General features: G+C 46.0%; 7 protein-coding genes, 2 long non-coding RNA genes and 42 other non-coding genes across 56 annotated transcripts; 6 read left to right on the plus strand and 45 right to left on the minus strand.

Annotated features, from left to right (window-relative positions):
* Nucleotides 1-31,509: 31,509 nt before the first annotated feature.
* LOC135920427 (uncharacterized) lies at nt 31,510-84,629 on the minus strand. The gene is made up of 8 exons (XM_065454697.2): nt 84,505-84,629; nt 82,383-82,409; nt 79,138-79,311; nt 62,326-62,464; nt 57,998-58,192; nt 43,648-43,872; nt 40,420-40,807; nt 31,510-31,954 (listed from the first exon to the last, which is right to left on the minus strand). Exons 4-8 carry the CDS (start codon nt 62,454-62,456, stop codon nt 31,922-31,924), a joined length of 972 nt encoding a protein of 323 aa, XP_065310769.2. The 5' UTR covers nt 62,457-62,464; nt 79,138-79,311; nt 82,383-82,409; nt 84,505-84,629; the 3' UTR covers nt 31,510-31,921.
* LOC135920421 (PH and SEC7 domain-containing protein-like) lies at nt 77,254-159,881 on the minus strand. Its single transcript, XM_070533210.1, has 13 exons — nt 159,339-159,881; nt 147,480-147,734; nt 144,439-144,483; nt 141,129-141,236; nt 131,594-131,617; nt 126,815-126,883; nt 116,350-116,373; nt 114,568-114,579; nt 95,526-95,532; nt 84,505-84,623; nt 82,383-82,409; nt 79,138-79,311; nt 77,254-77,333 (listed from the first exon to the last, which is right to left on the minus strand). The coding sequence occupies exons 1-13, from the start codon at nt 159,814-159,816 to the stop codon at nt 77,254-77,256; spliced, it is 1,422 nt and encodes a 473-aa protein (XP_070389311.1). The 5' UTR covers nt 159,817-159,881.
* Nucleotides 120,460-124,697, plus strand: LOC135920429 (uncharacterized). The gene is made up of 3 exons (XR_010570259.2): nt 120,460-120,820; nt 121,590-121,676; nt 124,509-124,697. It is a non-coding gene; the product is annotated as an uncharacterized lncRNA (long non-coding RNA).
* On the plus strand, nt 150,129-150,315 carry LOC135920435 (U2 spliceosomal RNA). Its single transcript, XR_010570260.2, has one exon. It is a non-coding gene; the product is annotated as a U2 spliceosomal RNA (small nuclear RNA).
* Nucleotides 159,882-167,530: 7,649 nt separating the features above from the next.
* On the minus strand, nt 167,531-167,603 carry TRNAM-CAU (transfer RNA methionine (anticodon CAU)). Its single transcript has one exon. It is a non-coding gene; the product is annotated as a tRNA-Met (tRNA).
* A 15,716-nt stretch (nt 167,604-183,319) lies between these two features.
* Nucleotides 183,320-183,392, minus strand: TRNAT-CGU (transfer RNA threonine (anticodon CGU)). The gene has a single exon. It is a non-coding gene; the product is annotated as a tRNA-Thr (tRNA).
* A 4,405-nt stretch (nt 183,393-187,797) lies between these two features.
* Nucleotides 187,798-187,870, minus strand: TRNAM-CAU (transfer RNA methionine (anticodon CAU)). The gene has a single exon. It is a non-coding gene; the product is annotated as a tRNA-Met (tRNA).
* A 172-nt stretch (nt 187,871-188,042) lies between these two features.
* Nucleotides 188,043-188,115, minus strand: TRNAM-CAU (transfer RNA methionine (anticodon CAU)). The gene has a single exon. It is a non-coding gene; the product is annotated as a tRNA-Met (tRNA).
* Nucleotides 188,116-193,357: 5,242 nt separating this feature from the next.
* Nucleotides 193,358-193,430, minus strand: TRNAM-CAU (transfer RNA methionine (anticodon CAU)). The gene has a single exon. It is a non-coding gene; the product is annotated as a tRNA-Met (tRNA).
* Nucleotides 193,431-198,481: 5,051 nt separating this feature from the next.
* Nucleotides 198,482-198,554, minus strand: TRNAM-CAU (transfer RNA methionine (anticodon CAU)). The gene has a single exon. It is a non-coding gene; the product is annotated as a tRNA-Met (tRNA).
* Nucleotides 198,555-198,727: 173 nt separating this feature from the next.
* On the minus strand, nt 198,728-198,800 carry TRNAM-CAU (transfer RNA methionine (anticodon CAU)). The gene has a single exon. It is a non-coding gene; the product is annotated as a tRNA-Met (tRNA).
* Nucleotides 198,801-203,893: 5,093 nt separating this feature from the next.
* On the minus strand, nt 203,894-203,966 carry TRNAM-CAU (transfer RNA methionine (anticodon CAU)). The gene has a single exon. It is a non-coding gene; the product is annotated as a tRNA-Met (tRNA).
* Nucleotides 203,967-204,139: 173 nt separating this feature from the next.
* On the minus strand, nt 204,140-204,212 carry TRNAM-CAU (transfer RNA methionine (anticodon CAU)). The gene has a single exon. It is a non-coding gene; the product is annotated as a tRNA-Met (tRNA).
* A 173-nt stretch (nt 204,213-204,385) lies between these two features.
* On the minus strand, nt 204,386-204,458 carry TRNAM-CAU (transfer RNA methionine (anticodon CAU)). The gene has a single exon. It is a non-coding gene; the product is annotated as a tRNA-Met (tRNA).
* Nucleotides 204,459-204,631: 173 nt separating this feature from the next.
* Nucleotides 204,632-204,704, minus strand: TRNAM-CAU (transfer RNA methionine (anticodon CAU)). Its single transcript has one exon. It is a non-coding gene; the product is annotated as a tRNA-Met (tRNA).
* A 3,168-nt stretch (nt 204,705-207,872) lies between these two features.
* Nucleotides 207,873-209,309, minus strand: LOC139055678 (uncharacterized). The gene is made up of 2 exons (XM_070533211.1): nt 209,021-209,309; nt 207,873-208,861 (listed from the first exon to the last, which is right to left on the minus strand). Exons 1-2 carry the CDS (start codon nt 209,307-209,309, stop codon nt 208,398-208,400), a joined length of 753 nt encoding a protein of 250 aa, XP_070389312.1. The 3' UTR covers nt 207,873-208,397.
* Nucleotides 209,310-209,816: 507 nt separating this feature from the next.
* TRNAM-CAU (transfer RNA methionine (anticodon CAU)) lies at nt 209,817-209,889 on the minus strand. Its single transcript has one exon. It is a non-coding gene; the product is annotated as a tRNA-Met (tRNA).
* Nucleotides 209,890-210,062: 173 nt separating this feature from the next.
* Nucleotides 210,063-210,135, minus strand: TRNAM-CAU (transfer RNA methionine (anticodon CAU)). Its single transcript has one exon. It is a non-coding gene; the product is annotated as a tRNA-Met (tRNA).
* Nucleotides 210,136-215,318: 5,183 nt separating this feature from the next.
* Nucleotides 215,319-215,391, minus strand: TRNAM-CAU (transfer RNA methionine (anticodon CAU)). Its single transcript has one exon. It is a non-coding gene; the product is annotated as a tRNA-Met (tRNA).
* A 173-nt stretch (nt 215,392-215,564) lies between these two features.
* TRNAM-CAU (transfer RNA methionine (anticodon CAU)) lies at nt 215,565-215,637 on the minus strand. Its single transcript has one exon. It is a non-coding gene; the product is annotated as a tRNA-Met (tRNA).
* A 173-nt stretch (nt 215,638-215,810) lies between these two features.
* On the minus strand, nt 215,811-215,883 carry TRNAM-CAU (transfer RNA methionine (anticodon CAU)). The gene has a single exon. It is a non-coding gene; the product is annotated as a tRNA-Met (tRNA).
* A 173-nt stretch (nt 215,884-216,056) lies between these two features.
* Nucleotides 216,057-216,129, minus strand: TRNAM-CAU (transfer RNA methionine (anticodon CAU)). The gene has a single exon. It is a non-coding gene; the product is annotated as a tRNA-Met (tRNA).
* A 173-nt stretch (nt 216,130-216,302) lies between these two features.
* On the minus strand, nt 216,303-216,375 carry TRNAM-CAU (transfer RNA methionine (anticodon CAU)). The gene has a single exon. It is a non-coding gene; the product is annotated as a tRNA-Met (tRNA).
* Nucleotides 216,376-216,548: 173 nt separating this feature from the next.
* Nucleotides 216,549-216,621, minus strand: TRNAM-CAU (transfer RNA methionine (anticodon CAU)). The gene has a single exon. It is a non-coding gene; the product is annotated as a tRNA-Met (tRNA).
* A 173-nt stretch (nt 216,622-216,794) lies between these two features.
* On the minus strand, nt 216,795-216,867 carry TRNAM-CAU (transfer RNA methionine (anticodon CAU)). The gene has a single exon. It is a non-coding gene; the product is annotated as a tRNA-Met (tRNA).
* A 173-nt stretch (nt 216,868-217,040) lies between these two features.
* Nucleotides 217,041-217,113, minus strand: TRNAM-CAU (transfer RNA methionine (anticodon CAU)). Its single transcript has one exon. It is a non-coding gene; the product is annotated as a tRNA-Met (tRNA).
* Nucleotides 217,114-217,286: 173 nt separating this feature from the next.
* Nucleotides 217,287-217,359, minus strand: TRNAM-CAU (transfer RNA methionine (anticodon CAU)). Its single transcript has one exon. It is a non-coding gene; the product is annotated as a tRNA-Met (tRNA).
* A 5,287-nt stretch (nt 217,360-222,646) lies between these two features.
* Nucleotides 222,647-222,719, minus strand: TRNAM-CAU (transfer RNA methionine (anticodon CAU)). The gene has a single exon. It is a non-coding gene; the product is annotated as a tRNA-Met (tRNA).
* Nucleotides 222,720-222,892: 173 nt separating this feature from the next.
* TRNAM-CAU (transfer RNA methionine (anticodon CAU)) lies at nt 222,893-222,965 on the minus strand. Its single transcript has one exon. It is a non-coding gene; the product is annotated as a tRNA-Met (tRNA).
* Nucleotides 222,966-223,138: 173 nt separating this feature from the next.
* On the minus strand, nt 223,139-223,211 carry TRNAM-CAU (transfer RNA methionine (anticodon CAU)). The gene has a single exon. It is a non-coding gene; the product is annotated as a tRNA-Met (tRNA).
* A 173-nt stretch (nt 223,212-223,384) lies between these two features.
* On the minus strand, nt 223,385-223,457 carry TRNAT-CGU (transfer RNA threonine (anticodon CGU)). Its single transcript has one exon. It is a non-coding gene; the product is annotated as a tRNA-Thr (tRNA).
* A 173-nt stretch (nt 223,458-223,630) lies between these two features.
* Nucleotides 223,631-223,703, minus strand: TRNAM-CAU (transfer RNA methionine (anticodon CAU)). The gene has a single exon. It is a non-coding gene; the product is annotated as a tRNA-Met (tRNA).
* A 173-nt stretch (nt 223,704-223,876) lies between these two features.
* On the minus strand, nt 223,877-223,949 carry TRNAM-CAU (transfer RNA methionine (anticodon CAU)). The gene has a single exon. It is a non-coding gene; the product is annotated as a tRNA-Met (tRNA).
* Nucleotides 223,950-224,311: 362 nt separating this feature from the next.
* LOC139055365 (uncharacterized) lies at nt 224,312-228,692 on the plus strand. The gene is made up of 2 exons (XM_070532797.1): nt 224,312-225,405; nt 228,677-228,692. Exon 1 carries the CDS (start codon nt 224,355-224,357, stop codon nt 225,306-225,308), a length of 954 nt encoding a protein of 317 aa, XP_070388898.1. The 5' UTR covers nt 224,312-224,354; the 3' UTR covers nt 225,309-225,405; nt 228,677-228,692.
* A 302-nt stretch (nt 228,693-228,994) lies between these two features.
* TRNAM-CAU (transfer RNA methionine (anticodon CAU)) lies at nt 228,995-229,067 on the minus strand. Its single transcript has one exon. It is a non-coding gene; the product is annotated as a tRNA-Met (tRNA).
* A 173-nt stretch (nt 229,068-229,240) lies between these two features.
* Nucleotides 229,241-229,313, minus strand: TRNAM-CAU (transfer RNA methionine (anticodon CAU)). The gene has a single exon. It is a non-coding gene; the product is annotated as a tRNA-Met (tRNA).
* A 1,195-nt stretch (nt 229,314-230,508) lies between these two features.
* On the minus strand, nt 230,509-230,581 carry TRNAM-CAU (transfer RNA methionine (anticodon CAU)). Its single transcript has one exon. It is a non-coding gene; the product is annotated as a tRNA-Met (tRNA).
* A 173-nt stretch (nt 230,582-230,754) lies between these two features.
* TRNAM-CAU (transfer RNA methionine (anticodon CAU)) lies at nt 230,755-230,827 on the minus strand. The gene has a single exon. It is a non-coding gene; the product is annotated as a tRNA-Met (tRNA).
* Nucleotides 230,828-231,000: 173 nt separating this feature from the next.
* TRNAM-CAU (transfer RNA methionine (anticodon CAU)) lies at nt 231,001-231,073 on the minus strand. Its single transcript has one exon. It is a non-coding gene; the product is annotated as a tRNA-Met (tRNA).
* A 173-nt stretch (nt 231,074-231,246) lies between these two features.
* On the minus strand, nt 231,247-231,319 carry TRNAM-CAU (transfer RNA methionine (anticodon CAU)). Its single transcript has one exon. It is a non-coding gene; the product is annotated as a tRNA-Met (tRNA).
* Nucleotides 231,320-236,488: 5,169 nt separating this feature from the next.
* Nucleotides 236,489-236,561, minus strand: TRNAM-CAU (transfer RNA methionine (anticodon CAU)). The gene has a single exon. It is a non-coding gene; the product is annotated as a tRNA-Met (tRNA).
* Nucleotides 236,562-236,734: 173 nt separating this feature from the next.
* TRNAM-CAU (transfer RNA methionine (anticodon CAU)) lies at nt 236,735-236,807 on the minus strand. The gene has a single exon. It is a non-coding gene; the product is annotated as a tRNA-Met (tRNA).
* Nucleotides 236,808-242,196: 5,389 nt separating this feature from the next.
* Nucleotides 242,197-242,269, minus strand: TRNAT-CGU (transfer RNA methionine (anticodon CAU)). The gene has a single exon. It is a non-coding gene; the product is annotated as a tRNA-Thr (tRNA).
* Nucleotides 242,270-242,442: 173 nt separating this feature from the next.
* On the minus strand, nt 242,443-242,515 carry TRNAM-CAU (transfer RNA methionine (anticodon CAU)). The gene has a single exon. It is a non-coding gene; the product is annotated as a tRNA-Met (tRNA).
* A 173-nt stretch (nt 242,516-242,688) lies between these two features.
* TRNAM-CAU (transfer RNA methionine (anticodon CAU)) lies at nt 242,689-242,761 on the minus strand. Its single transcript has one exon. It is a non-coding gene; the product is annotated as a tRNA-Met (tRNA).
* A 5,048-nt stretch (nt 242,762-247,809) lies between these two features.
* Nucleotides 247,810-247,882, minus strand: TRNAM-CAU (transfer RNA methionine (anticodon CAU)). Its single transcript has one exon. It is a non-coding gene; the product is annotated as a tRNA-Met (tRNA).
* A 173-nt stretch (nt 247,883-248,055) lies between these two features.
* TRNAM-CAU (transfer RNA methionine (anticodon CAU)) lies at nt 248,056-248,128 on the minus strand. Its single transcript has one exon. It is a non-coding gene; the product is annotated as a tRNA-Met (tRNA).
* A 14,004-nt stretch (nt 248,129-262,132) lies between these two features.
* Nucleotides 262,133-421,167, plus strand: LOC135920434 (sodium-dependent proline transporter-like). Of its 3 annotated transcripts, none has more exons than XM_070532798.1 (15): nt 262,133-262,201; nt 265,552-265,707; nt 267,543-267,724; nt 272,898-273,029; nt 273,643-273,821; nt 275,607-275,788; nt 279,965-280,097; nt 286,241-286,375; nt 302,634-302,740; nt 351,447-351,571; nt 361,485-361,597; nt 385,137-385,368; nt 387,843-387,943; nt 396,956-397,111; nt 420,803-421,167. In XM_070532798.1, the coding sequence occupies exons 3-15, from the start codon at nt 267,553-267,555 to the stop codon at nt 421,010-421,012; spliced, it is 1,977 nt and encodes a 658-aa protein (XP_070388899.1). In that variant the 5' UTR covers nt 262,133-262,201; nt 265,552-265,707; nt 267,543-267,552; the 3' UTR covers nt 421,013-421,167. The 3 variants fall into 3 exon arrangements, with proteins under 3 accessions (XP_070388899.1, XP_070388901.1, XP_070388900.1); XM_070532800.1 differs by having other exon boundaries at nt 397,013-397,111; XM_070532799.1 differs by lacking the exon at nt 262,133-262,201 and adding an exon at nt 262,538-262,554.
* A 39,129-nt stretch (nt 421,168-460,296) lies between these two features.
* Nucleotides 460,297-475,329, minus strand: LOC139055366 (uncharacterized). The gene is made up of 6 exons (XM_070532801.1): nt 475,080-475,329; nt 474,886-474,971; nt 473,299-473,374; nt 469,221-469,312; nt 464,454-464,670; nt 460,297-460,413 (listed from the first exon to the last, which is right to left on the minus strand). The coding sequence occupies exons 1-6, from the start codon at nt 475,270-475,272 to the stop codon at nt 460,334-460,336; spliced, it is 744 nt and encodes a 247-aa protein (XP_070388902.1). The 5' UTR covers nt 475,273-475,329; the 3' UTR covers nt 460,297-460,333.
* Nucleotides 475,330-477,790: 2,461 nt separating this feature from the next.
* On the plus strand, nt 477,791-488,843 carry LOC135908972 (uncharacterized). Its single transcript, XM_070533546.1, has 3 exons — nt 477,791-478,366; nt 478,458-478,844; nt 481,482-488,843. Exons 1-3 carry the CDS (start codon nt 477,950-477,952, stop codon nt 482,460-482,462), a joined length of 1,785 nt encoding a protein of 594 aa, XP_070389647.1. The 5' UTR covers nt 477,791-477,949; the 3' UTR covers nt 482,463-488,843.
* Nucleotides 488,844-493,239: 4,396 nt separating this feature from the next.
* On the plus strand, nt 493,240-527,296 carry LOC139055367 (uncharacterized). 4 transcript variants are annotated; one of them, XR_011511710.1, is made up of 6 exons: nt 493,240-493,477; nt 494,185-494,251; nt 514,276-514,356; nt 515,172-515,316; nt 519,675-519,794; nt 527,210-527,296. It is a non-coding gene; the product is annotated as an uncharacterized lncRNA (long non-coding RNA). The 4 variants fall into 4 exon arrangements; XR_011511709.1 differs by lacking the exon at nt 515,172-515,316; XR_011511708.1 differs by lacking the exon at nt 494,185-494,251 and having other exon boundaries at nt 514,240-514,356.
* The last annotated feature ends 44,153 nt before the right edge of the window (nt 527,297-571,449 follow it).

A 571,449-nucleotide genomic window follows, 5' to 3' on the forward strand; every position in this document is an offset into this window, starting at 1 on the left:
ATGAGCGTGCGTAGTCAACGCGGCGCTGTCGTGCTGCCTGATTTTTGTCATTTTAACAGTGCTGCGGATGTGTTCTTCAAGTTGACTTTTCAAGCTCGCGACGCCAGATGAAAGGTGCTTGACAGTTTTGTCGAAAAAAAAATATACGTCATGCCTGTTTGTAGCACAGATTTGTGCACCACCTCAACGGCAAAAGGGCACCTATGTGTTAGACTTTCCCACGACCCAGATCGCCGGAAAAGAAACTTATTCATCTAAGCCACGATGCTAAAATTCGCACGGGCGTGTAAAATGGTCCTAAGGAAATTTTCTGATGCACTAGGCGTTTGCCGTCTGAGTCATTTAATCAAAGCGAGGAGAAGTCTGCTCCCACACAGGGTGACAGAACAATGCACTGAGTATGCAATTGTTAGGAAAATGTTCTTGGGGAGTTTTGTCTTGTTGCGGCTCAGGAATTAACTCGCGCTGATTGTAGAAGCCAGCGCTATGAAGCTTATGCGCGTGGCCTCCTATGGCTTCAAGCAGGCGAACATATTGGTGAGCTTCTTCTAACTACGGGCGATATAACGTAAAGCTATTCCAAACTTTTCTATTCCAATTGCGCTATAACGTAAAACTATTCCAAACTTTTTCTTTCTATTTCTGCAATCACACCTCCCTGATTGGTCAAATGTTATTTTGGACCACTCCCTCCTCACCTGCCTGTCACGCGACGTCACAAAAACCGTGATAGCTTCCCATGTGATATGACGTGTACGCACTGATTATGCATGATTTGACCAAACAAAATAAAAATAATCCTTTCTGATTTGTCGCCTTTTCGCCATTAGCCCATGGCTATTGGTCAAAAGTATTCGGGCTGCTCCCGCTTCACCTGCCTGTGACGCGATGTTACAAAACCACAAAAGCGCACTGCGTCAAAGTGACGTGTACGCGTTAAAGATGTATTAACATGCCAAACAAAACTGAATTTTCTTCTCAATAGGCGCATGCTGCGCCATTCCAAAAGGAATAAAAGAGGGCTGCCGCCGATCGCTCAGGGACTGGCTACTCGCACCTGCCGGAGAGCATGGGTTTATTTGCTTATAATAAAACTCTTCGCTTGACCATGTACCGTTTTCGAGCACTTTCAGCACTTTTACGACCTCGTTATGCCAACTCTTCTTTGCTGAGGATCCGTTCTAACGTTATTCCTAGGATTCCGTTGCATGCCGCCACGACTGTCGACCAGCCACTGCAAGCTATGTAAGGGAAAGCGGACCAATCGCAGGCGCTGGCACCACCCTCTTCATCCGGTTATCGATTTTCAGTGCACTGGCTCGGCCTCATCGAATCGCTCTCACCTTGAGCGTGTTTCTCGCCTCTTGTCAGCCAATTAGATAAAAAACCACTCAGTGTAGCAATGTTATTCGTTCTTCAAGCAAAGAAAAGTGACCTCCTATGAACGAGGAGAGCGTTCGATTGGTCTGTTCAGACAACCCTGCGGGTGACCGCCCGATGCTTGCGTCGGCGGTTTTGCAAATTTGACGTCAGCAGCTTCGAATAAAAACATATTCGAATAGTCTTACGTTATGGGGCCCCGATTCTGAAATCAGACCTCCGCGATTGGTCGAAAACATGTTTGGATCACCCCCACTTTGCCTGTCTGTCACGTGACGTCACGAAAACCACGATAGATCCCCATCTGATACGACGTGTACCCATTGATTATGCATGATTGGAGCGAACAAAAGAAAAATAGTTATTTCTGATTCGTCCCCTTTTCTGCATTAGCCCTCTGCTATTGGTCCAGTTTACGGACTGCCCCCCCTTCAATTGCCCGCCTCGCACGTCACAAAACCGTAAAAGCTCACCGCGTGAAAGATGCATTAATAGCCGTAGGCTGCCCCGTTCCGAAAGGAATGAAGGATGGCTGTCGCCGATCGCTCAGGCACTGGCTACAACACCTGCCGCAGAGCAGGCTTTTATTCACGTACAGTAAAACCTTTTGCGTGGCCCTTTAGCGTTTTCGAGCATTTTCGGACCGTTTGCCCTTGCTCTGCCAACTCATCTTTGCTGAGGAACCGTTTTAGCGGCATTCTTAACATTCCGTTGCGTGCCGCCGGGATTTTCGGTACGCCACCGCAAGCTAAGTAAGGGAAAGCGGACCAATCGCAGACGCCGGCACTACCCTCTTCATCCGATTATCTGTATTCAGGGTGCTGGTTCGGCCACATCGAATGCCTCTTCACTTGAGCGTGCTCCTCGCCTCTTGTCAGCCAATTAGATAAGGCAAGCCGCTCAGTGTAGGCAATGTTATTCATTTTTAAAGCCAACAGTGACCTCCTATAAATGAGGAAAGCGTTTGATTGGTCTCTTCAGACAAACATGCGCGTCACCAACCGGTGCTTGCATCGGCGCTTACTCAAATTTGAGGTCAGGAGATTGGAATAAAAACACATTGGAGTAGTTTTACTTTGTATGGCCCACATCACGGGTTCCAGGCCGCCTTCATCTGGTTTTGCTGAAGTCACAGCTATATATTTTGGAAATAAACACTCCCTTTCCTTTGGTGAGATGGGCCACTATGCTTCTGTTTATCACATTGCTATGTTCATCTATGGGTCGTAGCACAAACAAAACATTTAGGCGCTACACTTATACAGGCATCAAGTACTACACAATACTGCAGGCAGGATATTTTCGCAAGACGAACGCACGGTTTTTTAATGCAAGTATGGCGTTAAATTATCAGTGTTTAAAGATCCTACGTACACTGTGCCTTGCTTTTACTTGCCACTTATTAAAAAAAAGCAATAAATGTTCTGGTTTTGCGTGTCAAACCACGATCTGATTATTACACGTAGTGAGAACATCGAAATAATTTTGACCACCTGGGGGTTTTAACGTGCACCTAAATGTAAGTACAGAGCAGTCTTTACATTTTTTCTTCTTTGAAATCCGGCAGCCACGCCGTGATGGAAACAACGAATTGAGCAAGCGTTTTCGCACTCCCACAGTGTGTCTTCATTATTGTAAAACTGTGTTCGGCCACCTAGTCTTTATCCTTCTCAGCTTTCAGACGCACCATTTCCATATAGATAACTCGAGTGCCTTCAGGCATTGTAGCGCTCCCATATTTGTTCACCTCGTTTTGTTCTATAACTTATCACGGCATTTCAGCCAAACAAATTTGTCAGCGTAAACGGCAAGCGAAAATGACTACTTATCTGCTGGGCTCGAAAATTATTCTAGTATACTGTTTTACTGTAAGCGTTCCACTTACATGAATAAGGTGAGATGCAGGTAATGTAACGCACGTAATTGTGCGAAGTGGGAAATTTAAAAATGCTTACAATGGCAGCGACCGCAGAACCTACATTCACGCTGTCCGTCATAGCACGCCTTTACGTGTTCCCACACAATATGGCCGTGGAAGTGGACGTGTCACCAGCCTGTATGGAGAAGTGTGGTATAGAGGCACCCTCATTGTGGGGTACATTATTTGCTGAACGCGAAGCGCTGCTTTTTTGAGGCACACTTGCTGACGAACTCATAGTTTTGCTGATTAACAGCACTGTTCTCTACGGAATCACGCGATGAAACAGCAAAGGCCACCAAATAATCTCCGCGCAACAAATATACGTCGTCAAGAGCACCATTCCCCTAAAGATGTGACTAGTTTTCTCGAAGCCTCAGGCTATTCGCTCATAATGGCAATATTCAATTACAGTTCCAGATTTCAAAAATGATTTCAAGAACATTGCCAATTATTTCAATGGTCCTTTCGAAAAAAATGCTCAGTGCAAAAATGGTAACACATGGTAAACGGTTCCCTGTGCTCGTGCGTGTTCGCTACCAAATAGAAATATTTCTGTAGCATACGAGGAAGAGAGGCTCAGCTCAGAGGAAAAAGAATTATCGAGAGCCCCACGACGAAACCCCTATAATATGCGCACAAACCAAGGGAGCACTGGACAGCCTTCTTGTCTGTGGGTGGTGAGAACTCGGACACGGCAGCTATCTTGTCGGAGTCTGATAGAGCGCCTTTAGCGCCAAAGGTTAAGCATTCAATTATGCGTTTTTACGTGCCAAAACCACGATCTGATTATGACGCACGCCCTAGTGGACTGCGGACGTGTGTACCAGCTGGAGTTCCTTAACGTGCACCTAAATGTAAGTACACGAGTGTTTTCGCATTTCGCGCCAATCTAACTGTGGCCACCGGGGTCCGGATTCAATCTCGCGACTTCGTGCTTAGCAGCTCAACAACATTTTTAGGGCAAACTACATGGCAAACAAATTTGAGCTTTTGGAACCAGAAGTAGCACTCTTGCGGCCGAATGGTGATGTTGGCATTACAGACCACAGCGAGGACGCTCGTGAGTCGTGCGTTATGTTCGTGAAACGGGCTCGAGAATACGACGATGTCATTCAAATATACGAGGCAGTTTGCCACTTGAATTTAGCAAGGGAGGTATTCATCATACACTTACAGGTGGCACGTGTGGAACCGAGACCAAAGGGGCCAAAAGGGACCAAACTCATAACGCTTGTCAGGTACCACAAACGCTGTTTTTGCACCAACCTCTTCATCAATTTCTATTTGCCGATAGCCGGAATTAACATTCAACAAAGAAATAAAACCTGGTATGTTGTAGACGATCCTATGCGACGTTGATGCGTGGCAACAGGTAAGAGATGCTGAACCGGCCCAACCAGTTGAAGTAGACTTTCTCCAAGATAGAGCTTATTAGATAGGCGACGTAAAGGGCTGGTTATATCTGCTTACATGCAGAGGCTTAAGAGCGCGACTGCAATATGCGCGTTGTATGGTAGTAATGGAACATTTCTTTGCATTGTGGATATGTGTTACACGTGGATTCTGATTATATACTTTTGTTTGCAAAACCTAAACCCCGCTGGAAGCAACTGAGTAAGTATTTTACTGGTAATGCCCTATAATCAAAATTTACTTTGTGAAGTTTTATACTATGTCAGGCGTCGCTATAAAGTAAAAAAAATATGTTCGCTAATCACAACAAACATCTCCTTATGATCCTATCTTTGTAGTTGGTTAGTGAGTGGGTGAAGAAACTTTGTTATGAATGACTGCAGAACGGGTAGCCTTCCGCTGTTAGGGAGGCGTTACCGTGACGCGGCCATGACGTCATCGCGACGTGTGGCGCCTCTACTTCGGCCGCAGCCGCACTACTCCCTTTGGTTGACCGCGCCTGCCCCTCTTTTGGGGTGGCAGCCTCCCTCCGGTTTCGCTCGGTCGTGCGGTACAAGTTTTTTTTCCAGTTTTTATTCCCTATATGAAACGAATGCCTAATAAACTTACTGAAGCCTGTGAAATTTTCGCGAGAGAAATTTCAGTAATTTTCAGGTTCTCACTCATAGTGTATAAAGCAGAGAATGCAATTACACCCTTATTAGTTACTCGGGTTGATATATAAAGGAAATATACTGTCGCTCTTCCAACGCAAGTGAAATCAAATTTTTATGTGAACATCAGACGATCATACACAACAACGGGTGTACAGCCAAAAGGCCGTTAAACCTCTTAACGATGGTACCAGCCTCGTTAAGATGCAACGGTTAGCGCCATGTGAATACCGAAATGCAATAAAGAAATTTATACGTGCCACATTTTCCAATTGCAGCTTGTACGAACACCTCTTTTAGAAACATTATTACGAGCTCTTTGAATAGAGTCAAGAACAAACTAGACAAGCGTGTATGTACCTTCTTGCTTTTGGAAGTTGTTGACAAGCAATTTGTCGACAGAAGGCCACACCTGCTAGGCTCAATGGTTCTAGCTTTGCTTTTACAAAAAACGGGTGGTCTTTAGACAAACAAAAACAAGCGTGCCTTCAAGCTTGCCCACATTCATGTTTGCACACTAAAGTTTACCAAACGAAAATAAAGCTCCACTCACGTTTCTATCGCCTGCGAATTCCACGTAGTGACGTTTTCGCCGAAGACGATTCAGCCGTCCCAAAGGAACTGCGTCAAAATCAGGCGTTTTCAGAACGCGGTAGACTATTTTGCTCTACACCACACCACGTATTTACGTGCGAGGTCACGTTTGTACGCGACGAAAGAATAGATCGTCAATACTCTGCAGTGAGAAGAATCGGTCGCCGTGCGATATGTGCCGTTGGCAAACGTTGTCACACAAAAGGTCGAGATAGAAGGACGTCGCTCTCACCTTAGCTCTTCCCATTCACGTTCTGTTTTCCCCAAGGGCTTGCAACAGGTTCTGTCGGGCTCCTTGCTCGCGCTTTGCTTTCCGCCTCTGTTGTTTACGAAGGTAAAAGGCAATGACTGATCACAAGCCACAGAAACAAGCGCCAAGCCGTGAGAAAATTGAACGCGTCATTGGCGCATAGACCCTCGTTATCGATTGATACCAGCTGCACTCTAAAAAAATACATTGCGGCGTTTCATTTTTCACTTTTTCTACGCTGGCTGCTCAGTAACGTATCTCAAATCTTGGATGCCCTACCGAAAAGTATTCGTGCTCGGATCTGGCTCTCGTTCAGACTCGAGCATATTTCGCCATTCAGTTTAGGTTCAGCTGCGAAGTTAAAATATAAGGTTTCTAACCAGTTTAAAATCCTAATAAGTATTCATAACGGTTAGAAATTGAGGAGCATGAAAATTTTCATAACACAACCTTTCTCACCCCCGCCGCGAATTTCAACCTCCACGTGACGCGGACCGATGAATTTCTGCCGCCTTTAATATCACTCACATAACTGAATACACTGCAACTTCACGCGCGCAGGTGTACTGTGATTTGTTTTCCAATTGCACCACAGTAACCAATGCGTTCAAATCACATTTGATTCCATTTAGTTGCATCTGACGGCTGCCTTACACCTGCGTGAATCTCGCTAGCGGAGGTTGAGGAACGGTGAGTGACTAATGTATTAGCACTCGTATATCTTTCATATTTCCGGGGGACCACATTTCACCGTATAACAACGGTTACAAATTTATCCCTCGGTGCAAGACGCGCCTGCATGTATCCGAAGTTTCAAAAAAGTTATCGTCGACTCCACTGACCGCGAGATCTTGCGGATGCGCAGCGTCACGCCCGCTGCCTGAACCGCGCATAGAACGGATGGCTGCCTGCGTCGTTTTGTAGCCATTACACAATTACATGTGCGCACGCGCCATGCACATCCGCTAAAGACTGTTTGTTGCGTAGTCTAAGAGCTAGCGTAAATGGTGGTATGCATTCTTGTGGCGATGTGCAGAAGCGTGTGGTTTTAAGGCGCCCTCATTGCACTGTAACAAGATGAGTGACCGCACGTATCGAGAGCGCACTGTGTGACCGCCACACTCACTGTTCGCCGCAATTCTTTCAATTTAGTCGCCGCTTTGTGTTTCAAGCACATTTCAAAATGCATTTGGCGTTGTTCTAAGCAAATGAAGCGGTTGCATCGAGACGCCAGCGCATGCTTTAGCAACTTCTCGTCGGGATGTGCTGGTCATTCCCGAAATCTTTGGATTACACCGAAACATGGATTAGATGGCGTGAACAGTAATTAGCAGTAAAAAAAAATAATAATAATAAAAAAGTTAGTAAGAAGAAAAGTGAGACAGGAATCTGAACTAGGCATAGCATATCGCGCTATTGGCACACTTGTTCTTAAGCACATAATTGTGCGAGTCTCGCTCAGAAATTACGCAGGAAGCCTCAGCTTGAACTGTACACTTGTGGCGCCATTCTCATCCCAGCAAGGGGAAATTGTTCTCCCTCGCAAGCGAATCGTGGCACTTCGCTATTGCAATTCTCTGTTACAATAGAAAAGAGAAAGTTCCGCGTGCTACATGAGGATCATGTGTGACCGTGCTGCCGGCGGTCATCACTATTCGTGCGTTTGTGTGGCCTTATTAGTTTGACAAATCATCCTTCCTATAATATAGGCGGACCATTTTCACAACTCTATCCTGCACCGTGCCATGCAATGACAGCTCTACTTGCTACATCTTTATCCTTACTGCGATATAAAGATGACCTCGTGTGAAACAACATGGCGATTGCGCTAAAGTGTTGCCAGACACAGTCGTGTAGCTTGCGTAACTAAACTTAGTCTTGGGTCACTTCACTTAGAAATGAGGAAAATATCGCGGTTATATAGGCGTGCAAGCCCTTAAGTAGAGTGCAACGAAACGATCTTGTCTGATCAGATTGTGCACGCGATGCGTATGGTGGTATGCTGCACATTATCGAACGTACGCGAGCGTAATGTACGACGAGTCATCACAGGGATAAATAGCCGGCGCTACTTCTCCGCGCAACAGACAAGGTCGGTTCATGTATGTAGTGAAACTTGAAATGAGAAGTGTGCGAAAAACCTACTGCTGGAGGCGTCATGTAGTGAATGAATTCTGTGGTTTTACGTGCCAAACCAACGATTCGATTACGAGGGACGCCGCTGCGGAGCACTCATGATAAATTTTCACCACCAGGGCATCGTGCTCCCAATACGTGGGACGCTGGCGTTATTGCACGCGGTCGCCGCGGTCGGGATTCGGCGCCGCGACCTCGTGCTTAGCAGTGCAACACCATAGCTGCTATGCCCGTAAGTTTCATCGTGTGGTGCAGAGCGACTGAAGTGTGATTCAGTGAATGGGGAAAAACACTGAAATAAAATACAAGTGTGTGAAAAAAAAGATCAATACATTTTGAGCCCAGTACTACCAAATAAGGTAACAACTAACTTCGAGATAATTTTGGAGCTGTAAAATAGGAACTGTGCGTTTCATACATCTTACAATATGAATATTTGTTCTTGGTGACCCCTACCGACCAGTGGTTCTGGCACCAAGTTAAGCCGATCTGTGCACGCCGCTGTACAGCTTTTATGTCCTACGGAATGGCGCCGGTCAATTGAGCGCGTTTCCTTTTTTCGCTTCTTTTCGTGTTTGTGCAAAGCGCGGCATGTTCTTCTCTTCAAGTTTTGAAGGAGCTAGCACACGGCATTTTTTAGAATGGGAAGACGTTACTGCACACTGTGCGTTATTTTGCATTTTGACGCTGCTCCATCCGACGAGTGCTGAGTCCCGACAAAAGCGGCGCGGTATGCGAGGAAACGCCGCGCAGTGTTCGTTCCTTTCTCGTAGCACAAGCCCCGTGCGCACTGCGGGCACCAGTTGGTTGAAATTCTTTTTAAATCGAGATATGGCGCAATGCAGTTTTCTTTGATAGTTCTCTCACACAAATACATGGCGTTGCAAGAAAGTTTGAGGTATCCGAGGATTCTGTGCATAGGTTTTACACGCATTGCAATATTGTGACTGTGTGTCGCGCATACTTCTTTTTCATCCATTGAAACATGTTCTCTTATTCGCTTATGTACATTGGCTTTATAGTTGTGTATTAATAAAAGCGCTGTCCTTTGAAACCTTTTTCGCACTGCCATTATTTCCCTACCTAGTCCCTCACGGTCCTAAGAAACATAGAAAACAAATGGCCGTCATTAGAAGCCTAGTTACGTTCACCTTGAGACATAGGCCACTCTTATACAGACATACTAGTGCACAACTTGAAATGTGCTGCAAGGTGAGGAAAAAAAATGTTCGAGTAGTTGTATAAATGCGGGACCTTAAATAAATTGAACATTCACGCCAAGAAACTTGAATCTCGACGTCACTTCTAGGTATTTCCTCGTGTGACATCATTATTCTTAATTATTTTCTTGACAGAAGTTGTTCCCCCGAAACACAGATGACACCGGTTGCAACATGCCGACATTTTGTTGACATGTGGACTTCTATGGAAGCTTCGCTGATGGTTCATCACATTCTTAAGACCATCAACTGTGATCGTCCATAACGTTGTGCGTTGAGTGTTACTTGCTTTTCTGGACCCAAGTTCGCCCTATAGAAAGTTTTATTCGGGACTCACTGTGTTGGCACTGACTGCTTTGTCATCGTGGTTAGATGGCAACATTGAGATGTGGCCACTACACAGGCCTGTGCTAACAACATTTCCTACAATTGGTACTGTGCTCTGTACAACCTGCAACCGGATAACGAGGCACCCGTCAAAGTTACGTTAGTTCAAAGTGCGTCAGTGTCACTAAAGTGACACAGAAATGTCGCAGAAATTTAACTAAATATTTTTGGAAAGTCACTAGCACTATTCATTTTTTAAGGAATGCTACACTGTAGGCTAACGTACGTGGCATAACGCTTCTACCCAAACATTCGCGGTTTGCCTAGGGTCCGTGTGGGCAGGGAATAAATAATACATTTACTAGCATGGTGCAGTGAGCTTTTACCTTAATAATATGACCATTTACATATGGAAGATAGCTGAAATTTTTCAGTTTACCTTAGACGTTAGAAGCTACAAATGCGGCTTGATTTCCAAGGACACGAGTAATACGATTTTTCCAGCGTGAAAAGGCACTTCGTACACACGTTGCCTGGAAATTTTCTAGTTCCCGATGCTCCTGAAAGGAGGGAAAGATCTTGTGACATACCGATGATATTCACGTTAGCTTTTACAGGTAAGGTTCTACTCTCCCGCTCCTTCATCTGCCTAGAAGGCCTGCGTAGTACTGATTCGTCGAAAAGTCACGAGAACAGGAAGTTGTTTGTGTTTAGACTCGTGTGAATGAGCCCAGCCACTACGATGTATTGTCTTTCTACTGTCGACCTTACTCACTGTCCACCTGCTTCGCTCTAAATCTCATCACAAAATTCGTTGCACAGTGTTTCGCTAAACCAAATTACTAGTACGTTTGCAAGTGTCCACCAGTTGATGTACTTACGGTAGGTAATAAAATAAATAATGAATGTGTAGAACCCGCAATGTTAAATAAATTCAAATGTTTTTTTTCGTGAATGAATCAAATATAAAGACAGTCACTTGGGTAACACGATTTGAACCCTTTGAATTCCATCGTTCTACGAACCACAGTGTGAAGACTCCCAATATCAAGGCAGCTATTACTTCACCATTTTCATAGGGATCAAGCGTCGTTCGACCGATTGCAGCCACTTACATGTATCTTCTGAAGCGCCATTCTAGGAGTAAAATTCTTAAGGAAGTTTCCTAACCTCGAGCACTAAAATGTCGTCAAATGTATATTTGCACTAAAGTAAGGTCGCCGGAAGGTAAATGCAAAAAAAAGTTTGTTGATAAACTGACATGAAAGTCGCTAAACAAAGCGAGAAAATTGCTAAAATGGAACGCTAGCCTGAAGAGCCTTCTCAACCATTTGTAGAACCAATTTCGAACAGTTACTGAACTTAGTTCCGGTTAGGGGTCGGTTACAAGATGGACAGGGCGAATATAACGGCTTGGTTTGCTCCTGATTCAGCCGAAAACAACGGTACAGTTCCTTTTGTATGATCAGTTCTGGTTCTGTTCGACACCCATTTCAAATGAGGCTGACTGAAAAACGACATGTTTTTCCAGCCATTGCGTTTAATGTGTGCGTGCATTCTTATAATGTCGCAGGTCCATTAGCTACACAATTCCCGCTAACTGGGCGAGCCTGCCAAACAGCAATAATAATGATGAGCAGCGCTATATCAGAGATAGCTGCATCTTCTACATGCGTTGTAAAATAAATTATGGAGTGCGTGTGTGTATCTGTGGAAAACCTTATGGAAGAAGAGAGAAAATAACCGAAAGGAAAAGGCTGCCTATGGGTCCAGAGGTCCAGTGGCACACGGCTGCTCGCTCTGCCGGATCCAGAAGAGCTGTGCGCCCTTCCAGATCGGGTTTTGCCTGTCGAAACCACAATATCATTACGAGGCGGGCCGTAGTGCGGGACTCACGAATAAATATAACCACATGGGGTTAAAATTTAAGTACATTCGCGTTTATTATTCGCCCTGATTGAAATCAGGCCACCATGTCCGGGATCAAATCCGCCACCTCTAGTTCAGCAACACAACGCCATAGCCACTAAGCTACCATGGTGAGTATCTGCACGTGGCGCTGTGCAGTTTTTTTTCTTCAACAGAAATTTTGTTGCTCAGGAACAATTTGCGCCACCAGATCCTCATTGGGCTCTTCTGAATTCCCGTATCTCAATTACGGTTATATCGGTATTTTGTTTACCAGTCGGCGTTGTCATGTCCTTCAACTCAAATTTTTTCATAACAGGTCCACTCGGGCTCCGTTCCCTTCGTGCCATTTCTGCAACAAGACTGAATGACCAGGACAATTTTAGGTTTCTTAACATGTATTTTATTATTTCGACGAGGAAGTTCTTTTGTTGGAAATCGTTGGAACGTTCGCATAGAACTTGTCCGGTGCGCTTTTTGTTTGTGACGCTTCTAATTTGTATTATAACTGCGAGAACGTTCGTGACGCAATTCAAATTGCTTTTGGGCGAGGAACGAACAATTTCGTGGAGCATTTTACCGTTTCATAACATTCGCATTTTAATATTTTTGATATCTTTTATTTGCTAGTTATTAATTATTCGGCGCATATTATCATGGCGTAACTCTTACCATCAAAATTTCAAGTCACCTATTTTGTCATGTTTATTTCTCAATATTCTTTGGACAGTTGGGACACTGCTACCCGCCGTAGAGGGATTTCAGTCAGTGGTCCTGAAGCATGAGAAACCGACAAACCATTCCTGGGCAATGGCTGGTTGCGTATGAATGCACAAAGTGTAAACGTTGGCGAGCATGAGAATGGTTGGAGTGTCAGCCAGTCCAGAAACATTTAGCAACGAAGGAAATGAAATAAACGCTTGTGTATATGGCCCTGCGCCAATCATTGCGTTTGGAAACGACGAACGGATCATAAGAATTCAAACCGAGGCATCGATATTTTTTTGTTTTATTTGTCACTGCTATTAGTTTTTTCTTTGCTGTGTCACCTTCAGCAATTAAGGAGTGGAGTTTTAACACTTTGAAAAGCACAGAATAAAAAAAATTATGGTACAAATTCGCTTGCGAGTTTTCTTTTTAAAGTTAGAATCACTAAACGATTATTTTGGATGTTCTTTAATTTTATATATAGTTTTACTACGCTGCTTTGGTGCTGCTGTGTTCTTATGCTGTGCTTATGCGCTGTGCTGCTTCCATTACGCTTTCATATATTTACTCTTAGCGTTGCGATGCTGCCCACCCTGTGGACCAAACAACGAGAAAGGGCTCCCAGTTTCGAAAATAAAATAAATAAAAATAAAGCATCACTGCTGCCCCTTCAGCATACCGGTCAACAAAAATTAATTCTCACCAGAAAAAGAAAATTTACGTAAAAGCACATATGATGACGTAAGCAAACTGATTGACGATGGGCCTTAAATGCAGGTGTACATATCCGAAAGGTCTCGTTGTCAGCGTCTGCACCCCTTTCCAGCGATCTACAAAACAACGACGAGGAAGGAACTAAACACTTTACAGCAAAGCGCTTTTCTAAACCCACTGAGAAGATTGGTGATGGTAATTTCTTTTATTTATTTTGTTTTTAAGAGCTCCTCTTGGGGTATTACATTAGGTAGTAACATGATTAACAAATAATAGTACATGGTTGTTAGTATAAAAATAAGAATTATGAACAGCAAAAAAATTAGTGTCAGTTCATAAGTAGCACGGTAACAAAATTTACATAATGTATCGATGCACTATTTTAGCATTCTAAGCGAAGGAACGGGATAATAACGACACCTGTTAACGCGCATGCTTAGGCGTGTTAAGTGATGTACACATAGGCTTTCCCGGTTGCTGCAGGGTTAATAACGTGCCGAACATCAATTTAGAAGGGAATGTATGGCCGAGTTTTAAGCTTCAAACAATTAGGCTCACAACAGTAGTACATCGATACGCTGAATGAATTGCTCGATACTTAGAAGTTATCTTTAATGCATCCTTGCAAAAAGACGGGTCCCATACGACTGGCTTGTTGCAAAAGTTACCCCGATACACAAGACCGTTTAGAAGCAGAAAATTGAAAATTATCGACCAGTTTCTTTAACCTGCGTCTGCTGCAAACTCCTCGAGCATATAACATCAAAAGCAATATATAAGTACCTAGAAAATAAGAAAGCACTACATTCGAACCAACATGGCTTCCGCTAAAAACTGTCACCTGTAACGCAGCTTGTTGAAACCGTCCACAACTTTTCAAAAGCAATAGATAAAGAAAAATAGGTTGATGGAATATGCCTTGCTTTCTCAAAAGCTTTTGATAGGGTTCCTCATAATGAATTAATTATCAAATTGAAACAGCGTGGAATAAATAACAATAAAGTGGAATGGGTAAGGTCATATCTATCAGGTAGGACGCAGTACGTGGACATAAACGGCTACCAGTCCGATCGTTCATTTGTCATTTCAGGCGTTCCTAAAGGGTATGTCCTTGGACCAACATTATTTCACGTTTCTGTTAACGATACTTGTACAGATTGTATTCAAAACGTAACTGTGCGACTGTTCGCCGACGACTGTTTTATTTATCGAGAAATTTGTAACCACAATGATAAAAAAATGCTAAGCGATGCACTGGCCTCTGTTGAAGAATAGTGTGAAACTTGGAAAATGTGTGTAAATAAAGAAAAAAAGCTGTTGCTTTACGTGTTACAAACAAGGTTAAGCACATCCTAAATTTTGCTTATCAACTATGTTCCACTGTGATAACCACCCTTAACAAATGTATATATTTAGGAGTAACGATATGTCAAGGCCTCAACTGGACTCAACATATCACCAATTTTTCCTCTACCGGTTAAAAAAAGTTGTGGTTTTTACGTCGCAAAAACTCGCTCCAGCCCCCGTAAAGTTAACACAGAGAGGGAGTGAGAATAAACATTTTTATTGGGTGAATGCAGCTTTGAGAAGCGTCCTCATTCCAGAATGCCTTGAGCTCGGGCCGCGTCTTGGGCCCTCACAATCAGCCGTTGCTGATCCTCCAGGTCGGAGCTGGCCAAGGCTCTCTCCCAAAGCTCGTTAGTGGGGTGAGGGTTCGGAGGGTTTAATGGTGCCGCTCTGCAACCCCTTACTATGTATCTGAGGGTCCCGGGCTCTGCGCAGAAGCGGCATTGCGGAGAGAATTGTGTAGGGGCTATGAGGGGATTTCTGGTTGGTTGGGGAATGTATTAACCTGTAGAGCTCGGAGGAATCGCTCCTGCTCTCTAAGTAGTGACTTGTGTGGAGGTGCATATGTCCTGCGGTTAACTTGTAGTGTTGTGTGATGTCTTGGTACGAGATTAAAGGGTGCACGCGCTCGGGTCCAGATTCCTCGGCGTCGGCTTGGTGGGTGAGATCTCGAGCCACGTGGTTGGCGACCTCGTTGCCAGGAATGCCTGGATTCATTCATTCACCAAACTTTATTAGTGTCCTGAAGCCCGGTCATTTAGGACCGAGGTGGGCCGCGTCCACGTCGGCACCACCAGGCCGAGCCTTATGGCGTCATCGTGGACCCTCTGGACAGCCCGTAGTTGATCTTGATATGAAGAGCTTGATATCATCTTGTGCCAATAAAGCCATTTTTCTTCGGGGTCGGCGAGAGTCGCGGGACAGCCCGCCAGCATGTGCCTGATGTCAATGATGCCATTGCACACTTTACATTCTTTCCTAATTTCTATTTCGGGGTGAATTTTATTTAAGAAATACGCAGTGGGGTACGTCCCGGTTTGCAGTAAACGTAGCGTGACTGTCTGCGCCCTATTCAATTTTACGTGAGCTGGCGCCCAGATGATCATGACTGATCTCGTTGCAGCTTTTGATTGATGATCCGGAGCGTAGTGGTATGAATTCTGCCGCTAGCAAAGTTGGCGCACGCCTGTTGGGAGTCGGTCACTATGACGTCAACCTCTGTTTGGGAGAGCACGATGTTATGGCCGCTTCCTCGGCTTGGAGGGGATTGTTTCGTGCGAGCGAAATGCTGCTCTGGTGTTCTTTGTTGATGACTACGGTGGCTGCTGTGGCTGCGCGTCTGGGGTAAGAAGCCGCGTCCGTGTAGGCTGTAGTGGATAAAGTCCCGTATCGCTTGTGTATGGCCAGGGCGCGGGCCTCCCTTCGCTCTGTGTGGTGCACTGGGTGCACATTGCGAGGTAGAGGACGTACGGTGATGTTGCTCCGGATGGCATGGGGTAAGCTCACAGTCTGAGGCGGCGGATGGCTCAGAGGGGCAGAGAGCCCCAGGCGTAAGAGAATGGTGATCCCCGCTTCCGCAGCCGCAAGCCTTGTTCGCTGACTGGATAAATGTGCCTCGATCAGCTCCTCGGCCATGTTGTGCACACCTAGCCGTAAGGCGTTCTGTGGAAGTACTGATCGGTAGGCCCATTACCTGCTTATATGCCTTTCTGATCATTGTTTCGATTTTCTTCAGTTCCATCGCGTTGAGTAGCGCGTATGGAATAGCGTAAGTTATTCGAGACACGACGAAGGCTTGGACAAGTCGAAGGGTGTCCGTCTTCCCCATGCCTCTTGTCTTGGTTGTTATTCGCCGGATCATGTGGGTAACTTGGGCTGTTGTATTCTTGAGCTTTTGAATTAATATTGTATTGGTGCGATCCGACTGGAAAATCATTCCCAATATATTTACGCTCTGAGACGAAATGATGGTGTGTCCCTCCAGTTGTATGTTGATAGTGGGTGAAATGGATGTGTGCTTCTATCGCGGAAGGAGTAGCTCCGACTTTTGGGAGCGCACCTTAGCCCGCATGACTTAGCATAGTCACTCACCACGTCTGCAGCTTCCTGCAAGTGGTTCTCCATTTAATCGATGGACCCTGTGGATGACCAGATAGTAATGTCGTCGGTATATAGGCCATGCCGGATCCCTGGGATGTTATTGAGGAGCGGCGGTAGGCCTATTAGGGCGATATTGAAAATGAGAGGGGATAACGCTGCGCCCTGTGGTGTGCCGCGCCCGCCCAGTAGGAAGGGGTTTGTGGCTGTCCCCGACCTTTAGGGTGGCTTTTCTATCTGAGAGCAAATCTGTGATGTAGGATTTAGTCCTGACCCCACAGCCCAGTGCGTTTAGCCTCTGTAAGATTGCTGTATGCTTGACGTTATCGAACGCCCCTTTTAGATCTAAGGCAAGGATAGCCGTGGGGGAGTTGCGTCTAGCTGGTACAATCACCTCCTCTTTCAGCTGAAGTAGGATGTCTTGAGTTGAGAGGTGTGGACGAAATTCTATCATCGTTGTTGGAAGTTTCCCCGAGTTCCCAGGAATGGTTGTAGGCGGTTGAGAACGATGTGCTCTAGGAGCTTTCCTACACACGAGGTGAAGCAGATTGGTCGTAGGTTCTCAATGGCTGGTGGCTTGCCTGGCTTCGGTGTCAGCCGAACCACGACCATTTTACAGCCCTCGGGAAGGTTTGCTTCCCTCCATACTTCGTTAAGATGAGCGGTAAGCTCTAGTAGCGAGGGGCTGTCAAGATTTACAAGTTCCTTATTGGTAATTTGGTCCATTCCTGAGGCTGTGTGGCGTCTCAAGCCCATTATCGCCGCCGTTACTTCATGTAGATGAATGTCCTCATCTAGGAGCTCATTAGGGGTGCCGGTGTAGAGTGGCAGAGGCTCCGATGGCGGTGTGGGGAAGTACTGGGCTTTGAAAGTGAAAAGGAGGTCCACCTCGTTTCCAGGAAATTGGTGAATTATCTTGGGCCACATTGTGGTGGCGATCCGTTTTGCTGCTGGTCGGGGTAGATTAAATACCTCAATAACTTCCACGACTTGGAAGTACTCAGCCTTCCTCTCAAGCTGTCGCAGAGGGATAGCCAATTCTCTCGGCATAGCGTGGTAGCGTATCCCGCAGTCCCTTGTGTGAATCGTGCTTTTCGCCTCTTGAGCTTGCGATTTAATCGTTGCCTTTTCCAACACTCCAGCAGGCTACGCCGGACTTCCCACATGTGGAGCGAGCGTCGATACTCGGAGTGGTGGCGGATGTTTCAAGCATTTTGGTGTGCGCCTTCACATCCTGGTGAGGCTGAGTAATCCAGTCCTTAATTGACTGGAGCTGTTGGCTCTTTTCGTTCGCAGCTCTTTTTTCTCTTATCTCCCGCAGCTTGGTCTAATCCGTGAGGCGAGCAGTGCTTATCCTGGCTTTGTATTCGAGCCCACGGAGAGTGGTGGCTAGCAGCGCGTGGTCGCTGCCTAGATACTCCTCGAGATTGGTCCAGCAAGCTTGGGGGATACTTCTGGTGAGGGTTAAGTCGGTGTTCCTGTCTCTTTGAACACTTGTGCCGAGCCTCGTGCTATTCCTTGAATCGTTGACGAGTGTGAGATCCATGTCCCCAATAACTGTGTGAAGCATGTTTCCCCAGGGGTTGGTGTACGTGTAACCCTAGAGGGGGTGGGCTGCATTAAAGTCGCCCACTATTAGAAGCGGATGGTTGCCTGCTGCGTGCGTGGCTCGCCCCAAAACCAGTTTGAGGACCGATGGCGTGCATTTCGACCGACAGTAGACGTTTAGAACAAACATGAGACCCTTCTTTTTTGTTGCCTGTGGGATAATTCCGAGCAGAATGGCAAGAGGTTCGGATTGCTGGAGATGGTGTTGGACGGCCACTAGCTTCTTAATGACAATAGTGTGAAGGCTGCCACCTGTATCGGTGCTATACGTGACGTATCCGGGAAGGCGGACGTGTGTGTTCGTTTCTTGCAGTGCGATGATTTCAGGTGGTCTTGTTGATGTAGCGATGTATTGTATCAGTGATCCATACTTGTTCTTGTAGCCCCGGCAATTCCACTGCCACACCGTGGTTTTGCCTGGGGAGCCCCCGCGCTTGCTGCATATAAGTTGAGGAGGAGCCACCTTGGTTATCAAGGGGTGGCAATTCTGGTAGGGTCTGATGAGCTGTTTTCTCGAGGCGCCGGCTTTGACGAGCTTCCAGTGCTAGTAGGCGTTCCTCTAGTCTCATGATGCGTTCCCCCAACTGAGTGTTAGAGTGTTGTTGTTGAGTTGCGAATTGTTGTTGTTGTGCCGCTGACTGTTGTACAGCTGTGAGTTGTTGCTGCATAGTAGCTTGCAGGGATGTCTGAAGGCTCTGAATTACCTTTCCTACTACCTCTTCTACCTTCTGGAGAGTGGCATACTGGACGGGTATGACTCCCTGCGGTGCAGTGGGCTGCGCGCTTGCACGTTGCGGTGTCGGATTTGAAGTGACTGTGTGAGTTGGCTGCTCTTACCGTTTCCGCTTCTCCGGGGATGGGGTTGAAGCGTTTTGTGTAGGGGTAGTGCTATTTCTTCCAGGCAATTCACCTTTAAGTGCTACAAATTCTGCGTGTATGCTAGTGATTTTCGCTTTCAGTGTTGCGTTTTCTTCATTGAGACGCCTAATCTGGGCGTGTGCCTGTGTCAGCTCTGTGTCAACAGGGTGGGGACGAGCTTTGGGAGAAACAACCTGTGCCCAGCTCACCTACCTGCGTGGCCTGCGCTGCTCCCTTGCTTCCCCTCCTGCCACTTGCAGAACGACCACGGCTCAAGGTCCTGGCATGGGATGGCGTCCGTCGTCGTGATGACGTCCTGCGCCTGGAACCGGAACCGGAAGGCGGCCTGGAACTGCTCCTCCCCTGGACTGCTCCGCGTCGTTTCGAGGACCGCGACTTGCGGGATGCTGAGCACTCACCACGTGGCCTCGGAGACGAGGAGCCTGCTCTCAGGGACTGCTGCGGTCGGGCGGCAGGAACCTGTTGGGGCAGGTTTTCGCTGCCGTCGGGCGATTCCCGCCGCACAGAGAGCACCGAGGGTGGCACTCGTGCTGCTCCGTTGCTAGCGAAGTGCCGCACTCTCTGCACTTGGGTGTGGATTTAACAGCTTATTTAGCAATAATAAGGCATACACTGGAATATGCAAACATCTCATGGGACCTTTGCCAAAAAGAATTAATTCATAAAATTCAGCGGGTGCAAAGAAGGGTGGCTAGATTTATTCTTTCAAGGCACTCCCGCACTGATTCTGTAACAGAGATGCTGCAAGAACTAAATTTACCCCCCCTCTTGGAACCTGGTCCATAGCCAGACTAAAATTCTTATTTTTGCTTTCTCAAAATTTATTTAACTTTTATGCAGCGCAGTACCTAATTCCTCGACAAGTCCGAGCCTATGAAGTAACCGCCGCAGAAACTTTCTATTACCTCGATCTCGCGTGAACACATATGCCTACTCTTTTTTCCCTAGAACCATACGGGACTGGAATGATTTACTGAATGCTATGTGTTATTCTTCAACTGTAGAACATTTTGAAACCAAGGTTACAAAATATTTTCTAAGTGAAATCTCATGATCTTACAACTCGCGTGTAAGTTGTAGAATGTAGTATAATTAAGTATAATATTGTGATGTATGTGATCTAACATGTATCATGTAAGTTGTAGAATGTAGTATCGTGATGCATTCTTCCGCTGTACATTGCTGCTTTATGTTTGACATAACGATTGTTATGTCAAATGTTGTACTATAGTTATGTATAATGGCATGATGTGACTTGTAAATTTATGTATTAGCTATACAGTGCTGCTTTATCTAAGCAATGATGGGTCTTGTGCCCTATTGGTACCCCACCCCTGTAACGGTCCAATGCGCCAAGAGTACCTGCATATAAATAAATAAATAAATAAATAAATAAATAAATAAATAAATAAATAAATAAATAAATAAATAAATAAATAAATAAGCATCAGCCATTCTATAGCAGCAGTCGATACCTTAACGCAGAGTCGTCTTCTATTTCCTTTTAGAAATTAGAGGTTGGTAGGTTGCAGAATTATAGTGTAACAGGGAACGTGAATTCATAGAATATATTTCCCGGAAAGAACAATGAGAAAGCTTCACCGGCTCAAGCACCACTGGAGCTTTCCTGGAGCTCACGAAGGCGTGCCTCATAAAAACAGCTGCGAGAACTAAATTTCTTCATTCAGAAAGCAAGACTAATCCTTGTCAGGAAAATGAAGAGTGAACGTGTACGTAAGCTTTAATTCTTAATTTATTAGCCATTTCTTCAGTTCTATATCTCCTTGATAATGGGCAAAATAGACAAAGTAAGGTACTTCTTTCTGGAGACATAGCAGTACACGCATACCTAATATTTATAAAGACTTGGTGCCCAAGAGCCGTACGTTGCGTGAAGAATGCTTTCAGACGGATTTATTGCGCATTATGACCGCTACAGTAGTGAAACACGCAAAAAACTCAGAGCTCTGCCCCTTCGTGAAGAAGGATGACCAGCTAACTCGCCAAAATGTCAAATGTCGAACTGCACGTCCACCCCGAGTCGGCCCGGCATTTCACTATCTTCGTGATCGCCCCAGGTATGGGGAGCGCTTAACGCCTGCTTCACCTCCACCGTGAGTCGGGCCAGTATTGCATTATCTTTGGGATTTTTTTTTCTACACGCAGACACGATAGTGGGGAAAGTAGCCCTTGACAGCCTCGCTGTAAAAATGCATTTTCGGCATATCTTCAGCAAATGTGTCCTCCTAGTAAATGAGGTGGTCTGCGCCTAAGGTGACAGAGAAGACGATGAACAGGGATCACAGAGGGTGACAAGAAGTGAAGATAAGGAACGAGTAACTAGAAATTATTTTCCGGCCGGCATTAATTTGGAGAGTTCATTGACTGGCATTTCATACACCACAGATACTATTTGTAAAGAACCAGGTTTAACCTTTGAAAGTACTCATCAATTGTCTCATGAATTGGCGGTGGGGGAGAATCTCTGTAGATAATTTTGATGATACATATGCTCGCAATAATACATATGTTTCCTACAGCAATTTAATGGGTTTGTTACTGGATCATTTACCACGTCTAGCGATAGATCCTGTCATTTCCACGGATGCACCAAATTTGAAGAAAATTAGGCCAGAACCCATGTCACGATGTCTGTCGAAGGTAATGCAATTAGCATTCACGTGTTGTAGCGAAACCCTGCATTGCTGAAGTCTCAATTATTTAAAATTGTCTGAGACTTCCGTTGCTTCGGTTACATGTGAGGTACACTATCTATGGTGCCGGCCTACTTTTCTATGGCTCTCACTTGTGAAGGATGCCTATGAGCATGATAGCAGGATGAGTGTATGACGATGACGCCGTCAATGTAATGAGGTTGATGGAGCGCCAAAGGCAGTTTTATGTCGGCAACATGAAAAGAATGAGATGCCCATCCTGAAGTGACGATGATGGTACAATGACGGCAGCGTGATGGCTATGGAACGAGGGCCATGGCACGACTACGACGGCACGACGACAACCGGATGAGAAAGCTGACGGAAGAAACGGATTACAATGGTATCACGATAACGGTATGATAATATGATAACGGATGCAGGGCAATTACCATCTGAAAATTACACGATGACCACGATGAAGTGACATTCGCGAGTGAATCAGGACAGCAAGCTTACGGTAAAATCACGAAAATGGAATTACGTCGATAAAATAGCGAAGGTGATATGACAATGACGGTGACGACAATGAGATGATGCTTCTGAAGTGATGCATGACGATGGTAAACAACAGCATGGCAATGGCCGTATGACGACAATTATATAACGACCACTGCGGGAAGACAATGGCATAACGGAGACAGCATGACGTGGTGAGAATGACTACGACGGAAGACTGAAGGGATTGTCACTACTATGATATGATAACGAATGCGTGATTATTGTATATGGATGGTGGCATGAAAATGGTGTAAAACAATGTGATGGTGACGATGGCCTGACGACGCAGAATGACGAAGCTGGAAAGCCGACCATGGGATGAACACGACGGCCTCACGATAACGGTATGATAACAAACGCATCACGACTGCATGACGATGATGTCGTGAAGACAATGACATCACGAGAGTCCGATGAAAAAGCACGAATGTCGAGAATGCATCGACCACAAGCGTATACCTAGCGCCTCAAGCTATTAGACAACTTGGGTCACTGGGTCAGTGTAGAAGGCTTGACGAGGACGGCATGACGAGAGTCAGATGGCGAAGCTAGAAGTGCGATGAAGGAATGACCACGACGAGCACATACCTAGTGGGATGCTGGTATTCATCTTGGGCGACTGGCTCTGCGTAAGAGCATAGATAGATAGATAGATAGATAGATAGATAGATAGATAGATAGATAGATAGATAGATAGATAGATAGATAGATAGACAGACAGACAGACAGACAGACAGACAGACAGACAGACAGACAGACAGATAGATAGATAGATAGATAGATAGATAGATAGATAGATAGATAGATAGATAGATAGATAGATAGATAGATAGATAGATAGATAGATAGATAGATAGATAGATAGATAGATAGACAGACAGACAGATAGATAGATAGATAGATAGATAGATAGATAGATAGATAGATAGATAGATAGATAGATAGATAGATAGATAGATAGATAGATAGATAGATAGATAGATAGATAGATAGATAGATAGAAACTTCCGAAGTTGGCAAACAATGCTAAAGGCAATAAAAATCGAGTTTTTGTATTTTCTCCCCTGCTCTTGATTGATTGGCCTATAGAATTCATGCTTTCATAATAGTACGTTTGGCGGAGCTTTGGCGGTAATATTAGCCCTGACAAAACTAACTTCAAGAGCCTCATCAGTAGTCATAACAACAGATTGAAATATGGGGTTTCACGTGCTAAAATCGCTTTCTGATTATGAGGCACCTGTGATTTTTTAGCGGGAACCTAAGCTTAAGTACACGGGTGTTTTCGCATTTTGCGCCCATTGAAATGCGGCCACCGTGGCCGGGATTTGACCACGCGTCCTCGTGCCCAGCAGCCCAACTGCATAGCGACTGAACCACCATGGCGGTTATAATACCAGATTCATTATACCTATGTTTAAGACTAAAGACCAATAGTGCGTCACACCTTGCATACATTATCCATTCCATTATCTTGCGTCTGGCCAATTTAGAGTAATAAGATTTGCATGAGTACCTGGCAATCCGGCAATATTCATGAATGAAATTGCAGATATCCTGGCGAGAGTGGGCTTCAGTGGCCCAGTTTTCTCTGCAGTCGCAGTGCAAACATATATATTATTACCGCTTGATTCAGGCGACATGCCGCCATGCATGACCCTTAAGCCGAAAGCTTTAAGTTGATCTGACCCCCAATGGCTTTAAAGAAAACGCGTTGTCCGGTCTAATGGTTCAAAAGCTATAATCATCAACAATGACTAATACCACCTAAAAAAGAAAAAAATGCAATGTCTCATCCTTCTCGGAATGCAGAGACTACAAGCAATCAGCAAAGTCAAGCGTACAGTACATACATTCACTGGTATCACGCATACAACGCACGGAAACGCGGCATCCAGTCGAGTTGTAAAAAAAAAATCGCGTGTCATTCTCAATGGCTCATTGACCCTAAGGAATGGCTACGATACCCCCGTAAGGCTTCAGCTACAAGCACTCATCAAAGTGACGCGAAGAGGGCACACATTCATTGACAATCACCTTTACAACAAACAGAACAGCATAGGTTTGAATCTCCTGCTGAGAGGAAGGAACGCAAAGTCGAAGAAAAACGTCGTTGGCGCTAGTATGACCCTGCTACACGAGCGCGTGTTGCCGCAGCTAATCACGAAAAGCGAGATGAAGAAGCCGAACTGCGAAAGCAGCAACGCTACCATGCGAGATGGCGTATTTCCAAGTGTGCAACTGGCTTTCGCCTTCACGTGTTGCAGGAGTGTAACATACTGCCGAACATTAGTGAAGACCGCAATAACTAAATGTGCCGTGTGTCAACACCTACTTTTCTCTTGGCGCAATAAAAAATGTCCTTCAGACTAGTAAAAGAGAAGAGACTTTCATTGACTACGGTGTCGAATACCTTACCTAAATATTATGAACACAGGGCTGGTCTGGGCTCCCTCCACCCTGTGTTCCCTCTTTTTGTTTATGCTGTTGACTTTAGTGGTTCTGGCGCATAGGCACAGTGTGTGATCAGCCCTCATTCAGGAACTTAGGGAATGAACGATTTCGACGCTGAAACCTAGGGAAATTTTTATGAGGCAAAAAAAAATAATCAGAAGAAAACCATGGAATAAGTCTAAAAATTTATCATAAATTACTAAATAAATAAATAAATAAAACAAAACCAAGTGGGGTAGGGAAGGATCAGTGTAGCATGCTAACCGCTTACAGTCAATCAGTTAAGTTTCGATTCGAAAGCATACATTTCTGTGGTTGAACGGAATAATATAGGCTCCAAACGATGGGATGATAGGCACAGATAACTCTATGCACATATTGCGAGGCGGAATTTCGAGACATATTTTTCTTATTACAGAAGAACTTATACTAGACAGCGAGAAATCGTACCTTGTTTTCGCTGTACGACAGAGTGAGCCTGATGACGAGCGTAACAGACTAGACTAGACCTGTGTTGATACAAGTTCAACATAGGTGTACGACAGCGCTGCCATGATGGATGCTTCAGTTTTTTCGTGTTTGGCAAAAAAATCTGTGCCAAGGGTATAGAAGATGTCGGCAAACCATAGCGTTAAATATTGCGGAGCCTGACAGGGCCTGCATAATGACACTCCTGTGAAACTTAACAGTAGTGACATGAGCAGTCATAGGACAATACGGGATAATCAGGCAGCTTATCAATGCATTGGCGGGAGAATCTGTGCTTTCATTTATAATTAGTTCGTTGTCGCCAGGCACCCAATTTAACCGCATGCTTCTCAACTGCACAGGTACGAATGAATGAAAAATCCCTCATTACGCGACTCACGAGAAGCAGTAAGGGATGAGCACAATGATAATGAACCAGTGACTATCATGGCTAATGTAATTGATGGGCCTAATTTGCGTAGAGCCAGCACCAGTGCCACGAATTCCGCTAAACTAGATGGGTAGAAAATCTAGCAGGCGATGAGAAAAAGTCAAATCGAGAATTGCAAAAGTGTAGCTACATCTGATTTTTTCTTCATATTGCCAAGGATTTGTCGCAATTGCAATGTTTGTTTAAACCCTCTGTACACGATCTTGTACAGGCCGTGTAGAATACGATGCGGAAGTAATTTTGCATTAGTAAAGATCTAATTGAATTGACTATCAATGATAACACTTGAATGTCGGTAATGGGAAGCACGTTGCAGATGCGCACGTCATAAGCGTTACTTCAGGAGTATGACCTGTTCCTACATTGCTTGATTGCTATTCAAATTACAGTCGACATTCATCGTTAGATGAGTTCCGACATATTCTTCATTAATATGTGAGGCTTTTGCAAGTGAACGCATGTCCATAATATCTAGAAATAAATCAGCGCTAAAAGATGAACACGTACACAACAGACGCCTGTGGTGCGTACAACTGGAGAAATGTGCCTCGAGGCATCGTTTATTTTTACATCATTATCGAAAAATCTTGACTAAGATCAATTGTTGTGCGCAGTTCGTACGTTTCTGTAGTTCAATAAGCGTATTCATTGCTTTCACACACGAAGTACAACGAACCTAAGAAAGCGTGCGCTGTCTGAAGTCACGCAAATCGAAGCCAGTGACATGGCCAGCTGCCCGCTTGCCACCCCAAGCTATACGAGTTCATGCCCCGAAGTGGATAGTCGGTCTTAACAATATCGCCGAGATAAATAACGATTTTTTGCTGTCGAAGAATGATGAAGGGTAGCGAATTTATTGAACATCATGCTTTGACATCTTGTGGAGGAGGCGAACGTGTCTGGAATGGCTGTCCGTTCGGCTTGAAATGGGCAGGCTTGACGCCACCGTGTCGCAGTTTGACCATTAGGTAGTTTCCCTTCTGTTCTGTTACTTAAAGCCTGCAGGTGACCTATTCCATTAGCGCATCTCCGCCAAATGCAAGAAACCTCGCGTCATCGTTCCGGTGCCACCGGACAGACGGACTGGTTGCGAAGTGAACTCAACCCATTCAGCTCCGGAACTCACTTTTATTCTGATGTCTCACACGTGCATATATAATTAGTATAGCCGCATAATTTCTTTGTGGCTGTTTGGTTAGTCGTAATGCAAGTAACACAGCGTGACAAGTCGAGACAGGACAAGTGCTTTTGCTGTCTCTAGTTCTCCTTCGTCCTTACTGCACTACTTGCATAACGATGAATAACCAACATGCCCAAACCAGTTCCCTTCTGATGTTTAGGTTAGGTTAGGTTAATGACATTTAATGCTAGTCTATGTGCACTATACGAGCGTATATCTTGGTTCTGGTGGCCACTACTTTAACAACAGAAAGACGCATGCGCCTTCTACCTCGTCGCCGTGCACCATAATGACCTGAACGCACCCTGTCCCATAACTTAACGCGGCTTTGGCTCTAGCGTTTATTTTAGGTCGGCCAATGGGACTACAGGAAGACTCACACCTGAGGTTTGTATTCTGTTGAATGACACGAATAGTGAAAAGATAAAAGTCGTTTAGGCATGCATTTGCTACTAGCGAATCTGGTCAGTGCCCTGCTTACTCCGCTACACATTATAAATGCACGGAGAACCTCCTGTTGAGGTTAGCAGAAAGCCAGCATGGCAGGCAACACAGGACTTAGTTGCTTTTGTAAAAAGTCAGGATGTAAGCGCAATTAGGTTTCCAAGCATGCACAATTGGATTCCGGAGCTCTTCTACTTTCCTGTGAAAAAAAGTCACAGCGATGGGATTATCCTTTGTGGAAGTTTTAGCTAGTCGTCGTAATTGCAGGAGGGTATCGAAGCGAAAAACATACTACATCGGTTTCAGCGCTTTCCTATTCCAATCCGGTTAAGTTTCAGTTTGAATAAATAAGAGTATTACAACAGCCCACGAACCATTTTTCTGCGCCGTATCGGTTCCCGAACCAGTTAAGCACAGTTCAATTTATCCTCCTTCTTGGCAACACGTTCCAATGTGGGACTGATTTATGCATATGCGCAGGGTGGAGGAAGGTGAAGAGAGAAATGCACTCCCTGCTACCTGGAACACAGTGACTAATCTTTTTGCAGAAAAATCAGTTGCCACAGTTAATCGTTAAACGGTTACGTGAGGCATGGACACAAAGAGAGCCATATAGGCAGTTGCGCTGCCACACTGTGCAACACCCGCTAGGACACCTCCCCACGTGGATGCCTACGTTCTGCCTTTCCCGCAGTGCGTTTATCTTGAAGCAAGATGGAGACTGGGCTAGTTGGTATTCCAATGCGATGTTCACAGCGCGGCCCATAGACACAGACGAAAACAGGAATGACGAGGACACGCGCTACTTCCCACTGAATGTCATCACAAAAAAAAAAACATATATACCTGGGTACACGCGACCACAGCCAAACAAGACGGCCGATGCATAATGGCTAAGCGAAAAGATAATTAAAATCATTGTTTTTTTTACAATAAGTTAAGATGGATGTAGCGTTTATCTTCGTCGTTCCTCCTTTCGTCTTTGTGGTATAAACTTTTTTAAACAGGGTTGAAGTACCTCAGACAGGCTGGCCAACGTTTCGATAGGTGGACCTATCTTCGTCAAAGGCGGCCTCGTCATCCTCGGCGTGTTAGTTTTAAAGGGTTAGTGCAGTGACGTCACGTGCGGGTGTTGTCGCTGGCGGCTGGTTTTAAAGAGAGAGATTACAAGAGGGAACAGGCGCTGTCGTCCGACGTCTGTGAGCCTCATTCTCAAGACGAAGCGTGAGAGTGGGCACGCGGGGAGGAAAGAAAAGAAATAGAAGCAGAAAAAAGGGGAAAACAAGGAAAAAAAAAGCAGGGGGGTGCCAGGGCCGTACCAAGACACAACAAAGGGGGGGGTGAAAGAAAAAGAAAGAGAAAAATGAAATCTTTAAGAAATACGGGGGCTTGGGAGCGTGTTGGGGATGCGAAAGGTTAGGAGGTAATCTGGGGGAGTCGTTGGCGGCATGTTTTTGAGGCATTAGAACGGCCGGTCAAGGAATAGGTCGAGTAATTTTGAAATAGTTAAGGTGGCGACGGGGAATCTGCGGTGCAATGTGTGGGGTGACTAAAAGGCAGCGGCATGGTCTTTCAAGGGGCACTGCCCCACGCGCTTAACGTAGGTGTCGTTACGGCGGCATCCAGAAGGCGATGGTTGAGGCGCCGAAAAAGGCATATTGACTTCGGAATGTGTTGTCGAGGGGGTTTCAAAAAAAAAAGACTAAAAAAGGGGTAAGGGGGAAGGGGGGGGGCGAAATCGGTATAGCAAACAGGAGGGCGACGCGTGCAGAAGCGGGCGCGGGCAAGTGTACATGGAAGAAAGGGATCGTACACTTGGTATAGACGTAAAATCCTGAAAGAGTACATTAAATTAAGTAGTAGGCAGGAATTTTTTTTTCTTTTTCTTTTCTTCCCCTCTCCCCCTCTCCCCTTTTTTTTTCCTCCGAAATGAAAGAGTAGGTGAGGTTAAGAATTAAAGTTGGCTGGTGGCCTAATGTGTTTTGTGTATTGGTTGATGATATGAGAGTTTCAGATTTAAGTTACAGCTTTTAAAGATTCTAAGTTGCCGCGTGCCAAATTAATTCCTGTCGGGTGTAGGCTATTAAACTTGTGTATGAGGTATGATTCCGTGTACTTCCTTTCGCGAGGGGAACGGAAATTTGTTTGTAGTATATAGAGCCTTGCTTTTTCAACCATATGTCCATGTTCATTAAAGTGGCTGGCTACTGCTTTGGGTAAATTGTGTTTTGTGTCCGCGCGGTGACCATTGAGTCTTGTATTGATTTGTTGTCCGGTCTCACCTATGTATTGTTTGCTACAAGCGGCGCATTCTAGACAGTAGACTACATTGCTTGATGTGCAGGTGAAAGCCGAAGTTACTTTGTGTGTGTAATTCGACGCTGTACTTTTTACTGTAGTAGTGGATTGAATGTGTTTGCATGTAGAGCACCTGGGGCGACCACAGGGATTGGTTCCCAACTTCTTCTTTTTCTGTAGTTTGGCGTGCACAAGAACATCTTTAAAATTAGTGTTGCGTCTGTAGGCTACTCTGGGAGGGTCGGGAAAAATCTTCTTAAGTTTCTGGTTCCTGGTGAGAATCGGGTAGTATTTACATAGGATGTTATTCACGTTTGGGAGTGCGTTTGAGAATTTAGTAGTAAGAAGAGGCGTTGTTGTTCTTGTGATCTTCGGGCGGGGCTTGAGGACCTCGGCTCGATCAAGTTTGGTTGCAGCGATGTAAGCTGTTTGAAGGTCACTGTTTGGGTGGTTCCTGTTTGATAGCGTTTCTTTAAGGTGATCGAGTCTATCTATGTAGTCTTGGTTTTCAACGCAAATGCGACGTAGTCGTGTGGCTTGGCCTTAAAAGATGCCTTGTTTGCAATGTCTGGGATGGTGGCTGGTATATTCTAGGTACTGTTGTTTGTCGAAAGGTTTGTCGAAAGGTCTTTCGGCCACGCTGTGCACATCGTATTGCATTTATCGCCATACACAGTGGGTACATGGAGACCATAGATAATAAATAATTTAAGATGCTTATATCATAAGACGACAACAAACGCTGACACCAAGCACAACAGAGGGGAAATTACTTGTGCTTAATAAATGAAATAAAGGAAACTTGTGCTTATTAAAAGAAATTCCAAGGTTTCGGGTTTGTTCCCCACCTGCGGCAAGTTTTTTCGTCCCATTCATTTCCATTAATTTATCGGTTATTTCATTTATTAAGCACATGTAATATCTCCTATGTTGTCTTTGGTGTCAGTGTTTGTTGTCTTCCTATGATGTGACTAATAAAATATCGGACCCCTAGGTTAATCTCCTTTCTTCTCGTTTATAACATAACCATGGCGACTCTCTACCTTTCTGCCTCCTTCAATCTCCTTTGCAACCATATCCGTCCCCCTGCTGGCGCTGAGCCATGCTCCCGCAAGGGTTGCAGAAGATAGTGCCAGCCTTTCCTCCTTTCCCTAAAAGGACCAATTCTCTCTCTCGAATCCCGCAACATTGATGCCTTCAGGTAGCATGTGTGGGTTTTTCATCGGTTGCCTTCACCCAGAAAGATCGCGTTCTCGTGACGCCTGCGGCAGGAAGGATGTTCCAGATCCGGCGCCAAGGTCTGTGAGTGGTGGCGCTGACTGACACTCCCAGGGTACTACTATGAAACATAAATACCCAAGAACGTGGACGGCGAAACGGCGCCGCGGTCGCTCAATTGGTAGAGCATCGCACCTGATGTGCGAAGGTAGTGGGATCGTTCCCCACCTGCGGCAAGTTGTTTTTCATTCACTTTCATTTCCATTATTTTTCATTTCTCTATTTCATTTATTAGGCAGAAGTAACTTTCCCTATCTTGTCCTCGGTGTCAGTGCATGTTGTCTTCTTATAATATGAATAATAAAAAATCGGGCCCCTCGGTTAACCCCCTTCCTTCTCGTTTGAGATGCTTATAGGCACGTGGAATTATCTGTTTGTAAAGGTAGAACTTTATGGTGATGACTTAATCATCAGAATGCTTCTCATCGTAAATGGCACATTGCAATTTATCGATATAAGACTGGAAGAAATAAAAAAGCTTTGTTGGCAACACATCTAACCCTTAGAATACAATGTTTCAAGCATATGTCACGTGCAAAAATTTAACAAGCGACATGTCTTGACGAAAAATGACATAGACGACTCTCGAACGTGCTACCAAGCGCATTATTTCGAAGATAGAACTGATGCGCTGGAATTTTGAAAGCACTATCGCTCAACCTGGCAGTCAACAAAGCATTGCCTGGGTAGTGCAACTCGTGTCTCGGAACGCAGAATAATGCTGTCACCGAGTACTACAACACTAGTGTTCAAATTCCTAATGATAAACTCGCTTGGTTTGATTTATTCAGCGGCCAGTGTCCTCGCGCTTGTCATACGTCGCAATGTTCGGCAAGGTTTCAACAACGAAGGCAACGGTTTTGCACAAAATAACACGTAAATCAAGAAAAGTATGAAACAGTTAAAACCACGACACAGCAATATAAACATCTGTGTCTTGGTGTGATCAATGTAAACGCAGCATCTGCATGCTGCTGCCTACGACGACTCCGCGGCTGTCTTTATCAGCACCTGCAGAGGGAAAAACACAATAAAGCGAATTAGCTTTTACCGCGCACAACCAAGTCCCTAGCAGAAATTTACTGCAACTAGTTAGTTCCTTTTACACATATTGCTGCAGCAAGGACCGATTGTACCAAGAAAATATCCCGCATCGGAGCTACGTCCTGCATTTAATAAATGTGTGCGAATGTCATACAGAAAATGCGTCTGCTTTATAGCGAGTTTAAGTGATCGGTTTGAAGCCATAGCCGACACTAATACGGCGATCTTCGTCCACTCTGAATTAGTCGTCAGCTAGTTTCAGACGAGTCACTAAGATACTGTTCCGTTCGTAAGATAGTGTTTCTGTAATCTTTAATTGTTCTTTTTAAAGTCTTCGTTACATATGATGTGTGACAACTGTTTGCCAAGTACCAAAAATAACTTTCTTTCTTGATGCTATTCCCAACGCTGAGGTAAGCACTGTAGCTTGTCGGTGCCTTCCTTGGCCGCTGGCTTCTTTTAGCTTGATTCGTGTACTCATCAGGTGATCTAAATTGTACAGGGTTAGATACGGCCAACTAACCAGCTTCGGTCAAGTTCCCAGAGCCATTGAATTTCAATTGCGGTTCGCAGGTGCGGGTCGACAATGCCACCGGACACGTCAGACAAGTTGCCTATCACGCCCTCGCGTGCCGCAACCGGAGCTTTTGTCTCCGCCCGGCATGACACTTCCCGAAAGTGCAACTGGAGGGCGGCACGCTTCGAAGCACGCTTCGACCCTAGTCCCGAGAAAAGCTGCTTTGCAGCACTCGAAGGTCGTTCAATGATGACCAGTCTCCTCCTGCTGAGCGCCTACCTGGCAAGGTGGCAATGCCGGGCGGAAGCAGCCAGCGTAAAATAGAGCCCATGGAGTGTCCTCATTGGCGGGATGATGCCACTAGCATGGGCCCAACGATAGGATGAAAATGACGGCACCTGTTCGGGCTCGCCGATTGGATGAAAATGACGACACCTGCATGGGCTCGACGATTGGCTGAAAACGACGTGACTCCGAGGGACTGAAGGGGTTATAAGCCCGACAACCATCGGAAAGCGAGGGACGTTCTTCCTGCCGCGGACCGCAGCGTACGATTTGTGCCGGTCGTCGATGACCTTTTACTTTTATTTTGCTTTGGATCTACTGATGTACATAATGTATATAAACCTTATTTTCACTCACTGAGCTCCCGCACTCGGCGGCAAGATCACATAACTGGTGGCAGCGATAGGGATGAACCTTCGATTAGAGTCCGCAAATACAGGGGACAGTACAGAATAATGAGCTTTCGACCCAGCGAGCCCTGTGCAACTGGGAACAGCCGACAGATGCACCAGATGGCCTGGTGCTGCATCTGTGGGTGAGCGCGTGTTCTTTTTTTGATTTGCAGGATTTCAATTGTTGTGTTTATTTTGGTTCGTCTGGGTATCCGGAATTTGTAGTATATTTCGGGTTTGCACAAACTATTTAAAGCAGTTCTAGCCACCAGTCGGAGCAGCTGCAATGGATCTTAGAAGGTTTACGAAGTCAGACTTGCTGTTGTGCGACGAAATGGGAGTTGAGGCGGACGAAAAGATGAAAAAGCCAGTCATCCAAAAGGCAATTAAAGACAGTGGCAATGACGATGCAGGCATTGAGACTGTTTGGGTGGTGGTGGAGCGAACGCATAAGTGCGAACGGGAAAGTCAAGAGCGCGAGAGTGGGCGTTAGCGAGAACGGGAAAAGCAGGATGAAGAGATAGCTGCGATACAGGTAGAAATGCAGAAATAGCGTTCAGCGGCGGGAACCTTGATATATTTTAGCTTGATCTCCTGAGCTCACCTTAGGAGATCAAGCGAGGTCGAGTCATGTCGGTTGGACCAGAGGATGAAACCATACAAGGCGGGATTCCTGCCTGATTCTTGGTTCATTTCGAGAGAACTTGCGAGAGGTATAATTTTCCTCCTGGCAGCGGTCACAGCGGTTGGTGACTTTGTTACCTTGTGAGGTGCTACCTTGTGAGGAGATTAACGGCAAGTTACGCGGAAGACTACAGGAAAGTAAAGGCAGGCTCTTAAGGAGGTACCGAATTTCCCCGGAAGCATTTAGGCAGCAATTCAGAGAAGCGAGCGAAAAGTGCGACCAGGGCTTCTCAGAGTTAGCGTGCGGTTCATAAAAAAAACTTTGTGGTGTGGCTTATAGAGCCCCTCACCAGGTCTGGCCATTTTGAGCTGCCAAACGCAGAGCATACATTGCGTGATGATGATCGTGTCTGCAAAGTACTACATCGCTACACACCGCGGAAACATCTGAAATTGCAAACCGAGCGCCCTTTTTCCTTCTTCTCGCGGCCGCCCCGCTCCAAGCCGGAAAATGATTTACTCGTGTCCCTGTGTCTACGTGCTCGAGTCCGCAGTGTGACGTCACTCGTGGTGACAGCTGACTTCGATAATTATTCAATTCGCCACCTGGTATTTGCGTGATATCTTGCTTAAATTGACGAATTGAAGTTTAGAGAAATAATAAAACACACAAACGGAATGTCTGCGTGTTTTTTTTTTTGCTTTACTTCGCACCAAAGCAAGCGAGATGTACTTGCGCGTCGTCTAGTTGTTCCCACGGTCGTGCGGTCACATGCGCAGGCACCGAAACTGTCACTTTCTACCGTGTTTCAGTGCGTGATCATGCTCTGTGATCCGCTTGTTCTGCTTCCGTATTCTTGGAGCACTGAATTACACCGCCAGACATGTGTTCTTGAGCACAGGGAGAAAAATCGTGCTCTGCACGAAACGATAACAGCTCGTGCGCAACGCCGCCGGCGGATGTGAGCATTGCAGAAAGGAAAAAGCAAGGAGAAAAAGAAAGTGAAGGCGGCGCTTGCGAAGTGTGTCCCGCGATCCTCGAGGATCGCGTGGCCCTTGTCCACTTTTGCACTAGCCAATTCAGCAATGGAATACCGACTAGCCTATCTCACACCCTGATCGTTGATATTCGGCATGGGAGAACGCAGGGAAGGAATTTCGCTTGCGGGTGGAGAGGCCCTCGCTTTGCAGTGGAGCCCGCCTGCTGAAATCATGGGTTCGCGGCACTGAAATATTTCTATCTTGGCTATTATTGAGCCGATTTGAAAAACTTCTGCAGCAGAACGCTCCCTAGAGGACACGTAAGAACTCCCAGCGTATAACCAAAATTTGCTATGGGGACTGGTGAGGGGCCGTTTAAGGGTGTTGAAGTCTACGAAAGTAGAGAAAAAATTGTAGAGTGGTATCTGTTTCGAACAATTCTATCGCAGCATTCCATAATCAGTGAGGTTTTGGTTGCATGATACAGATGTCATAGACACGATAGATAAGGCGGCTCAGCTAGCTGGTCAGTTCGTGATGCGACCAAAGCTCACTACCGAGGACGAGGGTTCAATGTCAAAGAATAATCCTAGAAGATGTATCCACCACAAAACGCACACACAGGTAGGAGCTACCGAGAGGGTCAACTAGATGAAAAATACCCAGGAAGAGATAAAGGATAAGGGAGCTCGCCACCCTCCGGAGTATGGGACAAAAACGATGATACGAGAGAGTTGGTGAGGAGGTGACCAATTTGATGATATCAGTGCCAGGACCTAGGTCACTTTGCCGCAGATTGCGAAAAAAAGACGCGGTAGTGCTTTCCTACGTGGGCGGAAGCGACGAAAGCTTGGAGCTTCTGCGTCCATACCTGATGGACGTACGGATCAGTGGAAAAACCTGCAAGGTGCAGTGGGTCAACCATCGATCTAGTTCACCCTTCTTTTGTAAATGCCGAGCACTATACAGGAGAAGTAACTTGGATCAAGTCAGTGCTCGAGGAACACATAGTGTGTCTGCCAATAGCACTAGTGACTATTTCCGGTCCTTTCGGAGAACTAGAGACAGAGGCAGGTGTTTCGAAGGCGCTACCAATAGACTATCCGCATCTTTTCAAACCATTCGGAGCGTTTGTTACGGGAGCGCGGTCAGGATTTTGAAGAAGGAAGGGTGAAGGCATTAACCCGCTTGCGAGCACGCCAAATCACCACTCAGCTGACCGAGGACCCGATCACAGTGGTGGCGGAACGCGAGGAAGCGCATTCCCTAGTAGAACCTCGGACAAATGAGGAAAAAGGAAACTGTGACAGCAGAGGTGCCAACTAAAATGATCCCTGTAGGAAACTTGAGTAGCGAAGGAAGGTCGTCAGTTGAAGTAACAGAAAGGGAGAGCAGCTCTGTACTTTCACTAGCCTCTGGAGGCTTTGACAGGCTTCTCCAGGTGGACAGGGAGTCGCGCAGCGTGGAGCAACAGAGGGAGGAGAATCTGACACGTTTACACTACAACACGAAAGAGGGCATACTTAGGCGCAATGTTACCATCCACAAAAAGGGAGGGGTGCTGCATAGACACTGCCGAGATCGTGGGGGCCGGATCCTAAATAAGTTAATCGTTCCGGAGAAGTATCGGGCTGATCTCCTGACTTTTTGTCACGGAAATGGATGTTCGGGTCATCTAGAAATCAACAACACGAGGTAGAGGATTTTCTTAGAATAATAATGGCCAGCGTGCTTTAAGGATGTGGAAAATTATGTTCTGTGACGCGTGTCAGCGAGTTGGGAAGCCGGGAGATAAACGCAAGGCCCTTGTAATGTTGCTTCCCTCAATCACGGAGCCATTCCGTCGGCTTGTAATCGACACAGTTGGGCCTTTGCCACCGAGTCGATCAGCGTGCAAGTACCTTTTGACCATGCTTTGTCTGACGACAAAGTTTCCTGAGGCTATTTCTCTGAAGCAACTGGGCTCCACCGAGATAGTCGATGCTCTAAGGTCCGCTTTCTGCGCGTACCTATTTCCCTGCAGAGGCTTACAAGGGGACGGTATTTGCAATTACTTTAACCACGAAGTTCCTGGAAAGGTGAGGGGTACGGTGATACACAGCTCCGTGTATAATCCACAGTCAAACACCGCCGAGAATCCGCACGCGGTGATTAAGAAATCGTTGCTTGCCTTGGGTCATGAACACAAAGCAGACTAGGAGGACTCTTTACCCGCAACACTGTTCCCGTTGACAACGGTCCCGCACAAGGCAATGGCGTTCACTCCCTCCGGGCTGGTGTATGGTCGGACGATGCGTTCCCCCTCAGAATGTTAAGAGAAATGCGGGAAGGAGCTGGGGAAAACCAGACGGTGGTGAGTTATGCTTTAAAATTACTAGACCGTCTAAATGTCTCGGAAGCATTGGTGGAAGAATACCTAAGGGAGGCACAGAAAAACGGGAAGGCGTACTATGACATAAATGCCCGTAGGCGAACATTTAGGGTATGCGACAAGATAATGATCCTAAAGCCTTCGCGAAAAAATAAGCTTAAGGTACAGTGGGATGACCCCGACAAGCTACAGAAGATATCGAAGAATAACGACCTCCTAGTAGTTCCCAGAAAAAGGAACAACCGAATCATTTACCACTGCAATTTATTCAAACCTTATTTTGGAAGGGAAGATGTTCTTAACGTGGCTGTATACGCCTCGGAAGAAGTAGCGTAGAAATTCCATTTTCAGGGACAGTGACACGTGCAGAAAGCTCCACAGAGGACAACCTGAATCTGTCTGTAAACCGACTGGTTCTCGATGCCAATTCCGTAAACGACCTCCGGAAACTCTTTGAGGAATTTCGCCAACGCTTCAGTGGCCGGATGGGGAGAATGACGCTTATTACACGTGACTTTGCGCTCACATCAGAGGAACACGTCCAATTCAAATCGCATCGTGTCTCACCTCGTCATTGAGAAATGGACGTAGAGATAAAACAAGTGCTCGAATTGAAAATCACTGAGCCCGCATACAGCCATTGTACTTCCCCGATGATTATCGTCGAAGTGAAGACCCTATAACTAACTTCCCTCAACCGCGAACTGAGATGAATGTCAAGGCCTTTATTAGACTCGTGGGATATTAGGAGTGCAATATTTCAAATTTTTCGCGGCTAGCAAGCCTTCTGATAGACATCCTCTGAAAGGAAGAGCCCGAAAAGTTTCGATGGAATGAGACAGATGAAAGCGCATTTCACAATTTGAAAAGGCTTTTCTGAGCTCAGGGCCAGTGCTTCGGACCCACGAATATCCTCAGGAACTCATGGTGCAGTGCGACGCTAGTGACCGAGGGTTGAGAATCGTCGTCAGGCAGGTGGGCGAAGACGCGGAGGAGCATTCGATAATGTATGTCAGCCGAAAATTAGCACGCAGAGAGGAAACGTACAGCGCCTCTGAAAAAAAAAACCTGCCTGCTTGGTTAGGGCAGCCCCGTAATTATCTTCTTGTCTGTACGGGGCAAAGTATATTTTTGAGACCGACCACTGTTTTCTGACCCGGCTCAAACACATGGCCCCAAAGCACGGGCGCTTGCTGAGAAGGGGTCCAATTCTCCAGGAATATAACTTTACCGTCCGGTTACAGAAAGGGAAAGGTAAATGGGAACGCGGATGGCTTGAGCTGGTTGTTTTAGTAAACCGAGCTATTACCTTCCGTCCTTTGAACAACGAGGTATGTAGCTTTATTGTGGGCTGGAAGCCATCCTCAGAACTTTAAAATATTGCTTCTGTATATTTATAATGGCAGATTTCTATTATTGTTTAGTTTTCTCATGGTGCTTTAGCAACGGTAATATCACCTTGGCTTTGTCGGCCTTCGAGCAGATATGGAGAGCTCTTTAGAAAGTTGGTTGTACCTGCATTATGGAAATTAGGAACAAGAAAACACAGGGTTGAGTTTGATACATAAAGATCCTGACGAATCAAGGGCAATGAGCCTGCGCTTGCACTTTGGACAGCGCTATGTTGTTTCGTTTGTTTGACGCACGTTCTTCAGAGCACGGGATCCAGGAATTCGTAACACGAAGCTCGTCGCTAGTGCACTGCAGGCTTCATCAGCGTTCGACATGCTGACCGAACTGAATTACCGGCCATTCGCAACTGCAGGAGCGTGAAGTTCTTAGACACGGGCCATCAACTAGCATCGGTCAAGTCCTCCGAACACATCCACTCGCGAGCCCATTCCAATCGTAGCGCGCAGGTGGGCGTCGACCACGCTACCGGACCCGTCGGACAAGTTGGCTATTACACCCTCGTGTGCCGAGCCTGACACTTTTGTCTTCCCCCTGTGTGACGCTTCCCGACAGTGTAAGTGTCGGCCGGCATGGTTCGAGATAGTTGACCCTAGTCCCGAGAAAACCTGCTTTGAAGCACTGGAAGGTCGTTCAAGGACTATCAGTCCCCTCCTGCTGAGCGCGTATACCTGGCGTGGAGGCAACGCCGGACGGAGGCAGCCATCCGAGAATAGAGCTCATGGAGTGTCCCCATTGGCCGAACATGACGTGACTTGCACGGGCCACACGGTAGGATGAAAATGACAGCACCTGGACTGTCTCGACGATTGGATGAAAATGAACGTGACCCAGGCAGACTGAAGGGGCGAGAACCATTGGGAAGAGAGACGTTGTTCTTGCCGCGGGCCGCAGCGTAGGATTTGCTGCCGGCTGTCGATGGCTTTGTACTGTTAGTTTGCTTCAGAACAATCTTTTTTTAATTATGGGGTTTTACGTGCCTGGGGACCACCTGGGACCACCTGGGGTTCTTTAACTTGCACCTAAATCTAAGTACACGGGTGTTTTCGTATTTCCCATCGAAATAGGGCCACCGTGGCCGGGATATTGGAACGATTCTGGTTCATAATGTAAATAAGCGTTCACTTGTCTATTTCCTTCTGAACGTCGGCCAAATCACGTGCTCAACGACAAGCAAATAATAGCTCGAAATGCCTGCAAAATCAAGCGTCCAGTTTTCAGCTAGCATACGAGCAGCAGAAGGCACCGAATGCGAACCCAGAGACTTGCAAGGGGTGATTAAATATTTCGCTTCCATTGTACAGCTATGATACCAAGTATCCGAGTTCACGGCTCATTTGTGCACCTTCTCGTCATAAGAAACAGAGCGCGTGGCGTATTATGGAAAATTGCTGGTCGCTTCATGTTAAAATCTGACAAATAAAGAAAGGGCGCACCAAAATGAGCGGCCTGATGATTCTGTCAATGTCTGTTATCGTGTATTGGCTTCAAAGCCACTGAATATATGTCAGCTCGTATAAGGCGGACCATACCATCAGTTCATTGGGTCATTGTCTGCAAGTTCGTTTTGTTTTTATCCCCTATCGCACCTAAAGGCCTATTCCGGGGATTACTCCAGTGGGGCGAAGATTTCGACGTAGGCAGAGTGACGCAAGTGTAAAGCAGAATATACAGGTTTTTTTTTCTTTGACAAAATTGCAGGCCCAATTTTATAGCAACGCCGAATCGGCTGATCATCACGGCAGACACATTGAATTTGAGGAAAGAAATACTACAGTTTCACAAGGGGTGGCACTGAGCAATCGACATGACTGAAGCGGCTGCTTGAGCTAGCAATGCGCTGCGTACGCACCCTGACATCGTGGCGAGCAGCGACCAGAGGCGCGTCGTGCGCTCCCCTCGGGTCACAGCCTATCACTTGGCCGCCTCCGACAACGGAACCCAGTCTGTCAACGGCCAGATAGCCCAGCACGAGCAAGCCATAGTGACTAGCCCTGGCCGCCAGAAGCCTTCGATCAGAGGCCCCGTGCCCGACGATGACCGCCGGGGCCACTTCACTGAAGATCCCATAAAACAATTTTGCTCGCGTGACTTGAGACTCGGAGAGTGGGTGCCAGCGGTAGCGAGTTCCTCGGCTTTGCGCGAGGTATTCGAAGGCGGCTGCCAGCCGGCAGCGGCCTGTTGCGGGTTCTGCCACCAGGCAGCCATGCTTGTCAGCGAAGCAAGGAAGTGTTTCGCCCCTGGAAGCATCGGTAAATTATATTTTTGTTGCATATTATAACGTTCGCTGAGTTACAGCATTGGCTATGAAGGATAACGCCGTGAAAGTACCCGTAATTCTTTTTATATATCAGGTTTTTTTACCTATAAATTTCTTGTAATTCTAACTGATTATTTAAAGGATAAACTGATTCTGGCAGTGACACAGCCATTCTTTTGTATTTTGCTTAACTCTGAATGACAACCATAATCTCGTACTACACCTTAACTCTGTGTCGTTCATTATCAGTGTCGTTGTATCTGTGTCGTTAATTTTCAGTAGGAGATCTTTGTTTTATTTTCATAAAACTTTATCGTGATCTATTAAATGAAGAGTAGGTTTCAGAAAGTGTATTAGGCTATATATCACATGCATGTGAGCAGTTCAGTGATTTAGAAGTGCGCAGAATATTACAGAAATCTAACACTATGGTTTTGTGAGCGCACGAATACGCATTATCTTCAGGAGACACACCAGTGTGAAGTAAATAGCGCCTACTTCTGAAGTATAGGAAGTGAAACAGAATACCTCATGAAATATATACACATTTCCTACAACTTCCATATGCCTTCAAAATGCCGCAGTTTCGGCCGAAAGGCAAGGAACTATAGCGGCAAGAATCTACTACATGAAACAAGGATCGTGGTATTATTCATTTACATTCCCTTACTCCTTAGATTAACAAGAATGGTGTCGTACGCAGACGGGGCAAACATGAGCAGCATACTCTAAACAGCAGGACATCAAGAAATCACACTCCACGACAGCGAGCACTCGCAGTCACAACGGTGGCATTATGAAGAGCGGCAGCAGCGGCTAGCGAATAAACCATCGAGCGGCCCCCTCCCCTCCCCCCATTCAAACGCGAATTAGGCATGCGATTACACACAGCGCATGAAGATATAAGCCACATCCGCAGATTATCTGCAAGATAAGGCGCTCGGGGCCACGCTCTACCGCGCCATGCGCAGCCTGACTAGAAGAGAGACGCTCGCTAACTTGCCCCCATCCGCACTGTTTACGGATATCCTTTACACAAGGCGGCGGAACTTGAATCGCAGCAAGAGAGCTTGGAAAAAAAGCTAAGGACCGTGCAACAAGTGGTGGGACGAACGACGATAGGTGTGACGCGAGGGACGCCTGTGGCGATATGGATTAGAGAGGAAACGGGTGTAGCCGCGATGTTGTAATTGAGAATAAAGGCAATAAGATGGCTTGGGCAGTTACGTATTGCGCAGAAAAGGTGACTGGTATTCTTTTAGACGACCAAGAAAGGTGTCAAAACATCTGTGGGAACTCTTTAGCCATGCAGAGTACAAGCTCTGCATGACAAATTACAGGGAATCTCAGAAAAATGTATTTATTTGATTAAAAGAAACTAATGGCTCTTCGTATGTCAACGCAGTGCCCTCACCTACTTACGCAAGCTGTCTCTATTTCTGGAGGTCAGGAAATCAACAAGCGAAAGCTTTATCTGTGATGTTATTCAACATATTACTCAAAGCAGTGTGGAATGCTGCTCATGACCCTTTCCTTTCACCTACGACTTTGCACGTGGGCACAGCAGGAAATCAGACGGCAAAAAGGTCGCGTGAATAGGGGGTTGTGGCAGAGCCGGAAAATGATGGTTTGTCAGATATTCCAAGAAGTATATCAAAACAACAGTGTGGTATCTCACTTTGGGATGCAACAGAAACCAATGTCCAGTCGGAAAGAAACTTGGTCGGTGCTGCTGGATTAATTGGCTCAAACGTTCTAGCAAGTCGGTGTAGAAGTATTGTACGTATATTGTTTGTCATTCAGGAAGAGAATCGTGGTGCACCAAGCCTCTAAGGTAAAAAAAAAAATGTTGCGGTCATAATTGTCACTGTTTTTCATGGTTGCCAGCTCAATTTCTTGAGCAGATGGCCTCTCGTCTCTTCATTTGTCATTTTGAATTTTCGTTTGCGGGTCATAACCACCGATGTTCACAGTCAGTAATGATGCCTAACAAAAAGGTGGGATCACTGCTGGCCCTTTCGAAGAACTATACATACGTTTAGCCGCAATTCTTTGTCTGGTTTCATTCTGTTCACTCGTCACAGTGCGAGGAGGGACTTTTTCATTCCCTTTCCTTTTCCATAAATCAATGCATAAAATCTGTTCTAGGTCCTCTGATGTTATGGGAATGACGCGCGCGTTCTAGGCTTCCAGCGGGGACGTTGCCGGTGGCCGACTCTATGATCGTCATGGACGGACGAACGTCTCCCCTGATGAAACTGTGGTGTCTTTCAAAAAGACAGCTTCTCATTAATGCATCCTCATCATGTACTTGCTGAATCCCATTTTGACGTCATACTAAGGGTTGCTAAACACATATCTGTCGTTAACAATTTCATAGGGATACCGTTCCTAGGCTATGCCTCCTGTTAAGACATATAGAGCTATTGAATCAGATTAATTTTTTTTAGTTTCAATATCATAGAAACTTAAGGTAAAATCAATGATTCAAGTTTTCTTACAATAAGTATATGCCGATGATGGTAGTGATTCTGATGTCGATGGCTTTATACGCATATAGTTTGACGAGACCTGAAAAGTGCAGATGCACGCGACGCACATATGTGTTTTCTTCCATCTTTTTCTTCGGTGTTATGCGTTTAGGGCCAATTTTCTTATTTAGGCAGAAAAATAATAAGCAAATTAAACGTTGATCCCATAAGGTGTAAAATAGCTGAAGCGCAAGAACGTTTTGTGCGTGAAAGTATTTCTATTGATGCCTTCGCGTATCTTCTGTCCAAATCTGTCGCACGATACATCGTTCTCGGCGATAAGTCTAACCTTAGTACTGTGCGGCCGACGCGCCATGCCATCAGCTCGCTGCCCTGGATTCTTGCCGGATACAGAGGCGCGCTGGCAGGCAGAACGGCGGGCAGCCACCGCTCGCTGGGGAAGGCGTCCAGCTGCTTGGTCAGCACCTGCAGCGAAGGCGACGGTGTCCGCGCCACGCCATCCGGACCGGAGAGCACCCTCCGCGCCGAAGACAGCAGACCACCTGAGGGCAGCCTGCGAGAGACGCCACGGCTGCTGTCAACAAATACCAACATTATCAACCTCCTGCTCGGCTGCTCTAGTTCGTTCACTAAAAACTGGCTATTAGGGGCTACCTGCGGTTTATAGCGAGCACTCGCACACAAAGCTCGGAAATACGGATTTCCCGAAAGTGAACAACTCCCAGGTAGCAGGGACACCTGTTTGAAATTTGTTGTAAAATGTGCGAGCGTAAACGATGTTTTAAATGATTGGGTTTGCTGCAGGTTTTCCTATAGATATGTCCCATTTGGCATCGCGAGGCGCACATGACTGGCGAGAGTTCAATTTGGTACATGACATTGTCTACTTATTTTGAGGTTTTACAAAAACTCACCTTTTGCCATTTTACAGATAGGCACCCAGTGGCAATGCAGTTTGGCATCCCACATCCTGTTCCTCTGGTTAACACCCATAACGTCCCACTCCACCCACTTCTAGCCATCGGAAAAACTACGAGGCAGTGTAGCGCCGGAAAGGCTAGTCATGTAATACGTTCAGGTATTTCGACTCAAACGGGCATCTACTCCAGTTCAAATTCGTAGAACCTTGGCATCGTGAAAAGCATTCTGGTCTTCCATGTCCAGCGATTCAGAGGCGCTAGCATTAAAGTGCACAGTTTGAATTGAATTCTGAGGTCTTACGCGGCAAAACCAATATTTGATTATGAGGCATGCCATAGTGGGGGACTGCGGATTAATCGTGACCACCAGGGGATCTTTACCGTGCCCACAATGAACGGGAGAAGGGTGTTTTTGCATTTCGACCAAACCGAAACGCGCCCGCAACGGCGGTTGTTGTAAACAGCTATATCCTATTGAAGCTTCTCCTTCCAGCCATGTGTGACCACTTGGCAGTGTGACCGTGGACGAAGATGTCGAAGTGGGAGGTATTTCTCACTCAGCTCTGGATGTCCAGTCATTCCGAATATTGACAATCAGCTCATTTCGACAACTGTTATCATTGTACTAGCAAATAAAACAATATCACCCAATAAAACGCCTTGGGGTTGTGCAGCAGGAATATTTTAAATGCTTTCTCTCTATGGTAGCGCAATGATATATACGCCGTGTAGGTTGCATGGCGTTTGTTTAGGAAAGCAAGTAAGGGTAAATTTTCTCGCACGCTCGCTCGGTTCGATCGTCCCTGCGTCTTTGCCCACCACAAGTTGGTCAGTAGTACACTGTTAAAAAAGGGAGCGAGAAAGAAGGAACTAGCTGTTTTCCTCCTTCAGGCCGGTGAGTTCCTCCTTCACAGGCACTTCACATGTCGCACCTTTTGTGGCAATCAAAAGGGGAGGAACATTTGTCCCTTGTGTGCGTATCTTGCGTCGCCGCCTCTGGTGACCCGAACATCAGCTACAATAACTTCTTTTCGACAGAGAATAATGCGAAGTAGAATACCTGTGGTCTTAGCCTTTCATTACAAGAGACCACCAGTGTCAAACCTCTAGCTCGAACGGGAGCTGCGATACGAGAATACGAGAACTCAATGCAGCGCCCGGCTGCTGACGCACACCGAGACAATCCCATGCTCAGGCATCTTGGCCTAGGCACTGCAGACACCAGCCTGCCTTTCTCGTTTGGATGCGTGAAATTAGGATGAGAAGACGGTTAAGCTATCTCAAATGTATACATTTGTGGTCATTTTGAAGCGCCATCCGCGACGGTTTCGAAGCGAAAGCAAAATACTTTCAAATACAGCTTCTTTCGCTGCACAATAGAAGCATGGAATTCCTAACCTGGCTGCCTTCGTTCGCTCCCGATAAGCGAATTCGAAAGTGCTCTCTATGAAAACAAGTATGTGTAACTACGTAAATTAGGTTTAGTTTATACCTTATGTGTATGCATATCGCTGTGTCGTTGCTTTCAAGAATGGATGAAAACGATTTTCCCGTTCTTTAACTGTCTCACATATGTTGTAAGAGTAATTGTTGATTTAAGGTTTTTTTTTTTTTGTTCACCACTGTTTTTACGCACTCCTGCAATATCCCTCCTTTGGTGCTGCAGTATGTACACATAAAATAAAATGAAAATACTTTTGCTAGTGCCGTCGGCGCGTAGTTGGGCGGTGTGACCGCATAAGCGCCGCAAGCAACGCGGTAAAATCTACAGCTGGAACAGAAACCTTGCCCTAGAGCAAGGAGGCGCTCGAGCGCACAGTTCAACCAGATATACATCTGTATATCCAGAGTCACTTCCGTGCCGGTTCGTCGGCGCCAGCGACGTCTTCTCCGTGATGCATCGTGTAGCGCGCACGGCATTACAGAGGCAGGAAGCACCGACCAACAAAAGAAGATATATTTCCTAAAAGGCGGGGTAGAAGCAAACGTGCAATCAAAAATTACCCAGAAATTAAATTTGAAAAAAGCTTTTACAAGTTGCCGACTTCCGCGTTGCACTTTAACCCCTACGGCTGTCAGCATCGGTGAAGAAAAGGAGACACTCTCGATGATAACACGTAGAGGGACAATTGAAACTACAAAGTAACAAAGGCCTAATGATAGGCACTATAGGGTAAGGGGCAAATGTATATTCAAACACGTGAACGAGAGACCAAGCTAATGAGACACACACGGGTACGGCAGTGTTGTGCACTGTGTCGAGCGCCGGGATTCTAGAAAGCTGCAGGTCACTGTCGAACTCGAAAGTCGGTACAAAGTGAAGCAACCCTCTCTCTAGCAGAAAGCACGGCTAGCACGGCGCATACACAGTTTTGCAGTAGAGGCGCTCGGAGAGAGACAGCATACCCCAAAGTCGGAGCTATCCTTCCCGGTCACTTGTCGCGACGGTTACACTTCAGCCACTGAATTTACGCTGTGGTTGCAATAGTTGTAGCCTAGTAGACTATATCGCAACAATCTTCGTTACCACGACTTTCCTGGAGGTGGATATAACAGAACAGACACCAGCAGTTAGCCTTCTGGCATTGTCATTGGTGAGCGGGGCCTGTCACGCCAACCGTGTTGAGTAATCTTGGGTTCTTGTATGTAGCAGTATCCTGATATCACGGCAGTAACTTGTATCATAGCCTCCTTGGATGCTATGCTAGTATTTACGTCCGCTCTCCTCCGATATCCTTACATATTGCACGCAGCTGCTGAGCGTGTAGCAGCTAACGACGTCCTCGACGTAGAATACATTTAGTCTGTGGACAGGAAGGCAAAACATGATTTAGAAGGCTTTCTCGAAAGCAATGGCTTCAGTGCCTTGGTCACACTCATCCCTACACTATGCGCCCGGCCGGAAGTCCGGCCGCCGCCGGCACACCGCGCGCCAGCTCGCACGTACCTGCTTTGGACGGGCGGACGGAGGCCGCGGATAGCAAATTGGTGGCCATTTCTGTATGAAATTAGGCGAGGAAACGCTAAAGCGATTTCAACAGTATGTATCTTGTAAATGTCACTGGTTCTTGAAGCGCCATCCACTACGGCTTTGAAGTGAAACACTTACATCGCTGTCGCCACCATGTCGATAATTGAAAGTCGCTAGTCAAAAGCATCCATTATAGTGCGATTTTATATTAACACCTCTGTGTGGATTTGCCGTCCCCTATCAGGTGGCTATACCCAAACAAGTATACTATCCAAATTTATTGCGGAATTGCGTATAATAGAGACTCATTCACTGGCACTGGAATATAGGTCGAAACATCATGGCTATAACAAGGTTCCAAGGCATATGGAAGGAGGCAGCTCGAGCAGTGTTTGTGCATGTGCCTTGTGTCCCGGTTGCACTGTTCTACGCAGCAGGTGTACAAGTGCTCCGTGTTGCTCTGTTGTGCATATTATGTCAGTGAAAGCGTTCTGTGTGTGTTGTGTTGTGTTGGGTTTAATGGCGCATAAGCAGCTTAGGCTATCATGCGCCAAACGCAAGGTCAGAGAAAGCGTTCTGTGTTTGCTCTGTCGTAGCTTTGCCGAACGGGAAGTGCAAAAGAAAACGGAGGCATTTTTGTTAGCTTTTAGCGCCAACTATCGGGCACCCAGTAACTATATGGTTTAGTAATTTGAAGGCTCTGTAGGCGGTGTTAAGCGCGTTGTTTACATAACTAAGAGGCGATTGGAAGATTGGTGGAAGAAGAGTAAGGAAACGACAAAAAACGGGGACGTACAAAAGCAAAATTCGCAATAGGGGGTCAGAAAATTTGGTTTTGGGAGTTCAGAGTTTTTTTTCTTCTTTTTTCCTTTTTAACTTAGGTATGCCATTATGTAGTATAATAGCAAAAGCTTGGTGTCGTACACATTGGTTGTGCACATTGCCAGTGGGGTACCGTGCTTATAACATTTCCGGCCACTCAGAATACGAAGCGGCCATTCAATATCTGCACAATTAAAAAGAGGCTGCTCACACGAACCACCAATACAGCGTATAGACGTAACAGACAACACAACCAGAATCCCTGCTAGTACGCGCAAAGGCACTGCTATATCGGCGGCATTTATTCTGGGCAGCGGTAGTTACAAAAGCGAATGCCGGAAGACCGGTTACTGAGAAAGAAAGCCGAAACTTTTACGTTCATCGGCCACGTTTTAGCACTCGTATCTGGATCGGAAGTAAACCCAGCGGCCCTGCGCTGGGAAACTTTCAAATTTCGCTCGAAGGACGAAATATCGGCTGTGATCTGAAGATTTAGCTCGCCGCTCGAACTCCCCAGACGGTGCTCTAACTACACGCAGGCACGGTGTGGTGGCACAATGCAGCACTCAAACGACGGCTGCTCAACAGATGAAACGGCGCCTTTGCAGGCATCCAGGCGTCTCACAACGCTCGTGTGAAGAAGGGCGCCACCAGCGGCGCTGAGGGCGTCGCACTTCGGTGCTGCACAAAGACGACACCAACGGGAAACCGCTGCTGCTGGTCATGTCGCACCGAGCGTAATATTCGGTAGGGTTACCTTGATGTCTACTGTCTGTTCCACTCAGGCAACAGTGCGTACACAAAGGAGCTCTGCAGAAACACTTGCGCGCTTACAGTATACGTGCGCGCAAGGCTATTTACAGCAGTGGAAGACCAAATGCCACTCCGGCTACACCGTCGAGCTCATTGAGAAGGAGCGTTGACGATGCATCGACATCGCTTAATCGTTTTTGCAGCCAAGCACTCTTTTTATGAAAACTCTCTCTGAAGACCCTCTAACCCTTTTCGGGAGTGCTGCGCATGCGCTGGCTACCGCACGACGATGGTGGCGCCAGTGGACGGCGCGAACACGCCTCCAGGGTTCGCGTAATTGTTATTGCAATAAAATACGTTCACTTCTGTTTCAGCTGCTCCGCTCCTAATTCTCCATAAACCTGAACAGAATAGTTGGGCGCTTTCAGCCTGCGTGGCTTAAGAAATGTGTGCGCATTGCTTGCGTAGTTTGAACATAACCTAGCAAGAACACGTTAAGAACTAACAATACGGGTAACGACATCTTTTTTTTATTCCGTGAGCTAAGGCGGTGGAACTTAGTTATAAGAGCCTTTTAGAGATGAAAGTATGGGTGTGGATTGCGCTGAATTTTCTTTTCGGCTATGACTTACGGAAGCTTCACGTTCTGATATGCCACGGCTATATTGAAAGGCTTTGTGTGATTCTGACCATTGGAGATTCAACACATGCACCTAAATTGAATTACACCAGCGTTCTCGCATTCCCCCTGAGCTGGGTGTGGATGGATGGATGGATGGATGGATGGATGGATGGATGGATGGATGGATGGATGGATGGATGGATGGACGGACGGACGGACGTCCCACTGACCTTTGGTTCCCATGGAGTCCTGATTTTACCCCTAATTTCAAGCAAACAACCGCATTTTCAAGAGTATGTCCTGTAACCATTATACCCTTCCACATACGCCGGAGCACCTCGTACCTATTTTAGCCCCATAACGCTTCGTCGATCGTTGTGGCTGCATTTCCTTTCTCATTCACTGTTATTGTTTGTCCTTTGTTTCCATATATTTATTGCCTTCGTTGATCCATATACGAAGGCTTTTATATTCTTTTGCACTAGCTATTTATTGGCCCCGTATTGCCACTGTTTGTTGACTGTTGTCATTTAGTACCAAAACACCTGATTTTCCAGCACTATATTTCAAACCTAAATTCTTGCCTTCCTGTCCACAGATATTAACCAGACGTTGCAAATCAATTCGCTTGTTAGCTAGCAACACAATGTCATCCGCATAAAATAGACCTGGAAGCTGCTGCTCTCCTACTGTACCAATCAGTTTGTACAGTGTCGATCACACTTGTCTAGAGTGGCCCGAAGGCTTATCCGCACTGCGCCTGCGACTCCTAGCGACAAGCCCTGGGTTCGAGATGTGTTGGCCGATAGCGCCACGCGCGTGGACGCTGCGGTATTCGCGGGCAGCCAAGATACAGGCCGCAGCATTCTAGCCGTGTCACGCTCGCAGCTCAGCTGGCAGTGCTCGTCTAGTGGTAAAAAGCTGGTGCTCGCGACCCGCAAATCACGCAGGCCTGTATCTTGGCCGCCCTCGAATGCTGCAGCGTCCACCACGCGCGTGGCGCTATCGGCCAACACATCTCGAACCCGGTGCTTGTCGCAAGGCGTCACAGGCGCAGTGCGGAGCAGCCTTCGGGCCACTCTAGACAAGTGTGATCGACACTGTACGAGAAATTAAATGCAATATTACTTTCGTCTAGCGCCCTCTCTATCCTCACCATGTACATCAAAAACAGCAGTGGGGATAAATGCCACCCTGCCTGAGTCCTGTGTTGATATCAACTTTCTCCTCGCTCCTCATCTCTTCCCATTCAGCGCAAACGGCATTTTCTAGGTAAATCTCTCTCAAAAGCTGTAGACAATCGTCACCTGAGCCTTCCCCTTCCAGAATATCCCACAAAAGGTTGCTGTCTACGTGGTGATATACTCCTGTAATGTCTAAAAACGGCACATATAACGGTTTGCTTTCTACTCTTAATATTTTAATACACTGAATAAGAACAAATAAGTTATCATCCAAACGCCTACCTTTTATGAAGCCAATCTGCAGTTCTGCCAAGTTGCCATTATTCTCTGCCCATGCTGGCATCTTTAATTTGATTGCCTGCATTGATAGCCTGTATATTACCGATGTAATGGTGAACTGTCTATACGACGGAATTCTATCTTTCTCCCCCTTACCTTTATAAATTAAATTCATTCTACTCTGTCGGCAACTGTCTCGTGTTCGTCTATCTTTTGAAGTTTTTTCCACTGTTTTCCCCAGACATTCCTTATTTCTTGGTCCTAGTTCATTAATCAACCAAACGGGGACCTCGTCTATCCCAGTGGCTGTGCGCTTAGGAATTTTGTCTTCGGCTTTCTTTTAGTTGAAATTTGTCAGTACCAGCTCCTTTTCTGCCTTGTTCGGTTTCATTCTCCCTATTTTTTCTACATATACAACCTAGTCGTTGCCTTAGAGAAATTCGGCCGTTGTTTTTCGGATCTAATTTAATGCCGCTTCCCCTTCCAGTTTGTTTCCATCTTTGTCTAGGATATGTTGTCGTATTATTTTCTTCCTGCCTAATGATTTGGTGTAATTACCAAATACTTTTGGTGCAGCCTTCTTTGTCTCACGTATTTCTGAGAACCAATGTTCACTTTCACCTTTTAATTTTGCTTACACCAGCATTTGAACCATAGACTTTTTTCTCCCGGTATATTTGCCATTTACTCGCTACTTCATTCTGCGGCAGCTACGCCTTCTTTGCCTACCTGTGCTCTCGGAATGCTTTCTGTCGTTCGGCGATCGCTTCTCGTATCTCCCTGTTCCACCAGCTTTTCAGTTGCTTTTTTCCTTTCCAACGAGCATGTTGTTTCTCTTTCCGTATTTCTGTCGTTATTACACTTAGAAGCTCACTATATTCCCACTCTTCGCCACTTGCCAAGTTCTTCCTAGACTCTAGTGACTATATTTGCTATTTGTTCAGCGTTGAAATTTGGACTGGCCATATTGTGCTCCTTGCTCTTTCCCAACTACATATCCCGTTTTCAAAGTGATGCGTTTATGGTCACTCCCTATCCTGTTATACCCTTCCCCATACATCTTTTTTCAACTCATCATGAATTCCTACTGTAATCAGACATTAATCAATGGTTCATTGCCGGTGTCCCACTTCCCACGTGATCTGCCCTTCACACTTAGGCCCTTTATTGACGATAACGAGGTTATGCAGCTCACAAAAGTCTAGCACTGACCTCTCGTTGTTGTCGGTATAGCCTTCTAAATACTGTTGTCGGCATTGATGTCACCTAATCAGATAATTTCAACATCATTCCCGATACCCTTATTATAAGTACTTATGCATACCACTAACTCTTTATTCTTCTCTGCGCAGTTATTTTCGGTCCACAAATACGTAACACCCAGCCAAGTTTTTGCTCGCTCATTGTACCTGATAACCAAAGATGCTCTTGACATTTTGAATTTACTCTTTTCCATTTGGCTCCCTGATGGAAGAGCATTCCGACTCCCCCTCCCTTTCTTTCCAACTTAGTTCTGCTACACTCTTCCCAAACATAATTTTCAATCACTGGCGGCTATTCCGAGTCTCTAAGGTGCGTTTCTGTAACCGCATACACCCTTACTTGTTCTCTATTTAACTGCTCCTCTACCTCTGCCCACTTTTCTTTTTTTCTGCTGCCTTGCATGTTTATGCAGCCTATAGCATGGTGAGTTCTCTTTCTTGCTTTCCTCCTTTTTCTGTTATTGACGGCGATGCTATTCAGAGGTTCCCTTAGGGGACATTTTTTCATGACTACCTACTCTGGCCTCCTGAGCGCCCGGTGGCCCACTAATAAAGCAACATCGCGACCAGCTAATCGCCAGCCCACTTCTCATGGAAGCCTGAAACTGAAGTGGATCCCGTCTCGTTGAAAACCACCAAACTATCTCACTTCCCTGTTTACTTTGACAACCTCGAAGCGTTTTTCTCGGCTCATTTTTCATATCATCCCATTACCAGGCACGATGGCCCTTTGTACGTGACTGTCACGTACGAGCATTTCCGGCATCGTGCAAACCACGATCTGCAGCTGAGGAGACAGCTTCAGTAAGTCATCTACCCCCTTCGCCAAGCGCTGGGCTAGTCTTGTCCCTTTCCTATTCAGGACGTCATTTAGCCCACCTGCTACTATGACAACGTTGCGCACGTGGCCATTTTCCGCGCACTTTGCTTTTGCTCACTCCATGACAGAACCCAGCGTCCACCCTGGAAATGTCCCTACCGCCACTCTTTTATCGCCTTTCACCCTGTCCACAATTGCTTCTGAGCATCTAGCAAGGTTTGAGTTGCCGGCGATAATCACCACTTCACTCTCGCCTACTTCTCCTTGCTTCCCTTTGTCCTCTTCTGCGTGATTCCGACTAGACAAAGGGCATTGACGCCTGCTCTCCTCGTTTTTCCGCGTGGTGGCCTCAATGTAAGTACCGCTCTTTCCAGCTAACCCCTGCCACGTTGCGCCCATTCCACGTACTTTACTGGTACTCCCTCTTTTGTCACCTCGGGGGAATACGTTCCATTGTCACGAGCATTCTCGTTCACAATGGCGGCCCTGTTCTGCTTTTCCTAGGCTGCTTGAAGTCTTTTTTCCACTACGTTCGGTGTATCACGCTATCTAAGTGGGTCATTTTAGAGCTCTTCAACCTGTTTGACAAGCTTTTCTAGAAGAGCCTCCATTTTCTTCAGCCTAGCGCCGTCACCACAGTGTGTGCCGATTGACTCGACTCCCTCTCCATTCTCATCCGTCCACTCACTTGCCTTGATCTAAATCCTTAAAATGTCTAAATCCTTAAAATGTCGTAAAGTAATTCTCATCAATGTTATAAAAGCGATCAATGCCGCAGAGACTTACAGTATGACATGTTTTCGTACATGTTCAACCACGCGGCCACGCTCTCACTTTCCTGCCAATACACCCAGTAAAACCACTAATAGCTACTAGTCTTGCTGCTTCCAAGCTACCATTTAAAGGCTATAAAGACTCAGTGTTCCACCCGGTTGCACGTTTTAAAGCACGTGGTGCGAAAGCACGCTCTGATTATCCTGCAATACCAAATGTAGACGAAACGCACTCATGCACACGAAAAGAGAGCCAAAAAACTACCGAATTAAAATTTAGAGGCTAAAAAAGCCAGCAAATCAAAAACAGAAGCAACCTCAGAGCATTCAGAAAAAGTTATGATTTCGTCGTCGTAACGGAGCCCTAAAAAGCACGTCCATTCGCCACAAAATCTCAAGCCACCGACTTGTGGCCCTTGTTCGATAGCTCCACCTCGTCTGCAGCAGCAAGAGCCAATAGGCGTTGAGCACAGCGTCGGGATCCAAATTAAACGCAAACATGCTTCCGTCGGCTTTTATAAAGAGAGAATTCATTTAAGAGCGACCATATTGTTTTCTTTGCAATAATAAAGAACCCAGCCTCAGGTAGATATGTGTTAAACGTTATGACAAACATCACGGTTACCAAATGCATATTTGTCTTGCGTTTACTCCTCAACGTCACTCTTCGTGGCACACAAAGAGCATAATTGAAGTTTGGTAAAAACGTTTGCTCGTGTTCTACAAACGCTTCGTTTTGTGCAGTCAATAGGACCACTCTCGAAGATAGCCTAGACCAAACTGCGCTGATCTCCGACCTTGCAGAAAGTGAGATATTAATAACCCTGATAACGCTCTCGAATTACAGTCACTGTCGTTTAGCACGCACAGCAAGTTTCCTCGCTTCCACTAGTGGGTTTCGCGGGGGTGTCTCGCCGAGTAGACGTAAGCTGGGGTCTATCACATACATCTGGCTAGACAAGCGAAAGCACGAATAGCATAGTCAGGACAAATGACATTTATGAAGGACAGATAACACCACCACGGATAGATTGGTGGGAGGTCTCAGTGGCAGGCACGTACCCAGGGGGGGGGGGGGGGCCGGGGGGGCCCGGGCCCCCCCCGAAATCAAGTGGCATACCCCCCCCCCCCCCCACCCACGCCACCAACTCCTCACACATTCCTAAAGCGCCACCAGATTAATGTTGAGATGTGACAGCTGTTCATCGGTCAGCATTATGCTGCCTTTTTCACTCCTTTTAGACGGCGGTAGTTATCGGCACCTCTTGCAATGTGAAAGACAGGTTTCTCATAGATTCCGCACTAGCGCGATTAACTCGAGATGCGTTCAGTTGTCACCATCTATTCAACCGTCACGCCCATAGCTGTTGCTTTTGTTAGTTCAACCTTCTTTGTTTAGGCTGATCCTGGGACCAGGAGAGGGATGCGGCTGTTACTCAGCTGGTCTGTACTCTCATGGAACGAGTTGCAGCCGGAGAAAACGCCAATTGCGTTTAACTTTTCCTTTTGCTTCATTATTTTCTTGAGTTACGGCTCGCGGCGACCCTGGCAGATGCCCGGAACCATATACAGGTGATATGGGTTAGATAAGGTGGGAAATAAAATAATGTGAAAGAGCGTCCATCATGAAACCCTGCAATAACCCTTAAACCCATAAGCAAGATGACTGTCGCCCGTTACCTCGTCTGTGTTTCCCTAACTGTATAGCACTTTTCGTGCAAAATTGGCAACTGGAAACAAAAATCGCAAGGAGTTGAGAAATTAAGCGATATACTAAGGGAGAGAGCCAAGGCAACAACCAAACTGCAAGCAAAAACGAATAATAAAAAAGTTAAGCGTTGTTTATGAGACTATTTATGGATCAACATCTTTTTATTGAAAAAGGAAGTAGAGAAAACGCCGCCGTAAGTGGAGAACAATTGTTTGTTTTGAATAACGCTTCTACAGTTGTCGGTCGAACCGCCTCATGTAGCCACTTCTCTGCTGTGCTTATGTGGGTGTTTTGCTAACCTTTCGCGGTGAGCGCAGTACGTCTAGAATCGCACAGTCCTGCGCTCTACGCGGTTGTATGGGACTGGCGGCCGCACAGCGTTACGCTATTCGCGGAACTGTCAAAACTGATCAACAAGGCGAAAATAACTGATATTCGAAACTATAACATGAGAAACACTGAAAAAGCCGTGAAAAATGAACGCAGCCTGTAATCAGTAAAAAAGAAACCTGGCATAGGACAAATCATGATGTATGCACTAAAAGATAAAAAGGGGAATATCGTCAGCAATCTCGAAGATATAGTAAAAGCAGCGGAAAAATTCTAAGCTGACCTGTATACAGTACCAAGAGGAGTCACGATACCTCACTTAGAAACAGTAATGAACAGGATACAGAAACTTCTATTTGACAGAAACCACATTTGAAGCCCACAGAAACCCAGAAACCCACATTTGACAGCTTCTCCAGAGTATAAACACCTGGCATAGCGAATCTTGTTACACAAAGATGCTTGAGGTCTGCCTCACCAAATTACGCTGCCGCATTCCCTCCATAAATTTCTATTTATACAGGTCGGGTTTGGTTCCCTCTCCCCTTTGTTTATTTTGTGAGGAGGAGGATACGATAGAGCACTTTCTTCTATCTTGCCGCCACTTTGCTGCGTAAAGAAACAGATTGTTGGAGATCCCTTTTCGAAGAATTGGCCTGGACTTGACAGAACCTGCAATTCTTTCGTTCGGGGCGTCCACTTTGGGATTCAGCCACAGGGATGCATGCTTCGCTGTCCAAACATTCCTTACAGAATCTAAACGAATGCTCTGCTAAATTCTACTTTTTTATTACTTTTAAATTAATTATTCCTCATTCAGCAGCACCTTCCTGATTTTATTTTAGCCCGTAATTCAACCCTATTCAATGCTATTCGCATAGATATTAGGAAATTTATGCTCTATATTATTTTGGAATAATCCACCAATTTCTTGGCCAATCAGGAGCCACACGTGCCACAGGCTACAACAACAACAACAACAAAGGAACAAGAGATCAGGATCGCCAGTCGGCCACTAGAGACTGTGAAGGAGCACGTTTACCTAGGTCAATTAATCACAGGCAACCCTGATCGTGAGAAGGAAATTCACAGAAGAATAAAAATAGGTTGGATCGCATACGGCAGACATTGCCAGCTTCTGACTGGAAGCTTACCATTATTGAAAAGTAAGGTGTGCAATCAGTGCATTTTGTCAGCGCTGACACATGGGGCATAGACTTGAGAGCAAGTTAAGGATCGCGCAAAGAGCGATCGAACGAAGATTGCTAGGCATAACGTTGAGAGAGAGAAAGAGCGGTTTGGATAAGAGAGCGAACGGGTACAGACGATATTCTAATTCACATAAAGAGGAAAAAATGTAGCTGGGCAGGTCATGTAATGCGCCGGTTAGATAACCGTTGGACCATTAGGATTACAGAATGGTTACCAAGAGAAGGAGAAGGCAATCGAGGACGACAAAAGACTAGACGGAGCGATGAAATTAGGAAATTTGCGGGCGCTAGTTGGAATCGGTTGGCGCAGGACAGGGGTAATTGGAGATCGCATTGCAGGGAGAGGCCTTCATCCTGCACTGGACATAAAACAGGATGATGATGATGATGATGATACTGATGATGATGGAGGTGGTGGGCCCCCCCCCCCCCCCGAAAAAAAATCCTGGGTACGTGCCTGCTCAGTGGTCTCGAGGGGCGCATGTTGGGGGTGACTGATCACGTATTCTTCAGGTATTCTCAAGTTTCGTACTCCTATTAAGTACGCATCAGCTCCTAATGCGACGCTAACCACTCCCAAAACATTTAATTAGCCTGAAAATTATTACTGCATTCATTGCTGCCTTCGCCTTTTTTTCTTCTCCTCCGCGTAGCATACCACGCGGCCTATGAAGGTGTGTTTGCATTAAGCAAATGGTTATATATTTGTGAAAATTGGAAATAACTGTCACTATGATTTGGTTGAAATGATGCAAGAAAACTTCACCTTACGTAGAGTTCGAAAAGACTGTTGAGCCAGCCGCCATTTTTCTTTGTAATTTTGTTTCCTTCCCTCCTAAATTTTTTTTCAGGCTCAATAACTCCTTCTTTTATTTTCAATTATTTTGAAGTCCGCCACAGCAAATATGGAACAGTCGCTGTCTTAGTGATATCTTTCACCTTCGCATTTTCGAATATTGCAGAAAGAATAAACGTAAATTTGGGTAGTGTGCAGAGAAGAGACGCTGTGAGAATACGCACCCTTGGTCCTCGTATTTGAGCTGCCTGGCGAAGACGATGACGTCTCCCGAAGCATCCGGGTCTGCCCTGACCGCATTGTCGGGGATGGCGCCGTGATGTCCAGCGGGCAGCCAGGACAGCAACAAGCCTTCGGTTTCCAGCAAGTACTGGAAGTACCCGCTCCTCACTTTTCCTGAACTCGAGACGCAAGTGGGCCTGCGCATAATCTGGGACTTGTGGCTTCCAGAAGCGCCCCCGTTGTCGCATCAGCGTCTTGTTAATACCGACTGAGTCTGTAATAACAGGCAGCTGATACAAAGTTTGAAAATATCTCGGTTCACTCGAACAAAAGGAAACTAAAGGAATGTTTTCGGCCATTCTATGGAGCAAACTGCATGGTGTATGGATTCTCCTTGTTTGCATAATTACTGGAGGTAAAAATATTCAGTTCCACAAGTCCTGTAGTAGCATGCCACGTGTAGTCATGAAACAGGTTGATTCGCAACTGCTGGTGTTCCGCTGTAAGCCACGTACGCTTTGCATGCAAAGGTAAGGACAATGATGGAAACGCTAAATGGTAAAAATATCTCACTCAAAATTCGTCATCTAAAGGGTTTAGACTGACTTGGCAGATATACAGTTGCCCGATAAGTTTCAGTGAAACGAAGCTATCATGTAGGCCGAGGGCGAAGACACCGTATTTAAAGGAGCACCAAACAGAAAATCAAATTAACATATTTTATTAAATACAGCTCTGTACAACAACAAAATAGCGACTCTTACAGTGAGATGAAGTTTGGCAAGCCAGAAAAGTAAAAAAGAACTAGGCCAGAACAAATCGCTGCTAACCATCTAAATGTGCAGTAGATTGTGACATCTCGACAGCTGTGCACCACCAGCGAGCTTGCGCACACTGATTTATCGAGGCGACATTTCTACACCTGGTACTGCTTACAAACTTGCGATCTGGTGCACACGGCGATGTCGCTCGCGCACGTTCAACACAGCTCTGGCTTTCCGTCAGATACGGGTGGAGTTCAGCCACAATGCAACGGGGGGACGAAACTTCTGTCTTGCAGCAGAGCAGCTCAATGCTCTAACCTTTAGGCCATGATAGCAAGCACGCTTTTCTCTTGCAGAATTAGCTCTTTGAAACTGCTGGTGCGAGCGTCGGGTGTCGGTTTTTCGCGTTGTTGTCGCAGCCAGCACTGCGAGACGCTGTGTTAACTGTACTGCCTTCGGCATCGGCACACACATTCCTGGCTGTATTTCCTTCAGAGGTCAGTCCAGTTGTTTCGTCGGACGGACAACTGCAAAGTGTGTGTGCGCTCCGGCTAAATGCTATCGCATTAAAAGACGCAAAACCGGTGGCCACGCCCCCTTGAAATTGCTGCGCCAGTTCGCTGTGATGTCATAGATAATGATGGGGCCTCCGTGGGCCTATGTAATTTCTTATTATTATAAAGGCACTACGTTCTGATTTTAATGGGCCAAAGATCGATTTCTGTTGTCCCCATGTTTTCTAAAGTTTTGAAAAAAACTGACAAAAATTATCAAGATGATAATTTTTTTCACCGCACGCAATATCGTACCTGAATGCCAGCATTGGATTCCGCAAAGGTAGTTCTATGGAGTCTGCATTACTAGTACCAAAAGAAATGAACATATCAAACATAGAAACACATCAGCTTACTCTTGGAAAATTTCTAGACTACAGCACCTACGCAACTTTTGGCTCTCTGAGACACATGGTCTTTCTCAAGAAATTATATTTGTATCCTGTACGTGCCATACCGTATTCACTTTTAGCACCTTATATGACAGAACGCGAACAATGTGTTAGAAATAAATACTTCGCCTTTGTAGAAAATTAATCGTGGTCTACAACACAGCAGGGTTCTTGACCCCTTTTTATTCCATGTACATGTAAATGACATCACTCTTATTGATGCGCGCACCCAGCTTGTTTTTAACGCAGATGACACAAGCATATTGGTAACATCAGAAACTTGGATAACTTGTTTTATTTTGCAAATAACGTTTTAACAAATTTACTTGATTGCTCGATGAAAACTGCCCTTCGTATTAACGCTAAGAAATCTAAAGCAATATTTTTTTTGCACCTAAAAGCAAACCTGTACCTTCCCAAGACAATTTAATGCTGGGCTCCTCAAAATATTGAAATGGTTACTGAACTCAAAAGTCTAGGCGTTATACCTTCAAGTCGGATAACGTAGAAACAACTTTGACCAGCTATAAAAAATTCGTAAAAAAGCGTTGACACATTTTATCGGTGTAGGCAGTAATTGCAGCTAAACTTAAGCTTGCAATATCTCATTCAATTTTAAGATCTTATTAAAACGGCTAGAGTTTGGTGTCGTCAACATTCACGAAATAAAATATTAACAGGTTACTTGTGCTTGAAGAAAATGCCTTTCGTTGCACTAACGATGCACCGTACCTAGAGCCTAGAAGGAATTATATCGACAGCACAAGGTTATAACAGCACAACACTTTCACGTATACCGTCTATCACGCGCACTCCTCCTTTCTTTATTAAAACTTTCCATCAGTTTTAAAACGCGTTTCTCAAGTAACAGAACGTCCTCTCAACGTACATACTAGGAGACCAGAAAGATGATGCATTACTCCTCCTCGTGCTAATTACTTTGACCAGTTACTGCCTGCTTGAGTACCCACTTAATTGAAGAAATTTACATATACTGCAATATTAACATCAAACTTTTGAAGTATGTTTCGTGACAAGGTATTTTAAAAGTGTGTGCTTCTTCATACAATATATCTAAAATCTTCCTTTTATTCCTCATTATTTGTTTGTCTGACTTGTGATATTTACGTGATTTTTTCATTATCAAATCTTTCAATTTTTTGTTCACTCAGTATATAGAATTATTTACCATGATCGTAACATGGTTGTACGAGAACGCTGTTTTGAGGACAATTTCATAGCGATGACTCCATCATGTTTTATATGATGCTATACTAACGTGACAACTTCATTTTGTTATTCCTTGTGTCATGTAGCCTGCCCGTAGCTCTTTGGCTCCGTCAAGCTGTATGACACAGTTTTCTTTCCAACCACTAACACATGTTACACGCTGGAAAATAAAACCTAATTGAATTGAGTTGAACATAGCGAGCTTTGAGAACCTTAGCTAAGCACCAACAACCCAAATATCCAAAAATACTTAAATCTAATGTTGGACGAGGCAGCGCTGAGCTATCAGTGCCAAATTTCAAATTTCAAGTATGAGAAAACCTACCATTAAATTTAAATGAAATATATTTGTGAAATATGGCTTTATCAGTTTGAACTGGTGGCTAAACTCTTTATCGTCCCTTTAGGATGACCAAGCAGAGTGCTCACCGCTGCTTGTGTTGAAGACTGCAGGCAGTACTATTCGAGATATTTTTAAAAGTTTGCGTAAATCTAGGTAAACATCGGTAGCTACACTTTCCAAGCACCCTTTATGCAACAGGCTCCACTGTTCACGCACGGATGTTTACAGTGATGTCGAGAAGTTATAGACAACAACATCGCAAACCTCGCCTTTCAGGAGTTGCTTGTAGAATGGTTCCTCACGCCAACGCTTTAAGTCAAATTGACTATGGCAATTGTGGCTGCACTATACTTCTCGGACAACAGCATGCCTATCGTGTCGCCTCATTGTTGTCATGAAACTGTCTCGAACACGGCCCATAACGGATGCCCATAAGTCGTTCCTCCTGATCGGGCTAACGCATTGTCGAGTTTGACGTGGTGCCGTCGCTAAGAGCATCAACTGCTGCGGCCGACGATCCCAGGATCGGTGGTGGTCACTTATTCAAATGTTTTTATTTAATTTTGTCCTCATCAAGGTGACATCATTCTCTTCTTGCGGACAGCGCACAATTAAAATTATTTACCATGAAGTGGGGCATAAATATCCGTATAAACGCCTCTACTCTGGTCCATAATTAAAGACACTGATTAGGAGTGCAGCGTGCTTAGCAGATGTCGGTTGTTCTCGGCGTGTGTCACCATGTACCCGAGATTGGCTAACAGTGTGCGAAAAAAGCAACCTGCAGGCCGGAACACATGTTTCGCCAAAATGACTTCTTTTCGTAAAGGCAGCCTGCTCTTGGCCCAAAGTTCCTCATGTCGAAACTCTGGCTCTGAGCTGTGGATTTCTTTGCCCGCTCACTGTTGATCTATTCAAATCACTACGTTCGTGCAAGTCCCTCTTGTTTCGACATCGACTGACAGCATGAGTTTCATTCACACCACTCCCAGAAATCTACGGAGTGCGTTCTCATTTGGCATTGTAAGCAGCGACCATAGTGCTGACCTATCTTTCTGGTGCACGAGGCATGGCGTCCAAGCATCCCCTCGGTCGGCGCGCCCAGCGTAGTAGAGCTCACGGCCATCGAAGTTCACGGCCACCGATGACCGCGGATGGTGACCCTCAGCGACCGTCATCCAGTGTACTGCAAACGTGGCATCGTCAAGGGAGGATTTCATTTCAGCGGCTTAGCACGATCTTGCAACTCGTGCGGCATTTTCGGCTATTTATTTCAATACGCTCCACCAAGCACCAATATATTACACTATACTTACTACGTGTTAGTCCACACACACTTTGGTGTGTAGCATGATCAGCGCCATCACAGCCTATCTATTCTTTTAATGAAGTTTGAAATCTGTCGGCCTGTCCTTACAGCGATGTGCCGGGGTTCTCAAACGACAGATGTATAGCGCCAAGATTGAACGATGGTGAAGCTCCTGCGCAGTAGGTAGTCACTCAAATATTCGCAACTTACATATCTTGAAACAGAAAAGGATGACCCTTTCAAGTTAAATTCCATGCAATTGCAGCGGTAGCTAGCACAAAAATATAAACAGTAACCAAGCAGTTGACGAACTTTTTAGCTATGTCAAAACAAAGTATTCCTACTATGGGGTACAGCTGAATGATGATTGACAGAATTTGCGAAGGCCCGCGGTACTTGTTAAGCTTCCTGTTTATTTTTCTCCGTGGCTTTCCATCCCGCTCTTCCCAACAAGATCGCCTCACTAAACTTCTCTATACAGAAAGGAAGAAACAGGGCCGTGCCGAAGTCTTAGACTACCTCACCAACAAGTATCTCCCAGTGGGCCCAGTGCAATCTCACGGCTCCTACACCGGGGCCCCCAACCCCCCACTGGACGAAGACTTTAGTGTCGCTGAGATCCAAGCCGCCCTGCATAAATTAAACAGCCGTTCTGCCCCTGGGCCTGATGGGGTCACTAACAAAGCCCTCCGTAATCTGGATGATGCCTCCATCACCCACCTGACAGATTATATCAATGACTGCTGGCGTAATGGTGCCATTCCGCCGGCCTGGAAAACAGCAATGGTCATCCTTATTCCCAAACCTGGCAAACCTTCTAGCCGCGATCATCTTCGCCCCATCTCACTAACCTCATGTGTGGGAAAGGTTATGGAGCATGCCTTCCTCACGCGAATTAATACCCATCTGGAAGACACTGCAGCGTATCCTCCCTCTGTCATTGGCTTCCGGGCCCACCTGTCGACCCAAGACGTCATGCTACAACTTAAGCACCATATACTAGAAGATAGAACACGTACTACTAAAGCTATACTCGGCCTCGACCTCGAAAAAGCATTTGACAGCATAGCGCATTCCACCATTCTTGACCGCATCTCACGCCTTAATATCGGTGCGTGAGCTTACAATTACGTCAGAGACTTTCTCTCTAATCGCACGGCCTTCCTTTCGGTGGGGGATCTCCGCTCCGACGCCCAAACTTTGGGCAGCGCGGGAACCCCCCAGGGCTCCGTTATCTCTTCAATGCTTTTTAATCTTGTCATGATCGGTCTTGCCAAGGAGTTGCAGCAAGTGGACGGTGTCACCCACACCATATACGCTGATGATATAACCATCTGGGCCCACAAAGGCAGTGATGGCGAAATAGAAACGGCACTACAATCCGCCATTGAAACAGTCGAGACCTATATCCAAGGCACGGGGCTTCGCTGCTCCCCTGCGAAGTCCGAACTCCTCCTCTACAGGCCTACTCTCCGTGGCCGCCGTCCAAAATACTGCACCGCTAAACGCCATTACGAAGACATTGCGCTTCATCTCTCGGATGGCAGCCCCATACCCCTCGTGACCAATATCCGTGTGCTCGGCTTGCTCATAGAGGCGAACGGAGCGAATGGCATGGCCCTCGCCAAAATCAAGATACCATACCATCGTCTCTGACTCCCGCTCCGCCGTTATCAACTATATCAACGGCCGTATTTCACACCAAGACTTGCGCATCTTGCAACAAGCGCCCCACTCAACCGACCATCAGGTTACACTCGTCTGGTTCCCGGCTCATGTAGGCACCGTCCACCCGCACCTCCCCAACCTCAACGAGGTTATCCACTCCCTAGCGCGAGGCCTAGTTAACCGCGCGGGAGAAGGGGAGGCTGCCCCCACCGGTAGGGATCGCCTGACACGCTACAATGATCTTGTGAAGTCCTTCTACTTAGGGCGTAGAACCTTCCCCGGCCCACACAACAAACTATCCCGAGCGCAGGCTACAACTTTCCGCCTGCTACAAACCAATACTTACCCCTCGTTACAACTTTATAACAAGATCTACCCAGACATTTACCCCAATCCCACGTGCCATATCTGCAAGACACAGCCAGCCACACTTCCACACATGCTTTGGGACTGTACACACCAATACCCCGACACTAACCCCACGACCCTCTCGTCGAGATGGCACGCTGCCCTGCGTAGCCCCAACCTTGACGAGCAACTCTGGGCGACCCAGCAGGCCTGCGAGGCGGCGAAGAGGCAACACCTCGACGTCCCCACGTGGGAGGCCTAGGCCCAGCCACCATCTCTTGCTGGTTTCAATAAAGTTTATTCAGTCAGTCAGTGGCTTTCCATGCGCTTCGATGGACCCGTCACCGCATAGGACATTCTCATGTTGGTAGCAAATACTGTGTCACTCCTTCTTAAGCTATCGCACTCTGTTCGCGCTTTTTTTCCCCTTTAGTCTCTTTTCCTTTTCCTTTCCTTTTAGTCTTTACGACCTCAACTAAATATTGGCGCTGGTTACTCGCGAAATTGCTATACTGAGGCGCTGTGGGGATTTTTAATGGCAATAGGCAGGTCAACTTTGAAAAGTCTATGTCAAATATGGATTACATTAAAATTGTTAAACCTTCCTTTTTGGCCCATATACAACAGTCTTAGGGCGCGCTTCAAAAGTTTTCTCCTTACTGTGAATTGCCGCGATTTCATATTTTGAGAAAATAGGGGTCACTTCTTAGACGGCATGTACGAAAAGTGTGAACTATTTGGGGAAATTATGCGTTTTGAAAAGAATTACCGAACGTTGATCACCTCCCAAAATTCATAATTTATACAATGCTGGTAGTTGTTCCCATGGTCTCCTTGGTCAACTGCGCGCAGGACAATAGTTATATTTCATTGAAGTAGGGAGAATGTCGTCTGCGATGAATAATACATATTTGATCTTTATACACTCATGATAGCTTTTGTAAAAGCTAACTTATTCAAGCGTTCCCGAATGTCATACGGCCGCTATTGTCGGTATTTTCCAAATTACTAAGACAGGTTCACAAAATATCAATTTCTAGTTTGATCATGTTAAGTGCAGTGTGCGGGGAATCTTTCGTGTTCCAGTTTTAAATAGGAGTAATAAAAATAGTTGTCAGACCCTAGTTTTTCCATACTTTCATGGACCATACCAGGTGTGCAGTTTGTTTCTCTGGCGTCCTCTGTAATCTAGACGAAGCGACTTGCTTCTACTTCGTGAGAGGAAAGAGCAGGTTACGCCTTATTGTTAGGCAAAAATAAAAATATATGGCTTAGTTGCGGCGTTTGCAATAAATTACGCATGGACGGGTACCAGATCCCTTTGAAGTCTGTCGGCAAATCAAGTTTGTTTTGCAGAGAGCTCAGAATTTGCCACAACTAGATAGACTGCATCATCCAAAAGGCATATTGACACGTCTACTTGTTTATCTTTATCGGGTGACCATGTTTCCCCGCCGAACAAATGTTATCGCACAGCGCAGGACGCGCCTGCATGTATTGGAATATTCTGGAAGGTTATCGATGGCTCAATCCGCTGTCTGTGATCGAACCTTGTTTAATCTGATCGCAGGTATGCCCGACGCGAATATTGTAGAATTTGGCGGAAGTCACGCGGATCTAAGCGATTACTCTAGAACATTCGACGAGTGATGTATAAAAGCTAACGCGCTTGACGCTCTTGACCCGCTGATCAGATTTTGACGATCACCGACTGTGTTCGCCGTTGTCGCCGTTCTTTAAGTGCAGCCTGTTTTTGTGGGCACAGGTTCGCCCAATAAAAGTTGCTTTCGTCTTTCGCAGTATTACAACTGTGTTCTTTATACGTCACTACCACGTGACAATATAAACAAGCCCTCGGCCTACCGATCGCCACGTCTCACGAGAAGTTGAAATTGTTAGGAATGTACAACACGCTTGACGAACTCGTTGACGCCCATACAGTAACACAATACGACAGACTCGCGCAAATCAACAAGGGAAGAAACGTCCTGCAAAAGCTCGGTATCTCTTTCTCTGGGCAAAGCAGGGATAAATACGGCTTCCCATAAGAAACCAGAGAGCGCATCATCGTGCCCTCGTTACCCAGAAACATGCATCCTGAGCATCACCGAGAGCGGAAGAATGCATGAGCGAAAGCCCTACACAAGACGTTTTAGAACAACGTGGACGTGGTCTATGTAGACGCGGTGGAATATGCAGACGGATGACACAAGGCAGTCGTCGCCTCAAATCAAGCGGGCCGTCAGCTTACCAGCGGCAACACTAAAACAGGAAATTCGGAAATCGCTGAGGAACCGGCCATAGCGGTCGACTCGACAACGGTCAGCGTCGTAATCAGTGACTGTAAAACCGCGATGCAAACTTAGTCTCGAAAGAAACACTAAGGATCAGGACTAACATTCGCGGGGAGCGTGACGTTCACGTCATATGGACGCCCGCCTACTCGTCCCTTCCGGGCAACGAAAATGCACACACTCTATCTCGAGAGTTCCCGAGCCAAGCAGAGGTAGGAACAACGCGAGGCTCGAGTGCGGAGGGAAACCGCATGGTCAAATATAAGTAAATCACTAAACACTGCAGATCAGGGAGGCAGTATTAACCCCACCACACTCCTCCTTAACTAAACAGCAGGCGATAGCATGGCGCTTACTTCAAAGGCCTTCCCAAAGCCAATCGCTTAGAATCATTGTTACCCGGAACTGTATTCTGATAGATGTAAACATTAATCAGCGGGCGGACCTCCGACACATATTCTTGGATTGCCCCAACATAATGCAGGGGCGAAACAACACATTTACGAAGGCGGAGCAGTGGGAGACTGCTCTCCTCAGCTCTCGCAGCGAAGCCCAACTCATCAAGCAAGCCGAAGATGCCGCTATAGGATACAGGGGCTCCTAGCCGCCATGTAAGGGAGGGGAGATAAACTCATCTGACACCGTTTTCAATAAAGGTTGTTTCATCATCATCAGCGCAGAATTTATTCCGCCGTCATTTCATAACTACATGTGCCATCAGGTTGAAACTTATTAAAAAAAAATGCATGCTACAACAAAAAGTCTTTGTTAGAATGCAAATGCTTGTGGTTATAATTGACTTTTTCAAAAAAATGTATCAGAAAAGTACTACCAAATATGATGCCGTTCTAAGCTATGTTTCCGAATGCGTGAAAAGAACTCTGCGTCACACAATTCTTATATTTATCAGGAAAAGGGCATCCTAAAGGCAACTTATCAAAATATTGTAACCTTAATCCTTTAATTATTAGCATTACAAATAATTCTCTAACACTCGTTCTTTCGTTACTTCTACACATCACACGACGTCGTCCTTAGTGGATCAAATAAGGCACCTTGTTTCGGTTTCGTGAACACAAATGGCATTCAATGAGCGATGTGCAAGCAAAGCTTGCATATCGCTTTTAGCCTTTAGCCATGTCCCCTAAGACAATCTGTTCATTGTCTTAAATGAATCAATAAAGAAAGAAAGAAAGAAAGAAAGCTCTAAGTGTGCGAGTTTATTGAGGCTCTTTGAAATAAACTACTTATGCAAGCACTCTGGAGCGTCTGGAATCCATTTTAGGAGTGGCGAGGAATTAACCCTGCAGCTCTGGGGCAAGCAAGATCAAGCAAACATGTAGAAAAATACTCTGCCAAATTAGTGTGCGATGTCAAATACTTGTGGGTTGCATAGAACGTTTAATAAAAATTTCCTATATATGGTCCCGGGAATGTTATGTGAATTTTTTAGGCTATGCTTGCCGCTGTCCCGAGGGAACATTACTTCAAAAAAAAGTTACATTTGGCGAAAATAAGAGATACGTTAGTGGCTATGTGAACGCAAAATGGATAGTGTTTCTGTCCATTACGTCCTGTGCAATGAACTGCGTAATCAAGAGCTTCAAAGCATATCTGGTTTACTTTACCGAGCGGCACAAAATTTTGCACAAAGCCGTTGCATACACTATAAAAAGGGCCCGTTCTTTTCACTCATTTCATCATGTAAAAATGGCCAGGCTTAGCTTGGTTAAGCCAAGAATGCGTTCCGCAATATGCGGCCGCGCGCGACCGCGCCAGTTGGGGCCCAGCTTTTCCTCCGTGACGTGGATGGATGGATGGATGTTATGAGCGTCTCCTTTGGAACGGGGCGGTGGGTTGCACCACCAAGCTCTTGCTACTATCCTGCCTAATATTCTACCTGGGTTAAACAATCAAAAAAGACAAAAAAACACTATGAACTACCACGCCCAAATTTTCTGATCCCCTATTGTGAACTGTGCTTTTGTAAGTCTCCGTCTTTTGTCGTTTCCCTACTTTTCTTCCACCAATCCTCCAGTCACCTCTTACTAATGTCTATTGCGGACGTGTTTGCTTTACCACTGCTCCCTCTGAACCCAAGGGCTTCAAGGAGGCCAGTGGTGCCTAAATCGACCACTCGGTAGACGTCTTCACATTCTAATAAAACATGCTCCGTAGTTTTCCTAGCTTTACCACAGCAAGCACATGCTTCTTCTTCCTCCTTATATCTCGCTTTATAGGTGCGTGTTCTAAGGCATCCTGATCTCGCTTCGAAAAGTAATGAGCTTCCCTTTGAGTTATCATAAATTGTTTCTTTCCTGATTTCGTTTTTTTCCTCTTAAGTAGTTACTCATGGCAGGTTTCTTTTCCATTGCCGCCACCCATGAGATTAATTCAGCTTCTCTGACTTTCCGCTTGACCTTTGTTGTTGTGTTGTCCACCCTACAGGCCGCATACTTGCTGGTAAGCTTCCTAGTTCTTTTCCTCCACTGTGAATCAATGTTTTTCCTGTACAGATACCTGAACACTCTCCCAGCCAATTTACTTTCTTCCATATTCCTCAGCCGTTCTTCCTACTCAATTTTACTGCGAGCTTCCCTCACTTCAAAACTAGTCCAGCCCATATCACCCTGCACAGCTTCATTTGTAGCCTTCCCGTGAGCGCCCAATGCGAGGCGACCCACTCTTGCCTTTGCTTCGTGTTGTCGACAAATTCGACTTCCCCCTGCCATCTGCTAGCCGCCTGGTTAGCTCAGATGGTAGAGCGGCTGCCCCGGAAAGGCGGTGGTCCCGGGATCGAGTCCCGGACCAGGACGAATTTTTCTTCAACTATGAGGCTTTTCTTTCGAGGAACCCGTATGGGTTTCCTTTGTAGCAATTGCTGCGAACAGGTGGATGTCTCATTTTCCCTTTATTCATTGTGGTTCTGTAAACGGCATCTATTATAATAGTCAAAGCGGACAAGTTTCTATGTCAATTTGTATCTTACGTGAATTGGTTACGTTGTGTACAAGGGTTCTGCACAAGCCGTATTTCCACAATACTATATTTTTTTGAGATTGATGTGTAACATATCTATTTTGTCCGCTGTAGATGTAATATCAGGTGCAATTCACAGAATTGTGATATTATTTTTCATTGTTGAGTCACGGATTCTTAAACTTGATAGTGTCGTTTTCTGAAAATTTTCGATTTGGCCAATTTTTAATAAATAATTGACCACCTCAATTGACCACCTCAAGCGGCCTCAAGGTAGGTGCTGCTCTTTCCAGCTAACCCATCATCACCCTGCCTGCGTTCCACGTATTTCTCTGACCCTCCCGCGCCTGTCGCGTTGGGGGTCTGCGTTCCATTGTCACGCACTTTCTCAGTCACAATGGCGGACCTGTTCAGCTTTTCCTCGGCTGCTTCCAGTCTCTTTTCAACTACCTTCCCTGCCTCACGCTCCGTGTTTAGCTCATTTTTGAGCTCTTTCACCTGTTTGAGAAGCTCTTCCTGGAAACTCTCCATTTTCTGCATCCTAGTATCGACATCCCTTTGTGTGCCGGTTGATTCGACGCCCTCTCCATTCTCACCCGTCTCCTCATCTGCCTTGAGGGTCGCCCCCCGTACTGCATGCTTTATCGGCTTTCGCGCCATGTATTGCACGGCTTTTTGCAAATACTATAATACTATATCAATGCAGAGCACGTGCCTTCTAAAAAAAAACGATACGCACAGGATCCAAATCCTCAAAATGCCGCAAAGCAACTGTCACCACTGTTTCAAAAAACAATCAATATCGCGGAGACCAAAGGTATGACGCGCTCAACCACGCGGTCACGCTCTCACTTTTCTACCAAACACGCACAGTAAAACCACTAATAGCTATTTCTCTTGCCACTTCCAAGCTACTACTTAAAGACTACAAACACTCAACGTCCCACTAGGCTGCACATGTTGGAACACGTGGCACGAAAGACGCTCTAATCATCCTGCAAAACAAACGTACATGAAGCACACCCGCGCACCCGAAATACGAGACAAATAAAAAAAGGAAAGAAACGGAAAAACCTTCAATTACTATTTAAATGCAAAAAACCAGCAAATAAAAACAGAAGCAAGCTCAAAGCATGCACAAAAACTTATGATTTTGTCGTCGCCACGGAGCCCCGAAAAGCACGTCCATCCGCCACAAAATCCAAACCGAGATCCAAACGTCACGCGCCGGCGCAGCGCCCCTAGCGGGAGGAGCGGGAGTCAGGTGGTGGCTGCGGCCGCGCGCGACCGCGCGAGTTGGGGCCCAGCTTTTCCTCCGTGACGTTACGCGCCGGCGCAGCGCCCCTAGCGGGAGGAGTGGGAGTCAGGTGGTGGCTGCGGCCGCGCGCGACCGCGCGAGTTGGGGCCCAGCTTTTCCTCCGGGTGTCGTGACGTCACGTCATGTGCTTAAGTGGTGGCTGCCCGGCCGCGCTTAAGGGCTGAACTGAGTGATTGCAATATGCAACGCATAAAATTGCGGCACTATGCCTGCAAAAAGGGAAAACGGTGTGATCCCGTTTATCAAGCTGCGCGCTTGGGCACCGTCTGAAGAGTATGAAAGAAGAAGCGAGCAAAAGAGCGAGATTGTAATGTCTGCAGCGAAAATTGTGGGGTCACACAACACGAATGCGCAGTTTTCCGCCGCCTGCCCTGCAATTCCGGGTGCCGCTGTAGCGTATGCTGCAAGAAGCGCTCTGTAGTGTCTGTAATTGCGTGAAAAATTCGCCGATTAATACGATTCATCTTAATGCAAAATTTGAACGAAGCTCTATGCGTGATTTCATTTCGCGGTATACAGAGTCTAGTAATATGAGAGTGACTTGTAGCAACGTCAGCAATCGTAGAAAGTCTGATCTGCAGATCAAGCGCGTCGGCTTTTATGCGTGACTAATCGAACATTCTAACGTAATCGTTGCTGCCCCGTGTGCTCCAAAAAGTACTGCACAATTTGCTTCCTCATACAATCAGATCACAAAACAATCGCAAACCATGACATTCGAAACAAGTGCGGACGAGACCGAACCAAGCAACCACACACGCGCGAGGGAGAGCTGACGCAAGCAGACGATAGTACGAAACGAATGGTACACCAAACACCAGTGCGCATTGAGCGGTTGAGGGGGTCCGCATGTCACCAGATTCACTGGCGCACGCAACTGAAGAGGCTGCTCTCATCGGTCGCCGCCGCTCGCAGCTGGCGTCTTTCATCTCCCGCTCCATGTTCCCTCTTTCATCTTTCACTGCGCTCATTCGCTCGGTTACGCCACCTACACCAACACTCGCCGTAGGAATGGGTGCCTAAGGGCCGATTTACGCTCGAGCCGCCCATCGCCGCAAGCCGCACCGCACGCTTGCGGTCGCGCGAAAAATTGCACGTATCCAGCACTTGTGCACAAATTACCATTTACACTGTGTGCACAGTGTATACCTTACACATTGTAAACCGAAATTTGTGCACAAGTGTTTGATACGTGCAATCTTTCACGCGACCGCACGCGTGCGGTGCGGCTTGCGGCGATGGGCGGCTCGAGCGTACATCGGCCCTAAGAGCTGCGCTCTAAAAGTGAGTTACCAGGCATGCCAACAGTGGCGACAAGAGTTGTCTATTGCTTCACCCATTGGTGGGGGGTAAATCAGGATTGCCTCTTATACGTCTGCTGAGCAGGTACAATTGGGTGATGAGCCAAACGAGAACAAAGTGAAAGCGAATCTTGTTCTTCCCTTGTCCTCCAAAGCCGGATCATGTGTTCTCGCCTATCCTCTCACCGGATGGATGGATGGATGAATGGATGTTATGAGCGTCCCCTTTCCCTTTCCTCCGCGCAGCGCCATTGCGGTGACTCTCGCCGCTACCGTCCACTCCGCCCTCGCCGCGCCTTCTCCCGCTCTTGCGGCACTGCCGCGGTGCCGGCGGCGGGCACCTCTTGACGCCTCGCGCGTGGTCCACGGCTCTCCGTTCTTCCGTCTGCGCGTCGCGTGGTTGTGCAACTTTCAGCCTTGTCTCTCGCTTCTCCGTTTGCGGCGCGCGTTTCTCAGTAGCATTTGTCGCTTCTGGCAGCACTTGCACCTGGCTGTCCTTCTCCCACCTCCACTCTTGCCCTATACCTACCCTTACCTGGCGCAGAGCCATTGCAGTTGCTCGAAAGAAAGTTATAGCGTTTCGTCTCCTTACTTCTACTTCCCAACCCAACCTTGTGCGGCCACATTCTGTGAGTGAATGAGTGTGTGACCTCTACTGAATACCCCTGCAGATCTCCACCCGTTTCCTCATAACACATGAGAAGAAACATCAAATATTCATTGCTGATCTCCCTCCCCCCTCTTTGTGACGGTGACCGATGGCGACGGTGAGGTGGCGCGATGGCGCATCGCCGGAGCGCCGGGTCGATAGCGGAGGATCGCGGTGTGTGCTGCCCAATCCGAAACGCAAAATCGCATCCATTCGGCACTGCGCGTTCTGTATGCCGTTGCCAGTTGCTGAAATAACGCGGCAGCTGCGCTCAAAGATCGCATTACGAAGAAATGTAATCGTAGGCTCTCTGGAGACAAACACACGGAAGCAAGTGTAATTGAAAAGATAGAAATGTGTTTAAAAAAAGCTGATTAGTTTTGTGAGAAGTGAGTGCTTTTTGCCTTGTCTCTCAACAGATATATTCATTTGATAAAAATATAGTGGTACAATGAAATTGCATATTTGCTTAGTGACATACATGATACATACTTGCAATGAGCACGGTGCCTGTGTTCACGATAAAAAGCAACAGCTCATGGTTGGTTAAGTGCTTACATACATTTAACAGCTTTAATAGCTTACATTTAACAGCACGTGAATGCAAGGGTGCAAATACAAACCACTGCGATTCTGTATTTTAAATGCTGACATGAAGTAGACAGATTTTCTTGTCTTCCCTTTTACTTATTTTTAACATCTAATTTTAGAACTATGCCTTCCTTTTATGTTCGAGAAAGGGGATGCACTAGGTAAGAGAATCGCATGTTTAAGAAGTCATTATCGTTTGCTTGCATGCACACGAAACCCGTTCATTAGATTCGCTCGTGCCTCCCAAAGCGAAAACAAGGAGCGATTAAGGCCTTTAACTGTGTACACCGTGGTGCACGCAGTCTTAGAAGCCGGAGAATGACTCGGAATTGAAAATTATTTTAAAAAGGTGAAATTGTGGTTTCTCCTCCTGTGAAATAGGCATGTGATAGCTTCTGGAAGGTACGGGTGACTCAATCTACTTGCCAACCAATATGCTAGTGGAGGTAGAGGTGCGTTGAATGCAAGGAACTGAGAGCATCTGAGTATAACACTTGTTCGTCAATTGGCGGATGCTTAACATATAGTGTTAAGCAAAAGCCCCTTAGTGTCATGGCTTCTGCAGACATAATTTTTATAAGGCAAATTAAAATAAAAGCATTTTTGCACATGGTAAATTCCTGCACTTAAGCTAGAGTGCACAGTGAGACGATGTATTATTCTTCCCAGATATATATGTACTTGTTTTGAGACAACGATTCTGTGAAGTGCAACAATTTTTCTTACTTTAACGCATCTTAACCACTTCAGAACGAAAAAAGCTTTGGTTTCAGGTACTTGGTTCATTGTGCAAGTATTTGCATAGTCGCATGCAAAATTCATGTGCATGGAAGGGATATGTGAAACAGGACGGTGCCGTCCTCAATTTATGATTTGCTTCTTTGTCTTTTTCGGGCACATCCCTGCCTGTACTTATGCTTATGTCGCCTTCGATGCATTATATTTATCACATCTGATTCTTGGTTCATATCTCAAGCCATGCTATACTTTAGTTAGATTGCATATTCAACGAGTCACAATAATTGATGATGTAAATATGGAAGCTGCTCCTCAGAAGTATAGTATTATTACCATGATGGGAATAAAAAGCTACCATATATCACAAGAAATTTGATGCCCAAGATTTTATTTCCAACGCTCCTTTCAGTTTTATACTCACTTGCTACACACTAGATGATATTGTAAATTTAATTTCATTTATTTTTGAGAAAGTGAAACAGCACCAGGAAACTACTTTCGTGAGGAGGCCAACCGAATAGTAAATATAATACACCTCTGTGCCGCTTTGAGACCGGGCAGGATATTGCTGCAGAACTACGAGAAGACGCACTTAGCAACAATGGGGTGCAGCCCATACATGAGTACCTTTATATGAAATACAAGCAAAGCTAGCTAGACCTGCGGCCTCACATGAGAATATGCAACACATGTATGAATGCACTGTACTCTCAGGCAGGAACATCTATACGATGTAGAGGACGTTATCAAATGAGCTGCTGTCTTAGAATATGGCACACAAAAGACGTTTCTTGCACAATTTATCTAAATTACCAGCCCCATGCTTAGCAGCTCATCTGGTAAGATCTGTCATATAAGTGCACACATTTTATGCGAGAAATGTGTTTGCTGGCCAGTAATGTGGCGCATATTTCTGTTCGACTGCAGTGTCAATACTTCGTGAGTTTGCACACACTTGTTCTACGCTTAATATTTCATTGTATATTCAATTTTTGAAAATAAGGAGCCAATTGAAATTAACGGATATTTCTACACTCTAATACTGATTAAACTTTAGAGAATATACTTATGCTTTATTACAAGATGTGTTCTAAATTTCATGGGAATCATTCTGATCTGATTTTATGTGTTTGTCAGTATGTTGCTCAAATTATTGTTCAATTTGTCTTGTGACTGATCAGTAAAGATTTTGACCTTTTAAGAGAGAAAATGTTTCATTTGAGTAAATGACGACTACAGATTACATCCCATTCACCAAGCATAAGTGCAGGAGCTGCTTATGAAGCAATCAAATATTTTCCACATGTAAGTATTGCGAATACTTTCTAACGTGACCATGGATATACATCGTGATTTCACACTGTTTGGAATGGTACAAGCACTCTGTTCTGAAGGGGTTCAAGCACTCTGGTTGGGGGAGTAGAAACACTCAGCTTTGAGGAGTAGAAATACTCGGTTTGGAGGAGTAGGAGCCCTTTGTCTGGGGGAGTACTATCACCCCTGTGGGGAGTGTATTAGCCCTCTGCGGAAGAGTACTAGCACTCCCTTGTGGTGGAGTAACAAAACTCTCTCAGTAGGAGTTGACCTACTGTCTCTCAAATAGTGTCCATCTACTCTCGAAAAGAAAGTGAAATATGGGACAAACAGATAAACCCTCAAAATGAGTGCCCGGAACTGTGTTCTTAGAGTGTAGGCTGCACCGTAATGAACTGACAGACGTCGACCAGCAAAAGACGTGCTTTTATTCGAAACACGCTAGCTAATAGGGAAACGGGTTGGGGGAGTAGAAGGGAACAAAGTAGCGAAGCATGCGTAGCGTTCCACTGCGCAACTGCTGCGTTGCAGAGTGCCACATTTCTATTCCCATGGAATCCATAACGCTCCACGGGTATTCTTTCACGGGTGGAGCTACGCAGTTGAGGTTGAATATCTGTTATGTGATCGGTCATGTGAACTGCTTAAGTTATCTTTTACTTGATTTATTAATGTTCAATGCATCTAACAAATTTTTAGTACTTTTAATGTGTGTGTGACCACTGAAGCAAGCATCCAGAAAATCTGGACTTGCTTCTTTGATGACTAAAACACCTTTGAGCTTTGTGGCAAATTTTCAATTTATGTACCTGCGACCGCTGAAGTGAGCCTGCCTGATTATACTTTACACTATATGTTCCGGCACAATGCATTTTTATCAAAGCCTATATTATGTGTTAGTTTAACGTAGCAGGGAATTAAGTGCACGGTGCTTGGCTCAACTGCAGCCTTCTGTACCAGGCTTTGAAATGCCGTGGGCTGTACTCCTGGCCTTTCACCTGGTACTTCAGCTTTCGTATGACCAAATTGTTTGATCACCTTAATGGAGCGCTGGTATAAATGGTCAAGAGCCATGTAGTTGCTTTTAATCCTGCCCCACAAGCCGACGCATAACCAGGCCAAAATGACTTTGTTAGTGGTATCTCGGTAATTACAGCAGGCCTTCTGCACTGCTGGGGCACATTCTGAAGAACCTCCGTGTTATGTTATTATATAATCATACGGACGTCCTGTAGATGTTCTAAATCCACACAAATATGTCCCACATGCATCCTTTGGACGATTGCTAACACAAAAAGTCCCAGATGTGTCCTACATCCTGACATAAGTGTCCTCAGGACATACTCGGGATTATACATTAAAAATAATCCACACTTAAATTCGTCCTGGATGTCCCATTATCCCGTTAGGACGTTCATGGGTTATTTCTAGAAACATCAATTCGCGTGCATGGGATGACGCCATGGTCATCCAAGTATGATCAACAGGCTTTTTAGATATGTCCTAAGGGCGCTCGAATGTCCCGTTGCGGACATCTGTTCGACATCTGTAGGAGGTTGGTTGTGCAATAGAGGGTACCTGCAAAATACTTCGCAGAACTTGGATTTGCACCCACTATGGATCCATATGATTTTTTTTCGCTTTAGCTCAAGATTGTCCTATCAAAATTGGAAAGTTGGGCGTTGACACGTGAAACTTCGCTGAACTATGTAATCGAAAGATGGTGGTGTATTTTGCAGCAAAGTTACCGAATGTGGTCACGTTCAACAACTTTCCAAGACTAACGGGTACCAAAGATTCCACCGCGCATATCGCTAAAATTTCCTATACCATGGTGTTGCGACACAACAATCCCCGCAGATCGCAGCTCGGCCGCACGAGGCTGAGAGAAATCCTACTAACATGCGGAATAGATACGGGTTACTCCAAGCCGCTCCGTGCAGTATCTTCTCGAGTAGGTGTGACCGCTGATGTTTGACGTGCACCCTCCACACTATGATAATTCGAGGAATGGGACCTTCCTATGAGGCAGCTACTTGTGCCTGTTGGCATGCCACAAGTATGTGTAGTGCTGCATATAAAGGACACGGACGCAATAAAGAACGACGGGACACGCAAGGCGCTTCAACTTTCTCGTCAAGCATGGCGATGCCACCCTAGGCGACGTGTGCACATTGCTTGCCAATTGGGTGGCAGCTCATGCTATGAAGTTGTATAAATTCGCGCATTTTGATAAGGAGTTTTGGAGTACGTCCTGTCAGATGACTTCCTGTGCCGTTTGTGTCTACAGTAACCGCGTCCCACGCCCAACACCACCATGAAGGCTGAAACTGATAGTAGCTTTATCGGTCGTATAAACTTGCAAGCATTCGCTTATTAACTCAATTACCAAGCATGGTGTCAGCGCGTACAGGCTAACATGAACAGATCAGACTCGATGACCGCGGACCCTCGCTGTGAAAACGCTGGCGTGAGCAAGCGCGGGATCAGCAGCGAGCAAAGTGACCTCCGTGCTGTCTATTGTTTCAACGGAAACAGCGGCGAGAATACATCACGCACAAATGTATGAGCCTGCATATCGCTGTGAACATACGACGCGCAAAGTACGCAGTTGCTGGCGAAGTAGAAGCAGCTCCGCTCCCCCCCCCCCCTTTCCTGCGCTACCTCCCCACTTTTCTCCTTTTCGCGCGAGAGATTGAGCCGTGATCGTCAGTTCCTCTTGCGCCCAGTCGCGAAACGCGCAGTTGCTGCCGGGGCCTAACGCCGTTCCCCCCACCTTCTCTCGCATCCCCCTACAACATTTCGCGCGAGGGAAGACGGCGCATTTGCTCTCCACTTTTCTCCCTTGCGTGCGCCAGATTGCGCTGTGATGGCCGGCTCCCCTCGCGTGCTTGCACGCGCCCGTGCAGCAGCGTACGGCTCGTGGCGAAATTGTTATTACCCTTGGACTTCCTACGGAAGACCACGCTGATGCGAACGGAAAAAATGCGCCTAGAATGTCCATATATTTTCTATAGCAATAAAAGCTCGTCCACTGCGCAATGCACAGTACCTACCACAAGGGGCACTAGTTGAGCGCCGGATGCCTTTCACCTTGCCTGACAAGAACCACCTCGAGCAATCCTTAATTGCACTACATCTGCTCTATGACTACATGTGTGTACATATACATATATACATACGCTTGCACCACCATGCGCTGGGCACTGCTATACGCTCTACGTACACCAGCACTTCATCTTGAGCACACTATACCTTCTAGTTATCTTTTCCTTAGTATACGTCCGTATTTCTACTAAGTTAGACAGTTAGCTAGCCTATTCGCACAGACAGTGTAGACATACACGCACATTTCACAGGAATTTCAGGCTCTTCTTCCGTGAAGTTGACATCGCCGACGTTCCATAAGTAGTCTCCCGCGTCGAGGATTTCACCACGCAATGTAGCAGTGTGGTTGGCGCTTGGTAATAAGTCGGATATGTTTCCCCAGTCAGCAAAGCCGTGATGGTCTGGTTCCTCGTAAGCTGGAACAAAAAAAGAACAGTCGTTTATAAATGTACTTGACATATGACAGTGGGAGTTCACGAGTACAATGCAATAAGAGGTATTTCGAGAATAGAAACAAATATTGCAAATTTCAACAATATGAATAAATATGGCTTTCCGCAATTTGCGCTATACCATTACATAAAGGAAATTGAGTTGATTTTGTAGTTAAAGCATACCCGTGATATAACTGATGCATATTGTGAAATATTGCTAGAAGTCTTTACAAAAGGTGCTCTTCTGCAGTTTTTAAAGCGAAGATCGGTGGGTGGATGGGGTTCTTGGCAAGCTGGCTCAACAAGCGCTTAACACGAGCAGTTACTGCTAAAATCATTACGTTTCCCAATGGTTGTAATTAAACAAAGATCTGTAGGCACAACAGCCTGGTGCAGTAACAATTGGGCAACATGCACAAACTCCTAACGCACACGTAATTTTTAGCATTATTCTTCGTCTCTCTTGGCATCTAGTGCTTTGAGATTATCGAAGCCCATACTGATGCAAAGAGAAAGCGCCAACGCGTCTGAAAGCGCTTTTATAAATGACCTCGGCTTGTGAGCGAACGCGAAAGAATGACAGAGTGAAAGTATTCGGTGCCGTCACCTGATGTAAACAATACAAAGAACCACAATGGGTGCGAGATTTCAAGCGCTGATCGTTACGTCTCACTTTTGGCCCTCTTTGCAGTTTGAGAAGACTGAAGCCTTCACTGTGACACTTGAAAACGCGCGAATACGTCTAAAAGCACATCATGATTAATGTTCATCCTTGCCATCTTTCGCTCCTTTAAGCTATTGTGTCGAGGCAATCAAAACGAAAATTCGCGCCAGTATATCCACAAATAATAAATTCTGGGATTTTATGTGCCAGTTTGATAATGAGGGACGGCGCAGCGGGGGGTTCAAAATTAGTCTTGGCGACCTGGGATTCCTTAATGTTCACCTAATGCACGATACATGAGCGTTTGTGCAATCCGGCCCCATCGGAAGATAGCTGCCGCGGCCAGGATTGAACCGAGGACCTTGGGCTCAGCAGAGCAAAGCCATAGCCACTGAGCTGCCGCGGCAGGTGCAGCCATAAAAAGCGGCACGTTTTACAGCGAGCGCGGGAAAAAACAGTGCTTCGCTTACATTGCTGCCCACAGTGGGTCGGACCTGCGTTATATTTTTTTTATTATCCTGACAAATGCCCATCGTACGCGAAGGAACAAACCCAAAGTAGAGTCGACAACCAGGTTAGGAAGGATAGGACAACTAGGAAGTCGGCAACTAGGATATGGAATATCAACAAATGACGAAGCACAAAGGAAATGATAGACACGGAACGATGACGGTAGCAGTCTTACTATTTATTTTTCGACCAACTTACATACAACCGCACTGACAAAAATCTAAATAAACACGTACTCAGCTCAGCTAGGTTTAAAATAACTGATCTAAGCTCCCACCATATTCGTCAGTCTTAAATACTGCCAGTTGGGGTCACCGTCACGTGATTTAATGGAGATTGAGCCACACTGATCATCCATTATGTAAGTGTTCGAATTGTGAACGATACATCAGTGTGCAAGAACAGTTGATACCGAATTTACTATGTCGACAGCTGCCTTATATATAACAAAGGAACACAACACTTTTCTTTATTTTTAGCCTTGTTTACTGTTGCTAAAGTTTCATCGTGTGCGAATGTAATGGCAAACGCTTGTCATTTACACTGTGTTCAAGAGGTAGTATCATCCAACGATATTGGTTTGTATCCGTGCTTCATATGGGTATATCCCCTACAATACCTGATTACGATAGACTGTTATAAATGCCTCAAACGGTATACACTTTTGTTCTATGATGTTCCAGGTGAAACAGAAAGAAATTGCAAGTGGTAGGATGATATGTTCTGTGTATTTTTTTTTCTTCAGTGCTAATAATTGCAGAGCATTAGGCAGTAAATAAATGATCGGTCATTCATGTCGTGTCTGCTCAAAGCATACGAACGAGTCACCAGTGGCTGAAAACGTCGTCACAAATGAAGAATGATTATTTCGTCGTTGAGAAGGGAACGAGCGCGCGTCGAAAGTCCCGTCACAAATGATACTGCGCCTTCTGAAAAGTGGTCGTGTGTATACTAATATAAAGCGCACTGAAGTAAAATTACACCGCATTGAGTAGCACGTGCAACAACCACGGAGGACTCAATGGGTACTGTGCCGAGTTTGCCTCATAAACGACACGGTGAGCCCAAACACTCGGAAAATTGACACTCTCGGCTCGTTCGCTTTAAACTGATATTGTATTGCTGCACATTATTAATGGGAGGGAATACTTTTGACGTCCAAGTTCTTCAACAGAAACACACATGAGCATCACTGCGTTCCGTTTCTACCAGGTAGTGGCTTCCAAAGAGGACACTTACTCGTAAATTTGCCCGTACAATCAGTCACAAATAAGGAGCCATTCTTGAAGTCACAGCTAATGACCGAAACATGTCATCTCGCCGCGGCAGGAGATTTTGGTGCGTGGTTGCTCCAAAGCTTGCAGTGTAAATTTTGTACGCTAGCATAATTTCAGTTTAACATTTTCATCAAGAAATGAGGTGGCGCTTTATGGCAGAAGCCGTAGGCGTATTTTTTTTAACCCGACAACCTTTCATTTTTCAATTGATACAGCTTTGCGCTGCAAGGCACGAGCTCACAGGTGGTTATTCCATTCACGTCAGCCGCACTTGAACAGATGCGGCAAGCGAATGTGCTGCTAGGCTCACAATAGTATACGTGCTAAATCCGAGGTGATACAAACCCGATGCCCTCTACAATATCGTCTCTGAGAGCTCGTGGGTCCCTTTGGGACGTCGTCCCCGTGGTTTCATAACCTTCCGTTCTTCTAGCTACGCTTATGTGACAGGAATAACTAGAACATATAGCTAACTATCTGCTGGCTTGTCATTGTTTGTTATGTTGAATGCAGAGCAGCAATGTACATCACTGGATGTTCTTATGAGGAAGAAGCCGTGCGTTGCATTTTTTGTGAGCGCATATTTCATCGCAGTGCCTCACCTCGCAGTCCGATGAACCGCGGGTCCCCTGTAGAGAGAAGAAAAAAGGAGTATGATAGTGAATAGTATTTAAGAAATGTATTATGACATAATGCAATATTATTTCTTTTCACTGCAACTGATTTCTTCTGACATTGATCTATGAAGTAGGATTACCGCTAGCGCACACCATTCGTTCCTTTTGGATGCTAACTCGTTTAGAGAAGCACTCAAAAACTATACTGAGTTATGTTCGGTCAGGAGAGCAATGATTTTGTAGCGCTACCTTTTCCGATGCTATTCCTTGTCTCGCTTCTGGCGCTTCGCCTGTGGTCAGAGCGACGCTGAACCCGCGTTATCAGTAGGGGTAGCCGGCCATGAACCGTGTATGATAAGAGTGGCATATAATCGAGCGGGTGGCATAACGTCAAATTTGCGGCCCAAATTACCTTTCTCGAATAAAGAGGTGGTCAGTCTTACCGTGATCGAGAATTATTCATAGTATGGACTCTTTATAGAATACAATTCCCGCACTAGCTTATCTTCACCTTATGAAATCAGATAAACAATTACGTTACATTAATAGTTGTTCGACTTCTTGTATATGGCAAATGTTGCGAAATTCTGCGCAAAAATCGCAGAACCAAAGGTGATTCCATGAAAACCAAAACCTTCAAAACGCACGCCGGGTGCGCCGTTCCAACATGCAGGCTTAGGTATAATTGATTTCTTCGAACAAGCCATTAGCACTCGTAAGAAAACGCAGTTTCGAAGCTGTAATTTATGAGCCTTGTCTACTATTCTCTGCTGCTTTCGTTACGGCAGACGAGCTCCATCCATCTTACTTAACGCCTGTGAAAAGATAGTGTTTGTCACATGCGCTATTCCGTAATATGTGTCATAATGGCTATTCAAACTAAAAAATTTGTTGCTCGGTAAATTTCAGAAATTGCTTTTCGCGATGATATCACTTGAATAGCATAAGATGAGGTTGGTACTTTAGGAACCCCAGCAAAGTATCATTTTAGGCGGCATTTGGCTCCAGGACCTTTCGTAAACGGTCATGCCGGAGAAACCTAATACCGGTTGTACAAATGAGAATGGAAGAGTAGAGCAAGGAAGAATGAAATCGTAGGTCATAGTTCGTGTGGCAGTTATTCCTGTTTCCTTTCTACTTTTTTTTGGCAGGTCACTCCTCAATGTCGAAAGTTCCATTTCATTTGTCATCTAATCATGAGAAGCTTTGCCACCGAAGCTTCGTTTCATCCCAAAAAATTTAGTCCTTCTGGAGACCCCAAGTACAGAAAGCATAAAAGCGCCCTGCATATGAGAGGCAGAGTAAGGTTGGATTATCACGAGCCTGATCGCAGTGTTTTGATTCTCGCTTAAGCCAATATTGCCCAACTTTGTAGTAAAAAAAAAAAGCTTTACCTCTTTCTTTTGAATTCATTAACTTACTTGAAATCTTTAAGAACCACCATAGCGTATTGAGTAAGACAGGCAAGAAGCCAAACCAGTGCATGCCAACCAAGGAAAAAAAATGCAATAGGACAACTGCCAAATCGATAAAACACAAGCGCATGCAAGTAGAACTGATACAGTGTAAACAAGGTCACGTAAATAAAGAATAAACAGCCTGCCGAAACGCTGTAAACAAAACACTGTGTAGTCTGTACAAAGTGCACGAGGGTAAATCAATAGTAGAATACGTTGAGCTAAATACGAAATTCTATATAGAAGAAATGTTTCTGGGAACTCACGCAGCAACGCTAAATCTTGCTTCCTTACACGTGACTCGCGCGCATGATGACTTGTCATGAGAAAGGCTAAAACAAATATAACCGAAATAACTATACGCTAATATGCGTTATACGCTCCGCAAAGCAAAAGCAGTCACGGGCGTTATTCATGTGGAAGGTCTCGTGGCCCAAGGCACCACGCAGCCCGAGGCGAGTGGTAGAAGCGGCCACTGTATAATACGCTCACAGTTCACCAGGTTCTTAATTTAATGACAAAGTGCCGTTTGCCGCTGTACTGCTACCTTCACTAATGATGTGCCCCGCATTACTATTGGCTAGCGTATGTTCTTACGAACAGTTCTAGCCTAAATACTTTTTTTATGAACGCGGGCCCAGCTAACTCACTCGTGCTTTCGAGCAGGAACACGGCAGCGGAGAGCACGATGGCCGGGCAGACCAGCAGGCCGCAAATGGTGTTGATGAGACTGTTGCAGTTGCGGGAGCGCACTGCATCGCCGGGATCCCTGAGTGAAGAGCAGTGATGATAGTTTCCAGAGATAATGTGAAGTGTTCACACGCAGATGCAAGCGACTTGCCGGTTTCGTCCTTTATAACCGCTTGCTCAGTATACCGGGTAAAGAAGAGAAGCGCAAGTTGGAGCAGCCTGGAAGTATATAGGACCCTCTAGGTGGCACCGATTTCGCGGCGTAGTTAGACGTCGATCTATAAATTATTTTAGTCCCAAGTGCACAATGCAGCTACATACAGGAGCTCGACGCACGAGGTGTGTTCCTCACACTTGAAAACATCGAGAATGGTTATAGCCATAGTCGACTAGGGGACAAACTACTTTTGCTTGGGAGCCGAAAACGTGCCACCAGATATTGTCTGCGGACACAAGCGCACTGCAGCCACAATGTGAATCTGCAGTAGGTTTCTTAAACAAGGGCAGTGACGCGTTTCATCATGTACAGCCGCGTAATCGTGGTATTTAGCTGACGTGTTTTGCGTCCTTGATACATGTGCGAAATATTTTTCTCTGTGCTTGAAAAATGGAAAGAGAAGTCGTCATATACTCACACCTGCTGTTTCCCGCGCACCACAAAAAACTGTTTGAAAGGCAGAGGTGCTTTTGTTTTGAATTTTAGAGAGGTACAGAAATACATTGTGTTTCTTACAAAGATACATTGAAAAGGGTATCAATGCGAGTTAGTTGGTACGAATCAGTGGTAAAAACCGTGCAAAACTAATATGGACAAGGGACAAACACAGGACGAGCTCTGTCTGCCATTCACTATAGGGTTTATTGGGTGCATACACAAATAATATTATGAAAAAAGGGAGGCGGGGTGGGGGGAAGTTTTCTATCTATCACTTCATCGGGCATGCATCAAGGTTGAGTTCCTGTGTTATTTCCCTGTGCGGGTTGATTTTGCAGCATTTTTTTACCCCTGAAAGATACATTATTAACGCTTTGTTGAGGCATGTACCACATTGCAAGCAAGAAATATACCTCCATTTAGAAGACTTAGATGGCCTAGTTCGTTGCTGGCTTGATTAAACATGGTTATAATGGCATGCTTTGAGGATACGATCATTGTAATTACTTACAATCATTACCATCAATGGTAAGCGCGATAAGTACCGAAGTCCACGGATATGAAGAGTGTAGAAAGTGTTATAGCGTGGCTGGAAATGGTTCCTTAATGTTGTGCAGATCAGAACTTTCAGTAGTGAAGCGAGACATGATAATCTGCTTTTGTGCTGACAAAGTGTGCTGTGGCAATATTGTTTCTAATCTTTCTGCGTAGCATCTGCTGCTCGTGTATTTTTTACGCTGTAATGCTCAGTTGAAGTTCGACGACTGTCCTGCGTGCATTCTTTCCATGCCCTGTCCTCAAAACGCGCCGTTATAACCATGTTCCACCACATATACCTTCCTTTTTGTGTGTCTCCGTCAGCGTCCATTAAGTCACAAATATTCAGTGTTTACTTTTGCTCCGGTTTCTCTTTTTTGCTTAAACTCAGCCTGTTATTGTACAATTCTCACTGGCGATTATTCTTGTTGGCGACTAGCAACACACCGCAAACTACCTGACGCCAGTTTGCGATCATCATTGGTCAACTAGGCGTATTCGAATACTCGCAACGTTTTAATAAGAAATCGTATATTGTCCTATTGTACTCGCTTTTTGTATCTAATTGCCAGTATTAGATTTCGACCTCAAATCAAGTAGCGATCATTCAAAACTGCAAGTATTCTTCAGAACGGAGACAATTACGTCAGGTTGTTGACTGTACTCAATGAAACATGAAATTTGGCTTTCTTCGAAAGAAACTTTCATCGCGTGTATAGATTAAATACGTACTAGCGCCCGCTACGTCACTTAGCCAGAACAAACATGATGCCTCCAATGAAATTCTGTTTACATACGGCACTCAATAATTGGCACTGCTTGGCATTATTTATAGACACAACTCCTGAGTCTTCGACTTTACTTAAATATGAATACGTTTCACTGCGAAATTCATGATACAATAATGGCGCCATCTCCAGCAATCATACGAACGAAAAAGAAAAAACAATATTTTTCTTTGTCGTTGTCATGGCCGCAGACGACAACCGTTTGTTTCGGTTGCGAAGGCATACATATATATTAATTGGTCAACAAGGCTGCCTTTTATGCTTTATATAGTGACGCATGGCCGCGCACGCTCTGGGTAGCACTCAGTTTGTGAACAAATGGCTTAGTGGTTTCTAATGCTCCTCAAGGCTTTTAATGTAGCTTGTTTTGTAATGTGCCCTTCAATCATATAAATTTTTTGTTGTTTCGAACACCGGGGTGCGAAAATTATTTGATGGTTGTATATTATTCCGAAGGGGTTTTGAAAAATTTTTCATGTCCAATTAGATTCGCTTCTGTTACTATTCGATTAGTATTCGGTTCAGTCCCAGAAACTTGCGCACCCCTAATCGTCGGCATCAATGCTTGTCCGCTGCGCGCTGTGAAATGGTAGCAAGTGTCGTGCGTTGTCTTAAACTGAGGCCTCTGCGATTCCCAGACACGAATGCCAGAGGCCACGTTTAGGCTCTTAGGGTTCTTGCGAGTCTGTTCTTAAAACCGGATTGATAGACACAGTCAGCCTAAACAAGTGGTGAAAAAACACTGTAGTCTTTTACGTATATAATAAAAAGACAAGATCTGCATTTTAGTAATGTGTATATGCGTTACTAAACTTGACAACACAAAGTACCTATATCATTGTGGATGATTAGTGCCACAGCTACCGGGCCCAGCCTCTTCTCTATTGTGCCAAATGATGGCAAACTTTTGGGTTTAGTGTTTCGGTGTGCCATAACGCTGGTGATGCCAAGTTGAGGCGTTCTCTGCCGCTTACTTAAGCACATGTATACGTACACGCGATCATTCCGACATATAGCACAGATAACCTTCTGCATTTTGGCTATGGATGTTCTCAGCGCTTATACTAGCTCCTCGTATACCGTGCCGCAACGTTATGTCCTTGTTGCCAAGGTGCTAGATATTGTGAATATTCACTCTGTGTACTCAGGCATGATTCGGTAGTTATCGTATGAAAATCACCGCAGTGCACAAGATAGTAGCCTTTTACAAGTGGAAGCTTGCTATACGCAATAAGCTAACCAGAACCTGGCTATTTAACTACCTTTACAACAGCTAGCAGCACGCCAGTAGCAACCTTGCAAACGAACTGAATTAATTACTAAGCCTGCGTCAATAACAGGTTGCGCAAAGTTTTAACTAGAACGTAGCGGTACACGCGCCTGTTTCTCCCTCTTTATCTCGTCCCACACGATTCTGGTTATTCTAGTGTGCAGCGCAAGGCACAAAATGGAATGTAAAGCGCAGTCAACGACAAACAAACTCAAACTAACAGCTTAAACAGCTTAAACATAACACATAATCATAAACATTAACGATGCTTGACAAAGTCTCCATTTGGAACCGTACTGCGTGCCCTCCAGAAAACGTAAGCATCATATGTTTGCGAAACGGCAAGGCTTTTACGAGAATGAACGAATGATTGTCTCAAACACGTAAGCCTCACTACATCAACTTTTGCTGTTGCCGAAATGGACCACCCGTGCTTAACATGCATCATCAGCAACAAAGGCACACATCAGGGCTCTAATAAAACTTGAATTTATTGTCATGGGTAAGTGTAACACTGGGCTGCGAAATGCATTGAAGGAGCGGCCGCGAACGTAGGGACCATCATGCATAACACGATTCATCTGCCTGAAAGAAGGGAACATTAAACAAGAAACCACAAATTCATTAAGTAAGAACTAAAGGAAGTGGAGGAAGAAAATATGGAAGAGACCACAATATAGAGTTTCCAACCATATAGGGCATGGTCGCCTTCCAAGGACGCCCTTTTACGTGCGACTCAACACTATTGTTAGCGGCCCGTCTGCCCACTTTTAGGATTTGCCCTTTGAGCGAAACTCTCGGCCTAGGCATCCTTCTCTCATTTGGCGCCTCAGTTTTGGGCGGCAACTCAGTATCAGTTCCACCTCGTTACGAATGAATCCTCCGATGCGTGAGGCAGGTAGCCGAGACCTTGAGCTGCTTGATGTACCGCCGTCAATACGCGACTAGTAATTTCCCTGTAAGCGCTGAAAATTTTTGTTTTTCTCGTTTTTACTTTTCTTTCTTTTCCAAACTGCATTTTAGTGTTGTTCAAGTTCGCGAAAATTCATCGTATATCTAGCCGCGTTCGTGGCCGCATGCGAAGCCACTATGTTAAAACCATTGAGGAATACTATGCCGTGTCACCTGCTGCGATTAGCGAAGACCCTATTGTGCGGAAAATATCAAGCATATTTTCAAAAATTTGAGATATACGAAACTGACTGACTCCAAGAGAGCGCATCGTGCACGATATTATTATTTTTAACGCGAGTGGGAGTCAGCTGTATAGTTTTGCCTAGGCAAATTCGCGGCCGCCTGCGCGTGTGTGGTCGCCGGTACGCCTGTAGGGTTTGTGTAGCAGAGTTCACGGCCGTCTTCACACGTGCAATTCCGCAACTATGAGGCCAGAACCGTTTAGAAACCGTTCTTTACTGAGTTCAATTCTAGCGTGGATAAATAAAACAAGTTTTTAGGCATGTGGGGCCCTTCGGGCTGTACTTGCCGGCCATAAGGTAGCCTTGCCGCCTGTGGGATTACCTGACTGAACCATGTCGAATGCTCGGTTGCCATAGTGGGAAGTTCGAATCCCACTATAAGGTTGGTTTCTTTTTTTCGCGATGGTGAGCTTGAAATTAAGCTCCTCCAGTGCACAACATCTGCAGGTTTGGAGTGACGCCTGTCACCGGCCAAGAACGCCGAGAGCGAGCAGGGCTGTACTAATCCAGGTACAACCAAATTAGGAAGGCCCACTAAACATCAAGAAGACACTACCTCACCGGAACAGGAATTGGCCTCGCTGGTGCAGTATTCGGCCATCCCCTCCCAAATTACTCACTCAATTACCCAATGGCCCTCAGTCTAAAGCAAATGCGGAGTACCTGGGCAAGGTGGCGGTTAGACCTGTAACGCAGCAAACGCTGCTAAGAATCTATGGGAGTGGACAGGCCGCAAAAGTAAAGTGACCCTTGCAACGTTTAACACCCGAACCCTCTCGAGTTAGGCTAGCTTAGCACGACTCTTTGAGGAATTATCAGACATTGTTTGGGATATCATCGGCCTTAGTGAGATTAGAATAACTGGTGAGGTGTGGTGAACTACTGAATAACGGGCATGTCCTCTGCAATAGAGGTCTCCTAGATCAAAAGCAATACAGAGTAGGATTCCTAATCTATAAGGACATAGCAGGGCAACATTGACGAATATTCTACAGCATTAATCAGAGGGTAGCTGTAGTCGTAATCAAACTTAATAAGAGGTATAGATTAAAGGTAGTAAAAGCCTACGCTCCAACATCTTGTCACGATGATGAGAAAGTAGATGATTTTTATGAAAACGTGGAATTAGCGATCAGAAAAGTGCAAACTCAGTATATTGTAGTAATGGGCGACGTCAATGCAATAGTGGGTAAAAGGAAGGTTGGAGAACAAGCAAATGGAAACTGCGGCGTTGATTTTAGGAACGCTAGAGGAGAGATGGTGGTAGAATCCGCAGAAAGGAATACGCATCGAATAATGAACGCCTTTTCAGGAAGCGCAGCAACGAAAAGGGGACATGGAAAAGCCCCAATAGTCAAACAAGAAATGAAATTGACCTCATACTTTGTGCTGATCCCAGCAGAGTGAATGATGTAGCAGTGATAAGTAGGGTGAAGCGAAGTGATCATAGGTTAGTCAGCGCTAGAATTCACCTCAATTTGAAGAAATAAAGAGCAACATTGGCTCAGAAAAAACAAGTCAACCTAGAGACAGTAAGGGTACAAGCAGACAAATTCAGCTGGTACTCGCAAACAAATATTCAGCCTTAGAACAGAAAGATGATGGCATAGACCTACTGAATGAAACCGTAACTAGGATGGCTTCAGAGGCAGCAATTGAAGTGGGAGGCGAGGCACCAAGGCCACCAGTAGGCAAGCTCTCCCAAGTAACAAACAACCTAATAAAGAAACGAAACAAAATGAAAGCGTCCAGCTCAAGAGATAAGATCTGTCAAAACTGATAAACAAGGCGCAAATAAGCGATATTCGAAAATACAACGTGACAAAGACTGAAGAAGCCGCAAAAAATGGACGCAACATGAAATCAGTGAAAATGAAACTTGGAATACGACGAACCAAGATGTATGGACTTAAAGATAAGCAGGGTAATATCATAAGTAATCTCGAAGATATAGTGAAAGCAGCGCACTAATTCTATACCGATTGTGCAGTACTCAGAGAAGTCAGAATACCTCAATTAGAAACAGTAATGAACAGGACACAGAAACTCCTCCTATAACTAGCGATGAGTTCAGAAGGGCCTCGCAAGACATGAATCGAGGAAAAGCGGCAGTAGAAAAGGGAATAATAGTCGATTTAATCAAAGATGGAAGAGACATAATGCTTGGAAAACTGGCGGCTCTTCATACGATGTGTCTATCGACTGCAAGGATTCCAGAAAACTGGAAGAATGCAAACATTATAATAATCGACAAAAAGGAAATGTTAAAGAATTGAAAAATAATAGGCCCATTAGCTTACTCCCAGTATTATATAAAATATTTAACGAAATCATCTCCTATAGAATAAGGGTAACACTGGACTTTAGTCAACCAAGGGAACAAGCTCACTTAAGGAAGGGATACTTTACAATGGATCACGTCCATGTCATTAATGAAGTTATTGAGAAATCGGCACAGTATAATAAGCGTCTCTATACAGCTTTCATAGATAACGAAAGGGCATTTGATCAAGTAGAGATACCAGCAGTCTAGCAGGCATTACGCGATCAAGGAGTACAGACAGCTTGCACAAGTATACCTTGGAATACATCTACAGAGACATCTACAGGCTGATGACATTGTTGCATTCTGCAACAATGCAGACGAGCTACAAAAAATGATTGAGGACTTTACAGAGAGAGTGTAAGAGTAGGGTGGAAGATTAAAACAGAAGACAAAGAAAATGATGAATAGCAGGGCAAAGAAACAAGAATTCAGGATCGCCAGTGTGCGTCTAGAGTCATTGAAGGAGTACGTTTACCTAGGTCATGTAATCACAGGGATTGCTGATCATGAGAAGGAAATTCACAGAAGAATAAAAATGGGTTGAATCTCATACGGCAGACATTTTCAGGTCCCGACTGGAAGTTTTCCATTATCTTTGAAAAGGGAGGTGTACGATCAGTGCATTTTACCAGTGCTGACATACGGGGCAGAGACTTGGAGGCTGACAACGAAGCTTGAGAACAAGTTAAGGACTGCGCAAAGAGCGATGGAACGAAGATTGCCAGGCAAAACGTCAAGAGACACAAAGAGAGTGGTTTAGATCAGAGAGCAAATGGGTATAGGTGATATTCTAATTGACATCAAGAGCAAAAGATGGAGCTGGCCAGGTCAGGTAATGCGCCGGTTAGATAACCGTTGGACCATTAAGGTTACAGAATGGGTACTAAAAGAAGGAAAACGCAATCGAGGACGACAGAAGACTAGGTGGAGCCATGAAATTAGGAAATTCGCTGGCGCTAGTTGGAATCGGTTGGCGCAGGCCAGCGATAATTGGAGATCGCATGGAGAAGCCTTCGTCCTGCAGTGGACATAAAACAGGCCGCTGCCGCCGCCGCCGCCGCCGCCGCCGCCGCCGCCGCTGCTGCTGCTGCGGCTGATGTTGATGATATATCCCCGCCTCGGCATCGGCCACGAGCCTTGAGATCTGCTGGCTTCCTCGGCCCGCATGATGGACCCAGACTCGGGCTTCGAGGGTGTAGCTCAGTAGCGTATGCTCCCAGCGCGTTCGGTACGAGGGTGCGTTCCCTGCTCGTACCCCTCCCCCCTTGTTCGCACTCCCATAACATGTGTTCCAGGGTTGCCCGGGCCACACAAAGCTTGGAATGGAATGGTTTGACAAAGAAAGTTCTGGGTAACAGATATTCAATATAACCGCGTTTATCAATGTTCTTGTGTATAGCTGTTGACTTGTCTATGCGACCGCTTGTCTAATATTTATTTTCTGGTGTGGCGGCGCAAATTTGCACCTCGCCCATCTGTAGTGTTGTGTGATTTATCTGTAGCTCTGACGGCTATCCTCCCACCCTTCGCCCGACGTTCCGGGCGTGGCGGCGGCGGTAGTGACGGTGGCGGCACGGTCCCTCGAGCCGCCCCATTACCAGCGAGCGAGGTGGTGTGAGCGGGCGCCCATGCGATGTAAACTCCCTTATTCTTGGTTTTCCCCGCGAGCAGTACTCGCAACGACACGAGGGACATGCTGCCAATAGCGTAGTTGCGAACTGCCGTCTGTTGGTCGCTAATCGCCGCTTCGGCCCCGGTGGCCACCCCCTCCGCCTTCACCCTGCGTACCGTGACGCTAGTCTGAGAAGCATTCCCGCTATCTACCACCGCGGCCGCGATGTTGCGCCTGCGCGCGTATCTGGCCGTGTCCACCAACACTTTGTCTTTGCAGATGCCGGGCTTCCTCTGCACGTCCTACGCTCTCTTTTTCCTTCTACCACTGTGGTATTCGGAGTCCATGTTCCTCGGTAGCGGAATGACGAATAACCTGTCCCTGACATTTCTCGGTGCGTGGACTTTGACGCCGTGTTGAGCGTGATACCCAATGCTTAACTTTTATAGCATGTATCTGCCCCTTCTGGTCTTGGAAAGTCATTAGTACTTCGCTGTGTTCTGTGCCTCCATCATTCCTTCAGCGTGTTGCGTAGAACCAGGTCAAGTAACCTGCTCATGCCGGTGTTGATCGGTAACCTTATGGCTTGTTTGTAGGCTTTTCTGATTTACATCTCTGTATTTTCTGCTACCTGCCACTTGAGGTGAGTGGCACGTACGGTATTCGGCTATTTACGGTGGCCTGAACTAGTCTGATCATGTTACCCCCTCTCATACCGATGTGCCTGTTGGCTATGCGTCTGAGTAACCTGACGCTCTGTGCGGCCACGCCTTTCAGTCTCCTGATGGTCTCGGCGCCGTGGCCGTTGGCCGCGATGCCTATGCCTATGCTAACTACCCTGAGTATGGGTCGCCCGTCGGACGTCTTTAGTCGTATGTCCCTACAGTAGGTGTGAAGAAAAATATTTGCCTGCAGGGGTCGGGATATTAGTTTAGTCTTGACGATGTGGTATGCAGACAGATGACAGGATAGATTGTAAGTAAATACAGTGAATGTAGAATACAATGGACTGAAAATTAAAGCGAAATTATTGGTGAAGCAAGAGTGTGCGCAAGGACAGAAATGGAGAGGCGAGGCTTCATAGGTAGTGGAGTTTAACCGTATCCCGATCTTAGTGGCTGATCATATGTAGAGCCAAGACCCCTGGATATAAGTGCAGATAATAAAACTATGGGTAAGATGGAAAGTTGGAAACTGTCGAAGATTATTGCAAATGAAGACTCAGTAAATAATTATTTGATATTGAAAGCTGCTTGGCAGAGAAATGCGACGATTGATGTTGCTGGAAGGAGTGTAGAGAAAGAATTCGAAATATATATAAAGCAAGTGAAACATAGACAATCAGGGAAACGTCAGTGTGTGCATGGAGTGAAGAGGAAGAGGTAAAGATTGCTGGGGAGCCTAGAGCTGTACGACACTAGCGAGTGAATATATATAAAATGGAATGGACTGAATAGAAGTAAACGATAAATTCATAGTCAGTTTTGGAATTAGGCGAGCGTCTTGAAATTTTTAACGGAAGGGTAATTGGTGTAGTCATGACTGCATGCCGATCGAAAAGAGCGATTTTTTTGCAATTGCAGTTTAAATTTGAGTGCCCCATGTATGTTTCCCGGTATTACAGAGGGGCGAAATGAATATAAAACGAAATGAGGTGCAGACTTGTTACAGAGAGTTAAGTAACGGCCAAACACAACTGAAGCACACGAACGCGATACAAGACAATAGATATAGTAAACACTTAATTCCCGATAAGTTCGCAAATCGCCTTTGCTTATGCCATCATTCTACAATCTCCCTGCAGGCACCATCTCCCTGTGAAGATGGATAAGGTAGGGCACGCAGTTGTAAACTTTTATGTGAGTACCTTCTTTATCTCCGAGTGAAATCACGTTCTGAAATTCGCGGCAAATATTAATTGCCGTAGGCGATATACTCTCAATTTAATAAAGTGGCGGCGAGGATGACCCTGGCATTCAAGTAATCGGGCTCGTCCTATAGCAAGCTTGCAGAGCAGACGCTCTTGTTTTCTGAGAAACACACGTAGTCGGAAGACGTGTCTGTGCCCAACTGACTGCGGTGTCACTGACTCGCTTGCAACATGGTCGGTCGACGATTTTTGTCATGTTTGTTTTAAATCATGCGGCGTTCACTGTTCCATCGGGTAACCGTCACGCCACATGCGCCTGTTTCCTGCTTTCTTGTCTACAAGATACAAGCCCGGACGCCATCACTCACCTTGTCTGCGTCATGCGCGTTACAGACAGAATGTGAGAAGGGGTTAAGTATACCCCACCTCCACCACTGAAGTATCCCGGGTTACAATGGAAATATTACGAAGCACGGAAGTTGCGTAGTTGGTGCGTCCGGAGGTGGCAAGAGTACCGTCCCCAGTGGGAGGACCCTTCCACGATGGCGTTGCTTTCTTGAAGTTGATACGCTGCCCCTGTCGATGAAGCCTGGCCTCCGAGATAGGAACGCCACACGGTGCAATCTCGGAGGCCACGCTTAAAATTTCTCAGCGCTTCTACTGAGCGCTGGTATTACCCGGTCTCAGTAAACTTTTAAATATAACCCTTAAAAATTTGTATACTTACCATTCACCTGGAAGAACACAGAAAGTAAATGGAGCACAATAAACATACATGTTAAAGTTATAACATAAGACAGTATGCATGATGTACTAAACTTGGCAGAATTCCACTACCGACCCCGCACATGAATCGTATACGCCCGTCGAGTACAGTGGCGATGCAAGCAGGGACAAAACATACCGTAGAGTTTCGTACAAAAATTAGCCAGAGGGAACTCCCTACATACATTACTACCAGAATTCTGGCACCAGAGTCTCTGTGAGCTACAAGCATGGCAGTTTAGTCGGCATTCGAACAATGGGTAGTACAGAGATTTGCCTTCACTTAGTTTTTCTGGATTCAAACTTTTTTTGGATCCCCGTAATTCTCAATCTTCAACAAGTGTATTTCTCGGATTCTACAAGCCATAACCAACAAATGATTACGAGGCAGGCGATAGTGGCGGACGCCTGATTAGCTGACCAACTGGGGATCTTTAAAGTGCAACCAATAATTGGTACAGGGGGATTTGTACGTTTTGGTCCCATCGATATGTGACCGCCATAGCTGGGATTCGATCCTGCGGCCTCGGACAGAGAAACCCAACACAAAATACTGCGCCACCGCGGCCGGATATATACGTTTCAAGAAAAAATTGCTTTATCAATGTAAGTATTTGCAATGCTTTCGTACGTGCACGATGACTTATTGCCCCAATGGGCTTAGAAACCTACGAGTTCTCGAATGCTTATAAAGATAAAGAGTAATAAACAACTTCACAATACCGCATGAAGCCACAAAGTACGTAGATTAGACAAATCCATTCACCATCAACCATACCCACGATAGCTCCACAATCGCAGTGCGATTTCTCTTCTCTAGCAATTTTCGTAGGAAACTCAGTTAAACACACAGCTCAGCAGCGTAGAAACACAGATCACTATCGCATCCAATCACCACGCGCACCGTTTAATTCGATCCAGTAGACAGGACGCATGGATGGTTCATACACATGGAATGGTATTTCAGGACAATCACTATCGCCTATACTTTTGCAAGATTTCGCTCTACAAGCAGCACGCACGTCGGCGTCTATGAGTGACAACGCTCCTGAAACTGGGCTAGGAGAGCGTACTTGGTACTTTGCTAGGCACTGTGTCACAGTGTTGTCGCCCGTAGACACCAACTTTACAACATGTGTGGCTGAACACACGAAATCTCGCGAAAATGAAAGTGGCCCAAAAATTATTGGCTGAAAGCACCAAAAACGTGCAAAAGGCTAGCAGCCACCATCACGTCATGAATTTCAAGCCCAGTGATCAAAAATAAATCAAGTTGACTGATGGGCAAAGTACCCAGACACGTGATGGCACGTAGAAACAGTGTTGCTTTTGGCGTGGTAACACTAGATAGACGTGCAGAGCGAGTAGGGAACAATGTTTTCAAATATCGAGACCAAAAAGTGAAGGCGTCAAACGCGACGAGCAGAAAGCGAGCGGCGAGGGGTCGAGAGAGCTGCGGTAACTCCTGCTTACACCTGCGCTCCAACCTATACAACTAACCAAACTATGCAAGGCGTGTCCTTTGCAGGATTCTGTGTGTGATGGTCCCCTTTATCGAGGTAGAGACCAGAGTACGAGGCGGTTGCCTTGCGAAGACTGACTGTCTTAAGTCATGCTCAGTATTTTTCATCTGCACAAGAAGAGAGCTGGCCCAAAGGTTTAATGAAAGACCACAAAAGAAGAAAGAAGCAGCGGCATATTATAGCATGCAGAGTGGTCTCTCACATTTCGCTTCCCACCATTGAGCATTTTTTTACCATTTTGCTTTTGCTTCCGTAATGTACGTTGCTAAGATGATTGTAAGACGCATTCCATCACCAGTGTGCGATGCAGAATACATTTTTCTTCAGAGCCACTCACCAGAATAGCGTTGCCCTCGCTCAGTACTTTACCATGAGGTCTCATTGTAACAAGTGCTTATTCCGCCCTGAAAGAGTACGGGGCTACACTGGGAACGAGAACGTTACCTTATTGCAGCACAAAAATGAAGAAATGGCCAAATGGATGCTCTCCGTCAGCGGAATTTGCCTTGAGCGGCACTAGCTGGCACTTCTAGGGTTAATGCTCTACGTGCACATACACAATTAGTCGAGAAAGTGGACAAATACAAATAATGCAAATAGAAACATACAAATGTCGCTAAATGTCAACAAAAATGCAGTCGTAGTTTTCCCCCAAAAGCGTATCCAGCTTTTCTGAACACGACGGTTTAGTTCACGTGAGTGCCACCACGTGGCGTACTGACCTTAAACATTTCAAACTGCCCACGGTGACGCGGCTATGAAATCAACAAGAGAAAAAAAAATAATTAAAAGCTATCCCGGTGACCTTCGCCGCAATGCACGTTCCGCCGCCGTTAACAGTGTTCTTGACGAAGCGTAGCTACTCGTCGCCTGGAAATGAGTCATCATGCTAAGAGCGTATAGTCGCGACGAGCGATGATTGCTTCTGGGCTTTTGGTACGGTTATATTTTTTTCCCTTGTCCTTTATTTTCTTTTTTATACTACGGAGTAAACAAGCTAGGGTAGCCGTCGGAAGCACTCTGTGGAAGCCTTTCTTCAGTCGGCACACATTCTTAACGTCCCAACATCGCACAGCGTCTATGAGAGACGCCGTCCTGGACCGCTTTTGCTTTTGACCAATCGATCTCGTTAAGGTGGCTCTGATTATTTCCCTGGCGACATTGCTATGCGCACTCATGGGCTACCGCAGCAGCTGCAAATCTAGATCTGCCTAAGCAATCACATATATACATGGATATCTTGGTTTAGCACTTTAAAGGAAATGTCACGACACAAAAAATGTGCTATCTGTCTGTGTCGTCGGAATTTCCATGCTATGGCCGAAGCTGCTCGCAATATTACGTCGCATTTTCTGGTCATCATGCCAGGTACACCCTTGGGTATGACATATACAGTACTTGGAGTTAGTTCCGAAAGTAGTCTCCTGTCACGGATATCCACGTGCGTGAAGGAAGACCGCTATGTAACACTGTTGTGCAGTAATATATGCGGGATTTATCTGTTCTCCGTATTCTCTACCAAGCTGCCGTTCCGCCTTTATAATATAGCCGCAATGTAGACTAGCAAGTATCGAACGCCATAAAGGATACCCACATACTCAAAGACTTCGCGCACAACTCCTTACAATTACTTATACTCAGGAGTTGTGTGACTGCCACGGATATCCTTAATGGATGTTACATAATACAATATTGGGTTTTACGTTCCAGAACCAAGATCTCATTATGAGGCACGGGATAGTGGGGGATTCTGGAAAAATTTGGACCATTTGGATTGTTTAACGTGCGCCTAACCTAAATGCATGGGTGCTTTCGCATTTCACACCCATCGAAATACGGCTGCCGTGGCTGGAATTCGATCCTGCGACCTCTTGATTAGCAGCCGAACCCAATAAAAACTAAGCAACTACGGAGAGGAAGAAATTTCGGTAGTTCGAGGAAGGTGACATTCGGCACGTGAGGCAATTTGTTGCCATCCTCATTACGTGAGAATCCGTACCAGCCGTCGAAGACTGACACCGTAGAGTGCACTGTATTTAATGGGATGGAGTCAGCGTCCAGTATTTCATACCTGAGTCACGCTGTAACGACTGATGACCTGGCATCTCGCTTGTACGTGCAGTCACATGACAACCGCCGGGTGCTTACGTCGGCCACGGAACCTACGTACTTGACCTCTCTTCAACACTTGCCGGTATTCTCGCCTTATTTCGCACCATCGAGTTTCAGCTGAACTGCTTTAACAGCCAATTAATTTGTGTCGAAATTTGGCCACCCAGTTAGCATTATGCTTTCTTACTTTTAGGTAATTTTTTTATATTTAGGCTAGCGCTGTCCTGAGATTTCCAAAGGTTTCACATTTGGCAAGATGCCCACATTTTCATCAGGCTCTGTTCATATTGCTGCAAGGAACGAAAGGCGACGTGGCTGCAGCAAACAGGAAGATGGGCGACGCGTTTGTGGTGAACGAGACTGGTGTCCGCGCGGCGATGGTGAGCGGCTGTACCACGTGTTTCTAGCAGAGTTGTCAGCGCTGTAAGACTCGGCGGTGGGCGAAACATTGCGGGCGTTTTCATCAAAACGGCTCAGGGTTATCGGCGTGCCACGAGTTTTGACAGTATCGGGCAACATGACCAATGCGGCGAAAGGTGAAACAAATCGGCTGGTCGTCCGCAGTTCTCCACTCAGTCGGGTTGCGAGAAGGCGGAGAGAAGCGTCAGGGTGGAGTGAAAATAGTAGAAGGGCGTTCGTTAGCTCTGGGATGGGCGACCGCACACACAAAATGTAAACCAACGTTTTCATGTTCCTGGCGAACGATCGCTCGTAGAGAGGAACTGAAAATGTGGTAGCATCAAGGCTACGCGAACAGAAAGCTGCGGGCGCATAGCATCCAGTTCACGTCTAACGATTCGCACCGCGTTCACTGATGGCGACGCATGCTGCTGTGCGGGTTGATCTTTACACGTCGACGTTGCGGCAGTATTGGGAAGTCTGGCGAATGGTTGAAAGACGCGTCGGCTTTTTTGCCTGCTTGAATTGTCGGCACTCTTTTATGATTGCATCAACTGTAGAGCAGCTTTTGCACATGAGGAGATTAAACGCGTCGTGAGCAATGCCCTTAAGCACGTGGCCGACCTTCTCAGCTTCTGTCATGTCGTGATCGGCCTTACGACAAAGTGCCAGCACGTCCTGGATGTACGAGACATAGGACTGCGTGGGAGATTGGGCAGGGGAGTCCAGTTCCTCCTTTGCGGCAATTTTACGACCGGCTGGTTTGCCAAACAACTCTGTCAATTTCTCTTTGCATTGGTCCCAGCTGGTTAGCTCTTCCTCGTGGTTTTCGTACCACAGCTTTGCCGTGCTTCTTAGGTAGAACAACAGGTTAGCTACCATGAGCGTAGGGTCCCATCTGTTGATTCCACTCACGCGTTCGTACATGACCACCCACTCTTCAACGTTGGCGCCATCGGTACCGAAGAAAGTTCCAGGATCCTTGGGTTGCACAACGACAACCGAAGGTGACAGCGACGTAGCATGCGACGGTGACGTAGGAGGCGGCAACGACGTTGATCCCAAGTGCTCACCGTCATTCATGGTGCGGACGGTGATGCAACTTCCACGGCGAAGCTCCGTTTCCAGCCGTGATACTTCGCACTTTCACCAATTTGTTACAGGGATGTTGGTAGTATAATAATAATAATAATAATAATAATAATAATAATAATAATATTTATTGTTGCCATCTTACAATAATCGTACATCAGAAGGCAGGCCCGTCAAAGCCAACGAAGTGGCTTGCGTGACTTGGCCCGGCATGTCGGCAAAGTCAAAATGGCAACATGTACAGAAATGACAAGCTCGTGAAGTTCATCACACAAAATGAAACAGAAAATCAGCTGAAATCAGTGACAAAAGAAATACAAGAAACAAGAAAAGAGAAATGTAGTATTATACATATCTTACAGTGCCTTCAACATTTTTTTCAAGTTTCGTTTCGAAGTTGCAGTAAATATATGATCAGGAAGGTCATTGAATATTCTTGGGACATAAGCATACCTACTAGCCTTACCAAATCTTGTGTTGCAGTGCGGTACTACAAAACGCAATGTTTTCCGCAGTGCACGGGGAGCAACATATTCTTGTTTGAAATCAGGGTTCCAAAAATGTCTTACCACAACCGTTTGAGTGAACAAAGTTTTAAATGACGGAAGACCCAGATGTATAAATAAGTTCACATTGTCGGCCGAGGAAGAGTTATAAACAATGGACTTCAACATATTTTTTAGAATACTGTCAATTCGACAAAGCCATCGAGATGAGCAAAACCCGAACAATGAAATGCCATAACGTAACACACTGTATGCTAAGGCGTGCATGATAGTGATTTTTACAGGCATCGGAACAATGGATTTAATATTAAAAATCAGCGAGGAAACACTTCTGAGCCTGCCGCAAAGATACGTCATGTGATCATTCCATGAGAGGTCACTGTCAAAGAAAACACCAAGGTATTTAATGGAGTTAACATATTCTACAGGGGCACACTGACACGATTGGCAAGTACGACAGTGTAGAAACAAGGGTAAATTTGTAACCGTTGCGTTAAGTGGATTTCTAAAACATAACAGTTTTGTTTTTTCTTTGTTTATTGACAAACAGTTGTTAGCAAACCAGGTCACTGCGTCGTACACACTCTCTTGAAGTAATGCAATTGCTTTTGAGTAACAGATATGTTTAGTTAGAAGGACAGTGTCATCTGCATACTGAAATATCATACACTTCGAAACAGCTGAAGAAAAGTCATTTATAAATATGTTAAAGAGAAGAGGAGACAATATAGAGCCCTGAGGCACTCCAGCTTTCAAGGGTAGTTTGTTATTTATGAAGATTATAGAAGGTTATAGAAGATTATATTTACAATATATATACAAAATGAGCTTGAGTAGTTAAGATGGCTGACCACCAACAACCCGCAGCAGCCAGCGTCTCGCGATCTTCTTCCTCTGTTGGTTCATCCTTCCGTAACAATATTTGCAGGATTTTTAATAGACGTTCAAACCAGAGCATGACCGCTTGAACACGCTTCTCAAAAAGTCATATTATTTTCCTGGGGTTTTGTGCAAGCTTCTGCATTCTTGTCGTTCATCAACCTCCTCATTTCCCTGTCACTTGTATCCCATTTCGACGATTACAATTCGACGAAAGTTGGCAATGAGATAACGGCCATGGGATTTAAGCCATTTAAATCAGTTCACTGCGAATGCAAATATTGTGTTAATGAGCGCCATTATTAAGCATATAAATGCATAGTCTAAAAAGTTATGTGCATCCCACGCACCATGCGAATCGACGTAAGCGAAGCTTTCTTTGTTGTTTGTTTTGATTGACTTTAATTGGTGGCAGTGCTGACTGCGAATGTAGGATTTCTTCAGCGCATAGTGCAAGATGAGAGGAGTGAGTTCATGGGAAATGTTGCTTTGCGTGCCCTACTGCACTTTTTCTACTCACTACACAAGATACAACGAGAAGTGTTTGCATGAAGTGTTGTGCGCCATTGTTTGTAACGCGTGAGAGGGTTCAGCATTGTCACTGCTTCACATGGTACATCGCATCCAGGCAGAGGTGTTGGCAGAATTATGGTGCTCTACATGCCGAAACACTATCAGATTAAGATGCACGCCGTAGAGGCATGCTAGACACAACACAACCACGCAACGACCTTAATGAAGTATCAACTACACGCTAGTTGACATGCTGTCGATGAACATTTCCGCTGATCACCAGTATAGGAGTGTGGTCCTGTCTTTGGCGACATTATTGGTCTACAGTCTCACTCAACAACACCGCTCGTTATTCATCACTTTTTTTGTCGACAGGAGCATGCTGTATTTCCTCTAAAGATTCTTTCGGCTTTACGTGTGACCTTACCAACGCGGATTTAGAAAACACTATTCCTGGGAAACACAGCTTCTTTCATTCACTAATTATTTATTCCAGGCGATGGATGCTAACGTTATCCTTGACTGCATTTTTTAGACTTCGCCAAAGCCTTCGATACTGTTTCACACGCAATATTTTTAACTAAATTAAGTAACCTCAACATTGATCCTGAAGTGCTTGCTTGGATCAAGTGTTTTTTGCCTAACCGTTGCCAATTTGTTTATGCTAACGACTGCTTCTCTTCCACTGCTCGAGTAACCTCCCGTATACAGCAAGGGTCGGTTCCAGGACCATTATTATGTTTACTTTATATTAATGACCTCCCAGACAAAATTAAATCATCAATTAAGTTATTCTCCGGTGACTCTGTTCTCTATCGTGTCATTTCTAACTCAGGCGACTGCGATACTCTTTATTCAGACATTGGCATAGTAACAACAAGGTGTTCTAGATCCCAAATGAAGCTCAATTTTAATAAATGTAAGGCGATGCGTGTGTCCCGTGCTGTTAGAAATACCATCCTTCCTACGTACAATATTAACAACATATCTGTAGAAAATGCTTATTCATACAAATATCTTGGCATCTACATTACACACAATCATACATGGAACATTCACATAAATTACATTTACGGTAGCGCTAATCGCATGCTTGTGTTTTTACGGCGTAATTTTTCGTCGGCAACTGCAGCTGTCAAGTTACTTCAGTATAAATCCTTAGTGAGGCCTAAACTTGAATATGCATGCTCCATTTTCGACCCTTCTACTCTAAAGCTAAAAAATACCATGGAATCCATTCGAAACCGAGCTGGTCGTTTTAGTCTTTCGAATTATTCTCGTCACGCAAATGTCTCGTCAATGAAACTAACCCTTGACTTGCCTAACCTAGAGTTACGTCGTGAATATTTTCGACTGTGCCTTTTTCATAAGATGTATTACACTAACGAAACACTTAAGGATGAACTAATCTCCCCGCCATAACACACAGCGTCACGCACGGATCATCATTTTAAGGTTGAAGTTTCAAGTTGTCGCACAAACGTTTACTTTGATTCCTTTTTACCAAGAACGACGAATTACTGGAACCTCCTCCCTGCCTCCATCACTGCCATTTCTGACTCCAAAAACTTCAACAATATTGTTAAAGAATTTGTTTGTAATAATCGCCACTCCTCTCTGTCATGCCCCCGGGCCTTGTGAGTATGACAATATATAAATAAATAAAAATAAATAAATAAAGAAGTAAATAAATTAATTAATAAATAAATGATCAATTGCCATGCAAGGGAACAAGAGTTGAGGATTGATAGTCAGCCTGTAGAGTCTGTGAAGGAGTACGTTCAGCTAGGTCAATTAATGACAGGAAAGCCGGATCATGAGAAGGAAACTCACGGAAGAGTAAAATGGGTTGGAGTGCTTACGGCAGACATTGTCAGCTCCTGACTGGAAGCTTACTATTATCATTGAAAAGGAAGGTGTAACACCAGTGCATTTTATTGGTGCTGAGATATGTGGCAGAGACTTGGAGACTGACAAAGAAGCTTGAGAACAAGTTAAGGACCGCGCAAAGAGCGATGGAAACGAAGAATGCTAGGCATAACATTAAGATACATAAAGATAGTGTTTTGGATCAGAGAGCAAACGGGTATAGCCCATATTCTAATTGACATTGAGGAGAAAAAATGGAGCTGGGCCGGTCATGTAATGTGCATGTCAGATAACTGGTGGACTATTACGGTTACATAATGGGTACTAAGAGAAGGGAAGCGTAGTCGAGGAAGGCAGAAGACTAGGATGGGCGATGAAATCAGGACGTTCGTGGGCGCTAATTGGAATCGGTTGGCCCAGAACAGGGGTAATTGGAGATCGCAGGGAGAGGCCTTCGTCCTGAAGTGGACATCAAATAGGCTTGTGATGATGATGATAGTTATGATTAATAAAATTCGGGTCCCAAGGTGCTCTTTCTTATCATATATATATATATATATATATATATATATATATATATATATATATATATATATATATATATATATATATATATATATATATATATATATGTATATATATATATATGTATATTGACGCGTGTACTTATCTTTATCGGGCGACCACGTTTCGCCGCCTAACAAATGTAATCGCACAGCGCGGGATGCGCCTGCATGTATCCGGCGTTTCTGGAAAGTTATCGATGCTTCTATCCGGCTGTCTCTTGTCGCCAAACCCTGTCTTATCTGATTTCATCGCGTGACGCGAATGGTGTAGAACTTTGTGGAAGGCACGCGGGTCCGAACGATTAGTCTGGAACATTCGACGACTGCAGTATAAAAGCCGACGCGCTTGACCCGCTGATCAGATTTTCGACGATCGCCGACTGTGTTCGCCGCTATCGTTGTGCTTTAAGTGTACCCTGTTTTGTGGGCACAGGTTCGCACAATAAAAGCTAATTTGTCTTTCACAGTACTGCTACTGTGTTCTTTAGCGTCACTACCACGTGACAATATATATATATATATATATATATATATATATATATATATATATATATATATATATATATATATATATATATATATATAGGTAAAGCAACGAAGGAGCACACTTACGAAAATTGCATCTTTTAAGGTTTTGGCCGTGGCACAGCCTTCGCCAGAATTATTGTGAGGAAGGCCGTGCCCTGGCCGAAACGTTCAAACATTAAAGGATGCAATTTTCGTAAGTGTGCTCCTTCGTTTCTTCAACTACCTATGCACCGGACCTGCAGAGCTTTTCCTGGAATCATATATGTAACTGCTTGATTTTTAACACTTTGCAACTGATGAATGTCCCTCTTAGTATAAGGAAACCAAATCACAGAGGCGTAGTCTAATGTAGGTTGTAAAACTGCATTAAATGCAAGACGAACTTCAGAAGTAGCAAGCCTCAAAGCCCGTCCGTGGAAGAATAGGTTTTTGAGTTTACAGACTTACACCCAGGATTATTGTGCTTGTTCCATCTTAGATCAGTGGAAAGCCAAATACGAAGATGTCTTATGCGCTCGATCTCAGACAGAAAGACCTTACGTGCCGATTACTGTAACTGCAATCGAATACGCTTGCATGATATTTTCCTGAAAACAGTTTTACAAAGCTGATGGCCATCTTGCATTCATTACAGCATTTAACAACCTTTCAAATGCTTTATGTAGACGTAGGCGGTAGGGAATGACGTAGACGTCAGTCCCTGCGTACAGGGCATTCCTTGCAAGTAACCCGTCCACGCAGCCGAACTACAACCTTCTCTGCATCTTTCTTTTGCCGATCATCAACCGACTGGAATGGCCTGCCCCGTCACATATCCGAAATCACCTGTTCAACGACGTTTGCTGATGAGCTTAATACTAATATTCATCATTGAACTCATGTGGCCACTAATTAAAATGAACATTGTAAACCCCACCCCTTATGTAATGCCCCCATTGAGGGGTCTTTAAGGAAATAAAAGTGAAGGGAAGTGAAGGCGGTCATTGACACTATCAATTTTTACATACATAGCGCAACAATCTGCGTGTAACTTAATTTGTGCAGGAATTTCACGAACAATATCACTAAGAAACACAAAAATTGGAGGACGCTTAAGCTTCGATTTCAAGAGTGGAACGCGACAGCATTCCCGTCGACCCGCCAAGGGGTGTAAGACAATGCGCTACGGTGCAGCTATCACTTACGAGGCGCCCCGCATCGGACTTTGCGCCCACCAATCACGCGGTGAGCGTCGAGCAACGCAGCGTTCGGCGCGGCAACGAAATGTGCGCCTGAGCAAGCGGAACGAACCAATGAACTCGGTGTCTCGGAGGGGGAAACGCTCTACGCGAACCAAACGTCGTTATCGGCGCGGGCAGAGCGATAGACAGGATAGATAGATGAAGGACGCTTGATTCTGCAACCCGTGAGGGAGCACGGCGAAGCGTCGTCAGGAGAGAGTCCGGGCCGCGACGCACGTCGCATGGGTCCCCGCACAGCCCCAATGCGCGCATCGCGCGCCACCTGTCGGGACAGCGCCGTACATTGAGAGAAGGGGGTCTTCTGTGTTTGCCGCACGATGGCTCTGCGTGTGCGGAAAGCGCAGAAGAAATGTAGAGGAAACGTACTTCGCCACGCGTTTAAATGCGACTTCTGTAATTTACATGCTCATAATTACCGATATACAGAGCAGTACAACTTTCTACGGCACGTTTGTAAGGCAACACCGCATTCACTAGAGGCGTTCTTGTCCCATTTTTCAGGGTCGAAGTTGAAGAGCGTGCCCGTTTCTTTTCGAACCTTTCGCAGTATGTTCGATGCAATAAGCACGTTATGCTGTTAAGAGACTTCAATTGTGTAATGAGCGCTAGAGACAGAGCCAATAATGCCGGTGTGCGTGACAGAAGTAGTGAAGTCTTGTCAAAACTAATTAGTGAAAATGAACTCGATGACGCTTTTTGAGTGTCTGGAAGGGGGGCGTGACGTGACTTTTACACGTTTTAGGGCAGTAGCCATGCGCGGTTGGACCAAATTTACATTTCGCTGGATACAATTCCAAGATGCCACGGTTATTCCGTAGTGCCCGTATCGTTCTCAGATCATTGTCTCGTAATATGTAATGTCGGTATAGGGAAACGCAAACATGAGTTTAATTGGGAGATGTGGAAAATGAATGCCTTGTTATTAAATGATGAATCTTTTGTAAAGGCAGTACGGGATGCCATTAATGACTTACTCGAAGATGTAGCTGAAACAATAGCTGAAGAATGGGAATGTTTTAACAAGAAGTTAAAATGAAAGCCTTAGAAAGGTCAAGCTGCCTCAAATTTGAGAGGGAATATAAAGAAAAGGGTTTGCGAACACTACTTCAGCAACTGATAATGCTTGAGTGCAGAGAGCCTGGTCTGTACAAAGACGATGTGCGGAGCGTCAAGGAAAAGCTTGAACAGTTCGATAAAGAACGTTGTCAAGGTGCCATCGTGCGAGCACGAGCAGATGTATTAGCGGCGGGGGAGACGCCCACAAAAAGGGCGCTTGGACTCGAGAAGGCGCATGGACGGCTAAACCATGTCGATAAGATTTTAATGAACGGGGTTGTTGTCGACGACAACGAAAGCATAGGACGCGTCTTCTTTCAGTACTACCAGTCGGTCTTTGCATTTCAGGCAGCGAATGTTGAGAGTTTCAAAGCCGATTTTCTTCAGCGGATGCCGAGACTGGGAGATGACGCTAAAGAACGATTGGAAGGCAACATTACCGAGCACGTAGTTGAAAAGGCAATCGACGAGTTGAACTCAGGCAAGTCGCCCGGGCCTGATGGGCTCTGTGCGGGGTTATATAAGGCTTTCAAAAGACAACTGGCCCCATTGTTAGCAGACGTATTTAATGACGCGTACGAGAAGAAATTATTGCCCGCATCTTTTGGAAAAGCGCACACAATACTAATTCCTAAGAGTGATCAAACAGACAAACTCAGATTCGTGTCATCCTATAGACTGTTAGATATGGAGCTGTTTCCTGCGCCTACTTCGAGTTCCCCAGACCACATCGAATCGCAGCACAGCTAATTGAGGAATGCAGAAGCAGGAAAGCACATTCCAGAGGAGCACCCGAGCAAATAGGTTGAAGGCCACAAGACACGTGCAAACAAGTTTGCGGCACCCAGGTCGTTTGCCGCCGAGGAACTATTCAATGCTTGACTTTTCCAGAAAGCGAGGGGATAGCACGGCACTGTTGGATGTAAAGTGGGTGCCAAACCAAGACGGCGGTAATGCGCCGTGACAGCCGGACGTGCCGGGAAGGCCCAAGCCTACCCCTCTTCGCCTTTGAAGAAGGCATTTGCCACCACTGCGGAGCCGTACCACCGGGAGCAGGTGGGCCCTCGGACAATGGAGCATGAGCAACCCCCCCATTCTCCTCCTTTGAAGAAGCGCATTGCAAGTCTGCGAGGCAAGACCGCAGAGAGCCGCCGGGTGTGACAACGCGATACGGGCGCCAACCATTGGCTGAAAATGGCGTCATCTGAGCGGACTCTCCCATTGGCCGAACATGACGCGACTTACAGTCCTCGAAGGGTTTAAAAGAAGCATTCCAGAGAGACCAGAGCATTCCCTGATTCCCTGATTCACCTCTCTCGAACTTCTTGCCGCGGGCCCCAGCGTCCGAGTTGCTGCCGGCCCGTAATGACTGCACGACTGTTACTCGACTCTCCCCTCTCTGTATATAATGTAAAATAAATCCTCCCAAGTTTGTTTTTTCATCCCGAAGTCCGTCCTTCAACCCCTACAAGACCTATATCACTAACAAACATTGATTACAAGATCTTTATGAAGATTTTAGCTGCGAGACTTCAAGGCGTCATCAAGGAAGTTGTCGGAGACCACCAAACTTGTGGCATCAAGGGGCGGTCCATTTTTTCGAACATCCATCAGATGCGGTGCGTGCTGGAGTGCTGTGACGTCACCAATGGTGGCGTTGCAGTTCTTCAGCTCGATTTGGAGAAAGCGTTCGATTGTGTCGCTCACGTCATTTTGTTTGCCATCTTGGATCACGTTAATGTCGGTTCCATCATCAGTGAGGGCGTGGCCTTGGCGTACCAGAATTGCACAACAAGATTAATTGTCAATAAGTCACTGGGGGCCCCCATTAACATCGGGCGTTCAGTACGCCAAGGCTGTCCCCTCAGTCCACTGTTATTTGCCATCTACATAGAAGCAATGTGTGTAGTAAATAACGGAAATAACAAAATACGTGGTTTGAGATTAGCAGTGAAAGAGGTGAAGTTGCTCGCATATGCAGATGACATTGCAGTGTGTTGCAGAGACAAAGCAAGTGTTACGGAAACAGTATCGGCAGTGAAACATTTCTCTGATGTTACGGGTAGTAGAATAAATTGGGCCAAATCCCTAGGCCTGTGGCACGGGAAATGGGTGTCTGCACTGGACAACTTCGCGAACCTCAACTGGGTCAGAACGCCGACGAGGTATTTGGGTGTTCCTCTCAATAGCTACAATAGTAGCGATGAATATTGGAGGAGCCAAGCCGATGAAATGAAAGAAAAGGCGGACAGATGGAAGGGTGCGAAGCTGTCTATTTTTGCAAGGGCGACAGTATGTAATATGTTTTTTGTCACAAAGTTACATTATGTCATGCAAGCGTTGTATTGTTCGAGAGCAAATGTGCAAAGATTGCACAGAGTGTTTGCTGTTTTCATCTGGGGGTCAACATGGGAAAGGTGCAGCCGAACAAATTTGTTTAGAAGAGTGAAGGACGGGTGCGTGGGTTTGGTTCACCTTTTTGTTAGAGAACTTGTAAACCGATTCTTGTTTTTTCGCGATGTGCGCCATCCTTTTCTGCGCACCGTATGCCAGCTGAGGTTGAGCGGCGCTTTGCCGGCACATGTTGTTAGTACGGCAAGCGATACCGGATCACTTCGTGGCTACATTAAGGAAGTGGTCGACAGCGTAAGATTTCTTTCTGTTCGATTTTCTATGGATTACCTTTGCGAAGTGAAAAGGAAAAGAGTGTATAAAGATGTGTGCGACATTGTTTTCCCAGTGCCGTTATACAGAGCAATTTACAGTGGAGGGCCAGGCCTTGATGTACTTAAATGGGTAAAACGCATGGAGTTGCCACTAGGGGTAAAAACCTTTTTTTTTAAGCTTCACACCGGAACGCTCTCCGTGAAGACTTTCATGGAAGAGCGAGGTTGTATCGTACCATGGGGTACGCATTGCTTGATTTGCAAAAAGCAGGAAACCATTGATCACGTTTTCTTGGAATGCTGGGAGGGCTTTTTTTTCTGGGACGCCTCTGGGACGTCTTAAAGCGAACCCTGAAAAAGAGTTACCGGTGGACCCCCAAGGGATAAGGTATCTGTCAATTAAGGATGATGACGGGGTTCCATATGATTTGATTATGTTGAACGCTCTCCACTGTATATGGCGGGCTCGTATGGCAGGGTACTATTACGATCCTGACGCTAGGCCCGCTCGCGTTTATTTCAGAGAAAGTATGTCGCGATTTATAGAAACACGGAAAATGCAACAATGTGTTCCGGAATGGCTGTGGAGGCTAGAACCTCTGACAGCCATGAAGGAATTTTAAGTTGACAACGCCTGTCCAATAGGGACAGACGGCTTTGTTGTATGGTGTGACTCTTTTCTTTCTTTTTCTGTATTGCAATTGTGATACTGTAGTGTGTGGAAACTGCACGTTCTGCGAAAAACCGGTAAAAATAAAAAAAAGAACTCGTGGCTGAGTGGTAGCGTCTCCACCTCGCACTCCGAAGACCCTGGTTCGATTCCCACGCAGCCCATCTTGCAAGGTGTTTTCATTTGTGAATCGGCATCCGGGATTTTTCGCTCACGGCCAACGCCGCCGCCGACACCGGCTTTTCTCCGACACGAGCTCCTTAACGCTTTCGCGTTAAAATGCGTTAGGATAATTCATTGTACTAGAGAAATTTCTTTACGAAGTGTCCGAATGTCTTGCATATATGCTGGAATACTTCAAACGGAATACTCATAGGGGGCAACGTTTTAAATTATGTGACCTAACTACAGACAACCGTAATTTTTATTGCAAGTGCTAGAAATAAACAGCTTCGCTAAAATTGGGCTGTAATTTATTTATTTATTTATTCGGTATACCTACATCGCCTGTACGGCATTATCGTAGGGGGGTTAAAATACAGGTGGTCACAATGGAAACATATTTAGCAACATCAAAAGAATACATCAGTAAATACAACATAGTTTAAGCACTGAAATTCGCAAAAGCGGAATAGAAACTACGAAAGTACAAAACAAAGTGAGTGACAAAGTAACTAACTAACAAAACAGAAAAAAAAGTTGCGTATGTGCAGAAATGAATAACAGAACAATCAAAGAATATGGCTCTCAATAGCATTTTCAAAACTAGAAGCTGCCATCACTTCATTAGGGAGCTCATTCCAATCGCTAATCGTGTTAGGAAAAAATGAATACTTAAACACATTGGTACGGCACTGGCAAGCTCTAATTTTGTTAGCGTGGTCTCTCCTAGACGAAACGTAATGCGGCTCCTTGATGAACAGTGTTTTGTTGATACCAGTTTTACTTTTATATATATTATAAAGGAATTTCAATCTTAGGATTTTCCTGCGTGAAGAAAGAGTTTTCCAACCCAACCCTTCCCGTATTCTGGATCATCTGCTAGTAAAATTATAATTCTCTGTTACGAAGCGTGCTGCGTGCTTTTTGACGCGTTCTATTTTTTCTGTGAGGTTTTTAGTGTATGGATCCCAGATAACGCATGCATATTCTATAATAGGCCTGATATTTGTTAAATACAAGGTTGCTTTCAGTGATGAAGGAGAATGCTTAAAATTTCGTCGGAAAAAGTGAAGAAGACGGTAAGCTTTCGCGCTAATTAGGTTAACATGATTAGTCCAGTCAAGCGTTTCAGAAAACGTAACTCCGAGGTACTGAACATCATTAGCGGTACTGAGTGCAACATTATATACGCAATAGGAACTGGGGAATTTTTTCTTTTTCTTTGTGAACTGCACATGGTAGCATTTACCAGTATTCAGAGTCATCTGCCACCGCTTGCACCAAATAGATACTTTTTCAAGGTCGTCCTGTAAGACAGACATGTCGGCATAACATTTCACTGCACGATACATGACGCAGTCGTCGGCATACAGTCTAACTGTTGATTTAAGGCCTACTACTAAATCATTAATATAAATTAGGAACAAAAGAGGCCCAAGCACAGAGCCTTGAGGCACTCCCGATAGCACGTGCATTGGAGCCGAGTTTACCCCATTAAGAACAACTTGCTGTTTGAGCAGCTGTAAATAATCGTTTATCCAGCCAAAAATACGTTCAGGAAGGCCTAGGAATGATAATTTTAAGCAAAGTAGATTGTGGGGGACGACGTCAAATGCTTTCCGCAGATCAAGAAAGAGTGCATCTATCTGTTCACCATGGTCCAGGCCGAGTGCAATGTCAAGGTGCAATGTCAAATCTGCAAGGTGAAACCAGTCAGAAGTCTTTTTTTACTTTACTTTTGAGCCTGTGGTTTCTTTATTGAGGTCTCGTTGTATATCTGTGTGGTGCCTGTTATTTATTATGGAGGAAATGCTATCACGGTGGGGGTCAGGTGCCGCCTTCAACGCACGTACACGCACTGTATAAGCGCAGCCATTGACAGCTACCACAACAGCTCAATTAGTACAACAGTATGAGATCCTATAACATGTTATCCACCTGGATCTTGTCAGTGTATAATATAGCCGCCGATCACATGGTCATTCGTCTACTTCTTCATGCCGCGTATGGCTAATGATCTACAGAACGTAATCTTCTGGAGCTAAGGAGAACATTTGACATCCCAGCCTTTGAAAGAAGGTTATCTGGTTTTATGTGCCAAAACCACTATCTGATTATCAGGCACGCCGTAGTGGGTGACTCAGAAAATTTGGACAACGTGGGGTTCTTTAACGTGCACCTAAATCTATCTACAAGGGCCTTTTCGCCATTCACCCCTATTGAATTGCGGCCGCCATGGCCGGGATTCGGTCCCGCGGCCTCGTGCTGAACAGCCCAACACCATAGCCACTAAGCAACCACGGCAGGTATCCCAGCCCGTCTTATTTTTTTTAAATAATAATGAACTATATCGGTACCGCAAGTAAATCGGTCTCTTAACTCACTATCTACTCAAACCTGTTCCAAGTGAAGTATGTAGTGCCGTCACATGCACATACATGTAGCATAGTCTCAATATCTCGCAAGAAATTAAATATTTGAGGCTTACTTCAACTCCCGTTTTCCATCCACCAATTTTCAGCCCTATATTGGAGAAACCGTGGACCGCCCTTTTTAATTGTAGTGTAGGAGTCACCTGCTAAAATTTCTTGGCGACTCGAAACAAATTTTACTACTTGCCCGCTTCCTTTTGTTACTACTTGTCTCGGAGACCAACGTTCGCGTAGTGAAACCGAAAAGGCCCCGAGTACTCAATCCAGCGCGTTAATCTGTCTGTGCCTGTTTCTCCTTGTTTTCAAAAGCGTGGGTGAATGGCAGAAAGGGGCGTAGGGAAGGGGACAGATAGGGAGGCATGTATTTAACGAGAGACGCTCAACGCATGAGCAAAGGCACCAGCTCGAAGGCGAGAACACTGCAAGCCTAAACACGAATCCCTGATGACGCATTCATAAGGCGGTTGTCCTTTCCCGCTCACGCGAGGAAATGTTTTGTCGAGAGGACATGAAAACCAGCAAGCCCGTCAGTTTAGTCTTTCCACTCGAGCATTGCTTTCAGCTGATAGCTGGCTACGTTTTATACGTGTAAGTAAACGTACTGTTTTTGTTCTACATGACGCCGTCTCCGCCCGGATCCTCTTCGATGGGCTGTCAAGCTCCTTTGTGGGAGCGCTGATGCTATTTCTCGGACTTACCAGCCGCTTACAGGACTCGCTATGCAGTATGACGTTTTCGAGAAGCAACTCACAGGGACAAAGAATTAGCGTTTTTTGCGTTAATGACTTACCTCCTTCCAGTGCTAAAAAAAGAAGAATGATAGCAGCACTAGGTTAATGTCATCCACGAATATAAATCATGGCACCTCTGCACTCGGCGCAATTTTAAAAAGGGTATGGCTTCCATCTAGGCTACACATACTTTGAGTACTGTGCCAGGTCCCGTAGTACGAACTCTGCGGCATCGAGATTTGAACAGTGGAGGACAAGTCCTCTTGTCACAACTGGGTCATAATGGCTGGACTCCAATATCGGGAGTTCCCCGCCTTCGTCGCTAAAGTAATATTTTCGCCCTGTGGCTAAATGTTTGTCGTAAAATGGCAGAGCACTTTCGTATACCCTATGTGAGTCTGCGGCGACAACCATCTGGAATCACGTCTAGGGTTGAAGGCAGTTTTAGAAGTGTTAACCTATACGGAGGCCCTGAAATGGGGTAACTTAAACCAACACCTAATTCATTAAGCCTTGCGTACAACAGCTAGTGGGGCTTCGTCGCACCACCCGAATGAAAATAAGAATAAAGCTTACCCTGGAATAAAGCTTACCTCAAGATTTACCCTGGCTTCCCATATTTTTTCAAGTGTCATCATTACTGACCATTATGAGCATAATCACAAGGAAACCGGCCAGCTGTGGACGGCCCGAACGCGATATATGTGCGCAGCTGGTGCTATCGACATTGCATTGTAGGCGTTTATTTGATGCCCTACTCTGCCTCCATATTCAAATGAACGCCTTATTCACGATCTGTTCATAGTGGGATATGAAGGAATATCCTGCCATGAAAAGTCGACCGTGTCAAGTGTCTTCCTACCAAGCATTGACCGAATCCAGCGCTACTTACCTTCAGTAATCGGGCAAAAAGAAAATGGTTTATTTCAAAATTTGGCCTCGATTTGGCAGTTGCGTCACGGAAACCACAATGGTATAGCTACACTGATTCCGTCACGATAGTGCGCAACTCTATTATTACCCCATCTTGCTGGAGGCTGTTGGATACGTACCCTTTTCCCGGCATCACTCAAGTTCCCCGACCATATCCAATCGCTGTCGCATTCCACTAAGAGTGCGCCGGGGCGCGTCTACCACGTTACCGGACCCGTCAGATAGGTTGGCGACTCCCACCTCTCGCGCAGCACGTCGAGCTATTGTCTCCTCCCCCCCCCCCCCCCTGCTTGACTCCTCCCGAAAGACAAACGGGAGGCTGGCACGGTACCAGGTAGATGATCCTCGTCCCGAGCAAAGCTGTTTTGCGGCTCCGGAAGGTCGTTTGAGAACAATCCGTCTCCTCCAGCTGAGCGCTTCCAGGCAAGGAGGCGACGCCGGAGGCAAGTGAACCATCGGCCAATGGAGCCCTTGGAGCGTCCCGATTGTCCGAATGTGACGGCACTTGGACGGGCGCCAACGATTGGAGGAAATGACACCTGAGCTGGCTCGACGATTGGCCGAAAATGACGCGACTCCGAGCGACCGAAGGGGTTACGAACGAGAGATAGGGAGAAGAGGTTTTTTTTTTCGCTCTTCTTGCCACGGGCTGCCGCGTCCGGTTTGTTGCCGGCCGCCGATGACTTTATGACTGTTCGTTGCTTTGTATTATTACTGTAAATAATGTAAATAAACGTTCAGTTCTCAAAATCTTCCTCAACATCGGCCAACTCCCTCACTCAACGGTATGATCGAATATGGCGTGTGCTTCAAGCCGAAGTTTATGAGAGTGTTCGTAATTGAAAGAGCAGACGCTAAGATCTGCCTGCGCTGTGAAAGTGTTTGTGCCTCAAGCACACGCTCCTTACCTTTGGTCAATTCTTCGTCACTTACTGCGTACCAGAAAAAAAGAAGCAGGCAGTTATGGTCCAGCCTTTCAAGTTCGCCATACCACTTTCATGCTTTATTTGTTATTTTGTAAAATTTATTAATAATGGTTTCAGTTCCCGAACGCATTAAATTCCAGTTGAGGCCGTTGAACTTAACCGTAATATGAGTGAGGCATACCGTTCCGCAGCATAATCCTAAACGTCCTGACAGAACTCAGTTATCCATTAGAGTAGTCTTTCAGGTGCAGGAGTCCACTGCTCAATAATTAGAGCAACGGCCCTACTTTAAGGCCCCGTGCCAGCTGTGCCGGTGGGGTTACACTGCTGTGAAAAACATGAACACGCTTTTTTTTTTATTCCGGTTCACCCGCGGCGACGAGGAATGAAAAAAAAATGACCCCGTGCGAATCAGTAGAATGCCATATCCACTGACCTACCACGGTCGGTGACCGCAAATGCATGAAAATCAGTCACGTCGCGATGAGCTCGGTAAAAAACGCAAATACCTGTATCTGCAAAAACGTCAAAACTATACATGCGAGTCGAAGCCGTCTTGAAGTTCTTCCTGTGCCACGTCCCCTTCACATCAACACTATTGAGATCGCTCTTCTGAGCTTTGTTGCTTCAACAAAATGATTACATTGCTGTTGACTATAAGCGAAAATCTAACCTCCCAAGATCCGTATATTTCTGCCCATGTAAGCGAAATGCAAAGACGGCGAGTTGTTGTCTACTCCATGGCGCCATCATGACGTCATGTGAATGAATGGATTCTGGGGTTTCACGTGCCAAAACCACAATATTATTATGAGATACGCCGTAGTGGGTAACTACGGAATAATTTCAGCCACCGGGGGGGATCTTTAACGTGCGCCCCCACGCACGGAACATGGGCGTTTTTGCATTTCGCCCCCATCGAAATGCGGCCGCGGCCAGAATTCGATCCCGTGACCTCATGCTAAGCGGCACAACACCATAGCTGCTATCCCACTGTCGCAGGTGTCGCAATGTGTTATGCTGTCTGGACTCGAAGTTCAGCCAGATAATGTAGACCTTCCTTGCTCATGTAATAGGCAGGATTTCTTCTTACAAAGTAAGCAGATACCATATTAAAGGCGTGACCAATCTGTCCAAGACATTGAGCTTCTATTTCTTGTTCTCGTATAGCGGCGACATGAAGTAAACGCTTTGCTATTTAAACCATGGAAAGTTTTTCGGATGTTGAACCTCCGAGCAGACTTGTGCGAAGCGTATTGCTCAAGGAATCTCGTCCTTGAGAACAGCGATGAAAGGACGTCGCTGCTCGTCGTCTACCGTCTGCTGTCGTCGTGGTTAAAATTGCGAAACTTCCTTGGGCCCTTTCCTCACCCTACACAGGGTACACTTCGTGCCTAAATACTGGAAAGAGACGGGTGGAGGATCAAAGCGTATTCTTAAAACCCGCTTCACCTTCCTGACTAATGCTGTGTTTTTATGAATATAAGGAAAGGAACGAATGCCACCCGCCTGAGATTAGCCCTTATGAAAATGAACCATGAGTTTCTGTGGAGGACGCGATGTGTTCCTAAGGTGACATCAGACATTCATAAGGAATGCATCTTCTAATGTTTTTTGGCATCACAAGTACATCAGAGACTCAAATGACAATGCACCTTAGGATTTCTGATGAGAGGAGTGTACAGCTTCTTTGTGTTATTGCTAATGTCAAAGTACATCATATATGAATGTGTACGATGCCAAGTCGCGAAAAATTCTTTGTAATGCGATAGCGTTAAATGGCTCATGAGCCGCAAAATCCGGCATTGTCGGCGTGAGCACTCGATGTACAAAGAGGTTACAAACTCTCAACCTTTCATGGGAGTCGAACTAACCTACCTTTGGCGGCAATTAAGGCTACGAACTCACGACCTTTGGTGTTGATTAAGGCACCGTTAATTAAGAATGTTATTGAAGATATGGTTAATTAATGCACTCGAACGCACGTACGACTCTTAGTGGAAGTCGCCTGTTAATTAATATGTTAATTAAGGCGCAGCTGATTATTATGTTGTTATTTGAGGCACTCGAACCCACGACCTTTGTTAATGATGACGATGCTAATTAGGGTACAGTTAATTACGATCTAGGAATTAAGTCACTCGAACACATTACCTTGTGTGGGAATCGCACCCACGACCATTGTTGTTAATGAAGGCAATATTAATTGAGGTAACGTTAAGATATAGGCAATTAACACCCTCGAGCCCACGATCTTATGTGTTAGTGAAGGTGGTGTTAATTAAGGCGCAGTTATGATACAGTTATTTGAGGCACTCGCACCCAGTACCTTGGGTGCGAATCCAACCCACGGCCTTTGTTGTTAATGAATGCGATGTTAATTAAGGTAGTGTTAATTAATATAGTCAGTTAAGGCACCGGATCCCACGGCGTTTGTTGTTAAAGGTTATGTTAATTAGGCATATTCAATTAATATATAGTTACTGAAAGCACTCGAACCCATGATCTCGTGTAGGAGTTGTGCCCACGAATTTTGTCGTTAATGAAGGCGATGCTAATTAATGTACAGTTAATTAAGATATAGTTGATGAAAGCACTCGGACACATGACTATTGGTGGGAGTCCAACCCGTGACCATTGGTGTTAATGATGACGATGTTAAGTAAGGAACCGTTAATTAGGATACAGTTAATTAAGTCACTCGGACCCTTGGCCTTTGGTGGAAGTGGTTCCGATTCATCGTTAGGGACAGTCTAAGAGACAAAAATGATGAAAACGATATAACACAGCGTGAGCGCCGAGTACTCAGGAAACGCTTCCGATATATCAGGGCTAGGCACAAAACAACGACGTCATTTTCTTTCCTTTTTAAAGAGCACTGTAAGATGGTGTTACCCCGTTATCACATTTGGTAAACAGTGCAATCCTATAGCGTATGCCTTGTTCTGAGCAGTTTGATTTCTCGGATGTGTTACTAGTCTTTAAGTGGCAAACCGACAATTGTGCAGATTGACATGATCATGACATGGAAAACTGCGCGTAAAAAATTATGGGGTTTTACGTGCGAAAACCACTTTCTCATTATGAGGCACGCCGTAGTGGAGGACTCTGGAAATTTCGACCACCTGGGGTTCTTTAACGTGCACCTAAATCTAAGTACACGGGTGTTTCCGCATGTCGCCCCCATGGAAATGCGGCCGCCGAGGCTGGGATTCGATGCCGCGACCTCGTGCTCAGCAGCGAAACACCATAGCCACTGACCAACCACGACGGGTAAAAAGAAAAAAAAAACTGCGCGTAAGCGTCTATTTGCTGGAACGCACTGTAGTACTTGGTTGAAAGCACATCGTACGCCAGCGCACATTTCTGGCATATACCACATAGGACAAATGCACGCTACCGAGACATGTGGGTTTTTCGAGGAATCTTCGTGAATAGCACGATCAACACAGAAGGCACGAGCGACAGTAGTGCAACCCGCGCAGATTAAACGCACTAACACGAAAGCAAGATACGGACGACAGGGGCGTAAGCTGCGCCACACGAGCAGATTTGACGCTTTCCGACTGACACTGTTGCAACTGGCACTAAAACATCGCACACTGCACACATGTGTCCCTCGGAGATCACGTCAACGATGTCTGAGGCCATATAGTTGATGTTAACGACAGCAGGAAGTTATTTAAATTGAAGTGACGGCGCAGGTAGCACGGGGAGCAGCGAAATGCGTAATTCACGGGTTTTATGAGAGGTAACCGAAGCGAAAATCGTTCGAATAACGTCACCGCAACGGCTTTCTATAGGGTCAACATTTTCAGATCTCGAAGGCCATGCTTTTGCTGTCTGCAGATAGCAGAAACGATTCAAATTGAAAATGCGTTATAGAATTTCTTTCTATGCCAAACTATAGCTTACAATATAGACTTATCTGTGGTTCTGCTTGTCTTGCAACAGCTATGCGCAATTAGGCAGCCGCACAAATCCTCAGATGACGCTAGCAGAGGCATTGGCCGGCCCCAGCCGACCTGTTGGTGGCGCCACCCACCATCCCGTTTCCTATCCAATCCAATCCAAGCCTGTCGCTTTGTTTACGAGTCGGTCGGGCGTGCGAGCTGCAACGATGTGCTTGTTTGATCGTGTGTTTTTGTGTTTGCTGTAACTAAATATGACTTAGTTCGCGTGCGCATAAGTGCCACAGACAGCTTGTGTCTCGCTGCAAACTCGCCGTGTGCGTGGCGCGCCAGCCAAATGTGGACCAACGATGTTCATGCCGTGGAGTGCGTTCCCTTTGTCTCTGGTTGTCGTGGAAAGTTGGGTGGACGTCGGGAAGAAATAATGCGTATTGTTAGCGTGCCACTGCTCCTCCACTATGCACCGGTATGTCTGCTGGGAGTAACATCGAAGCATCGGCAACTTGGAGGGCGCTTTTCGACCGCGTCGTGCCATTCAAAAGGTGAGTAACCGTGCTTGCTAACTACACACGTGTTGTGCGTGCTTCTCGGTGTGGGCATAGGTTGCCTTGCGAACGTAGGAAAGAGAACTCCCACGACAACAGTGAAACCTATGCCGATGCTTGCTGGGTGTCAGAGTTTAGCTGCGCGAATTTATTGCCATAATGCGGAATTGAAAATCTTGATAAGCGTTTTCTTCTGATGAGAAAGATTAAGTTCGGAAATAATCGTGTTCATCATGCGCGCTTGTGCGTAAGCTCCCGCATTTCTGCTGATGTCGCATAATAACGACTCATCTACCTCTTGACCGATTCTCACTGCAATGACGCTTCCTCGCTTATAAATGATTCGACGTTGTAGATAATCTCTGCTTACAAAGTTTTCGATTTAGGAGTAGTATTAGGAAAAAAGAAATGTAAGCCATCACAGCGTGCTACTGGTACAGGTTTGTTTTGAAGGGGTGTTGCCATAACTTTGACGTAACTAAACATTACAAGGGATAGTCACATAAAGTCATTAAAGACACTCTAGAATCGTTATGTAAACAAACATTCATGTAATGCGCTGCTGCTGTGTGTAAAATTTTGCCTTGTTCAAGGGGTCCCCGTTATCGTGACATTCATCAGTGACTTCGACTTTGTGCTCTGTTGCCACCCTGCACAAGTGCAGGCATTGTTTTCGTGACTGTTTTTACGTGCTCCTTGCATGTGTTCACGATGTCATGGTCTTATTCTGCCACAGCTATAAGTTAACACAGAATTCTCTTTGTAGTGGTGAAGCCGTGACCCACAACAGTGTCCACATAACCCGTGGCCATGGCTGCAGCAGCACGGCATGTAATCTGGATGGACATATCAGGTATGCTTTAAGTGTACGTGTTCACAAAAGTTGGCTTCGGTATCATTAGTGGATAAGTGTATCGACATATTACTTAATGAATCTTGCTAAATAGGCTAAATATTTATGCAACTTTATTCCACTTGCTGCTTATTTGTGTTTGTAGACATTATGCGCACGTAATCTTGTTCTGTTAAAACTACACCTCGCATGTCCTGACGTTTAGTATTTTTCTCGCATCAATTGCTTGGCTGCAAGTCCATTTTATTTTTGCCTATTACGCAGTATGTTTCATTTTTATTTTGGTTTTATTTGTTTGGAACTGTTTCTTATGCTGTAGCATATATTTCCCTGTTTTCCTTTCTGCTTATGATACACACATGTGCTGTTTTTGTCCATGTAAGAATTCGAAGTGTTGTGTGCCATATATGTCACAGGTCTAAGCACGCAGTGTGCATACCATTGTTTAACATTGATATTTACAATTATGTCTGTTTTGTTCTCAGAATAACTGTCACTGTCAAATACACATTTGATGAACTCGAATTTTTTGAAATGAAATAGCAAGGCCAGTATTCATTGTGCTGCAGTTACTTAAGTAGTGAGGTCTTTTCTGGTAAGCTTTCTATTTTTTCTCTCACTTTCTTCGTATTCTTTTCTTTGCAAGCTGCCCCTATTTATGCTGGTAGGCATTGTAGCAGTTGTGAGTGCGTCTAGTGCAGCAATGTCACAGCTAGGTTGCACACACTACAGGATACCAACAGATACCCATCACTGTTTTTGTGCATTTCTGAGAACCAGCTGTGTCCACTCGGCAAAACTTGTAGTGTCTATTTGAATTTGCCAATCAGTTCATGTAACTTTTCAGGACAACATTTACGCAGCGAGGGAAGGGAGACCACGCAACATGACCTTGGCTAACAACTGTTTAAGTTGTAGGAAGGACTAACAAAAATAGCACTCGTTGTGCACCAGTTAATTTGAGGGATGGCAGAAGTTGTAATACAAAGGCATAAAATCATGATAAATGGTGTTTGCATAAAAAGAAGTAAGTGAATCGGCACACACTAGTTTCTATCCCTTGTAATCTACAAAGGATGCCTTTCTTCATGCATTGACAATCCCGGCCACGGCGGCCGCATTTCGATGGGGGCGAAATGCGAAAACACCTGTGTACTTAGATTTAGGTGCACGTTAAAGAACCCCAGGTGGTCAAAATTTCCGGAGTCCTCCACTACGGCGTGCCTCATAATCAGAAAGTGGTTTTGGCACGTAAAACCCCAAATATTATTATTATTCATGCATTGATAATGGGGGCTGCCTGACACTTATTGTTATTTATGTGGTGTGCCTGACTGATTTCTCTTGCCAATTTTCATCCATGGGTGAAAACAGATAAACAATCCTAATCCGGCATGAAGCCCCATTGCGGATATGTGTGGCCAAGTCGGACGAGCATACTGGTCTTTTGAGTGAAATATGGTGGTCTCATAGGTACATATTTAGGCACCAGCCAGTCTGCACTATGTACATTTGACCACATGTGAAAGGAATACAGTACAGTGCCTCCGACACGTACTGGACAAATTTGGTGCCACCTTTAACCAAGCAACCCTCGCTTGCCTCCTTGCCTTTCTCGATTCAATTTTCAATTCAATCAGTTCATGTAACTTTTTAGGACAAAATTTGCGCAGCGAGGGATGGAAGACCACACAACATGACTGTTGTTCATATGCTGCCTAATTTATTTTTGCTGGAAATATATGTGCATTGCAATCCACAAGTGAATTGACAAAGGCACCCAGGCATTGGAGGCTTGCTTAGTTAAAGATACCCAAAATTTGTTTTGTATCTCTGAGGGGCAATGTAGGCTATTCTTTTGATCACGTGCATATTTGGTCCAATGTACATTGGGCACGCTGACTAGCCGGTGCCTCAGCATGCGCCTAGGAGAGCACCATAATTCACTCAAAGGACCAGTGTGCTCGTCCCATTTGACCATGCATTGACACGACAAGCTGTGCACTAGATTTAGATTGTTTATCTGTTTCGTTCGCCTATGGCAACCGATTGATACAACAAAATCAGTGAGGAATACCACATCCAAAAATGGTACATGTGTCAGTCAACGCTCATTATGATTGCATGACAAAGAGGAATACTCAATAATGACGTGGGATAGCAACCACCATGCTTATTTATTAAATTATTTTTATGCAAGCTTCTTCATCATGCTTCTATGCATTTGTTTTTCAACTTGTGCCCTCCCTCTGAAAGCAGCGCTCGGGTTTAAATGATAAAAACACCAGACATGGTGGGGTGTATTTCTTGAATTGGATGTATGCCGTCATTCAGGAGGCCAACACATGCATGACATAGTAGGCTTGGAATGTATGAGAACTGTGCCCGTAGCTGATGCAAATATTCTGTAACGACTGGCACTTGGATGTCTCTGGGGTGCATTGGGTTGCCCGTGCACAAACACTCCTACGCTCATTTCCAAGCCAAGTAATTAGTGAGATTTTCTCATTCACGCTAGCAATCCACAGACACTGCTGTCCTTTGTCAAGTGGAAACCGATATAGCTGAAGTAGTTCACAAAATGTACACACGCCACAGCTGATCCACGTTGCACGTTTTTACAGCCAAGAGCAATTTCTGCTTACTGTAGTTACTGCTCCACCCAAAGGCCACACAGTGGTTCCTCAACAACTTTGTGTGAACCGACCCCACATAAATTTTTCGCAGAACTATCTATAACATCTCCAGATCGTTCTGCAGCAAGTGATACAGCGTGTATTTCTGTAGTTGATTGCCAAGTTTTGTTAATTTTCTGTGCTTTCTACCATGCAGGGTACACGTGCACTTACTTCAAGATGACGACACTCCACCTCAAGAACAGCCTCTCCTCAGTGATAAGTAGCGAGATTAAATGAAAGGAAAATATCACATCCGTAACCAGACTGATACTGTGTTTTCCTTCCATTTAACCTCCTTCTGCATTTAAGGAAGCATTGATATGCCCAATAAATGTTTTTGTTAAATATCTTTGAGTAATGTCTAACATGCAGCATATGTAGGGCCCATGTAAATGTTGACAAAAGTGCTGCATCTTCGCTGGACATACATACATGCATACAGGCTGCATATATCAAGCACCAAAGACAGTCACGCACAGGTAACATATTTAAATAAGGTCTGACTGCCATTGGGACACATGAGAAAATGTTACCACACGTGGTGGCCAATTTTGTTATAGGAGTAATATGAGCACCAGCAGTCTAATGTACTAGCTCATTAGAGATTCATTAGGAAGACGTGAGAAAGTCACAAGAAAACTGCTTTGGAGCGCACATTAGGAACACATTTCATGCTCACAAGAAAAACACTCGTCAAGAATTCTACAGAAAGACGGTGGCCAATATGTTATAGAATGACATTAGGAATACATCAGCAAATTCCAAAGAAACTCATCAGAAAGTCTAATGGCTTTGATGTCAAAACTCGTCAGACTTTCTTCTGAAACTCATCTCATATTTTCATAAGGGAGGAGAAGTTAGTGACAAGCTTGTCTGCGGACGCCGTTCCAAAACAAAAAAATAAAAAATACTTCGCATACTGGAGTGACCGGTCATGCCACGGCCGTTAGATCAAAAGGAACAAGGCGTCAAGAGACGCGTTCACGCTATCTTCCCATTGTTTGTACAGCGCTTCGGAACTGTGAAATTCGCTCCCTGAGAACTTAGCGACAAATAAGACCATTACTCCCTTTAACACCGAACTGGAGCAGCAATTTTTCATTCTCATTGAACATAAATAAAAGGTAATTTACTTAATAATTTCATATTCCTACAGTTCTTGCATTGAAGTTGATTTAATGAGATGTGTTGTGTCGCTTGAAAATTATAAATTTTCAAAAAATTATAATATTTTTTACCAGTAGTTCGTCAACAGTTTGCTCTGCTGTAAGCGATGAGAACGCGATCGTCTCTAATTCAGCTTTGGCTATAGCTTGGTCACGCTTGAATACTGACTAGCGCAGTTGCGGTGCTTATCTTGACAAAGCGCACTGCCGTGCGCAAATTTAGCCCTGCACTGTCGGTCCTATGGTTATTCAAAATTTCAGCTAAAACGAAGACAGTACTCGACATAAATATTCGACATACCTAGAAGTGGTCGAAACACATCACGCTTGCAAAGTGGACGTGTTTCAGACGAACTTCAACCGGTTTGCGTAATATAGAAACACTATAAGGAGATATTTTCTCAACATTAACTGAATCATACAGCTGCGGCAACTAATGTCGAGTGTATATTTATGTTTTTAATTATGCGTGAACGCTTCAATAAACCCTTCTATTGCGAATTCAGAGGTCGTAGTGTGTGTACTTCTATCTACGGGTTCTGGTTCTTATGTGCGTTTATTTAAAATCAAAATTATTCAATATACCACCGTATGGTGCGAGCGTGGGATGCTTTCGATTTGCCTATGCCTTCGCTACCATGTGAACGTCTTCGTCGCGTCTCACAAAGACAGGCGCTCCACATAGGGTGTTTTCATCATGGCCCACCTCCTAAATTTTTAACATAACGCTTGGTTTCAGCAGAAGGATTGGATATGGCGGCTTTTTATGACGATGAAGGCCTAACACCGGCCTGTTCTAAAACGCTCAAGTCTTACCTGGTTACCTATAGTAATAGACCGTCTACAGAAAGATAAGTTCTTTCGTAATCAAGGAGCGTGCCTATCTTTCTCAAGACAATTCCATATGGGGAGAATGTTTTCCATGACATCCCGGTTGGTACTTCCAGGCTCAGCCTGATGAAATACAAATCGCATGTACCATGTGACGTTGAACGTCTCCAACTTCGAATAGCGTTATTTTTTACATTCCTCAAAATGCTAGTAGTATGGTATTGCCTTTTCGCAACTGGGGGAAACATATTGTTCTCGGTGTAGCTCTTTGTGGGCAGCTGCCAGAGACCAGTATTATGGCTGTTATACCTAAAGTGCCGCAGCAATATTTAATGTACATACTGTGAAATATCTGTGACTGAATAAGGCAGTTCCTTTTAATAAAGAACTTTATGTGACTCTGAAACCTTAAAATGAAAGAAATGTGGGAGACAAAGCAGGAAACAAAAAAAAAAGAACTGACTCGGAGCTTCCTGGGAACCACCAGCGGTGGATGCTCCACCGGAGCCAGGCCGCGCCGAATCTTTCGAGCCTGGAAACAAGTGAAAACAAATGAGCGAAAGGAGAAAGCACTTGAGACCAAACTAGTACAGAAGCCATTACTGGCACTTGAGTATCATACGGCCGTAGTACTTTTTACTTCTGACCCCATACTGAAGTACACAAAACTATGTTGCTTTATATCAATTTTTCTTGCAAGATTTTAATGTCCTGAGACACAAAGCCAGATCAGGGATATATATTTTTCCGCGCAGCTTACGAACGTGAGAAACACTTTTATAAGGTTAGACGTCGGAAGCAACATGTCAATGTTGAAGGACAGTGTAGCAATCTATTCATGTTTGGTGCGGTAAACAACACTTTTCTTTTGCTAAACTCAGAGATGAACATGAGACGTTTTGCGGCATGCTGGCACTTTCATTCTGCATGATAAATTTTTTAATCACTTCATGGTATCCGAGGAGCCCTACGCTCTGCTTCTCTTCGCGTCTGCGACGAGGCAAGGATATCAATCAAATTAGTGTAAATTTTCCAAAGAGGCCACTGTAATATAAACCACTGCAATGCAGTTCAGAACGCATTTTAGTCTGTAGCCCTCATGATAATTCTGGTAATCTCTTCGGAGTTAAACTTGTGATTGTAAATATGAATGTGTTATATAATGTACATTGGTTTCAAAAGGTTGATTGAAGAAAACACACGCAGAAGACTCCACGATAAAGAACGGGTGGCTGGTTCCCCACTGCAGCTGGTTCGAACCATGAACACAGCGCCTTCTTTAAGCATTGCGGGATCCGAACAACAGTCCACTGAAGCTCATCGCAAGACATCGATCCGTTCAAGTGTTGCAAAGCCGTCATCAAAAAATCCTACAAGAAAGGGGCGAACATGACGCTGCAAGTACGCTTATTCCTTCCAGTGCATGCCTTCGCAGAAAGTCCCAAGTATAGTCTGCTCCTAAACGGATACGCAGTTATTATGATGTCACCTCTTATCTCAGGAAATCGTCAAGAAGAGGTGCAGAGTAAATCTTAAAGCGAAGATACCCCTTCGATGAGAAGCATCAGCAACATTTCTTGGGGTAAACAGCAAGTGTCAAAAGTTCACTGGTTTATTTCCTGGTTAGCACAGCAGTGTGGCCTTCGTTTTTTTTCGGCAAATGTACCGCAACCGGCTGAAACTACAAGCACAGGTGCTTGTTCCAGCTGCGTTAACGTTAAGTACGGAATAATGTCGTTAAGTATCTTTCCCCAGTAACAAATGGCCAGCCCTCTCAACACAAGCATAAAAAACACAATGTGCTTTCATAAAAGCCGCCAAAGCCCAAACAAGCATTTATTCCAAGAAGCCTAGAATTGTGACTGGCTTGAATTCATTGAAAGACGACTAACCGCCTTGAAAATGTTGAATAAATATCGGTAAAGCTTGTCGTTTCGATTTTGATATGTCTGTTTGTGAAACTCCTATTTGAAATGAGCTGGTGGCTGAAAAAATAGAGAGAGAGAGAGAGAGATTATACAATAAAACAAGATACGGAGTCCCGTATTTCGGGCCCATAGTTCAGGGCTCCATTGGCGTGAGCGGCGCGCTGGGCTTCATCCAGGAGAGCCACTTGGCTATCCCGATGCTTGTCGTGAGCCGCGCCTCCCACTGCCTGTTAAAGTCTTTTTAGTTGTGTGGAATTATTATGTGTCGGTCTGCTTGGGCACATTCTCGTGATATGTGGTAACGATGGGGGTGTAACCGCACCACGCACATTCCTCATTGTATCGTGTGTGGTGAATACGGCTGAGTGTATGTAGGCTTGGCTACGCATGTCTTTGAAGTCAGCGTCAACTCCTCGCGTGTTGACTGTTTAACTTTGGCTGCGGGCGTCCATATTGCCTCCGCTCCTCTCTTTGGCGTTCGAGGATGTCGAGTGGTGTAGAAGGGGGCTCGTCACTAGGTTGGTCCGCAGCTCGGATGCTTAGTGCGCGATCCAGCCGGTCCGCCCCTGTGTTATCATTCATGCCATCGTGTGCAGGGCACTCGTGACGGGTAGGTCGCTCTTTTCAACTCTCTGCTCCGTTCATAACCTTGCCTCCGGGGTCCGTCTTTCTTTGCTAAAATTGGTCGAATGTTAAGATATTTTATGCCCTTAAACGTAATGTATCTTTATACTGTGTCACGGTGCGGCATTATTCGATTCTGCCAAGCACCACCCAACGGGCGCCAAAGGGTCGTAGTAGTAGGAACCGACGAGCAAAACGGTTATTGCCGGCCACTCGGGCAAGTGGCCGAAAAGGCTCGAAAGCAGGTTTAGGGATTGTTGTCTTTTTGTCATCGGCGCTACCGGGATGCTCCGAGGTTTTTTCTTTTTTTTTCTTTTTTTTCTAGTAACACTTGTGTATTGTGTGCGCCACGCGTGCATTGAGAAGCCTACTAAGAAGGCGGGGTGCAAATACTCCGAAGTTCTTGGTGTCTGTGCAATCCTGTGTTCGCGAAGTGCTGACAGTGTATGTGTGCCCACGACGCCGTATGGCCAGCTGCCGTAGTTTCTCTCATGTTTACGAACGGACAATGAAGGCCTGGCGCGGACTCAAGGGCGTGCGTGGGGGGTGCAATAGGAGTGCGCGAACTTATCAGCAAGGGGGAAGCACCCGTTCCCTCACCCCTAATTAAAAAGGGCGCGGCCAAGACCTTGGGAGGAGCCAGTATAGAATTCGGTGACCTTGATTGGATCGTCACCAATATCTTCGGCCCTCCAAACCCAGGGCAGTAAGGAAAGGAGAAGTTATTTAAGCACAGATTTTAGACCTAGGTAGGCAGTCTAGAGTCCAGAAGCTGAGCCTACAATCTGCTGAAAAGCGTCAAGGAGCTAGTGCCGTCCAGTATCGCCTGGGCCACCTAACCGCGTCTGAACTGCGAGTTACTAGTTGGCGTAAGAGACGACAAACCAACGTCTGCAACGAAGTTCACGGTAGTTCCCCTCAAGTTAGCTCATCCTGCTCGAGGGAATAGGTCAGACCTAGACTCCCGGGAAACCCAGTTCAGCAATCGCATCCACCGCAACGTGATCGGCCTGCCAGCGTTCCTCGGGAAAACTCTGCCGTCGACTCCACGCTTTATGGAATTGCTGCTGCTGCACGGCCATGCGTATGCCTTAAATTGTTTTCTTTTGAGCTCTATTTAGCGGAAGACGGTTAAGTGTATTCTTGTGCAGCGTTAATTTCTATATCCACTGTTAATTTCTCGTTGTATTTTTTGTAATCATCATTGATCTAGATTAAGCGCATATGTGTTAGTGTTCTTGTGTTTTTTGTGTTTCTTTTAATCGTTGTGTAATTTTCAGTCCAGAAACATTTTTTTCTATCTTTCTCCCGGCTCTGACTCTTCGCTGTGTTCGCTTGAGTACAAAATCACCAACCGGCTTGTACACCCCGTCCACTACTTCGCTCCGACGGCGAACGGGTAACAAGCCGTAACATACTGGGTTCTGCTTTCATTTATACCATGACTTTTCCACCGTCTTTTATTGTTCTCCACAGCAAGCTTATTTGCGTTTACCCTTTATATCCTAAGGTTTCAGATACAGCAACTTAAATGTCCTCGTTTACTTTTCTACCCAAACGGCCGCATGGCTATAAAAACACACCTAACCTGTTTTGCGCTGGTACCACTGAAAAGAAAGTCGCCTATTAGTCACCCGAAATTATGCCGATAATTTTAAACGGCTCTTATAAATTAGAAGCATAGTTAGGCACTCAAATAATGCGCTTCTGCTTACGTAGCTACCCAACTCCATGAAAACGCTCACCGACAAGAAAATGTTCGTGACATTACGTTCCTAGATAAATACCAGATGGAACCATAAATTTGCAACCACAGTCTATCCCCATCCCCATCTCTCACCAACATAGTGAACACTATGAGCGACCGGAGATTACCACAATTAAGCACCTCAGATCAAACTGGCAGCTCAAATTTATCTTACAATACCTGAACTCGCCAATCTGGAATTGTCCCAAGCGCACGACGCCGGGAGCTTGTGGTTCACATTTCCACTTTGGAAGAGAAAGAAGTTCTTGCCTAGACCACAGGAAGCTAACGCTGAGCGGCCTTCGGTGGTTTGAAAACAGAGAACTTCAAAAATAGCCCGCTATTGTATCGTGCTTCATTGTCTGTAGGCGAAATCGGCGAAAACTAAGAAATGTGCAAGAAGGAAAAAAAAAGATGTATACCAACGCCAGCTTTCATAAACGCAGTCAAATGTCTGATCGTGAAGTGGCGATAAGACATTTGACAGTGTGGGCGAATGGCGCCTCATTCAGTGCTCTAAAGCATAGGCACGTTGCCAAGATTGCCTCAATTTTAACTAGCACAAAAAATACGCTGGACGAAAACGCAAAGCCCAGAAGACACGACGCTCGTCGTGTCCTCCATGCTCTTGGTTTTCTTCTTGCGTATTTCGAACGCTTCTTCAAGAGTGTTTCAATCTTGGAATGCGCACAAACTCCGTCGTATAGTCCAACTTCTTTAATTGCTTGTTGCCATCTGATTTCGGTCTCGCTCCCTAGGTCTACGAGGAAATTGTGGAAAACTTTGCTGAAACGAATAGTGCAGCAGCGCGGATCACCGTGCTGTATAACAAGCAAGGTGTCCGTAAGAAACCCGGCATGGAAATTTCGCAATTTGTTTACAGTCAGTGAGAATATTCTATAAGGAAACTCAAAATTAAGTACTTGAGACTGATCGTACGCACCTGTCTCTTCTTCGCTTCCACTTTCTGAAAACAAAATAAAAGTGAAATGAGATGTCACTCAAGCAGGCACCACAACAATGATAATAGAAGCATGTATCTGTTCATTCTCGTTCACAGCTCCAACGACAGTCATATATTTAAGGGACGCGATATACGACGATACAATAGCGCATGTTCTTGTTCGTTTTTTGCATTTGTTTTTGCTGTGTGTGTTTCTCGTGCAGCTTATTATTGCTGTGATCGAAATTAATTGCTAACAGCTAGCTGAATTTAACGTACATTTATTACGTATATGTTTCCAACGAACGCTGTTGTGCCAAGCTTACAAGATATACCCTACGGTGAAATTGCACATTCTTGAAATATGAAATATATTACCGATGCTTTACTTGTGTCACCTGCTTCAATGACGTCACTGTTATGGTACAGCGTAATGGTGCGCATCAAACTTGTGTTGTCTAGATGACGTCTTGCGCGGGCCCTCTAATTCCCTCATGCCCAGAAGCAGGTGCATGAGAAACATGAGTAAATAGCTTGGCACAATTGCATGGGCAGCCTCGGCCTGCCCAGCGCAGCCGAGAAAAGAGAAAACGGACATTTTCTAGGTGGACGTGTAGTGGACGGTGCGGTGTCAGTGGTATAAATTCCGGGACATCTCCGAATGAGTTTCGACGTTAGTGCGATTTGCAATCACAAAACAGATCGGAGAACCACATCGCTCAAGCCATCTTTACCATATGTTTATGCGCGTATGACATGCAATGAATTTCCATGAATTTAACAGGAAAGGGGGGTTACGAATTATGTGCAGATTTCGGCATAAGGCTTCACGCCAAGGAGCAACGCGCTGTCGTGAAGCCACACCTCGAGGCAAGGTTCTCCACCATTTAGAGTTACGTTATTTTTTACCCACCTCTGCCCCAAGCCTACTGTTTGAAGCTCCCTCCTCCCCGCTTTCACGCTCGGCCATTCTCCTCCGCCTAACAGGTCGCCTTTTGCGTATAGTAATTGGCGAATCACGCATGCAGCACCGGTAAACTCGTTCGTCACCCGTTCCCGTGGCGCTCCCCAAGTCTGCTCGAAGTGCTTGGCAAATACAGCGGTGAGTGAAATCACCGCTGAAATTTTTGGCTCAGTCGCGTTTGATATCCGCCGTCGTTGCCCGTACGAGTATTTCTGCGCCCACGCTGTGATCCGGTGTCATGCGAGTAATGGCTGCGAAGTTATTCAATTCACGTCAGATGTCACGTGACTGATTTGTCCGCGACAACGTCCGCGTGTGAATCTCGCTTTGTCAGCATCGTCGAAGAATGGGGGAAGAGAGACGGTGGCTGTAGATACGAGTCGTGCATCCGCGAAATGAGACTGTTTTTTGCGAAGATTTGAGCAGTGTTGTATGCAGATACAACAGCGCATTATACCCGGGGGTATGTTTTGTTTCTTTCCGGACTGTTGTAATTGGGGGTGCGAATTATACGTGCTGGCTGGCTATACGCGCAAACATACGTGTTTCGAATCTGTAGTGACCGTTCTGAGATTTCTATTGCTTCAGCTATATGGCTCATACACCTTCTGCGGGATCGCCCCACTTTGCAATGACACTTACTCCTCCGGGTTGGCTGTTACCGTGACGGCATGACGACGACAAAGACTGCACGAGGACAATGGGACCCCGAAAAGTGCGTGACGACGATGGCGTGATGTACAACAAGAATTGGATGACGAAGCTGGAATTACGATGATGGAACGACCGTGATGACATCACAATGACGGTATAGCAACGAATGCATTTTGACGATTGTGTGACGACGACGCCGCCATGACGATGGCATGACAACGGCGTCATGGTCACGATCGAATAAGAACGCCATAGTTACGATGACATGACGAGAAGTAACAACGTCAATGTTATGGCGAAGGCAGTCTGGCGACAATAGGATAATATTTCTGAAATAATGTCAATGGCACGACGGCATAACGACCATGGGATCATCATCATCATCATCATCATCATCATCAGCCTGGTTACGCCCACTGCAGGGCAAAGGCCTCTCCCATATTTCTCCAACCCCGGTCATGTACTAATTGTGGCCACGCCGTCCCTGCAAACTTCTTAATCTCATCCGTCCACCTAACCTTCTGCCGCCCCCTGCTACGCTTCCCTTCCCTTGGGATCCAGTCCGTAACCCTCAATGACCATCGGTTATCTTCCCGCCTCATTACATGTCCTGCCCATGCCCATTTCTTTTTCTTGATTTCAACTAAGATGTCATTAACTCGCGTTTGTTCCCTGACCCAATCTGCTCTTTTCTTATCCCTTAACGTTACACCTATCATTCTTTCCATAGCTCGTTGCGTCGTCCTCAATTTGAGTAGAACTCTTTTCGTAAGCCTCCAGGTTTCTGCCCCGTAGGTGAGTACTGGTAAGACACAGCTATTATATACTTTTCTCTTGGGGGATAATGGCAACCTGCTGTTCATGATCTGAGAATGCCTGCAAAACGCACCCCAGCCCATTCTTATTCTCCTGATTATTTCCGTCTCATGATCCGGATCCGCCGTCACTACCTGCCCCAAGTACGTGTATTCCCTTACGACTTCCAGTGCTTCGCTGCCTATTGTAAATTGCTGTTCTCTTCCGAGACTGTTAAACATTAATTTAGTTTTCTGCAGATTCATTTTTAGACCCACTCTTCTGCTTTGCCTCTCCAGGTCAGTGAGCATGCATTGCAATTGGTCCCCTGAGTTACTAAGCAAGGCAATATCATCAGCGAATTGCAAGTTACTAAGGTATTCTCCATTAACCCTTATCCCCAATTCTTCCCAATCCAAGTCTCTGAATACCTCCTGTAAACACGCTGTCAATAGCATTGGAGAAATCGTATCTCCCTGCCTGACGCCTTTCTTTATTGGGATTTTGTTGCTTGCTTTATGGAGGACAACGGTGGCTGTGGAGCCGCTATAGATATCTTTCAGTATTTTTACGTACGGCTCGTCTACACCCTGATTCCGTAATGCCTCCATGACTGCTGAGGTTTCGACAGAATCAAACGCTTTCTCGTAATCAATGAAAGCTATATATAAGGGTTGGTTATATTCCGCACATTTTTCTATCAGCTGATTGATAGTGTGAATATGATCTATTGTTGAGTAGCCTTTACGGAATCCTGCCTGGTCCTTTGCTTGACAGAAGTCTAAGGTGTTCCTGATTCTATTTGTGATTACCTTAGTAAATAGTTTGTAGGCAACAGACAGTAAGCTGGTCAGTCTATAATTTTTCAAGTCTTTGGCGTCTCCTTTCTTATGAATTAGGATTATGTTAGCGTTCTTCCAAGATTTCGGTACGCTCGAGGTCATGAGGTATTGCGTATACAGGGTGGCCAGTTTCTCTAGAACAATCTGGCCACCATCCTTCAACAAATCTGCTGTTACCTGATCCTCCCCAGCTGCCTTCCCCCTTTGCATATCTCCCAAGGCTTTCTTTACTTCTTCCGGCGTTACCTTTGGGATTTCGAATTCCTCTGGACTATTTTCCCTTCCATTATCGTCGCGGGTGCCACTGGTACTAAATAAATCTCTATAGAACTCCTCAGCCACTTGAACTATCTCATCCATATTAGTAATGATATTGCCGGCTTTGTCTCTTAACGCATACATCTGGTTCTTGCCGATTCCTAGTTTCTTCTTCACTGTTTTTAGGCTTCCTCCGTTCCTGAGAGCATGTTCAATTCTATCCATATTATACTTCCTTATGTCAGCTATCTTACGCTTGTTGATTAACTTCGAAAGCTCTGCCAGTTCTATTCTAGCTGTAGGGTTAGAGGCTTTCATACATTGGCGTTTCTTGATCAGATCTTTCGTCTCCTGCGATAGTTTGCTGGTATCCTGCCTAATGGAGTTACCACCGACTTCCATTGCACACTCCTTAATGATGCCCACAATATTGTCGTTCATTGTTTCAACACTAAGGTCCTCTTCCTGAGTTAAAGCTGAATACCTGTTCTGTAGCTTGATCTGGAATTCTTCTATTTTCCCTCTTACCGCTAACTCATTAATCGGCTTCTTATGTAAAAGTTTCTTCCGTTCCCTCCTCAGGTCTAGGCTAATTCGAGTTCTTACCATCCTGTGGTCACTGCAGCGCACTTTGCCGAGGACGCCCACATCTTGTATGATGCCAGGGTTAGCGCAGAGTATGAGGTCTATTTCATTTCTAGTCTCACCGTTCGGGCTCCTCCACGTCCACTTTCGGCTATCCCGCTTGCGGAAGAAGGTATTCATTATCCTCATATTGTTCTGTTCCGCAAACTCTACTAATAACTCTCCCCTGCTATTCCTAGCGCCTATGCCAAATTCCCCCACTGCCTTGTCTCCAGCCTGCTTCTTGCCTACCTTGGCATTAAAGTCGCCCATTAGTATAGTGCATTTAGTTTTCACTCTACCCATCGCCGATTCCACGTCTTCATAGAAGCTTTCGACTTCCTGGTCATCATGACTGGATGTAGGGGCGTAGACTTGTACAATCTTCATTTTGTACCTCTTATTAAGTTTCACAATAAGACCTGCCACCCTCTCGTTAATGCTATAGAATTCCTGTATGTTACCAGCTATATTCTTATTAATCAGGAATCCGACTCCTGGTTCTCTTCTCTCCGCTAAGCCCCTGTAGCACAGGACGTGCCCGCTTTTTAGCACTGTATATGCTTCTTTTGGCCTCCTAACTTCACTGAGCCCTATTATATCCCATTTAGTGCCCTCTAATTCCTCCAATAGCACTGCTAGACTCGCCTCACTAGATAACGTTCTAGCGTTAAACGTTGCCAGGTTCACATTCCAATGGCGGCCTGTCCGGAGCCAGTGATTCTTAGCACCCTCTGCCGCGTTGCAGGTCTGACCGCCGCCGTGGTCAGTTGCTTCGCAGCTGCTGGGGACTAAGGGCCGGGGTTTAATTGTGTTGTTCATATAGGAGGTTGTGGCCAAGTACTGCATTAGGGTGGCCAATCCTTCTCTGGTGATGGAGTGCGTTACCGGTTCTGGTCGCCGGGATCAGGCCACACTCCAGGCCTGTTTGTGCAATTTTATCAACACGCGGATTGTTTTTTTTTAATCCGGTGGAAAATTGCAGGCACCGGGATTCGAACCACGGACCTCTTGCACGCGAGGCGGGTGTTCTACCTCTACGCCACCGCTGCACGCAGACCATGGGATGATGACGATTTATCACGAAGATGACGCGACGGCGATGACATTTACAGAGTCGGATGATGCATCTGGAATGACGATGATGTAACAACCACAAAGGCATCACGACTCCGAGCACATATCTAGTGGGCCAAGCTAGTATACTACTGGAATCGCTGACACTGGAATCGACACTGGAATTGGAATTCGAATTGACACAGTAACTGGAATCAGACAGACAGACACCGGGAAATGCGTGGAATATCCTAAGATATGCTTGTCGCAATAAACACTTTTTTCTACTGCCGGCTCAGTTTTTTTTAGGTTTTCCTCAGACTTCTGTTGTGTGGATACAACGAAAATGACGTCCTCGCCCGACACGCCAGCTTTATCCGATCCGGCACGTCCGTATCAGGCCGGATGGGTAGCCGTTCCTATTCCGGTTGCCCCTTCACGGGAAGTGAATTTGTTTGCAGACTTTCCCTGTGCTTTATCTCACATCGGCAGCGAAGTTCGAACGTTATCTCGAAGGTCTTTTTCAGATTAATTCTCGATAACCAAGTATTTAAGGCCTACCGTATGGACACACAGAGACTGCTCGTGGTCTTGATGCAACAAAGCTGTGGGCGCTGTAATCTGTCAGCGCTACGCCAAAACACACCGATGCAAGGCGCATGGTGGCAGATGGCCCCGCCATTTTGATGCAGAGAATTCGGCCTCCATTGAGCTGTTTCGACGAGAACGACATAGACTTGTCGTTGCCATGCATTGGCGTTGCTAAAGCTTCAAAAAAAAAGAACGTAAGGGGTCTTTTGCGCCAAAACGATGACCTGAGGGACACGGCAGTGATGGACTCCAGATTCCACAGGTGGAATCAAATCAAGTACACGAGAGCTTTTGAAGTTCACCCCCGCCGGAATTCAGCCACCACGGCCGGAAACGCCAGCGCCAATTCATGCTCAGCACGCCATTGCCCCGAGGCTACTGCGGCGGGGTTGATGCTAGTAGAATACTCAAAGCGTATGCGTTCAGCCGACTCGTGCATCAATGCTCGGACGTTCCAAGTTAGCATTTCAAGACAGCTTAACGCATCCAGCATGCGTCAGCTTCACGTGGCTAAACTTAATTTTATGCCCCTGTGAGGTGTGTGACAGCCCTGCATGCACCGTCCGAAGTGATGGCTACATTGGCGGCAAAGAATTCAATGGAGCTGGCAGCTTCTTCAGTAGCATAATTTTCGTCAGAAGTCGCACACCTAGTTTTAGTGTTTTTGGGCAGGAGAAGCAGTGAGGCTTCGTAACAGCTCACAAATGTAGCGCCAAACGTCGGGGCGAGTGCGTGCTACATGGAAATGCTGCTACGGAAGTCGGGAAATATTCCCAACTAGGAACAATATTAAAGCCACCTTCAGGGATCCTTAAGGCTGCTAAATCTCGAGCAGAAAGGCTATGTGTTTTTGAGAACATTGACCAGTTCTTCGAAACCAACTGGCATTCACCTAAGCACAAGAAAGACAGATGGGGCAGTTTATCCCATTTTGTGAGTAACGCAAGCACTAGAGGGCTCGTGGACGCTTTACGGGAGAAGAGTGTTGCTCTGCTTGAAAATAATATTCGTGTTCTTGGTCGCAGCAGTAATGTGAAAGCTCCCCCAAATTATCCAATATTTCTTGGTTATTATACAGTAAGCCTTCGTGAAATAATTGCGAAACGAAAATGCGATGAATATATCTATGAAGCACTATTCCAGTTGCCCTTCCTGGCGTCTTCGCCAGCGCTGCCCATTGTGGTGGTTGTGCGCAGCCCACGAATGAAGATGCTTACCTGAAAGGCGGAGGGTTCTAGTCCACCGGGACTAGAAGAGTTCTAGACCACCTGGAAATTTTCGCAGACGATTTATGATAATAGGCGAAGGCAAGCTCGAGAAGATGATGATGATCGCACAATAGGGGACGGAATGACGATTCACGCAGTTAACGCTAAAAGAGATGAATACAGCGCCACGGATCACAGATTGGACGGGTGTAGTCGGCATGGTAGTTAAACAAGTCGATGTCGCAGATAAAATGGACAAATTGAGCACTGATGACCATGTAACACGTTGTCCCGCCATGTGCTTAGGAGTTGTTTATTAGGCCCACATGTTTCATAAACGCACTTGAGAGTTCGTACTTAAGGAGATAGAGAATTCGGAGACCTGGAATGTTTGGTCATAGCATGGATATGGCAGTTGGAGAACGGTGGTAACTGCAGAGGCCGTCATCCTGCACTGGGCGGTGGAAGACGACAACGGTAATGATGATAACAGCGATGATGGTGGCCAAATATTTAAATTATCGTGACCAGGCACATCTGACAATCATTTCGCTAACGTTTGGCCTCTATCTTCTTATATAAGAAAAGATTGCTCGCTTGCTCGCTCAACGTGTAGCACGACAGCTTGCGTGCGCCTGCGAACGCGACCGAGAACTGAAAGAACGGCACGCAACGTTGCGACCACTACAGAATAATCATTTGCTTCAGTGGTTATCTTCCACGTTTCAGTGATTCATAAATTAGAATTAACAATCTACAGGGTTTTCTCGACTCGCAATAAAACTGTAGGGTTATTTTTCACTGTACCGATTTTGTTTTGCTTATCCTACTAAGTTCAACCAAATCTATACTACTTTCCAAATAGAATGTAACTAAAGCACCATACATTTTTCCTGCATATGAGCAGTGTATCTTTTTCACTTCGGCGCTTAAGCAAGTGATCCAAAAAAGAACAAACAAGTCATAGTTCTGGGACCAGATGTCAACTGGGGCTCTCCCAAAACCGGTATGAAGGTTCGAACAAGGCATCAAGGAGTTAGGCTGTTGGAGATTTGCTGTGCACCAGGTGGTATAGCAAAATACGTACTCTCTGGCGAATTTTCGGGGGTCATTGTATTGCGTTCCTGCTGCGCGGATTGCACATTGTAGTACTAAACAGAAGCTCAGTGCAGGCAAAATCTTTGTTTAAAATACCGTATTTGCATGAATATAACAGGTGTTTCTTTCTTACTTTTTGCTTGAAACATGCCGGCCTCAGAGCGTGCCTAGCGTTCCATTCGGTTTCATGACACGAATATCACGCGGTACTTTCATTCTTATTTTTTTGAGGCACCTCAAACTGCAGTGAGATAAACCACTAGCCGCCACCACGATTTCCACTGCGTACGGAGCGGTGTTCGAACACGCGCAATCAATGCTGCCGCGGTGGGTGCATTGGCAGTGCACTGCTTTGCTTTGATGGCATGGAGGACAGCGCCACTCTCGCCGACAGTGACGTCAGCAGCGAGGACAAATGCGCATGCTTTCGTCCTGTCACTGTATTTTGCATCGGCCGTTCGCAGTAAAGAGGAATGAAGTGCCCCGCGGGTTTCCGTTTCTATACATCGTTGCCCCTTTCTTGGCGGCATCACTTCATGTAATAATAATAATAATAATAATAATAATAATAATAATAATAATCAGCCTCGCTACATCCACTGCAGAGCAAAGGCATCTCCCATACTTCTCCAACTACCCCGGTCATACAATAATTTTAGCCATATTGTCCCTGCAAGCTTCTTAATCTCATCCGCCCACCAAACTTTCGGTCGCCCGCTGCTACGCTTCCCTTCCCTTGGGATCCAGTCCGTAACCCTTAATGACCATCGGTTACCTTCCCTCTCATTACATGTCCTGCCCATGCCCATTTCTTTTTCTTGATTTCACTAAGCTGTCATTACCTCGAATTTGTTCCCTCACCCAATCTGCTATTTTCTTATCCGTTAACGTTTCACTCATCATTCTTTCCACAGTTCGTTGCGTCGTCCTCAATTTAGGTAGAATCCTTTTCGTAAGCTTCCAGGTTTCTGCCCCGTAGGTGAGTACTGGTAAGACAAAGCTGTCATACACTTTTCTTTTGAGGGATAATGGCAACCTGCTGTTCATGGTCTGAGAATGCCTGCCAAACGCGTCCCAGTCCATTCATATTCTTCAGATTATTTCAGTCTCATGATCCGGATCCGCGGTCACTTACTGCCCTAAGTAGATGTATTCGCTTACCACTTCCAGTACCTCACTTCGTGTATTATTACTTACATTTGGTTTTGTGCCCCCCCTCTCCATCCCACCGGCATTATATTCGTGATCGCGCTATCTACGTGCACTTATGGTACCTCTTTTGTCAGCGTATTTAATCTACTAATTTCTACTGGTTGTTGCAAGTTTTTCAAGCAAACACCTAGTAATAATATTTGTTACGTGTGGCAACACTGCCATCGCGACAGTTGCGCAAAGGACGGCAGTGTGGCGTTCCGTCACAACTGCCCATCCAGCAGGGCACTTACCTTCCTCCTCGCTCTCTTCATCCTCGTCGCTCTCATCTTCGTCCGATTGGGCGGCGAATATCTTTGGCGCGTACTGGGGGTCTTGGATGATGCGACGCCAGTCAATGCCTGCGCAACACGCCTCAATACTGCATCCCACCGTTTCAAATGCACCCCGCGCATTTTACTTTGGCAGTGCAATCGCACTTGTTTAAATGCGCGTTCAAAAATTGGCGAAAGATATGTTGATCTTTTGTTGTTCTAAGTATGATTCAACTACAACAAAAAAGGCACGCTGATAGACTTGAACGTGGATCTTTCCCATGCCCCTCCCTTGCTTAGGGCGACGAACACGCAAAAGGTTACCTGCAAGTACCAGCAGTCACAAGATTAAATATTCAGCTGCAACTCAGCGCCGGTGTTACCTATGGATACTCAAGGAATACAGCCAAAACTGAAGGCTAAAGTGGCCAAAATATGCATACGTTCATTTTGGCCCATGATTTTTTGCAGCCGATCTCAAACTACGACAGCTAAATACTCTGGAATGTCAATTAACAACATAACAGTGCCTAATTTGTGGCACATCAGTAGTGCGTAAAGGCTTTCGTTTTTCTTGAGCTGGGTGGTTCCGTAAAAGCTTCACGTGTTACGGTTTACTAGATCAAGCGTTGTTCCTGCAACCGTACTCGCAATTTATTGATCAGAATCATGGTTAGCAGAACCAACTGCACATTGATTCTAAGCTACCTTTTATTGAGAAGTCGAGAAGAAAATGCACTCCCATTCGGCACATGAGGTGGAGAAACCGATTTTTCGGACACATTGTGCGACCTAGACAATAGGGCATTTGTGCCGGTGACATTTCTGTGATCTGTGGCGCCGAGCCAGAACGTTGCACTTTGTGTGATTTAATGGGCTAGCAAAGTACTGAATGACTTTGATACGGGTCGCCGTTTGTAAAATGACGCATTTAAGACTCGAGCAAGAGGAGCGAGCTGTCAAAGAAATGAGCGATTTGGCCGCCCCATGTTAAAGCTGCCCCAATCTTTGTGCTTCGTGTTCTTCCTGGATTGATGGCATTCGACACACGAAGTGCCGACAAGCGTTTCGGCAGCTTCGTGCAACTGCACTCCCATTCGCTTCAGGAACTGGAAGCTCCGTTATCGGACTCCCCTTTCATCTTCAGCACGAGGGCTGATAAGGTTCTCGCTAAACACATGTATCTCCCAGACCACTCCCAGCCTCAAGATGAGCAATATCCTGTAGGTTGTATTTTGCGACGTTTAGAGCCCTGTTTCCCGCGGTTACCATGGGCTGACTCAACCTTAGCAATATAATGATTTTTAGAAGGCAGCTTCTACATTTCATTTATTTGTCTGCCTTTCCACGTATACCTTTCAAACGCTGAATGTGGGACCATCTACGAAGGCTCCATTGCCAATGATACACGGCACTGCGTACGAGCCATGTAGCGTCAAAACGATAATAAATACGTGAAGTCTAACGCACGGCTGGTATTTGAAGTGAGAGTATGTCAAAGCAAAGGAAGACGATATCGGAAAATAATAAATTAAAGTAAGGTATATGCTAATAAATGAAGGTGTAAAGTGCCTAGAGCTGTAACTTCTATGCACTAGCTATAATCTCGGAGCCTGTTTACCTTTTCGTGCGCTCATGAAAAAGTGGCCATAAATATCGCTTAATATCAGTCAAGCGTCGCCCAAAAGTAGCCGGAGACCCAACCACACATTTTAAGAGGAAGCTTTAGCTCGCGCCCAACTCCGACACGGCCCACACATATAGATGTAAAACGCCCCATAACCCCTTGACCGACAATAATTAAATGTGTTACAGTTGAGAGAAAAAGGTAAATTATAGTGAATGTTGCAAGCGGAATTTTGATTTAGGGCCTGAATTTCGTTGAACGAATATCTAAAAATTCGGAAGTGTAAAAAAAAAATAGAAGTATGAAGTTGAAAAATTGATTCCTCTGCGTCAAGAACAGATACCGCGGTTCTGAAAACGGCATCCATTAGATAATTCAAAACGCACAAATTCAATGTGTCGATTTAAGTCTTACGTGAATTCGTTACGTTGTGTACAAGGGTTCTCCAAAAGCTGTATTTTTATGTGACAACATTTCTGAGATTTGAGTTTTGTCCGCTTTAGATGTACTATTAAGTGCAATTCACAGAATTGTGATAGCATTGTACATTGCTGAGATACAGACTGCTAAACTCATAGCTTCGTTTTCTGAAAATTTTCGATTTTTGACGACATTTAATAAAAAGTGACGACCTAAGTCAAATATTCTAAGTCAAGAGTCACTTCTTCTTATGTATTCCTTTTCAATGCAAGAAACTTCGTGAAATTTGGAGCAGTGGTTGCCGAGACAAACTAATTCTTCTTTTACATATGTAGGAGCACCCGAGATAAAGCTTCCTCTTAAACCTCAAACGCCCCCGAAAAGTCGCCAATTTGGCCGACAGTAGCCACTAACGGTACACGTTGTGCGGTGACAGGATAACACGCTGAAATATAGCTCCTTGCTGGCACATCGAGACGTCAGGGACATATTTATGAGCAAGACTCTCACATTGAAATAGTAACTTTATGATGTATGTCAACACTTTCTCGTCTACTCATTCACCATCGGTTAACTCTTGGTGCTCGGAATTTTGTTATTCAAGTGCTTAATATATATATTTCGCAAATTGAAAATAAAGGAAGAAAACGTCAATGAATATCGCAGTGTAATTTTCGGCTGCATCTTATCACAAAATTCCATCGATTTCAGTGCAATGCTGGCCGCTTTTGGTTGTTCAAGCTTTTCAGTCCTTAAAGAATATTGTACATATAGCGTTAGCAAACTACTCTCGCATGGCTTTTGTGATTTCCACCTCAAATGTTTTTATATCAACGTGGCCGAGTAAAGATATTACGAAATTACAGACGCTGTCACTCAAATTTCGATTTTAGTTTTGACTTTGTTTTTGCCCATGTTAGATATGACTTGCATTATGATTCCTACGGGAATCAATAAAGCGGGCAGGGCTGAAGGACGCTTGACATGTACAGTTGTCCGTGAGTAAGAAACGAGCACAACACAGAGCAGGCACTCCGCGGTAATATTTCGAGAACTTCTTCACTTGTACAATGCATGGTCCTGCCAAAGAAAAGACATTTTCCTTCCCTAAAAAGTGGCAACATGCAGGAAGTACTTTAAGGTAATGCAATGCGAAATTTGTTCTGCCCGTATAGAACGCCATGAGCTCGCGTCTTCAGCTGCGAGAGGTTGCGTAGAATGCAATGCTTGGTTGACGATTACCTCTTTCTGTGAGGACTTGCAAGATATTGTCCACCGTAAGACGTGCTGCGCGGAAGAGAGAAAAAGAGAAGCATAAATTCGACAAACGTTTCACGTAAGTGAACCGCTTCAGCAATGGATATGGTTGAAATAAAATAATTAATTATGGAATTTATGTGTTAAGTGTAGTCTAGAAGTGTGGCGATAAGGAATACCTCGTCGGTACATTTTGCGTAAAAGTGGTTGAGGAGAACAAACACGAGCAGAAGGCACATTAGACGCGCAGGCACTGTTAAAACGCCGATTTGACTCGGAGACAGGGTGCAGTGGAGGGCTCCAGATTAAGGCTAGAAAACTTAGCAGATATTGCAATAACAAGCCACTGGCACAAATAATCCACAACCACGTTCTTGGTAGCTCATCATAGCAGCGTTTGCATGAATGCAATGATGGCGTATCGCATTCATCGTTCTAGGGCATAACATTCGTGTAAAACAAATGCCATGCTCCTAACGGAACAACCGCATTCCCTCTTCACACACAAAAAAGGAAAGTTATGCTGATCCCACGCTTTCTCACAATCACCGAATATTATAATGCTCGACAGCTTACATCACACTCTCGAAATGGAGCTGCTGATGGTCTCGCGGAGTAGGCACATAATAGCAAATACGGGCGCATGCATGCACTGAGATGTCTACAAAACGCTACACTTGACGCACGTCCAACGCGCGTGCACCTCTTGCAATGATAGTATAAAATTGCACCTCCCAATCGAGACGTTCCTAATTGTTCTTTAGGTACCTACGCCATTTGTGACGTGAAAATCTACACTGCAACGCAAGGGAATCCTCTCCAAACACTTCCAGGCTAACGTCGCTGCTATGTTTACTGCTTTCCCTCTCAGAGCTTCAGCTGTGTGTAAGACTCCAGCTACGTCTTTTAGACAAGACACCAGCGCCAGTTCCGGAGAGCAGAGGCAAAGAAGCTACATCGGCATGCTACACCTCGGATATTTCATCCCAATACCAATGGCAGAATTGGCTTACTCAGTATTTTGATTACACTTGCTCGTGAACCGGCCCGTGTTGCAAAACACATTTCGTTGCGAGTAGTGCAATGACATTTCGTGAGCATAGCACTACCATGTCCACGTATTACAATAAAATAATTGTTCGCTCGAACGATGAAATTGTTGCAGCGATGATATTTCGGTTCAGCTCGTTGTTGAATTGCGGCATTCCGTATAGAAATCAGAACCCGTCATCGGTGTTTTTCAAGGTAAGTAAATACTGATCTCTCTCTGTCGTCTACTCACATTGTCTACTCGTCTGCTAACCCTAAACCGAGGCACAACAACGGAATCTCATGCATCCTCATGCACGTGTCCTTGTAAGCCCGTAATTACATTATAATGGCGCTGGTATACGTTCGAACATATCAGTTCTTAAGTACAGTTAAAAGCAGTTTTGAGGCCACCCCTCGCCATTAACGAACAAAGTGTCAGAACAAACTCTAGATAAGAGATTTTGGTTGGGAAAGCCGTTGCACTTGTCCTTCGAACGAATTTGTTTGCAATTTAGTTTCTCTGAGCAAAATTGAAGTTTAAAATATGGCCGATTTCTACAGAAACTGTTACCTCGAATTTAGAATGTTATTTCAAATAGATTTCGCCCCCTTGCACCTTCTTGGCGCTTAAATAAGAAAGAAGAAAAGGAAATGATATCGTTCATGCTTGATCAACATAATCGCGTGCAGTTTTCTACTCTGTGAGCCTTTCTTTGGCTCGATTTGTGGCTGTATAGGTAACCACCAAAAATGAAGCACTCTCAAAGGAAGCACGCTTCGTGCTGGCTCCCAATCGCTATAGAGGCAATGATACCTAATCTGTAGGCAAAAGGTCGATGTCACTAATGAGAGATTGGAAGGCTGGTGTAGGACCACGCTGCAATATTGAACTATGTACTTCTTTATCCTTATTGGGCGACCACGTTTCACCGACTAATAAATGTTATCGCGCAACGCAGGACGCGCCTGCATGTATCGTAAGTTTTTGGAATGTTATCGATGGTTCCATCCGCTGTCTTTCACCGAAGCTTGCGTAATCTGATTGCATGTATGCGCGACCCGAATGGTGTAGATCGTTGTGGAAGATGCGTGGGTGCCAGCGATTGTTCTGGAACATTCGACGTCTGATGTATAAAAGCCAACGTGCTTGGCCCGCGGATCAGATTTCCGATGGTCGCGGACTGTGTTCGCCGCTATCATTGTGCTTTAAGTCTAGCCTCTTTTTGAGGGCACAGGTTCGCCCAATAAAACTCTAGTTTCGCCATTCATAGTTTTGCTGCTTTTCTTCGCCGTCACTACCACGTGACAATATATTTGCGAAAGGTAGAAGGAAGTATTATTGGTATTATCTCATCCTAATGGTGCACTTTCCCACATGACAGGGAAACTCACCGTATCGATACATGGGCCTGTCTGCTTGCTCGCTTCCCTGCTAAAAGTAGTCACCGGCACTATTAATTGATTTTTTTTTTTATCGGCGTATTTGGGGGTGGGGGATACGAGGTTATATCCCTGCAGCTGGACATACAGACAAGGATAGATAGATAGATAGATAGATAGACAGACAGACAGACAGACAGACAGACAGACAGACAGACAGACAGACAGACAGACAGACAGACAGACAGACAGACAGACAGACAGACGGACGGACGGACGGACGGACGGACGGACGGACGGACGGACGGACGGACGGACGGACGGACGGACGGACAGACAGACAGACAGACAGACAGACAGACAGACAGACAGACAGACAGACAGACAGACAGACAGACAGACAGACAGACAGACAGACAGACAGATAGATAGATAGATAGATAGATAGATAGATAGATAGATAGATAGATAGATAGATAGATAGATAGATAGATAGATAGATAGATAGATAGATAGATAGATAGATAGATAGATAGATAGCAGGATATAGCAGGACCATGAATAGCAGGATTCGCAACCCTGCTATTCAAGAAATGGGCGACGACCGCACGCACCAGGATCCAGTCCGGCGACGGCGTTCGCAGGCAGGGCCCCCCCGGCTGGCGCGGGCAAAGCTTGAGGCGGTGGGGCAACGTAGCTGGGAGCCACAGGCTGGTACTGTAGACCCGGGGCGAAACTCTGCGGTGCCAGAGGCTGCACTCCCGGTGCAGTTTGGGGGGCGGGCACCGCATACGGCCCCTGTGGAACGCCCGCGTAAGGAGGCCGTGGTGCGAGACCCACCGGTTGACGTCCGGGAAACCCTTGCGGCGCTGCACGAATGAAGTAGTGCTTCGCTGTAGGTTTAAGGCATATTTATTTTTGTTATGCCACCGTCCAAATTAAATTAATCATCTCACTCGTCGATTTAAAAGGGTCCTAGTTATGTATAACATCGCACAAGATACCTTAAATCTGAAATGGTGTATCGTATAGTTTAGCAGACTGTCTCTGGTCGTTGCAAGAATCGCCGAAGCCCATACTGAGCGAAGAGTTCTGTGACTCAGCCCAGTATAATGCGGTGACTGCCTCTCTCGTCTATGTTGCGAGCACACCGCGTTCGAGAACGGCCGCCGTCATATGACTACGGCCGTGCCCTCCTGCTACCATTCTCGTTGGTATTTAGACGTTTTCCTTAGGGCCCTCCTCATAGTCATGACATCGCCGACGTCTTCATGTCGGCGCCTTCGTGCCTTCGTTATATGCAACATCTTCTAACACGGACACCTCGAGCCATCTTATGACACAACAAAAACCATGCCAAGGCAAGACAGGCAGCTAGACAGGCACATAGTCTCGTGCACGATTCCCACAGTGCGTTGAGCCTGCATATATTTAATAGGTCGATTCCCTTCTCGTATTGCCCCCTCAATTTCATCTATGTGGTACAAACTGGCATGTCAGTCAATTCTAACGTGATAATTGTTTTTACTATAACGCTAAGATGTGTATGCGTTACTTCATGCACTGCAATTTTATTTCCTGCTCAATTTTTAGTTTATGTGCCTGTGCGCCCGATTTGTTGTTCCTTATTTCATAGCAGTCGATGAACTTCTCTGCCGTGGCCGCATGATAAAAAATCAAGGTGCATAGAAAACGGTGTGATCCGCTGCGCCGCTACCAGTCGGGGACTGTTGTCTGGGATCGGCATAGAAAATGCATCAGGAACGCACTTGGAACGTCGTCTCCCCTTGAAGCCGATGCCTCGCATCCCCGACAGGTAGCGCCATTCGGCCAAGCCAAGCGGCCGAGAATGCAGCTGAGGCTGTCACGTTCGCTTCCATTGCAGCCCGCCTGACGCGGCAGGCTGGACTTTTCTTTTATCTCGTGGCCATGACTCTGGATATCTAGCCTTTTTTCAATCGAGCCCGTGTTGTTGTGATAGAAAATATCACTACATAAATTCATGGGAATATTAGGGCAAAAACCTCAAGTGGCTCCTTGCCCGATGGGTGTCTAGTCGAATGGTGCAAAAAGATACCACGTCACCTCTGAGCGAGCGGAGAGCACAGAGGCGAAGGAATGGCACGGCGCCGACAAAAAAACAAGTGTTGCGTCGCCTATTTTACGTGACGGCGGTTGTGGTGATGGAAGACTGCGAAGCGAGAGAGACTGCGATGGAGGATGCTCGCCCGGGACATAGCGCATTGCACAGTGGCCCTTGGATAATCGATCCTAGGTCCTATGATACTCGGTCCTCGGCCCTAGGATACTCGCTGCAGTCGAGGATACTCGCCAAGCGAGAAGCGAGGCTCGGCGTGTGAAGCGGCGGAAGCCACGCGTTCAACCGCAAGTGCGGCTTTACCCTGCTGAGAGGACGCAGCGTAATTGTGTTCGGCTTCTATTGCACATTTGTAATACTTACAGGCGTCAAGCATGCTGCACGCTTGGGTAGTGCATTAAGTTCTGCCATGTGTCGTTGAGGGGATAGACTTACAGCGCCATGCATTTGCTTCCCATTGCGGCTCGATATGTCTTGCAAGAAGTCTGACTACTCACATGACTTAATACATTAGCACGCGTGCCTTACCGTGTTACAGGCGTGTAACCTACTGCTTAACTTTCTTTTTACTACAGTCAGATTGGTGATTCGCGCGAGTTGCTTATACATTGCGAAATGCACATAAATGGAAGGCGAGGAGCGACTAGTCGCTGCTCAGTGATGTTGATCCTCGGAAGATGATGAGGTGCACATTCCCGCGTATTTTTGGCTATACGCGGCCTCCCACACCTTTTACTAAAGTATCCCGGCACGTAGAACGGACACGCGCCTCACAGCACTCCGAGGGCACACACTGCTCCACCGTGGCCAAGGCGATGGTGCGTTTGTCGACGTCCCATGGTGCAGCAATGGTTGTGAGGTCAATCGGAAACTACAAGTGTTTACACACAACACAGGCAACAAAAAACTGGTTCCCCACAAACTACCTCTGAAACCTGGCCATTGCTCAGGTGAAACTTTCTAAGCTTGCGGCATCGGGGCTACATCGACGATTCGCATTTATTTTCACCTCGTGGTCCTGGCTAGCAGCACGTTTATGGGACCGCCACCACGGGAGAGTGGAAGGAAAGGAGATACGCAAGCGCTTGGAAGGGCGACAATGAGAGGGTGGTACGAACGTTGACACGGCCGACGTGCGGCTATGTCAACCATGTACGTTGGCCATACTACGCCGACATGGCCGACGTGGCCGACGGCGTAGTATCTGTTCTTATCAGCCTAATATCTGATACGGGTTATATTTGGAGCAGATAATAAATTATTTTTTCATATTGGCAGAGTGCTTGATGCCTGCTTCACCACTGCCGAGGGTCGGCCGCTATTGTACTATCTTCGGAATCGGCTCATTTATCGGGAGAAATTCTCGATCTACACGGCACGATAGACGCAAGCATTCTTTCCCAGAACGTAGCCATATACAGGTTCGCTGTAAACATAATAAAAAACCATTATTTACTTGATTAGTGCATACTAAAAAGATTTTGCGCCACAAACAACACACACAAGAAAGATGACATGTTGTTTTGGACGCAAGAACTTTTTAGTATGCAAGATCACCAACTAGGCCAGCAGTTAGCTCTTCTAAAATATATTTCTTCAATAGTGCTTTACGGGAAGTTATTCAAACGGCAAATTTTAAGGCAGTCACATTTTATTACGCCCTCATTTTCTAAAACGCCTGAAAGATGCACCTAATTCGATATATGCATACTGGAATTTTCAGTAAATCCAGGCAAAATTCAAACCGATCGCCGTGGGAACTCGCGAAAGGCGGTGCCGCCATCACACGAAGACACCCCGTGACGGCCTGGGCGGGCAAGTTTGAAACCGCATGTCTCATACGTCACACTTTTTCCTGGCAAGCAAATACGGCTGTATGTCGGGTCAGGCTTCGCCGCGGCATGGCTATCGTCCAGACTCGGCCCCATCTCCGGGGCGTTGCCGTCTGACGCGCAATGGGACGTGCTCAGTCTCAATACGGCCTCGATTGAACGTTACAATTTGATGATGACCATCTGGAACTAGGTGCGACTTTCAACATCTTCAAAAGATAGGTGTGCATGAAAATATCACTAGCCACAAATTTGCAATTTAGATAACCGCCCCCGTGGAACTAATAGAAGAGTTTATTCGGCAATTTCTGCTAATTATTTTCTTGAAGCTCACGTTATTAGGGACAAGGTATGTGCGCCTCGCCTAGGAAGCCATCTGGAAAAACACCACGTTCGCTGCTCTCATTATTTTTTATAAAATGTCTCTAAGGTCTAGAAAACAACACCATCTATATATAGTAAACACTAGCTATAACAAAGTGATAGGAACAGGACACGGACTTCGTTATAAGCGGTTTGGAGTTAAAAGTCGGAACACTAAACCAGCCATAATAATGCTGAAGCTACGTTGAAATACTCGGGAGCTCGCAAACCGTATCAGAAGCAAAAACCGGGCTTCATACTGGCGTTGTGACAGCACGTACTATGGAGCAAAATAAGCATGTAGCGTCTGGCTAGCAATCCTTCTAGGGGTCATTAGTCGCTGTTGAGCTCTAATGCACCCCATGAGCTTATTTTCGCCGCGGCTGCAGTCGACTTTGTTGCTGTGCAGACGAAGTATTCTTGGCCTTTTCGACGTCGAGCTTCTCCGTCCAACGGAGTGTCGTAGTCGTGTTACACGCCCTACAGAGTGTGAAAAGGGGTAGAGCATTCCCCGCCTGCACCACTAAAGTATTGCAGTTTAGGAATAGGAAATAAGAGGGCTGGGTTGGAAGGTTTCGGGTGAGAGTACAGAAAGGAATAGGAAGTAGTACAGAGGAGGAGGGAAAAGGGGGTAGGTGAGCGGATAAATGTGAAAGTTTAGAGAAGGTGTGGGTGAGAAAGTGAAATAGAGAAAGAGAAAGCTACTATCAGCATCCACAGCCACGGGGACAGGCTCAGCAAGCAGCGGGCATTTATTGAACAAAAAGTAAACAAAAAGTACGTAAATTGCGTTTTTTCCTCCGTCTTGTAGGGATTCTTCTTTAATTATTCGATCTGTTCATTGCTATTCTAGTGCTTGAGCGGTCCTCGATTCTTGTCGGATCCAATCCTTGCGCTAGTTGTTAGGTCCTTTGCATGTCTTGCGAAGTTGATAAGCTTTAAGCTCCTTGCTTTCGATTGTTGTAGCCCATTGTGTGGTGTGTATATCTGTTGTTTTGTCGTTTTGTTGTGGTGGTATTGGTGGTTTGATAAAGAACAGTGGCTGAGGAGTCCTCACCAATAGTGGTTTTTTATGCACAATGTCTTTCTCATAACCATGTTAGAATACGCTTGAAGATGTTGTTCTCAATTTTTTTCACTATTTTAGTTATTTTGCATTGTTTTCACACTGTATAGTGTTTTCCTCAATTTTCTCTAGTGTTTCCTATAGAATCATCATTGCTTATTTTCTCTTAATAATTACTGTTTTACTATTTTCCAAGTTATCACGTATTTTTTGATGGTTCATTTAGTTGTATAGTTGCAAGTGAGCAATCTTCCAGGTAGCGGTCGAAACCAGCAATGGTTACCCCGCATTGACATTTTTATTCTTATATTATGTTAAATTGCAAAAAGTAAAACGGGAGCCTCCCATGTCCTGTCAGTGCCTGGGAAATATAGAAATTTTTTGGAAAGTGTTTGAGGTTGTTATTTACCTTCGTCATCCATTTCTAAATGTAACTAGTAATTCCTTCTTTATTCCACATTGTGTTACATCACATTTATAAGTTTGCTTGCAGCTCTGAAATAAATGTTCTTGAAGTTGGGAAAAATGTTTCTTTGCCATCATTTGTAGATTCTTTTGCTAATTCATCGGCTAGCGTATTTCCTAATATCCCACTGTGGCCTTTCACATATGTTCATTTTATGTTCAATTACTTTGAGTGATCTAATATATCGTTTACTTCGCATATCTTTGGGTTCGAATTGCTTGGGTGTCCTAAAGCTTACAGTGCTGATAAGCTGTCTGAATAGTTGATATCTAAACTATTTGTTTGACGATGTGATGTGTTCTATTGCTTTTAAAATAGCTACAACTTCTGTATCCTAATTGGAACTGTATCGTGGTAGCTTGTATTTTCTTAGGCTTTCAATTTTATGGTCATTGTCTAGTATTATAAAAGCTACACTAGTTTCTTGTTTTGTCTTTGAATCACCTGTATATATTCTATAATCTACGTGTTCCTCGGTTCGTACAAAAGGTATGATAATTTTATTAGATGAATGCTTCTTCCAGTGGTCACAGTGCCACATTATTTGATTTTCAGTATATGCTGTGTTGCTTTTTTTTTCTTCATTAAGTATTTTATATCGTTCGTTTTCTTTTTCGATGGCTGATGACTTATGCCGTACTGACGCTAGCGGGCACGGAATTGGTGCCGTACTGGCCCAACGCCTGCTTGGCAGTGACCGTGTTATCGCTTACGCAAGAAGGCTCTTCTCACCTTCGGAGCGCAACTATGCCATCACTGAGCGTGAGTGTCTGGCCCTAGTTTGGGTGGTTGCGAAGTTCCGCCCATACTTATATGGCCGACCCTTTTCCGTTGTCACAGACCATCACGCGCTTTGCTCGTTATGCTCACTGAAAGAGCCTGCAGGAAGACATGGTCGCTGGGCCTTACGCCTCCAAGAATATTCGTATACTGTGGCCTACAAATCTGGCCGACTACACAAGGACGCTGACTGCCTGTCTCGCTACCCGGCAGACGAGCCTGACGACGCCGATAGTAGTACCACCAACGGCGCTTTCTCTGTGTCTGCCTTAGCTAACATCACCGATGAGCAATACCGCGACCTATCACTGCGTGCACTTATCGAGCGTCTGCGCTTTACACCTACCGACGCATCCATTTGCCGATATGTCCTTCAGAGCGGCATTCTGTACCGAAGGAACTTCCTCCTTGACGGCTCTGATCTTCTTCTTGTCGTGCTAAAACAGCTACGACATACTGTGCTCTTTGAGATGCATGACGCACCCACTGCAGGACATCTTGGGGTAACCCGCACGTACGACCGCGTAGCCACCGCTTCTACTGGCCTGGTCTCGCTCGCTCCGTTCGACGCTATGTTGCTGCCTGTGATCCCTGCCAGAGTCGGAAAACACTTCAGGTGCTACCTGCCGGTCATCTCCAGCCGATCACCGTCCCTGTAGAACCGTTCTTTCGTGTTGGATTAGACCTGCTCGGTCCCATTTCCACGTTATCCTCTGGGAACAAATGGGTAGCCGTCGCGACTGATTACGCCACCCGATACGCTATCACTCGGGCTCTCTCTAACAGTTGCGCCACTGACGTCACGGACTTTCTCTTGCGTGACATTACTTCATGGCGCCCCGGGACAGATGCTTACTGACCGTGGTCGAAACTTCCTCTCGAAAGTTATCGCTAACATTGTGCGTTCCTGCTCCATTCAACACAAACTGACTACCTCATACCATCCTCAAAGCAATGGCCTGACAGAGCGGTTAAACCATACTCTTACCGATATGCTGTCCAAGTACGTTTCTAAAGACCACCACGACTGGGACATTGCCCTTCCTTACGTCACGTTTGCGTACAATTCTTCCCGGCACGACACCGCCGGATTTTCTCCATTTTACCTACTGTACGGTCGCGAACCGACGTTGCCCCTTGACACGGCACTTCCTCCTGCTGCGATCTCAACAAGCGAGTATGCGCGCGACGCCATCGCCCTCGCCGACCATGCACGCCAGCTTGCGCGTGCTCGACTGACGGCCTCGCAAACCACTCAGCAGCGTCAGTACAACGCCCGCCACCGTGACGTACAGTTTTCGCCTGGTGCGCTCGTGTTCCTGTGGTCGCCCTCTCATCCCGTCGGACTTTCAGAAAAGCTCATTTCGCGATACACAGGGCCCTACCACCTGCTGCACCAGGCGACCCCTGTGACGTACGAAATTTTCCTGTGTGTTCAACCTCATCCTCTACTCTGGCATCTAGTGATGTCCTGCACGTCAGAAGGCTCAAGGCCTACTACACTGCTTCCGAGTCCGGCCTTTAGTCGCTCCGGGACGGCGCTTTTGCCGCCGGGGGTAGTGCTACGGAACAGTGTTTACAAGGACGAAGAGGCGAGCAATGAGAAGACGACGGCGACGATTGGAGGCTAGCGCGTGCTGTTGCCTCTTGGCCAAGTGCCTGTATTCCCATGAAAATATGTTTGTATATAGCTTTTCGTCTGCGTCTTCCTACGTAACAATATAAAGGTTGGATTTTTGATAGAATATTGATAGATAGATTTTTGAACGGCGCGGTACTCTAGCCTTGGGCGATCGGAACGCACGTGATCTGCGCCAGGCCGGCGGAACAAGGGGCTTTGTGCTGGCCACAGGGGTCCAGGTCTCAGTAACGTGCCTGGTGTAGTCTCGTGCTGGCGCGATCCTCTCGGTAAGCGCGGCGAATATTTCATATTACTTCATCTTTTTTAAAATTTTCGATAATTAGAAGCAGTTCTCCTGGAAGCCATACTTAGTTCAAGGGAATTTTCCATGTCTAAATAATTCCTCTTGTCGTATTGGAGTGCTGTTCGCCATGTTATCTGTTGTCAACGTAACTTTTTCTCAAGTCTCTAAATTTACTACGGCAGTTTTTCGCGTGCGCACCATCGCCACGCACGTTTATATATCCTTCTGTGTCTCGCCCGCACGTGCGGTTTAGAACCACGGCGCTGCAATTATGTTCAAGTAAGTTTCTTTTTCCTTTTCTTTCTTTTTTCCTCCCTTGAACTCCTTCTCTGAACCACTAATCACAGAAAGAAGTGAACAGCGCTCCCATTTGATCCCATAATGAATATACACACACACACACACACACACACACACACACACACACACACACACACACACATATATATATATATATATATATATATATATATATATATATATATATATATATATATATATATATATTTATTTATATATATATAGGACATTATCAGTCATGGCACTCGTAGCACAGCCCTCTGGGCCGTTCTATTTTCGAAAATAGTCATGTTAGGATTATCATAATAAGACAAAGGTATTTCACTCTCGCGAGCAGCATTCGTTGGGTTAGTTAGCAGGGCGAGTTTCCCACGCTAAGGCGCTAAGCGTGCGGCGCTCGCCTCGCACCTGCTTAAGCTTTTCCTAGTCTCTAAAGCCGCTCCATTTTTTCAAGAAAATATGCCATCCAACCACTGATCGCGGACATCAGGTTCTTTCCACGTAAGTACGAGGCTCTGGACAGGAGCAATGCCGCTTCAAAGTAAACTGGGGCCTGGTGGACTAACCGACTAAGCCATCTTTCCGTCCAACATCCAGGGGTCGCACGTTCAAATGCCCAATTTTCTTCCTTTTCCCTACCTTTTTTATCTCTTTTCTTCTATTTTATCATTATAACAGGCAATTACATATCTTCGCCGCGACCGTCCGCACGAGGACCCTCTTAAGATGGCCACTTACGTGCAGGTTATAAACTACTCAGTTTCTCCAGTTGAGTGCCATGTGTGCGGTATAACAGAGCTCAGATTGGTCGGCCTTGACTGATCGAAGAAGGCATCACTGGAGGGTAAAAGAGGCATACAACTCCCGCCTCCCTACCGCAATGTCCCCTTTGACCAGACCGGTGGGAGACGGGCCGCGTTTGAGGAGATCCGAAATCAAAACTGGGAGCTGTTTTGAAGAGCGCTTTCGGCAAACCTTTGTGAGCCAAACGCGTGCGGCGGAACACTATCGCAACATGCACGAGCAGGTGGAACAGCACAGCGGAAGCTCAGTGGCCTATTTTCACGTCACGGTGCGGTTGTTCCTGGAGGCAAACTTGGATTTCTGGGACACTTGTGAGTTGATAATCAGAGGACGACGTTCGAAACAACTCAGCCAGATGTTGTTCGGAAAACGTCATAAAGACATCGACGACATTCAGCAATCGGAGAGGATCGAGCGTGAAAGGCAAGAGTTTTTCGGTGCAGCGCGTGATCGTAGACCGGTGAGCGCAGAAGCACGTGCTCAGAGCACAAGCGCGTTGCATGCAAAAAAACCAGTCGACGAGGGAAGTACCAAGGACAGGCCACGCCCTCTGGTTAACGAAAAAGGAGAGTGAAAGTTCTACTGTAGCCAGGACGGACATAGGGCGACAGAGTGTCAACAACCGAAACGACCGATGCAATGTCTTCTCTGCAACGGAACAGACCACACGCAGCGTCACTGGAAGGAGGCGCTGCAAAGCAACGAAATAAACACAATAACTGAGGCACTATGTGAAATCAAGGGTACAAGCATTTGGCTGAAGGGAGTCACTTTGAATGGAAGGTCCACTGTCGCTGGCCTCATTGACACAGGCTGTTCTGGCTGTCTCCTGTGTGCCTGCGGAGCAGCGCGATGTCGCATGAAAATCGTCCCTGAGGCAACAGCCCTGTACTGTTTCGGAAACAGCAGTGTACCTGCGGCAAAATGCATTGGAAAGTGCAGGACTGATTTATTCATTGATGGTGCGCTGACAAATGACGTACCCATCCTTGTAGTCCCAGATGAAGCACCCTCTCTCAATTTATTGGTCAGAATGACATGAATGACATTCACAATGTTGTCTTACATCGCGTCTGCAAGTATAGGAAGTTCTCTGTGGTTTTGGCATTGTAGTATATGTCTGTGTGCTCATCTGGAGCCTTATGAAAGTCACCAAGGACTACAGCGGAATTCAGGAGAGCACGTTGTTGGGCGAGTCAGTCGTACATACTTAAAGGGAATTGCGCTAAAAAAGACACGGACGAGTACGCCCGTCCATGTCCTTACTCGTGCGTGTCTTTTTTAGCGCAATTCCCTTCTTTAACTACAGCGGAGAGCCAAGGAGGAATGCTTACTACATAGGGCCATCGTAAACTGGACTCCCACTGTGTACAGAAAATGTGGTCAAGGTGTCCTGCTTGACATGAGGCTCGCAGCAGCAATGCCCGTTAGCACTAAGTCACGTCGATTACAAAAAATTAAGTCTGGAATGCTACTATTCGTAAAGTAATTCTAGGGGGTAGTTAACAAGCCTAAAAAATCATATATTTGCGTTAGACCCCACAAAAAAACTGAATAGCTGTACGTGCGCTATACGACGGGTGAAAATTTTGTCCGACCCCAGCTGGCATACTAACGTCATGTCCAAGTGGCGTTGATTTTGAGGATACATACGATAATTATCTTGACAAATTTATAACTGATATTGTAGTCTTGTTTTTCGGCGGCCAATAAAAATAACGTACAATAAGAATGCTCCCGGTGCGGAAAGCCAGCCGGCACCAAACACACTCTGACGAATCATTAATTTGTCCTACTGGTGTACTGAATACGTCATCGTGAAGGACAATCAATATCCCTCCGTTATGCTCATTACGATTCCTGCGACAAACACGGTATCTCTAAGGAAATATTTCAGTGTTAGAGATTTCGAGCACAAACCAAGACTCTCTTCCGATAACAAGGCAAGGTTGAGACATAGAAATTAAGCTTGCAAAATATGATACATTGTTTTTACAGCTTCGAAAGTTAACAGCAATCAACGAGAACCCAGGCACTGAACGATTTTGACGTTGAAAAATAAAGTGCCTTTTCCGCTACTCTGTGCGTTCTGTAGCGTAATTGTCACTTTCATTGTAGACGTATGTTTTACTGCCTGTAAGCAACTTATTATACATTAGGACATGCTTAACAATTTCTTCACGAGAATAAGCTAAGGGCGTGCTTCAAGCTTGTCGCACATTCCTGGAATAACCTGCTTTTATTGAAAATCAAGTGCCTCTTAGTTTTGAAGCAGCTGACCAAACACGCTGTTTTTGAATAGCGCAAGCCTAAGAATTATCAGACGCGCCTTACTTTCGCATTGTTTGTCAAACTGTGCGCTTTTTCAATGGCGCAGGAGTTTACCATTACACCCATTGTTTCGGTACATCCTGAAACCACCTTACATTCCCATTTATCCGATGTCGGCATCAGGTAAACCAAAGGACTAGAGATTGTTTCGGCCTGAACGATTTTTTATGTCACCTTCATTTACTATTCCACTTTTCGTATCACTAACGAGTTTATTGCACTGTGCTTCAAGGTCGTGTCTGGTTTGCTCTGCACGTGCCAAATGTATTTCTGTGAGCGTAGTAAAGTGCGTTGTCAAATTGCCAATTTTTACTTCAATGGCTTCTTGCCTTAATATGAGCTTTGTGGTTTGCATCAGAATGCGTTCTTGTTTTCATACCACATCGCGAAAAAATGCGCATTGCTTCTAGAATTTAATCAATTTGCTTTTCAATATTCAAATGATCTGGTCAATGCAAAATATATGCGTTCATATAAACTAATTCTGTAAGCCGTAGAGATTGCTTACCTCCTTGGGTTCCCGGAAAACTGACAGGCAGTGGTGCGCCCGGATAAGCACCCCCCGGAGGAACCTGATACGGTGGTGCCGCTGGCTGCTGTGGCCGAAACTGCTGCTGCTGTTGCTGCTGTAGCTGCTGCTGCTGTTGTAGCTGCTGCTGCTGAAGCTGCTGCTGCTGAAGCTGCTGTTGCTGAAGCTGCTGTTGTTGAAGCTGCTGCTGCTGAAACTGCTGCTGCTGTCGTAGCTGCTGCTGCTGCAACTGTTGTTGCTGGAACTGCTGCTGCTGCTGTTGCTGGGGTGTTAGAAAAGCCTGTTGCCGCGGAACGCCAGCACCAGTAAGCTGCTGTGCAGCCACTGGCGGGGCGCCGAACACGGGTGCGAACTGTCTCGTGGCCGCAGTGCCGGGTGCCGCTTGTTGCCCGGCAGCTGCAGCCGCCTGCTGAAAAGTGCCCGGCTGTCCCGTGGGTTGGAATCGGTTGCCAAACATGGCTGCTCGCTGCGACGGGGGAGGATGCCTGACGTCGAGCTGTTGGTTGGTTGCTCGCTGTTGTTTCGTGGACCTCAACGAAAATTATGATGATGATGATTAGGATGATGATGATGATGATTGCCTCATAATATGGCTCATGCCCACACTCGGGGATTGACCAGGAATTGTGTGCTGAAACATTTCTGAACCTTCTCGTGTTTCTCGGCGGGAAGTCCTGGGGCGCAACAGTACCACCAATGTTGCAACTATTTTTAGGCTTCGTGCGGGACAGCTTACATGTACTAGGAAATACTTGCACTGCAAATATCCGCAGACTCCCTAGTATGCAAGCCCAAGCACTCAGAACTTGTCTCGGTCTTCCCAAAACTACGCCATTTATCGCTGATCGCTACAGCGGCTATTGCCAGAGATGCTCCTGTGACAGTCTCTATATAGTCTGCATTACTACAGCTGTTCTGAGAGCACACATCCTACACCTGACTCACATTCCCTCACACCATCTTGATTGCTTACCAGCGAAGAGGTCACATTGAACATTTCCCGAAAGTATTGTAACACATAAGTCCTACTTGCCATCACAATTCACGCCTATTACACGATTATCAGACCCATTGTGGTGTCTGCAGTGGCCGCAGTGGCAATTTGCAATCCCGGGTATCGAAAAGAAAGCTAGAGCGCCATTTCAAGCTTTGTAGCAAGTAACTTTGGAACGCATTCATAACATGCACAGATTCCGGCAACATATATACGCAGAGGGTTCGTTCCAACAGCTCTGCTACTGCAGTCATCATCCCGGCAAATATGAAGAAATCAAATTAAAACTTCATGTGTGACCACATCGATGGGTGCAGAACTCACAGCACTCCAGGCTACACTTTATTTCGTTAATCAAGAACCACCTCTACAATGGACATTCTTTAATTACTCGCAACCAGCACTTCAGTGCACACAAAGCACAATGCGCCACGGCCCGAATAAACACCTGGCCTGAGATATTCGATAGATATATCATCGCAGCCATGACCAGGGACACAACATAATTTTTCAATGGGTTCGACAACAATGCAGTATCAGCGGAAATGACCACGTCAAGGAAGCCGCCCGATCTGCACATGAAAGTGATCAACGTGTCTCGATTTTACTTTCGCGGACCCGCCGTGGTTGCTTAGTGGCTATGGTGTTGGGCTGCTAAACCCGAGTTCGCTGGATCGAATCGCGGCCACGGCGACCGCGATTCGAGGTGGGCTAAATTTCCGGAGTCCCCCACTACGGCGTGCCTCATAATGAGAAAGTGGTTTTGGCATATAAAACCTCATAATTTTTTTTCTGCTTTCGCGAACAGACGCTGCGGCTGGGCTGTGATTGATGTCCCGTGAATGTACTTTGTCTCTGTAGGATTCAAAACTTTTCACCATGTGTCGTTTGCGTTCCTTACCTCCGGATATGCAGATGCAGCTACCGCCTAGGTTACTACGACGTGAACAGACCATGCTGTACCGTCTGCGGCTTGACGTTACTTTTACGAACTCATATTCCTTATGAGAATGGCCAACAGCCCCACGTGCGGCAGATGCAGCAGCGATGAGACGCTCGCTCACATTATGTGTGTGTGCCAGCGATATAGTGCCCAGAGACAAGTGATGTGCAGAATGGTGCACCAGTTGGACAATCGTCCACTGGTGCATCTAAAAGCTTTAGGTCAGTACTCCCAAAGTGCATCCGTACTGAAGGTTTTACTAGCGATACTAAGGGTGCTGCGGTGTACGGGCCTTCACGATATACTTTAACAAGGCCACGCCCTACCGCTCTATAGACCAGAATACGCTAGCCTCGCACCCAGGCTAATCGAACGCATACTCTCGCACGCTGATTGCCCGGTCGACCAGCGCCATTTTGTTCTGGGCTGCCAAAGTGTGTTCGCCAGCGACCAGCAGACATGGCTAGCGCTAGCTCTAGGACTCCAAAGTGCGGAAATGTGCCCGTTCACGGGGATCCAAAGTACAAGAAGTCATCTGGGCATCGTTGCGTCGTGTTTCGATGCTAAAATACCCAGCGGAAAAGGAGCAGGTTGCTTAGCGCTGTTTGCGAAGAGCACAATACACGTAGGGAATCGTGCCGGTGCGGTGTTTTCAGCCTGCACCGATTTCCATCCGCAACGAAGAATGACAAGCTGCGCCACCGGTGGATAGCTGCAGTGAATAGGAAGAACTACCAACCCAGTGAAAATGCACGAGTGAGTATTCGATCTGTGTATATTTTGGTGCCACGTTCAACCTTGCGCCCTACGAACGTAATATGTGTAACACGCAGGTTTGCTCCGAGCACTTTCTGGACAAGCCCATAGAGCAGTATCCGGCGCCGGTGCTTCGCCTTGGCTATAACAAGAAGGCAAGCCTTTTCGTGTTTTCATTCAGGCAGAGCTCCCGATGGTTAAGCGGAACAGTTGAGTTTGCGGTTAGCGATACTTGCAGCTGCTGCACGGCATGACCATTAAGCGTGAACGACCAGTTGTAGGCGATAGTATGTTGCCTTGCTGGTGAGCGTTATTGCTAATGAAAGTAAAACGAAGTCTGCTCGTCACGTAGCATGCGTCCACAAAAACGTAAACTACGACTGCTCGTCACCGAAGGCGTTCTTGCAGCGCGCCTGTCTTTACGAGCTGGTGTTGCAGGTGTCATTCGTAACGAATTCATTTGAGCGTCCTGAGCTCTAAACTGCGTGCGGGCTGTTATGCGGGGCACAGCGCAAAATTTTTCCGTTCATAAGGCGAGGAAAATAAGGTGCTTAATTATTGTTGTATCTTGTAAGAAAATTTTGCTCGTTCTCACCAGTTTCTTTTACTGTTTTCTAAGGGAGCGCTAACAATCCTATATGGCCTCGCACAAGCGAAACAGGTCTGATACCATGTAGCTGCAGTTGGTGGGGCTAATTTTTTGGAATGCAGGTGCGGTTGTTGTCTTGTACCAAAAGCTTCCCTGATGATGCAGCTTTAAGTAGGGATGGTAATTTTATGTGCCCTGTCATGGTTTGTGCAACTGTACAACACCTGCATCCGTCATGCTCGCCCTGTTACATGGGCTTTGACTGCACATGTAGTTGAACATTGTAACTATTGTAGATCCTCATTTTCCAATTAGTGCAGGTTTAGCATCATATGCTGCTTGTTCGAGTGCTGTAGGCTTGTGTTCTGAATGTTGTACTCTTAAGGGGTTGCACGATACAAATGGCCTGGTGCATTTTCTATTTCATTTTGAGAGGACTTTATATCTTCGCAACAGTGATGGCATGGGAAAGAACTACAGTCCTTCTTACTATAACATCTATTTTGTTTTCAATGTGCAGGTGGTGAAGGGCAGGTGTCTGCTAATCAGGCAGTCAAACGACCTCGCCAGTGGGTTGCCTAACGCGGCCAACCCAGTAGCGACCATGACAAACAAGACCAAACTGAAAGTGCAGAGGACAATGTTCTGCGTGCTTTAATAAAATGTGGCACCAACACAGTGCTGTAAAATCCTTCACAGGTTACATGCTTATGTGGTTACCCGATGTATTCGCTTCTGCAGTCTGCACATCACTCAGTGTGGCCATTGCGGACTTGCATGAGGTCTTGAAGTTTGATTAAATCGAGACAGCGAAAATGACAGGCTAGAAAAAATGCGAAACACGCCTTCCGCCCAGCTAAAAAGCCCAAGTTTCACTTTCGCGCCGGGTCGCATCTCCCAGCGTGGCAGCCCAGGCCTGTTACTTCGCGGCGCTTGGGATAGATGGCGCGACCGGCGCTCATCAATATGGCGGCGCGCTTTGAAATCACGGTTTTCTGGTGTATAGTGTACGCAGTTTGTTTGTGCTCGTCTGTCTTCCTCTCTCTAAATGTCTATCTGCCTCTCCCACTCTTTTTCTCTTTTATACCCCTACTCCTACCCCCGTGCAGGGTAGCCAACCGGGACTACCGCGGATTAACCTCCCTGCCTTTCTATGCATCCTTTTCTCTCTTCTTTCATTACTTCCATGTTTTTAGATATTGCACATTGGATTACAGCAAAACACACATACAAAAGCAAATAAAGAAATGAACCAAAAAATTTGTTTAGTTGAGTGTATGTAACCGCAAACGGCACCAAAAACGTTCCTCGGGCTAATAGCTCTAACTGACGCACCGAAAGGTAGTATAATTTCTGATGGTAAGGTTAACTATAAGTGAGCAAGCGGAATTTATAGAAGTGGTTTTCCTAATACTTCGTATCGGCGACAATACAAGAAATAGTGGTTTAGGGATTCTGTTTCTTGGCAGTGTGGATACAGACGCGATAACGTCAGAGCAGTCTTGTGTAAATGCAGGTTGAAAGGGGCAATACGGCAGCGTAATTTGGGGATCACTACTTCCGGTTGTGTTAATGAACACCATTGGATTTTCCACGGGAATTTTATGTGCCAAAATTCGGTCCATGTTGTTATTAATTCAATGGCAACTAAACAAACTCAATATTTTTGATATCTAATCTCTGTTAGGTGTGGCACTACCGGAAGAACCGACATTGTCAGTTCTTAGAGGTTCTTCCAGTAGTGCCATTTAAATGAATTTGCCATTTTATTTAAATGCAATCCAAAGTGACCTGGCACACATAATAGTTTTAGAAAAGTCAGCTGTGGGGGAAGTAATGTTAGAGAAGCTTTTCGTGTTGGCGAATTGGGTGAAGCTGTAACCGAAGTACAGAGAGAAAGGAAATAAGTTATAATAACCTTGCTTATGGCGTTCGAAGGGAGTTTTTGAAGCGCGAAAACTATTGTCAAAAGGTCGGCTTCAATACAGGAACAATATCTGGCAGTCTCAAAGAGAATGATGAGCCAAGTGAAAGCGAGAAAATGCCTAGGCCTGCCTCATCATTGTATACTAAAGCGTCTATGGCTATTATGGTATTTGTTTCTACGTGGTATTGTTTTCGTACAAGCACAATTTGCGGAGTCTAACAATGACGCCAATGAGCAAGCAAACAGGAACTGCTATCATTAATAAAGGCGTATTCAGACCGCCTGAGCGAAAACTTGTAAAATTGCAGAATTTTTTTGAATCGTCAAGATGCGAAACCTGCAGGGTAACTTTGATAAAAGCACTTCTTCAGGTAATTAGGCACACTTCTAGGTAACTGGTGAGGTAATTCTGATACCTAAAAAGCAGGGACGTGGATGTAATTTAGTCAATATTAGACCAAATTTCTTGCGTCTAATTTGGTTAAACTAAAAGAAAAAATGTTAATGACCAAATTACAACCTTCATGACAACCCCAGCCAACTTGGCTCTAAATCTGGGTGCTCGATATGGAGTGCGCACAGCCACTTAAAGTCGCATACAGCTTGCTCATCATCGATAAGAATATTCGGCGTTAGTGGGCGTAGACATACCTAAAGCTTATAATTCTGTGGAGTATGGTATACTGATAAACACCTGGAAAATTACACCTTTCCCAAGTATATCATGGCATGCGTTTCAGAATTTTTAAGGGAAAGAAAATTCTATTGTTTCCAAAGCGGATGTTCATCGTCTATGTATAAGTGGAAAGGAGGGGTACCATATGGGTCAGCGTTGTCTTCTGTTTAAGTTCCAGTCCGTTGCTTCAGGGCCTTCAGGTATACTTTTATGCCGATGACATCACTTTTTTTTTGCGTCGAGCAATGATATACATATTCGCTTTATCAATTTTTTTAAAATTACTTTTGTAATCTTGCAACTTGACCTGAGAACATACATATGCCTTTGAAGGTCAATAAGTCCACTTGTTTTGCTTCAGGTGTTCCCGTTCACATATCGCTCATGTGTCGTCAAGAGTACATTCCCCAGGTAGATTCTCTGAAATACCTTGGAATCACCTATGATGGAACACTAAACGGAAAAAGGCACAATGAAAAAGTCGCGTCTAAGGCAACTTGTGCCACTGGATAGTTGTGTAAGATCAGTAACCGATGATCTAGTTTGTGGAGACAAACAACAACTAAGATAAATAATAAGTATCTCCAACCCATCATGGAATTTTAGTGTGTGTCGTTTTCCGGAAGCCTAGCCTATAGAATGTAGCCTTCAGTTTTATTAGAGAGGGAAGCTCTGGGATTGTCCCTTGGACTCCCTAAGTTTGTTGCAAACCCAGTTCTGGATATGGAAGCGCGAAAACCAAGTTTAAAAAAGTAGATTCAGCATCCTTACATCCCGAACGTACTTAAAATTTACGATTATCCTCAAAGAAAATCAATGTATGTTTTAATTAATGAACCCAGTTCATTTCTGATAATCACTGGCCTTGACTACGCTCCAACTGTGCGCAGTTGCGACCAGTGCCTGCTTAACGGTACCTGTTTGCACAAGCACAGTTAAAACCATTGAATGTGCTAATTCTACGTATTCAACGAACAGGTCAATCGAAGATCAGCCTCCGAGTGGAATATGACATATTTTCCCCTCACATGCTAAACTAATGAGATAGCAATAAATAAATTACCAATTACTAGACTACCTTTCTCGCCGGGAAGCAAGCAATATAATATCTACCGATGCTTCACTATATAAAGGAAAGGCTGGCGTAGGCATTTTCACTCCTTATCTTTGTTGGTCCTATTCTATTTGCTTTGCAGATTATACGCCTATTTTTATAGCAGAATTATTAGATACTGTTCTAATGTTGCGAAAACTTCCCGTTAATCTATCGTCAGTTGTTATAGATTCTCTATCGGGAAGCGTTTCGCTTTGCTCGGTAACAAATACAGCTAGGTTCACTATGCTTCAAAATTTAGTTCCTACAGCTTTACAAAAAATATATTTCCTGTGGTTTCCTGGCAACCACGGTGTATAGTTAAACGAAATGGCAGATTTATTAACCGGAAACTATTTAAGCAGACCTTTCATTCCTGTTTTACTAGATACAACTTAGAGCACTGCATCAAGCACTGCGGATTGTCGTCGACTGTAGTACCTGCCTTAAGCTGCAATGTCACTGACCGCATCGTTGAGCCCTTGTCCAAAATCCCTTGAACACGCCACCGTTCTTTCACTGCGTCCGTAACCGTTCCGTATTGGACAAGAGCTTGTTTGATGTCTTCATCTGACACGTTTGGCAGCATCCAGTGTAACTTCATGCGCAAGCCTTGGTTGGTGGGGTCAACGACAATACAGCGCCGTTCATTGACAACCAGGCTTCGGATAGTAAGCAGTTTTCTAGTGGCTTCAGTCGTCTTCATCATGACCGCCGACACGTCATTCATGTGATACCCCCCAAAGCAACTACTTCAGGGAGCACTTGCAGACGAACCAGAGCGTCACGGAAATCCTCAACCTCGTACGGTCTTCCACGGACGTCCGCGAGTAAAAAAAACAGTATTAAGGACGATTCGTCCGGTAGGCAAGTGCGGCAAAATCACCTGATAATCCTCGTCTTTAAAAACAGCATTCCTGTTACCACGGCCATTCACGGCCGCCAACGCCGCTCCGTCGTAGCACATGATAACACGTCCGTTCACTGCGGTGCCCGGTAGTGGAATCACGCTACCGAGGCAGACAGGGCACACGACGAGACACGTCCAGTCGCCTTAGTGCTATTTTGGACGGAGTTGGAAAAGTAAAATAGCGCGCAGCAGTTACCCCTTAAAATATTGGAATCTGCTTTCATTATAATGCCCGAATATCAGTGCCCTATCATGTGAGGCAGCAAAAAGAAAGCGCCGCCTTTGCCCCGAGTGAGGATCGAGCTCACGACCTTCAGATTATGAGACTGACGCGCTGCCTACTGCGATACCGAGGCTTCTTTTTCTTTATTGCCGGTAATCAGCAGTACATCGGAAGGACAACATAATGAACATATATACACAGACAGATGGACTTCTCATCCGTTAAGAAAAATTAATAAATAAAAGCCGCCTGTTATATGTGAGCTGGCATTGTTTAAAATTCTTTAGGATTAGCCAGGGGTTCTATCCTGGCCATCCAAGGCGGAGGGCACTAATGTGTAGCAATCACATCAAGAAAACGTGTTATTTGTTGTCGAAAGAAAACACGGGCTGGTCTTGCATCGGGATCGCAATAGTAGTCAGCCATGCGGGCTCGCCATATACAGTAGAGGCCAGTAACATTATCTGATCGAAAGGTGTTCCGTCCTCGTCATCTATCGGTAGATACCTTATGCCATGTGGATCAAGAGGAAATTCTTTCTTTATTGTTCTCTGTAGAACATCCCAAAAGAAAACTCCCAAACGCAATGTGAGCCCCATGACATGTAAAAGCCCCTTTCTTCTAAAAACGTTGCAACTGATAGTGTTCCTGTGTGTAGTTTGAAAAAGAAAGTTTTCATAGCAGGCGGTACCTGCATTTTTTTAACACGTTTCAAAACATTCTGGCCTGGGCCTCGACTCTATATAGTTCGGTACCGAGGTGGGGGAAAAAGGCTGTCCAATAGATCATTGCGCAGCCTTTTTCTTGTGACCTTAAACAAATATTCTTTGGAAAACCGTACAGCAAGAAAACGAACACTCAGTACAATTTCCTCATAGAAACCGAACACTGCCCCCGGTACACTTTCAGAGCTTATAATAAACTCTGGTAACAAATGCGCAAGTCTAAACTTGCTAACCGATTGAAGAAGTGGATTATCATTGTGCCGGAAGAAAAAGAACCGTCCGACTAATTGCACAAACAGGTGGGCCAGCCCTAGCCCTTCATCTTTCTCCCGTCTGAACAGATTGTTGCGGCTGCATCTCTCCCATCCAGAACCCCACACAAACGCGGCAAAAACTCTGTGCAATTTCTGTACATTGGCTCTCTCACAAAAATGAATTGCATAACGCACCATAGCTTAGCTACGACAAACAAGTTGCACACAGCAACCCAATCAATCAATCAATCTTTATTCATTCATTTACAAAAAATGAACACTAGGACAAGAACTAAAAGCTGCTTTTTTTGCAGCTTGACAAGGTTCTTGCCCCTATCCATGACAACGGGGTCAGAATAATGTTTGTTCACATTAGTGTGTGCAATGTATAAGTGAAAAACGTGTGAGGCGAAATGTACAATCAGTGATACAAGATTATACAGTACAAATGACATATATGAATATACAGTATACAACAGAAATACATAATTATTTTCAACTGCTGTAAAATTCATCATAGAAATATTTCTTGACATGCAGAAACATAGATAGCAAATGAAGATGTGCGTAAATTTCTTGAAGGTTACATCCTATATGCGAAAATGCCATCAAAATGAAAACTACTTAATTTAAAGGCGGCAAGTAGTGACTTCCCCTAGCCAAAGTAACGTTAAAAAAATAATTACTCAGTTTGAATTAGGAAGTCTCGTAATGTGTTCCTAGTAGTGTCAGTTATCTCTATACCGTTTTCATGAAGTTTACTTAATAAGGATGGGATGCGACTGGATAGCCGATTTGATCCATAATTAGTACGGGAGAGTGGTAGCTGCCATCTCTTTCTTTCCCTAATGTTATACGATATATCTATTGGTTCTATTAGGTTGCACAACCGCAAGAACGCTTCGTTATTATACTTAAAGTAGCTCTGGTATTTTAGGGCAAGGTTAACGTTATATAATCTTACTAGACAAATGATATTATACTTTGAAAATAATTCAGATGTATGTGCGTCGAATGGCGCGTTTGCGATATGACGAACAGCCTTTTTTTGGAGTAGTAATAATTTATTGATATTTTCTTTTGACGTGGTACCCCACACAAGGTGGCAATACATTAAATGAGATGAGAATAGTGCGTTATAAAGGATCAGCTTAACTTTAGATGGTATCGTCTCACGGAGTCTACAAAGCACGCCGCAAGCTTTGGCTAAACGGGATGCAATAAGTTCCACATGTTCATTCCACGTTAGTTTTTGATTAAATATAACACCCAAAGTTTTAACGTTAGGAACAACTTCAATTATTTCAGAGCCAACCTGCAACAGTATGTCTTCACTCAGATGTTTTTGTGGAGGTGCAAAAATAACAGCTTTTGTTTTTGTTGTATTAAATTTGAGAGCGTTAACCTTGCTCCATTCGGCCAATTGTTCTAGTGTGGTATTTGCCAACAACGAGAGATCGCTGAGATTGCGAGACTGAAAGAATAGGCTGGTGTCGTCTGCATAAATGATGAAGTTAGCGTCATTAGAAATGTTGACAATGTCGTTAACATATATATTAAACAATACTGGCCCTAGTATACTTCCTTGGGGAACGCCCTGTGTAATTTCACGGAGACGTGAATCTTCTGATGAAATCGAAACTAGTTGTTTTCTGTGATTAAGATACGATTGTAAGAGTTTGAGAGAAATGCCCCGAAACCCATAATGTTCTAGTTTAGTAAGCAAAGTCTTATGATTTAGCCTATCAAATGCTTTAGAATAGTCTACGAAAATTCCTAGCGTTAGTTCTTTATGTCCAAAACCATTTAAAATGAACTCTTTTTGGGTTAGCAGAGCCAATTCAGTTGACATTCCCACATGGAACCCAAATTGTTTATTTGATATGATGGAATGTTTATCACAAAATGACTTTAGTCTTTTACAAATAACTTTTTCTAGTCCCTTGGATAGGACAGGCAGTACTGATACTGGCCTGTAATTTGACAGCTTATTTTTGTCACCGGATTTAAATAGGACTGTAACTTTCGCGTCTTGCATTTTTCTAGGAAAAATTCCAGTTGACAGCGATAGCTTAAAAATATGAGTAAGTACTGGGAGCAAGAGATCAAGCACAAACTTAATAGGTCTTATTTGAAATCCGTTCACATCGCGGGATTTACTATTTTTTAGTGACATGAAAATTGCATAAACTTCATATGGATCTGTAGGTTTAAGGAAAGCTGTATGTGCGTTCCGTGTGCCCAAATACTTGGTTACTGCTATGTCGTGAGTACTTTTTTCCAGACTTGTGAAGTAATCATTAAACATATTTGCTAATTCTTTGCCTCTTAGCGTTCTACCTTCAACTACAAGTTCAAAGTCAACACTATTGTGGACATCGGAATGCAAAAGCTTTTTAATTTCGCGCCATAATAGACTGCTCTGATTACTCACCTCTTGAAATAGGTTCTCGTAATACAGTTTTTTGCATTTCGTGTAAATTTCGTAACATAGTTCCGATATTTCTTAAAGCTTGCAAGATCATCAGGGTTTCTTGTTCTGACAAACTTATGATACAGTGAATCCTTCTCAAGGATCATCCTAAGGCATTCGTCATTAAGCCACGGTTTCCGTTTTCTAGTTGACTTCTTTACTCATATATTTAAAGGAGTTGTCATAGGCTTCCTTAAGGGAGCGCATGAGTTTATCATATGCATCATCAGCGTCCTGACATACAAGCACCGAAGTCCAATCAATATTATTAATTTTTTGCCGGAAAGTGTTTAGTGTTTTGTAAGTAATTTCCTGGAAAACAAATGACTGGGACTGACGCACTGGTTTTGAAACCTGATGAAGCCTGCAGAACATGTATATCGGCAAATGATCGCTCATATCAGCTACAATTACTCCTGATTTGGTGGTATCTTCAGAACAGTTAGTGATGAATAGATCGAGTAGTGTTTGAGATGTATGACTTACACGCGTAGGCTCTGTAATAACATTCCTGCAATAAAAAGAGTGGAGGAGTAGTTGTAGTTCTTGGGATTGCGAAGTACTTTGCAAAAGATTAACATTGAAATCCCCGCCCACGAAAAGGTTCATGTCGTTTAGACACACGAAGCTGAGAATCCTTTCAAAGAAGGTAATAAAATTATCGATCTTTCCATCAGGTGGGCGATATACAACCACAAAAACGTATTTTTTGTACTGTAAGCTGAAAACTTCATAATCAGGCGTTATAGTAGAAAACTCAGGCATCAAGGTGAAAGAAAACTCATTCGATACTAACTGCAGCACGCCGCCTCCGCGACGGGAAGGCCTGTTTAAGAAAAAAGATTGATATCCAGGTAGGTGAAGAACGTCACTCTGTTGCTGGTACCAAGTCTCAGTAACCATTATCACATTAAATTGAAAAGAAAATTTGCTTAAAAACATGGAAAACTCATTGCACTTGTTCTTAGCAGATTGCGCATTCAAGTGCAAAAATTTCAAGTAGTTGCAGTCGTGCGGCACTACAATGTCAGCAGGTGTATCCATTTATAAACAGATAAGATTAGCGCGAACAAATAACAAAATCGCGTTTAGCTAACAATGGTGGCACGTTGCATTTTGTCCAAGTCTGATTCAGACGAAATACGCAAAACAGGAGATGTGTCTGTTTGACGTGCGAAAATCTTTCCGTTCCTAGCCCATGCGAAACGCCAGTTTACTTCTTTTTTCTTAGCAATGGTCATGCCTAGCAGCTTCTTGAGCTGAGGGCAGAGGTGCTCATTTATGTAAACAGACTGATTATCAGGAAACCCGATATCATTCGTAGTGACCCTGTGCTTCATGGCTTTATTAAGGACTACATCGCGTTTAGCCCCGCTCTGGAAAACCACCACTATGTTGGGATCAGAGTCGGAATTGCGCGCCGGAATTCGGTGGCAGACTTCAATGTCCTCTTGTTTTATGGTCTCCCCGAGGACATCGCCAACTTTTCCAAGTATGCTTACGAGGCTCTCGGACCTGTCCTGTGGAATTCCTTTCACTTCAATATTTTTATTTCTAGAATACTGATCTTGTGCAATGATTTTCACGGCGCTTTCCTGCACTTTCTTTTTCAGCGCCTCAATTTCTTGCGCTAGCACCTGCTGTGTTTCTTTCAGTGCCACATTCTCGTTTTTTACTTTACTGCATTCTTTCTTTAGAGCCTCGAATTCTTTGTTTATAAAGTCCATGCTGTTCTTCAGCTCTCTTAATTCTTTGCGAAATTCGCGCTTCATGTCAGCAATTTCAGTGGTCATAATGCAAATGTCAAAATCAGGACAAAAAACAGTCAACACAACGAGGCAGCAGAGGCAGCAAGGTACGTAATAATGCACTTTGAAAAGAATCAGAAAATTTCAAACCTGTGGAAATAAGCAGTACGGTTCAGAGTGTGCACTGTTTGCTGCCTCCGCTGCCAAGTGACTGCGGTGGTCGTCTGGGGGTCCTTTTAACGGGATCCAGGTGGTGACGACAAGGTCACGGGTTGTACGTTGATTCGGGATCCAAGCAGCGACGACAGCGTCACGTGGTTGTACGTTGATCCGCTTCTGCACTGTCAGTGCTGCTGCGCTCAGGACGCAGGCGCCAAAGATGCCCGAGACGAAAATCCCGAGGTGATGCCCAGCGATAGCTCCGAGAAGGCCTGTGGAAATAAGCAGCACGGTTCAGTGTGTGCACTGTTTGCTGCCTCCGCTGCCAAGTGACTACGGTGGTCGTCTGGGGGTCCTTTTAACGGGATCCAGGTGGTGATGACAAGGTCACGGGTTGTACGTGGATTCGGGATCCAAGCAGCGACGACAGGGTCACGTGGTTGTACGTTGATCCGCTTCTGCACTGTCAGTGCTGCTGCGCTCAGGACGCAGGCGCCAAAGATGCCCGAGACGAAAATCCCGAGGTGATGCCCAGCGATAGCTCCGAGAAGGCCTGTGGAAATAAGCAGTACGGTTCAGAGTGTGCACTGTTTGCTGCCTCCGCTGCCAAGTGACTGCGGTGGTCGTCTGGGGGTCCTTTTAACGGGATCCAGGCGGTGACGACAAGGTCACGGGTTGTACGTTGATTCGGGATCCAAGCAGCGACGACAGGGTCACGTGGTTGTACGTTGATCCGCTTCTGCACTGTCAGTGCTGCTGCGCTCAGGACGCAGGCGCCAAAGATGCCCGAGACGAAAATCCCGAGGTGATGCCCAGCGATAGCTCCGAGAAGGCCTGTGGAAATAAGCAGTACGGTTCAGAGTGTGCACTGTTTGCTGCCTCCGCTGCCAAGTGACTGCGGTGGTCGTCTGGGGGTCCTTTTAACGGGATCCAGGCGGTGACGACAAGGTCACGGGTTGTACGTTGATTCGGGATCCAAGCAGCGACGACAGGGTCACGTGGTTGTACGTTGATCCGCTTCTGCACTGTCAGTGCTGCTGCGCTAAGGACGCAGGCGCCAAAGATGCCCGAGACGAAAATCCCGAGGTGATGCCCAGCGATAGCTCCGAGAAGGCCTGTGGAAATAAGCAGTACGGTTCAGAGTGTGCACTGTTTGCTGCCTCCGCTGCCAAGTGACTGCGGTGGTCGTCTGGGGGTCCTTTTAACGGGATCCAGGTGGTGACGACAAGGTCACGGGTTGTACGTTGATTCGGGATCCAAGCAGCGACGACAGGGTCACGTGGTTGTACGTTGATCCGCTTCTGCACTGTCAGTGCTGCTGCGCTCAGGACGCAGGCGCCAAAGATGCCCGAGACGAAAATCCCGAGGTGATGCCCAGCGATAGCTCCGAGAAGGCCTGTGGAAATAAGCAGTACGGTTCAGAGTGTGCACTGTTTGCTGCCTCCGCTGCCAAGTGACAAATACTGGCAAATACTGAAAGGTGTTTAGCTTTCCACGCCTCAGCCTTCTCTTTAACCCTTTTAAGCTCGCACTGCCAGTATTCGTCGCTCTGTTTACAAGCTTCAAGTGGTACAGCCAGGTAATTTGCTATCGTTGTCGACCACGTCACATTCGCAAAGATAGTGGGGGTTTTAGGCCACTCCCCATGCCAAATACCGTGGCACTTGCTCCAGTTTACTGTACTTCCAGTGATTTCGCCAAGTCATTTAACAACATTTATCGCTTGCAAAACGCTCTCCTTGTCATTGCAACACACGGCTACGTCATGAGCGTAGGCCAGAAGTTTAACTTGTGATGGTTGCATTGTAAACCCATGAATGCATTTGTTCTCAATCACTGCCAAACACAGAGTCTCTAGATAAATACAGAACAGGAGTGGGCTGGCTGGGCAGCCCTGACGCACGGAACGTTGAATGCTGATGGGGGCCCCCAATGACTTGTTAATTATAAGCTTAGTACTTCCGTTCCGGTACGCCATGGCCACCACGTCAGTAATTATAGACCCGACATTTATATGCTTTAGAATGGCAATTAAGATAACATGAGCAATACAGTCAAAAGCTTTCTCCAAATCAAGTTGGAGAATAGCAACTCGCGACCTTAAGACGTCACAACATTCTAGAATTGATCTCATTTGTGTATGTTTGTGCTAATAGTACGTCCCTTGATGCCGCATGTTTGGTGACTACCTACTATGGTTTCCATTACTGATTGTAACCTGCCAGCGATGATCTTCATGAACACTTCGTAATCATTGTTGGTAAGTGATATTGGTCTGTACGACGTTACATGTTTTAGTTTCGTAGGCTCGTCGGTCTTAGGGATGAGCATGGTGTGTGCGTCCCCGAAAGAATATGGCAATGCGTTTGCTTCATACGCTTCGTTAAAGACGTCAGCGAGAAGAGGTGACGAGTCTCATTTAAACCGTTTATAAAAAGCGGCGCAAAGGCCATCCGGACCCGGTGATTTTCAAGTTTTTAAATCAATTGCCTTTTCCACTTCACGTGTTGATATCGGCGCCTCTAGTCTGTTCTTCGTGTCGTCGCTGTGTTGCGGCATGCGTCTTAAAAACGTGGCTCTAAAGGTATCTACGTCAAGAGGACTCGATGCAAAAAGCTGTTGAAAGTGCTGGAAAAACACTTGTGCTGTGTCCTCACAGTCGGTTATTTCGTGATTATCTACTTCAAGTACATCTTCATGGTTACGCCGTGCGTGCCTCTTTTCAAGACCGAGCGCACGTTTAGTTGGAGTCTCCTCTGCTGTCAATGACCCTGCCCTTACGCGTATAATCGCTCCCCGATATCGCTCTTCATCGCATAGCTCCAATTTCGATTTGATGCTACACAAATTATCTTTGTATGCGCCCGGTTGGCTGCACTCTAACGCCGTTCACTTTTCCAACACCACCCTTAGTTCTTTCCCTTTAACTCTTTCTTCGTACTTTATTTTGCAGGAGCGATTGATGGCGGCTAGTTTAATTCGTTGTTTAAAACTTTCCCACCTTTCGGTGACTCGCCACACGTTCTTATTTCCCACTTCTTTCAAATATTCCTGCACTTTGCTTAGAAAGAGATCGTCAGTTAACAATTTGGAATTCATTTTCCACATCTCCCACATGAAAGTGTGGTGTTTTGCTTTGCGTCCAACATACATCTTGACCAAACAGTGATCAGTCAATGAAAGAGGCGGGACACCGTAGCTGTTACACAGGGGTATTACGTCTAGTGACACGTACATTCTGCCTAGACGAGCGTGGAAGTGGAAGTGTGTGGAAGTGGAAGTGGAAGTGAAGTGGAAGCCCTGGAAGTGTGTGTAATGAACGTCGCGTGTTCCAACCAGACAGTCAGCCACGTCATCTAGGTGGAACTCGGCTAATAATTCAGTAAGGACATGGCAGCTTTTGTCATTTGTTCTTCGGCCTGTTCTGTCCGGATCTCGGAGTACACAATTAAAATCCCCCACAATTATCACTTTTCTGTTCGTGCAAATGTGCGTCCTTAAGGATGAAAAAAACAGAGTGCGCTCTTCACAAACATTGGGTGCATATACACACAAAACACGCCGCGCATCATTACCATCATTAAAGTCAACGTACACTAACCTGCTTGAAGGGCATGAAAAATAATTTTCGATAGATAACCCGGGAAGTTTCCTAATAAATAAAATAACACCCGCCAACGCACCTCTAGCATGGCTCACCACCGCGTAGTACAAAGACGTAAACCTTAGCACCATGCCCCGGTTCTCCTCCTCCTCCCCTTCAACCTTTGCCTCCTGCACGGCCAGAACGTCGAGGTCTTGGTCCACCATCATCCGGTACACTTGGCTTTGTTTACGCTTGGCGGCCAGACCTCTCACGTTTAGCGTGTCTAAGCTAATCGTTGGGTTGGTTGCCGTTGCTAATACGCGAAAGGGAGAGAGGCCCGAAGTCTAGCCAGCGGCTAGACGCCTTTGGGACCGTCCTGTGGGCTGGTGTGGTCCGCCGACGGTTGCGGCTTGTCGCCGGCCTTCCTATCCCGATGAATGTTTGGAGAGGGCTTGAAGCTGCTCCTTCTCGTCAAAGTTATCTTTGCAGGTGGCCCGTCGGCATGGTTTTTTGCAGCTGTTTTCCCGTCGGTAGCATCTAGCGGCCTGTTAAAGGTAGCGTTGCCGCTCGTATCTATAGGTTCGCTGGTTGGGGTCGGATTCCCACCTTCTGTCTCGCATGCGGCTTCATCAACTACAAGTCAGTTTTCCTTGTTTTTCGCCCACTCTTCTGCAGGACCCGTTGTCGTCCCATCTTTCCTTTCGAGGGTAACAAATACATCTTTTGTATCTTTAGCAGCCTTCGATGTCGCCTCTGCATTGCTGGCGCTCTCCTTGTTACCAGCCCCCTTGGCAGCGTCCTCGGCTTCAGCAGCGTCCATCCTCATCTGCGCGACGACCTCGTTCGCTGGTTGCCCAACAGCTGCAGCGTACGTGCGCACACACTGGTCTTCGGAGTGTCCAAAGCTGCGACATCGAGCGCAACGCGGTACCTTGCACTCGCGACGGACGTGTCCGACACCCTTGCATCGTAGGCACTGCATCGGCCGTCCAGGCGCTACGACAAGGGCTAGTTCACCGGCAACTCGGATTTGGTGCGGGAGGTCATCGAGTTTCATCCCGCTCTTCAACATCAACAGAACGGTCCGCGACGTTGAGTCCTTGTCGCCTACGCCTCTGACACGCGATCGTTCTCTCGTCACTTCCACGACCTTGCCAAAGGCTGCTAGCGCTGCCTTTATATCTTCTTCTGTCACCCAATACAGCAGCCAATGAAGGCGGAGGCGTACCTGTTGGTCTCGAGGGTCGACGATAACGCAGCGATGCCCCTTCACGTTGAGCTCTTTCAACGCCAGCATCCTTTTCGTTGCCTCGTCACTCGAGGAGGTGACTGCCCATACGTGATTGATCTGGTAGGCTCCAAGGGCCATGACCTCATGCAGCAATCCAGTCGGGACGAGGGCATCTCGTAAGTCTTCGACCCTATACGGCCTTGCTCGTATGTCGTCATGCAAAAACACGGTGTTTTTCACGACAGGTCCCTTGGGCAGTGGTGACAAAAGAAACTGGTAGCTCGCTTCTTCGTTATCGTCGATAAGCCTGTTACCGCGGCCAGTGGCCGCAAAAGCCGCTCCTTCGGAGCCCATGATTCACACGTCCGCACAGCTCGGCTGCCGGAAGCAGAATCGCTGCGCTACCGAGGCAGACAGGGCACACGACGAGACACGTCCAGTCTCGTTATTTTGGAGGGAGTTGAAAAAGTAACATAGCTTGCAGCCGTTACCCCTTGAAAGATTGGAATCTAGTTTCATTATAATGTCCGAATATGAGTGCAGTATCGCGTAACGCAGCAAAAAGAAAGCGCCGCCTTGGCCCCGAGTGAGGATCGAACTCACGACCTTCAGATTATGAGACTGACGTGCTGCCTAATGCGCTACCTTTTTTAAAATTTATTGCTGGTCTTCGACATTGTACAGAGCACACAATACAGAACAAAATTACAAAACTACAGACATTTTGAACAAAAGATGAATGCCATCAGTCCAATAAGGACTGGCGCTGCCTTATTAAAATTCTCTCAATGCTGTCAGAGGTTCTATCCTCGACAGCCACGCGGGTACAAAATCTTGTATTTTCTTTATTTCAATGAATCTAGACACGCTTTCTTTGAAATACGTACACGCAGGCCTAGCGCCCGGGTCACAGTAGTACCCAGACATCCTTGCATGCCATAAACTGTGAAGGCCATTCAGCATTATTAAGTCGAAGGGAACCCCATCCTCATTCCTTACTGCCAGATACCCGATTCCATGTGGGTTTAACGGTTCGTTCGTTGTAGGACATCCCAGAAGAACACCCCGGCCCAGCAATGCAAGAAGACATGGTCTACTGTTTCAGCTTGCTTGCAAATAAAGCAGTGAGATCCCCAGGGTACAAGGAAGCCACGTTCTTCCATGAATGTCTTCACCGAGAGTGTCCCTGTGTGTAGTTTAAAAAAGAATGCCGTTACCGCCGTAGGCACCTCCATTTTTTTCACTCGTTTAAGGACATCCTGTCCTGGTCTTCCAGTGTATAGAACTTTGTACAATGGCACTGGAAATACAATATCGCAAATATCTTTATACAATGTTTTCCTTGTAGTGTTACATATATACTCAAAAGAAAAACGCACAGAAAGAAAGCGCACACTATCTGCAACTTCTTTAAGATAGCCACGAAGCGTTCCGGGCATACTATCTGTACTAACAATAAGTGCCGGCAAAGCACCTCTCAACCTGAGTTCGCATACAGTGCGCAGAAACGGATCATGCACATCCCGAAAAAACAAAAACCTGTTCACAAGCTGGCGTTCAAAAAGATGCGCCAAGCCCAGCCCCCCTTTCTTCACGTGCCGGAACAGATTGGTTCGGCTACTCCTTTCCCAGGTAGAGCCCCAGATAAAAACCGCGAACACTCTGTGCAGCTTTTGCACGTTTACTCTTGAACAGTACATCGTTTGCATGACGTACCACGACTTTGTAAAAAAACATGTTACACACTGTTGCCTTTGCAAAACTTGACAGGTTGATGCCGTTCCACCTTTCTGCTTTTTCTCGAGTTTCTTTTGCTTGGTTCGTCCAGTATTCATCGCTATTTTTGTAACTGTCCATGGGAACACCTAGATATCTGGTCGGGGTTCTTATCCAGCTCACATTTGCAAAATTGTCCGGGGCCGGAGACCACTCTCCGTGCCACAAACCAAGCGACTTGCCCCGGTTCACTCTACTGCCCGTCACATCTCAAAAATTTTTCACTACCCTTATCGTTTCTGTCACACTTTGTTTGCTTGTACAACACACTGCGATGTCATCTGCATATGCCAAGAGCTTGACATCTGTGTCTGCCAAGCTGTAAGCGCGTATTTGATCAATTTCAATTATGGCCAAACACATAGTTTCTATGAACATCCCGAACAAAAGAGGACTGAGGGGGCAGCCCTGACGCACAGAACGCATGACGTTAATGGGGGCCCCAAATGATTTATTCACAATTAAGCGTGTTGTGCAGTTCTTGTACGCCAACGCCACTCCCTCAGTGATTATGGAACCAACATTAACTTGATCGAAAATGGCAAAGAAAATATCATGAGAGACACAATCAAAGGCTTTCTCAAGGTCGAGCTGGAGCACTGCGACTCCGCCCGAGGTGACGTCACAGCACTCGAGCACGCACCGCATCGTGTGAATATTTGACAAAATCGACCTTCCTGTGATACCGCACGTTTGATGACCAGCAACTATTTCCTTTATGGCACTTTGAAGTCTGGCTGCCAAACCTTCATAAAAATCTTATACTCAATATTGGTTAACGATATCGGCCTGTAAGATGTCACCAGCCTAAATTTGTCCACTTGATCACTCTTAGGGATGAGTATGGCATGCGCTTTGCCAAAGGAAGGCGGCAAAGCTTTGTTAACATACGCACCATTAAACAGGTTTGTTAGCAACGGCGACAGTTCTTTCTTGAAAGCTTTATATAAACAAGCGCCCAGGCCATCAGGTCCAGGTGATTTGCCTTGGTTCAAGCCATCAATCGCCTTTTGAACTTCGCTTTCTGTTATTTTCTCTTCTATGCGTTCTTTCGCGCCTTCACTCAATCGCGACATGCGACCGAGAAAAACCTTTTTAAACTCGTCTACATTCGCTTCTTGAAACGCATAGAGCGACTGATCATACTCTAGAAACGCTTGGCCTATGATCTTACTGTCTTCAGCAATAGTGCCGTTCCGTAGAATCTTATCGACGGGAATCCTCCGACCATGCGCTTTTTCAAGTCTTAGCGCCCTTTTCGTGGGCGTCTCCCCAGCACTATTGCATTTATTCTTGCGCGCACAATCGCTCCTTCATACCGTTCCTTGTCAAGCTGCTCGATTTTTTCTTTAATGGTTCGTACGTCTTCTTCATACGCCCCAGGCTCTTCGCACTCAAGCGCTATCAGCTGCTTAAGTGTCTTTCGTAAGCCCCTTTCTTTCATTTCCTTCTCATACTTTAAGAAGCTCGATCTTTCCAAAGCTTTCATTTTTACGTTTTGTTTGAAGCATTCCCATTTCTCTGCTATTGTTTCACTATTTTCCTCACTTACTTTCCTGACGGCCTCATGCACTGCCTCTACAAATGGCTCGTCGTTTAGTAATAAGGCATTCATTTTCCATAGGTCCCAATAAAGTCTTCTTTCTTCCTCTCCGTGCCTGTATGACATTTCACCAAGCAGTGATCTGTAAACGATACTGGTGTCACAGAATAACTATGGAACTTTGGAATCATGCTTTGCGATACGTATATGCGGTCTAACCGCGCATGACTACTACCTTGAAGTCGCGTGTACATGACTTCCCGCTCCCCCTCCAGGTACTCACAGACATCATCCAGTTCATTATCCCTAATCAGCTTTGTCAACACACTACTGCTTTTATCGCGAATACCAGCATTATTGACTCTATCCCGAGCCCTCAAAACACAATTGAAATCCTCCAACATAACCATGCACTTATCAGTGCTAACATACTGAAAAAGGCTCGCGAAAAATGAGGCGCGCTCTTCCACAGCATTCGGCACATATATGCACATGACTCTGCATTCAAGGTCACGAAAACCAAAATCACAAAAAACAATCCTTCCGGATTGGCATGAAAATACATTTTTAACAACAAGGCCAGGCAACTTCTTAACAAACAGAACACAACCGGCGGACGTCCCTACTGCGTGGCTCACGACCGCATAATATCTAGTCGTGAAACGCCGCACCATGCTCCCGGTCTCGTCCTCTCCGTCAACCATTGTCTCCTGGGCAGCTGGAACGTCTAGGTCGTGGTCAGTGGCCAGCCGTAGGACTTGACTTTGTCTACGCCTAGCCGCCCACCCTCTTACGTTTAGTGTGGCAATAGTGAGTGACGGATCAGAAGCCATGCTGAACTAAAGTATAAGGTAGGCCCGGAGCATGGTGCTTACCCTTCACGACCAGCCCTCGGCTAGCCGCCTCCGGGACCGCCGGTCTTCCCGGTGGTGTTCGTCTGCTGCACTTTGTCACCAGGCCTTCTCTCGAGTGGAATATTTGGCTTAGGCTCGAAGACCGACCTCTTCCCTTGAGGCGCCTTCGCCGGCGGCCCGTCACTAGTGCTGGATGCCGCGTTGTTCTTGTCTTCGGCCTCGTCATTTGGGCGCTTGGATGTGGCACCGAGACCAGCGGCCCGCTCCCCTTCGTCAGCGTACTCGCCCTGTTGCATCGCTGACTCGTCGTCATCCCGTTCAGGTCACTAGCGCCTACCTTCGCAGGATCTTTGTCCTTGTCGACCCTTGCAGGCCCAGTAACCTGCTCAGCGACTTGGACGACCTTGGCGTCAGCGACCTCTGGCACCGTCATGGTACTTGTCTTCGCTGGGGGCACTTGTTCTCCGGCTCCCTTAGCAGCGTCTTCGGTCTCAACTGCATACATGACGTGTACTGCCGCCTCCTCACTCGCGACTGGGCTAGTCGCAGTAGCGTAAGTCTTGACGCAGTTGGCGTCGACGTGCCCGAAGCGTCTGCGACGCGAGCAGCGCGGCACCTTACAGTCCCGCCTGACGTGTCCCATGCCTTGGCAGCGTAGGCATTGCATCGGACAACCGGGTACCACCACAAAGGCCAACTCCCCTGCAACGCGTATCTGGTGAGGAATATCTTCCACTTTCAGTCCGCCCTTCAGCTTGAGAAGAGCGGTCCTCGTTGTCGAACATTTCTCCGCAACGCCTTGAACACGCCACTTCTCCTGGCTCACCTCAACCACCTTGCCGAAAGCCGCCAACGCAGTCCGCACATCTTCGTCTTCCACGCCGTGTAGCAGCCAGTGAACAGGAGCTTCACGTGCTGGTCCTATAGGTCGACAATAACACATCGCCGCCCCTAAAACTGGGTCTCTTTCAAGGCCAACAGTCGCTTTGTTACAGCACCATCACCGAGGGTCACGGCCCAGACATGATTCACTTGGTACGCCCCAAGGCAAACAACTTCCGGTAGCAGGCCCGTGGGCGTTAGAGCATCCCTACAGTCCTCGACCTTATACGGCCTCGCTCGTACGTCAACATGTAGAAACACGGTGTTATTAACAATTCGTCCTTTTGGCAGCTGAGGCAAAATAAACTGGTAGTCGGTTTCTTCGTCGTTGCTAAACCCGTTTCCACGGCCAAAAGTGGCCGCTGTCGCAGCTCCACTGGAGCCCATGATTCCGCTGACCGCTCAGCTCGGCTGCCGGAAGCAGAATGACTGCGCTACCGAAGCAGATAGGGCACACGGCGAGACTCGTCCAGTCTCGTTACTGCTATTTTGGACGGAGTTCAAAAAGTAAAATAGCGTGCAGCAGTTACCCCTTGAAAGATTGGAATGCAGTTTCATTATAATGCCCGAATATGAGTGCACTATCGCGTAAGGCAGCAAAAAAAAAAGCGCCGCCTTTGCCCCGAGTGAGGATCGAACTCACGACCTTCAGATTACGAGACTGACGCGCTGCCTACTGAGCTACCGAGGCAGATTTTTTTTTCTTTATTGCATGGGATTATCGTTACTGTCAAACCACTACAGTTACATCACATATGATCATACAAGAGAAACAAATTCACAGAAAGTATACAGTCCAATGACAGTTCAAAATTCTGGCAAACAAACACAAGCGTCCAGGTGTGAAATCCATTCAGGGACGGGATCATATGTAAGCACCACACTCCGGACTTGAGCAGTCTCTTCACGGAAGATAGACCTTGTCGAGCGAGGTGGCTCGGCATGTCTGTCGATCATTCGACTTCTCCATAATGAATAAAGTCCTAATAACATAAACAAATCATATGGTGTATTACTGGCTGTCTTTTTGAAAGGAAGGAACCGGATACCATAACATGTGAGAGGAAAGTCTTTTTTGATAGTTCTTTGTAAAATGTCCCAAAAAAGAAATGCGTCACGACAAAGTATAAAGCAATGTTCTATTGTCTCGGGTTGATTGCAAAGCCTACAATTTGTATTCCAGGGTACATAGAGTCCTTTTTCCTGAAGCCACGTTTTAACTGGCAGTGTGGAGGTGTGTAGCTTAAAGAAAAACGTTTTTGCTGCTGGCGCAATGCACATTCTACGGACACGGCAAAGAACATCTTGACCAAATAGAGACAGATACGGCTTTCGGTACAGCGGTTCAGGGAAAAGGTTATCTATAAGTGCTGCATTTAGCGACGTGCGATTAACGGTAAACAAATATTCAAGGTTGAATCTGGCTTTTAAGAAAGAAATAGTGTCGACAAGTTCCTTTAAGAAGCCCCATAACGGTAGTTCTTGAGCAACGTTTGTCGTGACAAAAAGAAAAGGGAGGTGTGACGCAAGACGTGCTCGATTAACTGCGAGAAGGAATGGATGACGGACATTTTTAAGGTAAAATAAGCGCATGACCAATTGTCGCACAAACAAATGCACAAGACCTAGGCCTCCCTTTTCAAGCGGGAGAAAAAGGTTGTCCCTTCTCATGGCTTCCCACGATGAATGCCAAATAAAACATGCAAATATTCTATGAAATGCCTGGACATGGACACGTGAGCAGTGCAAGACCTGCAGAACATAAAGAAGCTTAGAAGCGAGAAATGTATTGCATGCCTTAGCTCTCGCAAAAATGGAGAGACCACGTCCTTGCCAGGTTGTCACCTTTCTACGGATAGTGGTTATCGTGGACGCCCAATGAGGTCCACTATTACGGAAGTTATCGAGAGGTACTCCAAGATATCGCAACGGAGACTGATTCCAATGAATATTCGCGAATACAGAGGGAGTGAGCGCCCACATGCCTAGCCAAAAGCCTCTACTTTTGTCAAAATTTACAGTAGCTCCTGCAGTCTCACAGAAACGCAGGGTAGCGTTTATTGCCTTGGTAATGCTTGGCTTATCGACGCAAAAGAAGGCAATGTCATCTGCATAAGCTAGCACTTTAATTTCCTCATCGGCATACATATATCCTTTAATGCTCGAGTCACAAAGCACGCTTAAGCAAAGCGGTTCTAAGTATATGGCGAAGAGTAACGGCGAGAGCGGACAACCTTGACGAACGGATGACTGTAGTTGTATTATATCTGAGAGGGTACGATTCACAATTAACTTTGTAGTGCAGTGTTTATAACAAAGTGTTATACCATTGTATATTACATCCCCTAACTGAAGATGTCGCAGTAGTTGGAATAAAAATTCGTGTTGAACCTTATCAAAGGCTTTGGCGAGGTCAATCTGGAGAAGAGCTACTTGATCCGTACTACCCCCAAGGCACTCAAGAACTGAATGTGCGATATGAACATTTGTCTGTATAGAGCGGCCTCGAATTCCGCATGTTTGATGATCACCTACTAATTTAGTAATGACTGTCTGCAATCTATTTGTCAGTATTTTTGCAAATATTTTGTAATCCACGTTACATAATGATATCGGCCTATAACCGTTTACTCTCTTTATTGTTTCATCATCAGTGCTTTTTGGTATTAAGGTTGTGTGGCCCTGATAGAAAGATGGAGGAAGCTCACCATATTGATAGGCTTCCTCGAAAAGTTGCTGCAGAAAAGGACACAGGAATTCCTGAAATTTTATATAAAATTCAGTACTAAGGCCATCAGGACCAGGCGTCTTGTTCCTCTGCAGCGTTTCAACGGCAAAATTAATTTCTTCTCGAGTTATTGGCCCATCAACGCTGAGTCGGTCATCTTCTTCTAAGTGTGGCATAAGCGAAATAAACTGATCAGCGTTTTCTTCGTATCCATTCTGAGGCTTAACTGCAGCGAAAAGATCTTTATAGTGACCTTCAAATAGGCTTATTATTTGGGGCGTGTCTGCGTATATAGACCCACCAGACTCAATTTCTAATATTTGCTTAGAAAGCGCGTATCGCTTCTCATCACCGAGAGCCCTTTTTGTGGGCTGTTCCTCTGTGAAGCGAGTTGTGCGTGAACGAACCATTGCTCCATTGTACACTTCCGTCTCATATTTCTGTACTTGTGCGCGAACTATGTTTATTTCATCACTATACAACCCTGGTTCCTGGCTTTCGAAAGCGTGCAGCTTGTGAAGTAGATCATGAAGGTAATGCTTTTCAGCTTTTTTTCTTTGAGACAGCTCACATGAAATGGCAATCGCCTCATTTTTTACTCTATTTTTGAACATTTCCCATCGAGAAAACAAAGGAAGCTGTTGACATTGTGTTATTTCTAGCCATAATTCTTTCACTTTGTTTACAAAACTTTCCTCTCGCAAAAGTTGTGTATTAAGTTTCCACAGTTCCCAGTTTGGAGCAAACCTGCGGAATTTTCGGGGACCCCATGAAACAGCTACTAAACAGTGGTCTGTGAAAAATACAGGCTTCACGGCGTAGTTGTGAATGTTAGACCAGAGACTCGTCGAAACATACACACGATCAAGTCGAGCATGGGAGACGCCTTGAAAGTGCGTGAACCGCACCCAAGATGGGGTGTAGGCGCCCACGTCTATTAGATTGTGATCTTCCGTTAACTGATGCAGGGAAGCAGCACTTGCATCATAACGATTAGTTAGGTATGAGTGGTCTCTGGAATGACAAACACAGTTGAAGTCTCCCAACAGTACCAAATCTCTGTCAGTATCTAGGAGCGGAGCAAGTGAGAGGAAGAAAGCCTTCCTCTCACTCACTTTTGAGGGAGCATAAACGCAAATAAATCCCCAATTACGGGAATGAAAAGAGAGGTCACAACATATAAGGCGGCCTTCCCCATCAACACGCAGCGACAATGAAGAATGATTTAACTGCTTTCTGACTAACAAAAAGCATCCAGCGGAAGCACCACATGCTTGGCTAATACACACCTCATAATCAGGTTGAAAAGTTTGCAGCGCAAGGTTGACATCACCAGCAGACGATATCTTTGTCTCTTGCACTGCACCAACATCAACTTCATGCTGCCTAAGCACGTGTATTAACTGCCGCTGACGCCTTATATTCCTCAGCCCACGTACGTTGAGTGTCACTACACATAAAGGGAGGGTGAAGGCGGTAGCCATTTTGCTCACCTAAAGCTTTTGTATTTCATTGCCCTTGGCCACAGGTAAATCTGTGGTCTTGCTCCCTTTGGGCTTCTTTGTGCCACTCTCCTGACTACGCTGATATAACCGGCGGGGCACATTATCACCAGGAGAGGGAGTTTGCTGAGCACTAGGAGACACTTTCTCGGGCGCCGGTAGTGCACATTCTGTTGCTTCGTCATTGCATGGTGCCGGACGTTTCCTGGCCTTGCTGATGTCCATCGCCTCTTCCTCTTCTTCCTTGTCATCAGGGGGCTTTTCTTTAAGGCTTGCTAGGCCAGGTGGGCAAACTGAGTCATCCTCGCCGGAAGCTTCGCTAGTCTTACTTGAGCTGTTATGACTGGTTGGCATTGGCTTCAAGGTCTCCTGGTCCTCGTCCCTAATGCCACCTGTAGTCTCTCCGGTGGCATCTACTACCTCTGTAGAATCCATGAGGTGGTCCAGTTGTGGCTCGTCTGCGCTATATTGCCCAGAACGAAGCTTATTGGCGTAGGTGGACACGCAGGCGTCCGCTGAGTGACCAAATCGATGGCACTGTAAGCATCTCGGTGTTCTGCATTGTCGTCGAACGTGTCCCACGCGCTTGCAACGAAGGCACAGAGGAGGCCTACCGGGGATAAGTACGAGGCACTGGTGTCCATAAATGGACATAATGTGCGGTATTGAGGTTACGGTGATAGTGTACCGAGGCAGACAGGGCACACAACGAGACACGTCCAGTCTCGTTAGTGCTATTTTGGAGGCAGTTGAAAAATAAAATGACGTGCAGCAGTTACCCCTTGAAAGATTGGAATCCAGTTTCATTATAATGTTCGAATATGAGAGCACTATCGCGTAAGGCAGCAAAAAGAAAGCGCCGCCTTTGCCCCGAGTGAGGATCGAACTCACGACCTTCAGATTATGAGACTGACGCGCTGCCTGCTGCGCTACCGAGGCAGACAGGGCGCGCTACAAGACGTGTCCAATCTCCTTACTGCTATTTTGGAGGCAGTTGAAAAATAAAATGGCGTGCAGCAGTTACCCCTTGAAAGATTGGAATCCAGTTTCATTATAATGTTCGATTATGAGAGCACTATCGCGTAAGGCAGCAAAAAGAAAGCGCCGCCTTTGCCCCGAGTGAGCATCGAACTCACGACCTTCAGATTATGAGACTGACGCGCTGCCTGCTGCGCTACCAAGGCTTTTTTTCATTACAATGCACAATTAACAAATACAAAACATTTTGAAAGTACATAAATGCCATCAGTCCTATAAGGACTGGCGTTGTCTAGTTAAAATTATTTCAGTGTTGTCAGAGGTTCTATACTCGACAGCCATTCGGGTACACATTCTTGTATTTTCTTTATTTCAATGAAACGAGACATGCTTTCGCGGAAATACGTACGCGCAGGCCTATCGTCCGGGTCGCAGTAGTACCCAGACATCCTTGCACGCCATAAACTATGGAGGCCCTTGAGCATTATTAGGTCGAAGGGAACCCCGTCGTCATTCGTTACCGCTAAGTACCTGATGCCATGCGGATTTAACGGTAACTCCTTCTTCATTGTTCTTTGTAGGACAGCCCAGAAGAACACTCCGGCCCAGCAATGCAAAAAGACATGGTCTATTGTTTCTGGTTGCTTGCAAATCAAGCAGTTCGAGCCCCAGTGTACAAGAAAGCCACGTTCTTCCATGAATGTCTTCACTGAGAGTGTTCCTGTGTGTAATTTAAAAAAAGAATGTCTTTACCCCAGTAGGCACCTCCATATTTTTCACTCTCTTAAGGACATCCAGTCCTGATCTTCCACTGTATAGCGCTCTGTACAATGGCACTGGAAATACAATATCGCAAATATCTTTATACAATGTTTTCCTTGTAACGTTACATAAATACTCAAAAGAAAAACGCACAGAAAGAAAGCGCACACTATCTGCAACTTCTTTAAGATAGCCACGAAGCGTTCCGGGCATACTATCTGTACTAACAATAAGTGCCGGCAAAGCACCTCTCAACCTGAGTTCGCATACAGTGCGCAGAAACGGATCATGCACATCCCGAAAAAACAAAAACCTGTTCACAAGCTGGCGTTCAAAAAGATGCGCCAAGCCCAGCCCCCCTTTCTTCACGTGCCGGAACAGATTGGTTCGGCTACTCCTTTCCCAGGTAGAGGCCCAGATAAAAACCGCGAACACTCTGTGCAACCTTTGCACGTTTACCCTTGAACAGTACAATGTTTGCATGACGTACCAGAACTTCGTGATAAAAAACATGTTACACACTGTTGCTTTTGCGAAAATCGACAGGTTTATGCCTTTCCACCTGTCTGCTTTTTCTCTTGTTTCTTTTGTTTGGTTCGTCCAGTATTCGTCGCTGTTTTTGTAACTGCCCATGGGGACACCTAAGTACTTGGTCGGGGTTTTTACCCAGTTCACATTTGCAAAAAGGTCCGAGGCCGAAGCCCACTCTCCGTGCCACAAACCGAGGGACTTTCCCCAGATCACTCTACTGCCCGTCACATAACAAAAATTTGTCACTACCCTTATTGTTTCCGTCACACTTTCTTTGCTTGTACAACACACCGCGATGTCATCTGCATATGCCAAGAGCTTGATTTGTGTGGCTGCCACCCTATACCCGCGTATTTGCTCATTCACAGTTATTGCCAAACACATAGTTTGTATGTAAATTTCAAACAAAAAAGGACTGAAAGGGCAGCCCTGACGCACAGAACGCATGACGTTAATGGGGGCCCCCAATGATTTATTCACAATTAAGCGTGTTGTGCAGTTCTGGTACGCCAACGCCACTCCCTCAGTGATGATGGAACCAACATTAACGTAATCCAAAATGGCAAACAAAATATCATGAGACACACAATCAAACGCTTTCTCGAGGTCCAGCTGGAGCACCGCGACTCAACCCGAGGTGGCGTCACAGCACTCCAGCACGCACCGCATCGTGTGAATATTCGAAAAAATGGACCTTCCCCTAATACCACACGTTTGGTGATCCGCCACTATGTCATTTATGACGCTTTGAAGTCTGGCAGCTAAAACTTTCATAAAAACCTTATAATCAACATTGGTTAAAGATATTGGCCTGTAAGATGTTACTAGCCTAAGTTTCTCCGCTTCGTCACTCTTAGGGATGAGTATGGTATGAGCTTTTCCAAAAGAAGGCGGCAAAGTTTTGTTATCATACGCATCAGTAAACAGCTCTGTTAGTAACGGTGACAGTTCTTTCTTAAAAGCTTTATATAAACACGCGCCCAGACCATCCGGTCCAGGTGATTTTCCTTGGTTCAAATCATCAATCGCTTTTTCAACTTCACGTTCTGTTATTTTCCATTCCCATCGTTGTTTTGTATCGTCACTCACTCGCGGCATCCGAGATAGAAAGGCCCTTCTGAACTCGTCTATATTCACTTCTTGAAACGCAAAGAGTGACTGATAATACTCTCGAAACGCTCGGCCTATGCTCTTACTATCGTCGGCAACTGTGCCGTTCCATAAAATTCTGTCGACATGATTCCGTCGAGCTTGCCCTTTTTCGAGTCCCAGCGCCCGTTTAGTGGGCGTCTCTCCAGCTACTAATGCATTTGCTCTTGCTCGCACAATCGCATCTTGATACCGTTCCTTGTCAAGCTGCTGGATTTTTTCTTTAATGGCTCCTACATCTTGCTTATACGTCCAAGGCTCTTCGCACTCCAGCGCTATCAGCTGCTTAAGTGTCTTTCGTAAGCCCTTTTCTTTCATTTCCTTCTCAAATCGTAAGCAGCTCGATCTTTCTAAAGCTTTCATTTTTACGTTTTGTTTGAAGTATTCCCATTTCTCTGCTATTGTTTCACTATTTTCCTCACTTACTTTCCTGACGGCCTCATGCACAGCCGCTACAAATGGCTCGTCTTTTAGTAGTAAGGCATTCATTTTCCATAGTTCCCAATTAAAATATTGTTTCTTCCTCTCCATTCCTATATGAAATTTCACAATGCAGTGATCTGAAAACGATACTGGTGCCACCGAATAACTATGGCACTTTGGAATTATGTCTTGCGATACGTATATGCGGTCTAACCGCGCATGACTACTACCTTGGAATCGTGTGTACATGACTTCCCGCTCCCCCTCCAGGCACTCACAGACATCGTCCAGTTCATTATCACTAATTAGCTTAGTCAACACACTACTGCTTTTATCGCGAATACCAGCATTATTGACTCTATCCCGAGCCCTCAAAACAAAATTGAAATCCCCCAACAAAACCATGCACTTATCAGTGCTAATATACTGAAAAAGGTTCGCAAAAAATGAAGCGCGTTCTTCCACAGCATTCGGTGCATATATGCGCATGACTCTGAATTCCAATTCACGAAAAACAAAATCACAAAATATGATCCTTCCGGTTTGACATGAAAATACATTTTTAACAACAAGGCCAGGCAACGTCTTAACAAACAGGACACAACTGGCGGACGTCCCTACCGCATGGCTCACGACAGCATAATATCTAGTCATGAAACGCCGCACCATGCTCCCGGTCTCCTCCTCTCCGTCAACCTTTGTCTCCTGACGTTTGTCTCCTGGACAGCTAGAACGTCTAGGTCTTGGTCAGCGGCCAACCGTAGGACTTGGCTTTGCCTACGCTTGGCCGCCAACCCTCTCACGTTTAGTGTGGCAATAGTGAGCGACGGATTAGGAGCGATTATGAACTAAAGTATGAAATCGGCCCGGAGCATGGTGCTTACCTTTCACGAACAGCCCTCGGCTAGGCGCCTCCGGGACCACCCATCTTCCCGGCGTTATTCTTTTGCTGTGCTTTGTCACCAGGCTTTCTCTCGGGCGGAATATTTGGCTTCGGCGTGAAGACAAACCTCCTCCCATGAGGCGTCTTCGCTGGTGGCCCGTCACTTGTGCTGGATGCCGCGCTGTCCTTGTCTCCGCCCTCGTCACGGGGGCGCTTGGAGGTGCCACCGAGACTAGCCGCCCGGTCCCCGTCGTTTGCAGCCTCGCCCTGTTGCATCGCTGACTCAGTCTCTTCGCGTTTCGCCTTCATTAGCACTTGCCTTCACAGGGTCTTCGTCCCTCTCGACATGTGCAGGCCCAGTCACCTGCTCAGCACCCTCGACTACCTTGCCTTGAGCGACCTCCGGTACCGTCGTGGCATTTGTCGTCAATGAAGGCACTTGCACACCGGCTCCCTTAGCAGCTTCTTCTGTCTCGACTGCGTCCATGACGTGCTCTGCAGCAACATCACTCGCTGCTGGTCCTGTCACGGCCGCGTAAGATTTAACGCAGTCAGCGTCGACGTGGCTGAACCGTCTGCATCTCGAACAGCGGGGGACTTTGCAATCATGGCGTACGTGTCCTGTCCCTTGGCAGCGCAGGCACTGCTTGGGCCGCCCAGGTACGACCACCAATGCCAGCTCTCCGCCGACGCGGACCTGGTGAGGTAGGTCTTCCACTTTAATGCCGCTTCTCAGCTTCAGTAGCACGGTCCGGGTGGTCGAGGTCTTGTCTCCCATGCCTTGGACGCGCCAACGCTCCCCGCTCACCTCTTCTACCTTGCCGAAGGTTGTGAATGCCGCCCGGATGTCCTCGTCGGGAACACCGTACAGCAGCCAGTGAAGCCGGAATTTCACCTGCTGGTACTGCGGGTCGACGATGACACATCGACGCCCTTTCACCTGAAGCTCTTTCAGGGCCAGCAGGCGTTTTGTTGCAGCTGCGTCACTGAGGGTCACGGCCCAGACGTGATTGACCTGGTAGGCCCCGAGGCACACAACTTCCGGCAGCAGGCTTGTGGGCGTAAGCGCATCCAGAAAATCCTCGACCTTGTACGGCCTCGCTCTTACATCACCGTGTAAAAAGACGGTGTTCAGAACAATTCGTCCTTTTGGCAGTTGGGGCAAAATAAACTGGTAGTCCCTTTCATCGTCGTTGCTCAACCTGTTTCCGCGGCCCAAAGTGACCGCTGTCGCCGCCCCGCTTGAGGCCATGATTCAACGATCCGATCAACTCGGCTGCCGGAAGCAGAATGCTGCGCTACCGAGGCAGACAGGGCACACGACGAGACACGTCCAGTCTCGTCAGAACGACAGAAAGCTGAGCTAGTTGGTAAGGATTCATTATGCAAAATATAGGTGAGGCGTGCAGACAGGACACAAGAGCATGCGCAGATGAGTTTTGTGTCTTCTTTCATTTTTCGCCTCAGTGCTCCCTTCAGTTGATACGGCGTTCGTGTTGTCCACTTCTCTACTCTTGTGTCCTGTCTGCACGCCTCACTTATATTTTGCATAAACAGTCTCGTTAGTGCTATTTTGGAGGCAGTTGAAAAATAAAATGGCGTACACCAGTTACCCCTTGAAAGATTGGAATCCAGTTTCATTATAATGTTCGAATATGAGTTCACAATCGCGTAAGGCAGCAAAAAGAAAGCGCCGCCTTTGCCCCGAGTGAGGATCGAACTCACGACCTTCAGATTATGAGACTGACGCGCTGCCTGCTGCGCTACCGAGGCGGGCAGGGCACACGACGAGACACGTCCAGTCTTTTTTTTTTATTTATAACCGGTTTTCAATATACCATCGCACATATGAATTTCACACTAATGACACAGATGCAAGCCTCTTGCAAGAGAAAAAGGAAGACGAAACAAAAAAGCGCTAGACAGCCGTCCATCATCATAGGACTGACGTTGTTAAATTAAAAGTCCTTCATGACTGTCAGAGGTTCGAGCCTCGACAGCCAATCCGGTACACACTCTTGCATTTTGTGCATTTCAATAAATGAGGACATACACTCTCTGAAATACATACGCGCTGGCCGAGTGTCGGTGTCGCAATGGTACCCGGCCATGCGAGCTCGCCATATAGAGTGGAGGGCATTCAGCATAATGAGATCATACGGTATTCCGTCTTCATCTTTAATTGGCAGATACCTGATCCCTTGGGGGTCCACCGGTAACTCCTTTTTCAGCGTTCGCTTTAAAACGTCCCATAAGAAAACCGCCGCCCAGCAATGCAAGAAAACATGATCAATGGTCTCCGGCTTCTGACAGATCAAGCAGTGGGATCCCCACGACACAAGACAGCCTCGTTCTTCGACAAAAGTCTTCACAGAGAGCGTTCCTGTGTGGAGCTTAAAAAAGACGGTTTTAACCCCTGGTGGCACCTGCATTCGTTTCACCCGTTTAAGGACGTCTTGTCCTGGCCCTCCACTGTATATGGCTCTGTATAACGGCACAGGAAATACAATGTCGCACACATCTTTATACAGTGTTTTCCTTTTCACGTGACACAGATAATCGTTTGAAAAACGAACTGAAAGGAACCGCACACTGTCGGCCACTTCCTTAAAATAACCACGCAGTGTTCCGGTCATGCTTGCCGTACTGACAACATATGCAGGCAATGCGTCGCTCAACCTGAGCTGACATACGGTGCGCAAAAAAGGATCGCGCACATCGCGAAAAAACAAAAAGCGGTTGACAAGCTGTCCAACAAAAAGATGCGCCAAGCCCAGCCCCCCTTGCTTCACGTGTCTGAACAGATTTGTTCGGCTACACCTTTCCCAGGTAGAGCCCCAGATAAAAACCGCGAACACTCTGTGCAGCTTTTGCACGTTTACCCTTGAACAGTACAACGTCTGCATGACATACCACAACTTCGTAATAAAAACATGTTACACACCGTTGCCTTAGCGAAAATCGACAGGTTGATGCCTTTCCACCTTTCTGCTTTTTCTCTAGTTTCTTTTGTTTGGTTCATCCAGTATTCGTCGCTATTTTTGTAACTGTCCGTGGGAACACCTAGATACTTGGTCGGGGTTTTCATCCAGTTCACATTTGCAAAATGGTCCGGGGCGGAAGACCACTCTCCGTGCCACAAACCGAGGGACTTCCCCCAGTTCACTCTACTGCCCGTCACACCACAAAAAGTTTTCACTACGCTTATCGTTTCCGTTACACTTTGTTTGCTTGTACAACACACTGCGATATCATCTGCATATGCCAAGAGCTTGACTTCTGTGTCTGCCAAATTATAACCGCGTATTTGATCATTTTGAATTATGGCCACACACATAGTTTCTATGTAAATTCCAAACAAAAGAGGACTGAGGGGGCAGCCCTGACGCACAGAACGCATGACATTAATGGGGGCCCCCAATGATTTATTCACAATTAAGCGTGTTGTGCAGTTCTGATACGCCAACGCCACTCCCTCAGCGATGATGGAACCAATATTAACGTGATTCAAAATGGCAAACAAAATACCATGCGAGACACAATCAAAGGCTTTCTCGAGGTCGAGCTGCGACTCCGCCCAAGGTGACGTCGCAGCACTCGAGCACGCACCGCATCGTGTAAATATTCGAAAAAATCGACCTTCCTTTGATCCCACATGTTTGGTGATCTGCGACAATTTCCTTTATTACACTTTGAAGTCTGGCTGCCAAAACCTTCATGAAAATTTTACAAACTACATTGGTTAAAGATATCGGCCTGTAAGATGTCACCAGCCTAAGTTTCTCTACTTGATCACTCTTAGGGAGGAGTATGGTATGCGCTTTGCCAAAAGAAGGTGGCAAAGCTTTGTTCTCATACGCATCATTAAACAGCCGTGCTAGCAACGGTGACAGTTCCTTCTTGAAAGCTTTATATAAACAAGCGCCCAGGCCGTCAGGTCCAGGTGATTTGCTTTGATTCAAATCCTCAATTGCCTTTTCAACTTCGCTTTCTGTTATTTTCACTTCTAATCGTTCTTTTGTGTCGTCACTCAATCGCGGCATGCGACCGAGGAAGACCTTTTTGAACTCGTCTACATTCGCTTCTTGAAACGCAAACAGGGACTGGTAATACTCTAAAAAGGCTTGGCCTATACTCTTACTGTCGTCGGCAGTTTTGCCATTCCATAGAATCTTATCGCCGTGATTCCTTCGACCGTGGCCTTTTTCAAGTCCAAGCGCCCTTTTAGTGGGCGTCTCTCCAGCTACTAATGCATTTGTTCTTGCGCGCACCATCGCACCTTGATACCGTTCTTTGTCGAGCTGCTCGATTTTTTCTTTAATGGTTCGCACATCTTGTTTATACGCCCCTGGCTCTTCGCACTCAAGCGCTATCAGCTGCCTAAGTGTCTTTCGCAAGCTCTTTTCTTTCATTTCCTTCTCAAACTATAAGCAGCTCGATCTTTCACAGGCTTTCATTTTTACGTTTTGTTTGAACCCTTCCCATTTCTCTGCTGTTGTTTGACTATTATCCTCACAAACCTCCCTTACGGCCTCATGTACTGCCTCTACAAATGGTTGGTCTTTTAGTAGTAAAGCGTTCATTTTCCATAGGTCCCAATTAAAAGATTCTCTCTTCTTCTCCTTGCCTATGTTACATTTCACCAAGCAGTGATCTGAGAACGATACTGGTGCCACAGAATAACTATGGCACTTTGGAATCATGTCTTGCGATATGTACATGCGGTCTAACCTCGCGTGACTGTTACCTTGAAACCGCGTGTACATTACTTCCCGCTCCCCCTCCAGACACTCGCAAACATCGTCCAGTTCATTTTCACGTATTAGTTTAGTCAACACACTGCTGCTTCTACCACGAATACCGGCATTATTCGCTCTATCCCGAGCACTCAAAACACAATTAAAATCCCCCAACAAAATCATGCACTTATCGCTGCTAATATACTGAAAAAGGCTCTCAAAAAATAAGGTGCGCTCTTCTACAGAATTCGGCGCATATATGCACATGACGCGAAATTCAATTTCACGATAAACAAAATCACAAAAAACAATCCTTCCAGACTGGCATGAAAATACACTTTGGACAACAGGATCAGGCAACTTCTTTACAAACAGAACACAACCGGCGGACGTCCCTACCGCGTGACTCACGACCGCATAATATCTAGTCGTGAAACGCCGCACCATGCTCCCGGTCTCCTCCTCTCCGTCAACCTTGGTCTCCTGGACGGCTAGTACGTCTATGTCTTGGTCAGTGACCAACCGTAGGACCTGACTTTGCCTACGACTAGCCGCCAACCCCCTCACGTTCAATGTGGCGATAGTAAGTGACGGTAAGAGAGCCATCTTAACTAAGGAAAAAAAGTAGGCCCGGAGCATGGTGCTTACCCTTCACGACTAGCCCCCGGCTAGCCGCCTCCGGGACCTCCCGGCTTGTTCGTGTCGTTAGGCGAGACCGTTTTGCCCATAGGCTTCCTTTCAGGTGGTACGTTGGGCTTTGGCTTGTAGCCCATCCGTCTTCCTTGTGGCGTCTTCGTCGGCGGCCCTTCGCTGGTGCTGGTGGCACCACCGTCCTTGTCCTTGGTATCGTCGTGGGGTCGTTTGACTGGGGCACCAGGAGTCCCAGTCCGCTCATCGTGGTTGACTTCCTTGTCCTGCAGCATTGCCGTCTTGTCGTTGTCGGGTGCGTCTTCGTTAACGCCCCCCGTAGCAAGGCTCACTGCAGGCAGGACCTGCACCGGTTTGTCCGTCTTTTCGTCAGCCTCAGCCACCATGCCTTCAGCACCGGCGGTAGATGACCCTCTGAGTGTCCCTGTCGAAACCGAGTCTCCGGTTCCTTTGGCGGCGTCTTCCGTCTCGACCACGTCCATGACGTGTTCAGCCGCAACGTCCCTCGCTGCTGGTCCTGTCACGGCGGCGTAGGATTTGACGCAGTCAGCGTCAACGTGCCCGAAACGTTTGCACCTGGAACAGCGCGGGACTTTGCACTCTCGGCGGACGTGCCCCGTGCCTTGGCAGCGCATGCACTGCATGGGTCGACCGGGCACGACCACCAAGGCCAACTCTCCGCCGACGCGGACCTGATGAGGAAGGTCCTCAACTTTGACGCCGTTCTTTAGCTTGAGGAGCACCGTCCGGGTGGTCGACATCTTGTTTCCCATGCCTTCGACTCGCCACCGCTCTCGGCTCACCTCCTCCACCTTGCCGAAAGCCGCGAATGCTGTCCGGACGTCCTCGTCGGCAACGCCGTACAGGAGCCAGTGAAGCCTAAACTTCACCTGCTGGTCCTGCGGGTCCACGATGACGCACCGTCGTCCCTTCACTTGCAGTTCCTTGAGGGAAACTAATCTTTTCGTCACAGTCGCATCATTCAGGGTCACCGCCCAGACGTGGTTTATCTGGTACGCCCCTATGCATACCACGTCCGGTAAGAGGCCAGTCGGCAGTAGGGCGTCCCTGAATTCTTCGACCTTGTATGGTCTCGCACGCACATCACCGTGCAAAAACACGGTGTTAATCGCTACTCGTCCCTTAGGCAGTTGAGGCAAAATGAACGGGTATTCCTTATCATCTTCCGTAATCCTGTTTCCGCGACCAAAAGTGGCCGCTGTCGCTGCCCCGGAAGAGGCCATGACCCTACGATCCGAACAGCTCGGCTGCCGTATGCAGAATGACACGTCCAGTCTCGTTACTGCTATTTTGGAGGCAGTTGAAAATAAAATGGCATGCAGCAGTTACCCCTTAAAAGATTGGAATCTAGTTTCATTATAATGTCCGAATATGAGTTCACAATCGCGTAAGGCAGCCAAAAGAAAGCGCCGCCTTTGCCCCGAGTGAGGATCGAACTCACGACCTTCAGATTATGAGACTGACGCGCTGCCTACTGCGCTACCGAGGCGGACCGGGCACACGACGAGGCACGTCCAGTCTCGTTAGTGCTATTTTGGACGGAGTTGAAAAAGTAAAAAAGCGAGCAGCACTTACCCCTTAATAGATTGGAATCTAGTTTCATTATAATGCCCGAATATGAGTGCACTATCGCGTAAGGCAGCAAAAAGAAAGCGCCCCCTTTGCCCCGAGTGAGGATCGAACTCACGACCTTCAGATTATGAGACTGACGCGCTGCCTACTGCGCCACCGAGGCTTTTTTTTTCTTTATTGCCTGTTTACACAATACAGAAAACAACAGAAGGATCTCAAAACCTTTTGAAATTAATCAACTCATCAAACAGTGTAACCCAATCAGGTGTTTCTGGCTGGGCTCGGTAAAGCTCTCGCATATATGCTACATGTTCAATAAAATTTTCCCTTACAGGCCGAGCGTTAGTGTCGGCATGTCTTACCGACATTCGGGTTTTCCATATACTATGGAGGCTGAGTACCATTATCATGTCGTAGGGAATGTCGCCGTGATTCTCAACTGGTAAATATCGGATTCCATGTGGTGTAATAGGTAAGTCCTTTTTGATAGTTCGCTGAAGGATGTCCCAGTGAAAAATGGGATCCCAGCATTCAATAAATACATGTTCTATTGTCTCTGGTTTTTGGCATAGTATGCAGTTGACTGTCCACGGTACAATTATTCCTTTATCTTGTAGCCATGTTTTTACAGGTAGAGTGTTTGTATGGAGCTTGAAGAAAAAGGATTTTACATGTGGTCGTATCGGCATTGCTTTAACCCGTTTTAAGACGTCTTGTCCACAGCCTCCAGTGTATATGCTTCTGTACACTGGCAGAGGTAACATCACATCCAGTAAATCCTTGTAGAGCTTTTTCTTTTTTACCGTACTCAAGTATTCCATGGAGAACCTTACTTTAAGCATGCGAAAGGCTACTACAACCTCGCGCCAATAACCTTTTATACGGTGCATCGCAGTCTTATTTGTAAAGACGATGAATTCAGGTAGTGCATTGTGTAAACAAACTTGCATAACTGTACGCAGAAATGGGTCACACTGATCTCTTAAAAATATAAAACGCGACACAATCTGTCTGATAAACAGGTGCGACAGGCCAAGGCCTCCTTTTCTGACGGACAAAAACAGATTAGTTCGACTCGTTCGTTCCCAACTTCCTCCCCAAATAAACACTGCAAATACTCTATTAATTTTTTGTAGGTTAGTACGCGACATGAACAATACTTGCATAACATACCACAACTTGGCAACTAAGAATAGATTGCAAGTAGTTGCACGGGCAAACATTGACAAATTTCGACCTTGCCATCCCTGCGTCTTCTCTTTCAAGCGATCTGTTTCCTCGTTCCAATGCGATTCGGTGTCTTCATAACATTGTAATGGGACACCTAAGTACGTTGTTGGCATTGCTGTCCATCGGATGCCAGCAAATAATTCAGGCCTCTCACTCCACTCTCCATGCCAGAAACCTACGGTCTTCTCCCAATTGATCTTGCAGCCAGATTCCTTGCAAAACTCGCCAGTCAACCTAACCACCTCTTTGATGCTTTCGGCATCTTTGCAAAAGACAACAATGTCATCAGCGTATGCGAGGACCTTGACTTCCGTCGTTTCAAGCATAAAACCGCGTACACTTTGACTATTTATTAAACTCAAGCAGAAAGGTTCTAAGTAAATATCAAAAAGTAATGATGAAATTGCACATCCCTGCCTCACACTGGAGAGAAGCTGGATTGGTTCACTTAACTTCTTGTTTATAATGATGCGTGTGCTGCACTCTGAGTAGGCCATTTTTACTCCTTCTAATATCAGTCCGCCGACATTAACATATTCTAATATTGAAAATAGTACTTCATGTGACACATTGTCAAACGCTTTCTCCAAATCTAGTTGCAACACTGCAACCTGACATGAGAGAGCATCACAGCACTCAAGGACACAGCGAGCTACATGAGTATTGGTGAAAATTGTTCTGCCCTTGATTCCACATGTTTGATGCGGTCCCACTAGTCGCGTTACAACACTTTGAAGTCTCTTTGCTAACACTTTCGTGAATATTTTGTAATCACAGTTCGTGAGGCTTATTGGTCGATAAGACTTTACTGACAACAGTTTAACCGGGTCCTCGCACTTAGGGATTAGCACTGTATGAGCGGTTCGGAACGATGGCGGCATACGCTGTGTTGCATACATTTCCTTGAAGACATTATGCAATAATTGGCTGAGTTGACATTTGAAAGCCTTATAAAAGGGCGCACCTAAACCATCAGGCCCGGGAGCCTTTCCTGCACCAAGTCCATCTATGGCGTCTTCAATTTCTCGCAATCTGATTGGAAATTCCAGGCTTGCTTTAATGTCATCTTCGAGACGTGGCATAAAATGAAGAAAATCTCGCTCAAATCCTTCTATTATTTTTTTCTTGTTCCCAAGCAGTTCACGATAATAATCTACGAATGCTTGCTCTATCATTGTGGGTTCGGACGTTTCCTCGTTTTGATATATTATTGCTTGTATTTCATTTTTTGTCGCGTATCTATTTTCGTCACTTAGCGCCCGTTTAGTAGGCGTTTCCCCATTCCACAGTCGTTCCGCTCGCGCTCGTACCATCGCTCCCTTGTATCGTTCTTGGTCGATAAGTTCGAGCTTACTTTTTATTTCCTTTATCTGCTTCATGCAAGATCCAGCGTTCTGACATTCTGTAGACATGAGAAATTCTAGTTCGCTGGTTAGTTCTTTTTCTTCTTGTTTTTCCTTGCGGCGTAGCGCAGTTGCTTTTCCTATCGTTTTTGTTTTAACATCAGTTTTGAGAGTTTCCCATGTTTCAATACAGTGATTAGGTTGCGCTGTCATAGAGGAATTAATCATTTCACTTATATCTCTGATAAAGCTTTCATCATCGAGCAGTTTGGCATTAAACTTCCAAAGATCCCAATTAAATTTCGTTTCTTTTCGTTTTTGCCCTAAATCAAACGTCACTAGACTATGATCAGAAAAGGATACATGTTTTATCTCGTAACTTTGACACAATGGCACGAGCTGCATTGCAATATAAGCTCGGTCTAATCGCGCATGACTTTCACCTTGATAGTGCGTATAAGCGGAAGCTTTGCCTGTCGATAACAGAATACCGACATCTTCAAATTCATAATCATTCACAAGTATGTTTAAAAACTGTGCGCTCGTATCCATTCGTTTCATTTGTTTAGCTCGGTCTTGTGCTCTGCACACACAGTTGAAATCCCCCATCAATATAAGGTATCGCTCGCACTTCAGGTATTCTTCTAGCTGTTCAAAAAAAATTCTACGTGCACATTCATCATTTGGAGCATACACGCACAAAATACGCCACTTAAAGCCAGAAAAAGAACAATCAAGTATGACAAATCGGCCATTTCCACATATAATAACTTGTTCCTCTACAATACCAGCACTGTTACGAATAAAGAGTGCGCAGCCTCCAGAAGTTCCCACCGCATGACATACGCAGACGTTATACATTGCTCTAAATGGCTGCACCATGCGGTCCGTCTGTTCCTGACCTTCCACCTTTGTCTCTTGCACGGCGACAATATCTAAATCATTTTCTTGAAAAAGCCGGCTTAATTGGTACTGGCGTCTCCTGCTCGCCAAACCGCGAACGTTTAAAGTGCCTAGACGAAGGGGCCTTTTAAGGTTAAGTGTCATGGTTAATCTGAAACAGGTGGACCGCATGGATTTTACCTCGATCTTTTATGTTGCCACACGGTCGATTCTTTCCGGCGACGGGCAACGTCGCGTCCAGCCAGCAGTCCTCGGGTGGATGCTGCTGTGGCTCTGTAGCTAGGTGACTTGACGCCATGGTAGGTGCTCGGTGTTCGGAAGTGGTGGACTCGCTGCTCTATGCGTTGACCCTCGTTGTTACGAGGGTTTATTTCCCTCAGTTTTCCGGTCAGGAGGGAGGCTGGGTTTCGGTTTGAAGCTGGGCCGTCTGCCCATTTGAAGGCCGGTCTTCACGACTGTCTTGGTGGGCGGTTCTTCTCCGCTACTTGCACTGGGCTTGCCCATTTCGTTGCCTGCATCGTCGCGCGGTCTCTTGGTAGAAGCACCAGGCTCAAGTTCCATGGGCTGTGCGTCAGCTTCTGCTTCCTCACTCAACGCTGCTTCAACGGGTTTGACTTTGTCCGCCTCTTCTGTTTCCGGCGTCACAGGGACTCCATTTGTCTGGGGTGTGGTGTTATCAGCGAAAACACCTTTCCACGCGTCGGTAGGGGCAACTTTTCCATTTGCGCTCTTTGTGTCGACCTGCTTTCGCCCACCAGCGGCTTCTTCGGCGTCTGCTTCATCCATTAAGAGCTCTGCATCCGCGTCCTTCGTTGCTTTTCCGGTGATGCTCGCATATGTGGTCACGCAGTCTAGGTCCGTGTGGCCGAAGCGCCTACACTGGGAACAGCGAGGTACACGGCAGTCACGTCGAATGTGGCCAGTGGTGTTGCAACGAAGGCATAATGGTGCTCGGTTCGGCACAACAACTAGGGCGAGTTCGCTTCCTACACGCAACTGGTGGGGTAGGTCGTCGATAGTGACTCCGGCTCCCAGTTTCATGGTCACTAGGCGCGTTGTCGATGCTCTTTCTGTGATACCTCTTACGCGCCATTTTTCCTTCGTTACTTCCGTAACCTTTCCATACGGAGCCAAGGCCGCACGCACTTCCTCATCGCTGACCCCGTAAAGAAGCCAGTGCAGCTTCATTCGTAAGCCTTGGTCGTTGGGGTTAACTACCAGGCACCGGCAACTCTTCACTCGGAATTTCCCTTTTGACAACATTTTCTTCGTTGCTTCAGCGCTCTTGAATGTCACGGCCCAAACGTGATTCATCCTGTACGCCCCCAGAGCGATAACGTCGGGAAGCGCTCCAAGATTTTCCAAGGCATCGCGAAAATCTTCCACTCGGTATGGGCGCGCTCGTAAATCCGCATGAAGGAAAATAGTATCCGTAACAACCTGACCTGTTGGCAGTTGAGGCAATACAACTTGGTAGTCCTGGTCGACCGAAGCAAAAGACCTGTTTCCGCGGCTTGAAAAGGCCGCTGAATCCGCTCCTTGGGAGCCCATGTTACCCACGTCCGAACACAACGGTGGCCGGAAGTGGACTCCTGCGCTACCGAGGCGGACAGGGCACACGACGAGGCACGTCCAGTCTCCTTAGTGCTATTTTGGACGGTGGTGAAAAAGTAAAACAGCGTGCAGCACTTACCCCTTAATAGATTGGAATCTAGTTTCATTATAATGCCCGAATATGAGTGCACTATCGCGTAAGGCAGCAAAAAGAAAGCGCCCCCTTTGCCCCGAGTGAGGATCGAACTCACGACCTTCAGATTATGAGACTGACGCGCTGCCTACTGCGCTACCGAGGCGGACAGGGCACACGACGAGGCACGTCCAGTCTCGTTAGTGCTATTTTGGACGGTGGTGAAAAAGTAAAACAGCGTGCAGCACTTACCCCTTAATAGATTGGAATCTAGTTTCATTATAATGCCCGAATATGAGTGCACTATCGCGTAAGGCAGCAAAAAGAAAGCGCCCCCTTTGCCCCGAGTGAGGATCGAACTCACGACCTTCAGATTATGAGACTGACGCGCTGCCTACTGCGCTACCGAGGCGGACCGGGCACACGACGAGGCACGTCCACTCTCGTTAGTGCTATTTTGGACGGAGTTGAAAAAGTAAAAAAGCGAGCAGCACTTACCCCTTAATAGATTGGAATCTAGTTTCATTATAATGCCCGAATATGAGTGCACTATCGCGTAAGGCAGCAAAAAGAAAGCGCCCCCTTTGCCCCGAGTGAGGATCGAACTCACGACCTTCAGATTATGAGACTGACGCGCTGCCTACTGCGCTACCGAGGCGGACAGGGCACACGACGAGGCACGTCCAGTCTCGTTAGTGCTATTTTGGACGGTGGTGAAAAAGTAAAACAGCGTGCAGCACTTACCCCTTAATAGATTGGAATCTAGTTTCATTATAATGCCCGAATATGAGTGCACTATCGCGTAAGGCAGCAAAAAGAAAGCGCCCCCTTTGCCCCGAGTGAGGATTGAACTCACGACCTTCAGATTATGAGACTGACGCGCTGCCTACTGCGCTACCGAGGCTTTTTTTTTCTCTCTCTTTATTGCCTGCTTAGACATTAACACACAGACAAAAAAAATTCATATACACAGTGCACCCACATCAAATCAGGTGGGATGGTCGCTAAAATTTCTTGAGGCACACCAGCTCATCAAGGATGCTAACCCAGTCTGGGGTTTCGCCTTGTGCACGATACACTTCTGGTAATAGTGACATACTTTCAATGAAGTTCTCTCGCGCAGAGCACACATTGACATCAGCATGACGTACAGCCATTCTGGTTTTCCACAAACTGTGGAGGCCCAGCAACATGAACATGTCGAATGGTGGCCCGTCATCACTTTCAACTGGAAGGAACCGAATTCCATAGGGGTTTATGGGGAGTTCTTTTTTAAGAGTGCGCTGCAAGATGTCCCAGTGAAAGACAGCGTCCCAACACTCAATGAAGGCGTGTTCAATTGTTTCAGGCTTTTTACACAGCAGGCAATTGGTAGTCCAGGGTACGAATATTCTTTTCTGTTCTAGCCATACTTTAACGGGGAGGGTGTTCGTGTGTAGGTGGAAAAAGAAAGTTTTCGCAGCAGGTCTCACAGGCATCCTTTTGACTCGTTTCAGCACATCTTTTCCTGGGCCTCCACAGTGAACACTCCTATACAGTGGAATAGGTAACATGCTGTCAACTAAATCTGCGTATAGTTTCTTTTTTCTCACTGAACACAAATACTCCAGCGAAAAACGTGCGCAGAGTATTCTAAAAGATGCAACGACTTCACGATAGTAACCAGTCGCTCTTCTAGTGATAGCACTAGATGTGGACACAACAAATTCAGGCAGTTCTGTTGCCATTTTCGCCTGAATGACTGTACGGAGAAAAACATTTCTTTCATCTCGCAGGAAGAAGAACCGCGATACGATCTGTCTAATAAACAAGTGTGAGAGCCCAAGGCCCCCATTTCGAACTGTGCGAAAAAGATTTGTTCGACTGGATCGCTCCCAATGGAGTTCCAGATGAAGATAGCAAGCACTCGATGCATTTTTTGAACGTTTACACGGGACATGAACATTACTTGCAGTATGTACCAAACTTTGGCAATCAAAAAAACATTGCAAGCTGAAGCACGTGCAAACACTGACAATCCCCGGCCCTGCCGTCCTTTTATCTTTTCTTTCATTGATTCTATTTGTCCGGTCCACAACTGTGTCGAGTCCCGATAGCACTCAAGGGGCACTCCTAGATACAGTGAAGGCACTGTAGTCCACTGCATACCGGCGAATTTTGTGGGTGTCGCGTCCCAGCTTCCATGCCATATCCCAACACTTTTTTCGAAGTTTATCGGGGCACCAGTGTACCTACAAAAGGATCTTGCAAGGCGGACAGCCTCGACCACGCTTTCCCTGTCTTCACAAAAGACGGCGACGTCATCTGCATAAGCTAGCATTCTAACTTCTGCGGCGTGCAGCCTAAAACCACGAATGTTTTCATCCCGTATGACTGCCATACAAAAGGGTTCGAGGTACAGGGCAAAAAGCAAAGGAGACAAGGGACAGCCTTGCCGTACAGACGAGCGGACTGGCACCCTCGAACTAAGACACTTATTAACTATAAGCTGCGTGTAACAGTCTTCATAAGCCATTTTAACGCCATCTACAATGACGCTCCCAATATTACAGTACTGCAGTATAGCGAAAAGCACCTCATGTGACACCCGGTCGAACGCCTTCACATGGCCACCTGACCCCCAATGGCATCACAACATTCGAGCACATTCCTTGCAATGTGGGTGTTCGTGAAAATGGTGCGGCCTTTAATGCCACACGTCTGGTGTGGCCCTACAAGCTGCTGAATCACGCTTTGAAATCGTCGAGCCAGTATTTTCATAAATATTTTGTAATCTGTGTTGGTCAGACTTATCGGTCTGTATGAACCTACTGAAAGGAGCTTTTCCCGGTCATCGGTTTTCGGAATTAATACTATGTGTGAAGTCCGGAATGAGGGTGGTACTTTTTTAAATTCATACGCCTCTGAGAGTAGTCGGTGCAATATACACGCAAACTCCTGACTGAATGCCTTGTAAAAAGCGGCGCCTAGGCCGTCCGGCCCTGGCGATTTGCCTGATGGCAGTTCCTCCATCGCCCTTTCGATCTCGGATACAGCTATTGGTCTCTCAAGACTTTCTCTAACGTCGTCATCCAACCTTGGCATCTCGCTCATGAATTCACTCTCGAAGACCAGTCCAGAACGCGTCACATTGCCGAACAATTCGCGATAGTGCTCCACAAAAGCTTTCTCAATCGACGAAGCGTCTGACGTCACCTCGTTTTGAAGACGTATCTGTTGGATCTCATTTCTTGACGCGTGACGCTTTTCATCGCTCATTGCCCGTTTGTTTGGTACCTCACCCATCCATAGGCGTTCGCTTCTAGCGCGTATAACTGCTGCTTTGTATCGCTCTTCGTCGATAACTTCAAGCTCGAGTCTTACTTTCTTTACGTTTTCAGCTAATAGATCGTGACCCGCATTTTCTGCGCTTGACAGATATTCTAGCTGTCTTTGCAGCTCTCTTTGTTTCTGTAATTTATCGTGCTGAAGGCTGCTTCCTCTTTCTATTGCAATGAACTTAACTTGAATCTTAAATTCCTCCCATGTGGCAGTAAAATATTCATCCTCATGTGTCATCAACTCTGTTATCTTTTCCTTAACTCTTCGCACAAATGGTTCATCATCAAGCAGCTTTTCGTTGAATTTCCACATGTTCCAGTTGAATCGTGTTCTTTTAACTTTTTCCCCAATCGAGAAGCTTACCAAGCTATGGTCCGTGAACGATTGCGGTGCGACGTTATAACTATTACAAAGGGTGATCAAGACGTCAGAAACATACACTCTGTCCAGCCTTGCTCGGCTATTTCGCTGAATGTGCGTGTACTGCGGAATGATACCATCAGTGAGGACTAGACCCACATCTTCTAAGTTGTGGTTTTCAATTAGTCTGCTCAAAAGGAGAGCACTTTTATCGCGAACCCTTTCCCTTTTTAGTCGGTCTTCCGGAGAACACACACAGTTAAAATCACCAAGAAATATGACGAAGCGATCACATTTTAGATATTGCTCGATAGATTAAAAAAACAAAAATCGATCATTCACATTGTTTGGCGCATAAACGCATACGAGCCGCCACAAATCGTGAGAAAAAGAAAAATCTACAATAAGCAAGCGGCCAGTTTCAGAAACAGTTACACTTTCTTCAATGATACCAGCACTCTTCCGTATTAACAACGCACATCCGCCTGATGTGCCATTCGCATGGCACACGCACACATTGTAATGCGCCGTGAAAGGCGTCACCATGCGATCGGTCTGTTCTTGGGTTTCGACCTTAGTTTCTTGTAAGGCAACTACATCGAGTTCCTTCTCCATACACAAGCGGCTAAGTTGATATTGCCTCCTTCGCGCTCCAAGGCCACGAACATTTAACGTGGCAACTCTCAATGCTCTCTCTAGTTTCCCCGCCATTTATCTGCAAAAGCAAGCCGATCGCACGGTGCCGCTAAAGAACAAGCGATCCGGACACACGGTAGAAAAAAATTGCATGCATAACTTTTGCACTGAAAACCGCTCGATCCACACGCGTACCTTTAGAGCGTACGCGAAGCCCGATTCCAAAAAGGACGCCATGTCTTCACGACGTTAGTCCGGGCGCCCCAGTAGGCGCCGGGTCCTACTTAGGCGGTTTCGCCGCCGGTCGTCTGTCCGGCGGGATGTTTGGCTTCAGGCGCACGGGCACACGACGACCCGCCTGCGCTTTTGGCGGCGGCTCGTCTTTGGCCCCGTTGTCAAGGTTGCCGTCCAGGTTGCCGGTCGAGTCCCTCGCTCTTTTCATAGCCGCATTGCTTGCACTCGATTCTTCGACGTCCATCAAGGAAGTTACCGGTCCGTGCTCCGTGGCGGTCTCCTCGGCAGCGGTGGATTTTGCGACCGATTCTTCTTTGGCTCCTTCGTCGCATGCCCTTTGCACTGCATCTTTCGGGCCCGTAGGCAGCACATTTACCACCTTCGTGGATTTAGCCGCCGGCACAGAAGGTGTTGCGACTGTGTCCGCCGGTGGTACTAGCACGCGGGAAGCCTCATCAACGTCAGCCTCGTCCATTAACAGGTCAGCCACGTCCTCTCGGAGAGCAGGTCCTGCGACAGATGCGTAAGTCTTAACACATTCCGTATCCTGGTGGCCATAGCGACGGCATACTGCACATCTCGGGACGCGGCAGTCACGTCGGACATGTCCGGTGTTTCGGCACTTCAGGCAAAGAGGTGCTCTGCCCGGTACAACTAGGGTCGGCTCACCAGCTACACGAAGTTGATGGGGCAGGTCTTCTATGGTCATACCCGTCTTCAGAACCAGGGACACCACCCGTGTCGACGATGCTTTATCTTGAACTCCTTGAACACGCCACTTTTCATGGAAAACGTCCGTGACCTTTCCGAACGGTAACAGGGCTGTCCGTATATCCTCGTCCGACACGTTATGAAGCATCCAATGCAGCTTCAGCCGCACGGCCTGATTGGCTGGATCAACGACAATGCACCGATGTTCATTCACCTTGAGGTTCTTGGTGCTTGAAAGCCTTTTCATGCCTTCGTCGCTCTTGAAAGTAACCGCCCAAACGTGGCTCATCTGATACGCCCCTAGGGCGATGACATCAGCAAGTAGGCCTAAGCTAGCCAACGCATCTCGGAAATGTTCCACACGATACGGCCTGGCACGCACATCCGCATGCAGAAAAACTGTATTTAAAACTATCCGACCTGTCGGCAATTGAGGCAGCAAAACTTGGTATTCCGGGTCTTCTGAGGCAAAAATCCTGGTACCGCGGCCCTGCTGGGCCGCTGAAGCCGCTCCTACGGAGCTCATGATCGGCACGTCCGCTCGCTAGCGCGGCAGAAAGCCGAATCTGCGCTACCGAGGCGGACAGGGCACACGACGAGGCACGTCCAGTCTCGTTAGTGCTATTTTGGACGGAGTTGAAAAAGTAAAAAAGCGAGCAGCACTTACCCCTTAATAGATTGGAATCTAGTTTCATTATAATGCCCGAATATGAGTGCACTATCGCGTAAGGCAGCAAAAAGAAAGCGCCCCCTTTGCCCCGAGTGAGGATCGAACTCACGACCTTCAGATTATGAGACTGACGCGCTGCCTACTGCGCTACCGAGGCGGACAGGGCACACGACGAGGCACGTCCAGTCTCGTTAGTGCTATTTTGGACGGAGTTGAAAAAGTAAAACAGCGTGCAGCACTTACCCCTTAATAGATTGGAATCTAGTTTCATTATAATGTCTGAATATGTGTGCACTATCGCGTAAGGCAGGAAAAAGAAAGCGCCCCCTTTGCCCCGAGTGAGGACCGAACTCACGACCTTCAGATTATGAGACTGACGCGCTGCCTACTGCGCTACCGAGACTTTTTTTTTTCTTTATTACCGGTTTTACACATAAGGCACGTACAAAAAAGGTAACACGTTTGCTCTCAGTAGAACATTCCACGCGTTAGAGTTAAAAACAGAAAGAGGTAGTTGTACTATGGTAAAAACACCGGCTGCATTTTGGGTAATGCAGCTTGGTTAGGGGAACCGAACTGTGGCCAATTTGTCTAATATGGGTAGCCACGCTGGTGGCTCCCCCTTGGCTTTATGTATGTCACGTAGGTGCAGGATGTTTTCCACGAAATATTCTTGAGCAGAACGAGGTTGGAGAGCTTCATGCCTTACATCCATTCTTGTCTTCCAGACACTGTGCATGCAGAGCAACATTATTGTGTCACACGGCACGTCTCCCGTCTCTTCAAAAGGCAGAAAGCGAATACCGAATGGTGTCAGAGGGAATTCTTTTTTGATTGTTCTTTGTAGGATATCCCACAAGAACACTGAGTCCCAACAATCTAGAAATATATGGTCTATAGTTTCCGGTTTATGGCATATACCGCAATCGACACTCCATGGTACAAACAAACCCTTCTCTCTTAGCCATGGTTTTACGGGAAGCGTGCCGCTGTGCACAAGAAAGAAGAAAGATTTGGTAGACGGCCTGATAGGCATTCTTTTTACGCGTTTCAAGACATTGCGTTCAGGCCCTAGAGCGTATGTTGAACGGTATACAGGCACGGGGCACAAAATATCTACGAGGTCTTTATACAATTTCTTCCGGCCGACTACAGACAAATATTCAAGTGAGAAGTGGGCTTTGAGCAAACGAAAAGCGCTTACCACTTCGCGCATATATCCTTTCACCACTACTTGTGGTGTTCCACATGATGTAACAATGAACTCAGATAAGGCATTGTGTAGTTGTACGTGTATAACAGTTTGTAGAAATGCATTCCTTTGGTCGCGTAGAAAAATAAACCTTGAGACTACTTGTCTTAAAAACAAATTACACAAACCAAGACCTCCGTTATTCACGGAATGAAATAAGTTTAGCCTGCTTGTACGTTCCCATCCCGATCCCCAAACAAACATTGCGAATATCCTGTGCAATTTTTGGACACACATCCTAGACATACATAATACTTGTAACATATAGAACACTTTGGCCACGAAGAATGAGTTACACACAGTTGCACGCGCAAACATTGAGAGATTCCGTCCTCCCCAGTTTATTGTTTGCTCGCTTGCCCGATCAGTATCTGCTGTCCACTGCTCGGTCGTGTCGCGGTAATGTTCGAGTGGTACGCCGAGGTAAGTAGCGGGTGTCTCGCTGAAATTTATAGTGTCAAAAATTTCTGGCGTAGTTTCCCATTCACCATGCCAAAGACGTAAGCATTTTTGCCAGCTTATTGCACTTCCTGTAAGGCTGCAGAAAGTTCTTGCGATATGCATAGCTTCCTGAATACTTTCCTTATCAGTGCAGAATACTGCGATATCGTCAGCATAGGATACGACCTTTATTTCACGTGATAAGAGCCGGAAACCGCGTATCTTTTTGTTCATCATTAGATTTAAACACAGCGGTTCGAGGTAAATTGCAAATAGAAATGAACTGGCAGGGCATCCCTGTTTTACACCAGAGTATGCTGTAATGCTTTCGGTTAATTTTTTATTAATAATTAGTTTCGAAGAACAGCCAGTGTAGGCCATTTTTATTCCATCATAAATGATGGTGCCTACGTTGATGTGTTCCAAGAGGGAGAAGAGAATGCTGTGGGTTACCTTATCGAAAGCTTTTTCTAAGTCGAGTTGAATCATGGCTACTCGTCCGTGCATTAGGTCACATAGTTCCAATATACTTCTGGTCACATGAATATTCGTAAGTATGCTTCTCCCTTTGATTCCACAAGTTTAATGATCACCGACCAAGTTGGTAATCACAGACTGAATTCGCTTAGCTATAACTTTCATAAAAACCTTATAATCCGTGTTAGTTAGACTTATGGGTCGGTATGCTTCGGATGACAATAATTTTACAGGGTCTTTGGTCTTTGGTAGTAGTACGACATGGCTTCTTTTAAATGACGGAGGCAGCATTTTAGATTCATAAGCTTCTTCTATAACTCTGAGGAGCATTTTTGCCATTTGATGTCTAAAGTATTTATAAAATGCGGCAACAAGCCCGTCGGGCCCCGGAGCTTTCCCTGTAGGCAAGTCATCTATTGCATTTTCCAGTTCACTAACACTTATTGGTCTTTCAAGTTGTGTTTTTACTTCATCTTCTAATCGCGGCATTATTTCAGAAAATGGGTCTCAAAGCCCTCTTGCACATTCGCTTCGCAGCCTAGCAAGTTTCTGAAACGTTGCACTAGTGCTCGTTCGATAACCTTTTGGTCTGTGGTAAGCGCACCTTGGTAGCGCAGCTCCGTTATTGCATTTTTCGTAGCGTAGCTTCTTTCGTCGCTTAATGCTCGCTTGGTAGGTGTTTCGCCCATCCAGAGCCGCTCGGCACGCGACGTTATCATCGCACCTTGATATTTTTCCGTATCAATATTCTCAAGTTGCCTTTTGACTTCTTTAACTTTGTTTGCAAGCGGGCGAGGAACAGTACTTTCCGCATTTAAGAGATAGTCTAGAGTACGCTGCAACTCGGTTTCTTTCTGTCTTGCCTTGTAGCGCAAGACACTGGCTCTTTCGATTGCGCTCATCTTAACTTCACATTTAAAGTGCTCCCACAACTCCACAGGGCTGATGAAGTCGTTTTCCTGCATTTCTTTAATTTTTGCCGTTATTACTTCGATAAAGATTTCGTCTTGCAGGAGGCTATCATTGAATTTCCAGAGGTTCCAATTAAAGGTGCTTGTTTTACGCTTTGTGCCTATTGTAACAGTTACTAAGCTATGATCGCTAAAGCTTACGTGCTTGACGGCATAAGTTGTGCAAAAAGATAAGAGGCTTGCTGTCAGATACACTCGGTCAAGTCGCGCGTGGCTTGTGCCTTGGAAATGCGTGAACTGAACTCGCTTTTCTCGCAGTACATCGCCTATATCGATTAGGTCGTATTCCTGAACGATTGCGCTAAGTTGCAATGCGCTCTTATCATGTATCGGTAGGTTCTTGGCGTTGTCTTCAGCCATGCATACACAATTGAAGTCTCCTAATAGTAACACATTTCTTTCGCATTTCAAGAAGGATTCAATGTAACGGAAAAAATCTAAACGCTCACTAGCTTTGTTTGGTGCGTAAATGCAAATAATTCGCCATAGTGCTCTTTAACATGAAAATCGCAAACTACTAAACGACCACTTTCAGAAGCGATGACAGACTGCTCTACAATGCCGACGGCGTTACGCAAGAAAATTGCGCACCCCCCTGATTTACCCACGGCGTGGCACACACAGAGATTATATCTTGACCGAAAGATTTCCACCATCGCATCAGTTTGTTCCTCGCTTTCGATTTTTGTTTCCTGGAGAGCTAGAATGTCGATATCATTTTCTAATAACAGGCGGCTCAGTTGAAGTTGCCGCCTTCGGGCTCCGAAGCCGCGTACGTTTAGTGTTGCAACACGAAGGGCTATTCCAGGATTAACGGCCATTGTAAGTAAAGTTTACACAAACCGACACAAGATACTGTTCAGATGAGTGGAAACTTACAACGCTAGACCAGTGACCACTGCTGTCTTTGCTGCACCCGATGCAGCCCGTCGCTTGGTTGAGTTGCCATCCGTGATTGTCCATTGTAGATGTAAGTCTTTCACCGGTCCCGTAACGAAGTGTTTAGCCGAACCATGCTCCCGCTAACGCGGGGGCACAGACGGCGTTGGTTTCCTGTCTGGTGGCACGGTAGGTTTTGGCTTGAAGCTAGACCTACGGGTGGACGCTGTTTTGGAGGGAGGTTCTTCTGCACACTTTGAGTCAGAGCGCTGGTCATCGCTGCTCGCTTTTTCTCGCGGGCGCTTAGTAACTGCCGTAGCCGGCATTCCCATGGTGACGTCGGTGCACGTTTCGTCCTTCTTGCCTTCCCGTGTTTCGCTGGGCCCAGGCTCTTTGACAGTAGTTACGCTTGGGGTATCGTTTGCAGGGGTAAGCTTTTGCGGTAGTTCGTCAGAGGCACTCTGAAGTTTCTGCGCTTCGTCTACATCGGGGGGCGTGGCCTCAGGCGTCTTGTCCTCGCTTGAATGTGTTTCGCTTGCTGCTGCTGTCTCTTCGGCGTCGACCTGATCCATCAGGTGTTCGTCTAATATGTCACTACGACCTGGCCCAGTGACGTTCGCGTAGCTACGCACGCACTGGGTCTCTTCGTGGCCGTAGCGGTGACACAGGCCACAGCGTGCCACGCGACATTCGCGACGTATATGGCCAGTACAATGACACCGGAGGCAAAGCGGAGGCCTTCCTGGCACGATGACTAGAGCATGGTCCTCCCCTACTCGCACCTGGTGCGGCAGGTCTTCGGCTGTCGTCCCTGCCTTCAAATGCAACGACACTAGGCGTGTATGTGACCCCTTGTCGTTGCAACCGGTAACACGCCATTTTTCTCTGGAGATTTCGGTCACGGTTCCGAATGGTGCCAGGGCTGCTTTGACGTCTTCATCGGGCGTGGTGTGGAGAAGCCAGTACAACTTCATTCTCACATCTTGGTTGCAGGGGTCAATCACAGCACAACGGTGATCTTTCACGCTAAAAGCTTTGGTAGACAAAAGTTTCTTCTTGCCTTGAACGTCTTTGAAGGTGATGGCCCAGACGTGGTTCATTTGGTAGGCCCCGAGGGCAACGACTTCCGACATGAGCTGATGGCGGACTAGTGCATCGCGAAAATGCTCGACGCGATAAGGCCTTGCCTTCAAATCACCGTGTAAGAACACAGTAGTAAGTACAGTAGTTCCTGATGGCAGCTGTGGCAAAACAAGTTGATAATCCTGTTGGGTCGTTTCCGAAAACCTGATTCCGCTGTCCGAACGGGCCGCAACAGCCGCTCCTGCGGAGCTCGACATTCCACGACCGTACCGGACGGAAGCCGGAAATAGAATCACTGCGCTACCGAGGCAGACAGGGCACACGACGAGGCACGTCCAGTCTCGTTAGTGCTATTTTGGACGGTGGTGAAAAAGTAAAACAGCGTGCAGCACTTACCCCTTAATAGATTGGAATCTAGTTTCATTATAATGCCCGAATATGAGTGCACTATCGCGTAAGGCAGCAAAAAGAAAGCGCCCCCTTTGCCCCGAGTGAGGACCGAACTCACGACCTACAGATTATGAGACTGACGCGCTGCCTACTGCGCTACCGAGGCGGACAGAGCACACGACGAGGCACGTCCAGTCTCGTTAGTGCTATTTTGGACGGTGGTGAAAAAGTAAAACAGCGTGCAGCACTTACCCCTTAATAGATTGGAATCTAGTTTCATTATAATGCCCGAATATGAGTGCACTATCGCGTAAGGCAGCAAAAAGAAATCGCCCCCTTTGCCCCGAGTGAGGATCGAACTCACGACCTTCAGATTATGAGACTGACGCGCTGCCTACTGCGCTACCGAGGCGGACAGAGCACACGACGAGGCACGTCCAGTCTCGTTAGTGCTATTTTGGACGGTGGTGAAAAAGTAAAACAGCGTGCAGCACTTACCCCTTAATAGATTGGAATCTAGTTTCATTATAATGCCCGAATATGAGTGCACTATCGCGTAAGGCAGCAAAAAGAAAGCGCCCCCTTTGCCCCGAGTGAGGACCGAACTCACGACCTACAGATTATGAGACTGACGCGCTGCCTACTGCGCTACCGAGGCGGACAGGGCACACGACGAGGCACGTCCAGTCTCGTTAGTGCTATTTTGGACGGAGTTGAAAAAGTAAAACAGCGTGCAGCACTTACCCCTTAATAGATTGGAATCTAGTTTCATTATAATGCCCGAATATGAGTGCACTATCGCGTAAGGCAGCAAAAAGAAAGCGCCCCCTTTGCCCCGAGTGAGGATCGAACTCACGACCTTCAGATTATGAGACTGACGCGCTGCCTACTGCGCTACCGAGGCGGACAGGGCACACGACGAGGCACGTCCAGTCTCGTTAGTGCTATTTTGGACGGAGTTGAAAAAGTAAAACAGCGTGCAGCACTTACCCCTTAATAGATTGGAATCTAGTTTCATTATAATGCCCGATTATGAGTGCACTATCGCGTAAGGCAGCAAAAAGAAAGCGCCCCCTTTGCCCCGAGTGAGGATCGAACTCACGACCTTCAGATTATGAGACTGACGCGCTGCCTACTGCGCTACCGAGGCGGACAGGGCACACGACGAGGCACGTCCAGTCTCGTTAGTGCTGTTTTGGACGGAGTTGAAAAAGTAAAACAGCGTGCAGCACTTACCCCTTAATAGATTGGAATCTAGTTTCATTATAATGCCCGAATATGAGTGCACTATCGCGTAAGGCAGCAAAAAGAAAGCGCCCCCTTTGCCCCGAGTGAGGATCGAACTCACGACCTTCAGATTATGAGACTGACGCGCTGCCTACTGCGCTACCGAGGTAGACAGGGCACACGACGAGGCACGTCCAGTCTCGTTAGTGCTATTTTGGACGGAGTTGAAAAAGTAAAACAGCGTGCAGCACTTACCCCTTAATAGATTGGAATCTAGTTTCATTATAATGCCCGAATATGAGTGCACTATCGCGTAAGGCAGCAAAAAGAAAGCGCCCCCTTTGCCCCGAGTGAGGACCGAACTCACGACCTACAGATTATGAGACTGACGCGCTGCCTACTGCGCTACCGAGGCGGACAGGGCACACGACGAGGCACGTCCAGTCTCGTTAGTGCTATTTTGGACGGAGTTGAAAAAGTAAAACAGCGTGCAGCACTTACCCCTTAATAGATTGGAATCTAGTTTCATTATAATGCCCGAATATGAGTGCACTATCGCGTAAGGCAGCAAAAAGAAAGCGCCCCCTTTGCCCCGAGTGAGGATCGAACTCACGACCTTCAGATTATGAGACTGACGCGCTGCCTACTGCGCTACCGAGGCAGACAGGGCACACGACGAGGCACGTCCAGTCTCGTTAGTGCTATTTTGGACGGTGGTGAAAAAGTAAAACAGCGAGCAGCACTTACCCCTTAATAGATTGGAATCTAGTTTCATTATAATGCCCGAATATGAGTGCACTATCGCGTAAGGCAGCAAAAAGAAAGCGCCCCCTTTGCCCCGAGTGAGGATCGAACTCACGACCTTCAGATTATGAGACTGACGCGCTGCCTACTGCGCTACCGAGGCTTTTTTTTTCTTTATTGCCTGTTTTATAACAAATACACGATTCACAGCTATTCTCCGCTGCGATTACAAAACAAGAAAGACAGTTCAATGTGCGGGTGTACCTTGTCGTTTGGTTTAAAAAGGCTGAATATTTGCAAGCTGTTCAAATGCTGTTAACCACTCAGGTGGTTCGCTGAGCGCTTTAAACGCTTCGCGAATGTACAATACATTTTCAGCAAAATATTCTTTGGCCGGTTTTGCGTCAACATCCTCATTACGCACCGCCATTCGTGTTTTCCACACGCTGTGCATGCAGAGTAACATCACCATATCACATGGCACGCCTTCTGTCTCTTCAAACGGTAAAAAACGGATTCCAAAATTGTGTTAAAGGAAATTCTTTTTTTAGTGTCCTTTGTAGAATGTCCCAAAGGAAGACTGAGTCCCTGCACTCCAGAAAAATATGCTCCATTGTCTCCGGTTTCTGACATATCTGGCAATTCACACTCCAGGGTACAAAGATCCCCTTCTCCTGCAGCCATGGCTTGACAGGAAGCGTGCCAGTGTGTAGCATGAAAAAAAAGTTTTTGTTGTTGCTCTTACAGGCATTTTCTTAACTCTTTTTAAAACATTCTGCTCACGCCCCAGTGCATATACTGCACGGTATATTGGTACTGGACACATGATATTAACTAAATCTCGGTATAATCGCTTTCTTGCGACTGTGTTCAGGTATTCCAAAGAAAAGTGCACTTTTAGAAAACGGAAAGAGCTTATCACTTTAAACAAAAAACCTCGGACAACCACTTGACGTATGCCATACGACGTCACAACATATTCTGGCAGTGCGTCACCTAATCGCGTCTGGATAACGCACCGCAAAAAACAATCGCTTTCGTCGCGCAAGAACATGAAGCGCGACACAACTTGTTTCAAAAATAAATGCGACAAACCCAACCCTCCTTTCTGCACAGCGTGAAACAGATTCAGACGACTCATGCGCTCCCATCCTGATCCCCACACGAACATAGCAAAAACCCTGTGCAACTTTTGTATACACACTCGGGATATACATAAAACTTGCAACATATAAAACACTTTAGCGACAAGAAATAAATTGCAGACAGTGGCTCTCGTGAATATTGACAGATTCTTGCCTCCCCACTTCGTTGTTTGTGCTTTAGCCCGCTCAGTTTGTTCAGTCCATTGCGTCGTGGTATCGCGATAGTATTCCAAAGGAACACCAAGATAACTGGTTGGCGTATCTGTGAACGGTACTGTTTCTAATACTGCAGGCCGGCTGTCCCATTCACCGTGCCAGAAGCCTAAGCTTTTTGACCAGCTTATGGCACTCCCCGTTAGACTGCAAAACTTTCTTGCATCCTTGACTGCCTCCCGAATGCTCTCTTGGTCAATGCAAAAAAAGTGCGATGTCATCTGCGTAAGCTAGTATTTTTACTTCCCGAGTTAAAAGACGGTAACCGCGAATGTTTTCGTTTTCTCGTACCTTCAAACAGAAAGGTTCAAGAAATATCGCAAAAAGTAAGGGCGACAAAGGGCACCCCTGGCGCACACTGGATAATACTGGTATATTTTCGCTGAGTCTTTTATTGATTATTAGGTGAGCGGAACAGTTCTCATAAGCCATGGCTACTCCGTCCTGAATCACTTCGCCTACATTAATGTGTTTTAGCAGGGCAAGAAGTATGCCATGAGCAACCCTGTCAAAAGCTTTTTCTAGGTCTAACTGAACCATTGCTACACATTCGAGGTTCGCATCACAGCATTCCAATATACTCCTAGCGATGTGAATATTCGACAATATTGTTCTATTCCTGATACCGCATGTTTGGTGTGGGCCTACTATGGATTTAATAACTGACTGCATCCTTTTTCCGAGCACCTTCATGTAGATTTTATAATCCGAATTCGTAAGACTTATGGGCCTGTATCCAGCGACAGATTTCAGCTTTACCGTATCGGTGATTTTCGGTATAAGCACAACATGACTTTTTCTGAATGATGGCGGCAAGTGCTTAGTTTCATGAGCTTCTGATATTACACAGTGCAGTATCTCGCTTATTTCGGCCTTGAAAGTTTTATAGAAAGCTGCTCCTAGGCCGTCTGGTCCAGGCGCCTTTCCTTTACCCAAGTCTTCTATGGCTTCTGTAATTTCTTTCGCAGAGATCGGTCTCTCGAGTCCCTCCTTTATTTCATCTTGTAATTTTGGCAGAAGGGTTAGAAAGGAGTTCACAAACTCTTCTGTTACGGGCACCTGCCTACCGAGCAACGCTCGGTAGTGTTCAACGAAAGCTTTTTCAATTACTTCTGGGTCTTTTGACATTGTGTTGTTAAAACAAATTTCTTTTATTATGTTTTTGGATGCGTAACCCTTTTCGTCACTGAGCGCGCGCTTAGTTGGCGCCTCTCCCAGCCACAGCCTCTCGGATCGTGCTCTTATCGCGGCTCCTTGGTAAATTTGAGCGTCCACCCTTTCAAGTTCGCGTTTAATTTCTCTAATCTGCTTCGAAAACAATCCCGGTATTGTGCACTCCGCGTTTAGAAAATAATCGAGCATGCTTTGCAGTTCTTTCTCTCTTTGTTTAGCTTTATGTCGCATCACACAAGCCCTCTAGATCGCACTCATTTTCACTTCAATTTTAAACTGCTCCCACAGCACAGCCCAATTTGTTGTAGCATCTCTTTGCATCACGTCAATTTTTCCTTTTACCGTTTTCACAAACCATTCATCACTTAAGATCGTTTCGTTCATTTTCCACAGTTCCCAATTAAAGTGAGACCCTCTATGTTTCGTGCCCAATGTACACATTACTAGGCTGTGATCACTGAAGCTCACGTGCTTTACTGCGTAGCTAGTGACCGTTCGCGCAAGGTTTGCTGATACGTACAAACGATCTAGTCGAGCGTGACTCTGCCCTTGGAAATGAGTAAAAACAACACTGTTACCGCTTAATATGCTTCCAACGTCTACTAAATCATAGTCTGCCACGATTGCGCAGAGTTGATGCGCACTTGCATCCCGTATTATTTTACTGGGCACCCTATCTTCGGACATGCAAACACAATTGAAGTCACCAAGAAGAACAACATTTCTTTCACTCGTCAGGTGTGACTCAACAAAGTTAAAAAAAAATTTCCTATCACTAATTTTGTTTGGAGCGTACACACAGACAATTCGCCAATCAGTATTATTGAAAGAGAAATCACATAGGACCAATCGCCCATCTTGGGCCGACATTACACTCTGCGCAACAATACCTATTGAATTTCGCAAAAATAAAAGACAGCCACCGGCCTTACCTACTCCATGACATACACAAGTGTTGTAACGGGATTTAAAAACCTGAACCATTTTGTCCGTTTGCTCTTCGCTTTCAATTTTAGTTTCTTGAACAGCAAGAATATCTATGTCGTTTTCCAGCATCAGGCGACTTAATTGTGCTTGTCGCCGTCTAGCCGTTAACCCTCGTACGTTAAGCGTGCCAATACGTACTGCTATTCCATGATTATTTGCCATTGGAAGAGAAGAGCAAGCACAAACTACAATACATTTCGGAAATCAAAGACCACCAAACTTACAAAAAACAAAACCCTGCTCCATCATAAGCTCCGTCTCATACGGCGAAGGCATGACGTTACCAAATGCGCTACTCATCATTCACTTAAAGGTTCCGCAGCACCTAGTCCTTACTGAGCCTTCAACCGAACAGCACCCCGCTACCGCGGGGGAACTGTCGGCGTTGTCCGCTTATCTGGTGGGACAGTCGGCGTCTGTCGCCCGTCTGGTGGGACGGTCGGCGTCTGCCGACCACCTGGCGGATTGGTCAGCGTCTGGCGCCCCTCAGGTGGATGTTCTCGCGTCGGCCTCCTCTCGAGCGGAACGTTCGGCTTGGGCTTGAGTGTAGACCGCCGGAAAGAGGAAGCCTTCGCGGGTGGACCTTCGCTGCTGACACCGTCGTCTTGCTCAAGCCTGACATCTTGATCGGGTATTTCGCGAGGTCTCTTTGAAACGGCGCTGGCCTGGTCCATTTTCTCGTCGGATTCTTCGATGAAGGCAGCGCCAGAGTTGCCCTGTCGCAGACCGCCCTCGGCAGCCTCCGCGTCCCCCTCACTTTCACGCACCGTAGAATTTTCTGCAAACGGTTCCCTTTGCACTTCATTCTTGGCCACTGCCTCGCTACTGCCCTTTCTGGGTTGGCACTTGACGCTTGCCATGACCACTGGCTTCTCTTCCGTGCCTCGTGGGTCTCCGCCCGCTCCAGCAGTCTCTTCCGCGTCCGCTTGATCCATCAAGTGCTCGTCTAACGCGTCGCTCCGGCCAGACCCGGTCACGTTAGCGTAGCTTCTCACGCACTGGGTCTCGTCGTGGCCGAAACGACGACAGAGTCCACAGCGTGGCACACGGCACTCGCGCCGTATATGGCCGGTGCCGCGGCATCGGAGTCAGAGCGGAGCTCTGCCTGGAACGATCACGAGCGCATGGTCCTCTGATACTCGTAGCTGATGCGGGATGTCTTCCATTGTCATACCAGCCTTCAGCCGTAACGATACCAGACGCGTGTGAGAACCTTTGTCGCCGCACCCTGGTACTCGCCACCGCTCCCTGGAAATTTCGGTCACCGTTCCGAACGGCGCCAAGGCTGCTCTGACGTCCTCGTCGGGAGTCGTGTGAAGCAGCCAGAACAGCTTCATTCTAATATCCTGGTTGCAAGGGTCAATGGCGACGCAGCGGTGTTCTTTGACACTAAAAGCCTTCGCTGACAGCAGCTTCTTTTTTCCGACTTCGTCCTTGAATGTTATAGCCCAGACATGGTTCATCTGGTAGGCCCCGAGGGCCACCACCTCCGGCAACAGCTTATGATGGTCAAGCGCATCGCGAAAATGTTCGACTCGATAGGGCCTGGCCTTCAAATCACCGTGCAAAAACACGGTATTACAAACGGTCATACCTGATGGCAGATGCGGCAAAACAAGCTGGTAATCCTGTGAATACGTTTCCGTAAGCCTGATACCGCGGCCCGGCTGGGCCGCATGAACCGCCCCTACGGAGCACAACATTCCGTGACCGTCCGCTGTGGTGGCCGGAAATGGAATCCCCACTGCGCTACCGAGGCGGACAGGGCACACGACGAGGCACGTCCAGTCTCGTTAGTGCTATTTTGGACGGTGGTGAAAAAGTAAAACAGCGTGCAGCACTTACCCCTTAATAGATTGGAATCTAGTTTCATTATAATGCCCGATTATGAGTGCACTATCGCGTAAGGCAGCAAAAAGAAAGCGCCCCCTTTGCCCCGAGTGAGGATCGAACTCACGACCTTCAGATTATGAGACTGACGCCTTGCCTACTGCGCTACCGAGGCGGACAGGGCACACGACGAGGCACGTCCAGTCTCGTTAGTGCTATTTTGGACGGTGGTGAAAAAGTAAAACAGCGTGCAGCACTTACCCCTTAATAGATTGGAATCTAGTTTCATTATAATGCCCGATTATGAGTGCACTATCGCGTAAGGCAGCAAAAAGAAAGCGCCCCCTTTGCCCCGAGTGACGATCGAACTCACGACCTTCAGATTATGAGACTGACGCGCTGCCTACTGCGCTACCGAGGCGGACAGGGCACACGACGAGGCACGTCCAGTCTCGTTAGTGCTATTTTGGACGGAGTTGAAAAAGTAAAAAAGCGAGCAGCACTTACCCCTTAATAGATTGGAATCTAGTTTCATTATAATGCCCGAATATGAGTGCACTATCGCGTAAGGCAGCAAAAAGAAAGCGCCCCCTTTGCCCCGAGTGAGGATCGAACTCACGACCTTCAGATTATGAGACTGACGCGCTGCCTACTGCGCTACCGAGGCGGACAGGGCACACGACGAGGCACGTCCAGTCTCGTTAGTGCTATTTTGGACGGTGGTGAAAAAGTAAAACAGCGTGCAGCACTTACCCCTTAATAGATTGGAATCTAGTTTCATTATAATGCCCGATTATGAGTGCACTATCGCGTAAGGCAGCAAAAAGAAAGCGCCCCCTTTGCTCCGAGTGAGGATCGAACTCACGACATACAGATTACGAGACTGACGCGCTGCCTACTGCGCTACCGAGGCGGACAGGGCACACGACGAGGCACGTCCAGTCTCGTTAGTGCTATTTTGGACGGAGTTGAAAAAGTAAAAAAGCGAGCAGCACTTACCCCTTAATAGATTGGAATCTAGTTTCATTATAATGCCCGAATATGAGTGCACTATCGCGTAAGGCAGCAAAAAGAAAGCGCCCCCTTTGCCCCGAGTGAGGATCGAACTCACGACCTTCAGATTATGAGACTGACGCGCTGCCTACTGCGCTACCGAGGCGGACAGGGCACACGACGAGGCACGTCCAGTCTCGTTAGTGCTATTTTGGACGGAGTTGAAAAAGTAAAAAAGCGAGCAGCACTTACCCCTTAATAGATTGGAATCTAGTTTCATTATAATGCCCGAATATGAGTGCACTATCGCGTAAGGCAGCAAAAAGAAAGCGCCCCCTTTGCCCCGAGTGACGATCGAACTCACGACCTTCAGATTATGAGACTGACGCGCTGCCTACTGCGCTACCGAGGCGGACAGGGCACACGACGAGGCACGTCCAGTCTCGTTAGTGCTATTTTTGACGGAGTTGAAAAAGTAAAAAAGCGAGCAGCACTTACCCCTTAATAGATTGGAATCTAGTTTCATTATAATGCCCGATTAGGGATTCTGCTTCCGGCCACCGAGCGTGACGGACGCACGATGACGGGCTCCGTTGGAGCGGCTTCAGCGGCCTTTTCTAGCCGCGGAAACAGGACGATGGTACAGGAGGGCACCTACCAAGTTGTTCTGCCAGGTCTGCCAACAGGTCGTTATGTTTTAAATACAGTTTTTTTGCACGCTGATATTACGGCGCGACCGTACCAGATTGAAGATTTCCGTGATGCATTGGCACCGCATTCGCTTCTTCCGGATGTTATCGCCCTGGGGGCGTATCGCATGAGCCATGTCTGGGCTATCACTTTCAAGGACGCGGACGCGGTGAAGAAGATCTCGAGCATCGGGGAGCTGCGTGTAAAAAACCGGCGCTGCCTGGTGATTGACCCGGCGAACCAGGACGTTCGACTGAAGCTCCACTGGCTTCTACACAATGTGCCTGATGAGGACGTGCGTGTCGCCTTTGCGCCCTATGGGAAAGTTACCGAAGTAGGCCGGGAGCGCTGGCGTGTGCAAGGTATGACAGAGAAGGGATCAACCACCCGGCTTGTCACCCTCAAGTTGAAAGCGGGCGTGAAGTTGGATGGCTTGCCACACCAGCTGAGCGTTGGCGGTGAGTTAGCGCTTGTCGTGGTACCAGGCAGACCCCCGCTGTGCCTTCGGTGTCGCGGTACGGGCCACATCCGCAAGGAATGCCGAGTCCCGCGTTGCGGAATCTGCCGACGCTTCGGGCACGAAGACGACCAGTGTACTCGCACTTACGCGAGCATTACAGGACCGGGAACCAGCGAGGACTCGTCCGAGATGCTGATGGACGAGGCGGATGCTGAGGAAGCAGCCCGTGTGGGTGCACAACCACAGCGCCAGACTCGACCATCATTCACGACTCTGGTGAAGCAGAAGGCGGGGCCCTCCGGCGCCACAGATGGTAGTGTACAGGCGCGGCATAAGCCTGAACAGGACGACGATGACAAGGCAAAGGAGGCGGCGAAAGCCGCGGACGCTAAAGAAAGCAGCGTGGAGACCCCCGGCATTGATACCATGGAGACGAACCAGGAAGCGGCGAGCACCATTGCTGGAAAAAGTCCGCATGAAGAAAGCGGAGACGTCAAGCTGCAGCCTGGCGGTAGCGGCGATGAGCCTCCGCCGAAGGCAGGGGGAGTGAGACGCTCGTCTTTAAAACCGCGGCCGAACATTCCGGCCGACACGCGGAAGGCGGGGAAACCGCCTCCGTAGTAACACAGTGTCCTGGTCGATGTCAGCGCCGGTTGTGTTGGTTGATCGGTGTCAAGAGGTCCTGGCAGTCGTGAGGAAGGCTACGTCAACCATGAAGGTAGGCACCATGCGGATAGAGGCGTTTCTTCTTCTAAGACATGGCTTTTAATCTTATTGCTCCACTTCGAGTTGCGACCTTGAACGTCAGAGGTCTGGGAGCAAGAAGGCGACAATACCAGCTTAATCGCCTTCTTCTGGATAACGATATTGATATAATTGCTTTACAAGAGTCGAAAATAGAGAGCCAAGAGCACACTGACCGCATGGTGTCTTCCTTTCAAGCAAACTTTCATGTTTGCGTTTGTCATTCTGTTGGGACGTCGGGTGGGTGCCTTGTATTCATACCTAAGACGTTAAGAGTGAACGTAGAGGCTGTATTTGCATGCCCAAGTGGTCGCCTTTTGATTGCTGATTTCACATTTTCGAATTTTTGTTGGCGAATTGTTTGTGTATATGCTCCTAATGTAGAAAGCGAGCGTAAAATTTTCTTTGAATCCCTTGAGCCATGGTTGAATGGCGACACGTTTTTGCTTGTACTGGGAGACTTCAACTGTGTGTGCGCCGCAGCTGACAGAGTGAAGTTTAGGCCACTGAGAGACAAGAGCTCTGAAGTTTTGAATACTTTTGTGCATGAGTATGGTCTCGAGGATGTTGGCAATGTGTTTTCCACTGGGACCCACCCAGAATACACGCACTTTCAGCGGGAGAGCCACGCGAGACTAGACAGAATGTATGTGTCTTTCGATCTTATGCCGCTATGCTCAAGTTATGACGTTAAACCTGTGTCTTTCAGTGATCATTGCCTCGTGAGCATGACTTTAGGAATGAAGGGCAGGAAATCGCGCTTTAACTGGCACTTATGGAAATTGAACACAAAGCTTTTGGAGGATGAAGGGTTCATTATGCAAGTAAAGACCAAGCTAGACAAACTGCTAGACGCGCAGCCAGCTAGTTTTGCAACTGAATGGGAGGGGTTCAAAGAGTGGGTAAAAATGAAAGCAATAGAAAAGTGCAGCGTGGCTCGCTATAAAGAGAAAGAAAAAGAAAAAGAAATGAACGGGCAACTTGAATGGATGCTGAGCATGGAAAATAGCGCGCCGGGAACTTTCACGAAAGAAATACGGGATGTGAAATGCCAGCTCGAAAGAATCGACGCCGACAGGTATAGGGCCGCCGTCATACGCGCAAGGTCTGAAAAATTGTGGGCTGGCGAAACGCCGACAAAACGAGCGCTATCAGACGAGAAAAGATACGCTTGCCAGAAAGAAATTAGGAGCATCCGATTTGACGGCCGGACCTCGGAAGATGCGAGAGACATTCAGTGTGCTATAGCCGAACATTTCACAGAACTTCTTAGCAATAAGCCCGAGACCATAGAAGGCTTCCATGTAGACTTCTTGAGGCTGGTGCCAAGACTAGATGATGAAATTAAGGAACGTCTTGAACTGCCTATAACTTTACAGGAGATAGAAAAAGCAATAGACGACCTAACATCTGGGAAAGCTCCTGGGCCAGATGGGCTAAGTGCGGCCTTTTATAAAACCTTTCGGCTTCCTGTTGCACAGTGCATGCTCCATGTGATAACTGAGGCTTATGAGCGCAAACGGGTTCCATTGTCTTTCAATACGTCCCACATCGTTCTAATTCCCAAGACTGATGATCCGGAAGAACGACTGTTGGCGGGGTCATATCGACCGATTAGTCTCACCAACGTCGACTACAAAGTATTTATGAAGGTTCTAGCAAAAAGACTGCAGTCTGTGATCACGAAATTGGTAGGGTCTCACCAGACGTGTGGAATTAAAGGCCGTAGCATCGCTACAAATATACATGTCGCACGCAACGTATTAGAGTGTGTCGATGCAGTTGGCGGTCAGATAGCAATGATGCAGCTCGATTTGGCGAAAGCCTTTGACCGCGTCTCCCGTGAAATCCTTTTTTCCATCCTGGAACACTCCAAACTAGGGGACATTATAGTAGAGGGCGTAAAAATGGCCTACAAGAACTGTACGACCCGAATTATAGTTAATGGCGATCTCACTGACAAACTTGCTGTACGTTCTTCAGTAAGACAGGGATGTCCGCTTTCCCCCTTGCTTTTCGCAGTGTATTTAGAGCCACTATGCCTGGCAATTATCAACTCTGACCGAATTTCAGGTTACAGACTGCAGTCATCACACGTGAAAGTACTCGCGTATGCTGACGATATAGCGGTGTTTTGCGCTGATAGACAGAGCATCTGTGAAGCGACAATTGTGATTGAAAAATTCTGCGCTCAGACTGGAAGTCAGATCAATTGGGGAAAAAGCTCCGGTTTTTGGCATGGCGAATGGGACGTAACACCGGGTTGTTTTTCTCGGCTTCGATGGTCCACCTTGCCAACGCGGTATCTAGGAGTACCTCTGGATTGTTATCGGGATCCCAGCTCGTACTGGAAAGAAGAAACTTCGAGAATAAAGGAGAAAGCGGTCGCGTGGCAAGGAAGACAGCTATCAATGTTTTCCCGTGCCTCTATCTGTAATGTCTTTTTAATTTCGAAGCTCTGGTATGTCATGAATGTGCTGTGTGCGACCCGAACAGCTATTCAAAAAATGCATCGTGTTTTTGCTGTTTTTATTTGGGCGTCCACCTGGGAAAGAAGCAGCCGAACTAACCTGTTTGTTTCCGTTAAAAGCGGAGGCCTTGGCCTGGCGCATCTTTTTTTGCGTCAAGTGGTCTCGCGATTTATGTTTTTGCGTGATCAAAGTGATCCCTTTCTAAGATCTGTTATGCAAGTGCGCCTACAGAGACTGCTCCCTGGAAGGATAGTCTCCTGTGATAACATGTGTGGTGCTGTGACAGGATACTTGCGCGAGGTTGTACTTTCGTGCAAGATGTTGGAAGTACGTTTCAGCCCTGAATACCTATGTAATGTCAATAAGAAAAACCTGTACAAAGCGTTGGTTGACGTGATGTTGCCGGTACCCATTTATCGGACACCTCACTTTGGAGGCCCAGGGCAAGATATTTTAAAAAGAGTTAAGAACATGCCCGTTAGACCTGTGGTCAAAACTTTTTTTTTTTAAACTGCATTCCGGTACACTGCCTGTTAAAACCTGGCTGCATGATAAAGGTCTTTTCGTGCCATGGACAACAAACTGCTTGTTATGCAGGAAGCCCGAGACAGTGGAACATGTTTTCCTAGAATGCTGGGATCCAATTTTTTATTGGGATGTCCTCCAGAGGACGATTAAAAAGGAACTACCTTTAAGCCCTTACGGCATCCGGTACTTATCAGTTGAAAGTGAAGAAGTGCCCTACGATTTAATTATGCTTCTTGGCCTCCACAGTTTGTGGAAAACGCGAATGCAGGTGCGACATGCAGACATAAATACAAGATCCACACGTGAAAACTTCATCGAAAGTGTTGTTTATCTTCGCGAATGTTTCAGGGCTCAGACTGATCCACCAGAGTGGATATCAATGCTTGATGATTTGTCACAAATGAAAAGTTTATAGCACCACTCGCGTCAGTCCAAGTGTGGCTGAAGTGTTTTATCATGTTTGTGTTATGCGTCCAAAAAAAGGCAATAAAGAAAAAAAAATAAAAATAATGCCCGATTATGAGTGCACTATCGCGTAAGGCAGCAAAAAGAAAGCGCCCCCTTTGCCCCGAGTGAGGATCGAACTCACGACCTACAGATTATGAGACTGACGCGCTGCCTACTGCGCTACCGAGGCGGACAGGGCACACGACGAGGCACGTCCAGTCTCGTTAGTGCTATTTTGGACGGAGTTGAAAAAGTAAAAAAGCGAGCAGCACTTACCCCTTAATAGATTGGAATCTAGTTTCATTATAATGCCCGAATGTGAGTGCACTATCGCGTAAGGCAGCAAAAAGAAAGCGCCCCCTTTGCTCCGAGTGAGGATCGAACTCACGACCTTCAGATTATGAGACTGACGCGCTGCCTACTGCGCTACCGAGGCGGACAGGGCACACGACGAGGCACGTCCAGTCTCGTTAGTGCTATTTTGGACGGTGGTGAAAAAGTAAAACAGCGTGCAGCCCTTACCCCTTAATAGATTGGAATCTAGTTTCATTATAATGCCCGAATATGAGTGCACTATCGCGTAAGGCAGCAAAAAGAAAGCGCCCCCTTTGCCCCGAGTGAGGATCGAACTCACGACCTTCAGATTATGAGACTGACGCGCTGCCTACTGCGCTACCGATTTTTTTTTTATTTATTACCGGTTTTCAATATGACATCGTACATATGAATTTCACACTCATGACAAAAATGCAAGCTTCTTGCAAGAGCAAAAGAAGGCAAGAAACAAAAAGCGCTACAAAGCCGTCTATCCGCATAGGACTGACGTTGTCAAATTAAAATTCCTTCATGACTGTCAGAGGTTCGAGCCTCGACAGCCAATCCGGTGCACACTCTTGAATTTTCTGCGTTTCAATAAATAAGGACATAGACTCTCTGAAATATATACGCGCTGGCCGAGCGTCGGCGTCGCAATGGTACCCGGCCATGCGAGCTCGCCATATAGAGTGGAGGGCATTCAGCATAATGAGATCATACGGTATTCCGTCTTCATCTTTAATTGGCAGATACCTGATCCCTTGGGGGTCCACCGGTAACTCCTTTTTCAGCGTTCGCTTTAACACGTCCCAAAGGAAAACAGCCGCCCAGCAATGCAAGAAAACGTGATCAATGGTCTCCGGCTTCTGACAGATCAAGCAGTGGGATCCCCACGGCACAAGACAGCCTCGTTCTTCCACAAACGTTTTCACAGAGAGCGTTCCTGTGTGGAGCTTAAAAAAGAAGGTTTTAACCCCTGGTGGCACCTGCATTCGTTTCACCCGTTTAAGGACGTCTTGTCCTGGCCCTCCACTGTGTATTGCTCTGTATAACGGCACTGGGAACACAATGTCGCACACATCATTATACAGTTTTTTCCTTTTAACTTCAAACAGATAATCATTGGAAAAACGTACTGACAGGAAACGCACGCTGTCGACCACTTCCTTAAAATCACCTCGAAGTTTTCCGGTCATGCTTGCCGTACTGACAACATATGCAGCACTTACCCCTTAATAGATTGGAATCTACTTTCATTATAATGCCCGAATATGAGTGCACTATCGCGTAAGGCAGCAAAAAGAAGGCGCCGTCTTTGCCCCGAGTGAGGATCGAACTCACGACCTTCTGATTATGAGACTGACGCGCTGCCTACTGCGCTACCGAGGCAGACAGGGCACACAAAGAGGCACGTCCAGTCTCGTTAGTGCTATTTTGGACGGAGTTGAAAAAGTAAAAAAGCGAGCAGCACTTACCCCTTAATAGATTGGAATCTAGTTTCACTATAATGTCCGAATATGAGTTCACTATCGCGTAAGACAGCAAAAACAAAGCGCCGCCTTTGCCCCGAGTGAGGATCGAACTCATGACCTTCAGATTATGAGACTGACGCGCTGCCTACTGCGCTACCGAGGCAGACAGGGCACACAAAGAGGCACGTCCAGTCTCGTTAGTGCTGTTTTGGATGGAGTTGAAAACGTAAGACAGCGCGCAGCACTTACCCCTTAATAGATTGGAATCTAGTTTCACTATAATGCCCAAATATGAGTGCACTATCGCGTAAGGAAGCAAAAAGAAAGCGCCCCCTTTGCCCCGAGTGAGGATCGAACTCACGACCTTCAGATTATGAGACTGACGCGCTGCCTACTGCGCTACCGAGGCGGACAGGGCACACAAAGAGGCACGTCCAGTCTCGTTAGTGCTATTTTGGATGGAGTTGAAAACGTAAGACAGCGCGCAGCACTTACCCCTTAATAGATTGGAATCTAGTTTCACTATAATGCCCAAATATGAGTGCACTATCGCGTAAGGAAGCAAAAAGAAAGCGCCCCCTTTGCCCCGAGTGAGGATCGAACTCACGACCTTCAGATTATGAGACTGACGCGCTGCCTACTGCGCTACCAAGGCGGACAGGGCAGACTTTTTTTTTCTTTATTTCCGAAGTTCACATGAGGAACAATAAGTCACAAACGATAAAGCATTTCAGCTACGCTTGAGCTGAGGCGAGCAAAGTTAAAATTTCTTCAAACTCACTAAATCATCAAGAAGTGTTACCCACTGAGGTTGGTCATGCTGTGCCCGGATGCATTCCCGAAGGTAAACAGCGCTTTCAATAAAGTTTTCACGTGCACTGCGCGTATTAACATCTGCATGCCTTACTTGCATTCGTGTTTTCCACAAGCTGCGGAGGCCAAGAAGCATGAACAAATCATATGGTACATCTTCGTGATCAACCGGTAAAAACCTGATACCATAAGGGTCTAGTGGTAACTCTTTCTTTATAGTTCTTTGTAGGACATCCCAGTGGAATATCGCGTCCCAGCAGTCCAGAAAAACATGTTCGACTGTCTCTGGCCTCTTACCTAAAAGACAGTTCGTTGTCCACGGGACAATGATTCCCTTTTGTTGAAGCCACGTTTTGACAGGTAATGTATTAGAGTGTAACTTGAAAAAGAAAGTTTTCACGCCTGGCCTAACTGGCATCTTCTTCACTCGCTTTAAGATATTCTGCCCTGGGCCTCCACGATAAGGCGCCCGGTACAATGGCACCGGCAGCATCATATCCAGAAGATCTTTGTACAGCTTTTTCTTGGGAACACTGTACAAATAGTCTGGGGAAAAATGCACTTCTAACAACTTACAAGAGAGCACAACCTCACGCAAAAATCCGTTTACAGCACCACACATGTTCTCACCAGAGGACACTATGTTTCTTGGGAGTAGCCTCTGCAATCGGACCTGTATAACCGTTCTTAAGAAGGTGTCATTTTGATCACGAAAGAAAATAAAGCGTGATACCACTTGACGCAAAAACAAATGAACCAGTCCAAGGCCTCCACTCTTCACTGAAAGAAACAGGTTTGTTCTCCTCGTTTTTTCCCAGGTCGAAGTCCAAAGAAAGACGGCAAATATACGATGCAATTTTTGAATAGAGGTCCGCGAAGCACACAGCACATTCATGAGGTACCATATTTTTGAAATTAGAAAAACATTGCAGACAAAGGCACGTGAGAAAATTGACAGATTCCTTCCCTGCCATGCTCCCGCTTTCTCTCTCGCCCTTGACATCTCTTCGTTCCAAAGTGTGCTGGGATCGCGATAACATTCTAGGGGCAAACCAAGGTATCGCGTTGGCATGGGAGACCATTGCAGCCGTGAGAAAAATTGCGGTGTAATATCCCATTGCCCGCGCCAAAATCCAGAACTTTTTTCCCAGTTTACTTGACGTCCAGTCTGGTTACAAAACCTTTCCAGAGTGTTTGTAACTTCAGAAATGCTTTCTCTGTTCGTGCAAAATACCGCTATGTCGTCCGCATACGCAAGAAGTTTCACCTCAGCAGATTGCAGCTTGAAACCCGTGACATAGTCACTGTTGATAATGGCCAGGCATAAAGGCTCTAGATACGCTGCAAAAAGCAGGGGAGAGAGCGGACAACCTTGCCTCACCGAAGAACGCACTGTGAGGCGCTCAGTATGGTCACCATTAACTATAATGCGTGTCATACAATTTGCGTACGCCATTTTTACTCCTTCTACTATTACACTACCCAGGTTAGCGTGCTCTAGAATGGAGAAAAGAATGTCATGTGAAACGCGGTCGAACGCTTTAGCCAAGTCCAGCTGTATCATAGCTACCTGGCTTCCAAGCGCGTCAACACATTCCAATACGGTTCTGGCCACATGTATATTTGTAGCAATGCTGCGTCCTCTGATGCCACAGGTTTGGTGCGGCCCTACTAATTTGTCGATTACACTCTGAAGTCGTTTGGCTAGTACTTTCATGTACACCTTGTAGTCGACATTAGTGAGGCTGATAGGTCTGTAGGAACCCACTAACATCCGTTTCTCTGCATCATCAGACTTGGGAATAAGTACAATGTGTGAAATACCAAAGGACAGTGGAACTTTTTTCGTTTATAGGCTTCTGTTATCACTTGTAACAGGACCTGAGAAACATCATGTTTAAAGGTTTTATAGAAGGCAGCGTTCAGCCCATCTGGCCCCGGCGCTTTTCCAGACGGAAGATCATCTATTGCTTTCTCAATCTCTTCCAAAGTAATAGGCAATTCAAGACGCTCTTTTACATCATTGTCGAGTGTTGGCATTAGTCGGAGGAAATCCCCTTCAAACCCTTGCGCATGCTCGCGCCTATTGCCGAAAAGTTCAGCAAAGTATTCCGTAATAGCGCGCTGAATCTCACTAGGGTCGCTTGTAATGTGCCCCTCGTATCTTACTTGCCTGATTTCCTTCTGGCAAGCGTACCGCTTTTCATCTGATAGCGCCCGCTTTGTAGGCGCTTCGCCTGCCCACAAGTTATCGCTCCTTGAGCGTATTATTGCTGCTATTTACCTGTCAGTGTCAACTGTTTCGATGTGACACTTCACGTCTTTTATTTCTTTACTAAAATTTCCTGGCTTATTGGTTTCCATCCCAACCAAGCACTCAAGTTGTTCGCGAAGTTCCCTTTCTTTTTCTTTCTGTTTATACCGAATTGCGCTACTTTTTCCTATAGCATTAAGCTTCACTCGTTCTTTGAAACTTCCCCATTCAACGGCAAAGCAGCCCACTTGCTCAGCTAGTACCCCATCAAGATCACTTTTAATTTCCTTGACAAATCCTTCATCGTCTAAAATTTTCTCATTTAGTTTCCAAAGGTAGCAATTAAAGCGTGATTTCCTTCCTTTCGTTCCAAAAGTCGCGCTTACAAGGCAATGATCACTAAACGACACAGGTTTTACATCATAGGCTGTGCATAGTGGCACGAGATCAGCAGAAACATACAGTCTATCTAATCTTGCGTGACTGTCGCGTTGAAAGTGTGTGTAATCAGGCCGTGTTCCAGCCGAAGACACACTTCCAACGTCCTCCAATAAATAATCGTGCACAAATTGAGTCAACAGTTCCGCGCTCTTGTCCCTCACTGGTCTACACTTCACTCGGTCAGTAGCAGCACATACACAGTTGAAGTCTCCCAATACAAGCAACACCTTGTCACAATTCAAGTACGGCTCAATGGAATCAAAAAAACATTTACGTTCACTTTCAACACTGGGGGCATAAACACATACAACGCGCCAGTGTAGGTTTGAAAAAGAAAAATCAACAACCAAGAGGCGGCCACTTTCACATGCAAATGCAGACTCCACACTTATACCTAATGTGTTGCGAATGAAGATAAGGCATCCACCCGATGTCCCAACGGAGTGACACATACTCACTTCAAAGTTGGCGCGGAAAGGGGGCACCATGTGGTCAGCATGTTCTTGTGACTTTATCTTTGATTCTTGCACTGCTATTAGGTCAAGGTCATTATCAATAAGCAGGTGATTAAGCTCACATTGCTGCCTTCGTGCTCCCAGCCCTCTAATATTCAAAGTTGCTACACGCAATGGGGCTCTTAGCTCAACTACCATACGTTTACGTAATAAAAAGGGGCGCGGTCCGCATGGTGCCTACCTCTGTCGACCATGTGATTTTCCCGACTGGTGTTCCGCAATGATGTACGGGGGGTCTGTCTGGCCACCCAAAGGGTTGACTGGTGCTTGTCTCGAAGTGGTCTGAGGCACCTCCTCGTCGCATCCTCCACTTTGCATGCGCGCAAACTCGAAAAGTCAGCCAAAAACACCGTGTCGGTCGATACACAACCGACGCTGACATTCCACAGAACACGGGAAAAAATTTACGGAGGCAGTTTACCTGCCTGCCGTGACTCGGCCAAAAGGTTTGGACGCGGCTTCAACGACGAATGTCGACTTCCTGTCGTTTTTGGAGGCGGCTCCCCACTGCTACTTCCACCAGGCTGCAGGTTCTCACCGGCGCTCTCTTCGCGGGACCGTTTTCCAGCGGTTAGGGCAGCTGCTTCATCGTCGGCGTCCATGGCGTCAGCAATGCGAGGCTCCACACGGTCCGGGGTTTTCAGCGAAGCTTTCGTATCGGCCACCGCACTGTGCCCGCTGTCGCTTTCGGGGTCACGCTGCGCCAGCCGAGATGCCACCACTGCTGGAGACGTCAACGTTGTCGTTGTCTTCTGCTTAACCAGAGGCGTAAACGAAGGCCCATCTTTCATCTCCGTTTTCCCAGTTGTCCTCGCTGCCTCTTCTGCGTCCGCCTCATCCATCAAATGCTCCAAGGCATCTTCACTGGTTCCAGGGCCGGCGATGCTTGCATAAGTACGGGGGCACTCACCGTCTTCGTGACCGAAATGTCGACAAGCTCCGCATCGCGGCACCTTACACTCCCGTCGAATGTGTCCCGTACCTCGGCAGCGAAGACATAACGGAGGCCTTCCAGGCACAACGACGAGTGCCAACTCACCCCCAACGTTAAGCTGGTCCGGCAAGTCGTCAAGTTTAACGCCTGCTTTCAATCTCAGCGTGGCCATCCTGCTCGTTGAGCCTTTCTCTGACACGCCGTGCACACGCCAGTGCTCCCGGGCCACCTCGGAGACCTTTCCGTACGGTGCGAGCGCGACACGCACGTCCTCGTCCGGCACGGTGTGAAGCAGCCAATGGAGCTTGAGACGTACGTCCTGGTTCGCCGGGTCAATAACCATGCAGCGGTGTTCTTTGACGCGCAGCTCACCGACGCCTGCAATCTTCTTAACGGCATCCGCATCCTTCAGCGTGATGGCCCAGACATGGCTCATCCGATACACCCCCAGGGCGATAACATCCGAGAGAAGCGATTGCCTAGCCAACGCGTCTCGAAAATCTTCCACCCGGTACGGGCGGGCCCTGATATCCGCGTGCAGAAAAACAGTATTTAAAACTAAACGCCCGGTTGGGAGACTTGGCAGAACAACCTGGTAGTCGTTTTGCATTTCCATAGCCCTGTTACCGCGGCCAGAAATGGCCGCTGAAGCCGCTCCAACGGAGCCGGTCATCATACGTCCGTCACGCTTGGTGGCCGGAAGCAGAATCGGCGGACAGGGCACACGACGAGGCACGTCCAGTCTCGTTAGTGCTATTTTGGACGGAGTTGAAAAAGTAAAATACCGAGCAGCACTTTCTAGTTTCATTATAATGCCCGAATATGTGTGCACTATCGCGTAAGGCAGCAAAAAGAAAGCGCCCCCTTTGCCCCGAGTGAGGCTCGAACTCACGACCTTCAGATTATGATACTGACGTGCTGCCTACTGCGCTACCGAGGCAGACAGGGCACACGGCGAGGCACGTCCAGTCTCGTTAGTGCTATTTTGGACGGAGTTGAAAAAGTAAAATAGCGAGTAGCACTTACCCCTTAATAGATTGAAATCTAGTTTCATTATAATGCCCGAATATAAGTGCACTATCGCGTAAGGCAGCAAAAACAAAGCGCCCCCTTTGCCCCGAGTGAGGCTCGAACTCACGACCTTCAGATTATGAGACTGACGCGCTGCCTACTGCGCTACCGAGGCTGCTTTTTTAAACACTTTTATTCAGAAAAGGCATGTACATACATAAAATCCACCTTGGTCTGCTTGACCAGTGTGGTTAATTAAAAATGTTTCATTCGTACCAACTCATCAAGTACCCAAATCCATGCTGGTGGCTCGGTTAAAGTACTATATACCTCGCGCATGTAGGTTATGCTCTCTATAAAGTTTTCTCTGGCTGACTTTGCCTTGGGGTCTGCGTGCCTGACTCCCATTCTTGTGATCCAAAGGCTATGTAGCCCCAGTACCATGATCATGTCATAGGGGAAGCTGTTTGCCTTCTGTACTGAGAGATATCGAATTCCGTGTGGTGTTATCGGTAACTCTTTCTTCAGGGTTCGTTGCAAAACATCCCAAAAAAAGACAGGATCCAAACAATCAATGAACATGTGTTCGATTGTTTCTGGTTTCTTGCACAAAAGGCAGTTTGTTATCCACGGTACAAATATTCCCTTTTCATCGAGCCATGTTTTTACAAAGAGTGTGTTTGTATGTAATTTGAAAAATAATGTTTTAACAGCTCCTCTAATAGTCATTTTTCGAATTCTTTGTAATACATCTTGCCCTGGGCCTGCAATGTTTGGCGATCTGTATAATGGTACTGGCTTCATTACATCGATTAAATCTTTATATAGTTTCTTTCTCGGTACAAGGCTCAGGTACTCAAATGAGAAGCGTGTTTTAAGTATCCTAAACGACGTGACTAATTCCCTGAAGTAACCTTGTACACCCGAGTCAATTGTTAGCCGCACTAGACACAACAAATTCAGGCAGTACATTCTTAAGGCGCATTTGCATCATCGCTCTCAAAAACGGGTCTCTCGTGTCCCGCAGGAACATAAAACGCGACAAAATTTGTCGGATGAACAGATGAGAAAGGCCGAGGCCTGCGTCTTTCACTGGGCGAAACAGATTAGTGCGGCTGATTCTCTCCCAATTGGAGCCCCAAATAAAAACTGCAAATATTCGATGCAGTTTCTGCACGTTGACGCGTGACATTGACAAAAACTTCAACACATACCACACTTTGGCAATCAAAAAAACATTGCACGCACTGGCCCTAGCAAACATCGATAATTCGCGGCCTTGCCACCCTCCAACTTTTTCCTTCACCTTTGGCGTCAGGTCATCCCAGTAATCTGCAGTTTGCTTATATTGCTCGAGAGGCACGCCTAAATACGTAGAAGGACTTCTTGCCCACGTGATGGTCGCAAATCTTTCTGGTTTGAAGTCCCATATTCCGTGCCAGAAACCGACACTTTTTTCCCAGTTTATCGCGGAACCTGTCGGTTTGCAAAAATCTTTGGTGACGCTTATGGCTTCTTCTATGCTATTGCGGTCAGTGCAAAAGATTCCTACATCATCAGCGTAGGCAAGGATTTTCACATGATGCGTCTGAAGCCTGAAACCATGTACTTTTTCATTAATGATAAGACTGAGACAGAAGGGTTCAAGATAAAGAGCGAAAAGCAGCGATGACAACGCACATCCTTGTTTTATAGATGACCGGACGTCAATACTCTGGGTGAGGTTCTTGTTAACTATGATAATAATAATAATATTTGGGGTTTTACGTGCCAAAACCACTTTCTGATTATGAGGCACGCCGTAGTGGAGGACTCCGGAAATTTTGACCACCTGGGGTTCTTTAACGTGCACCTAAATCTAAGCACACGGGTGTTTTCGCATTTCGCCCCCATCGAAATGCGGCCGCCGTGGCCGGGATTCGATCCCGCGACCTCGTGCTCAGCAGCCTAACACCATAGCCACTGAGCAACCGCGGCGGGTTTTAACTATGATGCGTACAGTACAATCATTATAAGCCATGTTCAAACCTTCTAATAACACTTTGCCAATATGGACGTGTTCAAGCACAGAGAAAAGAACATCGTGTGCGACACGGTCGAAAGCCTTGGCGAGATCGAGTTGTAACATAGCAACTCGTCCCGGGATGGCATCACAACATTCAAGAACGCTGCGGGCTACATGCACGTTTGTACATATCGAGCGTCCTTTTATTCCACATGGCTGGTGCGGTCCAACGAGAAGCATAATAACGCTTTGCAAACCTTCAGCTAAAATTTTGGTATAGATCTTATAGTCCACATTTGTAAGAGTTATTGGGCGATAGGCCTCTACTGATAACAGTCTAGTTGGATCATCTGTCTTCCGTATCAAAACAATATGGGCAGCGCGGAAGGAAGGCGGTAATCGTTTTTCCTCATAGGCGTTGCTAATAACGTTATCCAAAATTGGGCTGATTTCTTCAATGAATATTTTGTAAAAGGCTGCTGCTATTCCGTCCGCCCAGGTGTTTTTCCTGGAGTTAATTCTTTTATTGCCATTTTCACTTCCTCTATGCTTATTGGCTGTTCTAATCGCGTCTTACATTTTTCATCGAGCTTAGGCATTAGAATAATAACCTCGGTTCTCAGCCCAGTATTATCGCCTTTTTTATTCGCAAATAATTCGCTGTAATGTTCGACAAATGTCTGCTCAATTTTACTCCTATCTGATGTCTGTTCGTTACGGTAGTTGATCTGTCGTATTTCGTTTTGAGCCGCGTAATTTCTGTCGTCACACATCGCTCGCTTGTTGGGCGTTTAACCCAACCATATCTTTTCGGCTCGCGCCCTTATCACTGCTGCTCTGAACTTTTTGGTTGCAATCACTTCTAGTTTGCTTTTCACTTCGCGAATTGCTTTTATATACATGCCGGGATTGCCGCTTTCCATACATATAAGAAAATGGAGTTGGCACTGGAGTTCTTTTTCATTACAATTTTGCTTTTGACAAATAATGGTTCCCCTTTCAATGGCAATAATCTTGACCTCGTTCTTAAAGTTTTCCCACTCAGCTGCCCACCCATGTGGCCCTTTGGATGTCATTTGTTTAAGTCTTTTTGTTACACACTCCGCAAATTTTTCATCTTGCAAAAGTTTCACGTTGAACTTCCACAAAGCCCAATTAAAACGGCATTTTCTGAGGTCGCTTCCTAGTGTAGTCATGACAAGGCTATGGTCACTGAAAGACACATGTTTCACTTCATAGTGGCCACAATCCCTTGCAAGGTCAACTGTGACATAGATTCTATCCAGCCTAGCACAGCTTCCGCGCTGGTAATGGGTATAGATAGGGCTACTTCCTCTTAACAATAAATAACCGAGGTCTTCTAAATAATATTCCTGGAGCAGTGAAACCAGCCCTCGCGAACTTTTACCTCGTACAGGGCGGTTCTTGGCTCGATCTTCAGCCAAACATACACAATTAAAATCACCAAGCACACTTAAGTATTTATCACTTTCTAAAAATTATTCTAAGTCTTCAAACAAAACAACATGCTCATAATCGATGTTTGGCGCATATACACAGATAACACGCCATTGCCTTGCGCAGTACGAAAAGTCAGCAACAAGCAACCATCCCGCCTCTGACGCAACTACTTTTTCACCTTCAATGCCCACGTTGTTCCTTATATAAACTGCACAACCACCAGAGGTGCCTATCGCATGGCTAACACAAACATTGAAGTGCCTTCGGAAAGTTCCCACCATTCGATCCGTCTGCTCCTCACTTTCTATCTTTGTTTCTTGCACGGCTACTATGTACAAGTTATTTTCCAGAAAAAGTCGATTAAGTTGATTTTGCCGTTTCTTAGTCGCCAATCCCCGTACATTCAAAGTGGCAACACGTAAGGGAAGAGGAAGATTTTCGTCCTTAATTTGTGAAGAGCACTCGGATCGGGCAGTGTTTACCCCACAAGTCAAGGATGTAGTGGAGTCTTCACTCAGTTGAGGCAGTAGTGGGTCAGGATGAACTCGCTGCCCCTCGCCTGCTACCTCAACCGAAGTTCGGTAGCTGGATGAGACAGCATCGTCTAGGCGGCGTCGCTTATTCGGTGCCATCTTGCTCACTCACCAAGGGGAAGCGGATCCCCGCCTTTTTTTCGGCGGTTTATCCACCGGGCGTCTACCAGGAGGAATGTTTGGTTTCGGCTTTAACGACGTTCGTCTCGTGAGCGCCATCTTCAAAGGTGGCCCCCCGCCACCTGCACCACCCAGATGGTCCGGTTCGCCGACACTGGCGCTGTGCATGCGCTTTGGCGACGCCTCTACAACACCTTCCAATGTTTGACACTGCACTGTCGGTGTTTCATTTGGCGACGTCACCATAGCTTCACTAGGTTTCCCTTGATGACATTTTCCATTCATTTTGTTGTGCGCCTCGTCACTGTTTGCACCGGCCTGATTTTTTACACACGTTATTGTTTCAATAGCTGGCTCACGTTGTTGTACCGCTGCCGGAAGGGTTTCCACAGGTTTTTGCTCCTTCGTCACCATGGCAGCTGCTTCTTCAGCTTCAGCCTCGTCCATGATATTATCCAATATGTCAGCGTCCTTTCTGTGGCCCATTATATTTGCGTACGTGGGCACGCACTCGCTTTCGTCATGGCCGAAGCGTCGGCACCGTGAACATAGCGGGATCCGGCAGTCGCGGCGGATATGCCCTTTACCCTGGCAGCGCAAGCAAAGTGGCGCCTTGCCTGGAATAGCTACGAGAGCAGGCTCCCCAGCGACACATACTTGATATGGAATATCTTCAGTCGTGACCCCGGCCTTCAGCTTGAGGTTCAGCACGCGCGTTGTCGTACCTTTTTCAGAAATACCAAGGAAACGCCAGCGCTCCTTTGTCGTTTCCATAACCTCGCCGTATGCCTCAAGGGCCACACGTATGTCGTCGTTCGTCACATTAAGGAGGACCCAGTGAATTTTCACTCGGACATCTTGGTTGTTTGGGTCTACTACCAGACATTTTCAGCCTTTCACAGTAATATTCCCCGCATTCAACAACTTCTTCATGCTTTCATGGCTCTTGAACGCAACAGCCCACACATGATTCATCTGAAATGCTCCTAAGGCGTCAACCTCAGGCAGCAGTTCCCAACCTCCAAGGACATCCCGGTAGTCTTCAACTCTGTACGGCCTTGTTCGTAGGTCACCGCGCAAAAAAGGTGTATTCAAAACAATACGACCTTTTGGCAAATGAGGCAGGAGCTATTGGTAGTCCTGGCTGTCTTCCATGTCGTCCCTGTTTCCAAGGCTAAACTGGGCCGCTAACACCACCCCGTTGGAGCACATGAAAAACACGTCCCTAGGCTTTCGCGGCCAGAAGTGTAATCCCCACTGCGCTACCTAGGCAGACAGGGCACACGACGAGGCACGTCCAGTCCCGTTAGTGCTATTTTGGACGGAGTTGAAAAAGTAAAATAGCGAGCAGCACTTACCCCTTAATAGATTGGAATCTAGTTTCATTATAATGCCCGAATATGAGTGCGCTATCGCGTAAGGCAGCAAAAATACAGCGCCGCCTTTGCCCGGAGTGAGGATCGAACTCACGACCTTCAGATTACGAGACTGACGCGCTGCCTACTGCGCTACCGAGGCAGACAGGGCACACAAAGAGGCACGTCCAGTCCCGTTAGTGCTATTTTGGACGGAGTTGAAAAAGTAAAATAGCGAGCAGCACTTACCCCTTAATAGATTGGAATCTAGTTTCATTATAATGCCCGAATATGAGTGCGCTATCGCGTAAGGCAGCAAAAATACAGCGCCGCCTTTGCCCCGAGTGAGGATCGAACTCACGACCTTCAGATTATGAGACTGACGCGCTGCCTACTGCGCTACCGAGGCAGACAGGGCACACAAAGAGGCACATCCAGTCCCGTTAGTGCTATTTTGGACGGAGTTGAAAAAGTAAAATAGCGAGCAGCACTTACCCCTTAATAGATTAGAATCTACTTTAATTGTAATGCCCGAATATGAGTGCACGATCGCGTAAGGCAGCAAAAAGAAAGCGCCGCCTTTGCCTCGAGTGAGGATCGAACTCACGACCTTCAGATCATGAGACTGACGCGCTGCCTACTGCGCTACCGAGGCTTTTTTTTTCTTTATTGCCAGTTCTCAAAGCTTTCACATACTCGTACATCTTATGAGCACCACAACCAAAACAAACAAAATAAATAAAATATTCCACGCTTCATGTAGAAAATGAAACATTCTGTACTAAAGCGACCAGCACAACTTGGCTGACTTTGTCTATTAAAATTCCTTGAGGAATGCCAATACTTCAATCCTGGGTAGCCAGTCAGGTACAATAACTTCGCCTTTTTTTACTTCAATAAAGCGTGACATGTGTTCACGGAAATGCAGGCGCCCAGGCCGTGCGTCTGGGTCACAATAGAAGCCCTCCATTCGGGCTCGCCATATACAGTAGAGGCCTGTGAGCATGATGAGGTCAAATGGGACGCCGTCCTCATTGTCTAATGGCAGAAATCTGATGCCGTACGGATCCAACGGAAAATCTTTCATTAGGGTTCTTTGGAGGACATCCCAAAAGAACACCCCCGCCCAACAATGCAGGAACACATGGTCTACTGTTTCTGGTTTTTTGCAAATCAGGCAGTTGGAACCCCACGGCATGTAAAAACCGCGTTCTTCCAAAAACGTTCTCACTGTCAGAGTGCCCGTGTGAAGCTTGAAGAAAAAAGATTTAACTCCTGGCTGCACATCCATTCTTTTTACGCGTTTTAAAACATTGTTACCTTGACCTCCACTGTATATGGATCTGTACATAGGCACCGGAAAAATAACATCACACAGGTCACTGTACAATTTCTTTCTTTTTACACTGAACAGATAGTCATTCGAGAACCATACTGTCAAAAAGCGGACACTCGCTACTATCTCTTTAAAAAAAACCGAATAGAGTACCAGGCATTATTTGACTGCTGATAACAAACTCTGGTAACGCATTACAAAGTCGCACTTGACACACCGCTCTTAAGAACGGGTCGTTGACGTCACGAAAGAAAAAAAATCTATTTACAAGCTGTCGCACGAAAAGGTGTGCCAGACCCAAGCCCCCATCTTTCACTCGCCGAAAAAGATTCGTACGGCTGCAGCGTTCCCAGCTGGACGCCCAAATAAAGACAGCAAAAACTCGATGGAACTTCTGCACATACACTCGCGAACAATACAACACTTGCATAATATACCATACTTTACTAACAAAAAATAAATTGCACACTGTCGCTCTGGCGAAAATTGAGAGATGAGCCCCTTTCCACCTCTCCGCCTTTTCTCGTGTTTCTTTCACGTTTTCTAACCATAAATCATCTGTTTTCTTATAATTTTCAAGTGGAACGCCGAGGTACTTTACTGGTGTTTCAACCCATTTCACGTTAGCAAATATGTTGGGGGGTGACGGCCACTCGCCATGCCAGAACCCCAGGCACTTTTCCCAATTCACAAGGCTCCCCGTCACTTCCCCAAACCTTCTTACTACCGCAACAGCCTCCAGAAGACTCTCTTTTTCCGTACAACACACAGCTATATCATCAGCATACGCCAAGAGCTTTACCTCCGACGCATGTAATCGGAAACCATGAACCCGGTCATTTTCAATAATTGCTAGACATAACGTTTCAATATAAATACAAAATAAGAGCGGACTCGCTGGGCACCCTTGACGCACACTCCGCTGCACCTCAACTGGGCCCCCCAATCTGTTGTTGATTATGAGGCGCGTTTTGCAGTTTCGATACGCTATGGATATACCGTCTGTGATGATTGAGCCTAAATTAACATGTTCAAGTATGGCAAACAAAATGGCATGAGGTGCACAATCGAATGCCTTTTCTAGGTCAAGCTGAAGGATTGCAACAGCCGACCGATAGGCATCACAACACTCAAGTACACACCTCATAGAATGAATATTAGTAAAGATAGAGCGACCCTTAATACCACAGGTTTGATGGGATCCTACAATCTGCGTTATAACTGTCTGAAGTCTGCCAGCCAATATTTTCATAAATATTTTATAATCACAGTTAGTTAAAGAAATTGGTCTGTATGAGGTCACAAGTCTTAGCTTATCCTTTTGCTCTGTTTTTGGAATGAGCACAGTATGTGCTTGGGAGAATGACAGAGGCAACGTTCCCAACTCAAATGCCTCATCAAAGACATCTTTCAACTCAGAGGAAAGGTCATGTTTGAATGCTTTGTAAAATGCCGCGCTCAGACCATCCGGCCCGGGCGACTTGCCAGGGTTAAGATCATCTATCGCCTTTTCTATTTCTGCTATTGATATCGGTGCTTCGAGAACTGCTTTTCTTTCGTCTGACAGCCGCGGCATGCGTTCTAAGAATGTTGTTTTAAACCCTTCCACATCTACTGATTTATGGGCAAACAGCCTTTCATAGAATCGGAAAAACGCTTCGCCTATGCCCTCTGTATCGGTTATCTCAACACCGTTTTCCTCTATCACGTCGATGTGCTTGCGGCGAGCATGGGCCTTTTCGATTCCCAGCGCTCGCTTTGTGGGCGTCTCCCCGGCAGCCCAAGCCTCGGCTCTGGCCCGCACGAGCGCTCCCCGATAGCGTTCTTCGTCCATCACTTCGAGTTTCTGTTTTATGCTACGGATGTCGTCTTTAAACTTGCCCGGCTCTCGACACTCAAGCTTAACGAGCCTTTCGAGCATCGTTCTTAAATTTCTTTCTTGTACTTTTTCCTCATACTTAAGGCAGCTAGATCGCTCTATGGCTTTCATTTTGACATGTTGCTTTAATAAGTCCCATTGTGCGCCAACACTGGGCATCCGTTCTGTTTTCATATCGTCTATCGCCTCTTTCACAGCTTGAATAAAACATTCGTCGCTCAGGAGCTTTACGTTTATTTTCCACAAATCCCATGAAAATCTGTTTTGTTTTTCCTTGCTTCCCATCAGACATTTAACTAGACAGTGGTCCGAGAACGACACGGGTTCTACATGATACTGGGTGCACAATGGTAGCATCTCGATCGACACATAAATACGGTCAAGGCGAGCGTGACTCAGTCCTTGAAAATGCGTAAACTGCACTTCTCTCGCTCCTTCAAGGCATTCTGCTACATCATCAACATCATGTTCTGCAATTAACCGTGACAATAGCTGGCTGCTTCTATCTTTATACCCGTGCTCGTTGCTTCGGTCTCGAGCGTTCAAAACGCAGTTAAAATCTCCCAGCATAAGAACATGTTTGTCTTTACTCAGATACTGCGCAATGCCAAGAAAAAATCTGTGCCTCTCTTCTGTACCGTTCGGCGCGTAAACACATATTACCCTCCAATTGACCTCACTATAATGAAAATCAACAACGACCAATCTGCCACTTTGGCATGAATAAACATTATCTACAACAAGGCCCGCTAACTTTTTCAAAAATAGTAGGCATCCCGCTGACTTGCCCACCGCATGACTCACTGCCACATAATAACGAGACGTAAAGCGAAGCATCATGCTTCGGGTCTCCTCCTCCCCTTCAACTTTTGTTTCTTGCACGGCCAAAATGTCGAGGTCGTGGTCCGCCAACAATCTATACACTTGGTTCTGCTTTTTCTTTGCGGCCAGGCCTCGAACATTTAACGTTGCCAAACTAAACGACAGCTTGTGTGCCATGTTTTTTCAATCGAGGTTGTAGGACCCGAAGCATGACGCTTACCTCGCACGTCTAGCGTACCGCTAGACGCCTTCGGATCCGCCCGGTTGCCCAGTGTCTTGGTGCTGCTTCGGCAGCTCGGGAGTGGCCTTCCTCTCCGTTTTGACATTTGGCCGTGGTTTAAGGCTGGGGCGTCTCCCCGTGGGCGGCTGCTGGTCGGCAGTTCCTTCAAGCGGCCGTTTGACGGCCGGGCTAATTCTGGGGTTGGAGGCCTGGCTGTTGGGCATACCCGTCTTAGTTGACTCAGCGTCGAAGCCTTCTGTTTGAATGCTTTCCATTGTGTCCTCTTCCGCGGGCGCAGGTGATGTTGCGGGACCGGTCTCTGCTGCTGGCTGCTTGGCTGTAGCCTCCGTTGTCGACTGGCTTTGCTTGCCTTCCGGTGTCTTTTCGCTGGTCTGCTCCTTATGGGCTTCCAGGTCTCCGCATCCTTTTGCTGCCTCCTCGGCTTCGGTCACATCCATCAGATGCTTCTCGGTGTACTGGTTCACACCTTGCCCAGTAGCTGTGGCGTAGGACCGCGTGCACTGACCGTCTTCGTGTCCATATCGCCGACATATCGTCCACCGGGGTACTTTGCAGTCTCGGCGGACATGTCCAGAGCCCTGACAGCGAAGGCACTGCATTGGGCGACCCGGAGCAACCACTAGTGCAAGTTCTCCAGCGACCCGTACCTGGTGGGGTAGGTCCTCCAACTTCAACCCAGTTTTCAACTTCAACAGCACCGTCCGGGTGGTCGAGTTCTTGTCGTGGACTCCCGGAACGCGCCAACGCTCACGCTGCACGTCTACCACCTTTCCAAAAGCGGCAAGCGCTGTACGCACGTCATCATCAGCTACACCATGAATAAGCCAATGAAGGCGTAACTTCACTTGCCGATCCTGTGGGTCCACTACGACGCAGCGACGCCCCTTTACTGTCATTTCCTTCAAGGCTAGTAGCTTCTTGGTAGCGTCTGCATTGGACATGGTAACCGCCCAGACGTGGTTAATCTGGTAGGCACCGAGTGCAACAACTTCCGGCAGCATACCAGCCAGAGCAAGAGCGTCCCTGAAATCTTCGACTCTGTAAGGCCGTGCTCGCACGTCACCATGCAGAAATACCGTATTGGTGACGATGCGTCCTGTTGGCAGTTGTGGCAAAACAAAAGGGTAATCTTCTCCTTCTTGGTTCCTGTTACCGCGGCTAGCAAGGGCCGCAATCGCCGCTCCAACGGAGCTCATGATTCAGCGTCCGTCACGCTCGGTGGCCGGAAGTAGAATGACTACGCTACCGAGGCAGACAGGGCACACAAAGAGGCACGTCCAGTCCCGTTAGTGCTATTTTGGACGGAGTTGAAAAAGTAAAATAGCGAGCAGCACTTACCCCTTAATAGATTAGAATCTACTTTAATTGTAATGCCCGAATATGAGTGCACGATCGCGTAAGGCAGCAAAAAGAAAGCGCCGCCTTTGCCTCGAGTGAGGATCGAACTCACGACCTTCAGATCATGAGACTGACGCGCTGCCTACTGCGCTACCGAGGCAGACAGGGCACACAAAGAGGCACGTCCAGTCCCGTTAGTGCTATTTTGGACGGAGTTGAAAAAGTAAAATAGCGAGCAGCACTTACCCCTTAATAGATTAGAATCTACTTTAATTGTAATGCCCGAATATGAGTGCACGATCGCGTAAGGCAGCAAAAAGAAAGCGCCGCCTTTGCCTCGAGTGAGGATCGAACTCACGACCTTCAGATCATGAGACTGACGCGCTGCCTACTGCGCTACCGAGGCAGACAGGGCAACCGATGAGACACGTCCATTCTGGTTAGTGCTATTTTGGACTCCGTCCAAAATAGCACTTTCAACAAATCAAACAATGAAACAGCGCTTTCAAGAAAGGCGCCAGCTCGTTCTTGGATCCTTTATAAAAGGCTGCGCCAAGACCATCCGGACCGGGCGACTTATTAGGGCTCAGGTTATCTATACCACTTTCTAATTCAGCATGCGTAATAGGCGCTTCTAGAAGTGTCTTCGTTTCGGCTGATAGTTTCGGCATACGAGAAAGATAGTTTGCTCTCTACGCTTCGATATCGACCGGGTGATATGCAGAGGCGCTCTTAATGCCGGGGAAAATCACGTGCGATGCTCTCCCTGTCATTCAGTTCTTGGCCATTCTCTTCAATTACTTCTATTTTGTTTCGCCGCGCATGCGTTTTCTAGATACCTAGCGCCCGTTTCGTGAGCGTTTCCCCCCACGGGCCATGCTTCTGCTATGGCTCGAACTAGCGCCCCGCAATAGCGGTTCTCCACATATTGCTCCAGCTATTGTTTTATCTTCAGTAGGTCTTCTTTAAAAAGACCTGGCGCTTTGCTTTCCAGCGTAGTTACTTTCCGCAATGTTTCTTACAGTGCGTTCTCTTTCACCTTTTCTCGGTATTTTAGGACGCTGCTTCTTTCGATTGCATTTATTTTAATGCATTGTTTAGTAATTCCCAATCTACACCTATCTGCTTATTACCGTCTAGTTTAACCTCGTTTATTGCTTCTGACACAAAACGGATAAAGTGCTCGTCACGTAATAGCGTTGCGTTAAATTTCCACAGTTCCCAGTTAAAACTATTACACCTTTTTTTTTTCACCCACATTACATTTCACTAAGCAATGGTCCGAGTAAGAAACGGGTAGTGCAGTGTAAATGTTACATGCAGGTATGATTTGAAGGGACACGTAAATCCTGTCTAGCCGAGCGTGGCTAGATCCCTGAAAATACGTCTACTGCACCTCACGTTCCCCTTCAAGATATTCGGCGACATCGGCAATATCATGCTCGTCTATCAGTTTTTTCAACAATACGGTGCTGTTGTCTTTCGGTCACTTTTTTTGTCGCTCTCTCCCTCCCGCTCAATACGCCATAGAAATCTCCTAGCAAAACCAGTTGTTTTGTGACATTTAGATGCTTCCTAACCTCCAAAAAGAAATTGGCTAGGTCTATATCAGCGCTCGGTGCATAAATACAAATGACCCGCCAGTCACGCTCGCACAAAGAAATATCGCACCACACAAACCTACGCGACACACATGAAAAGTAATTTTGTATCACAAGGCCTTGGAACTTTATTACAAAAATGATGCAGCCAGCGGATGTTCCAACGGATGGCTAACAACAACAACATACTTAGACGTGAAACGAAGCACCATGCTTACGGTTTCGTCCATACCTCCCACTTTAGTCTCTTCTACTGCCAACACGTCAAGTTCCTGGTCCACCAAGAGTCGAAAGACCTGACTCTGCTTTTTCTTGGCAGCCAGTCTTGGCACATTCAGTGTGGCGAAACTCAAAGGCTGGTTGAATGCCATCGTTCTCTAATGGTGTTAGAGTGAACCCGAAGCATGGTGCTTACCTTTAACGTCTAGCACACCGCTAGGCGTCACCATGCTTGTCCGGTTGCCCGGTATCGTTTTGTGGCGGCGCCGGTTTGTCTTCGACCCGCCTCCCTGTCCCGACGTTGGGCATTGGCTTGTAGCCTGAACGTCTCCCTAGAGGCGCCTTTGCGGGCGGCCCGTCCGTCTTGCTTGCCTCATGGCTGCCTTTGAGGTCTTCTTCCTTTTCCAGCGGTCGCCTGACGGCCGCGCGAGCAACCGATGTATTGGTGGCCCGTCAGCTGTCTGGTCATTGCAGTCGGTCGGTGAGCCGACCGCAGCAAGATAATCCCCTTTCTGAACGTCTTTCTCTGTCGTTGCCGGTGTTCTGGAAGATTTATTCGCAGGGTGAGGTGGCCCGTGTGTCTCCTCCGCAGGAGGTGCCACTGTAGTGGTCGTCTCCTGCAGATTGGCCACGTCTCCGGTGCCTCTGACAGCGTCCTCAGTTTCAGCTACGTCCATGGCTTTCTGTGCTGTCTTATCGCCCTTAGGCTGACCTACCGCCGCAGCGTAAGAGCGCTCACACTTTGCGTCGACATGGCCGAAATATCGGCACAGAGAACTACGGGGCACTTTACAGTCGCGACGTACAGGGTCGTCCTTTTTGAAAGGGAACACGCGAGCGCGTGGCCTGTGCTCTGGGGCGGCTGCGTAGAGTGCCGGTCAGTGGCAGCAAGAGGAAGCACGTCCGCTTTTGGCGTCATCTATTGACGGTCAGAATGACTAGGCATGACCGATTGGAAGCGCCTACTGGACTCCCTTCCCCGTATTACTGATGCGCAAGGAGCGGGGCCTGCAGCTAGCAAATCGCGCTCGCGCTGCAGGCCCCACTCCTTGCACATCAGTAATACGGGGAAGGGAGTCCAGTAGGCGCTTCCAATCGGCCATGCCTAGTCATTCTAACCGTCAATAGATGACGCGAAAAGCGGACGTGCTTCCTCTCGCTGCCACTGACCGGCGCTCTAGGCAGCCGCCGCAGAGCACAGGCCACGCGCTCGCGTGTTCCCTTTGAAAAAGGACGACCCTGTACGTGACCGTTTCCCTTGCAGCGCTAACACTGCATCGGCCGGCCACGGGCGACGACGAGGGCCAGCTCACCGGTGACCCTGATCTGATGGGGCAAGTCATCCACGGTGACACCGCTCTTAAAGTTCAGCAGCACGGACCTCGTCGTTAATCCTTTGTCACTGACGCCTTCGACGCGCCAGCGCTCCCTGCTGACCTCCAGCACCTTCCCGAAGGCCGCAAATGCCGTATTCACATCCTCGTCCTCGACATCGTGAAGCAGCCAGTGCAGCCGCAACTTCACCGTCCGGTCCTGGGGATCGATGATGAGGCAACGCCGCCCCTTGACTTGAAGCTCCTTGAAGGCCTGGAGCCTCTTTGTTGCATCAGCGCCACACATGGTGACCACCCAGACATGATTTATCTGGTACGCCCCCAGCGCAACGACTTCAGGCAGCAGTCCGGTAGGGCGCAGGGCGTCACGAAAATTTTCAACCTTAAAAGGCCTCGCGCGGATGTCGCCGTGTAAGAACACGGTGTTCAAAGCGACACGACCCATAGGCGGCTGCGGCAAAACAATCTGACAATCGCTATCGTCGTTCTCATTCAGCCTGTTTCCGCGGGACACGCCCGCCTGAGCCGCACCATAGGAGCACATGATTGCATCTCCGTTCGCTGTGGTGGCCGGCAGTAGAATGATCCACTGCGCTACCGAGACCGACAGGTCACACGACGAGACACGTCCAGTCTCGTTACTGCTATTTAGGACGGAGTTGACTAAGTGAAACAGCGTGCAGCAGTTACCCCTTAAAAGATTGAACTTTACTTTCATTATAATGCCCGAATATGAGTGCACTATCACGTAAGGCAGCAAAAAGAAAGCGCCACTTTTGCCCCAAGTGTGATCGAACTCACGACCTTCAGATTATGAGACTGTCGCGCTGCCTACTGCGCTACCGAGGCATTTCCTTTCTCTTTATTGCCTGTTTACATAATACAGAAAACCACATCAGAAGGATTTCAAAACGTTTTGGAATTGATCACCTCATCAAACAGTGTAACCCAATCATGTGTTTCTGGCTGGGCTCGATAAAGCTCTCATATAAACGCTACATGTTCAATAAAATTTTCCCTTAGAGGCCGAGCGTTAGTGTCGGGATGTCTTACCGACATTCTAGTTTTGCATTTACTATGGAGGCTGAGTACCATTATCAAGTCGTAGGAAATGTTGCCGTGATTCTCAACTGGTAAATGTCGGATTCCATGTGGTGTTATAGGCAAGCCCTTTTTGATAGTTCGCTGAAGGATGTCCCAGTGAAATATGGGATCCCAGCATTCAACAAATAGATGTTCTATTCTCTCTGGTAAGATGCATAGTATGCAGTTGACTGTCCCCAGTACAATCATTCCTTTATCTTGTAGCCACATTTTTACAGGTAAAGTGTTTGTATGGAACTTGAAAAAAAAAAGATTTTACATGCGGCCGTATCGGCATTCCTTTAACCGGTTTTAAGACGTCATGTCCACAGCCTCCAGTGTATATGCTTCTGTACATTAGCAGAGGTAACATAACATCCAGTAAATCCTTGTAGAGCTTTTTTCTTTTTTACCGTACTCAGGTATTCTAAGGAAAATTTTACCTTAAGCATGCGAAAGGCGACAACAACCTCGAGCCAGTACCTTTTATACGGTGCATCGCAGTGTTATTTGTAGAAACAATGAATTCAGGTAGCGCATTGTGTGAACAAACTTGCATAACTTTACGCAGAAATGGGTCACACTGTTCACTTAAAAATATAAAAAGCGACACAATTTGTCTGATAAATAGGTGCGACAGACCAAGACCACCTTTTCTGACTGGTAAAAACAGGTTAGTTTGACTAGTTCGTTCCCTACTTCCTCCCCAAATAAACACTGTAAAGACTACGAATTTTTTGTAGGTTAGTACGCGACATGAACAATACTTGCGTAACATACCATAACTTGGCAACTAAGAATATATTACAAGTAGTTGCACTGGCAAACATTGAAAAATTTCGACCTTGCCATCCCTGTGTCTTCTCTTTCAAGCGTTCTGCTTCCTCGTTCCAATATGGTTCGGTGTCTTCATAACACTGTCATGGGACACCTAAGTACGTTGTTGGCACTGCTGTCCACCATTGAATGCCTGCAAATAATTCAGGCTTTTCGCGCCACTCTCCATGCCAGACACCTAAGGTCTTCTCCCAACTGATCTTACAGCCAGATTCCTTGCAAAATTCACCAGTCAACCTAACCACCTCTTTGATGCTTTCGGGATCTTGGCAAAAGACAGCAATGTCGTCAGCGTATGCGAGCACCTTGACTTGTGTCATTTCAAGCATAAAACCGCGTACGCTTTGACTATAATTAAATTCAAGCAGAAAGGTTTCAAGTAAACATAAAAAAGTAATGAGGAAATTGCACATCCCTGCCTCACACTGGAGAGAAGCTGGATTGGTTCACTTAACTTCTTGTTTTTAATGATGCATGTGCTGGCCTCTGAGTAGGTCATTTTTACTCCTTCTAATGTCACTCCGCTGACATTAACATATCCTAATATTGAAAATAGTACTTCATGTGACACATTGTCAAACGCTTTCTCCAAATCCAGTTGCAACAACGCAACTCGACATGAGAGAGCATCACAGCACTCAAGAACACAACGAGCTGCATGTGTATTGGTGGAAATTGTCCTGCCCTTGATTCCATATGTTTTATGCGGTCCCATTAGTCGCGTTACAACACTTTGAAGTCTCTTTGCTAACACTTTTATGAATATTTTGTAATCACATTTTGTGAGGCTTATTCATCTATAACATTTTACTGACAACAGTTTAACCGGATCCTCGCACTTAGGTATTAGTACTATATGAGCGGTTCGGAACGTCGGCTGCTTTCGCTGTGTTGCATACATTTCCTTGAAGACATTATGCAATAATTCGCTGAGCTGAAATTTGAAAGCCTTGTGAAAGGGTGCACCTAAATAAATTAGGCCCGGGAGCTTTTCCTGTGCCAAGTCCATCTATGGCGTCCTCAATTTCTCGCAGTGTGAATGAAAATTCAAGGCTTGCTTTAATGGCATCTTCTAAACGTGGCATATTATGAAGAAAATCTCGCTTAAACCCTTCTACTATTTCTTTCTTGTTCCCAAGCAGTTCACAATAATAACCTGGGAATGCTCGCTCTGCTGTTTATCTAGGTACGAACAGGGGGTGTGTCCTTGACGTCATACTGTCACAATAGTAATATTTACAAACTTTAGCGTTCGCAGTACTTTCTTTCTGAAGCACAGTACAAATAGGAAAATTGCTTCACCATCCAACAACATTGTAACCTCTGATCTCGCGGCCTGTTAACTTATGCCTATGACTCGCAGTTCTTGTGGCAAGTCGTACGCTACCTGGCGAAGAAGAATTATTTATTCCTAACTGCTTTCCTTTCTCTCATCCTGTCGTGTCAGCATTCGATGGGTAGGGATTAGAGAGGTGTAGAGTGCGTCAAGAAAAGTGAGGTAACAGAATTTCCAACTTCTGCGAATGGACGATAACACAGATACCGATTAGCAGATTGGTTATTATTAAATAGAAAGAATCGATTACGCTGTGTAAAGATACGATGTGGAGGCTGTGCCCTGTGAAGCGATCCGTAATTTTTTTTCTAGCGTTGATGCAACGGAAACATCAATAAAAAAGAAAACGAAAGAATGCAGTTAGCAGGAGGTAGAAAACGAGGCGCTTCTGGTCTGGTCTAGCGTCCGCCGCTGGTACCCGTCAAATTACTTCCTCATTTGGAGGCACGTCAATCTTTCGAATCAAGTTTGTGTGACCGTTGCAAGCTACGTCGACAATTTTAGTTACAGTGGAACTAGTCTGACTGTTTGCTTGCAACAGCAAGCTTATACATTCCCTCCTAAATAGCGGCACGTTATGTACTTATGTCCCTCAGTCTCTGCATCTGTCTAGTCTCTCACCGCGATGTGTTTTGTGATGTGTGTTTTCAGCACAACTTCCAACTTTTAACTTCCAAAACCGAACTGTGCTGGCCTTATATTGGATTGGAAAGGGCGCATGTGCCAATATTGCTAACAAGAACGCGTAGTAGTCCAAGTCACAGTTTCCCCTTTCGGCAAGCTGCGCTTGTCAGCGAAGATCGCGTCGAGCAGTTGAGCTAAGGCAATTAAACCCATTCCTTGATGCTTCTGATCCTGTTCGTTATCATCTCTTCACATTAGATCATATGTCTATGAGTGCACTTTCGAAACACTATAAGGGAAACAAACCGTCTTATTCATTTAAAGCAGGTTGTAATTGCCAATAAACAGTTCGCTGGAATAAAAAAAACGTATTCGTAAAAGCTACGCATTTTTTTTTTGCCTTTGGAGAATAGGCAGCTAGGATAGGCTGACCAGGCTCTGTGTGTAGCCATTCTTTCGTATAAGGACTAGCGTTCTACAAGGGGCCGATGAAAATTGTTGGATCAATTAAAAAAATTTCGAGCAATATTTTTTACACTATCTTTAGACTGTTGTAACTAGAACCTACCAACAGTCAATTGAAGTCCTACCAACTGTCTTTATACATCCTAACAACGCTCTAGTAACACCCTAGAAACAGTTGGCCACCAACTCCTAATAGAAACTTGTTCATAGGAGCTCTTTAGATTTCGTACCAATTTCATATGAACATTTGTCTTTATACTTCCTAGTAACATTCTTTCAAAAGAATGTTCCTATAACTACTGCCAGCTTGCCACCAAACACCTACTAACATTCTTCCAATTGAAGAATGTTTGTAAAGGCTCCGCCAACTTCCTACCAATCTCCTATTAACATTTCTTCTTTATACACCATATTAACGTTTTTCCAATTGAAGAATGTTTGTAAACGTTCTGCCAACTTCCTACCAATCACCTATTAACATTTGTCTTTATACACCCTAGTAACATCCCGTCAACAATTGCCCACCCTACTTCAATTGAAGCATGTTTATAGATGGTCTGTAAACATTCTAGTAGCAGTCAAACAACACAAGTCTTTAGGCTCTTTAGTAACATTGTGTCAATATTTTACTTACATGTGCTTATGTGCTTGCTAGTGACGTTTTACTAGACCCCTAGTAGCATTTGTCAGTATGTGCGAACATGTTGGTAAAAGGCAGTTTGCAACCTAGAAGGTGCATGTACATGGAAAACAGATGCAAATTTGTACTAAAATAAGTGTGTTCACACGCAAATATTTACACAAAATTCTGAGTAAAATAATAGAGAAACTAATAAAAATACTAAATAATTAATGACTTAGTTGCTTACGCCATGGCAGCTGTCGCACAATTTCTAGCAAGCATCGATGATAATGTATTTTTTTACATTTAGAGCTTGATAGCTGTTGTCTCTGAGAATGTTTGCAGAGAACCCTGCACAGAAACAAGATGGTCAGTGGTAACATCATATTCATGTGAGCATATGGCATGTATAAAACAGCTTTTTAACAAGGTGCACGCGCAAGTTCACATGTATGCTGAAATTGTAGCCACCATCCCTGTTTACTTGCAGTGGAAATGGCAAGGATGGGGCAAATTTCGCAATGCATATCCGTTGCTGCCTTGTGTTTACTATGTGTTATTAAATTTAGGAAAGTGTGCAAGGTCATTTCCGCAAAAAAAAGGGAAACAGCCTAAAGCTTTTGTTATAGCCCTCAAAGTTGGGCCCTGGATAATTTCAGTCTCCCAAAATGTTTTCTTGACCAATTTTCTGTATAAATATTTGCCGACTCAAAAAGTCGATTACATGGTTTATTCATGGTGAAATTTGTAGCGCGTGCAATTGACACGGACGCAGAGAAGGTGGACACGCCAGTGATTACTCACAAGTGTTTATTTTTGGAAAGACACAGAACGTAAAAGCGCCAGCTAGCTGCACCGAGTATGTGTAAAACGAGTAATCCATTTTTATGCAAACAGATTACAAAGCTTGAAGCAGTATTCAAAAATACAAATTCTTGGTAAGTGAAAGCAACCAATGGCTGAGTGATGCATTTTTATGCACGCCTTATTATACGGAACACTTCTGTAATTTCACGTGTCTGTTTATTTTTACTCAAAAACTCAATATCAGTGCCAAATTACCGGCTCACAATGACGCAAGTAAAATGACGTAGGTTGAAGTGGTTAGACACGTTCGAAAGAGTTTCTTTCACATTCGCACTTGTCTAACCAGTGCAACCTATGTCATTGTGAATTGTGAAACCATACGCTCAATATTTCACTACCTCTCTCCTGTACAGCCAGAGTAGGAAAGAGCAACGAATGAGTTCATGATCAGAGAATATTTACCACACATTAACTCATCGCGACCGCTGTGAAAACGTATTGTTTGTACGCTTCATGTTTATAGCAATTTCAAGCGAACCGCATGACGTGGCATAGCTCAAAAACGTAAGAAAATCGTTCTTAGAGCATTTCAGATTATTACAATTCGCCCTGCAATAACCTTCTAAAATTAGGTATAGAAAACTAAAATCAATATAACATCAAAATAATATGTTTATAAATAATGATGTAAAAGAACATACCTTTTATTATAATTTGTAGACACAACACTTCGGCGCAGTCCTGTCTTGAGGAACAGCTGATCGCTACTTGTGCAGTGTGCAGTTTCAAACACGGACAGTGTCAATATTAAATCACTATCAATTGGCACGACGCTGCATCGCAGCTGGTAATGAAGTTGCAGAAACGGTCACATCACGGAATCGAAGAAAGCGCCGTGGGCTTCTCAAGTGCGTTGCTAGTTGGCTTCCGTCGATGAACCGGCCCAAATACAGCATAAGCACAAACAGTATCAAAAATAGCTAGATTGCTGCTAGAATACGCCCCCAAACACCTACATTGCTCCGCCCGTACCACGCCGGCGTCTCGAAGGAACTCATAGCGATTGCGATGGTCTCCCTTTTTGCCTCGACTCGGACCTCTGTCAAACTTATGCGCATGCGCGAGAGAGGGGTGTGACATTCTTTCCTTCCATCCACTTTGCCCTGACCACCGCGGAACTAAAGCCCCTCTTTACGCCGAACCACCCCCTCCCCCCTTCCCATAGTTTGCGAGAGTTGACTGACACGTAGACATTGATCGCTTCTCGGTGACAGATGTGGCGGGCCTTTGTGTGCGCATGCCCTTCTGGGAACTGCACTCAGAGGGAGCAGTGCAGTTCCCAGAAGGGGATGGCCGAGGGTAAAGAAGAACCTGACAATACCGCCGGCTCAATTTTGTTGTGCATTTAGGGACTGTATAGTTTCATCTTTCCAGACAATTATTGTTCTTAAATCCGAATTTCTTCTCCAAATGTAATAAAAATAGAAAAATAAACTCATATAGGGTAAATTATGTGGTTATTCTATTTTTGGCAAAAACATCCTTTAGCACTTGGTGCTTTCAAAGACAAAAATTTGCTTCATGCCGCTCAGCGCAAAATAATTCTGTAGTCTATTGTAGCAGCATATTTATAGTTAAATAGATGTCCAAAACGAGTCGGTAATGACGTTACCGGTATTAAAACGCCCGAAGCACGGCAGAAGCAAAACATTTAATAGCCTGGCTCTTGGTATCCGGAATGCCATAACTACGGATGTCGTAAGGGCACCGCAACACTTTGTCGGAGCTCAAAATATTATCGCCTTGTTCTGAAGCGAAAGCACTGAATATTAAGAGTGCCTAATTAGCCCTTTTCGATCTGGTTTCTGACACAGCAAGCTACCACTGCCGTAAAGCAGATCAGCTGACATAGTTACTTTGCCCGCACTTTGATGCAACGTCCTATTAGTTTCCCTTCATGTGAAGAAGCCATCGGCAGGAGGCAGGGACGATAGCGTGTGAATAGGGAGGCGAACAAAGCTACATTTTTCATACAGTAAAGATAATTTCATTTTTTTTCGCAGAAAGGTGTTACTTGCAAAGAGTTCAGCTTTTCTTTTTTTTTCGAAATGTGTGCTTACTCAGGTCAACACTCGCTCTCACTCAGCAGCAGCTGTATTTTGCAGCCTTTTTGAAAATTGAGCGGCAACGTTCCAGCGCCGTGTTACCATGAGTTTGGACTCTTTTTCTTCTTTTTAACAAAACTCGTGACACTACTGTGCTGACACCTTCCAGCTTAGGCGTACTATTTATACCGTGGAGTACACTGACCTGATTATCTCGTTGCAAAGCTCATTGGTGTCCTTGCAATAGCAGTGCGTGGTAAGGGCCGATTTACGCTCGAGCCCGACGCCACACCACTCGCCTGCCAGCACGCACGTGGTCAGGTGAAAATTCGCACATTCCACACACTAGTACGCACATTTCAGTTTACACTGCATGTGCGAGCCCAGTGCATGCCAAAATGTGTGAACCAGTGCGCGAAATGTGCAGTTTTCCGCACAACCGCACGCGTGCGGCAGTCGGGTGGTGTCACGGCTGAAGCGTAAATCGGCCTTTAATTTACCAGCCCCAAGGCCGAGATAAAGCTGTGTAAATGGTACGCAGCCTGCACAGTACTCCGCTATCACATCGGTCAAGTGGTGTAGCGCTCGAAGTGTGCTGACGTCACCGCGCGCTCACGTAGTCCAGTAGAACCTTTCAAAATTATTAGTTGTAAGAGTTTACGAATATAATTCTTTTAAAATGCTAGTAGCACTCCATCAGCAATACTCTACCCACTTGAATTGGAACTCGGATTTAAAGCAGAGCTTCATTCCTGAGTAAATATTATACCGGCATTATAGTGTGTTACAGAAATTTATCAATAACTCTCAAGTTACTTAAGATTCTAAATATTTTTCCGCGAACAGTACTGGCTGTGGACGTACTGAGAATACATGTCCTTTAGAAAAAAATATTTTCATGATGTGTAGCAAAACATTTCTTACACAAAAGTAACCGAGCCTCTTGACAGAGTACTAAAGATGTTATTTAGATAAAAGCTAGAAGAAGATATGTTAAGGGGCACTTACAATACTCTATATAGGAAAGTAAGAAAGAAGTCTTTTAACGGTTTACTTAAGACATTCTTTACATAAAAGTAAGAAAGAAGTCTTTTAATGATGTAATTAACATATTCTTTATACAGAAGTAAGAAGGATGTCTTTTAACGGTGTATTTAAACGATTCTTTATAGAAAAGTAAGATGGAAGTCTTTTAATGGTGTATCTAAAATATTCTTTATACAAAAGTAAGAACGATGTCGTTTAACGGTGTATTTAAAATATTCTTTGTACAAAAATAATACGGAATCCTTTTAACGGTGACCTTAAAATATTCTTTGTATCAAAATAAGAAGGCTGTCTTTTAACGGTGTATTCAAAACATTCTTTATACAAAAGTAAGAGATAGGTCTTTTAACAATGTATTCATTTATTTATTTTATTTATTTATTTATTTAGAACATACTGCAGGCTTACAGTAGGCCCAAGCAGGAGGAAATATTCTTGTACAAAAGTACGAAGGAAGTCTTTTAATGGTGTATTTAAGATATTCTTTGTACAAAAAGAAGGAAGTCTTTTAACGGTGACCTTAAAGAATTCTTTGCATGAAAGTAAGAAGGATGTCTTTTAACGGTGTATTTAAAATATCCTTTATGCAAAAGTAAGAAGGAAGTCCTTTAACTTTGTACTTAAAACATATTATTTATACAAAATTAAGAAAGTATTTTGACAGTGTATGAAGAAATGTTACTAGATTGTAGATGTAAATTGACTGTCAGTAAAGGAAATAGAAAGTTGGCAGAAGTTCTAAATAATGTTAACAGACATTTTTGTAAGGGATGGCCCAGTCATGGGCAATTACTATTCGTGTAGAAAATAGAAAGCAAGATGGGAGAAATAAATAGAACAATAAAAACATTTCCGCTGAACCTTCAAATTAACATATAAGTTGTTCAACTTCACATATAGGCGGGCACCTCCCGCATTAAGCTTTTTCTCCTACAGCGGACTCAACTCCTGGGTACCAACTCTTCGACTCGTACCGTACACCTTCTCTCCATCAACGATCTATTTCCTACTGGATTTGCCGCCCAAGCTATGCACAAGACGAGAAGTGGCAGTTCCACTTCCAGAGAAAAAACCTGCGTTCTCGCCAAAAATTTTACGACCTGATTTATATCCTCGGAACCAAACTGAAATCTCCGTAGAGAGCATCGACGTACATGCACAAATTTACAATTGAGTCACCGTCTCGGCATATAATGAAAGAAATCCGAGCACACTCAGGCACTTCTTATGAGTTGCGAATGCGAAAGCAATAATGTATAACTGAACCCAGGAATACGGTCTTTTGGGCTTCGCTACTAAATAGGTGTGGGTTATTTTTTTGCAGTTTTTCCGTTAGCATGTTAACTGACCAGAACCACCAATGAAGGATCGCCGTAATGGCCCGTGGCGTTGCATCACCGTACCTAGTCCTTTAAGGCGCGTTGGTGTCGTGCGTTGCGAGAGTGCCCTCTCCCCTGACGCAACACCTGGCGTGTTATCGCCCAGCAGGCATTCCGTTTAGTCCGCTCTACTCCGCCGAGGCCCTAGCCAGCAAGTGCGAGCCATTGGCTCCCGTTGGCTGTGACGTAGCCAGTAGACTTTAGTTGCAGTTTTGCTGCTACAGACGCGGTCGCTCTCTCGCTCAATGTGACCACTTGACGCTTTCGCATCAAAAGCAGCAGATGCCAGCGATTACGTATGCTCTGAAATCGTATGCTGCGGCAGCATCATTCACCCAAAGTGGAGGCACTGTCTTATTTTGCCTAGTTTTTCCTCAAACAAATGCGCTCACCCAGTGCGGGGAGCTGGATAAGAAGCCAGCGATTAAAGGGCGGCGGGCAAAAATGCGGTCGGAAAAAGTACTAATTTGAGGAGGAAATCTGGAAAATGCAAATGATATTTATTATTTAAATGACAACCATACATCTTGAAATTAGGTAAAGCTAGATATACAGATAATCGTGAATTAGATAAATAAGTGGTGACTTTATCTTCACTGAGGCGAACGTAACTTGCTCTGTTTGACATAGTAATGCATGTTTCAGAGTTGGAAATTCGTAGACGTACATACTTTAGAAGTCTGAGCCTTCTCACGTGAAAAAAGCATAGTATCTGCTTGCGCACACGTTTTTCAGAGGGATGTTGAGGATAAAAAAGTCCTGGCAGTGTAACTTGTTGGGTTCTAAAAAATTGCAAGCGGAAGCATTTCAGCGGTTGAAGGGTTGGCTTAAACGCCCGATTTCACTGACAAAGAAGAAAATTTCTTAGTCGCTGATTCAAGCCCGTGGTCATTATTTGATGCTTCAACATCATCATTATCAACCCGTGGTCGCGACACGTGCAGAAGAAGACGCGATTCTCGCGCAGTTCAGAAGCTCGAATCGTTCGTCCCACTGGAACGTCTCGTTCGGATCGCAACAGTGAGCTCTCGGGGTTTTTGCTAAGTGTCGGTCGAATTTAGTCCAGTTTTGTAGGTACCAAGCAGTGCTTTTAGATAAATTTATATTGTCTGATACGGAGATAGTGCCGCAAATGTCGAAAAATAATCCAGGGGGCGGCCCGGGGCGATCTCCGCCTTGGTCGGCCTCCCTACCACCTGATCAAATGCATCTGGAAGCTTTCTTTCGTAGTGGGGTGTGCAGCATTCCTGGGGCGCTGGTGCCTTTGCATGGAGGAGCCACCCGGCTCAACAGCCCGAAATAAGTGCAGGAGGAACTTCACGCGACAACGCGTCACTACTTGCACATCGCTGATTTACGACAGTTTGGCAGAGGTGGGATTGTTTGCCGTTCGGCCAGACCAGGCGTGTGTGTATGACTTGCTTAAGTGCTCATCATTTGGATCGATGCAAGTGAGTGCCTTCATTCCCCCGCATCTTGCCTGCACTAATGGAATAGTTCGCGGTGTAGACTCCAATTTAAATCCGGCTGAGACTAGAAAAGCTCTCCGCGGCTGGGGTAATCGTTGTTTACAGGTGCAACAGAACGGGGGACAATACACGTGTTTCTACTGAGTAGGTAATTGCCACGTTTGCAGGTACGTATTGCCCTACTGAGTTAAAAATCCGGCGGTTAATATTCAGCGTGGACCCACATGCCTCGCGCTAATTACAATGTCGAATTTTTGGCGCTATGGTCATAGCATGGGTGGTTGTAAATCGTAAATCCAGCCTTCGTTGTTGCGTCTGCGGCGGGCGCCATTCCGCCAGATTGCTCGGCCGACATATCAAATTAGTTCAAAATCAAATAATACGCATGTAATATTGCGGTTTTTCAGATCCTAAACAATGATTCCTCACCCCTTGAACTTGGAGTCAGTAGTTTTAACCAACAGTGAAAACGCTGACTCTCTAAATGTAATTGCGGGAGGGTTAGAGACCCGATTCGCCACTTGTGTTCCCTTCTCTCCTTAGGGACAGAGCACTTCAGAAGATTTTGAAAAGTTTTCGTTGTCAGAATTGTTCTAAGCTGTTTCCTGTTTACCAGTTGCAGCCCGAGGTCCCGATTGACTCACTACTATGGTGATAAACTCTTTGAAGTCACTCCTAACGACTTGTTAGATACCGTAAATTACTCAATACAATATGCATGGATGCCTCCTGTGTGGAGAATCGCGAAGGTGATTCCTCTGCTCAAAGACTAAACCGAAAGGTATGATCTAGACAATATTCGGCCTATTTCTCTGACAACAATTTTTTTAAATAAATAGAAAGATTATGAAGCGCACGTATAGTTACATTTGTGACCACAAGAGAATTATTGAGCCCTTGACAAATTGGAGTTAAACCAGGGATGTCAATTTGGTGCGCACACGTCGACCTAGAGAGCTAGAAGCATGGCTGGACAGTATTCGCTTGTCCGTTAATGTCAGTAAGAGTGCCGTTCTTGTCTTTCCTCTTCAAGACCCAGTTATATTACTTTCGTAACGCTATTCCACTAATCTACAAGTGGAAAAAGTCAAGTACCTTGCAATTATATACGATGGAAATCTTAATTGGCGGCACCATATTGAAGATATAACTTCAATAGCTTCCCGTGCAATGGGGATATTAAGAAGGATAAGCAATTATCGATGGGGCATGCGTGGAGACACACTCCTAATGATTAACCGTATGTATATGCAACCTATACTAGAGTTTGGCTGTGTGTTATTCTTCGGCGCCTCTGCTTCCAAGCTACATCCACTAGTTTTGCTGGAACGGGAAGCGCTTCACTTATGTCTGGGGCCACCAACGTTTGTCACCAACGCTGTGCTCTACAAAGAATGACTATTACCTTCCCTTGAAATCAGATTTAATGAACTCACCGTTCAAGCATTCATAAGGCTCTATGATTCTCCACTAAGAAGATCCCAGTTCATCTTCGTCAAGCAACGAGCCCAATTTTTTGGAGTCAAATAGCCTCGGTTTCGCACGCCACAATGATTATTTCACAATCCTTACTGAATCCGTTAGATGTACATATAAATGATGTAATCACGCTAAACAGTATCTGAAATTTATTGGCTATTACTTATGATGACTTATACCCAAATAATGCGAAGCAGCTTGCCTCACATATTCTTATCGGCTTACTCCAGGGTCATTTGAATCAGCTCAACACTACCGTAATTACAGCAACAACTGCTTCGCAGAGTGAGGAAAAGGCCGGAGTTGGAATTTTTTCATCATCATTAGATTGGTATTTTTCTACCCCGCTTCCCGACTTCACTCCAATATTCCTCACAGAATTCGTAGCTGTTGTCCTAGCTTTGTGGAAACTAGAATCTTCCAGCACAACCACGGTAATAATCACAGACTTTTTATCAGTGTGCACCTCACTTACGGCTCCCGGCGAGTCGCATATGTTAAAAACTTTGTGCTGACTGGCTTCAAGCTATTTGTGAAGTTTACGATTAATATGGGTACCTGGGCAGAAAGGTATATTTACGAAAGAAGCGGCAGACAGATTGGCCAAGGCTTCTTTGAGTGGCCCGGTACTTACCCTTCTTCCAACGACGGGTTTTATCACGTCTGTCAAGTCTAGAAGATACATCCGTTTAACATCAAAATGAAATCTTTAATCATCCTCGGAACTACACCACTTACAATTCCCTTGGAGCAGGAACTTCTGCAATACCAGACAAAGGGAAGTGACTTTAACGAGACTGCGTTGTCTAAACCCATCTCTCAATTTATACATGCACCGATCTGGTCTGGTAATATCCCCTTTGTGCCATTTTGCAGCTCTTTAGAGGTGATCTGACACTACTTACTTTAATGCGGGCTTTTCTCCTTCCTGAGAAAAATGACATGAGGAATTGCAGTGCAACAGTTCCGCCAGCCATTGAACACTGCAGTACTGCCGTCTATCGGAGCGTCTGTGCTTGGGCACTCACACAGGAATCTGTGCATCGCCTTAAAGAAAATTCGATATTGAATGAAACCGATGTTGTTGTTGACCGTACGACTGATTTCATTGCTCCTTGTTTGCGCCATTTATAGTAGATTTCTTTTGCTCTTGATTGAATGACCGCCTACTGAACCGTTTTGAACTTTCCTCGCTCAAATTTAAGCAATAAAATTATACATTTTAAATTCAAAACTTGAAAACATGAGTAAAGTCTGCCTGACTCTTGACCGATCCCCGTGCGTGGGTATGCGCAAAACTCAACAAGGTCATCATCATCATCATCATGATTATCTTCATAATCATCATCATTTCAGTTAGTCAACGCGCTTCGACATTCTGCCAGCTCAGTGTGCCCTTTTTTCTCCGCTCCCATTCTGCAGAACGAAGGAGCTCCGACCATTTCGCGGAACTTGAGTTTCTCGGTTTCGCTGTCGCTAACCGCAGCTTCGAGTGTGCAGATCAGGCACTTCCACCGTGTGCCGGAATCTCGTCACATCGCGGCACGTCTTCCATTGATACCAACGCTTCCTAGTGTCGTGAGTACAGCTCAAATATTTGGTTTATTTCATTCCGTTTTATTTCATTACCGTTCTTGCTCATCGCTTATGGTATACCTTTAATCCATACTTTCTGGAACCTTCTCGATCTTCCTCCGGCCACGCACGTGAGCGCAGTGTAGCGAGTAGCTTGAAAAATATTCTAGAGTACTACTCTATTCGTAGTAGAGAGCGTTGCTTCTTTCTCAAGTACCCTATGATGCTTGATAAGAAGTATTCCATTTCTTTAGGCCGTTACATTGCATTTGTAGTCGTGGAGAAGCGGTTCAAAAGTTACAGAGGTGGCAGAAGTAGGTGGAAGATCTCAAAGGAGATAACGCGAAAGAGAGGGTGTGCATAGAGTGGTGAGCGGGGTGGTGAGCGAATCCAGGGTGAGAAAATCCAGGGTGTTGAGCACGCGTGCGCAGCGCATTGGCCAGTGCGAAGCGAGAACCACAGCGGCTGTTATACAATGTTGAGTGTTTCCAGGAGCATATGTTCGCTGACAACGATTTGCACGACGCTCTGTGCGCTCGCCTTCCAGCAGCCGCTGGATAGAGAGCTGGAAGTTTATTTGCCGTGATCCTCCAGGAGCCGTCTAAGCGAATTGTTCTGCGCACACTTCTCAGCTGGCACCTCCAAAATATCATTACGTTCGATACGGTGGCACCAAGGGCGCCAGTCCTACCATGAAGTCGACTGGGTACTGGTGCTGCGCTGCGACGAGACGACAGCGATGCCGCCGGTGGGGAGGTGTGGAGAAAGCATGTTATTTTGAGCAGCCCCTTTTTTAGCGTGGGTGTGTCCTGACTGCGCAATTTCTATAAGTGTAAGGATATAGATGCAATCATTGTCGGCCAGAAATGACATTTGGGCGTTTCGTTATTATTGCGCTATGTAACGCTAGCGTTGAACAAGATGAACACTGACTAGTAACGAAGACACGAAAAAGCACTTTGTCGAGTCACCTTTGTGTGTTCATTCTCAATGTCCATCTCGTCCGCTCAGTGTGTCGCGCAGGTAGCGCACCTGTGAAATCCGAGGGAGTGTGTGGCGAATTGCGCGCGTTGGTGCATATATGAAAAGGCTGTCGCCCTCGGCCCCTCCAATAAAACAGACACAGACGGAGACGGGACGACGAGGACTAGCGCTGAAATATTCTGAAATTTCATAATTAGACAGCCATGCGTTAATTAGTTCTATTTTTTTACTTTTAACTATTCGCTGCTGTTCAAAATTTGTCATAAAGACTAAGCACTGAACTGTTTTCACTTCGTTCGTTGTCTATGTCCCCCTTATATGAAATGTAGTGGCCGATACAACTACTAATGCACGCCTGCTAGCGAAACATTCGGTAAGTGCCATACAATGAGCTGACGTACGTGATTAACGGATCGAAGAATCTAAGGAATAATGGGGTAGTGTGAATCCATGTGCCATGATTCCATCACGCGTAAATTTAGTGCGCAATTATTGATGTACCACGCAGCCTAATATAAATGAGCACTAGGGTGGGCTACCAAAAGCACCTGGAATTAACGTCAAACACGGCCGATGCATTTGTGTCGTTTGCATATAGCAGCCTGGTGCTACTGCTTTAGCAGAGGCAGTATGCCACACGGTTAAACGTGAAGAATTCTTAGCACATGCGTACTCACAGTTCGCAGAAATTAAGACTAATACATTATGCCGTGAACGAAGCAAACAGCACCAGATCAAATCCTTAACAGCATGGACGGCATTACAAACGCCTTGCTCTTTCGAAGTAGCCCCTATATCTTCAGTCGTTGTGTACACCTGACTAAGTTGCGCGACGGACGTTTCGCGCGTGGCAGTGCGGCAGCCATGTCGAGCGGCGGAGACGGGGGCTCAGGCTCAAGCGACGCCGCCCTGGCGGGCCCTCCCGACAAGGACTACTACGACAGCACACGGGCCATAGCCTACATGAGCGTCTGCATCGCGCTCAGCTACCAGTGTCTCACCGAGTTTCCCTACCTGCTCGTCATGCACGGAGGAAGTGAGTTTGTCCTGGCGCTCTTAAGACCAACGAACCTATAGGCAATTGCACTGAAATTGCAATGATATTTTTTGGAAGTTTACTACGAAGAAAGAAAGAGATGAAGCCAAATGGGAAAGGTAGAAATGCGCGTGTATAATGCAATTTATTAGAAGATATCACTCACTAAACTGAAAGAGCGCAAATAAAACAGGCACGGGCAAGACAGGCAGCCGCACAACCTCTCTTCAGCTTATCCCGTAAAATATGCCAGCTCTCCCAAGAGCACGTCTCGTAACAGATCTGTTCGGGCCTTCGGCTTTTACTATTCGATGTTATAGCTACTGAAACGGGGTGAAAGCAATTCCATTCTTTAGAATATTGCGGTGGCAATGGTTGATGAAATGCATTGGTCCTTACGAACAAAATTGAAACCTTTCGATGATAATGCAAGCGCAACCTGATGACAAGGTATTATCAACTCACTATGCTGCAAGGTATGATAAAATACCCTATACAATCAAGCGTATGTGTTCATGTTGTACTGCAACAACATTATGAGATAATTTGATCCCTATTCATAACTATCGTCGTGACTTCGCCAACATGATGGTCATCGATGAGTTATGACATTCTGGTTTACTGTTTCTGTAGTCGCTGTCTGCGAGTCAACTTACCTGCAGTAAACCGAAGTATACCCACGCAAAGACTGCTTTTTGCTCGTTGCGTACAAACACGTCAGGTGTACATCCAAACTAACGATGTGGCTATCGCTGTAGAACTCGCTACGCGCCTACCATACCTATTGCTATATAACCGCGCACACATACATTCCATACCTGACTACAGCTGTCTATTTATTGTACAACCACCTCGACAAAAAGGAATGTGGCGCAGAATATTGAAGAATGCAGTGTGGCCGCAGCACTCACGTAAGCTGCTCTGTCACGTTCCATTGTTATTGCCCCAGCGTTACCACATTATATTACAATGGCAAATGGCAATGGCACGTGAGGCAAATTTTTACCGTCGACGTATCGTGCGCGGGCCATCAGAATGAGCAGCCCGCGCACCCTACACTGCGATATCCAGGGCAATCGAGCGAGCGTGAGCCAAAAAGGATAGGAGCTTGATGTGCGCCGTTCTTCCGCCTTCTCATGGAGGCAGTAAAACAACCAAGAGAGAGCCTGGTGCCAGGTAGCTAGCCTCGGCAGACTATGACGTCGCCCATGTTGTTTTCTTTTTTTTTTTGCGGGAACTATCTAAGCTTCGTTTCTTGGGAAGTCAGCCGTCCATGGTTGCCGAATTATGCAGTGGATTGTCTGGTTGGTGGCAGCATTTAATGAAGCCTGACGTCACGCGACAGGCATGGATGAACAGACGTTTTTTTGTCAACCTTCAGCCGCGCGTATCGCGCTTTCGTAAAGATTTGCTACCTTGAAGCACAAAGGAAGGCGAGGGCACTTGGTGCACGACCATGCACTAAATTTAAAAGTTAGAATTCTAGGTATACCACAAATTCGAGTTTGTTGGATTTGAACCTATTTAACAAATGGAAACGATAGGTAAATTTGGGCGGTCAACATTCAGAAGATCTGCTCCACTCACCTTTGGTATACCTCAAGGCAACGCGATAGGGTCTTTACTGCTCCTTTTGCATAATAATGATACTGTTGTACAATGATTACAATGATGTCGACACCAGTCTGGGTAATATAGATCAATTGTTTAAACACTAGGGTACTAAGCACAAGCTAATGCGTCTGCCATGCAATTGCGCACAAAAGAAAGATCAACTTCTATACTCTTAGCCATTGCGGTATTTACCATTACAAGTCACTGGGTATACGTTATGTCGGTGTTACACTGACTTCCCCTATCTCGTAACCTCCATATTGGTAACATTTGCTCATCTGCCTTCCGCAAGTTCTTGTGTGCTGAATCGTATACTTGAAGCCGCTCCTACTAACTTTTCTGTCATGTTTCCTTTCTTATTTAGGACCAAGCTAGAATGTGCACACAACGTGTGGGACCCCTGCACTAAATCTAATGCTTACAGTCGTATTCAGAGGAATGTTCCAAGAGCTATATGTAACAAACTTGCCGGTGTTAAAGACTCACGCTTAAAGGTCGTGGAACATAACGACATGCAGCTGTTAGAAGTACGAAAGCAAAAATGTGAGCCTGAATTTCTCTCCCGACTTAACAATAACAAACAAGCTTCAGATAAATCATGTTTATCACCTATAACTAGCAGGCCTACCTCCACCACCATCAAAAGCGCAATTAACGCCATGCGTGCGTTTTGCACTTACTGACCGGTTCCAGTTTTCTTTTTTTTTAAGGCCCATAGATTATCGGAATTCTCCCTGAATCAGATGATGACACTTCGAGCGAACACCAGTGCGCTTTCATCCTTGTTGATTTCTAATAATGAATTATTTTCCTTTATAATTGAGCTCCCTACTTGGACCTTGCGTCCGTATAGTTTTTAATAGATAAATAAATAAATAAATAAATAAATAAATAAATAAACTGCAGCTCGGCAGCCGAAAATTCTAGGTTACGCCGTACCCAAGGATGGATTATTCCCCGATCCAGCCAAACTTCGGGCCATCGCCGAGTTTCCTAAGCCATCATGCATCAAAGAATTGCGCTGTTTCATAGACATCTGCTCCTACTCCGGACGCTTTATTCGCAATTTCGCCGCCACCGTATCGCCCCTGAAGAAGCTAGTACTAAGAAGCAACGGGCTTCCACAAAGCTCCGCCATTTGCTATCGTCTTGGCCAATTGTGGGCCATTACGACGCGACAGCCCCTACCGAGGTGCACACAGATCCCAGCGGTGTTGGCCTCGGCGCTGTGCTTGCCCAGTGCAATCAAGGGTGTTTTGCGTATGTCGTGGCTTATATGCAAGTCGTACGCTTACGAAAGCTGAGACCTATTACAATGTGACAGAAAAAGAGTGCCTGACCATCATCTGGGCTCTCTCCAAGTTCAGGCCTTATTTGTTCGACCATCCACTTGATGTAGTCACGGACCACAGTGCGCTATGCTGGCTGTCGTCCTTGAAAGATCCTTCAGGCCGCCTCAATGCCCAGTGGGCAATTCGCCTGCAGGACTAGGATATCCGCGTAGTGCGATGCAGCGGACACCAGCATGCTGACGCCGACGCCCTCTCGCGCTATCCTTTGCCTGAAGACAATGCCTGCTGCTCACTATACCACTTTACCATTTCTTCGCTCAACCTTACCACCATCGCGTCTGAGCAGCGCAAGGACCATTGGATTGCGTCCCTTATAGACTAGCTTTCTGGTTCATCAGCACAACCAAGCACTCGCTTGTTGCGTCGGCAAGCTCACCATTTCGCCATTCGCGACAACCTACTTCATCGACGCAATTATAACGCCGACTAGCACCACTGGTTATTAGTTGAAGCTCGCAGACTGCGTTCAGAGATCTGCGCAGCTTTCCACTCCGATCCACTGTGTGCAACTCAGGAGTTTTAAAACGTAGCAGCAACTTCTACAGCGGTAATACTGCCCAGGTATGCACCCCTACGTTCAGAAGTTCATTCGCTCTTGCCCCAATTGTCAGGGGCGGAAATCATCATCACGCTTCTCGCCAGCTATGTTGCAACCTCTACATTGCCCTACCCGGCTATTTGGGTCCGTGGGCATCGACATGTGTGGGCCCCTCCCCCTGACATCGACTGGAAACCGCTGGGCCATTGTGGCAGTCAACCATCTCACGCGGTACGCAGAAACAGCCGCCGTCACTGCAGCTACAGCACGTCATGTTGTCTCATTCCTGCTTAGTCCTTTCATCCTGCGTCAAGGGCCACCTGAGGAACTGCTCAGTGATCGCAGATGTGTCTTCATGTGCGAAGTAGCTGAAGTCATTCGTAAAGGGGGGGGGGGGAGCACGTTGTTCATCGTACAACTACCACGTATCATCTACAAATGGCTTACGGAAAGCTTCAACCGTATGCTCGGTGACATGCTTGCCATGTACGTCGTTTCTGACCACTCAAATTGGGACGTCGTTCTGCCCTTCGCGGCCTACGTGTAAAACACCGCTACTCGGAGCACCACCGGATTTCCACCCTTTTTCTTACTGTTCGGTGGCCACCCGTCGCACACCATCGACACAATTCTACCACACCGACAGAATGCATCTGAATATGCGCCCATTTTCGCCCCGGCAAGATATGCTGAAGAGTACCGCGATCTCGCTCGGGAATTTACCTCCATTGATCAAGAGCGCTAGAAGAGCAGTCGCGGTGACACCATTCCTGCGCCCACCTTCCTACCTGGTGCGCTTGTGTGGCTCTCGGTTCCTTCCACTGCACATCGTCTCTTTTGAAAACTACTACTCATGTATGAAAGGCCCGACCATGTCGTCGAACTCGCATCCCCCATCAACTACCTGATCTAACCCGTTGAACCGTCTTCGAACATGCGCCGTTGTGGACGAGACATTCTCAACGTCGAGCGCCTCAAGCCGTACTATGATCCAGTCATATTGAGGAGCTGTTGATCACCGGATGGCTCCCTCTTCGTTTCCGGGGGTAATTGCAGCGAAGTAGAGGGGCGCTATAGTGGGCCATACTCTCCAGCACTTTTGCTCGAGAAACGCCGCTCGTGCTGGGAGTCCATGCCCAGCTCTATAACGGTTGGCCCCAAACGACGGTGACTAATAAACGCCTTTACAAAACAAATAAATTAATACAATTTGAAACGTGCCTCTTGCGTTTGCCGCGACAATTAGTGAAATCGCCAGCGTTCTCGCCTTGGAAGTCCATGGAAAATGACGAAGCGTGGTCTAACTTTTCCACGCATTTTAATAACGCTCGTCGCATCAGCCGCAGTGCGCCTTCAACTGCCAGGCATGTATTCTTTTTAGCCCGTCCGCATTTGCGCCTATTAAAAAGGTGAGATGGAACCGCCGCAGCAGGCATAACCAAAGCGAGGCGGCTAGAAGCCACAGCTTGCCTATCACGTGACGAGGGCTTATCTTTCTTTTATATTTTTTATGACTAGTCGTCGAGATTCTCACCTGTCCTTGCCTCCTAGTTTGTTTCCGACCTTCATGTGCGTGGCCAAAGTTGGAGGGCGTGTGATCAAGCGTACACTAGGCGATATGTGCTCTTCCATCCAGATAACACATATTTTTTCTATTGGACTATTGCAGTGTGCTTCTTCTTGCCGTACGCGGTTGTCTTGGTAGCGGTGGGTGTTCCTATGGCCGCCTTCGAGATGCTGATTGGACAGTTCCGCGGAAAGGGATGCCTTGAGATCTGGACCTGCGTCCCAGTCGGAAAAGGTATCTGCTATGGAGAAAACAGGAATAAAAACACTGTAGGCGCCCTACATATGTTAGCCTGAAAGTAAACATAAATTACCAACCTTCAAAAACCCCAGGTGGCAGAAGTGACTCGGATCGCTCCTTTGCGGTGTACCGCGTAAAGCCTGTAAATTGTTGCTTACAACATTTGGGTTGGTTTTTCTTTCAACAGGCGTAATTTACGAGTACATTGTTACCACTGCCCTTCTTTATTTATGTAAAATGGCTTGAAGGTCTTGCTACGGGGAACAGAACGTTGCATCTTGTTTTTTCGGAACTTGTTTTCCTCTTGTGAATATTTGGTGTCGTATATTTATTTTTCTATTTTTTTAATGTTCGCCACAACACCACATGGCGATTTCAGTGTGTAAGAATTAAGAAATAAAATGAAAATGACTAGGCAGATATGACCTTGCGCTGCGATCTGTGAACCTTGATGTGTGGCCTTTCTCTTTGTGCCTTGCAAGCTTTCGTTCAACAACGGTTATTTTTGCGACTGCAGTGCTGCTTAACTACAGCGCCCATAAAGCAGCTCGTGTATGATTTGTGTTCTACATTTGAAACTGACCACGATGCCTTTGACTTGTCGCAGGCATCGGCATGGCAATGCTGCTGAAGACGTTTGTGATCTGCGCGTACAAGGCGTTCGAGAACGCGTGCACCTTCTTCTACTTCCTGCAGACATTCCAAGATGAGCTTCCCTGGAGCCACTGCTACACCTGGTGGGGCGCCTCGGACCTCAACTGCCGGGAGAGGAAGCTCAACGAGACGGTCGGTTTGGCTCGAGCTTCCTTGATTATGCATTTTAGAGCCGCAATTCCTTGCCGAGTTCCAGGCATTTCTTCGTGCAAATCTGGCCTCAAACGCGGAACGCCGTAGACGCATGCTTCGACGAGTGGCATAGAACGTCCTTTCTCACACAACCCTACACTTTCCTCTTGGGAGTCTGCGCTGCTCAGCACAAGCCAGCAGGAACAGCAACGGCTGATCCAGCGGGCTCGCGAAGTCGCGCATGGCAATGGAGCCCTGGACTGAGGGCCCCACTCATCGAGGAAATTTTCTACTCGCTTTATGAAATAAATGTTTATTCTCTCTCTCTCTCTCGCGTGCAAGCCAGTGCGTTGAGACGCTCGGTGCCTTTGGACCCGTAGTTACACTAGAAGAGACTGTAGCCCTAGAAACACCATGAGTGCAACAAGACAGCGGAATATATGCAATATGTACTGCAAGTAACTATGTGTTTGTAATATCGAGCCGGTCTGTAATTTACAGCAAATACAATAATTTGTTTGTATAACTTGCTGTTCTTAAGTACTAATTTATAGTCCCTGGAAATAACACTTCATATTGACACGCATACGTTTTTACCTTTCTTTGGTCACCGCGCCTTCCACCAGCTAGGTAATTTTAAACGTTATCGCTTGGCGCAGGACGCTCTTGCATGTATGAGAAGTTTCGACAGTTGAGAATGTATGAGAATGAAATCGACAGTTTTATCCATTGGTTATTGTCGCCAAACCTTTCGTAATCTGATTGTATGCGCAACTCGAATTGTGCAGTACTTTTTGGAATCCCTGTGAGCCACAGCCATGACACTGGAACCTTCGACGAGTCATGTATAAAAGCCGACGTGCTTGATCAACTGATCACATTTTAGACGATCGCCGACTCTGCTCGCCGCCATCGTTGGGTTTGAGTGTTATTTGTTTTGCTGGGAACAATTACGCCCAGTAAAGAGCCTAAATCAGAAGTCAATCATTTTATGACGGAAAAATAGTGCATTACACTCATTCGAACTACCGCCAAATTCCATCCGAACCTTTATGGCAGGCCCTTCAATGTGATAAGCAACCACCGCTTTTCACCGCCTGAGGCAAGTTTAGCGTTATCACTTGGCGCAAGACGCGCCAACATGTATTGGAAGTTTCTCAAATGTTATGGATAGTTCTGTCCGTCGGCCATTGTCACGAAACCTTTCGTAATTTAATTTTATGAGCCACGTGACTAGTGTAATATACTTTCTGTAGCAATAAAAAGTTAAATTTGTAACACACAATTTTGACACTGTGTCGTTCTTCATCGTCACTGCCATGTGTAAGTATGCGCACACACATAGTTCATGAGCGAATAACACCAGGAATGCTTCGCTTTACAAAGATTTATACTTGACATGTGCTGTCTCGCCCCCGTCAAAGGGAGCGATCTGCATTGCACAGCATTTCGGATTTACTACGGTGCCTCGGTGACCCCGAGGTATGAAAATATTATTCCTAAAATACAACTATTCCTTACTCTGTAACTTGGAGCTATGATCTAGAATAAGTCATTCGCTTGTAGCAAACCAAATATATTGTAGGAGAGTCGTTAGGTTTTTAACGCAAAATAAGCGAAAATTTCTGAAGGCATTGTATTCGTGACACTACGCTTCTATTCTGCCGTCACCGGCAAAATTACGTGTGTCCTCACTGGGCTTCAAAGTACCCCCTGGCGCATCGCGATTTCTGAATCACACGGCGAATATGACACGGACATGCATGAGCAGTGGATCTCACGCAGCGCCAGTGCCAGCTTGCCAAGGAGAATGTGTACATGAAGACCCAGGAGCCCAACTACGACCCTGGCAAGAACGCCACCGTGTTCACCTTGTGCGGAAAAGTCGTTACGGCATCCTACGTCGACGCCTTGAACCTGTCGGACTGCTTGGACCCACGGGGCTATTCCGAGAACGCCTTCTTTCTGTAAGTTAGCACACGTTCGTTGTGGAAGCAACAATAATTGTGCCAATTCCAAGATCTGCGGCGGGAAGCATCTCAAAGCGCTCAAGTGAACGTAAGACGTTGATGCACAAAGTGCGTTTTATTAAGCCGAGATACCCTTACGCAAGAAGGCATGGTTTAGTGAAGTACTAGAAGCAGTATGGCAAGCTTGTACCTATACCAGAAATGCCTAGGGAATGTCCACGCTCTCAAAATTCTTCACAAGGGCGAAAACATATTAATATAAGCTAATCAGACAAGCAGATGTCTGTACACTGTGATCCATTTCAAGATTAGTTGAAATATACTGGATAACGCACAAGGTATTTGATGTAGAAATGTACCCAGAACGCTACATCACTGACCTATAATTTGCGGATGACGTTCCATTGAGTACCAGTGGAGATAAAAAATAGAAAGGAGATCTTTATTTGACACTGTATAAAAGTAGGTTGGAGGCTTCCTGTGCGAAAAATAGAGACATATGGTAATGTTAGCCCGCTAGAAAGCCGCAAGCACTTGTGATAGGTTTCCCGCACCTTGAAAGTGTGAATGAGTAGCCTTAGCTATGTGATGTAACCCAAAATTCTGTCATCATGAGAAACAAATCTCACAATTACTAAAAATGGCCTGGTATACTTGTGGCAGGAGTGCTTAAGCAATGATGAGCGTCCTAATACAAAGAATGTCAAGGGCTCACGCATTCGGGCAAACGCGTGTAAAGAGTTAGGTCGGGTTTACAGGGCGGGGACTTCGTAGAGTAAGCATATTGGGGCTCAGCAACCAATTTACTCTGCTGTAGTTAGGCCTAAGCATTTTTTCTAGCTCTACATTTGTTGCACTGGTAGGCGTTTACAATGCAGCAGTCACCAGCACGGCAGGTAATGACGTGCCCCTTTGCAGCGTCGGTTGTTGTAGCACATTAATGCTCTTTTAGTAATTACAACTCCTTTGTGATTAGGTAGGAAACCACCTGCGAGCGGGTGGCTCGTGCTGTTAAGGATGTGCGATACCCGGTCGTCTGCGTAGGAGTCATCGAAGTAGCCAGTATTTTAGGAAGGCGAAATTGAATAGCATGGAATGATTGCACACATCGTATTTCTTTGTTATATTCCATCACGTTTTACCTGCACTGGAGAGTTTGTGTGTGCGACACCATGGTTCTTTATTTTCAGGGAATGTGATCTGGAGACGGCTGTTGTATTTATTAGCAAGTAGAAGGCATAATGTCGGGAATATTGTGGCTGCTCAGCGCTTTGAAAAGCTCTAAGGATAACGTTTGCTTCTTTTTATTCAACACGATAGTCGAAAATGTGCACAGGAGAAATTGTGAGAGCATAGATTCGCTCTGCAATAAAATCCCGCCATGGCCAGCCATGGGTGGCGCCAAACCCAACGTATGTATAGGTGGTAGCGATGCTTCCACAAAAGTCCATACGTTCAGTATGTGGTGGTTCATTGGCGGTTTATGGGACAAACTTCTGGCGGAAGAAAAAGTATTGTTACGACATATCTGACAGGGCGCGAAACTTGTTTCGGTGACCTGCCATGATAGCTGTATATCGAAATGCCCTGCCATTCTACTTGATGGACATTTCTACCTTTGAGCGCGCAAAGCGATGCAGAAAAAGTTCAGCCGCACTGGTGTCGAAATTTCACCCCTGCAAAGAACATACTTTCTGTGTAGGTCAACGAAGGCTTTAGGCGTAGAGTGCTGGTCCTATCGTAGGACGCCAAGCCCGTTGGCCGGTGCAGTTAGGCGAAAAGAACTAAAGTAAACAATTATCTGCCAGTTTTCACTCACTACTTTTGACTGAGCAGGTAATGAAACGATGAAGCTACTCGCGGCACCAAATTCAGACAAACGTCGACAACTTTACGAGCGTGCCTTCTGCACTCAGCGAGTGCTGCATTGCATTTCAATGATAGCGGCTTAGCGGCGTCAACTGACACGTGACCATCGTACTTACGATGGACGCTAAAAAAAAGTATTCATTGATAAAAATAAACTAAACAGAGTATTCTGTTCTTTACTCGTCAGGCATGGAAAAAATTGACAGGTGTTTTATTTTCAATAAAGAATCTAACTCTGTCGCACTTTAACTAAAATCCACTTTTGTTTCCTAGTATTCGTTTCCTCCAAACAAGTCGTGCTTCAATCACTGCTCCAATAACCAACCTTGCTGATGACGACGACAATTTGTTAGAACCGCTATTCGCCGGAAGCTTCGCGACCGATTTGGATCGACATTGCCAAATCTAAGGAACCGCGTGTTCTGCGTCCCGCGCTAGTTCAGTGAAGCGCTAATGGCGGCTTTTTCTTTCTTGGGCATCAATAATTCCTACATTTTCAAGATTTTTGTGACTAGTGCACTCATTCTTCAAATGCTCAAAGGTTGTTATGTATCCGTGTTACCTTAAGGTAGGCGTTAATTCGTCATTTTACAAATTATAAAATTTATTCGCTGAATTATTGCATTGCTCACAAACATTGCCTTTATCTCCCAGCACGCTTTCAATAACTATTCCCCTGCAGCATAACTGTCCCGTTTACTAGAAAATGATATCTTAATATGAGGAAAATATTGAAGATAAACATACGTGGGCAAATTAGGAAATATTTCCCCCTGTTTTTTATTAGTCAAGCTAACGTACATACAGGCAATTAAAACATACGTACTATTCTACGCACCTCACACTAGTTTTCCACCTAGTTTTAATATGAGTTCAGAGATTTGTCTCATCGCAGCACCAAATTTCAGATGTCCCTGTCGTCAGTCAGCGATGCACGAAGCCGTTTATTGACATGCATCTCTTCACGGCCTTTTGTGAACTCAACATCACCACCTCACACTTCGGAAAGCGAGACATCGCTCCTCATGCGTGGGCTGCATTTGCCAGTGGATTTCGGTCTGCGTTCGTTCGTTGCTCCATAGAAAACAAATTACACTTGGTTGCTCGTACTCCGTGGACGTGCGAAGCACAACCGCTGTCTTCAACAACTGACAGCAGCACCGTGCCGTGTGGCTCCCTGCAGATAAGGCCGTGCCTCTCCAAGAAAGGTACATCACTGGGAATGAACACGTTGACTTGGCATTTACAGCCGTTATTTAGCTGAAAAAAATTATGCAGATCCCATGCACTATGGGAATCGATGTAAGCGAAGCGTCCTCAATATTTTGGCGTCACTTGGATGTCAATTGGTTAGAGAGACATGATATCCTGTGAAGAGGAATATACATCCCACCAGTCAAGCAGCGCGATGGTGCCTAACTTGTCTTTTGTCATCAGACGCCTGCATTTGATTTACTTGATGACCATTTCCTGTGTACTTAAGGCTCTCCTGCACTCTACGTTTATCCTATCTAAAATTTACATTGTTAAGTGCGCGGTGTTTGCCACAGAGAGCCCTTAGTCTAGCGACCACTATGTTTTGGTAGGAAGATTCCAAATCTTGAGAGATTATATTCGCTTTAACACCTTCGTGTTTTTGGAGCCCTGGCGACTTTGTATTCACTACGTTAGTAGGTAGATGGCCACTGAATTGTCCTGGCAAAATTTCTAAATATAACTTGTCCAAGTCCGGTGCCTCAACCCCATTTTATCTCAAGTGAGATTATGTGCCTCCAGTTCTCGCTACTTCTGAAGACACACAAAAGAGTTTATTGCTTAGCTACCTGTACGCATCAAAGCTGTTTTATAGGTAATGCATGACATTGAGGCCTCATATCGTTAAAGACTGTCGACTCGCCACCGCACAAAATATGTAAAGATGCTCAGTTCCTTAAGAAAAATAACAAAGGCTTTTGGGAGGAATTAAAATAACCGAAACAAAAATTGCTGAGCGAGCGTCACCATTTTCATTTCACAACTTTTCGTAGAAATTGCAGTGTTTTCCGGACCGTTCCTAATTTTCTAAAAAGACCTGTTTCATTCTGTAGTCTCCAATATCATGTTCGCGCGAGCTAAAACTTCGATCAGCAAAGCGCTGTCATGGCTTCCAGATCTAGAATTTCTTGATTGTGCTGAAATTGTTGCAATGCGTTGAAATAAAAAGGAAAAAAAAATTACGAAAGTGCAAGCGCGCACCTTTAATTAAGATGCGCGGCGTTCTTCTGCAATTTGCTTCCTCTTAGGACGAACACTATGTATTTCCAGGCACGGCATGCTCAAGGTGACCAATGGCATCGACGAATTCGGCGGGATTCGCTGGGAGCTGCTCGTTTGTTACATCTTCACCTGGTTCTTCATCTTCGTCTGCACGGCGCAGGGAGTCGCTGCAGTCGGACGGGTACGGTGTTTGGTTCTAATGTGTTGTTACTGTTCAGAGCGCACGCACAATTTACCTGTGGGGTTACGTTTTCTCCGCATGCAGTCTTCGCGGGCTAGCGGTTACGTCGTCAGTACGATCTAAAAGAAAGGCAAACAGTTGAAGGACGCTTAAACTTCGCCTTTAAGAGTGCAACGCCAATAGCATTCAAAGATCTCCGACTGCTTCTCCTGCTTCTCGGCAACTGCAGCTTATGTAACCATAAAGTTTGCCGCGACAGGTTGTCGGCGAACGCTTTGCAAGAAGGCGATCTCTCTGGCAGAAACACTGCCTCTTGTGTCGGCCAATCCCACAGGTAGTACAAATCCGCGATTAAAGAATTACACTAGTTTCAAGTTTCTGTTGTTGTTTCGCACTTTTAATATTTATATCTGAGAAGATTTAACATAATATGCATGCGCTATCGGCATTTATTTCATGACATTTCTTATAGGCTGTCATTCTCAAATTTCCGAGGAATAACTTTGTCAAGAACGTAAGACAAGGTTTCAGTAACATTACTGATAGATATGTGTGGCAATATAACCCGCTTATACCACATGCCATATGGCAAAACGTGGCATGTACATACACCTATATATATGCGACAGTTTTCGCTCACGGACAACTCTGTCAACGCCATCACCGGATTTTCTGTGACACGAGGTCTTTGACGCTGTTTCGTTAGACCTTTCTCAGATACGTGGTAATCCGAGCGGCTCACATATCTAAGGCACCGGAGCTGTATAAGGGAGTTAGCGCGTGCTTCTGTCTAAGGGTCTGTTTTGCCAAGATTTTGCAAATGCTTCATTGTAACCAAGTTGTGTATGAAAAATTTATGCGTGGCTCTCCTATGGCAAACACGAGAGACCAGTGAAGTTGGGGCAAGGCTAGTAGGGAGAACCGCACACAAGACACACGAGCGCCGGCAACGCGTCCCTACGGCTCCGCGTGGCCACCGCCGTAGTAGACGCCGGGGTTGTCTCCACTATGTACGGAGCGGCGGGCGAGGAGGAAATCGACGCACCCTAGCAGCCGTCGGAGAAGAACTCCCCTCCTCCCTCGCCTGACCCTTCCCTGCCTCGCGCGCCACAGGAGAGGGCCCGCACCCAGGTCACGTTCCTCGCTCGCGCGAGCACCGCTCGTTCTCCGCTAGGCTCCACCCACCCTCGCCGCGTCGCTATGCTGCGCGATGCTATTTTTAAACTCTGTTTTCACTCTCTCTTATCTCTCTCTTTCCCACATCGGCGAAGCTGCTCACGTCAAGAGAAACCCAGCGAGGTTCTAACAGCTCCATTGTAAAACTTGGGTTTTTTAATTTCATCATCATCATCAGCCTGGCTACGCCCACTGCAGGGCAAAGGCCTCTCCTATACTTCTCCAACAACCCCGATCATGTACTAATTGTGGCTATGCCGTGCCTGCAAACTTCTTAATCTCATCCGCCCACCTAACTTTCTGCCGCCCCCTGCTACGCTTCCCTGCCCTTGGGATCCAGTCCGTAACCCTTAATGACCATCGGTTATCTTCCCTCCTCATTACATGTCCTGCCCATGCCCATTTCTTTTTCTTGATTTCAACTAAGATGTCATTAACTCGCGTTTGTTCCCTCACCCAATCTGCTCTTTTCTTATCCCTTGACGTTACACCTATCATTCTTCATTCCATAGCTCGTTGCGTCGTCCTCAATTTGGGTAGAACCCTTTTCGTAAGCCTCCAGGTTTCTGCCCCGTAGGTGAGTACTGGTGAGACACAGCTATAATATACTTTTCTTTTGAGGGATAATGGCAACCTGCTGTGCATGATCTGAGAGTGCCTGCCAAATGCTCCCCAGCCCATTCTTATTCTTCTGATTATTTCCTTCTCATGATCCGGATCCGCCGTCACTACCTGCCCTAAGTAGATATATTCCCTTACGACTTCCAGTGCCTCGCTGCCTATTGTAAATTGCTGTTCTCTACCGAGACTGTTAAGCATTTAAGACTGTTAAGACTGTTTTTAATTTAAAATCACTTAAAAGCAGCCCACGGCGCGAAAGTACTCATAAGAACTGATAAGTCAACTTAGCCATACCGTTCAGACGGGACACTCACGAAATGTTTCTTGATTTCTGCCTTTAGTAGAATACTTGCAACGCCGAGGCAGTAAAACGCCACGCTATAAAGAAAAATACTGGCAAGCCTTATCTCACGATGGATGCCGTCGTTAGTATGATTAGCTAAAAGATAATATGGCGACGCACCATTTTACAAGCACAAAAACGTGTAAGCAGCAGAACCCCCCTCTCGCACTTCTCATTGCACGCGCTACGTCATCTAGCGGAGGCGCCGGTAACGTCGCGCGCCGCGCGGGTTCAACTTTGTTGAGCACCGGAGAACACATGGAGGATCTCTTTTGTCATTGAACAGCACCACATATCAAGTGGCATGTATTCAGTGATTTAAGAAGGCGTCACAGAGCTTCATTAAAGAGCGCGACATACGCTGTTCCGTACAGTCATTGACCCAAGTTCTTCTTCGTGATTTGGGAGGGGGAAAGTACGCTCAGTTCTGCAGCCCATATGGAAGCACGGTGCAGCGTACTGGGGATGGGGGCGGGGGATGGAAGATGAGGGGATAGAGGAGGAAAGGGAGAGTAGGTTTCAGGCAGCACACGTCAGCATCATTCAGGGGCGATGGCCGGCGCGCGAGGCAGAGGCCATGGGAGGTCGAAGTCTATTGGCGGTCTAGGAGCCAGTTTGAGTACACATATTCACGCAGGCCCTCACCACAGCACCCAGATGCGTTACCCGTTAGATCATGCAATGCCCAGTGCACCAATTTGGCTGGAGAGCAGTTAGATCGAGACAGACAGACAGACAGACAGACAGACAGACAGACAGACAGACAGACAGACAGACAGACAGACAGACAGACAGACAGACAGACAGACAGACAGACAGACAGACAGACAGACAGACAGACAGACAGACAGACAGACAGACAGACAGACAGACAGACAGACAGACAGACAGACAGACAGACAGACAGACAGACAGACAGACAGACAGACAGACAGACAGACAGACAGACAGACAGACAGACAGACAGACAGACAGACAGACAGACAGACAGACAGACAGACAGACAGACAGACAGACAGACAGACAGACAGACAGACAGACAGACAGACAGACAGACAGACAGACAGACAGACAGACAGACAGACAGACAGACAGACAGACAGACAGACAGACAGACAGACAGACAGACAGACAGACAGACAGACAGACAGACAGACAGACAGACAGACAGACAGACAGACAGACAGACAGACAGACAGACAGACAGACAGACAGACAGACAGACAGACAGACAGACAGACAGACAGACAGACAGACAGACAGACAGACAGACAGACAGACAGACAGACAGACAGACAGACAGACAGACAGACAGACAGACAGACAGACAGACAGACAGACAGACAGACAGACAGACAGACAGACAGACAGACAGACAGACAGACAGACAGACAGACAGACAGACAGACAGACAGACAGACTGACTGACTGACTGACTGACTGACTGACTGACTGACTGACTGACTGACTGACTGACTGACTGACTGACTGACTGACTGACTGACTGACTGACTGACTGACTGACTGACTGACTGACTGACTGACTGACTGACTGACTGACTGACTGACTGACTGACTGACTGACTGACTGACTGACTGACTGACTGACAGACAGACAGACAGTATGGCCCAATTAGGAGTGTCACGCCCCCTAATTACGATGATCGCATTAAATTTAGGGATTACTGACTAAAATTGTGCAAAGCTCACTCTATTCAAGGGACGTATGTCCACGGCAACTTTATAATGCGTTTAACATTCTGTGGCTGCTCCACGTACTTCCTGGTGTCTATATGTTTCTGTTTTCCCGCCCAGTTACCAAGATTATCAAGCTTCGTTGACTAGGTAAGTGCTCATCAACGGCATGCCATCGTGTTTGTTCCATCGTCATTCCAAGCTTCGTATTCCTACTCTGGCCATTCCGTCGCCAGGCCATCGTTTTCCTGCAGTCATCATTGCCCAATTGTCGTCATGCCGTTGTTGCCACGCTTCCATCGCACCAGACTCATCATTGTAGAAACTGCGTCTCATTGTCCTCGTATCGTTGTCACACCACTTTCTTCCTATGGAAGTCATTCCTCCAGTCGTTATTTCATTGTACTTATGCTGTGTAGTTGTTGACTCATGATTACAACGTTGTTGTCACGCCATCGCCGTCATACAGTCGTCACGTCATCGCCGTGCATTAATCTTCAAGTCATCGTCATCACAGACTTGTGGTGATCCCATTGTCTCCTTGGCGTCGTTCTAAAAATAAAATATGGGGCTTTGTATGCGAAAACCTCCATCTCATTATGAGGGACGCCATGCTAAGGAAGTCCAAAATAATTTGGTCCACGTGGGGCTCCTTAACGTGCACCGGAACATAACACGTAGATGTTTTCGCAATTCGTCTCCATCGAAATGCAGCCTCCGTGGCTGGGATTTGATCGCGTGACCTCCTCATTAGCTGCCCAACGCCATAGCCACTAAGCAACCACGGCGGGTCACGCCATCGTTGTAGCTGTGTCGCCGTCATACAGTCGTTGGCAAGCCGTCATGGTCTTGGACGACCTTGGCGCGCAAATGTCATAGCAAATCGGGCCAAGTACAGATACATTGTAATTCGCCTATGTAGTCGCCTATGCAGAACCTCCGCAATTTCTAAACAAAGCTCACTTAAAGGGCCCCTAAAGTGAAAAATTATTTCTTCTGCATGAATAAATTACCGTCCTACAACAGCAAGAACACCACTCTTACAACGATAAGACGTTTGGTAAGCCAGAAAAAGAGCAAGAACGAAATACAGGTGGCGACGCCTAATTAAGTTCCCGCACCTGGCGGCTGTGACGTCTTGGATTTTGACGGCATCTTCTAGGGCCTACTAAATGTAAATAGCGGCACAGATTGACTACACTGTGTTCTAAAGGAACCATATATTAAACATGGTAAGTTTCGGGAACTTTTATTCCGCCAACGCGGCCCAGATGCGAAAACACACTTTGGAATCCCTGACGTCACGTTGACGTACCGGCGCTGGGGTTTCGGCGCGAAATTCAAATACTGATACTTGGACCTTCATTTTCTCATCTAATAATCCAACAATTTTTTTTAAATGACTGCCTGCAGGGTTCTTAAACGATGCTTCATGAGTCGAAACTGATTTATTCTTTCGCTTTAGTGTCCCTTTAAGCAATGTGATGTGTCTCTACATTGTTTGGATGCAATCCCGTTATCGTCTATAGTCACGGATTCTGCCGCAGTTTACGGTATGCGTTGATATAGTAAGTGTCGGAAAAAAGTCGGCTCTTCGACGTAGGCTGCACTGCCGGCTGTTTTTTGTTTTATATTTGACAACCTCTAGCGGCCACACTCGGGCTTTCGTCGGCATTTACTGTCGCCACATGAAAACCGATGTGGAACTCCTCCTAATCGCCTGGCTGAAAGACTAAAATTTACTCGTGGGTATCGATGTCGTGGCAACACTTTCAGAGGGGTGTTTACGATATTTTTTTATGAACAAGATGGTGCGCGATGCAGGAGTTTTCTCGGAGGTTTCCAGAATTTTTTCCTCGGAGAAAAAAATCACCGCAATCCATGGTCGAATTGCGAGCAGCGGAATGCGCTGTTTTTCTGTATCGAGGCGAAAAATATAACGTGAAAAATTTAAGATCAATTGTGATATTTGTCATCAATGCCATTCCTAGCACGTTATGGTTAGTCATACATCTGCCATTTGCATGTGCGAAACCCAAGTGCTCTATTTGCGTTTCAATAGTGGGAGTGTACAGCTAAATCTGCTATAGCGTATTCGTAGTTGTGCACCTGGCTTGGCCTCTGGTGTACAATAGGTCTGTGAAAGCGGAAATATGAAATCAAATATTTTTGATCTCAGGTGCTCAATCTTGTACACCGCAATGCTTGCATCCCGTCTTCTATTCGACGCCCAGCTTTTGCGAAGTCGTTGCGGAAGCGCAGGGACGCGGCCGAACATCACCTTCTGCTTCTCCGTCTGCTGGCGCAGATATCTGCAGTGATGGGCTTCCTGCCAGCGTGTCTCATGGCCGCCGTCGCGGCGAGAGCCCTCTACCTACCAGGAGCTCGGAGCTCTGTGTGGGAGCAGTTCCAGCCGCGGTGGAGCTGCCTGTGGGACAGCAAGGTATGCGCTAAATTATTCTGCCCTCGCTGGATCACAGGCAAAACGTTTTCTTCATGGTCGTATTAATGCGATAGCGTTAAAGACCCCGTGTCGCAGAAAATCCGGCGTCAGTGTCGGCGCTGGCGGCGACGTCCGTATGAGAAAAATCACCCCGATCCACGCAGGCCCTTTGTAGGGCGAGTAGGCGTTACTGAGCTAATTTAATTTCTCAAAGTAAATTGCGTCAGAAACTTCGTAATGTACGACTTACACACCACTTACAGAAATGATAGTGTCGGATTGTAATTTGAATATACGAGAAAACATAATTCTGTTAAGCGGAAACTGAAACACAAACCCCTTCACCAGCTGCCCTTTGACGTCTGTATTAGTAGGAGCATGGCGACCCGCTCGGTTCCTTGTAACACCATCCAGGTGGCGCTCGCCTTCGTGCATAGCTAAATCGCCGTTGATAATTTGAAAGTAGCGACACTCTCCTCCTCGCAGCGCTTACCTCCTCGATTTTCTTCACCCGCCGGCTGCGCACGGCATGCATATTCTCCTGGGCTCCCGCGGACGCTCCGCAGCATTCTATGGAGGCGTGTCATTTTGGGCCATTTGCGAGCCCCAGTGGTGTTGAAAATTTTGAGCAATGTTCATAACAGCATCAATAATGCTGGAGGCAACGTTTAAGAAGAGGTTGATTTTTTTGTTAAAGCCGTATGAACGGGGCATCCTGATGTAAAACGAGCTTTGAGGCGAGTTCTATACTTACTCCAGATAATATTTCTGACATGATGAAATCCTTTTCTTTGTGCATGTGATCAAGTATTGCTTGTAGCATATCCCTTTGTGTGGGGCTTATTAAGCGTGCGATCTCTGTTTCAAGGTTGCGTTGTGAGCTACAGAAAATATCACGTGACCGAAGGAAGGCCGGAAGCAAACTGAAGCACGTGCAGTCGTGTATAAGAGATGATTACTGATTAGCAAAGTGAAATAATGATTGATTAGGGATCGGATTAAGGAGGATTAATGTGTATTAAGGAGAATGGAGGCGAATTAAAGTCGATGAAAGGGGATTAGGGTCAATGAAGGTGGATTAAGGTGAACTAAGGAGGAATATGGTGGATTAAAGTGAATGAGGACGGATTAGGGTACATTAGGGGAATTAGGGTGCATGAAGGTTGATAAATGTGCATTAAGGAGAATTGCGTTGGGCTAGGGTGTATAGAAGTGAATGAAGGAGGTTTAGGGTGGATTAAGGAGGAGTAAGGTGCATTTAGGAGGATTAGCTGCATTAAGGAGGATTAGCTTGGTTAAAGTCGATGAAGGTGCATTAGAGTGAATGAAGGACGACTAAGGTCGATTAAGGAGAAATAAAGTGCATTAAAGAGGCTTAGGGTGGATTAAGGTCGAGGAAGTTGGACTATGATGGAATAAGGGCGATTAAGGCCGACTAAGGTGCACGATGGATATTATGGATTAAGGTTTATTACAGCAGGCTTTACAAGCTTAGTACTCCCTAACCCACTCTAATCCTTGTTCATGCACATCCATCCTTCCTAATACACGCTAATCTACCCTAATCCACCCTAATTGTTCTTAATACTGCTTCATCAATCCTAATTCACTTTAATCCACCCTAATCCACCTTAATGCTCCCTCATCCACCTTAACCGTCTTTTATACATTGTAATCCTCATTCACGCACTTCAATCCAGGTTAATCCTGCTTAATACACCTTAATACACTCTAATCCACTTCTGTCAACCCTAATACATCCTAATCGCTCCTAATCCTCCTTTATCAACCCTAATTAGCCTTTATCTACCCTAATCGACCTTACTTCTCCATCCACCTTAATCCTCCCTAATCCTTATTCAGGAACTCTAATCCATCCAATATATCTTAACACTTTTTCATCAACCCAAACCACCTTAATCCACCCTAATCCGTCATACTACACTCTAATCCTCCCTAACCCACCTTAATTCAATCGCTAATGAGTCAATAATTAATTTCTCTAATCATTGTCTTATACAGGGGTGGACATGGTTTGGGTCACCTCTGGCCTTCCTTGGGTCACGTGATATTTCATGTTCACAACGCGACCTTGAAACATAGAGAACTAAAGGCTTTCGCCTTAAAACTAAAAAGAAAAACGCAATGTGGACTAGATAGTGCTCATTCTCTGAAATGTCACGGGTACACTTGCCACTAATTTTATTAGGGTTGCACTCATTGTATCTGACTGACACACAGATCGAAGTACGCAAGAAATGATAGCTCTTCTACAAGCCGCTATTTCAATTTTCAGTAAAACAGGCAACAGATCCTAACAATCGCGAAAAGTGCGATCGAGAAGCTGTATCTTCGCCCATAATTGTTCACAGCGGATAGCAAAATCTATAGTGCTGCGTTTTCAAATGAATAACAGTTTGCGACGTGTGAGGTGATGGAGCCGCCGCAGATAATTAAGCAGACTGTGAACAACTGCATTTTTATCCAACGTACACATTGCCGCACGCTGGTGAGTAGGCCGGATGAATGAAAAAAAATTGTTGCATTACAGGATGCTTTGCTACGAGCAATAAGAAAGACGCCTCACCTCGCAAGAAACGCTGTTCTTTGTCGGAACAAAGTTCTTTCGGCCAATGTTATGCAGCCACTGCTTCCTGCACAAGCCATCAGGCTTTCCTTGAGGTATCATCAAAATGGCATAACCATATTCAGGATTCCTGCTGCAGTTATATTCGCAACGGTGCGCCGTAGCGCAAGCACACAGAACAGGAACCACAGCGTACAACGTTCGCTACGCCGAGCTGAAGCGCCGAGCCAGCCTAGCTGAGGAGCAAAATGGCGCGAACGAAAAAGAAAAACACAAGCAAAACGCAAGATCCACGCGTTTTCAAGGACAACGGTAGGAAGACCAATCGTCGTACAGAAACACGCGGGCAAAATTGGCTGCCGCGGGAGGGACGCGCAAGGGGCGAGGAGGAGGCTAGAAGGTCGTGCGGTGGCGGCAGAGTTCAAAGAGTGGCGGTGCTTTCAAATTATCAAGGGGCTTTATACATAGCGTCCACCGCCAACGTTTACAGGAAAATATTGGGGTTACATATGCTGCAGTTGCCGGAAGCGTGGAACGCAGTCACGGTTCTTTGAATGCTATCGCATTCGACTCCTAAAGGCGAAGCTTCAACTTCTATCCAAATATTCTGGCTCTCAATCGGTGGTTGTTAAAATACGTGGGTTTAACCTTTTCTATCAATACTGTAAGTCCTATATACTCAATTGAATGCGTTATTTATCTTTCTTTGAAAGAAACGGGCAATCACAAAAAGCTACTACAGCGAGTAGCTTGACGAGATGGCTGGCTCTTTCTGATAACAGCAACGGGTAGTTCGCAAAACGACACACACTACATATGGTGAATATTACAAGGATAGTTGAACTATTTAAACCATACGACTTAGAGACGAGCTTTATGTCTAACATGCAATTTTAAGGGAGTACAATAATTTTTACAGAAATAGATAACGCAACAATGGATTATGTTAACTTATGAAATAGTTCAACAATGAAAAAAATGCAAAGTACTTAAAAAACCAAGGAAGTAAAAGAGATTTGTTACACGAACATGTCACCAGCAAGGTCATATCGTTTTGTTCAGTAAAACTTCAAGCATAGCGAAGAAGAAGAAGGCAACAATCGAAAACACACACCACAGAACGACCGCTATACTGCCAACTGGAAAACCGCTCGAAATAGTTGTGCTGTCGTAGGTTACCAGACACCGGGAACGTTGCACAATTTCGCTGCAAGGAACCCATAGTGCTTGAAAGCTTGCCAACCAAGAAACCGACGTGTGCATCCGTAGCTGAAGAAAAATAGACGCCAAGAGTTTTAAGGACGGAACGTATTCAACTGATCTGCAATTGATAAATAGAGGATACAAGGGAAGCTCGTTGTGACGCGGGCAAAACATTGCTGCTGTAGTTTTACTGACATTTAGTTTTAGGCTGTTTTGCGTGTACCATCGGCGAAATAAATGTAGAGTTTTGTTGGCATGATTTGCTAAATTAGCGGTGAGGCGACATGAGCAGAAGAGGCTCGTATCATCAGTGTAAATGGCCTACTTCACCACCTCATCAACGGTAACGATGTCGTTGATCTAGAAATCAAAACGGACCTAAAATGCAATCTCGAGGCACTCCTACATCGACTTGTTTCAAGGAGGATGTGAACTCTTTATTCTTTACATAAAGTGTACGGTGTCGTAAGCATGATAATATTTAACAGTGGGCATAACCCCTTACACCGTTGTGAGGAGGCTTTTGGAGAACTTCATGCCTTAGGCTGTCAACATTGCCAACAGACAATGAAACCGCGGAAAGAGTCGGGGCGTTTCGCTGAGTGGCGGTGGCTAACACTCTTACGGGTAGTTATCATTATCATCATAATCAACTTCATCCTCGCTGCGCCAACTGCAGGGCAAAGGTCTCTCCCATACTCGTCCAACTACCCGGGTCATTTGCTAATTTTGGCCATGTTGTCCCTGCAAACATCATAATCTCATCCGTCCACCTAACTTTCTGCCGCCCCCTGCTACGCTTCCATTCTCTTGGAATCCAGTCCGTAATCCTTCATGACCACCGGTTATCTTCCCTTCTCATTACATGCCCTGCCCGTGCCCATTTCTTTTCCTTGAATTCAACTCAGATGTCATTAACTCGCGTTTGTTCCTTCGCCCAATCTGCTCTTTTCTTATCCTCTAACGTTACACTCATCATTCTTATTTTCATAGCTCGATGCGTCGAACTCAGTTTAAGTATACCCCTTTTCGTAAGCCTCCAGGTTTCTGCCCTGTAGGCGAGTACTGGTAAGACACAGCTGTTATACGCTTTTCGCTTCAGGGATAATGAGAACCTGCGGTTCATGATCTGAGAATGCCTGCCAAACGTACCCCAGTCCATTCTTATTCTTTTGATTATTTCAGTCTCATGTTAAGGATCCGCGATTACTACCTGTCCTAAGTAGATGTATTCCCTTACCATTTCCAGTGCCTCGCTACCTATCCTAAACTGTTGTTCCCTTCCGAGGTTGTCAAACATTACTTTAGTTCTCTGCAGATTAATTTTTAGACGCACCCTTCTGCTTTGCCTCTCCAGGTCAGTGAACATGCATTGCAATTGGTCCCCTGAGTTGCTAAGCAAGGCAATATCATCCGCGAATCGCAAGTTACTGAGGTATTGTCCACAACTTTTATCACCAATTCTTCCCATTCCAGGTCTCTGAATACCTCCTGTAAACACGCTGTGAATAGCATTGGAGATATCGTATCTCCTTGCATATACATATCTATACAAATATATCTCCCTGCATATCTCCTTGCTATACATATATAATAGGTCGCATTACACGTGGCGACTTATTAGGGAGTGATAGGCTACGCTATAGTTGCGTACGTCATACGCTCTTGTGGAACGTACGCTAAGCAGCGCGCGTTCATAAGTTTAAGTTGGCCTGCGACATCTTCCGATCTCAGAGGCCATAGGCCATCCTCGTAGCTATCTCCCATCTTCACTGTTATGTGGCGCTCACATCTCGAAGGTTTCTTTTGTTAGGCTTTGACTCGTTCGAAACGAGAAGCAATACCGAAAACTAGACGAGGATATTCATAAAATATGTGTCGTCGAAGCAGCCTGAGAATAAGCCAAAACCGTTCAAACAGTCATCTGCTACGAACGAAGGGAATTTTACAAAAGCAACGACAAATTCAATTAGAAACGAGCAGGCGGGAGCGCCGCCACGTTTTAGGCAAGCCGCCCAAAGACAGTAACGCTAAATCTGAGAAATAGCATGCGTACGCTATAAGACTGTTTCACATGGCGCGGTTTTCAATCAGCGACAAAGCGAATTCCGTCGCTTAGCGACCACCGCGACGTCGTGGGCTCTCCGCGACTGGATTCCAACAAGTTGGTCGCGCCGTCGCTCAGTCGCAGTGATCGGCGCGATTTGGGAGGGGCAATGTGTGACCGAAACAAAGCGTCGTCAAAATAGGTGCTTTACTGTTTTACCGCACGTTAATAGCTCTGTCGAGCAATGTCGCGCCAGGTTTAGTTAGGATTTAGTAGGCCGAACGCATCAGAGTCTGCGCCTTAGGAGCTTCAGTAACAGTTTTTTTCTTCTGCTTACACAATTCGTTTAAAAGGAGAAGCTGCACGCTATCCAGGTCGGGAGCAGACGCCACGTCAACATGAGGAGCCTACCCACTAGACCGCCACTGTTGTCAGCATCTTCATCGCTAGAAATTGTGCCAACTGCTTATACATGTACACTCAATAGTAGCTTGTTCTTCTGTAAAAGCAAATACTCCTCTAGGAAGTGCCGTCCGCAGTAACAACGAAACTAGAGTGTATTAAACGGAACCACCCCACCAAAGCCGCACACGCCGCAAACTCATACTTGCGGTGTTATGCAGCGTCTCACTCACCGTATATTCAAGCTGTCGTAAACTCTCCCTGGTCTTAAACGTTAAAAGATGGTGTACTCATTCGATTATCGAATAATAATAGGAAAATTCTATTGACTGACTAGTTTACATGTTTTTTTTTTATATAACGGTGGAGGCATGGATACTTCGTGGGCAGGGGACAAACTTGCGCATCGCTGCGGCGGAAATCGCGCTGACGCAAACGCATCTTGAAGCTATCAGCGAAAATCGCTCTCCGACGTGCGCGGCAAAACATTTTTTTTCATCCCAATGGCGCCTTGTGAAACAATCTATACGCTATGAGTCACTTAGCGTTCTACGCATGCTCACTGACGGTCCGCTATTTTATACCCTACGCATTGGTATAGTGTACGCTTAACTAAAACTGTCTATTGACGTTCGGCGGGGGGCTGCATTATATAAATTTGCAATATGCAGCTCATAAATTGTTACAGAAGAAGTACAGGGAAACTCTGAAACGTCAACGCTTCAGTAACATCAGTTAACTAGTCCCCATATGCATTGCCGCTATTAGGTTTATATATGTACTTTCAGTGTTTGCACATCAGAGAGGGGATGAGCATATCACAGACCAAGATGCAGAAAAAAAAATGCTGATGCAATAATAGGGAGCATGCACAATCGACAAATTGATAAAAAAAATGTACAGCGGCAACAAAGGACAAAAAACAACAACCTAGCAGTATATACCAATGCAGTGCTGCTATGGTATCACTAGAGCATTCGCAACACATGTCGGTAAGTGGCAGACTCCTTCGCATGCCTGTTTAGCCTTTTGCAGGGCCAAACTCTTCCTTCCTAACGGCTTTTTCTGAGGACTGCTATTTGAAAACTATCCTTCAAGCTATCTCGTCCCTGACCATCAACTCCATTAGACTGCCAAAGTTGCATGCTCACCCTGTCTTTTCAAATCGCTTACAAAAATTTTTATAATACTCACCCAGTGCCTCAACATTTTAGCGACATACATAGGGTTTGTGCATTTCATTATGCTGAGTGCCAAAATATGCATCAAACTGCTGGACGACTGTATGGTAGTCACCGCTACTGTCAGTGCCTCCAAAGCCATCGGCACGGATATTCCTACTTTATTGGAGTGTATAGAACAGTCCAGATGATAGCGCCTGTTCGTAACCGATAAGGCAGATGACGCAGAGCAGCAACAGGTGATTGTCCGAACGGCTCACACTCGTGCTAAGCGCTGGCGATCCGGCTCGCCCACTGGTTGCACTGCAGGCATGGAAGAGACGATCTGGCTGGCCTTATCTTTGTACTCTACTTCTTGATTACAATTACCGCCGGTACAAAAGCGGAGCTATCCTGGCGACTTAGGACATGGAGATGAGCGGGTCATAGAACTGTTTCATGTGGTGAACGTGAACAACATCCCGTCCACGGCAGCGCGTGTCGGATGCCGGTGTAAGCGGGTCTGTGACATAGTTGACCGGAGAGGTGCGTTTAACGATGCGGTATGGTCCATCATATTGCGAGAGTAGTTTTGTCGAAAGTCCATGCGTGGGAGAAGGAACGGACAACAAGACAAGTGTGCCGGGAGCGAAATTCGGATTCATCGCGTCGCCACCACGATTGGCTTTCTGTCGTTGTTGGTCGGTGGAGGCGAACTTTCTGGCTCATTGACGGCATTCCTCGTCGTATCGGGCGACAGCTGAAACGGGAGCACACTCTGATGTGCCTGGTGTAAAAGGCAAAACCGTATCGACGGTATGGGAAGGATCGCGACAGTAGAGAAGAAACTATGGAGAAAATCCAGTAGTACGTTGTGTAGCCATATTATAGGCGTACGTGACAAATGGGAGGATGATGTCCCAGTTTGTATGCTCCGACGAAACGTACATGGCGAGCATATCACCAATAGTGCGATTTAAACGCTCCGTAAGCCCGTTAGTTTGAGGATGGTATGCCGTGGTCGGCCGGTGAACTATGCGGCATTGAGCAAGTAGACCTTCAAACACTTGCGACCAAAACACACGGCCTCCATCTCTCAGGAGCTGCCAAGGTGGGGCATGAGGAATAATGAAACGATGGAGCAGAAACGATGCAACGTCACTGGCGGTCGCTGCAGGTAGAGCAGCGGTTTCAGCATAGTGTGTTAGGTGATCAACTGCGACAATAATTCATCGTTTTCCAGTGGGTGTTAGCGGTAGCGGCCCGTACAGGTCAATTCCCACGTGGTCGAAGGCATGAGCAGGGCACAGAAGTGGCTGTAATAAACCGTGGGCCGGATGAGGCAGAGATTTGCGTCGTTGAAATTGCGGGCACGAGCGGACAAACTTTTGGACAACAGTAAACGTTCCTCGCCAGGAGTAGCGCTGCCGCAGGCACACATACGTCTTCAAACGCATATTGTGGATCAGTATGGAAAGACGCGCACATGTCGGAACGCAAAGTTCTATGGATAACTAGGAGCCACTTGCGACCATCGAGCTGGTAGTTACGTCGATACAAGAGGTTATCCTGGACAGCGAAATGGGCAGCCTGGCGATGCAGGGTGTGGGATATGAGAGATGCAGGCGAGCCAGAAAGGAGATCCAAAAGACAGGCCACCCAAGGATCCTTGCGCTGTTCGGATGCGAAGGTGTCGATGTCGACCGAGGATACCGCCTCAATGGTGGAGAGGGAGGCCGTGTCGGCTGGCAGCGGAGAGCAGGAAAGAGCGTCAGCGTAAGTGTGCTTGCGACCTGAGCGGTATATGACGTGTATATCGTATTCTTGCATGCGCAGAGCCCAGCGGGCAAGGCGTCCAGTCGGGTCTTTTAAAGAGGATAGCCAACAAAGGGCGTGATGGTCAGTAACCACATTCAAAGGCCTGCCGTATACATAAGGGCTAAACTTCCCTAGAGCCCAAACAATGGTCAGGCATTCTTTTTCTTCGACGCTGTAATTGCATTCCGCTTTGCTCAGCGCACGACTGGCGTAGGCTACGGCGTACTCAGAATAGCCAGGCTTGCGCTGCGCAAGGACAGCGCCAAGGCCAATACCACTGGTATCAGTATGCACTCCAGTTGGGGCGGTGGGGTCGTAGTGTCGTAGTATAGGCGGAGATGTCAGGAGATGGCGTATGGTCACGAATGCGGTTTCGCGTGCAGGATACGAGGAGGATGTGTCGTTGGCGCCACTTAAGAGTTATGTCGGAGGCGATATAATCGAGGCAAAATTTAGAACAAAGCGCCTGAAGAACAGAGGCCGATGACGATGCGGAGTTCTTTGAGTGTATTAGGTTTAGGAAACTCTGCTGCAGCGCGAAGTTTTGATGTGTCGGGGCAAATGCCGTCTTGTGATACGATGTGACCTAGAATCATGAGCTTGCGCGCGGCGAACTGGCACTTTTTCAGGTTCAGTTGCAGGCCTGCGTTGGTCAAGGAGGTCAACACTTGCCTAAGGCAAAGAAGATGCGTGCTGAAATCAGGCGCGAACACAACGATGTCGTCGAGGTAGCATAAACACGTGCTCCATTTTAGGCCGTGCGAGATATTCTCCATCATTCGTTCGAATGTAGCCGGCACATTGCATAGACCAAATGGCATCACGTTAAATTCGTATAAACCATCTGGAGTAATGAATGCAGTTTTAGGGCGATCATCTGCTGACATTGGGACCTGCCAGTAGCCCGAGCGTAAATCCAACGAAGAGAAGAATACAGCGCCTTGCAAGTTGTCCAGAGCGTCGTCAATGCGCCATAGAGGGTAGAGATCTTTTCGCATTATCTTATTATGACGGTGATAATCAACGCAGAACCGAATGGAACCACCTTTTTTTGCGACGAGAACCACCGGTGATGCCCACGGGCTATTGGAAGGTCGAATGATGCCGCACTCGAGCATGTCGTCCACGTGCTCACTGATCACCTGACGCTGCTTGGCGGAGACGCGGTACGGACGCTGCCGCAATGGCACCTTGGAGCCAGTGTCTATGTGGTGGCTGACGATTGACGTGCGACCCAGAGTAGGCTGAGCGACATCAAAAGAAGGACGGAACTGGGCAAGCAGGTGAAGAAGCTGGGAGCGCTGCTCGGAAGTAGGATCATCGGCAATGAAAGCTATGAATTAGTCAGGTTATGGCGGAGCAGAAGTGGAAAGTGCACAGAAGTCAGTGAGATCTGCATACGAAGCATCCGGGACGACGATTAGAAACATGTCATGAAGCGGCTGAACACGGCGAAGTGCTTCGCCGCAAAGAGCCTCCAGGGTTGTAGGAAGCGGATTGCAGACAACGATGGAGCTGAAACCCGCTGAGATGTCAAGCGTGGCGAAAGGGAGGGGAACATCTTTGCGGGTTATGTAGAGTTTCGAAGGAGTGATGAGGACAGCGCCTTCAGGGACAGTGCCGCAGAAGACGGGAACAACGGCAGACGAGTACGGCAGTATGGCGATTTCTTCCCGAAGGACTAGCTTAGCGGGAAGGGAAGTGGGGCCGGCGTGGGGCACGTCACACAGAGGCAATAATTCTACTTCAGCACGTGCACAATTTTTGAAGCTGTTATTTCGTGAAAGAAAGTCCCACCCAAGTATCACGTCATGATAACAGGACTGCAGAACCAGAAACTCCACATTATAGAGAACGCCCAGAATAACAAATCTAGCTGTGTATGCTGCTGAAGCCTGAACTGGCAGGGCGCTTGCTGTGCGAAGAGAAAACCCAAAAAGTGGCGTCGTTACTTTTTGTAAAGCGCGATAGAGGCGTTCGTTTAGACCAGACACGGCTGCTCCAGTATCAATTAGCGCAATGGTAGGGACGCCGTCAACAGTAAGGTAAACAACGTTCGAAGACGACAATGGAGGACTTGTACAGATCGATGGCGACGCAGTTCCTGCCTCCTGAACTGCGGCGCTTAGTTTTCCACTCGCGTGGGTGAAGGGTGCCGACGCATGGGGGACAACGAGGGGCGACGCGGGGAACGTGAACGACGTGTAACGACCGGGAGCTCGGCTGGCGGCCCGTTCGACTGCCTACGAAAATAGGTGTCATGGAAAGTTTGCGCGTCGGCGTAGGGAGGCGACTGCACAAACCCATCTGAGTGCAGCATGCGGCGACGGCAGAGTCGTGCAACATGGCCGGGAATACCGCAGGCGTAACATATGGGCCTGTTGTATTGCGTGCAAAGGCAGGAGCAGGCCGATGAACGTGATGATAAACGTGTGCTAGCGGCCATGGATGTAGCGCAACGAGTGGTTGACGAGGAGGCTGCGCGGAGACGGATGCGTAAGTGGCGTGGCAACAGGGTACTGCTGATGCTGCATTGGTAGAGCCTCAGCAACTTGGTCTTCAATAACCCGCCAGAGCTTACGGGTGAGCTGTGTAGGAGGCTGTTGCGGCAGCGGCTGCTGTTGGGGTAGCTCAGCGAAGGGTAGTAGAGAACGCTGACGTGCAACTTCCTCCCGCACGAAAGCTTGGTATTGTGTGAGCAGGGGGAGCGTTCAGGGAAAGCTGTCATGAAAGAGAGGGCCTCGTTAGCTATTGAAGGGCGCCTGGTCAACTCGCGCTGCCTCCTTAAAGGGACACAAAGGGAAAAATGATTTCTTCTGCATCAGTAAATTACCGTTCTACAACACCAAAAGCACCACTCTTACAACGATAAGACGTTTGGTAAGCCAGAAAAAGCGCAAGAACGAAATACGGGTGGCGACTCTAACTTAAGTTCCCGCACCTGGGGTCTGTGACGACTTGGATTTTGATGGCCTCTTCTAGGGCCTACTAATTATATATAACGGTACAGATTGACTACATTTTGTTCTAAAGGAACCAAATATTAAACATGGCAAGGTTCGGGAACCTTTATTCAGCCAACGCGGCTCAAATGCGAAAACATACTTTGGCATTCCTGACGTCACGCTGGCGTACCGGCGCTTGGGTTTCGGCGCGAAATTTAAGTACTCACACTTGGACCTTCATTTTCTCATCTAATACTTAAACTATTATTTTGAAATGAGTGCCTACAGTGTTCCCAAAGAATGATTTATTAGTCTAAACGGATTTGTTGTTTCGCTTTAGTGTCCCTTTAACTCGTCGTAGCTTTGGCACAAGTTTATGAGCTCTGCTACGGTGCGCGGACTCTTAGCGATCAACATTTGGAAAATGTCATTGACGATGCCCTTCAAAATGGGCTTCAATTTGCCATTTCCGGGCATAGAAGCATCCACACGTTTGCATAGGTCGAGAACCTCTTCGATATGACAGGTCAATGCTTCACCGGGTTGTTGCGCTCGCTCTCGTAACCGCTGCTCAGCGCGCAACCTGCGGACGGTGGGGTAACCGAAAACTTCAGCAAAACTGGTCTTGATCGTGGACCACAGCTGAAAGTCGGCTTCGTGATTTTTAAGCCACAGATGAGCCACTCCCGCAAGGTAGAAGATGGCGGCGTTTAACTTCCCATCATCCCATCGATTGTGCAAACTCACCCGTTCGTAGGTAGACAACCAGTCATTGACATCCTGCTCATCCGTGCCGCTGAAAACCGCTGGATGGTGTTGCGGGACAGCGCCAGAGCAGGCAACGGAGGGTGGCGGCGACGTCGGCTGGGGAGAGTCAGGCATGACGGGAGGCAGAGTCCGAGACCGGAGTTCCAGGGTGTAGGTGTTCTTAAATACTCCGCGCCCTCCACCAACTGTAATGAGGTGTATTGAATAGTCCAAATGGTAGCTTCTGTTCGTAACCGAGAAGGTAGGTGACGCAGAGCACAAACAGCTGGTTGCCCGAACGGCTCACACTCGTGCTAAGCGCCGGCAATCAGGCTGGCCCGCTGGTTGCACTGCAGGCATGGAACAGACGATCTAGATGGCCTTGTCCTTGTGCTCTTCTTCTTCATTACACTATAGCTTTCTCAGATAGAGTTGTCTTTGTCGCTTGTTTTCGAAGCTTCTTCATGTAGAAGTATCTCATGAAATAGAGAGTTTGCATCGATACGTGAGGACACCCTTCGCCGGGAGATATCTGCCTGTGTGTTTTCACTGCAATGCATTCCATAGTGTTTCGCTTTAGACACTCGTTTACCTTAGATTTGTGTGCGCACCTGGATATCTTATCGTTAGCGTTGCCCTGCCAGGCCGGAGGCCGCACACTCAGATCCTTACGGCGGCGATCGCATTTCGAGGGTGGGATGCAAAATACGCCCGTGTCCCGTGCGTTGGGTGCCGTTAAAGAACCATAACTAGCACGAAATGCGGCCCAGTCACCGCTACGACATATTTCATAATTGCATCGTGGTTTTGCCACGTAAAAGTTCCGAATATATTTGTTTCGTTACTTTCGTGATAATTTCTACACGATTCATGTGTTCCAGTTACATGTTGAGCGATTCTTGCAAGCCCACAGGTACACTCCTTGCTGCCTGCACCGTAAGAATGTTTACACGCTTAAGGGTGCTCATATGTTCTACGGTAAACACGCCTACTCTTAGACCCTTGCAAACATTTATAGAGGACGACAATGGTGCTCTAACTAGACGTGCGATGACAAAAGAAGTAGTTGAAATCTATGTAATCGTCCTGACATCCTTGAGCGCACAGAAATATCCGACAGGAGACGTTTGCAGATAATAAGTATGAAACTTTATTTAATGCACTTTTTATGTCGCCTGGCCGAGCTGTCATCATGCTTACTTGCATGACAAAGTCAGCAAACAAGATGCCATAATTGGTTCCCAAGAATAATTTGATCCTTAAACGACAACAAATTGATCATTAAACGTATTTTTGTTAGGCCTTAACGGTAGGGGCTTTACCCGTGTCAAAATCAAACACCCTTAAGGGTGTAAACTTTTTTGCAGTGTGGTTGGATGAACGGCGCCATCGCGAAGCACGATCTTGTAGACGTGCTGAACGCACCCCGTTCCGGTAAACAGGTGACGAAATTCGTGAAGAATGTCCGCATTGCGGCTCTTTGGAGACGCTTTGTGCTCGCTGCACAAGTCCAAAGTGCTCGCCTACTTCAAAACCATGCATCGCAAGACGAAAGGTCCAGCACGAAGGTCTGATCATTCAGTGCCACTTCAATAGGGATAACCCTGATGTGTTGAACTGCACCGCGCCATTTCGACTAAGCAGCAGCTTCGGATGCATCTTGAGGTAGCAGCCCAAAAGACATCGTCTGGTTGTGCTCTGCTGTCTACTTTTCGATCTAATCGAGCGTGCTTTATTTGAATTTGCATAATCCACACGCGACTATTTTTTCTCTCGTCGAGACTTACACGTCCAGGAGGTCAAAGTTGGCTTCGGAACTTAGGAGCTCGCCAACTTCCACTAACACTTTGCAGCGTATGGCTAAACGGTTTCTCCTGTAGTAGTTCATGCAAGTCTCCTCAAAAGCCGGACACCTTCGTGGAAACGACGGCAGCAGACGAAATCGTTTGCTGGGCAGTTGAGCAAAGGCAAATGAATCCGGTATAGATAGCTTCGAGTCAGAAGGCTCTTCCATGGAAGCGAGCACTCGGCCTCTTCAAACGTCGGCAATGCGGGCGCGCGCACGCACTGAAAAAGTGGCTGGTGCTTATCGGCACATGTTTCACAGCGATATCATAGAATGCAATAAGCATGTCCAATCTTATCTAGACGTCACGTCTGCACCTTATATAACATAAGGGTTTAATGTTGAAAAAGTGCTCATGTTCTATAACCTCAAACCAGTACATACGGAGTGTAGCAAAGTAGTACAGATACTTATCATGAATACAGTTCGACGACACGAGGGAAATAGAAGATCGGGGCAGTGTGCATACAGGATACACTCTGCAAGATTCAAGTTGTGTTGCCAGGGGAATACATTCAAATTGGAAATCAATTATAAATTGTTGTTTTGATATGGAGTTGTACAGGTACTGTGCGTCTATCAGTCCACATTACCACCTTGTATCGCCACAGTGCGCCCCAAATTCTCAAATTCAGGTACATTACGAGCCGAATGCACCAACATTCATTGCGCCTCAATGATTGCCCTTAAGGAAATTTCACGCGCCGTAGTAACGCAGTCTATCTGTCAGGCCATGACATAATGTTGGGCGACTTGCTTCAGCTTAAGCTTTTCGGGCCATGTTAGGCGTGTCTTCCTTGCTATTGTGTAGTCATGTGCTGTTCTGTAGTGTGTGGGCGGTTTTTTTCCCGCAAGTGATTCTTGTAACACCCGAACTTTGCGCAAAACTGGAAACTGGACTGCTTTCGACGTACACAGAGAAAAAGCTCATAAACGTGGTATGCATAAATACGTGAAACTGAAACTGTGTAAATATTGTTCTCTATAATCACAAGAATTTCATGAGCTTTCTAAACAACGCACAGCTGTTCTCTTCGGAGTCACGAATGCTAAACGTGGAAGTGCGGCGTTTCTCCGGCCATACGGAATATAAGTATTTATTTGTGATGCATTCATGCTTCTTACTGACTCGAGGTGGCTAGGTTACACCATTGTACAAGCAGAATACCTAAGTATTGGAATTTCAACCCTGCCGTCTGTCGGTTCAGCATTGTATAGACTCGGAGCTATTGACATACAACGCTTGTACTCTGTAACGATATATCAAATGCTCTGCCACGGGACTTGCAACTTTGATATCGTGCAAGGATGGCTGCTCTGCATCGGCCGAAGTATCGGCAACTGGCAGCTGCCTTTCCAGGTTTCACATCACATCGAATGTGCTGTTTGATAAATTTCATATTTCACAGGACACTTAAAGATGTGCCCGTGAGTGCATTACTTATGTGTCTGTAGCACCGTTTTATGCCTGATTTTTAAGACTGCATTTTTCATTAAATGCAGGCATGGTCGGACGCGGCCTTCAATGTGCTGACGGGCCTAGCCATCGGCCTGGGCCAGTTGCACTCACTGGCTTCATACAACACTTTCGACACGACAACGCTATACTGGTGCGTAAACTGTACACCTTAAGGAATATTCACGTACGAAGATGCAAAGTCCGCATTTGCACTATGATGAGCTCTTTAACGTTTCTGAAGTCGCTAATTTAACTAAAACATGTCATGCTCGTGTTTCGTGGAGTGCGAGCTTGGTATTTTTCACTGTGATTTGTCTACTTTTGTAATCGCTGTGTTTGAATCAGTGCATGCAGCTATTAGAATCACCGGAGGACTCAATCAGGCCAGCAGCGTATACGTAACACAAATATGAGAGAAGGATAACTTGTGAGAAAGCGTATTTGAAATTACCAGTGTCACGTCTGCACCTTATATAAACATCATCGAATGTAACATTGCCAAAGACCCGATAGAAGCAGGTGGCATTCCACAAAATCTAACGAATAGATCACCTTGAGGCGATCCATCACGTTATCTATACATTGCAGGAATTTGTCATATGGCCAGTTTAGGATTTTTAAACAATATGGGCAACATTTTGATTCACTATATTCTACTGAAACTAGGCGATATTTCACTGACATTATGGCTGTTGGATCAGTTTTGGGTTTTTGGGATGCCATCATGAATAGTATTCAGCGTGACGCAACTCGTCATGGATGTAAGGAAGAGCGCGTACACACATAAACAGAGCTAATTTTCAAGTACAACAAGAACAGATCCCGTGATTGAAACTTCAGGAAGAAACGATGTCTTTTTGTTAACATACTATGCTGCCTTTTGGATGGTGGCGACCCGTTCCAAATTCAGCGTGAGAGTCCTGGCGTCTGAGCAGATGCCCCTAATATTGAAATGACGAAGTCATACGGGCAAATGCCACGACGTTTGTTTGCTTTCTAAAGGCTCACAATTAGCAAACTATACAAGATTTTTATAGTGACCTAAAGGTCAGCTGCATTTCACTTCATTTCATTTTCATTTCATTTTAATACCTTAAAGACCACATTCGGGGTATTACATAAGGGGTGGTGAACATGTGAACATAAGAAAAGGCAGGTGTTACATTAAAATACAAGTTTCAACAGTTCCTTGAAATTGTGAATGACATGTGATGCAGCGACATTAATGCGTAGGTCGTTCCAGTCCTTGGCAGCTCGAGGAAAAAATGATGATTGAAGAGTGACAGTTCGTGTTCGAGGACGAGAAACTTGGAGTTGATGGCTGCTGCGTTGTGATATGTGCGAACATGATGTTGTGACGTAAGGCGGGTGGCTTAGTGAGCTGTAAAAAAATGTGTGATAAAGAGAGAGCGTGGCGATGCGACGACGAAAAGCAAGAGATGCCAAGCTAGATTGTGCTTTTAAGTGTGAAATGCTGATGTTATATAAATATGAAGAATGGATGAATGTAGTCGCACGATTTTGAACCGACTCGAGTGCATTGATGATATATGTTTGATGAGGGTTCCAGATGGCGGCGGCATATTCCAGTTGTGGTCTGACAAATGATTTGTATGCGAGTAGTTTGACGTGCTGTGCAGCATGACGAAGATGACGCCTCATGAACCCAAGGGACTTGTTTGCTGACGAGATTACGTTAGTCGCATGCGCATTCCAGGAAAAGTCGTGGGACAGGGTTACGCCTAAGTACTTATAGGCTAGAACTGATACTAGTGGGACGTTTGCAATTGTGTAAGTAGACAAATAAGGATTACGACGGCGGGAAATTGAAATAAATTTGCACTTGTTAGGGTTCGAGGCCATTTGCCAACGGTTGCACCAGTCCTTCAAGTTATTAAGGTCATTCTAGAAAGATGCTTGGTCAGAGATGTTAGTCAAAGCACGATAAATCACATTGTCGTCAGCGAACATACGAATAGGACAAGATACATGCAGCGGAAGATCGTTAATATATATTAGGAAAAGAAGCGGTCCTAAGACTGAGCCTTGAGGGACACCTGAAGTGACAGGGAGGGGTTCGGAGGAGACGTTATTGACAAAGACGAACTGGGAACGATTAGTAAGGGATTCTTTTATCCATTGTACTACAAGAGGATCCAAGTTCAATCTAGATAATTTTGTTAGCAAGTGGTTATGAGGCACTGTGTCAAAAGCTTTAGAGTAGTCTAGAAAGATTGCATCATTTTGAACGTTGTTATCAAGATTAACGTGGAGATCATTAAGGAAGATAGCTAGTTGTGTTTCACATAAAAGCCCTTTACGAAAACCATGTCGTGATGGACGAAAGAAGTTTTCCTAGTCTAAAAAGTTCATGATATGCGAGTATATGACATGTTCCATGATTTTGCAAGGAACACTAGTTAATGAAATGGGGCGGTAGTTTAAGGGGGAGTCTTTATTACCTGCTTTGAATACTGGAACGACCTTTCCCACTTTCCGATCATCCGGTAAAGTACCTGTAGACAATGATTGCGTGAACAACAGAGTGAAAAACTCCGCGGATATATGCGTAGTATTCATTAGGATCTTTGAGTTAATTTCGTCTACACCAGAAGACGTACATAATTTTTTTTCAATGATATTTAGTATACCATCAACCGAAAATACAATGGGTGGCATATTTGATGTTATGTTAGTAGGTAGTGGAAAGTCTGGAGCGGTAGTTTCTTTTGTAAACACGGAAAAAAATGCTGTGTTGAATATATCAGCGCACTCGGCGTCCGTGGCGGTGTCGCCTGCTGCATTCGTCACGCTGATGGTACGACCTTCTTGGGGATTTAAAATGCGCCAGAACTGCCGAGGATTTTGAGTAAGTAGCTGGGGCAGGTCGACGTTCTAAAAAGATTTTTTATCAGTGCGAAGGGCACTCAGGTAGGCGTTCTCTGCCGTGTAGTATTTTGACCAAGCCTCGGTGCTTCCAAGAGGAGTGCCTAGCCGGAAGCGACGTTTCTTTTGGTTTTCAAGCTTCCTTAAAGCTCTGGTGAACCATGGCTTATTTCGGTTAGTGTGCATAGTCATTCTTGGTATATGTTTCTTTACGAGTTCATTAATTTTATTTTTAAATAGTGTCCAGTTTTGTTGAGGTGAGCGCATATGGAATAATGTCTCAATAGTAGAAAAGAGCTCACCTAACTCGTAATTAATATCTTCGTAGTACCCTTTATCATCTAGGCATATAGTTTTGCTAGATTTTGGTAGTCGCATGGGTTGAAAGTTGAAGGTGGCATAGATTACATTATGATCACTTACCTCACGGAGGTAAGTTATGGATGATAGACTGTCAGGATGGCTGCTCAGTATAAGGGCGAGTACATTAGATGTGTCTTTTGTAACCCGTGTAGGCTCTGGCACAAGTTGAGTTAGACTGAAATTAAGACACATATTAACAAATTCTTTAGCAGCTTCATTGCCTATGATTAAAGCACTATTGGTAGTCCAGTTGATTTGCGGAAAATTAAAGTCACCGAAAAGCAGGATTTCTGCGTTAGGGTGTTTTTCACTAAGTTTGCTCAAGATGTTATCAAGTTTATGCGAAAGATCAGTAGTGTTATGTGGTGGCTGTAAGAAACGCCCAAGAGAACAGTCTGTGGTGAAGCGTGGCAGATTAGCCATATTATTGCTAAGCAAGTCTCAATGGTTGCAAGCGTGCACGATAAATGGTGATGCGCGGCGATTAGCACACCACCAGCTCGTGAGATTTTGCGGTCTTTCCGGAAAAGGCAGAAATTCGGCAAGTCAGCAAGAACCTCAGTATCGGTAATATCGTCAGTGAGCCAGGTTTCAGTTATCAGCAAATTACTGTTCGACGACAACAATCGTCAGTGAGCCAGGTTTCAGTTATTATCAGCAAATTACTGTTCGACGACAACACGAGGTTAGACAGAATATCGCGTTTAGGGAGGAAGCTGCGTGCGTTGGCAAAGATTACGGAAAGGTAGAGGTTAGCTCGTGTCGATACCGTAGGGCGGTCCCGCGTCGAGTTGGCTGCTATTGCAATTCATTCACACTCTGTGTGCGTTCATAGAAAACATTGCGCTTCTTACCCATAAACAGAGTTTTAAAGAGCAGGGAGTAAGGTGCTGATTTGCTTTTTGCGAATGAAAGAAGGTGTCTGCGGGGCAATTGAACAGGACGCGTAAAATCCTCGCCAACGCTGAAGTTTGTTCCTTTAAATTTAAGGCCGTTAGAGAGAACAAGATCTTTTGTTTTATGAAAGGTGAACTTCACTATTATGGGGCGGTTACGATTAGCATATTGCGATATTTTGTCTTCTGTTGAATTATCGTGAACATAAGGCAGATTTTGTCATTGTTCTAGTTCTGTTGTAGGCCCGTAACTATTCGCACTATCTCTATTTTCACCTTTCTTGATCTATATCGCGACGTAGATGGACTAAGAAAGATTGTGGAACATTGTTGCCCGTACAGTAAAACCTTGTTAAACCGCACCCGCTTGAACAGCAGTTTCGTTTTAAAATAGTACAGTCAAATCCTCAACTCAGCGGCCCTTAAGCATAGTGCATTTTGTATCCATATGAGCTATACCAGCTTATTGCGTGTGTACGGATAACACGTAGTGTTCCAGAAATGACGGCGGTACGTCGTCGCAGCAGAACAATGAGCCTTAGAGATCGGAGCGGCCTCCATGCACAAATGCAAAGGGCGCATGGAAGGGTGAAGCCACATCAGCAACGACATCATTTCGGCGCCGTGCCAGAGTGCGAGAGAGTTGTGGCCTGTGTTGTGGTGTCGTGCAGGCTAGGAGAAAAACCGGGTGGTGAGCATAAAAGAAAAATTTAACATCGTCTTATCTAACGTGGCACGAAAAAGTCGGTGCTGGCGCGCGACAGGGTATCTACCGTTGACTACGGTGCGTGGCATTTGGAATGCATGGCATCTGCTGCGACCGCGAAAATACGTCGGCCACAAGGCGCCCCTTTTCAAGATTAGATTTTTCGCCATCTTCGCCTCTATTGTTGCCGAAGTGTCACATAACGACAGTCACGAGGACTACTCGAAAAGTGGAAGTATGGGCCATTCAGGCCCGACAGTGGCCCTCTTCAGTTTTGAGAGTTATGGCAGCCCGCGCTGGCAGCCAGGTAGTTCCGGTCCTGATAGGAAGCCACGTGGGCTGAAATCTCAAGATAAACCGAAGCTGCTGAAAGTCAGCAAAATCGAACACCGGGGCAGCTCGCCACGTGCTAAATGTAAACACGCTACCATCATAGCTGTGCCCGGCGAGGCGGGCGTGTGCTCCGCGTAGTCGGCCCATTTATGCATTGCCAGCTTGAAAAGATATAGGGCCGTTTAACGTAAAACTATTCCAATATCTTTTTATTGCAATCTCCTGAGGTCAAATTTGCGTAACCGCCGACGCAAGCATCGGGCGGTCACCCGCAGGGTTGCCTGAACAAACTAATCAAATGCTCCCTCGTTCATGGGAGGTTACTTTTGCTTGCTTGAAAAAGGAATAGCATTGCCTGCATTGAGCGGCTTGTCTTATCTAATTGGCTCACAAGAGGCAAGGAGTATGCTCACTTGGAGAGGGATTCGACGGGCCGGAGCCACTGCACTGAATATCGATAACCGCATGAAGAGGGTGGTGTCGGCGCCTGCGATTGGTCGAATTTCTCTTAGGCTTGCAACCGCAGCTCAAGAATGGCGCTAAAACGAATCCTCAGCAAATAAGAGTTGGCAGAATGAGGTCGTAAACGTGCCGAAAGTTCTAGAAAACGTTACATGGCCACGCAAAAAGTTTTATTACGCGTAATTAAGCCCATGCTCTCCGGCAGGGGCAAGTATACTGTAAACAGGTTTGACCCTTTTAGGGAGTTTTGGCCTCGTTGCATAACTCAAGCCCTTAAGGGAGGACAAGATCCTCCCTTCGAACGGAGTTTTTTTTCACCTCCTTGTGTTTGGTGGTTTTATGGGGAATTATGGGAGTTTTTGAATTCTCCTTTAAACACCAAACCCTGAGCGGTTGCAGGAGTCTTTATGGGGAACGTTGGGAGTTTTTCATTCCTCTTTTGGACACCAGCACTATGGAACTTTTTATGAGGAGCTTTGGGAGCTTTTACAAGTTGACATGGGTATTTTATTTTGCTGCTTATGGGAATTTATAGGAGAAACGATGGGAGTCCTTACGTACATTTTCGGAAACGTTTGGCTTCTTAAGAGAGTGTTGAAGGAGACCTTTGGGAAATTATTTTGCCTCCTTGTAGGAGTGCTTAGGTGTAAACATGGGAGCAACTGTTCCCATATTTTGGGAGCTTTGCTTAAGGGAGCAATTATGGTTAATTTTGAGAGTTTAATTTTTGCTTTTTATGGGAATATATAAGAGAATGTTTGGGAGTTAATTTTTACAGCTTTAGGGAGCTGTTTTATTAAGGGAGTTTTAAACAGATGTTTTGGGAGTGCATTTTAGCTCTTTATTAGAGCTTTTACAGATAGGTCGGGAGTTTATTATGCACCTTTTGGGAATTTTACGAGGTTGAAGGGAGTTTTTTGTGTGTTTAGTAGATTGTGTCTAACGAGGTGCAAAAATTATGACAAAGCAATAAAATGTCTGGAAATTTATTACAGTTCCAGAATCAAATGTGCCAGCATAATATTACAATCAATGACTATTAGCATAATGAAAGTGAAATAATCCAATAAATTGGATACAAACAAGCAAACCAGTTTGGCAGGAAATTCAAGCATATTGCAAGCTTCAGTGATGTTGAAAATCCACAAGTGCAGCCAAGACTGAAATTGAGTGGCTCAAAACATCATGAGCTATTGGGCAGTCCTTGCAGGCATTAGAACAGGCCACATTTGTTTTTGCACGTAAACAAGCATGCTACAAAAAATGATGCAAAGGAGGCCAGACAGCACCAATGACCTAGAACATAATGAAAGTACTTTTGAATACCTATACTATTTCGAACAGACATCTACATACAACTTATTCTCTCATGTAACACGCAGCTGCAAAGAAAAGCCGAGGTAGTACCACCCACTCTGAATCAATTTCCTTAGCACTGTGCAGTACCTGAAATTCAAGCTTGCCAGCTAGAGAACATGACAAGTTCACAGCAAAATGGGGCATAATGTGATAACAGTAGTCAAACAGGTGATATCTCAGGCTGAAGTAAATTCAACAAGGGGACTAGTCGTCAGGGAAAGAAAATCCAAGCAAACAATTTCAGCTCACTTACATGCATACACAGATGCCACTACGTAGGTTCTTGTTGTGATGCCCCATGACCTAAGTCAGCATCAAAGAGGTCCATTAAAGAGTGGCACACATGCAGTGGCACACACCCAGTGTACATACACAAGTTTGTGTCAAAAAAGTTCGTTGAAGAGCTGCATCTACCCAGTGGCCCCAAGTGATAACCAATGGCCACAGTGACACACCCATGGTAGCCCCAGGGGGCACGTACTGAATTTCCACAGCTATAAGGAGCTTTTTCAAAGTTTCTTGCCTCAGAAGACGCCTCGCATTATATAACCGACATTGACACAAACAACAAGATCACTCATAGAAATCGGTGTCAGCAACCTCCCAAACTCCCTACTTCTACACACCTTGCTATCCTAACTAAATCCCCATGTTGAGCATTTAAACTTGCCTCACCCTCCCTATGCACACAGTCATTTTGCTGGATATCCATGAAGTGGAGAAAAGTGAACTATATAAATAATGCCAAGGAAAACAGTTGTTACCCTAACGAAGAAGTCCCCTGCTCAAAAAAATTTGTCCACCTGATATAACGCTTGTTCGACCTCTGCTGACCACCTTCGGCTGAATATTGCATATCACACAAAGCAGCAATTCAACTATAATTTTTAGTTTTATAATGAAACAAAAATTTCCTATACAGGAATCCTGAACAGGAAACTGTAAGTAATAACAATAATACAGGAACCCTTAACAGTATCCATAAGCGTGAAATTTTTACACAGGCAAAGAGGCCAACATTTAGCCACTAGGGCACACACAAGGCATTATTACAAACATTTTCTCAGCAAAAAGACCTAACACCCCGACGCCAGGTGGTGTCTTGCGTGGAGCCATGCACGCATTTAAAAAAATAGGCATTTTGTATTTTCTTCTTCCGCAAGATCAAGGCAGGCAGGCTGTGATGCTGTGCAAGCAGTGGTGGCATTCAAAATGGAAGGAATCCACACAAAAAGCCATGGTACTGTTGAGATGGCAGTGCATGATAGGGAGCATCCTGAAAAACCAAACGTAAATAGATTATGTACTATTGTATTGCAAACTGACACCACATGAATATTTAAACAGAGCATCACGAATTATTCAACAGTGCTGGGCCATTCAATGCTATCACGCCAAGTGTATCTTGGCCACCTCAGATTTTAGGAAAAATTACAGCCCATTGTACCTTAGGACAGAAAGCTGATCTAGTTGCTAAGGATTCATTATGCAAAAAAAAAGGTGAGGTGTGCAGACACAAGAGCAGAGAAGTGGACAACACGAACGCATTGTACAGTTGCAGATTGGATGAAGTCGAGAGTATGACAAAAGCCCGTCTGGTCGGGATGATGCATACTAAAAGGAAGAGGTCCAGACACCGACCAATATGGCTTAAAATAGTTATTTACGTTTTGGCTCCATCACGGGAGCCTTGTGAACAAGACTCCCAGGGGGAGCCAAAATGCAAATAACTATTTTAAACTATTTTGGCCAGTGTTCAGACCTCTTCCTTTTATGTTGCAGAACGCACACACAGAATACTTTGTGAAAATTTCACATCGTGTGAGCATCGTTATCTTGTAGACTAAGGCTGAAACATTACGGCACTGACAAAGCTACAAACAAGTGTTTCTATGAATGACCACAAGGCTTTCCAGAATGTTTCATCAATTGAGATGGACCATTAATGTTATGTATCTGCAAAGAGCATCTTCTTATCTGACTTGATTAAATATAATAGACCTTCGAGCAGTTTCTGAAAAGTATTTTCATCCAGCTAGGGTGGTTTGTAGGTACGAATAACCAATTTAGGAACCACTATTTTGTATTGAAGAAAGAGCTTATCATTAAAAGAACCTATAGCTGCATGATTAAAAGTTTCTGAAATTTTGAATCAACTCTATATCTGCAGAAGCTCTTTAATTAGGTATTAGGATGCCTAGCAGTACTAACAATGAAAGTAAATGACAACACATTAAAAAACTAATAAAATGAATGTGTTCTTGATAATACAATGTGTTGTCTTATTATACACAGATTATACAAAACACCAGCAGTAATGCGCATATCTTCAGAGTGCACATAGTTTACCAACGTAATAAATACAGGTCAACATCATAAAGCGACACAGGTACTGGGGTTTTTCTTTCACATTGGCTTGAAAAACCCATCATTTGAGCATTCAGCCATATTACAAACAGCACCTGCGTGCATGAATTCAAGAAACTTTCAGATGTGCAAAGTTGTTTAGGAGCTTTTAAGCAATGGGCATTACACTACTATTATGGGTAATTGGTTGCCTGTAAAAGTGGTAAATTAGGTGAACTGGTAGTTGTCCTTCTGGTGAAGGATATTGCAGAAAATGTGAGGACAAAAACATAGGAGCAATTTGGAACCTATGAATGCTAAGAAAGAAGACAATATGCAATGTTACCATGCTGACAGACAGTCAGATAAAAGATGATACAAAGAAAGTTAAATACAGATTACACAGATGCAAGCATTCTGCTTCTTTATTGCTGCAAAACTCGGCAGTTACAGAAGTGCTTCATCCCCTGAAGAATATTTTAGCAATACGTTCACTATGGAGTTCCATTGAGGATGCATCAGATTTGCATGCTTCAAGTGGTTTGGGCTAATCAGAGACAGACATCTGGCTTCTAAACGCAGGAGCATGACGAAATACTGCAAGTGTTCCAGAAAAATGCTTACATGGTAAGGGAAATGACAAAAACAAGAACGTGGATGAAAAGACCAAACTGCCCCAAAGTCAAATTTTAGCAATGTAAGGTTTTATGAAGCATAATTACAGTTCTAAGACAAAACAAAATACCAACATGATGTGCAGAGAATGGGTGCGGGAAATGAAATGACCTCACTAAACAATGACTACATAAATAAAAACGACACATTTGCAGGAAATTTCACAATACACGACATATAAACTGTGATTCATGATGCACCCATGTCATACATCATATTGTTCAAGTAACCAACTTCTTTATTCAAGACCCCTGTAGAAGGTTTGTTAATGCAGTTATTGGTTTCTTGGATGGAAAAGGCCTAGTATGCAAATCTGCACTTCCCTGCCTTATATTTGCAAAGTGCATGTGTACAGTCAAATTTTGGCACAGTTTGGCATCTTTTGCAATGTTTTGCGAGATATCCACATACTGTTACCATCTACATCTGTGCACGATGCTCCTGCAGCCTGCCATTAACACAAATACTGGTTTATCCTACGTAACACTTTCCGCTGAAGGCATTAAATGCACTCAAACGTGCCCCAAAGACAGGTTGAGCATTCTGCGCAGGTTAGCAAGGTCTGAAAAACTTGCAGGACATTGTAAAAGATGTCAATACATGGCAAAATACAACAGCACAAAATACTCAGAAGATATAAGGCTAAAAGTGTACACTGATATATAAGGGCCTTTCCAGACAAACCGATAAATGCAACAGCACACCTTCTATTGAAATCTCGAATAGAAAAATTGATTACTTGAAAAAGATGTATGGCACACGCAAAATAGAATGAGTGATGTATCTTATATGTCGTGCATAGTCAACTCTTGCTGCAAATGTGAGACTTTCATGCATGCATATAATCGCACTCATATACTAAAACAAGTTCATGTGCAATGCTCATCTTGTGCATTTCATGTGCTTCATCTTATAGTCAAGTAACTGTTTCCTAATGCCAATAATCAACTCTCCCAGCTTTCAGCAATAGTATGCAAGATTATTTATTCTTAGAAGTATGATAGCATGAAAAAACAAGGAGAAAGACCTATCAACCGGACCAGCACCAACTACAAGCTGATTTTGCTCTTGGATGGAAACGAGTATTACTAACCATGACCATTATCAGTGTTTCAATGAGGGAGTTGGTGAACCCAGAACTTGCATGAAGAATAACTACAGTAGCCATCTGGCTGCACATATGAGCCATGGGTGTTTCCCTATCTTCCAGCCAGCACATAAGGTTAGTTGCAAAGAGCCCTGACAGAGCTGAGAAGGACGTGATTGAGGTTTTCCACATTGTTTGCTAATGTGGAAAACCTCAATCACGTCCTTCTCAGATCGACATGTGTCAAAAAATAATCACCATCTCTTGTCAGATTCGAGGAAATACGGTAGTCACCTAACGCAATGTGTAATGAATCGAGGGTAAATGCTTTATAAAAAATTACATGTTTTTGACGAGAGAGACAGAAAAACATCTTCATTAATAATATTTGAATGGCGAGAGCAGTCCTCCCACACTGCACCACATCATCATGCATTAAAAAAGAAGTACGTAGTGGAGCCAACCCTATGAACAGCAAAGCAGAACTTTATGGTTTTACTTCTGATAGACCCAGTGCAGCCTTAGTTGTACAGGCACAAATTTAAATGACAAGCCTTGCTCATCCTCAGTAGGGAAATGGTTAAGTGCATTTCGCTTCCTAGTTTCAAGTTATGCAACCAAAATATACAATTATGTTCACTTTCCTTTTTTGGGGTGGGGGCAAAAACTGAGCACAATTAACTAATCACTTATCTATCATGCAAGCGATGTTTGCCTTTCTCAGTAGTCGATCTAAAGACAGAAAACTAGGCTCAGGTGTTTTTATCTCTAAAAGAAGACAAGCTTTTATATGGCAACCTATCAACTTGAAGCCCACAGGAGTAGTTCAGCTTCTATGCCATCTAGCTGTTGAGCACGAGTCAAATAAAAATTAATGCAAAAGTATTAGTGTTCCATGCTTTTAATGCACGGTAAAGGGACACTAAAGGAAAATAATGAGTTAAGTTAGATTGAAGGTTATCCTTTCATAATAATAAATTGATCATTTGTAGCAAGAACAGTGCTTTTCTAAGCAAGAAAATTAGAGAACTGGAAAATCAAAGAGCACCAACTAATAAATTGAACCAAATTCTGTAGTTTTATGTGCCAAAACCACAATATGATTATGAGGCATGAAGTACGACGGAATCTGGATTAATTTTGACCCCCTTGGTTACTCTACTGTGCATACAATGAATGCACAGCACACATGCATTTAACACCTATCAAAATGCAGCTGACACACCTACAATTTGATCATTCACCCTCAGGCTTAGCAGCGCAACATCAAACAGCACAACTCAGAGCCCATGCTTGCAGGCAACCTTCTGCAGTGAGTGCGTCACTTGGTGCTCATGAGGCAGTACTTCCAGCTGCTTCAGCTGCTTTTAAGTGTGTGCACTGCTGGCTTTTACTGTTTTAAAGCCCTTAAAGCCCAACTACAAAAAAAGTTAGGGCTGCGTAAAAAATGATTCATACAGTGTAAATACAAAACAGCCTTCTAGCATTCTTGATAGCGAGACTGAAATGAATGCCACAATTACCAGTAACTGGCAGTGAAGCATGACTCAGATTGCAGGGCTCCTTAGTGCGGCCTACGAGATAAGGGACCACCTGCAGCTGCCTGCAGTGTGATAAAAAACCCGGAGGCGATGTGGACTCTCAAAAAAAAAAAATTATGCAGTTTTACGTGCCAAAACCACTTTCTGATTATGAGGCACGCCGTAGTCTAGGACTCCGGAAATTTCGACCACCAGGGGTTCTTTAACGTGCACCTAAATTAAGTACACGGGTGTTTTCGCATTTCGCCCCCATCGAAATGCGGCCGCCGTGGCCGGGATTCGATCTTACGACCTCGCGCTTAGCAGCCCAGCACCACAGCCACTATAAGCAACCACGGTGGCTATAGTGAAGAGCTGTGAAAATTTTTCCTATACCAGAAATAAGTTTTTGGCCAGGGACTCAATAACCGGGGGAATCGCGCCCTGTCTGGCGTAAGGTCTGGCGCTGCTCACAGTGCCCCCTCAGCAAACCGGGACATTTGCACGCGAGAACGAGAGCACCAAGTCCGGCCATGGCTGGTAAACCATATGACGATACATTAACAAAATATACAGTAACTAAAACAAAAGGACGAGTAAAAACGAGACGTGTCGTTTTTATTTAACTGACATATTATCTTCGCGTCTTTTCCCCCGTGTACGATATAGAGGTTACACAGTTCTGCTTATTCCATATCAGTAGTATCGTCTTACATCATGCATGCGCACTGAGCACATGAATACGTTCTGGATATCGCAGAAGGCGTTGTTCACGACGCGAGACTCACGATAGCGAAGTCAAATGCGATCCTTTTAGAAATAAAGAAAAAAATTGTTTGCCTATGACAAACTTTGCAAACAAGAAATAAAATATAAGCTTACCAAAATGCTTCGTCCAGGTTGGTGGTGGAGTTCGTTGGCGTTCACCGTTGCGCATTACGCTGTGTTGTTAATCACGCTGCCCTCGTTTGTAGGCTTGAGAAGAGCATCAAAGTATTATTATTTTCTGTCAAATACTGCTGCCTCGTAAGCACAAACAGAAAAGTTTGAGCTGTTTAGCCTACCCCGGCACACCGGCACACAGCAGCTTCCCGCGCTCAAATCTCGCCGTGGATTCGAATTCGCGCCGGGTGCATTTCGAAGAGCTGTTGTGGCGCCACCTAGAAGAGCTTAAATATGGATGGAACGAAACAAAGTTCTAACATATGTCCGTCTAGATTTCTTTATATTTATTTATTTCAGTCTAGATTTCTTTATATTTATTTATTTATTTAAGATATAAGGCACATGCTGTTTAGAAAATACTCACGGCAAACAATGTTTTGGTCTAGTTTCTTTGGCCCCTCCGATTTACGTCCATTGTCAGCTGGCCTGCGGCCTTTAAACGATATTCCTTACATATTGTGGCTCAATATTGAGGGCACTGAACCTGGTTGAATGGGGTTTACATAGAGGGACAATATTTCGTTCTCTAGAGTATTGCTGCTGGGGATGGAGCGAGTATTAGGCTGCTTCTCGTCAGCAAAAGGAGCCGGACGAGTCACGAAATGCAAGAAAACGAACGGCTTGCATGATTACTAGTACAGTCTCGCTTGGGTGACCAGTGAGAAACAGCATAATTAACAACCTAACAAATACAATGGACAGCCGCCAAATCGTTGGTCAATTAGACATGTCAATGATGAGTCAGATTGGTGATTCTTTCGTGTTTGTCCGTTTGTAAACGTGTTGTGAAAAGCTTCGTTTATTCGATGTTGTGCCCCATTTTCACCAGAAAAAGAAAAGCGGCGTGTTTCTGTTGACGCCGCACGCGCACGGATTTACGGGCAAGCCGCGCGTGTCACGTTCACACATATCGCTCAATAAAGCACTTCAGCGGTATCGACATAACGGCCGCACCACTGGTGGTAACGGCTAGTGGTACCGGTAGTAAGAGGAGCCGAAAGGACCCAGAACCACAGGGCACTACAAGAATATATTTCATGGTTTCACACCTGCTTACTGCAAAAGTGTACAAAATACATGCATGGTAGCGCACTGTACTCGTAATGCAAAAATAAACGAATTAAAATTAATTTGTAAACTAAGAAACGAAGGTGAACCTTCAATAATTCACGAACAGGTAGGTTCACATTCAACTGACTCATGAAACAGTATGCTAGCTGTGTCAAGAATCTTAATTAGTCGAGCAATTAAGGGTGGTGATGTGCAATGCCTTGGGGAAATGCATGCAGAAGTAGGACAATATAGCTGTTGCCCTGTTTTTGCTCATTTCCTATCAGCTGATTAATCACTTATTCATTTATTTATTTTTATTTTCACATACTGCAGCCCAATTGGGCTATCACAGGAGTGGGTTTGTACACTGCATATAACAAAATATTCTTCTGCACAAATCAACTTCAGCAACTTAAGAAACATGATACCTTCAAAATAAAAGATACAATCAATATAAAAAAACACAGCATGAATCAAGTTAACTTAACAAAAATTTCTCTAAAGGCAGTGACCAAGTTTCACCTGGGAGTAATGAAGTTCCATTTTTCAAATGTATGAGGAAAGAAGCTATACTTAAATAGGTTAATATGCGGTTGAAATGGTGAAAGGCTAAGTTTGTGGCTATTCCTAGTAGGTTTCAATTTATCAGGACACAGATAGTTGTTCTTTAATGAGTAGCGTGGGGTGTTAATTAGATTATGCAACAATTTAAGGCATTCATGATCACGCTGCTCCGACAGAGGTTGTAAACCGAGTTGTTATTTATTTAAGTCATTATTCCAAAAATTGGAGAATTGGAATTTCCCCTCAGAAGGCACTACTGGAAATAAAATCACTTTTAGTGCTTGTCGAATGGTTGCCACAGTGCTACAGTTGACCTGCAAAGGAGGGGCCGAGCCGTTGCTCAGAAAATGGAAGAGAGGACGGACTCTCTCCAGGCCCGGGTAACTTTGAGCACTGACTGTGTTGATCGGTATACTATGTATTGTACTACCGCACAGTACAACGACATATATTAATGGTTAATACAGTAATAATATGTATATATAATTATGATAATGATTCATATCTGCATCTCCTTCCTTCATGCCACAGAAAATGTCTATGGAATTCTTGCTGTCAAATCAATAAATATACTTCAGAGCATTGTCGCGTTGTCGTGACAGTGTAGAATAACACACTGGCAACATCACTTCAAAGCATTAACTCTTTATTGGTCAAACCTGTGCCCAAAAAAACATGTGCCACTTAAAGCACAACCTAGCGGTGAGCATGGTTTGTCAAGCGCGTCACATGACTTGTCAAAGGCCGTAACATAATCACTGGTGCTATATATATATATATATATATATATATATATATATATATATATATACACACATATATACCTTCCGCAAAGTACAACACTATTTTCATCTCGCGTTGACTGATACCTTTCAGTTGTTAGTAGGTGAAATGCAATCCAAAGAAAAAGGACAAACAATTGTATGCATATGTGTCAGTATAATCACGCAGTATCAGGCTGGGCATCAACTGAACTAATTCTTAATATCTGTAACTGTGATGAGGAAAGCATATGCCGTCTTGAAGAAGACAAGCCCACTTGTTGAAATGTTGGCTCCTGCTTTCACCATGTTCTCGTTTTGCTCATCCTCTTGAATTTCCATCTCCCGCCTTCCCAATGTTTTCCCTTGGTTTGTATACATGGTATTTTAACACACAGCCTAAAAGATTGCCGATTCTTCTTCTATACGCATAGTTGGTATATAATTGTGAATCAGCAACACACTAAAAAAAACGTTTTCTTCTAGCATAACACTGAAGCATACAGAGCTGAAAATTTATTGTGCCTACCTAGGCGTCATTTCACATATTTAAGAGGTGAATCATTTTCCTTTGTGTACATGTGGATTGGGCCAGCTCCCACATCGAACTATATGTCATCAATCTGCACAGTTGGCACAGTAGGAATTCACAAGACAAATTTTAGCACGGTGCCTTGTTTACACGTTTCTACATTTCTGTATGCAAGGTATAACACTACAATTTCCACTGAAGATACTGTGCTTGTTGTGCAGGCCATGTTTTAATGCTAATGGATGGCACCTGTAAAATTATGTAGGACTTTTGTGAATATATTGGCACAGCAGCACCTTCTGTTATTTTGTAGGTATATATCTGACCAGCAACACAACCAAGCAGAGGTATTTTGTATTGTAGGCGAAACAGGTGGCCACTTAGGTTTGGCCGCTCTAGATGGGCACATCGCACCTAGTCGTTCCTCACCCCACTTTAACATCTACATCTACAAGTTATTAAGGTCATTCTAGAAAGATGCTTGGTCAGAGATGTTAGTCACAGCACGATAAATCACATTGTCGTCAGCGAACATACGAATAGGACAAGATACATGCAGCGGAAGATCGTTAATATATATTAGGAAAAGAAGCGGTCCTAAGACTGAGCCTTGAGGGACACCTGAAGTGACAGGGAGGGGTTCGGAGGAGACGTTATTGACAAAGACGAACTGGGAACGATTAGTAAGGGATTCTTTTATCCATTGTACTACAAGAGGATCCAAGTTCAATCTAGATAATTTTGTTAGCAAGTGGTTATGAGGCACTGTGTCAAAAGCTTTAGAGTAGTCTAGAAAGATTGCATCATTTTGAACGTTGTTATCAAGGTGCTGATTTGCTTTTTGCGAATGAAAGAAGGTGTCTGCGGGGCAATTGAACAGGACGCGTAAAATCCTCGCCAACGCTGAAGTTTGTTCCTTTAAATTTAAGGCCGTTAGAGAGAACAAGATCTTTTGTTTTATGAAAGGTGAACTTCACTATTATGGGGCGGTTACGATTAGCATATTGCGATATTTTGTCTTCTGTTGAATTATCGTGAACATAAGGCAGATTTTGTCATTGTTCTAGTTCTGTTGTAGGCCCGTAACTATTCGCACTATCTCTATTTTCACCTTTCTTGATCTATATCGCGACGTAGATGGACTAAGAAAGATTGTGGAACATTGTTGCCCGTACAGTAAAACCTTGTTAAACCGCACCCGCTTGAACAGCAGTTTCGTTTTAAAATAGTACAGTCAAATCCTCAACTCAGCGGCCCTTAAGCATAGTGCATTTTGTATCCATATGAGCTATACCAGCTTATTGCGTGTGTACGGATAACACGTAGTGTTCCAGAAATGACGGCGGTACGTCGTCGCAGCAGAACAATGAGCCTTAGAGATCGGAGCGGCCTCCATGCACAAATGCAAAGGGCGCATGGAAGGGTGAAGCCACATCAGCAACGACATCATTTCGGCGCCGTGCCAGAGTGCGAGAGAGTTGTGGCCTGTGTTGTGGTGTCGTGCAGGCTAGGAGAAAAACCGGGTGGTGAGCATAAAAGAAAAATTTAACATCGTCTTATCTAACGTGGCACGAAAAAGTCGGTGCTGGCGCGCGACAGGGTATCTACCGTTGACTACGGTGCGTGGCATTTGGAATGCATGGCATCTGCTGCGACCGCGAAAATACGTCGGCCACAAGGCGCCCCTTTTCAAGATTAGATTTTTCGCCATCTTCGCCTCTATTGTTGCCGAAGTGTCACATAACGACAGTCACGAGGACTACTCGAAAAGTGGAAGTATGGGCCATTCAGGCCCGACAGTGGCCCTCTTCAGTTTTGAGAGTTATGGCAGCCCGCGCTGGCAGCCAGGTAGTTCCGGTCCTGATAGGAAGCCACGTGGGCTGAAATCTCAAGATAAACCGAAGCTGCTGAAAGTCAGCAAAATCGAACACCGGGGCAGCTCGCCACGTGCTAAATGTAAACACGCTACCATCATAGCTGTGCCCGGCGAGGCGGGCGTGTGCTCCGCGTAGTCGGCCCATTTATGCATTGCCAGCTTGAAAAGATATAGGGCCGTTTAACGTAAAACTATTCCAATATCTTTTTATTGCAATCTCCTGAGGTCAAATTTGCGTAACCGCCGACGCAAGCATCGGGCGGTCACCCGCAGGGTTGCCTGAACAAACTAATCAAATGCTCCCTCGTTCATGGGAGGTTACTTTTGCTTGCTTGAAAAAGGAATAGCATTGCCTGCATTGAGCGGCTTGTCTTATCTAATTGGCTCACAAGAGGCAAGGAGTATGCTCACTTGGAGAGGGATTCGACGGGCCGGAGCCACTGCACTGAATATCGATAACCGCATGAAGAGGGTGGTGTCGGCGCCTGCGATTGGTCGAATTTCTCTTAGGCTTGCAACCGCAGCTCAAGAATGGCGCTAAAACGAATCCTCAGCAAATAAGAGTTGGCAGAATGAGGTCGTAAACGTGCCGAAAGTTCTAGAAAACGTTACATGGCCACGCAAAAAGTTTTATTACGCGTAATTAAGCCCATGCTCTCCGGCAGGGGCAAGTATACTGTAAACAGGTTTGACCCTTTTAGGGAGTTTTGGCCTCGTTGCATAACTCAAGCCCTTAAGGGAGGACAAGATCCTCCCTTCGAACGGAGTTTTTTTTCACCTCCTTGTGTTTGGTGGTTTTATGGGGAATTATGGGAGTTTTTGAATTCTCCTTTAAACACCAAACCCTGAGCGGTTGCAGGAGTCTTTATGGGGAACGTTGGGAGTTTTTCATTCCTCTTTTGGACACCAGCACTATGGAACTTTTTATGAGGAGCTTTGGGAGCTTTTACAAGTTGACATGGGTATTTTATTTTGCTGCTTATGGGAATTTATAGGAGAAACGATGGGAGTCCTTACGTACATTTTCGGAAACGTTTGGCTTCTTAAGAGAGTGTTGAAGGAGACCTTTGGGAAATTATTTTGCCTCCTTGTAGGAGTGCTTAGGTGTAAACATGGGAGCAACTGTTCCCATATTTTGGGAGCTTTGCTTAAGGGAGCAATTATGGTTAATTTTGAGAGTTTAATTTTTGCTTTTTATGGGAATATATAAGAGAATGTTTGGGAGTTAATTTTTACAGCTTTAGGGAGCTGTTTTATTAAGGGAGTTTTAAACAGATGTTTTGGGAGTGCATTTTAGCTCTTTATTAGAGCTTTTACAGATAGGTCGGGAGTTTATTATGCACCTTTTGGGAATTTTACGAGGTTGAAGGGAGTTTTTTGTGTGTTTAGTAGATTGTGTCTAACGAGGTGCAAAAATTATGACAAAGCAATAAAATGTCTGGAAATTTATTACAGTTCCAGAATCAAATGTGCCAGCATAATATTACAATCAATGACTATTAGCATAATGAAAGTGAAATAATCCAATAAATTGGATACAAACAAGCAAACCAGTTTGGCAGGAAATTCAAGCATATTGCAAGCTTCAGTGATGTTGAAAATCCACAAGTGCAGCCAAGACTGAAATTGAGTGGCTCAAAACATCATGAGCTATTGGGCAGTCCTTGCAGGCATTAGAACAGGCCACATTTGTTTTTGCACGTAAACAAGCATGCTACAAAAAATGATGCAAAGGAGGCCAGACAGCACCAATGACCTAGAACATAATGAAAGTACTTTTGAATACCTATACTATTTCGAACAGACATCTACATACAACTTATTCTCTCATGTAACACGCAGCTGCAAAGAAAAGCCGAGGTAGTACCACCCACTCTGAATCAATTTCCTTAGCACTGTGCAGTACCTGAAATTCAAGCTTGCCAGCTAGAGAACATGACAAGTTCACAGCAAAATGGGGCATAATGTGATAACAGTAGTCAAACAGGTGATATCTCAGGCTGAAGTAAATTCAACAAGGGGACTAGTCGTCAGGGAAAGAAAATCCAAGCAAACAATTTCAGCTCACTTACATGCATACACAGATGCCACTACGTAGGTTCTTGTTGTGATGCCCCATGACCTAAGTCAGCATCAAAGAGGTCCATTAAAGAGTGGCACACATGCAGTGGCACACACCCAGTGTACATACACAAGTTTGTGTCAAAAAAGTTCGTTGAAGAGCTGCATCTACCCAGTGGCCCCAAGTGATAACCAATGGCCACAGTGACACACCCATGGTAGCCCCAGGGGGCACGTACTGAATTTCCACAGCTATAAGGAGCTTTTTCAAAGTTTCTTGCCTCAGAAGACGCCTCGCATTATATAACCGACATTGACACAAACAACAAGATCACTCATAGAAATCGGTGTCAGCAACCTCCCAAACTCCCTACTTCTACACACCTTGCTATCCTAACTAAATCCCCATGTTGAGCATTTAAACTTGCCTCACCCTCCCTATGCACACAGTCATTTTGCTGGATATCCATGAAGTGGAGAAAAGTGAACTATATAAATAATGCCAAGGAAAACAGTTGTTACCCTAACGAAGAAGTCCCCTGCTCAAAAAAATTTGTCCACCTGATATAACGCTTGTTCGACCTCTGCTGACCACCTTCGGCTGAATATTGCATATCACACAAAGCAGCAATTCAACTATAATTTTTAGTTTTATAATGAAACAAAAATTTCCTATACAGGAATCCTGAACAGGAAACTGTAAGTAATAACAATAATACAGGAACCCTTAACAGTATCCATAAGCGTGAAATTTTTACACAGGCAAAGAGGCCAACATTTAGCCACTAGGGCACACACAAGGCATTATTACAAACATTTTCTCAGCAAAAAGACCTAACACCCCGACGCCAGGTGGTGTCTTGCGTGGAGCCATGCACGCATTTAAAAAAATAGGCATTTTGTATTTTCTTCTTCCGCAAGATCAAGGCAGGCAGGCTGTGATGCTGTGCAAGCAGTGGTGGCATTCAAAATGGAAGGAATCCACACAAAAAGCCATGGTACTGTTGAGATGGCAGTGCATGATAGGGAGCATCCTGAAAAACCAAACGTAAATAGATTATGTACTATTGTATTGCAAACTGACACCACATGAATATTTAAACAGAGCATCACGAATTATTCAACAGTGCTGGGCCATTCAATGCTATCACGCCAAGTGTATCTTGGCCACCTCAGATTTTAGGAAAAATTACAGCCCATTGTACCTTAGGACAGAAAGCTGATCTAGTTGCTAAGGATTCATTATGCAAAAAAAAAGGTGAGGTGTGCAGACACAAGAGCAGAGAAGTGGACAACACGAACGCATTGTACAGTTGCAGATTGGATGAAGTCGAGAGTATGACAAAAGCCCGTCTGGTCGGGATGATGCATACTAAAAGGAAGAGGTCCAGACACCGACCAATATGGCTTAAAATAGTTATTTACGTTTTGGCTCCATCACGGGAGCCTTGTGAACAAGACTCCCAGGGGGAGCCAAAATGCAAATAACTATTTTAAACTATTTTGGCCAGTGTTCAGACCTCTTCCTTTTATGTTGCAGAACGCACACACAGAATACTTTGTGAAAATTTCACATCGTGTGAGCATCGTTATCTTGTAGACTAAGGCTGAAACATTACGGCACTGACAAAGCTACAAACAAGTGTTTCTATGAATGACCACAAGGCTTTCCAGAATGTTTCATCAATTGAGATGGACCATTAATGTTATGTATCTGCAAAGAGCATCTTCTTATCTGACTTGATTAAATATAATAGACCTTCGAGCAGTTTCTGAAAAGTATTTTCATCCAGCTAGGGTGGTTTGTAGGTACGAATAACCAATTTAGGAACCACTATTTTGTATTGAAGAAAGAGCTTATCATTAAAAGAACCTATAGCTGCATGATTAAAAGTTTCTGAAATTTTGAATCAACTCTATATCTGCAGAAGCTCTTTAATTAGGTATTAGGATGCCTAGCAGTACTAACAATGAAAGTAAATGACAACACATTAAAAAACTAATAAAATGAATGTGTTCTTGATAATACAATGTGTTGTCTTATTATACACAGATTATACAAAACACCAGCAGTAATGCGCATATCTTCAGAGTGCACATAGTTTACCAACGTAATAAATACAGGTCAACATCATAAAGCGACACAGGTACTGGGGTTTTTCTTTCACATTGGCTTGAAAAACCCATCATTTGAGCATTCAGCCATATTACAAACAGCACCTGCGTGCATGAATTCAAGAAACTTTCAGATGTGCAAAGTTGTTTAGGAGCTTTTAAGCAATGGGCATTACACTACTATTATGGGTAATTGGTTGCCTGTAAAAGTGGTAAATTAGGTGAACTGGTAGTTGTCCTTCTGGTGAAGGATATTGCAGAAAATGTGAGGACAAAAACATAGGAGCAATTTGGAACCTATGAATGCTAAGAAAGAAGACAATATGCAATGTTACCATGCTGACAGACAGTCAGATAAAAGATGATACAAAGAAAGTTAAATACAGATTACACAGATGCAAGCATTCTGCTTCTTTATTGCTGCAAAACTCGGCAGTTACAGAAGTGCTTCATCCCCTGAAGAATATTTTAGCAATACGTTCACTATGGAGTTCCATTGAGGATGCATCAGATTTGCATGCTTCAAGTGGTTTGGGCTAATCAGAGACAGACATCTGGCTTCTAAACGCAGGAGCATGACGAAATACTGCAAGTGTTCCAGAAAAATGCTTACATGGTAAGGGAAATGACAAAAACAAGAACGTGGATGAAAAGACCAAACTGCCCCAAAGTCAAATTTTAGCAATGTAAGGTTTTATGAAGCATAATTACAGTTCTAAGACAAAACAAAATACCAACATGATGTGCAGAGAATGGGTGCGGGAAATGAAATGACCTCACTAAACAATGACTACATAAATAAAAACGACACATTTGCAGGAAATTTCACAATACACGACATATAAACTGTGATTCATGATGCACCCATGTCATACATCATATTGTTCAAGTAACCAACTTCTTTATTCAAGACCCCTGTAGAAGGTTTGTTAATGCAGTTATTGGTTTCTTGGATGGAAAAGGCCTAGTATGCAAATCTGCACTTCCCTGCCTTATATTTGCAAAGTGCATGTGTACAGTCAAATTTTGGCACAGTTTGGCATCTTTTGCAATGTTTTGCGAGATATCCACATACTGTTACCATCTACATCTGTGCACGATGCTCCTGCAGCCTGCCATTAACACAAATACTGGTTTATCCTACGTAACACTTTCCGCTGAAGGCATTAAATGCACTCAAACGTGCCCCAAAGACAGGTTGAGCATTCTGCGCAGGTTAGCAAGGTCTGAAAAACTTGCAGGACATTGTAAAAGATGTCAATACATGGCAAAATACAACAGCACAAAATACTCAGAAGATATAAGGCTAAAAGTGTACACTGATATATAAGGGCCTTTCCAGACAAACCGATAAATGCAACAGCACACCTTCTATTGAAATCTCGAATAGAAAAATTGATTACTTGAAAAAGATGTATGGCACACGCAAAATAGAATGAGTGATGTATCTTATATGTCGTGCATAGTCAACTCTTGCTGCAAATGTGAGACTTTCATGCATGCATATAATCGCACTCATATACTAAAACAAGTTCATGTGCAATGCTCATCTTGTGCATTTCATGTGCTTCATCTTATAGTCAAGTAACTGTTTCCTAATGCCAATAATCAACTCTCCCAGCTTTCAGCAATAGTATGCAAGATTATTTATTCTTAGAAGTATGATAGCATGAAAAAACAAGGAGAAAGACCTATCAACCGGACCAGCACCAACTACAAGCTGATTTTGCTCTTGATGGAAACGAGTATTACTAACCATGACCATTATCAGTGTTTCAATGAGGGAGTTGGTGAACCCAGAACTTGCATGAAGAATAACTACAGTAGCCATCTGGCTGCACATATGAGCCATGGGTGTTTCCCTATCTTCCAGCCAGCACATAAGGTTAGTTGCAAAGAGCCCTGACAGAGCTGAGAAGGACGTGATTGAGGTTTTCCACATTGTTTGCTAATGTGGAAAACCTCAATCACGTCCTTCTCAGATCGACATGTGTCAAAAAATAATCACCATCTCTTGTCAGATTCGAGGAAATACGGTAGTCACCTAACGCAATGTGTAATGAATCGAGGGTAAATGCTTTATAAAAAATTACATGTTTTTGACGAGAGAGACAGAAAAACATCTTCATTAATAATATTTGAATGGCGAGAGCAGTCCTCCCACACTGCACCACATCATCATGCATTAAAAAAGAAGTACGTAGTGGAGCCAACCCTATGAACAGCAAAGCAGAACTTTATGGTTTTACTTCTGATAGACCCAGTGCAGCCTTAGTTGTACAGGCACAAATTTAAATGACAAGCCTTGCTCATCCTCAGTAGGGAAATGGTTAAGTGCATTTCGCTTCCTAGTTTCAAGTTATGCAACCAAAATATAAAATTATGTTCACTTTCCTTTTTTGGGGTGGGGGCAAAAACTGAGCACAATTAACTAATCACTTATCTATCATGCAAGCGATGTTTGCCTTTCTCAGTGGTCGATCTAAAGACAGAAAACTAGGCTCAGGTGTTTTTATCTCTAAAAGAAGACAAGCTTTTATATGGCAACCTATCAACTTGAAGCCCACAGGAGTAGTTCAGCTTCTATGCCATCTAGCTGTTGAGCACGAGTCAAATAAAAATTAATGCAAAAGTATTAGTGTTCCATGCTTTTAATGCACGGTAAAGGGACACTAAAGGAAAATAATGAGTTAAGTTAGATTGAAGGTTATCCTTTCATAATAATAAATTGATCATTTGTAGCAAGAACAGTGCTTTTCTAAGCAAGAAAATTAGAGAACTGGAAAATCAAAGAGCACCAACTAATAAATTGAACCAAATTCTGTAGTTTTATGTGCCAAAACCACAATATGATTATGAGGCATGAAGTACGACGGAATCTGGATTAATTTTGACCCCCTTGGTTACTCTACTGTGCATACAATGAATGCACAGCACACATGCATTTAACACCTATCAAAATGCAGCTGACACACCTACAATTTGATCATTCACCCTCAGGCTTAGCAGCGCAACATCAAACAGCACAACTCAGAGCCCATGCTTGCAGGCAACCTTCTGCAGTGAGTGCGTCACTTGGTGCTCATGAGGCAGTACTTCCAGCTGCTTCAGCTGCTTTTAAGTGTGTGCACTGCTGGCTTTTACTGTTTTAAAGCCCTTAAAGCCCAACTACAAAAAAAGTTAGGGCTGCGTAAAAAATGATTCATACAGTGTAAATACAAAACAGCCTTCTAGCATTCTTGATAGCGAGACTGAAATGAATGCCACAATTACCAGTAACTGGCAGTGAAGCATGACTCAGATTGCAGGGCTCCTTAGTGCGGCCTACGAGATAAGGGACCACCTGCAGCTGCCTGCAGTGTGATAAAAAACCCGGAGGCGATGTGGACTCTCAAAAAAAAAAAATTATGCAGTTTTACGTGCCAAAACCACTTTCTGATTATGAGGCACGCCGTAGTCTAGGACTCCGGAAATTTCGACCACCAGGGGTTCTTTAACGTGCACCTAAATTAAGTACACGGGTGTTTTCGCATTTCGCCCCCATCGAAATGCGGCCGCCGTGGCCGGGATTCGATCTTACGACCTCGCGCTTAGCAGCCCAGCACCACAGCCACTATAAGCAACCACGGTGGCTATAGTGAAGAGCTGTGAAAATTTTTCCTATACCAGAAATAAGTTTTTGGCCAGGGACTCAATAACCGGGGGAATCGCGCCCTGTCTGGCGTAAGGTCTGGCGCTGCTCACAGTGCCCCCTCAGCAAACCGGGACATTTGCACGCGAGAACGAGAGCACCAAGTCCGGCCATGGCTGGTAAACCATATGACGATACATTAACAAAATATACAGTAACTAAAACAAAAGGACGAGTAAAAACGAGACGTGTCGTTTTTATTTAACTGACATATTATCTTCGCGTCTTTTCCCCCGTGTACGATATAGAGGTTACACAGTTCTGCTTATTCCATATCAGTAGTATCGTCTTACATCATGCATGCGCACTGAGCACATGAATACGTTCTGGATATCGCAGAAGGCGTTGTTCACGACGCGAGACTCACGATAGCGAAGTCAAATGCGATCCTTTTAGAAATAAAGAAAAAAATTGTTTGCCTATGACAAACTTTGCAAACAAGAAATAAAATATAAGCTTACCAAAATGCTTCGTCCAGGTTGGTGGTGGAGTTCGTTGGCGTTCACCGTTGCGCATTACGCTGTGTTGTTAATCACGCTGCCCTCGTTTGTAGGCTTGAGAAGAGCATCAAAGTATTATTATTTTCTGTCAAATACTGCTGCCTCGTAAGCACAAACAGAAAAGTTTGAGCTGTTTAGCCTACCCCGGCACACCGGCACACAGCAGCTTCCCGCGCTCAAATCTCGCCGTGGATTCGAATTCGCGCCGGGTGCATTTCGAAGAGCTGTTGTGGCGCCACCTAGAAGAGCTTAAATATGGATGGAACGAAACAAAGTTCTAACATATGTCCGTCTAGATTTCTTTATATTTATTTATTTCAGTCTAGATTTCTTTATATTTATTTATTTATTTAAGATATAAGGCACATGCTGTTTAGAAAATACTCACGGCAAACAATGTTTTGGTCTAGTTTCTTTGGCCCCTCCGATTTACGTCCATTGTCAGCTGGCCTGCGGCCTTTAAACGATATTCCTTACATATTGTGGCTCAATATTGAGGGCACTGAACCTGGTTGAATGGGGTTTACATAGAGGGACAATATTTCGTTCTCTAGAGTATTGCTGCTGGGGATGGAGCGAGTATTAGGCTGCTTCTCGTCAGCAAAAGGAGCCGGACGAGTCACGAAATGCAAGAAAACGAACGGCTTGCATGATTACTAGTACAGTCTCGCTTGGGTGACCAGTGAGAAACAGCATAATTAACAACCTAACAAATACAATGGACAGCCGCCAAATCGTTGGTCAATTAGACATGTCAATGATGAGTCAGATTGGTGATTCTTTCGTGTTTGTCCGTTTGTAAACGTGTTGTGAAAAGCTTCGTTTATTCGATGTTGTGCCCCATTTTCACCAGAAAAAGAAAAGCGGCGTGTTTCTGTTGACGCCGCACGCGCACGGATTTACGGGCAAGCCGCGCGTGTCACGTTCACACATATCGCTCAATAAAGCACTTCAGCGGTATCGACATAACGGCCGCACCACTGGTGGTAACGGCTAGTGGTACCGGTAGTAAGAGGAGCCGAAAGGACCCAGAACCACAGGGCACTACAAGAATATATTTCATGGTTTCACACCTGCTTACTGCAAAAGTGTACAAAATACATGCATGGTAGCGCACTGTACTCGTAATGCAAAAATAAACGAATTAAAATTAATTTGTAAACTAAGAAACGAAGGTGAACCTTCAATAATTCACGAACAGGTAGGTTCACATTCAACTGACTCATGAAACAGTATGCTAGCTGTGTCAAGAATCTTAATTAGTCGAGCAATTAAGGGTGGTGATGTGCAATGCCTTGGGGAAATGCATGCAGAAGTAGGACAATATAGCTGTTGCCCTGTTTTTGCTCATTTCCTATCAGCTGATTAATCACTTATTCATTTATTTATTTTTATTTTCACATACTGCAGCCCAATTGGGCTATCACAGGAGTGGGTTTGTACACTGCATATAACAAAATATTCTTCTGCACAAATCAACTTCAGCAACTTAAGAAACATGATACCTTCAAAATAAAAGATACAATCAATATAAAAAAACACAGCATGAATCAAGTTAACTTAACAAAAATTTCTCTAAAGGCAGTGACCAAGTTTCACCTGGGAGTAATGAAGTTCCATTTTTCAAATGTATGAGGAAAGAAGCTATACTTAAATAGGTTAATATGCGGTTGAAATGGTGAAAGGCTAAGTTTGTGGCTATTCCTAGTAGGTTTCAATTTATCAGGACACAGATAGTTGTTCTTTAATGAGTAGCGTGGGGTGTTAATTAGATTATGCAACAATTTAAGGCATTCATGATCACGCTGCTCCGACAGAGGTTGTAAACCGAGTTGTTATTTATTTAAGTCATTATTCCAGAAATTGGAGAATTGGAATTTCCCCTCAGAAGGCACTACTGGAAATAAAATCACTTTTAGTGCTTGTCGAATGGTTGCCACAGTGCTACAGTTGACCTGCAAAGGAGGGGCCGAGCCGTTGCTCAGAAAATGGAAGAGAGGACGGACTCTCTCCAGGCCCGGGTAACTTTGAGCACTGACTGTGTTGATCGGTATACTATGTATTGTACTACCGCACAGTACAACGACATATATTAATGGTTAATACAGTAATAATATGTATATATAATTATGATAATGATTCATATCTGCATCTCCTTCCTTCATGCCACAGAAAATGTCTATGGAATTCTTGCTGTCAAATCAATAAATATACTTCAGAGCATTGTCGCGTTGTCGTGACAGTGTAGAATAACACACTGGCAACATCACTTCAAAGCATTAACTCTTTATTGGTCAAACCTGTGCCCAAAAAAACATGTGCCACTTAAAGCACAACCTAGCGGTGAGCATGGTTTGTCAAGCGCGTCACATGACTTGTCAAAGGCCGTAACATAATCACTGGTGCTATATATATATATATATATATATATACACACATATATACCTTCCGCAAAGTACAACACTATTTTCATCTCGCGTTGACTGATACCTTTCAGTTGTTAGTAGGTGAAATGCAATCCAAAGAAAAAGGACAAACAATTGTATGCATATGTGTCAGTATAATCACGCAGTATCAGGCTGGGCATCAACTGAACTAATTCTTAATATCTGTAACTGTGATGAGGAAAGCATATGCCGTCTTGAAGAAGACAAGCCCACTTGTTGAAATGTTGGCTCCTGCTTTCACCATGTTCTCGTTTTGCTCATCCTCTTGAATTTCCATCTCCCGCCTTCCCAATGTTTTCCCTTGGTTTGTATACATGGTATTTTAACACACAGCCTAAAAGATTGCAGATTCTTCTTCTATACGCATAGTTGGTATATAATTGTGAATCAGCAACACACTAAAAAAAACGTTTTCTTCTAGCATAACACTGAAGCATACAGAGCTGAAAATTTATTGTGCCTACCTAGGCGTCATTTCACATATTTAAGAGGTGAATCATTTTCCTTTGTGTACATGTGGATTGGGCCAGCTCCCACATCGAACTATATGTCATCAATCTGCACAGTTGGCACAGTAGGAATTCACAAGACAAATTTTAGCACGGTGCCTTGTTTACACGTTTCTACATTTCTGTATGCAAGGTATAACACTACAATTTCCACTGAAGATACTGTGCTTGTTGTGCAGGCCATGTTTTAATGCTAATGGATGGCACCTGTAAAATTATGTAGGACTTTTGTGAATATATTGGCACAGCAGCACCTTCTGTTATTTTGTAGGTATATATCTGACCAGCAACACAACCAAGCAGAGGTATTTTGTATTGTAGGCGAAACAGGTGGCCACTTAGGTTTGGCCGCTCTAGATGGGCACATCGCACCTAGTCGTTCCTCACCCCACTTTAACATCTACATTTCACCAATGGTCAAAGGACAATGTTGGATTCCGTAAAATATCCAATTTCAAATGCACTATGGATGACTGACTTTTGAAATAACAATGACGTGACGCCTGGAAACCCATGCACCAACTTTCTTCCCATACTAGTTACCAATGCCTTACAATGTGCCTTAAAATTATTTGTATGATGCGCCTGAATTTGGTACTAGAGTGGAGAGGAGTGCAGTAGTTAACTTTACCTGGGGTGGCAAAATGCCTCACAACACTGCTACATCAAAGTAGCAATGCTGCAGTGCTCAATGGTGCCCTTAAAGGCATTCAGTTGAGCGCATTACATAACAAGGGAGGGAGGAGTACAAACATAAATGAGATTACAAAGTAATAGTTACAATAAATAATAGGACAAAGTACAGAACAAAAGTATGCTAACATTGCTTAGCTATTAAGAAACAGAGTGTAAGAAATCATAAGAATTGCAAAACGAAAGTTATGCACACAGAACAATCAAATGTTGAAAATATGCATGCCCACATGAACTACGGTATTAATACAGGTATTTATTAGTTACTCACAAAAATAACTAAACAAGAATGTAATAAAAAAGGCAACTAATTAACAGTGCATAGCACGTCGTAAAATTTTAGTGTCAGATTCTGTGGCAATATCAGAGGGAAAGCAGTTCCATTCAGTGATGATGCAGGGTGTAATAGAGCATGCATATTGTAACGTCTGACATGATGTGCACTTGAATTTGAGGTGGTGATCCCGGCATGAAAAGACGGCAGGTGGTGACCGAAAGAAATGATTGTGAAGGGAAGTATGATTATAAAGTTTGTCAAGCAGGCAAAGACGCACTGATTTGTGGCGAAGGGATAGTGCTTGTAAATCGGTACGTGCTTTTAATGATGACACTCAAGTGTAAGATGAATAGTTCGAAAATATGAAGGTGAGCAGCCCAGTTTCGAACAAATGCAATCTCGTCAACAATGTATACCTGCCAGAGTACTATATTAGTGATGAGTATTCGAGCTTTGTGTGGATTAGTGTAGTGTAAGCAAGTTTATGTATGTTGACAAGAGCATGCTTTGATGATGCCAAGAGAGTGACCAACTGCTGCAAAGATGGAGTAAATGTGGTGGTTTGATGTTAACTCCTAATGTAAATGAAAACCTGTGCTGGTAGTTGAATGTTCAACTGGGATCTTCGAAATAGTCGATGACTTGTGAAATAATAATGTGTTCCATAAGTTTGCAAATTGTGCTGGTTGATCTTCATTGGTAGTTAAGGGGTGAGAAACACTCGCCGGATTTATAGAATGGGATGACTTTAGCCACTCACTAGTCTTAGGAATGGACCCAGGGGGGTATGTCGAGACACTGTGACACATTCTTGAGTAGCTTGTTATTAAATTTGCTGTGACCTGATGTAAATGAATTTTTTAATCTGTTTAGTAAGGTAAAAATGCCCGACTCAATAATAACAATTTCAGACATGTCAGATTGCATGGGGAAGTCAGGGCATGCAGTGATCTCTTCGCAGGTGGACACTCAACAAAACATGTCATTTAATGACTGCACACACTATAACTCGGGAACTACGTCACCACCAGAATTATGATTATGTCAGGCTGTGAATAGGGGTTTACTACGTGCCATAATCACTGTTATTCATAATAAATCATAGCTGTAAACTTGCTGACGTGTGGATTTTAGTAGCAGCTGGCATTCTTTGTCACATAATATGCATCTTTGCCATGCCATGCTTTCTTTTTTGTTAAAGATAAGTCAAGCAGACCTACTATAACTGCATGATCAGACAACCTGTCCAGGTGAATAATGCCGGAACAGATTAGAGGATCGCTCGTCGAGATGAGGAGGAGGAATAAACATTTATTTTTGAAACAGTATCCGGGTTAAATCCCAGTTCTACTCTCGGTGGGAGGTCTCCTCATTCCAGGAACCCTCTGGCCTTTGCTGACTCCTTGGCCCTGGCTACGAGGTGTCATTGGTGTTCCAGGCCCTCGGAGACGAGCTTGGCCTCCCACGTTTCAATGAGGTCTTCGCTTTCTTGTCTGGCATTATATTCTTTCGGTGAAGGCGATGCATCTGCATTTAGATGCCATGGACACTCGAGAATCAGGTGCGCCAAGGAGTCTGGTAAGTCGCACATTGGGCAGTGCTATCCTTGTAGCATTGGGTATAGTCTGTGCATGAGTATTCCGTGGGTGTAAGTGTTACTCTGTAGTCTTCCGAGTGTGGTACTTTTTTCTTTGGTGAGGTTTGGGTGAGGTGGTGGCTACACCCTGCATTCCACCCTGTGATGTTGAAGGATCGCTGAGTAGGTGACGGGTACGGTCTCTGCTCCTGCTGACGCAGACCGGGCATCTTGAGAGTAGGAAGGGTTGGGCCGGCAGGTGTGGCCTCGGGCCGCGGCATGTGCTGCTTCGTTCCCCTCCAGCCCGTCATGCCCAGGAACCCAGGTCACGCAGGTGTAGGGGATCAGAGTGCTGTTGTGCTTCAATATCTTTAGTGCTTCTGTCGACACGTGACCCTTAGCGTAGTTCGTGACAGCTGCTTCAGAATAAGAAAAAACGATAGCTACGTCCTCGCACGTGGTAGTTGCTAGGGTGATTGCAGTCTCTTCTGCAGTCTCAGGGTTTTGTGCATGGACCCGGCAGACGCTAGCTCTCTACCCTGAGAATCTACGACGTTCAGGGTGTAAGCATTTCATTGCGGGTATTTGGCTGCGTCGATGTATCTGGCGTCCGGATCTTGCTTGTGTCTTCGCCGCAGGGCATCCACTCGGGTTTGTCTTCTTGTTTTGTTGTACGTGAGGTGCATGTTGCGTGTGATTGGTGCTTTGCACAGGGATTTGCGGATGTTTGGAGGAATTCTTCCTTTTCGGTCCATGGTGGCTTATAAAGGTTTCACCGCAGCTCGGCCGTTGCAGCACTGATCTCCCGGTGGGCGTGAGGTTAAGTCATTCTAACTGACTGGCTTTATGAGCTTGCTAATTCTTCCAAGGGTTGTGTACGCCCATCTTGAGAAGTCTCGTAGTCGAAGCCGTAGATGGTAGGCCCAGGACGATGTTGATGGCTTTGCATATTTGAATGTTAATTTGTCTACCTCTGATGAGATCTAGAATATTGGCCAATGTACATGATGAACAGGTTGGGAGAGTAATGAGTTGAGGTAATGGGAAGTGTAGACAGGAATGAAGGAAAACGTGCTATTGAGCATGAGCAGCTGCGACAGATTCTGTTGTCCAGTTAATAACGGAGAAATTAAAATTGCCATAAATGATCAGAGTGGAATGCCAAAATAGCATATGCACTTCATTTAGAATGTTTTGAAACTCGCTTGAAAATGCTTAATTTACATCTGGAGGGCAGTAGTATGTGCTTATGATAACATTCTGCTTGAGCATTGAAGTGAAATTAAAATGTGCTCTACGAATGAACGAACGCCAGTGAACTGCAAGAAATTATTTTTTTAAAGCTATGAGCATGCCACCTTCTATGCAGTTGCATCATTCACAACAAAAAGTATTGTATGCAGATGTGGAAAGAAAAATTTTATTTGAGATGGTATCGTTTAGCCAAGTCTTGATTAGTACAAGAGATGTCGCGCATGAATCAATGAGTGATGAAAGTGACATATATTTTGACATCACACTTCAACCATTTGTGTATAAGAATGACAGGTTTGTAGAAGTGTTATAGGTGTGTGGTTGCATAAACTGTTAGTTTCCACACTTGCAGAAGATGAAGGTTTGGCTTGTCATTCCAAAGAATGCCGAGACAGATGCACTGCACAGTTTACTTCAGAGTCCCAAACATACGTGTCGTCGTTGACCAAGAGCTTGTTATAAAGCAAGCAAGCTAAGTGTGATCTGTCTCATAATGAATACAAATTTTAAAAATAATAAGAAAATTAGTATATCTGTCCTGATTGCTGATTTGCTGTTCCTAAGTGATGGAGTAGTGCAAAAGTGACAAATATTTTGTTTGTACATTGTACTCAACCCACCACAACAGTAAAAGAAAAGGAAAGAAAGGAAGGAAAATGTAATTATGTGAAATTATACAGATGGAGCATATTTTTTTTTCATGCTGAAGCAAACAATCAACTTATGCACATGTGAATACGATTTATGTGCATGCATTAGAATAACTATCACCAGTCACATTATGTCAGCAAGACTGCAAGGCGGGCGAATTGCTTAAGATTTATCTCAGTTTTGGTAACAGCTAGCGCAAAGGTCCGATGAGCAGAAAATGTTATTAAATACACGAGCAGGGCTGTTAATGCTTTGTGAACACCTTTCTGTAACGCTGTGTCATATCCGCGACCGCAGCGACTAGGCCGGTATGGATAAGCGTAGGTTATGATCGAGCTATTCCTTGTCATTTCACGCGCTTATAACCACGACTTATTACAATACGGAAGTTTCTCGCCGTTTGCTAATCCGGCTTGGGCAAAGCTTCCGTCGTTGTGTGCCGCCTCACGTCCGCCGTGCGCGATGCCGGCCGGGCAATAATAGATTGACTTTTGGATGGTATGCTCGCTGCGTGAGGGAAGCCCGCAGGTGAAGGGCATGGGAAAATAGCCCATTATTATGACGCGGGGTTCGATATATGACCTGTGATTAGCCCGAGGGTTCTTAGATTAATTGCGTAGCTGTTGCGAGGCCCAATGCTTCGCGCTGCCCGATTGTAGACGGTGGACATTGTAAATATGTAGTCGAAATGAACTTATTTGAATTTCGCTTGCGTTCCGCTCGCGCAAGAACTTTCAGCGACTCGCTGACTTCCCGGCTGTCGCCAGTGAATGTTCCCCGGCTAGACGCTCCTAGGTCCAAGCCCGGCCCGGGCCCGAGTAATTGCTTGCCCGCCCCGAGCATCTTCGGACCGAGTTTGGCATATGCGGCTGACAACGCTTCCTGTGTGGCCAGCGCTAGTCGTAAAATCATGTTTTGTCAACAATTAAGTTAGCGTGTTGACGCTACGTGAAACGTCGGCCGCTTCCGTATCGCAGCTCTGTTAATTGGCATTCCCTTTGTTTTCCTTATTGTGTTACACAGTAGGTGCGATTGCGATCACTTTATTCCGACGGTTATGCTTAAAGCCAATATATATATATATATATATATATATATATATATATATATATATATATATATATATATATATTTTACTGCGACGTCGTCGGCGATAGAGCAGGCAGGACGGATCGAGGTGCCGTCCTTACGGTGCTGCGCGTACGCTATCACCGATAGGTCGTTTATATGGACGGTAGGTAATAATAACAATGGTAACCCCGAGAGAGGAATCCATGTGCTATACTGGCCCTGAATATAGGTTCGTGTATGCCGAATCGCGCCGTATGTATGTATGACTCGGTCGAATTCGCACGTACAGTTGAGAGGCTCTCATGAGATATATATTGCTCGCCGACGACATGCCGATGAAATGATGTTTAGTATTTTTCTCGCACACAACTATAAACGAACTTCCTATTAGCGCGTAGACGAATGATGAGCGCGGCATACATGTACAGTACCGTACATATTGCATATGTGCAAAACATATGTGCATAGGGGACAGGAGTTGGCTCTGTCTGAAACCCACTGATGTCTCCATTATAAACGTAAGCAGCAGTGCTTGTGTTATGCCCTGCTGCTTAATTTCAAAGAGACAAAGAGATAAATGAAAGGCATAGATAGAAACATTGAGATGAGCATTATTTATGTTCTCTTGCAATATCATGCTGCACTTACCACGAATTATAAACACTGCATTAAACACTGCAATAGTTGTTTCTAGCTTGCTCATTTTAATAACAGTTCCATTCACAATCTCAACTGAACAGCGTTACACAACACATTAACTTAATTATTTTACTAAAGTCTGAAAGTGTCTTGGTTAGGCATGCATTTACGTATACTGGATGAGTGAGAGGCATATCAACGCACTCAGTGCTGCTCTCCAACTGAGATTATTCGATCCATTGAGCAACCTGACTTTAGGCCTTCGCAGGTGAATGTTCAAGTCAATTAATGCATATACATTTGCCCACATCTACTGTTTGTTCTATATTGATTTCTCTCTTACGAGTAATCGCGGTGGATTATATGGGATATTACAGTTTTAAACATTGAAGGCCACAATAATGAAAATAATATAGCCTTTGAAAACAAGAAGCATAGACAGGCCATCAAAATGACAGCAAAAATAAAGAATAAATTAATTGTTTGTTAAAAAAAAGCCTAATAAACTCGTAACCCAGCATGGAGGAGATACTACCTGTGGTGTCCACAATTTAGCTAGTGGGGAGGCCTGAATGGTCGGCTCAACAAAGAACGCCACTGGTCAGGCATTTTGGAGGCTATACTACACAAAACTACCACCTTTTCACAACTGTACTGACGATGAAATGCTTGTACACCGTTTTAATGTGACAATTCCATCTGACTGAGAAAATGCATAATTTAATCACCCATGACATGCCTCTTGGCTCTTGAAAGTTGAGCTCCAAGACTGGTATGCTCTGTATATCACCGACCGTAAGCACCAGACTAGCAATAGCAGAGTAACAGGGAAATCACCCACTGCAATCGCCTCTGAAAATTTAGTCAATGGAGTTAGAGAGCTCTTCTGAATCACCTTTCTAACAGCAGAGTAACACTGTACCATGTTGGAACAATACATTTGTGTTTCTCTGACATGACCCAAATACCTCAAATGGATCCCGGCACATAAGGGAGAAGTAACCATGAATAGCCCTCCCATTCTTACGAGAAGGCCCATCGAGCCGCGCGAGAACTAACTCACTGCAGCTCGGACATTGACAGCCCAACACCCCGCAGCCCCCAGGGAAAGAGGAAGGACTGCGGGGAGGAGACGACAACAAAGTAGCAATACGAGACAACAGGGACAGACTGGTCAGGTACCACGACATACTGACACACTATACGAAACAAAGAGAAACATACCCACAACACCGCAAACAACTCGACAGGTCTCAAGAAACAGATTGGATAAGGTTGCAAATCAGAACGTTCCAAAACCCAGTACATTTAAACAGATTAAATTCAACACAATACTCAGACACGAGCTGCAAGCTCTGCAAGCACGAACACTCAGACATGGCACACATCTTATGGAAGTGACACAGATCAGATAAGTATATGTAGAGGACAAGATAGAACCAGGCCTTCTCGAGGAGCGATGGCTAAGTGCTCTGACTAGCTCGGAACTACACAACCAACTATGGGCTATCCAGTGGGCCCGGGCAGCGGTGGAAAGGCTATGCCTCACCGCACATAATGCCCGGGTGGCCCGAGTCCAGGCTGGCAACCTTGCAGATGCTTCTCTCACTAAAGTTTTTTCCGCATGTCCCTCCCTGGTCAAAAAAATTTACCTTCCTAAACGCCAAGTGCATCTTTAGAGGCATGACTTATAGAGATACACTAGCAATTTAATCTCTCCACCATGGATGCTAAAAAGTCTCAAAAGGCAAAATTCTACTTGGTGATAGATGCTCCATTTCAAAGAACATTTCCCCTTTTTACACACAATGCTTTGTTTAAGGTCACATTCAGAGCAAGTGAAAAGCACAATTAGGCCTATAATTCCCTGCCTGTAATGATCCTTTGTACAAACTTGCTGTGAAACAGCATTGCATGAAGCTACACTGACTCTCTACAACTGCAGAAGATTACTCTCTTCATTCAGGCAGCAGTGACATTTCTTTCCATTCATAATAAGTCAGTCAAAATGCCTGCTCTCACATTATTAAAATTACGTATTTCCTGATGATAAATTGCAGTTAAGAATACTGTGTCCTTGACAGTGCTGGCAAAATTGATGCAGCAAAGGCTGTCGAATTTGAGTGTAAAAGCATGTGTCACATCAGAGCAAACTTTCTGGGGTAGAAAGACGGTAAGTGAGCCTGGCACAAGAGGTGCAGGTAGATACATGTCGTTGATGTTGTCGTGTGCTTTGTTATCTGCCATGGCATTGAAAAGGCCAGAGATGTGTCCCTGTACCTAGTGTAAGCAAGCATTAAAAGTGAGTAGTTGTGAAGCTTGTGTATCCTCTGACAAAGCTATGTGGCTTTACTGTCTTGCTTCAGCTGTTAAATGACACTCAAGGAATTGGTGTGTGTCTGTATTTGGGCGATGTTTGATAAAAATGAGGCTGCCTCATTGGTGTCATGTGTGACTATCGCGTACCAGCCCTACTCTGCAGACTCTTATCATGTATGGTATGAAGCTCAAGTAGAGTTGCAGACATCCATTGTATATTCCTTATTTTTATAAAGACGGTAGTACTCATACTATGCTTCCATCTCCTGTAAGAGCAGCGTCTGTACAAAATACATTGGTCCAAAGGAACATCAGTGTACAGCTGTGCCATAGCCTTAACTCTGTTCTTGCACCCATGCAATCAGAAGTGACTGCAGCATGCAACCTCTTTAATTCACATGCTCATTCCCATTGAATCAGCAACGCTGCCATGGTGTTCACCTGGGCATGTTTTTGAGTGAACAGAGGGAGAGCAGCTATTGCCCTCATCCCATTCTGAATAATGATCTCAATCTGGTCCTTCTGCTTCGGTGAGAGCCAGTAAAACTGAGCCTGATAAATAATACGAGGCTGGAGTGCAGACCAAACAGCATTACTGGCTACTTCGGTACATGCCCCTCCATATTTTGAAGCAATCCTTCATATCAGCTGGAAGGTTGACATTGGTGTCTTCTTTATTTTGCCTAGCCAATTTTATCGTGTTCCAGATTGGCGAACATCGAGAGCAAGGATCTGTACTTCTATTTCTTGTAACAAGGACCAGTGCCGTAGCCAGGAATATTTTTGTACATGTGTAGGGGGGGCGAGGAAGGCAGGGGGCAGGTGAGGATTGTCTGCACATCATCTTATGCCAGGTAAACAGAAATTTCGGGCTTGGGGGCAAGAAGTTACGTTCCCTGTGTCGAGCATGCTGCAAGGCAATGCCGGTCTAGTCTGGTGTGGTTGGAAATGCCTCTCTCAAACTAATTGCCAAGAATTGTTAGAAAGCTATACTGTGGCTCCTTTTCCTTGCAGCAAGGTGTGTATTGTCCAAAATGAGTGATGCACGAATGATGGATGTCGCTGCACCTATTGCTGCCTGCAAACGTGAGCCACCATTCAGGAGCACAGCAGTACTGGGTGGTAATGCTAGTAAATTGACATAAGTAGCAAGGCTTCATTATGCATGCACTGGAGTTAAATGTATTTTTGATTAAAATGGCTGTGACATATGAGTAGGCTTTGTTTTTTGTGGCTATTATCTGGCTTTCATGCACCCCCTGCATGGGCTGTATTATTCTTGCATCCCTCTGAGAATAAACATTTGCTTGTGAGTACTTCTTGCTACCTTCATTATCGATTTTTTTTTCTTGATACTCAGATCCCCGTCTTTGCAATGTGGCCTCTGGCTGTTTAAGTTCTTAGGAATGCAGATTTGTTCTTAGGATGCAGATACCTGAAAAGAAGCAGTATGCACACTGAATACTAGAATTATAGAAAGCCACTGCTGTAAAATTAATGGTTAGTCTTGAAAAGGGTCAGCTGAATTTGCCACAATGAATAATTTACTGAAGCTATAAAAGCTGCTTGCCTGAATAAATTTTCCAAGACAAATACAGCAATATGTGTGTCATGTTTGAATAGAATTCACAATTACCTGAATCATATTTGCTTTGAGAATTTGTCCCAGGTGCCAGAAGCACACTTATTGCAGAAGCTTAAAAGCAATACAATGACAGCCACACACCTCTACCACGTGGAATAAAAAAAACCCAGACGGTAGCACACTACTCAGCGAGATAAAAAAACAAACTCATGTTGTCATTTATTGAAACTGCTCTTTATTTTTAAAAGTTCAATTCAGAACAAGTTGCTGCAGAGTGTATTAATGATTACGTCGGTTTCCATATTACATGCCCTTCTGTGGCAAAAAAAATGTTACACATAAACAATCAATCATGCACGCCCTCCAACAAAGAGTGCATTTTCTGGATGGAAACTGAGTGAATCAAGTGACATGTGGCTCATATGTAATTGCACGTAAACTTGATGGCTGATAGCACTAAGGGCAAGTAGTAGTAATATAATCTTTATTTCTCTTAGTGGTTTGGGCGGTCGGTGCGTCCCTCAGTCCAGGGCTCCACCGGTCTCTGTGGTTTGCTGGGCTTGATCATGAAGAGCTCTCTGGCTCTCTGCATCTTCACTAGCAAGCCAAACATTCCATTGTCTGTTACTTGGCACTTGCGTCGTAAGGGGCGAATTGGAATTTGGAGACTGTAGTTTATACATTCATGTTACGTGGGCAAGAGTTGGCAGCTCCCCGCACCAAGAACACATACTTTCATAGAATGCAGAGTGTATCTTACTGAGTATTTGTAGGCGTAGATATGTGTTAGTCTCCAGAAGAGGGTTACAGCGCCGAAAAAACACAACACACAGCAGCGTCTCGCTTGCTGTGTGTTGTGTTTTTTCGGCACTGTAACCCTCTTCTGGAAACATGCACCAACTAGCCCCCCAACAAGTATGTGTTAGTCTGTACACAGCACTAATCCCTGGCCTGTTCTCCCATAAGGTTGGGGTGCGGACGCCTGTATTTTTGTCTCTCTTTTTCCTGGTTTTCGAAGGTGTCACGTGGGTCAATGGGGGGTTCCTTGAAAGGACCGACTAGTGCTTGGATGCTTATTGCCCGAGCAGTCGGTCTGCCCTCTCATTTCCCTCGAGTACAGAATGCGCCGGGCACCAAATTACCACCTGGTTCAATTCTGTGAGTTTTGCGTGGGAGGGTACCCGTCATTAACGAACAGCATGCTGCCTTAGAGGTACACCATAGCCAATGCAGATTGTTTCTTTTGGGAGCTCTGCCATCCGGAGCTCAGAATATGCACGTCAAACTTAGGCTACCCACTATATGGTCTGCCCAGCTCCACTTATTTTACTTAATGACAATTAGAATATCGGCTGTCCTCGTTTTCTCTCTAATCCATACCGCTATCTTCCTGTCTCTTAACGTTCAGAATATGCACGTCAAACTTAGGCTGTCCAGAGAGCCCACGATGCGGCAGTTAGGCTCGGCCTAACAGTCCCCACGTGGGAGCAGCCCGCAGCTCTGCCCTAGGGCAAAGCTTCTCAGGACCTTGTCATTAAAGTTCTTTGTCTGTCTGTCTGTCTGTCTGCACCTCGAAAGGCCAGTGCATCCATGGTACAGGTTGAAGGGTTACGAATGGAGGTTGTTATCACTGTGAACAGATTTAAGGCCACTATTGTGAATTTGTCTGCTGCCACTCTACACGCATTTGGGTAGTATATGTCTGGATTTCTTTCATACTTCTTTAGTAAAGCCTTTGATTGCGCTTTCCTGCTTTGGTGGTGTTCCGTGCTGATATTCTTTGGGATTGGTGAAACTATAATTTTCTCTCTTGTTTGTTTGGTAGCGAAACTGTTTTTTCCCAGCCATACTGCGCTCTCAGGGGATATCCCACCTTTTGCAATAGGGCCTTTCCTTGTTTTGACGAATTCAGACGTTCTGTCTGAGGTGTGACCACTGCTGTGGCATGTTCTTCATATGTGCTGTGAATACCAAGAGCCTCGAGATTTTTGGCACTTGTGTTTTTGGGAGCCCTAACTGCCCCGATGATGGAGCTCACTTTAGACATGTTCTGCAGACTTTAGTTCTGCTGAACTACTACGTCAAACACTTGTCTTTGCTTCGTGTGTTGTCGACAAATTCGACTTCGCCCTGCCATCTGCTAGCCGCCTGGTTAGCTCAGATGGTAGAGCGGCTGCCCCGGAAAGGTGGTGGTCCCGGGTTCGAGTCCCGGACCAGGACGAATTTTTCTTCAACTCTGAGGCTTTTCTTTCGAGAAACCCGTATGGGCTTCCTTTGCAGCAATTGCTATGAACGGGTGGATGTCTGATTTTCCCTTTATTAATTAAGAAAAAGAAATTGTATGCTGTAACTGCCCGAAATTTATTTCTAATGCACAGACTTCTGTGCATAGACAATTTGGTACAAGAAAGTGCTGGTACAGATTTCCCAGTGAAAATGCATGCATGCAGTTTTAGGCTTATTTCACAAAACTGATAAAATGAACATAATTGTGTGCACACACTGCATGCCTCCATTTAACACAGAAACAGGCTGGCTGTTTGCATTGTTCATGCTGCATAACAGTAATTTGCCGCCTTAGAAATAATGTTGCTGTGTCACAAATCGCTGTCACAACCTATATCGACACTTAGGGAATGGTTATCAAACACACCTCATGACGAAAATACAACACTCTTTGATCCGCCGTGGTTGCTATGTGTCCTTAGCGTTGTGCTTAGTATTAAGCACGAGGTCGCAGGATCATATCCTGGCCACGGCGGCCGCGCTTCGGTGCGGTGGCGTGCAAGAACGCCCGCGTGCCGTGGCTGAGCACGGTAAAGAACCCCAGGAGATCAATATTAATCCGAAGTCCCCAACTGCACGCGGCGTGCCTCGTAATCAGATCGTGGTTCCGGCACGTAAAACGGGAGAAATTGAAAGAAACAAAACAATGTCTCTTTTTCGTGCCGCACTAGCTCCTTGAGTTTTCTTCAGCGGACCGACGGGTCTCAACACCGCAGCATAAAAGGTGTGAGCATTATGTGCATTACGCAATGGGTCCGCGGTAATCCGAAACGCGGCGTTTCCAAAGCAGTCCACACCGTACGCGCTCCGATTTTGTGAGGACTGTGGGCGAGGTTTCACTAGCCGCTTTCATATCGTGGCGCAGTAATGCCCGAGCACGGCCGCGCGAACCACAAAAGTGTATTGTAGTACACAGATCACAAGGCGATGGCTACGCGGCGGCCGATCACCCCCGTGCTGCGCAGGGGGCAGGTATTCTTGTGAGGTTCCACATATTACACGCAACACTCTCCGACGGTCGTAAGAACGCACATAGACACACGCGCAGAACTACGAAGAGCAAAACAGGTGCCGTCACCGGCGCCGACGACAGTGGCGCTTCGAGGGCTTTGCCTTCAGTTTCAATTTTAGTTGATGGGAAAACAAACAGAAGCGAGGACATTCTACGGCCGAAGCCGTCGAAGTTTTGCATGGTCGCGCTTCCGAAGTCAGGTCGTCATGCAGGTGCCGACCGGTGGTTCTGGCAGCGCGACAGGACATTGTGATCAACGAGACGAACAAATCGTCTTTTATATCGCCCTAAATAAGCTGGCTTGCACTCTGGAAATGTATAAATTTGCAGAATTAAAAGAAAGAAAAGCAACCACTTGGACAATATATCTCTCCTTTCTCGTCTCCTTCTCACAGATGTGTATACTAAAATAAAATAACGCATAAAATAAGAAACAGAGAACTCCGTTTACGCTAAAGGGAGGCCTCTATCTTCGAAACTCCCTCTTAATAAGGATGTAGAATTGAGGTTCTTTCTCCTTCTTTCATCCCCATTTTGCGGGGGAGCAAAATGGAGGACGCTGAACATTTCTGCACCACTGTAAGGGAGCACGGTTTTCAGGCACGTAGTCTCAAGGGAGGTGACATCCCTTAATATGCCCTTTTCGGCTCATTTGCGTTTACAGTGTAGCCAGTGCCAGAGCGATCGGCGGCAGCGATCTTTTATTCCTTTTGAAACGGGGCAGCCTACGGCTATTCAGAGGAAAATTCAGCCTTGTTCGGCATATTAATGCATCTTTAAAGCGTACACCTCACTTTGACGCGGTAAGTTTTTGCGGTTTTGTGACGTCGTGTGAGAGGCAGGTGAAGTGGGTGCAGCCCGAAAACTTTTGACCAATAGACGACGGCTAATGGGGAAGAGGCGTCGAATCGGAAATAACTATTTTTGCTTTCTTTGGTCAAATTATGCATAATCAGTATGTACACGTCATATCAGATGGGGAGATATCGCGGTTTTCTTGACGTTGCGTGACAGACAGGTGAAGTGGGGCTGGTCTAAAAAAGTTTTTCACCAATCGCGGTGGGCTGATAGCAGAAATGGAATAGAAAAGAGTGGAATAGTTTTACGTTATAGCGACCATAGTTGCATTCAGGAATACGATCACTTTCGCGAGATTTCGCGTGACTCGGCACAAGTTGTACACCGGGGCAACCTCACATTGCTAAGCGCGACGGACGCCTCCGACGTGTCTGATGCCAAGACGCGAAATCGCGCGTAATTTATTGTATCCCCGAAAACGATCACTCGAGGATGCCCACTCGCAGTCATCACGTCACCTACAGGCCACATTGATGAGCTGGCGTGGCGTGATCGCTTGACATGAAAAAGCAGGATATCTGGTACGTGTTATACGCATAACATTTCGTGTGGACGTGCTTGGGCTCCGATTTCAGAAAATTTGCTTCGGCTGATGGAGCTTTCCTTATGACCTAAGTAGCTGGGAACGTGGGTGACACATGAAAATGCATGCCGTCTGTGACCAGTGAAGTTTCACGCGAAAATAAACTAAAGTACGTATACCTAAACTACGTCAACCAGCGCATTCTTCACACCAATGGCCTACACGTCGAGCACATATCGGTTTCGAGCTGCCACTCAAGCATACGACGGAGAGACGGAGCGAACACGGGCCAGCTGCAATGCCTTCGCTAAATGTAGAAAAAGGAGATATCGTCGTGCACATACGCGGGATATGTTAAAAGGAAAACTACCATAGAAAGATGAATGGAAAACGCACCGCAATGTGGGCGTGAATGAGCGTCTACAATTTGCGCGGAACGCGACGCAGTCAGATAACATGTACGCAACAGCGCGCGGCACGCAGTTCACTACCGGGAAGAAGCCTTCATGAGACACGCACACCCAAAGGCTTCAAATCGCACCGCCTCGCCATGCGGAACGATGTGTAATAACCTAAGATGATAACGCTAGAAGTAAGCAAATCCAAAGATGACCGCAGTAAGTTCGCTGAGCGAGGTAAAGTCTTAGCTGAAACGTAGTTACTAGCGCTAACAAGACTAACGGGACACAAGTTGGGGCAGGACATAGCGCTACTAGCGCTCTGTCCTGTCCCAACTCTTTTCCGTTGGTCTCGTTAGCGCTAGTAACTATGTCTGAGCAAATGCATCAACACCAACTAGCCCAGCTTTCTGCTTGGAGTAAATTCCTCAAGCGCCCGTGTTGCAATCTTTCAAATCCCAACAACATGGCGGCGATCGCTCATCGCCTCTTTTTGTCATCTGCTAGCCAGAGAACTTCCCGAGAGTAGCCAGACTAAAATCGTCCTGGATGGTTCTGGTAGCACGCGGGTAGCCAGAACCGTCTGCGAATTTACAATTGCTAGTAAGTACAGCGGGCAATGGCACTTGCGGAGGCACCGGATGTTTGCGCGCATGCGCGAGAGAGAAAACGTAGGGGCTTTTGCTCATTCAATATACGACCCTGCGTAGGCACTACGGAGGAGTTCGTTAACGCGTGTTCTATATGTTTGACCCTAGGCGTGTCGGCATTGCGGAGTGAGGTCGACTTTGTGTACTCTCCGGCGCTGGCTGCCGGCGTGTTGAAACAGGTGATAACATCGCAGATGTTTCCGTAGGAGCGGAAGGGACCGCAGAGAAGGCCGATCCGCTTATATTGAAAATCTAGGAGCAACTGGAGCCTTAGCGGCGTTAGGAGCCTTAGCAACCGCTGTTGAACGCGAGTGGCTGAAAGGGCGCCGGTGATGCTCAGAACCCCTGCAACTGCTATGAGAATATACCGCGCCCCCCTAACGCGTTTCGCGCTAGCCTAACTTAACGTGGCCCTGACCTAACCAAGCCGAGACAGAAAGACAATGCTCCCGACGTAACTGTTGTAGGAATACGCCGCGCCACCCTGACGGCTTTTACACTACCCTAACGTAACGTTAACCAAACCTAACGTAATGTTAGCCTAATCTAACAGAACGTAACGTGGCCTAGACGCAAAGACAATATTCCGCGCGGCGTAACCACTGTGAGAAAACGCTGCGCCACCGTAACGCCTTTTACGCTAACCTAACGCAACCTAGGCTAACGTAATGCTAACTTAAATCTAAGCTGACCTAACCTAACGTAGAGGAGACGCGAAGCCAATAATCCTCACAGCGTGACATGGGGCAATCGCGTTCAACCGTGGTTGCTAAGGTGCTGTGCCTTTATTTAACTCAAAGGGGACCACTCAAAAATGCTCCTGAAAAGTCCAGGAGCGCAGGTCTGATCTCTACTACGGCCCTTATTGCTCCCCCGGGGAAAATCGGTGATGCCTTTTTCTTTAATTTTCTTAGAGTGCCGTAAGGCGCGTCAAAGTTACAATCCATCATGAGTTAGCGCCACACGCATGAAAAAGTGTGTTCGACGTACCTTTAGACAGAGCGATCACCAAATGGGGCGTCAGTGCGCGCTGGTTCACCTGTTCCACCGCTCCGACAGCCAGCGTCCGAGCGTAAACAAATTCGACCCCACTCCGCAATGCCGGCACGTCTAGTGACAACGAATAGAAGACGCGCAAAGAAACTTCTCCACCGTAGTACTAGAGTGCAGCAGTGTTTAGGCAGAATCAGATATTCAAGGAACAAAGCACCCCAGATTTTTTCTCTCGCACCAGCTCTTAATCGGGCCTGCGCAGAAACGCCGAGCACTTCGAGAAACGCCCCGCCCCACTATACCTACTAGCAAATGTAAAAACGCAAACTTCCAGACCATGTAAAATGAACGCCCGGCAAAAGTGCGTGGCGCGGTGGGTGGAGGAGCCCGATAAAAATGAGGCTCTCTGGCTGGCTCTGGCAGCACGCGGGTAGCCGGAAGTGGAAAATCGAAGAAGCCCAGTGGCAGAAGCTGCGCGTTACGTCAGCATCATGCGGCTATTTGCCGAGATAAGGGGGCTGGCTGAAAAACTGGCTCGCACCTTGAGTAAGTTGGAGGCCACAGTCGTCCCTGCTAGCCCGCCTCGACATAAAGATTTTCGTCGCGCGAAATGAATAAATACTGCATCTTTTCTGCCCTGTCATTGCACACTCTCGCAGTACCGTTTTTGACAGGCAAGTGGGACAACTCACGCTATTTCAGTAATGCAGTACTGCCGTTTAGTGCTTACTTTGACCGAGCTCCGGCTAACTATGGATAACGCGGTTTCACTGTGCGAACTGGTGGCTCCTGGTACTGACAGCGTCAGTAATTGCCAGCACCCCCCCCCCCCCTCCCTTTTTGTAATTTATCCACTCAAAGTTTCTAACGTTAGATAGGGAACGTGGACATTATCATTGAAGGACGGAGTTCATTGGCGCGGGGTGAAAAAGACGAACTTACTATTTAGGCATCCTAGAACGACATTGCACTTCAACATCGATTCGTGCTTTCCGTGAACCACCAGGTTCTCACCACTCATCGAAGCTTGACAGGTAGCATGCTGTAGGAGTTTCAAAAAATTATTCATTAGGTAGGTGAGTCTTAATTTACACTCTGAGCTTTATGTAACCGTCATTTGTAGCATTTCGCTACACGCTCCGTGTTCGTTTGAACTTTTTATCACACCTACGTTTTGCTGAATGTAAGTAGGATGCTTAGGGCATTCAGAGGCTACGGGCATAGAAGGAAAGAAGCGTCGAAAAGTAACACGTAACAATGAAAGGGTGGCGGCAGCCAAAAGCCGGACGTTTGTTGTGTCTGGCCGATGACTCAAGAGACTAAGTTGTTGTAGCCATTACCTTGGCTATGACTTAACAGTGAACGCCTCCGACGGCGAGATACACCTGAGGTATGTCGCACGCGACGATATGCGGTTCTCGAGCATTCTGACTGCTTTCGAAATGAATAATCATCAACCAGGCTATTCTTATCTCCACCGCCGGATGGAGTTCTACTCCCAAAGGTATCCTATCACTCCTCTCCTGCGCTAGCTGATTCAAACTTGCGCCTGCAATTTCCTGATTTCATCCTCCCCCCACCCCCCTAATTTTCCGCCACCCTTGAAGGCGTTTCCTTCCTCTTGACACTAATTCTGTATCTGTAGTGGCGGACCACTTATCTGCCCTACGCATTTCACGGCCTGCGCAGCTCTATTTTTTAATGAAGGTGTTTACGAAAATGTCGGCTATCCCTATTTGCTCTCCGATCCACACCGTATGTATGGCTGCTGACGTTATGCCTAATAGTTTTCATTCCATCGCTTTCTGTGCGGCCCTTAACTTTTTCTACGTGTTAGGATTTGGAATCAAATGCAGGAGGTTAAGTCTATGTTTCAGTTTCTAATAGCGGACCTATGAAAATGTTGCAGGTTCCCAAATTTGTGTGATATTTGAGTTGCTGAAATAATGGAAACGATGACTGGGGATTCTTTAGTCTACAACCTGTTATGCTTGTTTATCTAACGGTGATGGTGCGTATCAATATACCAACTTCCTTCAAGTAATGTACATCTGTTTGGACTGATTATGCTACACAAGCGTAATTATTATTGCACCAGTTTGCCTTAATGTGGCGGCTAAGAAGAATTAAAAGAATTGTGGATATTTCTCTTCCCTCTCCCCCCCCCCCCCCAAAAGAAGTGTATGTTTGAGTCTAATAAACATCACCTACAAAAAGCGGATGTAATAGTAGATGTACAGTTGTATGCCATTTTAAAAGTGCAGGTCTTCTTTATTTGCTGTCTTTTTCTTTGACATCTGCGTTTACCCATGTTGATGGCACGGTGCAGCATAATGCAATTAGGCGCTTATCCAGCTCTGCTCCTGTCGGCACATTTCTGGACAGGTGCTACTTCCTGTTACCACTGGGCATGACCATATCGAACATCTTGTGCTCGGTCATCGTCTTCGGCGTGGGAGGAAGTCTTGCCAAGCAGCTCGGCATGTGCTTCACGGACTTTGAGACCTACAGTAAGATTACCCTGCTATAACTTTCACTACAATAGAAGCGTATGCGCATGCCAATGTGAACCAGTTTAGGGAATCCTCCGACCGCAAGTACAAACATTGAACGAGAATAATCCGCACAAATTGGTGTGACTCTACCATGAACTCCCCCACAAGATACTACATATTAGTATACAAGAAGGGCTGTGCCTCCTGCACTCTGCTACGCCCGCTACTACGAAGTAGCAAAGTGATGCAAATAAGCAATGTTGGAATTTTTTGTGACCGCCAGTGCGGTTCTTACGCATGCTGCTTAGCTTTACCTTAACACCTTCTTGAAAGGGATCATCAGTATAAATAGCAAACCAAAATATGAAGTGAGCCCGTTGTTTGCCATTCACCTCGGGGAAATTATTGTGGAACAATCAAGACTGCGGGCAAACCATACACTCTAAAAACTAAGGAAAGTATTGCAGGACTTAACAACCGTTTCCTCTTCAAAGCATTGTTTTACTCACGCAAAACCCCGAGGGGAGTAAAATGTATTGTTCACCCTGTCAGCAAGGAGAGAGTGCAATGTTCTTTTCACTCTGCCCGACTGAGAGAGAGTAGAATGCCCGTTCAACTCTTGCGGTAATAGAGAACAAAACGCAGCCTAAGCTGTAGGAGTCTGGCCCAGAAAATGGCGATGTCTAACTCAGGACCACGGAGCAAACATCACACAATTTAGCTTTTTAGAGAACAGGCATTCACAGTGGAAAGAACAGCGGAGCCATCACTCCACCTTTTCACTCGGGGTTGCCCCACCGTGCGCGCGCACAACATCGCGGAAAAGCACAGCACTGGAAAAAGGTGGTCCTTCCAACGAGCAGGAACGAAGGCCCTCCAAGAAAGAGCGTGTGTCAGCCATCTCGCATCACCACGCAAACAGGACAGTCGTTCGTCATTCTTTGGATATAAGAGCAAGTCCTCCACGGTAAGTGAATTCTAACTTACGCGCACATTCTGGGTATATGACATGCTATCGCCAGCAAGTGGCCGCGACGTTTAGCCGACTCGATTGACAACGAAGTAGACAAGCGCGCTGTGTCTGCCGTTGTCAGCCGAGAAAGCCAGTCGTCGCCATAACTGCATGTGATTTTATCCCTTGCCGTTACCCGTAAGAGCTTTGAAAATTGCAAACGCTGACGGAGCCATGATGTGTTCAATGAGACATGAGGCGAGGGGACACACAAGATGGTTTGTTTACCAGCCCCTGATTCCGAGCCCATGCGAAGTGTGCTATGCGTGCGTTATGTGTGTTTGAATTTATTCTATTTGGCTGTCTACTGTATACGGAACGCTGTTGAAATAAGGAGTCGCATAACAGTAGGCGTCATTTTGCAGGCGGCATGCTTTCGTTGTAATAAGCCGAGCGCTTGGCGGTGTCTTTCACTCATGGGTAAGCTGCACTACTGAGAAACTTTGCCGCATGCATTAAACAGCACACTGCAAAAAGTCAGTCGAGCGCGTTTCATTGAACTTACCTAAAACGAATGAGGAATTCCTATTTTAGGCTCAATAAGAGTGAGCTGTTTTTTTCTAATGTGTTGAAATGGTGTGATCATATGTCTGATTTTATGTCACGTGTTCTGGTTTTCGAGCATGGTGCGAATGTGAAAGAATGCTTATCTGTACTAATTCGGTAAATTCTCAAGTGACGAGTCATGCATCGGAATCGAATCTAACGGCTACTGTGTGGAATTACAGTTGCAGGGGCGTTTTGCATACGCTTACTCCTTTGGACATGCCAGTGAATTTGTTAATATGAGTCGGAGCTTGAGATTTATATCATATGAACAGGTAAATCACCTTCCTCCGGGTGTTACAAGCGTATTCTGAGCATTTTGCTACTGCAAGTCATAATGTGTTTATTGCTTTAATAATTTTAGTGGACAAAGATATCAAAACAAAACATTGCCTTACTTTCGTGTTACCAGTCGTCGGTCATACTTTTCTACAAAACCAAGAGTTGGTTTAATAAGCTAATAACTAATATGCACCTGCAACTTCACATGCCTTCAAGAATGTAAAATGCTAGATTTCGAACTGTGGCGATAGCCGAGTGTGTCAAAAATTAACTTCATTGCGCACCTCATAAATGAAAATAAGTCCATACCTTTTAGCAAGCTTAGATGTAGCCCACAGTGAACTGTTTCTTGTTAGTAATAAAATGTGGGTAAGCTTGCCATTACAAACCTTGTTGCCCATGCTCATAGGCTCATCCAGTTATATCCATTGAAATGAAGCACCATAATTTCATAACCATAATAGGATGGTAAGAACTCGAATTAGCCTCGACATGAGAAGGGAACGGAACAAACTGGTACATAAGAAGCCGATCAATGAGGTCGAGGTAAGAGGGAAAACAGAGGAATTCCGGATCAAACTACAGAACAGGTATTCGGCTTTCATACTGGAAGAGGACCTTAGTGTTGAAGTAATGAACAACAATCTTATGGGCATCATTAAAGAGTGTGCAATAGGATTCGGCGGTAACTCCGTTAGACAGGATACCAGTAAGCTATCACAGGGCACGAAACATCTGATCAAGAAATGCCAATGTATCAAAGCCCCTAACCCTACAGCTAGAATAGAACTGCTAGAATTTTCATAGTTAATCAGCAAACGTAAGGCAGCTGCCATAAGGAAGTATAATATGGATAGAATATAACATGCTTTCAGGAGTGGAGGAAGCCTCAAAGCAGTGAAGAAGAAACTAGAAATTGGCAAAAATCAGATGTGTGCGTTAAGAGACACAGCCGGCAATATCATTACTAATATAGATGAGATAGCTCAGGTGGCTGGGGAGTTCTGTAGAGATTTATACAGTACCAGTGGCATCCACGACGATAATAGAAGAGAGAATAGTCTAGAGGAATTTGAAATCCCAAAGGTAACGCCGGAAGAAGTAAAGCAAGCCTTGGGAGATATGCAAAGGGGGAAGGCAGCTGGGGAGGATCAGGTAACAGCAGATTTGTTGAAGGATGATGTATACGCAATGCCTCATCACCTCGAGCGTTCCGGAATATTGGAAGAACTCTAACCTAATCCTAATACAGAAAAAGGGGGGCACGAAAGATTTGAAAAATTATAGACCGTTCAGCTTAGTGTCCGCTGCCTACAAATATTTAGAAAGGTAATCGCAATAGAATCTGGAACACCTTAGACTTCTGTCAACCAAAGGACCTCGCAGGATTCCGTAAAGGTTTCTCAACAATGGACCATATTCACACGATCAATCAGGTTATAGAGAAATGTGCGGAATATAACCTACCTGCATATATAGCTTTCATCGATTGCGAGAAAGCATTTGATTCAGTCGAAACCTCAGCAGTCATGGAGGCATTACAGAATCAGGGTGTAGACGAGCCGTATGTAAAAATACTGATAGATATCTATAGCGGCTCCACAGCCATCATAGTCCATAGAGAAAGCAACAAAATCCGAATAAAGGAACGCGTCCGGAAGGAAAATACGATCTCTTCAATGTTATTCACAGCGTGTTTACAGGAGGTATTCAGAGACCTGGATTAGGGAAGAATTGGGGATAAGAGTTAATGGAGAATACCTTAGTAACTTGCGATTTGCTGGTGATTTGCCTAACTTAGTAACTCAGGTGACCAACTACAATTCATGCTCGCTGACCTGGAGAGGCAAAGCAGAACGGTAGGTCTAAAAATTATTCTGCGAAAACAGTCTCGGAAGAGAACAGCGGTTTACGATAGGGAGCGAGGCCCCGAAAGTGGTAAGGAAATACATCTACTTAGGGCAGGTAGTGGTAGGTAGGATCCGCATCATGAGACTGAAATATTCAGAAGAATAAGAATGGGCTGGGGTGAGTTTGGCAGGCATTCTCAGATTATGAACAGCAGGTTGCCATTACCCCTCAAGAGAAAAGTGTATAACAGCTGTGTCTTACCAGCACTCACGTACCGGGCACAAATCTGGAGGCTTACGAAAAGAGTCCTACTTAAATTGAGGACGACAACGAGCTATGGAAAGAAGAATGATGGCTGTAACGTTAAGGGATAAGAAAAGAGCGGATTAGGTGGGGATACAAACGCGGGTTGATGACATCTTACTTGAAATCAAGAAAAAGAAATGGGCATGGGCCGGACATGTAATGAGGAGGCAAGATAACCGATGGTCATTAGGTATTACGGACTGGATTCCAAGGGAAGGGAAGCGTAGCAAGGGGCGGCAGGGAGTTAGGGTGCGCAGATGAAATTAAGAAGTTTGCAGGGACGACATGGCCACAATTAGTAGATGACCGGGGTAGTTGGAGAAGTATGGGAGAGGCCTTTGCCCTGCAGTGGGCGGAAGCAGGCTGATGATGATGTTCATCATCATGTTTGCAGATATGATCCTCAATTTATGGTTTCAGCAGTGGCACAACTATGAATGGTGCGAGGGGCACGCTGGCCCCGTGCTTAGGATGTGTCACAAGTGATGTTTGTTATGTACCAGACTAATTACTGGCTTATGACATGTGAGGATGACCAATATTCTATTAGTAGGAGTATATTGTAACATTGGTTCTGAAGGAGGATAAACTGTCAGTTATTTCCTTTTCTCTAAAATCTTTAAGTTGAAGTTAGTTGAGCAGTTGACTATTGCAGTCATGTTAGGTCTTTCGCAAGCATTTCACTAGGAAGACTAAGAGCTAAGACTTTCTTTTAGTGCAGTGACCTTATCTCTTCACTGTCCTGATGTTGTTTTACACCATGTCCTCGTGTTGACTTCTGCACACAATACTTTTCAGGCACCTGCTTTATATAATACAAGGAGGGAGCTGCAAGGACGCAAGGATGTCAAAGAGCGAGCCCAGCGCAACTCCACACGGTGCAGAGAAGCGCACTGCAGAGAATGAAAATACATAATCATGCAGTTTAGACGACAAAACTAGCATGTTAGTATATTTTGCGCACGATTTGACTAAATCTCAGCAAAACTTTCAAAATACCTTATGTCACACCAAGATGATAATTCTCACGTGCTCTAGGCACTCATCTTAACATGGTATTGTTTGTGATATCTCTGATGGGAAAGTCAAGAGCAAGTATGCACTCTAGAGACAAACACATAGACACAAGTGTCATTGAAAAGTTAGAAATGCGTTTTAATGAAAACCTGATTAGTTTTATAAGTGACCGTTTTTTATCTTGCCTGTCAACAGATATAATATCCTTGTGACAAAAATACTAATACAATAAGATTGCAGATTTGCTAAGTGACATATTACTTACTTGTAATGAGCATGGTGCCTCTGTTCACTATAAGAAGCAACAGCTCATTCTTGGTTAGCTGCTGCTATAATTTAATAGCTCGTAAATGCACGGGTCCAAACCACTGTAATTTTACTTTTTAAACGCTGACATGAAGCAGACAGGTTTTTATGTCTTCCCTTTTATCTATTTCTTACACCAAAATTTATAAGTATGGCTTCCTCTCAGGCTCCAGAAAGGGGAAGCATTGGGGGTGGTGTGCCCCCAGTTTAAGAAGTCGTTTTCGTTTACGTGTATGCTCCCGAAACCGGTTCATTAGAACTGCTCGCGGCTCACAAGCATCAAGGAGCAACGCCTTTAACTGTGCACACCGTGGTACGTACCTTACATCTTACTTTGAAGCCACACAGGGGTTTGTAATTAAAAATTAGTTTGGCACATGTAAAGTTGTGGTTTCTCCTTCAGTGAAATAGTCATATGAGTGCTTCCGGCAGAAATTCGGGATTTTGATTAGGGTGACTCAGTTTACTTGCCAGCCAAATATGCTAGAGGAGGCAGGGATTTGTTCAATAAAAACAATTGAGAGCATCTGTGTAAAACGTATGTTCATCAATTGGCGGAAGTGAGCATATAGTGTTAATCAAGCTAAAGCGTCCTAGTTCCGTGGCTTCCGCAGACATGATTTTTATGGGGCAAAATAAAATTTAAACATTCTTGCACATATTGCATATCTGGGCCTTAGAGACCACAGTGATGCGTTGTATTAGTCTTCCGAGACACAAAATTACTTCTTTTGAGACGATTATTCTTTGAAGCCCATAATTTTTCTTACTTTGGCGTATCTTAACCACTTCAGTAGGCAAAAAGCTTTGGTTACAGGTAGTTGGTTCATTGTACAAGTACATGCATAGCCGCATGGAAAATCCACGTGCATGAAAGGAATATGTTAAACAGAATGGTGCCCTTCCCACTTTAGGATTTGCTTCTTTGTTTGTCTTTTTCATGCACTGCCGTGCCTGCAGTTATTCTTATGCCGCCTTTGTTCCTTTATATTCATCACATCTGATTTTTGGTTCACATTCGAAGCCATGCTCTATATTAGTTAAATTGCATTTTCAACTAGTCTCAATAATTTATCATGTGATTATGGAAGCTGCTGCTCAGAAGTATAGCATTTATACCGTAATGCGGAATGAAAAGCTACCATATATGACAAGAAATTTGATGGGCAAGATTTTAATGACAACGGTCGTTGCAGTTTTATACTCATTTGCTACACACTAGCTATATTGTAAATTTTATTTCATTTATTTGTGAGGAAGTGTAGCGGATCAATCCCAGCAGCACCAGGAAACTACTTTGATGAGGACGACAACCAAATGGGAAATATAATACGCCTCTGTACTACTTTCAGTGCGGGCTGTGATATTGCTGCAGAACCACGACAAGTTTAGAAACAATGGGGTGCAACCCAAGAATGAATACCTATGTTATATAACCAAAGCTAGACCTGCGGCCGCACATGAGAATACACGACACGATCTAAATGATCGGTGCTCAATCACGAGCATCCATATGCTGTGCAGGGCTTCATCAAAGGAGCTACTGTCTTAGAATCTGGCACAAAAAAAGTTTCTTGCTCAATTTATCTAGGTTTCTAGCCCCATGCCTAGCAGCTCATATGGTAACCTTAATTCTTAATTTTTATGAATGATACACATAAATGTGTCTCATCTCAAATTCGATTATTTGCAGATGATTGTGGCATATATCGTAATATTATTCGTAATAATAATAAAGACGCTTACCGCCTTACCCTACAAACTGATCTTGATGCGGCGACTGCTTGGTGCTTTTGGTGGCTAATGTCTAAATACGTCTAAAACCAAGCAAGTTTTATTTACCAACCATTCCACTCGACGTCCTATCACCTACTTTTTCAATAATGGAAGCGTAGAACTTGCGCAAACTTGCAAGTATCTTGACCTTCATCTTCAGTCTGATTTCACTTGGCATTACCACATTGACACCGTCTTAGCATCGGCGAACATTCGGTCTTGTTAAGCGTAACATGATGTACGCACCTCCACATTAAAAAAAGACAGGCCTATATCACGCTGATCCGCCCGAAAATTGAATATGCTTCTGTCATATGGAATCCCGATCAAGCATTCATTATCAAGAACATCGAATATCTGCAAAACCGTGTTGTTTGCTTCATCTTTTCGGCTTATTCACGCTTCACCAGCGTCACATCATTAAAACAACGTGCCGATTTCGAACCACTACCAGGTTGACACCAGTTTGCTCGCGTAACCTTATTTCATAAACTTTATCACCATTCCACGCTTCACGATGACTTCTTTTCACCGCCCCCTGCAGTCTTCCCGCGCCATGATCACGCTAACAAAGTAAAACGCCTAACCAGCCGCTTATCGCTCTACGCAAGATCATTTATTCCCCGCACAATAATAGAATGGAATAACCTACCATATACGCATAGCTACTGAAGTTAACTTACCATCTTTCCAAAACTTGTTGCAATAAAACGGTTAGCGGTAGCAGATTAGTTATTATTTATTGGTATATGTGCATTTAACATATTGTGTAAGAAAGCTCTTGTGATTTCATGAATTAGTGCATATACCCTCTGTTCATATCTATTTATTTTATGTTCCTAGTGTGTGGTATTTATTTCATGTAGTTTTATTTTTTTGTATATTACATGTTTGTACCCCCCCCCCCATGTAATACCTTCGGATGAGGACTGTTAGGGATAATAAAAATAAATAAATAAAGATATAAGTGCATGCGTTTTGTACTAAAAAGGCGTTTAGTCGACAGTAACGTGGAGCATATTTCACTTCGATCATAGTGTCAATACTTTGTGAGCTTGCGCACGTTTGTTCTTGTTAAGTTTCTATTGTACACATTATTTTTCAAAAGATGGAGTCAATCGTATGATAAAGGATATTTCTACACTGTAATACTGGAGAAACCTTAGAGAATATTGTTATGTTTTATTACAAGATATGTTGTAAAGTTCATGGGCGTCATTGCAATTGATTTCGTGTGTGTGTGAGTATGTTTCTCAAACTATTACTCAGTTTGTCTCGCGACTGATTAATAAAGATTTTGAGCTTTTAAGAGAAAAAAATGTTTCGTTTGAGTAACTCGGCGGCTACAGATTACATTCAATTCACCAAGCACAAGTGCAGGAGCTGCTTATGAAGGGATCAAATGTTCCCCACTTGTAAGTATTGTGAATGCCTTCGAACATGACCATGGCTCTGCATCATGAGCGTTTTCATACTTTTAGGAAGATTACTAGCACACTGTTCCGAAGGAGTACCATCTCTATTAGGAGTACAAGCACTCTGTTTGGGGGAGTAGAAACACTGAGTTTGGAGCTTTAGAAGTACTCCCTTTGGAGGAGTAGAGACATTTGGTCTGGGGGAGTAATATTGCCCTTGTGGGCGGAGTATTAGCACTCTGTGGAAGAGTACTAGCACTCCGTTGCGGTGGAGTAAAAGACTTTGTCAGGGGGAGTTATTCTACTCTCCTTCAAAGAGGGTCGATCTACTCACGAAAAGGGAGTGAAATATGGGAAAAGCAGATACTCCCTCGAAGAAAGTTCCCGGAACGGTCTTTGGTTTTATATTATATAGGAATTGCAGAAGCTTCAATATTACATTTAGCGCTGTTGAGTGTTTCAAGAAACGAAAGCAGGTCAGATACAAGGATACGTTAGATATAAGATATATCAGAATGCACTGAATAAGCTATGGATTGGTTGGCTCAGATAATTATGCATATCTAGACGCACATATGTGAACCAGGTGAAGCCATGCGATAGCAAAGCAGTTATATGGCATAGGACTAAATGCAAAATGCACAATTATATTTATTTACATCTACTTAATCTGTGACCGTATGCGACGTTTACGTTTGTGCATTGCACCTGTCGGTCGCTTGATTTCGTCAAATGCTGACGTTTACACGCCGTACCCTGCTCGAGCTATGTCGAAATGCGAACACCAAGTTGAGCGAATAAATCAACGGAGCGCTGTCAAGTGGACGAACGCGCTCGATAATACATGTCGAGGAAATAATGAGTACAAGAAATGTGTGCGCGAAGACGTGCGACAGATACCTAAAATATATTTAAGGTTTCTTTACTCCTTGCAACAGTAGCGCATACCCAATTGAAGAACTGGCCATGAAAGGACACATGCCCATGCCGCTACACATCGACACATGCCAAATGGCGCGAGAGTGGGGTACCCCAAATGTAAAAAATTACGTAAACCAACGAACCAAAAGGCTGTTCAATTGGACATTTCATTAAGAGGCATATGTGCTTGACGGGCACGGTTTAGCAGAAGTTTGTACAGAGTTTATTTGACGATTTGCTTTTGATTGCAGAACATTATTGTGCTTACTGACGCTCGTGGGCCCGTCGACATGTATAAGCCAGTTTGGTAGAGCTATGAGTTTACGTTTACCGTTCGATCTCGTAGAAATTCTTGGTTGCTACACGCTTCCCATGCGCGTTGTCATCACACGATTCGTTGTCACGTTGCGTGTATGTTGCTTTCCCTACAAGCCAATCATACATTCTGTTTTAGCGAGTCAATATAATCTAAGAAGGCAGCGTTTTCTTTGCGCAGCGTTCGTCTTTCCGTTCGTGATCTTCGCCGAGGTGGTGAAAAACTTGAACTGGCCCAAGATCTGGTCCGGCATCTTCTACGGAGCCGTCTTCCTGCTCTCCATAGATGAGATGGTAAGCATCGGCATTTCGATGCGACCCATACTACGTCCTAATCGGCCCACCTGCCTTCAATAACTTTTGAATGCACACGCATTTTGTAACGACTTCATAGTCAACCTCATAGGGATTTTGTTTGCCCATAAAGCAGGAGACAAGTGCGTAAGCACCTCTTCTATTGACCCTCAGTCGTAACAAAGAGATGGCCTATTTTGAATAATCTTTGACTGCGAAATTCATTGAAACATTTATGGCATCTCTATAATAAATACCATCCATCTTCCTCAAAAATTGCGCAATAATGATGTCTTTGTAGAAAGCTTCCGCGATGTATTAAGTAAACGCTAGCCAAAGTTAGCGCTCTGGCTTTTTTTTTCTCCCCCGTTCTATTTTTATGTTTCTTTCGTACGTAATTTTGTCTCACACCCGAACTAGACAACATTGTAGAATGTGCGACGGTGGCACTTTACAACAGAGGGAAAATAGCACCGTATCAACTGATTTATCATCATCGTCAGCCTGGTTACACCCACTGCAGGGCAAAGGCTTCGGCCACACTCATCCAACAACCCCGGTCATGTACTTAATGTGGCCATGTCGTCCCTACAAACTTCTTAATCTCATCCGCCCACCTAACTTTCTGCCACCCCCTGCTGCGCTTCCCTTCCCTTGGAATCCAGTCTGTAACCCTTAATGACCTTCGGTTATCTTCTCTCCTCATTACATGTCCTGCCCATGCCCATTTCTTTTTCTTGATTTCAACTACGATGTCATCAACTCGCGTCTGTTCTCTCACCCAATCTGCTCTTTTCTTATCCCTTAACGTTACACCCATCATTCTTCTTTCCATAGCTAGTTGTGTCGTCCTCAATTTAAGTAGGACCCTTTTCGTAAGCCTCCAGGTTTCTGCCCCGTACGTGAGTACTGGTAAGACACAGCTGTTATACGCTTTTCTCTTGAGGGATAATGGCAACCTGCTGTTCATGATCTGAGAATGCCTGTCAAATGCACCCCACCCCATTCTTATTCTTCTGATTATTTCCGTCTCATGATCCAGACCGGCGATCACTACCTGCCCCAAGTAGATGTATTCCCTTACCACTTCCAGTGCCTCGCTACCTATTGTAAATTGCTGTTCTCAAGATGTATTATTCCGATATATTATTCTGAACAAGCGTCCAGCCGGGGACAACGACGTCGTTAGGTGACGAGTGCCCAGAAGAGGTGGAAATTGAGGCACTAAGGTTGTTCACACATTCGAAGTTATTGAATAACGAATTGAATGGTGTCGTCTTCGCTTCGGTCTTCGAATCGAATAGTGGCTATTCATGGCTGCTAATATTTTGCGAATATCTTGCGACTACGTCTCGAATATTTCAAATCGTCCACTGCGCCCCATTAAATATAACATAGAAACAAAAGTACGGTAAATTTTCACCTTCGCATTGGTTTTGTAGACATAAAATATGAGTACATGCGTAGTGGAGCTGGCAACATCGCTTAGGTAGCCATGCTTTTCAGGCTACATGTACACGATGTACAGTGATCGTTCATTCATGGTACGCCAGATCGCTTCATGCATAAATCGCGCATTACATAGTACGCTTCATAACGTACTAAGTACCGACAGAAACTTCCTAACTTTAAAAATGCTAGTATCTGAACATCGTTTTATAATATTGTGATAACGACTGTTCATTATTCGCAAGATATTCGATTCAATTCGTGACACTATTCGATTCGTATTTGATTCGGTGTGAAAAATCACTATTTGCACACCCCTGTGAGACACATGCAGTTTTCCCAGTACAGCATGTCCACATTTGACAAAACAGCGGCACATCAGACAAACCAAGAAGGGTGCACACGGTAGCGCTGTTTTGGCAACTATGAATGTCACTAACTGGCTGAAACTTTACAGGTATACTGTAGGTTCGTTTTTAAGTAGGTGATAAATTTTGCTCCATTCTGCCTAATGACATAGATAAGCTCCCATATTTCTGCTGGTGCTAGAAGTAATTTGCAAGCTTAGACATCGCAGGCCTGCGTACATTTGAATGTCTGTACAGTCAACAGCAAAAGTTTACGGGATGCAGTTTCCCCTTCAAATGCAAATTCCTGCACTGTTATGGCATGACACTTCGTATTTAATGAATCACTGCGTAGGTAACGAAGGCTACTACATGCTGGAATATTTCATTCAAGGCTGTGTGACCACGCTTCGCGAGAATTCAGCTTCTTGGCAGATCATGTGTCCCGTAAACTTTTGCGGTTGACTGTACATAATAGTGCTCCTTGAAGAGGAAAAGAAATATGATGATGAGGCGGTTACTGGTGCAGATGCTTGCGGCGCTACCCAGGCAGCGCTAAAGACAAGTGAGACCCCAGCGCCCTCCACACCGCTTTTTACACATTTTCGTTCGTCTTTGATCAGTTAACTCGGAATATATACCGTGACATGGTATAGCAAGATATGCTCAGCGATTTCTCTGCTAATGGAACATGTTATACGTTGATAAGCGCGTCATCGGCTAATTGTCTCCTGTAAGAAAAAGTGCTCGCGCAGCTTTACGTACCTTCGTACCCTCGTAAGCTGTCCTTTGATAACCACAGCACAATATTCTAGTCAATATTTGCTGGTCGATATAGTTCCATGTGTTGCTTCTTTATGAGGCCTCTCCAGCATGCTGTTTCAGCATATATGGGACTTCGCATTAGGCTCACTCTTGTCTGTGGTTTTTGTACGAAGTCATCATCAATCATCGGCTCGTGCTCGTTTCTGCATCGGCGCCATTGTTCCTTCTTGGAATCAAGCGTTGTCTCGACCATCGTATTTGAAGTGGTGGAGGCGCTTTAAGATCCATTCCACCTCAATCCACGTCAGCTACGTTCGGGACGCCGCTTACGCCAAGAGGCCGCCATGTCGCAAGACCAGACCGCAGCGTCCACCATCTCGGTTCAAGTGCCAGACACCCCCACTCCCAAACCTGTCCACAACCGGTATCGCGATCCTGAAATCCTCTCTGGCTTGCCTGGTGAGGACGTTGAAGACTGGCTCGACAACTGCGACCGTGTCAGCGAATACAACAACTGGAACGAGACATCGAGGTTAAACAACTTACCACATCACGTCTCTCAAGTAGCCAAGACCTGGCTCCTGAATCACATAAGAGACTTCCGTGATCGGTCGCCTTTCAGGGAGCAGCTACGACGAATTTTTGGCACACCCATGGTTCGTTCGGAAGTTGCGAAAAAGAGGCTGTCTCAGCGCGTCTAGCATTATGGCGAGTCGTATACCTCTTATATTGAGGACATCCTCACGCTTTGCCGCCGTGTCGACAGTGCCATGACAGAAACTGACCGCGTGCAACACCTTCTTAAGGGTACAGGATCTACTGCCTTCAACGCACTCGCCGCTCAAAACCCATCGACGGTGTCGCACGTCGTCTCCGTCTGTCATCGCCTCGACACCCTGCAATCAACCCACTTCCAACCTGACTTTTCCGACAACCCCCTGGCAAACAGTATTCAGCTCCGGTCTGTCATTCGAGTCACATTTCGCGAGAAATTGCAAGCGCATGATTCAACCCCTTGCAGCAGCGTTCACGTCCAACCTGCTTCTGCTGACCTGAGCGGCATTATTAAGGAGTAATTGGCCTCCCTGCGGAACGCCCACAATGCCAACGCTCCTCCTTGCTCACAACCGAGTTCTTACGCAGCCAAGGCCGCGGGTTACTGCCCGATGCTTGCGCCGGGGGTTACGTAATGTTCACGTCAGGCGATTGGAATATAAAAAATATTGGAATAGTTGGATGTTATAGGGCCCGCGTTCCTTGGTTTATGAACCCCTGTATAGCCAGCTGCCTGCAAAACGTTTCGCGAAACATGGGGCCCCCTAACATAAAACTATACTAATATATTTTTATTGCAATCTCCTGACGTCCAATTTGCGCAACTGCCAACGCAAGCACCGGGCGGTCACTCGCAGGGTTGTCTGAAAAGACCAATCAAGTGCTCTCCTTGTTCATAGGAGGTAATTTTTGTTTGCTTGAAAAACGAATACCATTGCCTACTCTGAGGAGCTCCTCTTATCTATTTGGTTTACAAGAGGCGAGGAGCACGCTAAAGTAGAGAAGGACTCGATAGGGCCGAGCCACTGCACTGAAGGTCGATAAGCGGATGAAGAAGGTAGTGCCGGCGTCTGCCATTGGTCTGCTGCCCTTACTTAGCTTGCAGTGGCTGTTCGAAAATCGTGACGGCATGCAACGGAAGCCTAAGAATGACGCTAAAACGGATCCACAGCAAAGAAGAGTTGGCAGAATGAGGTCGTAAACGTTCCTAAAATGCTCAAAAACGTTACACGCAACGCAAGAAGTTTTGTTATATGCAAATTAACCCATGCTATCCGGCAGGTGCGAGCAGCCAGCGCCTGAGCAATGGGCGGCAGCCATCTTTTATAGTTTTCGAAACGGGGCAGCCTGCGGCTATTCAGGAAAAAGCACAGACAGTTTTTTTTTCAGCATAATAATGCATTTATAATGCTTACACGTCACTTTGACGTGGTGAGCTCTTGTGGTTTTGTGACGTCGCGTGACAGGCAGGTGAAGTGGCTGCAGCCCGAAAACATTTCACCAATAGCCGGGGGCTAATGGCGAAAAGGCATAGAATCAGAAATAAATATTTTTCTTTTTTCGGTAAAATCATGCATAATCAGTGTGTACACGTCATACCAGATTGGCAGCTATTGCGGTTTTTGTGACGTCGCGTGACAGACAGAAGAAGTGGGGGTGGTCCAAAAAAGTTTTGGCCAATCGCGGAGGGCTGGTTACAGAATTGGAATAGAAAAGTTTGGAATAGTCTTACGTTACAGGGACCATGGTTCCCCATAGTGCGTGGGATTTGCATAATGTATTTTTGTGTAGCCTAATCATGCATAATCTATGTCAGCACGCCATATGCGATGGCGGGTTTTCATAGTTTCATGACGTCACGTGACAAATAATCAAGGTAGGCGTGGGCAGATATTTTTGTTATAATCATGGAAGGATTAGGCCAGAAATGAATAATATGGTTGGAGTAGTTTTACATTATAGCGACCCAGCTGAAAAATAAATTCACCGCAACAAACTCTGCGAGTGGGCCGTATTTTCGAAAAATGCGTTTCATTTTTTTGTGTTTGACCTGCATCGATGACTCACATGGCGCTGCGACGTGGTGTCGCCGGCTTTTGCCATGCGGAATCACGGATGATCAGAAATTAGGAGTTGGAATGAATGATTGAAACCTTTATTCAAAAAGTCTGGCGATTTTGGCACGGTGGGGCCATAAAAAGCCACGCCTAGGTGACGACCGCGAGTCTTCGGACACGGGCGACTTCCTCGGCGTGCTGGACGGCCCACAGTTGATCGGCGAGGTCCGGGCTGAGCAGGGTCACTCCTCAACGTGCCCCTCCTCCGTTCGAGACTGCCATGTCTAACCTGGGGCCCTATAACGTCAAACTATTCCAATATGTTTCTATTCCAATCTCCTGACGTCAAATTTGCGTAACCACCGACGGAAGCACCAGGCGGTCACCCACAGGGTTGTTTGTACAGACCAATCAAACACTCTCCTCGTTCATAGGAGGTCACTTTTGTTTGCTTGAAAAACGAATAACATTGCCTACACTGAGCGGCTTGTCGTATCTAATTGGCTGAAAAGAGGCGAGGAGAACGCTCAAGTGGAGAGGGATCTTCTGGGGCAGAGCCAGTGCACTGAAGGTCGATAAGCGGATGAAGAAGGTAGTGCCGGCGTCTGCCATTGGTCTGCTGCCCTTACTTAGCTTGCAGTGGCTGTTCGAAAATCGTGACGGCATGCAACGGAAGCCTAAGAATGACGCTAAAACGGATCCACAGCAAAGAAGAGCTGGCAGAATGAGGTGGTAAACGTGCCAAAAGTGCTCGAAAGCGTTACACAGCCACGCAAGAAACTTTATTATACGCAAATACACCCATGCTCTCCGGCAGGTGCTCAGGCGCTGGCCTAAGCGATCGGCGGCAGCCATCTTTTATTCCTTTCGGAACGGGGCAGCCTGCGGCTATTCCGAAGAAAATTCAGTGTTTTCGGCATAATAATGCATCTTTATCACGCACACGTCACTTTCACGAGGTGAGTTTGCGCGGTTCTGTGACGTCGCGTGACAGGCAGGAGAAGTGGGTGCAGCCCGAAACTTTTTACCAATAGCCGAGGACTAATGGCGAAAAGGGGTTGAATCAGAAATAACTGTTTTTCTTTTTTCTGTCAAGTCATGCATAATCAGTGTGTAGGCATCATATCAGGTGGGAAGCTATCACGGTTTTCGTGACGTCGCGTGACAGACAGCTGAAGTGGCGGTGGTCGATAAAAGTTTGTGACCAATCGTGGAGGGCTGATAGCAGAAGTGGAATAGAAAAGTTTGGAATAGTTTTACGCTATAGCGCCCCTGTTCGTCGGGGACTCGTGCTGCTCGCTACGAGTGTATTCCCATAGCATGTGTTGCAGCGTCGCTCTGGCTCCGCACGTTTTAGACTCGTGGGATGAATAAATGTCGGGGTAGCAGAGCTCAAGGATCGCTGGATCCGGATACGTGTGTGTTTGCACTCGCCTGCAGCAACCGCCTGTTCTTTATTTAGTTTGCCGTGCGGTGGGGGTATTTGTATTTGTTCAATCTGTAGTATTGCGTGATGTCTCCGAAAGTGGTCAGGCGATTCCTCCACGTCCATTCCCGCATCTCTCTCGCGGTGGGCGAGACGTCGGGATTGCCGGCAGGTGCAGCGACTCGACATGTGCGTCCTCGAGCCGCGGCGTGAGCTGTCTCGTTGCCCGGGGGTGGAAGGTCCGTGTGAGCGGGGCTCCATACGAGGAAACAATCGTTCTTGCATAAATATTGCCGTCTTGAATTTGGAGAATGCGGGTCGCTTCCCGTGAGATCAGGACACTAGCGTAGTTGCTTATCGCTACCTGCGGGTCACTTATTATCACCTCGGCGACCGTGGTGGCTACCGTGAGGGCTATCACCGCTTCCTCGGCCGCCTCGGTCTCTTAGGTGCGTATCGTGTTGCTTGCAACGCAAGTTCCGCGCTGGTCTGTGATTGCGACTCCGAAACCGCGTCGCCGCTCGTAACGGGCCACGTCTACGCAAACGGTTTCTTTGCTGCTGCCGTATTTCATTTCCAGATCTCGGGCGTGCCTGTTGCATCCGCAGACGTGATGTGTTGGGTTCATGTTCTTGAGCAATGGCGAAACGACGATGCACTCGCGCTTCGGTGTAGGTATCGCGAACTTTTCGCCGTGCTGCGTGTGGTAGCTGATGCCCAGCGTCTCGAGGATGTGTCGTCCACTTCTGGTCTTTGCCAAGCGCTCGTACTGCGCGACGTTGTGCGCTTCTTTTATTTCTTCTAGGGTATTGTGTACACCTAGTTGGAAAGATTTCTGCGTGCTGGTATTGATCGGCAATCCAATGGCACATTTGTACGCCTTGCGGATGAGACTGTCTAGCTTGGTTCGTTCGGTCACCTGCCACTCCAGGTAGGAGGCGATGTACTGATGTGGCTGGTTACGAACGCCTGTACCCGGCGGAATATATTGTTTTCCTTCTTTCCACTATATCTATTTGTGATACGTTTCAGCAACCGGATCGTTCCATCGAGCGCAAGCTGTTGTCTTTGTACGGTTTCGCCGTTGTGGCCGTTTGCCAAAAGGTGCAAGCCCAGTACCTTAATTTTGTGAACATGTGAGATGACGGTGCCGGTGACGGCTCCGTGGTGCCGTGACGCTGCACTGAGGAATCGGCTTTCTTGGGTTTGCGGCCCTGGCGCGTGGGTCTGTAGAGCAGGACATCCGATTTGGCTGCCAAGCATTCGAGGCTCATGTCGCGGAGATATTCCTACATCGCTTCGACAGCCGCCTGCAACGTTTGCTTTACGTGGCCGCCATTTCCCTCGCAATGCAGAACGTGATGTCATCCGCGTACAAGCTATGGTGGAGGCCTTCTATCTCTGCTAGTTTGCGGGCTAAACCGAGAAGCACGAGGTTAAAGAGCCTGGGTGAGATGATGGAGCCCTGCGGCGTGCCCGTGCAACCAATGTATGTGTCTTGCGATTCCAGTCCGCCGATCGCTATGCGGGCCTGGCGCCCAAAAAGGAAGGCTCGTACGTAGTCGCATGCTCTGTCGCCCAGTCCCAATGCTCGTATGCTATCAAGTATCGCCGCGTGTTTTACGTTGTCGAACGCATTTTTGAGGTCGAGCCCGAGTATCGCTTTTGTCGATGGCGTGGGATTGTCTACGACGTGCTGTTTGAGTTTAATCATGACGTCCTGCGCGGAAAGGCCTCGACGGAACCTTAGCATAGTGTGCGGTAGCATGTCTTGGTACTCGAGCTAAGGCGAGCGAGAACCGTGTGTTCGATGACCTTGCCGACGCAGGACGTCAGGGATATTGGTCGAAAATTATCGATCTCTACCAGTTCGCCCGGTTTGGGGATCATAATTATGCGTGTCGATTTCCACGAGCTCGCTATCGAGCCCGCGTTCCAGCACCTGGTAGTGTAATCCGTCAGCCGTTTTATCAACTCGTCGTCCAAGTTACGGAGGGTTTTTGGTTATCCCTTCCGGGCACGACACCGGTTTTCTGTGGAGCTTGTGCAGTACCGCCCTCAACTCTGCTACGCCGAAGTCCTCGTCTAACTGCGCGTTATGCTCCCCCTCCTTCGCGTACACCAGGTGCGCGATGGAGCTAGGTGCCTTGACGTAACGGGTTCGCAGGGCTTCTATAAAGTCGGCGGACCTGCCTTCGTATTCATGTACGAGCCTGTTGATCTTACGCGCGTATGCTTATTTGATCTCCTTAGCATCCAAGAGATACCAGAGGAGGTTCCATGTCTTGGCGATTCCTAGCTGCTTCTCCATGCCGTTGCATGTTTCCTCTCATTGTGTTTTGCATGCCTGCAATGGGTGGTCTTCTATGTCCCTGTTTAGCCATGCTATGCGTCTGCGTAGCGTTCGATTGTGCCGGTGACGCTTCCACCTGCGTTGCAGGCTGCGCTTGGCTTTCACATGTGTAGGAGTTTACATGTGTGGCAGAGACTACCCGCATGTGTAGGAGATAGTCAGTAGTGTCTGTCATCCCGAGGTCTGCTTCCGGCGGAGGAAAGATATTTACGAGATATGACGCCCTATCTGGTTCCCTTGGGTGGATTGCCAGCCTACGCAGATTAATAATCCACTTGCTGCACATGTTAGGCAGCTTTAGATAGATGTGCGTACAATCTCTGCGCACATAGACTTATGAGACGTGGCGCAAGAAGGTAGCCGCCGCGACCAGATTTATTTAGACCGGCGAGCCATGGTGCCGCGGGATTTAGAGAACGGCCCATACAGCGACCGCACAGGTCGAGCGCCCTGGCGTGCTTTTTCACGCGCTACCTGCACGTGATCCGTCTTCTTCCTAACCGGCTCTGGAGGCGGTAGTCACGCCGCTACATGGCCTCCACGCTAGTGCGAAACATGAATAAAATATGTACAAAAGGCGCGCCCATGGGCCTGTTCTTGGCGCGTACTGACAGTCTAGGACGCTGAGCAGAAACACGCTGAAGACGGTGTTGTCGAAAGGCGTGCAACGGTAGCAGTGGTGTTTGTACTGCCGTTGGTGGTGGTAGTGGCAGTTGTTGTTAGTGGTGGGTTCCACAATCCTAGAGAGATGCATGAGGCAGAACCAGCAGCGTAGGTTGTGAGCGAGGCGCACCCGCAGTGATGCCATAGTACGAAATCATGACCGCCACAGGTTGTCGAAGATATTCGGGCCTGGTAAAGTCAGAACTCTGACTTGGGTCCCAAAGGATACCGTCTTGCAGCTCCCGTCTAGCCTGGAGATAGCAGAAGCGTCCGTCACTCACGTTGTTGAAGGAGAAGTGATTCTCGAGCTGAAGGACACCAGATGGCAGAGCTGCTCCTGCACAGCTTCCGTAGGCCATGCGTCCCAAGAAGGTGCGAGGACAGAACATCGGAAGGCTCGCCGGCTGTTGCTTGTGGCGAAATCTCGAATGCTGATAGTATCAGGGTTGTGGTGGTCACTGACGGCATCGGGAAGGTTGTGCCTTTGGCGTAGCCGTGCTTACGAGAGTGAAATTTGCACCTAGTTGAGCTGGTGATAGAGCCTCTGAAGGGATGGATGTTATGAGCCTCGCCTTTGGAATCGGGCGGTGAGTTGCGCCACCAAGCTCTTGCTATTATACTGCCTAATGTCCTACCCAAGTTAAACAAGAAAACAAAACAAAAATAAAAACGCTATAAACTCCCACGACCACATTTTCTGACCCCTATTGCGAACTTTGCTGTTGTAATGTAAGTCTCCGTTTACCCGATGAGTGAAGTGCCCCCAGACGGAAAGCGGACAGCTTGCGGGTGCGTCCAATGAATGAGTGCAGCAGACCATACAGTAGCTGAAAGCATTTGCGTTTGGCCCAGTCAATTTGTTAGGAAGAGTCGTAACGCAGCTGCCATTTAAATGGAAAGGAGTCTCAGGGTGCGACTAGAGGTTTCATGCTGGGGCCGGTACCTGCTGACAATAGCCACGGGCGGACCCAGGTGATGTAGGACGACAAGACGCGGAATGACGCGACGGTTTAAATGGAGAGAGCTGCTTTGAGTAAGCGCTCGAGGTGGCGTAGTGAGCAGGGACTGCTGCCCGCAAGTCAACGCAGAAGTCGGGGCCGGGGGGTAGCAGCCGGAGCCTGGAACGCATCCGTATCATGGCACGCAGCCGGAGTCTTTAACCTTGATACGGAATTGACTGTCCAGCTGGATGAACCAGTTGTCTGGCATGACGATGTAGAATTCTCAGACAACCTACAACAGCAGGATGTCTGCCAGAGAGCGTGAGGCGTCGTCACTCTGGCCTTGGTCAAGTCGTTGCATTGACTCTTGCATGGCTGTGCTAGGTCGTCTGGGTCACCAACTTGTGGGAAGCAGTGCGAAGAGGTAGCCTGCGTAGCCACCGTTTATTTAGGCCGGCCAGCCATGGCGCCGCGTGATCTCGAGAGCGGCCGATACCGCGGCCATTCAGGCGGTATCACAATGCGCCCTAGCATGTTCGTTTGACGCGCTACATGCACGTGAGCCGTCTTCTTCACGGGCTCTGGAGGTGATAGTTGTGCCGCTACAGAGTTTAGCAGGTTCATAATGGCGAATCCCAGAGCTTCGATAACCCCCTCGCGCATCACGGGCCTATGCTATGTGTACAGGCTTGCGACGTTCGTCTATGTACGTGACGTGTGTTCTACGGCAGCTCTCGCATCAAAGTATCGTTCAGCCTTGGTCGCATTGGTCTTCAAGACTAAGTCGATTTCATCCCGCGAGAGCGCATGTAAGAAATGAAAGAAATACAATAGGGCCCCTGGAGTTACTTCAGCCCGAAACTACGACGTGACTGCTCCACTAGGTACTGCGGCTTTTAACGTACTTCAGTGCGTGGCTTTCACTGACGCTCGTCTCGGACAAATATGGCTCCAGCAGCGTTTACGTTCGGCTGCATAGGGGGCGTGAACGGGCATGCGGAATCAATCACCGCATATTCGCAAGACTCACACGCGTAACATTTTGCCCCCAAAGTGGGGTGATACCGCGCCCGAGGGCGCGGTATCAAAATGCGGCTGCGGCGGCCACATTTCGAGGGATCGGAAGGCAACAACGCCTGCGTACCCAGATGGCCACTAATAATTCATACTTGCCCATAACGGCGTTACTCACAATGATATTGTCGTATTGGCACGCGAAACCTAAGTAATGTAACTTTTATTTCAGCGCATAGTAAACCTTAGGCGTTCCATGCGTCTGTGGCGTAATTCAAGTACAGTTCCAATGCTTGTGTACAAAAGTCTTCTATGCCCCGTTACAATAAAACGCTCTAAACCAATATCGCACTCGCGTCAACGACACTGCGTGCTACTCTGTACATCATTCCTCTATGGTTCTATACGGACGGAGAGAAAGTGCGTTAATGTACTAAATTAAGATTTGGTTCTTAATGAATTAAATGCATTCAAATGAATTTCTGGCATTTTCGTAATTGATCGATTATTTATTATACCCGGTAACGCTCACTGTAAGTCAATTACATTGTCAGCAACCAATTACGTATAACAATTTACTTTAGTTACTTGACAAACTATAACACGCGACAAATATTGCAGCACTTGAATCTGGTGGAAACAACAGTAAAACTCTGTCCGTTGTGTCAATCAGGATGCTCGCAAATGCACGTTCAGGTGAGAGCAAGCGCTCTGCATATATTTAGTCATCTTAATACTCCACCAGGTATTTGCAAAAGAACTGAACCGGCACTGCATTAGCTGTATAGCGATCTTCATTGCGGGCGCTGGTGCTAGGACATCACCTACAAATGATTATTTCAACATTTGATTGGCCTATTTACGCGTCTTCTCCGAGCCGCAGCAACAAAGAAGTGCAGCGCTTCATAGCGGACCTAACGCGAGCATAGCCTCAGCTAGGTATCACAATCTTGTGCGCAAAATCTTTGAATATGTTACGTGTACAATATCGGCACTCTCCTCGAAAGCGCTCATCGAGCGAGTTTTCAGTATCACCGTAAATCCATTCGCAGGAAGACGATCACACGTTTGGCCAACGAAAATTTTTAAAAGAAATTGTTAGAGAAGACTTGTAGCTGCCGGACGGCGGCACCGTGTGCGCATTGAAAGGGCCAGACCGTGTCTATCTAATCATTGCATTCGTACAATGATAAAAGACGGCAGGAAATTAACATGAAAGTAATCGATTACATTTTAGTAACTGCTCGATTACTTTCCCGAGACAATAATTGGTCACATCAATTTACACTTGCGCATCAAGTATTTGTAAATGTCATTCGTAATTTTTTTTCCGTAACGCGTACAACACTGCATCACAATGCCGTTCCCTGTAGAAAGGCATGAGCCTACTGGTACTGCATATTCAAACAGGAAGCTACATGTGGCTTGTACGCACTGCTCGATGTTGTCATTTCAGCAAAAGGATACGGTGTCTTTGTTTCTTTCGTAGCAATGTGGCAGCTGTCCGTTGGTTTCTTGTTTTATGAGAGCACCTATCCCAGATGCACTCCTGCACTGAATGAATAAATAGTTTGTTTGATAGAAGACGTCCTAGGCAATCCAAGGTTTCGGAAAAGCAAAATCATGATTTTCTGTGGTCTGTGTAGTGTTCCCTCGAGCTAGCGCCTTCCTGCTTGTCATGGAACTTTATTTGGAAGTTTGCTTTCACTGGAGGAGCTACACTCCCTAACTGAAATGCGAAGTTTTGTTGTAATAGACGCCACAAGTATGTTACCTTGTACAAGCACGCACTCCTCATTGTAAAGTTACTTTTTTTACCGTAATGCCGTACGTGAATGACTATTCTATTTTAGATTTGCATATTAAGTAGGGGTAGGCGTACGTTCGCGGTTCAGAATACAAGGCATCTTTCAAGTTCTTCAATTTTATCCGATGCTGAGCGGAATCGAACCCACGTCACGAGGGTTACGCTAGGACAGCAACCCCACGCATTAGCAGGCTGCGCCACATATTCACTGGGTATGAAGCTCTCTCCAACTTGGGTGACTGAGTGTACCACTGGCTGTGTGGCAAGCGAGAGAACAATGCTCCGCGTTTGCAGGCATCGGTGCGCCACGGAAGCCACGCGCGCACTTTTCGGCAGTGCCTTTATACACATTGTGCGGCGTGTCCAGAAAAAAGCGCGAGAGGGGAGCCCGGTTGCTGCAAGGCGCGTTTCTCTGTGGCGCGTCATGCATTCCGGAGATCATGCGCAGGCTGGTGCCGAGTGTGTTCAGGGAAGTCCGAAAGAGTAATTCTGCTGTAGTACACGCCTCGTACATAACTCTTTTTGATCGTGGCAATACGTTGTCTCGCTATATTAATTCAAGTCTAAACGTATTACCGTCGAAAGTCGTCGTGACATCAGTTCTGCCGATATTTTTTTTTCTATTTCGCCACATGTTACAACTGTTACAGCTAGACACCAGCCGCGCGTTGTGCGCGCGAGTGCCTTTCGTTTGCTATACGATGGCCTTCAAAATCTGACGACGGTCATGTCCTTGCGTCCTGCACTCTTGCAGGCCATGCTTCTTTTTAATGTATCGTGATTTTTACTCGCAGGTATTATCTAAGGAATATTGAACAATCCTTTTGCCGCAGAGATTTTGAGCCCAAATGAAAACTTGGATGCTGAAGCTGGTTGACATAACCGTGTTTTCAGGCAGAAACTAGTGGAAAATGATGAATTTGATGCATTTTTCGCAAAGTACCACGTCTTGCGGCCTCACCGTGAACCAGAGGAAGTGACATGTCTCAGCCGTTGTATGTGTCGGACACCGGCGTGCCAGCCATCGCCCGCGTCTGTCCACCCGCATGGACGGCGCCGGACGGCAGCGAACGACGACTCGCCGCGTACTTGCTTCCGCGAGAGGAGCTTGTGCCCAAGTCTTCATCATCGCCATTTGTGTTGTGTGCTGCTTTGTAATGTCATCAGAGAAGCACGTGACACAACATGCCTCTAGGCTTTTGCGCGCAAGGGTGTGAGAAAACTATCGTCGTGCGAGACAACTTTTTGGCAGAGCCGAAGCTTCCTAAGAATATGAATTCGCGTTGCGCTCCCATGGGGGCCAACGTACGTACTGTCAGAGTGTGACTTTCTGTGTTCCGAACACTTCGAGGACAGTGACTATAAGACGAGACCTGCCTTGCTTTAAAGCTGCGGCATGTGAGCGAAAGGGAGCTGTGGCATTGTAGTTGCAGGGTCCTTCAATACTTTTTGTCTGGTAGATAGACAGTAATATAAAGAAGGAAAAGACGCTTGATTCTGCACTGACCGCGGGAGCACGACCATCTCGTCACGAACCTTCCGCCTCATATAGCGCCCGCAGTGGACGCACTGCAGCGCTGGCGGAAGTAGAGGTGGTGGACTGGAGCAAACGACGAACGGTCGCCACAGGCGTTCTATGCCCACACTCGTTATCGCGCAATGGCCAACAAACAGTATCAGCGCGTGGATATTGTCGACACAACATGCAAATCGGCACCCAGTCTCTGTACAGTGTTCAAAAACTTAAGCGCGAACAATTCAGAAACAACTTCAGCGCTTTGTTAGAACAATGCCTGCTGCTGGTACCGGCGAGCAGCCGCCGAGCGCTCACCGCCTTCCAAGAATACGGCAATTTTTAAAAAAAAACTTGTGAAATATTGTTACGCGAACAAAGGATTAAGACTGGAGGCTATTTACAAAGTATATTTACAAAGGGCGACGGCAGCGCTGGCCAGTTCAGCTGGCAGCTCGAGAGCCAGAGAGCATTCGTCCGCTTCGTCGGGGCGCCCGCGTGCGTCGCCCATAATAAACACGCAATATGCGTGTATCATTACCCCTGGTGGCAGAAGCACGGTCCCGGGGCGTCTAAATATCGGTGATAACGGGAGAGTAATATGGCTTGAGGCGTGCAACATGCACATCAGTGGAATTTGGGGCAGATGAGGCACTGGTACTGACTGGGGCGATTTCGTAGGTAAATGGAGTCACGGCCCCCAGCAGTTGAAATGGCCCTGTGTACCGCGACAGGGGTTTTTCTCACAAGCCAACGTGACGAGTTGGAGACCACAGGAGTACCAGATCCAGGCGAAAAATGGACGTCTCTGTGTTGGCGATCGTACAAGCGGCGTTTCTTGTCTTGAGAGGTCAGGAGACGAGCGCGGGCAATTTCGCGTGCTTGGGCTGCCCTGGTGATGGCGTCAAGTTCATAGTCGCTGGTCTCTGCGGCGGCGGATGGAAGGGATGCGTCCAGTGGCATTGTGGGTTCTCGGCTGAACAGCAGAAAGATGGAGAATATTCGACAATGTCGTGACGCGAAGAATTATACGCAAAAGTGGCATATGGTAGGGCGAGGTTCCAATGAGAATGGTCGGGTGAGACTTACTTTGCGAGCATGTCTGTTAGGGCGCGATTCAGACGCCTAGTGTGACCATTAGACTGTGGATAGTAGGACGCAGTCAGCTTGTACTTGGTGCAGCAGGACTGCAGGGTGTCGGCGATAACTTGAGAAAGAAATGTGCGACCACGGTCTGTGAGCTGTTGGTGTGGAGCACCATGCTGCAGAATCACGTCGCGTAAAAGAAAATCGGCGACATCTGCGGCGCAGCTTGTTGGAAGCGCTCTGGTGATGGCGTAGCGTGGGGCATAATCTGTCGTCACAGCGACCCACTTGTTGCCAGACGTGGAAAGCGGGAAAGGGCCTCGTAAGTTCAAGCCAACGCGAAGGGACGGCTCCAAAGGAATGTGTAGCGGTTGAAGGCACCCGGCAGGAAGCGTCGATGGTGTTTTTCGGCGCTGGTATTTTTCGCACGCCGCAACGTATTTCGGCACGGAGCGGGCAAGGCCTGGCCAAAAAAGCGTTGGTGGATCTGATTGTAGGTACGGGAGACAGCAAGGTGACCTGCCGTTGGCAAATCGTGAAGTTCTTGGATAACAGCTGACCGGAGGTGCTTAGGAATGGCGAGGAGTAGGGCATAGATTCAGATTCATAGATTCAGTAGGGCAGAGCGTAGATTGTGGCGGTATAATACACCATCCCAGAAAACAAACAGGTGATGGGGCGAACCAGAACACGAACATTCAAAGCCATCATTGATGGCGCGCAAAGTGGCATCTCGGCGTTGCTCATCGGCGACATGTAGCAGCTGAGAAACGGAGAAAAAGCAAGTGTCGGTATCGGGGTCAGGGTCGGCGGTTGGTTCGTCCACTTGATAGCGTCATAAACAGTCTGCGTCTTGCTGTAATCGGGCCGACTGGTAAAAAATTGCATAGGAATATTTTTGCAGCCGCAGAGCCCAGCGACCAAGAGGCCGGTAAGATCCTTGAGTGAGTAAAACCAGCAGAGCGCGCGGTGGCCACTGACTACACAGAAGTGCCTGCCTTACAAATATGTGCGGAATTTGGAAACCGCCCAGACGAGAGCCAGGCGTTCACGATCTGCGATCGAATAGTTGCGCCTCGCTGTTATGAGAAGGCGGTTAGTGTATGCGACAACGCAATCTTGACCCTGTTGGCGCTGGGCTAAGACGGCTCCGATACCGTGAACTCTGGCATCGGTACGCCCCTTTGTAGGAGAGGACGGGTCAAAGCGGGCCAGTATAGTTGGCGTGGTGAGAATGTTGGTGAGGTGGACAAACGCGACAATTTGAGCGGAGCCCCACATAAATGGCACGTCCTTCTTGTGAAGATCAGTAAGAGGTCGGGCAAACGCTGCGAAGTCTTTAACGAAGCGTCGGAAGTAGGATCAGAGTCCTACAAAACTTCGGATGTTTTTGACAGACTGAGGTACAGGAAAAGACGTGACAGCACGAATTTTCTCCAGGTCTGGTTGAATACCGGAAGCGTCGACGAGGTGGTCCAGCACTGTATTCTGCCGATGACCAAAGAGACACTTCGAGGAATTTAGCTGGAGCCCAGCTTCGCGAAAGACTTCAAGAGCAGCTGATAAGCGCTCAAGGTGTGTCCCAAATAAGGGAAAATTGCGAGAGCATCGTCTAGGTAACAGAGGCATGTTCACCATTTGAACGCTTGAAGGAGAGTCTATCATACGTTCGAACCTTGCTAGGGCGTTGCATAGAACGAATGACATAACTTTGAATTGATGAAGACCATCAGGAGTGACGAACACGGTCTTGGTCTTTTTCATCCACAGGGATCTGCCAATACCTACACCGCTGGTCTATTGATGAAAAATAGTTGGCACTATGGAGACAATCGAGGGCGTCGTGAATGCGAGGCAAGGGGTAGACGTCTTTCTTGGCAATGCAGTTCAGAGGACGATAATCTACAGAGAAACACCATGTGCCATCTTTCTTTTTAACGAGCCCCACGGGCGATGCCCGAGGGCTCGACGAAGGTTCGACAATGCCTTTGGCAAGCATCTTCTTCACTTCATCTTGAATAATCTTACGCTCGGAAGCAGTAACTCGATATGGCCGGCGATGAATAGGACTGGTATCACCAGTATTTATGTGATGCTTAATAATTGAAGTCTGACTCGATTGGCAATTGCTGAGGTCGAAGATGTCGAGGTAGGAAACCAAAAGGCGACACAGAGCTGCTGCTTGTTCAGGCAATAGGTCCACAACAATTATGGGACGAAATGTTGCGTCAGGGCACATAGCACCTTGTGGACATGGTGAAGAATAAGAGCAGACGTCTAGGCAAAACATCGTGACGTGGTCATCTTCGATAGCACGCAGCGTTGCAACCGATATGCCTTCGGGGAGAACTTCGGGGAGAAATGAACGACAGGGAGGCATGTTCGGTTATCAGCGATGGTGACGACGGTGTGGGGCGCAGTGATATTGCGCATCAAAAGGACATCCGGAACAGGTGTGGCGACGTAATCACCATAGGGCACATGAAAAGATGATACCAAATCTATGAAAGTCAAGGCTTTAGGCGGCAGGCGGACGAAGGCGGTCGTACTAAAGTTGTTCGGCCTTTCGGCACGAATATGCGCCAGTAGAGGAAGTTCGAGGCAAAGGGTACCGGCAGAACAGTCGATAAAAGCTAAATGTGCCTTAAGAAAATCTAGTCCGAGGATTAGGTCATGGGGAAAATTGGTCAGCACTGTAAGAAGAACAGGAACGTGGCGGTTGGCGATACTTATACGGGAAGTACAGATTCCAGTGACGTCAACAGTGCTGCCGTCGGTCACACGTACGGCTCGAGTAGTCGGAGGCGTGAGTACCTTCCTCAGTCGACGACGGAGGCTACAACTCATTATAGACACCTGGACTCTAGTATCTATTAACGCCGTCAAAAGAACACCGTTGACGTGAACAGCAAGTAAGTTCTGCTTCGTTGAGAGCGTCAATGGAGGATTTCGACGCGACGAAAATAATGCAGCACTACCTCCTGCATGGTCTTGGTTTCCGCCCGGGAGGGTCCATAATTGGTTCGCGACAAATGGCGGTGTGGCGGGGGCAACGGGGACCGACCGCGTTGAGGTGACGGCGAGCGAGCAGGACGACTGTCATCGATAGATACGTCAGAGGTTGGAGGCATACGGCGTGGCGAGTAACAGCGCGGGTCGGCACATGGATGAGGAGACGGGGAGAAGAAGCTTGAATACGGTGACGTCCAGGAGGTGCGGCAGAGGCGAGCGACGTGGCCAATGTGGAGGTAACGGAAGCAAAAGGCTTGTCTTTCGGAGTTCTCCACTGGGAAGGGTTGCGGTATCTGGGAGGGGAATATAAATCGCCGTGAGGTGGAGCAGTCGGCACTGGTCGGGCGTCAGGTCCGGATACGGAGCAGGCAGCAGGAAAACCTAGTTTTGCAAATTCTTGCGGTACAACTGACGGAATGAGAGAGATCGCTGGGGCTGGTTGGTCAATTGTGGGTACAAGTGGGTGTGAATGCAACAGTGCAGGACTTATAGCCTCGAATTCGCGGCGAACAATACGCGTGAAGTCGCTCATGTAAGGGTGGTGAAACTGTAAGGTGAACTCAAGACGACGTCCCCGCCGTGTTAGGGAGCTGGAAAACTGTGGAATGATGCGGCGGCTTTTGGCGAGCTCAAAGCGGCGGCATTCCTTGACAATGACGTCGGTGGTGGAGACATTGCTGAAGACCACCATGTTAAACGCGCTTTCCGCGATCCCTTTGAGTACGTGGCCGACTTCGTCAACCTCGGCCATTTTCTTGTCGACTTTCCGGCAACGAGCGAGCAGGTATCGTATGTACGAGACATACAATAAAGTAGAAGAATGAACTCGGGTAGCAAGCTTTCTAGCAGCCAGCTGCCGATCGGCAGCTGGCTAGGATTTCTTCCTCGCGTGTCCGGAAAAAGACACGAGGAGTTCCGCCCAAGTAGAATAAGACATTGGCTACCATAACGGTAGAGTCCCAGCGGTTGTTTTGGCTGACACGCTCATACACGTTGAGCTAGTCGTCAACGTGGACATTATCTTGACCGGAGAATATGCCAGGATCGCGGGGATTGGAAACCGTAACGTACGTTGAAACCGTAACGTACGTTGTTGTCGGGGTCGCAGGAGTAGAAGAAGGCTAGGTGTCGTCACTGAGAGCCATGGCGGAAATAGGAACGGTGTGGCCGCTGCCGAGCTCCATGGCGAGGATGGGGAACGGCACCATCCACCCCAAAATGTTGCGCGAATAAATGATTAGGACTGGAGACTATTTACAAAGTATATTTACTAAAGGTAAAAGAAGCGCTGGCCAGTTCAGCCGACAGCTCGAGAGCCAGAGAGCCTTCGTCCTCTTCGTCGTGGCGCCCGCCTGCATCGGCCACAATAAACACGCGATATGCATGTATCAATATGCACTGCGCATCGGAACAGTAGCGTCTTGCGAGTCGAATTTAAATGCTTCCCTCATTTTTCAGATTTTTGTTCAGTATCCCTTTAAGCATTTTGTCTACTTGGAACTACTGTGTTAGCTCCCCAAAGGTAGCGTATACAGTAATTCATTGCAGTCGAGAAGCCTTGGGAGTACCAAAAATATGAGGTGGTGTGAGCGATTTAGAAAACAGAAATGGTGCCTGCGCTAACCTTTATAAATACAGTTCTGTCCTTAAAACAGGAGTTTTGCTCAAGCTTGAAGTTGACCATACGGCTGTGTGCCGACTGGGATTGGAGACGAATGGTAATATCTCAAATCAAGCAGTTCAGGGTGAAAAGTCCGACAAACACAGAACAAATTTGGCTTTCAGAAAGGCTTGGAAACAGAGATTACCGAAAATGGTAGTAAAAGTACAGATATATTTTTACCTCAAAAGGATAGAGACGTAAAGGAGGGAAATGTCAAGGCATGTAGCCACCCAGGTAACCAGGATAAATGGAAGTCCAAGTAGACAACGGGGGTTATCAAAAAGAATGTGAGAGAAGCTGAGGCAATAAAATTATTGCGAAATGCGGCATCCAAAATGTTCATGGCCGATCACAAAGGCGGTAAGCAAAAAATCTGGAAAGAAAGTTGTTACGATGACAAAAATTTTTCCTACTGCTATTTCAGCCTAAGCTGGCTGCCTCAGCACAATAACACTGGAGATAATGTTCGCAACACGATGAGACATGTCTGCTGAAAGTAAAATCAGAATACGACTCCGCACATTCATTGGAATGTGAAGATATTCACAATGCAAGAACCGCAGAAAACGCCACTCTTTCAGAATCGCTGGGATTCAAAGCTGGCGGGAGTGATCATTGGTCAGCAGCCGAGATGAACAAGAACCTTTATTCTACTGGTAGCAAAGAAACCTGGGAAGAGGGTGAGCCGGAGCCGCTACAGGCACAGGTAACGCTACAATAGAGAGGTAAAGTTTTTATTGAACAAAAATATAAAGCATCGTCACCATCATAACGACAGCGACGTATTTAAGGTCCACTGCAAGACGAAGGCATCGCCTTCCGATCTCCAATTACCCCTTTGCTGCGCCAAGCAATCGCAACTTGCGCCTGAGAATTTCAGCAGCGGCTGATTGCGAGGGCCCAGGACGCGGCCCGAGCTCAAGGCATTCTGGAATGAGGACACCTCTCCACCAACACTGCATTCACCGAATAAAAATGTTTATTCTCTCTCTCTCTTAAGTTCATCACCCCACTTAGGCTTATGCCGTCCTCAACTGCGTTTCCCTTCTTATGGTACCCATTCTGTAACTCTAACGGTCCACCGGTTATCTAACCTACGCATTACATATGACCTGCCCAGCTCCAATTGTTTCTCTAAATGTCGATCAGAATGTCGCACATGCCCGTTCGCTCTCTGATACACACCGCTGTCTTCCTGTCTCTTAACGTTACACCTATCATTCTTCATCCAATCGCTCTATGCGCGCTCCTTGACTTGTTTTCGAAGTTTTTTGTCAGTCTCCAAGTTTCTGCCCCGTACATTAGCACCGGTAGAATGCATGGATTGGACACCTTTCTTTTTAGTGATAATGTTAAGCTTCTGGTAAGGATCTGAGTATGTGTGCCGTATGCGCTCCATGCAAATTTCATTCTTTTGTAAATTTCCATCTATAAAGCATAGACAAGCAGAATGCTAGACTGCAATATATGATTGCAAGCTGGCTAGCTAAAGCCTTGTCGGTTATAATTTGTTTTCGCCCGTTTCAAATGTAAGGACATTACATAATCATCATAACAGCGATCCTAATTATTATCACCGGAATCTTCCGGCTTCACATGTACAACGAGTTGTAAGCGATTGTTTAAGCGTCGTGAGGCTTTTTTGACTGTCTTTACGTGATCGCGCGCACAGTAGGTCGTCCGCCTAGACACTTCACCACTGCGTGCGTCCTACAGAAGGCTTCCGCTAACGTATTGCACTGATGTATCGTGTATTGTTCACCAGATGGCGCTACGTGTTCTACTGCACGGTGTTTGGGAGGCTCGCGTCACAACGTTGCCGCTAAAACCTGCTGCTTAAAAGGATATATGCATCAGCTTGATTCTGACGATCGCTATGTGATGTCCAACAGCGGAACCCAAGCACATACAAAGTAAAACGTTATATAATTTGACCACGTGCGCACTGTGTGGCAAGTGTTTCGCATCAACATGGAATGTCACAGTGCTTGGGGTCTGCATTTACATTTTTGACCTCGTTGCAGACTGTGGGGCCGATCGCATCACGTAGTACCGTCAGCTGAACCTCCTACATTTGCGGTCGTCTGACTTGCAGTCACCCGATGCATCTGGCATTGATACTATAAACACGCTAATGTCAATTTTTCTGCTCCGAGTCAGAAGTGTATTATTTTTTCACTTTATTTCTTTTTTCGCACGAATACGGGCACATTCCCTCTCGGTTTCGTATGAGTACTAAGCTCAGATTTCTCGCAACGGCTCAAGAAGGATTAGAGATAGCGATACCAAATACTAAAACAGACCTTAAGTGCCTTTAAAAAAGATTGACAAACAATTTCCTGCGAGGAAGACAAAAACCTGTACTTTAAAAGTCCGTGTCTCGCATGCATTTTATTTACTCCCAGGGCATTAAGAAATCGACAACCTCGTCTTGCGCGGAGAAATAACTAACTGGCGAAAAGGTGAAATGTTGTCCCTGAGAAAATGATACATAAGTACGCGTGCCAATACAATGCTCATATAATACAGCAAGGATAGCAGCTCGTTCAGTGAGCTCATTGTGTTCATTTTTCTAACGTACACAAAAAGATATAGCGTATTTTCTGAGATAGGAGACCCTTTAAGGTAGGCCTCTTCTCTAAAAATATTGCTTCAATTTGTTTATGTGATAATGTAGATATGTTAGGCTAGAATTCAGGACGTTCCGTGCATGCGGAGATAAGACGAAATTTGCTATTTTATTTATTTATGTCAAATTTTTTCGCTGCTGTGATACGAGAAAACTCGATATTATTTGGTTCTCACGGCTTTTCTCCTTCAATGCAACATGTATTGTTACAAATCTGAGCAGTTTATCTCTTCCCTGACTTCTCGGCCTTCGCGTGCAGATCTTCAACGTGTGCACAGTCGTAGCCTGCGCCGAGGACCTGTTCCCGTCCCTGCGCTGGAATATGAACCAGACAGTGTTTTTCGTGTGCATCGGAATGTTCATCTCCGGCTTCCCGACGGTCACGCAGGCCGGCGCCTACATCATACGGCTGCTGCAAGAACACACCGTCAAGCGCATCATGTCGCACTTCATACCCATCGCGGAGATATGCACCGTTTTCTGGATATACGGTGAGAGCAATGCGGGTGCCCTATCGATGATCACGTTATTGAGGTCTTCGAAATGATCGCAATATCCACCTACCTTTTCTGGATTTCTGGGCATCACTGCCCAATTGGACACATCCGTTCAAGCTTAAAAAGAGCCAGCAACTGTCAGTTAGTGGACCGCAGTGCAAAATGAAATTACAAGAAAATAACTGGAAAAGAAACAGTTTTACGTGGAGAATATTAGTAAACACCACTGTCTCCGACGGCTACAGCTGCCAATGCAGAAGTTTAAGTGAATTTTGTCATGAAGGTGCCTGTTGCTACTATACTACTGCTGCTACTATTTAGTAGTGTTAGTAGTGGTAACTTTTGTTAAAAATACTCAAAATGTTTTTTTTTTCCATGCGTTTCTTGTCCGCGCGAGCCTGAGTTCTAACTGGACGTCGTAAGACCAAAGAAAAACACGCCAAGTGTCTCCACGCGCTCCCCTGACCGCGAGCAGTTCATAACGCCGAAGGCCGTTGAGCGCCGTTAGATTGAATAGTCTTGCTTTCTTTTACTTTATACACTCATGACGTGGCGCAACGACCTCCCCATTGGCTGCGCTGTCACTTTCGCAGTGATGCGCGTACTAGGCACAGCTTTAGTGAACAAGAACCGTGGAGCCGATATTTGTTCCTTCGTGGCGTCGGCTATCCTTTCTTGCACACCGTATGCCAAGTAAGGCATGGGCGCGCGTTACACGATTTTGTTGTTTCAGCCGAAACACTCTCCGGAGGTATTTTTGGTTCTTTTAGGGAAGTTGTCACAAGTGCACTATTCCTCGTAACGAAGTTTTCAAATGTATATTTATCTACAGTGAAAAAGAACAAGTTGTTCAAGAATTTGTGTGGCATTGTTCTGCCGGAACACATGTGCAGAGCCTTGTACAGTGGAGGCCCTAAAAGGGACGTGTTAAAGAAACTAAAGAAAATGCAAGTTGTTCCAGGGGTTTAAACCTTTCCTTTAATATTTTACGTCCAGGAAAGTTGCCAGTAATAATGTTTTTAGAGAAAAAGAGCATATTTCTTCCGGGGATCTCACTGCGTTATTTCTAAACAACCGGAAAAGATATGTCGTATTTTCCTCATTGTTGGGGAGAGGTATTTTTTTGTGACGTACAACAAAGAACGATAAAGAAACGATTTGCACTTGACCCTCACGGAATGGGGTAACTATCATTAATAACGAGGGTGGACTTCCATCTGATTTAATGATGTTTATGGGGCTCCAGAGTATTTGGCGCTCTCGAATGGCAGGATAATACTGTGATCCGGACGCACGACCTGCACGAATTCACTTTCGTGAAACTGTGGGTTGGTTTGTTGAGATATTGAAAGTCACTGGCGATACTCCCGAGTGACTGTCAAGGGTGGAGCCTTTGATGGCTCTAACTGAATTTTAATGGGACGAAGCCAGCCCCCTGCCAGGCTGTATATGTCAATACCACGTGGTCGTTGTATCTTGTAATTTTTGTTTTGTGTATTGCTGTGCGTTGTCAAAGTCAGGCAATGAAGAAAAAAAGATGCCGATGTGGCGTCGGGGAAGCGTGCATGTCTCGCACCCCGGAGGCGCGGGCTCGATTCCTACCCAGATAGAAATATGCGAGATTTTCTTTTCAAATTTATTAATTTACTTTGTTTACAGGAACCTGTCTGGTGAATTTGATGCCGATCCGAACATTTCTGTGACGTGTTATTACTCTTTGCGCTGTCAGACATTTTGGTACCATCTATCGGTCACGCCGACTACGTCAACGAATTTTCGCGTAAAGAGGCATATAACGCTTTCGAGTTAATAATAATAATAATAATAATAATAATAATAATAATAATAATAATAATAATAATAATAATAATAATATTAACGGCATCTCTGCGCTGCTAAACGCCATTCGCCGCAACAGATGTACAAATAGCTAAAGGACTTTTTCAGCTATTAGTATACGACAAATCTTTCGAGTGGCCAAATACCACACGGTAGATGTAGGTTTCTTTGGGTACCATCGTACTCGCAGTAGATACCAACGGTATCCTCCTGAACCGCCTAAAGACAACTTTGCAGTGTTTGCAACAAAGGTCCTGCCTTGAATACTAAACCGTCTGCAGAATTGCGCATGCGCTCCAAGTTGTGGTGCTATCGCACTTTATTGCACAACTCCCCGTTTAGCTACGCAAGGTGATTGTAAAACTTGCAACTTTGACCCTAATGGTAATTGTCATATCTCTGCATGAGGTTCATATGGCGTCATATGTGTGCATATGTGTTCAATATTGGTGCGCCTATTGAATATTGTCTGCTGCAGTGGTGACATATTCAAAAAAACGAAAACTTGTATGGAGACAGCTGTTGACTTCTGCATGTCAGTTTCGTGTCTTGTAGACATATCGTGAGGGAGGAATGTGGATGTTTTAAATCTTTAGAGAAGGAAGTTTCTTTTTGTTTTCTTTTTGCAGGCCTGAAGAGATTTTCTTTTGACATGGAGTTCATGTGGGGCAGACCGCCAAACAATTATTTCGTGGTTTGCTGGCTTCTGTTCTGCCCACTCATAATGACGGTAAGTGAATACACTTGTTTGTACTGATAGATAAGATAGTATACGTAAAATCATATCTGGCAGCAGAAAGCAACCACAGCGCTTTCCAAACCTTACACACGGCCGTTTATTTTCTGAAGGTTTACTTTTTCAAGAAATGCAGGCGCGCGTCAGTGTTCATTCAGACAAGGCTGCTACTCGTTCATGAAGCACGTGGTCTGTTATATTGGCGGACGACTTCCTTATACTCTAGTTATGTGGGCCTCGTAGAGTTATGACAGCTAGGCTCAATCTGTTACAGGGTCTGCGAAACTTACTCAATGCTATACCAGAGGCCCCGAATCAGAGTTAGCTATGGCAGCTGCGCATATCAACGTGACTTTCCCGATTGCATTCCACCTGAAATGGTGTGCTCTGCCATGAAAAAGGTTTGTCTATGAATTGTTGGTGAAGTTTTCCTAGGATATTTTATAATCACGTAACATTGCTGACAGGCCTTGCTTGCTTCGAAGTCTCACTTTGTAGGCGTAGATCCACGTTAGCCTGTGCCATTGTACACAGACAGTAGTATCAAGTGGCATTTTTTCATACTGAAAGGAGCAAGAACGAACGGTTCGTACTTTTGAATACGTAAACACTTCTATGCCGACCCAATGAGGAAAACCGTCCGTCCGTCCGTCCATCACGTAAGACGAGTCTCCGTAAAGAATATGATGTATAAAACAAAATAAATACGAAAGGAAAAACGTTGATGGTGGTGAGTTTAGAGACTGGGACCCACTCTCAGAACCCTAGTGTGTTACCCACTGGGATAAAGAGCCACGTTGGCGACAGGTAAATATATCTGAACGATATGTATATGTTGTACCGGCGGTGCAAAACCAATGTCAAAGAAGAACAGTTTCTGTGAAGGCTTCGTTGAAAGATTTGGTAATGGTAGAATAAAAGCCAACTCCATGAAAACTTGTAGAGCCGACTTCGAGCATTGTAGACATCACGAAAAATTTGATGTTGGGGAAATTTAATGCCTAACACGCCATATCAGCGATGCGTTTCAGTGGTCTAGGGATGCGCCTTCCGTTGGGGCGTTCCTTCACCGACCGAAATGGCACCCATCTCTAGGGGCTCATGCACTTCGCGTCGTGCAACACGAACAGATAAACCGTCAATAAGTTGATAAGGATGATAAGTAGTGATGAGGAGTTATATGGCTGTCATCACAGTTGACAATGACTCCACGTGGATGGATAAAGTGCTTAATCGCGATAAGGGCTTACAGTAATCGGAACAATCCTCATGAGGTTGATAAGGACCGGTAAGCGTCGGGTTGAGCCCGCTAAGTTTGATAAGGACAAATAAGCGTTGATAAATGTCCGCTCAATGGCGATAAGGTTGATAACCAATGAGGATATGTAAGGGTCAGATCGAGTTCGATAAGGTTGGTAACGACCAATAAGGGGTGATGTGTTTTTATGCTGGTCGGATAAGATTCATAATGACATTGGGCTGCGTGGATATGGGCAAGTGGCACAAGGCTTATGCATACTTAGAAAACTACAGCGGAGCCACTGCCGCAGTTATTTCTTTTTTATCGCTCTTGGGCAGACAATGGAATCATTATTGAATGCGTCAAAATGGGGCATCAAAGCCAAGCTCCCTGTCTTTCCTTGGTTTCTCTCTATAAGACTTATGATGATAATAACACAGAGATGCGTGGGCGGAAACGAACATAAGTTCCCGCACTAATTTAACCTCGCCAGAGAGCGGTCATCATGACCGAAGACTACAGGGACGGAGTACATTGCTTGAAAGTCTTGGTACCAGGAAAGTGGACAACTACAACCATGGAAGTGGGGTAACAGTGGGCAGTTGAGTCAGTAATAGGAATTACGCGATAGTTCACGGAAGAAGTCTTCTCCAAGACTGTGTATAAGCCGATGAACTAAACTGGAACTTGTCACACAAGCCAGGAGTGTAGACTGGTGCCCATGGTAACACTTCATCGCCAGGCCAGAAGACCACGACGCGATGAGACGCCTTACAATTATTCTTGTGATCCTGCTGTCGGGCTCTGTCGGTTATTGCGGGAACGCTGGCCACAATGGCCGAGGCGGGAAACATATTGTTTGCAGGAGGATTGAGATTCATTGACAGGGGCAGAGAAGGAAGAAACGTCGAGAAAGGAAGCGCGAGTACGGTCATAAACAAGGTACAAGGACGAGTAAAAATTGCGTTGCAGTTTCTGCGATCTGGTAGAATATACATGGCTATCACGACAGAGAGGGCACATAAATATAATTTAGCCCACATATTGGTTTGAGAATGGTAACTAGGGAAACTATAACTTAAAGCTATTCGAAGCTTTTCTGTTCCAATTCTGCAATCATCCCTCCACCATTGATAAAAAAGTTTTCGGGCCAACCCTACTTAGCCTGTCTTTCATGCAACTTCACGGAAACAGCGATAGATCCTAATTAGATATGACGTGTACAAACTGGTTATGCATGAATATACCGTACATAGAAAAATTATTTCAGATTCTTAGCCTTTTCGCAATTAGCCCTCTACTATTGGTCAAAAGTTATGGGGCTGCGCCCAGTTCACCTGTCTCACGCGACGTCCCAAAACAACGAAAACTACCCGCGTCAAAGTGACGCGTACACGTGAAAGATATTGCTACGCGCGTGTGGTATTTGATTGTTTGAACAAGGCGTGTGGGTGCCATCATTTGAGAAAAGAGGAGGAGGAACGAAATGGGCTCGCGACTGTGAATCTAACCGGTCAGCGCTGCAACCGCTGTTGTAAATATAACCTGTAAATAGTTGCTCGTCTTACTGACTCGTCCTTTGGGTAACAATATAATAGTGTGCCGAACAAAACTTATCTTTTCTTATTCTGAATAGTCGGAGATGTTCCCGTTCCGAAAAGAAAAAAAAATGGCTGCCCGCTGACCACTCAGACACTGCCTACTCGCACCTGCCGAAGAGCATGGATTTATTTGCATATAAGAAAACTTCTTGCGCGACAGTATAGCGTTATTGATGCCTTTCAGCACGTAAACAACATCGCTGTGCCATTCATTGCTGAGAATCTGTTTTAGCGATATTCCTAACCTGCCGTTGCACGCCGCTACCATTTTCGACCAGCCAGTGCAAGCTAGTAAGGGGAAGTGGTCCACCGGTTATCGACTTTCACTGCGCTGACTCAGCCCCATCGAAGCCCTCTCCACTTGAGCGTGCTCCTGGCCTCTTTTCAGCCACTTAGATAAGGAAAAGCGCCCAATGTAAGCAACGCTACTTGTTTTGAAAGCAAACAAAAGTGGCCTCCTATAAACGAGGAGAACGTTTGATTGGGCTATTCAGACAAAGCTGCTGGTCACCACTGGATACTTGCGTGGGCGTTTGCGTAAATCTGACGTAAGGAGATTGAAATAAAAAGTGGCTGGAATAATTTGTGTAGTTTTGCGTTATAGGGTCGCAGAAGTTCTCTTGTAGGTAGTGCTGGGAGGCTATGAGGGCTTCGTCTACCAGTTGTGAAAGAAGTGCCTTTCTACGGTCACTCAGAAGAACACAAGGAGCCCCCATGACCGAAGCTTGAGGTTTCAATAATGAATGCAGCAACTTCGGAAGCACATGGAGAGCACGCAGAAGCTGCTTCAGCGTAATGCGTCAGGTGGTCGGCAGCTGTAACTATCCACTGATAATCAATCGGTGGGGGTCATGGGAAGGTCACCACACACGTCGGTGCTAACGATCTCTAATGGCTCCATCGCACACGGAACTAGCTCAAGCTGTTCGGAAGAAGCCGATGTTGGGCGCTTTCGGCGCTGACACAGGACGCACGAAGCCAAGTACCTTGCTTCACTAGCTGACGGGCCAGGACAGTAGAAGCAACTTCTGATGCCGTTGTAGGTTTTCTGGAAACCAAGGTGACCAGCAGTGAGATCGTCATAAACGGCCTTAAGGACATGAGGGTGAATAGAGCGAGATAGAACGGACACCCAACACTGGCCGCATTGATCATGGATATGACACTACAGCACGCACTTGTTGACCTGCAATTGTGTCAGCTGTGCACTAAGTCGGGCGATAGGCGGGCGTAAAGCTCCACGAAGGCGGCTTATGATACGTCCACTGAAGGAGTAAGCGAGTTGGTGAAAAGAAAACGGTCCATATTGTTGTCCAAAGGATGTTGGTCCAGAGCGGCTGAGGGCAAAACTGCTGTAGAAGAAACGCACCAGATCGAATCACGTGAGATGGCTGAGATCCGTCGCGGTAAGTAGCGGGTAGCGAGAAAAAGTGTATGCCTCTCGGTGCTTTTATCACACTTGTAGGTGATCTGTAGGTGTTCTCAAAGTCATATTCTTGGAAACCATGCATCCAGTGGCCAAGACGTACAACAAGTTCATGAGCGCGGAAACGATCCGTAATGAGGGTAAAATGTGGGCTGCGACGAGGGCGAAACCTTTATATGGAAGAAACAACATCTACACATTCCTGCTCAGTCATGCTGTCGTTCTCGGCATTGTTCAGCACGCGGCTGACATGCGCAGCGGCCCTCTCATGCGAAGAGTTGTCTTGTGGCAAGAGGACGGCCGCATAGTCGTTCTGATATGCTCTCGACGCTGTGCTTGTGTCGTGAGATGTGATCGCCGAATGCAACCCAAGCCCAAGAAGGGGCAAACCACAGCCCGGGTCAACAGGTGGCGCCAAACTAAAAAGGGGGAAGGGAAGGAAGAGGAAAGCGCGAAGCACGGGGAGTGAGAGAGCGTGCGCTACGGGGCTATGATGGTTGGTGACAAGGAGGTGGTGCCGGTTCGCGAAGCGGCTACAGAGCATGCCAAGGCCCATCGAGGAGGCAGCCCTGCTGTTCCAAGGAACCGAATTATTGCATGCACATCCACAGACGGCATTCCACGGTCGAGTTGTGCTTGGTGGATTGAGTTCACTGGTCATTCAGGCGAGAGGACCCGGGCTTGGCCCACAACCAAGGCTCCACCAACCGTTGCTAAGTGCTGATCCCTCACCCGGCTCTGCCAACGACACCCGGAGAACGCAGCTGCGACCTGGTAGTCCACAGTGCTGGCTACAATGACGAAGCCTTTCGTCGCAGACACCGTCGACGAAGGGTTGTGTGTATCGTTCCCAGCGGCGTCCTCGGTGACCACCCCGTCGTCTGGGCCGACGATACTGTCCGGGTGAATCAGGGTTTGCACAATCACTGTGACTTCATTAGCGAGTCAATCACGCGTGGAACATTGGATGACTTAGAGCAACTCCATTGCTTTGATTCGTTCCTGCTTGCTACAACGGCGTTTCCTTCCCAGCGCCCCCGTGTTGTATATGGAGGTTAATTCCTTTCATGAGCGCTTAGCCTGAAAAGAGCACATTTTGTCTACAAACGGCTGTGTCATTTGCACCATGCGGCGACACGCAACGAAAGCAACGCAAAGGCAATCTTTGCGTGCTTGATATTCACACAAGAACCTGTCATCAGAGTCGTGGAGTCGTGAGCACTAGCTTAGTGTGCAAAAAAGTACATGCGGTCTCATCAAAACAGTAAAGTTCAAGTTCAGATGTGATGTGCCATTCAGATGGTGCCTCACATGCCGCTCCTTGCTTTGTGCCTCCGCTTCACTTGCCGGCACGGGTGTACGAGCCACAAATACACGTGGCCTGATTGGGCCAGCTGCTCTATGTTGCGCGTAGGGGTTTACTGGTAGATACAATAATAGGCCCTCGAAGTTATCAAGGGAAAGAGGAGTGTAAGAGGGCTAATTCTCTGCAAAAAATGCAGGGATATGCGAATTGTACCGAAGCGGCGAGGCAGCAGATTAAGCGAGGGACCGACGAGATAAAAAGAGAAGTGACGCGTGGGCTAAGCGCAGTGGCAATCAAACGAACAGCCGCTGAATAAACTACCGAGACCAAGCGGTGCATCTCCATTTGCGGGGACCAAATGCGTCTGTGCCGCAAATGATGGCACAACAACCAGACCAAGGACAGAGACGCACTTGGTCGAAGACCAAGTCGTACGTCGTCAGGGGGTCGCGGCCCGTGGTTGTGGCGGTCCTCGAGTGAGCGTTTCCCTGGGAGGACGTGAGTTCATTCAGGCTTTGCGCTACGTCGGGAAAAAATGCTTCTGATTGATATATATAATCATTGAAGATGGTTTCTACCATTTTTACTTTGTCGTCTTTGTACAAAGGAATTTGGCAATAGCCAGTATGCACCAGGGACGCTATTACGTAAAGCTATTCCAAAGTTTTCTATTCCAATTCTGCAGTCTGCGATTGGTCAAAAACGCTTTTCGACCTCCCCCACTTCGCCTGTCGATCACGCGACGTCACGAAAACCGCGACAGCTCACCGCGTCAAATTGACGTGTACGCGATAAAGATGCATTAATATCCCGAACAAAACAGAAGTTTCTTCTAAATAGCAGCAGGCTGCCCCGTTCCGAAAGGAATAAAAAAAGGCTGCAGCCGATCGCCCAGGCACTGGCTACTCGTATCTGCCGAAGTTCATTGCCGGGTTCATTTGCATATAATAACATGTTTTCCGTGGCAGCGTAAGGTTTTCGAGTAATTTCGGCACTCTTACAACCTCGTTCTACCAACTCTTCTTTGCTAAGGATCCGTTTTAGCGTAATACGTAAGCTTTCGTTGCGTGTCGCCGCAATTTTCGGCCAGCGACCGCAAGCTAATTAAGAGAAAGCGGACCGATTGCAGACGCTGGCACCACCCTCTTCATCCGGTTATCAATTTTTAGTGCACTGGCTCGGCCACATCGAATCCCTCTCCACTTGAGCGTGCTCTTCGACTATTGCAGGCCAATTAGACAAGACAAGCCTGCTCAACATAGGCAATGTTATTCGTTTTTGAAACAAGCAAAAGTGACCTCCTATGAACGAGGAGAGCATTTGATTGGCCTCTTCAGACAACCCTGCGGGTCACAGCCTGATACTCGCCTCGGTGGTTACGCAAATTTGACTTCAGGAGATTGGAATAAAAACATATTGAAATGGTTTTTTGCTATAGGGCCCCAGGTCGCGATTCGAAAAGTGCTGGGTGCCTTGCAAGAAATTGAGGACAGCGTTTTTGCGCAACATAGGGTATACATTCTTGGTCGTGATCATGTTAAGCGCTCGGAAATATACACAAAATTGAAAGGTGCCTACGTTGTTTTTTTTTAACCATAACGGGGGAGGACCATGGGCTAGCAGAGGGGCGTATATTCTTCCGTTGAAGCGTGTCGGAGAGGTTTTCCACAACTATTTTGCGCTAGGCTAGAAACACGCGATATGGCCGGCCATGTGCGATGGATCACAATCCGATGAGCTGTAACGGAAGTCTTTCCCAATGTCAAAGAATGAACATCAAGCGACTCTTCATGCTTTTCCAAAAGAGGCAACCGTTGCATCTGCTAAGGGTCAGGTCGGAACTGATGTGAGCTGCAAGAGCGAATATGTACGCAGAAAGCCGAGCATAACAATTTCAGCGGGACCAGCTTGAATGGGAAACAGCAGATAGAGGCTCTGAGTCAGCAACGCAGGCCAAAGCGATGACTTTAGGAATGAAATTGTTCGCTCGTATCGCGTTTACAATGGAGACAGAGTGAAACCATTGGCAAATCGCATCAGCCCTGCTGCAGCGGCTTCTTCTTTTGTGAGGCACCATGCAGAAAATAATATGAATACCTAACCATGGTCGATGACGTCGGATAGGAAGACAACAATTTTCTGACCGGCAGTGTGTGGCTCAGTATGTGGCTCAGGATGTGGCTGAGCACGCAGCCCCTCCAGTCCTATGTCTCTACCAACACACGCGAATGTTGCTGCCTTACACGCCGTGGTTGCCTAGTGGCAATTGTGTTGGTCCTCCAAGCACGAGTTCGTGGGTTCGAATCCCGGCCACAGCGGCCGCATTTCGATGGGGGCGTAATGCGAAAACACCCGTGTATTAAGATTTAGGCGCGCGGTAAAGAACTCCAGGTGCTCCAAATTTCCGAAGTCGCCCACTACGGCGGGCCTCATAATCAGAAAGCGAATTCACCACGTAAAACCCCATAATTTCTGTATATAATGCCGTATAGATGCCTCCTGAACTTTCGCCGGCCTCCAGGTTGGCGTGGTGCGCTCATCATGCGCGCGAAGATAACTAGATTATCCACCCTGGACTTTGTCCCGTCCAGTTTGCTACTGTAATCTTAATACAGTGGCTGTAATTAAAGTTTCTGCCTCGCGTGTCGAGACTAGCGTCGTGCGTTCGACATGTGCCAAAGGGATAAGTTTCCCGATAAGGTGGAAGCTTGGGCGAGTTGGTGATTCAATCTTGACATGCTTGCACAGCGGGAAAGACGAGGACTGAAGGAAGAACACATCATATGCGCTGACTTCAACTGATGTTTATACTTTGAGGCTGGCCTGTCTTTCCAAAGAAAGATCAGTTGAAGTCAACGCCTGTGTTGTGTTGTGCCTTCAGTCCTCGTCTTTTATGCTGTGCAAACATGTCAATAATAAGTTTCGCCTTGGCGCCACTCATCAACGCTGTCCTTAGGCTGTTCTCAGCCGCCCACCGCGCGTCTGCCGGCCTCCTCCTAACTACCGTCCTGATATATATATATATATATATATATATATATATATATATATATATATATATTAGGATAGTTGCAATGAATGAGTGCCAGCAACACGCAGCAGCCAGCGTCTCCGATCTTCTTCTTCCTCTCTCTCCTTCCATCCTTCTGGAACAATATGGTTTAAGTGAGCCTGGTATATACCTAGGTGGGTTACTTTCTTGGCGATAATACATTTCCGTATACGTTATATTTTGTTTTATTGTTATCCATAAAGGGTCGAGATTTTCCAGTCCTGGAACTTACTGTAGGAAACATAATTTTTCCCGCCGGTAGTGGTAACAAACAATCTCAAAATTCAAGTAACTTCTTGTACCTTGTATATTTCAGTAGAACTTATTCCATTACGCTTGTCCATTATAAGTCTATGACTGCGCCTTATGCCGTATGCACAGGCAACGTACATTGATCGGATGCTGACCTACAATCCCCCCGTGTACCATGGCTTCCAGTACCCTGGCGAGTACGAGGCGCTGGCCTGGATTATCGGGTGCACCGGCTTGCTGCAAGTGCCCATCGGTGCATTTGCATGCGTTGTGGAGAACGTCAGGGTGAGTGGCAACTTGTTGAAGCGACAGATTTTTTTGCTCTGCTGCCCACTTTGCACTTTTTCTTTCTGGACGTTTATGGCCCACTTGGGACAGTATTTCACTAGTGTACACTGGGAACAAGATTAATATATAAATAAATATATCCACGATGAGTTGTGAACCCTCGTCTCCCAGCCAGAAAGCCGTCGCTATATACATTACCCAAACTTTTTTTCTTTACTGTCCATTTGGGTTACAAGCAAATATACGTTTGAAAGTTAAACCACATCCATTAAAAGATGACTAACATTAAATATAGTCACCTTGACTTTTCTTTTCTGCGAAGTGCACCGTGGTTGTTTAGGCACGCGTTCGCCATTTAAATCTGCAGCTTGTCTCTTGTAATGAGCAAGCTAGAGCTAACAAACACGTACATGAACGCAAAGTTGCCTCCACTGGAATATTAAAGTAGCGAGTAGCGAGCAAACGTGGCACGGCGTTTTCCGTAGATAATGCAGGTAGTATTCAGATGACATCAGGAACGCCACCTTATCGTCCTATCGAACAAATTAACTGCGCTGCTGAAGCATGACCAGGAATTAGGATGGACGGATCTAATGAGCGTCCCCTTTGGAACGGGCCGGTGGGTTGCGCCACCAAGCTCTTGCTATTATACTGCCTAATATACTACTTAGGTTAAACAGTAAAAAAGGAAAAAAAAACACTATGAACTCCCCCAACCAAATTTTCTGATCCGCTATTGCAAACTGTGCTTTTGTACGTCTTCGTTTCTTGTCGTTTCCCTACTTTTCTTCCACCAATCCTCCAATCGCCTCTTACTAGTCCCTACTGCGGACATGTTTGTTCTTCCACTATTCTCGCTGAACCCAAGCGTTTCAAGGAGGCTAGTGGTGCCTAAATCGACCGCTGGGTAGACGTCTTCACATTCTAATAAAACACGCTCCATAGTTTCTCTAGCTTTACCGCAGCAAGCACATGCATGTGCATGTGCACAAGCACATGCACATGCTATAACTCGCTTTATAGGCGCGTGTTTTAAGGCATCCCGAGCTCGCTTCGAAAAGTAATGATCTTCCCTTTGAGTTATGATAAATTGTTTCTTTCCTGATTTCGTTTTTTTCCTCTTAAGTAGTTACTCATGGCGATTTTTATTCCGTTGCCGCCACCCATGAGATTATTTCAGCCTCTCTGAGTTTCCGCTTGACTTTTTTTGTTGCGGTGTTGCCCACCCTACAAGCCGCATACATGCCGGTAAGCTTTCTAGATATTTTCCTCAACTGTGAATCAATGTTTTTCCTGTACAGATACCTGAACACTCTCCCAGCCCATTTACTTTCTTCCATATTCCTAAGCCGTTCTTCATACTTAATTTTACTGTGAGCTTCCCTCACTTCAAATCTAGTCCAGCCCATGTCAACCTGCACAGCTTCATCTGTAGTCTTCCCGTGAGCGCCTAATGCGAGGTGGCCCACTGACGTTTGGATCCCATTGAGTCCTGATTGTACCCGTGATTTAAAGCAAACAACCGCATTTCCAAAACTAAGTCCTGGAACCATTACACCTTTCCACATACCTTGGAGCACCTCGTACCTATTGTATCTCTATAGCGCTCGGTGCTTCATTATGGCTGCATTTCTGTTATTGTTTCACTTCACTGTTATTGTTTTTTCCTGTGTTTCCATATATATATATATTGCCTTCGTTTATCCTATACAAAGGTATTTACATTCTGTTACCCGAGGTATTTACTGGCCCTCTATCTCCGCTGTCTGTTCGCTGTTTTTATTGAATACCATAAGACCTGATTTTCTAACGCTAAATTTGAAACCTAGATTGTTGCCTTCCTGCCCACAGATATTAGCCAGACGTTGCAAATCACTTTGCTTGTTTGCCAGCAACACAATGTCGTCTGCATAAAATAAACCTGTAAGCTGCTGCTCTACAACTGTACGCGCCTGCTTGTATCAGAGATTAAAGCCGATATTACTTCCTTGTAGCGCCCTCTCCATACTCACCATGTACATCATAGACAGCAGTAGGGATAAAGGGCACCCTGCAGTCCCTTGTTGATATGAACTTTCCCCTCACTCCTCATCCCTTCCCATTCAACGCAAACGGTATTTTCTAGGTAAATCTCTCTCAAAAGCTGTAGGCAATCGACCCCTAAGCCTTCCCCTTCCAGAATATACCACAAAATGTTGCGGTCTACGTTGTCATAGGCTCCTGTAATCTCTAAAAAGGCCACATATAACCGTCTGCTTTCTACTTTTGATATTTCAATACACTGACTAAGAACAAATGAGTTATCTAAATTCCTACCTATTCTGAAGCCATTCTGAAGTTCTCCCAAAATGCCATTATTCTCTGCCCATGCTTGAAGCTTTAATTTGATCGCCTGCATTGCTAGCCTGTATAATACCGATATATATACTCAATGGTCTGTACGAGTGAATTCTATCTTTCTCGCTATTGCCTTTATAAATTAAAATAATTCTAATTTGTCGCCAACTGTCTGGTATTCGTCTATCTTTCAAAGTTTTTTCCACTGCTTTCACCAGAGCTTCCTTACTTTTCGGTACTAGTTCACTAATCAGCCCAACGGGAACCTCGTCTAGCCCTGTGGCTGGGTGCTTAGGAATGTTCTCTTCGGCTTTCTTCCAGTTCAAATTTGTCAGCAGCAGTTCCTTTTCCATCTGGGTTTCTTTCATGTTCTTTTTTTTCCCTTCAAATACAACCTCGTCATTGCCTTGGAAAGATTTGGATATAATTTCGGATATAATTTATTGCCGCTTCTCCTTCCAGTTTGTTTTCATCTTCGTCTAGGATATGTTGTTGTACTGTTGTTGACTTCCTGCCCAATAATTTTATGTGGTTCTAAAATATTCTAAATGCGCACTTCTTTTTTTCACATATTTCTTACAACCAAAGCTTACATTCCCCTTTTAATTTTTCTTGCACCACAATTTGAACCATAGACGTTTTCTCCCGGTAAATTCTTCATTTATTTGTTACTTCATCCTGCGACAACTGCGCCTTCTTTGCCTGCCTGTGCGCTCGGGATGCTTTCTATCGTACGGCGATCGCTTCTCCTATCGCCCTGTTCCACCAGCCTTTTGGCTTCTTTTTTCCTTTCCAACGAACATGTTGTATCTTTTTCCGTATATCTGTCGTTATTACACTTAGAAGCTCACTATATTCCCATTCTTTATTTGGTCATTTGCCAAGTTCTTCTTCGACTGTAGTGACTATATTTGTTATTTGTTCAGCGTTCAAATTTCTACTGGCCATTTTGCACTCCTTGCTATCTTTCCCAACTACACACCCCATTTTCAATATGATGCATTTATGGTCACTCCCTATGCTGCTAAACCCTTCCTCATCGATGACCATTTCTCTCAACTTATCATAAACTCCTTCTGTCATCAGACAGTAATCAATGGCTGACTGCTGGTTTCCCCCTTCCCACGTGATCTGCCCCTTACACTTAGGCCCTGTATCCACGATAACGAGGTTATGTTGCTCACAAAAGTATCGCATTGACTTCCCGTTGTTGTCGTTATAGCCATCTAAATCATGTATGTGTCCATCCATGTTACCTATTAGGATAAGTTCAGCACCATTCCCGAAACCCTTAATATCAGCGCTTATGCATTCCACTAACTCTTTATTCTTCTCTGTGCAGTTATTTACGGCCAACAAATAGCTTACGCCACGTCAAGCTTTTTTCCCACTCATCGTACCTGATAGCCAAAGATGCTCTTGACATTTTGAATTTGCTCTTTTGCATTTGGCTCCCTGATGGATGAGCATTCCGACTCCCCCTCCCTTTCTTTCTGTCTTAGTTCTGTTGCACCCTTCTCAAACATAATTAAACATCACTGGCGGCTCTTGCGAGTCTCTAAGGTGTGATTCTATAACCGCATACACCCCTATTTGTTCTCTATTGAACTGCTCCTCAATTTCTACCCACTTTTCTTTTGTTCTGCCGCTCCGCATGTTTATGTAGCCTATTGCATGGCGAGCTCTCTTTCTTGCTTTCCTTTTTTTCTGTTATTGACGGCGATGCTCGTCTGAGGGTCTGCTAGGAGACCTTCTTCATTACTATCTACTCTGGCCTCCTGAGCGCCGTGGGCTCCCTAAAAAGCAACAGCGCGGCCACCAAGTCGCCAGCCCACTTCTCGTGCCAGCCTGCAATTGAAGTGGATCCCATCCCGTTTAAAACCACCACACCTTCTCACTTCCCTATTTACTTCGACAACCTCGAAGCCTTTCTCTCGGCTCATTTTCCATATTATTGGAATCCCACCGATGGCACCGGCTGTTGGAACTTCAGTGCTGACACCCGTTATTGCAATCGGACTGCTGGCGCCCGTTGTTGCAAATGGGTCGCAAGCCCCAAGGGTAGCGTTGGCCTGGCGGCCTGGGGCACACTGGAAGCATCCGAAGGTCCCGGCAAAGCATGAGTCGACTGCTAACAGAACAACGTGTATTCTAGCATCGCAAAGAGCGGGCGGTCAGGTCGACCGAAGTGGAGAGACGGGAGAGCACGTTACTCAACAGAAGAAATCGGAGCCTCTCTCTTGGCGTCCGGGAGCAGCTGCTTTTATACTCTTGGCGTCGCGGGCAAGAAGGAAGGTCACGGGATGACACCACGTGACAGCGAGGCACGGACGGACTGCGAGACATGTAGAGGCGAGTGTAGTGACGCATCAGCCGGGCCGGCGCCGGTCAGACCTCCTCGCTTCACACTTGGGGAGCTCCTCTCCCCGGCTGCCGCGCTTTGACAAGCGTGGGCACACACACACACACGCACACACAAAGACACGTGGCACTGAACATGCCGGGACGCGCTCGGCGGGGATGCGTCGTGGCCGCTCCAAAGGGGCCAAAATGTCCACCGCTTTGAACGAAGCCCCGGCGTCCGTTGCATCCGCGCCGGCTACACCGCGCGTCGTAGGCGAAACGTAACAATATCGCCTCATTAGCAGCCAGTACGGCTCTCTGTACGTGACTATCACGTACAGGCACCTGCGGCACCGTGCACACCACGATCTGCACATGAGGCGATAGCTCACCAAGTCGTCCACCCCTTTCGCCTAGCGCTGGGATAGTCCTGTCCCTTTCCTGTTTAGGACGTCATTTAGTCCACCTGCTACTATGACAAGGTTGCGCACGTGGGCATTTTCCGCGAACTTTTGCTCGCTCCCTGACAGAACCCAGTGTCCGCCCTGAAAATGTCCGTACCGCCACTCTTTTATTGCCTTTCACCCTCTCCACAATTGCTTCTGAGCACTTGGCCAGGTTTGAGTCGCTGGCGATAATGGCCCTTTCACTCTCTCCTACCTCTCCCTGCTTCACTTTGTCATTTTCCGCGTTATTCGGACTCGACAATGGGGATTGTCCCCTGTGCTCCTGCTTTTTCCGCGTGGCGGTCTCAAGGTAGGTGCCGTCCTTTACAGCTAATCCTTCAGCACGTTGCACGCATTCCACGTACTTTGGTAGCATTCCCTCTCCTGTCACTTCGGGGACTGCGGTCCATTGTCACGCACATTCTCATACACAATGACGACCCTGTTCCCCTTTTTATCGGCTGCTTCAAGTCTATTTTCAACCACATCCGTGCATCACGCTCCTTATTTAGCTCATTTTGAGGTCTTGCACCTGTTTGACACGCTCTTCCTGGAAAGCCTCCCATTTCTTGAGCCTAGCACCGAAATCACAGTGTATGCCGATTGAGTCGGTTTCCTCACCATTTAGCTCGTTTTTGTGCTCTTCAACCTGTTTGAAAAGCTCTTCCTCGAAAGCCTCCATTTTCTTGTGCCTAGCATCGACATCACAGTTTGTGCCGATTGACTCGGTTCCCTCTCCATTCTCGTCCGTTCCCTCTTCTACCTTGAGGGACCCCTGCGCACTGCCTGCTTTCGCGGCTTTCTTTCCCTGTATTGCACGGCTTTTTTCTGATGCAAATACTATAATACTATATTAATGCAGAGCACGTGCTTTTTAGAAAAAACCGATGCGCGCAGGACCCAAAGCCTCAAAATGTCGCAAAGCAACTCTCACCAATGTTTCAAAAGCAATCAATAGCTCGGGGACCCAAGGTATGACACGCTCTCGCAAGCGCTCAACCACGCGGCCACGCCCTCACTTTCCTACCAAAACCATCACAGTAAAACCACTAGTAGCTATTAGTCTTGCCCCCTCCAAGCTACTGTTTAAAGGCAACAAGCGCCCAACGTCCCACGCGGCTGCACGTGTTGAAGAACATGGCGCGAACGGATGCTCTAACCTTCCTCCAAAACCAAATGTACACGAAACACACCCGCGCACACGAAACACGAGACAAAAAAAGAAAAAAAAGTAAAGGAAACCGCGCAATTACTATTTAAAGGTAAAAAATCAGCAAATCAAAAACAGGTGCAAGCTCAAAGCATGTGCAAGAACTTATGATTTCATCGCCGCCATGGAGCCTCGAAAAGCGTGTCCATTTGCCACGAAATCTCATAGAATACCTAGAATCTCACAGAATCTCATAGGATGGATGGATGGATGGATGGATGGATGCTATGAGCGTCCGCTTTGGAACGGGGCAGTGGGTCTCGGCACCAAGTTCTTGGGACAACGCCGAACAGCGCATCTAGCGGCCGCCCCGTAAAAACATGCGCGTTCTCTAAGGGAGGGCGTAGTTTTTCCCAATTAACTAATCATAGAAGCTATCTTTCAAAATATTCTCATGGAACTAAGCTTGGCGCGCATAGCCCGACATCTGATGCAAACGGTAACGCTACGCAAGGCCGTAAACTCGTTCAAAATTGCTGGCGAAGTTTTAAGTATGGGAGTCTATGGAAAGCTTCAAATTTTGGAGGCTTCTTTCGGCTGGTAAAACGCAATTTTCGATAAAGCTATTGCATCAGTTCCTATATTCCTGGGGATTATAAACTTTAGTGACTACTCTTTCAGTTGGTTGCAGTAGCAGCTCTTGAGATGGCAAAAAAAAAGCCGTTGCAAAATCGCAGTTTTCTAAACAAGGTCGTGGAATTCGTTGTGGTAGACATATAAACCTGGTTTTTGCCAGCAGCAGCGGGTCTAAATATTACCCGAGCGCTCTGAACAACAGCAAATCAAAATCAATAATAACGCGAACGCTAGTTCGCAGGTTCGAACCCAGCTGCTTTTTTCGTTTTTTTTTATCGCTTTGTCGCTGCTTAGTCTGCTAGCTTTCCTCCAGATGGCATATTACAATATGAAGGTCATTTATGTATGGATTTTGTTTGGTTTCTTTCCATTTGCACCAACATGTTTGTACAAAAATTAGCTGGCCGCTTTCGGGAACATGCGAACGTTCTTCTGACCTTCCATTTTGATTTAGGATATAACGTATTTTTGACAATAAATGCCGAGAACATCCTCTGAAAATTCATTTCTTCCTTAAGGCGAAGATTTATGAAGATATTTCTAAGAAATAGTTTTACCTCTACATCTGTGTCATGGGAAAGGCATGTATGTGCGACTCATATCCTGCTTGAAACGTACCATAAAAAAGAATCGGCGTCCGGTGTGCGCAAATAGAGGACACAAAAGCAAACAAAATTATCAGGAGCCGCGAACGTAAGAAGCGTAAAAAGTAATATAGTTGAAGCTATTTGACGGAGTAGATTCGCATTATATCAAAGCAGGATTTTCGCGTACCTCATCTTTGGTGCAGGTGAAGGCTGCCCGAATGATTGCACATGTTTGTTTGCCTCGTACGAACCGGTGCCTCGAAGCCTAAATAATAGATCCTCAGTATGCAGCGCACGTGTCTTATAATTTTAATCAGTGCCCATATAGCTTCACGAAATTTCAGAAATGCTACAGGCATTCATCTGTTTACCGCGACGCACGCAGAAGAGTATTCGAAATTTTACGCGAGAATACACGGTCACGTGTTAGTGTAGCCTGTCGTGTAAAAAAGAGACAGCTATTCCAACCGCAGACCCTTCTTGAGTTATGCCCGCAAAGTTATGCAAGAAGACCTTGTTCACGGCTACAATCACCACAGATGCTATAGCATTCTGCTGGTCACTTCTTAACTCACTCTATTCCCGAGTTAGGTCGCAGCACCGTGATTTAATTACTGGTGCAAATCTTTCGTTATTCTGTGAGAATATTATTCTACCCTACATTTAACGTGTTTGAAAAATTGAAGAAACATTAGAAAGGGCCTTGAGGGTTTGTTAGAAATTTTCCGTCAGTAGAATCGTTTACGACCTACAGCGGCACGGTGGTTTTCTTATGATCCCGCCAGAGCCCACTGAGGATCATTTATTATTTTCTCTACTGCCTGTAAAAAAACTCAAAAGTGTCGTTCGTTGTGCCTGAGTAACACCATGGCAGCTGAGTCTTTCATATGGTCCCACTAATCCACACATTACTTCTTCTGCCGTGGTGCCCAGAAAGATTAGGGAGGTACACGAGACAATAGGTAAAGTTTTGAAGTAGTCCTTACATATGAGGTAAATCGTCAGGTTAAAATATAAAACAAGTGGAGTAATTTCAAGATATTCTTATGAGCTAATAGAGTTAATAGAGTTCCATAACGCAGATGCGTACTTCTAATTTTGTTTGTATTTGTCTTTTCTATACTACTAACTTGAGATAGGACGCTGGCATTATAAACGTATCGGAGCAAATAACCGATATAGGGCGACCTATGCAAAATGTCGATATGGGTCGATATATAGGAACTGTTGATATAGGCTGACCAAGCGAGACTAGCGGTAGTATCCACGGGCAAATAGTTTTATGAATATGCAGGCGCTAACGCTGTGTTGCTAGGTACCTCGAAGAGCTGTTTTGAATAGGAGTTGCTCAGGAAATGTTGCTGCACGTCATCCGGCTGTTAGAAACAAAGGCGTCGCCCGTTACAATAGTAGAAAAACTCTCATCATCAGCGATGAGTCATACCCTGCCTGAGCAATAAAAAAATACAACGGTTCAATCCTCTCGAAAGGCAGAGGCTACAAGCACTCATCACACTGAAGCGTCAAGTGCATCCATTTGCTGTAATCACGCATAAAACAAGCAGAAACGTGGCGTCTAGTAGAGCGGTACAAAGAGCCCACGTGACCTGCTCAATGGCTTATATCCCTGTAAGTCAGCAAAAAATGCAATAATTGATACCCCCACGAGGCTGAGGCTACAAGCGCTCAGCAAAGTGAAGCGAACAGTGCATACATTCATTTAAATTACCCATACAATACAAAGAACAGCATATGTTTCAATCACCTGCTGAGATGACGCAATGTAAGGTCGAAGAAAAATGTCACTGGCCCGAGTCTGACCCCGCTATGCGAGCGCATGAAATCGCAGACTTTGAAAGCAGCCACGCGGCGATGCGAGACGTCACATTACGGAGTTTGCAGCAGGCTTCCGCCTTCACTTGCTACAAGAGTGTAATATGCTGCCAATCTTTTTTTTGTGTGTGTGTGTTTGCAACAATAAAATATTGCGGACCACTCTGCCTCTAGGCTTCTCTTGCGGTTTTGAAAAATGAAACCAGCTGTACCGAAAGTTCTGTCATCATTTATTCCTCTTGTGGTTGCTATACGAAGGTTAGTTTGGATACCTCAAGTGACTTGAATGAATTTTTTTTTGCAGCGAGTCTAGCACCAATCAAATAGTTTCCACTCTCTTCAACTGCTCGTCATTTTTATTGATTGGACTCGGTGATGTCTAGCGACTCTCGAAATTTGCCTTTCGCCGCCACTCCCACCCATAAAACTGCGCTTCCTCTTCTTGATAAGCGGGGCCGCTGTCAAACCCGCAGGGCTACCTCATCGAACGTCGGGTCGTCCGCCTCACGCCTGAGCATTATCACCTCCAGGAATTCTAGGTGCTAATAACCTGGAAACAATGTTGACTAAAGCTTTTTAGTGTCACGAAGACAAACGAATTCCGACAGAACCCATCTTATGATGACTTTCGATGTTCATGCGATCAGCATTCACGCAATGTAGCTACGCCGCAGTGACTCACCGTAAAATACCTTTATTTAGAATTTGTATTGATCCTCCTCAGATTTCAAGTGATTCGGCTATATGCGACTTACACTGTATCCGTAATTGGCCTGCTTTGTTATGACCATCGCTCGCGAAGGTTACCTCACGACGGTAGGACGAGGGCCACACGCTGGCGCCGCATGAAGTCATGACGATGGAAGTACGATGACACAATGACATCGATAGAATGACGAAGACATCATGAGTAGGACGGAAGGACGACGATGGGGCATTTTTGAAGTGGTGACAATGCCAAGACGATGGTGGCATAACGCCGATTGATTGACGCTTGCACAATTATCACGGAATCAAGGATAAATTAAGTAGACAGAAAAACAAAGGTGCTATGACGACGACTGCATAACAACAATTGGAAGGCATTTCTGTCATGATGGCGACGGTGCGACAACAGCGTGTAACGGGTTTTTGGGCCAGCAGATGCACGCGCAGTGTTCTCAATTCCCAATACTCGCATTTGTTTCTTCGCGTAATGAACATCAACCTAAACTTAAACTTAACTTATTATTTTATTGCAATTAGCATTATTTGTCTACTTCAGGGGTTTTGCAGTTGAACAGTTATTCTAATACGGTAGAAGAACTGCTTACGAATAAAGCTACGGGGAAAGAGGTGGCTGAAAAAGTCAGTGAAATTCAGCCTTCGATTCAATTTCTGTCTAATAAGTACGACATCGTGATTTCCACCATGGAAGCTAACCAAGCGGAGATGACCCATCTACACGCTCAAGTGGCATCATTGTCTTCAACTGCTGTCACTCAGGCTTACTTGCTGGACAAACTGAGGAGCGAAGTGAACGATCTAGAACAGTATAGTAGGAAGTGCAATTTTGAATTGAACGGACTACCGTTCATGCCTATTGAGAATTTGAGGACTTTAATGGGTGAGTTGGCCCAGCATTTAAGGATAACAGACTTTACACCTAATATGATCACTGCTATACATCGCCTGCCCAGTAGAACGAATTCCATTCCGCGCATACTGGTCCAGAATTGCGATGTTGCAACAAAGGACAAATGGCTCACAGCAAGAAGTGGTCTCCCGGGCTTGGTTTAAGCAGCGTCTTTGCCGCGGCTTTATTTCAATGAAAATTTGACGCGCCACCACAAGGATCCCTTAAAGAAATGTGAGGGCGCATCCCTCATCCGTGTAGAGGAGTCGTACCTAGATAAGGTAAGCTAAGATAGCGGAATGTGGCTCTCTGACTTGCAATAGTTTTGTAGAGGTTTCGAAGTTTTTAATACTTGCAAAGGTGATGCCTTTTCGTGCCACACATGTTCATTCGCAGCCCTCGAAAACACTGGGACAAGCTTTGTGCAATCACGGCATCTACTCGTTCCGACTTGATGTCTTCGTAATAACATAAATTAATGTCACAGCAGACAGCCTGAAGCATTACACGTTACCTGGTTACAGGTTATATTCTCACACCTGCCAAATAAAACGGGGCGGGGGAGGTGCAATATTTGTTAAAGATACCTTTGTCGTAACAAAGCTAAGTTTTGGCTTTGAGCACGCTGAAGTTATTGCCCTCCAAATAAACGCGCCTACTTTGTCGTTGATTCTGTTCGCTGTTTATGGGCCTCCTTGTTCCGACGGTCAATTGTTCTTAGCCGAACTCGATCACGCACTCTGGACTCAGTCACACGAAGGTTACGTTTGCCTGATAGGCGACATCAATATCGATATACGACGCCCTGCGGTTGGCTTGGTTGCAGATTACCTTGATACGTTGTCGAAATGGGGACTGCAGACCACTGTTCAAAAAGCAACGCGTGTAGAATACTTATCTGGCCGGCTTACCACATCCTGCCTTGACCACATAAATATTCGTGCTCAAGCATTGATCTCACAATCTGTGGTTGTGGAAACAAAACTTTCCAATCATTACTTTGTTTGTTACTCGTTGACTCGGCAATCTGGCTTATCTGCGCCCCCGGCGGCCTCCAGTAAGAAAGAAGTTTCCATCTGTGATTCAGAAACCGTTTACACGCTAGCATAAAACTATGACTGGAACGCCTTTTTAAAATATGTTGCACCACCCGATGTCTACGACAGATTTGTTCAGGTATTACATCGGTTTAAGAAGGCGGCCACACGCATCGTACTCGTCAAACAGCGTAACAAGGAAAATAAATGGATGACGTCAGAAATTCTGGCTGCATTAAAAGGAAATGACCTGCTTTGGGCGCAAACTAAACGTTATCCTGCCTCTGAAGATATGCGGTCAGAATTCAAAGAAGCCAGAAATAGGGCAAATGCTATGATTCGTCGCGCAAGCGACTGCATTTACGGAATTAATTTAAATACGCTTGGACAGACACTAGAAAAACATGGTCCTTAGTAAATAACCTTAGAGGCGCTAATAAGCACCGCAATCGCGAATGTGATTTCACTTCTTTCGGTACTGATGACCGAACTCCTGCTAATCATTTTAATACTTCATTCTCTCGACTTTCGGGTATTGCATCACCGCTTCCCCCGTCACGTATTTTGCATAACAGTACATTGGAGTCCGCGCATATGCCTTTGTTTGCCGAAGACGAACATAGGTCACTTATCTATAGCCTAAAATGTAACAAATCACGAGGTATCGATGGCATTTATGTAAATGACCTGCGCGCCATCTTTGGTGTCATCAAAGATGTGTTGCTGTCGCTTTGTAACAATATCATTTCCAGTGGTACAGTCCCATTAAATATGAAAACTGCTGCAGTAATTCCAATCTATAAAGGAGGGGCACATAATAGAACAGAAACTATCGTACAATTTCTGTGTTGCATTCCTAATCTCAAGTATTGGAAAAGTATTTATTACTGACAAGGACAAGGTTCTTTGATAAACACGGAATTTTATCCTCTTCCCAGTATGGTTTCATTCCCGGAAAGGGTACCCAGTCGCTTCTTGAAGTTCTCTCTGACGTGTTGAACTTGTTTTTCGAACGTAATGAGATCGTATGTGCCATCCTCCTTGACGTCAGCAAAGCTTTCGATAGCGTGAGTCATTATATTCTTTTATCTAAGCTTTCAATATTAGGATTTCGTGGCACATCCCTGACGCTCCTGGAAAACTTTCCGCATCACAGGTGCCAGTAAATTTCCCTAGGGCAGGCTAAGAGCGATTTCTTTGTAATATAATCTCGTGTCCCCCTTGGGTCTATACTCAGTCCACTTTTATACAATATATATGCGAATGTGAGCTTAATGAGAGCAGCATTCCGGGCAAGTTGGTAATCCATTGCTTAAATGATATTGCGCGACATAAAAAACGACACGGACGTGAAAGAAGACGACACACCAGTCGCGCTTGGTGTGTCGTCTTCTTTCACGTCCGTGTCGTTTTTTATGTCGCGCAATATCATTTAAGATATGCGAATGACCTTGCTGGTATGTTGCCTATTGGATTATATCAGTGTGCAGATAATACTGTCATTATAGCTCAATCAACAATCTTTATGCATGCTATTACTTCCTTGTAAGCAATGGCGACTAAGGCTATGGACTGGTTTTGTGCTAACTTAATCGATATTAACACGTCAAAGACAAAACATATTTGTTTTCACAATCCTTTGCAAAAACTAGACATCGATTGCCCGTTGGTACAACACAATTCAATGTGTTCTCAATGTCCGTGTAAACCCTTAGACTATGAGACTTCTGTAAAATACCTTGGTTTGTACTTCGACAGTGATCTTTCCTGGAACTCCCACTTAATTTATGTATGCAAACGACTTCGTGTGGTACCTTGTGTGCTATACAATTTGAGATAATATATGCTCCTTTCTGTTCGAAAAGTTGTTGTACATGCCTTGTGTTATAGTGTTTTAGGGTACGGCATAACAGTTTATCGTCATTGTGCAATTCGTTGGCAAACTAGGGTCAACTCTATTCTCTGTTCTATTCTAAAGAACATCAGCTATGATGGATATCTTACTGACAAAAGTGACGTTTTCAAAATGCATTTTTATGCCGGACTTTAATCAAGTACTGCTGGAAACTGTTGTGCTAGAGCATTCCTGGGAAAGTGATTTCAAGGTCGAGTACGTTCCCTCACGTTGTTTGCGGTCTAAGAATATTTAGCTCGCGTTGTACAAGATATGGCAAGAGAATACGAGACTACTATGTTCCTGTATATTTTAATAAATTGTCTCAAACCGTCTTGCGCACGCACACCTAATACAAGTTAAAAAGGGCACTCAGGGAAATTGACAGCTAGTCGCCTCCGGAAACCCATTTCGTTTTCTTTATTTTTTTCCTTCATAGACTACTTTAAATGTGAAAAAGTATGTCAATTGAATAACTGTTTGGTTCCGCTGCCTACCAGGAACTGCCGCTTAAGCCCTGTGTGGCTTTGGCAGGCCTGATATGTACGCTGGTTTCTTTATAACTTTGCGGCATAAAGTGTTGTTATTATTACCTGTCGTATGTACCTGTCTAGAATCTTTCGCCAACACAATCATCAAAGTTATCTAGCAGCTTGTGCCATTAGGTCATTGTCCTGATGCTGCCATGGTCGTTCAATCATCGCCATTTAAGCTTTGCTATCTGACTATCGTCTTCTCGTCGTTGTCACGCCTTTTACGCCGACCCAGTGGGCCATGTGGTCTGAAGGCTTGGGCCTCTAGGTATGTACTCATGGTGGTGACGCCGTCGTGGTCGTTGCAGCGTCATCATTCCAGCTTCGTCAACCACCTGTCATCATGCCACCGTCGTCATACAGGCTTCATGATACCGACCATCATCAGATTGTCCGCATAACTTTTAATGCCATTGTCGTCATTGTGTCGTCGTTATACAGTGACTACGTCATGCGCTCGTCCTCATACCGTGGTCGTGATGCCGCCGGGGTCGTTCTATTGTATTGTTCTAACATCGTCATCCAACTCTCGTCAAGCCGTGTTGTCCTACAGTCGTCGTCATCGCATTGTCGTCCTTCCGCCGTCATAATTGTGTTTTCGTCGTCCCATCGACGTCAATTCGTCTTCGTAATTCTACTGTAATTACGCTGTCGTCATTCAATGGTGATAGTGCCAGGACGTTCGCGGCATCGTTGTCATGGCGTTGTGCTCAGACAGTCGCTATCATGCCGTCCTTGTCATGCCATCATCGCCATCCAGTTGTCGTCATGCCATCGTGATTATAAACTCATCGTCGTCAAATTATCCTCATGTTGGAGTCGTCACGCTGTCGGCATTATACCGACGTCACCATTTAAGAATGGTCATATGATTTTAATCCTCCTGCTGTCGTCATACCAGCCTTGTCATTCCATCGACATCATTCCTTCTCTGAAAATATAGTCGTTAGTGCGTCGGCTTCATACAGTCGTGGTCACGCCGCCATATTTAGGCCTTTCAATGGCAAGCGAATTGTATACCAACATGAAAGGACACCCGATTAGGCTACGCATAATCAAACCAACGTAAGTCTCAGATGGACAACTGCAGACGTTTACCAAAGGCGAATTCAGGAATAAGGGTGCGTTGCTACACGCTCGAAAGCTATGCATTACTACCGGCAGTCATCATGAGATGGGCTCTGCATCAACATTTTAAATTTTTTTTCTTCAATAACAATTGTCGTTTGCAGTCCACTACTTGCGGATGTGGTGTACCACAGCAATCTTCATTTCCTTTGCCGATTTAGCCCATCGCTGCTATCTAAATACATGCGAAATCGGCAATCACTTTTCAGAGCAATCACTGCACCAAACCTTTGAATTATATTGAATTTAAAAGAACAGTTTTAAATGTAGTGATTTCAGAAAGCGATATTTTATTTACACTGTCTACTTTCTTTACGTAAACATAAGAAATGGCAATATTTCAAGAAACAAAGCTTGACGCCTAGAGCTCTACCTCAGCAACTAAAAACAATATTACCATTCTTCGAATTGCGCCTAATAATACATCTAAAATGGACAGGAAAGGTACATCATGCGCCACCCTGAGATGTACTACTAACTAGTCAGTGCTGCGTTAGAACATGCTTCCAAAGTTTGTAAGCAACGCACATAAGTTGTAAATTCGTGCATATAACGTTTGTTCACGTTTGATGCTCCAACAATGCAGTTTAAAGAAATGCGCATTTGTTTTGCATGGCTGAGTTGCCGAGATGTGTAAACTTCATGTTTCTATTCTTTTCTTCAAGTTTACCCATTTCAAGCAATTCTTGTGAAAATTTCTATTGTCTACAACGAACATCTACCTGCTGAATTCATTGCAATATAACTTCCTTAAATCCAACCAATTTGATTCAAATCGGTTTGGCGGTTTTCTCATAAAAGCGTTCCTGCGTTTTACATGTATTTGAGTACCCGGCATCGGAGAAAGGCTTGAGCTAGAACCTCTCAAACAGCGAGTCATACCGATTCTATCGGAAATCCATGAAACAGCAGCCTGATGTATCCGCAATCCTGTGGGGACTTCGCCTCTGACAGCCGACCGAGCAGGTCACGGAGCAGCTCCGGGTCTTTCCAGTTTCTTTTTTCCTAACCATAGCTACATGTTTAACTTCTCCCACGACAGCACTCTTGAGCGTAGCCCTTTTTAAGGCTTCTAGTGGAGAAGGTATGGACCTGTAGCTGACCATTTCGGCCTTTGGTTTAGTCCTGACATGGATGACACCCAGGACACAGTTACCGGGTTTCGTCTCGGCATGCCACAGCCTCGCTCACGAGCACTCGACTTGCTGCTTAAGGAGGCCCGCCGCATGGTAAGTTTTCAGTAGATTAGCCAGGAAGGGATGCCAAAGCGCCTGTCACCGACAACGCGTAAAACGCCGGCCGCAAGAACGCCAACCGCAACGCACGTGACAACCGCTGTCGGCGAGAGGCCGCCAACACCACCGCCGCAGCATCTTTCGCCGAGATGGAAAGCGACAGCAATGCCTCAGCGCCTACGTCTCCGGGTAGAAGCACGATGTCCTCCTCGCAGGCCACCAGCTCTGGCAACATGGAGTCATCGCCATCGCTCAGCGGCTCGTGTAGTGGGTCACCGACCCCTACACTCACGAGGTCCGATCGCTCGTCGTCGTCTGCATCACCGCCTGCCGCACCGTTGTCTCCCACTTACAACAAAATTACGACCGCGGACGCGACGAAAACCACCCCACCGCCAACTTTCGAAGCTCCCCAACATGACGAACATGTCAGTAACCCCCACTGGCGCTATGACAGCCGCCTGGCGTCCCCTCCCCCAACCCCGCACGTGCCAGCGGCTGCCGAGCACGGGCCAGCTCCTCAAGCAAGCGCCGACAAGTCGAACGGGGAACAATAAAAGCCCCCACTGACCAAGACCAACACCCTCTTTTGCCAAGACCCACCCGTCCGCGCCCGACAAAGCGAGAGAGAGAGAGAGGGTCAATTTCCCTCTCCTATGAATCACGCCGGGGCCACACCTGCGACAGGCTCCCAAGGTACGAGCAACGAGGGCGCCGTAGCGAAGGAGGCAACGCAGGAAAAAGGAATGCATTCCTCAACCGACCCAGCTAGCTCGGCGCACCCGCGCCCCAGCTGTGTTCTCGGGCCGCTCCAGCCACTCGCTCCGCAAAGCAGCCAGCAGCAACAGCCCCACGCCGAGACAGAACGTCGCCCAGCACTCATCTCCGCCTCGGATTCAACCGAGCAGGCTAATCAACACAGCGCAAATCCCCCGTCACTACCCAAGAGGGCCGGGAAAAGGAGGCCGCGCTACACGCCTCTCGAGATGATCCCACATACACCCTCGGTCGACGGCCCAGCTCCAGGAGAACGCGCTGACACGGTCCTGTTTCGTCCCCAAGGGAAGAAAGGCAACTTCCTGAGACTGACGCAAGAATCTATCGCCGCACAGCTCTCAGCTATTCAGGGAGCACACCGCGTGCGGGTGAACTTTCAACGGAATGTTGTCGCTGTCGACGCGCTCCCGGGGGCAGAACTGTCACATCTCCTACAAGTCCGCACCGTCGGCGATGTGCCAGTGAGGGCGAAAGCTCTCACAAAAAACACCTGTGCTGGCACCATCTTCAGTGTCGACCGCTCGTTGGACGCGGGCACAATAAGAGACCACCTTGAAGCCTCCGTGACCGTCCTCTCATGCGAGCGCAGGGGCCACAACATAGCGGTGCGATTCGCCGGCAACGCCGTTCCAGCCGAAGTGCTTCTCTTCAAGCAGCGTCGCACGGTTCGTCCCAGACTCCCGCGGCCACTCCAGTGCGATCGATGCGGCTTGTTTGGTCACGCCGGCGCAACATGTTCGCGCGATGCCCGCTGCGTCCGTTGCGGAGATTCGCACGCCACCGCCGATTGTAACGCACAGATGCCGCGCTGCATTAACTGCAGCGGGAATCGCACAGCCACGGAGCCGCGATGCCCCAATTGGGAAATGGAGAGGAAGGCTGCCGTGCTGTTGTCACTGTCGCCAGAGCCCCTGACGCGACAGCAGGCAATCGCTAAAGCTAGCGCCTCGTCAGACGCCATCCGGCGGAAGCAAGGAACCACCACTGATCCTTCCGCGGTTTACAGCCTGGGTTGTCATTCAGAGAAGCACTCAGCGGTCGCAACAGTGCCGCTGCGCAGGCCGCGATAACAGCCCCTCGCAGCGGCACTGCGTGTCCTCATAGAGACAGCAGCGATGGACGACACCGCTCGGCAAATGTGCGCCGTGGCCTTCGCAGCCCAGCAAGCGCTGCCCCAGCATGGATAGGCGATCTCCGAAACGTCGGCCGCGCATCCTCCAATGGGATGCCCGCTCGGTGCGCCGCCGCCACGCAGAGTTCGCCGAGCACCTCTCACTACACGAATACGACGTGCTCGCGCTGCAATAAACCTCCGCGCGTCCCGGCGAGTTTAACCTGCATAGATTTGTGGCCTATCACAGCGCCACCGAATGCCAGTCGCAGGCCTGCAGCAAGACTCATTGCTGCTACCCGCTGCACTCGCCTGGACGGCCCCGCACATTTCTCTATGTTCGTGCATGTCTCGCGCAAGCCGACATAAATGTCATCGACATCGTGACCAGTTGCATCGAGTGCGTGGCTGTGACTGCGCGTGTGGGGGGTGCCGACACCTGTGTCGCCAGTGTTTATGTGCGGCCCGTGTGTCGGTGGGACACATCGTTCGTGGTTGCACTCGTCGCTCGCATTGGGGGTGTCTGTGTGGTGTTGGGTGAGTTTAACAGCCACCACACGACAAGGGGGTGCCCCCACACCGACCCGCAAGGTAGGCACTTGCTCAACTCCATCGTCTCTGCGGGACTCCTACTTCTCAACACAGGCAGCCCCACATTCATGCACCGGGATGCATGGAAGAGCGCCATCGACTTGTCGCTTGTGAGCGAGGCTTGCTACTACGAGTGGCGACGCAGCCCCGACACTCAGGGCTCCGACCATTACCCGATCTCACTCCAGCCACACGCTGCAGCCCGTAAACCGATGCGCTCCTACCGTGTCACTACTAGACACAGTTTCGGAAACTCTGTACCACGCCTCCTACTGCGAACGCGGATTTCCTTATCCACGTAACACGGTGTGTCGACGCCGCCAGGAAGTGCTGTTGTGTGCCTGCGGGAACGCCGGTGCCCGACATCAAGCTGCTTAACCTTCGAGCTGTCCGGCGCCGTGCTGAACATCGAGCCATCAATAGCGACAGAAAAGAGGATTTGACTCTACAATCGCCTTTACGTGGCGTGCCACCGTCGTGCCAGGCAGCGGCGCAGGCAGAGCTGGAGCAGCCTGTGTGTGTCGCTAGGCGATACGCGCAACAGGTCGCGACCGTGGCGCTTTCTCGCCGCTCTCCTTCGACCGAAGGTCCCTCGTTTTCCTGCGCTTCGCATCGCGGTCGCGCAGGGCCTGAGCGCAGTGTAGCTCGCGGACGCGTTCGCCACCGCTTTTGCACCGCTAACGCCGTCGCTTCCGCCGGATGGCCCAGTTTTCGAGCTCGCCGAGCTTCCTGAGCACAAAGCCGCTCTCCTCGCGCCGCTGCGCTACCACCCGACGAACGGAATTCTCCAGCAGGTGAAGGCGCTCTGCATGGAGGACTTCACCTTGAGCGAGCTTCGCATCGTGCTCGACGCTCGTAGGCGACATTCTGCGCCTGGCGCGGATGGAATCACCTACCAGACGGTGCGAAGCATCGACGACGAGCAGCTCCCATCGCTGTTGGAAGTGTACAACCGAGTCTCGCGCACCGGTGTCATCCCTCCCGAGTGGAAAGAAGAAACCAAGGTGCCTCTCCTCAAGAGTGGCAAAGCCCGAAGCAGCGGTAGCTTCTACCACCCGGTTTCACTCACGTCTGTCGCCGGTAAGACGCTCGAGCACGTCGTCATCTGGAATGGATTGCTGCGGCGCTCGACGCATTCGCTCCCGAGCAGAGCGGCTTCCGCCGGTTGCGCACAGCGGCTGATGCCCTGGCCGATGTTGTCGCTACGCTCGAGCATGAGGTCGGCCGTCACAAGGCCGGCTTCCTCGTCCTGTTTGATTTGCAGGGTTGCCGCATCCTACGATCGTCAGTGCGCTGCACGAGCTCAGCATCACCAACCGGCTACTGGACTACGTCCGACCCTTCTTGTCTGACCGCACGCGGGTGCGGGTTTGAGGTGCGCCCAGCCAGCCGTGCAGTGCTTTCTGGTGTTTCGCAGCGCAATGCTTTATGCCCCTTTTGTTTAATCTTGCCCTCACGCGACTTCCGGACTACATCCCAAATGCGACGTCGCACGAAGTACGGGTGGCCATCTACGCTGATGACATCGCCCTCTTTGCGTCTGGCCCTACTAAAGTCGGGTACCAGGTGCGCGCGTCTGTTCAAACTCTGATCGACGCTGTGGACCAGTACATGGGAAGCATCGGCCTCCAGCTGTCTGTGACAAAAACAGAGGCACTGCTGGTACACCCACGAGGCAGGCGAGCGGGTCTTAAAATGCCACCGCGGACTCTGCGCCGTTGCCCTCTCCCGTGGCGCAAGAGCGTCCGTTACCTCGGCCTGCAGATCGACTGCCCCCTCACCTTCAATGCTGCCATCTCCTACATCTGCAGGCAATCGCAGAAAGCCGCCAGCGCCGAGCCCTTTTCCCGCGCGTGGACACGGAAGCACGCTGCAACTCGCTCTGCGAGTGTACAACTCTGTGGCCACATCGAGGGCACTCTACGCCCTCCCCATCATCAACGCTTGAGCTGCGAACGGGAACGCTATTGACATGGCGCACCGTACTGCTTTGCGAGAACTATATGGCTTGCCTCGCTCCTCCCAAATTGGGGCGACACTCGCGGAAGTGGGCAACTGGCCACCATCACTTCGTGCACGAAAACAGGCGGTCCACCACGTTGAGCACCTGCAGCGCTCACCAGAAGGCCAGCGGTTCGTCTGCAAACTCCACTCCCTGCTGAACTCGGGCATGGGCAAGCTCGCCACCGAGATCTCAAAGCTCGTCGGGTCGTCGCCGCAGCTCGTCTCTCTGCCGTACTACTCCAGTCTGCTTGACGTGAACACCGTGGTGCGTGGCGTCGCAGGCTGTGCGCGCCATGAGACAAGAGACCGAGTCGCTACTGCACGACCGACTGGCAGGCCGCTTGCTCGTGTGCACCGATTGCTCGGTGGCGCCGGACGGTTCCGATGCTGCAGCTTGCACGGCACCGGACATCTCGGAGACGCGCCAGTGCCGACTCCGCTTTGCCGCGTCGTCCACGGTGGCCGAGTTCACCGCCATCGACCTCGCTACCAACCTTCTTCTCGAACATCGGGACGTTGTATGAGCGGTTACCCTCACCCACTCTCGTGCGGCACTCTGCATGCTGGGCAGGGACTACGCAGGAGTTCCCCTCATTGTTCGAGTGGGCTGCAAGCTGTGACACATGGTCAATCAGGGCTGCCACCTGACGCTTCAGTGGGCACCCGCACGCATCAGATTGCCAGGCAACGCGGAGGCTAACTCCCTCGCCAAGGTGGTGCATGGTGAGCGCTTCACCCTCACCCACTTGGTTACGAGTGTTGACGCGGAAAAAAACGGCAGTTCTGCGCAGCCTCACAGCGCAACACCCCTACCAGTGCGTTGCGGCGGGAACGCACCCGTGCCTGCACCCGCGTGCAGGCCTCTCTCTGGCTGACTGCACCTTCCTTCTCCGCTTAGGCAACGGCTGCTACACAACAGCAGCGCGCACACATAGGCTCACGGGAACCGGCTGCCACGTGTATGGTAGCTGCGGTGGGGTGGAGACACTGGAGCATCTTCTGCTTCACTGCCCAGTTTTCGGGACTGATAGGAAGGTTCTGTACGCCTCCTACCGCCGATGTGGCCTGTCACCTAACACCCTGCAATGCCTACTCTTCCCCAATGCTCTGTTCCATCATTAAGCGTGCATTGTGGGGCACCAATTGAATTCTGTGACACAACAAACCTCGGAGCGCTGCTTTAGGCCCTGCAATCGCTTCGTTAATATGTCTTTATATATATTTTTTTACTTTTACTTTCCGCCTTGTTCCTTCCTCCCCGCTCGGTTATCTATTTCTCTCAATTCTATTATGCCCTATTTCCCTTTCCTCATGAAGTGCTGTTGAGGTGACCTCGCCTTAGTCAGTCATGGCGCTGCGCTTATCTCTGCACCCTTGATAAAAAATCACACACACACACACACACACACACACACACACACACACACACACACACACACACACACACACACACACACACACACACGCGCGCGCGCGCGCGCACACGCACACACAGCTCTGAAATACACAGCTCAGAAAAAAAAATACACAGCTCAGAAATAGCAAATTCGAAAGTTCTCGCTTTGCAGTAAATAACTTTGTGGAACCTGTGAAATGCTACTCATTTGGGTCGTATAAGGTCGCCTGTTAAATAAACATGACCACAACTTGTTGCATTGTTCTAATTCAATATGTTGAAAGTTGGTTTTGCAAACGATTTACCACTCTGGCATTTCGTCTTGTAACATATTCAGTTATGTGCACGTTTTTTCGTTGCTCGTCGCCAAGTAATTGTTCACAATAGATATTCGATCATCGAAGACCTTAGGTGTCAAAGGCATCTCCTGATCAAAAAGGGAAAATAAAACTATAGTTCTTATGTTCGACTCTCTCAAAGGGAGTACGAAATATATCATCGAAAATGCAGACAAAATGTTTACATTCGCAAAGTGCCAGCTTCGCTTGCCCCACGTTTTAGGCACTGATTACAACACCGAACTCTGTGGCTGTGTAGGCTGAGTCTGTGATACGAACATCGTTAGTCTTTACATGAATCCAGCAGCATAGCACTTCAGTAAACGACAACTATTACTGATCAACACTTTTCGAAACAGGAACTCCACTGGAGTCAACGTTTAGACACCTGTCTTTCTGCATATTTCGAATCGTTGGCTCCAGTCACCTTCTTTGTTCGAGAACTGGTCAAGCCAGCTTTTTTCTGTGAACTTGTCTCTTGTTTAGTCCGCAGCTGTAAATTGATATAAGCAAACAGTTCAGTGTGCACATAACCCATGTGTGAGCCTCTTAAACATGTGCTTACCCCTAATTTTCCCATTCTTTCACACGACACTGTCCTTACTTAGTTTGTGCAAATCTCAATTATTTTACAAAAGCAACGAGAGGACGCGTTTCTGACTACGTGTATCGCGGTACTCTCCACTCTTTTACCCAGTACCCAGCTCGAGCATTTCAGCCCGAGTACCACTGGGAACCGAATACACCGAACCGAGTGAATGCGTACTTCGAGGAGCTTGAGGAACAGGGTGACTCGAGCGCCGAGGTCCAGGGCGTCCTCTACGATGCAACCGAGGCACTCGAAGTATCCATAGACGTCGACGAACCGCTCGCTTTCAAGCCAGAGATGGATGACACTGAGGCATAAGTAGCGACGTGGGCAGCGTCATTCCTCGCCTACTTGACAACGCCCCTCGCAAAGACTACTGTGCGCCTGTATGCGTACTCTGAAGCACTTTTTATGAGCGAATATTTTCGCTTGGTCAGCGAGCATAACTTCAATAAAGCGATTTGTTTCTCTTGTGTTGGTGTCGGGTATGCATGTGTTCTGATATTCACGAGCAATTTCAATGCTTCTAGTTCGGCAATGATGCCTAAGGGGTCAGTTGCTCATTTCTTCGCAGGAATTCGGGAAACACCCTCAGTTATGACAAATGTAGCGGACTTTTTTTACCCGTAAATATGAGCGCATTTATGAATTACTAGTCAAGTGTTCTGTGCAAAAGTCGAGCTAGCAGTCCTTTTTGATTCCTCTGAAAATGAATAATGAAATAAATTGATTAGAGTAGGGCTACCCGGGCTTGTTGATGCGAAAAAATTCTTCAGCAAACAGCGCGAATAAGAGACCACAGGAAAGAGGCATACGGCACAGGCGCTGACTTCCAACAATTATGTTCATTGCACGAGCACAGATTATATAGACAGAGAAGTAATAGTGTAAACATAAATGGCGTGAAAACATGAAAAAAATGACCACGTTGCAGGTGGGCGGAAATCCCCGACTTGCAGATACGCGATTTCCTTGTTTAATAATAATTATTATGAGTGAAGCATTTGTCATCATCCAACGTTTTCCTTAACGCATCAGTTCACCATCCATCCAGTTATTAGCCAAGGAAACCGTATATCTGCAAATTTAAGCGATCTCCGCCAACGTGCAAGCTCAAGTGATTCTTCTCATGTTCTCACGCCATTTAGGCTTTTACTATTACATCTGTGCCTATATGTTCTGCGCTCGCTCAATAAGCATTCTTGTTGGAAATCGGTGCCTCTGTAGTGTGCCTCGTTTCCGTGTCCCGATATTGGCGCTGTTTTCTAAAGAAAATTGATGAGGATATTTCTTGATTTTGCTGCGCAGTTATTATTCAGCGTAAAATACAATAGATAACCCGTTGTGATGCGCTTTCTGTGCATTTAACGGCACCGGACGCTGTTTTGAAATGCAGGCTCTCGTTGAGCGTTTTACACTGTGCGAATTTAATTTTCAGCTGCAAGAATTGTATGTGAATTCTTTGGGACCAAAGAGAATAGGAAAAAAATGTTCGCAGAAAATATTTGTGCTGCTGTCCAACTAACTGTTATAATGTGATTGCACATTCATTTAACCATAAAATGAGGGCATAAAGCGCATCGTCACTGTATTTGCGAGTGGAATCCAGCTACGCATCCGAAGTGCATGGCTCTCATACGTTCTTCAAGCGACCAAGCGTTTAGTTAGGTACCCTTAGTGAATTTGGCTATAGTTCCAGTGCAAAGAACGCCAGTGTTAAACCTACGCAACCTAACCGTTATATACTATGCCGTTTTACATTAACAGGCCTGCCGTTACAGATAACTAAGGCTCGACTTAAGCTTACGAGTGAGGATTGATTGATTGATTGATGGATATTGTTTCTTGACGCAAGGGCTAGAAATGGGCATAGAGCACCATGACACTTGGAGATGCATGGCAATTAATATAGCTGAATATAGTGAAATACGAATGGCTGTATCTTGGCCTGAAATATTCGTTTTAAATGGTGTAAAATATGTATCTATTAAAATAATGTTAATGAAAAGTGGGTCCTATGGTTTTAAAAGTACGTTGTGAAGGATTAGAGGCTAAAACGTGTTAATTTATAGCAGCACCAGTGCCTCTGGAGAGCCCTACAGCGCAAGGGCTGCGAGGCATGTTCTCTGTAAGTGACCGTTGCAGCTACAGTCTCTAAGCAGAGGCTGTGCTATAAATAGCCTGGCAAATGATTTCTATTGTATTCGTGCCTTCTAAGAACTTGAGTACTGATTTAAAATTAAATAAAGGGTCATTGCCTAAAAAGAAGACTCGGTGCAAAGGTATACTATGATGGTATAAGGAAGGGAAGAACTTTTTTCTTTTCTCTTCTAATAATGGGCACTGAAAGAGAAAATGAAGGACTGTAAGTCTACTTACGCACTTAGTGCATGTCGGAGGGTTAGTTCCAGTTAGAATATAAGAGTGAGTGCTATAGGTGTGCCCAATTATTAACCTACAGAGCAGTACTTCCTGATGTCTTGTTGTTTTCTCAGAGAACCAGTTCCCTATTTTTGGTTTGATTAGGGGCAGTTTGTTGGCTACCTGAGTGTCCCATTGCCGTTGCAAATATTTCCGTAACTCATACTGTAAAAATAACTTAAAGTCTGCATAGAGTACAGGTATAATAATGTTTGCATCACAAAAAGGTACGAATGTAGCCCTTTTGTCAACAGCTACGTTGCCGTCTAGGCCTCTATGGCCAGGCACCCAACAAAGAACAATCATTTGGTTCGACATGCCTGCTGAATATAGAAGGTTGTAGACTTCATTAAGGATAGAGTTTTTGTATTTTGGTAGACTTGATATGCAACCAACAACGCTTAATGAATCTGTGAATATGACAGCCTTTATTATACCTGTATGTTTTATATGTTTCACAGCAGAGAGGATCGCGTATGCCTCCGCTGTGAAAATGTTGGTGTTTGGATTTAATGCACCGGACATTGAAAATGAAGGTTCGAGTGCTGCATAAGCTACACCATAAGTAGGCTTTGAAGCGTCTGTATAAAACTCCGCGCAGGAGTACTTCGCCTGGAGTTGGAGAAAGTGTGAATGTATATGCACCTCAGGCGCATGTTTTGTTATTGCGACGAAAGACATACCACACTGGATAGTATGCCATTCCCAAGGTGCTGCAAGGTTAGTGGGCGTCATTAGGACTGTTTCTCGATGTTGAATACCGGTTTCATTAGCCAGTTGTTCTAAGCGCACCGACAGAGGAGCTCGAACAGATGGGCGGTTACGGTGAAGTCTTGAAGAAGACAAGTCAAGTACAATTGAGTAACACGGATGTTCGTTATTCGATTTACATTTTAAAAAGTAGCAGAAGCTTCGATATGTTCTGCGTAGGTGTAAGGATCATTCGTTCGCTTCGACATACAGACTTTCCACAGGGCTTGTCCTAAATGCGCCTGTTGCCAGCCGTACCTAGATTGCGGACTGGGTCGAGAATTTTGAGAGCACTGTCCGATGCGGATTGGTACACCATGGCTCCGTAGTCGAGGCTTGATCGCACAAGGCTCTTATACAGGCTAAGCAAACACCTCCTTTCACTACCCCAGTTTGTACGATAAAGTAGCTTCAGTAGGGTTATATTCTTCAGGCACTTCGCTTTAAGATATTTCAAGTGTGGAATGAAATTCAGTTTTGTGTCCAAAATAATACCAAACAATTTAGGTTCAAGGCTGACCGATAGTGTTCTCTGTTAAGGTAAATAGCGGGTTCTGGTGATATGCCTCTCTTATTTGAGAAGAGAACACATGTGCTTTTTTGTGGGTTAAATTTAAAACCATTGTTTTCTGACCACTTTGAGAGTTTGTTTAGGACTAGCTGTAGCTGTCTCTCGCAGATGCTAAGATTGCATGACCTAAAAGTTATCTGTACATCGTACACATGGACCGAGTAAAAGAGTGTGCGAGATATGATGGTATGCAAGAAGTTCATTTTCACAATAAAGAGTGTACAGCTCAGCACTCCACCCTGCTGTATACCTGTCTCCTGTGAGAATGATCGAGACTGCATATTTTCGACTCTAACGCGAAATGTTCTGTCAGACAGGTAGCTCTCAATAATGGTCAGCATGTTGCCGCGTATACCCATTCCAGAAAGATCTCGAAGGATCCCAAATCGCCACGTAGTGTGATATGCCTTTTCCATATCAAGGAGTACAGATACGACAAGCTGTTTGTGGACAAAGGCTTCACGGACGTGAGTGAGTGAGTGTCAACTTTATTTTCACGGATGTACATTTCTATGCGGACAAGCTGGTTTGTCGTCAACCTACCTTCCTTGAAACTGCATTGGTATGGGTCTAATATTTTGTTTGTTTAAGATAGTGGCGCAAGCGTTTCTTTGCCATCTTTTTAAAGAGTTTCCATAGGCAGCTTGTCAACGCTATTGGCCTACAACTGTTTGCCAAGGAAGGGTCCTTACCCTGTTTCAGAATGGGAATTATAATGACCTCTTTCCAGACAGAGGGAATCTGGCCGGAAGACCATATACCACTGTAAAGAAAAAGAAGGGTTTTTGTGTTTCAGATGGCAAGTGCTTGGACATTTCATATATTATGCGGTCAGAGCCAGGGGCAGATTTTTTGCAGCCGTTCAGTGCTGCTTGAAGCTCTGCTATGCCAAATGGTCCATTGTATGCCTCACATTTTGCACTTTTTCGTTCTATTGGCTGCCGTTCTATTCGTATTTTTTGTCTTTGGGATGTGTCAGAGTAGTGCGACGAACTGGATATGCATTCAAAATGTGTACCTAGAAAGTTTGCCTGGTCTTCCATTCTATCTCCCTGTGTATTTGCTAAGGGTAGCGAGTAGGGTTGTCGACCTTTTATTCTGTGCACTCTATTCCAGATCTTTGTATCGTCCGTGTAAGACTCAATTCATGATATATTTTTGCCAACTCTATCTTCTAGCTTGTCGGCGCATTCTCCTTCCCTGAGATTCGACATGCTTGAAATTAACCAGGCTTTCTGCAGTCGGAGACTCCCGGAGCAACCCCCATGCTTGGTTCTGCTTTTTACGCGCGTTACGACACTCCTCGTTCCACCACGGTACACGGCGCTTGTTAGATGATCCGTTTGTTTCTGGGATACATTTGGTTGCGGCATGAATCAGAACAAAGGGGAAGTATTCAACTGCGGCGTCCAGGCTTAGAGCACAGATGTCAGCCCACGATATGAGAGTAATTTTTCGGAGTTGTTCCCAGTCGGCTGAATCAGTTTTCCACCGAGGAAACTGTGGGGGACATTCATTCATCTTCGGTGTACACAGAACTATCGGGAAATGGTCACTCCCGTATGGATTTTTAATGACATTCTAAGTGTCGGAGATGCAATACTGAGGTCTATAGAGGAATACATTTTATGTGCAATATTATAATATGTAGGTGCCTTGCTATTCAAAAGACATGCAGAGAAACTTCAATCAGTCGTCCTCGCACATCGCAGTGAGAGTCACCTATGGTGCTTCTCACATGCCTCTCACATGCATTTAAATCTCCTAGAACCAAATAGGGTTGGGGTAATTGATCTATTAATGTATCGAATTCATACCCGCCGCGCTTGCTCAGTGGCTATGGTGCTGGGCTTCTAAGCACGAGGTGGCGGGACCAAATCCCGGCCATGGCGGCCGCATTTCGATGGGGGTGAAATGCGACGGCACCCGTGTGCTTAGATTTCGGTGCACATCAAAGAACCCCAGGTGGTAGAAATTTCCACAGTCCTCCACTACAGCGTGCCTCATAACCAGAAAGTGGTTTTGGCACGTAAAGCCCCATAATTTGTTTATCAAATTCATGCTTATGGAGCTCATAATGCGGGGGTATGTACAGAGAGAAGATAGTAATAAGTTTGTATAGAAGTACGACTCGAGCAGCCACTGCCTCTAGGGGCGTTTGTAGTTGTAGATGTTGACACGCTATATCTTTGTCGAGTATAATGGCTACACCGCCAGATGATGCGATGGCATCATCACGATCTTCAGGAAAAAGAACATAATAATGCAGGAAGTTAGTGTGTTTGGATTTAAGATTGGTTTCCTGTACACACAGCATTTTTGGGGTGAGTTCGTAGAGAAGTTCTTGAGCATCATCAAGGTTTCTGAGAAGACCTCTGACGTTCCAATGCATAATTTACGTGTCCATAATGAAGTTAAATTGGTACTATGCGTACAAAAAGTAATCTGTTTTAGCATGCAGAGCCGCTTGCGGCCCTGGTATTTTGGTTTTGTCTTTTCTAGAGCGGTCTGAATAATTTCGCCGCTCTTCAGGTGCGAGCTGCACCACCTTGCTTGGGGTAGTGTCCATAGCCTTTTGCGAAGCGCTGGACACTCGCTCTAACGAGCGATGTGTAAGTCGTCGTGTAGCCTTCGCCTCGAGGGACGAAGGCTGTGGCCTCACCAGCCCGGAAGGTGATGGATCCTCCTTAGCCTCTGAGCTGCGATGGCTGCTGCCAGCACTAGTAGAGGTCTCTGGTGGGGCCGATTTCGAGGAGGGCAGGGCAGCCTTAGCTGCTCCCACCTAGGGGGCGTGTGGCTGTCGCTTCAGTACGCTGCGCGTGCCTTGGACGACCGCCAGGATCCGTTGTGGTGCTGCCCCCTGTTGCACCACTTCGGCAAACGAAGTTTTCATTGCGAATGAGGGTGAAAGACGTTGTCGTGCTTCCCGGAAACTGATATTCTCTTTGACATTGATAGTAATGATTTCCTTTTTTTCTTCCAGGCTGTGCAAGATCTGGAATATGCAGGGTGACTGCCATCGCCGTTCGCGCAATGGGCCTCAGCAGTACATTCGTCAGCAGAGTTGTCTTTTGCAGCACATTTCGCATAAGTTAGTCGCCCTCGGCAGCTTGGAGAGGCATGACCAAACCTCTGACACTTGTAGCAGCGTCGAAGATTTGGAATGTAAGGTCTTACATGCAGTTTGAGGCAGCCTGTTTCTATTGCATCCGGGAGTGGGCTGGAGCCAAAAGTAACTATTAGGTGTTTCGTCGGTAAATCTTTCTTGTCGCACCTGATTTTTATGCGTTGTACTTGTATACCGTTTTCTTCTTTCCATCCATTCAGGAGTTCTTCATTAGTCAGATCCATGAAGTCGTCATCTGAGACCACACCTTTGACGGTGTTCAGTGTTCGGTGTGGACTAACAGATATAATTTTATAGCCAAATGCCACCAGGTTTCTTAGTTTCTCGTACTGCGGTTTGTCTTTCACTTCAGTCAGAAGGTCCCCGCTTGCTTGCCATTTTGGTGGCTTTGTAGCCACTTCCAATCACCTCCGTGAGGCATTTTGGCACCAAGAAGGGTGAAATGTTTGTCGCTTTTTTGTCGGTGTTTTCACAGAGCATCACATGATACTTGGGGAATGTGTCTCGTTTCTTACGAATGAATTCCAATGTTGCATCGGTGCGCCCTCTTTTCGGGGGGCGATCAGGTAAGGAGGGTTTCGATGGTCCCATGAAATGTATTGTTTCTTCGGTATCAATGCCAGTCACCCACCACCGAGCCCAACGAGGGGACATGGCAGAGATTGTTGTGAAGCAAGTCCTGCCATGCCAGCTGTACATTGTTACTATAACCACATATGTTAATTATAATCAAAGTAGATCATAGCACACCAGGTTAACCCTTGCCGCCAGGAAATTCGGAAGTATTAAGAAGTGAACAGAAGACAGGAAAGATGGAAAAGTGGGAGAGAAAGACGAAGATAGGAGAGGAGGACAGGAAAAGACTGCCGATTTCCTCCAGGTGGGTCAGTCTGGAGGTGCCGTCTATGTGAAGCAGAGGCCAAAGAGGTGTGTTGCCTCAGCCGGGGGCCTTAAAGGTCCTAACACCCGACATCGGCTCAACCTCCAGGATCCACCTTTCCCGAGACATGGCTAAGCCGCGCACGGCTACACGCGGGAAGGTCCGACCCTCATGTGCTCGGGTACGCGGTGTCCCAACACACCAAACGCCTGCTGACGCAGACGCCCCTGCGAGGTACGAGTGAGGGGTGAGTGAGTGAGTAAAAACTTTATTCAATGTAAATAAAATGAGGCACGATGGTTGAAGCCCCTATTCCAGGGTCCCACTGGCACGAGCGGCTCGCATTGCTTGGTCCTGAAGAGCCAACGGGCTCTCCCGTCCATCGTCCGCAAGCCTTGCCTCCCACTGCCTATTCCTTATTAGTGGATGTTGGTGTAATATGGGACTGTCTATGTGCGGAGGCCCCCTTGGGCACTCCCATGGGATGCGTTTTAGTGTGAATGCATCTCTGTACCACGGGCACTCGTCAGTGAACCTCGTGGGGTGTATCCTTTCAAGGTGGTACAGGTTGGGGTATGTATTCGTCTGAATGTGACGCCAGCCCTTTTCCTGTTGGCTGTATAAATCGTAGTGAGGATGTCCAAAACGTCTCCGCTCCAGCTTTTGCTGAAGGAGGATGTCACGAGAATTCGGTGGAAGGACGTCGCGAGGCCAAGCCATTGCTCGGACGTTTAATCCTCGAGCAATATAGCCTGCCCTAGCGTTTCCTGCCAGTCCGGCATGTGCCGGACACCATATGATAGTGGGGTGCCCTTCTAGCTGATTGCCTAAAATTTGTGTATTGATTGGGGTGCCATCCCGTTAGAAACAGGCGGAAAGCCGCCTGTGAGTCGGATAATATGACCGTCGAATTGGTTTGGCGTTCGGCGTCCTCCATGGCCAAGACGAAAGCTGCGGCCTCTGCCACGCATGTCGAGGTGGTATTGAAGGATGCCGTTGTTATGTTGTTCCTACATATAGAGACTATGCTGAAGGTGTCTGAGCTGGCTCGACTGGCATCCGTATAATACACTCCCGGTGTCATGCCAATACTTTTGTGAAGAATCTTTACCCTTGTTCTGCGTCGTCCGGGATGGTGCTTGGGGTGCACATTTTGCGGAATTGGGGCCAGCGCGATGTGCGATCGAACGTTGCGATCTATCTGTGCCGTTTCCACTCCGCTATAGGGAAAAGCCTCTCAGAGGAGAGCCTAACCTCACCGATACTTCCTTTCCCTGAGTTGCAGAGCAAAGTCGTTCTTTCTGAACATATAATGTCCCGGCTGCGCACTCGTCAAAAGTGTTGTGCAGACCCAGGCCCTCGAATCTCTGTGCGAGCGTATTCGGGGAGACCAAGGGCGGCTTTCAAGGCTTTTTTCATTATTGTGTTTGTCTGTGTGATCTCTTGGTTGGTCAAGGCCTGATACGAAACGCTGTATGGGATGCGGCTAATAACGAATGCGTGAGCAAGGCTGATAGTCTCTCCCTCAGTTAGGCCGTCTCTGCTTCTTGCTCCTATCCGTATCATTCTGGCCACGTTTCCTGTTACCCCCTTTAAATTTTGAAGGGTGTGCGATGTTACAGCGTTCTGCTGTATCCACATCTCCAATATTCTGAGTGTCTCCACGAATCAGCGCCCCATCGAGAGTCAGAGTGATTAGGACCCAGTCCTTCTTTCTTGCGTATTTTGCACGCAGCCGAATGATTTCCGACGTTTCGGGTGCGCACGCCATGTCCGGCGCCCTCGCGTATTTCACGACTGCGTCTATAGCCTTTTGAAGAGTTTCTTGCTGGTCCCCATAGGACCCTTGGTGAGCCCAGAGCGCGATGTCATCGGCATATATCGCACAGCGGTGATTCTGGTGTTTGCCTAGCTCCAGGGCTAGTTTTCTCATCCCCACATTAAATAGCAATGGTGAGAGTATATTTCTCTGAGGTGTGCCTCTGTCGGGACAATTGAAGGTGTCGTACCTCGTGGAACCTAACCCGTTGTGGCTGTGCTGTCACTGAGAAATGAGCGCACGTAGTTATAAATTCGTGTTCCAAAGTTCACCGCTTCCAGTGCCTCCAGAATAATGTGGTGAGAGATGGCCTCGAAGGCCTTCTTTATATGCAATGGCAATGCAAATTTGTCACACGACCCTCTGTTGGGGTGCATGACCTCGTAATTTAGTAGTAGAAAAACGTCCCGCCTCGTCACGTGGGGTCGGAAACCGAACATGTTAGAGGGGAACACGTTGTTTAGTTCTATATGGTTCGAGAGCCGGAGTATACACAACCTTTTCAAATAGTTTCCCCGCGCACGACGTTAGGGAGATAGGGAGATAGGTCGAAGGTTGTTTATGTTACGAGGCTTGCCTGCTTTAGGAGTGAGAATAACGTTTGCTTCCTTTCCTTCTTTTGGAAGGAGACTGTCCCCTGTCCAGACCGTGTCGGTAAAGAATTTGGTCAAGCTCTTTAGCGTGTCGTCACTTGGATTGCGAATCATTACGTTCGTGACCTGATCTGCCCCTGGGACCGTGTTTTTCCTGAAGGAATGTGCCGCTGCATAAACCTCATCAAAGGTTATGGGGGCGTCCAATTCCGGTTGCTCCTGACCTGCGTAAACGGGTTTGGTAGACTGCCTGGTCGGAAAAGTCTCTACGTATATCTGTTTAATTTTGTCTATCATGTCAGCTTCTCGACCTTCAAACTCTTGTTCCAGCAGCTTGAGTGTGTGATTCGCGATTGCTTTTGTCCCTCTCGGGTCAATGATACGCTGAATAATGGACCATGTTTTGTTTGTAGTCAACTTGCCCCGAATCGAGTCGCTGAACTGACGCCAATGCTGTCGCTAAACTTTTGTGCGTATTCATTAGGTCCCTGCGCAAGCAGAGCTATCCGTATCCTCAGTTTGCGATTGATCTGCTTCCTTTCCCATATTTGTGTGAGGCCTCTCGGGGCTTGTCAAAGAAGCAAGAAGTGGCGGTCCACGGCTGGAGTCTGCGTAGTCGTTTCCATAGTTTTTGTGACCCCAGCGTGAATAACTCTGATCTTCTCGGCCTATTATCCCACGCCTGTTATGCTGCCGATGTTTTCTGTTTTTCACGAAATTTGGTCCAGTCGGATAGCAGTGCCTTGCCAGCAGCCCTTAGAATCCTTGCTGCATTAGCCGATATGCGTAAAATATAGTGATCGCTTACTAGGTTATCGCCTAGGTTCGTCCATCGCGTCTCACTTTCGTTGTTAGTGAACGTGAGGTCGGGGGAAGTGTCCTTGGACACGCTGTTCCCGATTCGCGTTTGGAGATCCAGTTGGGTTTGCTGGAAAAGTCCGTAGCGCTCTACGACGACTGCTAACAAGATGCCCTTGGGACGGTCTCTAATCTAGCCTTAGTTTGAGTGTTGTGCGTTAAAGTCTCCTAACAATATCACTTTGCCCCTACCTTTAGCGAGTCTCATCGCGGTGGCCACCAAGTTTTCAAAATCCGGTTGTTTCTCTCTGGAGAACTATAAACGGCGACAATATTAGTTTTAGGTTTGCCTGTTCTCTGCGACCAATTATTGATTATCTGGTGCTGAATAGGTTCCCCCCAAAAATAATTTACGCGAATCGCTACATCCTTCTTGGAAAAGATGGCTATTTGAGGCTAATCTGGGTGAGCATAAAGCTCGTATATTTTGAATTTTCTATTTCGTTTCTCTATTTCCTGAATAACCATTACGTCGGGAGGGATTGGCGCCGATTCTATGTAGCACGTGAAATTGGCCAATTTCTTGCGTAGCGTGCAGCGATTCCATTGCCAGGTTTCAATATGTACGCTCTTTGTGTTGTTTGCCATCATATTCTTGGATGGTACTGTCACTGTCAGCGTGCTCTATAGTTTTCGGTGTCCTGGCAGGAGCTCCCTGACTTTGACTGACCCTCTTTCGGGGGACGGCTGCGGCTTTTGTTTTCACATCCTCTACCATTCGCTTGAGTTTGTGTATCTCTGCGAACATTAGTTGCATGTTTTGTTTTAACTGTTCCAGCGTTACCGATTGAGCGCTGCAGGCGGTACTTTGTTGCAGTGATGTCTGCGGTGGCGATTTGTAAGTGTGGCCCGCAATCTGTATGGGTTGCTGTGATGTGCTGTTGTTTACCATGCGCGTAAAAGCGTCAAACTCGGCTGGTCGCTAGGCTGAATTGTTACAAAGCATTTTCTTCTCTTCTACTATTTTCTTGTACTCTGGGTTTGTGTGATTGGTGTATGCGTATTCTTAGCATCGGCAGTGCGGGATGCGACTTGCGCGCAGCTCACCTAGTTCTTCTGAAGGGTGTTGCATGCCAATAGAACCGACTTGCTTTTGGGGCCTCCTTCTTTTTTGCCTGATGCGGTTGCTGCTGGGGAACATTGGGCTGGGATGCAGATCGTCCTCTCTGGCCCGGCTGCCCGGAATAAGCTCGGCTCCGCGACGGCGAGTGGGTTGTGAAGCGGCTGCGACGATTCATCGCCGGATGTAACTCCCCCTTGGAGTCCGCGTCTTCGGTGGCGAACCACCGTCTGTGTTGGTTTTTTGGGCCTCGGCCTTGATATCTGTTTGTCTGGGTTTAGTCTTTTGGGACATGTGCAGTCGTCACCCGTTGGATGATCATCCCACAAATGGCGCACTTAGGCAGGAACGTTTGTCTATTGACAGGCTCCTGCACCCCGCACGAGTGGCACACCTGTATGTCGGGCTGTGGACTTGCGTCGGTGCGGTGTCCCACCATGCCACAGACACGGCAGAATTGTACCGCGTTTCGGTAGGATGTGCAGCGTTTCTCCTTCCCCGCCCCGAAGTAATAAATACACCTTGGTATTTGGCTGTCATAGAAAGTTAGCAAAGTACTTCGTGAGTTGCCCCGCATTCTTGCTTCGATCAACTCCATTCCCTGCGTTCGGATACCAAGGTTCGATCGCAGGACGTTAGAAGGGGTGTGTATTTCTATCCCGTGGATTACTCCCAGCGTCGTGCCTTCTCCTGTCGTAAAGTGCGCATTGGCCGGGTGTGGTCATACGTTCATGTTCAAGGATATAATGGCTTGCATGACTTTGAGGGTATCCCGGTTCGGGGTAGATATCACTGCAATGTCGGAACCTGACTTGATTCTTAGAATAAAATTGTTGTTGATGGTGCTGTCCTGGTATGCCTCCATGACCGCTCTTGCGAGAGCCTGACTAGCAACATTCTTGAGATGTAGCCCTTCCTGTGGTCTGATGACAACCTTCAGGTTGCTCTTCGGTAGCGGCAGGAGACACTTGCATCGTGGGCGCCCGGGATACGCCATGGGTTTGGATGAGTTGGTAACTGGACCTCATGTCATTGCGTTTTCTTGCGCGTAGCATCGCTGCTGGGCGAAATTCTTCTTTTCCTTCAGAGAAAGAACGAGCTCCCATCCGTCTTCTGCTTTCGTTTCGTCGACCATATGCGCGGTTTGCGTGTTGTTGCTCGCCGCTGCCTTATTGCAGTTGCATTGGGGTGTTGCATCACCCACTTGAGATGCAATGAAATTCATCTTTTCTACCAGTCGCGATGTTGTACTAGGTCGCGGGTTCGATGTCGCCGCTGGGGTTCTTAAGGCCGCCATGCTCGAGTGCGCACCAGCCCGCAAGCACCGGCTCTACTCCCCTACTTAAAGTTAGGGTTAGCAGTCCACCACGTTGTGAAAGTGGAAAATCGGCCGTAAAACGCCGAGGTATGGTCCGACTGACCTGCAGTTGGTCTGCACAGATACCGGACCACTTCTTAGAGATGGCGGTGATCGTTTGTGGTTGGTCCCAGAAGGGGGCCCAGCCTTAAAACCAAGCATGCGGAGCCCAATGTGAGCGCTGCCGTTTCGAACGGCCTCTTCCTCTTACCAGTGAGAATCAATGGCAATTCTGTCAACAGCTTCCCGTTTGCAGATGGCGTCTTGTTCAGAAACACTGGAGATGAATTGCAACCTAAGATTGAGCACCTTAACCGAGAAAATGTAAGAATAGGGTTGAAGATTATTAGGCAGAAGACAAAGGTAATGTTTAATAGCGTAGCAAGGGAAAACCAATTGATTTTCGCCAGCCAGGCTATAGAGTGTATGAAGGAGTACGCTTTATCTTCTTGATTACCAGCCTACTTTATGTCCACTGCAGGACGAAGGCCTCTCCCGCCGATCTCCAATAGCCCCCGTCCTGCGCCAACCGATTCCAATTCCCGCCTGCGAATTTCCTCATTTCATCACGCCATCTAGTTTTCTGATGTCCCCGACTGCGCTTTCCTTCTCTTGGAACCCCTTCTCCAACTTTAATGGTCCATCTAACCTACACATTTTTCTCCTGTCAATTGGAATATCGACAGTCCCGATTCGCTCTCTGATCCACACAACTCTCTTCCTGTCTCCTAATTTTAAGCCTATAGCATAACCATTTATCATAAGGCACTAACGTCTCACGCAATTGAGGTCGCATAGGCAGTACACCAACGCTGATCGCGAACACAGGCACAGGCGCACGAGCGTTTTCTTTGTCCTCTTCACTACAAGGGCCCCTGGAAGAGAAGATGGGCCATCTTGGCGACTTACGGCGTAGGTAGGATCAGGAGGTCATAGTAAGGCTTAAGTGGGCTTACATGAACCGTGTCACGCCTGCGATGCCTAAGGTCGGGTGATGGCGTCACAGGTTCGACAACGCAGTTGATAGCGGCGGCAGGATCTATGACGCGGTAGGTGCCATCGTAGTGTGCAAGACATTTGGTCGAAAGGCAAGGGCTTTGAGTTTGGACCTACAACCAAACCAGGGACACAGTCGAAAAACGTGGTGTAGGCACGCCATTGTCATGCCGCGGCTTCTCGCGACCTTCAGCGGCGATCGTAAGGGTGCGAGCAAGCTGCCTACTGTCCTCTGCGTATTTGGCAGCTTCAGACGCTGGCGTTGCATTCAGAAGTGTGGGGTCCGTATGGGAGCAGTGTGTGCACAGCACCGAGGGCTCGCGTCCATATAGTAGAAAAATGGCAAAAAGCCAGTGGCAGCTTGTGTAGGCGTATAATAAGCACACGGTACGAACGGCAACACACTGTCCCAGTTAGTGTGGAGTGAGGCGACGTACATAACAAAATGTCACCGAGTGTGCGGTTGAACCTCTCTGTCAAGTCATTTGTTTGCGGGTAATGGGCTGTAGACTTACGGTGAATGATGCCGCATGCAGCGAGAAGGGCTTGGAAGACACGCGCCCTGTCATTAAGCAGTTCGCGTGGTAAAGAACGAAGTTCCGCAGAACAAAAAAGAACCAACTTCGCGCGCAGTGGCCTCCGGGATTGCGGTAGTCCCGGCGTAGCGCGTGAAGCGGTTGACAGCTACAATTATCCAGCGGTTACCCGAGGAGCTGCAGGGAAGTGGTCCGTATAGGTTTATGCCGACGCGATTGATAGGCCGAGCGCGACATGGCAGCGGCTATAACTCACCAGAGCTGCGATGCAGGATGCGCCGAGTTTGTCGAAACTCGGAATCTTCACGGGCTCTGGCGACACGCCAAGACGAAAGCACAAATGGTACCGAGACACAGTTTATCTTTCCGCAAGCCTCCAGTTTCATTGGTTTATCTAGATTCACTCTAGGTGGCTGCCGTTCCTTGGGCGTCGCCTTGTGTGTGGTCGAAAAACTGAGACGCACGTGATGATGCCGTCGGTGCATGGTCGTGCCTTCTTTCATTTGTTCGTCGTTCCACCAAGTTCATTACATGCACAAGCAAGTTATAAAGCAAATGCATTTAGTACAATATTAGTTACAATAACGTGGTTTAGAAGCATCTTGAAGCTTACAAGATGTACAGTGAATGTGTATTAGACTAATTTGTAATTTAGTACGGTTCGCCTTATACCACGAGAGAACGCTGTGGTGGCGTCATCACATCCATTCACCGGGCAAGCATGGCGGCTAAGCATCGAAGAGGCCCAGTGTAAACAAACTCGTACAACGAGCTTGCAATGCACGACATAAGTGATCAGGTTCGATGATGACCACTATTTCTAGGATAGTTCTGTTCGTCCGTGAGCTATCTTTCCGTGCACCCCGTAGGACTGCCAATAGCGTCGGCAATGTTACGGATCGCAACACGCACCTACTGTTCACGGCGTAATGCTGAAGAAACAACTTGTCTGGTGCTGCTTCTGTGAGTGCGCTGAGTTCCTCCACTCTGCGTGACTGCGAGCGTTACGAATATTACATAGTCTGTGCAAAAGGAAGACAGCCTAGATAGTGACGATGCGACAAAGAGGTGGTGTTGACGATGGATCTCGCTACCAACACATTGAAGGAGACATCGACAAACTGCAGGTAAGTATATTTCTGCTCTTTAATATTTACCACAATAATATTGCACGGATTAAGTCACATTCGTAGTAACGAACTGAGCATCCAGCGGTTTAAAAAAGGCATTGAGAACCAATCAGTGTTCTTACTTTCATATGCACGTGGGCCCACGGAAATATGGAAAAGATAAAGGTAACCTTCAATAATTTGGTGAGATAACAGAAATTCATGAGTAAAATTCAGCCCTCAGAATCTATGGAAGACTATTTTTATCCGGGTGAAAGATCAATAGCAGGTACCGATATAAAACAAGAAACGTATACAAAGATTTCGTGGGTTGAACAGCACATGGAACGCATTACTGAATCGTGATCGCCACGTTACCGATATCCTTGAAAAAAGTATACAATCATTGCATTCTACCGGTTATGCAATATGGGACATAAACCTGGAGGTTAACAATGAAACTTGAGAAGTCGAGGACTGTGCATAAAGCGAAGTAACAAAAATTGTTCGAGATAGCATTAAGGCAGAAAGACAGTGGCGTAGTAAACCGTGGCAACTGATATGCTAGTTGTGGTTAAGAAAAAAAATTGAATTGGCGAACAGGTCATGCACGTCTTCGATCACTTGTTGCCAAATCATAACAGGTGGTTACATAAGCATGACAGAATGGACGTCACGGAAAGAGAACTGCAGCCGAGGATGGTAGAAAATTGAGTAATGGGGCAAAAATATGATGTTTGTTAGCATAGGATGCAATCAGCTTGCATAAGACGGTATTGTCGGGACAGGCATTTGCTTTGCAGGGAACAAAAATAGGTTTGTGGTGCAGATAGTAGAGACTCGTGAAGGTGCGGGGACACCTCAGCTGTTGGCACACTAATAAACATTACAATTGGCTCTGAAAAAGGCAACCCCAGTTATGAAAAATACAGCAACGTTGTCCCGACACATTGTTGTGTTATGCATACTACACTAAAAGCTTCCACAGTTAAGGGCGCTTAGTACCAATAGTGCAACGAGCATTTTTCTTTGTAAATAATGGTTTATATGCGGTTAATTTATTCCAACAATCCACTTTCTTTTGCAGCAAAACATTCTGTTGCTGGAGGCACTCAACCGCCTGCTGGCAGTTGGTGAGCGCCAGGCACGTGCTCTTGAGAGTGTGGCAGGGGTCCAGAGGGCTGCTCTGCAACAGTAGTATCGGTGCCATCACTGCTCTCCAGTCGAGCCCCCAGATGACACAATATTAGGAACTTTCAGTTTATTTTACTTGTTTACTATTCAAGATCATGAATATAATTGTTGTAGTAAACATTATGTTGTGCCACATAATGTTGAACAACACACATTGATGCAATCAATATTTACACACTCGAATTATCACGAAATATGGTTGTTTTACAATTCTGCCCTTTGCTTTCTATTGGTGTTAGATTTTGCCTAAGCATGCCCCCCTAGGCAATAGTATTTTGAAGTGTAAGGGTTCAATATAAGGTGATGAACTAAATCTAAGTGCAAGAGCTTTTTTTCTGACCAATGACTCCCATCGAAATGCAACTTCCATGGCTGCCAAATCAATCCCTCACCTTGTGTTAGCAGCAGAATGCTTAGCCACAATGGCTGGTGAACAAATTGAAGAACAATATTTCTGTCTATAATTTTTCGTCTGGCCTGTATGTAAGTAAAGCTTGGAATAAGTTTGTCATTGCAAAAAAAAGCCCAATTTGTGGTCTTTTATTGAATAAACCACATAATGAGTATAGTTGAAATGCAGAAATTTGTTTTAAAATCTTCAGGTGATATATGATCTTGTAAGTAGCATGGTATTTCATTACTTATAAAGATAGTAATCGCAGCGGATATCGTTATATGGGTTTACACATTAATATATGTGATCACAAACTTATAAGAAACTTACTAGAAGCATGTAAGGCATGAATGTTTCTGCACACTTGATCAGCTGTGAACGTGCAAGAACTGCTCGTACTGGCTGACTTCACTGCGCAGTTTTGATTTACTTTTCTTCAGCGTGTCGTTTTATACTGTTTTATCCCCACAAGAACAGGCCGTTTGCCTGCTTTTCGCATTGTTGCACGAGTTCTACATAATTGTGCAGGAGGGTACGTTGTCACTGTGCCACTATAGCAAGCAATTTACTTAATTTACTAGTTGTGTAGTTAATTACCTTACAGAGCAAGTGTTCATACAGATGCAGTAAGGATACAAAGTCATCAACATAGTCAATGTTTATTGGTGTCTGTGCAAGAAAAAACATTCTCCAGGGAAGAGGTGCAACCTAACGTGCATGTAATATTTTATTCAAGCCACGGATTTAATGCTATCGTAGCAAATTCATTACGATAGCCTACACTTTCGCTCTGTCAAATTTATTAAGAGGCAAGATAAGCTTTCAAGATACATCGTGAAATTCGTGCTTGAAAACCGACAAGAAAATGGAAGTGGACGGTACTGCGTTCAGCGCAACGTTGAAACTTCGGGTACATTGCTGTCTTAATTCAAGCTGCTCCATAAGCGCAATTTTTGCATGCTACCCAACAAAAGAAAATTGTGACGACCTCGTCGTCTGCTGGCGATCGAACACCTCCTAGCACTAACAACTCGCAAAGGCGTACGAAGCAAACGTGAAAATGCACTTCATTTGCTGTGTAGCGTGTGAATAAACGCATAGCAATCGGAGAATGCAATCTGCGGTACAAGTTTTTTATTCTCCCTTCGCGTACGTACCGAATTCGACGATCCACGTCTCCGCGCATTGCACTCGTCGTGCGAGACGCCATTTTCTAAAACAAACCCATACAAACCGGCGAAATAGCTCTGTTGACAACTCTCCGCGCAATTTCGACGGAAAATCGCAGCGATTGGTGCGACAGTGCCACTGTGCGTCCAACCAGTTGGTCGCAGCCGCAAATCGGGGGGTTGGCACCGCGATTGCGATTTTCATCGTAAACGACGGAAATCGCACTTCCGGTGTGACGAAAATCGCATCATGTGAAACAGGCTTTAGTGTTTGGGGTCGAAAATGGAGCTTCTATGAAGCGGCTCCTCCAACTTACGCTCTGAATGTGCTGCTGCCTGTACCGCGCAGGCCGGTGACATTTTTGGTTTCGTATTCAGAGAAAAAGATACAATAAAGCCTACTAAGCTTTACATAACTAACAAACTTGAGGTCGTCCAAAATAATGCAGCATGATTTTTCACCGCAAAAATATTCACGTGCGTCCATAGTGTGACAGCTATGAAACCTAATTGAAGCTACCCGCACTAGAAAAGTCAAGGCTTATTGCACTACTCTCACACTTCCACAGGTTTTATTCCAGTGATTTGTTGTTTTATGATTGGAGGAGACGTACATGGCAAGCATGTTGGTCAGGGTTCTGTTTGTTTTTACAACAATGCCATTGATCTGTTGATGACACGACGTTGAATGATTGAAATGTGCAGAGCAATAACGCACTAACTTAATGGCGTCAGCAGGGAACCATGGTCGCTAGTGATGCGCTAGTGAACCATGATCACTAGTGGGCCATGGCGAAAGACCACAGAACGCAGTAGGAAAGTCGCCACGTAAGCAGCAGTGGAAGAGGGTATGGCGGCAGTTTCTGCGTACGGTGTAAGATGGTCTATGCAGACAATTATCAAACGCTCCCTAAAGAACAAGGAGAATAGACCCAAAAGGTCAATGCCTACTTGTTCCAACGGCGTACTGGGCAATGTGAATGGCCGAAGGGCACACGGGCCAGCGGTGGTCGGTTGCTAGTATCGTTGGGCCGCTTCACAACTAGCGACATAGCGCTTGGTTGTTACGTACATGTTGGGCGAGTAAAAGCGCTCCTGCGCGCTGTGCAGCGTTCGTACAAATCCAAAATGGGAGGATGTCGCATCGTCATGTATGGCGCGTAGAACGTCAGAGCGGAGGCTCTCGTGGGCAGCTAGCGGAAAACACGCCCCACGCCCGAAGTAATTAGTTTTGTAGAGCTACTTATTACAAACTGTAAAGCGACAGCTGCCTTGAGAAGTACGGGCGTCGACAAAAAGCGGATCGAGGGTAAGATCACTGCGTTATTCTCGCTGCAAATCTGCCGCGTCAGGGAACATCAATATTGTCAACATCGCAGTCGGTAGTCGCGAGAGGAATCCGAGGGAGGCAGTCTGCGTCAGCGTCACGGTGGTTATTCCTTTATGACACCAAAAAGTCATATTCTTGAAGTGCACGCCCAACATGCGAGACGACCAGACAGATCACGGAAGCCAACAAGCCAGATGAAGAATGATGGTTGGTGATTATCTTGAATGGTCGACCGTAAAGATAACAGCAAAACTTCTGTACAGCGAAAACAGCAGCCGGCTATTCCTGTTCTATAACCATATAATGGCGTTCATAATTGCTCGTTAACGGCTGGTATATGCAACATATTCTGCGTCACTGATACGTTGCACAAGCACTGCTTCTATCCCAATTCCACTAGCATGAGTGTGAACTTCAGTCGGCAAGGTGGATCGAAGTAACGCAAGAAGGCGTCTGACGTTAATATAAACTTCATTTGAGAGAATGATGCGTGACATTCTGGTGTCCAATTGAAAGTCGCATTTTTTCACAGAATACTTATCAATCGGTAAACGATGTCGGAAAACCGGAGAACAAAACCACGAAAAAACGAACCTAGGCCAATGAACTAACCAAGCTGTCATGCTGGCTGCGGTGGCTTCAAGGAGGTGACCGTTTCAACCTCACGAGGATCAGCTCTGGCGCCCTGCTCGTCGACATGGTGTCCCAGAACCAGCGTTTGGCGTCCGCTAAACCGAATTCTTGTTAGTTCAGAACTAATGTAGCATTTGCAATGCAGTCGAGAACAAGACTGAAACAGGCGTTATGTTCTTCAAACGTACGACCAAAGATTGCAACATCATCATGGTAACACATGCATATCTCCTACTGTGGACCACGTAGTACTCTGTCCATAAATCTTTCAAAGATATCAGGAGCATTACGAAGGCCAAAATGCATAACATTTTAAATTCGTATAGTCCATCTAGGGCACTATAACGTAAAACTATTACAAACTTTTCTATTCCAATTCTGCAATCAGCCCTCCACGATTGGTCAAAACGTTTTTGGACCATCCCCACTTAACCTGTCGGTCAGGCAGCGTCACGAAAACCGTGATAGCTCTCCATCTTATATGACGTGTACACACCAATTATGCATGATTTGGTCGAACAAATGAAAAATAGTTATTTATGAATCGACCGCTTTTCGCCATTGGCCCTCGGCTATTGGTCAAAAGTTTTGGGCTGCAACCACTTCACCTGCCTATCCGGCGACGTCACAAAACCGCAAGAGATCCCGCGTCAAAATGACGTTTTCGCGTTAAATATGCGGTAATTTTCGCATTAGCCCTCGGGTATTGGTCAAATGCTTTCGGGCTGGCCCCCTTTCACCTGCCTGTAAGGCGACGTCCACAAACCACAAAAACTCACAGCGTCAAAGTGACGTGTACGCGTTAAAGATGCATTAATATGCCGAGCAAAACTGAGGTTTCTTCTGAATAGCCGAAGGCTACCCAGTTCTGAAAGGAATAAAAGATGGCTGACGCCGATCGACCAGCTACTGGCTACCTACCGGAAAGTATGGCTTTGTCAGCGTATAATACACATTTTTACGTGGCCGTGTAACGGTTTCGAGCATATTCGGCATGTTTACGGCCTCGTTATGCCAACTCTTCTTTGCTGAGGATCCATTTTAATGTCATTCTTAAGCTTACGTTGCATGCCGCCGCGATTTTCGACCAGCCACCGCGAGTTAAATAATGGGAAGCGGACCAATCCCAGATGCCGGCGTCACCCTCTTCGTCCAGTTAACGATTTTCAATGCAGTAGCTTGGCCCTATCAAAACCCTCTCCGCTTGAGCGTGCTCGTCGCCTCTTGTCAGCCAATTAGATAAGACAAGCCGCTCAGCGTAGGCACTGTTATTCGTTTTTGAAGCAAACAAATGTTACCTCCTATAAACGAGTAGAGCGTTTGATTTGTCTGTTCAGACAACTCTGCGGGTGACCGCCCGATACTTGTGTCGGTGGTTATGCAAATTTGACGTCAGGAGATTGCAATAAAAACATATTGGAATAGTTTTACGTTATAGGGCCCCTGGTGTCACGAAAGCGTTCTTTTCCTTGTCGTGAGGGTCCATAGGTATTTGCCAATACCCGATCACAAATCAAGTGCTGAGAAATCCGAAGCAGCGTGTAAGCAATCAATGACGTCATCAATTCGCAGTAGCGCATAAAGACCTTTCTTTGTCCTCGCAGAATCTTTAGGAGCCACCACTTTTCGCACCATGATTACAGGGGGGAGGGGGCGGACTATGTGTTCCATGACTCTTGGACGAAGCCTGTGTTCATCATCTCCTTTACTTGTTCTGCGTTCCTTTTGCGCTCAGAGGATGAAACTCGCCTCGGCAGGGCTGCAGGCAGATGGAATGGGCTGAGCCGCTATCTATTCTGTGGAGAGTGCGGGACTATGGTAAATGAAGTGGTGCATCTGCATGTGTGACGTCGAATGCAGCAACATCCCTGGAACGGACCTGTACCAGCGCTTGCCGCTCCGAAGTGCAGATAGCTTTGTTGATCATACCCAGCATTACCTCTTCAGAATGGCGATTATCGCAAGAAGGGCAAGCTGTAGTGAGGTCCGCAGTTAGTGCCACTATTGAGCTACACGAGGCTTCACCGAAAAAAGCGATGTTCATAACGCGAGGAAGGACAACCGGTGTGGCTGAAGAGTTCAGTGTCCACAATGTATCGACTCCTTTCTTCATGCACACGACAGAGCAAGGCACCAGTATATTTTTAGCACAGGTTATCCATAGAGGCCTAACTGCAATGCCAGCACAAGCAGCGTCAAGAATAGTTGAAGAAACACAAACGGACATCAGCCACCATAATGGTGCTATCACTTCATCAGAAACACTGTGTGTGTCTCTGTCTGCCACGCGAGCTTTGTTCGAAAAGCGCTCGTATACATAACTTGTTCAATGGTATTTCGCCACTACCAGTCCACGGAAGCGCCGCTTGGTTCAAGAAAATCGAGTCCAAGAATTTTATAGTTCGAACCAGAAAGAACCAGGAATTCCGACTTCCCCTCTCCCGAACACTTACCCGGCAAACAAAACACTCACAGCACAAACAGCAAGAGGATCAAGCAATTCGGTGCCTAATCGACGAAAGGTAACAGCGTCGCTCCAAGAAAACACAACTTGTGGCCCGGACGGCTTTAGCGCGACAGCGTTAAGGAGCTCGTGTCGAAGAGAAGCCGGTGTCGTCGGCGTCGGCGGCGTTGGCTGTGAGCAAAAAATGGCGGAAGGCAAATCATAAATAAAAAAACCCTGCAAGATGGGCTGGGTGGGAATCGAATCAGGGTCTCCGGAATGTGAGACGGAGACGCTACCACTCAGCCATGAGTGATGGTTCAAAGCGCGACAAAAGCGCCTCTAGTTAATGCGGTATTGCCTTAGAAGCGTGCAGTAGAAAGTTATATTGTGGTGTATATCCGTAATTATGAGCATGTAAATTACAGAAGTTGAAGTTAAATGATTAGTGAAGTACGTTTCCACCACATTTCTTCTGCGCTTGGTGCACACGCAGAGCCATGTTGCCCAAACACAGAAGACCCAATCCTCGCAATGTACGGCGCTGCCCCGACAGGTAGTGCGCCACTCGCCCGCTTCTCCCCTTCGTCTCGTTTGAGCGCATTGGGGCCGTGCGGGGACCGGTGCGAGAATGCCGCAAAGTTGTGCTGTGGACAGGACGAACGCTAACTCTCAACTAAATTTTTATTGAAACGAAGAACATATGTATAGGTGATTGCAAAAACCGTAGCATCAGAAACATGACAATGTAAAAGCATCAGTTAAACATGTCAGTGGGTATGGAAGTCAAAGAACAAAAATTATTTCAGATTAGCACACGTATTGCGAAGGTACTGGTATTCGCAATCTAACGCAATCTAATCTATTGGGCCCATGCTCGTCTGTCGTTACTGAAGAAGGATAAGACTACACGGGACCAAGGAAAAGTGCTTGTGCTCGGCGGTCAACAACTCCCAGCTAACATCGAAAGCACTCTGCGCAAGGGACCAAAGTTTGCCTGTGAACCTGAACTGTCACCTCCAGAAAAGGTCAGCTTGTCTAGATCCATTTCTCGTTGGGTCACTGAAGACTTTCAACCAAGGTGTGTGACTGAGTGCGTTGATGTGATCGCGAGGACTGTACCTCAGCCCTGTAAGTCAGACAACCTAACTGGTGTGTCGCGTTTTTTCGTCAAGCACAAGCTTAGGTTGGTTACTGCGGACAAAGTAGGTTTCTTTGTTGTTGTTCCTGAAGAATTGTACGCACAAAAAGCTAAATCCGCTATTGACAAAAACTTTGTTCCAAAAATTGCCAATTTAAAGAAAGTGAAAAAAACTGCAATTGATTTGCTTGAGAAATTTGGACTGGAGGGCCTCGCGTCGGGAGTTAAACGTTCCAAGGGTCTGCACCTCGAAATATTTTTTAGTGCTAAGACACATAAACCGGAAGTTCCCTTTCGAGCCATTATTTCTGAAAAAGGAACTTGGCAGTACGCTGTCTCAACCTTTTTGCATAATGTAGTGTCTTCAGTTCGTCTTAACGACCCCTTCCTGATAAGACATTCGGAAGAAATTGTGGCCTTTCTAACAGAAAATAATCCAGGTAAATGCTCAGCGATCAGTGTTGGTGTTACAGATCATTTTTATTCGCTTCCGCAATCGGAACTACTGTGTAGTGTTAAAGAAGCACTGACGCTCAATAATGATGAGTTCCGGTTTACTCAGGACTGTGCGATGCCTGTGGAATCTTTTTTAGAACTGTTGTTGTTTTACATAGGGAATACTGTTGTAAAATGCGGTAGTTCTATATATGTACAAAAATCGGGAGTTTGTATTGGTTCTAAAGTTGCGCCTGTTTTGAGTGACATTTACCTAAGTCGCGTTAATAGAAAACTACAAAACAATCTTAAGGAATTGGCCGTGCATGTGTTTAGATACGTAGACGACTATCTGGTGTTTTGTTCTCGCGATAAATATACCAAGAAAGCAACGGATATTTTAAAGGTTTTTAGGGAATGTGGTGGGGGCCTAGGTTTCACGCTAGAAATTATCCAGGGCAACAAATTACAATTTCTAGATCTGTGCTTGACATTCCAGGATGAGCATGTCTGTTGGCATTATTCGCCTAGGGCCAAGAAGCCACTGCTAGAATTTTCTTCTTGCCATTCTAAACTTGTTAAACAAGGGATAGCTTATTCAACTCTTAGGTCTGCCATTACTAAATCATGTCCGCACAATATGCAACAAAGGTTTTCACAACAGATAGAAAGGCTTGGAAAGGCTAGCTATCCCGTGCATCTATTATCACTAACCTGCGAAAAACTTGTAAAATGGGTTAAAAGCCCTGGTAAGAAACAAGCAAATCAGGAAAAAGATACAATGTTTGCTGTAGTACCCTACTTACATAGATTATCCCATGGTTTAAGGAATGTGGCCAATAGGTATGACGTCAGTACCGTTTTCTCGGCCCCACGAAAGTTGGCTAACATGTGCCCTTTGATAAATAGAAGACTTGAACAGGAAGGCAAAAAAAGAAAAGATGATTGCGGAGTTAAACATGTGTCCTCTTTAGTGCCTTGCAACACGGGCATAGTTTATCAGATTCCACTCGAATGTGGGAAAGCTTACATTGGACAGAGTGGTAGATGCATTAACATTAGACTAAAAGAACACAAACATTCGCTAAACAACCCTAACGCATCACATTTAGCCGCACATTGTTTCGATTGTGGATGCAAACCTTTCTTTAAAGACACAAAAATTCTTTCTAGACACAGATGCCAAATTATCGAGGCTTTCCACATAAAAAGATTAGGAGACACTTGCGTCAGTCATGCTTCGTTGTCTCTGTTAGATTGCGAATACCAGTACCTTCGCAATACGTGTACTAATCTGAAATAATTTTTGTTCTTTGACTTCCATACCCACTGACATGTTTAACTGATGCTTTTACATTGTCATGTTTCTGATGCTACGGTTTTTGCAATCACCTATATATGTGTTCTTCGCTTCAATAAAAATTTAGTTGAGAGTTAGCGCTCGTCCTGTCTGCTCCTTTCTGTGTCCGTGTTTCACTTCGCGCTAGAAGCCAAAATCATGTTACCGTACCAACTCGCCCAACTGTCTATCCTTTTGTGCTGTGGACTTAGAAGTGTATACGAAAATGATGTCTTTGTGTGACTCAAGAGCATGCGGAGAGACTGAGTGGGCCGTGGGAACGGGGTGCGATAACGATATCGCGTTCCACTCTTGAAGGCGAAGCTTAAGCGTCCTCCAATTTTAATATTTATGAACTGCGTTCCGGGATTTTTCGCTCACGGCCAACGCCACCAACACCGTATTTTCTGCGACACGAGCTCCTTGAAGCTGTCGCGTTAAAAGTTGACGGTGACTTTGACCTGGTATCGCGACGTTGCAACAATGTTTAGGTGTACTTTCCTGATGTGAAGCGCACATGACGCTGTTTACGGTTACGAAAACGCGCCGTATGAGCAAGATGAAAACATTTGCATCGCTTGTGTTACGTCATATAGTAACAGTAGACGATAAGGGTAGTCACTCCAGCCCTACATGTTTCCCGATGAGCTGGCTGCGGCTACGTCTAAGACTGCAGCCATGGCTAGCAGCTCGACAGGTGGCACGACGCAGCATGTGCAATGCCCAGTGAGACCCCGTATCTGGGCTCACGACGTCGGTACTCCGTAAAATGCACCCGAGTATCGTTGTTGGCTCCATCTGCCAGCGTCTGACACTACTGCTTCGTCACAGATTCATAGTAAGGCCGCATGAATGTCTTTTGCACGGTGTTAAAGACTTATTTTCTTCGTATTTCGTAGTGTCACCGTTAGCCGCACTAACAAGTGAGTGTATTGAAGCCATGCAATTCACTCTTCATTTTTTCGCTCAAGAAATCGAGGAGGTCAGAATAGAAAGGAAATCTTTGGTCAGTTGACGGGGAGTCGGGCTCCCCTATGTTTACAAGGCACACAACATGATATTCCATGTTATTTCACAGCGGAGCTGCATGTAGCTAGGCTTCCATAGAATTTTGTGCCCGCACAATGCAACTATCATCAACGGTTCATACCCCGGAACCACGCACACCTCGTAAACAAGCAAGAAATGCAATGGCTTGTAGCCCCGTAAAGCAGAGGCTACAAGCACTCAGCCAAGTGAATAGAACAGTGGTTACATTTTTTCTAATCATGCATAAAACAGAGAACGGCATGTCGAAAACTGCCGTCGTCAATGGCCTGTACCCACCCCAGCAAGCAGTGGCTTGCTGGCAAAATGCAAGCAAAAAGCAAGCAAAAAATGTAATGGCTCATAGCCAAATCAGCTTCATGGCTCCTCAGTTTGTGTAAGTTGCGTTGAGGCTACCCCTGTGGTCCTTGTCGTTGATTTCAATTTGGATGTGTCGGGACCAAAAGGGGAGTGGTTTGCGCCTCTCGTGTTGAAGAGATTTCGTTTGCGATGCCACAGCGATCCGGCCCACCCGACCACCCAACGGTTTACGTGCATAGATTTCACATTTTGAAAGACTGTCTCCAGTTGCGACTATGCCGATCGGTGTATATCAGCGACCACAAAGCCATTGTGACCATTGTTACTACGTGACAAGGAGTGAAGCAGTGAAGTCTTTACCACAACTTTCTCACCACGTAGTTTAGAGCTGCGCTGGTCACGCACGTTCGCAGGGTGGAACCGCCTTGATTTTTTTCACATACAGAAACACACTCAATATGCGTAATCACAATTGAAAAAGAAAATGCGCCATAAACATCGCATCAAAATAAAAACAAAAGTGGTAGAAAAGTCCACTGATAAACACTACTCATGACACACAAAAATTTGCTCAGTGTGTTCTTAATCGTGGATGCGATATCTGTTCCATGTTCCGGCAGGTAGTTAAAAAATATCGGAAGCTTGTAGCATAGCACCTGAACACACGTAATTGAAGGTGTGTATGTTATAATTCAGTTGTCGGTAGCTAGAGATGAATAACGGTGTGTTTTATTTTAAGCTCCACTAATGAACTTAGTGTTCCATAAAAATGTTTAAGGGTTAATTTATATCTGAGGGCCAAATCTTATGCGCAGATATTAACATGAACTATGCAAAAGCTTGTGCAAATCAGTGCGGTGTTTGCTTTGTAGTACTACCGAGCGCTCGACGGATGTATTTCTTTTGTAGCACGTGCAATAAATCTATATTTCTTATTGACGTGGTGACACAGACACGAACACAGTAGCTTAATTGAGAGAAAAATATTGCATGGTATAGTTGCACTTTGATATTCGCACACGGCAAAAAAATGTGATTTCGCCAGTACACCCATTGCTTCGAATGTGCCAAAAATTAAATGGTTGATATCCGTATACCAAGTCAAATTTTTTTACAAGTAAATTCCAAGAGTCTTCAAGGTATCATCAATCTCTATGGAAGAATGGCGAAAAACCAGAGTGTCCGTTAGTGATAAATTTACCTGGGTTAGTGAAAATAGGACAGTTGTTTTGTCTTAGTTGAAACTTCGTAGTTCTATGCGCCCCAGGTGTCTTTCATAAATTCGAAGCTGACAATAAAGTTTTTGCGTGGATGCTGTAAGGATGTTTTGTTGTTGTTGTTGTGTTTGGCAAAGCCAGTGTCTAGCAAACACCATTTATTATTTCATATGCTGATGTGTTTTGTTTACATCAAGTATGATGTATAACATGTGCAATTCTTTATATTGTACTTTACACTCATACCACAGTTGTAAGCGTGCCTACGGGTGAGTAAATTTTTTCGGCAACTTACCCGGATGTTTTCTTTTGAGTACCCGGGCAACGGCTTTGGCTTTCGGCTCTAGGTCACTTGAAGGTCGCCGACATCGGAGGTATAGCGTTTTGTGCTTAAAACGCTGCTGGCTCTGCCGCGTGAGCGCGGCTCCTACGCGTAGGTGGAATGGCTTTTCCACACAACTTTAAAGCTCAAGATGGCGTACCTTAGCCCAAATTTAGCTCCCTAAGTGGAGTTTATGCAGCATTTTGAAATTCCGCTAGAATTGCTGCATACGCTGCCGAAGGTAGAAGACTTGCTCTTCCGTGTTCAAAACACCGCTCGCGCATTCTTTGTCGGAAAGCCAACACGTGGTTTCCGAGCAACCGTCCTCTATGGAGAACTCGGTGCTTGGGTCAATTATCCGTATTTTCCGACGACGACGCTGCAGCGAACTCGGTTGACACTAGTTACCGCAAATCAAATTCAAAACGAATCTGGCCTACCTTTACGTTCGTTGTCCATGAGCACAGCACCTCCTACTTCGGTTCTTTCGTAGCGATTCTTTTGGAATGAGATAGTGCGTCTGATCGCCGATGGCAACAGAAGGAGTGCAGAAAGTGTTGTGTTACGCGAGCGTCGGAAGCCCTATTCGAAGCCGTCAACATCTAGTTTTTTGTGGCATGCTTTGCGTGTCAGTGCAATACATGCAAGTGCATTCTAGGTGCAATAGATGTTAAATGCGCGTCGAAATGCAAAAAAAATGCTTTGTCGTCGCAGGGGAATAGCACGTGCTCTGTGTTTGGCCGTTTATCGCTGCTATGCCCAAATACAGTATAGCCAAAACTGGTTAGCCACCGTAGGTTAACCCTTACCACTCAGGAAATGAAAAGTAAAAGGAAAGTGGCTAGAAGACAGACAGGAACGATTTAAATTGAGAAAGAAAGGCGAACTTGGCAGTGAAAGAAAGAAAAAGGAGACTGTCCATTTTTTCCGTTGAGTCGACCTGGAGGTACCATATATGCGAAGCAGAGGACAGAGACATGGTTTGCCTCCTGCAGGGAGCCTTGTAAGTCCATACACCCGGCATTGGCTCAAAGCCGGAGATCCCCCCTTTCCCCAGACACGGCTAAGCTTCACGCGGCTGCACGCGGGAGGAGCCAGCCGCCATGTGCTCGGGTCGGTGGCGTCGCAACACACCAGACGACTCCTCACGCACACGCCTCTGCGGGGGCTAATGAAACAGAATTTCTAAAGACTTGTGTTTAAGGGAAAGCGGTGTCTCTGACTCTTTCAAGCTTCAGGTAAGAGATGCCAAAATAGAGTCGCTCCCTTTTTCACTGCTTGTTTAAGTAAAAGAAACTAGTGACGCCTAGAAATACCAGGCGTCATAATGAAATAACGATTGCTATATTCAGTGTTGCTGGCTAGCAGAAGACAATGCATGTGGTCTAGAATACGTTGTGCACAAGGCGTCTAAATTTAACATCGTCTAATCTTTGCGACAAAAGAATCTGTAACGCGCCTACTGTTCTTTATTTTTCAAATACTTTAGTTGCAGAATCATGGGGCGGCATCTACGTACCGTCAATACCGAAGCATTTTGTGACGCGGCCAGAGTACACAGCGTGCAGTTCTTATCTGCTCTCGTTGTGATTATAGTTTTCTCAGTTTTGTTTTATTTTGCTCTCATACTATGAGATGAAACATATTTAATAATTTTGTAATATGGGGGGGGGAGGGGGGGTTCTGCGATTATTTTCGCGGAAGGTGCTTTTGCACTTGTTGGCGATGTAGCAGTTGTCCAGAATAGAAACGAAGCTGGCAAATTCAGACGCGCACTGATTTCCACGGAGAGCGCAGCGTCCACTAGGTGCATGATGTGCTACCATAATATCGGGCGATCGCGTTTCTTTCTTTCTTGGTCATTTATTCCGAGGTTTGTTTCCTTCTCTCTCTCTCCCACGATGCGGTAAGTTAAATAAACTGCAAGATGTTTTCTTCGGAACAGTCGGTATAACCAGTCTCACGATGGCTGTCGACGGAATCGCTCTATGATTGAATCAATAATGACACGTGTATTTATGTTTATCGGGCGACCAGGTTTCGCCACTTAACAAATCTTATCGCACAGCGCGGTACGCGCCTGCATGTATCCGACGTTTCTGGAAAGTTATCGGTGCTTCTACCCGGCTGTCTGTTGTCGCCGAATCTTGTGTTATATGATTTCATCGCGTAACGCGAATGGTGTAGAACTTTGTGGAAGGCACGCGGGTCCGAACGATTAGTCTGGAACATTCGACGAGTGCTCTATAAAAGCCGACGCGCTTGACCCGCTGATCAGATTTTCGACGATCGCCGAGCGTGTTCGCCGCTATCGTTGTGCTATAAGTGTAGCCTGTTTTGTGGGCACAGGTTCGCCCAATAAAAGTTAGTTTTCTCGTTCACAGTATTGCTACTGTGTTATTCAACGTCACCACCACGGGACATCTGGTGGAGGTGCTTTTCGTTCATGTACCGGACGCCCCCGACCAGCCGTGATCCAAGCCCGGACCGCAAAGAGAACACCAACGTAGTCCCGGAGCATCGAGCAAGCCGCCGTCTTCAACAGCTGCCCCCGGAGCACGGACTTCTAGCTGAGAAGACCAAGAAGATTGTGGACAAGGCAACCCCAATGGCAGCCCCAGCATCCCCCATCGTGCTGCAGCAGCCCAGGGTACCTCCGACGTTCCGCGGATCAACATTCGAGGACCCGGAAACCTGGCTCGAAACGTATGAGAGGGTCGCTAAGTTTAACAGTTGGGACAGCGACGACAAGCTGCGGCATGTCTATTTCGCATTGGAAGACGCCGCCAGGACGTGGTTCAAGAATCGGGAAGCCACCTTAACGACGTGGGACCTTTTCCGAAGCGGCTTCTTGCACAGGTTTACAAGCGTCGTGCGAAAAGAGCGAGCCCAAGCTCTACTAGAAACCAGAGTGCAGCTGCCAAACGAGACGCTCGCAATCTTCACGGAGAGATGGAAATGTTGGAGGAGAAGAAAGTTCGCTTCCTGATGCGCGGCGTCAAGCAATACCTTTTCGCCGGACTTATTCGCTACCCACCGAAGACTGTGGCTGAGTTTTCTGCAGAGGCATCGACGATCGAGAAAACTCTGGAGATGCGCACCCGGCAATATAACCGCCAGGGGCTCACGCCGCAGTACGCCATCCAAGGACTGGATTCCGACAACCTTCAGGAGACCATCAGGGCCATTGTGCACGAAGAACTGCGCAAGGTCCTGCCTTCGTCGCAGCCCCAAGTGGCTTCGATCGCCGACATCGTGAAAGAAGAGGTGCACCGATCACTTGGAGTTCCCGAGCTGCAACCACAATTACCGCAGCCCCAGCCAGAAGCGATGACATACGCCGCCGTCGCACGCTGTCAAGGTCCCCCTCCGCCACCACGCTAGGGCCCTGCAACGGCGCAATTCCTTCGTCCGCCGCCGCCGCCTCCGACAGCGCGTCCACCCGTCGCCCAGCGGAGCTACCCGAGGAAGACCGACGTTTGGCGCGCTCCTGACCACCGCCCGCTCTGCTACCATTGCGGGGAAGCGGGTCACGTCTACCGACGATGCCCATACCCGGAAATGGGACTGCGAGGTTTCGCCGTCAATGCTCCGCCCCCGCAGTGAGGTGAACGCCCTCGCGATATCACCGACTACCTCGCCGCTACTCAGTGGAGCTTTCGACGACCGTCGCATTCGCCATCACCAGGCCGCTACCTGTCGCCGCAGCGCCGACCATAAACTGGCCCAGCCCGGGTTCGGTCAGCGAGACCGTATCCGGAAAACTAAAAGCAGCAAGCGATGGAGGTGCGGTTGCTGTTCGTCGAACTGACGAAGATCCTCCGCCGCCGACGAAGACGACGAAGAAACCATCTCGACGACCTAATGATGACACGCCGCCGTCCCGATGAAGTCAGGAAGCCAAGACTACACCGACGAAAGACGACTTTACGACGCGACGTTCCAGCTTCAGTTCAACACGACGCAGCCGTGATCCGACGCCGAGACCTAACTGTAACGCAAGACAAAGAACCACCGACCTCGACGTGCTTCTCGACGGCCATGCAGTCACCGCCTTAGTAGACACAGGAGCCGATTACTCCGTCATGAGTGGATCCATCGCCGCCCAGTTGAGGAAAGTTAAGACTGCATGGGAAGGCCCTCAAATACGCACCGCTGGAGGACACCTGATTACGCCGACTGGGATCTGCACGGCAAGAATTACCGTTCATGACCGGACTTACCCTGCCACTTTCGTTGTCCTCCAACAGTGTTCACGAGACGTCATTCTCGGCATGGACTTCCTGAATCAACATGACGCAGTCATCGACCTGAAGTCGAAGTCGATAACGCTGTCACAAGATAAAGCGATACCGTCGGAGAGCCCTCGTAGTCAGCATGCCTTGAGTGTGCTCGAAGACCAAGTGAGCATCCCGCCCCGCTCCAGCATTGTTATTTCGGTCGGCACCGAAATACCCGCTGACTTAGAAGGTGTCATCGAAGCCGACCAACATCTACTGCTGGACCGTGAAATTTGCGTCGCAAGAGGGATCGCTCGACTCCACGGAGGGCAGGTGGAAGTTATGCTCACCAACTTCAGCCAAGAGTTCAAGCACATCAACAAGGGCACGACAATCGCATACATCGAGGAAATTGTGGAAACCAGCAATGCCTTTGTCCTCTCGGATTCAGCCGCATCTACCCCGATGAGCATTGTCCCCGAACCAGACTTCGACGTGAATCCAAGTCTTCCTATGAGTAAGCAGCAACAGATCAGAAGTCTTCTCCGACGATACAAAGACTGCTTTTCGACGTCATCGAGGATTCGACAAACACCAGTTGCAAAGCATCGCATAATAACCGAAGAGAGCGCTCGACCACTCCGCCAGAGCCCTTACCGAGTTTCGACGCGAGAACGTGAAGCTATTAGGCAACAAGTCGACGAAATGCTGCGCGACGACATCATCCAGCCATCGAAAAGCCCGTCGGCCTCTCCTGTAGTCCTGGTAAAGAAAAAGGATGGAACGCTACGCTTCTGCGTCGACTATCGTCGACTGAACAAGATCACGAAGAAGGATGTGTACCCCCTTCCACGGATAGACGACGCATTGGATCGGCTCTGCAACGCTAAATACTTCTCATCGATGGACCTCAAGTCTGGCTACTGGCAAATAGAAGTCGACGAGAGAGATCGCGAAAAGACTGCCTTCATCACGCCAGACGGCCTCTACGAGTTCAAGGTCATGCCATTCGGACTGTGCTCGGCGCCTGCAACGTTTCAGCGCGTCATGGACACGGTGTTAGCCGGACTGAAGTGGCAGACGTGCCTTGTTTACCTGGATGACGTCGTTGTCTTCGCCGGAAATTTCGACGATCACCTTAGGCGGCTTGCGACAGTGTTAGAAGCCATCAAGTCATCAGGGCTCACTCTGAAGCCGGAAAAGTGCCGCTTCGCTTACGATGAGCTTTTGTTCCTAGGACACGTGATCAGCAAATCAGGAGTACGCCCCGACCCACAGAAGACAGCTGCCATCGCAAAGTTCCCGCAGCCAACCGACAAGAAGGCAGTGCGCAGATTCCTTGGCATGTGTGCCTACTATAGGCGCTTTGTCAAGGAATTCTCACGCATCGCGGAGCCGCTAACACATCTAACCAAATGTGATGTCGCGTTCAAGTGGGAAACGCCGCAGGCCAAGGCATTTCAAGAACTCAAACGACGCATTCAGTCGCCGCCGGTACTTGCACACTTCGACGAGGACGCCGATACCGAAATCCACACTGACGCCAGTAGCCTAGGCCTCGGTGCCCTCCTAGTCCAGAGGAAAGAAGGACTTGAAAGGGTGATATCGTATGCTAGCCGGTCGCTGTCAAAAGCGGAAAGCAACTATTCTACGACTGAAAAGGAATGCCTCGCCATCATTTGGGCTATAGGTAAATTCCGCCCTTACCTCTATGGCAGGCCATTCAAAGTCGTCAGTGACCATCATGCATTGTGTTGGCTAGCTAACTTAAAGGACCCTTCAGGACGGCTGGCGCGCTGGAGCCTCAGGCTACAAGAATATGACGTCACGGTAACCTACAAGTCCGGAAGAAAACACTCCGACGCCGACTGTTTATCGCGCGCCCCCATCGATCCCCCGCCGCAAGACGACGAGGACGACGACGCCTTTCTTGGGATAATAAGCGCGGAAGACTTCACTAAACAGCAACAAGCAGACCCGGAGCTAAAAGGTCTCGTCGAGTATTTGGAAGGGAACACCGACGTTGTCCCTAGGGCATTTAAGCGCGGGTTGTCGTCATTCACGCTACAAAACAACCTGCTCGTGAAGAAGAACTTCTCACCAGTCCGCGCCAGCTACCTTCTTGTTGTACCGTCAGCGCTGCGTCCAGATATACTGCACGCCCTACACGACGATCCGACAGCTGTGCACCTCGGATTCTCCCGGACGCTGTCGAGAATACAGGAAAGGTATTACTGGCCGTGTATGACCGCCGACGTCGACCGTTACGTCAAGACATGCCGAGACTGTCAACGACGCAAGACACCACCGACAAGGCCAGCAGGATTACTACAGCCGATCGAACCTCCTCTCCGACCATTCCAGCAGATTGGGATGGATTTGTTGGGGCCGTTTAAGATATCAACATCCGGGAATAAGTGGATCGTCGTGGCGACGGACTATCTCACCCGCTTTGCGGAAAGTAAAGCTCTACCAAAAGGCAGCGCAGCCGAAGTGGCGAAATTTTTCGTCGAGAACATCCTGCTGCGACATGGTGCCCCAGAAGTCCTTATCACCGACAGAGGAACGGCTTTTACAGCAGAGCTCACCCAAGTCATTCTGCAGTACAGCCAGACAAGCCACAGGAGGACAACTGCCTACCATCCGCAGACGAATGGTCTCACGGAGCGTCTGAACAAGACCCTCGCCGACATGCTAGCAATGTACGTCGACGTCGAACACAAGACGTGGGACGCGGTCCTACCGTACGTAACCTTTGCGTACAACACGGCGGTGCAGGAAACAACACAGATCACGCCGTACAAGCTGGTTGACGGCAGGAACCCGACGACGACGCTCGACGCCATGCTGCCGCACGTAACTGACGAAGAGAATGTTGACGTCGCTAGCTATCTCCAGCGCGCCGAAGAAGCCCGACAGCTCGCCCGCCTGCGAATCAAGAACCAGCAGAGGACCGACAGCCGACACTACAACCTCCGACGACGCTTCGTCGAGTACCCGCCCGGCGACCGTGTTTGGGTATGGACCCCGATACGCCGACGAGGACTGAGTGAGATACTATTGCGACGCTATTTCGGACCCTACAAGGTCATCCGACGTATTGGCGCACTGGACTATGAGGTCGTGCCAGACGGCATTTCGCATTCAAAGCGACGTCGCGCACGACCTGAAGTGGTCCACGTGGTGCGTCTTAAACCATTTTTCGGACGCTAACGAACTTTCCTTATTTTGTTTTTTGTTTTTTTTTCTCTTTGCTGTGAGTGCTTATTTATTACTTTCGTTTGTTTGCAGCATCGGGTCGATGCTATTTAAGAGGGGGGTATTGACACTTGTATTTATGTTTATCGGGCGACCAGGTTTCGCCACTTAACAAATCTTATCGCACAGCGCGGTACGCGCCTGCATGTATCCGATGTTTCTGGAAAGTTATCAGTGCTTCTACCCGGCTGTCTGTTGTAGCCGAACCTTGTGTTATCTGATTTCATCGCGTAACGCGAATGGTGTAGGACTTTGTTAAGGCACGCGGGTCCGAACGATTAGTCTGGAACATTCGACGAGTGCTCTATAAAAGCCGACGCGCTTGACCCGCTGATCAGATTTTCGACGATCGCCGAGCGTGTTCGCCGCTATCGTTGTGCTATAAGTGTAGCCTGTTTTGTGGGCACAGGTTCGCCCAATAAAAGTTAGTTTTCTCGTTCACAGAATTGCTACTGTGTTATTCAACGTCACCACCACGTGACAATATAGCGACACAATGTACTGTCACCGCCTAAACGAGCTATATATGAGGCGTGTACTGCAGTGGGAATTTAGAGGTTCATTGCAATGATTCATTGAAGAGCGGCACATGCATGTGTCATTCACGGCGTGCTCGCTGAAGAGCCCATGATAAAGGCGCTCATTGAAACGCGGCACATACCCAGTGTACCCAGCGTCGAGTTGCTGTCTATCAGGATACCTTGTGTCCTGGCATCAATTCTCTTGGGTGTCGGAGAAATTTGTTTCAAGGATCTCTTCGTCATTGTAGAGCAGGACATTCCCAGCAGCCAGTTATATTACGAAAGTGGCTTATGCGAAGCACGGTTTGCTGGTATTCGCTAAGTGCCCTTAATAAAAAAAAATAAGAAGATAATTTTAGCTGCTGCTTACTTATCTCACTATTTACTACACTTTGCCCACCGCATAATGTACAAGGTAATTCACTCCTTCTGTTCTTCCTGTCATCATCATCTATTCACATACTTTCACTCCTTTGCCATCTTTGCCAGTGCAGACTGGCAAAATAGAGCGCACCGGCGCAAGTAGACCTACCTGCCTTTCTTGTCAATAAAATTTCTTTCTTCTCTGGAACATTGGTACAACTGCAGCTGGTAATGGTACATTTACACTACTGACTAAACAAAGTAGACACTGTTACATAATGGTTTTGAGCTACAATTCCATGCACTCCTAACACCACCGGATACAATATTTACAGTGAACAACGCTTATTCGTACTCACATACTTTAAAGAAGGTTCAAGAGGTGCCTTATTAGGCTAGAAACTATGTAGATCGTGAAGCTAAGTGCGCTTGGAACTGGTAGTTGAAACTCATTAGTTAAGAATGCCTAGTTTTCTTAGTCAGCCATGCAAGTAACTCTACCGTTATCAGTTGCAGTTATGCCAAGCTAGTAAGTTTTGTCAAAACAACGTAGTAACTACCATCACATTCGTTCTGTAGAGTACACCATAGATAATGAAATTGCAAACACTAGACGCCATGTCAGTCGTCGTTTTCGGCTGCACCCTCTCGCTTAATGCACTTTTTACTACTAATTGTCAGAGTGCAATAATGTCGTAGAAGACTGCTACGGCCTGAGGCGAACACGGAGCCTCAGCCGCTAACCCTTACAAAAATTTTTATAGAAAGTCAATAGACAGTCCATAGTCATTTGTCTATGAACTCTATAGACTGTCTGTAGACATTTCTTTAGACTGGTCTATAGACAGTCTATAGATTTATGGCCGCACACTTTTTATAGACTGGTCTATAAAAAGTCTAAGTTTATAGACTGCCTATAGATATTTCTTTAGACTAGTCTATAGACAGTGTATAGACTTATGGCCGCACACTTTTTATAGACTAGTCTATAAAAAGTCTGAGTCTATAGACTGTCTATACACTGTCTATAGACAGTCTATAGACTTGTAATTAAAACTTTTTATAGACTAGTCTATAAGAAGTCTGAGTCTATAAGCTGTCTATAGACTGTCTATATCCTTATGGCCATACACTTTTTATAGACTAGTCTATAAAAAGTCTGAGTTTATAGGCTGTCTATAGAGTGTCTATAGACTTATGGCCCTACACTTTTTATAGACTAGTCTATAAGAAGTCTGAGTGTATAGACTGTCTATATAGTGTCTGTGGATTAATTAAAATTCATGTTTGTAGACAGTTGTCTGCAGAATGTCTATGGACAAGTGTATACCTACATGGTTACCGTACCTTACCATGCCACTTGCCTAGCACGTGGTAAGGGTGTATTTCCCACGAACTTATCCTTTTGTAAAGGGAAAATCAGACATCCACCCATTCGTAGCGATTGCTACAAAGGAAACCCATACGGGTTCCTCGAAAGAAAAGCCTCAGAGTTACGCTGAGGCTTTTCTTTCTGAACCCATAGGTTCTGCTGAACTCTGAGGCTTTTCTTTCGAGGAACCCGTATGGGTTTCCTTTGTAGCAATCGCTACGAATGGGTGGATGTCTGATTTTCCCTTTATTAATTACTTCTCTCCATCTTGCGGGTTTCCGCAGAACTACTACGTTGAACTTATCCTTTATATTTGTTATGACTAGACTTCAAGAATGTCACGTGACGGCACTTCATTTTTTTCCTTCTTCGTATCTAAAGTATGTGTGGACTAAGCCAACTGAGCCCGTTCGTTGGAGTTGTAAACACGAATTGTGGGACAATGACGCACACAGCTTTATTAATTACTGAAAGAAGTCGATCCCATATGCTGCGCGAGAAAAAAGAAAAACAAGTCTATGAAGAGTGTATATCCATTAGTCCATAGCTATCTGCTATCTACAAGTTTACATTTTTGTTTACATATGGTAGCAATAAAATTTTGAATGTGTTATGCATGTGCACCTGTTGCTTTTAATCTGCCCTTATGCATTAATGTTGGTAGAATAATAGTGCTCCTGAACCAGCTGTGCTCTCATATATGTTGCATAAACAGAAAGAATTGGAGTGCTGAATCATGCAGTGCAAGAAAGAAAACAAGTGCATCGGCAATTAATTAACTGTTTTATTGCATCATATATATTAGAACATTTTCTTAAAATACATGTCTTATGTAATACTATGAAATAAATGTCTTATGAAATATTACTTCTCCTTGGCAAGCATGGTCGCCAGGCTGGCCTTGACCTTGGTGTCGCTGGTTCCAAATGTGCTGCAGGTGTATGCTGCAAATGAGTAGATACAACAATATGAGGCAAAAATAACAAGTGTGTATTCTTTGCATGTTCATTAAGCAGATTAATATATTTGCTCAAACCATCCAACTCAATACTTAAGGCAGTTGAACTATGACTAATGTCTGCTTGTCAATACAAATCAGTACCATTATACAATGTTTTATTTTTTGACATGGTGAACAATTAAACAGTCACACCTGCTGCTCATGCCAGTAACACTATGTTCCCCTTTATGACAAGTTCATATATGATGCATTAACGTACTTATCCAAATGATCTCTATATTTATTGCTGAAACGTTACCCAGTTGGACTGTCTGTACATTTTTGGGCTGGTAGTTAAATATGCCCGTGCAGAATGATATGCACAGAAGAGTGACTGGATTAATGACAGTATCATGCCAAAGATTGTAACTTATTTTCTTTAATACACATTTAAATATCTTTCTCATACTCTTAAATGAACACATTATTTGCCATAACTTCAGTAGAAGGCAGATGGATTGATTGTGTATACATAGTCACTTCTTAGTTCCTTAGAGATCACGAGATCTCTTGGTCATGCTGACATGGTTGCAAGTTAGGTGTATCACATGAGCACCAGAAATACCATGTGAGCACTTTCTGTGTCATGGCATGACACATATGCTCCTCCTGGGAAACAAAACAAACTATAGTTGAATGAATGCTATCACAGTAAATTATTTAAGGTGCACTCAAATGTAAGCAATGAACACGGCGCCGTCACTATCAGGCCGTTTTTCTCAGAAGCTGAGGTGCCTCAAACACATTGAGGAGACAATCCCGCAAGCAGCAGGCTGCATGCCTGCAGCCTCGCTGCCACCCCCGGTTCGACCCTCCTTCGCTGACCGATCTCCCTCTGACTCGAGCCCCGCGTCTTACGACCCTGGCGGTGTACAGTAGCTGTGTCATTCAGAGAGAGTAAAGTTGCGTTTCAAAGAGAAAGGCTGTGTGTCTGTTGGCTGCCCCAAGTTTGCGAGGCGCCCTTTTTGCGTGGGAGCCGCTTGGGCGAGTGTACGCGTGTGCCTTACATTGCATCGCTTGTTTCTGGTCCACAGTGGCACATTTGCGGGCCGCTGTCGATCAGAGCTAGTTTTCTAACCAAGTGCGCGGTTAGCTAGTCGAGTCCACGGTAGGGAACTTTTTACTTTTTGTTTACACAAACATACACATCTTTTCTAGGGTTTTGAGTTTCCCGACTTTAAGTTAACGCAAGAAAATTTCCGTAATAAATGTCATGTCAGTACGCTTGACTTTCATTTCTTTTTTGTCCTGAAAATGGCACCAATTTGTCAATTTCTTTGTGAGGTGAAATACTTAAAAAATATGTTTAAGACAGATTCTCTAGAGACCTTGTATGGCAATTAACTGAATTAAATTACTTGTTTAATAAAGCTGACAATGGCTTGGGCAAGTTCGTAATTCATGGCAAGATGAGCACAGCATGGAAGACAAGGACACAGACACATGACAATGACCGAAGAGATACACGGTGCTAATTAAGTCAGCTCTAAATCCAGGAGATTGGTGCTTGCAGGGGTTATATGATGCGGCAGAAGTGATGGTAAACCAAAACTACACAATTTGAAAATTATGGTCTTTTTCTGCGGTGATGTGTGTCGTTCGATTACCATCCACCAGACATGCATAGACTTATAAGACAGCTACAAGCAGCCTCATGGCCAGGCGTCCAGCTTTACAGGGGTGGATAGCACGGGAAAGGTTTGCACAGACCACTACGCTTGTTGTACAACAACAACAAAAAAAAACACCACAGGAAAAGGAAAAAAAGCACCACACAACTCTCAAACAATGTTTGCTATATATCACCCCGCCAATTTCCACTAGGTGGATGTCCTTCCCAACTGTATGTTCCTTCGTATTAACTGAGCGCTGGGCCAGGAGTAGGCCTGTACCTAATTTATCTGTATGCACCTGGCGACAGCTTCGTCTGCCTCCCACAGCATTCGCGGATGCTAGACTATTTCACTACTGCTGTAGCAAGACGACAACCCCTACAAACAACTGAGCGCTTGGCCGAAGTCTGCTTGTATCGCTATTATAAACTGGTGGGTGCACAACAGTGGGGATTGAATCATGCATCTTCCACAACCGCGCCAGGCATCCTAAATGACACCCAGCTCGGATGCAGACTTGGCTATAGAATGCTGCCCTAGCAAAGTCTTGCTGCCACAGAATGGGGCACAGCTTTCAAGAGCAGATATCTTGTCTAAAGAACACCGGTTAGCCAGATTTCGCTTTATCATGTGCTTCCGATGGACTGGGTAAACGATTGAAGCAGTCGATATCTCGGCATGGTTTATGTCAAGGCCAAACCGACAGGGCTAATAAAGTACCAGTGATTCATGCACAAGGGTTCTCATATTAGCCTTAAAAAGATAGCTAAGGTATTTGATGTGGACTCTCTAATAACAAATCAAATAGTGTTCTATTCAATTCTGTCTTCGAATGATATACACACTATTCGTAAATGCAAATATTTTTTGAATAGCTTTCGAATATCTATAAACGTCAACTGTGCCTAAATAAACAGAAAATTGAAGCAAGAGCATGGTAAATTTTCGGCCCCACGCCACAGTGTAGACATGAGAAATGACAACTTGTGTAGTGGAGAATGCTAAGCCACATAGGTAGCCATACTTCAACGGATGTACAGAGATCATTCGTCATCTCTGAAGTGCCCCACGCATGTGACTAAACTACTAGTTTGCTGCTAATGGTCCATTTGTGCTTTTTAAAAAAAACATGGCTTCATAACCTATACCTAATTATAGAAACTTGCTAACTTTAAGAATACTGGAATGTGAACATCGTTTTGTATTACTTGTGATAACAGCTATTATTTGAAACCTATTTGACAAGCATTCTATATTTGATTTCATTCTATTCGCTTCTGGCACTATTCAATTCATATTTGATTCGGTCTCAAAAATAATTATTTGCACACCTCTACTGATTGTATTTTTTTCCTAAGCATTATGAGCCAGCTAGCCCAGCAACAAGTTTTATTCAGCTGTGGAGAAATGTGAATCGGTCAAACTGGCACTTAGTCTGAAATTCTGCAGCAACTGCAGCAACATAAAAGGCACACTTGCATCACATTGGTTATTGCATTCAGTCCGGTGGTTGTAACCCCCCCTTTTTTTAAAGGTATGTGTCATAAGTAACCATATGGACCACAAAGCATGTGAAACCATCAAAGTTTTCCACATAAATAAAAACCATGAATTCTGCATCTCATGTTCACTTTATCAGCCATCTCGACGCAAAATCTGTCTTGGAAGGTTTGGTCTAAGCTAGTCGCATGACGGTGCGCTTGCAGTCACGCTCTTCGTATTTATCATTTGCAGTTTGCAATAAACTGCGTGTTGGACTCTGTAGTCCTCTGTGCCGCCATCCCTTTCACGCTTCAGTCATAATGATAGCACTTAAAACAAAGCATTCTGAACATTTCTTTCTCGTAGAAGATCTTGAAGATGAATTCACAAAGCTTTCCATTCATAAATACTCTTTGCCATGGGCTGGCCGCATTCACTAATATGTTCAGCAGAAGGAAGGACTTGATTTTGCTCTTACAGACAGTCATAGCATATGTACTTTTTTGTGAATAAGGGCCCTGGTTTTCTTATAATGCTCCTCCTGTTGCTCTCTTCTACTCTCACTACCACCAGAATGTTTGCAGGTACCCTCGACCCGTCTCACACTAAAAACTTTTCCCATTACATATTTCCAAGGTCTGTGCGAAGTTGCAGCATGTCTGTCAAACTTCCATGAACAAGTATGGAATGCATATAAGCACCACTGCACCTCTCATCCTGGAAAATGAGCTGGGCCGAACCAGAAAGTTGAGTTTAATGTTTTTGCTGTTTTAATTAAATCAGATGTTCCTAGCCAGGTAGATCCCTGCGAAATATTTACCTCTGAGATAAAATCAGCCAGCAGGACATGAAATATATATGTGGTAAAGTTGGCATTATTTGAACTTACCAATAATTGTGTCCACCTTTGTTCTGTCAAGAGCTGGCTTTCGAATCGCATCAGGGCGGTTGTTGCACGGACGTCCATAGAGAGAGGACCCCTTCAGCTCCTCCTCACTGAAGACGCATCGCAACAGTGCCCTGGCAAACCTCGGTGCGGTTGGGCACATCGCTTTCCACTTCTGTAGCATGATTCTTGGAACTATAACGCCATTTCCTATGTCCACCTAAATTTAGAAAGAAAGTGCAGTTGCTGAGAGCAGTTGGCATTTTTTGTAGCACTGGCACTTCACAGCTACAATTTCAAGAACTTGGAGGGCAGCTCATATTGACAACTTGAGGATTAGAGCTTAAACATGCAACATAATGATTACAGGTATGTGCTCTTTTCTGAGGCAAAAGTAGAAATGGGCTTTGTACTGGCCAGGAATGTATTTATGCAGCAAGTGACGGCATGACCAAGAAGACAGCAGCAAGGGGAAAACCATGAACATGGGAGATCTGGCAAGGATAGGTCCACCTACAGCAAGCAGCACTCCTACTCCTCTATCAAAATGGGGAGACACTAAACTTCTATGTGCACCTCACACTTCATTACATCATAATTCTTACACAATAATTAAGTAAATATTGACATTACCAACAAGCAGAAATGTCATAATCAGATTATACCCAGACAGATTCTAAATGAAGGATTAAGTGGTCCTCAAAAGTTCAGTAACAGCAGCAGAGACAACCCAGTATAGCCAGCCATAATTGACGAATTGTTGCTCCCATCGAGAGAGCCATGCTGCTGGTGTCGTCGTATTATCACTTTGTGCACACATTTCTTGCCGCAAGCAGCTGCATCAGAAAGCGGATATATGCATTACAATTACTCCCATGAAATATTATGGATGTCTTATTAACCATCCTTTAAAGGCCTTCATGGGAGGAAAGAGGTATGAATATGTATGTATGCATAGCAAACTCACTATACAGCTTAGTGTAAGCTTGGTTTGCATGCTGAGCTGACTTTAGTATTTTTCAGAAGTGCTGTGTGTGCAATAACAACTAAAAAAAATAAATGATGGGGTTTACCCTGCCAAAACACAATCTTATTATGAGGCACGCTGCAGCAGGGTGCTCCAAATAATTCAGACCACCTGGGTTTCTTCAACGTGCACCTAACTCAAAGTACATGGGTGTTTTCGCATTTCGGCCCTATCGAAATGCAGCCGCTGTGGCCAGGATTCGATCCTGCGACCTCGTGCTTAGCAGCCTAACACCATAGACACTATGCAGCTACGGCAGTTTGCAATAAAAGCTGTTTATACCTAAGGTTCTTCATTTTTAGCTAAAAACTGATAAGACCTACTTTTGTGCAAGCCAAACGAAATTTATGAAAATCGGTTTACACCCTGCTTCTCCCAGCAGTTCACCCTTTCGCAATAGATAATAATAAATGCGGATCTTACAATAACAATAAATGATGCACACTTTTTGCATTTGTATGTGAGTGATCAAGATTAAGACATTATTCACATTAATTATATAGATATGGTATACAGGGTATCGCAACCATCATGCATCAAGATTAAGAAATGTACAAATGACACATAGCTGGGCAGAACCAAGGTAATGTTTGCCTTCGCTTGGAGATAGGTTATTTCTTTATTCTGCCTAATTACATAATTAGTCTTCATTAATCAACTAATATAATAACAGTGTATAATAGCTGCGTCTTACCAGTACTCCCCTACTGGGCAGAAACCTGAAGGCTTACGAAAAGGGTTCTGCTTAAATTGAGGACGACGCAACGAGCTATGGAAAGAGGAATGATGGGTGTAACGTTCAGGGATAAGAAAAGAGCAGACTGGGTGGGGGAACAAACGCGAGTTAATGACATCTTAGTTGAAATCAAGAAAAAGAAATGGGCATAGGCAGGACATGTAATGACGACGGAAGATAACCGATGGTCATTAAGGGTTACGGATTGGATTCCAAGGAAAGGGAAGCATAGCAGGGGGTGGCAGAAGGTTAGGTGGGCAGATGAGATTAAGAAGTTTGCAGGGACGACTAGGCCACAATTAGTACATGACCGTGGTAGTTGGAGAAGTATGGGAGAGGCTTTTGCTCTGCAGTGGGCGTAACCAGGCTGATGATGATGATGAATCAGCTCAAATATTATAATTCGATGAAAGCGGTCAATGAAAAAATTGTAGAGCAACATGAAAAACTCCCAATACAACTTTCTGTTGCTCAATATGTGCTACATAAAAGTGTTCTTCCAATCATGAAAGAAGCTCACGAATACATGCAGAATTGCCACACGACTGGCCATTTGAAACACTATTTATTCGCAGGTTTCTTTCACGCTCAGAGAAACACTTTTATGTAGCACGTACTGCGCAACAGAAAGCTGCATCAGGAGCTTTTCATGTTCCTTTACAACTTTTTCAGACACTTCTGATCTAATTATAATAGTTAAGAAATAAATTAATTAAGACTAGTTATCTAATCAGGTAGAATGCAAAAAATAATCAGAGTATCTGCAAGCGAGTGCAAACATTACCTTGCTTCTGCCCAGCTACATGGGATTTGCATATTTTTAAATCTTGGGTGTATCATAGTTGGGACACCCTGTATATGCCCCATTTCTGCTTAACACACAAGCAAGCACCATCTTAAGGGAATGAAAGCTTGTTGCTCTTTCAGTAGCCACATTTACATGACTACAACCATGGCACAAAACACCCCATATCCCGCACGTCACATACATGTAAATGGTGGTAATGCTCTACCAACTGAATTACCACAGCACTTACGTTGTTCTGTAATGTGAAAGGTAGCTGTGACATCAGCAGATGTTTACTGAATTACAGCCTGGACAAGGTAAAATTATTCCAATCTGTTTATACTACAAATCCACCATTAGTCATATCATAAGAAGCCAACAAGCACTGACACCAAGGTGAACATAGGGGAAATTACTTGTGCTTAATAAATGAAATAAAGAAACAATAAATTCATGGAAATTAAAGTGGATGAAAAAACAACTTGCTGCAGGTGGGAACCGAACCCACAACCTTCGCATTTCGTGTGCAATGCTCTACCAATTGAGCCACAGCGACGCCATTTCCCCATCCACTTTCTTGGGTATTTGTTTCCTTGTACAACCCTGGTAGTGTTAGTCAGCGCCACTGCTCACGAACCTTGGCAGCGGACGTGGAACATCCTTTCTGCTGCAGGCGTCACGAGAACGTGTTCTTTTTGGGTGAAGGCAACTGGTCAATAAAGCCACGCGTGCTACCTGAAGGCATCGATTTTGCCGGATTCGAGACCCTCGTTATGTAATAAACGAGAAGAAAAGGGGTTAATCGAGGGGCCCGATTTTTATTAGTCATGTCATAAGAAGCTGACAAACACTGACACCAAGGACAGCATAGGGGAAATTACTTGTGCTTAATAAATGAAATAATGAAATGATAAATGAATGGAAATGAAATCGGGCCCCTCATTTAACCCCCTTTCTCATTTATTACATAACGAGGGTCTCGAATCCGGCAAAATCGATGTCTTCAGATAGCATGTGTGGGTTCATTGACCAGTTGCCTTCACCCAAAAAGATCACGTTTTCATGACGCCTGCAGCAGAGAGAATGTTCCACGTCCGCCGCCAAGGTTTGTGAGTGGTGGCGCTGGCTAACACTACCAGGGTTCTACTAGGAAACATAAATACCCAAGAAAGCAGATGGGGAAATGGCGCCGCACTAGCTCAAGTGGTAGAGCATCACACACGAAATGCAAAGGTTGTGGGATCATTCCCTACCTGTGGCAAGTTTTTTCATCCACTTTCATCTCCATTCATTTATCGTTTGTTTATTTAATTTATTAAGCACAAGTAATTTCCCTTTGTTGTTCTCAGTGTCAGTGTTTGTTGGCTTCTTAACATTGACTAATAAAAATCTGGCTCCTTGGTTAACCCCATTTCTTCTCGTTTAAATCCACCATTAGGCCTCCGAGGTAGGACGAATGACTAGGGCCCAGCCCATATGGGCAGGTGCTGGACCCTTAAGTTTTACAGTATTTATGTGCATTACTCTCACAAAAGGGTGGCTGATTCACCTAGTTGGCATTCTATTGTTGTTGCAAAAGCACATATAGAGAACCAAGAAGGCAAGATGACGCAGAAAAACAAAAGGAATAACCTACAGGTCTAGCGTGGACACAGAAATACTCCCAATGCATATGATAACGTAGGCCAACAAGGGCTTGTAAGATGAGGAAAAGCATAAAGCCTCCTGTGAAGCACGTCATTGTGCACAACGTTTTGTACTGCTTTCCTGTTAGAAAAAAGTGCAAATTAACCGAGGGATCACTAAACACATCTGTATCGGCTGTTTTTGTTAATGTTGTTTCTTTTAAATGTACTAGTAATGCCTGAATGTCCCACGAAGGATCTGTACAGTGCTGCATGATTTGTGAGCAGCTCCCTTTGCTATTATATGTTTCATGACTGATTTCACTAGTTTAAATAAAATGTTTGTGTCCAGAATGAGAGCGCTTAATCATTTGTAAAAAGCTACAAGGAAAATCGTGAACATTTGTCTGCTGAACAACACCCCATTTATTTGTTTAAAAATAACATGATTTGTACCCCCCCCCCAATTAAAATAAATATACAACCAAGAAATGAAAGACTCTTCATACACAGAAATGAATTCTCTAGTACATAAAATATGCTCATGTTACGTAAGGGTGTCTCACTTCTAGAAAGGAAAGTATGGCAAACAGACCTGGGCAGCAGCTTCAGGAGCTTCTGGAGGTGCAGGTGTTCGTTCAACTTTGTCGATTATTTTTTGTAATCTTTTAACCATTTTTGCAGCATCTGATATAAAAAAGATGTAAGGCACAATGAAGTTTTCTTTTTCTCTGTGCAAAAATAATTTACATACATTGCTGATAATTAAGAACATAAAGGCACCAGCAAACAAGCAACAATCTTACCAATGCAGCATAAAGTTGAGCTCTAATACACCTTGTGGTATTTCCTACCTGGTTTAGTGGTATTTTATGCTATCTAATTCCACAAAATATGATAATCTACCTTTTCTGAATGCAGATAGGTTGCTGTTCCATAATGAGTGCAAAACGAAAGTTATGATATTGTTACAGAGGGATAAAAGAGAAAGGAAGAAAATCGCGAGACGCTGGCTGCGTGTTGTTGCTAGTCAGCCATCTTGACCACATTGACTCTGCTTGCATATATATTGTAAATACCGTTTGTCTGTACTTCCAACATCCCTGTAACATACTGGTGGAGGTGCGGGGTACCACGGCTGGAAATGGAGCTCCGCAGTGGACGTCACATTACCGTCCTCACCATAAATGATGGTGAGCATGTGGGATCAACATCACTGCCGCCTCCAATGTCACCGTCACCAGCTACGTCACTGTCCCTTTCGGTTGTGGTTATGCAACCCAAGGATCCTGGAACTTTCTGCAGAACCGATGGCACCGACGCTGAAGAGTGGGTGGCTATGTATGAACGCGTGAGTGGAATCAACAGATGGGACCCTAAGCTTATGCTAGCTAACCTGTTGTTCTACCTATGAGGCAGGGAAAAGGTGTGGTACGAAAACCACGAAGAGGAACTAACCAGCTGGCACCAATGCAAAGACAAGTTAACAGAGTTGTTTGGCAAACCAGATGGCTGTAAAATTGCCCCAAAGCAGGAACTGGCCTCCCATGCCCAATCCGCCACGGAGTTCTATGTCTCGTACCTCCAGGACGTGCTGGCGCTTTGTCAAAAAGCCAATTGCAACATGACATAAGCTGAGAAGGTCAGGCATACGCTCAAGGGAATTGCTGAAAACACCTTTCATCTGCTCATGTGCAAAAGCTGCTCTACAGTTGATGCTATCATCAGAGTGCCGACAATTCGAGCAGGCCAAAAGTCGACGCGTACTGCAACCATTTGCCAGACTTCCCAATAGTGCCGCAACATCGACATGTGAAGATCAGCCAGCACAGCAGAATGCGTTGCCATCAGAGGACGTGATGTGAATCATTCAACATGAACTGGGTGTGATGGCACCTGCAGCTTTCTGTTTGCGTAGCGCTGATGCTACCCCTTTTTGAGTTCCCCTCCTACAAGCCCCCATTCACCAGGAACTTGAGAACATTCTGTCTGTGCTGTCCCCAACCCCAGAGCCAACGAACACCCTTCTACTATTTTCGCTACACCCCGATGCTTCTTTCTGCATTATTGCAACCCAACTATATCCATTAATGCAGTTTACTAAATGGGATGACTTTCAGTAATACTTAAGTACTTGCAGAAGAAGCAGACTGCCTATTCACGCTTGGCCGCAGCCGTCCACATAGGAATGTGTCATAGCCATCATGTGGTGTTAACTTCAATTAGTTCTGAGCACTCAACTAATCTCGAACCATGCAAAACTTAAGGTCAGACCACACAAATGCTTGCCAGCGCGCGCTCCCTGGCAACTCCTGCCTAGAAGCCTTGACATACATCACTTTATGTAACAGCAGTTCTAAATGCACAATTTAGATGTGGCTACTATCTGTTCGTCAAGGTGGTGGAGGACAAAGCCATACTGCACCATGTAGCACTGCCAGACTGGAGCACATGAGCACGAGTGTGCACTCTAGTGCTGTCGTGCTCCTAGCTAACACATTACAGTTGCACGTAGCTGTGTGTGCTATGTAATGTCTACAGCGCGGCTGCCATGGGGTGCAACAACAAGCCTACTCGCTGAGGAAAGCTGCATGTTCCGAGTGGTCTCCCTGGGCAGTGTGGCTTCAGGCGCGCGTCAGTGCGAAAATTGGAAGTAGTGGCATCTCCATGAACATCCAAAATCAAATTTGCACTGCGTGACATTCAGTAGGTAACATTCAGTAGTTAGAGCATTGTAGGCACGCCTCGCTCTGCCATAACCTCCCCAGTGCAAGGCATTGAACGATCAGCAAGAGTGCGAAAGGGCATCATAGGTGATATTCGAATGCCAATAACTCCATTTCTGGTGAACTTATTGAAGTAGTTTTGGGGGTAAAGTATTTCCGAAATAGTCTACGTTAACTTAGATGCATTTTTAGATGTTTAAAAAGTGTTTCAAGGTCTCTCTTAAAAAGTGTCCTGCACTTTCTGCAGCTACAGCTAAATACAACTATAACATCAATTTTACGAGATGATGCCTGATTGACTAATAGATAGCTTAAATATTTAGGCCGGATCGTTCACAGACCTTGCCCTTTTTTCCGAGAGAACACTTTTCTCTTCTTTCGAGATTTATTTATTGCTGGTATCATTATCAATAACTCTTGCAACACAGCCGTCCACACATCACAGTGCACTAATAAACAGTAAACAAACACCCGAATATTTTTTTGCACTCACTTCAAGCATAGAAACTGTGAAAACAACATGTTAATTTATAACTTCTTGCATGTTGTGTGGCAAACTGTTCCGAAACATTAAAAAAAAATTATCTTTATTATTCTTATTGGTAAAATTACCGTGCATATATTATTAGGGAGGACATAGATTCCGGATGAATGCGTAGAATTTTGTTTTCAATTCTCTTATGCTAGAAAAAATTTTCTGTGTATCATATACGAGGTTTGTCCGAAAATTTTTGTGCTGTGGGTCAGCAAAAAAGTGGAAAAGGGTGCAACAGCACCACTCTCTTCAGAAGTAAGCGCTGTTGCTGCTGAAATGCCTAACAGAAGTCTTCGAAGGAAGCTTCCTACAATGAAAGAACATGGGGAAGCAGTGCATTGTCTAATGGGGAAAATTTTCAGTGTCCACATTGTTGTACATGAATATAATTTTTTTTAAACATACCGTACATACTTATAGCACATACCTCGTATATGTGTCAACAGATCATGCAGCAAGGGGTTAAGTGTAACTAATTTCATTAACAAAACAGTGACCAAAAGAATTCACGTAACTGCTCTATGTGGATCATAAAGGGGCCATGACACCAAATTTCTGAGCTAGAATTATGCATTGCATGTAAAATCGTATGCGCCCCACCGCAAGCAGGCAAAATTTGGGCACATCCAGTGTGGCAGAAAATTTGTATATTAGTTTTTTGTATCCCAGTTGAACCACACAGCTGTCTGGCATCATTACCTGCCAACCTGCCAACAAAATGAATTGCATTCCCAGCTACAGATCGCTCCAAGTAATGGAAGCTGATTTTGAAGGCTGTGTTCTTGTGCATTCTAAGTGCCGGATGCAATTGCAGTAATCATGAATACGTCATGGCCCCCATGCATTGTTTTGTTTGCGCATGTGCATCTCAGCCAAAGCTCAATATATTTTCTGCAAGAATTCTTTAATTTTTGTTGCTCTTTTCATGCAAGTGAAAGAAATAAACTGAACAGCAATGGCCTTGCTGTACCATTAGGTGCTAGATCGCATGGAGCAAGGCGCCCAGTGTGGTCTTGTACTGTTTTGAAGAGTCTACACCGCAGTGACTTCACACTTCCTGATATCACACAATTCACACCAAACTGGCACTCATAGTCGATGGGAGGAGCCTAGAGGGACAGATTTCAAATTGATATTTCGAGTTAAGAGTGTGCACCAAGAGTCAAGTTCTTTGTCGGCCCCTCCACTCTCAGTATGATAAACTGATAATAGCTGGATGACTACTTCAGGCATTTTCATATTCAAACAAGCGCTCATGCCCTAAATCCAAAAGAAGGTAATTCATTAAATTGTGGACTAAATATGTGTGACACTACAGAAACGTGCTGTAAATCTGTTTCCTATGACTTACAGAACGGTGTTGTGATTAGAGGAGAAGATAAGTCTAGTAAGGTAAGAAGATGAGTACACACCAAGCGTAAGTTCAAGTTGCACGTTTTTTGCTTCCAAGTCCATCACTTGTTTTGTGAGGTGGCTATCATCAGAAACCTTTTAAGAAAAGAACAAGAAAGCAGCTTATTTATTTTAAAAGGTACTCTCACCAAACTTCTGGTTTCACTACATTAATAGATAGCTGTTGACCTAGTAATCACATTAGCAGCTTCTATTCATTCATTGTAGAACGAATTGTGAAATGCAGCTAAGCCCACTTACAAGGAACTGGTTCTTGTAGTAATAGTTGTTTTCTATGAGAAAGACTTGTTATAATTGTACCTGCTCTTAAAGCAACTCTGAGACAATCAGAAGGATTATCATTTCATGTGCAAAAATAAACACAACAGATTTCTTGCCATAAGGTTTACTGCTCTTTGTTCAACTAGTGCCTCCAGACTAATGGCACTTTAAGTATTCCAGGCTCCTGTTATGTTTGCTTCCTGTAGTGGTGCAAATGCACAGAGGCACAGTACACCTGATATTCACTGTAGCAACTCCATAATAAGACTTTAGTCCTGTTCATGCTTCTGCTTTGATGATTATGGAGCTTTTTCTGACAACTGCAAACTGATGGGAAAGGATGGTGCATGCATTTATTAGAATGTGAAGACATCTGCCAACTGTCAATTTAGGCACCACTGGCCTCCTTCAAGCTCTTGGGCTCAGCGAGAGCAGGGGAAAAGTAAACATGTCCGCAATAGAGATTATTAAGAGGTGATTGGAAGATTGGTTGAAGAAAAGTAGGGGAATGACAAAAAATGTAGTGGTACGAAAGCAGAGTTCGCCATAGGGGGTCAGAAAACTTGGTTGTGAGAGTTCATAGTTTCATAGGTTCAAACACAGCAAAAAACTCGAGAAAGAAGAAGCAGGCATCCGTGGCCTCCTCCAGCTCTGGTATGGAAGAACGCTTGCCTCCTGAAGTCATCGGTTCACAGCACTGAAATATCTCTATCTCGACTATTCATGAACCAATTTGAAATATTCTTGCGGTAAAATGATCCATAGAGCATGTAACAACTTCCGGCGCACAACCAAAATTTTTCTACGTGGCCCGGTGAGGGGCTCTTTAAAGAGTACTAGTAAAGTTCATACTTTGGTATTCTGAAAGTTGGCGATTTTCAAAAATTATATGAAAATCTATGGCCTAAATATTGGCCACCAAAAGCCACTAGAATTTAACTTCATTAAAATCCAACGAACACATCGAATTTGCTGCAGTGTTTGCTGAAAAAAAAAACATTTCTCTTTACTCATGTATTTAGATAGGATCGAGCTCCTCTGTTGATCTTTCTCATAGTGGTAAGCTGGTGACATGCAACTCAAAACTCACTGCCGTGTATCTAAAACGCTACTAGGGGCTTTGCGTTAGGTTACCGGCACTTACATGATAATTTTATGGTATCAAACTCGGCGTAGCAAAAATGATATGTTTTGGTTTTGTGAGGTTAAGTAATTCAGAAACTACGCAATATCCGCCACTTGGGATCAATCACACTGGTATCATCAAAAATGCAACAATAGCATTTTAGACAAGAGTTCGTACATCCTGCACCGCTACAACTTACCATTACTGCGGGTAACAGCCGGCCGCCAATATCACCGACGTTGACTGGGATGCCGTTGCGGCGTTTCTCCATTGACTTCTCCGATCCTAATAATAATAAATATATCGCAGAGAAGCGCAGGAAGTGTTATTTAATATCATGCTACAACGTGGCGTAAAACAGAAACAGCAGGTACAGCACCGTGCGGCACTCACCGATTCCGATAATGAACGCCTCGTCCGGTTCGACGTCCGGCGCACACTGGACTCGATACACTCTTCCCGCCATACAGTCGACGAAGGCGGGATTTTCGATCAGGCGACGCCCGGCCTCGACATCCACAAGACTTCTGATCGGGTAGACGTCCCACGCGTCTATGCTTACCCACTTTACGAGAATATGCGTCATTTCGCAGTAACCTTACAAACACGCGACGGGTCAGCAAGCAGAGCGACGATACCGCGACCATGCAGCTTGGCGACGATCAGAAAGAACCGCCAAACGAAGTAGCTAAACTGCACTCTATGACTGAAGTTTCGAATATCGCGTTCAGTAGTCTATGGTTCGTAACGAGAACCAGTAGCACAATTAACACCTCGCGTAAAATCATGATGTAATATTTTATGTTGTAAATTATGAATCGTAACGTCTCTTATTTATATATACGCAACTGTTGACAACTCAGTTGGCAGACGCGAAACCGAAACCGATGTGGCTCGCGCAGTGCAAGGCCCAGTGCAGTACGGTGCTTGCGCGTCCCTTTGTTATCACACGGATCTACGTCCATATCAGTATGCATACTCTGCCTTTTTTGCCGTTAAAAAGAATGTGTAGTAATAAGTTTGCTCAGGCAATGTCCAGTGACACTTTAAGTTTTAATAAAAATTATGCTTTGCGGTCTGAACTACTACTGTGGCCAATAAAATCAACCTTAGTTCTTGCGAGAACAAATTGTCTTGAAAGCACTAGCTATAAAACTTGTTGCATGAGTTGACTCGTATAATGCTTGAGAAAAGATATTGTGCCAAAGACATACAAGGACGAGAGGGTGGCGGATTTTGCCGTATCCACATTTTCGTTAACTGCTATATATAGGGATAATTAAGTATTACGGCTGCCACTGTAAAAATATTTAGTGACATGACTTGTGTATACACAGGTCAGTAACAGTGCAACTATATTATCGCGGAGCACCACCGCTATGATATGGGAAGCGGGGGAGGGGAATGTGAAATCGGAAAATATTGCATAACTGATATTGGTCAAAGTTCGCATTATTTTCTCGTGGTACAGTTTTAAAATTTTGCTAGCCTGTTTCCATTAAATTAGTGGACATTTGAGGCAAACATATTTGCCCTCGTCATCATGCACGAGAAGGGACCAAATCTGAGCATGTCAGTAAATCAGGATCGAGGAGGAGGAGGAGGAATAAACTTTATTTATATAAATGACCTGACCGTGGAACCGTACGAGGTGACTGGCGTTCCTAGTGCAGGACACCATGGGCCTGACCCGATAGCTTGACCCTGCTCACCAGACGATACTGGTCTTCAGGGCTCGGGCTTGTCAGCTGGGTCTCCCAAGGGCTCGACGGTTTTTCCGGAGATGCGTGATATCGAAGAGTTGTGCCCACATTTTGTTACCATGAGGTAGAGGGTAGAGCAGAAGGCGCACTTAATTGTAAGTGTAGGCCGTAGGATACATAGCAGCAGGGTGCCGTGCGGGAATGTGCGGGTCTGTAGTTCCCACATTATCACCGCCTCTTCTCTTGTCAGCTGGGGATACGGGGATGGGTAGTTCCTCCTACCCAGTCTAGTGGCTTACGATGTCGGTGTATCTTTTCGGGATGCCATCGTGCATGGTATACCGGCGCTCGTGAACACGATGGGATTCGACCCGGAGAATGTGAATTATGATTACTATAAAAATTTATTATGAAACAGTCACCTCAGACTCTCTTGAAACTTTCCCAAGCGATTAAGTGCTTTCGACATGAACCCACGCAGTCCGGAAATACATATTGCACTAATTTGCTTAGTTTGCGGAATTGCACAATGAGAAATGTGACCGAATAACCGGTACGTACAGCCGCTGTGGCATATATTAATTATATATCGCGAAATGGATACAGATTTATTCTGATAGAAAAGCTGAGAGGTCGGCCTGAATAAAAGTCCTGGCCTACGGCTCAGAATTGGTTTCAGGATGGTTCGGAAAGAAACGACAGAGAGCATTTTTAAGTGAAAACACACGCCGCGCGTTCCTACGCAGGGACCGCAAGATCTCTGTTCATGGGCATAGCGACAGACCTTTGTGGAATTACCAAATTGATTTGTGCTTTCTCTTGAGATGGAGCGTTTAAGCGCATATAACTCTTTCGTGCGCCGTTCATAAAGAATAGAATAGAGATGATCCAAGAGCAATGGTCTCAACCAAACGCAGAGTCGTAGGTTGATGAATGAGGATGCATGCGGCGAAACTTGCTTAGTTATAGCACCTACACTACAACATATGTAAAGCCGCACACATGTGTTCAAAGCTAAAATTATGCGGGGGTAGACTTGGTCGCAGGTGATCCGCGTGCCGACGCGAATCACCACTCTATGCCATTCTTCTACCAAAATTTGAGGTCGTATGAGGCGGGAAAACACGGAACCGTTGGGGAAAAGGCACTCCCGGGACGCGAGGCTGCCGTGCAGATGCGCGATGCATCGGGGGCTCCGGCCGCCTTGGACGGCGCCGTCCAAGGCGGCCTTGGAGAAACTTCGACGCGCGCGGGTCGAAGTTTGTTCGTGGGGTCTCTCGCAACGGTTGTAAGGCGCGTCTACCTCGGATGAGTTAAAGACCGGTTTTGCGGCCGAGGGACGTCATGCCAACTCCTAGCGTTTTTTTCTTTCTTTTTGTACGTCTCTCTCTCTCTCTTCACCCCCATGACCGAATCTTGTGCGCTACCATTATTCTGTGCAACGACGAGGAGTCAAAGCCTGCCAACTTATCCGTTAAAGTGCGCTCGCGTATATTGTACGTACACATATAGTGTCGCGGCCGCACATTAATTCCTTCGCCGATCCTACGTCCTATACGCATGAGCGCGCCTGACTCGGAAAAAAACATGCCGAAACGCCGCCGCAAGTATCTGTACGAGGTTGATGCAACGGTGCCGGGGCGCACTGAGCAGCGACTTCGCTCGGCTGACTTTCCGCCCGGTGACAGCGCTACAGTTGGACAGCGAGGTTCCAGCGCTTCTGCTGATGGAGCAGAAGCATCTACGTCAGCTGTATTGAAAACGTGCGGCGAAACCTCCGGCGTAGCGCGAACGGCGCAAGCCTCGTCCGTCGATGTGGCACTAAGCGATGACATCAGCGACACAGAAGAATGTGGTGATGGAGATGACCATGGTAACGAATGCCTTTCATCCGAAGAATCCAGTGACGGCGGCGTTTCCTCCTCAAGCGACACGCACGACAGCGGTGCCGACGCACCGGAATGCGACGAGAGACAGGTACAAATATATGTGCATGTTCTGTATCTGTATCTATATGCACGGACGTATGCTGCAAACAATAGAATTTATAATTGCTTATTATTTTTAGGGAAAAAAAAGGAAAAAGTATCTGTACGAGGTTGATGCAACGGTGCCGGGGCGCACTGAGCAGCGACTTCGCTCGGCTGACTTTCCGCCCGGTGACAGCGCTACAGTTGGACAGCGAGGTTCCAGCGCTTCTGCTGATGGAGCAGAAGCATCTACGTCAGCTGTATTGGAAACGTGCGGCGAAACCTCCGGCGTAGCGCGGACGGCGCAAGGCCCGTCCGTCGATTTGGCACTAAGCGATGACATCAGCGACACAGAAGAATGTGGTGATGGAGATGACCATGGTAACGAATGCCTTTCATCCGAAGAATCCAGGGACGGCGGCGTTTCCTCCTCAAGCGACACGGACGACAGCGGTGCTGACGAACCGGAATGCGACGAGAGACAGGTACAGAGATATGTGCATGTTCTGTATCTGTATGCACGGACGTATGCTGCAAACAATGGAATTTGTAATTGCTTATTATTTTTAGGGAAAAAAGGAAAAATTATCCATTGGAGTCATCTAAGTATGCGTAAGCAGGCCCCCAAATTTCACGTCACCCCCCTCCCCACAATTCCCAAATTTCAAGTTGGCCAACCCCACAAATTTCAATTGGCTCACCCACAAATTTCAGATTGGCCCACACACAAAGTTCAAGTTGGGCCATCCCCAAATTTATTTGGCCAACCCCTACTATACGACACCCGATTAATTTTTTTTTCGATTGTTCCTTATCGCTTATAAGCTGCCAAACATCTACATTTACACTGTTATAAAGACTAAATGTTATAATTATGCACTGTGGTTGCTTAGTGGTTTTGGTGTTCTAATGCTAAGCATGAGATCGCATGATCAAATCCAAGCTATGGCAGCAGCATCTTGATGGGGGTGAATTTGCAAAAACACGAGTGTACTTAGATTTACGTGCACATTAAAGAACCGTAGGTCAAAATTAATCCAGAGTCCCCCACTACAGCGTGCCTCGTAATCAGATTGTGGTTCTGGCACGTAAAACTCCAGAATTTCTATTAACGTCATAACTTCGCAAATTACATATTTTTGTGCAGATAATACAAGGCGTTGCACTTCTTGCATGCTGGACTAGTTTTGCCGGGGTACTTGCCAAAAAGTGCACACATTAAAACCAGTGATCGAAGTTGTAGAATATCGGCACTGGTGTTTTCATGTTTTATCCTTACCGTTAGGCCTAAGCAATAAAATGTTCCTTTCCTTCGACTGCTGCCTAACCTTACATATGGCGACGACAAGAAACCTTATGTGAGGCCAACTTACAGTGCAGGGCCGATGAAGGAAGCAAGCCTACTGTGAAAGCTCCCTTCACCCTTCTTCATATGTAAGGAATGGTTAAAATAAAATAAAATTATGGAGTTTTGCATGCCAAAACCACGATCTGGTTATGAGCCACGCTGTATTGGGGGACTCCATACATTTTGACCACCTGGGGTTCTTTAATGTGCACCTAAATCTAAGAACAGGGGTGTTTTTGTATTTTGCCCCTATCAAAATGCAGCCATCGTGGCTGGGATTCAATCCCGCGACCTCATGCTTAGTAAGGAACGTTTTCCGCTCGTCTGGGTTCAAGAGCATCTCTTAAAAGGTTTATGTGAACACCATTATTCAATAAAGAGAAGTTGTACCATTGCACAATCTTTAAGTTGAAGTGCTAATTTAGAGATGTGTTGATGCTTTCTTCTAGTTTTGTTCACTAAATGTGAAAAAGTACCACATTCTAGCGCAAAACATGATGTGTTCCACCAACACTGGCCTGCCGGCATCGTGCAGTGCCTAGCAATGCCACTCATGCTGAATGTGCAACTGAAACAAACATGCCTGGCAAGATGTCCGTTGCACACGTGCGCAAGCAAACGTCATATGGCCAAAGAGTGAGGTGAAGCGCTTGTTCAGGGCCAGAAGTGGCGCAAGGACGCCTGAAGGTAGCTTCGGAGCCACCTTACACTGAGGAAACACCAAAGAAGCCTTCACTGAGGGCCCCTCAGTAAGGAATCTTTGAGTGACATAAGGCAGCCTCACCACAATGAACGCTTCCTTACTGAGGGAAGGAAGCTTTCATTGTTTGGCCCTTATCTTTATTTAAACTTGACTACAGCTAATTATGTCTGTTAAGGGACACTATAAAGACAAACTCGAAGTCATTTGAGAGTGATAAAATATCTTTTAGAAACTATGCATTCATTGATTTTTCCTATAATAGGTCGATTATAAAAATAAACGATGGTAAAAGATCAATCTTTAGAATTTCGCGCCAACACCTCAGTGCAGTATGTCGCTGTGACACGACGGGTTTCAAAGTATTTTTCATATTTAATTGGGCCTTGCTGATTCCGTAAAAGTTCCCGAAACTTGCCACATGCATTGTTTGGCTGGTTTGGCTGCATTTTTCCAAATAAGCTATAACTAGGTCCTAGCAGAATCTGCCAAAATCTATAAACTCACGATGAGCTAGTGCAAGAACTTGAAGGCAGTGCTTTACTTCTTGCACTTTTTCTGGCTTACAGAGCATCTTCTCGGGGTAAGAGTGGTATTTTTATTATTGTGTAGCAGGCACTTTACTAATGCAGGTGAACTCACTAGTGTCTCACTAAGCTGTTTACTTGCATGGACAGACGTATAGCTTGATTCTGTTTGCAAAACAAATGAGAGAGCAAGGCATATAACTAGGAAATAAGTTCTAATAATTTCAAACCTACTTGAGGGAGTGTGCTACAATTGCAGAATGGAGGACGGTTAGGGCTGAATTAAGGCACATCCCACCAAGTAGAAGTTCTGCGTTGTATGGAAATCATATGTTGAACACCAACATACTTATCACTAACTAACTTATATGTATGTTGGTGTTCAGCATGCCAATATATTCGTATGTTTTGGGGATGCATATCTGCACACTTCTATTAACTTTAGAAAATTTTATACTATGCATGGACATGTCTTGACAAGCATTTGTTAGCGTCAGTTTGTTTTCGTCTTTCATTAACGATAATGTTGCCTTGCGCGTATTTCCAGAGCACCCCATTGTACCCTGGATCTCAGCTGAGTCTAAAGGAAAGCCTCCTGATGATTACAGCATTCAGCCTTCGTCACAAGCTTTCAAAAGAAGCTACTGAAGACTTACTTCACCTTGTTGAGCTGCACCTGCCTTGTGACACAGCCACAGCAACAACAAGCTTTGTTCTCTTAAAGCAATTTCGCAGCTTTCTCTTGTCGCCATCGCAGCATTTTTACTGTCCCTACTGCAAGGTGTACATTGGCAAAGACATTGCTAATGGGCTGAAGTGCTTGGAATGTGACTCCACATACTCAGTGGAGGAGTTGCAAAAAAAGTCTTCATTTTTTGTTGCCCTGAGTATCGAGGAGCAATTACGCAACATTTTGGAGTCTAAGTGTTCCAAAGTGCAACTGGGCTCTGAAGCAACCAAATCAACTAGCTATGATGTTTCAAGCATTCGGCAAAGCCTTTGTTATAGTAGGCTGCCACTGTCTCCTTATGATGTTACTCTGACTATTAACACAGATGGCTTCCCTATGTACAAATCTTCAGGATACTCAATGTGGCCCTTAGAGCTAGCTGTAAATGAGTTGCCAGAGCATGAACGATGGGATAATATGCTGCTTGGTGCCATCTGGTTTGGACGTGAAAAACCAAACATTAATTGTTTTTTAAGGCCTTTTGTGGAAGAAATGAACCATCTTTCAAGCACAGGTTTTGCGTGGACAGATGAACACAAGGTTTCACGAACCACAAGGGTGTTTCCTGGACCAGTGACAGTGGACACAGTTGCCAGGGCACTTGTCATGAACATGACAATGTTTAATGGTGCCTATGGTTGCGCATGGTGTGAGAGTGAAGGAACTGTGGTTGCAAAAGGCTCTGGGCACAGCAGAGTGTACCCCCTTCACCAAAGACAGCCAAAGGAAAGGACTGCTGTATTTTCAGAAAGAATGCAAGAAACGCTGATGTGCAAGGAACACCAAACCAAGGGATAAAAGGGGCCAATATACTCTTTACACTCAACCACTTTGTTTTTCCGACTAACTTTGTAGTAGACTACATGCATGCAGTCTGCCTGGGGTTTGTGCGCTCTGTGACTTGCCTGTGGCTAGGCTCCAAAAGAAAGGAGAAGTTTAATTTGAACATCCACATTAAGGAGCTGAACCAACGGCTGATATCCCTCCAGCCTGTGCATGAAATTGGAAGACTACCACGCTCACTTGAAGAGCGAGCCTACTGGAAAGCTTCAGAATGGCTCTATTGGCTTCTATTCTATTCACCTGTTGTTCTAGATGGTCTGTTGCCAAATCCATATTTCTCCAATTGGATAGAGTTTGTTGACATTATGCATTTCCTGCTTGCTGAATCTATTCCTCTCGATAGGCTTCACGAAGTGCACCAAAAGTTGATTAACTTTCTTAAAGAGTTTCAGAACCTCTATGGCATAACAGAAATGAAATATAATACGCACCTCCTTATCCATCTGGCAGACACCGTAAAAAATTGGGGACCATTGTGGTGCTACTCTGCTTTCCCATTCGAAGCAATGAATGGTATGTTGATTAAACTTGTGAAAGGTACACGGTACGCACACAATCAGGTTTCGACAAAATTTTGCTTGACAAAAGCTGTGGCAAAGCTGTGCACGTCATCTCTTTCTGCTGGCTCATCTAAAGAGGGTGTCGCTAACTTTATCACAGGCTTGTTGAAAGGCTACAAGCTACGGAAAAGTGCATTAACTCTGAAGTCACGCGTGGTTGTTCATGGCATGCAGAAAGTGTCTAGCACGAGTACTGGAAATTTCAAAAAGCTGTCACACTCGGGTCTAACGTTCACTGCTGTGTCAGCAGACAAATCTCGCCGTGTCAACTCTTTCATTTTTTGTGATGAAATGTTTTGCCGCATTGTGGGCATGGCTCTTACATGCCATTGTCACCAACATACTCAGGCATGTACGAAGAACATTGTAGTCACTTGTGAGAAAATGCAAATGACTGGTAGTGTTCTGAAGTTATTGCCACACAAGTTTGTTGCAGTAGACAGAACACATGAAACTGTCACTGTCAATCCAGACAAAATGTTGAAGTGCATTGCCTTGTTTTTAAATGATAGAACATTTTTGTCAGTGTTGCATTCTGGTCTTTTTAACTGCTGAAGTATGCCTACTTCAAATACTGCAGTACTAAGTGATTGGTTTTGGTTCATTTATTAGTAAATTTATCTGTCATTCATTGCTTTCTTATCCTAATGAATTTTTAATGTTTTCATTTTAAGGAATGAGTTCCTGCCATTGTCACCATTTCTCATAGTTAGCTTTTTAATGTGTGTACAGTAAGGCGTCAGGCAGGGAGATACGATCTCTCCAATGCTATTCACAGCGCGTTTACAGGAGGTATTCAGAGACCTGGGTTGGGAAGAATTGGGGATAAAAGTTAATGGAGAATACCTTAGTAACTTGCGATTCGCTGATGATATTGCCTTGCTTAGTAACTCAGGGGACCAATTGCAATGCATGCTCACTGACCTGGAGAGGCAAAGCAGAAGAGTGGGTCTAAAAATTAATCTGCAGAAAACTAAAGTAATGCTTAACAGTCTCGGAAGAGAATAGCAATATACAATAGGCAGCGAGGCACTGGAAGTCGTAAGGGAATACATTTACTTAGGGCAGGTAGTGATGGCAGATCCGGATCATGAGACGGAAATAATCAGAAGAATAAGAATGGGCTGGGGTGCATTTGGCAGGCATTCTCAGATCATGAACATCAGGTTGCCATTATCCCTCAAGAGAAAAGTAAACAATAGCTGTGTCTTGCCAGTACTCACCTACGGGGCAGAAACCTGGAGGCTTACGAAAAGGGTTCTACTCAAATTGAGGACGACGCAACGAGCTATACAAAGAAGAATGATAGGTGTAACGTTAAGGGATAAGAAACAAGCAGATTGGGTGAGGGAACACACGCGAGTTAATGACATCTTAGTTGAAATCAAGCAAAAGAAATGGGCATGGGCAGGACATGTAATGAGGAGGGAAGATAACCTATGGTCATTAAGGGTTACGGACTGGACCCCAAGGGAAGGGAAGCGTAGCAGGGAGCGGCAGAAAGTTAGGTGGGCGGATGAGATTAAGAAGTTTGCAGGCACGGCATGGCCACAATTAGTACATGACCGGGGTTGTTGGAGAAGTATGGGAGAGGTCTTTGCCCTGCAGTGGGCGTAACCAGGCTGCTGATGATGATGATGACAGTAACTGCATGTTTCAGAGGCAGATTTTCTGTATTTTTGCACATCTTTGTAAGTGAAATTCTTGGAACTCTACCGATTAGATTTACCCCTTTAGGTGGTGTGTGCACAGTTATGCATGCCATCATATTTCAAAATATTACATCAGAAGCAACAGCTGGAAGGTTTGCTACTACTGACTGCGGCTGGCTGGATGTTACTATTGGTGTCACTTGTTGTTCATGTGTGGGTTTATTTATTTTTGCACAAGGTTTTACAACATAGCGGTTTAGAACAGGGCGGTTTGTCAACTTTATGATAGAGTTGGGTTAAAAACTGAATATGATCCTCCATACCGTGAAAAGGTGCATCTTGCATCCCCCCTTGCTCATAATTAATTAAGGGTCCCCATTTTAACATGAACAGCCGTCTAAAATGTTAAATATGGTTGCCTGTAGTTTCACTGAAGTTCAAGCATGTGCGCCTAAATCTTCTATGCTGTTCTTTATGACTATACTATCTAGTAAAATGCTAAAAATTACATAGAAACATAGAAATGTTTGTCATATTGTCAATTACAAGGCTTTCTTGCTTTGGTTAAGAAATGTACCATATTCAAAAAAACCTTTTTAATGTACACTGGTGAAATTTGTTCAGCTTATTTTGGCTACACCGGGCATTGTTCTGAACAAAAACAAGAATCGTGACCATGACAATCCCTTCAGAAAAAAAATTTCATGATAGAAGCTTTTGTTATGACTAGTCCTTTTATTTTATACTAATTAATAAATGCAAAAGTTCTGAAACAAACATTTTCCTTTGGGCTCAGTAGATGTGAGAGATATTTGGGAACGACTCGCAGAGAGAGAGAGAGAGTGAACTTTAATGAGCGCCAGCAGTTTAGTTGGCTGGGCCTAGGCCTCCCACGGTGGGACGTCGAGGTCTTGCCTCTTCGCCGCTTTGTAGGCCTGTTGGGTCGCCCAGAGTTGGTCGTCAAGATGGGAGCTGTGCAGTGCGGCATGCCATCTCAATGAGAAGGTCACGGGATTAAGGTCTGGGTATTGATGTTTGCACTCCCATAGCATGTGGGGGAGTGCTGCTGATTGAGTTTTACAGACCTTGTACGTCTGGCTCTGGTAGATGTCGGGGTATATGGTGTGATAGCGTGTGAGAGGGGGAGGGTATGTATTGGTCTGTAACAGGCGAAGGGTGGTTGCCTGTGCTCTGTTTAACTTGCGGTGAGGGATGGGGAAGGTTTTCTTGCTTTCAGCGGTCTGGATGTATTAGCGGTCTGTCGAAGAATCTTGGAGATAGCCGTAGAGTTAGCTCTGTTGGCTTCTATGGTCATACCAAGAACGCGGATTCTAGGGACCACAGAAAAATATTTTTTTGAATTAAGGTTTGGTGCTTACAAAAAAAATGTTTCTTTTGTCCTCGAACATGTGGTTTTGAGAAAAATAGAAAAATGTTTTGCGTCCCAGAGAAGTAAGGCCACAACATGGCTGCAGTGCAATCTCCAGCATATTTTTTCTTCCCATGTAATTTGCAAAAGTGTTCATTACACATGCTTTAATTGATGTCCTCTATAATATGGCGCTCAGCAACATATGGGCTGTACCTTCTTCATGGAAGTTAGCCAAAGTGCTCCCTCTTTATAAATCTGGAGATAAGCAGTGTTTGTCGAATTACTGACCAATTTCACTGACGTCACAGTCATGCAAAATGTTGGAACACATCATTCATAAACACATCACGCTCTTTCTGGAATCAAATTTACTGTCTAACATGCAACATGGGTTTAGGTGCGGTTTTAGCACGTTAACACAGCTAGTTGAGTTCACGCATGACATTTCATTTAACCTTGACGTAGGCAACCAGGTTGATGCAATTTTTATAGATTTCTCGAAGGCATTTGACACCGTTTTACGTTCTAAACTTATTGCTAAACTTAATGCTGTACTGAATAATCCTCATTTGGTTAACTGGATTTTAAGCTTTCTCTCATTTCGCTGCCAGTTCGTCTCTTACAGTTTGACTGACTCCGCTACTGTTGATGTGACATCAGGTGTGCTCCAAGGCTCCGTGCTTGGGCCGCTTCTTTTTTTATTATACATACACGATTTGCCACTTCACTGCTCTTCTAACATCCGTCTCTATGCTGATGACTGCATTCTATATGAAGGGATTAAATCTTCTAATGATCATTATCGCCTTCAAGAGTCGTTTTCTAGGTTTTGCGATTGGTGTAACACTTGGCAAATGAACATTAATTTCAATAAAACCGTTCTGATGTCTTTCTGCAACATATCTTCCCCCTCCCTTTTCAGTTACTCGTCCAATGGCCGTACAGTAGATAAGGTTTCTGAGTATAAGTATCTTAGTGTCATTTTTACGCATAACATGTCATGGTCCAAACACATTGACTACATATGCAGTAAAGCACTAAAAAAATTAGGTTACTTGAGGCGAACGCTAACCCGATCTCCCAAAGACACAAAGTTACTAATGTATAAATCTCTAATCCGCCCTGTTCTTGATTATGCATCTGTAGTTTGGAGCCTGCATAAGCAGTTAGAGATTAATAAACTAGAGGCTATATAGAAACAAGCTGTGCGATTTATATGTCATCGTTACGATCGAGACTTTTCGCCCTCTTCAGCACTTTCTTCCTTGAACCTAAACGCGCTCTCTTCTCGTCGCCGTGTCGAATCATTAAAATTCTTGCACTCCATTGTCAATTCTTTAGTTAGGCTCTCAAATGATAATTACATTAACTTCGCGCCGGGATCATCAATGAAAGGACATCATAACCTAAACTTAATACCCTACTACGCACGTACTAACATATTCAAATTCAGCTTCTTTCCCCGCTCAATCGAAGACTGGAATTCATTACCTGGATCCATTCGCTCATGCTCATCCCAAATTTTTGCAACCGCCATCCCAGATGCATAATCAGGCATGGGTATGTGTCAAGGATTGGTGGTGAGGGAATTCGCACTCTCCGGACCGGAGGGGATGGGGCGACAACAAACCCACCCCGCGTGCGTTTAGTGAGGGTTCGACTGCTGACCGGCGATAAGGTCCACGCCTGATCGACCGTGAACCAGAGGCATGAGACGGAGGGCGACGTACAACACACACATTCAGTTTAATAAATTAAAATCATGCGCGAGACATAATGAAAGAAAAAGAGCATACAACTACAAGTAGTGGGTCCTAGCTCGCGGAAGGCGTGCGGGTCACACAACGGACGCCCTGACGCCACTCGCGCGACACTAAGCCCACCACGTGGGAGTCCCTAAGACTCGCGAATAAACAAAACATACGCGACACAAATGAAAAATAGAAGTTACAATAAATGCGGCAAAGACTAAACTAATAGGACATATATAAGAATAAACACGCGATGAGTAAATAAAAGAAAGATTAAACACGATTACAAAAATACAGTCCGGCGGAAAGTTCTGAGAGCTGCTGAACACGTGGCCTGGGCTTATCTGCGGAGTGTCGGGTAGGACGTCCGAGCTGGGGAGGCGCCGGGCTGCTGGGTCCGCCGTCACCGCACGTCGCTGCCGAAGATCGAGACGGACTAGGGGTCGCGTCTACGGAGGCTCCGGCTACGGGAACTCAGGTCGCCGTCCTCACGCCTGCCTGACGTCCAATTCACGTGCCGCTTGCCTCGCCGGTCCAACAACTCTGTCCGCTTGTCGCAGGTCGCTCCACGCTCGTTCTCCTCTCCCTCTCTCTCGCCGCGCGCCCACTGTGACGTGAGGAATCGGTCTGGGTGCCGGCGGGATCTATGGAGAGCGCTCCCCGCGCCGGGCACGCCGCGGCGAGGACTGTTGGCGGCGGTGGGGTGACGCCGAGGAGTACACGCACTTTGTGACAGTATGGGCATAATCAGGCATGCGTATGCCTCGCAGCATTTATATAACTTCTTGTGTATTCTTTCACCAGTGCTCTTTTGTAAGTGTTCACTTGTATTTTTGTGTATTTTCCTTTCATCTGTGCTCTTTAAAAGTGTTCACTTGTGTTTACCGCTGTATACTCCAATGCATTTTTTGTACATTTTCTTAACCCACTCCTGCTATAGCGCAAATTGCGCTGCAGTATGTATAAATAAATAAATAAATCATAATACACTCCTGGTGTGACACGGAGCCTCAAAAGCTTTCTCTCTAGCATTGTTCCCATTATTACCATAACGAATTGTATCATATCTATACACAGCAGTTTTTGCAATGTATGCTGAAACAAGTGGGATTTTTGACAAGTGCATCAAGTGAAGATGACGACTATTCTGAAGAAGAGGAGTTCAACGACGGCTACAACGAGGATTTCATAGGCGCTTGCGAGGTCAGTCGCTAACGGTAGTGGAACCGGCAGCGTTCTATAGCGACGATCATCATCTGCGATCTTCCCCTCCTGTTAACTGCGTGCATGGTGCGGTGCCGTGTTAATTGTCTCTGTGCGGTAGAATGTCGCGCGCGCGGGCGGCTGCAACTTCCCGCGACCTGCTGCGTGCACTCGTCAGAACGATTGAGGTCGAGGAGGAAGACAGGGTCAGCTAGGTGTGCCTCCGGGAATGGTTTAGGACCTTTTTGTTCCTGCAAGTGCACGACAACTCGGAGGCAGACCGGGTGGTGAATTCACCACCTCTTCACCATCTGATCTTCACCACCTGGTCTTCGCGAAGTGTACGTCCGGGAAGCAGCCAGGTTTAGCTCCTTCGGGTGCCTGGAAGACCTTTGTGACTCGGACGTTGCCTGTTCCGCCGCGATCCTCGTTCGGTGCAGCTGCACCGAACGACGACTAGCAGTCTAGCTGCACGGTTTGCCCGCCGCGCCGGGGTTGCACGCGGTGCCGGTTGCGCATGAACCAGTGCCATATCATCGCCTTCGCAGAGGGCGGGGAGTATGGGAACTCGGCATTACATATTATCGACTTTCTTATATAGACATTCAATACACCAGGAGAGAAAAAGAAATAGAAACCTTAGCCGACTATTATTAACTGTCTAATATAGAGTCTAGACAGAGTATGGACAAAAATAAATAGAGACTGTATCGGCTTTCGTCTATAGGTAGTCCATATAGAGGGGAAGCAGACAAAAAAGAAACAAACACTTTACGGAATTTTTTCTATAGACCGTCTATAGACTGCGCGTAGACAAAAAGAAATAAAAACCTTATTGACTTTCGTTTTTAGAAAGTCTGTAGACAAAGTATGGACAAAAATAGATAGAGACCGTATCCACTTTCGTCTATAGGTAGTCCATAGAGGGGAAGGATACAGTAAAGAAACAAACTCCTTATCGACTTTTTTCTATAAACTGTCTATAGACTGCGAGTAGACAAAAGAAATAGAAACCTTATCGACTTTCGTCTATAGAATGTCTATAGACAAAGTATGGACAAAAATAGATAGAAGCTGTATCGACTTTCGTCTATAGGTAGTCCATAGAGGGGAAGTAGGCAAAAAAAGCAAACACCTTATCGACTTTTTTCTATAGAACGTCTAACTACTGGTTATAGACAAAAAGAAATTGAAACTTTATCGACTTTCGTCTATAGACAGTCTACAGACTTTGTGTCAACAAAAGTTTAAATCTATAGAAAGGAAAGGTCGTCTATAAGAAGTTTATAGACTTTCTATAGACAGTCTAAAGTCATTTTTGTAAGGGAAAGGCCCATCGCCAAGCAGCAATAGCACTATTGTAAAGGAAGCAAGGAAAGGAAGAGAAGGGTACAACTGACAGAACGCATAGACCTATTCAGCGACAGTGCGCTGGACCCGACCAGGGTGCCCTCTGGACGATGTTGATTGCAGGGGAACACCCCCCGCAATAGTAATGCAGACGCTGCCACTAGTGTCCTTGAACTGCAGCGCCACCGTCCAGAGAGGAAGTTCTTGCTCTCCCCATCGAGAACATCTATAGGATGACGCATATGGGGTATCCGGGGAAGCAGATGCGTTTCGGTCTCAGCGTCACGCAGGCATATGGTGTCAATGTGTATAAAAAGCAAAAAAAAAATATCGTATTATACCAAGCTTCTCACGCCATGCGCAAACGGCTAAAAGCGAGCCTTTTGGAATAAATGTTTTTGCGCAGATTCTACGAAATCGGAGAATTTATCTGTGGACAACGAAACGGCCAACTCAGGCGATAGTAGGAGGTGGAGATCTGCTTTTATAGTAAACACATGGGGAAAGTAATATTGAACAAGGATTGGTGCCCCATTTAAATTCACATTTACGTGAATTTAACTGAAGCAAATGGCGAAACAGAAATATTAAGAAATTTCCGAAGGGAAAACCATTCTATCTAGTCTCAGTAAGCAGGACATGATAATAATGTGTAATAACATACGCCTACCAACAGCTGCCCCCCTCTTTAAAAACAGAAAAAAAGAACACACGCACATCAGCTTCGCAGTAATCCTGAGACTAGCACCACTTTTCGCCATTACTTTCAGAATATTCATTTAAATTTGCTGTTTTCCATTTCGGAGTTATCTGATATAGCGCTTGTAGTTAGACAGAATAACGAATGGCACGAAAATTCATCTGAATGGCACGAAGGAGATCACAATTTCTGCGAAGTACAGATGACACCACAACTTCTCTTAAATTCCGCAGTTTGAATGAGCGCACTAAAGAAAAACAGGGTTTATTAACATGTTAATTAGCTGCTTGGACGCATAACGATTTGCTGTGGAGAGGGCTTTCAGCCGCTTCAGGCAATCTGCCAGAACAAAGCAAATCTCTCTATGAGTTACATGCCATTTTCGTATGCTTTGGTATTACAAAAAAAGCATGTTATTATTTATGACGACAGGGAACATAATGTTGCATAAATATGCTAGCGCATTCGCAAATGTGCACGCAAGCAAAAAGCTACGGAGAAATTATTGAATTTTTTCTCTTTGTTCAGACGTGCCATACCAACTACTTGGACGCTTGCACAATAGCGTTGAAGAGCTGTAAAGTAAAACCATACAACAAACATATGAAGTGGAGATACTTGATGAAATGAGCGAGAAATGAGTGGGGATGCCACAGCAACACCGATCAACGCCGGTTTACTGAGGCCCGCTGTGATTATAGTGGTGGCAACCATAACTCCCTGCATCATGAATGGTCACAAAATAAAACGAAAGAAGAAAACAATTAATTTGAGAAAAACACGCAACGTAGCATTACAAACAGTGTTCTTACTTGACACCACAGTAAGCGTGAGGAACCAGCGCCCTCTAAGCATCATTGTCAAGCTTCAGGTTAGCTCGTGTAGAAAGCTTTTCTTTCTTTCTTTTGAAAAATATGGACTGGGAAGGTAGATGGTCATTAGGCACCTCCATTATTAATCGGTATAGGTATTATAGTGTTCCTTTCTCCTTCGCTTATTTCCAAACAGAGGTCAGGTCTCTATAAGGCGAAACTTCTATGTGTAGTCCATGTAGGCTACCTCATGTAGGTTCTTTACCAACCAGTTCATACTTGACATCAAATATCACCGCTTCAGCGCCAGCTTTTTATTAGCTCAATTGTCAGTTGTGGAAGAGTTGATAAGGCGATAGTCATCTTCATAGGAATGGCGATTATGTCCTCAACGTAAGCGTTCCACGCAGGAGGCATCAAGCACATACTGCGATAGGAGAGAACGTTTTTTTTAAATCTTTCTGGCAGATACTATGTTTTCCCTGACTTGGAGTTCTTTACAATGAAATACGTAGATTCAGTGGGCACAATGATTTATCGAATAATTTTTTCCCTTGAGTAATTACTAAAAAAGCAGAGTTGCACATCCTCCCATCGCCTCTGTTGGTAGTTCCGGTGTTCCGCGACAAATTGTTCGGCTTTGTAGAATCTTCAGGAGTTTGGCACCATGTAACACTCCTGTTACACGTGAAGGCGGAAGCCTGCTGCACACGTGGTAATTTCTTAAGCTCGGAGGAGTCAGACTTGCAAGGCCAAACTAGCCGCAGTGGGACGTAAACGTATGGCGCTGTAGGTTCACCTCCACAACTACACATGCGATCACCTAATACACTACCTAAATGTTCCTTCGTTGTTTCTTTCTTTCCGTCTTTCTTTTTGTTTCTCTTTCATTGTTTCTTTGTTCTTTTTTACCTTGTTCTCTCGTTCATTTTTTTTCGTTTCATTATTCATATTAAGCCATTGCACCTTTGCTTTCTTAAGGGGAAATGAGCCATTCCTAATTATTATATTTTTTGGATCACTGGTTTTTCGCAACACTCGACGCAGCTTTCTTTGAGCATGATCCATTGCAGCCAGGCACTTAAAGCGTTCGCCTTAAAAAATGAAACGTACTCTATAAAACCCACTCCTAGTCACTTGCTCACTGTGCACTAAGCTTCGTACAGTAAGCCATTGTCTGTGTTTTTCTATATTGCGCCTGTTTTCATTCAAATCCACATTACATGCCTGCGTGACAGCCAGACTGAAACGCACCTGCTTTCCCGGATGTCACGAGTGCGTCTCTGCCGCTTTGCGTTCAGGTGGTCGCCACCCCCCTCTTACCCCCCGTGCCTCCGTCGAACGAATGCAACTGCTGCTAGCCAATGGGCTTGCAGCAGCTCTGGCAAACTGTTCTCTCTATTTTCCTCAGTTTGTAGCAATCCTCTATGCTTCTGCGGTATTTCAACAAATGCTAGTGAAAAGACAAGTGCCGGAAATTCACCAGCAAGCTTACCTTTAAAATATTTCATCGAAGCTTCTTTTTATGCAATGCAAAAGCACATTGGAAATATTCGGTCCACCGATAAAGGTAAGCCCAAGGTTCCATTCAAACACATTCCTCTAATTTTTTCACCGATAAGGTAGCCTCCCCAGTATTGTGTAGATTACAGGAATAAAGAACATCTTAAGATGCCGTCTAACAATGATATCTTAAGGCCAAGAGGTGTCGTCAGGTGACTTCTCTCACGGAAGACCTGTAGTAGCATTTTGATAATTAAAAAAATTACGGAACTGTTAGAGGCTTAGCGATAATTACGAAATCTGTTTTCCACACATTTTCAAGCGCTTTTCAAAGCCTGTAGACCTATTGGGTGTAGTCTTTGAATGGAGAGGCCCACCTAGAATATATTTTTTTCTGTCTGGTTGATTTTCTCGTTCATGTACAGGCGAATTCGAAACTTCGTGAGTAATTAGTCTATACCACAATTTTTGTCTGAACTCACTTCACATTCCACGAACTGCGTAGAATTTTCGCCAGCTGAGAAGGGAGAATTCTAAATGGAACATGCCCAATTTAGGGAAAACGAGAACACGTTAGCGCGATACGCACGCAGTGTCCGAGTAGAATGCAGCCTTTGCAGTACACTATTTCTGCCAGAACGGAAAGCTAGCTTATACAGCCATTATGCGCAATGCTTCGTAGTATCCTATAAGAAAGAAAATGAGCGTAAAGCATAGCCCTGCAAAGTATAAAAGAACTCAAATGGCCAATTCACAAAATACATTTTTGCATAGGGTTCACTCCGACTCAGACTAACGGGTCTACAGGAGTCTGAGTGTACTTGAGCTAGTCGACCCATAGGTAAGTTTACCTACTTATGATCCAGAACGTTTAAATTTATTTATTTCAAGATTACTGTCAGCCTCTGGCTAGAGACCTTAAGCAGGAACGGTTGCATACATGACGAACAATACATTGAGTACAAGGTGTGAAGCGTGAGCAAAATGAAATAGCACTGAACTTGAAAATATAAGCAGCGTGTCATTTGCGAAAACGCAGCATTTAGCGCTAGCAATGTGAAATTATTCCAGAAGAAGAAAATGTGAACTGCTCTTAGCGCCAAATTGACGAACACTTAAGAAACAGAATAACTAAACTAGAAGAATAAATGTATACCACGCGTGGCAAACGATTTCAGAAGATACATCCTATCGGGCAAACATAATGTAGTAGTGTGTAAAAATGTGTAGCAGTGGCAGAAGCATCAGAAAGCACGTGCGTTCAATTATGTCGAAGGACAGGCCGAAAAGAAAAGAAAAAAAGGAAAGGAGGGCAGGGATGCGCCCCGGTCATTTATACATTTCTTTTAGGCAGCTTTAAAAATGATTCAATGGTGTCGCAGGCAACCACCGCAGCTGGAAGTAATTTCCATTCCCTAATGGTTCGGGGAGAATGTGAATTTCTAAAGGCTTCTGTTTTGCAGTAGCAATCTTCAAGCTGCTTAGCGCGGCTAGACCAAGTTGATCGACGAGCAAGGGGCTCGGTGTACGTGTCCTTGTCGATGCCCAATTTTCCATGATAGAGCAGATACATGTACTTTAATCGTTCTTTATATTGTCGTTTTTGCAGGGTAAATAGTTCTGCTGTTTCGAGCATAGCACTTGGTGATGTACACCGGCTGAAGGAATTGAATACAAATCTTATCGCCTTTCTCTGAATTTTTTCCACCTTTTTTATGTTAATATCGCTATGTGGATCCCAGACGACGGACCCATACTCAAGAATCGGGTGGACGAAAGTTTTGTAAGCTAGTAGCTTTATTTCATGGGGTGAATTTCTTAAGCAACGCCTCAAGTAACCAAGCTTCCGCATGGCTTTCTTTTTTATGTATGGCACGTGCCCATTCCACTTTAAATCCGAGGTGATAACTACACCCAAATATTTATAGCTTGTCACGCGGTCTAAAATTTGCCCATCGATCGAATACTGATTGTTTAAAGGGTGTCGTTTCGGTGTTACGGTCATCGCTACAGTTTTTTTTCGGATTAATTTTCATTTGCCATGTGCTGCACCATGATTGCACTGTAGACAGCGAGGTATTTAACAGCAATTGGTCAGCGGGAATACAGATTTCTTTATATAAAACGCAATCGTCAGCAAACAAATTTATTTTAACTGGGAATCCCTGTGCAATATCATATTGTGCAATATCAAATTGGTGGACATTGACAAAATGTCAGTGAAAACTTGTTTTTTTTGCGCATTTCTACGGTAAGATTCCTCTACAGGAGCGTGGATGAAGAAGACGCTTTTGATCTGGCGCGCACTCGACCATAGGATTCAGTGCTTGCTCTCCTTGTAAATATATTTTAAATACGTTTCACCGTAGTGTCTGCCTCCATGTAACATCTTGGTGGAGGTGCTAGGGGTCTGACGCAAGACGGAGCTCCGCATCAGTCGCCATTCCAGGCATCTCTTCCAGCGGCGAAACTGCGTTAGCGGTGGCCGCCATACCAGCCATCGTCCTGACTTCACCCCATAATCATGGGACCTGTTCCGGCGCTGTTGGCCACGATGTCGACGAATGGATTCGATAGATAGATAGATAAACTTTATTAAAATAATAATAAAAAAACAGCTAATGGTCGGGGCCCTTAGTCCAGGGCTCCGCTGGCTTTTGCCATCTTCTGAGCTCTCTTTATCAGCTTGCGCTGGTCGTCGAGGGCCGAGCTGGACAGCAGTGCCTCCCATTGCTCCCTCGTGGTGTTCGTGTCTGGGTGTTCTATGTTGTGTAGTGCGCAGTCCCACGTAATGTGGTATAGGGTTGGTGCGGCCCCACACCATGGGCATTCGTCCCTGTAGGCTGTGGGGTGTATCCTATGTAATATGTGTAAGTTCGTGCAAGTGCCTGTCTGGAGCCTACGCCAGGCAGCGGCATCCTCTGTGTTTAGATTTCGATGGGGTGGTGGATATAGCAGACGACGCCCTCTGTGGTAGTTGACGATTGCTGAATACTGGAGGTCGACAGGGTCCAGGTCTTCTGCAGCCGGCGTGTTGAGCAGCTCGAGTACAAATCCTCGAGCTGCTCTGTCGGCCTGCAGGTTGCCCGTGATGCCTGTGTGGCCCGGTATCCAGATGATGGTTTGGATGGTGAAGTCCTCAGGGTCCTCCTTGAGTATTCCGGCTAGGACTTGTGCAGCAGGTCTTCCAATTCTTCCCTGTAGGAAGTTGCGGCAGGCCTTCTGGGAATCCGTGAGGATCGTCAGTGGTTGGTTTGCTTGTAGGCCCTCGCGGATGGCTAACGCGATGGCCAGCTCCTCGGCTTCCGTAATCGTGCAGGGGCGGGTCGATGCAGCGGAGGTAACGTGGCCTCGGTAGTCGCATGCCACCGCAACTGCGCCCTTGTTGTTCGTGCCATACATGGCAGCGTCCGTAAAACGGTCCGTGGTATTGAATCTGAACACTTTCTCCATGTACTGGGCCCTTGTTCTCCTCCTGCCGGAGTGTAGGTTAGCGTCCATGTAGCGCGGTATCGGGGCAACGTGAAACCTGTCCTGAACGTGACGAGGTATGTAACAGGTTTCTTGGGTTCGTGTTGTTATTTCTGGGAACCCCAAGGTTTGTAGGACCTGCCGGCCCGTGCGATTCCGCGCAAGCCTCTGCTGTTGCGAGACGTAATGGGCTTCTGCCAGTTCGCTGAGGGTGTTGTGCAACCCTAGCGCCAATAATTTTTCAGTCTATGTACTCATCGGCAGGCGGAGAGCGGTCTTCAAAGCCATCCTTAAAAGTGTGTCGGCCTGCTTTGTCTCGGACTGTGTGAGGTGGTAGTAAGGCAGGCTGTATGTGATTCTGCTCACCACCAGGCTACTGACCAGTCGCAGGGTGTCGCTTTCCTTCATGCCTCTGTTTTTGGATGTTACGCGGGAGATCATGCGTGATATCGCCTTGACACTGGTTTTGAGGAGTGCAAGGGTGTGTGTGGCCCGCTGGTTGGATTGCAGCCACATGCCCAGCACCCTCAGCAATGGCTTCTCTGGTATGAGGCCCCCGTTGAGGCGTACCTCGAGTCTTCTTGTTGGGTCTGTGGGGACTGTGTGGTTACCCCGGCCTCGCCAGACTCGTAGGAGCTCAGATTTCTCGGGGGAGCATTGTAGTCCCCGTTGGCTGACGTATTCCTGGACGATATTTGCTGCAGTTTGCAGCCGTTCTTCTTTTTCAGCGAGGGACCCTGTTCTGGTCCAAAGTGTTATATCATCTGCGTAGATTGCGTGCCGAAGACCTGCTACGTCCTGCAGTTTGTTTGCGAGACCGATCATGGCGACGTTGAACAGCGTGGGAGAGATGACAGCACCTTGTGGTGTGCCCTTGTTGGGAGGGTGGTACACTGGAGTCTGGATCTCTCCCATCTTCAGCTTCGCCGTGCGGTGGCTCAGGAAGCTCTGAACATACTTGTACGTTCGCTCGCCGCAGTTGGTGTTGGCCAGCCCTTCTAGGATTCCTTGGTGGCTGACGTTGTCGAAAGCCCCTTTGATGTCGATTGCTAGGAGGACGTGTTCGCCGCTGCGGGAAACGTTACTGAGGACTTCTTCCTTGATTTGGAGTAGCACATCTTGTGTGGACAGGCCTGCGCGGAAACCGAACATGGTGTCCGGCAGGTGTTTGTTATCTTCCAAGTGTTTCTGTAGTCTTGCGTTTATAACTTTTTCGTACACCTTGCCGAGGCAGGACGTGAGCGATATGGGCCTAAGGTTTTCAATTGCCAATTTCTTGCCCGGTTTGGGGATCATGATTATTCGTGCGTGTTTCCACATCGCCGGCACCATACCTTGTTCCCAGTGTTGGTTGACAAAGGCCGTGAGCGCGGAGATAGACTTGTCGCTCAGGTTTCTGATCATCGAATTCGTGATCTGGTCCGTGCCCGCCGCTGTGTTACGGGTGGTGGCTGCGATGACCGCTCTCATTTCGTTTTCGGTAATAGGTTCGTCCATTAGCGGGTTGGGTTGTCCGGTGTAGGGTGTTCTACATGCTTGTGTGGGAGTGGGATCTCCATAGCACTTGGTCTTGATGGCATCGATGAGGTCTTGTTGGCTACCTGGGTAGGTGTGCAGTAACCGTTCCAGAGCCCTGTGTCCTTCTCCTTTGGTTTTGGTGGGGTCCAGGATGGCTTTGAGGATGTGCCACGTCTTGGCCGTGTCCAGCGTGCCACCGAAGGAGTCACAGAATCTATACCAGTTCGCGGAGGCGAGTTGCATGGCATATTCTTCTGCTTCCGCTGTTATTTGTGCTATGCGCGTCTTCAGTTTCCTGTTATATTTCTGTTTTTTTCCAGCGGCGGGTAAGGCCCCGTTTGGCATACCACAGGTGTAGTAAGTGGGGATCCACCTCTGGGGTCTCTTCCGTTCTGGCGATTTTCTTTGTGTGGCGTTGTTTATGTCGACGGAGGTTGTCGCACCAGTCTTCCAGGTTCGTGATTATGTCGGCGTCTTGTTCTTGGGCTTCCCTGATTTTTCGCCAATCAGTGATTTTAGCTGTGCCGATCTGCCTGCGTAGGCGTCCAGTCTGTAGTGTTATGTTTAATATGTAGTGATCGCTGCCTAGGTTTTCGAGTTTGTTTAGCCATTCGGCTCGCGTGGTTTGAGTGATGAAGGCGAGGTCGGGAGTGGTATCGCGTGTTACGCTGTTCCCTTCCCTCGTCGGTATGGTCGGGTCTGTGATGAGTGTGAGGTGACACTGTTCAATTAGTGTTTGTAGCTGGAGACCTTTCCAATCCTGCCTCTGGTATCCCCACAGCGTGTTCTAAGCGTTGAAGTCGCCTATGATTACCAGGGGACTGTCTTTAGCGAGGCGGAGAGTGTCCCCAAAGAGTTTACCTATGTTCGCCCGCCTTTGGCTGGGGGGGGCAATAAATGTTGAGAACAAAGGCGCTCTGTTTCTGGTTGCCTTTGTATATTATTTCGAGAAGTACATGTAGTATGTCCACGTCGTCTATGGGTTTGTGTTGTATGGTTGTGATGTTTCTGTCTACTAGTGTGGCTACCTTCCACTTGTCGTCTTGACTTGTGTGGTATTCTTCGTAGCCATGTAGTGTTGGTCGGGTACCGGGCTCTTGTAGGGCTATGACCCCAGGTGGCTTCGAGGAATGAGCGATAAATTGTGTCAGCAGCCCTTTCTTCCTCCGGTACCCACGGCAGTTCCATTGCCAAATTTCTAAGTTTTCTTTGACTTGCCTGTATGGTCTAGGCATTGTTGGATGTTGTGGTCGGTGATGTTACAATTTGGTTCGGTGCTGCTACAGGTGTGGCCTTGTAAAGGTTCTGTCGTAGCGTCTTACGTAGTTTTATGGAGTGAAGCTGGTTCTTAAGCTTGCTGTCTACAGTGGCTTCCATGTGTTTTATTGCTGCATCTGTGCGTTGTATTGCAGTCTGTGTGATTTGTTCCAATTGGGTGCGTGTAGCGTCCATGAAGGCTTGCATCTGGGTGCGGATGGCGTCGACATGGGTTTGTAGGTCAAGGATGTCCTTGTGTGGAGCCATCTCTTGTGGTATTTGTGTGAGCTGTAACACTTGTTGTTTGAGTTGTCTGTTTTCTTGTGTGAGTGTTTGTATCTGTGGGCGCATGGCCGCGAGTTCCTGTTCCAAGTTTACAGATGGTGGCGTCTGTGGTTTTTTATACGAAGGGGAGGCCACTGCTGCCCAGCTTACCTCGTGTTCTTTGGTGGTAGCCCTCTTGAGCGAGGCCTCCTTGGTCTTTCGGTGGTGTTGCTGGGGCGCCTTGCCTTTGAGTGCCGTGGTCGCTGGTGCTGCCTGCTGTCCTTGTTTGGGCGTCGACCGGGATCGCCGTCTGGGCGACCGAAAGTGAGATCGGGGGCGAGATCAGGAGCGGGACCTGGACCTCTGGTTGGAACCGGACCGGGATCCGTGGATGCTCGGAGACTCCGAGTAGTCGAAGTCGGAGTCTTCCCGCTCGGAGCTGAACCATCGCGGGCGAAGGTCAGCCGCCTTGGTCGACTGAGTGACCGGGCGGGGCTGTCGTTGGGTTTTGGGTGTGGTGGTGGAGGCAGGTTTCCATCTGGGTGGAATGCGCTTGAGCTTATTGTTGCACCCTGTTGCGGCCGTGAGATGGGCCCCTCCGCACAGGGCGCACTTCGGAACACAAGTGTGTCCGGCGTGTGGATTAATGTTGTTGCAAACGTTGCACGCACGAACCGTTGGGTTGGGGCAGACGTCTGGTCGGTGTCCGGTGATTCTGCAGATGGAGCAGAACTGCCTTGTCGGCTGGTAGTCTCGGCAAGGCATCTCCCCTCCATAATAGTATACAAATCTAGGCACCTGGGGTCCCTCGAAGTCGAGTACGGCTGTCTGGGATTGTCCGAGCATACGGGCCCGCACGATGCGGACTCTGTGTGTGCGGACCCGAAGATTCGCCATAAGCTCTTCTTCGCCGGTGCCTGCGTCGATGCCGTGTACGACACCTTTAAGCAGGCCCTCGGGTGTTGATAGATACACCTTCACAGGATGTGATCGTCCGTGAAAGGTGAGGCTTATAATTTTCATGAGGGTGGCCGCCGTGGCCTCGTGAGGGGTGCTCACGATGATGATGTTCGAGCCGTGTCGCAGGCGGACGATGAAGTCATCCCCCTTGCAGGTCGGCGCACCTCCGGTGGCTTGTACGATCGCCTTGGCCACTTGGTGGGTCTGTAGTTTTCGAACGATGAGGCCCGGGGTCGGTCGGATAATGATTTTCATGTCAGTGCGCAGGAGTGGAGGCGCGCGTCGGCGAGGCCTGCTCCTTGCAGACGCGTCTTCAGAAATAGGTGTTCCGGCTCCACGCTCTTCGCAGGCAGCTTGCGACGTGGCTTTCGCGGCGGCGGCTGGCGCCTGGCTTAGAGCTAGCCCTAACGGTGTGATTTTCGATGGCGGGGTTTGCCCGACTGGGTCTTGCTCACCAGTGGATTGTTGTTTTTGCAGACGGCGTTTCCGATGGAGGGAAGCGACCCTTTGCCACTGGGATTCTTGATTGTGGAGCTGCTCCGAGAGGATGGGAGACGGCCCGGGCAAGGCCTCGTCAGGCAGGGGTCTCGGGTGACTCTCGGATACAACTTCCATGGTTTCGGTGTCGGTGGGTTGGTGGGCAATGGTGCCTGGGTTTTCCACGATCGTAGCGTTCCGGGCTGGGTCGCCCCCACAGCTCACCGTAGACACGGTGGCTGCTTGCGGGTCGCCGAGCTCTCGCGCGCCAGCGTTCGGCGTTAGGGCTAACCCTACCGTCGGCGTGGCCGAACGAATAGAGCTCTCGTTGGTCTTAAAACTGCGGCTCACCGAAGTTCGGCTCCGTTGAATCCCCTTGATGTTTGCAAATATTCCGCTGATACTGGTGGTATCGACTCTATGGATTGGACTCTATGAGTGCGTAAGCGCAGGTTACAGGTGGGGCCGACCTTGATACTGACGAAAGTAATGTATTACCTACAGGAAACTGCGAAGGTCTGGTTCGATAACATTGAAGAGGAGCTCCCAAGCTGTAACGTATCGAAGAAGAAACTTCGCGCGTTGCTTGGCCATCCTGCAGGCTGCCAGCGTGCCGCCAAGAATGAACTTGCTTCGCGTGTGTAGACGCCTACCGAGTCGCACGAGACGTACATTCACGATGCCCTGGCCTTTTGCTAAGAAGTTGATGCCAAAATGGCAGAAGCCGTCAAGGCCGTGCACGCACTGAAATGAATTGGCGACCACGCGTTTAACCTGACCGTGTCTAAAGTCTCTTCGACAGTCAACGCGATTATTGCTGAATGCCGACACTTCGAACAAGCTACAATCCGACGAATTGCCCACAAATTCATCCCCATCAGCGTGTGAGGTGGTTCGTACATCCACTCAGCCTTCAACGTCATAGACTACTACCAAAATCATTCGACGCGAAATCAAAGGCGCATCGCCCGCACATTTCATGCAAGGGGAGCCCAGGTTCCCCAACCGACCATTCCGCGTATACAATCCGTTGTTCGTCAAGAACTGGCAAACGTAGACATTAAAACCAATTGTCCTGCGAGTCGTCCTGACATTTACCCTTCGGCCACCTTCAATCGTTTCTATCGCCACTGTCCTACTCCCAATTATCGCGATCCGAATGCATGGAGGACGCCTGACGACAAGCCAATTTGCTTATGATGTGGACGTGTCGGACACGTTTCACGGTATTGTGGAAGTCCTTGGCACTTGCCTTCACGAGCAAGTTTCTGAAACTTCCGTGATCCTCCCGGAAGCCAGCACCAGGTACCTACACCAGTTGAGCCAGCAAAACCTGCGGAGAACGCTATTTATTTATTTATTTATTTATTTATTTATTTATTTATTTATTTTTAATACTTCCAAGGCCCGAGTGAATTACACGAAGGAGTGGTGAATAAAAATATTTGCACAGTAAAAGAGCGGAAAAATACAGGTATAATGGGCAACGAAAAACACTTTAATAAAAGGTTTCGTGAATGGCATTCTTTAAGCACTACGAGCATCTCCCAGTACAGCCACTCTCGCGCGCCATGACGCCGACCTTCTCATTTACCTTCACCACGCAGTTACCCGTTCCCGTCCTAGTCCCGGCATCTTCTTGCGGGAAACTGACGGCTGCAGCTCCTTTAGGTGAGGCTACTGTTACGACCTGCCATCAAGTTTGCAATCACAACCTGAACGATGGTCAAGTGGATGACCTGCCTGTTCCAGCTTTGATCGACACCAGGGCCCATAGTTCTGTTATGGGCTCTCACCTCCATCAGCAGTTAGATGAAGTTATGACCCCTGCCCCATGCCGTGCTGTTCGTGTGGCCGATGGTGGTACGTCTCCCGCAGCTGGCCTATGTACAGCGCGTGTCACTGGCCGCCAAGCTTCTGTTTTGTTACCGTCCTCGCCCGCTGTTTCAATGATGCCATCCTTGGTATTGACTTTTTACCAGCCCACTCCGCCCTCATGGCTTGTTCCGCTGGTACCCTACAGCTTGGCCTAACAAGTGCAATTGATCAACCCGGACCGGTTAAGAGACCGCTCTCTTCTGCATAACACGCCCGTACGCCGTCGCAAGCCGTCATTTGTATTTCTCGTACGCCCTCTGCAGCAATACCTGAGAGTAACTATGTGTAGGCTCCACTCACTGCCGTTTTGTCGACGCAGTGTTGGAATTCCACACACTCTTATAACCCTACGTGACAAGCTTGCTTGTCTTCCTGTGCTGAATTTCGGGATGTGCTCAGATGTCCTTCCACCGGGCATTTCCCTCGCCATGCTGACGCCTTCCTACGACCTCGTCATCTCGAGCTTGTCTCCACCAGATGTTCACTCGCACACCTCTGATCTTTCATCTTGTGCACCCACTCTGTCTCTTAGTGACCTGATGAAAATGATCACTCCACACCTTATACCCCATCCTTCTGACACTCTTCTTCGCCTTCTCTGTGTCTTTGACCTTTTTGACCGTCCACTGGGTCAAACCTGCGCTGTCAAGCACAACATAATCACTGGCGATGTCCATCCGATCTACCGACGGCGAATCCGGGTATCTTCAGCTGAGCGCCACGTCATACAAAAGGGGGTCAACAAGATACTCGTCAAAGGTATATTCCGGCCGTCCTGCATCCATTGCGCTTTTTCTGTGGTTCTTGCTAAAAAGAAAGACGAGAGCTGGAGATATTGCGTGGACTACCGGCGACTTAACAAGATCACCAAAACACGTGAACCCGCTCCCATTATTTATCATTATTAGTATCAATATTCAGTATTACACAGCGTTATTCTTCAGCCGACCTTCAGTCAGGATACTGGCAGATCGACCTGGACTCCGAGCGATCAGAATGCACTCTTGATTCATATCAAGCGGTTCATTCGTAAGGAGGTCGGCCGCGAGCTTTCTCTTTTATCGAGCATGCCCGAGCTACCACAGACAGCATATCTGGCCCCAGACATTCAAGTGCTACAGGAAGGGATCACTGACGCTTTGCCTTTCGCTCGTCAGCGACCGCTAGAGTCTGCGCCCTTGGCGTACGCGCAAGTTGTCAATGCCGGGTCGCTCCGCCAACCAACCTATTCTTCCGCGTCGGCACCAGTTCGGCCGCCGCCACTTCCGTTCAGCCGACCAATGCCCAGGTTTTCTAATCCATGGGGCACTGCGGACAGTGACCTTATAATTTATTTTCGTGGTTATGCAAGACATGTTGCACGCTACTGTCACCATTGCCTCCCTTTTCAAGCTGACGCCATGCGCCCGTCTGCCTACGATCCTAACTGCTTTAACGGTGGAGCGTGGCTACAACGATGCTTTGTGTCCGAACGCAATGCCCTCAGCTAACCGCCCATCCCCATCACCCCGACGTCGCTCTCTGTCACCCGTACACCTTCGACCCTGCCCTTCTGACGTGAAAAACTAGGCGCCGCAGTTCCCTTGGCACGAACTGAGCCCTTGTCACAAAATTCTAATCCTCGAATTTCTCCGACAAACCTCATCGAAGTTTTGTGGATGTCATTCGTACCTTTGCGTTTGTGCAGACTGGTGCAGCCGTTTCAGTGAGATATACGAAACTTTGCCTCTCGCTTAGGAAGGTTACTACGCGATCAAAATGATTGTTTGTCCGTACCTCCAGTGCACACCACACTCAGCCATCAGCCGCCTTCCCAGCACCCGCCGTCATTCAAGATTTTGTGTATTCCATTGAGTTTCTTGCGCTAACGGCCTGTTCGCATGATTTCATCCTTGGTAGGGATTTTCTGTCTCGCCATCATGCTATTATTGTCTGTACTCGTGACGAAGTGGCTTTCTCTGTGTTGCGTTGCGCGTCGTCTGAACCTATGCTGGAAAAGCTGTTTTTCTCCGACGAAACGAACATGCCACCCTTGACCCCGCGTCCTGTGCCGGTGTTGATGATCCCATAGTTATATTTACACCCTGGGAGGCTGTTCAACACCGCGTCAATCTCATGTTTCCATTTGCCGTTCGTGACATGCACAATAGCGCTACATCCTAGCTTGTTATAAATTAATTTACACTTCCCCCGTAATTGCTCTGCGGAGAGTGTACGGGTACATTTCAGGTATTCTACGTATCCTCTTTCTTGTGCCTTGACGACGCGGACAACTTCGAACTTAGTGCCCTGACACATTCTACTGGTGCGCCTGATCGCCCACTTTTATGTATCTGTGGCTCCGCCATCGACGACAAATCTGCAAAGGCACACCGCGATAAACTTCCATTAGTTTCATTATACATTAGTTTCCTAGATCATTTGATTGCCAGAAGACATCAATAGGCCGAACGCCCACTGCTCGCCATCCGATTCATACCGGCTCCAAAGCGCCTCTGTGACAGTGCCCTTACCGCGTATCCACTTTTGAGCGTCGTATGGTCTCCGAACGATTCGACGACATGCTTTAGCGAGACACCATTCAGCTGTCCTGCAGTCCATTGTCGTCGCCTGCTTTTGTCAAGAAAAAAGGAGAGTTTGATCCACTTCTGCGCCGATTACCACCGATTAACCAAAGTTATGCGCAAAGATATGTATCCTCTGACCCGCATCGATGATGCCCTGGACTGCTTGCAAGGCGCCGAATTCTTTTCATGACTAGATTTAAAGTGCCGTTATTGACAGGTCCCTCTGGCACCATCCGATTGTCGGAAAACCGCCTTGGTAACTCACGAAGGGCTGTCCGAACTGAATGGTGTACTCTTCGGCCTATGTAATGCGCCGCAACATTGGAAATGATGTCAGACAGTGTCTTGTGTGGCCTTAAAGGGAAGACATGCCTGCGCTACCTGTATGACGTCGTCGTTGTCTGCCCTGATTTCGACAACAGTCACATCCGTTACTTTTACGTAGTATGGAGCTGCTTTATGCGCGCAAGACTTCAGCCTAACACAAAGAAGTGCTGGTTCAGAGCTCAGAAACTCACCAAACTGGGCCACGCAATTTCGAAGGATGGCGTCTTTCCCAATCCGCAAAAACTTGGTGCTCTTGCAGAATGACCGAAACCTACCACCGTGAAAGCGCTTCGCAGCTTCCTTGGTCGGTGCGCATAGTGTCAGCGCTTTGTGAAGAACTCCACATCCATAATGACACCACAGACGAAGCTGCTCACCGGTGATGGCTATCTGTCTGGTTGGTTTCCAGGATAGGATCGGACTTTCGCAACATCGCGTCATCTTCTGAGTTCACTGCCCATTATATGCCACTTCAACCCTACCGCTCCAATCGAGATACATGCGGATGTGAGTGGGACCGGATTTGTGGCCGTATTTGCCCATCGAAAGCGGGGTTCTAAGAGTACGTAGTTGCATATGCGAGTCGTGCCCTTACTTAGACAGAGTGCAAACACTCGGTTACCGAAAATGAACGCTTGGCAGTTGTTTGGGCGTAGCACAAATTTCGCCCTTACTTTTGTGGTTACTTGTTTGATGTCGTCACTGATCACAATTCGCTCTATTGGCTGGCTTCATTAGAGGATCCGTCGGGTCGATGCGGACACTGGACGCTACGTTTTCAAGAAGATATTCGCCTCGCTTACCACTCAGGATGCAAGCACGTCGAAGCCCACGCACTTTCTCGCTCGCCCGTGCGCTCTGAAATTGCACCTGTTTCCCTTTCCGCAACTTCCTCCGCTAACAATAATGTCACTCACACGTCTTCAGAACAGCGCAAAGATATATGTATATATTGCGAAGACGAAGAGATGACGCGGGCACTCAGACGGCGAGCGCGAGCAAAGAAGAGGCAGAAGTAAACAGGCGGTCTCGCGGACGGCTGATTGTCTTCTCTCTCCTTTACAATATATATAATGAAAACAACGGAACCACACAGAACGCTTTTATTGGGTGGGGCCGCAGATAGCACTCGTCAGGAATATCGGGAATGTTGACGATTATGTACAGACAAAAATGATGAGATGCACTACATTAGCTCGCGAGGTACCACGACCAAACAAAACAAAGGAAATGAGAAGAATACTTGACCGTGCTCATGTTTGTGGCCGAATTCCTGCACAAGTTCGCAATCCGATCATTTAATCACAGTTGGTCTCTATATAGCGACACAATTAAAAAAATTGAAGATTGCTGTGACCCAAAATTAATTCTTTTGTTCAAAGCAGACGATCTTTGGTTCACACGGGATGCCAACAGAACTATTAACAAGAAAAAAGGGGCGTTGAGAAAAGCTTCCACATCAACTACCCATAGTGACTGGAAAAACTATAAAAAGATGTCAAAGTTTACCGAGACCTCAGTCAGTGAAGCTAAAAACAAATACCTTGAATGTAGATTGCCTAAACTGATGATCACAGACCCTGTAAAATATTGGCGGGTAATAAATCCGAATAAAAAGCTATCGAGCGTACAACTGAAATCTGAAAATGCGGACCTGCTATCGATAGAAGAAATTGCTGCAAATTGCAATCAGCATTTCGCTTCGGTTTTCTCACACGCGCTGCCACTACAATCTACGATGCTTCCAGTGCAAGCAATTTCTCACCAATTGCCATCTATCTCGATAACACAAACAGGCGAAGCACGCGCAATAAGGAGGCTTGCATGCAAAACATCCCCTGGGGCCGGTGGTATTAGCGCAATAATTTTGAAGTTAACTTCAGATAATTCATCATACATTTTATCAGTAATCTTTCAACAGTCACTAGACACTGGACTTCCAGAGTACTCCAATATTGCGCATATAATTCCTTGCCTGGAGACAAACATCTGGAGACATAATGCAAAAAAGAGATGAGGCGTGCAGACAGGACACAAGAGTAGAGAAGTGACGAACACCATCCACTTCTCTTCTCTTGTGTCCTGTCTGCACGCCTGACCTCTTTTTTGCATTATAAATCCTTACCAACTAGCCGAGCTTTCTGTCGTTCTAATCTGGAGACAAACACTTCGCTAATAACTACCATCCCATTTCTCTTACATCTATTTGCTGCAAACTACTTAAGCATATCATATACAGTCAAATAATATCTCACACTCAATCTAATAAATTACTTTTTGAAATCCAAGAAGGCTTTAAGAAGAACCAATCATGTAACACCTAGTTGTTTGAGCTAGTAACTGATTTACTCAACTCCATCAATGGGTAATTTTTCATCGATGCAAATTTTATTGACTTTTCTAAAGCATTCTGGCGTCCGTCACCAACGACTGCTAACAAAACTAGGTAGCCTACAGCGAGATGACAAAACATTTATCTCGATTAAGGGCTTTCTAACCAACAGACTTTAGAGTGGTAAAATCGATCACTGCGTATCTTACCACGTGCATGTAATGTCTGGAGTCCAACAAAGATCAGTTTTGGGACTGCTGTTATCTTTAATCTACATAAATGATATATCGACTAACATGCAGTCTATACGTCCGTTTGCTGATGACCGCGTAATATATAAAAAAACAGCAAACCAAAACGGCACTTTCACACTTCAATCCGTCTTAACGACTCTTTCAGAATGGTGAAGCAGTGGGCAAATGAAAATTAACATGCAGAAAAGTAAACAAGTTAAATTTGTTCAGAACCTCAATTTATTGCCTAGCGAGTACCTAATTAATAATTGTGTAGTTGAAACAGTATGGTTGTATTACTACTTGGTTCTGTGCACTTGCAATCTAAAATGCAATGATCATGTGGAACTACTCACTAGCAAAGGGTTTCGAAAGTTTTGGCGTTCTAAAACGTCGCTAAGGCATTGCTGATTCCGGCACCAGACTTCAGAACTTGAATTCGCTAACTAAACCATTATTAGGGTATGCTTCTAACATACCTTACTGACATGCTGGAATTGATTCATAGTAAAGCCGCTACATGCGTCTTATCCTCATATTCTCGTTATCGCAGTCTGTCATCCATAAAGAGAACCCTTAGCATTTTACCTCCCGTTATACGCAGAAAATGTTCCCGATTATCCTTTTTTGCAATGTTTATTACAGTGACAGTGCCTATTCACGCAAATTCATTCATTCAGTAGTCCACATCTCCACCTGTATGGATCACGAACTCAAGGTATATTCACCCTTCGCATGGACTAAAAAATATTTACACTCACCTTTACAATCACCGACCGTGTCATAGCAATTGAACACACGTGCCAGCTATTAACTACGACAGTACAAAATTTGGCGACACAAATGGCTAACTTTCAGCAAACATGGATAGGAATGAAAGGCCTCCTAGCCTGCCATTGGAATTGCAATGGTTTTGCTGGGGAAGAGGCTGTACTGCAGCAACAATTAGAACAAGTATCAAGAAAGCAAGATATCATCAAGTTGCAAGAGACCCTCATTGAGGAATTCGAGCTCTCAGGTTACTGGTCCCACGCCAGCCCGCCAAGCCTCCGGCGCGCGGCCTGCAGTAAGGGCAGGGGAGTTTGCACCTTGGTGAGAAAAGGCATCACGTGCGTCGAGCACGAGCTGTAGAGCAAATGCACAGTCGAGCATACCAGGGTAGAGGTGGTTACCGGGAAAAAGCAGAAGGAAAGAATTTTTCTAATAAACGTGTGCAGTAGCCCGTCACACGGAAAGCAGAAATTTAAAGCACTGTTACACAAAGCGTTCAACGTCGCGGGGCCCGACAACAGGCTGGTGATCTGCGGGGATTTTAATGCGCCTAATCAAGCCTGGGGTTACCCCAAAACAATGGCAAAGGGCAGGGACTTAATGGAAAATCTAATCAGCGACCCATTATACCCTACAAGAATCGGCAACTGGATCACCCGAGACACAACGCCCGATCTCACTTTCGTCAAGGGTAACGGCGGTGGTATGGCGGACTTTGAATGACGAAACACGGGCCACGAATTGGGCAGTGACCATTACATTGTGGAGGTCACTGTTCCGCTCGGTGGTAACGACGAAGACGGCAGAAGCTTTCGGAAACGTACATTTACTGAATGGGACGCGTTTCGAGGATTGTTACCCGAGGAGCAGACCGAAATTACAGACATTGAGGAGTGGACCACTGAGAACAAGCTAGAAAAGGCCACCAAGGAAGTTGAGACGAACGAGCGTGTCCACAGGGTGCACAGCCGCCTGGCCCACCTCATCGCAGCCAAGCAGTCCATCCTGTCAAAGTGCAAGACGCAGCGAACAAACAGAAAGCTACGCAAGAAGGTCGCTGAACTCAACCGCGAGATCGAGTCCCACAGCAGACTGCTATGCACTCAGCAATGGAATGAGGTTTGTAATGCCGCGAACGGCCAGATGCACTGCGGCAAGACGTGGAGTATGCTGAGTCATCTTTTGGATGCGACCACGACCAAGACTCATCAGCACCACAACCTGGCCAAGATCATCCACAGGGCGCTGACCTTGCATGGGGAAAACGAAGGGAAGAAACGCCGTATCTACAAGTACCTGACGGTCACTACCACAGAAACGCACCCGGACTACCTAGGCGAAGCAAACAAGTGGCTAGATCGAGGCATTGAAGTATGGAAAGCAAGGGTTGCCCTGCATGATCTCAACAGCAACTCCGCCGCTGGTGCCGACCGCGTTACGAACATAGCGCTAAAAAATCTTAACGAAGCGACTATCGAGAACAACACGGCATACTTCAAAACTTGCTGGCAAACTGGGTCACTACCCCGGCAGTGGAAAGCAGCAAAGACCATCTTGATTCCCAAGCCGGGAAAACCACCCAACATTGAGAACCACCGGCCGATCTCGCTTACGTCCTGTGCGGGCAAAGCGTTGGAGCATGCACTCATGAGCAGTTGGCAGAGGTACCAGGAAGATTCGGGACTCTACCCAAACACTGTCATCGTGTTCTGAAACACGCTCGGAACTCAGGACGCCATGATAGAACTGAAAAATGAAATCCTCGATGACACTTTCAACACGAAAGACAAGCGAGCCATCTTGGGTTTGGACCTGCATAGCGCTTTTGACAAAGTGAGACACTCTGTGAACCTGGCCCGGGTGTATCGGCTAAACATGGGAAAGAGAATATATGCGGACATGAACGATTTTTTGACGGAGCGGACTACCGAAATCATCGCCGGTGACCTTCGGCTCCAAAAGAAGAAGTTCGGCATTGTCAAAACCCGCCAGGGCTCGGTCTTCTCGCCATTATTTTTCAACCTTGTAATGATAGGGTTGGCCGAGCGCCTCTCGCGAGTCGCGCGGGTCTGACAAACCATCTATGCCGACGACATACCGCTCTGGTTTCCAGGAGGAAGCGACAGACACATCGAGAGTACATTGCGAGAGGTGGTTGACGCTATCGAGGAGCAGCTGGGCGGGTCTGGGCTCGTCTGCTCCCCAAGCAAGTCTGAGCTTTTGGCGATTCCTCCAAAAAGAGCAGCTAGGAAGACGAAAGGCAACGAACCTGCGAGAGAGCAAGAGACAACAAATATCAAGACGAGCGGTGGTCACACGATCCCGGTTGTCGAGAAGATCCGAGTGCTGGGGATGCTGATTGAGCGCAAACGATTCAACGGCGAGACGGTCAACCGTCTCGCGGCCAAAGTCACTACGGCCATCCGCCTCATCAAGAGGGTGTCACACAGAACAGCGGGCATGAAGGAAGAAAGCCTCACCCGGCTAGTGGAATGCTTCGCTATAAGCCACATTACATATACGTTGCTGTTTTCCAAAACTGGAGGCAGGGCGAGCGAAATAAGATCAATACGCTCATACGCACGGCGTACAAGGCTGCACTCGGACTTCTTGACTGCACAAGCACCAACAAGTTCCTGGCACTGGGAGTGCGTGACACCCTGGAGGAAATCGCCGAGGCGCAGAGGACCGCTCAGCTCCCGCGGCTATCGGGAACAAGAACGGGCAGACAAGTGCTGCGTGACGTAGGCCTGGGGCCTAAGGAAACGGCGCCCGAAAATACAGAAGTGCCTGTACCGGACGCAATTAGTAGACGGCTACGGGTATGTCCGGTAACAAGAAACATGAACCCTGAGTTTCACAAAGAGCGGCGGGCGGCGAGGGCCAAGGCGCTCATCGATCTCCATGCCAAAGACAGGGGTGCCATGTTTCTGGACGCGGCAGAGTATCCACATGAGAGAAAGGCATTCTCCACTGCAGTCGTCGGGGCATCGACCGGTGCAACGAGAACAGCGGCGAGTGTGCGGACTCGAGGGGCGCATTCAGCCAAGGAGGTGGCCGTTGCCCTTCTCCTCACCGACCCCGACTGCACAACTGTGCTCTGTGATTCTAGAATGGCAGTGAGAAATTACGCCAGAGCAAGGATGTGTGGTGAAGCCACACGTGTGTTGCGTGCGGTCGATCTCGCGAGTGAAAATCGTTGTGTCGTGATAAAGTGGTTTCCGGCCCACATGGGCCGTGATGTGTCGGATCGCGGCAACACAAACTACAGCGAGACGGCGAACGCGGTGGCGCGAGGACTAAACAACCATTCCGCTGCAACTGTGGTCGACCCGTTGTGGTGGTGGGACACCAAGGACAAAATGACTTCCTACAACGAAATTGTGAAGTGGTACAGACTAGAGCGAAGGACGATGCCGCCACCTCATCCGGGCTTGACCCGTAAGGAAGGGGTTTTATATCGACAACTTCAAACGGGGTCGTTATTCACCCCGGTGCTGATGAGGCACGTGTGTTCAAGTGTTTATGTAAGTGACCTGTGTTGTGTGTGCCGAAAATAAAGGGCCACTACAGCTCAGATCCTTTGGGACTGTGCTAAGAATCCGCACGAAGCTGCAACGATAACAACGATCCCGCCGCGGCTCGAGGCCGCAACGAGGTGCTATGATCAAGGTGTCCAAGCCCAGGCCATCCAGCAGATCTCGGCGGCCCTGGGAAGGCAACGACCGAGCGAAACCGTAAGGAGGCTGCCACCCCAAAAGCGGGGCAGGCGCGCTCGACGAAAGGGAGTAGTGCGGCCGGGGCCGAAGTAGAGGCGGCACACGCCGCGAAGACGTCATGGCCGCGTCACGGTGACGCTTCCCTAACAGGGGAAGCTAACGGTTCCGCAGGCATTCATAACAATGTTTCTTCACTCACTCACTCATCTTTAGTCTTATCAATAAATGAGTGGAACACCTTTTCACAATTAATTATCAACACTAAGGAATTATATTCGTTCCAATCGGCTTCACTAAACTACCGTAATGAGCAAACCTGCCAAAACAGCTCATATTTTTTAAAATACCATGTTATCCTGACTGAGCGCCCTACTCCCTTTGATCACTGTGATGTATTTATTGCATTTTTCTAAATAGTGTTGTAGTTCGACCTTCTGTTATTCCCTTATATAATCATTACGCCATACTACTACTAGATGCACTGTATCTCCTGTAGGCTGAAAACAGTTCTGTGTTCTGTATTGTGTGTTTTGATCGCATGCTTATACCCCCCGTGAAGTTTCTTATTCTTGCATCCCCCCCCCCTATGTAATGCCGGACTCTGGGCCCTTAAAGAAAATAAATAAAACGCAAGAATACATATATATATATATATATATATATATATATATATATATATATATATATATATATATATATATAATATATATATATATATATATATATATATATATATATATATATATATATATATATATATATATATATATATATATATATATATATATATATATATAGGCAGCCTTTGCGTCCATTGCTTCAAACAGTAAAGGTTCTAACGCCGAATATGATGTCGAATAATGACGTAATTCTCTGTCATACATTCCAGAGTTGTGCGTCTGATAAACAATTAAAGAGTGAAGCTAGAAATTACCCAACTGAATGAACATGTTTTCGTGTGTTATAATGGTGTATGTGGCTGCTTCAAATATTTTATGGAACTTACGAAACCTAGCCCTCTGTATGACTTCTGTCTGTATTGCGTCACTCACCAGGGCTTTGCAAGTCTCACCCCATTTTATTATATGTAGTTGCGGAACAATGAAGAGTGTTTGAATGAAGCATGCACGGAGTTCTCCTTGCAATAATCACCAGTGCGGCTGTTGTGCTTGGTGAGTCGTTTTTCGTGAACTATCTTTCTTGGTGAAATGTCATACACTCATAAAGCAGAAGTGCCTTCTCCAGAACAATAAACGTGAAATTGTATGTTGAAAAATTGCAAATCGTGAGCACAACTTTTTTATATTGTGGTTCATCTACGACCATTGCCAGCATTAGATATAGTTGATTAACCATACAGTCCTCATGTGAAATCTAATTTCTGACATTGTTTAGACATATTTGGGCACAAAACAATGTACGCCTTTACCACAGTATTCAGAAATGAATTTTGACTTGGAGCCCGTGCTTCACTTGATCTAAATGATTTCTTGTGTAAACATGATAAAGAAGCCTACTGCATTTCCATCGACGCGTTAACAACAGGCTTACTTTAAATTAAGTCCAAAATGGACTGAACATGGACATTACCATGTTCAGTCCACGGAACGCTACCATGTTCAGTCCAGACGGTACGCTAACCACCGTCTCTGAATACGGTGGTTAGCGTACTGGTCGCAAAGCACAAGAAATGAGATGCTGAACATGGTAGTAAATAATGTTAAACGTTCACTATTTAACGTTCGCACCACCACAAGAGACATCGCCTGGCGTTGCAGATGATGTTTAATCCTTATCAAACTTTCCTTGTAGCGTTGTTACAGTGTTTCGTCGACGTCGTTTCTATCAGCGAACATGCATGATAAGCATTGCTTATTATCACCGAATACTTATTTAAAGTAATTTATTTTATGTCAGTAGTTTAGAGGAACCTGGCACTGCTGCCTTCACTGTAAGCACATTCTCGCTGTCCAACTGATATGCGCAGAAACGAGCCATATTCAGACTCAGAGGGAAGCAGGTCGGAGGTGCGTGTCAGCGGGCTACGGCTTCATCCTGGAGACATGAACAACGGCTTATCGGCGTGGTTGGCGGGAACAGTTGATCACACCTTCTCATTCGGGAAGCACCCCGTATGTGACGTCGCTGACTCGTAGTAGCGACGCAGTTTCTCCGAATAAAAATGTTGGAAGATTGCTGCCCACACCCATATTTCAACCCCAGGCTGATACGTGACCTCTCATTTAAAAAATGCACTGGGGGTCGTGGTTGCATCATTAATAGCGGACACGCATGCGTCACCGCAAGCTGACGAGCTTCGATGGTTTGAGCGAAGTCGGAAGCATCCATTGTAAGGGTGGGACATTGAGTGCGTGGGAGGATTGCATTAAACGTTGTTACAGCCTTCCGACGATGTAACAGATGGAAAGGGTAAAGTTGGTACTCTCTTATACGGCCGTGCTATAGCCAAAATCAACATATGGAAGAACATGTTCCCAGTTTTGACGATAGACAAGAACGAACAGGGAACGCATATCAGCTATGGCTTTGTTTAGTGTGTCTGTGGCTTGTCCGCTTTGGCATAGTAACCCGTGGCTTTTCGGTGACCGGTGCCTCAGAGCTACATGACATTTGCTGTGATCTGCGCTGTAGATGCTGTGCCGTGGTCGGCTATAACGATCGCTCAAGCACCGTGGTGGAGTACGATGCCATAGGAAAGGAATGATGCAATTTCATTCGCAGTACCTCGTGGGAAAGCCCAGGTCTCAATGTAGCGCATCGGGTATTTCGTCGCAGTATGAATCTAGTAGTTACCAGCCCTGGAATGGGGATCGGTTCAAGCAGATGTATGCCAAGGCGGGAGCTGTGGGTGGTTAGCAAGGTGCAATCAGCTAGCTGGTCTCACTCGTGGTCTCTTGATACCAGCAGTTTCGGGATGTGTTATCGTATTGCTTGAAGCCACGGGGAAGGGTAGGCATTGAGTAAATATGGCATATGCGTGAAAGCGTGTGCGTGAAACCGAAATGACTTGAGGCTGTCTAGTTGTAGTAGGCGCGCAGGGTATCCTCACTGAGCGTGGACCACAGCACATTGAGGCACATGGTTGAGTTCAAATCTAAACTCAATTTGTAGAGGATGCCATCTCAGAGGAAAAAAAAACGACGACAGTGTACTGCTGAACGTCAGAATACTCCAACATACAGCACTCAAGCCAGCTGATGAGTGGTCGGAGTTATTTATTTAGTTTTTTTTCAGCATGCTATATATTCAGCAGGTATATATGCAACGACAACTAGCAAATTTCCTATAGAAAAGTGTCACAACGAAATGGGCTAAATAGCGCAAGCGAACAACGTGCACAGTTCGTATTTTATTGAAAAATGAACCACGTCTCACTGGCGTATGGATAAATACAAAACTAAATCCACCTATCCAATGGGGGAGTTCTTTGGATGCAATGTGAATGAGCCAGCATGTGAGTATTATTGCAAGTTGGCTTACTTATTTTGTCACTGTCTTCACTCGTCCTCAAGAGAAAAAATCTCGAGTGAATACAAAGAAGGATGCTTATGCTTTCAAGAAGACAAACCTGCTATCTTTATATATTATTCCCAGCGTTTATGAAGCATGCAGCTTACCTAATTGTCAATGCAACATTGGCGTTTCTACCGAAACCACATAAAACAATTTTAAAAGTTGTTTCCAAAGAAGCTTTCGGCCCAGAACCTCCTCAAGTTCAGTGTTTGAAGCTGAAAAGTGCCAAATCGCAAGTTGAAATGCAAATATTAGTGAAAAACTCCGCATAGGTTTTCATTACTTCTTGCTATGCGGTTTCCCTACCTGACACGTAGATTATATCAAATAATAGCTTGGATAGCTTAGAATTTCAGTCCGGCAACAGAGGTTCACGTTTTTAACAAATTCTAGTAGGTTGATTTGACTCATTTCGAAAAGGTTCATTTCCTTATTTATTTATTCAATGCGGCTTACGTGCCGTTGTTCTAGGAATTAGGTAAACGGAGGAAGTACAATAATACGATACCACCACACCAAAAATAAAAGCTTACAACAATCTGCATATTCGAATACAGACTCCCATAAAAATACAGACAATCTTCTAGGCATAGGTTCGCACATTTGAGGTGAAAAGACTATGCACGGTACAATAGCTATCTGAAGATGCATGTAAAAAAATGAATGGTTGCTCTGATGGCGGATAGAAATGCACCCCCTTCACCGACGTATAGAGGCGACGCTTGAAGTGGAGGGCGCAACAGGCCGTCAGCAGCGGTGTGCTTGCGCCCGGCCCTAAACTTGGTGGGTTGTATCGTATTATTGCAAGCGAATACACCACATAGGAGAAAGCCAGAGGGATCCTCGAGATTGGCGAGCCAGCATTGAGGATGGGTGTCTGTCGCGACTCTAATGGATAGGCCGTACTAACATGTTCGCAATTTAGCGATTGGCCACACGGGCGCCAAATGCTATTTTTCTCTAGTGTCTAAAAATGGGAGTTGTTTGCAGACTTTTATGGAGCTCGCAGAAAGCATCCTATTCACGCTGATCCCCCAAAAAAGGCATTTCTTCTTTTTACGTCCGTGTAAAATTTCGGCTATCTTAAAAAGTTAGCCCCAACCAACGCACTCCCTAAGAAGCCCTTATAGTAAAGGCAAAGCCTCAAAGAACGGAGGAGGTGTCTTTTGTTCATTGATGTTGTAAAGGCGGAAACCGCCATAGATTTGACGGAGTGTGGTCGAATATTTTAGAAACTAAAACATGGCCTAAAGTTTGAGTTCGTCCTATGAGAAATGGCACTAATGACTTTCAAGACACGGTGAGAGTACGAATCGAATCAAGCAAGGCGTGTAGGTGCTGAATATTCTGCTCAAGAGTTGCAGAAAACAAGGCTATGGCATGTAAATAAACGAGAATTGACTGCCACTAAATACCTGACCAAGCAGTGTTCATTGTTCGAGGAAACGCAGCAGGCGCTCAGCTTAATTCGAAAGCAAGCACCTCAGTATTGTCGAGTATCTCGGGCATAATGAAGCTTGTCTTCACACCCTGACGGTTATTAGTCTCTATCTGACAGTAGCCACCATGCAAATTGATTGATCATCAGAATCGGACATCTCAAAGACGGTTGAAAGCGTCTACTTTGGAGGGCAAGTGGTTAAGCGTCCATCTTTGTAACATTGTTGCGCTTGAAGTCACGAGTGCGAAAACTTGTCACAGCTTATTTCCTTCTGGACATACGAGTGGCCGGCGCCCAGGGACTCGTCAAAGGCTGTATGATGTCGCTCGGCGTGCATTTGTTGAATGTTGTCCCGCATTGTGTCTTGTTTCATACGAGAACGTGGTAGGCACGTTCGCGCACAGGCCTTTTCACTCGGGCGGGTAATAATTTTGGGTTTCGTAATGGATATTTGTGGACCTGCGGTGTTGAAGCAAAGCACACCGTAAAAGATAGTAAATGCTTTGAGTGATCCCCTTTGTGGTAGCCTATAGTTTAGAATTCACATTGGCTTTGCTCATCATAAGTCACAGTATCAAATCAAATCAAATCAAAAATTTTATTCATCTTCATTTGGTACATAGGTTTTCATTTCCTGTCCAACCTATGCACAGCGTGCTTTTTGGTTGTTCAGGCAGCACAGTGAATCATCGAACGTGTACTACAAGACAATGAATAAGGCATACTATTACATAGTAACCATGTTATACAATATTATAGAGACATAGTGACCACAACTCGAGCAAAATTAAAACTAAGTAAATAAATAAATAAAGGACATCATAATAGCTTGACAATGAGCCATAACACAACTCACAGAATATCTAAGGAGCAAATCCCGGAAAGCAACATCTTGAGATGTTTTTCGATTGCGAAGCAGGCAGCAGAGCCTTTGACTGGTTCAAAGTAGCTGATCGTAGTTTGTCGGTGGAAGTGTTGGTATTCCCGACAGAAATTAAATGCCAAGATGTCTGTGGTTCGCGATGACAGCCGCACGACTCCACGCCATTACCCGAAGCTGTCGAGCCAACAGGACTGGTAGATGGCCTTCAGCGATTCCGAGACGAAGAGGGTTGCGGTCGCTTTTCCCAACCGTCGACGTTGCGGTCCGGGAGCGTAGCATAATACAATTGTCAAAAACGAGTATCATTCGAAATTGAATTGGACGGTCACCTGAATCTCACCATATGTACGTATTGTAAATGTGTGCATGTGTACTTATTTGATGAGGTGAGCCACCGTGTGCGCCACTGTTCAAGTCATCACCGCCACCGCTGTATGCAAAACTTTCTCTGTCTTTATGGCGATACGATAACACTAGAATTTCTGGCGTTTGTTCTTCAGACGGGCAAATTACAGTTAGTTATGCATTATTCGATGTTTGATAATGCTCTTTGTCGGAACTGAAGTACCGTTTAAGAAGTACAACAGAAAATCGTAAATGCAAGAGTTATCTTCTTTTTTTGTGTGATTTAGGCGAAAATATGCTCCTCGAGGTTGGCCCGTCCTTGGGAATCGTTCAACCAGTTGCATCGAACGTGCTTGTACCACCGTCAAGCTCCTCTGCTATTGTGATCAAACAACCCCAACCTTCAGGTAATAATACATGCTCTTCATTTCAGTCATCAATGGAACGTAATATTTGTCAAGCTCACATTCAGGCGGAAAATAATTGAATTGTTTCACTGAAATAGGGTTCTGATTAACAGAAATCTTCAGTTCTGTGAACGCTGTTTCAAGACGAAGATGCGTTTTTTCATACTACGCATTTAAAGACAACAAAGGAAGTCAGAAAGACCAAGTGCTGACCAGGCATCTCGGTTAACAATACTCCTAGTCTTCACGAAAACAGAGGTACGAACAGTAATGAACACATAGAGTAACGAAACACAAAAACAGACTAACGAAACAGAGTAATGAACACATAGTACTTCGACAGCACGAAGCTAAAGCGAAAAGGGCAACCATCCCTTCAGTGCAGGATGGGAAACTTCGCAGCTTGTAGAGCAAGAAAGAAATGCTACTGAAATGTTTCTTGCATCGTAATTCGTGTTATGAGAAACAGAAGGTATTTTTGATAAGTAACAGGGATAGCATGACCAATTTTCGTGACTGAACTAGTGCAAATTTTTTTAACGCAAACTTCAATGAAAATTACGGGGCGTACGAGGAAGCTCACCAGTCGACAAAGGCTGACTCCGTTGCTCGCAAACTGCGGCTTCTCAATTCGCTCACTTTGAGCTGCATGGCTAAGCACGTCGATGGGCTACTGTCGGCAGCAAAGGTCCATGGACCGAAGAAGTGGTGCACAGACCGTAATGTTGTGTTTTCTGATACTAATGCGGTTGCGTTTTCTGTACAGCTTAATACGCACGCGCGTTACTTTTTAAAAGCCAGCGTGCTCATGAACGACGGTGAGAGGGCAACGTGTGACGGTGTGGCTAAGGTAATCCCTTTGCACTCGTCATTTGACGCTACTGAAAGATGGCATAACTTTACGTCTTCATGATAACGTCACTGCCATACAGCAGTAAAGTGCCAGAAAGTTGCGTTTGCCTCGTCCATCCGTCCATTCCATTGCACTGAAGGTGAGAACATTCATTGTCGACGTTGATAGAGCGAAGCTGTATATGGCTAGGTTTCCGTGTATTTTTGTGCCCGTGCTACCATAATACAAAAGATGAGCCTTGTCTGATACCGGAGCTGCAATTCCAAGCCGACGCACGGCGGAGGTAAAGCAGGATTCATGCACCCCGCCCCTAATAACAATGCTGATAATAATAATAGGTAAACAATCAAATAAATAAATCGAGATGCATTGTTTCATGTCAATGGGTATACTGGTATCGTTTGAGGACAGCACATGGATGCATGAGCAGGAGGCCTTGCTATATACGCAAAACACAAACTGTATGTACAATACATATTTTACTGGAAAGAGGGTAATTTCAGCCATTGTGGGGATATTTGTATTGTACAAATGAAATGAATTGTGGTAACGACTGTGCATATACGTCTAGGCACACCCAATTGTGATATCGAGAAGTTGATGACCACGCCTTTGCATGGGTCAGCTGTGATGACATTACTGTGTGTTCATCGTTGTACATTTGTGGACATTTCAAAATCAGGCAAGAAATGGTTCCCTCACTTTGTGCTAGAAGAGTTTTTGGTTTGAAGTGCCACATCAATCGAAGTCACTCAAGTACTCAACAGTGGTCCTCTATAAATTTAACATTAACCAGAATTCTGACTAAGGTTGCAACCCAACTACTCAATGTGCATTGTAGTAACCACAAAGCTATCGTCACTACCATCACTGAGTAGTATCGCTGTTCAATTATTTTCTTCTCGCGAAGCTGCCTGCTTATCCGCAACGCACCGTTGTCACAGCGCAAACATATATATATATATATATATATATATATATATATATATATATATATATATATATATATATATATATATATATATATATATATATATATATATATACATACATATATATATATATATATATATATATATATATATATATATATATATATATATATATATATATATATATATATATATACAACCTGTGGCAGTAGGATTCAAACTCGTGTAACTGCAACAATTTCATCTTGGCAGTCGGATGCGTTAACAACGGCGCTATCATGAAGAAAAGTGTCTGGCAATTATTTCAACGTATTGGGCTCCATACAGACTGAAAGCGGTGCTGTCCATGCATTTACTTCGGAGGCCACAACCGACAGCATTGTATACATGCAGGAACGAAATTGACTGCCACTGACGTCATGTGACAATATTACGGCGTATGGCACGTATAGTCGCGAAAAAAAGAATACACAGGAAAGACTTACGGGAAATATGTCCTCACCGCAGTTTTGGGTCTCATCCCTTCGCTCGTTCACACTCCCGCTTGAACCGGAGAGGTAACAACGCTTGCAAATAAGATTTACCTTCACTGTTTATAGGCCTTGAACGCAGTGCGCCATCATCACAGAGCGCAGCAATGTAGTTTGGCCATCATTCCCACATCCTTCCGGCCCATACTTTCTAAGGTTCCATTTTATTTATCAAGCTGTAACAGCAACTTGCGGCCGAAAGATGTATCACACGATCACAGTTTGGTGATATACTGAACATTGGTGTTGAAAGATCATGTTTTCCTGGAACATATCAACGGGTAAAAGAGAAACGTATCTGTATTGGATCATCTTTTGTGTTCTCCATTGCGAATGTTCATGCCGGGAGATAGCGGAATTTTGTCCACGAGGTTGTATTGCACTTCATTATACAGACGAATCTTGTTAATTCGAACACGCTTAATTCGACCATTCGGTTCAAATTGCGGTCCCGTAAAACTTATGTGTATTCCAATGGGTGGAAACGCCCGGTATTTCGAACTCGCAAGAACTTGCGTTGGTTATTTCGAACATACTGTGTTCCGACAATGCTCTCAGCAACGCGCCAAATCACCCGGCGGCGCCTCCGATCAGCATTCCTCTGACCCTGCTATGGAGGAAGAGCATAGGAAAGACTCCTCAGCGCCGCACGTGAAAGAAAAATTGGCGGAAAGTTGTGCGCAGACGTGCTCAGGCACGCAGCACCGATAATTTCTGTTATTGACAGCTTAGTTACTGAAATTTCGGACGCAAAATGCCTTCGCCGCCTGACTTTCCAGTATTTTTGCCATGACCGCAGGTCCGAAATGGCATTAAGGGCCGATTTACGCTCGAGCCGCCCAACGCCGCACCACACGCGGTCGGTTCGTGAAAAGTGGGCTGTCGTTGCGATCGGTCAGAAAATTGCATATATGCTGAAACCGCTTGGTACGGTGTGGTTTGCACGCGCCTTCTGGTTGTCCAAACAGATAAGCAGCGACTGGCAACAAGAAATAGTGAGTTGGCAGCCTCATGTACTGGCGACGAACGAAATTCCTCGCCTTGCCAGCATTTTGTTATTACGTTTGCTTTCTTATTATAGTTATTTTTTTTATTAGTTAGCTCGAGCAGTTCGTATGTGCCAGCATCCGCACTCAGATTTGGGGACGCGACGTCTGTTGAAAGCTGGCAACCATTCGGCAGTGAGCAGGGCAAAGTTGTTCGAAGTCGGCAACTATCGTCAACAAGTAAAGTCAGGTCAAGTTTATTGCAACAGTCATGTTAAAGTTACAAGGGAATAGTATTACAGCAGGAGGTCCCATAGTTTTGAAAAAAAAACTGTCAGGGGGACCTCCTATGATTACATAAATAGGGTTATTATGCAAAAGCAGCAAAGAAGTACGGTCATGTGAACAATAAGAATAATTAGGCAAGTTCATTATCTATAACAGGCAATTGGATACATAAGTTCTTGGCAATGCTAATTATTGAAAGAAACATGAAAAATAATCAAAAGCGTGTGCAGCAGCAGAATAATGAATATTAGCAGAAATTGTCAGCCCGTTATGAGAGACTGAACTTGTTTCATTTTCAAAAATATTAATTAAATTACAGTGGCCGCGTAGAGGTAGAGCATCTGCCTCTCGTGCCAAGGGACCGTGGCTCGAATCGCAGCGCCGCGCAATTTTCCCCTGGCTAAAAATAAAAAACATCTGCGTGTTGATAAAATTGCATAAACATGCCTGAAGGGCGGCCTCATCCCGGTGACCAGAACCGATAACGCACTCCCTCACTAGAGCAAGATTGGCCACCCTGGAACAGTACTTGGCCACAACCGCGGCCCTCAGTCCCCACCATCAGCCATTAAACCCCGGCCCTCAGTCCTCAGCGCCTGCGAAGCAACTAACCACGGCGGTGGTCAGACTTTCGACACAGCAGAGGGTGCTCAGAATCTCTGGGTCCGGACAGGCCACCATTGGAATCTGAACCTGGCAACGTTTAACGCTAGAACCTTCTTTAGTGAGGCGAGTCTAGCAGTACTATTGGAGGAAATAGCCGGCAGTGAATGGGATATAATAGGGCTCAGTGACGTTAGGAGGACAAAAGAAGCATATATAGCGTTAAAGAACAGGCACGTCCTATGCTACCAGTGCTTAGCGGAGAGACAAGAACTAAGAGTCGGATTCCTGATTAACAAAGATATAGCTGGTAACATCCAATAACTCTATAGCTTTACCGAGAGGGTGGCAGTTCTTGTGAAACTCAATAAGAGGACAACTTGAAGGTCGTACAGGTCTAACCCCTTACCTCCAGTCATGATGACCAGGATGTCGAAAGCTTCTATGAAGACGTGAAATCGGCGATGGCTAAAGTCAAAACAAAATACACTATACTGGTGGGCGACTTCAATGCCAGGGTAGTCAGGAAGCAGGCTGGAGACAAGTTAGTGAGAAAATAGGGCTCTAGGAATAGCAGGGGAGAGTTATAGTAGAGTTTGCAGGACGGAAGAATATGCGGATACTGAATACCTTCTTCCGCAATAGAGATAGCCGAAAATGGACGTGGAGGACCCCGAATGGCGAGACTAGAAATGAAAGAGACCTCATACTCTGCGCTAACCCTGGCATCATACAAGATGTGGACGTGCTCGCCAAGGTGCTCTGCAGTGACCATATGATAGTAAGAAATCGAAGTACCCTAGACTTGAGGAGCGAACAGAAGAAACTGCTTCATAAGAAGCCGATGAATGAGTAGCTTATAGGCAGCTTTCATTGGTTACGAGAAAGCATTTGATTCAGTCGAAACCTCAGTAGTCTTGCAGGCATTACGAGCCGTATGTAATATACTAATATGTAAATATAGACGAGCCGTATGTAAATATACTAAAAGATATCCATATCGGCTCTACAGCCACCGTAGTCCTCCACAAAGAAAGCAACCCAGCAATCCCAATAAAGAAGCGCATCAGGCAGGGAGATACAATCTCTCTAACGCTATTCACAGCGTGTTTACAGGAGGTATTTAGAGACCTGGATTGGGAAGAATTAAGGATAAGAGTTACTGGAGAGTACCTTAGCAACTTGCGATTCGCTGATGATATTGCCTTGCTTAATAACTCAGGGAACCAATTGCAATGCATGCTAACTGACGTGGAGAGGCAAAGCAGAAGGGTGGGTCTAAAATTTAATCTGCAGAAAACCAAAGTAATGTTTAACAGTCTCGGAAGAGAACAGTAGTTTACGATAGGTAGCGAGGCGCTGGAAGTGGTAACACATCTGCTTAGGGCAGGTAGTGACCGCGGATCCAGATCAAGATAATGAAATAATCAGAGGAATAACAATGGGCTGGGGTGCCTTTGGCAGGAATTCTCAGATCATGAACATCAGGTTGCCATTATCCCTCAAAAGCAAAGTGTATAATATCTGTGTCTTACCAGTACTCACCTAGGGGACGGAAACCTGGAGGCTTACGAAAAGGGTTCTACTTAAACTGAGGATGACGCAACGAGCTATGGAAAGAAGAATGCTGGGTGTAGCGTTAAGGGATAAGAAAAGCGCAGGTTAAGTGAGGGAACAAAGGCGAGTTATTATGCGTTGCATATTGCAATCCCTCAATTCAGCCCTTGGGCGCGGCCGCGCAGCCACCATTGAGGGTATGAGCCATTGTTCGTTGCTGCGCGTCTCATATATGTCGGTCTATTCTCTTTTAAGTTTGCTATGTTTGTTATGAAGTTCCTTCTATTTTTATGCGTTGCATATTGCAATCACTCAGTTCAGCCCTTGGGTGCGGCCGGGCAGCCACCATTGACCTCTAGCGCAACCACGTGACGTGACGTCACGACAGCCGGAGGAAAATCTGGGCCCCAACTCGCGCAATATGCAACGCATTCTTGGCTTAACCATGCTAAGCCTGGCCATTTTGACATCTTAGTTGAAATCAAGAAAATGAAATGGGCATGGGCAAGACATGTAATGACGAGGGAAGATAACCGATGGTCATTAAACGTTATGGACTGGATTCCAAGAAAATGGAAGCGTAGCAGAGGGCGGCAGGAAGTTAGGTGGGCGGATGAGATTAAGAAGTTTAAGGGACAACATGGCTACTATTAGCACGTTGTCGGGGTAGTTGGAGATGCATGGGAGATGCCTTTGCCCTGCAATGGGCGTAGCCAGGCTGCTGATGATGATGAACGGCGGCGCGGAGGCGTGGGAGTAGCGTCCGAGCCAATGGCGAAGAAATGCAATGGCAAGGGACTATAAAGTAAAATAGAACGTTATAAAAAGTGCCACCTGGACTATTGTTCTCTACAATTGATTTCACGCACTCAGATACCAGGGTGACAGTAGACAGCAACGTATGTGCCCATTAACGTGCAGTCGAAATAAAAGGAACGTCAATTTTATTCATTTTATGTGACTGAAAATTATGCACATCAGCGAATATTTAGAGCAGTGTCGCTGAATGCCCACGAAGTGGCTTCAGTTGCCTTCATTTTCGGTGCAAGCTCTATTATTACGCATTGTACAGATCGCTGGATTTGTGTCATATGGCAACATGCTCGGGTACTGGCACGTGGGGAAGCTGGGTAGAAAAAACAATGTGCCAGGGCAGCAGGGCAATGTGACAGCAGGGCAGGCGCAACTCGCACCTTGTGACATATTGATAGCAGTAATAATCAAACAAAACATGATCATCACAAACAAAAATAATGTACGCGTGATAGCATGGTGCTCTGACGTCGTGGTTGCCGACATGTTTGAGTACTAGGGCGATGACATGGTGCGTGCGTGGCTTCACGTCAAAGTATCTGTTATTTCTTTAGCGTCAATGGCTATATATGCCTTTAGATCAAATTGGTGCAGCAACTTCACTCTACAATTAACGATAATAAATTTATCTATGTGTTTCGAAAATTGCCTGCGATAAAATTCCCGTCTTTTTTGAGAAAACCTGCCTAGTTTATATCATCTTGGTCATTTTTACATGTAGGACCTTAGTCGTTTTTCTATAGAGGGTTCAGTTAATGTATAGTTAGCACATATCATTACGATTTCTCGCCGGTGTTTACGGCTGCATGCTTGAAAAGACGCTCATTATTACATTTTGCGTTTTATGTTGCAGTTGTGGTTGTCCAAATTCCAGCCGTCGTCCAGCAGCCTACGATCATTGTAGTGCAGAGAAGTGAAAAATAAAACCAGTCATTACCCCCTGTGGTTTCTTATTGACTATGGCGCTGGGCTGCTAAGCACGAGGTTATCGCATTGAATCCCGGCCACGGCGGCCGCAGTTCAATGCCGGCGAAAAAAAAAAAAACTGGTGTACTTCATTTAGGCGCACCTTAAAGAACCCCAGGGGGTCCAAATTTCCGCAGTCTCCCACTACGGCGTGCCTCATAATCAGATCGTGGTGACGGCACGTAAAATCGCATAATGCACTTTAAAAAATGGTCATGATAAAATTCTCTCCAGGAACTAGAGGAACAGGTGAATCACCGCCGAGTTGCGAGAATCTTTCCCTTGGTGGTAATATTCTATGCCACATGGCACATACTTTGAACTTATGTTGGCTTAGTATAGTAACAGTCAAGATTTTGTGAGAGGAAAATTGTTAATAGGACTCGTATTACCTTAATTAATTCCATCTATTAGATAAAATGGTGGCACTGTGGCCTCAGTTTGCCATGGGGACATTGGAAAAAAATGTATTTCGCATCCCACAGTCCACTACAGCCAATCGCACAAAGTTTTATAAAGAGTGGAGCATCCCATTCGCAAGTGCACAGCCGGTATGTGTGGAGCAGTCTTGGTGATATGAGGATCCTAGTCTTGGCCACTTTTGTTTTCCAAAGCGCTCAAGCGCTCAAGACTGAAGTAACGGAACGTAGCCGGCGGGTAGTGGCAGATCAAAGAGCGCTTTATTGCTTGGTGTCGTTAGTTTTATAACGAAACAGAAAAGGTCACATGACTGGACATGATAGCAAGAGTGCGACACGTGTAATCCGTCTTGCTCATGCTATACATCAGCACGCGGGCTTGATAACGCTACATCACGCGTGCTCGATAACACTACAAAGACGTAATATACAAATACGTCATAACCAAAATAGATGCCATTCCGCAGCCTAAACACAGCTAGAAAAACAAATCACCGGCCCTTCCACCCTGTTAAGGACGACCAGCGAACCAGTTTAGTGTTCAACTAAAATGACAAAATTATATATATATATATGTATGACTATATATAAGCACTCAAAGCATCAAGACAAATACACAGCCGGCACTGGCGTTCTTGGTTTTTTTCGCGTGACCGTTCGTCACGGGCATGCTGCCGATCGTCGCCGGGTAGGAGAGATCTACGATGGGCCTTCGCGGCCTCCCGTCACCGGCGCTGACATTCCAGGTTCTGCTCACACCGCTGTTCTTGACGGGCGCGCTGCGTCGGTCGGCACACACGAGGGGCCAGGCTCATCGACGGACGCTAACATCGGCCGTGGCGGCCTCCCGCCACCGGCGCGCCCATTCTCGCTGTCACTCGCGTCGTCGTTCTAGAGGGGCAAGTTGCTGCTCTTTCGTGCGTGCGATACGCGCCCTCCGTCCCATGTAACCACTCAAGAATAACTGCCAATAAGTTCGCTAGGTGAAACTGACATCACTCTACAGACGAACGAACATTGGGCCGTACATACGTGTACGTTTATTGCGGCCTTTACAAGTACATGGACGAATGGATGGATGGATGGATGGATGGATGATATCAGCAAAGCACTAAGTTGCCCCCGCCCCACCAAGCTGTTGTTGTTATATCGCTTAATGTCCTATGTTAAAAAGGAAAGAAGAAAAGGAGGAAAACCACGATTAATTCCCATAACCAAACTTTCTAAGCTCCCATTGTGAACTTTGTTTTTGCACGCCTCCATTTGTCGTTTTTCTCCTTCCATCAATATCAAGTCGCTGCTTACTAATCTCTACTGCGGACATGTTTACTTTCCTCCTGCTCTCACTGAACCCAAGGGATTCAATAAAGCCAGATATGCCTAAATCGACCACTGGGCAGATATCTTCACATTGTAATAAAGCATGCTCAACTGTTTCCCTAGCTTTACCGCAGCCATGCACATGCTTCTTCGTCCTTCTTATATCTGGCTTTATAATTGCGGGTTCTAAAGCTTCCTGATATCAATTCGAAAAGTGATACACATGGTTGCTGTAAAAGCGCGCCCCTTAACAGCGGCGAAAGCACGCCATGCCGAGAACAAAATTTATCAATCACTCGAATTCACACTTGTGACAAGCGCACTAGGATGAACAATGGGCCATCCATAATAGGTTTCGACACTTATTCTGATCAACCTACATGACTAGACTTTCTTCTACACTACATCTCGACACGAAAATTTATCTTTGTCGACGAGACAGTGTACACACACGCAGGCAGAAAATTTGCCGGGTATCCATACACACCTTCGCTGTAAATGAAAAAAAAATATTTAAGAGCGTTTACAAATGTGTTATGATCAATAATACGTCCGATGTCAGCCGTAAGCTTATTCAACAATCACGGATGGCAAGATGTAGCCGTGAGTGAAAAAGATTCGTTCGGAAAAAGATAAGCTTCACTTTAAGCTGATTATCAAGTCGCGAGGACACACGAGGGGCTGGCCTGATCTGCAACGTACCGCATGGGGTGTGATTGTTGTAAACCTCCCGAAAAAAAATTTCACCGACAATTAGGATACTCCCTAATGCAATTCGAGCGCAGCTCTTTAGGCATTCGGAATTCTCAACATAGTGGGGCACAGCATTCGATTCTGAAGGACAAGGTTCTACCTGCAGCGGCGCTCAGTCTCTGCTCGGGCAGCTCGTTTAACAGCAGCGGCAGACTAAGCATTTCCACTGGTTGCGTCGCCCATTATTTAGAAACAAAGCACGAGCCCCGGAACGCGTGGCTCGCGCCCAGCAAATTCTGTAGTGGCGACGGCGCCACGGGCGAAGTAGCGCATGAGCAGTGGGCCCGAAGCCCACGCCAGAGCATTGTTTACGCGCTGGACGCATGCCTAGTCGTGCCGGCACTCCCCTTTCATCCTAACACTTCTCGCCGTGTCCTGCTCCGCTTTCCGTTTCATTGTTGCACTGCATCTTCCTCTCCGTTCTGCTCTTGGGGTGTCTCACCTCCCCCCTCCCCACCAAACCCCCGCTGCACTCCGCGTTCGCTTTGATCGTTCGCTGTGCTCGTTTGCTCGGTAACGCCGAGGCCGACGCTCATCGATGGAACGGGCGCCTCAAGGCACATGCACACTAGAGGAGAAACGTGCGCGGCGCTCCGCCGGCGGCAAAGCACAGCTGGGGCAGAGCGGCCACACCATCTGGCTGGCCAGCTGCTGCGGCAGTCATGAGGCAGCATGAAATTGCTGCCTCCTCTCGTTTAGTCAGCGTGTAGGTGCGAGATGTAGCGTGCTTTTTCCTTCGTCTGCTTAAAGATTGGCGCTGTGTTTGCGTTTTTCCCTTTTAACGAGAGTTATGTCTTATGAAGATGACGACATAGCCGCCACTAATCATAATCATGTTCGTGTGCTCCATTCTGTTGCGGCGTCGCCGAATTCAAAGGACAAGGAGAATGAGGTACGGGGCGTCGCGCCCACGACCTTGTTTCCACGACCGCTGGCTTCAAGTTTCCAAGGAGCCGTTCATCTAAAAGTTTGCAAGTTTCTTCGATGTCAACGTAATGCTCATTAACTTATGAGTTCAAGACACAGAATTTGGAAGTGTAAATAAACCATTTCCAGAAATTTTAACACACATCCAGCGCTCTTTCGGAAGGTGCAGAAATGGCAATAGGCGACAATGTGAACGTACAGTTTCGTATTGCAGCGTTGTCCGTATAAATGAATGGCCGAGCGAGTGCTGTAGCTCGGCCATTTGCTCGGCCATTTGCTCGGCCATGCTGTCGACAGTTTTGGGGCATCAGGATTAAATGCCCTAGTCAACGTTACTAGGCTAGTTTAGTAACGTTGGCCCTAATGGAGCGCTCGGGAAGGGATGGCCCGCCATTTCTACCACGGCGGCTGCAGGAGAACGCAACATGGCAGGTACAGATGTGCGGGAAAAGTATCTACATTCTTCGGAATTAGGCAAAGAAACCAAGAATACTACTCAAATGTCCCCCCTTCAACCAAATATACGCCTGCAAGTGCATCGTTCCTTTAATAAAGAATATAGCTCTCTAAAAGGTGTTTGGCTATTCGCTTACATCGTCAATCATCTTTGGTGATTTCCATATGCTTTATTTATTTCTTGGTGTCCCCGGCTTGTTCTGCTCGACTATTCTGTCTCTTCGCTGAATTCCTAGGCCAGCCAGATATCGAAAATTCTCACACGGACAGCGCTATCACTTCCTTTTTCAAATTAACCAAGCGCGCAGGCAGCAAGAAACTGTATGTGCATGTTTGTGTACATTTGTGTGCATGTATGTGTGTATGCATCTTTCTAGGAGCAAAATTTGTTGCAGGAATGAGCATATCAGAAAATTGACGACCAATGTGCGCCACTCAAAAAATGTCTCGGTGCTCCAGTAGCCCCTAATTCTTTACATGACCATATGCACGAGTGCTTTTCGTTGACAGAAGCGCAGTGCGTGTGCCACATGCAGGTGCGAAAGGCGTTAAATTTGGGTGCGCGTTACGGTAACCCAGGGCGCAGGGTTTTAAATCTACGATGAATCAATAAATGGTGATAGACCCTAATTTTCTATTTTAAGAGTTTTGTATTCCCCAAATTAACATTAGATGCAATTGTTTGATTTGCCTCAAAATGTTGCATTGGCAGTGGAAGTAACCGCAAATTTTACATATCAATAAATGATGCTAGTTGGTTCATTTTGATTTCCTTTAAGAATGCTCTGACAAGACGAAGAAACACTAGGGAGACACCAGTTAAAAGCATTAAGCGACGCTGTTTTGCCCGGCGATTTACGCGCTCAACTAGTGCTCCTTTATTGTTTCTCTGTGTAGTGCTTGCATTGTTTGCAGTCGGCGCATTCTTCAAGGCAGAACAAAGAAATTTTACGCTGCAGAGCGAACTTGCTTTGCCTGAGTAGGGCGAGTTATAATGTAAAGTGTTCTCGCGCCTGCCGAGAGTAACTAAAGCACTTGCTCTATTTGCCTCTTACTCCACCTACACAAACGTGTTCGAAAAGTGAAAATGGATTGCATGTGATTGTCGTACTTCCTATTCCATTACTCCTTATTATTCAGTGTTTAGATCACGTGGACAGCGATGACGACTGCACCATGGTGAAAGCTACAACGACGACACTATGCAACTATGTAGTGGCTACAGTGGAATGGTGATGTTGTAATAAAACTTTGTAAATTCAAACAGACGTAGAAATGACAGCACGGGGGGAGCATGATGACCGAAATGTACCGGCGACAATGGTATAACAAGGACGGTGACGACAGGATGAGGATGGGGAATTATGAAGCTGATAGAGAACAGTTCGTTTATAAACGTTATATATGAACATAATAGTTGACAGGGTTCAAAATATAAACAGCGTGAGAAACAGGGACAAAAGAAGAAAGACATCTTCAATAAAGTTGCATAAATCAGCGCTGTGTGTCTTTCTTCACTTCTCCCTGTTTCTCTCGCTGCTCTTATATTAATGTGATAGTAAAAGTATGGCTATGGAATAGCGACAATGGTGACCTGCGATAACTCTCATTGACATGACGTCGCCATCACTGGGCATTCTAGAAATATTTCACCAACAAGCCTGCAATGATGTACTTCCGTAAAAGTGGTTTGATCTCTTTTATGATATAAGGTGAGCGATCTAATCATGTTTTCAATCATGTTTTCATAACCCGATTTTAAGCTTTCCTACCAAACTTATTACTTACTGTTGTGCCATACTACGAGCACCACGTGGCGACCACGAGGCGATGGGTGCTGCCATACTCCATGCACCACGTGGCTACCACGCGGCGCCGAGATTTCCCACTTCTCCGCGACGAATTGGGAATTCTACACGGGAGGCGACTTCATGGAGCGCCTAGCCATCTCAGCGGCGCCCTGCCATCTCCGCGACGAATCAGGAATTCGGCGCGGGCGAGGTCATCAGCCGACCCCGCCTGGTTCCTGCCGAAGAGAACTCGTCCGAACCGGTTCCCGTCGACGAGGCGTCACCCAAGGAATTTAAGGGAGAACTGGCCCATTGTGAGGAGAGAGTCGCTTGCAACCGCCCAGTCGGTCTGATGGGCTCCTACTGCTACTTTTTCAATTAGTTAATCAATTAGTCACTTAATTACTATTACCCATTTATTATGTGTAATAATAACGCTATCATCGCTTGTACGCTATCATCCAGTATCTGTAAATATTGGAATAATGTTTTTCGTTTCTTCTTCGTCTACGGAACGAGTCCTTCTTTTGTCCTCCATCCCGAAGTCAACATTACGTAACAGATGAAAAAAAAAACCGCCTTGCATTCAACCTTGCGAAACTGGATGTACAGCGAAGCTGTTGCCGACGTTAGAGAAGTACAACCGATGTCAGAGAGGCACCGCCACCAGCGACATACGTCACGCGCGAACGCACATGTGCTGGGAGCGCAGCATACATCTTCATCCTTCTAGACGCCCCGCCAAGCGCAAGTGCGTTATTCAACAAATTTAATTTCTCAAAGAAAATTGTGTGAGAGAATTTGTGAAGCACGAATTACACACAAGCTGGAGGCATGATAACTTCGGGTTTTAATTCGAATAGGCGAGAAGACTTGATTATGTTACGCGGAAACGTGCCGTTTGAGGTCTGTCTGTGTGGCCGCGGCCACTAGGTGGCGCTCCTGTTTTAGATGAGCACAGCACGAGCCCACGAAAAATCCCCACAAACTGCACGCAAACAGTTTCGCTGTAAAATGAATTTTGTGTAGGGGGGAGCCGTCAATATGAACATAATTTTTTCTTCCCAGATACGGCGGAATTCGCAGTGTTTAATCACAACTTCTGGTGTTCAAATACACTACATACAACCACGCGCGTTACTGCTGACAGCGCTTTATCAGATGTATTCATTATAAACATTGTTGTTCACTCATTAGTCGCCGACGTTTTGTACACATATATTAGTGATGATTTGAGTATGAAATCCACCGGGCGAACCAGAAACGTAGTAAAGCAGCTTTTGTACAGTGTATTACGATTAACAAAAGGAAAAGAGGCGTCCACCAAATCGTAGCAATTGCTACGAAAGGACCCCATCCATATTCCTCGAAAGAAAAGCTTCACTGTTGAAGAAAATTCTGCCGTGGTTTGGGACTCGAATCCGGAACCAACGCCTTTCGTGAACAGCCGCTCCACCATCTCAACTAACAAGGCGGCTAGATTGGTTAGGCTATTACGATGTCAAACATTCAAGCCTTTCGCCTTGATACTGTTCAGGAATCTTAGGAGTGCTCTTACCGAGCACTAGACAGTGACTCAGTATATTCAGCTTTCCTCAATATTTTCACAATATTATATAACGCATATCTCTCCTATAAAAAAAAATGACGGGGCCATCTAAAGCAAGGGCACCTTAGCTAGTCATTGGCCTATTTCTATTATTGCTGTCTTTTATAAAGGCATAGTGAAAATAGTGCAGATCACAGTGCTATAAATTTATAAATCAGCACAACGTGCTTGATGATTTTGAAAATGCTTGAGAAAGCACCCTTCAGCGGCCTTTCTGGCTGAAAAGATGTTATTATAGATGCATTCAGTCGTAAACATCTGGCATTAGGCATATACATCGATTTTTTGCAAGTTTTTGAATTATATGTTCGTTTCATCCATCTCAACAAATTAGAAAAATACGGTGTGCGCGGAAGCACCTTGACTTTCTGAAATATAATCTTTCAAACAGAAAGCACTTCGTAGATAGCAATAATACGACATCTCTACGCAACCAGTCAACACTGTTGTGCTACAAGGAAGCATTTCAGGGCCACTGCTGTTCTTGGTTTGTATAAATGGCATGGTATGCTGCACATGTAATGACGCATTTGTTTAACGTTCATGTCATGATATTTATAATGGCAGGAAACCTGGAAACCGATAAAGAAAGAAAGGCTAACAAGACACTGCGCGGCAATGTGTTCGTAAATAGACTCTAAGGAAACATAGGTAATTTTGTCCACACCTAAACGCGAAACTTTGGAGAAGCTGATGACGCTGAGATCCCAACAGTCAGAGATGTTGGACTCCGTTAATATCTTTAGGGTACATATGTCGAAGCACCTTACTTGAAAGTACTATGTAGACTACCTCCAATTCAACAGAATACCTGCAAATGGTGCTATTGCTATGCTACGAATTCTCCCTACTAAGACCAAGATTGCGCTATACGAGGTTTTTGTCGTATCACACATCTAATACTGCAGCGTGGTGCTCGGCACAAGTGGTGCGACAAATGTGCGGATGTTGTATTTGCTACAGAAGCACATGTGTGTTACAATAAGCTTGCCCATGAAAATCGCTTTTCTTGAAAGCATGAAATATTTAGCTTCGTTGTTTTTACACTGATAGATTCACAATGTGTGTCAGAGCTCTCGTTAAAGCTGTATATATATTATAAAGATCACCTCACGAAATTATAAATAAACATTGGTGTTCGTCAGACTAGGCAAAGAAATGTGGTTAGTACCTACAACTAAAACATTTTAGTAAGAACAATCTTTGTCTATCCCCCTACCTTCACTCCTAAACTCGTGAAATTTTGAAGGCCTTAATTGTTGCTCTAACCCAAAATACTTTATTAAAAGTTTTTTTCCACATTAGTTACTTGCAGGACTAGAGAGAGGGAGAGAAAGGTACATGTATTAGTATAATGTTGGCACCATCGTGGGATGATCGGGCAGTGTAATCCGCATTGTGATTTCCCGTAACTAATATAAACCACACATCCTATCTGTTCTGGTTTAAAATCAGCCGTTCATGTTTACTCCATATCATTTTCATTACAAATATAGTTTGTTTAACGCATTTGTCACCTTTATTCCATATTACTCGGCACATTGTAGTGTAACCCATATATTGTACAATTCCGCGTGAAAGCCTGGTCGCTATTTTGCTGTATTGGCAACTTGCCATTGGCCGAAATCTCGACAAGCTTTTGAAGTTTTTAGTCCTGCAGTGCTACTTATTATAGGAAATACAAAGTATTTTTATTCATTGATAGACTCGTATACACATTATTGTGAAGTTCGCGGACATTTATCATTTATGTTTAAGGAACCAATGTTTCCTTCACACAATCTTTATTTCCGTATGCATTGAGTTGCATAGTGGGTGAGATGTCGCACAATTTTCAGTGTAGAACATAACCACAACAAATTAATATGTCCACCAGCAGTAGCTCAATTTCTCTCTACTTCGCGGGGTGCTTGCATATCCTCTGAAAATCGGTGCCTGCAAGCGATGAAGCATTCACGATGACTCATAACATCTGAGTCACGACTCTGTCAGTACAGCCACCTGCCAGCTGCACGCTGCGTCGAATGCGTTCGGTCAAAGCGTGGATTTTAGTTTGCTGGTAATTGTGCTTTGGAATGCGAAGCTTTGCGCCGGCCGCAACCCTCAACTTTATTTATGGGGTGTTACGTGCAAAAATTGCGATCCGTTTGTAAGGTATGCTGCAGGGGTGGGGGGCACCGCATTAATTTTGACCACATGGAGGTCTTTAACTTGTACTCGAAGCACGGCACACGAGCATTTTCAAATTCTAGCCTCCCAATACCTATCCTTAGCTGCACGGTAAAAGCGAATAGCGCAAACCAGGACGACCACCAAAAGTGAGGGACACACCCAGTGTATCAGTGACATATCCTTATCTCTTTACGCTGCCGAGTGTCAGTTTTTAAGCTCAGATATCTGTTAAGTGCCTGGCGTAAGTGATGTGTTCTTTTTGATTACGTTTGCGCTAGTGTGGTCATGCTGTATGTATGTGTGTTGTGGTGGCAGAATAGAAGCAGTTATTAGTAGCGCGTCTTTGTGTGTGCCTCTCTTTTTGTGGTCGTCGTGGTTTGCGATAATCTCTTTTGCTGGACATGTACCAACTCGCGCCTACAGATGTTCTACCTAGCTGGACGTAACAGACATTCGTCGATTCCAGCGAGATGCATTCTTCTACCGATCACCACGCCAGCACTGTGTGAATAAAGAGAGAGCAGTACATTTACTTGCCTGGAGGCCTCTCTATTGAAGCGGCAACTGCCTTTCCATTGCAATTCGTTTGGTTTGCTACTTGTGGCTCTTCGTTTTATTACATCTGGACTGCAACACGAGGCTAGTGCAGAACATCGTGCATAGCTTAAGCTTTTCTCAAGCACTACTGGACCTAACTGAGGATCAGAAGTTATATAGTCATCTACCGCTCCAATTCTGTACAAGACAGTTGTCGTGTACTCACTGAGTTAGTCGGGGCTATATTGGTAGGTCATCTGTTTCTCAAGTACTTCTTACCGCTGATCTCCACGCTAGTACTAATTACACCCTTAAGCGAAATTACACCCTTTGGGTCGTATCTTGCCACACAACCATAATCGCATCTGTCTTGTCCGCATTTTTTTTCTCTAACGCCGCGAGCCCAGTACTTTCATGTCACGAACGGCACACGCGTTATCTGCATGACAGAGCATTCTCGACATGAAAGTAGCGAAAGCAGCGTTTTCAATAAAGGGAGCACAAGCAAAACAGATGACGAATATTGTTTCATGGCAAATATGCACCCCAAGGGGTGTACATTTGTTTAAGAGTGTAGTGCAATGCCCACTGTACACAATAAAAAATGTTTACACCATTTGGGTCTTGTCCCAAAACAATAACTGTCATCTGCATTACTTGGCTTCCTTTTTGAATACTTAGCGCTCGTTACTTAATGTCATAATATTTCACATAGTATGTCACGCTGATAACGCGCAAGCCATTCGGGAGTTGTAATTAGCGGCACCGCAGCGTTAAAGAAAGGAAATGCGAGCAACATAGATTACGGCTGTCATTGTGGGACAAGATACGACCCAAATGGCACAAACATTTTAAACAGTAATGCAATGACAGTAGGCGATTTTAGTGCTATAGGCTGGAAAGAGAAAAATCGATTCCGTGTTTGTGCCTACCGTCACTCTACCTGAATTTCCGTCTGATTAAGAAAGAGTTCATCAGGGAGCCCATCTTTGGAGCAATGCGCATTTTGTACTCGTGCCTTCTCGCCACCGCACCATCGCGTGACAATAGTGGCGGGTGATTACTGCAAAGTTTTGTGCTTTCCTCACACTCTGTGAGTGGTGCAGCCTGTGTATGTATTTTGGAGGCCAGAATGAGCAATACTGTATTGGATGAGCAAGACATTGTATGCATCGTACAGAAGCTGTTCTTGACAAGGTGGCGGCATACCGGCACGCAATTCCTTGTTGTCATGTTCGTGAAAGCCACGTCGGCGGTGTCACTGTTGTAGTGTATGCGACAATGGTGATTTTAAGCGGCCAACATGGAACATACACGCAACTTAACCAAATTAACGAATGTGCCCAGATTCATGCGGTTGGTGGAAAACAACGTCGCAAACATCAGCGGCTTGAATTCTAACGGTGACGTTGGAGTGATAACGCGACTTAGTTTACCCAGCACCTCACCGCTTTCACAAGTGCGCACTGCACGATATAGCTGTACTGCAAAAAGTAATACATAAAAAGAGCAAGCTGACTTAAGTCTTGTAGGTGGCATTACGTCATTTTACGCAAAAAATCAGTTTCAGCAGACTTTTGGCCACAGAGTTGATTAATTCTTACGCGCGTTCTTCGAAAGAAATTTCCGAGCCCGAAAAGCACGAAACCATTAACACAGCAACTTCTTCACTCCCGTTGTCTGAAACGGCTGAAGAAAGGCAAATAGTCGACCAACTGTCTTTTGCAACTTGAAGTGGGGCCGTACCGTATCCTCTGAAAGAGCAAAGGGTCATCTAAAAGCATTTGCATCTTTCTATTAAAGTGTTTTCGGTTAATTATTACAATATTTCTCCCATTATCAGCTTCTTAAACCACGAGAGATGCATCAGACTTCAGGTCAACAAGCGCACCGCGTTCTTTACTGGTTATATTTGACTGATGAGGTCATCGTTGATGTTAAGCGGCTAGGCAGTTCACGCTGCGTGAAAATAGCATTCAAGGGCAAATATATACCCTCGCATGTCAAGGTTGGACACTTCAGACATGCAGTGCGGCCTTTCATTGCGAAACCTCTTCAGTGCCGCAAATGCATGAAACTGGGACACGTGAGCAGCGTCTGCGAAAATCAGGCAGCATGCCGCCGCTGCGGAGAGCCCGACGCTGCAGATAAATGTGGCGCGACTGAGGTGAAGTGTTCAAACTGCGGAGGATCACATGAAGCTTCATCGAAGAAATGCCCACATATTAAGAAGGAAAGGGCCATCTTGAAAGAGATGGCAAGAGATCATTCATCTCATCGCGAAGCCGCCGAAAAAATTAGGAAGCGACGTTCACATCACCGGCGCTCCTCAGGAAAGGCTTCTCAAGGAAGGCGCATGCCACTTCCTACAACACCACCTCCTCCTCCACCGCCTAGGCCAGACAATGTGGAAAGGACCGCGAAGAGCAAGTCCACTGAGAAGGCCACATCTGCCGAATCTTGGCTGGCTCTACCAAAACGACAACATTCACCAACAGAATCACAGCAAACTTTCGCTGGACAACCCCCGACGTGTACTGTCGACGATGTGTGCGACCAAGACAGGCAGGTGGCTGGTATGCTGCAATCGCTAATTATTACAATGCACATTATACTGAACAAGCTGCAAACACCAGCAGCTCGAAGCGCTCTGCAAATACTGGATGCACTAAATCCAGTGCTTGCTAGCATCGTTTAAGCACCATGGCTCGACCAATAGTCCCCTTCCGCACTGAACTTAAAAGTGCGTCGATCTTTCAATGGAATGCCAGGGGTCTAAGGACCCGTATATCGGACTTTCGCCAATTCATTTTCACAAATCGCTTCCCCATACTGGTCATTTGCGAACCAAATACATCAATTCCACTCAGACTGTCCGGTTATGAATCTTTCGTCTCGTCCACATGCGGTGCGAGCACGAAAGTGATCATCTACATCCGCACGGACTTCACATATGTCGCTAACGCGATAGAGCCTCATGACGACAACCAATATGTCTGCCTAAATGTTCAAAAGAAGAATGTGTCATTTACACTAATTGATGCCTACATATCCCCAGCGGGTCACTTTGACGGCGAACGACTTAAGAAAATATTACTAATGAACAATGGTCCCTGGGTTATCACAGGTGACTTCAACGCGCATCACCAGCTATGGGGAAGCACTAAAATGGACTCCAAAGGCAGGAGCCTTGCCTCCTTTGCTGCCGACCATGATTTGTGCTGTGTGAATGACGGCAGGCCTACATTTCTGCGAGACACGACCTACAGTAGCTGCTTGGACTTGACGTTGGTGTCACGGCGCTTTGCCTCGAGCGTCCAATGGTTTACAGACGTAGAAACACATGGAAGCGACCATATTCCAACATACATAAAGATTAGTGGAATTGAGCAACGCTCCTCTAATGTGTTGCGTACAGTTGATTGGACAAAATTTAAGAAGGATATGGATGACACTTGTCGGGAAGGCCTCTCACACACTATCGAAGAAACAATCGCAGAGGCATTGAAAACGTCCATGTGCTCGCTTACAAGGTCAACAAGGCGAACAGACTTGGACGTGGAACTGGATAGGCTGCGTGCGGCACGCCGACAGGCGGAGAGGAGGTATCGGCGCACGAAGTCCGTCTTGGATCTGAGGGCTTCACGACGCATACAAAAGAAAATTCAGCGTCGCATGGATAAATTGGAAGATAAGCGATGGAAAACATTCTGTCAGTCACTTGATCCCCGAAAATCGCTCTCGCACTTATGGAGAACGGTTAGGGGTCTTCGCTCATCTCCGCATCAAAGGAGGCCCTTCGCTGCTCTGGCCCTCTACCAACTCCGCTCGGAACTTCAATTGGCTGAAGAGTTCTGTGCACGGATTGCTGGGTCCGTGGTCATCATTACTGACGCAGCATTGAATGACATCCCTGAGGCACGTGTACCAGAAATCAACATGCTCTTTTCACTCGAAGAGCTCGATGCAGCGTTGGCGACTTGCAGGCGTTCTTCGTCACCAGGACCTGATGGCATCACGTATGCTGCCCTATGCCACCTTCGACATGACGCACGTGATGAGCTTCTCAACTACTACAATGAGTCTTGGCAGAACGGCGCCGTTCCTAAACAATGGAAATCGAGCCGCTTGATCCCCATTCTGAAACCTGGAAAGTCACCGCTTGAGATCTCATCATATCGTCCGATTGCGCTTTCGAGCTGCGTCGGCAAAGTGATGGAAAGAATGATTCTTGCCCGGGTGGAATGGTACCTAGAACGATTCAACATCTATCCGAACGCCATGACAGGCTTCCGTCGAGGTCGCACGTCCATAGACAACGTCATTGACACCGTAACATGGGTCCAAAATCAAAAAAGCCTCAAGCACCTGTCTGCGGCATTTTTTCTGGATATAAAAGGAGCCTACGATAACGTCGCCCATGAGGCCATACTAAACTCACTTGAGGCTGTTGGAGTTGGTGGCCGGATGTATCAATGGATTCAAGACTATTTGACTAAAAGGCGTTTTTTCTTACAGACCGAAGACGGCCCAACTTCAGACCATTACATCTGCCGTGGTGTGCCGCAGGATAGAGTGTTGAGCCCTATTTTGTTCAACCTCGTCCTGGTAGGACTAGCGGATTACCTACCGCAGACAGTACATGTCTCAATATACGCCGATGACATTTGCATCTGGGCCTCTGCGGTGACTCGCCCTCAGCTAAGAGCCAGGCTTCAGCGGGCGGCAACCATGACGGCTTCTTATCTCCGAGAACAAGGCCTCAGTGTGTCTACTGAGAAGTGCGCATTACTTGGTTTTACGCGGAAACAAATGTCATCGTATCCTGTTACCATCAATGGTCAAGCTGTATTCTATGTTAAGACACATCGCTTTCTGGGCGTCATCATTGACGGCAACCTCTCGTGGAGCCCTCACTGCGTCTATCTGAAGAAGAAGCTAGTCGCCATTGCTCAGGTCTTCAAATTTCTATGCGGGAAAAACTGGGGTAGACCAGTCCATTCTATGTTGCAGCTGTACAGGGTTTTGTTTCTCGGACTCCTACGTTACAGCCTACCAGTGTTGTCAACTGCATGCAAGACGAACTTTCGCGCCTTGGACAGCATACAAGGTCATGCCCTACGCACGTGTTTGGGGCTACCTCGGTGCACGTCAACAGCAGCAACAATTGCCATCGCAGGAGACCATACAATCCAGACACATGTAGCTGTCGACTCTCTCAGAGCGCACATTCGCCATCTGTCAAGGATCCCCGACCACCATTTGGCCTCCCTACCAGCCGAGAGACCTCAAGCGACCTTTTCACGAGTGATTAACGCTCATCAAGAGTACATACCAGCAAGTTTTACACCGGCGGCGAAGCCTTTCTCCCCCCTGTGGTGCCTGCGACAGCCTCAAGTGAATTTTGATATTCTTGGAATTACAAAAAAGTCCAATCATCCATCGCCGGCTCTGAAGCAACTTACACTCCTATTACTGCACCAGACGTATCATAACCGCGTACACATATATACCGATGGTTCAACCTCACCTACCAGCTCAACTGCCGCATTCGTCGTTCCAGCCAAAAACTTTACAGTTAAATTCAAACTGTCGCACACGACTACATCTACATCGGCAGAACTTGCAGTTCTCCATGCCGCTATGAGGTACGTCACCAACGAGCCAACAGAGAAATGGGTCGGTTTTTGTGACTCTAAGGCAGCCCTTCATAGCATCAAGTCCGCGTTACGTCACAGAACTTACGAGCAAATGACATCTGAAATCAGGGAACTGCACCACCATGCTCTGGAAAGAAGACACCACATTGTATTTCAGTGGATTCCTGCTCACTGTGGCATCGTCGGCAACCACCTAGCTGACAAGGCTGCCCCGTGTGCCCACGAAGATACAAAGACGCGTCCAACACCTTGGGCGAGGTCGGACGCTGCCAGAGAACTTCGCCTACTTGCGCGCAAGAAGTCCCAAGATCTCTGGACATCAAGTGGCTTCAATTGCAGATCACGTAAACTGGACCCCACGCTACGGCTACAACTGCCATCTAGCCTTTCCCGCGGCGAAGCAACCTTGTTGTGTCGCTTGTGGTTGGGAGTGGCGTTCACGAACGCATACTCCTACCGTATGGGAATGGCCGAGAGCCCGATGTGCGACTCCTGTGGGTGCGAGGAGTCCATCGAGCACGTATTGTGTACCTGCCATCACTACGATATCCAACGCCTCTCTCTGCGGGCAACTTTACACAGACTAGACTCGAGACCTTTCACCGAGTCAAAGATACTCGGACCGTGGCCACAACCGTCACTGGCTCGAAAAGCGATTCGTGCACTAGTGCGGTACTTGAAGTGCACGGGCTTAAGAGACCGCTTATAGTGTCATTGTGTAAGGTGTCCCTCCCACATGTACTCAGTGCTGACTCTCTCCCTTTCTTCCTCTTTCTATTCCCCTTTCCCCCACCCCCAGTGTAGGGTAGCAAACCGGATGCTGTTCTGGTTAACCTTCCTGCCTTCCCTACCCTTGCGTTCTCTCTCTCTCTCTTGACTGAGCGTCTGGGCATTCGCGAAATTGTTGCGGCATACCCTGCTTTCAGCTGCAGTATCTGTTTTGTGTCAGAAACATCATCATTCTCTTCAGGACATGATTGTGATTCTAAATCACGACATCATGGCTCTGCTTAGATTGCGTTTGAAGCAAACATAATTCGCCTTTGCCAGAACCATATGTCACCAGATAGAAAACATTCCGATGGGCAGTCCTGTTTCTCTAATCATCGCTGATCTGTTAATGCAACACGAAGAAACGACTGTGACGATGTCTTTGCTCTTCCCTGTCAAAATTTACTGCTGCTGTGCAGGTGATACTTTTGGCATTGTAGAAAAGAAAAGCCTGCATGCCACACATGAGGCACTTAATGCCGTCCAAGATAAGACTCAATTTCCATGCGATACGGAGCATTGTGGGAGCCCAGCCGTTCTAGATGTGCTGGTACGTCGAAGTGAAAGAGGTTAAGTGGAGTCCGTCGGTTATCGCAAAAGATTCGATAGCAGGAGTGTGCTGAGTTTTGACTCACACCACCCTACAGAACACCAATATGCAGTGGCACGTACATTCCTGTGCCTTTGCCACGCACTGTTGTCAAAACAAACATTGATGGAGCAAAGAGTGACTAATGTTGCCGCTCTTTTGAATAAACCGAGTTACCCTCGGCGCGTTGTTAACGACACGCAGTGCCGAATGCAAAAATTCCGCGAGCGCACAGCCGGAAGGCCGGCTTCCTTTGTGCGGATACCATATGTCTGCGAAGTGTCAGGCACATTGCGCAGGACTTTGCCGCCGTCGGGTGTTCGAACTGTGCTCAAACACATGTACAAACTAAACGTGTTCCCAAAGCCAAAGGACCACACGCCTCCGGACGAACAATGTGGCATCGCCTACAAGGTTGACTCCTCTGACATGATGCCACTTACATCGGCGAGACAGGGCGGTGACGTCTCACCTGACTCGAAGAAAACACAAGGGACGCTACGAAAGCAACGCATGCCACTCTTGCAAAGATGGAACTGGTGGATCATTTCGTGGCAAAAGGACGCATGTTCGATTTTGATAATGTAGCGACGTTAGTACGGCAACACCGATGGGGCCCAAGAAAATTTGTAGGTCCACGATTTATCCGTCGCAATCAATCTGCATGCAATTTAAACTGTGGCCCCTTGCCGGATATTTACTGCAGTATCATACCTAAATATGGAGTTCTAAGGGTTATAAATAAGAATAAGGTATCTCAGAAAGGCTGGGCAACGTTTCAGTAGGGGGACCTACTTTTGCCAAACGTGGCCTCATGATCCTCGGCATGTTAGTTATCACGGGTTAGTATAGTGAAGTTTGCTACTATTTCTCTGACGACGCCACCCGCATAGGTGGCGAAACGTCTATGTTTATGGTACACTTCATTGTTGTGTAAAGCCAGTTATAAAAAACGTTGGACCTTGCCTAGATATTACCCTAATGAATGATAGAAACAGATAATGTGACTATCTTCAGAAGTTCTCAAAACTTATTTCACTGACTGCAGTGCGCTTTGCAGTAGTACACTGCAAAGCAGGAAAAATAAAGATGATATAGCAAGAGTGTATGAACAAATTATTGTTAAATGGAATAAACAGTACAGACTATTGACACTGTATACTTATAAAAAAAATTGCAGTGCCAGCCAGTTCAGCCGACAGCTCAGGAGCAGTTCGTTTCTTCGTCGGGGCGCTCTCGGGCATGAATGGCCCAGGAGACACATGCAACATGCATGCAGCCTTTCCCTGCGGCAGAAGCACCGTCATGGTGCTTCTAAATATCGATTTTCACAGTATAGTTGTAGGGTTTGAGGCATGCGACATACACAGCGTGAGCAACAGGCGAGGCAGATGAGGCAGTGGCATTGGTTGGGACGATTTCATATGTAAGTGGAGTCATGGCGCGTAGCAATTCCTGCAGGCCTGTGTGCCGCGAGAGCAGTTTTTCTGACAGCCTAACGTGATGGGTTGGGGACCACCGTAGTACCAGTGATGCATGCGAAAAGTGCACGTCTCCGTGTTGTCGATCATTAGTACAAACGCCGTTAGCTCTCTTGGGAGGTCAGGAGGCGAGCATGGACAAATTCGCGTGCTTGTGCTGCCCTTGGTCACGAAGTCAAGTGCATATTCGCTGGCTTCTGCTGCGGCGGATGGAATGAATATGTCCAGATGCAATGTTGGTTCTCGGCCAAACAATAGAAAAAAACGGTGAAGAACCAGCAGTGTCATGGCACGTAGTATTATACGCAAATGAGACAGAGTGTACAGCAAGGTCCAAATCATTATGGTCCGACGAGAGATGCTTTGCAAGCGTGTCTGTCAGGGCTCGATTCAGACGCTCCAACAGACAGACCACTACCTTGCGTATGGTTAGACGTAGTCAGCTTGTGCCTGGTAGGCAGGTCTGCAGGATGTCGGAGATGACTTTTTAAAGGAATGTCCGGCCACGCGTAGTGAGCAGTTGGCATGGAGCTCCATGTAGTAAAACCACGTTATGTAGAGAAAATTGGCGACGCCTATGGTGCAGCTTGTCGGAAGCGCTCTGGTAATTGTGTATCGCGTGGCGTAATCTCTCGCGCAAGGACCCACCCCATACGCTGATAGGGGGAAAATCCCAAGTAAGTCCATGTCAACGCAAAAGAACGGCTCCGACGGGCCGTCGAGCGGTCGAAGGCACCCGGAAGGGGGCGTCGATGGTGTTTTTTGGCACTGGCTTTTGTTACAAGTCGCAACGTGTTTCCGAACGGAGGGGCAAAGCGTGGCAAAAAGAAGCGTGGCGAACCCAGTCGTAAGAGCGCGTGACGCCGAGTTGACCAGCAGCTGGTGAGTCATGAATTTTATGGAGAACGGCTGACTGGAGGTGATTAAAAATGACGAGGTGTAGGACGGGACCATGGGAGCGAACATCCTGGTGGTATAGTACACTACCCCATAGGACAGAAAAGTCAAGCGACGAATCGAAAGGCGAATATTCCAAGCGATCAATTGTGACGCGGAAGGTAGCATCATGGCGTTGCTTATGCGCGACATAGAGCACTTAAGAAACGGAAAAACGCAAGCGTCGGTCGGTATCCGTATCAGTGATTACGACTGGTTCGTGCACTGGATAACGTGATAACAGTCTGCGTCTTGGTGTAGGCAGGCTGATATTTACACTACTGCAGAGGAATATTCTTGTAACCGCAGAGCCCAGTGACCAATCCAACCGGTAGGATCCTTGAGTCACGAAAGGAAGGAGGGCCCGTAATGGTCCGTGATTACCGACAACAGCTTGTAATATAAATGCGGGCAGAATTTAGAAACTGCGCCGAGGAAAGCCAGACATTCGCGCTTTGCAATCAAATAGTTGCGCTCCATTGCTGAGAGGAGGTGGCTAACGTAAGCGATAGCACGTTATTGTCCCCGTTGGCGTTCGGCTAAGACGGCCGCATGCCATGATCACTGGCGTCGGTATGGACAGCTGTTGAAGTAGACGGCTCCAAGTGCGCCAGTATAGGTGGCGTAGTCAGAATCGTGGTGAGGTGGGCAAAAGTGGCAGCTTGAGCGGGACCCCCCGTAAACGGCGCATGCTTGCTCAGAATATCAGTAGGTGGCCAAGAAATTGCTGCGAAAGCTTTCATGAACAGCAGGAAGCCGGAGCATAGTCCTACAAAACTTCGGGCGTCTTTGACAGACTGACGTACAGGTATACACGTGAGAGCACGAATTTTACTGGGTCTGGTTTAATGCCGGAAGCGTCGACGAGGTGGCGCAGCACTGTAATCTGCCGGCGGCTGGCACAACTGAACCGGAGCCCAGCCTTCCAGGATACTTAAATAATAGCTCATAACTGATGAAGGTGCGTCTCAAGTGTAGGGGGAAATACAAGAACGCAGTCTAGGTAGCAAAGGCACGTTGGCCACTTGACCCATTGAAGCAAAGAGCCCATCATACGTTCGGACATTGCTAAGGCATTGCATAGACCAAATGGCACCACTTTGACTTGATACAGGCCAACAGGGGTGACGAACGCAGTCTTATCTTGGCCCTTTTCATACTCATAACTCTTTCAAGAACCAGATTGAATGTCTATTGAGGATAAGTGATTGGCACCATGTAGACAATCTAGGGCATCGTCACTGCTAGGCAAGGGGTAATTTTTTTTGGTAATATTATGGTTATATTTTTTTCTCATTCAGTTCAGATGAGAATAATATACGCAAGAACACTACGGGCTACGTCACTTTTTTTACGATCACAATGGGCGACGCCCGGAGGCTCGACAGGGTACAACATTGCCGTCGGCAAGCATCTTGCTTGCTTCATCGCGAATAATCTTACGCTCTGACAGGGCCGGTGACGAATGCCACTGGCATTACCTGTATTTACTGTATGTGATGCTTACAAGTGAAGCCTGACCCAATTGTCGATTGTTGACGTAGCACATGCTGTGGTAGGAGACCAAAACGAGGCGCAAAGCTGCTGCTTCTTCGGGAAATAGGTGCGAAGCAATCATGGGACAGAATTTGGCATCGTGGCAATTTGGGCCTTACGGACATGCTTAAGAAACGAGGCAGACGCCTACTGAAAATCCGTGACATGGTTTTTTGCTATAGCGCGCAGCGTTATGACCGATGTGCCTCGGGACAGAAATCGCTTTGTCAGGCCAAAATTAATGATGGCGAGGCATGTCCGGTTTGCCGAAACGGTTACGACGGAATGGCGCATATTGATATCGCGCATCAAAAGTACATCAGCAACAGGTGTGACGGCGAACTCACCATCGGGCGCAGGGGAGCATAATCGCAAATTGGCAAACGTCATAGATATAGGCGGCAGGCGCACGATGGCAGTGGTAATAAGGTTGTTTAATAGTGGGGCATGAACATGCGGGAGATGAGGAAGTTCGAGAAAAATTGTACTGGCAAAACAGTCGGCTATAGCAGAAAGCGCCGCCAGAAAGCGTAGTCCTAGGATAGGGTCACGGGGACAGCTGGTCAGCGACAATAAAGAAACTGGAACGTGGCGACCGGCGATGCTTATACGGGCAGTACATATACCAGTAACTGCAACAGGGCTGCCATCGATGATGCGTACGGCGTACGGCCATCGACGCGTACGGCGTAGGTTTACGACCTCACTCTGCTATGTCTTCTTTCCTGGGGATTTGTTTTAGCAGCATTTTACACCTTCCGCTGCATGCCACCGCGAGTTTCGGCCAGCCACCGCAAGCTAAGTAAGGGAAAGCGGACCAATCGCAGGCACCAGCAACAACCTCTCAGCTGGTTATCGAATTTCAGCGTACTGGTTCTGCACCATTGAATCCCTCTCCAATTCAGCATGCTTCTCGTCTCTTGTCAGCCAAGTAGACAAGACAAGATGCTCAGTGTAGGTAATGTTATTCATTTTTAAAGCAAACAAAACTGACCTCGTCTAAATAAGGATGGCGTTTTATTGGTTTCTTCAGACAACCCTGCGGGTCACCACCCTATGCTTGCGTTGCCGGTTACGCAAATATGATGTCAGGACAATGGAATCAAAACAAATTGAAATAGTTTTACGTTAATGGGCCCGGCGATAACCTCTCTTTCCATTATTGCACCAGCTTAATGTTATTGGTCAAGAAAGACGACTAGAAAGCAGTGAATTGGTGCTTAATTTTTCATGGAACGGGAAACGTCGGCGCTGATCTGTTCGGGAAAGGTATTGCTATTAGAGGAGAATGCAAGAGAACGTAGAGATTTATAGAGACTTACTTATGTACGTGTCAATGGAACAACAAATCTACGCCTTAAATATATATGTATAGTGCAACAAAGCAAAGACACAAGAAGAAACAAAAACGAAGACAAGCGCTTGTCTTCGTCTTCATTTCTTCTTGTGCCTTTGTTTTGTTGCGTTACACAGATACCCTTCAATGATGACCGACCAACAAGCCCGTATCACCACCCTACGCATTAAGTTTAGTACGAAGATATCTGAACGTGTGATATCTGTTGAAGAGACGAGTAATGACGTGATATCCGTTGAACAGCAAGTCATACTGATAGTCAAGCAAAACAAGTACCACGGTGCATGCAAAAACGAAGGAAAGACCTGCTGAAGCATATATCCGGCCAATATAACCTAAAAACGAAGATGAAGCGGAATGCAGCAGTAATGTGAGATGGTACTTTCAGGCTAGAATAAATATGATGGGCAGCGAAGAATCTAGAAAGGGGGTGTAATGGCACCAGCGTTAACGTTCTGGAATGTCATTGTCTGCAAAATATCTGACATCTTGTTGGGTTTGTATGTCAACCAAAGGCCGGTAAGCTGGTTGGTCTTCGGGGCACATGGTAAAAGCCTAAAGGAGGTGTTGTAGGGAAATATCCGCTGCACCTCTTTTGAAGTCAGAGAAGCACAGACCGAATTTAGTTTTGAGGAAGGACTCAGAAGCACGGACGAAAATCAATGCGTGGCTAAAGTTCATAAATATATTTGTGCCTCAGAAGCGTGTGCACCGAATCGAGGAGACTGTGAACTAAGCTGCAACAAGGTACAAAGTAATCGAAAGTGTTAGTAGACAACCAGAAATGCTATGCAGGATGCGCCGGGTTTGGCGAAACTCAGGAACTTCACGAGCTCAAGCGAACCCTAAGATGAAAGCACAAATGGTACCGAGACACAGTTTATCTTTCGACAAGCCTCCATTTACATTGGTCTACCTAGATTCACTCTGGGTGGCTATCGTTCATTGGGCGTTGCCTTCTGGGCGGATGACAAACTGGGGCTCACATGATCATGCGTCGGTGCATGGTTGTGCCTTTCACTTGTTTGTCGTTCCACCGAATTACATTCACAAGCAAGTTATAAAACAAATGGGTTTAGTACAATAATATTGGTTACATTAACGTGGTTCAGAAGCATTTTGAAGCTTGCAAGATGTACAGTGAATGTGTATTAGACTTATTTGTAATTTAGTGCGGTTTGTATTAAACCACGAGGGAACGCTGTGGTGGCGCCATCGCATCCATTCACCGGGCGAGCATGGCGGCTAAACATCGAAGAGGCCCAGAGTAAACAAACTGGTACAATGACCTTTCAGTGCGCGACACAGGGATCAGGCTCGACGATGATCACTATTTCTTGGATAGTTCTGTTCCGTCGTGAGCAATCTTTCCGTGCTCCCCGTAAGACTGGCAATAGCTTCGACGATTTTACACATCGCAACGCGCACCTACTGTTCATGGCGTAATGCTGAAGAAACAACTTGAGTGGTTCTGCTCCTGTGAGTGCGCTGAGTTTCTCCACTCTGCGTAACTGCGAGCGTCACGAATATTGCATAGTGTGTGCAGAAGGAAGGCAGCCTATATAGCTACGATGCGACAAGGAGGTGGTGCCGACGATGGATCTCGCAACCAAGACAGTGAAGGAGACATCGACAAACTGCAGATAAGTATATTTCTACTGTGTCATATTTAGCATAATAATAGTGCACGGATTAGGTCACTTTCGTAGTAACGAAATGAATGTCCAGCAGTTAAAAAATTTATTTAGAACCAATGAATGCTTGTGCTTTTACATGCACCTGGGCCCGCGAATATATAGGTAAGATAAAGGTAACTTTCACTAACTTGGTGAGATAGCAGACATTCATGAGTGACATTCAGCCGGCAGAATCTATGGAAGAGTATGTTTATCCAGGTGAAATATCAATAGCAGGTACTAATATAAAGCAGGAAACTTGTACAAACATTTTATGGGTTGAACAGTGCAAGGGAGGCATTACCGAATCGTTATCGCCACGTTACCGATATCCTTGAAAAAACATTACATTCGTTGAATTCTACCGGTTATGCAACATGCGACATAAACCTGGAGGGTAACAAAGAAACTTGAGAAGTCGAGGACTGTGCAGAAAGCGAGCTAACAAAAATTGTTGCAGATAGCATTAAGGCAGGAAGACAGTGGCGTAGTAAGCTGTGGCAATGGTATACTAGTTGAGATATTAAAAAAATGGAATCGGTGGGCAGGCCACGCACGTCTTCAATCACTTGTTGTCAATTCATAACAGGGGACTACATAAGCGTGACAGAATGGATGTCAAGGAGAGATAACTGCAGCCGAGGATGGTAGCAAATTGCGTAATGGGACAAAAATATGATGTTTGTAGGCATAGGATGCAATCAGCTCGCATAAGACGGGATTGTAGGGCGAGGCATTTGTTTTGCAGTGAAGAAAAATAGGTTTGTAGTGCAGAGAGTAGAGACTCGTGAAGGTGTGGGGACACCTCAGCTGCTGGCACACTAGTCAACATGACAATTTGCTCTGAAAAAGACAACCCCAGTTATGAAAAATAAAGCAACGTTGTCCCGACACATTGATTTAATATGAATACTGCATTAAAGGCTTCCACACTTAAGGGCGCTAAGTACCAATAGTGCAACGAGAATTTTTCTATGTAAATAATGGTTTTAATGCGGTTGATTCATTCCAACCATCCACTTTTTTTCAGCAAAACATTCTGCTGCTGGAGGCACTCAACCGCCTGGTGACAGTAGGCGAGTGCCAGGCGCATGCTCTTGAGAGTGTGGAAGAGGTCCAGAGGGCTGCTCTGCAACAGTAGTATCGGTGCCATCACTACTCTCCAGTCGAGCCCCCAGAAGACACCATATTAGTTACCTTGAGTTTATTATTTTGTTTATTATTCAAGATCATGAATAAAATTATTGTAGTAAACATTATGCTGTGCATGTTAGCACATTTGTAACACATGCGTTTGGTGTCTCTTCAAAATGGGCAAATAGGTAAGACAACCTTTGCCACTCTTGGACCATGTAAATGAAAAAATACACTAATGCAGCACACACGTCATTGGGCTGTTTGTTCTTTCTATGTGCACGAATACAGTGCGTGTTGATTAGCCACAAGATGAACGGTGCGTGTAATTCACAATGAAAGAACAGGAAAGAGCAGGAGCTTAATAAGGCTATCAGCTATAGACTGTGGATTGACTGTGGAAGTTGTATTGGCCAACAATTCGATGGCACACAAAGAAGAGTAGCACACACAGCTGAGCATTCTGCTGTGTGTATTTCTCTTGTTTGTGTCCCGTCGAATTGTTGTGCAATTCAACTTCAAGCTTCTATACCAATACACCCAGTGTTCAACGTCCCCGATGCTCTAGTTATTAGGCCACAATGGCGCACATCTTTGAAATGTCCCAACACAAATTAACTCACTGAAAAATCACCACAAGTGATAAATTTTATAGCACAAGTGTATGCACATGCCATATTCTTTACCACTAAACTCACAGAAATCAAAGGGGCAAGCAGTAACTAGCCTTACTGCTGCCGTCACCATCATCATCATAACACCAATGGAAAGACAGAGCTACGTACGTTTAAGTAAAGGGAGTGCCGGAGGGAAAGGCGTGACAGCGAGGCTTACAATAAAAATAGCAGTTACATGACATGTTCAATGCCAAAATATGCTCCATGTCGCTCATCCTACCTTGGCATTGCGGCAAGCTTTCACACGTTTGAACATATCACGTTTTGTGTAATCTTTGCTCTAAAGCTGTACAAAAGGTCCGTATGCTCTGCAATATTTATTTTTATCATCGCGGGTTAAAGACCCGCTTTACATTGGCATTTGCGCCACATTTCTCTCGATATATAATTTTGCCTTGGTGGTTCATTACATCTTCACGCACACCGAGTTATGCAGAGCATTGGATGTGCATTGTTCTACTGCTTAAGAATAAGAGCCCCATTATGAGACGAAAATATATGATTTGTCCATCCAGAATAATGCCACCCTCCCCACAAAGAACACTGAACCTCTGGCACATGTATCAACAGTGAACAGAGCAAAAAATCTGAAGTATTTTCGTCATGCAAGCCAGCACACAAAGATTGTCACTGCATTTTCATTTCGCCACAAATGCATAGACACAACCGGCTTGGCGCAACGTCCACATCTCGCGCTGCAACAAATTGTGCAATGCCTCACTGTTCCATAGTGCGGCAGATAGATGACGCATGACCAAAATTCAGCATTATGCATACTAAGTCACTTGACTAATGAAGAACCCCAAGTTCTTTATGAGATTAGTATTCATAGGTTTCTTCACACAATGTGTGACATCCATTTATCAATTTATACTTAATTAACCTCTTTCCCAAGAAAGTGAACCATTTCGAAGGCACCCCGACCGACAAGTAGAACAATCGGCAAAAAGTCAACAACCAGCAAAACAATTCAGTATCATGCGAGATGTCGGTAACACAAAATTTAAGTCGGCTACACAGAAGTGAGAAATTTGGCAATATGGCGTCTAGACATTGCGTCAATGCTAATCACAGTAACGCTGACATTGACGGCGCCTTAATTTCTACGTACTTTCCGTCGACACAACCGACTACGTTCGTAATGTTCCCGCGAAGTAGGAAGCATTCTTTTATATACGCCCGCTCAGCCGCAGTCTTCGGGAAAGCTAGCCACCGCTTACGCAATGCCGCATCGATAAGCGCGTCAGACATATGTCTGACAGAGCGGCTAACAGTGGTTTGATGACGTTCAATGTAACGCTTGGCGCCGACGCTTCCGTGAAAAGTCCCAGTCCCGTAGAAACGGCGGGCGCAGAGGACTTGCTCTACGACGGTGAGCGAATGAAGCCCGCCACACTGTCTCCACAGACGAAAGTCTTCGGCTAGCTCGTCACATAGCGCACTGATGTCTTCGACCGGCGAAAATGACGCTGAAACTCCACGTCGGTCATGTAGGTGAACGGGTCCAGACGGTCATACTGACGCTTGCTGCCACTGGATGCAATGGCACAGGCTGCTGCTGCCGCCGCCATGTTCCCGAGTTGTACTCAGAGAGGTCTCGCGATGTACAAGTTTAGCACGAGTTCGCCTGTCAAAGAAATCCAAAGGTCACGCCCCGCGCGAGGCATGCAACTCTTGTGCGCGCACCTACCAGAGTTGGGCCACGCCCAACTTATCTTTCGGCAACAGCGACGTGGTCTCGAGCTGAGAGGCATCAACAATCTTGACCGCCGACATAAAACACGCACAACGCACTGAGATCGGTGATGTACTGAGCACCACTTTTAAAAACAAAGCGTTGACTGTCGCTAGCTGGTGCATACATCTCGGGCTGAGATGACCACACAACACAGTTTGATTGCCTGCACTGTGGCGCCGTATGGCACAGTAAATAATTATCGGCACGTCACTGTAGCTGTTTGCAAGGCGTTGATGCTCCGAGGGGGATGTCAATGCTGAGGAGTGTTATTGCAGCAGTCATTTGAGATTGCTGCTCTGTCATCGGTGATGTATCGGAGCCACAGCGTCGTAAGCACGTTTAGCGTCCGAGAATCACTCGCTTTTCTAGATTCAGTGCAATGGCATTTCATCACAAGCACTGCGCACTCAACAGTTCCAACACCTTCCTCCGTTCGAAGTCTCATTTCATAACTGCACACAAGAGCCGTCACCTGCCAAAATGCGATTGCTGCGGTGTCGTTACGATATCCATCTGCGATCGCTGCTGGCTGCAGCAGAGGTAATCTGCAAGCATCTTGGAGTGCACAACACACTCAAATACTGCGTACATGTGCTCAGAGGCACCTTCCCTTGGCCAGCGATGACAAGCGATGAATTGTGTCGCTGGGAAGCACGCACTTCTTCGCATTGCATCGCAGAGGCTTCGCGCACAAAGATAAACTAGCACATTTTCACTGAACTGCGTCACTACCGATCCTAAGATTATGTACCGCCAATTTGCAGCGACAGCCGTTGCTCCCGTATCTATGACTAGTGACTAGTGTGTCGTTTTTAGTTGGTAAAGCGGGGCCTTAATTGCCTACTGAAGCGCCTGCGATGAACAGCCGTACCACGGCGCTGCAATTCCGTTCCCATAATAGACAAAGAGTGGTCATTATTGACTTTATACAGAATAGCACTGCTGCGCCCCTAGGCGACTTTTGAATTTCCTCATGCGTGCGACCATCTTCAATGCATCCGCTTCTAAGCTTTCGCCTCACTGTCGCCACCAGCGGCAAGAAGAGCAAAATTTAATAATTTGCTCCATCTCCGTTTGTCATAAGAAATATCTAGCATTCAAAACGAAAAACAGATACTGAAAGAAATAAAAATGTTTGCCATTTTATTTGCTGTATTTTAACGTATTCGTTTGAGCGATTGTGTAGGTGCATGAATGCGCCGCATGTACCCTGTTCGCATTCGATGGAGGATAGAAAGATAGTGGCCGAAAGAGGAGGCACGCCCTCGACGTGACCGGGAAAGGCGTGGCAAGCGGCTCACGGCAAGTGTGTAAACAGACAGTGGGACAGTCACGGTATTGCTAAGTTGCGATAATCCGTTTATAACAATACGCGGCGCTCGCGCGTTTCGTTCTGCAGCCTTCTGCGCTTGAAACGTGGAAGCAGCTAGCCGCGCAGGGTGCGCTCATGTTGTCATACGCGGCTTTTTGTCTAAATATTTTTTTCCCGGTAGCTTTTGCGCGTTTCACGCTATCTCCGTTCACTGGCTGCCGTCGGGCAAACTCGGGTAAAACTCGGGTGAACGAGAAACTCGGCGCTTCCTGCATAGCAGCCCAGGGGCCAATTGCACGAACAATGTTAGCCATGGGTAAATTTATTGTCTGTTAAAGAGGTACATGGGTCCTCTGTCAATACCACGCTGTGTCCAGCCGCTCTCGAGGCGAACGTGCGGCGTGCGCACAACGCGACTTAGTGCTACCGACATGGGGCGACATAACAAAACCATGCGCTTGCCCAACTTGCGGCTTGTCAAAATCGCTCCTTCTCGAGCTATGCGAGTTTGTTTGATTTCACCAACCCTGCAGCACCAACGTCTCTGTATAGACCATACTCGTTCGGTCGACGCCCTCGGATGGTCCGGCGACAAATAGCGCCGACACAGGTGAAGCATCGACCGTGACGGCACCGTTTTTATTGTCAAAGTGTGGAGAGAAGACGCACACCCGGTGCAGCATTGCAGTGCCAGTACTGCTAACTGCTACAAGTGGTCATCGCGCTCAATTTGTTTGCAACGGGAAATATTACAGTCATGGTTTATGATGCGGTGGTTGTCCACGAGTCAACGCTCCCATCTTGTGCCCCGCCTGAATCGATGACCTTTGAATACGTGGAGTTGACGAGTGATAAGGTAAGTGCCTTTTATTCTACGTCTGCTTGGGGGGCTCAGCCTCAATCTTACTAAGTGTTCTGGAACCAGATTACGCTTACGTTTCCTAATTCTGCATCTGAAGCCGTAGTATCGGTTAGTCAATATATGAGTATGCCACTGCGACCGAAGTATTGCTGCGACCGAAGGAAAGCGTTAGTTTAACCTCCAAGACATACGATGGCCCACATGAACAAAAACACGACATGTTCGCTGGTGGGCGCACAGCTAGGTACCAGTGGATATGGCGGATTCCTCTCATTTTTCTTTCTTTTCTTTCTTATATTGCTTTTCTAACTCAGTAGGACCGAATTATACTGCAGATGTTATTGGAAACTCCTGAATAACTACGCCGATGGCATGGCAACAGGAGCAACGACGACGACGACAGTAGAGACGGCGTCACGGGGAAAATGTTAAGGTGACTGCGACAGTATAGAATGAACGATGATCCTAAAGATAGATAACAGCAAAACAACGACAATGGCGTCTCGATGACAGCTACAATTATCATGTCATCATTGCGGAAATTATTTATGCGTTTCGCATAGACGCTGCTCCATAAACGATGCTACTCGCAGCGAGGGGCACCTGCAGAATTTCTCGATTAGAGCATATACATCAGCACTAACTCACTGCGTGCGCATTCTCGTTGCTCCGCGTGGCGCTTACGCATCCCTGCAGATTAGTTCCTGCGCACAGTGAGGCGCATCATGGTGATTTATAACCACCGAGTCACGACGCTGTCAGCACGGTCACATGCCGCCGCACGCAGCGTCAGATGTAGCCGGTTGAGGAGCGCATTTCGGTCTACTGCTATTGGTACTTTGAGTAGCAGATCTGCAGGAAGCTACGTACAATAACCTAAACAATAGAAATGTTCGTCAAGTGCAGCAAAATGGAATTAACCGCCATCAATGGACCGGGCTTGTGTCAGTGAGGGTGAGAGAGACATATATATTTAAACGCTGACTCCAGGCAGACCTGTTCGCTGCCGGCTAACTGCCTTATGAAATGTAAGCCTTTCTGCTTCGCTTAAAGTAAGTGTTTTTATTCAGTTTCACCTTCCGCGCACCGTGAAGGTAGTTCGTTGCATCGATTCTAGTTTTTAGATTTTCTGATAAACTAGACAAGCCACTGAAAGGCAGGTGCCCAGACACATAGAAAAGAAAGAAAGGAAAAGGCGACAGAAACGCCGGCTACCAACTAACAAGTCCCGCAGTGGCATAAATTCCTACAACTTGTACAAATTGAAGCTCTGCTAGCGAAGCTACCGGCGGTAAAGGTATTTCCCTCTACTACTCCAAGCGTGTCGTAACCAATGCGCATGTCGGTGGAAACTCTCACTGTAGCATGTACTATCCTTCTGATTTATAGAAACGTTGCCTTTGTGGAGAACCACATTCAAGAGATTCTTCTCACTTCCCATTAAGAAGACGAGGAATACAGATTGTGTTGTTGCAAGCGTTTGCAGCCGCGCATGAGAGACACATGGCCAATGTCAAGGGGCATATTTTGAAGCTGTGACAGAGCGCTCCTAAGTGCCATGCAGTTGTCAGAACACCTGCGCGTGCATGTCGGCCGACTACTACTTTGTAACTTTCGCGCGAATCATCATCCTGGAAGTGCTGATACTTCCCAGAGGCCACCTTTAGAGCAACACCCCCTAACAGCTTCTTTTCATTCTAATTGAGATGTTAATAGCTGTAATGTCGCCACAATGCTGAATAATTCTGAGATGGAAATTGTTGCAGTACTGCATCCCCGTTCAACTGTAGTTTTAATCCTACGCTGTATTTGGAGGTGAGTTGTCTCCGTCATGCAAGACCCTAATAGAAGACAAGATGTTCGCAGTAAGAAGGGTGTTTGAAGTGACCGTCAAATGCCCTGAAACGGGTGTCACAGGATCCAGACATTTTGATGAGGATACTTGACTAAGAGAAGTCTTTTTGTCCAAACATTGAATTAAGCATGTGACACCGCTTCATCGATGACGGCTCATTGCGACAGGAGAAATGTGTTAGATTTGGTCTCAATTAACGGAACATCGATGGAGAACTGTATTTCTGCGACCAAAGGTATACGTTCTTTATCGGAAAGTTGTGTAGTACTGACCAGACACCACACGTGTAAGACTGGGTATTATGGTACTACATGCTGTGACGTGGCATACCGGGGCAGTGTATCTTCGCTAAATATAGCCCTTTAGTTGTTTGTGGGCAATTTTTTATATGCAAGAGTACAAATACAACTAGCCAAGAAACACGGCGACAAAATACAACGCCCTAAAAAATATCACCTACTGAGAATGCGAACATCTGAGCACAACAGTACGAAGCCACCACTTCACCGAAAAGCCCTGCTTAATTATAATATTCGTGCATGGAACAAAATACAATAGCCCTATAAAAGTACTCAGGTTGTATTCTTATTTATTCCAAACTTCGGAGCCTATGCTAGGTTAAACAGGGTGTACAAAGTTAGCAGACGTAGATTTTTTGCCGACGAGCTACACAATCTGAACATGTGGAAAAATGTTTAAACCCGTCCATTTTGTTATTGTTTTGGACAAAAAGAAATCTACTCAATTAGCGTATCGCTCCTTATGAAAGAAGCGCAACTTTGTCAATCAGGAGTAACGTTAAAAATTGAATCCGCTGAGACTTTATGAATAAGTAAAGTAGCTAGATAGGGGTATCTTCCATTAGTTGGACGAAGAAGTCATGCGGGGAACTTGAAATAAATGCATCTGATGACGTTTCTCTACATTTACGTAATAATGAGGTCCGGCACGAGGATAAAAAAATTGTCATAGGCTTGTTCAAATTACACGTGGTATTCAGAAAACGTGATTCAGCGATGGATGAGAGCTGGCTAGTCTGTATTCATGGACTAGTAGAATGAAGCAGAAAAAAGAATGCCGATACCAAACGACTGATACGGTCAACAGCTATTCTTGTGATAGAACATGAATATTCAGTCCCTTGCATTGTATGAGGACTTGGATCCCCCAAACTTACGTGAGCTCTGGCCGAGATTGGCCAATAGAGAGGTGATCATTGCTTTTTGAAGCCGGGCGTATGTTGCCTGTCGGATACCTCAACACCGGCTCTTTAGGAAGCGCTCTAACTGAAAGACGTTTTCTGAAGGCACGCCCAAATTCGTAACAAATCCATGCACTAGCAAAGAAATCAATGTACCACTACGTATCCTTCTACGCCTTATGAAGACGGTTTTACTCCCAAGGCTTTTTGAGCTGCCAAGGTTCGAGGTACTCTTTAACGTCTTCAAGTACAGGGGTAAATAAAAGAAGCCCAGGTGATTTATTTCATGGTTTTGATTCGTGTGTGTGTGTGTGTGTGTGTGTGTGTGTGTGTGTGTTTGTGTGTTTGTGTTTGTGTGTTTGTGTGTGTGCGTGCGTGCGTTCGTGTGTGTGTGTGTGTGTGTGTGTGTGTGTGTGTGTGTGTGTGTGTGTGTGTGTGTGTGTGTGTGTGTGTGTGTGTGGATGAAAAGGTGTTTTGGCTAGAGGCTCTGCTGAATTCCTTGGACCTGGAGAGTAGCCGATACTGGTTATAGTGCAGCCACGAATAACTGAATAACGAATAACAGAGCAAAATTTACTAAATATAACTAAACAAAGAACATGAAATATGTATATATCGGAATATACCAGTTCATCTGCATTCACGGAAGAAGTGTCATCGATGCAATCACGTTAACTAATATTGTTTCAACTATTCTTGTAATCCACCCCTTATGTAATACTCCCGTGTGGGGTCTTTAGGGAAATAAATAAATAAATTAAGAAAGAAGGAATATACAAATAAAAAGAAGAGGAAATGAACGGAATAATTAAATATAAATCTTCAGGGTCCGTATTACATAGGAATATTTTTCATTTTTTATTCTTGTTGCCTTTTGCCGTTAGCTCTCAAAAAGCCGCTGTAGCGCCATGGATGACATCGGCTTTCTGTGAGACCATTGGTATGAAATGAATAGGTGCGCCCTATAAGAATTCTTGGGAAACGTGGCGCCAGGATTTTACAGGGCGTTTCATGTAACTTGAACCAATGATTTAGAAAAAGGGGTTCTGCGCAACCGTATGAAACCAAATTCCTATGGTTTGCCGTTATGTGGCGCTCCTTAGGGTATTTTTCTGTATGGCGCCTAATTAGTAAAGGAAAAGCAATTATGCTAATTTTTTATTATTCGCTTTACGGCCTATTGCGTTTCGTTACGTTGTAAAGGGCATTCGAAAACGGCTGTTCCAATTTCTTGGGGTGACGTACATGCTGTGTGGCTATTTTTTCCGGCGATTAAAGAAATCTCACGAAATATCAAATAAAACCACGTAGTTGCGCTCATGCGCTATCGTATTGCAGTGCAGTGCTTAAGATTGTACCCTCTTAAACGCAGCTGCACCCTTCGAGTCGCATCTTGCCACACAAAAATCACCGTCATCTGTCTTCTCCCCGTTTCCTTTCTTTAACGCTGCGAGCCCGGTACTTCCATGTCACAAAGGGCGTGCGCCTTATTAGCATGACAGAGCATTCTCAACAGGAAAGTAGCGAGCGCATCATTTTCAGGAAGAGAAACGCAAGCAAGACAGACATCGATTATTGTTGCCTGGCAAGACTCGACCGAAAAGAGTGAACATTTGTTTGAGAGTGTAGGACCAAATTACCTACTTACTCAGAAATGTATAGCTCCATTATGCAGAGGCTCCATCATGTTATTTTACCTTACAAGAACGTTTCGCCTTAAAAACGACAAGAAGTCTCTTTCGGACTCTGACTGTTTGAGGGAACAAGCAAGCTGTACCTCTTGGCAGTGAAAACTTAGATAGCGTGAGAACTCCAATTACTATAGTGTTGTGCAAATCGAACATGCCATTGTTCATGTGCGCTTCTGCTTAATATGTTATCGTGCCGCAAGATCGTTATTTCACGGCGAAGGTCACAGTGTAAATTCAGACGATGAAGAAAGCACGAGCACTGGCACGAGCCCCTTGCTGATGATAGTTCTGGCTCACACATATTTGCTGACGGACACGAAAAATGCGGGGAACACTGGCCATAAACAGCTTCGCTGTAAATAATTTTGCAAGACATATCTAACAGATATACTTAGATTACAAAAGACTATAAGAAAGTGGAAATAATCCACGGGGAAACGAAATCTGTCAATTCTTTAAAAGTATTACGATCACAATGTTTTGACCTGATTTCTACATGAAGAAATGTTCTATACAAAATGCATCGTGAGTCAGAAACAGAAATCTTACATTCGATAACCTCTGGCATCGCGCGTCCAGCACACGCGCAATAAAACATATTGCAAGAATAACAATGTAGCCGTTATGGCAGCCATTAATAGAGAAGCATGAGATCGCGCATTGTTGACGTGATAGCGGTAAGGCCCAGGGTCGCAGTAAATCTGGCGTCCGCATCCTACGTCAACCATCATTTTGGTGAAAAGTTATTCGAAATAACGCTTACCGACCACGCAGGCCATCCATGTAGACCAAAGAAGTTAATGAACTAATTGAATTTTTGAAAGTCAAATACGTCAGAAAATTGTCAAATACGGCTTACACACAACTGCCAGACATGAAAGCGCATGATTGCAATTTGAATATACGAGAAAACACAATAAACATTCTGTTATGAGGAATATATCACAAACCCCTTTTGTAACGTTTCTACCAATGATAGGGTGGTCATGTCCTGCCAGATTTGCGCGCGCCTGCGCGCATTATTCTCGAAGGTCATACACCGGTGCGCCCGGTTCCTTGAAACCCCTCCAGATAGCGCTCGCCTCCGCCGCATCGCAAGGCCCGCATCACGGTCCGTCCAAGAGGGCGCGTTTCTACCAGAAAGCTCACCTTCTTGTATAGCGTTCGTTGCCAGGATTTCCTGGTAAACATTGCGATAAAAAAAGCTACAGTCGCCGGTAAGCGTGAGAAGAAGTCAGAGATATCTGAATGCTATCACGCTCCACTCATAAAGGCGGTGTTTCAGCGTCTTCTGAATTTATCTCATTTATTTTAGACCCTCAATATGGCCGCTCTTTAACAATCTGAAATACAGAGAGTGGCGTTCCTTTTTTCGGAAGTATATACCATATACCGGCCCTAGCATGAGGGCGAGACTTTGGGAAAATGGCGGCGCATGTGATTGCTTACGTTGTCACTGCAACAGAAACAGCAAGCGCACGGCATCTCCTCCCCCTGGCACTCTTTGTTTTTATTATGATGACCCACTTCGCTCCCTCTCCACCCTTCTCCATGCCCCGCGCGCGTTGACTTTTGCTTTCTTTTTGCCGGTCCATGGCGCTTTTTTTTTTTCATATCGCGCGCGTGCGCTAGCTTAGGCATTGTGTGTGAAGTGGTGTGTGGTTCGCTGTGGGTTCTTTATGCATTAGCACGCACGCACGCCGTCATGTCTATACTTTGAGCATATGCCAGAGCATATATAAATTCCACTTCCAACACAACAGTTCTTTGGCCTGGTTTTATTGACTTCCGTTTCCGGAAACAAATATTTTTGCATAACTTTGCATGATACACGCTGAGAAAGTAAACAAAGGTGAAAAATGCATGACATGTACATGATTACTAAACAACACAAAAGTTCACAGAGTGAAATAAGAAAAAAAATATAAAGCTCAAGAAAATGCGAAGGCCATTTGATGTACACACATATAAAAGATTTTTTATATTGCCTTAAAGACCAAAGTGTAGAAGAGCTTCTGATATGCGCACTGAGAGCTTCTGATATGCTCACTGAGACATTGTACAAAACTGATGGACGTGTAAGACATAGTCATGACAACTAAAAAAAGGGAAAATTCACTGGTAATGGCAAAAACAATGACACGCAAAGAACCTAAAAAGTAGATTAAAATGCTCAGATTGATTGGCTGCCATACCCCTCTAAAAGAATGAGCTTACTTATAAACCTGCACCAAAGTATATGCAATACGTGACATGTTCATTACAACTGAACAAAATGAGAAAGACACGGAAGAACAAAAATAGCATTGTACTAAAAACTCCAATACCCATTAACACATTATTTTGCACTTGGCCACAACTTGAGTAAAGGTGGCAAAGGGAAACAGAAGGTAGTCAGGTTTTGCAGCAGCAGATAGAAAACATTCGCAGAAAGGCCTATTCCTCTGTGAAAGACCAGGTAAAATAAGTCAACACCGCAACTTTTCTTTCACCCCGAATGCAATGCTTAGCAGTAAAATAACACGAGTTAAGGCAGTAAGTCATACCAACTGGGCACTCCTTAGTGTAATAAACACGAACTCCAAGAATCTGCATTTAGGACACTTGCGTTGCTCGTGCTTTCCAGAAGAAAAAGAAAGCGTATCATGCCTACACATAAAGGTTGTTCACGCGATTTTGCCATCGACGATTACTGAGATAATACACAGACACGAACAGTAATGTTTCAGCTGTGAGAACGTTTGCAGAACGTGACACACAGAAAAAGCACTCGGGGCGAAATGGAAACCTGGGCAAGTTACTAAATTTGCTGAATGAGACTCGGCACAGAAAAGCACATGTCATAGACCAGGTGAAAATGAGGAAAAACATCTATTTGTCAGCTTTCTCGACCGGTAAGGGGGAAGTGTAGCACAATCAAGGCGCAACGACGTTCGGAGACTCATGGAGCACACACATGGACAGTGCCACGTTTGTGTACATGCGCCTTCTATTGTCATTGGGTCTTCGCGCTCACCTGTTGTCTATAGGCACCCGGAACAACATTCCAGGGCTTGTTTTTGAAGTATTCGTGCCCCACTGCGTGATGTACGAGCGGTGCGAGTCGTGAAACGGGTGAAAAATCGCGGGACACAAGCACACAGCTATCTAGGACCACAAAACTGACGAAACTGCCCACGCCGGTCAACGCACACCAGCGCAGGCTTCCCGATAACAGAAGATAACGAAACATGAAATGTCATGCAGCGGGCTAAGCTGGCTCCAGGACACCGGGAGCATGCGGACACAGTCGAAAGTGTGGTCGTAGCGTGAAAGGGCAAGGGCAGGATATGCCGATAGGGCAAGGGGATATGGCCAAGGGATATGGCCGGCAGTATTATACCATATTTTTGTTAGATGCAGTTTAAGGAAGCGGGCCAGTATGAGCAAACTGAGAAACGTTTCATATGGAAAAGTAGTGCAATAGTTATATACTTTAAACTAAACCATCAAAGTTTACCGTGTGATTCCTAAAAATATTAACTAAATGCGGAACATGTACACTGAGCGTACATACGGTAAATACTAATAATCTCTCAGGTCGCCCTCTTCTAAAGGCACACACTGGACGTCGAGTCATCAAGTTACTGCTTATGAGATATAAACCAAGATCCTGAATTGCAAAAAGAAAAAAATGCTTTTGATTGACATTTTATAGTTATGATTGAAAGTGTGGGTTTCTGTGGAAAGGCCCGGAAAGAAACCATACTGCGTAGACTTTATTATGGATCGTTCAACACATTTCGTCAGCCTAGTGAATATAAAATTTTTACCCTTCAACGTTATTGGTGTTCTTGAAATTGGGGGGCCTATAATTTCCCAAGTTAGTGTTTCCACCCCATTTATATAGCAATTTATCACCCTACACATGCTGTAGAAACGTATCCGTAGCGGCGTTTGCACGAATGTGAGAAGCGCATCGCATCAGGAATTAAGGGAGAGCATCCGCTGCAGGATGACGACCGGCCAACCTACCGGTGGCGGCCGTTGCCGCTCTGCGCGACATCAAAACAAGGGCCGCGTACGAAGCAGACGGCACGCGATTTCTTTTCACTCGCGACTATATTATGCGCTTTCAAATAATGACGTCCTTGTAATTATTCTCTAACTTATCAAAGGGGAGTTACTTGATTCACGTAATTAACGTAGCCAAGTCTCCCTCGAGGTAATAAAAGCTGAGAAGGCCGCGCCCGGCTGCGACTGGAGATGGCAACCACTGCTGACACGCTGGGGAAATTTAATTATTGTGATAGAATACGGTACCTTACCGCAAAATAAGCGGCGCGTAAGTTCTTCCACGTGGAGAAAAGAGTGACAACCTGAGGAATGTAACCGTCACGCCGGCGATATTTAAAGTGCACTCCATGACGCGACAACAAAAGAAGGCTTAACGGAAGTGAGTGCACTAACATTGAAAAAAATGACACTAGGCGTCACTTTGCTCCAGAAGAAACTGCGGATTCATGTAAACGTGGATAGTTCTAGGTCGAAGTCAATGGGCCCTTGAAACGGTTCGGACAGATTTTGTAGACGTGTAGGCAACAGCTAAAGTTAATCGTTCGCACCATAATTTGTGTGACGCGTCTCATATTAAGAGAGCTACGGACGATCACAAGTTACCCTCCTCCACAGCCATGCATTTGGTCGTCAACTCGTTCGCCGAGTGATTGGGGCTAAGCTCGAACTTCACTGGCTCTGCGTCATGATGGCACATCGTGTCGTCGACTTCCGTTTCTCTAGAAGCGAGCGCGCAGTCTCTCCACTCTCTCCGACAGCTGCTTGGCAGTCGATCCGAAGCAACCAGTATCGAAGCAGCGTGCGTTGCGAGCATTCTATCGCAACGCCGAACGTGTCTGGTATTCGGCAACCACAGGCGAACTGGACGTTTTGTCGGATGGGTGGAGGCATAAACTCAAGCTGACGAAGCAAATTTAGCGTAGACGTACGCGAGTGGCCCGATCGGTCTGCACGGTCCAGCTACCTGCTGACACAGAGCTTAAACAGCCAAACAAAGTGCGAATATTGCTTTGACCAAGTGTAAAACATTTTAAACATTTACAAAAACAATATGTTAACGATTACATTCCTGCAAAAAATTTACGCCAGCAGCAAAGAAAAATACAATTCGTTATTGCTACTGTGTGTGGTTGAACTCTGTGCCACAAGGTGGATGCACCGTGCAGGCCATTCCCATTTTCGCTTACGCTCATCCCGTGAAACGGCATGGTAAGATGGCCAGGCCTTATCCCCTTGCGATTGCATTTACCCGAATACCGGACTCGCGAAACGCTATTGCGGTAGTAATCCTCCGGTGTAAAGCTATGGCCACAAACGCGCAAATCCTGGCGCCAATCGGATAGCGGCAGTCCGATGCACTGCAGCCAGTCCGCTCGTCTGTTGCCTTGCAGAGGGACACAATGTCACAGCTTGACATATTTCCAGTCGCTACGTTTGCAGCCAACAATGCAACAAAGTCGAATCATGGTGCTCGCGAAAAGACTGAGACCGACTCTGACCGCGGTGCTCTCGTCAAAATGGAGCGCTTGTAGCACAAGGAGACGACGCCTGCTGTGTGCCGGAAGTGCTTAAGTGAAGTGAGAAATTGTTCTTGTGCATTCTCTTTCTGTTACTTTCTTTTTATAGAAACAAATTAACTAACATTGCAACTTTTACGAGAACATTTGTTCACCATAAAGTTGGAAAAATGTTTGACGACGCGCCCTGGGCAGCTAATCAGATAGTTCGCCCTACCAACGTCATTTGGGAAATTGACGTCAAATGGGTAGGGGTGGCTTGAAGTTCAGCCGAGCGATGTGCGGCGATCGGCAGCCATATGTACATTTTAGAATCCTTAGAATAAACTGCACGCTTTACGTGGAGCACTTAGATGCGTCAATATATGATCAAAATGACCTACTCTAACGACTTGGTACGTTTGTACAAGATCGTGAAAATCGTTTCAGGGTACCTTTAAAGTAACGCAAATTTTTTTATAAAAGCGCTAGGTCAGCAACGTAATATTTTACAGAGGCGGTTTATGCGCTCTGGCAAACAACTTTTTTGCAACTAATTTGGGTAATAAAACGTGTAATTGACGAGAACTCGCCGCTGTTGTGGTGCAGGGGCTTTGGCGTTGCGCCGCTGAAGACGTGGGATCGAATGCCGGCCACGGTGGTCGGTTCAGTGGAAGCTAAATGCAAACCGCCCGTGCACAGTGGACCTGAAAGAACGCCAAGTGGTTAAACTGATTCCTGAGTTCCCTACTACGGTGTGCCTCATAATGATATGAAAGTTCTAGCACGTAAAACCCAAGAATTAGAACGATTTTAAAGAAACATTTAGCTGGTCTCGTGTCATGGTTATGGTATTTGTTTATATTTAAAGGTTATACCGAAACCGTATTTTAACGCAACTTCACTTTGATTCCCGTGAAATGCTTCTAATTCGAGGTATTCATTTTCAAGTTTGACGCGCAGTCAGCTAATTTCACATTCAGGGGTGTGTATTACGATGAAGCTTTATTCATGGAGAGAACGTCAATGTGACCGAAATAAGAAAAGTCGATCGTTGCTTATTTTCGCCAGCCGATAGGAAGAGCGTAGCTGTTACCAGCTTCTCCCAGCTTGAAACAATATATGCTATACACGCATTAACCGAAGTCACAAGGGGGCGTCACTCCGTGTCGATATCTACACTCTTGAATACGAAATTAACAGATTGAGTGTCAAATGGGATTATGAATATCTCATAGCAGACGCGCTCTTCGATAATAAAAGAAAGTAAAATTGTCTGCCAATTCAATTGACCAGAAAATTTAAATATTTATATACATCATATTCGTGACACAAAGTTTCACTCAGGAAGTCGTTTTAATTGTATTCGTGGTGACTAACTTGCCGCAAAAACTTTGTCCGCAAAAACGCATAAACCGCATGTGTAAGCAGATTTTGTACAGATAGCATAACGTTTCTGGTAAATGTAGGATTAGGGTGGGAAAATATTAGAGCCAATGTTTGGTAATTTGGAACTGCGCGAGAAGACGAGGGAAAGAAAACAACACAGGATGCCTGTACTCGTGTCCAGTCATCACACGCTGTTCCCGCGCATTCTCGTATGGTACCAATATGCTTAATTTTCAACTAATCTCCATTTTCGAACAGCCAATGTCATTCATTTTACTCATCCTATTATTTTTAAGTACATTTCTAAGCTCTAGCATGTAAATATGATGAGCAAAGAGAATTTGTTACGGCAATAGGAAGTACAAGAAAGCATCCCGACCTTACGTGCTTTCCACTAAAACATAAACAACGCTAACATAGTAATTATTCAGCTAACATTTTTCTGCATTGCATTTTATAGCCTATTATTAGAAGACTAAGAACTTTATTTTGTTTGTTTACAGCTATAACGCCTTATACTTTACCCAATATTTTTTCACAACAACACCGGCAGACTTAGAAAAAAGAAGTGAGTTTATCCTGCCTCTGCATATGAGTTAATGTATTTCTCTACCCTGCAGAATAGTGTCTTTTCTGTCCTGTTTCGTTTTTTCTGGGCTATTTCTGCACTTGCCTTTGCTAGATATTTCTGTTCTTTTTAATTTTTAAATGTGTCTGAATCATGCCCTACAATAAGTACGTTGTACAGGCTCTTCCTTGATATATATATATTTAGGATTAAACTAGTAATAAACCGTGTACTAGCACGCCTTGGCTGCATCCAACTTTATTGTGAAAATATTTTTTTTATAATAAACAGGTACATATTTTTTTCAGTAGGAAGCCATATCGTCCTATTTTATTTAGCTACGTTCCTACATGAAAAACGAAAGTGTATACGGAGTTATATATAATAATAAATCTCTGGCTATATTTGATGTTGCTTCGCAGGCCTAATTGTAACGTAACTAAAACCAAAACACACCCGGTGTACGCGTGTTTGAGTAATAAATGGATCTACGAGTATCATTGCACCATTTGTAGCGGTGATTCAGGTCATGGTACCGTTCGTATTGAGGAACAGTTACAGGCAATGAAAAAAAAAGCGAGCTTTACATGTTAGCTCGTAGTACCTCAAATCCCAATATATATACCCCCCCCCCCTAATACTAATGTCTACTGTTGGTCAATAATACGAGACACAAAATATTCTTGAACATGAAAAAAAATCGAAGTTACCATTAGTGTGGTTGATACACCCTATGAACAGACAGTTATCGAGAGACTTTTAAAGGTGCCACCTAATTATTGATGAAACATAGCGACCATTCAGCAACGTATGAATAAGAAATTCCAGCTTTTACATAAAAGCAAGCAACACCGCATCTATTTTCTTCTCTTCAAGTAAATTACATTGTGTGGGTCTATGTAAATACCGCCGATCATTACGCAATACTACGTTTGTGTCAACATAATCACAGGGAAAGAAAAAGTGAACTCCCTTCAACAGGTTAAAAAAATCTTCGCAAATGGCTGACTGCATATCGCTATAAAAATGCTAAAGGAGATATGCCCTGATGAACAATAAGCAAAATAAATTCAGGCTGTCTAGGACACATCTCACTTACTCTAAAAAAGATCAGAAAGCCTCAACCAGAAAAATAAACCGAAGTACTGAAATTACAAGTTCATTCGTAGAATTTAGACGCAAATATATACGGAAACACATAGAATAGTCCCACGATAGTTTAACAATATCGGAATGGTTATTTAATAATACAGTACATTACTTTTGAAATGACGCACCATGCAAGTGAAAGCAAAATACCAGTGTCGGTGATCTTGGCCTCGTCAACAAAGCGAAATATACTGTATGCTTAACTAGACAACGCATATGAGGAGACCAGCCGGTTAAATAAAGTCCTACCGCTGTCGCCGCTGTTGCTAAACGTTTAAACAGAAATAACTCCAAAATGCTCGGCAATGCAATATTGATGACTTTTCCTTTACTTATATTTCGAAACTTAATGAACGGTTCTATGAAAGATAGAGATATTGTTTTGTTCTAAACTTGCCCTTTACAGCTGTAGGATGACACAAAGAAATGAACGTCCTCCCACACAGCATTTCTACACAATCCTGTATCTTCGCGTTTCCTTATTTTCTACTGTAAAAAGGAAATTTTTGCCTCCATGGCCACAACTTAAGTGTGTAAATTATGGCAGCAAAAACTGACCTTGTTATTTCTTTTTTTTTTTACTACGGGACTACGAACATGGATATCTATTTTCTTAGCAATCGTTATTCTGTAGAGCGCCCTTACTGTTCTTCAACACAGAAAGGGATCGTCAACACTCATGATTTGAGATCAGTTAGTTGTTCATTCCTTGAAAAAAGAAAGAAAGCTGGTTCTGTTCTTGCTATGCTTACAACGACTGCAAAAAAAAGTGGGAACATTGAGAACTGATTTACGAATACAAAAGAACCCGCGATTTTGGAACCGGCAGGAGAAATCAAGCTCTCCGTGCCGCGGGCTTGTATTTATTATACAAAACGCTTCTAGTTTACATCTGACTACCTTTTGCAACGGTGCATTTATGCATTTTTAAGCAGAGGGACAGGTCAACTCTAAATGGGCAGGCAACAGCCCACGAGGGCCCCGTGCATTCGAGACAGGCATTTCTTTTA

This window comes from Dermacentor albipictus, chromosome 2, assembly GCF_038994185.2.
Source record: "Dermacentor albipictus isolate Rhodes 1998 colony chromosome 2, USDA_Dalb.pri_finalv2, whole genome shotgun sequence".
Lineage (NCBI taxonomy): Eukaryota > Metazoa > Arthropoda > Arachnida > Ixodida > Ixodidae > Dermacentor > Dermacentor albipictus.

What these genes read in the sequence shown, in the direction of transcription:
- LOC135920427 (XM_065454697.2), bottom strand. Translation starts at nt 62,456, where the DNA reads ATGACGGTCGCTGAGGGTCACCATCCGCGGTCATCGGTGGCCGTGAAC. An exon ending in CTCGTGCACCAGAAAGATAG is followed by an intron (nt 58,193 to 62,325) that starts GTCAGCACTATG and finishes GATTATGCGCAG; the next exon opens with GCCCACTTGCGTCTCGAGTT. An exon ending in GTCGGCCGCACAGTACTAAG is followed by an intron (nt 40,808 to 43,647) that starts GTTAGACTTATC and finishes CGATGCTTCCAG; the next exon opens with GGGCGAAACACTTCCTTGCT.
- LOC135920421 (XM_070533210.1), bottom strand. Translation starts at nt 159,816, where the DNA reads ATGTTTGGCAACCGATTCCAACCCACGGGACAGCCGGGCACTTTTCAG. An exon ending in TGAAGAGAGCGAGGAGGAAG is followed by an intron (nt 131,618 to 141,128) that starts GTAAGTGCCCTG and finishes TTTTGTTTTCAG; the next exon opens with AAAGTGGAAGCGAAGAAGAG. An exon ending in GTTCCTGCTCGAAAGCACGA is followed by an intron (nt 82,410 to 84,504) that starts GTGAGTTAGCTG and finishes TTCTCTCTACAG; the next exon opens with GGGACCCGCGGTTCATCGGA.
- LOC139055678 (XM_070533211.1), bottom strand. Translation starts at nt 209,309, where the DNA reads ATGAAAAGGCTTTCAAGCACCAAGAACCTCAAGGTGAATGAACATCGG. An exon ending in CCATCAACTTCGTGTAGCTG is followed by an intron (nt 208,862 to 209,020) that starts GTGAGCCGACCC and finishes CATCTGTCGCAG; the next exon opens with GACCTGCTCTCCGAGAGGAC.
- LOC139055365 (XM_070532797.1), top strand. Translation starts at nt 224,355, where the DNA reads ATGAGCCATGTCTGGGCTATCACTTTCAAGGACGCGGACGCGGTGAAG.
- LOC135920434 (XM_070532798.1), top strand. Translation starts at nt 267,553, where the DNA reads ATGTCGAGCGGCGGAGACGGGGGCTCAGGCTCAAGCGACGCCGCCCTG. An exon ending in AGAGGAAGCTCAACGAGACG is followed by an intron (nt 273,822 to 275,606) that starts GTCGGTTTGGCT and finishes GATCTCACGCAG; the next exon opens with CGCCAGTGCCAGCTTGCCAA. An exon ending in CACCGTTTTCTGGATATACG is followed by an intron (nt 385,369 to 387,842) that starts GTGAGAGCAATG and finishes TTCTTTTTGCAG; the next exon opens with GCCTGAAGAGATTTTCTTTT.
- LOC139055366 (XM_070532801.1), bottom strand. Translation starts at nt 475,272, where the DNA reads ATGACGCATATTCTCGTAAAGTGGGTAAGCATAGACGCGTGGGACGTC. An exon ending in GGCTGTTACCCGCAGTAATG is followed by an intron (nt 473,375 to 474,885) that starts GTAAGTTGTAGC and finishes TTTTCTTAAAAG; the next exon opens with GTTTCTGATGATAGCCACCT. An exon ending in AAAGGTGGACACAATTATTG is followed by an intron (nt 460,414 to 464,453) that starts GTAAGTTCAAAT and finishes ACTCATTTGCAG; the next exon opens with CATACACCTGCAGCACATTT.
- LOC135908972 (XM_070533546.1), top strand. Translation starts at nt 477,950, where the DNA reads ATGAGCGCGCCTGACTCGGAAAAAAACATGCCGAAACGCCGCCGCAAG. An exon ending in CGGAATGCGACGAGAGACAG is followed by an intron (nt 478,367 to 478,457) that starts GTACAAATATAT and finishes TATTATTTTTAG; the next exon opens with GGAAAAAAAAGGAAAAAGTA. An exon ending in CGGAATGCGACGAGAGACAG is followed by an intron (nt 478,845 to 481,481) that starts GTACAGAGATAT and finishes GCGTATTTCCAG; the next exon opens with AGCACCCCATTGTACCCTGG.